This window comes from Megascapheus bottae, chromosome 19 (assembly GCF_031878675.1).
Source record: "Megascapheus bottae isolate mThoBot1 chromosome 19, mThoBot2.hap1, whole genome shotgun sequence".
Lineage (NCBI taxonomy): Eukaryota > Metazoa > Chordata > Mammalia > Rodentia > Geomyidae > Megascapheus > Megascapheus bottae.
The window spans coordinates 46,549,162-47,125,877 of record NC_143527.1 but is presented as its reverse complement, the minus strand read 5'-3'; the positions used below and the strand labels follow the sequence as shown (position 1 = coordinate 47,125,877).

Genomic DNA, 576,716 nt, shown 5'->3' with positions numbered 1-576,716 from the left:
GTCCATGAGACTCTTGTCTCCAATTAACCACCAGAAAACCATAAGTGGAGCTGTAGCTCAGATGGTAGGGGGAAATCTTGATCTGAACAGCTCAGGGCCAGCACCCAAGCCCAACCAAAAAAAAAAAAAAAAAGACAACAACAACAAAAAGTTTAAGCAGAGAAACAACAGTGAAACAAAGCTATAGGATGATATGAAATATATACACGGGAGTTGAGTAGAAAACAGAGGGAAACAGAGGGAGAGACAGACAGGATGTGCTACATATATATATATTGTCAGTTGTGGTGCTTGAACTCTGGGCCCGGACGTTGTCCTTGTCCCTGACTGAGCTCTTCAGCTCAAAGCTACCACCCTACCCCTTGAGCCACAGCACCACTTCCAGTTTTCTGGTGGTTAATTGGAGATAAGAGTCATGCTTGTAATCCTAGCTACTCAGAAGGCTGGGTTCTGAGGATCATGGTTCAAAGCCAGCCTGGGCACTATAGTCCGTGAGACTCTTATCACGTGTGCCTGGCAAGCATAATATATTCTTGAAGACACAATGACTGAGAAGTTCTTAAATTCATGAGAGTCAGCAGACTACTGGTTCAAGAAGCTCCAGGAACCCAAAGTTGGTTAATCAAAAGGAAAGATAACCAGCTATATCTCAATTAGGCTGTTGTCTTGGAAGACAACAAAAACATAAGGAAATTTATATGCGACTACCCTCTCATCAAAATTAACCAAGCTTAAAGGAAATGCATAAAGATATTTAAGGTGTTGTTGGAAACATTGATCAACCCCAAATTCTACTTTTAGTGAAAATATCTTATAGAAATAAAGGCAAGATTTTTAAAACTGTAGACAAAAGCAGAAGGAATTTACTGACAAAAACATTGGAGACAATTCTTTCAGAAAAAGCAGGATTACACAAGATAGAATTCAGATGTGGATGAAGAAAACTTGCATGGGTAGTTAATTGTCTTTAAAAGACAATTGAGTACCTAAACCCAAATACTGAAGTCTATTATGATGCTCATAAGCAGAAATAAAGGCAGGCAGCCATGGCTCATGCTTGAAATCCCAGCTGCACAGAAGGTTGAAATCCGAGGATCATGGTTGAAGCCAGCCCAGGCAAGAAAGTCTATAAGACTCTTATTGCCATTTAATTACAAAAAAGCAAAAGTAGAAGTGTGGCTCAAGTGGTAGAGCACTAGTCTTGATAAAAGAAGATAAGGGACACATAGGCCAGAACTCAAGCCCCAGTTTTGGTACACGTACACATGCATGCATATGCATGCACACACACGTAAAAATAAAATTAATGAAAATTAATTATTAATTAATTCGCATGATAGGTTAAATGTAATATATCTACACATAAATATAAGGCACACACTCACGAATATTTGCTTTAACAGAAGACTTAAATAAGGTTGAGAATCTTAAAATGTAATGCCCCAAATATCTAGGATACAACTGAAAATCACTCATCTTGACATGAACCCAGAAAATATCAAAGAAAGGAAGAAAATTAACAGATGCCAACACTAATAGAATGCAGATGTTGAAATTATACAACATGAAGTTGTCAGAAGCCATCATGAAGACAGAACTGAAATAAATAGAATTTCTAAGGATGAGTTTAGTTTATTAAGGAAATGGAGAGGGCAGAATAAAGAAGCAGTGAACATAAAGATGGAACAATACAAATTGCCCAGTTCTAACAATAGAGACAAATCTTCTGCATTGAAAAAGCAAAATGAACGAAAGGAGCCTTGGAGATTTGTGGTACTATAACAAAAGACCCAATACTTGTGTTGAGAGGCACAGAAGGAGAAAAAAAAGAAACAGAGATGAGAGGGTATTCAAGCAAGTAATGATTAAAAATTCTGCAAATCTGGCAAAAGATACAATTTATAGCTTCAAACAGCTGAATAAACACAACACAATAAAATCCTAAAGAAATTGATGCCAAGACACAGAACATTTCAACTTGTGGAAGCCAAACACACACACACACACACACACACACACACACACACACACACACACACACACATTTTGAAAGCCATATGAGAGAGATCATACTTTACCTGTAAAAGAGACATACTTGGAATAACACACATTTATCCCCAGAAACCAAGGACACAAGAGGCCATTGCTCCAATATTCTTTAAGGGCTAAAAAGCGAAGAAGTCAACTCCAACTCCTTTGGCCTACAAAAATAAGCCTCCAGGAAGGAAGGGGAAATTTATACATTCTCAGATGAAGGAAACGAACAGAATGTGTACTAAAAGAATACCTAATTGAAGTTCTTGAAATTGAAAGGAAATCAGAAAATAATGCTTTAGGCTGTTCTTGGGAACATTAAGAAAGATGAAAGAACATGGACAATTATATAAATAAACTTTCTTCTCTCTTGAGTTTTCTAAATTATTTTGGCTTAGAACCATAAGTTTTTGATGTACTCTCAATGCATATAGAAAACATTGTTATGCCAATCCTATAATAAATTAGAGAGGATAAAAGAACTTAACAGGATATTCTGCCTTTGAACTTCACTCAGATTGGTAAAATGTCAACAGTGATAAACTGCTAAGTTATGTTTTACACCCAAGATTCAGAGAAACTACCAAATATCTATCTAAAGAGGTATGCTAAAAGAAAATGCTCTAGACAAATCAAAATAAAATTCAAAACTGTCCAAATACACTATAGGTATACAAAAAAAGAAAATAATAAAAGAAACAAAATAGGAACAAGCCAAAATAAAAATAAAATGGCAGACTTATTTATATACCACTAAATAACTAACTTCTTTTTTTTTTCTAGAAAGTACTATAAGAGATGCTGAAGAATCTGAGAAACTAAGGATCAAATGGAATAAGAGTTACTAAAATTTAAATTTTAAATACTTTGCATGCACCTAATTTTTCAGGTGAAGTTATATGTAAGTGTCTGACTTAGATTTTTAAAGATCAGATAATTTGGGCCCGGAAGTGTGGTCTTGCGGTAGACTGCCTAACTAGCCTGCATGAATCCCTGGGTTTGATTCCTCAGTACCACATACACAGAAAAAGTCAGAAGTGGTGCTATGGCTCAAGTGGTAGAATGCCAGCCTTGAGAAAGCTCAAGGACTGTGCCAGGCCCTGAGTTCAAGGCTGGAGACTGACAAAAAAAATTCCAGTAGCTCATGCCTGTCTTTCTAGCTACTCAGGAGCTAAGATCTGAGGGCTGTGTTTCAAAGTCATCCCAGGGGCCCAAGCTTATGAGACTAAAAAGAAATCTTCAAGGGTTAAGGCACATCTTCGCTTTGACAAATGTCAATGTATCAACAAATAGTGTTTCAGCTTTAGTGGCTCTCAAATACATTCAAACGCTACTAAATAGTAACCTCTAAAAGTGGTGGCTCACATCTATAATCCTAGCTACTCAAGAGGCTGAGATCTGAGGATTATGGTTTGAAGTTAGTCTGGGCAAGAAAATCCATGAGACTCTAATCTCCAATTAACCACCAAAAATCTGGAACTAGAGTTGTGGCTTGGTTAGTAGAGAGAACACTATACGCTTGAGCAAAAAAGCTTAGCGACAATACCCAAGCTCTGAGGTCAAGCCCCAAGACCATCACAACAACATAATGAAATAACAAAATAGTGACCTCTAATTCTCCAACTAGAACTAAGTAGAGTCTATACCTACTGAGTACTGTTAGAAGTAAAAAATAATATTTAAAGGCTATACCCTCAAGGCAGAGTACATGCCAGCTATGCTATTTATACAACATTCAACTCTGTCTAAATGAAGTGTCATGTTACTTATTTACTGATTGTCCAATAAACAACTTATTGACTATATTTGAAAAGAGTTCTTTTATAGAAAAGAGTTCTATATAGTCAATGGATTCTAAACTTTCTAAAGTGCCAATATATGTTAGCAAAAAAGAACTCTTTTCAAATATAATAAAATAGGTAGAGAAATAGGATAGGAAATATATATCATATAAATATATATATATATGCCATGAAAGGGAAGGAAACAGAACTTCTTATAAATTAGCTATAGTAAGTGTCTGAGGAAAGAAAACTACCACATGTGTAAACAACACTGTATTAAGGGTCAATCTAGGGAGAAGACAAAACAATCCTAAAGGTTTATACACCAAGGAACAGAGCTTCAAAACATATGACTCAAAAAAACTGATAGAGGAAAGGAGAAATGAGCAAATCGACCATTATAGTTGGAGGCTTCACCACTTCTATCTCAATAATTCTTAGAACTAGAGAGATAATTAGAATGTACAACAGCTCAGTAATATTATAAACAAAAAGATCTCATCAATATAACACATTGCACTCAGTACAATAGAATATATATCCTTTGCAAATGTTCACCAAACATTTTCCAACATAGACCATATCCTGGACCATAAAAGAAAATTCAAGAAGCATTAAAGAAATGAAGTCGTACAGTGTTTGTTCTGCGACTCTGATACTCAAATTAAGAATCAGTAACAAAAAAAAACTGACAGAAACGTCTTCAGAACATTTAGAAATTAAACAATATGCTTCTAATTAAACCATGAGTTTGAAGACTAAGTTGCAAGAGGAAATATTTTAACAGTGCATTGATCTGAAGGAAAATGAAAATACAATATACCAGAATCTGTGAGGACACAGCTGAATCTATGCCAAGAGAAACTTATAGCACTAAGACTGTTTACATTAGAAAAAATGTTTTATCCATTTAGTTCTTAGGAGATCTTCCAAAAATGAGTATCAGGTAATATGTGTATTCATTTCTCATTATTCCATGCCCTACACATGTTAGAGGTAGTACAATATCAAAGGATTCAACAATTTCTGTTTGAATTTAGGATTTTTTTATATCTCTTAAGGCTGACTGTAGCTGAATAAACCACAAGTTGGTTTGATCATAAGCAATAAAGGTAGCAGACTGAATATGATTTAATTTCTATTTGGTGATTCATTGAAACATTTAGTAAGTATCATACCTGCTCTGCATCATTCCAGTGAAAAGAATAACAAAAAAGTTCAGGAGCTTATTCATTAGAGTAACAGAATAAGCACACATCAAGAGGGAAGTATCTTTATAATATCTTTATCTTCTATCGGAAAGAATCAGTGTTTCAAGGCTATTCCTGGTCTCACAGTTCAGAGATTCATGACAGGATATTCATTTTTACTTCTCATCTAAATTAGAAAGGAAAATAAGGATGGAAGAAAGGAAGGAAGGAAGGAAAATAGTCTTGTTTAAAAATGATGGTTACATTAACTTCTTAGTCCAGATAAAAGGGTAATTACATTTTATGCTTGTGCTTATTGTTCAATTGGTTCAGAACTCTGGATTTACCCAATCTGTTATTTTCAAGAAGGCTATCTGAAACAAAGAAGTCTCTCAATAAATGGCAGTTCTCATTACTATTATGTTACCTTATTATTAAAGATAATTAGAGGAAGGAGAGATTATTAAAGATAGCTAGAGGAAGGGGCTCAAGTGGTAGAGCGCTCACCTTGAGCAAAGAAGCTCAGGGACAGCACTTAGGTCTTGAATTCAAGCCCCAGGATGGACACACACACACACACACACACACACACACACACACACGCACACACACACACACACAGAGACAAACCACTAACCAAAACCAAAACCAAAAACAACCCACTAGAATGTGGAATAAACTAGCCAAGTGGCAAGGCCAACTAGATAAGGAAAATGAAATCTGACAGGAGAAGCTTTTTCAGGATAACACACGGGTTCAGGTCTCGTGATTACAAAAAAAAAAAAAAGTTTGTAAGGAAATGGAAAGATTTGGAAAAAATCATATTAAATGAAGTAAGCCAGACCCAAAGAGACATAGGCTCAATGGTTTGCCTCATTTGTAATAATTAGTACACATCTAAGACTCTCCTAGCAGAGGATTACAATAGCGTAAAACATAGATACATTTTCACATTGGGTGGGGGATGTTGTTTCTTGATTTGACATTTTTCTTGAGTTTCTTGTTCTGCCCATTTGAAAATGGGAGCAAGATTAATACTAAACACAATTATAGTTTTTCAGATATAACCAACCTAGACCTCTGTAGCTGGCAGACACTAGATGTTCACAAGTTTTGATTGGTGTTATCACTCTTTCTTTTTGTGCAGTTACCGACCAGTCCAATACATCCACTGATAAGCGATTTATACCCAAAACAATAAGCCTCTCAATCCAATCTCTATTGTCTTTAAGTCCCTCTGAGCCTAGAGAATAAATACCTAGATATATACCCAAAACAATAAGCCTCTCAATCCAATCTCTATTGTCTTTAAGTCCCTCTGAGCCTAGAGAATAAATACCTAGATATACAGTATTGCTCAACAGCCATCAAGTGTAGATCCATGCAGTATAAGGGTTGAAAGACGAACTGAGGTCCAGAGATAGAAAAATAGAATGAGAGAGGTCAGGGGAGGTACAAGAGGATTAACGTAGGAGTGTAAGAATATTGTAGTAATGAAGAAAAGGTATAGTGTAAGGATAACTGACCTAAGTTGGTAAGTAGGTAGCGTATTTGAGTACAAAGTTTGGAAAGTATTAGAATAAAACTTATGTGTTGCTGCACGACTAGCTCTTAGCCCAACCAGTGGCCTCACAGTGGACCATGGGATGGATCTGCGAGCTTCCGTCTGAGCGCGGTTGGCGGATGTTTTCCTGTGCTGCTTCCAGGGGCGGCCCCAAGCCAAGGGTCTGGGGATCGAGAGTTTCAGGGGCTCTCAGCAGGACCAGCAGGAGACCCCTCTGTTCCCAGGGGCGGGGCCCAGCTGGGGACGTGGGCTCCAAGGGCGGAGCCGCGCCTTTTTGGTTCTCAGAAGGGGAGCTTGGCTGCTGGTCGGCCCTTCAGATCCCTGCTGTGTTTCCACTGCTTTGTCAGAGTCTGTGACTGTGGGGGGGCCCTCGGTGGTGTCTTGCTCAGGATTCCCAGCTGGAGGATGCCCCGCTCAATAATTGAGGGGGGGCAGATGCTGGCTCCTATTTACCCGCACCCCCTACCCACTGTTGTAAGGCAGGGTCCCAAAGCCCTCCACTCTCCAGATCCAGTGGCCTGGGTGAGGAGCCTGGTGGGCGGTTGGGAGCTGGGACAGCTCCGCCTCCCCTGGTGCAGTGCTGAGTCTTAGGGTCCGCCCGCTTGTCAGTCTCCAGTCAGAGGGCTGGGTGTTGAGCTCCTTGGGCGGGTGGGAATTGGGACAGCCCCGCCTCCCTTGGTGGGGTGCTGGGTCTTAGGTAGCCCTCCTGTCAATCTCCAGTCAATGGCCTGAGGGAGGGGGCTGTTGAGGGAAGGGACAGGATTCTAAATTCCTTGCCCCCCTGCTCCCGCCAGTCTTTCTCGGGCGGGGTGGAGGGGTCTGAGTTAAGTTCTATTGCTTGGCACCTGCTCTGCTTTCCCAATGTGTTTGGGGACGCGCTGTATTACTCACGACAATCTTGCCAAGGGCTATCTACAAATTCAACGCAATACCCATCAATATCCCAATGTCATTCTTTAAAGAAATAGAAGAGGCAATTCAAAATTTCATATGGAAAAATAAAAGACCCCGTATAGCAAAAACACTTCTTAGCAGAAAGAACAGCGCTGGAGGAATTTCAATTCCAAACTTTAGACTCTATTACAGAGCTATAATTCTCAAAACAGATTGGTACTGGCACAAGAACAGGCCTGAAGACCAGTGGAATAGAACTGAGGACCCAGATACTAAACCACAGACCTATGGCCACCTAATCTTTGACAAGGGAGCAAAAAAAAAAATAGAATGGAAGAAAGACAGCTTCTTCAACAAGTTGTGCTGGCAGAACTGGTTAAGCACCTGCAGAAAACTAAAGTTGGATCCTTCTTTGTCACATTGCACTAGAATTAACTCCAAATGGATCAAAGACCTGGAGGTAAAAGCTGACACACTGAAAACTTTACAGGAAGGAATAGGAGATACACTAGGCCTTCTTGGCACAGGTCGAAACTTTCTTAATAAGGACCAAGAATCACAACAAATCAGAGAAAGGCTGGATAAGTGGGACTGCATTAAACTGCGGAGCTTTTGTATGGCAAAGGACATAGCTAATAAATTAATTAGGAATCCTACAGAGTGGGAGAAGATCTTCACCAACCATACAACAGACAAAGGCCTCATATCTAAAATATATCAACAGCTCAAAAAATTGAATCACTCCAAAAGTAATCTCCAAAGTAACAACCATCCCATTAAAAAATGGGCCAAAGACTTAAAAAGAGTCTTCTCTGAAGAAGAAACAAAAATGGCCTATAGACACATGAAGAAATGCTCAACATCTCTGGTCATAAAAGAAATGCAAATCAAAACAACTCTTAAGATTCCACCTCACTCCAGTTAGAATGGCCAGGATCAGGAAAACTAATAACAACAGATGCTGGAGCAGATGTGGCCAGGAGGGATCACTACCACACTGTTGGTGGAAGTGCAGTGGAAAGCAGTGTGGCAGTGCCTCAAAAGGCTAAACATAGAGCTCCCCTATGACCCAGCAATTCCACTACTTGGCATTTACCCAACCATCCAGAAACAAGGACATACTAAATCCACTAGCACAACAATGTTCATTGCAGCACTATTCACCATAGCAAAGATATGGAACCAACCTAGATGTCCCTCAGTTGATGAGTGGATCAACAAGTTGTGGTATTTGTACACAATGGAATTCTATGCTGCTGTCAGAAAGAATGACATCGACCCATTTGTTAGGAAATGGAAAGACTTAGAAAAAATCATATTAAGTGAAGTAAGCCAGACTCAAAGGAACTTAGGCTCAATGGTTTCCCTCATTCGTCATAATCAGTAGAAACCTTGGGCTCTACTAACAGAGATCTGCAATAGAGCAAAATCTTGATACATAAGGCCATATAGTATGAAGCTAATTGAAAGGACCTCCAGGATATTGAAACAAAAGCCATATAACGAATGATTGTTGTCCTTAATGTACTATGTTGTCTCTCATCTCCTTTGCTGTCCCTTGGTTATCTCATATTGGTATAGTATCTCACTTTGTTATCTGATATATTGAATTTATTTGTATTTGGTTATTTGAAATTTGATAGGGAAGGGGGGAAAACCAAGACGGGTGGGAGGGTGTGTGCGGGGGGAGGGAAACGGGTACCAAGACATGTGAAAGGGTATCAATGTACGTGAATTAATGCACCTTCTATCTGGCAAATATCATGTAACCCTTTTACTAATTACAATAAAAAAACATAGATACATAATGTCATATAGGATGAGACTAAATGAAAGGATCTCTAGGATATGGAAACAAGAGCTTTATCTTGTGTGATTGTTGTTCTTAATGTACTATGTTATTTCTCTTCTTTTTTTTGTCCTTTGGTTAATCTCATATTGTTACCATATCTGACTTTGTTACCTGTAGTTTGTATATATGTTTATTTGAAATAGGAAATAAAAGGGGGAAACAAGATGATTAGGAGGGGGTAGGGGAGGGAAATGGGGACAAAAATATGAGAAGGGGTATCATGTATGAGAAGTAATGCATCTACTACCTGACGAATGTAACTGTATCCCCTCTATACAGTACCCCGACAATAAAAATAAAATGTTCCTAGTATTGTTGCTTCAAGAATGAAATAAAAACAAGCATAAAATGTACTTTTATAAATTGAGTGCTTTATACATATGCAATGCATAAAAGTTAAGAAGGTTTTTTTGTTAAAGATGATTGGGAAGGGGTTGGGGAGGGAAATAGAGAAAGGGGGTATCAATGTATGAGAAATAATGTACCTTCTATCTGGTGAATGTAAGTGTAACCCCCTATATATTACAATAAAAAAACCAGAAGGTTTCATGTTAGTCAGCTTTTCTTCACTGTGATAAAACCCTTAAGAATCTAAAAAGAGGAAAGATTTATTTTGGCTTATAGTTGCAGAGTTTCAATCCAGGACCAGTTCAGCCTATTGCTTTGGGGACTGAGGAGAAGAGATTAAATATAATGGTAAGAGCACATGATGAAACAAAGTTGCTCATGTCATAATACCAGGAAACCAGAGAGGGAGAGAAAGAGGAGAGGGATTAAAATCTATGCAATTACACTGTAGAGTCAGGGTTCCTGCGTGGTTCAGATTCTTGTGTCTACATAACACACCGTAGTAACAGTGGTATGCCGCCTACAAAAGGCTCTTGCTGGCATGAAGCCTTCGGAGACTCCAAGATTTCTCTGGCCTCTGAAAACACAATACTGTCAATGGTCTGTAGGGTTTGTGAAGGTTAAGTGGGGTCTTCTATATTCTAGACATTAATCCGTGTGTATGGTCCTTTGACTATGACTAGTTTTACCCAGCAACTGAGGAAACAGTAGATGATCTACTGATAATAGACCTGTCTGCACTTTACTTTTCATCCACCGGCTTGAGATGATGGCCCTGAATTAAAATACAAGGCCTACAAAGACTGGCATTTGTTTGGCTAGTACAAAATACCTAAAATTAATGAGGACTGATTTTTTTCATATCATTGTTTGAAATCAGTCATTGGATTAGCCACTGAATTTCTGTTTCTAAGAAAATGCAGGTGGGAAACCATATGTAAATGAGAGCTCACTGAACGCTGCTTCTTGTATTCCACGCCAACTTTTCCTGGTTGAGTGGCTTTTTAGAATCATATTAAAGCCTATTCATTATTTTAATATTGAAGGCCAACTTCTCACAGACTCGTCTTCCCAGGGTGTCCTCACCACTGGCTGGGAAAGCCAGGAGGATGGGAAGCTCTGAGAATCGCCTCCAATTGACCTAACGTGTTTGGCAAGGCATGAGAGGGAGCCATCTGTCTTTTCAGGAGAGAGAAAGTCATAAAGAATGTTTAATGTTTGGTGGACAAGGCCTGAATGTAGAAGTCACTAGCTACACACACACACACACACGCACACATGCACACACATACATATACACACATACACACACATGCACACACATACACACACATTCACACATACACACAAGTCCACATACATGAGATGTTCAGATGTTTATAGAATACTCTCATGGTCATGTCATTGCTCACGTATTTTTTTCTTGTAATTGGCTAAATAAAATCAATTTCCATGAGTCTAGACTCTTAGTAAATGAGTATACTTGAGTGTCACAAAGCTGGAATTATATGATATGGTATGACTTCAATGTTATGTGATATTGTATGACGTGATTAAGTGAAGTTTATGAGGTATTTTCACATGTATTTTCTTTGAAAGAGGTAGCAGTGCACTATGCTATTATGGGCATAGAGAATGTCTTTCCTACTACTCACTGTACTTTGATCACCTTGAACTCAGTGTCCAGGCCAGGAGCGTGGTTTAGTGATAGAGTGCTTGCCTAGCATGCATGAAGCCCTGGGTTCGATTCCTCAGTATCACATACACAGAGAAAGTTGGAAGTGGTTCTGTGGCTCAAGTGCTAGAGTGATAGCCTTAAGAAAGCTCAAGGACAGTGTCCAGGCCCTGAGTTCAAGTCTCAGGACTGGCCAAAAACAAAAAGAAACTCAATGTCTTTGTTGGCTCAAGCTACTCAGCTGTGAGGAAATGCATTGCATGAAACAATTTCAAGAAATTGCCGATTCAATTGACAATGCATATTTAGGTTTGAAATGCTTGAAAAGATACTTAGTCCTAGGTGATACACATTGAATATCTATTAAAAATGGTAAATATTGATGAAACTGGGATTTTTATCTATTTCAAATAAGAATGTATCAGAAATGAAAAGCTTGAGAGTAGAAGCCTAATTTTCCCAGATGTTACATCAACCTGACTTTTCTCTCTTCCCCCTTCATTTTCCTACTAATGGATAATGAATGAGTTCTGAGAAGTAGATGGTAGGCTCAGCTTCTCTTCACCCTCACTGGCCAATTCCGGATAGGGACTGACAGCAATGGTTTTCCCTGAAATCTCCATGCAGAGAGACCAGCCAGACAGCAGAGCTGAGATAGGGACCACGACCTCGGACCGCAGCTATACTCAAGAGGACAACCCAAACATCACCCAGTAAGTACTAAGCATTGCGCACTACTCTCTATGACTCTCTGAAGCTGTGTGGTTTTCAGTGACCAACTTTTAGTGTAAAACCTGTAAGTAGGAATTTATACAGTATGAGAAGAGCACACAGAATGCATGCCATCTCTTCCAGAAAAAATGTCAAATTGGGTATTGTTTTTTATATTTTTATTGCATATATAAAGATAGATAGAGAAAGCAGGCAGACAGACAGACAGATATAGATATTTCTATTGAAAATGTATACTGGTGGCTCTTACCTATAGCTGTTCAAAGCCGGCTTAGGGAAGAATGTCCATGAACCTCTTAACTCCAGAAAAAAAAAAGCCAGAAGTGGATATGTCATTGAAATGGTAGAACAGTGGCCTGGCCAAAAAACAAACAAACAAATAAACAAAACCAAGTAACCGGGCTGGGAGTTTGGTCTAGAAGTAGAGTTCTAGCCTAGCATGCACAAAGCCCTTGGTTCAGTTTCTTGGAACCACATACACAGAAAAAGCTGGAAGTGGTGCTATGTCCTCAAGTCATAGAGCTTTAGCCTTAAGAAAGCCCAAGGACCCTGCTCAGGCCCTGAGTTTAAGCCCCAGGTCTGGCAAAAAAAAGTCAAGAAAGTACATGGAAGGTCTTGAGTTCAAACTGCATTATCAGTGTACACACACACACACACACACACACACACACACACACACACACAAATTCCACTGAAGTACAATTTCTAGGTTAGCAAATTGACCAAAAAAAAAGGGGGGTTGAACAAAACAATGCTCAGGCTGCAGAGAAAAAGTACTTTCTTGTGGGGCTGGGAGTTTGGCCTAGTGGTAGAGAGCTTGCCTAGCATGCATGAAGACCTGGGTTCGACTCCTCAGTACCACATATAGAGAAAAGACAGAACTGGTTCTGTGGCTCAAGTAGTAGAGCACTAACCTTGAGGAAAGTCCAAGGATAGTGCTCAGGCCCTGAGGTCAGTTCCCAGGACTGGCAAAAAAAAAGGGTATTTTCTTGTAAAATTAGCAGCTTGTAAATATGGGATAGCTATCTGCAAGTACCTAGCAAGACATAGATAAATCTGTTCTTTGACAGAGAAATTCCACTTCCAGGAACACATTTTACACACTCGTGTATCAGTACAAATGGAAAATATTACACATGCAGTTATTTACTACTTCATTATAACAGCAAGAGAATAACTGATTGCAATATTCATCAATGGGGCTTTGCTTAAAGATGACTGCTGGAAGATCAAGGCTGTGTGAGGCATTCGATGGCATCATGTGTAGAGATGTATAGAGAAGGGATGTACAGAGAAGTACCAAGGAATCAGTGATTATTGGTATCTGTAATCATCTCCTGATTTTGTGGCAGGAACTAAGCAGAGGATAATGTGCCAGGAAAATTTTGATGACAGATACGTTTTTTTTTTACACTTTCTGGCTTGTAAATTTTGCTAAAGTGTTACCAAATCAAAATTTTTCAGATATAAAAATGGATTTGGGGAGGCTGGGAGTTTGGCCTAGTGGTTAAAGTGCTTGCCTAGCATGCATGAAGACCCTGGTTCGATTCCTCAGTTACCACATACATAGAAAAAAGCCGGAAATGGTGCTGAGGCTCAAGTGGTAGAGCTCTAACCTTGAGAAAGTCCAAGGACAGTGCTCAGGCCCTGAGCTCAAGCCCAGGACTGGCAAAAAAAAAAAAGAGGAAAATAAATAAATAAATAAATAAATAAATAAATAAAAATAAAAATGGATTTGGCATTTCTTAGACTAACTCCAAACATTGCCAAATAGTTGCTTGAGGAACTGAACTTGTATTCAGCTCACTGGAAAAAGCTATCCCGACGGATTATCAGCATCCACACCAGTGAGGGCCAAAGTAGGAGGGGAGAGGAAAGGAGGAAAGGGAAAGTTGGCATTAGGAGGAGTAGTGAAAGGAATGGAAGGGAGAAGATTGGAGTGGAGACAGGGAAGAAGGGAAGTAGGGAGGAAAAGAGGGGAAAAAGAAGTCCTGAAAGTGGAGGGAGAAGTCGAGAAAGAGGAGACGCAGAGTTTTGCCTTTACAGTAGATTGAGTGAACTCTTAAGACATTAGATAAATTTATTGCCTTTTGGTGTTTGGGGGTTGAATAAAAGGTGCCTGTTGGTTGGGATGGTGATATTGCTTCATTATGGACTTGGATGATTTGAGAAGGAAATGCTCATCCATCCATTTGCCTCATGATTATCGTAACAATGACCTAGAACGGAAACACGACACTGGTTTCAGTTTCTTCTAGAACTGCAGGGAGATTTTGTTAGTCTTGGAAGACACTTGTATTGTCTATTAGCTAGTTGGGTTTTTATTTCTTTCTGTGACAATGTGGTCAGCCTTTTGATCTATTCCTTCTTCCAAGATGCCATGGATTTTTTAGTCTGCCTGGGTGTGAGTCTGGTAGACCGGGTATAACAATATCAACAATGTGCCACCTCTCTGCCATCCTGTCCTACACAGCATCAGTATAGCTGCAGTTAGGTACCCATGGAGCACTGCTTGCTGCTATCTATCTTGTGTTTGTGTGTGTGTATTGCTTTGTTCGGCAGGTGCTTTACCATTTGAGCTACTCCCTCTTTACTTTTCTTTCAGGTAAGTTCTCATGCTTTGGCTTGGCTAACTTTCTATTGGAATCTTCCTACTCTACCTCCAGAGTAGCTTGGATTAGGTGCATATACAACCACGGCCATCTTCCCTATCTCTCTTTATCTTGGTCTTGGATCCCTTAAGGTGGGACCACCAGAGTGACTGGCAGTTCTTTCTGACTTACTGCTACTATTTCTCAAACACAAGTCGTGGCATGTCAAAGGTCAGCTAGGCACATAGGAAAGTGTATTCTGGGTGGGTCATTAAAAGACACCAAAATGAAAGCATGTTAGTATAGGGCATTGTGAATGCCTTCCTGGAATATCATTGGTGTGATCTGACCCCATCCTGTCATACAACACATCCACCTATCCACTAAAGAGTAGTGAAAGCATTTCAACAACAGCCAACAAGGTCCTCAGCAAGAATTTCCATGGGCCATGTGCTGAGAGATCTCACCCATAATCCCAGATACTCAGAAAGCTGAGAGCTGAGGACTGTGATTCAAGGGAGAAAACTACAAAAGTCTCTTACCTCCAATTAACCAGCAAAAGGCCTGAAGTGAAGCTATGGCTCAGTGATAGAGTTCTATCCTTCCGTGGAAAAAGCCAAGCAAGAGAACATGACTTTGTGTTCAAACCCCAGTACTGGCACCAAAAGAAGGAAGAGGAAGAAGAGATTGAATCTCTTACCTCAAATCCTTGGGACCAGAAATGGTTGGAGTTTGGAATGTTTGCATATACATAATGAGAAGGGAGCCAAGCATGAAATTCATTTAGGTCTCAGGGGCACTTTATACATGGAGTCAGAATCTAATGTTAAGCATTATTTTGGGGGTGTGTTATGCTTTGAAAATGAAATGTTGCCCATGGGCTCACCTATGAAATTTTTACTGCTCAGTTATTGGAGCTACTTCAGTAGGTGGTACAAACTTTAGGAGGTGGACCTATCTGGAGAAAATCAAGTTACATTAGTCAAATCCTTTGCCCCTTGCTTCCTGTTTGCCATTTAGTAAATGGCTTCCTCAACCACAATCTCAGCCACTGTGACATTCTGCCCAGGTCCACTGGTCCAAACAACTGTCCAGTGAACTCTGAAACCAGGGTCCCAAGCACAATTTCCTTTATTAAATTACTTGTCAGGAATTTTATTTTTTGGTCGATCACAGGGCTTGAACTCTGGGCCTGGGTGTTGACCCTGAGCTCTTCAGCTCAAGGCTGGTGCTCTACCCCTTGAGCCACAGCATAACTTTCATTTTCTGGTGGTTAATTGGAGATAAGAATCTCAGGGACGTTTGTGCTTGGGCTGGCTTTGAACTATGATCCTCAGATCTCAGCCTCCTGAAGAGCCAGGATGACAGGCTTGAGTCACCAGTGCCTGACAAGGGTGTTGAATTTTCTCCTGCTGTCTATGTCAGGGCTCAAAGGATTTTGGAGTTTTTCAAGTTTTTGGATTTGTAGATTAGAGATGCTATCTGTGAATCCCTCTGTGTGTATATACTATAATTATTTTGCCTTGTATTTTGTAAACAGGTGAATAATCCCTCTAAAACTAAATCCAATGATATTATTCTCAATGTTTATCCAAAATACCACAAGTATAAAAGCAAAGGGACCTTTACTTTTAAATAGAGCTAATTGCAGCTGTATTTACAATAATCCTAACAGTGATGAATAGATAAAAATGTGATTCCTATCTATACATAAATACGGTATATATATGTATGTGTGTATGTGTGTTTTGCATGGGTGTGTTTGTGTGTGTGTATAATGGAATTTTACTCATGTATAAAAGATGAATGTCATTTGCAGAGAAATGGATGGACTCCCAGAAAGAATCAGATTGAGTGAATTAAGTCAAGCTGGCTCTGATAGCTAAAGATCTCATGTTTTCTCTCATATGTGGAAGTCAGATCTAAAATACAAACATATAAAAAACAATACACATGACCATGTTTATGATCTAACTAACTCAAATGTGGTATATGCAGTCCTGGGTTTCCATACTGTAAGCCCTTTGAACAACTTACAGACAGTTTAACGAAATGAATATATAGGGAATATTTTGCTTGGGAGAGGTGAGAGGAATGGATGAATGGATCTAGAGAGAGTGAATGAATGAAGTCGTAATTTTCAATGTACACACATGAAAATGGAACTGGGAAACTTCAGGAAAGCAGTGGGGATGGGATATATGGGAAGAAGAGAAGGAGGGAATCAGGAACATTGATCAAGATTTCTCGGACACATAAAGGAATATGTTAAATTGAAGCCCCTCTGTAGAACTACTCGAAGATAAATGAAACCTTTTTGTTCAATTACTTGAAGATCATTGTTTAAAGCATCCAGAAAATACAAACTCTAAAAAGTTACAGCATTGCTCTGACAACATTTTGAAGATGATGCAGCTCTGTTTCAATATTTATTGAAAGATTAAAGTGTTCATTCTTTTTGTAATCAAACATGACAACTAAATTCTTACTGGTTATAAATGACTTTGACCTCATTTCTCCCCTCCTTATTCCAATAAACTGTTACCGAAAAAATGTAATAAAATAAACAAAATTACATTGATTCCACCCAGATTCTTCCAAAGAATCAAAAGGCCTTGAATCAAATGGCGGGCCCATGTGGCTTCCTTCTTGCCTCAAACTTCTTTGCCTCCCACTAGAGCCTTGAACATGACTACTGGGGCAGCTTCTCACACATTCTAAGTTTAGTTTCACCCTTACAAGAGTCGGAGGAAATCTCTTTAGGGAAGCTGGATAGGCTACCAAAATGTCAGGACTTAACAGTGGCATTTCCATTCAAATCTGATCACCATAAAAAGAACAAAAGAAAATCCTCTCCCTCTGCCACACCCTCCCACGGTGATGTCCCTGGATCATGGTTATGATTTTCAGATTAGAAGGTCCTGTAGCTTTTGTGTCCAACTCTATAATCCTTTGCCACACAGGCCATTGTCGCACTCAAACTCACCATAAATACAGAATAAGCTTCTTAATTTCCGAAGCCTGAAAAACTCCCTGGCAACGGGGCCACTTCGCATTTGGGCAGGGGATTTGCAAGGCCTGTCCTCGCGCCCACCCCAGGCACACACACACACACACACACACACACATACACTCACAAAACCTTCTTTAATTTATTTATTTTTCTCACAGCTTACAGGGCTGAGAAAGTGCAGCAAAACACGTGCACAGGAGCCAACTTGAGAACAGTATGAGTCACTTCTTGGAGATAAGCAAATGACCAGGGTTTTGCTATGCTGGGACTCTGAGGAGTTAACAAGCCTTACTCAGTTCAAGAGTCTCTTGAAAAGCTCCAAAGCCTGGACCTCAGGGAGAGAATATAACAGAAACACCTTAGACAATCGAATCGAATCGAATCCCTTATCATCCAAAGTTCATTGCTTTCCACCATGTCGTTTAGTAAGCTCTTTTAAGAATTGTTATCATATTCATGTCTGTATTTTTATTTTTAATTGTATTTTCTGCTTTGCCAGTCCTAGGCTTGAACTGAGGGCCGTGGCATTGTCCTTGGGCTTTCTCAAGGCTAGCACTCTACCACCTGAGCCACACCACTTCTGGCTTTTTCTGTGTATGTTAGACCAAGGAATTGAATCCAGGGCTTTGTGCAAGCGAGGCAAGCATTCTACTGCTAGACCACACTCTAGCCCATTGTATTTTTATTTATAATTTTGTTAAAACATTGAAATTTTTTGTCAGTCCTGGGGCTTGAACTCAGGGCCTGAGCACTGTCCCTAGTCTAGTGCTCTACCACTTGAGCCTCAGCATTACTTCTGGCTTTTTTCTATGTATGTGGTACTGAGGAATCAAACCCGGGTCTTTGTGCATGTTAGACAAGCACTCTACCACTAGGCCAAACTCCCGGCCCAAAACTATGAAATTTTTATTAGCACATAAAAGTTATACATGCTAGTGGACACTATGCAATATATGCAGTGCATACTATTTAAATCAGGGTAAGCATGTTATTTCTCCAAATATTTGTCGTGTGTGTGTGTGTGTGTGTGTGTGTGTGTGTGTGTGTGTGTGCCAATACTGGAGCTTGATCTCAGAGTCTTGTGATTTTTTTTCTTCAAGACTGACACTCTACCATTTGAGCTACAGTTCCTATTCCAGATTATTTTTGGTTAGAGATCAAAGTTTCTAGGATTTGTCTGCCTGCACTGGCTTCAGATTTCCATCCTCAGATCTCAGTGTTCTGAGTAACTAGGATTACATTTGCTATTTCTTCCCAGTAAAATTTTCCAAAATTCCTTTAGCTGTTTGAAATGTACAGTAATAATACTGTATCTCCAACTATGCAACAGCTTATCACTCCCATCTAACAGACTTCCTCAGCACCCACAGCTCCCTGACATCATAGTGGCCACCCACTCTACTCTCCTATTCTCCCTGGCCTCTGGTAACTGCTATTCTCTCTGCTCTCACTTCTATGAGATCAATTCCTTTTAAATTCTGCGTGTAGCTGAGATCATACAGTCTTTTCCTTTCTGTGTCTGATATATTCCACTTGACATAATATTCTCCAGTTCCACCCATGTTACCAATGACAGGATTTCATTTTTTTCCTAGTGGAATAGTATTTCATGGTCCACAGGTATCACATTTTCTTTGTCAACCCATCATCAGATAGTTGGTTCCAGTTGTTTCCATCTCTTGGCTGAAATAAACAAGAAAAATGAACACATTGACATATAATATTTCCTTTGGATATTTACCTACGAGTGGAATTATGAGGGTCATGCAGTGGTTCTGTTTTTAGTTTTTTTGAGATAACCCCATCGTGTTTGTCACAATGTCCATGCCTTTAAAGCAGCTTCAGAGTGAAAGTTCTAAATTCAAACATGCCAAGGTTGAATTATCCCAACCTCTGAAGGTGATGAGCAGATATATACATACAGATCAGGAATCCAGCCATATTTTCCTTCCACCAGTCTAAATATAAAGATATCAGTCAAAATAAAACTAGATGGGAGGCCAGTTCTAATGAACAGTGACAGTAGTTGGTGGCAATTTATTATATGTAATAAATTACATACCTTATAAATTAATAATGGTAAATAATGAAATACACATCAAGTACATAATTTGTATATCATAATACATATAAACAACATGTATTGCAATACACATATTAGTTAATATGATTAATATGCATTGTAATGAATAATAATATATATAGCTATTCAAAATATTCATAGTAACCTAAAATTAAGTGAGGAAAGGGGGAAACTTAGGAGGGGTGGGTGAGAAGAATATTGAAAGTTGTGACATTGATCAAGACGCATTGCATTTCTAAACTGCTTTGGTGAATGGCAACTTCTTTGTACAACTACTTCAAACAATAAAAATATTTAAAAAATAATAATGATAAAATATTTTTATGAAGAGAAATGGTCCTATTTGAGGATCTAGAAAACGCTCAATAGTGTGATTTGATAATTATGCATTTAATATACGTATTGGAATATAATACCATATTTCATAACTAACTATGGATACTATGTCAATGAAAAATTTTAAATAAATTAAAATTAAAAAATAAATCTCTATCCTTCTTGCTCTATGCCTTTGTGCTAAGTGCCAAGAATGACAAGTACAGACTGCTTGTCAGGAGACTGATTCCACACAGCCTCTCCTCTGCTCTATTCCCTTGAAGTCAGGGCCACCCCAGAGGCTGCTACTAAGAGGATTAAGTAACCAGTGATGAGAGACACTGAGGCAAAGGAATGGGAGCTACAGGGAGGAAATTAGCTGCTTGATTGTGCACTATGAAGAATGCAAGTCTCCCTTCCTTCCATTATCTCTCCTTCCTCCAAGTCGTAGAGTAAGAAAATGAAGGGGCTGAGTTTTAATTCCAGTTGACAGTCTCCCAAATCCCTTTTCACTCCCAAATGAAGTCCTATTAAAAAAACAATCAAAGTAGCTCAGAATTCCAAGTCACCCTAAAATAGAATGTTACTTGTAAGTCTACCATCACTTAGTTTATGACTGTATTTAAAATTTGAAATGAACTTAAACTTCGTATTGTAAAATTAAAGGGAGACAAATGAAGATTGTTAGACCACAGATTTGTAGTCACACAGATTTGTGTGTGTGTGTGTTTGTGTGTGCGTGTGTGTGTGTGTGTGTGTGTGTGTGTGTGTGTGTGGTGTATATGCCCATACTGAAACTTCAACTGGGGTCCTCAAACTCTCTCTTAGCTTTTTCACTCAAGGCTGGTGTTCTACTATTTGAGCCACACCTCCACTTATGGCTTTTTGCTAATAAATTGGAGATAAGAGTCTCAGAGACTTTTCTGCCTGGGCTTGGCTTGGAATTGAATTCCTCTGAATAGCTAGGATCACGTGAAGTCATGAGCCGCCAGCACCTGGCCTTGTAGTATTGCTTTTACTGAGGAAAAAAACTCCACATCTGTGCTTGAAGTTCACAAACATTCTTGATCACTCACTTCAACTTAGTTTCATTTGACATGAGAGCCAAGATTCCTGCCCTTGCCCCAGGCTTAATGGGATTTCAGCATTGTGCTTCCAACAGCTGCCCCACATCTGGAGCTCATGAAACTACTCCATCCTTGAGGTGGTGGGTTCATTATATCCTTCAAATTCACAATGGTGAAGAATGTTGGAAATGAGAATGAAGAAGGTTGGTCCAGGAGTTTGGCCTAGTGGTAGAGTGCTTTCCTAGCATGCACGAAGACCAAGGTTCAATTCCTCGGTACCACATACATAGAAAAAAGCCTGAAGTGGTGCTGAGGCTCAAGTGGCAGAGCCTTGAGAAAGCCCAAGGACAGTGCTGAGGCTCTGAGCTCAAACCCAGGACTGGCAAAAAAAAAAAAAAATGAAGAAGGTAGAGCTTCAAATGAAGGTAACATATTCTCCATGATTGGGGCAAGGAGTCAAGTTCTGCATCACTGAGCACACCTTTAAATCTCATGATTTCTGTGATACTTTTTAAATCAGTGGAAGCTAGGAAATTTGTTTCCATACTTTATAAGAAAGTAAGCCAAGATCTCTGTTATGTATACTCTCAATTTTGTTCAGAAACCTTCTGTCAGTCGCAGACAAATTTTTGGAATAGTCTTATCTCTAAAGGTGCCATTTAAATAACAAGAACAGGTTATGTGAGGATGGGACCGTGACAGAATTTAGATTTGAAATGTCTCCCAAAGGCCCATATGTTAGAGGCCTGGTCCCCAGTCGGTCATGTGGTGTACGTGCTGTTTTGTGGTGATGAAGCCTTCAAAGGCGAGACCTAACTGAAAGAAGTTAGGTTACTTGAAGACCTATCCATGAAAGAGCTTTGGAGACCCTGTTGCTGTTTATTAATTTTTTCCCCTCTGTGTTTCCTAGCTTCCATGAAGTGAACGGGCCTCTGCCTTCACATGTTACCATGAAGTACTACTGTGCTCCCAGAGCCCAGAGCAATGGGCTCAGGTGACCACAGTCTGAAATCTCTGAAGCCATGAGCCAAAATAAACTTTGTCTCTTTTTAATTGGATTACCTCAGGAGTTTTGTCACTGTGATGGAGCCACCCTAGCACAAGTGGTTCTTAGGGGAATATCTTTCCCATGAACCCTTCTCGTGCCACCTTACCACTTAATGCATTTGATCTAAGGGCTAAGACCTCATTATCAAGAGAGAAGGCCTGCCCTCAGGTCAGTCTACCAACCCAGACAGAAATGAACCTTGGGTTGCTTGTGTGGAATCGAATGAGTCCTTAGAAATTTGACCATACAATTTGGAGTCCTGGAAGAATTAACTCTCTTTCCACACTACCACCCTGCCACTGCTACCCACCAGTTACATACAAGTATGTGTACACACACACACACACACACACACACTCATCACTTGTGGGCATAGGGTGGGAAGCTGGGTGCACCCACACATTCTCCTCTTCAGCTAGAGATGGAGGGAATGAGAGAGAGACAGAGAGACAGAAAGCACGCTTTGTTTTCAGTAGCCCTTTCTTCCCCAGCCATCTCCCAGCACCTGGGTAAATTCCTATCACAGCAAGAGTGACACCCATAATCCCAAGAAGAAGCCAGCAGGCTCTGGCTCCACAGAAACCCTGGCCCATCCTAGGTGTGTTATTCTCTGCAGCAGGGAACTTCCTCCTTATTTTCTGTCTTGAAATGTTTGGAAATACTCAGGCTTGAAGCCTGGGACCCATTGTTTACAAAGTCAAGTTTAAAACTAGGAGGGAAGGCAATCTCTTAAGTTCTGGAACTTTTTCTTTTCAGGAGCTGGCCTGCAGCTTTGCCTTTCCTGCTTGCTGACCTGGAGGTGGCACATAATACTCGTCAAAAGCTCACAGGACACATCATTCCCCATGGTAGCCTTGTCATCTTTCATTGCAACCTGCTTGCTTATCATCTAGCAATGAAAATTCCCAAGTGTGACACAGAATAGTATGGTTTGTCAGAAGATGGTGTATGTTTCACTGTGCACATTAATGTATGTTGATGTATTCCATGATACTATTCAAACACTGAACTAAAGAAATTAATTGGGAAAGTAAAACTGACACTCGCTAAAAGTACATACTAACAAAGAAATGTAAGCTTGTCTAGTCTAAGGAATCATAAACTCACCTGAAAATAAAAAGGATCAAAACAATCAACACCAGGTGGCTCAATGGTAGAGCATGTGTTTGGCATGCTTGAGGCCCTGAACTCAATCCCCAAAGCCACCTAAACCTAATCAAATCCAATATCATAGGACTGGTAACACACCATTCAATTTTGTGTGACAAGGTAAATTGACTCAAGTTAAGTGTAAGCTCGCTGTTCTGAATTAGACTTTAGTGTTCTAAATAGCCTCCCACAGAAATAGGCTTCCAAAAAAAGTTATCAGGGTTTTGCAAAGATAGGGAAGGTTTAAATCAACCTAAATACCATTCCAACTATTTGCCCAACAGTTATGTGTTAGCTTCTAAGGAATTGGAAAAACAAAGATCCAACTAAAAGTATTTGGAATGCACAGAAGAAAGAATGAACCGAAGCAGGGAGATATCTATTTGCAAAAAGAGTTGTTCCCAACATCCCTTGAGGCACTTGGAAATAATACCAAAATTCCAAGCACCAGAAGGAGAATCAAGGTAAATTCAGATGGCACATGCCTGGACACATTTGGCTTGGAATTTGGTTCCATTGGTGTGCCATATGAATGTGAATGAGTGACCTACCTTGTTTGTTCCTCATTTTTTTCTCATCTGTGTGTGTGTGTGTGTGTGTGTGTGTGCCAATACTAAGGCTTGAACTAAGGGTCAAGGCAACTTTCCCTTAGCTTTTTTGCTCAAGGCTGGCACTGTGCCACCTGAGCCATAGTTCCTAGGTTTCAGTGGTTAATTGGGGGAGAAGAGTCTCACCAAATTTCTTAGCCAGTTGGTTTCAAACTCAGCTCTCCGCCTCCTGACTAGCTAGAATAACAGACATCAGCCATCTGCATCCAGTCTAGTTTTCTAATCTGAAATACAGGAAGAAAATTACGTGGTTTGTTGATTTGTAATAGTTAAATAAGTTAACATACCTGTGAAGTCGCTAAGAAATGTCTGAGCTTGAATGATGTACTAATGACAAATATTTTCATGTTAAACAGACAATATGAATATTTAGGACTGGACTTTTACTGGTTATCCCTTGGTTGAGGTGGCTTGTGGGACATATTCCTTGGGAGACAATTAATAGAGGGATTGTTTGTTGACCTACACAGAAGAAGATGCCGAAATTAACAGAGGAGACCATGGAGAGAAGAGAAGAAAAGCTGATGGAAAATGTCAGCATAGAAGGCTAGAAGTATGGTATCAGGATTCCCACAGGGCAGTAGGGATCCAGCTGGGGCAGTGGCCTACCTAAGGTAAGCCTGTTCTCTGTTGTCATGTGTGAGCATTTTGGGGGTAGTGTTGAGTGAAGCCCATGGCTGGATAGACGAGTCTAGGATTACAGGAGGGCTTAACACTAACGACAATCAATAATAGGAAAGCCAGGCCACAATGGCACTTAGCATCGTGGCAGGGGATACCTACTACTAGAGGGTCTAGTTGGAAGATCAGTCCATGCTGCACACTGCATGCAGGAGCTCATCCACCAGGCAGCCAGAGGTGTACTCAGTGGGTAAGTGGAAGAGTACAATGGTTCCTGTTGAGCTGAGGCTGCAGGGTTACAGAGGCCCATGCTTAGCAGGGCAGCACACAGCAGGTTATCTGTGTGTCTCAGCAGTGACTGGCTCTGTAAGACTCTGCTGGGGTGCTCAGGGACAACAGGACAGCTTCAATTGTTGGGCTAAAATTACTATAGACTTACAGTACTGAAAACGATCAAACTTTGTAGACTTACCAATGCACAAGGCTTGCGATACCTAAAGCCCATATATTAGTTATATTGGTGACTCGAAACTGAATGTCATTGATGTTCCTATTTATTGCCCAGTCAAAGAGACATCAGAGCTATAAAGGTACAGGAAGATTATGACTATTAAGAAGTACTTCTTAACAATAACCCAATTAATAAATGGACTGGAGATTTAAATAGAGACTTCTCCAATGAACCACTAAGAATGGCCAATAGACACATGAAGAAATGCTCAATATCTCTAGCCATAGAAGAAAATGCACATCAAAATAGCCCAGGCAGAAAAGTTCAGAACACTCTTATCTCCAGTTACCACAAAAAGCCAGAAGTGGAGTTGTGCCTCAGGTGGTACAGTGCCAGCCTTGAGAGAAAAAGCTAGGGGACAGCCCCCTGGTCCTGAGTTCAAGACACACACACACACACACACACACACACACACACACACACACACGTAGATCTTGTACTTGATTCCAAATTTTATGCTCCAGAATTTTGTGTGTTTTTTCTTTTTGTGGGCCATGGGGCTTGAACTCCGTCTGGGTGCTATCCCTGAGCTCTTCAGCTCAAGGCTACCACCCTACCCTTGAGCTAAGCCCCACTTCCCGGTTTCTAGAGCTTAATTTGGAGGTAAGAGTCTCAGGTCCTTTTGTACTCAGGCTGGCTTTGAACCCTGATCCTCAGATCTCAGCCTCCTGAGTAGCTAGGATTACAGGTGTGAGCCACCACACCCGGCTTAGAATTTGTGCTTTTTAGGCAGAGTGATGGATTATAATAAGATATAGAACAGCTATGCACTGAAGAACATGAATTAGAGAAATAGAAATAATGAATTGTATCTAGCATGTAAAATAAGTAGATTGCCATCAATAAATAAAGAAATGAAACAATTGATGAAAATAGAGGTCAGTGGTTATTTGTTCTATAGTTCCTGTTAAAATTTATATACATCCTGGGGGGGGTAGTTGAGGCGAGGGGTATAGACAAATGAAGAGAGGATGGAGTAGCGAGTGCAAGTCATAATATTCAATGCATATCCAATGAAACTAGGGAAATTATGGGGAGGGGTTGGGCTGAGAAGGATTGGGGAGAATGATAAAAGTGACATCAGTCAAGATGCATTATACTTATAAACTGATTTGTTGAATGGCAACTCCTTTGTACAAGTATTTAAAACTAAAATAATGATAATGATAATAATAATGATAATAATAATAGAATCTTTGCTAAACCCAGAATTCCAAATATGACTAAACACAGAAAAAATATTATATACATCCATCTTAAAAGTGTGTATAGAACTTATATTTTACATACATGTGTTTAAAATGGTTCTACTCTTTCACATTGGCCGCCCTGGTTTTCTTATTTCCTTTGCTTTTACTTCTCATGGTCCATAGAAATATAAGTAAGAACTGCTGTGCTATTACAGGTAAAGTCCCTCTGTTGCTCGGGAGCACACACCCAAAATTGCTGTACAGCCATGCAGGTAAATTTTCTTTTCCAGACAGAAAATAGTAAAGTGTGAGAACTGTGACTCATAGATACACACACACACACACACACACACACACACACACACACACACACACACACGAAACAGACACACAATTACTCTTGAGAGAACTAAAGGTCTTACCTTCGAAGTCTTACCAGCTAGACACCTATGTGCTCCTTCACCTAACCTGGGATCCACACTCATTGAAAGTATAGGACTTATCTTTTGTTTCAGGGCATTGGAGACAAGAAGCTCCACTCTCTTGGCCAACATGAAATCTCCAAGCTCTTTGAAAAATGTTTCCTCTGACCTTAAGGGATCGAGAAAGAAAACAGAAGATATTAACCATCTTACATAATCTAAACATCTAGGGATATGATTCTCAATCTCTTCTCTTCCATGATCATGACTTTCCCTAAACTTTCACATTGTAGAGCTCACACCCAGGCCAGGGCTGCACAGGGCCCCAACCTGACAGCATTGCCTCCTGTTCTTCTCTCCCTCTTAACCACATAATGAGAATACAAGGATGGGCAGGTCGGATGGCATGCTGATTCTGTTTTCCAAGTAAATAACTTACAAATGTTGGTGGAATCAAGCTTTGGGAATAAATGGATCTAAGGTCAGTCCTAGCTTCCTGTTTTCTAGCTGTTTGCACTGGGCATATAATTCAGTATTTTCACATTTTCATTTCTCCCACAAGAAATTAGAGAGGAACTCATTGGATCATTAAGAATATTAAATACAGATGGATAGTGAATTTGATGTATCAACTTGCTTGGGCTAAAGGATGCCTAGATAAGTGATTAAGCATTATGTCTGGATGTGTGTGCAAGATGTCCTGAGTAAAGCAGATGTGTTGATGCACTGTGGGTGGGCATCATCCAATCCCTTGAGGACCTGGATAAGAAAAATGTACAGAGATTTGAATCAATGTTACTTAACTGCTTGAGCTGAGAGATTGGTCTTGTCCTTCCTCTACTTTCTTTGTCCTTGGACAGTCAGCCTAGAACCATTGGCATTCCACTTCTCAGACTCTGTGTGTGTGTGTGTGTGTGTGTGTGTGTGTGTGTGTGTGTGTGTGTGTGTGTGCTGGGCTTGAGTATTCAAGGCTAGGACACAGCCCCTTAGCTTTTTCTGTCATGCTTCTGCCACTTGAACCACAGCTCCACTTCTGGCTTTTTAGTAGTTAGTTGGAGATAAGACTGTCTCCTGTGCTGACCTGGACTTCAAGCCATGATCCTCAGATCTCAGGCTCCTGAGTAGGATTTCAGGGTGAGCTACTGGAACCCAGCCATTTCTCAGAACTTTGAGCTTCATTATTAGTTCTTCTAGATGTCACCATATGGATAGAAAGTTATGGGACATTTTAGACTCCAAACTCATAATAGTTACTTTATAATAAATTTCTGTTTGCACGTGGGCATTGTTTTTCTGAAGATTCCTGATAAAATCAAAGACACATGCGCGCACAACGCACGCACACATGTGCACAGACACACACACATGCACACACGCACACACACAATGTTTCACGGGGCCTGGAGAACAGTAAGCACGTAATAAATACAAGCAAGCACTATTGGGCATTGTAGATACGGTACTATTGGGTTACCTGCTACTCTAAGGGGCACAATGGAACAGAAATGGAAAGTTTCTGTTCACTCTCATCCTGGAGTCATTCATCTTTACAGATGTCCCATGAATAACCAAGAATTGTGCAGACTCTGAGATATGAAGGAACGTGGAGGTCACAGGTAACCCCAAAACAGAGAACAGGAACCTCTCATTCGTTTGTTCTGGTTCTCTGTGGGTTACCAAAACTTCTATTAAATGAAATCTGTAACTGGCAGTAACTGGCAAAGATTGAGAAGAGCCAGGATGACTGCTTTAATCTGTGCACAATAGACAGGCATCCCTAGGCAATGAGCCTCTCCCCTCACTTATAACCACCAAGCACTAAATCTCAGCCTGGGCCAGGCTTGATGGGTTAGCCAGTAGAGCATTCCTGGCAGGCTGCCCTCTCTCATTGCCTCTGTTTTCAATGGCCTGAAAGGCCTATGCTCAGAGGATTAACCAAGCTAGCCCTCACGTAGGGCTGGCCAGAGGGGCTTTGGAGTGTCAAGATAATATATTACAGTGTCTCATCTCAGCTGGTTCTGCATTGCCATCATGCCTAAAGTGAGTATGTTAGACTTTTCTCCACTGTAAGACAACTTGAAGTGACAAAGGTTCATTTTAGGCTCAGAACTTCCAAGATTTTAGTCCCTAATCACTCCCAGGTTCCAGCCAATGGGACGTGTGGCATACCCAGGGGGTTGAACACTTGGTGAGCCTTCTGAGTAAACCAGATTATCCATTCTAGTGTGGGTATGCATCATCTGATCTTTTAAGGGCCTTAAGATATGTGTAGAGGTGGGCTTTGCTTGACATTTATGCATTGTTCAGTCCAATTAAAGTGACGGGTGAGATTGACGCTCACAATTGGTTTATTTGTGGTACACTGTAGTAATGTGGCTAGTGGAACTACTAACCCAAGGGAAAGCAGATATGAGCATCACAATGAACGGGCTTTCCATTGGCACACTTATTCCTCATATCTTAGGAAGTAGACATGGTCGCTGTACACACACACACACACACACACACACACACACGAAAAGGAGACGTGGTGAGTGTGTGTGTGTGTGTGAGAGAGAGAGAACCAGGGCTTGAACTCAGGGACTGCACCACTTTCCATGGCTTTTTTGGCTCAAGACTAGTGCTGTACTACAGCCCTTGAGCTACAGCTCCACATCTAGCGGTTGAAGATAAAGAGTCTCAGACACTTTCTTGCCCTGGCTGGCTTTGAATTGTGATTCTCAGATTACAAGTGTGAATTGCTGGTGCCCGCTTTTAAAAACATTATTATTTTTACTAGTACTGAAGCTTGAACTCAGGTCCTGGGAGCTGTCCTTTAGCTTTTTCCACTTAGGGCTGGAACTCTATCACTTGAGCCACACCCCTGTTTGGGGATCTTTGCGGGTTAATTAGACATAAGAGTCTCATGGACTTTTCTGCCCAGATTGGCTTCAAACTATAATCCTCAGATCTCAGCCTCCTGAGTGGCTACAATTCCAGGCATAGGCAGCTAGTACCTGGTTTCTTTTCCTTCTCTTATTCTGCTTATCACTGCATAGTGTATAGTTTATTTAGCTGTTTATTCTTTTTTTCTCTATGAGAATGCGAACTTCAGGAACATTCCTGGACCCCTTGTATGCTTGAGTCAAATCGGTGAAATTGTAGATCAAGTACCTATTTTATAAATAAGAAAGCTCAGATAACTGTTTCACTTACTGGAGGTCACTGACTAACTTCCAGTCTGCATTTTGCACATAGACATTCTAACCTGAACCCCATTTCTTTACTGTGCTAGCCATCAAAAAAGACTTCATTTATGTGGAAGTACCTCTTATATTTCCCTTGGTCATCCCAGATACTTCATGAGATGAATCTTATTCTTCACCAGCCTTCCTCATTTGCAGGGAGTTATTGTTTCCTCTCAAACCAGCCAAATGCTTCTATAAAACATCTTCTTCACCTCTCCTCTAACCACCTTTGAATCTTGCAAATGCATGCAGCCAATCTCATCTTCCAGGTGCACCAAGGCAGGATAAGAGCATGCTACACAGCTGGTTTACTCGGGTGTGCTCATGTGATTCTTCTCACCAACCCCACTCCATTCTTATTCCAGCAATGGGCCAGCCCAGCTCTCTTCCATCCAGTCTTGCCAATTGCACCTAGTGGAGCCAAAGTCTCAAGCTGTGTACACATGTCTTTCACAAAGGCAGCAATACATGGGCAGAGAGTAGAAATGCCACTGGCAGCCTGGCAAACCCATCTGTGAGGAAGAAAGCCAAACCAACCTCCTCCATCCCCTGTGCAGGCTGGAATCAAGACCCAGCAGGCCTGTACCAATCATTCAGCCCCTCCATGTACAGACTGGTGATAACACATTCCTCACATAATTTTCCGTCACTGTGCCTGCCAGACATTATAGCTGTGTGGGAAGGGTATCCATGCCTAATGATCTTGGCTAAATCCAGTATCTGACATACTGAATATGCCCTTGGGCTTATATCAAAGGTGGCAGTTGAAATGGAGTAAACAAAGAAAATGGAAAATAGCTCCATCAAGTCCCAGCACCACAGAACCTGCATTATGTTCACCATTGTAATTCCAATCTATCAGAAGGCTGAGCTATTTTTCCTTAGCTTTTTTTTAAAATCAACATAATTAGTACTCCATATTATTAATGGTACAGAATAATGGGTGTCTCTGTGACATTTCCATAGATATGTTGCTCTACTCTGCTCTCCTTACTAACCTTTTCCCTTGCACCTTTTTCCTGGCCCCCTCTCCTTTTGCTACACTCTTCTATTTTCATGTCCATGTTGTTAAGTTTCCACATAAGAGGAAACATGCCTGTGTCTGGCTTATTTTACCGAACATAACAATCTCCAGTTCATCCACGTTCCTACAAATGACATGATTTCATTCTCTTTTATGGCTGATACTCTGTTGTATTTGTATATCATATTTTTATTGTCTATTTGTCTGTTGACAGGCACCTAGGCTGATTCCACCTCTTAGCTAATGTGAATAGGGCTATCATTTAGATGGGTATACAAGTATCTGTTTCTATGCTGATTTCATTTCCTTTGAGTATATACTAAGGAGTGTTATGACATGGTAATCTAGAAGTTGTAATTTCAGTTTTAGAAGACCCTCTTTATACTATTTCCCCAATGGCTCTAATTTACATTCCCACCAACAGAGTATAAAGTTTCGTTTTCTTCACATCCTTTCTCAGCATTTGGTTGGGGTTTTTAGAGCATTTTATTATTTTTTAATGCTGGTACTAAGATTTAATTCAGTGCCTGGATACTGTTACTTAGCTTATTTGTTCAGTGCTGGCATTTTACCACTTGAACCACAGCCCCACTTCTAGCATTTTAGCACTCAATTGAAAATAAGAGTCTCATGAATCTTCCTGCCCACACTGGCTTTGAAACTCAATTCTTAGATAGCAGACCCCTTAGCACGTAGGGTCGCAGTTGTACACTGACATCTGACAATATTTTTTTGTTTTGGTTTGATGGAAATGTTTTGTGAGATGGATTCTTTATGTAGTTTTTATTTTAAAAATAATTATTGACTATATGTTTTTCTTCTTTGGAGAAGTATTTTAGCCAGAGATCTTTAACTCATTTACTGATTGAATTATTTTTTCTGTTGTCTCAGGATGGCATTACTAGCTTTCCTGATGGCCTGGTCCCCTTTAAAATCTGCAAAGCTTGAAAGGGCAAACCTGCCTGTGTGCAACTCCTGCAGTACACTGTGCTTCTGATCTCTAATCACCACCACTCTGGAGAGAGTATCATCTATATGTTCAAAGTGCTCTAAATCCCTCACTAAACCAAGAATGCCTGAGTCCTTCAGTCAGGCACCAACAGCAACTCTAGTCACAACAAGCATAGGCCATGAATTCAAGGCCCGAATTTGCCTTTTGGTTTTACCATTGAGCCTTGCTTCCTTTTATAGATGGCTTGTTAGATGTACCTTCAGTAAGCTCCTTTCCTTAGAAATCTTTATCTGGAAATTTCCAGGTCAGTCTGCATGTCATCATGTCCCATGGAATGGTGACCTGGAACACATTAAAATATCTATTTTTTTTTCAAATAAAGGAAGCAGGTACTTTGAAATTAACAGTATTCAGAAACCTCTTGGACACAATAATATTTTAAATTTTGGTCTTGGGAATCAGCTGCAAAAAGTTTGCCAACAAGCTGGGTGCCAGTGGCATTCTCATAGAGAAAAAAGAATAAACAGCTAAATAAACTACACAGTATGCAGTGATAAGCAGAATGACAATAAGAGAAAGAAAAGGAACCAGGTACTAATGGATTATGCCTGGAATCGTAGCTACTCAGGAGGCTGAGATCTGAGGATTATAGTTTGAAGCCAATCTGGGCAGAAAAGTCCATGTCTAATTAACCAGCAAAGAGCCTCAAGTAGGGGGGTGGCTCAAGTGGTAGAATGCCATCCTTGAGTGGAAAAAAACTAAAGAACAGCTCCCAGGCCCAGAGTTCAAGCTCCAGTACTGGTACAAATAATCTTTTTTTTTTTTAAATCCAGGCACCAGGGATTCACACTTGTAATTCTAGTTTCTCAAGAGGCTAAGATCTGGGGATCATTGTTCACAGCCAGCCCGAGCACAAAAGTTCATGAGACTATTATCGCCAAGTAACTGGCAGAAAACTGGAAGTGGTGCTGTGGCTCAAATGATAGAGCACTATCCTTGAGCTGAAGAGCTCAGGGACAGCACCCAGGCCCAGAGTTCAAGCCCCAGGACTGACAAAAAAAAAAGCTTGCCAACAACAGTTTTACTAGCCAACAAGTCACTATGTATAGATAAGCCACTGCTGTAAGTTTTCTGTGGGCCTCTAAGTGGCTGCAACACACTTGTACCTGTCTAGAATATCTCCAGTTAATGAAAATTGTACGGATCATGTTGTCTACATTTTCCAAATGTCAGCAGCTTTCAGGGAAACAGCACAATCTTGCTCCATGAAATATTCTACCGAATTTTCTCTTCTGCCCGAGACACTGACCTACCTCAATAAACTGATTTCACAATCCACTGAAGATTTATGACCTGCATTTTAAAAGCACTACTGCTAACTCTACTCTTTTCCTTGCAAAGATGGATGCTAAGTTCCCAGCAGGTAACACAGGCCATGTGACTCAAGGCTTCAGCTCTCCAGCTAGATAACAAATCTCCGATGACCTGGAAGTACAATCTTGTCTCTTGCAGATGCTGGAACTCAGGGAAATAGTGCTTCTCAATTGCAGTTCACCGACAGCAGATGTGCTGACACAGCACATCTGATGTCCTTCCTCAATAATGTGATCTGGCTACGTGCTAACTGAAGGTCACCAAGAGGGAGGGACACTCCTACAAAGCAGCCTCTCAGCAGACAGTGTGTGTAAGCCACTATGCCCCAGATGTGAAATTATATTGCCAAATGATGTGGTTCCTCATGTTTTTCTTACAGCAGTAACATGTGTTATTGTTTGACCGGTTAAGAGTCTTATAGAGAGAGCAAAAACATGGTATAAGAAAATAAGCCCCAAACTGAAGTCCAAAATCAAACTTATATGGCTAGGAATACACTAGAATTGATATTCTCAGTTTTTAGTACAATGCCTACAGCGGAGAATCAAAACACTCCCAACAGAAAAGTGAGCCCTCACTTTTCTAAATCCTAAAGCAACTAGTGGAATGAATTTGATCCTCAGTGGTCAGCTCACCTGACTCATTCAGAGGTGACTTTATGCCTTTATCCTTGGCTATTGTGCTTCCACGGGGCCCCAGAAAAGTAACCAAGACATTCGTTGCCCGTGATTGTAAAACAGCTTGTGACAGACACAGTGAGCAAGGATTGATTCCTGGCATTTCAACCATAAGCAATGTCACTGTCTAATCTTTCCTCCTACACAGCAAGAGCCTGGAGCACTGCACCTGAACAAGGCTGTGTGCCCAGACTGGATGGCACAGTTTAGGAAGGACTGGTCTCTTGAACTATGATGCTTAGAGACAAACAAAAGAAACCCAAATCAAAAGCTCCTCTCCTCAATAAGATGTAGAACTGGGCGAAGCTACATAGGACCCAGGAGAATCCAGCTAAAAGAATGGCTAGTGCTCCGCAAGCCACATAAATATAAGCCAGGCAAAAGTCCCTTAAAGGGGCCTTTGAAATGGGATGGGATGGAATGGGATTAAAAAAAAAAGATGAGACCAGACTGAGCAGAATGGGAGAGGATAGAGTAAGAATTGCTCTTGGAAAAATCCATCTCAGCTAGGTGCCTCTATGAGTCCTGGGTTATGTTCTCAAATGTGTCACTGTGGCCTCTGGTTAAGGAAATGGAACTTTTGTCCATATACAGGTTAGAAATTTGTTTAGTATACAGGTCCATGGAAGAATGGGTTTCAATACTATGGCCCTAAGAAGTGACTCAAATCTACCTATCACAACCACACCACACAGCCCCACATTTCAAGGGCTTTGTGCTAGATCACTTCTTGTTTTTCAAAGGGTTTAGAAAATGTACTTCGCCCATCCCTGCCCAACTCTGCCTCAACCCCTATCTCAGCACTGTGTCCCTGGGTTCCAGAGCTGTTCTTATGCTCTCCGCTGATCAAAGTGCATGCCTCTTTAGTCTAACTCCCTTTTCTATAATCATAGGAAGGACAGATTTCATTGCAATCACACACCTTTCCTATCTTTTCTTACCCCAATGCAAGCTAGCATTGGGTTATTTTTCCAGTTCTCTTCTCATAGAGTTATGGAACAACAGAAATTTAAGTTGAGAGAAAGTATTTTCTGCATCAATAACCTGTAAGGTTCTGAACCCTACTTTAGTGCTCTCCAATGAGCAACAGAAGCCCTACATAACTTTGAAAGCAAAGAATTTTTCATACAAAAAATACAAAGATCTGGGTGTGGTGGCTCACACCTGTAATCCTAGCTACTGAGAAGGCTGAGATCTGAGGATCACGGTTCAAAGCCAGCCCAGTCACTAATATCTGTAAGACTCTTATCTCCAATTAACCACGAGAAATCTGGAAGTGGTGCTGGGGCTCAAGGGGTAGAGAGGTAGCCTTAAGCTGAAGAGCTTGGGGATAGTGGCCAGGCCCAGAGTTCAAGTCCCACGACTGAGCAAAAAAATAAAAGTACAAAGAAACTCTGAAATAAACATATGACACAAATTCACTTTAAGAAAATAATGGCATTCTGGGAAAAACATAATGCAAGTAGGGAAGAGATAAAGGAAGTTGGGTAAAGGAATATGAGGTCCAGTAACAAGACCTTGAGTGTCCTAGAGCACCTCTGATGACAAAGCTAGTTAAATGGAAAGCTGGAGAAGAGTCAGCTCCAGACCCCTACCTCCCCCGCCCCACCCGGCTCACGGGCCTCTCTGGGATTTGTAGACCCCTTTCTGCAATGGTAGTAGTTAAGTTCGTGTGTCAGCCTGGTGAGACCCCACCAGGATTGCCAGATGAAACATTATTTCTGAGGGTGTTTCCAAATGAGATTAGCATTTGAAATAAATTTCTACCCCCACCTGAATAGAACAAACGGCAAGAATCCATTCCTCTTTTCTCCTTGCCTTACTCCTTGAGCTGGGACCTCTCTTCGCATCTGTTCCAGGTCATATACTAAGGTTTACCCCCTTAGCCTCCCTGGTTCTCTGTCTCTAGGATGAACCGAATAACACTTCAGTTGGGGGGCCTGCTCTGACTCTGTGACAGCAGAAAGCAGCTCAACCTCAGAGACGTACTGATCTCTGGAGAATCAGATCTGTACAGCCGCTTATGACGGAAAGTTTCTTTTCCATTTAATTTAAGGAACTTCAACAAACAGAGAGGCCGCATAGTTCAAAGCTGAGAATTAGGAACTGTAGGGGGCAGAAAAAAGTAAAAATTCCTTTCCTTACACAGTTTCCAATGGATCAGAGAAAATACTTTTGCAATTATCAAACTATAATCTAAAGCCAGGAGCCAGTGCCTGTAATCTTGTAATCTGGAGGCCAAGCTCTGAGGATCATAGTTCAAAGCCAGCCCAGGCAGGAAAGCTTGTGAGAGTGTTATCTCCAATTAGACTTCGTGAGAGTCTTTAATCTCCAAAAGGCTGGCGGTGGATCTATATCCCATGTGGCACAGCATCCTCCTTGAGTGGAAAAGAATAAAAGCCTGAGTTCAATACCAGCATAAGATAAAATAAGAGATGAATTATAAAATGAAGTAAAATATAAAACTGTATCACTAGAAATGAAAGTATATTAAGGTAGGCAAAGTGTTATAGCACTGGTAGAGGAGGCAATATTTGATCAGGGATTTCAAAGTGAATAGGATTTCCCTTATCTAAAAAGGGTTAGTAGAGCAGGCCAAGAGAATTGCTGATGCACCTTGGGCAAGCTTGCTGGACTCAGGGAAGTGAGATGCTATCCCAGTTCCCTATTCATTCTCTAATCATCCCAGGTTCTCTGCTGACACTGGGGATTAGTGCAGGAACCTACAGATCCAATCTGTGGGTACTCTGGCTGTTTATAGAAAGCAACATAGTGTTTGCATAGATTCAGCACACATTCCCCTGAATACTCTGAATCGCCCTTAAATGACTTCGAAGACCATATAAATGCTGTATATATAGTTGTTAAGAAACCAAGTTTTCTCAGGCCCCAAGTCCAGGAAGCTCAAATTAGGTGTGACCCCTCATCCCCATATGGCAGATAAAAGAGACAAGATGCACTACTGTCTTCCCATGAACAGCAGCACATCTCCAGCTGTCTTTAGAGATACAGGCAATGGCTTCTGGTTAAATAGGGAGAATTGGGGGCATGGGTTGAGAAGGACATTCATAATAAGCTAGTGTCCCAGTTGACCACTAGCTTACCCTTTGTCTTTGGAGGAGCTGCAGAGGAATTGTTATTAAGTTATTCTTGTAACAGAACAGAAATAAGAGGGGCTCCTGAATTTTCAGCTGTCTGTATTGAGATAGTGATAAGAAGACATGGATTGTTTGAAGGCCAGTTTGCCTTTCACACAGGATAGTTATTGTGAATCTGATCTTTCTTCGTGATTGAAAAGTGACTGCAGCAGAGAAGGCAGCTCAGATCAAAGGGCACAGATTTAAAGGTAGGCAATTTTTAGTTAATTCACAGGACCCAGAAAAGGCATCTTTAAAAAATTGTCTTTAAAATTGTGGTTAAAGTGCTTGCCTAGCATGCATGAGGACCCGGGTTCGATTCCTTGGTACCACATACATAGAAAAAAGCCGGAAGTGGTGCTGAGGCTCAAGTGGTAGAGCTCTAGCCTTGAGAAAGTCCAAGGACAGTGCTCAGGCCCTGAGCTCAAGCCCAGGACTGGCAAAAAAAAAAATTATCTTTTAAGTAACTGTACAAAGGAGTTGCCATTCATCAAAGCAGTTTATGAAAACAGTGTCACCCTGTTTATAGCCCCCCAATCTACCTCTTCCTTTATTTATCTTAATTTTGTTATGTATTGAACTTTTTGCCATGTAATTAAGTAGTTTATGTGTACAATGCATCTTGATCTGTGTTATTACTTCCACATCTTCACCCCTCTTTAATTTATCCTTCCCTTATATTTTTCAATTCTGTGATCTGTACAACGTATTCTTATCTGCATTTTTCCCTATTTCCCCTTCATTCTTCTGTCTCTCTCCCTTTGGCCCAAGCTCCCCTCTTGCAAGGCCCCATTTCCTGATACTTACTGTGCTGGGCTTTGACTTAAGTCTTTTTAAAGAATTTTGCACTGTCCGTAGAGTTAATTCATTTGTAAGGCCTTGTTTACCAGCCAGTGTGTTTACCTGTAGATTCATAGGCACATTCTAGCTATCACAAATGTAGTGAAGGATCTTATAAATGTTATTTTTCGTGGCTGTATTGTTTAGGGTATAATATCAACAATTGGTCCGCATGTATTCAGTCAAGAGGATGTTTGTCCTCCAAATAGTTTCAGTTGGGGCTGCATGGATCTTAAGGTATATAATCTATAGAAAGGAACTGATAGATTTGGAGGACTGAGATGTTTATTCATTATTGTTATTATAATCTTGATAGCAGATCTCAATCTATTTGATATCTGTTGCTCCCATAACAAATTGCCATGCACTTCATGACTGAAAACAGCACCAATTCATTATTTTGTAGTTCTAGAAGTCAGACAAGATGTCAAGACAGACTTCAAATCTATCATTCAGTGTCCTTTTCCAGCTTTGATAGGCTTCTGCATTCCTTGCTTATGCTTCCTTAGTCATCTGCCATTACCTGAAATACCTTCACTTCTGCTGTCGCATGTCTTCCAGGCATGACTTCCATCTCTCTCAATCATTTCAAAGGCCTTTGAGATGACATCAGGTCACCTAAAACCCCAGGATTGTTGGAGACTTCAAGTTCGTCGCATCCTCACTGGCTTGTATGATATGGACAGGGCCACCCCTAGGGACTTCACCCTCCGAGGTGAGGGAGGTGTGCAGCCAGAAACAAGGCAATGTCAGAGCTCTCAAGAATTATGTTCCCCTGCAGGGCAATAACCAATGTGATTAGCCTCCCTGTGGTCAGAGAGGCATTACCTAACGTCTAGTTGCTCCTTAATATTTTTCAGTGCAATTTTATAACATTATGGGGGTTGGATCTCAGGCTCATGCAGTGTTTATGCCGTGATTGTCTTAAGAATATGAAAACCACCGATTCACGACCTCCAATCTCATAGGTAGACCATCTGGTGTCACAACACTCTGCTATGCCTGGGAGAGCTGAAGAAGTGGAACTCGCAACTACCCTGAGCTATGCCTTCACTTCCAACTTTTTCTGATTAACTTGCTGCCTGCACTGGCTTCATACCTTGATCCTCAGATCTCAGCTTCCTGATTAGTTAGGATATAGGCATGAGCATTAACTAGACCTCCACCAAGATCCTTGATTTGTTGTCTAATAATAGGATTCAGATATTTCTGACCTGGCATTCTTGTTTTTATTGTAATGTATAGAGGAGTTACAGTTATATTCGCCAGAGAGTAGGTGCACTACGTCTTACACATTGATATACCCTTCTTATGTTTTTGTCCCCATTTCACTCCCCCACCCCCTCACAATCATCTTGTTTCCCCCTTCCCTTTCCTATTTCAAATAAACAAATAAGTGAACACTCAATATGCCAGGTAACAAAGTCAGATACTGTAACAATATGAGATTCACCAAAGGGCAACAAAGAGAAGAGAAATAACATAGTACATTAAGAACAACAATCACACAAGATAAAGCTCTTGTTTCCATATCCTAGAGTTCCTTTCATTTAGTCTCATCGTATATGACCTTATGTACCTAGGTTTTGTGCTATTGTAATCCTCTGCTAGGAGAGTCCTAATTATTACAAATGAGGGAAACCATTGAGCCTATGCTCCTTTGGGTCTGGCTCCAAGTCTTTCCATTTCCTTATAAATGGGTGATGTCATTCTTTCTGACAGCAGCATAAAATTCCATTGTGTATAAATACCACATCTTGCTGATCCACTCATCAACTGAGGGGCATCTTGGTTGGCTCCATATCTTTGCTATGGTAAATAGTGCTGCAATGAACATCATTGTGCTAGTGGGTTTAGTATATCCTTGTTTCTGGACATTTGGGTAAATGTAACCTGGTATTCTTTACCTCTTGGCAGCCTGATATTGAGATGACTTGGGTCACGAGAGCAATGTCACATGCTGATTTCATCAGTTGACCCATAGTTCCTGAAACTCACCAAAGTAGATGACCACATCTACTCTGAGTTCCAGAAAAGTTGTGAGAAACTCGAGTTAAATGTTTTGGACCCAGAAGAACTTAAATCAGAAAGCGCTGAGAGAAGTAGAGGCCGTTCTGCTTGAAGTTTGAAGGTCTTGTACAACAGTTCAACCATGGCATTCTGCTGCCACTGGATTGTTCCCAGAACTACAGACATCAAGGAAAACACCATCTTTACACCCAGGATACAATCTTTGGCCATTGAAATTGCTCGAAATAGGGAAGGCTATAACACAGAGGTTTACAATGTTCAGCACAAAGGAGATAAGGAATCTGGTAGGGAAGAGAAAGAGAACAAAGCTGACAGTGGAGTAAAAATTGAGAATGGAGCTACTGATAATGAAGGAAAAAAGAGAAAACGGACACGAGGAGGGGCGGGGGGAAGCCCATAAAAGAAATCGGTGAAATTGGTACATGGAAAGCAGCATTCCAGAGCATATAAATCAGCTTATTAGTGGCATCTCTTTGTTTCTTGTTTCTTGTTTCTCACTGCTGATTAAATAAAGAATTTTATGATTTTTTTATAACATGGAATATGAAAACCAACAGTGCAGGTGTAAGAAAATATTTTCTGTCAAATTGGTTGCCCTCTCTGGGTCAGTGTTAATAAGAATTGTTTTCTCAAGTTCCTGCTTTGGCCAGGCAGCGACTCTGGTGATGATTGTATTTCATCCTATTCCTGTTACATTTCAATTAAAACATCCTGTTACAAGTTCATTGAATTTAAGTTACATCCTGTTCCTGTTCATCAAGCCATATCCTGTTAAAAAGAATTTTTTCCTCTCTTCAAACTAGCCAATCCGGCAAGATCATACACCTAAGCTCTGAGCAGTCAAAACAGGGGGGTGGTACTGTGTTAGGGATAAAACCTGGGCAGACTTCCTGCCCAGCAAGCTTGCAAGCTTGGCTTCTTGTCAGTAGCACATTCTTCTGCAGAAGTAGACTTTGCCTTGCTGAGTTCCTTTCTAATTGACATCCTTATTGCTAAAGGGCACCCCAAATATTGAGACATTTCCAACGCAGGTGACTATTTCTAGATCATCCAGGGAGAAGAGAATTCACTATTTAGTTGTGTTCACCTGGCTATTAAGTTCAGCCTAACATCCCTCAACAGCAGCAGCAGTAGCACCATCTAGCAGTTAAATAAGTCTCCACACACCAGCATCCTATTATTTTGATTCACTTTCTTCATGGCCTTGGAAACAAATCTTAAAAACAAATGAGCTAGATGCTGAACCAGCATTTGTTCCATGTTATTTTTTTTGCTCCCTTATCGAAGATTAGGTAGCCAGAGATCTGTGGGTTGATTTCTGGGTCTTCAGTTCTATTCTATTGGTTCTCAGGCCTATTCTTGTGCCAGTACCAAGTTGTTTTGATTACTGTAGCTCTGTAATAGAGTTTGAAGTTTGACATTGATATGCCTCCAGCACTGTTCTTTCTGCTGAAAATTGTTTTTGCTATTAGGGGTCTTTCATTATTCCATATGAATTTTTGGATTGCTTCATCTATTTCATAAAGAATGACACTGGGATATTGATGGGTATGCCGGTGAATTTGTAGATAGCCCTTGGCAGGATTGCCATTTTCACAGTGTTATTCTTCCAATCCAGGAGAATGGGAGGTTTATCCATTTCCTTAGTTCTGCTTTGATTTCCTTTTTCAGGTTTTCAAAGTTTTCATCATAAAGGTCCTTTACATCATTAGTTAATTCCTAAGTATTTGAGTTTCTTTGAGGCTATTTCAAAAGGAGTTGCTTTCCTGATTTCAGCCTCACTCTCCTCAGCCACTTTTACAAATGGTGCCAGCAGAATTGGTTAAGCACCTATAGAAAACTAAAGCTGGATCCTTCTATGTCACCCTGCACCAGAATGAATTTCAAATGGATCAAAGACCTTGAGGTAAAAGCAGACACCCTCAAAACTTTATAGGAAGGAACCAGAGATATACTAGAACTCACTGCTATCTCTATTTTTGCTCTATTGAAATGGAGTCTCACAAACTTTTTAGCCCTGTTGCTCAGAAACCACACTCTTCTCCCACTCAGACACTCAAGTAGCTAGCAGTGCAGGTGTGAGCCCCTAGTATCCAGCCCTACATGTGTTATTTTGAATATTCTCAAAAGCAAGACATGATAAAGAGATTACCCAAATCAGTGAAATAAAAGCATTGAAATATTTTTTACATCTAGAAAGAGATGAATATGTAGGACCTTTTTAGAGAGACTTGGTTTAGAAGCTTTGTTTTAAGTAAAAGTAAAGTTCCCAGCCTGGAGACACACAGAGTGACCCAATGGGGTGAGAGTTTAGAAGGATGCATACTGTAGCTTCTCTTTGATCTCCATGGGATAGCCACTCTGCAGTAGATTAGGAACCACAGACATAGTCACAGAGGCCAGGAAAGACACGCTGTGAATAGGAAATCCATGAATGAGCACATATGTTCAAAACTCATAAATGTTCCAGAGAAGACAGTGTGGTTTCTAAACGCACACATTTCATTTGTAAGCAAGCTGACTGATTCGTTTCAGTGTGTGTTGTTGGAAGGATATATCTTGGCAGATTTTCCAAATTCAGCAATCCTCAATGCTGCTGTTTTGATTTCTTCCTTCCTTAGTTTTGACCTCTATCAGAACTCTTGACACCAAGGCTAGGAGATGATCCAACAAACTGTGATGTTCGACTCAGGCACTTACCCACACCATTGCATCTGTAATTTTTCTGATCTTTTATTTTGGAATTTGGGCTGAAAAAGATGACTGAAGGCAAAGTACTTTTTATAAGCAGAGTTCACACCAAGTGCCAACTTAAAATGCCTCAATAGTTCTTCTGTTGAAAAGCTGCCATTTATGAATACAGATGGTGATAAATCTCATGGTCAGAGCTATGACCACCTGCAGCTGGCTTGCATCTCTAATGATCTTGACTCCTCCTTGGCACAAACTCTGGGACTCTTAGCTCCTCCAAACTAAAAGACTGAGTATTTTCCATTGGATTGGATTTTCCATTGGATTTCCCAAATTAGGAAAACAGTAGGAGGGACAATTGCATTTGCTAAATTAGGTACCAGTGACAGAAGGACAGTTACCAGACACTGGCCAGTCCCAGCCCTTACACTCATCACCAGATCCTGTGCTTTAAGGTCAGATCCCCACTGCATGAGGGCCCTAGAAGAATCATTTGGAGACATTGTTCTGAGTATTTCCATTCACTGGGACTAGAGAGTGAGCGGGGATGTGCTTACACAGCTTCATAATGTGAATGAAACTTTGGACAACTTTGTCTTTCTGTAGTGGAGAGATATATGAACAACTACTACTGCACAACAACCTGGGTACATTTAGAAGAGTAGATGTAGGTAGATGGGAAGAAGCCCAGGATTCAGCTCTCTTTAGCAGGAATGACACAGGTGCCCTTATCCTTCCAACATAGGCTTCTCCAGCTACAAACCTGTTGGGACACAGGTTGTCAGATCTCCCTGGCACTGTCATCTTAATAAGTTTTTTATCAGTTAGGTGGCAGAGGCTTTCTCTTAGCTAGTATGTAAATCTGCAACCACAAAAATCAGAAAATGAAAAGGAAGGGAGGCAGGGAGGGAAGGGAGCAGAATTATAACAAACTACATAGGAAAAAGCCATAAATGAAAGAAGTTTGAGTTATGAAAAAAAAGAAGCTCCCCATGGACTTTACAACATTTTGAAAACATATACTAATGAAAGATTATAATGTAACTGATAACTAACCAAGAAAAATATAAAACAATACAGACTTCAGCAACACAGAAGAAACAATCATTAAATCTATCACATTCCAAGGTATGCTGGTATAGTGTTGAATTTGTGAATCCCAATCCATGCCTGGAGAAGACTAGAACTGCAAGCATAAATAATGCACACATGAAAGGCTTGTGACTTCAGCTTGCTTTTGCAATCCTAAGAGCCATCACTGATGATGAAAAAGATGGTACGTGGTCATCTATGATCTAGACCATGAAACCATGTGTGGCAGCTATCAGATGGCTTGCTATATAAAAAGACGCTACCTCAATTATTAAAAGGTGGCACTTCTGGGCAGTACAAATAATACTGTGTCCTTCCGCTAGTCTGCCATATGCCCTTACTATTTTGGCTGAGAGGAAGCTGAAGTTCAGCTTCCAGAATGCATTTTTACAGATACCTGTGTAGGGCACGGCTTATGCAGCTGGACTTGCCTTGGACAGAGCCATTTTGCAAGTGTGTAGCCCCAGTATCTCCTCCTGGGCTCAGATCCATTGGGTGATAAACAATTGTACTGCTGCCTAGAATTTTTGGCCCACAGAACCTTAGTTCACTTGAGAAGGCAAAACTCTTTCTCCTTCTTGGATATGAACGTACATAAGTACATGGCACTTTTTAAAATAAATATAGAGATAAAGTCATTTAAACTTATGAGAATAATTATCTGTGCCAAATTTCTATTTATAACTAGAACAATAAAATTTGTGGATTAAAATTAAACTCCTAAAACTAGATTTTTAAGATTTGCATGTTTAATCAGTAAAATATTCACTTGAAGCCAAATAACCCATAAATAATCTTTTCAGCACATAAAATCACTGATCCAACCCTTAAAAAAAAGAAATCCATAAAACCATAGGCAAAATAAGATTTGGAAAACCAAAAACACAATGAAGTGAATTTCAGAGCTCAGGAACTAAGTGGAGCATGGAAATATAGCATTACAGAAGTAATATGTAGATTAGAAACACCAAGAAAGAAAATAGGGTTAGAAATCAATTGCTAACATAGAAGCCTAGCCTAAACAAGGTATGGTGGTACATATCTATAATTCTAGCCCTTCAAAGTCTAAGGCAGGAGGTTTTCGAGTTTAAGGGCAGCCTGGGATACATATCAACAAAATAAAGAAAAGCAACAGCAATAACAAAAGCATGACTTAAACTAATTAGGGAAAATATACAGAAAAAAAATATATATATATATTGCCAGTCCTGAGCTTGAGCTCAGGGCCTGAGCACTGTCCTTGGACTTTCTCAAGGCTAGAGCTCTACCACTTGAGCCTCAGCACCGCTTCCAGCTTTTTTCCATGTATGTGGTGCCAAGGAATTGAACCCCGGTCTTCGTGCATGCTAGGCAAGCACTCTACCACTAGGCCAAACTCACGGCCCAAAAATAAATATTTTATAGCAGAGACATAGAAGAGTGTCCTTACGATAACTGGTATTAACAAATGAAAATCTAAAAGTGGCCTGGGTGTATTGGTTTATGTCTGTAATCTGAGAAATTTGGGTGGCAGAAATTGAGAGGCTTGATGTTCAAGTCTAGTCATAGCAAGCATAGCCCTTTCCCTTTTACCAGAAGCTAGGCATGGTAGCATACCTGTGATCCTAGCTACATCAGAAGCTGTTGAAAATAAAAGAAATCAAAGCTCAAGGCTAGCCCTAGACGAACAAAATTCAATACAAAAACAAGACCCTATCGAGAAAAACATAAAGCTAAAAAAGGGGCTAGGAATGTGGTTCAAGTGGTAGAGCACCTGCTTAGTAAATGCAAGGCTTTCAGTCCCACTGAAAAGAAAAAGAATGCCTCAAAATATTCCAAGATATACTAGGAAAAAAATCCTTAAACACAGGAAGAGAGGAGCTTTCATGCCAAAATAGAGGCATACATAAGTGATGAAAATTGAGATGTATCTTGGTTGTTATTAACCTTCAAAAAAGAGACATAAATAAATTCTTCAGTCACCTACACAGAGAAGTTCCTGGAGTCTGGTTGGCCCAGGCCTCAGACTTGTCCACAACAATATTCATAGCCAAAACCCAGTGGACTGATGTATGAGAGAAAGGAAACATGGTCCAAGAATATTACACCCAAGCAAACAAAGAGCAATAGGTCAAAGCCCCAAATTTGAAAGAATTGAAGAAATACAGAATTTACATATCTTTGTACGTATAGGTGAAATCAAAGGAGTCAAGGGTTAGAGAAAGAAACTGAGGACTGATATTCTTTGCCAAAAGAGTCTAAGGGAAAAAGATCCAGGATTCTGACATGCAGCCAAATGTTCTTTTCAAGTATTTAAGAAGAAAAGCTGGCCAACTAAGTGATAAATCAAAATAAACAAAAAATACAATAGTCGTAGTAAAAGAACTATCAGTGAGGAAAAACTCAATTCCAATAGAATTCAGGTGGGAAAATGCAGTCATAATGCTCAATGTACATATGAAAAAATGAAACTGTGGGGCCCTGTGTGAAAGGAAACTGTAAGAGATGGGAATGGAGGAATGGGATAAATGGAGATAGAAGGATGGAAGAAGTGACTTTGACTGAGACACACTGTATACCCTTCTGTACAACCATTCAGAGACATTTTAAAAAATAGTACACCCAAGGCCACTGTCTGGTTACAAAAATCAAATATAAATGTCATAAACTCAGTGAAAAAAAAATACTAACCAAAGAGGGGAAGTCAAGGTAAGTAAAATTACACAACTATCCCATCTTCCCCCCAACAGAAATAAATCTGTCCTGTTTAAAATAGAAAAGTACAGCTGGGCACTGGTGGCTCGCATCTGTAATCCTAGCTATTCAGAAGGCTGAGATATGAACATCAAAGTTCCAAGCTAGTCCAAGCAGAAAAGTTTGTGAGATTCCTATCTCCATATTAACCAGAAAAAAAATTCAGGAATGGAGCTGTGGCTCGAGTGGTAGAGTGCTTAGTTTAATGAAAACTACAAGATCGAACAAGAGGCCCTGAACTGAAGCTCAGTGTTAATCAATCAATCAATCAATCAATGGAAAAAATAGAAGTACTTTGAAACTTCTAATAATCTCGACATGTACTGTTTTCTCCCTCTTTTCCTCTGTATTTTTCTGCATCAGCTGAAATTTTATAACCATTGTGTCTCATTTTTGCCAGTAGGAGAACTATATACACTTATCACCAGTTGGAAAAAGACAGGTCAACCTCCTTTCAGTGATCAATTCTGGTCCTATCATGGTGAATTCACGTATCAGGTCATCTTCCATCCTGATGATGGCTACAGGAAGAAGACAGGTGTGAATTGGAATCCTGAGCCCAGCCAGGGAATATAATGATAGGATAGCACAGCACTGACCCCTGGAACACAATGAAGGATAGAAGGAAACACAGATGATGATAAAAAGCCATATAAAGCTGAGTGTCCATGCCTGTAATACTATCTACTCAATAAGTTAAAATCTACAGATCAAAGTTCAAAGCCAGACCAAGCAGAAAAATCTATAAGACTCTCATCTCCCATCAACAAACAAAAAGACAGTTTGACTCAAATGGTAAAATGAAGGGAGAGCACAAGGAGCAGTAAGAGATGAGAGAGAGGCAGGTGGAAGAGGAGGAGGAGGAGGAAGGAGGGAAGGAAGATAGGAAGGAATAGAAGGAGGAAGAGGAAGAAGAGGAGGAGGGGGGGAGGAGGAGGAGGCAGCTATGTGAATCAGGCAATGCCAAACCAGAGACTCCAGTAACAGAACACAGCACCGATCATCAGTTCAAATAGCAAATGGGACAGATATGCTTGAAGAGTGAATTTAATTTTTTTTCCTTTAGAAGCCGAGTGCCCGTGGCTCACACCTGTAATCCTAGTTATTCAGGAGGTTGAGATCTGAGGATCACGGTTCAAAGCCAGCCCAGGCAGGAAAATCTGTGAGACTTTCATCTCCCATTTAACAACCAGAAAGCCAGATGTGGCGCTGTGGCTCAAGTGGTAGAGCGGTAGCCCTTAATTCAAGAGCTCAGAGACAGTGGCCAGGCCCAGAGTTCAAGCCCCACGACCAGCAAAAAAAAAAAAAAAAAAAAAAAAAAAAAAATTCTTTGGTCAAGAGGATCTTGCTGGACTCTTCCACAAAGAGTCCTTGGACTTCTGGCTTGACATGTTAATCTTGGCAACTGAGCATTACAGAGGAAAGTCTCAAATAGTCGGCACAATATGGGATGGATTGTGAAGGTGTCTGAACAACATCCTGAGAGCACGGGAAAGGCAAGGAGTAGATTTGAAAGGCATGCTCAGAGCTCAGAGAGGGTGTGGATGAGCCAAGGTCACACAGGCACACTTACCAGAATCCAACTGTTCTTGTCCCAACTGAAACTGTAAGACACGTCTCCCGAATAAGCCAAGGCAAAAATGTCTGAGAGTCGGAATCAAAGGTGTGTTCAGAGAGCCAGTGTCTGGTCTGCTTTGATCAGGCGGAGGGGCAGTATCTGGCAAGCTGCTCTGCAAACATCTGTTTTGAAGACCCTCATTTGTTTCTTAATTCTAAATTGATTACCTCTTGCCACAGGCAAAAAGCCTGTAGGCCCCTGTTTGCACAACAGTCACATAGAAATTGCACTAAGCTAACATTAAGCCAGCTGACTCATGCTAAAACTGGGATTTATTTCCAATGAGTGATGACACTGTAGAAGAAGGGGTTCTCCAGACAGCCTGGAAACACCCCCTTGTGTCAACAGGATTCGAAAAGGTTGTGTTTGGCAGCACCCTTCCCAAGGGGGCTAGAAGGGAAAGGGATTAAATCTGAGCAATAGGAGTTCATTTAAAAAACCAATGTGAGTCACTGTAGTGTACGCCCAAAGAAAGAGCCAAGAACACATACTGCTTCATGATGGGGAAACTTGGGACAAAAACCAGAAAGGACAGGCATGGGAAGGTGGACTAGGGTAGAAAGCCACAGATGGAATGTAAAAAAAAGAGTGTTCTTCTGCAGAGAGGACATCACTTCTCTTAAGGGAAGCTGATGACTACAGAGATATTCTGAACACCAAGCAGCTCATGGTAATCATTATTAAAAAGGAAAAAAGAAAAGAAAAGAAAAAACAAAAACAAAAACACTGGACAATCATAGCATTTCTTGTTTCCACAGTGCCTTGGGTTCTTGAGCAAATGTTTTCTTCTTCCCAGAATGCCCTGGGTGCCTGTTCCACCAATGGACAGAGCCAGGACAAGTGCATGGGCAAACCATCAACCAAGCAACCCAGTGCCCACGATGCGAGATAGGGAGGAGTCTCCTAGTACAACTGGCCTCCAACAGGGCTCCGTTGGGTTGCTCTTTGAACCCCTTCTCTCCAGAGTCTCAACATGTTCCTTTCAAAGAAACTTGTTCTGTCTGCATTAGGGGAAAAGATGTGCACTGGATAAATGCTGTGCTATGCAGAACAATACTAGAAGTGAGTGAAAGAGCCAAGTGGTATGGTGGCTGTGTGTGCTGGCAGCAGGGATGTGTAGTCAGCCACTTCACTCAGGGCCTTGGCCAGTTCCCACCCTCACGGTCTCATTTTTCACACCTGTTGAAAAGGTGCACAATTGGTTAGAGTACTACTCCTGAGAGCAGAAAGGGCTCCTAGCTAGGCAATCAGAGCAAAGGCCCCTCCTGGGAAGATTTCACATCCCTCACCATCGCCTTGAGCAGTCCTATAAGCAAGTCTCTACACAAGTCCCTAAGCATGGCCCTGAATGGTAGCTCCTGGGCTTCATATCATAGCCCCTGAAAGACTTGCCCATGAACAATGGACTGATTGCGTGTGCTCTGTGATGGGCACGCAGTTAAGAGAGGCTAAGGGGCACGCGGGGAGCTCGTGTAGGCTGTGTGGAGTCTCTGATTGGATCTGGAAACTGATATGTCCCACACCAAGGGCTGGCCAATGATCTTGAGACTCACTCATGTAGCGCTCTCTTAGGGCTCACTTTCTTGATCGCTGCACATTGCACCCTAGGCTCAGCCCTTCTTTGACAACCATCCTGTCTGGTGCATTTTCTAATTATCCTTTTACTTAATAAATCTTTGCTGACTTACTTCTTTTTTTGTGGGGGTGGGAGGGGGTCAGTCATGGGGCTTGAACTCTAGGCCCAACTCTAGGTTGGGCCTGGGCACTGTTTCTGAGCTCTTCAGCTCAAGGCTAGTGCTCTACCACCTCGAGCCACAGCGCCACTTTTTGGTTTTTGGTGGTTAATTGGAGATAAGAGTCTCATTGCCTTTCCTGCCCCAGCTGACTTTGAACCGTGATCCTCAGATCTCAGTCTTCTGAGTAGCTAGAAATACAGGCAAAAGCCACTGGCGCCCAACTTGCCAATTTACTTCGTTTTGTGTCTGTGGACTCATTCTTCAAGACTGTAGATTCAAAGGACCTACTCCAGATGTTGGAAGTTTTCAGTATCAGACCATGAGTCTTGGAATCACATCCATGACATTTGTCTTTCAGCATCAATGCCTCTTTTTCTCCTCGTCCCCAGTGGCTTCCTGTCTCCCCACAGTTTCCTTCGAAACGCCCTTCTTTGTTAATCAATCATTCTGAGAATTTTTCAAGGCAATTTTCCTGAAGCATAAACTTTTATGACTCTTCCTTTGTGGCTTCCATGGCTCCCTAGTTAGAGCTAAGCCATGGACTTAGCCCAAGGATAATCAGAAAGGGAATTTTGCCTACCTGTCTGGATCCATCCTCTTGCCACTCTCAGAAGACTAAATGGGACAATTTGCTCAGGGAGAGCCTGGTTTTTGATCCTCAATCTTCTCAGTTGCAGCAAAGCTGAATGAGAGAGTACCCTTTCTGAGCTCTTTTCTGAGAGCTACTCAGAGCTCCCTAGAGACCCTTATGTGTTCCCACTGGTGTTCAGAGTGACCAGAATGGCCCATCTTACATTTTTTTTCCTCCTAAAAACATCAGTCAAGTACATTTTCCTCCCTGATGGTGGTTCCCTTGAGAACTTTCTAGAAAAGCACGAGCCTAACCCTGTTTGATCATTGTCCTTCTGCTGCAATTATATTGCTGAGGTCTCTATCTCTATGATCTGACTACAAGGCCTTTGAAGGCAGCATTGCCACTTTCTGTTGCTTCCTGGGTAATATTAATCTATGTTTATGGGTCCCTGGCAGTTTTATTAGCTCTTTTATTAAAAGAACAGACTTATTAAGTTATATTTAGTTTCCTAAGTCCAACCATGTTGAGGGGGTACATGGGTAATCCTAGGAGAAAGAATGTCAGAAGAAGAAAAGAAGCAGGTGCTGAGAAGAGTCATCAAAGCCTCTCGATGGATGATTTTGCCCTAATTCTCATTCAAAGCCACATATCTTGGCAGCTTTCATTTTGCACTGGGAAGATAGCATGATAACATCTTCTACTGTGCTAAGAATGGTTCAACTTTTCAAACTAGCTTACTCCATGAACTCTAAATCTGGACACTGAATGTCCAGTCATTAAATAAGAGAAAAAAGACTAACAAAAAAGAAAAAAGCTCTGAGGGATTCAAATTCACTTCTGAACATGTAATGGTCTCTAAGTATGCACAGTCTTTGTTCTGGGAAGAACCCCTACTTTTGGTCTCAATTAAAAACACCGACACATGTCTGCTATTAATAATGACAGCAATTTACTTCTGTTGAAATTGAAAGCCCTCGATTCACTTTAGAAAAAAAACCAAATGCATTTCACATGGTTTACAGACATGTTTCAAAGCTTTCTTCTTTTTTGTATTTTTTCTTTTTTTTAAAAATAGACTTCATCTTCAAAGCTTTGGTTTGCCATTTGTTGTCTGAAGATATGGATCTAAATGCACACACATATGTATAGACACATGTGTGTGTATTTACATGGATAGTCTATATGTTTTGCTCAAACAAATAGTTCTACATTCTGAGGAAACTTGTTTATATAAATATAATTTAATCAGTTTCCCCCCAGCATTTTTACTTAACATTTTAAAAGTCAATGAACTAATGCAGAAAAAAAAATATATTTGCAATGAAGAAACATTTTCAGCAAACCACATGTGACATTTCAGATGTATGTTTTATATGGTATTGTCTTAAAAGAGCATACAATTGGGGAGATTTTTTTTAAAGGAAATCATCAGGAGAGAACCTAAAACGACTAATTAACATTCATCAAATACACAAGCAAAAGAAATGTGATGTTAACCACATCAAATGTTCAGCTTTTAATAGACCAGTTCCATGCAGTGAACATTTAAACAACAGATTGTGTGACTGGAAAGGAAGATTCCTTCCCCCAAGCAGGAGCAGGAGATTGGGAGGAGCTGGAAGGGACCAGAAAAGATGGCTGGAAGCAATTAAGTGCAGAGCTGCCTACAATTCAATAGAAAGCAAGTCCCATGCGTGGGCCATGAAGTTTTTAAAGAACTCAGAAAACCGAGAGTCAAAACTAAGTAAACAGTTGTTACCGAAAAAAGATAGAAAATGTATTTAAAAATCAATCTGAAAGTAATTAGTAACGAAATGAGGGCTATTGTTTCAGTTGGACCACCTTCATGGATCATGTTTGTTGAAATTGATTAATTTGTTCATTGTTTTGGAGCAGGCACACACGAACCAGGTTGCTAGTGACCGTCTAGTCAATTCTGAAAATATTCAGTACTTGTGGTGGATTGATTGCTTATTTACTATATCAAGGGATTGGATATTTTAGTTATTGTTTTGTATCCATTGCCAATTCTGACTAGATTGGTTCTCATCCTCAGACTCAGTGTGAGCAAATGTTTAAATGGAGACAAGTCTCAGCAGATCTGCACTTCACATAGGTGCAAGACAAGTCAGTCACACATGGCTTGGATCTTCAGTATATCTGAAAAAAAAATTCCTTAAAAAAATGGTTCGGTCCCTAGCATTAAGGAAGAAAATGAAGTGGTTTTCCCACTCCCAGGTAGCGCAAAGGCCAGCTGTCTCAGCACTAGCAAATCAGGCTAGGGGGCTATCTCCCCCTACCATAGGACACTATCAGAATCTGTCCTGGGCATCTGGTTCATCCATTGTCTCTCACTTTAGCCCTGTCAGTTCTCACCAAAGTGGTGCCACATAATTGAGCGTCTCTGTCATGTGTGTTGGGGTTAGGCCAGAGCATCATGGCACTGGGACAATAGAAAATCAGTTGGTTCAGATTCAAGTTCAGTTGGTGCAGATTCAAGCCTCTCCGTGCACTGGGGCTTTTGAACAGATGGTTTGCTTTAGTTTTACAAAGGCATGTAGTCTAATCTAGTGACACCATCTATTCTTTATACATAAAAGGAGTTGGTTGGTTCAGGATTCTATGGCTTTAATATTTTCCTTCTTTGCATGAATGTTCATGCTAAGATGCTCAAGGAAGATTGTGAACCATCTGGCAGTCTTAACTTTGGCCAGTCCTACTTTGTTTTTCTCTACTCTGTTTTTATTACCATGCATATTTCATAAGTGTATGAAGTAGGCAACACACATATACACACACATTTGATTTTCCAGCAGCTGCCCGAATTTGACTTCATTTGAGTAATAAGATACAATGCCCGGGAGTTTGGCCTAGTGGTAGAGTGCTTGCCTAGCATTCATGAAGAGCCGGGTTCGATTCCTTGGTACCACATACATAGAAAAAAGCTGGAAGTGGTGCTGAGGCTCAAGTGGTAGAGCCTTGAGAAAGTCCAAGGACAGGGCTCAGGCCCTGAGCTAAAAGCTCAGGACTGGCAAAAAAAAAAAGATACAATGCCATTTAATAATATTATTCAGTACGTGTAAATTCAGCCAAATTTTAGTTATTGTGTATATTTTTATGAATTGTGGGTTAAACAGTATCTCAAATGCAAATGGAGTAAAGCCTTCTTGCTCTGTAACCAACTTCTCCACTTGAAACAAAATTGACCTAACGGATTGAAGATGCTACATCTTCATATTTCTAGACAGAGTTGTTCTAGTTTAAAAGTAAATAAAAAAGAATGTTCAAATACAGATAGCAAACCTCTCAGTAGGATTTTAAACAAACCCTTTTTTTGCATTTCCTATCTCTTGACTCATGAGGTAACTTACTTCAGTCCAGGGAAGTATTTTAAGGTGTTTTTTATAAGTTGGTCTATCGTTTTGATTCTATTTGTTTTCATTTCAAAAGGATATTAGATCCAAATGGAATGATGCAAAGTAGAAATATTGTTCCATAATCTAGTAAGAAAACAGCTCTGCTTTCATCTGCAAGACTGACAAACCTTTTTCTGTACTTGAAGAAGCCATTGCAATCTGTCCATTAGTCTGTCTGGATGTCTGCATACTTACAAAAAGCAGCACTGGTAATTTTTACAATGAGCTATAATAAAGCTTGTGAGAGTTGACCTTTGTGAGACCCAAGTCACAAAGGTAAAGGTAGAAATAGATGCCTTTAAAAAAAAAGAAAGAAAAAAAAAGATGTCTAAACTTTATCTTAAGTAATACTACAACGCCAGAGTTGTTTGCTTGGGTTTGGGGCCAGGCATATCTTCTCCCTCCCTGCAAATACCACTATTACTTTTGAGATCTTTAACTAGCTTGAGACTTATCTGGAGCCTACAAAGTTCATTATGCCTTCAAATGCTACTGCTAGGCACCTTATAAGTGTTTAGTGGTCTTGCAGACATGGAAGACCATAAATACTGTTCAGTGGTGGGTGCCCATCAGTGATTACCTCACTGTTCTTCAGAGACTTAGAAGACAGGTCTATTGCCAGTAGGGAACAAAGACAAGGAGTCTCAGGTATTCAGCCTGGTGATGTTGAAGAAATCACAAGGGAATGAAAGAGAAGGAACATGATACCTTAACTGAGCACTGTATAAAATTAAAAGTAGATATAGCTGGGCACTGGTGGCTCACATCTGTAATCCTAGCTACTCAGGAGGCTAAGATCTGAGGATTCTGGTTTGATACCAGTCCAGGTAGGAGAGATTAGCCTCCAAAAGTTCAGAAATGGAGCTGTGGCTCAAGTGGTAAAGGGATAACCTTTGAGCAGAAAAGCTCAGGGACAGAGCCTGAGGCCCTGAGTTCAAGCCCCAGGACTGGCACACATACACTAAAAAAAGTAGATCGAAGTTGTTATTATTGTAGGTGAATTTTTCCTCATAAATACCTTATAGAGTTATTGTCTCAAAAATAGTGAAGGGGATAGTGAGGAGAAAGACCTACAGATGAAAATGAAACAACACTGAAATATACCTACATATTTAGTAGTGATTATCTGCAGGTCAGGCTTCTCTTTCTCCTTGCTCGTACTTGGGAGAGGAAAGAGTTTTTCAACATGATAGAATGTTCCAATCATTGAGATATGGGATCTGTATTACACAAGGTGAAAAACAACAAAACTAGATAACATTTACAAGTTAGAACACAGTCAAAAGACAACCACTCAGTGTTATTACCAAACTCTCCTCCCCAGGCTAAAAATGATAAGTAAAAGGATCAAAGTTTTAATGCATAGGAAAGAAAAATCTAGCTTCCCCTTAGCTCAAAATAAACACAGGAAAGACAAGTCTCCACTATTCCCTCCCCCTTACACCCAAACAGGAGGAGATAGCCCTGAAATACAGAGTCTCACTAGAACAAGTCTTAGTAGGGGTAAAATGCCATAGGGCACTGGAGTTACTCCAGATGGCACCACGTTCCAAACATCCTGCATTCCCATTTTGGCAATTCTATATCCTTATTCAGGGATTGATCTACCAATTCAACAGAAAAACTTAGGTGTCAACAGTTCATGCCTGTAATCGTAACTATTGAGGAGACTGAGATGTGAGAATCCTGATTTCAAGTCAATCCAGGCTGAAAAGTCCTTGAGACTCTTATTGCCACTTAACCACCAAAAAGCAGGAGATGCTTTTGAGCCTAAAAGTTCAGGTACAGTGCTAAAGCCCTTAATTCAATCCCCAGTGCCAGCACAAAAGAGGTAAGTGGAGAACTTAGATTAGATCTAACCCTTTAGGATTCAGGGTTTCCTTTTTTTTTTTTTTTGACACAGGCAAGTTTATGAAATCAACTCTCACTTTGTTTATAATATGTTTTGGAAGGACAAAGAAAGGAACTTGGAAGAGATGACTTTTGGGGGGGGGTGTCATGGGGCTTGAACTCTGGCCTGGGCACTGTCCTTGAGCTCTTTAGCTCAAAGCTACCTCCCTGCCCTTGAGCCACAGCCCCACTTCCCATTTCCTAGTGATTAATTGGAGATAAGAGTCTCTCAGCTTTGTAGGCTTTGTATTGCCCAGGCTGGCTTTGAACCATGATCCTCAGATCTCAGTTTCTTGAGTAGCTAGGATTATAGGCATGAGCCACCTCGCCTGGCTAGAGATGACTTTTGAACATGAGAAAGTGGAACCCAACCCAGGGACAGGACCAGAGAGGAATAGACAGGAAAAATTTCCCTTGGAGAACTCATCATCAAATCTCGATGCTCCTCTGCATTTACCTTATGAAGGTAAGGGTGTATGCACAGACTATGTCTTCACCATAGGGTATGCTAAGTGTGTGCTGAATGCATGAATGAAATACTTAATGCATATGTGAAGGGCTATCATTTCCAAGAAATGGTCTTAATTGGGGGCCCCAACTATGCATTGAGCCTTCAAAGGAGGAAATCTGAGTTCCCATAAGTGTTTAACATTTTACCATGATGCAACCTCTGTAGGGGCCAAGCAATATGCCAAGTGTTTCATCTTATCCAGTTCCGTAACACACCATTAATCTTTGATGACCACTGAGCTACCAGATGGTGGGTGGAAAGTTAGAAAGTTTAACTTAACCTGACAGACCCCAACGTCTTCATTCCTATCACAGGCAAAGCTGTCTCCCCTGTTGTTAAAAAGTGACAGTATTCTGTCACATGTGTCATTATGATTCTTTCTACTCTTTCCTCATTTGTTTTGTGCTGGTACTGAGGCTTGAACTCTGGGTCTCATACTTTTATTTAGCTTTTATGTTCAAAGCAGACACTCGACCACTTGTACCACATTTCCCCTTCCAGCTTTTTGATGGTTAATTTGAGATAAAAGCCTCCTGGACTTTTCTGACTTGCCTGACTTCTGTGAGTCTCAGATCTCAGCTTGCATAAGTTCAATATCTAGGATTTTAGGCATGAGCCACCAGCGTCTGGCTCTTTCTATTTTTATCATATATGTTTAAAATTAGGTTGTAGAGGCCGGGAGTTTGGCCTAGTGGTAGAGTGCTTGCCTAGCATGCACCAAGACCTGGGCTCGATTCCTTGGTACCACATACATAGAAAAAAGCTGGAAGTGGTGCTGTAGCGTAAGTGGTAGAGCACTAGCTTTGAGAAAAGTCCAAGGACAGTGCTCAGGCCCTGAGTTCAAGCCCCACAACTGGCAAAAAAAAACCCCACAAACTAAGTTGTAGATTTGACTTAATAGATTTTCATGGGAAATTCTAGAAAATCAATGGCATTTAAATAAGGAGTGTATCTGCTCAGAGAGATTCACATACACATTTGATTGGACTTGCCATTAAAGAGAACATACATTTCAAAAAGCATGCAAATGAAAGAGTAAGTCTTGAGTCTTGATACATGTTTGTTGGACAAAGCAAAAGATTTGAAACGTATTCCTTTCTTTGCTGTTTGCTTCTCTGTGTGCAACAGCTTTATTCTTTCCCATATTCTTTTTTTATCCTTAGATTGTTTGTGTTCTTTGGCTGTTTGGAGAGAGCTAATATTTGTTTTCAAGTTGTTTTGCTCCAATATGACTTTAATTATTGCTTGGACAGAATTAGCAAGCCACAGATTTGTTTAATTTTGAGTTTTTTTCTTTTTTCTTCTTCCTTTTTCATGTAGTATTCAGGCTCGAACTCAGGGCTTCATATTCTCACTCAGCTCACTGAGCTCTACCTCTTGAACTATCTGTGACAACATCACTTAATGCCTGAGAAAAAGACTTTAACATTATTGGACTGCACAAATATACACTACATATTTGCTGTAATAACTACTCCTGTCTAGACAGTACTTTAAGGTCCTTCCATTCCAGCCCTATCTCAGGTCTCAGACCTGCACAAATGTAGGGGTTGCATGACCAGGTCTGACAGAGTGGCAGTTGAGAGTGTAGGAAGGAAGCTGAACAGTTTTCTATGCAAAGTTTTCTACAGGTAATGAGGCCACGATTTTAAAATCTGAACTGCTTAATTCATTTCAATATTCTGGGCCTGTCCTCTTCAAATAACAAGCACTGGTCTAGAGCATGAGGTCTGCCTATTACCGTGGCTTCAGTGGAAACGGTAATATGCACCACTGTAAAATTCTATGTGAGCAAGAAATAGCCAGGTCCATAAAGAATGAACAACAGCTGCCTGTCTGCCCAGCCATCCTCTCAGTCCCTCATCTTTATATTCTTGCAGGGAGGGAGTATTTTCTTATCATCCTTAGTACATCAGCTGTTCACTGGCAAGGAGCATTTCTCTGCACCTTGTTCTGCATCCATATATTGGAAGGAGGGTGGGGAGAATGTGTGGGAAGGCAACATTTCACATCGCTACGGGGTCATCTCTCCCCTACCACATCTGGCTCGACTGCAATCTGCATAGATTATTCTGAGCCACTCTCTCAATGTCTATTCATCATGGAAGTAAATGCCTTCTTATCCATGGAAAGACACAAAGGAAATGAACAAAAGTAGGAGTGCCAAAGATACTTTTGAATTACTACATTGTCTAAAAATTACACAGTGATGCCAGGCACTGGTGGCTCATTCTTGTAATCTCAGTAGACTTGAGATTTGACAACTATGGTTCAAAACCAGTCCCGGGCAAAAATGTTCACAAGACTTGTCTCCAATAAGCTAGCAAAAAGCTGGAAGTGAAGGTGTGGCTCAACTGGTAGAATATCAAGAGTTTGTGGTGAAGTAGGAAATACTTGGATACCAGGATGGGGAACCCAACACACCTCCAGAAGCCAAAAACAGATGCAATAAAAGAGAGAGTCAATGATTAATAATACAACTATCCTAAGGGCTGGGAATGTGGCCTAGGGATAAAGTGCTTGCCTAGCATGCATGAAGCCCTGGGTTCGATTCCTCAGTACCACTTACACAGACAAAGCCAGAAATGGCTCACTATCCTTGAGAAAGCTTAAGGACATTACCCAGACCCTGACTTCAAGCCGCAGGACTGGCAAAAGAAAAGAAGAATGGAAGGAAGGATGGTAGGAAAGGAGGAAGGAAGGAAGGAAGGAAGGAAGGAAGGAAGGAAGGAAGGAAGGAAGGAAGGAAGGACAAGGGGAGGGGAGGGGAAGGAAAGGGAAGGGAAGGGAAGGGAAGGGAAGGGAAGGGAAGGGAAGGGAAGAGAAGGGAAGGGAAGGGAAGGGAAGGGAAGGGAAGAGAAGAGAAGAGAAGAGAAGAGAAGAGAAGAGAAGAGAAGAGAAGAGAAGAGAAGAGAAGAGAAAAGAGAAGAGAACATAAAAATAAAGAAAAAGAATACCACTATCCCAGTGTTTGTGGGAGCCATGAAAGCCCAGTTCCAAAACCTCTTCATGGATGCTAGACTTTTAGCTGCTCAAATCCTCATATAAAAGAGCTTGTCCTCCAAAATGACATAGTATTTGCATATAATCTAAGCGCATCCCCCCTGTAAACTTAAAGTCATCCCTAGATAGCTTATAATAGATAGCTTTAAGCAACTAATGCCATCCAAATGGTGTGTAAATAGTGGTTATATGATCACATAATGAATAAGGGCAAGAAAAACAGTCTGCACATGTTCGATTCAGATGCAAATTTTTCCTAAATATTTTCACTTGGTAGCTGGGTGTCTTAGGATGCAGAACCGAGGGACAAAAAGTCAGCCACGTGTATTTAAGAGGATAACAAGAAAATAATTAGTTCAACAGACTGATCATACTTCACTGATTTCCAAGCTTTTAGTCATAATGATAGTTACAAAGTAGAAGTGGAGGATGCTCTGATATTATATGAAGAGACCTAGAGTAAAGCCCAGCTCTAGCGGTGTGACATGGAAAAATCCAATTTCAAAGGGATTTCCTTCTTATTTCTTTTCTTTGTTGATACACCAAGTTCTTTGTCAGCCATCACCAGTGGATGCCACATACTGGAGCTGACAAATACTACTGTGGCAGTTCTCGCATCTGCTTCTACTGGCTGTTATGGAGTTGCCCAATGCTCCTTAGATTACGAGAAGAAAGAGTTGAAAGACCCTTTGCTAGGGCACTGGGACATATGAAACACTATTTTCAGGGAAGCCTGTGCCTCAGGACAGCCATCTCACTATTGGGGTACTCTGTCTTCCAGCTCTGTGACCGTTCCTATAGAAGCAAAGTCCACTAATCAGCCCACAGCAGCTCCTTGTATTAGAGTCCTCCTTTCCTAAACATGCCATCTCCGCGGCTTGATCTGGATGAGCCTGCCATCTGCATTGTATCTTATTCAGGAATCTCCAATTCATTCAGCTGTGTTTGTTGCTTACCTTGCTGTTTATTTTCTGATACTATTCATTAGCATCTGGCAGCTTTTTATTCCACTCTGTGTATCCATGGCAATTAAACATCTGGTTTTATCTCACCCTTTGAGAATCTGTGAGTGATTACTAATTCAGGCACCAGCTAGAGCCTGTTAAAGAATTAGGGACAACTTGTGAGAAAATAAATTATGTAAGCATATAAGGGTTGCCTAGGTTTAGAGAGTTCATTTATTTTCAATTTTACCAGTCTAAAATACTAGGGCCTTTTCAGAGTTAGATCTGTTTGCAGAAGCTTCTGCTCTGGTTCTCTGAGTAAGGACAGAAGGAAGTCAACATCATCTGTAGAGAAAATAAAACAGATTTTAGTTCAGGATCTGCTGTGAATTCACAGAATAAAGTCTTTTCCTCAGTGCCCTTGAGGCAAACTTGACCACTCTGAACTTCAAGGGTTTTTTTTTGTTTTGTTTTGTTTTTTAGTTTTCTTGGTTTTTGGTTGTTCTTTTTTTTTTTTTTTCCTACTTCAAACATTCTTGCTGTCCTCTGGACTTCGCAAAATTGCCTGAAGATGAAGCAGACTGGAAGTCAATTCTTGTGTGTGTGCTAGTACTGGGGCTTGATCTCAGTACCTGGGGGTACTTTCTCTCTCTCGCTCTCTCTCTCTCTCGCTCTCTCTCGCTCTCATTTTGGGGCTTGAATTCAGTGCCTGAGTTGCTGCCCCTGAGCTCTTTTGCTCAAGGCTAACATCTACCACTTGAACCAAGCTCCACTTCTGGCTCTTCTGGTAGTTTATTGGAGATAAGAGTCCCACAGACTTTCCTGCCCGGGCTGGCTTCCCACCACAATCCTCAGCTCTCAGCCTCCTGAGTACCAAGGATTATATACACATAATCCTCTGATTCCTGGCAGTCTCTTAGCTTTCAAGACCAATGATGCCATGAGCCACAGTTCCATTTCCAGCCTTTTGGTAGTCAATTGGAAATCTAAAAATCTCACAGAGTTTCCTACATGGGTAAACTTTGAAGCTTGATCCTCAGATCTCAGTCTCCTGAATAGTCAGAATTACAGGTGTGAGCCACCAAGGTTGGGATTCTGGAGGTCTTTAGGGAATTATGAAGTATTTCACAGTATGGAAATGCAATAATCACTATGGACTGACTCTGAGTCTGTGATTATCTTTACTTAAGAGACCTATGCTTCAGAGAGATGAAATGTGAATAGATATGAATGTTTCTACATGGTTGCCCTCTCTCCATATGCACAGCTATGAGCACAGTGACACAAACACATCCTGGAACCCTCAGGCTGAAATGCTTGCTCAGAGACAGGGCAAGGGACAAGCTTGTCACTATTTGGCCCATCTGCCTGTTTCACAGATTACAATAATTTGTCCCCCAAGGTATTTGTATTTGACATATGAAACCATGACCTTTAGCAGCATCAACCCTCCAGAGACTACTGCATAAAATGATCAAATGTCTCAAACAGGTAAATGGGGCTGGGAATTTGGCCTAGTGGTAGAGTGCTTGACCAGTAAGCACAAAGCCCTGGGTTCAATCCCTCAGTATCACATACACAGAAAATGCTGGAAATGGTGCTGTGGCTCAAGTGGTAGAGTGCTAGTTTTGGGAAATCTCAGGGACTGTGCTTGGGCCCAAAGTTCAAGTCCCAGGAATTGCGGGGAAAAAAAACCACAAAAACAAAATAACTAAACATTTTCCTTCTTTCCTTCTTTCCTTCCCTCCTTCCTTCCTTCCTTCCTTAATTCCTCCCTCTCTCCCTCCCTTACTTTCTTCCTTCCTTTTTTTATGATACAAAGTTAGAACTAAAAGTAGTTATGTTCACTGTGAGTCAGAAAACTTCATGGTTTCTTTTACCCCAGTGAGGATGTGACTTTAGGCTAAACCACTCCATTTTTTTGGCTTGCTTCCCAGCTGCAAAGAAAGACTAGTAAGAGCTGAATTATCAGAGCCAAAGATAAATGGTATTTCAGAGACAAAACTGAATGCATAATGAGACAGGAGATTTTGAGATTATTTGATGAGGCTCTAGAAAGGCATCTCATTAGGGTCTTGGCCCTGCAATTCAGATCAGAGTCTTTTGTTTAGCTTTGAATCTGATCTTTGGAAGCTGGTCAAAATGATGGAAATCTGTTAACATCTTCGCAGGAAGCTCTGATGTAAGATGCAATCAATGATGGTGTTAACACATAGGAAATTAATCTGGCTGATTAATAGGTCATGAGTAAGTAATCTCATTACATTTATTCAAAAAAATCGAATTCACCATTCAGATAACATGTAAACGCTCTAAAATTTATCTCCAAATAAATCTTTCCTGATGTGTTTTATTTGTTGAAATTGTGTAATTGCACATGGCAAGGGCATGTTATTTTAATTGTGTATAAAAGCAATCATCTTCAAATTGTTAAATACGAATCAGATTGATAATTGATACAAATATGAAGAAAATGAATTACATAGCTTACCTAGAAGTGGTATTATATCCTTTTCAAACCAAGCATATATTGATAAAAATTCAAGTAATACCAAATAAACTAATAAACATTAAGATATCTTGTAACTATAATTCATAGTGAATTATCTAATACACTACTATCCACGATGCCCATGATAACAAATAAAATAATGTTCAAGAACTATACAACCCAAACAACGGCAAAAACAACATTGAATGTGACATTCCAATGGGGTAGTGAGACTGTAGGTTGTTAAGCCAGATGGTCACATGAAGAAAAGAATATTACATTTCATAGTATTGAGACAGTCAATGAATGAAAGAAAGGAAGCTCGGCCGAGAGTTTGGCCTAGTGGTAGAGTGCTTGCCTAGCATGCCCAAAGACCCAGGTTCAATTCCTCGGTCCTACATACATAGAAAAAAGCCAGAAGTGGTGCTGAGGCTCAAGTGGTAGAGCTCTAGCCTTGAGAAAGTCCAAGGACAGTGCTCAGGCCCTGAGCTCAAGCTTAGGACTAGCAAAAAAAAAAAAATGATGGTACAAATGCTGGATCCATGATTAGCTATAGTTGTACAAACCTGTTACATATCCATCTTGCATAGCTTTCCTCAGCTTTTAGCTGCTTCGACAGCCTTTTTATATGGGTCCTTGCTGCCCTTCCTCCATTAGATTGCAGATACTATGGGTATATTCTGCATCTGTTTCGGATTCTTTTCATATAAACGTCTTTTCATACCCACACTGCCAAAAAGAGCACATTTTCGCACCCTGGGTGGCAGTTTTGCCACTGTAAAGCTCATTCTTGTCAGTGAGTTAGTATTTAAGGGTCCACTTATACAGTGCTTAACTTTTTACAGGCATCTGATAAAGAAGGGGTAACTGGTACCCAATTAGGGTATGTGACTTGTCTAAGGTCACACAGCTAAGAGGTTTGTGACCTATCTGCTTAGCGTTTGTGAGGTACGGACTCTCTGATATCAGGCATGTTTTATTTTATTAGTTGCAGAGCTAGGACTCAAATTCAGTGCTCTTTGCATGCAAGGCAGAGCAAAGCACTAGCCCCCAGCCTGTTCCACGATTGTCCTGCTTCTTAACTCCCTTTGCCAGGCTCACGATAAATGCCAGTATTTTTGTTCCTTTTGTCTTTGTGTGATGCGGTGGCTTAGGGTGGTACTGACCTCAGTAAGCCTTTTGTTAATGGTCTGATCTTATCTTGCCCATTAAGGAAGAACTTGAGCAGGTGCTGTGTGCAGACACACAAACATAATGTTCAGGTTTTTTTTTTCCTGCCCTCAAACAGTCAAAGACTCTAGTTGAGTAGATCAAGTTGTTTGATAGGATATCCACTCTACAAAAGATTAAAACTATAGGAATTACAAGAAGATATGGGCAAAGCCATCACTGAAGTATGGTATTGTGTCCTGAACTGGTTAATCAACCAGTGTTTGGATCTTCTTATAAAACCCTCAAATAAACTCATGGTGGGGCCATAGCTCTCTGTGAGCCAATCCTCCATATCTTGCCAACACACCTGGAGTGAATCAGTGAAAGAAGGAACAGATGAAGAAATGAATGGAAGCTCTAGACTGAGTGCCAGGAATCTAAGATACAATGTGACATTTATCTTTTTGAGCTCTAAATTCGTGCTGTTCAAATGTACATCTGAAGCACGTTTTCTTTTCAAAACAGCACTTGTTCTAGTTGGTGTATTTTCACGATATAACTCGTGAGTGTTTTTCTTTCTAAGGATTACACTGGATAATTATGTTACCAAATTAACACTAAGTCATAGGCTTGGCACTGAGGTGTAGTTTGCTTTGAGAAAAGTTTCTCTCTAGTCACATCTCCCAGCCTCTAAATACACTGAGTTATTTCAATCATACTCATTATTAAATACATTTCATTACTCTGACCCTTCTTTAAAATACCATCTTCTTTACAAATGGAAACTTCTAGAATCTCTGGAATGTCAAATGGTCAGCATGATGACATAATTTCATGAGGGCTTAGTTAAAAGTCCAAAATGTGGTTCTAAGAAACCTTGGTCTTTGTGCCTAAAAAAAAAAAACAAACAGTAAAATAGAATTCCTTAGTACTCCCCAAATTGTGAAATCTTCCTTCAAAAATCCAGCCAGGCAGACTGCTCCAGTTCTGTGGCCCCACTGCACACCCAAAGACATTTGCTCAAAGTCAAAAGGCATAAAGGACTGTTTCTCAAAGAGCACAGCAGGAGCAGTGTAGAGATATCCATGGGAAAAGATTGCTTGATAAGCATTATGGTGACTGTACAAATCCTAGCAGCTTCAAATATATTTCATGATTTTATTTATTTTTGCCAGTCCTGAGGCTTAAACTCAAGGCCTGGGCACTGTCCTTAAACTTCTTTTTTTGCCCAAGGCTAGCACTCTACCACTTGAGCCACAGTACCATTTCTGGCTTTTTCTGGTTCTGTTGTACTGAGGAATCGAACCCAGGGCTTCAAGCATGCTAGGCAAGCCCTCTACTACTAAGCCATATTCCCAGCCCTTGATTTGTTTTTATGTAAATAGAATATGGATTCTTGGGATTTTCTCTTCAGGGCTACCAGTGGTGAGCTCTGATTTTTCTAACACTCTTACTGATGCTGAAATGAGGGAACTCTGACAGAACTAAGAGAACCCTGTGTTTAGCTACCCCTGTCAAGGACTCTCCCTTCATGACCAGAACCTAAATACCCTCCTCCCGCCTCTTGACCCTGTCCCAGGCATCCAGGTGTAGAACTGGATTTAACAGTTTCTCAACAGAGCTTTTCCCAGTTCTGTTCATCTCAGCATAGATTCACACATAATCCCTATTGCACAAAGTTTGACTGTATTTTTTCATTACTCTTTTCCACAAGTGGATACTAGAAGAGCAAAAGTAAGAAAGGAAGGTAGTAGCTTGTACACAGTCTTGTGAGTGTGATCCTAGCTGTCCTGGAAGATGAGGCTCCCAGATCACTTGAAGCCAGAAGTTCTTGTTTTGTGCCAGGACTGTGGTTTGAACTCAGGACCTGGACATTGATTCTTTGCTTTTTTTTGCTCAAGGCTGGTGCTCTGCCACTTGAGCCACAGCTCCACTTCCAGCATTTTGCTGGGTTAATTAGAAATGAGTCTTCTGGACTTTCCTTCCCAGGCAGGCTAACCTCAAACCTCAATCCTTAGATCTCGTCCTCCTTAGTAGCTAAGAATTATAGGAATGAACCACTGGTGCCAGCTCAAACTGTCTTTAAGGTAATTTAAGATAAATAAATAAATAAATGAGTCAGTAAATAAAAGCGGCATAGAAAACAAGCCCTATTTATAAGGACACATATAGAAATCTAGACCTTCTCAACATGCAGTACAAGAGGACAACCCTGGCACTAGTTATATTGAAGTTCCAACCTCTAAATCTATGATTGTGCATGGTGAAAAAAAAAAACTGGCAAAACATATCTCAAACTGTTGACATCATTTTGACTATGTGTGTACCACAGAAGGATAACTAGTTAGAAAAACAACAACAACAACAACAAAAAGGCAAACAACTCAACTGTCAAAATGACACGAAATTACAGCTGCCCTCTTGCTTTTATTCTTTTTCATTTAATAAAAATCAAATCAGCTAAGTCAAGAGGCTGAGATCTGAAAATTGTGGTCCAAAGTCAGCCTCTGCAGGAAAGTGCACAAGAATCCTATGTCCACTCAACTACAAAAAGAAGCCTCAAATGGAGCTGTGGCTCAAGGGGTAGAATGCTAGCCTTGGGCAAAAGGAGCTCAGGGACAGCACCCAGGCACAGAGTTCAAGCTAAGCCTAGAGCTCCCCTTTCCCCCTTCCAAAAAAAAAAATAAAATAAAAAGAAGAAAATCAGATCATTATTGAGCTAAATATACCACCTCAGTATTCTGAACATGAGGAATGACCTTGACATTTAAAAATGACTACCAACAAAATTGCTTATATAAAAACACCACCCTCAAGAGCTTCTTACATTCTTTCTTTAAAAAAAAAATCTCCCATAGACTAAGAGATATCAAAAGATTAAAAGACTTTGGAAAAACTAAACATAAGCTTTCTATGTCCTTGGTGACACCACTAATGTTTTGCTAGAACGGCCAGGTGAACTGTTTACTTCATTTCCAAGCACCCATTGATGGGGAAAAAAATCAAGTTCTTGGTTTAAAATAAAAACTTGCTGGGTGCCAGTGGCTCACATCTATCATTCTAGTTACTTGGGCTGCGACCTGAGGATAACAGTTCAAAGCCAGCCCAGGGATGAAAACTAAATAAATAAAAAGCCCAAAGTGGAAGTATGAATCAAGTGACTCAAGTGATAAGAGTGCCTGTCTTGAGGGAAAAAGCCAAGGCCCTGAGTCCTGAGTTCAAGCTCCAGTACAGGCACAAATATGACTGACTGACTGGCTGAATGAATGAAAGAGTGAGTGAAATGAAAGCTTAATATCCCATTGTGGCACATTCAGACCCCACAGAACACTGTGTGCTACCCATCCCTGGCAATCAGGATGAGCAATGATGAGAACAAAGTCAGGCTGAGAAACCTGAATGGAGTAACACTGACCCCAATGCAGCTCATTTCCCAATTATCTTTTGTCCACAGCGGCTCTTTCAAGTCTTGCAAATAATGGCACAGTTAAGTCCCACAGCATGCTTGTACACTACACAGCTGGTATGTGTTATGCTCCTCATATTAATGATGTTTCGAAAGATAATAATACTGGTGACAAAAAACAAAAACACATCAAATAGCAACAGCAACGGCACACCAAAACACTCATGCTTTCTCAAGAAAGAAAAAAAAAAGATTGCAAAGGCAGAAAAATGCATTCTTGTCTGGCTTACTGATGCTAAGACCCAACTAGTTTTGAAAGTTTAATGCCTAAGGAGTTGAATTATTGCATTCTTCAAAGGGACAGAAACTCCCCTTTAAAGTTAGGCATTCATTTAAAGTGTCTTATTTAGGGAAAAAAACCTGAGTTGATCAAGAAAGGCTCTCACTTGCACCTGATCCAGTATCTTCCTGTCATCCACTAGATGAGACCTGACTGTGGCTTTAGGAGACTAGGAAAACACCAGGGAGAAGTAACACTCAGGCAAGAAGTTTGGGAGGGGAGAGACCTCTCTCTCAGGTAAATCTGAGAGCCCGGAAGAAGAGGAAACTGTTCCTAACTGAAGCCTGAAAGGCTAAATGAAAATTGAACAGACCACAGACCACAAATAAAATCAGTGAGCTTGTGGTTGGGTACTGGATTTGTGCTGCAAGAGAGGAGGACTTGGAGACGTGGCCTGGGGAGTCTCTGAGAGTTCTCCAGCGTACCGAGAGCGTCTTGGCCTTCTGGAGAGGAAGGGAATGCCTTAGCTTTCACAGGTGCGGGCTCGGGACAAGGCCGGGCTCGGGACAAGGCACGGGGCTGCTCAGTACCAGGGGCCCTGGCAGGGAACAGTAGTCAAGGCACATATCACACCAGTGACTGAACCCTCCATGGAGGACGCATCGTCTCCCTTGGAGAAATTTCCAGCACTCATTCCACCCCCATCCCACCCCAAACTAGCAAGACCCTGTAGGAGGGAACAGGGTCCAGAGCTGTCTGGGGGTAAAGGTGGGGGCTTGGGGGGGGTGAAGAGGACATTATCTCTCCTACCCGGAGGGGTGCCCAGGTAAAACTCTTCAGCCGGGGTGGTGTGAAAGGGGGACGCCTCGGGGAGGAGGGAGAAAGGTGTGCAGAGCCTGAGGGGCTCCGGGGCTCGGGAAGGGGGAGAAGGGAGGCGGGGAAAGAAGGTGGGAGCGCCGAGGGATGGGGGCGGGGGGGGCAGCCCGGACCACGGGTGGAGAGGGGGTGGGGGAGCGGGGCGCAGGGGCGTGGCCCTCCCCGTGCCCCTCCCCGGCCCTCCAGCCCCTCCTCCGAGCCCCGGCCGCGCCGCCCGCCCGCCCGCGGCGCTCTGCAAATATGAAGAGGAGCTGCGGCCGCGGCGACGGCGGCCACTCCAGCCGGGAGCTGCGCGCGCGGCGGCCGGGGCGGGACGCGGGGAGGCCGGGCACGGGGAGACCCGGACGCCGACCGAGTCCGATCGCGCCGCACCCGCCGGGCATGGGACGCCCCGCCGCCGCCTGAGGCCCGGCCTGGCCGGCGCCCACCGCGGGGCAGCGGCCGAGGAGAGCCCCGGCGCTGCCCGCCCGCCCGGTCGGCCCGCGCGGAGGTGGAGGCGGAGGGCGCGGCGGGGCTCGGCGGGGACCGGCTCGGACGGCGGCGGGCGGAGGCCCCCAGGCGCCCCGGAGATGTCCCGCGCGCGCCGCCTCCTGCTCGGGTACCTGCTCCCGGCCCTCCTGCTGCACGGTGAGTAGCCGCGGGCCCCGGAGCCCCGGGCACGTCCCGGTCCCGTCCCGCTCCCCGTCTGCGTCCCCGGTCCGGTCCCCGTCCGCGTCCTGGTCCCCGTCCCCATCCCCGTCCCCGCCCCCGCCCGAGCGCACTTTCTGGCCGGGTGGGAACGTCCCTCGCCGGAGGCTTGTCCGGGCATCGCCGGCGCCGCGAGCTCTTTCTCGGGTCCGGGCGGAGCCGCGCCGGCGCTCGGTGTCCCCGGGGCCGTCCGCGGACCTCGGGTCGCCCGCGGGAGCAGGGCTGGCGTGCGCTCCGCAGGGCGGCGGCTCTCCACGGGGGGCCAAGGATTAGCCCTGAAATCCGGGGTCCCGGGGCCCCGGAGCCACGCTCCTGGGCCCCCGGGCTGAGCGGGGATTCTTACTCTTCCCGTACCTCGTGGGCTGTGTTTCCTCAGAGTTCTACAAGACCCTAACACACAGCTCCACACACAGAAGGAGCCCAGAAGGGCCCCTGGCAGTCGGTCAGCCTCGCCTCGAATGGACTGGGCATGTTTTATGGCAGGTGTGTGTGTGTGGTGTGTATGTATGTGTATGGATATGCATGTGTGTATGTATGTCTATGGATATATGTGTATGTGTGTATATATATATGTGTGTGTGTGTGTGTGTGTGTGTGTGTGTGTGTGTGTGTGTGTGTGTGTGTACTGGAGCTTAGAATGGGGGCTTGGCTCTCACTTGGCTTCTTCAATCAAGGCTGGCTTTCTACCACTTGAACCACATCTCCACCTCCAGCTTTTTACTGGTTAATTTGAGATAAGAGCCTCAGAGGGTTTCCTCCTCTGGCTGGCTTTGAACTGCACCCAGTACAGGTGGGCACAGATCCTTCTGATCCAGGCAACAAGACATGGCATTGTTCTTGTTCAGATATCCTGGCATTTCAGCAGTGCCTTGGGGGTTTTCTTCCTTGACACTCACCACAGCCCCCCCTCAAAGGTCCAAGCTTGCTGTGGGCCCTCCCTTCATATGAGCACTGGAGCAAGGAAGGAAAATGAGCCTCTAGACCCCTGAGAGGATCAAGGGTCGAGCAGAGAGGTAAAGCAGCAGGCTGCTTCTCTGCGGTTTTCTTTGTAGTTCTGCCCAGGATGGGTGTCTGGTGGAGTTCTGCAGGCCTTGCAGATGAGCTAACGTGCCTGGTTGGGCTAGATCTGCCGGTGATTGCCAAGGTGTACTCAGAGCCCCAGCGATCCCAGCACTTTTAAAAGTTGGGATAGAATGCTTACAGTACCAGAGCAAAAGAGAGAAGGTATAATTATAGGGTTGGACTTCTAGACCCATCTGCTTAGAATTACAGAGCAGTTTTAATCTTTGGCTGAAACATGAAACAAATCAGAGCCAATGAGCAGATCAAACAGCAGCTGCCACACACACAAAAAGAAAGAAAGGGGGTGAAACAGGCCAAATTGCTCCCCTTTAAAAAAAAAAAGAGGATGGTTAAATCTGGAGAAAAAGATAGTACCCAAAAAAAGTACATCAAATAACTTTCACATTAAAAGTAATTCTTTTTCTTCCCATAAAACCATTGCCTGTTGAACTGCAAATACCAAACTCAGAGATGCAACCTGAGCAGTTTCTCTCTCTTGGCTTATAATGATAGGCCCAACCAGGATAGTAATAACTAGCAGACGTCAAGAGCCCATTTGTATCCAAGTATATCGTTTGGTCAGTCATTGCCCGCATGGCTCCCAGCTTTGAGCGTGAAGTCTCCATGTAAATGGTTACTCCATAGGGCTGGGGAAAGTTTCCCCAGTGGTGCTTGGAGGGACTGTCTGAGCTGTGAATGGATGGGGTAGCAAAGAGTCAGACAACGGGCCCATGTGTATATACAGGGAATTTCAGATTAGAAAGGGAATTTGCAAAGCTTAATTGGATGACATGGGTTCACTTCATAAAGTAGCACTTTAAGTTAAATTTGGTGTAGCAAAATTATTCAAATGAAAGTTGCTCCTAGACCTACTTCGATCCAGCAGCAATTTATGGGGTTTGGTGCATGAAATAAACAGAGGAGATAGTACAACTGTTAATTCTGAGGATCCAAGAGAAGGATGGTGCTAATTAGGTAGGATAATGGAAAGCACCAGAAAAGAACTGGATATTCTTTCCTGATCCTGGATTTGTACTTGAAGTAGTTTTAACAGAAAGCAGGTGTAAATCAACCTAACCCGGGGAGGGTTTGGTGATCAGATCTTTCTGCAATACGATTTTCAGGCATTGGAACATTCTGCTTCTATAGATGGAGTTTGCTCGATTATTTCAATGGAAGTTGTAAGTCTGAAGAAATTATATGAAATGTTGTAATTTGGCCTAATGTTTTCCTGATAAGTCAAAGTGTTAATCATATTATTCCATATATTTGTTTATAGTAGTCACTTTGTAAACAAAAAAATATACTTGTGATCAACTTTAATAAATTTAGTTTCAGATATCACTTACAGACTGTTGCAGAGACAAATCAGGTTAGTAAGATTAAAAATTATATTAAAATTATATGATTATCCTCGGTGATTATTGCAAATCATCTGTAAATCATATTGGTGAGTCAACTAGACTCTGGCAAGACTTGAGCCTGTTATTTATTTTGCGCTTTTTTAAATAACTGTAAATGTAGTACAAAACCCAAGTTCAAAAAGTGATGGCATAAAAGTCCACATGTTGCTTCCTTCCCCTTCAGATTCTGAAAACAATTGCATTTCTTAATCCAAAGAAAACCCATTGAGTGTCATGAAGGTATGCAGCTGGAAAATATCCATTATCACTGTTTTCTTTGCCTAGATGAAAAGCCACAAACGTTCAGATGTCAAATTCTCAAAATCATTCAGCTCCAGAAACACAGATTAGCAGGAGGCAGCCAGAGAAAGTGGTGTGTTAAAGTACCACAAAGGGCAAATTCTCTTCACTAATGGAAACATTTGATTTTCAGTTGGGAGATGGCCTTTTCTCTGACTCTGTTTACTTTTATACAACTCATTTACTTTTCTGAGGGGTGAAGACTTTTTCAGCCCTTCTCTTTTATTTAAGCTTATGCTATTTAAAACCTCCAAACCATTTAAAAATCACCAGTGAGGCCGGGAGTTTGGCCTAGTGGTTGAGTGCTTGCCTAGCATGCACGAAGACCCGGGTTCGATTCCTCGGTACCACATGCATAGAAAAAAGCCACAAGTGGTGCTGAGGCTCAAGTGGTAGAGCTCTAGCCTTGAGAAAGTCCAAGGACAGTGCTCAGGCCTCAGGCCCTGAGCTCCAGCCCAGGACTGGCAAAAAAAAAAAAAAAAAAAAAAGCTGAAAAATCACCAGTGAGTGTTTAACTGATCATATGCAATGAATGGTTAAATGAGACAGAGTAGAAATTTTTGAAACACCAGTTTGCTGAAGGTCATTTTTAGATAATCTAAGACAATCCTGTCTTTACTGTACCTTTTCCCTTCATGTCACAAAAGAAAATGAAATCTTGAAAAAAAGCATGACTTATTTGTACACAAAGGCCTTTGACAGATATTAACTGTTCCCTTGTTAAGTGAATTAACTTGCTGTGCGCATGTGGCTGAGTTCTGATAGCCATGTACATTGTTTTACCCTCCCCATAAGAAAATTGCTAAATATAAGTGGGTGATATAACTATGTAGTTAAATATTATTTAGAGACAGGTGAGAAACAGGTGACAATCAAAAGGAAGCACCAACCATTGAAGACTAGGAATAGAAAAGGACAGGCTGGTGATTGTCTAAGCAGGCTCAAGACTTAACAGGTAATATCTCTAGCACACTCTGTCCCTGGAGTTGAGGGGAACACAGAGAAAACTTCAGGAAGAAACCAGTTGTTACCAGCTAGAATGTCACTGAAGTGTGTGAAGGTCACGTGCAGACAGGTGTCTACCTGGTTCCCATCAATTGCAGAATTAATTATTTGGAAAGAGAAGTGATAGGTGCACAGATTAGAGAAAAGATACAAGTGCCACCCTGGAATTATTAGGTAGATTCTGTCCTGTAGGGCTTCTCCTTTGATTCATTCAGTGAGTTTACCCAGGAGGGTCTGGCACATGTCACATGCCAAGTTGCATTTCCTTCAGAAAAGCTTTCCCTCTTTTCTGAAGATTCCTAAAGCGCAGCTAGTAGTATGAAAAAAAAAATGAGATTGAAAAATCCCAAGCTAAGAGAATGGTCCACTGTGGTCTGTTCTCTTCTAGGAATCTCTTACTCTCTCTTTCCCTCCCCAACTCTCTTTCTTTCTCTCTTTCTCTCTATCACACACTTAAACCCCACCACAGGTACTATATAGACAAACCTGGACTGCCAGCACCACACACAAACATACCTACATATAGTACACATAGATGCAAATGCACAACATACAACATACTTAATGCCACATACATATAGCGGATACACTTATCACACAAAGCACATATTCTATGCAAACTATACACATACCTACCACACTCAACCATATAATGCATATAACACACACAGCCACAATACCATGAACACCACATAACCCAAATGCACAAACATACACGCACACCTACCTGCAAAGACACAACGTGCACATTGCCATCTTTTTTTTTTTTTTTTTTTTTGTCAGTCCTGGGCTTGAGCTCAGGGCCTGAGCACTGTCCTTGGACTTTCTCAAAGCTAGAGCTCTACCACTTGAGCCTCAGCACCACTTCCAGCTTTTTTCTATGTATGTGGTACCGAGGAATCAAACCCGGGTCTTCATGCACATTAGGCAAGCACTTTAACCACTAGGCCAAACTCCCGGCCCCCACATTGCCATCTTGCACTCAGCCCCACCTGAGGACCTTGGTACTGGAAGATGACAAAGAATGGGCTTAAATTACTAAACAAGTTATTCAGTTACTAAAGGCAAGAGTTTGGAATTGTGACTCAATTACTTCTCTTAAAAGGAAGATGTTTTTAGAGTGAAGGTTTAGAGATGGTAAAAGCAGCTCTCTTCATGTTTATCACAAATCAAAAACTGGAAGTTACAAGAGCTTGCACACACAAGGACCTGAGTGGTGGTCAGATCTAGTTCTGTCGATGGGACCTGTGAGCCTCTGGCTCTGAAAGCTACCCTGAAGTTCACTCTCCAGCATCCACTTCAAAGCAGGTGTTTACATGATGAATGCTTACTTAATTGGGTAGGGCAGTTTTACAGCTAAGTAATTACCTTCATTTAGTCTAGTCAGTCACTTTTTACATATGAAACTAGTTCTAACTTGAAAATGCTCTTCTGACTCTACTTGTCAGTGTACCTGGTGCCTTATGAAGTAGGGAAACCTGCAGAATAAATGCAGAAACATTTAAAACTCAACCCGGAGACAACCATTATGAATGTTTTGAAATGATAATCATTTAACTTAAAAAAAATAAGGCGTGTTTAAATGTTAGAGTTCATCTGTAGAGAACAAAATTGAGTTAAACTGCATGGGTGTTTGAATATTGTTTCCTTTCCAGGGAATTTTGCATTGTACCATGGTTAAAATGGTTTAGAATTTCTGATTTCCATTCGGTCTAGGCAGGCAGGTGAAAATACCCTACCCCCTTCCTTGTTTCTACCTCTCTTCCCCCTTCCTTGAGCCACATGCACAACTCCCTACGGGAACCTCTCATGCATGTCCTAGTGTTTGAATGTGTTATATACTCTACCTAGACCCCTTCTATTTATTCTCCAAAGCCTATGTGCCCAGCATACCCCAGTGAAAGGTTCAGATCCTGCCTTTTATAAGCTTATGTGGGGACTGATTTATCCTTCAGTTGAGTCTCCTTAGGAGCATGGTATTTGTAGTTGTTATGTCTAAAATGGCACCAGGAGTTCGGAGTCTTGCTGATGATGTGAATGAGGGATTAGGGTTTATATATGGTTTATATATGCTGAGTGGTACTGTGAATACAAAGCTCTCAGGGTTGACCAGAAGTCTATGACTGTTCTCTTTGGAGGACGTGGCTACTCCATGAGAAGGGATTTTGGGGATATAAACACATAGCTGTTCACCTTGACTTCCTGAAACTGATGTTATATCACATGACCTATTAGTTCCTAACACTGAATCCAGGTACCTTTCACATGAAGGTCTATGGGGGTCTCAGTTGTCATTGGCCTGCAGACAGGCAGAAGGGGTGGTGATATTGCCTTTCCCTGTAGGAATCTGGACACAGACGCTCTGCTTTCCCCACCTATGTGTGTATTGGTATGTTTGGTTTCTTGAGTTTACTGGCTGATACACTGCTTTTCAAAACAAGTAAGAAAATGATTAAGTCTGTTTGTTTAATTTTTCTCCATAATTCATTTATAAGTCACACTCTCAACCCTGAAGAGAAAAATCAGTGTGGGATTAAAACAGGTATTGTTATAGAAGCAAGGAAGTATTAATCTGCTGTTAGTGAGGCAGTTCTGTGCTTTTTTTTTTCTCACACATCACTTGGTGACTCAGGAAAGAGGATACCTGTGAAGTGTTCACATTGTATTTATGTTTTCTTACTGAGACCCAGGTAGAACAAATAGAAGCCACCCAAAACAAGAGGAATTGCCAAATTATCTGGAATAAAGAAATGTCAAAGTCCTCTGAGGCTCTCTGAATAATTCATGAGCATCTCTGTTTTCAAGGCATTGTGTCATCTAAGTACAATTATTTTTGTCCCTGGTAATGAAGTACTAATATATCTTAATAGATGAAGTGGTAGTGATATTACATGCCTGTAATCCAGCATTTGGGAGGATAAAGCAAGAGGATTGCCAGTTCAAAGCTGTCTGAGATACATAGACAGAACCAGTCTCAAAACAAAACCAAAATACATCTTAATGATTATTGAAGTCTTGAATTCAATAAAGTTCCGTAGCTGGCAGATCTTGTTTCAAAGCCAAGCAGCCTAGCTCTAGGGCTTTGTCACATCCCATACTCTCCTGAAGAAACATCTGCAGGAGACAAAGGAGTTTGCAAATCAACTTTTAGAGCAGAGCTTAGCCATTTCTGAAATGTTGGCATCTTTATTGAATGATGAGGTCCTATTTCAGGTAGAATCTTCAGTCCTTAATTCCAGTACCTTTAATCCAAAACTATGTTTTAACTAGCCACAGATCCATCAGACAGCAGGCTTCAGTTAGGACTATGCTGTCATCAAGGTAATTACAGCTATTGGAGACAGATTGGAAAGCACTCTTCCCACTTTCTACATTGTCCCTGAGCTCTTCAGCTCAAGGCTAGCACTCTACCACTGTGAGCCACAGCACCACTTCCAGTTTTCTGACAGTTAATTGGAGATAAAAGTCTCACGGTCTTTACTACCCTGGCTGGCTTTGAACCCTGATCCTCAGATCTCAGCCTCCTCGGAAGCTAGGATTACAGGCATGAGCCACCAGTGCCTGGACTTTCTCTTATTTTCTACCTGGTTCAGTGCACACCTGGACAACTGAAGAGGCAGCATCCTTGCTACATGGAGTTACTGGTGAAAATGCATATATTTTGCAAATAGCTGGTTGTGAAAGAGAGAGAGAGAGAAATGACCTTGTAGAACATGTTTGCTTCTTCCTCCTCATTGAGGCCAGTCCAGGGGGAGTGCAGGGATGCGGGTGGAACCCCTGCAGCATCCCTTTGTGCACATCTGAAATCAAAGTCCCCAGTTAATCAGGGTGACCAAAAACGATGACATCACTAGACAGTGTTCTCGTTTTCCCTCTGTCCCTTCTTTCATGTCAGGCCAAAATCAGTGTAGTAGGGTAAACTAAGGTGGTAGGGAGGTTGCCTTTAATTTTAGTGCAGCACTGTTATTTAATGGCAAAACAGCATCTGCAGTAGCTTTGCCTGTTGCATTTAGATGTGCTAACAGAAAACTTGGGAGTTCATACTAGAAGACATCTGTTTCCTCACTGCCAGGTCTTTCTACTAAAAAATTAGTTTAATCCTCTGAATGGTTCGGTCATGTGATGGCAAACGTTTTACAGATATCTGATATTATTGATTTGCAAGTCTAAGTCTATGCTGGTAGATTTTTATCATGTTGTTGTAACTCAGTATTATGCATCTTATTTATTTGTATATATCTGCATGCCTATAATTAGAGATTGAACTCAGGGCTTCATGTTCTTGCTTAGTTATTTTACTGAAGGCTGGTACTCTGTCATTTGATTTATTTTGCATTTTTCATTGTATTTTCATACATTGGTGTAACTAGCAGCTATTTTGTTAATGTAGTGCCAAACACATGGTAGGTCCATGTTGGAGACCCACCCACTTGTTAATTACTTCATGTGTGAGTCTCTAAGGAGGCATTGGGCTTTCAGGTAATAAATCCATTTTGTATCTCTTGCTTCATTCTAAACATCGGGCTACTGGTAATTTTGTAAAATAAATTTAGGCCAACTTTAACTACTTGTACTGAAGATAAATCTGGTCCTCAAATTGCGTTATCCCTAGGAAACAATCATAGATAATCCTTTTATAACTGTCCCCCTCTCTTTTTAATAATCCTGGGGCTTCAACTTGGGGCTTGGGTATGGTCCTTTAGCTTTTTAGCTCAAGGCTAGTGCTTTACTATTTGAGGTGCAGCCCCACTTCTGGCTTTTTGCTGCTTAGTTGGTGATAAGTCTCCTGGACTTGCTTGCTTGGGCTGGCTTTGAACCTCAATCCTCAGATCTCAGCGTCTTGCATAGCTAGGATTACAGACATGAACCATTGGTACCCAGTTTAATTATTCTTGATTTAAAACCTGTTAGATGTTTAGTTTGTCCCTGATTTTGTTAGGAGAGTAGCTGGCCTTGGAAGATAGCTGCATGCAAAGATCAAAACATTTCCCTACAGGAAAGGCTAGGTACTTTCTAAAGAAAAGAGGTTCATTTAGCTTCATTTGGGAGGCTGATAGCTCAAGCATCATTGTGCTGGCTCCTGTGAAGATCTCCTTGGCTTTCTGGTCACCTGATGATTAACAGTAGCAGGGCAGGCGCTTGGGTGGGAGACAGGAAGCCAAAGAGGCTTGAGAGTGGCCAGGCTTATTTGCTCATTAGGAAAACTCACTAGGGGTCCTAGAAGAACTGGTTTGGTCTCTTCCAATGGCAATGCTCCCTGGCCTACACACCACCTAGAGCCCCACTACTTAGCATTAGCAGTCTGCAGGTCAGGTCTCCAATTTGAACCCTGGGGGACCAGCCACTTGTAAAGCATAACAAGGGCATCATTTGGAGGCTGTGACAGCTGTGTGATGTGGTATGAGCCCCTGGGAGCAGAGCCAGGAGCAAATCCCAGTGCAGAGTTGCAGAGCTGTTCCTCTGACCTGTTTTCTTCTAGCTCTACCCCAAGCTACTCTTTCACCAAGGCTAGTCTCCTAGCTCTGTCCCTGTGTGCGGCCAGTCTTTCTGAACAGTCCTTTCTCCATTTGATCTCTTCATTAGTGACTCTAGAACTTGTTCACCTCTTTCTCCTGGCTTGCACTGCCCAGGTGCTTGTGAAGTTGTACAACTAAAACACAGACATGTGTCTGAGCTCTGCTGTGCTGGAACCAGTCATGTGACTTCTTGATCTCTGTGGACCTTTTTGTCTTACCTGGAAAGCAAGCTCCAAGGACTTGACTGGAGGTGATATAGGAGTCCTGGGAGGGCAAGCACAAGCTCCCATGGCAGAGGACTTGAGTCTCTTGACCTGCAAGGGCTCACACTTACTCTGCAGAGGCTGTTGTCTACTGGACTCAAGCCTGCATTCAGCTAACACTGCCTTTGTTTGTTTGTTTGTTTGTTTGTTTGTTTTTAGGGCTGGGAGAAGGCTCTGCCCTTCTTCATCCAGACAGCAGGTCCCATCCTCGCTCCCTAGAGAAAAGTGCCTGGAGGGCTTTCAAAGAATCCCAGTGCCACCACATGCTCAAGCATCTTCACAATGGCGCAAGGATCACTGTGCAGATGCCACCAACGATCGAGGGCCACTGGGTCTCCACGGGGTAAGAGCTTGGTGGGCTGGGGTAAGGTCAGGGAGGAACTACACCACACATATCTGCTCATTTAAAATGTACTATCTTTAAGTGGTTGTACAAATGAGTTACCGTACTACATCAGTTTATAATAGCAATACATCTTGATTGATGTCCACCCTTTTATCATTCTCCCTCAGCCCTGCCCCAACCCTTTCTCTCCCCTCAATTTTCTTAGCTCCAGAGGATATGCATTGAATATGATGATCGTGTTGGCCCCTTCCCTTTCTCTCTTCTTTCCTCTCTCTCCCACTCCCCTTCACCTCTCCTGCACCTTGCAAGGGCTGGTTTTCTGGTATTCATTTTGTTGGACGGTGTATAAGTTTTTCTGAGGAATTATACTGTTAGAATTCTCCACTACAGATACCATACTCCAGGTAATAGATACCTATCTATGCACTTGCACACAACTCCATCTTTACTTGTACATTTATGAATTAGCTTTAGCTCAAGATCAATCCATTTCTTTGCATCCATGTCTTCATCCTCATGGGTAAGTAAAGTTCCAGTGTGTGGATATATTCCAGTCTCTTGATCCATTCCTCTATCGTGAAACATCTGAGCTGTTTCCATTCCTTGGTGATGGTGAATAGTGCAGAGAAGCTCCTTCCTGTGGGTTCTTGCACATAGATCTGTCAAGCTAGGATGAGTTAGGTGGTGTCTGTATTTTAAGGAAGAGCCAGAGTTTCTGGATAGTTAAGAAAACAGAGCTAAGTACTGTCGAAATTGCTTGGCAAAGCAGAGATTATGTTGTCCTGCTGTTAACCTCCCCCCCTGACTGAACTCCACGGGACCACTTGTGCATAAAGAGAAACCATTAGCAAGTAAAATTAAGCGTCTGTGTTTCACCACTTCTGCAACATGCCTGGAAAGCTTCTGATGCACTAAATAATCTAGCCATATTCTGGTAACTTAATATAGGGCTACAGGACTCTTAATAGTAAGTTAAAAGCTGCCTCAACTAGTCAGGGCATAGTTCTTGGATTCTTTTCCATGCTCTGAAGCTGAGATTTATCCCAATTTGAGCTCGGGCTTATCTTCCATTAAAGCTTTTAAAAATAGCCTACAGGCAGATCTGTGAGTTTTCTTTCTACCCATTAAATAGTTGAGCATGAACTGGACTGACTCTGGGATCTGATCACTTCTCTCAGTACTCCATCTCTAGGATATCCCTGGGGAGAGATCTAGTGCCTCTGGATACAAGTAAAAAGAAACCTTACAAAATGATGAAGACTTAGAATGAAGTCTCTTCAAAATAACTGCCTAATAAACGATTTCCATAAAATTATTAATGGGAACTCAAAACTTTAGATGATCACAGGAGTGCCAACTGTGCCAGACGTGACTGTGCATTTTGAGTATTGAGCAGATCCCTGTCTTGGGGATTTGACAGTTAAGCACAGACACAAATGCTGTGATGGATAGAGGGCTGGCAGGTATGACAGGACAATGCTAGGATCACAGCAGGGCCCAGAAAGTCTAGCACAGACCATGCTGGATTTGAGGAAAGAACCTTCTGGCTAGAAAAACCCTGTGGAGTGAAGCACAGCCAGGCCAGACTGGAGACCCACTGGCTCCAGTCCTGCCTGCTGGGGTAGAGCTGGGGAAAGCAACGCCAGAGAAGTCTGTGGTTGTGAAGGCACTGTATAGACCAGACCATCTTCCCTCCTTCCCCTCTTTCTTTTGTGTTGGGGGGGAAAGGGGTGGTGATGGTATTCTCTTGTTCTTGTTGTTGAAACAGCTCCTTGCTGTTGATCAAGTTTGCTTGACCTAGCCTGGAACTCCTGGACTCAAGTGATCCTCATGCCTTTGTCTCAGAGTAGCTGGGACTATAGGAGTGTACCACTATACCTATCGATATATACTATATCGATCTTCTTGTGTAAGAGAACTGGGATGTTATTGCAGCATGTTTGGCCCCGGCCATGCTTTGAGCAGAATTCAGCTTTACTAAAAGATGCTTTGGCTACTGTAGCAAATGGATGGGTGATATGGGTGGGGGTGGCTAAGGAGATGGTTACACACTTCCCACTAGAGATGGCAGAGACTTGGATGAGGAGATTGATGGGTGATGGAGTGAGGACTGGACCTGAGGCACAGTGGGTGCAGGAAGCAGAATACATAGGCTGTGGTTACTGAGATAAAAAATTCAGCCAGGTGCTGGTGGCTCACACTTTGTAGTTTAGCTAGCTGTTCTGGAGGCTGAGATCTGAAGATTATCGTTTAAGTCAAGCCCGAGATAAAGTCTTGAGACTCTTATCTCCACTTAAGCACCAACCTCCCTCCCCCCCCCAAAAAAAACCTGAAGTGGAGATGTGACTCAAGAGGTAGCGTGCTAGTCTTGAAGCAAAAAAAAAAAGGCTCAGGTGACAGTGTCCAGGCACTGAGTTTAAACCCCAGGACCAGTACCAAAAAAAGAAGGTGGTGTGGGCAAGAACCCTTCTTATATATACCTCCATTTTTGTCAGGCCCTGCTCACACATCTCCTCTTCCTTGGAGGAGAAACTAAGGTGTCTTCTTATACCTTTGGCTCCAATGGGTCAATGCTCAAAACACTGCTGTCTGTTTTTGCATTCATAAGAGGTTTTTTGACACCAATTGACAAAGCTAAAGTTACATGGCAAAAGATACCTACCTTACCTGTTATCTCTCACCTATCTTCTACCTAAAAAGTTTATAATGCAACTTTCAGAGGTCCTTCCCTTGGGAATCCAGCCCAGGTTCTTGGAGCCATATGTCAACCCAGCCCAAAGTCTATGGTTAGCAGCTGCAGTAGAAAACTAACACTGGTGAATTGAGCTTTGAGTCACAATCAAGCGAACCAGAGGCCAACAAGTTTAGTAGACAAAGTCTTTGGCCAGTGATGAACAGGGTGCTTCCTGGCCATGGTACAGGCTCTGCTGTGTGTGTGTAATATCTAGGACAGTGGTAAGAACGTTCTGGAATCACCAAGCCCTTGTGCTCTGTAAACCCAGGTGAAACATTTTTTGGCTTAGGATGCTAGCATTGTATCAAATGCTACCGTGAAGGGTATTTCCTCCCTGTCAACCCCACACAAGCCAGAGGAGCCTTTCTTCTGTTGCTAATGTTAGACTTGCTTCTTTTCATTGTCTGTTTTGTTCTGCTAGAGGGAAAATTAATTTTGCATGGATGAGAGGATGCATTTCCACTTGCATGTGTGACTGCAATTCCAACTTCACTCCTGCCTGCTTTACACCAGAGCATAAGAGAAAGTGTTCACAGAGTCAGCTGTTTGGGGTCTTTCAGAAGGAAATTTCCAGAACTATACTATACTCTCCTAGACAGAAGTGGTGCTGTGGCTCAAAAGGGTAAAGCACTAGCCATTAGCAAAAGAGTTCAGGGACAGAGCCAGAACTTGGGTTCAAGCTCCAGGACTGGCAAAAAAAAAAGAAGAAGGAGGAGAAGAAGAGGAGGAAGAGGAAGAAGAAGAAGACGAAGAAGACGGACAGACATTTCTTTGTTTTAGGCCTACTCACCTTTTCTATTCTACAGCAAATGAGCATCTGTCTTCTGGTGTAGACTAATCTGGAGCAGTCATTGGACTCATGGTCCAGGTACATGGAGGATATGGCCTGATCTTGTGCCTGAGTTCTCCTACCCATGGATGATTATCACACATAGAAACTAGGTGACCAGGGGGGCAGAGTGAACTGGTAATAGAGTGGTGTCTGCTTATAGCAAACATGTTTTAAATGATCACTGTAATGTCTTGCCACAGCCATGGGTCTTGTCCACGTGAGCTCACAGAGATCTTCTCCTTTTCCCCAGCTGCGAGGTGAGATCAGGGCCAGAGTTCATCACCAGATCTTACAGATTCTACCACAATAACACCTTCAAGGCTTACCAGTTTTACTACGGCAGCAACCGTTGCACCAATCCTACCTATACACTCATGATCCGAGGCAAGATTCGGCTTCGCCAGGCCTCCTGGATCATCCGTGGGGGTACGGAGGCCGACTACCAGCTGCATGGTGTCCAGATCATCTGCCACACGGAGACAGTGGCTGAGCAGCTCGGCCGCCTGGTGAACCGTACCTGCCCAGGCTTTCTGGACTCAGGCAGCCCTTGGCTACAGGATGTGCCCTATGATCTATGGCGCGAAGAAAATGGTCATGAGTGTACCAGGGCCGTGAACTTTGCCATGCACGAGCTGCAGCTCATCCGGGTGGAGAAGCAGTACCCCCACCACGGCCTGGACCACCTCGTAGAGGAGCTTTTCCTTGGTGACATCCACACAGATGCCACCCAGAGGATGTTCTACCGACCGTCGAGTTATCAGCCACCCCTACAGAATGCCAAGGTACCTGGCTCCATATCGTCCATACACAAGGGAAATGGTTGGCTCTGATAAGGGTAGGTCTGGAGCTCCCAAGAGACCTGACAGAGGGAGGCTCTTGAGTAATATAGACAAAATAAGGCTGCAGGAGGTGGGAGATGTGGAAGGCCCATGGCTGCCTGCCTCTTGCTTTTTGTGATCCAGGGCTTCCTTTTCCTGAATTTGGGCATGGTATAGATGAGGATCCTAGAAAACATCTACAGCTCCAACGTCCTAGAGGCATCCTCTGTAGCCCAGAGGAAGGAAGGGTAGCTGTATTACAGTCATATGTGAAGAAGACACCAGAAAACAGCACTGCCCCATGGAGAAGATGGAGGGGGCAGAGGGGAGGCATCAGTGACTGTGAGATCTGCCTGTTGCATAGGGCCTTAAAGTTTGCAGTTTTCACCTGGTTACTGCTTTCAGTCTGCACAGCAACCTCTTGAGGGGAAATGTCCTTACAATACTCTCTGGCAGAGGCAGCCAAGGTCCCAGGGGTTACTCATTCTTGAGCACACAGTTTGTGAGTGCCAGTGCCAGAATTTGAACCTGGCTCTCTTTCCACCAGACCCAAATTCCTTCCATTTTACTAAGCAACATGTGAAAGTCACTGTGATCAGAAGGGAGGACCAAAGAGCAGAGGAAGCAATTAAAACTTACAATGTTTTTCTCCTTGAGTGATGCTCTAGTAATTACAGTTAGAATTTGTAAGACATTTCCTTCCTACAAGCCCAGAATCATATCAGTAATGTAACTCGATCGGTTCCACTGTAGAAGCTTGGATTCTCGGGCCAGAACTCTGCCTGGGTCAGGCCACTTTTCCTGGAGTGATCCCAGGACACATGAAGTCGCCTTGAGTGGAACAGTCCCTAGAACAGTGGCTCTCTAATTACAGAGCCCTATTCGACTTATTTGGGTTATTCATTTTGAAAATCTATTTTTTTTTCCCTTAGCGGTGTTTCGAGCTCACTCAGAATTAGTCAAGATATCACGGAGAACTTCCTCTACCATAGACTGCTCACTGTTGTCTTTTTTTAAAATCTCTGTTATTGTGAGCTCAAGGGATGAAAGTAGCCTTTATTCGAAATCAGCAGACACAGTCCACTTGGCAGAGCCTATGTCCTCTGCTTGCATGTTGCCTTGTGCCGGACCAGAGCCCTCAAATCCCAGGGCTTCCTGCTGTGGTCCAATTCTTCCCTGTGAGTTTCAAAGCTACCTAAGAGGCAAAGATGAGTTAGAGTAGATAAGGGGGGAGAAAGATCTCTGTAGTCCCAGCTATGTTTGTGTGTGTGTGTGTGTGTGTGTGTGTGTGTGTGTGTGTGTGTGTGTGCCGGCGCGCGCGCATGCGCGTGCGCGCTGGAACTTGAGTTTGAACTCAAGGCCTTGTGTTTCACTTGCCTTTTTTACTCAAGGCTGAAGCTCTATCGTGTGAACCCCACCACCACTTCAAGTCTTTTTGAAGATTCCTTGGAAATAAGAGTCTCGAATATTTTTCTGTCCTGGCTGGCTTGGAATCCGGATCCTCAGATCTCAGCTTACTTAGTAGCTAGGATTACAGGCGTGAGCCACTAGTCATTGTTTTGTTGTGGGTAGAGGAGGATTCCCAGAGCTCAGCCCTTTCAGCAAATGCATCTCTAACAGATATCAAGAGATGAGAATGCACTCACTAGGTCAACCCTGGCTGAGGTATGATTCTTGTCCAGGCTTTCATGGAAGACAGATAAGGACCTCGGGCTTCCAACTTCATTCAGAGACCCAGCCAGTTGGTAGAGTTGTCCAGAGCTGGTGCTGAGACACAGAGCAGTATGTGTGTCACCTCTCTTGGAACATGGCTGGAGGCAGCCATGGCAGAGAAGGGGATTTTCTTACCTCCATTTGGCACTCTTACAGCCACAGATCTTCTGGGATGGGTTGTGAAGTAACTCCACTTGAGCCAAGAACACAGCTCCACCTATCTTGCTCACAGCCCTATCTTGCTCAAGCAGAGTCTTCATCTCCTCTTTCTCCACCCAGCCCAAGTCTGGGAAGCAAGAGGCTGGGGTCTGAATGAGGAGGCTGGCTGCATCTGCCATGGGCTGACCTTGGGCTGCTGTTTATATTTTCACCTTTGCTCAAGGTAGGTTTCCTCACCAGGCTAGCACACACCCACATTGGCTCTTTGATCGCCTAAACACTGAGAACTGAAAAAAAGGGAGGTTAAGCTTTTTTTGTCTTTTGTTCAGTGCCAGTACTGGGGCTCAAACTCATCGTCTGCATTCTATGTCCCTTAGCTTTAATATTGAAGGCTAATGCTCCATCACTTGAGCTTCATTTGGCTTTTTGGTAGTTGATCAGAGGTAAGAGTGTTGTGAACTATTTTGCCTTGGCTAGCTTCGAACCACTATCTGCAGATCTCAGCCTCTTGGGGAACCACTGGTGCCTAGCCAGCTTTCTTTCCATATCCCTATCTCTTTACCCTCAATTGGTGCTGTCTCTCCAGTAGCACCCAGAGCTCATAGGTCGCATGACCCTCCCCACCTTCCAGCTCCATGTTTCTCCCCCTTTACTCCCCTGTGCAGTCTGGAGGACCTTCTCTGCAGTCACCCATGACCCGGAATCACTAGTGTCCCTGTGGAATACATGTGTGGCCCCTGGAAGGACTTGTCTTCAAAGTGAGGGTTTTTTTACCATAGGCATAGGGAATTAAAGAGGGCAACGGTGCCCAGGCCCTGAGTTCAAGCCCCAGTACTGGCACAAAAATCAATCAATAAGAAAGAAATAGACTCCTAATCCCCAGTCTGATTCCCAGATTCCAGAAATATGAAGGGTAGAAAGAACTTCGATATTATCCAGGACCTACTAAGTAAAAGGAAAGGTACTGAGAAAAGTACCCAAACAGGAAGACACAGAGTATCATGACTCTTCTGTTTGTATAAAGCCAAACCATAAAAGAAGAGGCAGAGTACAAGAGATCTGGCCATGGCCTCTGACCATGAGACTGTGTGCTGCCAATCAGGTACCTTTGCTTTTTGTACCTTCTGCAATGTATGCCACAAACTTATATTACCTAATCACCCTGGCAATGCAAAATTTAAATTACTGAAAGACCCATTCTCTCCCAAGACTCCGAGGAATGCCAAGGCCTAGTAAAGTTGGAAGGAGAGCTCAGGCTTCCAGAGACTAGCCAGCCAGGTCAGGCACTCTGGGACGACTGTGGAGGCCCAGCTGGGATGACTCGGGACAGTGCAAGGCTGTGTGCCTCCTGAAACGGAAAAGGCATATTCTTTCCTTGTCCTTCCTCTTGTACCTCTTGGCCCGCTGAGTCCTCAGGAAGTTTTTAGATCCTTCCCCAGGACAGCTGTGTTTCAGACAGGCTCTGGACCTGGTAAAGCCCAGTGGCCTGTGCCCATGGGATGTCCAGAAACAGGTTGTCTGGGCTGCCTATGGCTGCCCTGTCTAGAACAGGAAACAGAGAGAGAAAGGGGGGGGAGGAGAATGTGTGTGTGTGTGTGTGTGTGTGTGTGTGTGTGTGTGTGTGTGTGTGTTTGTGTGTGTCTTCAAAGAGCCACAGTCCTGTGCAGCAGGGGCTGGAAGCTCCCTTCTTTGAACTCTTCGCCTCTCCTAATTGCTGGTCCATGGAGACCTGGCTGAAAATTAGTTTAAATGCTAAATTGAGTTTGAAACCACGAGTCTCAGCCCCTGTGGAAACAGGACACCATGTAAAAATAGAAACTTCAAGTCAACTTGTTTTTCTAGGCTTTATGCAGTTTTGCTGTGAGGTTCAGAGTCCTTTGGCAAATATATGATGTTTGCAGAGATTCAGGTGTGTGGGGATTATTTCAGGAGGAAACTGGCTCCTCTTCATTAACAAAAAATCAAGGCAACCTGAAATAATTGTGAAAGAAGATGCTTTTCTTAAATAGAGTTTAACACGAGGGCAGCCATCATCCTCGGCCTGGATTCTTCAGAACCAGGCAGTTAAGATTGTGTAGCCAAGTTCATGCTTATGGTGATAGAATCAAATGGTTATTAAAAAGCAAATGGTTGCCAGGAGCATTAGAAACACCCAAGCCTCAGGATCAGACTTGTAAGCAAATGGAATTGGTCTCTCTCCAAAATCCTGAACTGATTTAACCACATGGTTATAAATCAAAAGGGTTGTCTGAAAACAAGACAGCTTTCCCCAAGCTGTGTCTCTTAAATATTCTGTCCCAGCAAACTAGCTGTGGTAGAGCTGCCTTCAGGAAGGAGGAAACCATAAGGATTTTAGGGGACTTGTGACCTATAGGAAAAGAAGAAAAGTCTGGAGCTCTGTGTGCTCCTAAGTTTTAAGCTCCAGGGTAGGAACCAACACACCAGTCAGACAGAAATGTTAGACATGTCTGTCCCTCTGGGTCCATTGAGCATTGGTTGCAAGACACGTATGAATGCCAAAATTCCTTACATAAAATAGTGCATCACTGGTATAGAGCCTCTGAACATCTCCCAGCATGCTTTAAATCATGTCTAGAAGACATATAATATCTAAGACAACTTAAGTATAATGTTAAACAGATAGGAAATATTAATCAAGACATTTGTATGTATTCAGTATGGATGCAGCTTGGTTTTGCTCAATATTTTTTTTTTGCCAGTCCTGGAGCTTGAACTCAGGGCCTGAGCATTGTCCTTGGGCTTTCATCAAGGCTGGAGCTCTACCACATGAGCCATAGCACTACTTCCGGCTTTTTTTATGTATGTGTTACAGAAGAATCAAACACAGGGCTTCGGGCATGCTAGGCAAGCACTCTACTACTAGGCCAAACTCCCAGGATCTCTCCATATATTTTTTTAAATCCATTATAGTTGGTTGAAACCTCAGGTGCAAAACCTAAAAGATACAAAGGGCTGATTCTAGGTGAAAAGTATTGTTGAACTATGGGACTTCTGCTCCTGGTGATGTTAGAGGATTTCAGATCAGATGGCTGTCAGAATGGGCTTTTCAAGCCAGGGACTGGACCGGCTCTGGAGCTGAGTAAGTTAGGTCTCCCTAAATGGGATGGGAGCCATCCCATTTAGGGAGCCATCTCTTGGGTGGGGCAGGCCTGGAGTGGGGAAGGAGCCACATACTCTCTGGTATCTTCTGTCAGTGTGAGGAAAAGACTCGGGGCTATAGGGGTGATAGGAGATGAAGAGAATGGTGAAGGCCAGAGGTACAATAAGTTATGCCTGCCAATAGTGTTACCAGTGACTTAACACTGGTAATACTGTCTAACAGGAGGCTGAAATCTGAGGATCGAGAGGCAAAACCCGCCCAGGGAAAGGAAGTCCAGGAGACTCTTAACTCCAGTTAACCAGCAGGAGCTGTGGCTCAAGTGCAGAGTTCTAAGCCTTAAGCAACAAAAGCTAAGAGATAGTGCCCAAGCACTAAATTCAAACCCTATTACTGGTGCAAGGAAAGAAAGAAAGGTGGGGGAGAGGGAGAGGAAGGGGGGGGGAAGACATGGATGCTGCTTTTGTGGCCATCTTGTTTGGGCAGAGCTTGCTGTTCTACAGGCTGCTGCCCTCCAGCCATATTATGGACCCAGAATATTTTATTCTTTGACTCCTCCAGAGTATTTTGGCAGATGGACAGGCACTTGGGGTTGCTTTATTTCAGGAGTTTGTAGATCAGGAAAGATTTGTTGTCAGGAACAATGCAAGCAGTAAACATTTCACCCTTAAAAGGCAAAAACTCTGAGAGGCCTGGATGAAAACCCAGCAAGCAGGAAGTCAGCCGTTTGAAAAGCATGTCTTATATCTTTACTGCTCAAATGTTAGACAAACAGTATAGAGAGAGAGAGGAGTGGTTCAAGCCAGGGGTTTTTTTTTTTGTTTTGTTTTGTTTTGTTTTTTGGAATTCACAGCAGACTTAATTATTTTGAAAAAATCATCAGATTCAATTACTTAAGTGAATTAAAATGCCTAGGAGTCTATGAAACAAGCAAGTAAAAATAAATACAAGTTTTCCTCTCAAAGCCATGTCTTCTAAAGCAACAGCTCCTCTTTTGAAGTTCAGAAAATTGAAAATTAAAAAACAGCTCCTACTGGGACTACCTCACAAATGAGACTATACATAATTGTGCATGTGTGTACAGAGATCTTCATGGAATTACTGTTTCCTAAAACAAGAAAGACCTTTGTAGCAAGTACTCTTGGCTTACACCTGCAATCCTAGCTACTCAGAAGGCTGAGATTTGAGGATCTTGATTCTGAGCCAGCCCAGGCAGAAAAGTCTATGAGAATCACATTTCCAATTAAGCAGTTGAAAGTACAGATGTCGCTTAAGGGGTAAAGCACCAGCCTTGAGTGAAAAAGCCAAGGAGAGCACAAGCCCCTGAGTTCAACCCCCCTCCCCACCTTCCCACCCCAGAACAGGAAAGAAAGAGAGAAGCAGGGAGGGAGGGAGGGAGGGAGGCAAAGAAAAATGAGAAAGAAAGGTGAGATGGGAAGAAAGGGAAGGCAAATAAAAGAAAAAGGAAGGGGGCCGGGAGTTTGGCCTAGTGGTAGAGTGCTTGCCTAGCATGCACGAAGACCCGGGTTCGATTCCTTGGTACCACATGCATAGAAAAAAGCCGGAAGTGGTGCTGAGGCTCAAGTGTAGAGCTCTAGCCTTGAGAAAGTCTAAGGACAGTGCTCAGACCCTGAGCTTAGGTCCAGGACTGGCAAAAAAAAAAAAAAGGAAGGAAGGAACTTTGTGAAGCTTATCTCTTCGATACAAAGTTCTTAGAAAATTCACTTCCAGAGGTTTCTTCCTCCTGAACTCTGAGGTATAGAGTATCCAGTTGTTCCCCCCTTTTCCTGTTCAGTAGCAGCTACAAACCGAGTGTCTTAGGTTGCTTTCTGTTGCTGTCAAAAAATACTAGAGTCAGAGTAATTTGTAAGCTGAGATTTAGTTGGCTCATGGTCCTGGAGGCTGCTAGGAAATTCAGGAGCATAGCACTGGCATCTAGGGAGAGTCTTCTTGCTGTATCATAATTTGGAGAAAGTCACATGGTGAAACAGGTCAAGTTTGCTAGCTCCCGACTCTTCCTCCTCTTAGGAAACCACTGCCTTGATGAACTTGTCCAATTCTAATTACCTCCCGGAGTTCCACCCTGAATAGCGTTTAACATTAATGTGGGGAACACATTCAAACCCTGTGTCAGAAATCATCCGTCCCTTCATAGTGCAAGAGGTGGGTGTGCACCGTCCCCGTGGCCCTCGACTTCCTGTTCCTTACCTCATGTGTGTCCCCCTGCTTGGAGACCCGGCTCACAGGGCCTGTAGACTACCTTGGCCACCCTGCGTAAGGGAGCAGAGCAGGACTGCAAGTGTCGCAAGCAGCTTTGGACAGCAGTTCTGGAGGTTGAAAGACTGAAGAGAAAGGTGACTTAAGAGAAAGGGTAGAGTCTGGTGAGGATCCCCTTTACAATGTAGATGGCTCCTTTCTCATTCTGTCCTCCATGGGGGGAAAAAAAAAAGGGGGGGGGAAACTTGGAAACCTCTTTTCTAAGGGTGTTGATCCTATTAATGTGGCTCTACTCCGTGATCCAGTTACTTCAAAATCCCCCCTCCAATGACTCTCACATGGTGGGTCATAATCACAAAACAGGAATTTTGACAGGATATAATCGCTCAGTCCAATCCAGCAGGGTAGGCAGTCAACAGTGTGAACCACAGTTCCAGGGACCATCTGTGTAGCCTCTCTGCCCGGATAATCATTTTTTCCCCAGGCCGTAGTATCCTAGAATCTCAGATCTACAAAGCAACCCAAAGGGGCCTTTTCTTTGGGGCCGTCCTTGCTTTTCTGGATGAACACCAGCTGCTCTATTTATTAGCCTGTTGAATTACTCAGGATACCTTTCTACTGTCAATCTGCCCATCAGAAACCTCATTACAACCAGTAGGCATGCAGTCCCCTGCTGGAAAGTGTGGGAAACATGAAAGGACTGCATTGACCTTGGCCTCAAAAAAAATGTACAATGTAGTACCCAAAAAGGGCTCGCTCAAGAGTGTCCCCAGCAGCACTTGCCCCCGAAAAGTTGCAGTTAATTGTAAGCAATATTTTGGACATGGGTTTATCCCATAAAATACAACCCTAGGAAAGGAAATTTCCATTGTCTGTTTTCCATTTTTTCTTTTCCTGGAACAAAACTTCTTAAGCTCAAGAAATTGAAGCCTTAATATTTGGTCCAGACTGCTTCTCTAGTTGTCTTTCAAGTAACTTCTTCCATTTGGGAAGGTGATGGAAACAAGAGGACACTCTACAGATGTTGTTGGAAATACATATTGGCAGGAAATGGGAGAGAGCTAGAAGACTCTCATTAGTCACCAGCCCAAGAAGACTTTTTTCCAGGAGCTGGAGTCCTTGACAAGGGGACATCTGTTCTTCTTAGGACTCCAGTCTTAGAATTGTCTAGGGCTAGGAGGTTGCACTCAGTAAGTCCCAAGACCAAGTTAGAAGCCTGAGTCCACTTTGGCATTGCAGAGTCATCTGAACCAAGTTATTGTTTCTCTGTTGTGAGTGTCTTGGATGCCTGGCCTAGAAACCATTCCTGTGATCTCTTCACAGTAGATATGCTAGACACTCTCAGAGCCCGATGTCATCTATAGGCTGAAGCTCTTGAACCTAGGAACCCATAGGCTGAAGAGGCATGCTCGCCACTTTCTACGCACTCAGAAAGTGTGCATTTCATTTTTTAAAACAGACTTCATCTTGTCAGAGATTGCTAGGGATTTTTTTCTTTTTTTATTGTAATTAATAAAAGGGTTACATGATATTTGCCATATAGAAGGTGCATTAATTCACATACATTGATACCCTTTCACATGTCTTGGTTGCTAGGGATTTTTTTCTTCCTAACTCTGCCTCTCTGCTTTTTTTGTGGTTTGGGGATTGAACCCAGGACTTCCTACATGTAAGATAAAACACTTCTGCCACTACTTACCATTAATTAAGGCTGTTTCCAGTGCATGTGAACAGCAACAAGGGAGCATATTCTGCTTCCTCTGCGCTAGCGTTCAGATCTTAGGTGTACAACAACTTTGAAAAGCCCTCGCTAAGTTTCAGGGAAATCGAATGGAATAGAAACTAAATTGGTGAGTTAGTGAGTCTAGAACATGATGCTTCTCCAAGGAGAAAACCCACAAAAAGCTAATTTCATGAAGAGGCAATATTTTACAGTGCAGACCATTATCCATAAGCATGGATGATAAGAAAGCCACTTTTCAAGCCGTCTAGCAATACAAGGTGAAGGCATTATTTCCTACTTCCTGAAATGATGCCTATAGTTCTCTTGAATTTTTATATGAATCACAGATAGATAGTAACCAAGGGTTTCAATTTATTTACAGCCAGGGATAGAGCTGGAGTTTCTTTTTGTTGATATTGTCCACAGAGAGGAAGAATGTGTATCATAGTTTATCTCCTAGCAATAGTTACAGAGTTGTTTCAAGTAACCAAGTAACTAATCAACTCAGAAGCCAAAAATAAAGACAACAATAAAAGAAAAAAAACAGATAGGCAATGAAAATTAGTTAAAATGGACAAAGGGCTTGAATAGATATTTCTGTAAGAATGAAGTATGAATGGCCAGAAAGCATGCGAAAATAACCACAGTAGGATACCATAGGCAAACTTAGTAGGTACCCATTAGGATAGCTATTGCCCATAAACATGAAGGTGGGAAAATGGACCCTTCTGTGTTGGAGGTAGAAATGTGAAAAGGTGCAACCATGGCAGAAAACAGTGTGGTAGTTTCTGAAATTAAAGCTATGAGTTGTCATGTGATCCAGCTATTCTGCTTCTGGGTTAATACACCAAAACTATGAAAGCAGAAATACAACCAGATATTCGGGAACCATGACAACATTATTCACAGCCTTCAGAATGGGAACAGCCCAAGTGTCTATCAACTGATTAAGTGGAAACAGCAAAAATAAATAAACAGTAGAATATGACTCAGCCTTAAAAAGGAAAGAAATGGAGCCAGGCACTGGTGACTCATCCATACCTGTAATGCGAATCGCTTGGGAGGGTGAGACTGGGAGGACTGTAGTTCAAGGCCAGCTGATCAGTAAAATCACATTTTTTTTTCTCATCCTGGTCACAGCAGTATATTCCTGTCATTTCAAGCTACATGGGGGCGGGCAATTGAGATTGGGGGATTGAGTTTCCAAGCCAGAAGGAAGGAAGGAAGGATCCTTGAGACTTTGTCTCCATGGAGGGAAGCAGAATGAGGTGGCACATGCATGTGACCCAGCAATGAGGGAAAGCCTAGAGGAGGCAAGTCATAGAATGCAGACACAGGTCCAAGCAAGATGTGAGACCCTATTTTAAGAATAACCAATGAAAACAAGGCTAGAGGTGTGGGTAAGTACTGCCATGCCAGCCTAGCCAGAACAGGCATTGAGTTCAAACTTCTGTTCTGTGAGATAGTGAGAGAGAGACAGAGACAGAGAGACAGAGAGAAGGGAAGGAAGAGAGGAAGGGAGGGAGAGAGAGAGGGAGGAAGGGAAGGAGGGAAGCCAGGTGCTGGTGGTGAATCACGATTTAAAGCCAGCCTGGGCAGGAAAATTTATGAGACTTTCTTTTTTCCAATTAACTACCCCAAAATCTGGAAGTGGAGCTGTGGTTCAAGTGGTAGAGTTCTAGTCGTGAGCAAAAGAGTACAGGGACAGTACTGAGGCCCTGAATTCAAACCCAGAACCAGTACAAAAAAAAAAAAGAAGAAAGAATAAAGGGGAGAGAGACAGAGAGAAACTCTCCATTCTACTGGTATCTCGCCACTCTAATCCTAGCTGCTTGGAAGGCTGAAGGCTAAAGTGAGGAGGATTTCATTTTGACGCCAGCCCAAGCATAAGTCGAGAACTGTTCTCAGCTAGAAGCTGAATTGGTAAAGAGTGCCTGTCAACCTAGCCATGTGGAAGGCTGAACTCAATAGAATCCCTTCTCTCTCATCTAAACAGCTTTAGCTTTTCCTCCATCAGTACTGCTATTTGAAAAAACAAAACAAACAGCCAAAACTTTTTTCAGGGGTTGAGATTTTCCTAGAAGGGCCAGGAGTGAAGTAGTCCAAACTCCCAGGTTCCAGGTGGCAAGCCAAGTGTGGGGAATGGTGCTTGTTTGGTGGGTGGAGTAAACAGTGGGGCAAGGCCTCAGTGGGCCCGGTGGGTATCACACAGCCTTGTCACAGGAACTCCAGCAGGAAGCCAGCAGCTCTGTGGGGTTACCTTCGCTCATCTTCGTGGCTCCCCTTGTTCCAGAATGTGGCTGGCCTACTTGCAGGTGATGTAAAGTATGGCACTGGCTGGGGCTCAGCTCTACATAGTCTCCTCTCAACCCAGCTTTATCCCTTCCTGTGACAGACATCGCACTTACGGCTGATGCCAGGCCTGATGTGTTCTAGAGTTGAACATGTTAATGACGCCATGTTAACTTACTATGTGGAGGGGGAAAAACCTAGAACTTTTTCTCATAGTAGCTTTTTGAGGAAACTTGGATAGTTCTTGAACGTGGGCTGCTTCCTTTGAACTCAGATTGTGTGTTATTCACTATAACATACATTTGAAAGATGGTGGTTGGCAAGAGACAGATCTTGTCTGTCTCTGGTCTTGATACAGAATGGACTGACTGAGCAGGAGCCAGCTTAATCGTTCTCTCTTATAACATGTGTGCAAGTGGCTGGCTATACTGGTTTTCCATTGTTAAATGAGGAAGTCAAAACAGAAATGAATCACTTTCCTAAGGTCACCAGCTGTGTGTGAGGCGATGAGACTGGCTTAGCTAAGACTCTCAGGACCTGGCTAGAATCATCTTTCTGTGCTGGTATTTATCTGAGCCTTGATGCTCTGCATACGTGTGATCTGGTCGTGGTGGTGTGTGTGGGGGGGGGGGGTGCACACTCTCGTGAATGTTCTAGCACTGGTGCTTTTCCTCAGGGTCTGGGGCACTATCTCTTAACTTCTTCACCCAAGACTTGTGTGCTTTACCACTTAAGCCACAACTCCACTTAGAGCTTTTTGAGAGGTTAATTATAGAGAAGAGTCCCAGGGGCTTTCCTGCCCAGGCTGACTTTGAACCTCAGTCCTCAGAGCTCACCATCCTCAGCAGCTAGGATTACAGTCATAAGCCACTGGCGCCTGGCTTGTACATGTGTCCTGTTTTGTTAGGCAGGTCTGGACCGTGAAGCAGACACTTGGGTGTGTTCACAGCATGTCACTCTTCTCTCACTGCTCCAGAGCTGGCTTGTAATTGCTCTGAAGCTTCTCATTGCTTGTAAGGTCTCTTAAGTGTGTTTGTTTCTTCGCTTCAGAATCACAACCATGCCTGCATAGCCTGTCGGATCATCTACCGCTCTGATGAACACCACCCTCCCATCCTGCCCCCAAAGGCCGACTTGACCATTGGCCTGCACGGGGAGTGGGTGAGTCAGCGTTGTGAGGTGCGCCCTGAAGTCCTCTTCCTCACCCGCCACTTCATTTTCCACGACAACAACAACACCTGGGAAGGCCACTACTACCACTACTCAGATCCTGTGTGCAAGCACCCCACCTTCACCATCTACGCCCGGGGCCGCTACAGTCACGGCATGCTATCCTCCAGGGTCATGGGTGGCACAGAGTTCGTGTTCAAAGGTAGGTCCGCTGCCTCCTGTCCCCACAGAGGGCTCAGGAGCTGGTCTTACATGTTACGTTGAGGCAGAGCATGAGGAAAAGGTCGTGTGTTTGCTGGCCACACCTGCAACATAAACCTGCCCCTTGCTATCTACAGGGAATTAGTTACAGTACCCATTAGGATATCAGGCCCCAAGTTCTCCAAGTCCCTTCTATAAAAAAGCATAGTGAAGCAAGGTACTGGTGGCTCATGCCTTTAATACTAGCAGTGGCTCACACCTGTAATCCTGGCTACTCAGGAGGCTGAGGCCTGAGGATTGAGGTTCAAAGCCAGCCTGGGCACTGAAGAACGTGAGACTCTTATCTCCAATTAATCACTAGAAAATGGGCAGTGGGGCTATGGCTCCAGGGGTAGGGGGTAGCCTTGAGCTGAAGAGCTCAGGGACAGTATCCAGGCCCAGAGTTCAAGTCCTATGACCCACAAAAAAATTTACACGTACACGCGCATATACACACACACACACGCACACACACACACACAAATGTAGTGATTGCATTACTACACTTAGATAACACATTATTCCTTTTATTTTTATTTTTTATTTTTGCTCATCCTGGACTTGAATTCAGGGCCTGAATGCTGTCCCTGAGCCTCTTTGTGCTCAAGGGAAACACTCTACCACTTGAGCCACAGCACCACTTCTGGCTTTTCTGAGTCATTTATTGGTGATAAGAGTCTCATGGGGATTTTTCTGCCTAGGCTGGCTTGGAACCTCAGTCCTCAAATCTCAGCCTCCTGAGTAGCTAGGATTATAGGTGTGAACCAGTGGCATCTGGCTAGCACATAATTTCCAGATCACCATTAATCCCTGAAACACCTAACGCAATGCCAGTGCTCCATCGATGCTTGACACACTGCATTGTTAAAAATGACAAGATGAATGTTCAAAGCTCGACACTGGTGGCTCATACCTGTAATCCCAGCTACTCAGCATTGTGGTTTAAAGGGCTCCCAGGCAGGAATGTTTGTGAGACTGATCTCCAATTAGCCACACACCCAAGAAGCCAGAAGTAGACTTGAGCCACATCTCATCTTCCAGCATTTTGCTGGTTAACTGGATGAATGTGTCTGTAGTACGCCTGGGGACTGTGGGCTGACTGTATTTGGCATAAGTGCCATTTCCCTGGGGACGTGGGACTCCCTGGCCTCGACAGTCAGTGTATGTGACTCTGTGGTCAGCAGTACAGAGAGGTAATGGCACTGTTTTCTGGAAAAAACACCTTGTAGAGGTTGACGATCCCCAGCTCTGACTGGATGAGTCACAGAAATCTCTGTCTCCCACAGTGAACCACATGAAAGTTACCCCAATGGACACAGCCACTGCCTCGCTCCTCAATGTCTTCAATGGCAACGAATGTGGGGCCGAGGGCTCCTGGCAGGTGGGCATCCAGCAAGATGTGACGCACACCAATGGCTGCGTGGCCCTGGGCATCAAGCTACCTCACACAGAATATGAGATCTTCAAAATGGAGCAGGATACCCGGGGCCGCTACCTGCTGTTCAATGGCCAGAGGCCCAGCGATGGCTCCAGCCCTGACAGGCCGGAGAAGAGGGCCACGTCCTACCAGATGCCTTTGGTCCAGTGTGCCTCAGCCTCAACCAGGGCCGAGGACTTGTCAGAAGACAGTCGAGACCGGGCACTGGGGAGGAGACCCCAGGCCCTGCTGCCTGCTGTTCTGTTAAGTCTTTTGACTCTACTACATCGGCACATCCTCAGATAGAAGAGTTTTAGAAGAATTCCTTACCATTTACAGATTTTTTTTTTTTAACAAGAAAGATGTTGATTCTTTTGATGCACTTGAATGCCTGAGAACTGTCATCCCCCTTCCCCCTCCAGCCTTCCTCCTGACCAGCCTGTTTGAAGTTTTCTTCTTTGAACTCTGTCCAGCTGATTCCTGGCCTGAGCAACTTCCTGGCACTTTAAACCTGCAGCGTTTAGGGCGAGTGTGTTTGGTAGAGGCAGCTGGGGGTGGGGGTGAGAGCTAGGTCCTTCCGTTTTTGTTTTTTTGCCCTTCTAATGATTATTGTATTTTGGAGTTGAGCTTAGAAGAAGACTATGACAAGCTACATTTTTTTTCCCTGCCATTTTACTATGGTTACATCCTATCTCCTTTGAAACAATTTTACACTCCACTTTTTCTATGCTAGAACCTAATGCAGAATTATTTTGGGACAGTAATCAAAACACCTTGTCTTAAGATTGAGGAGTCAAGAGTCAGTAGCTCGGACTTACACTCCTAGCTACTAAGGAGGCTGAGGAGCAAAGTTCAAAGCCAACCCTGGGCAGGAAAGTCTGTGAGACTTTTTTCTTCCATTAGCCAGCAAAAAGCTAGAAGTTGAAAACTGGCTCAAGTGCTAGTCATGAGTAGAATGGCTAAGAGATAATGCCCAGAATTTAATCTCCAGTACTGAACAGTGTATGTGTGTATGCACACACAAAGATTCCGGTATAGATATGTACATAGGATACAAGGTTTAGCAAAGCCACCCTACAGTCTCTGCCAAAATGAGGAGAGAAATTGAAACTTTCAGAAATGTGTGGGAATGTATGGTGATTAAAGTTTAGAAGTAATTTAAACTGTTCTTATTTCACTACTTTTGTTTTGCTAAGAGGCACATTTTCTGTGCTGGTGGTTACATAATACAGCTTCTGTATTAGCTCTCACCAGGCATCGGAGAAAATAAAGCGAGGTGGCTAGGTGCTGGTGATTCAGGCTGACATCTGAGGATCGTGGTTTAAAGATAGCCTGGGCACAAAAGTTCGTGAGACTCATAGCTACACTGAACCAGGAAAAAGCCAGACATGGAGCTGTGGCTCAAGTGGTAGAGCAGTCAACAGCATTAAGTGAAAAAGCTGAGGGTTAGAGCCCAAGCCCTAAGAGATCAAGCTCCAGTACAAACAAAGTTACAACTGAAAAAAGCATCCTGATTCCTGTCAGTCAGGAACAGGTTCCTCTGGGCAGCAGCTGAGTTGGAAGCCACCTGACTGATAGAGACAATGCACATAAATCATAGCTTCCTCCCTGCGGAGCACTGGGTCCTGGCACATACTGTGTGGTTAGGGGCAGGCAGAGCGAATGAGTACAGCATCCCTGCCAGCTTGAAAGATGATTCTGTTCCAGTGTGGTCCTGAAGGAGCTGTTCCTGGAGGATGGAGCGGGAATCCTCTACTAGTTTACACCTTCGGGTACAACAGGGGCTTTGAGTAGGTCTTCTTACTGAGCAAGCCAGCTTGACTTGGTTTCCTTTGTGGCCATGTTTTCAAAACCATCTTACTCAGCTTCTTTTACAGAGTCATCGGACAGGTGAAGGGTTTCTGGTTGCATACTCTTAATTCCTTTTTATTATTTCAAGTAGCGCTGTGTGGTCTCCCCATCAAGTGTTATTATTACTCACAGAGACCAATGCTGGCAAGAGTGACTAACCAGACACCTAGCTGCAACCCAGGCAGACATGGAGATCGTGATCCAGAACAGTCACCCTCACATTTAAGAATTCTCATGTCAGCTGGGTATAGTAGTACATGCTGCCTCTAATCCCAGCACACCAGAGAGGCTGAGATAGGTAGATCACAAGTTCAAGGCCAACTTGGGCTACTGGAGGGGAAAAAAAAAAGATGAATTTTATGAAGTACAGAGACATCCAGTGTATTATTAAGTTATAATGATAACATGGAATAGGAAAGTGCTTTATTTTTAGATTATATTTAAAATCATGGTGCATACTTAAAGGGGTTTATTCCAAATGGAAATGCTAACTTAATGTCAGCCAAGTTTAATAAACAAGTCAAAAATTATCCCATAGAGTATGTGAATGTATTATTATCTGTGAACTTACTGTCATTTTCTTTTTAGAGGGTAGACAATACCAGAGTTCTACTTGCTAGGCAAATGCTCCACCACTTAAGCTGTTCTCTTAACCTTCATTTTTTGCTTTTAATTATTTTTCAAACAGTCGTATGCAGTTTTCCAAGACCAGCTTCTGATTTAATCCTCCTTACCCCCCTATGTAGTTTGGATTATAGGCATGCATCATCCCTCATAGCTCATGTTAAAGATGAGGTCTACCTAATGTTTTTGCCTGAGCTGGTGTGGAATCACATTTCTCCTGTCTCTGCCTCTGAAATTGTTGGGATTACAGACAAGAGCTACCAGGTGTGGCCCTTTGACATTTATCTTTAAAGTGAAGAATTAGTCACTGCTAAAACATGCCTCAGCTTACATAGTCTGCCAGTTCACACCACTCACCTAGAATCAGGTATCTCTTTAAAAAGTATGGCATAGCCAGGAGCCGGTGGTTGAAGCCTGTAATCCTAGCTACCCAAGAGGCTGAGATCTGAGGATTGTGGTTTGAAACCAGTCTGGAAAGGAAAGTCCATGAAGCTCCTATCTCTAATTAACCTGCAAAAAAGTGAAAGTGGAGCTGTGGCTCACGTGGTAGAGTACTAGCCTTAAGCAAAAAAACAAAACAAACCTGAAGGACAGCCCAGGTCCTGAGGTCAAGCCCCAGGGCCAGCACACATACACACACAAAGCATATCATACATATTAATCTGTACACAGTATTACATGAAATGCATGTGATGGCGTCACATCTGGTGTAACATAAATCATTACTGAGGTAGATCAATTAATATATTTGTAAATTGTTGCCAGACATAAGTGTATGTGTCACCATGTGCATAATCATAATCTTGTCTGGGTTGTGTCATGTCCACATTAACAGACGTCTCTAAAGGCATACTCGCTCATGTTCCAGTGCTCTCCATGCTGTAATTTCCCATCACCCTTGAAAAAGCAGCAGTTCAGCTCTAGGTTATTCAGAATTGAGAGTCACAAATGTTAATTCAAATCTAAGATGTCTTCTGATCCTAGAGCATTCTATAACAAACTTCAAATACTCCATAATAGACCCTCATGTACTGGTGAGTCTGCCCCTGTGTGAGTAGAGGTATTGTGCTTATTAATACTAGATGTGGAGAAAATCTGGTATCCCAGAGTAGTCTCTTTGCTTCTGGGTGATTTTGTCAGCCTGAACCGTGGTCCTGTAGCAGCCCACTGTGGAAACCCAGCATGAAGGGCCCCTTCTGGAGAAGCTGGCAGACCTGGATGTACCAAATAAGGCCTCCCACATTTACAGGAGCAACTTGGTCATGAGACTTGTGGTTTCCAGGTGAAGAAAAGCTTCCATGCTCATCATAGGCATTCTGTACTCTTAACAGTGCCTTACCTCTACAGTGAAAATGAAGTTCTGTGCCTGGCAGTACATAGGAATATCATACAGCATTTCATGTTAAAATGGTGCCCATCTGCGCCAGTAGGCCCCATGCTTGTAATCCTATCTACTCAGGAAGCTGAGACTTGAAAGATCCTAGTTCAAAGTCAGCCTGGAAAGAAAAGTTGAAGATAGTCCACATTTCCAATTAAACCAGGAAAAGCCAGGCTAGAGGTGTGAGGTTTGAACCTCAAGCCTTAGTGCTTGCAAAACTAAAATAAAATGAGGACTGTAGGGAAAGAGAGAGGGTGGGAAGGCTGGAATAAAAGGAAAGAAGTCCACAGCACAACTAATAAGATATGACAGGATGTTATTCCTGATGGCAAATGCATACAATTCTAGGGTGGAGTTAACTGGGTCCTCTCGGGTTCAGAGACTTCTCCTAGCCCACATAGGTGTTCCCAGGCTTCCTGGGATATGTGGGCTCTCGTGACTCCAGACAGCTCTCATAAGGATGGGCCAGAATAAAGAACAAATAAAAATCTCTAGGATCCATGTTCTCCCTAAAGCAGTAGATACGTGAGAAAATCCACAAGTCCCTTTCCTCACCTGTCCTCAAAATGAAGCCAGTCCTTTAAAGCCTGATGGTGATCCATGGGTGATCCTGGCTTGCAAGACCATTGCTAATTCTGAAATCGGACCCCTCCTGCCTAGCAATCCCACCTCCTGCAGTTTCATGTACCAGGAGAAAGTGTCTGGAAAGAAAAGTAAGGAAGCTATGGTCTCCAACATCTCCATCAGCGGAGATGGGAGTAACTGAGACATGATGCTTACTCCAATCTCACCTAGTCAAGGAGACCTGACAGAACTAGTATAGATGTGAGCCTTCTCCAAAGTATGGCCCCAGACACAGGCAGCCCAAAAGGCAGTACATTTGTAAGCCTTTACTCCAAATAACCGGAGAAAAACTGGAAGTGAAGCTGTGGCTCAAGTGGCAGACCACCAACCTTGAGTGAAAAAGTTAAAAGAAAGCACGCCCAGGCCCTGAATTCAAGCCCCAGGATCAGATACACACACACACACACACACACACACACACACACACACACACACACACACGCAAAATAAAAGTAGAAAAGAGAATGAATGTAAACCCCAATGTTGGATAATATACAGAAATGATCCAAAAATTGATTGAAGACCTCAATATAAGACTAACATGCCCCCTCGGCGGAAAGAAAGATAGAATAATGGATTACTGAATAGTCTGCAAATGCTTCTATCTATAAGGAATTAATATCTAATTTGTACAAGGAATTCTTACAAGGCAAGATCAAAAATCCTCAGGGTGCTGGAGTCTTTTGCCTGTCATCCTAGCCACTCAGGAGGCTCAGTTCTAAACATCCCAGTTTGAAGTCAGCCAGGACAGACAAACATGGGAGACACTTCTCTGTAATTAATCAGTAAAAAGCTAGAATTAGAGGTTTGGTCGAGCCTTGAATGGAAAAATTAAGCAACAGTGCAAGGCTGTGAGTTTAAACTCCTGTACTGGAAGAGAGAAAACACAGAGAAAGAAAAAGAAAGACAGAGCACAAACAAATCAAATAACTATTTTTAAAAACTGGACAATGGACTTAAAGTAGCCATTTCTTTCCTCTCTCCTTTACAGCTTATATTGCTTCCCCATTACAGCTTATATTGCTTCTTATTTGGCTTTATTAAGGAAACCACTTAGTGATATCATAGATGGATTTCATAAAAATGGACATTTCGACTTCATGAAAGACTTGGTCAAAGATGCAAAATCACCCTGACTTCTAATATGCATCATTCCAGCGGCCATAAAAACAAATTTCCTGGTAAGATCATGTATTCTCTACTGAGCCTTGAATGAGTTCCAGAACACCACAGTATTCAGAGCTAATTCTAGCTAACCTCTGAATTTCCTTATTAGCTTGAAACTAAATGGCAGGAAACACCCAGAGGCACTGGTAACCTTTCCGAATCTTGTGCCAATTTAAAAGGGGGGAGACAGTACTGTGCAGCTAGTTTTTAATACTTAGAAAAATTCCATTGAAATGAGAGATAACCAACTTGAAAGGCAAGTCCTTCTTTGCATCAATAAATAAAACATCAAAGTCATTTTTGAGCCAAAGATTCAAGGAAGTCATGTGTGGTTTTTAGCATAATAAAACTGAATATGAATTCAAATGATCAGCCTGGCTTAAAAAGCAAAGCACCAGGAAACTATTTCTGAAGGCTGATTCTCCCAGGGAGCCATGAGGACACTCAAATCATGTACAAGACACACATTTGCACTTGAGGTTTGCTTCTGATCACTTTTCCAGACCAGAAAGAGCTGATAGGACAACTTTTCAGTTTCAATTCACTTGAGAAACACCAGGATAATCAAGGAAATGCTAATGAGAAAAACAATTAATTAGGAACCAGATGGGAAGCTTAGAAGCCCACACAATAAGAAAAGAATTAAGAGAGAAGTGTGGTTGTGGCTTAAGTGGTGGAATGCCAGCTTTAAGCAAAAAAAAAAAAAAGCTAAAGAACAGTGCCCACAAAACCGAGTTCGAGCCCCAGTATTGGCTCAAAATTAAATAGACGAAGACATCTCTGATGTCTAGCTGCTCTTTGCATGGCAGAAGCACAGCTCTTACCCTGTAGTTCTGGTCTCTTTGACAAGGTCATCAGAATCGAGTCTCCTTCCTGAGCCTTCCACAGAGCTCAGGCTGTGGGTATCTCTGCATGTTTGGCTTTCCTGGGCAACGTGTGGAAAGAGTACAGATTTTGTAACACAAACCTATGGGGATTCCTGCTCATCCACTGCCCCTTTGACCTCCCTGCACCCTTACACCTATACTGGCCCCTTCCTGGATGAAGGGGCTCTCCTATTCCCTGATGAAAAGTCTGGCATCATCCAGAGAATTGAGCAGCTGGCTCCTCAGTGTGCAGACTCCAGCCAGGAGTGCTGCAGCACACAGGCCATTTATTCAAGATGCTCAGGTTTAGGTTCTTGGCAGGCCTGTGAATCACAGCCTATACTGACCTAAGCTCTTCAAAGGAGACCTCCCATATGCCTAAGATAGCAGGAGAGGTGAGACTTGTCTCTTGGATATACATATCTGCTGCTGTCAGCTGAGTTGCAAAACCTCTCCTAATACATTGTTTTCCTACCTACATTTACCAATGCTTGCTGCTCATTTAGTGGTAGCCATAGGATTTTTTTTTTTTTTGTCGGCTGTGGGACTTGAACTCTGAGCTTGGATGCTGTTGCTGAGCTCTTCAGCTCAAGGCTACCTCCCTACCCCTTGAGCAACAGTGCCACTTCTGGTTTTCTGGTGATTAATTGGAGATAAGAGTCTTATGGACTGGGGATGTGGGGGGGGGGAGGGAAATGGGTACCAAGACATGTGAAAGGGTATCAATGTACGTGAATTAATGCACCTTCTATCTGGCAAACATCATGTAACCCTTTTACTAATTACAATTAAAAAAAAGTAAAAAAAAAAAAAAAGTAAAAAAAAAAGAGTCTTATGGACTTTTTAGTGCCGCGGCTGGCTTTGAACCACGATCCTCAGATCTCAGCCTCCTGAGTAGCTAGGATTACAGGCCTGAGCCACTGCGCCCAGCTCCATACAATTATTTTTAAGTTGACTTGGGAACTAAAGGAAAAAAGAGAAAATTGATAAAGTATTGGTTAAAGTTTGTACTTTTAAATATAATTTTAACAACTATGAAACTTAAACTGAATCTTTTGGAAAGAATGTACAAAAGGGTCTTCAACGCTGAGTGTGGTGTTATGTACCTGTAAGGCCAGCAATTTAGAAGGCAGAGATGGGAGGCTTACAGGTTTGAGGCCAACTAGGGTAACGTAAATAAAGAGCCTATCGGAAAAACAAATAAAGGCCAAATGACTGGGGGTGTGACTCATGTGACAGAGCACTTTTAAAAGCCCAATACTCTGAATTCTATCCCCATCCCCAAAAGAAAATAAAAGTAAAAATAAAAATAAGCACCCTTGTTTGCAGTCCTAGATGCCTGATAATCTGCATTCTGCTGGGGCGACCTATATCTACATGTATCATTTGCACAAAATCATGTATTTTAGGGCTGGAAGTGTGGCCTAGCAGTAGAGTGCTTGCCTAGCATGCACGAAGCCCTGGGTTTAATTCCTTGGTACCACATACACAGAAAAAGCTGGAAGTAGTGCTGTGGCTCCAGTGGTAGAGTGCTAGCCTTGAGAAAGCCCAAGGACAGTGTGTAGGCCCTAAGTTCAAGCTTCAGGACTGGCAAAAAAATCATAATTTTAGATTTGTACTTAGAATGATATTTTCTACGTTTGTCTATGTTGCAAAAATGTCGAGATTTTTTTTTGCTTCTTGTGATAGCTGTGCAATCTAACAGCTAGCCACGTTTTGTTTACAAACATCAATTGATCAGCATCTATATAGTTCTTTTCTTTTGGCAACTGCAAATCCCACTCTTGCTACCTATGAATATTTATATCCAAGGTTTTGTTTTTTGATCGGTTGTGGGACTTGAACTCGGGGCCTGGGCTGTGTCTCTGAGCTATTTTGCTCAAGGCTAGCTATTCAAGTACTTTGAGCCACAGAGCCACTTCCAGTTTTCTGGGGATAAGAGTCTCACTGATCTTCCTTTCTTGGCTGGCTTCAAACCAGGATCCTCAGATCTCAGCCTCCTGAGTAGCTAGGATTACAAGTGTGTGCCTGGCTTACATTCAAGTTTTTGTTTGAATATTTGTTTTCAGTTCCTGTGAGAACAGAGTTGGGATCATAGGGTAGGAGCAAGGGTTATGATTGAGAAACTGAGGGTTGGTCGTGAGCGCTTGCTGCATTCTCACCAATACTTGTTATCATCTGCTCTTGTGTGACAACTTTCTAACAAGTGCAATCATAACACTAAGTGGTCTTTATTTTTATTTCAGAATGACTAGCAAGACTGAGCAGTTTTTCCTTATTGGCATATCTGTGTATATCTTCTTTAGGGAGCTATCCAAATCTTCTGCCATCTCAATTTTGCTGTTGTTGTACTTTTGCCAGTCCTGGGGTTTGAAAGGGCTTGGACACTTCCTTGAACACATTTTGCTCAAGGCTAGTGCTCTGCCACTTGAGCCACAGCGCCACTTCTGGCATTTTCCATGTATGTGGTATCGAGGAATCAAACCCATGATTCATGAATGCTAGGCGAGCACTCTACCACTAGGCTACGCTCCCAGGTCCTCAATTTTGATGTTTTAAAAATCCTGTTTTTCTTTTTTTTTAGGATCTTTTTTATTGTAATTAATAAAAGGGTTACATGATATTTGCCAGATAGAAGGTGCATTAACTCACATACATTGATACCCTTTCACATGTCTTGGTACCCATTACCCTCTCCCCCACCCCCCACCAGTCTTGGTTTTCCCCCCTTCCCTATCAAATTTCAAATAACCAAATACAAATAAATTCAATATATCAGATAACAAAGTGAGATACTGTAACAATATGAGATACCCTCATATATTGTTTTTTAAATATTTTTATTGTAATTAATAAAAGGGTTACATAATATTTGCCAGATAGAAGGTGCATTAATTCACATACATTGATACCCTTTCACATGTCTTGGTCCCATTACCCTCCCCCTACCCTCCCTATCAAATTTCAAATAACCAAATACAAATAAATTCAATATATCAGATAACAAAGTAAGATACTGTAACAATATGAGATACCCAAGGTACAGCAAAGGAGATGAGAGATAACATAGTACATTAAGGACAACAATCATTTGTTATATGGCTTTTGTTTCAATATCCTGGAGGTCCTTTCAATTAGCTTTATACTATATGGCCTTATGTATCAAGATTTTGCTCTATTGCAAATCTCTGCTAGTAAAGCCCAAGGTTTCTACTGATTATGACGAATGAGGGAAACCATTGAGCCTAAGTTCCCTTGAGTCTGGCTTACTTCACTTAATATGATTTTTTCTAAGTCTTTCCATTTCCTAACAAATGGGGCGATGTCATTCTTTCTGACAGCAGCATAGAATTCCATTGTGTACAAATACCACAACTTGTTGATCCACTCATCAACTGAGGGACATCTAGGTTGGTTCCATATCTTTGCTATGGTGAATAGTGCTGCAATGAACATTGTTGTGCTAGTGGATTTAGTATGCCCTTGTTTCTGGATGGTTGGGTAAATGCCAAGTAGTGGAATTGCTGGATCATAGGGGAGTTCTATGTTTAGTCTTTGAGGCACTGCCATACTGCTTTCCATAGTGGTTGAATGAGTTTGCACTCCCACCAACAGTGTAGTAGTGATCCCTCCTGGCCACATCCCCTCCAGCATCTGTTGTTATTCGTTTTCCTGATCCTGGCCATTCTAACTGGAGTGAGGTGTAAAAATCCTATTTTTCTTATTCCTTTGTGGCCTTTGTTTCTTCATGATTGCTTCTCTTACTTTTATCCTTTCTAGTGAATAACTTTAATTTCTTTTTTTGAATAATAAGTATCCCTTTATTTGTTGACTGCCATTACAAAATCCGATTTCATTAGCAACAAAAGTGTTTTTCTTAATGTCAGAGGCTATAACTTTAATTGCTTCCATATCTCCCCAACCCCCAATTTATTGTTTTTACTATTTTGTTAATATTCTCAGTGATTACTGTGAGATTTAAAGTTTAAAATGAAATTCCATCTAGTTTGAATTAATATCAGCCCAGCCTTCTAAAGTATATAATACTTTATTTCTGTATCACTCTACCTGTTTCTACCTTTATGTTGTGAAAATTGTACTTTTTAGCTGGGCACTGGTGGCTCACACCAGTAATCCTAGCTACTCATGAGGCTGAGATCTTAGGATCTGGTTTGAAGGAAGTCTAGACAGGAAAGTCCATGAGACTCTTTATCTACATTAACCACCTGAAAACCAGAAGTGGCTCAAAGTGTTAGAATACTAGCCTTGAACAGAAAAGCTCATAGACAGCGCCCAGGCACTAAGTTCAGATGGATTCCTTTAGTTTTTTTCTATCTCTAATACATCATATAACTCCCAGTGACTGGTATTCTTTTACTTTACCCTGAAAGAGAGGTGTTAGTCTTTCTTATACTGGAACATTGCTTGTAGTAACATTTTTGTAGTGCCATGCAAGATCCTATTTAGAATTTTTAATTGATAGGTTTTTTTTTTTCTTCCCTGTTTCAGCCTTTGAAACAAGTGGCTCAACAGCTTTTGGTCCTTCTATGAGAGATTCTAATGAGAGATAGGCTGACAATCTTGTTAGGTTTCCTTGTTGGGTTCCCTCTGCTGCTGTCACTGGCTTTAAACAGTTTGATTATGTCTTAGTGAGGATCTCTAAGTTATTCTACAAAGAGATTATTGAGCTTTTGGAATATGTGCATTTGTGTTATTTTATATTCGACAAGTTGCCGTGTGTGTGTGTGTGTGTGTGTGTGTGTGCGCGCACGCGCGTGCGTGCGTGCGTGTTGTTACTAAGGCTTGAATTCAGCATCATGCTCTCACCTGAATTTTTTTTTATTGTAATTAGTAAAAGGGTTACATGATATTTGCCAGATAGAACGTGCATTAATTCACATACATTGATACCCTTTCACATGTCTTGGTACCCATTTCCCTCCCTCCCCCACACCCCTCACCCGTCTTGGTTTTCCCCCCTTCCCTATCAAATTTCAAATATCCAAATACAAATAAATTCAATATATCAGATAACAAAGTGAGATACTATACCAATATGAGATAACCAAGGGACAGCAAAGGAGATGAGAGTTTTTGCTCTTTTTTGGGGGGGGCGGCTTTTCTACCCAAGCTGACTTTGAATCACAATCCTTTCTTGAACAGCTAGGATTATAGATATGAACCACTGGTACTCAGTTATTTTGAGAAATTTTAATGATTATTTCTAAAAATATTCCTCATGCCCTTTCTCTCCTTACTCAAAACAGAGTGCCCATTGACTATCTCTGAGTTCCTTGTAGCTCTTAGGTTTCTATTTATTTTTATATACTCTTTCTTTCTGCTTACTGGGATGGATAATTTTTCAAATTTATTACTCTTTTCTTTTGACTCCTCAGTTCTGGTGCTGAGGTAATCTAAAAATGTTTCCATTTTACACATAGTATTCTTCAGCTTTAGAGTTTTTAAATTTGGTTCTTTGTAGACTTCTAATTCTTTACAAAGGGTCACCATTTGGTGAGATATCACATGTCCAGCTTCTTTTTTTTTTTGACCATTATTTCCTTTAGTCCTTTGAGTATACTTTGGACACTTGATTTGAAGACTAGCTAGTAAGTTTGAGATATGGCTTTCCTTGTAGACCTTTTCCTCTCTTATAAATGGACCCTCATCTCTTTTTATTTGGATGTCTTATACGTTTTTTTTTTTGTTTGTTTGTTTTGTTTTTTTTTTTTTTGCCAGTCTTGGGCTTGAGCTCAGGGGCTGAGCACTGTCCTTGGGTTTTCTCAAGGCTAGAGCTCTACCACTTGAGCCTCAGCACCACTTCCGGCTTTTTTCTATGTATGTGGTACCGAGGAATCGAACCCGGGTCTTCATGCATGCTAGGCAATCACTTTAACCACTAGGCCAAACTCCCGGCCATGTCTTAAACGTTTTTAAAAGCAGATATTCTGAATATTATAGTAAGTTTTAAGTTGTAAGTTTTTCATTAGAATCCAGAGATCTAAACGCATTACCTATAAAGCAGACTTTTTCTGGTATAACCATTGTCTTCATGAGGTTGATAATTTTGAAATTCCCTGTTGTACTATTTTTGGTTACATGATGCTTTGACTTAAACTTGTCTGTTTTGTACTTACTTAAGAGCACAAATTGTACTGATCCCAGAAAAGATTTCTGATGGAGAATTTATCCTGGGCTGAGAGCCAAGGCCTCCTAATTTTCAATGTCTTCCTTACATGCTTTTATGATGCACAGTGAAGTAGAGTCTGTTCTCTCTACTTTTGAAAACCATTGATGGCCTCAAAAATAAAATCTGTTCATTCATTGACATTTTAGCCTTCTTTGCTGCTAGTAAATTTTAGGATCCTTTTCTTTAAAGTATTGTTTAAAAGCCTATCAATCCTAGAGATTGCTACTATTTTATTATGTTTCATCTCTCACAGAAGACCCAAGAGGAACTATTTGGAAAGGGACATTTACTCTTTGCAATTATCAGGTTATTTGGGATGACCTGTGATTCCACAACCTAGCTCTACAACTTTCAGTCTTGACATCTGATTACCAGGTCTGTGGCAAAATAAAAGTAACTTTTGCCATGAAGTTCTCTTTAACAAAACAAGTACCAGAATAGTTAGTTGGCCTGTTCTGCTCTGATCTGTGGGGTCACTGTGTCTTTAGTCATGACAATTACATGGATTTGCCATGATCGCTCTACTTAGGTCTTAGTCTAAGACTGTGGCACATGGTAGATGACATGACTTCAGCTAATTATGCTAACATTCAAATAGCTATTTTGATAGTAGATAGGACCAATGTTAAGTAAACTGATCTGTGAAGTATTTTTATTCTCTTTTGGGGCAGGAGAATAGAAGGTACTGGGGCTAGAACTCAGGGTCACATGCTCTCCCTTAGGTTTTGTTTTTTGCTCATTTGTTTTCTTCACTAAGCACCTGACTAAATCTTCTGTTCTGTTGCAATGGATTTTCTGCTCTTAGGTGGTAGCCAGGCTCCAGTAGCTTATGCCTGTAATTCCTAGCTACTCAGGAGGCCAAAATATGAGGATCGCAGTTCGAATTTCAAGAGACTCTTACCTTCAATTAGCCAGGACAAAAAAACAGAAGTGGCGGGATGGTAGAGAACCAGCCTTGAGTGAAAAAAGCCAAAGGAGAGTAAAGCCCTGAGTTCAAACCCCCTTGGTACCCCATCCCCATTCCCTTCCCCAAAATAGAAGATTTCACACTCATTGTTAGTACTGATAGAGGTGTCCAGTGTCAGCTTGCACACTTCCAAGGACATTGCTCAACTCCCCAGGGCATAATGTTCCTTTAGGGAACACTTGTAATTCTTAAGAAACACTTTCTCATCTTGGGCTGAAATCAGTCTGTTTGCACCCATGGCTGTAGTTCTGTCAGGGTTAGTTAGCCTCTTCTTTCACTTGGTAAGTTTCCATAGAACTCTTCTTCCTACTTCTGCTCTTGTGAAAGTTAAGCCCTTCAGCATTCCTTTACACTTTCCAAACACCACTTGGATGCTAGTGCTTCCAGTCCCTGCTTCATTCTTGCTCTTTGGTCAAGTGCCAGTTTGACAAGTGAACATACTGAATAAAAATATGAAATAAAATATCATAGATATTATTTCATGGACCGATGAGAATTATAGTAATACTACTGCTTTCCTGCTGTAGTTTGGTTGTTAAGTATACACTAAAGACCCACTGGTGAAGTTTGGGTCAGCAGAGGGAAGCTTGTGGGAAGTGGTAGAGCCTGAAGGGGAGGGGGGAGGGGCAGCCACTCCTCTTCCCCTCCCTCTTTCATTGCAGCTTTGAGAGGAACCATTGTCTTCTGCCCTGCAATCCTGTCATGATGTGTCACTATAGACTATAAACAGAGGATAGGAACCTCTAACACCTTTAGCCAAAATACACCTTTCCTCTCTCTAAGTTGAGTATTTTAGATATCATTCATGATGACAGAGTCTCCTGGATCAATTCTAGTAAAAATAAAGAAGTTATAGAATGCTTTTTTTTTTTGCCAGTCCTGGGACTTGAACTCAGGACCTGAGTGCTATCCTTGGACTTTCTCAAGGCTAGCGCTCTAACACTTGAGCCATAGCACCACTTCCAGCTCTTTCTATGTATGTGGTACAAAAGGGTCGAACCCTGGTCTTCGTGCATGCTAGGCAAGCACTCTACCACTAGGCCAAACTCCTGGCCCTAAAATGTTATTTTTTTAAAATGCTTGTACTGGAGTTTGAACTCAGGGCCTTATGTTCTTGCTTAGCTGTTTTGCTCAAGTCTCCTGCTCTACCACTTGAGCCACAGCTCCATTTTTGTTAATTAATTGCTGATAAAGACTTTCCTTCCCAAGCTGGCTTCAAATTTTGATCCTCAGATTCCAGCCTCCTGAATAGCCAGGATTGCATGCCTGAGCCACCACTGCTCAGCTACTTGTCGGTTTTTTGTTCTGTTTTCCTTCTTGTTTGCTTGCCTGTCTGTCCATTTTGTTGTTGTTGTTGTTATTGTTTGGGTTTGTTTTTGTTATTTGTTATTGATAGTTGGGTTCAGAGCTTCACACTTGCTAGGCACGTGCTTTTCCACTTGAACAATACCCCCATTCTTTTTGGCTTTAGAATATTTTTAGATAAAGCCTCGCTAATTTTACAGAATTACCTCAGATTATGATCATCCCATCTCTACCTCCTGAATAAGGACTGAAAACGTACAGCACCATATACAGCTCGTTGGCTGAAATAGGGTCTCTACTTTTTTTCCCAAATGGCTTGGAGCTTTCATCCTCTCCGGTGGCTGGAATTAGAGATATGTCATTACATCAAGCCCTAATAAGTTGTAGCTCAATAAATAGGATATATATTCACTTTTAGAATCCTTAAAGATTTAGAAGCTAATATCGTCTCTTTTATGCTACATGATAGAGAAATGCACAGATACACTAAAAAAATTTCATATCAGAATTTGAGAAGATTCAGTTAGGAATGTGGCTCAGTGGTGGAGTACTTGCTTAGCAGGTACAAGATCTAGGGCTCTATTGCCAACATCAAAGAAAGAAAGAGGAAAAAAAAGAATCTGGGAAGATTCAAAGCTTTTTGTAGAGAAATAATCCATGTGACTAGTTGTGTCTGCCTCTTGAAGCTGTTCAAAGGTAATATCCGTTTTACTTTCCCATCATCTGGTGGCCAATGGGATGTTTTATATGCAATCCACAAAACAACAGACATTAAGGGAGGCATCAGTGTTCAAGCCTGTAATCCCACTTACTCAGGAGGCTGAGATCTGAGGATTAAGGTTCCAAACCAGCCCCAGCAAGAGAGCTCATAAGACTCTTATCTCCAATTAATCACCAAAAAGACAACAGTGGAGCTGTGGCTCAAGTGGTAAGAGTAACAGCACTGAGAAAAAAAAAAATGCTAAGGCCCTGAGTTCAAGCCCGAGTACTGTAATGCACACACAAGAATAACATGCATGTGCTTGTTAAAGTATTTTATATTTTATATTTGACAAAATCACTGCTTATCAAAGTTCACAGGGGATGCTTACTTGCAGTGGAAAAATTAGTCGCATCTGTGGGGCCTGTCAGGGCTTGTCAAGCATATTGTTGAAGTCATGACCATTGTGGTTTTTATTTTCCTGAAGATTAAAGAGTTCTGAGCTCAGGGGAAGAAAACTGGGGAACACCCCACAATCTAACAGCAAAAAAAACCCCAAAACTGGGGGTTGGGGATTCATATTTGCTTATCTTGGTGCTTTGTTGTTTCTGCTTTTGACCGGTGGTCTATATTTGTGGCTTTGATCTTATTGCCTTCCTTTACACAAAGTGGTTAAATCATTTTGAGGTCTTTAATTTGCAATCCACTTTTCTTTATTTGCTTATTTTATCCCCCAAATTAATTTGCTTATTTTTATTCAGAAATGATTCAAGGCAGCTTACGGAAATACCTACAACTCAACACCACCAAATGGAATATAAAAATAGCTAAGTACATCTGGACAGCCAGAATGCCAGGCCATGAAAATAAGAACAATCCAGATGTGGCCTTGGTGTGCTCAAAATGCTTTGACAAACACTGAACCCTAGTAAGAGGGAGTCTTGCTTGATGCCAGTCTCACTGGATACTAAAGTGGTAACATGTCTTAAAATTTCATGTGACTTCAACAAATTAATTGCTCAGGAAAAAAAAAATGGATAAATGTTTTTGACAACAGAGAGATTCCTCCTTTGGGGAACTTATTCAATGAAGAAGAGCCTATACACAGCTTCATGTGGTCTATTCCTTTCTAGCCAGGAAACAGAGCTAGATAGGTTTGTAGGCAGACCTAAAGGACCGGCTTCCCCGGACCTAACTAAGATTGGAGGCTTTTCAGTCTCATTTGTCACCCAGCCCTCACCTGAAAGCAGTCTTCTATCGTCCAGGCACTCTTACTGTCGGTAGTAGCATTTATGTTGAATTGTTATATCCAATACCAGAACCTGGTCCTTCCCAGGACTTTCTGTATTAAAAATTTGACTTTCATCCTTCAGTTAAATCTAATTAGGAAAATCAACTGAAGCAACTTCCCATTGAAGTGAGACATTATTATGTGCTAATGAAAGGCAGACAGACGGGGCAATTCTCCCTGGTTTATGCAACTCATAAACGCACGGCCTCCTTCTCATCAAAGGGTCCTGATTATCTGTCTCCTGAGCTTTCACATGATCATGATCTCTAAGCATGCTGTTATTAGGTGTCAACAAATGCCCAAAGGACACTGTCTGCCTGCAGATAGCATGCCGGACTATACATTAGATGCAATGGCGTTTGCAAAAGCTTTCCAAGTTTAAAACTAAGTCCCTCTCCCTCTGTGTAATAATATTGTGTATTGTGGAAAGGTTCCTGCTTTCTAAAACCTATGTTCTTAGCTGGGCCATGGTAAGGAGGTGTGGGGGAACAATGGAGGCCATGTGACCAGACCTCCCTGGAATTAAACTGCCTTACCATCTTCCACCTCATGCTAGATCTCTCACAAGATGGTTGAGTGTGTATAAATGTTTTTTTGGGGGGGATCTCTCTGCCTAACCAGCTGACCCTTGACCAATGACAGTGGAACACAGTAGAGTCCCCCATAATGGGGGGGCGGGGAACATTAGCACAGCACAGTGGCACAGTACTGGGACTAAGAAGGACAGAAATCTTTACTTTCCCAGTCCCAGATTGTTCCCTGTACACCCAAGGGAATGCAAGCTGTGCAGGAAATAGTGGGATCTCCCGTGAGAGTGCACCCCTCCATCCCCAAAGCTGTCATGAAGCTTGAACTCTGGGCCTGGGCGCTGTCCCTGAGCTCTTCAGCTCAAGGCTAGTGTTCTACCACTTGAGCCACTTCTGGCTTCCTGGTGGTTAACTGGAGATAAGAGTCTCAAAGGCTTTCATGCCCAGGCTGGCTTTGAATTGTGATCCTCAGAATTTAGCCTCCTCTGTAGTGAGGATTACAGGCGTGAACCATCAGCAACCAGCTTCTTCGCCCTCTCTTTAGTTCACTCTTCTCATGATAGGGTGGGATGGACCTGCATTAAGTCCTCCATTCCAATGAACTTCTCTGGGAAATAAATCCCTGTTGTCCCCCAAAGGCGTGTGTGTGTGTGTGTGTGTGTATGTGTGTGTGTGTGTGGTCTGAGTGTTGGTATGGGGTTATGTGTTTGTGTATAATGAGTGCAATCTGAGTGTGTGTGTGTGTGTGTGTGTGTGTGTGTGTGTGTGTGGTCTGAGTGTTGGTATGGGGTTATTTGTCTGTGTACAATGAGTGCAATCTGAGTGTCTGTGTGTGTGGTCTGAGTGTTGGTATGGGGTTATATGTTTGTGTATAATGAGTGCAATCTGAGTGTGTGTGTGTGTGTGTGTGTGTGTGTGTGTGTGGTCTGAGTGTTGGTATGGGGTTATATGTTTGTGTATAATGAGTGCAATCTGAGTGTGTGTGTGTGTGCGTGTGTGTGTGTGTGTGTGTGTGTGGTCTGAGTGTTGGTATGGGGTTATTTGTCTGTGTACAATGAGTGCAATCTCAGAGCAGACTGATGTCTACATGTATTCTTACATGTGTGCATATCAGTGTGGCGTGTATATGTCAGATTGAAGTGTGAAGGGATGTTCCTGTGGCCAAGGAAGAGAATCCTTCTCTGCTGGGCCACTGGCCACTGGCCACTGCCCACTGAGGAGGGACACCAGCAGCTCATAGAGGCTGTGGAAAGCTTTCCCTTACACCATGATGGATCTGAACCAGCACGAGGAGAGCCTGGTCTCATCACCAGCAACCACACAGCATCCAGAGAATCCCCTTCCCTTCCCATCCTCCTCGCATCCCCTCCTCTTCCCTTTTTTTCCCCTCCTTTCCCCTCCCTTCGCCTCCCTTCTCCTCTCCTCCCTTCCTTTTACTTTCTCTTCCCTTCAAAAAGTAATGAACTTCTCTGAACGTAGGAGTCTACTCAAAACAGACATTTTAGATTGTGTACTGATTCTCTCCCCTTTTCCATTCCCTTCTTCCTCAGTTCATCTCCTGATAATCACCCCCTCCACACATCATCAAAATTTAAAAATGGATCATTTGGAAAAGCAGCCTACAAATGGGCAAAATAGGTTCTAGAAGGACTGTCTGGATGAATACTTCTTCCCTCTTCCTCACATACTGCCAGCACTCCATCTTTCCTGCCAACTTGCCAGTACTGGGGCTGCACATGTAATGGGATGCAGGGAGCTGGGTGTCCCAGGAGAGAAGATCAGGCTTAGGTATCACAAAGTTGCAGCCTAAGCCCCGGCCACAGCCGTGCTCTGGCCCAGCTGTGTAGGCTTTGGGTGGATCATAGTCTTCATGATTTTCAGTCCTTCAGTCGAAGATCAGCAGAAGAGTCTTCCATTAGACTCATCTCTCTCCAGGTTTGCCTGATCTGTCTTCTGCTCATCACTCCTTGTGGCCCCCTCTCTGGCCTTCTGTGAGTCTTTCTCATTCACAACACTTTTTCGTTGTTAAAAAAATTCACAAGGAGTAATGTACCCATTGCCTGACAAATGTAACTGTAACCCCTCTACACATCACCCCGGCAATAAAATACAATTACAACAGACACACACACACACACACACACACACACACACACACACACACACACACGGGAAGGGAGGAAGTCTGACTTCTCCACACGCTGATGTGCTTGTGAGATCCAGGCTCTTGTATACAAGATGCTCTGGGCTAAATATGCTCTGGATGAAAACACTGCTCCAGCATCTGGTTCCTACCAACCTCAAAGCCCAACATCACCGAAAGCTGCTCTGGACAGAACTCCAAGAGTTACAGAATTTGACAAAATGTGACTAGAGAATAAACAGATGTCATCAGAGCTTTGGTTTAAAATAAAAACCAAAACATAAGAGAAGTTTAGCTTTAGAAACAATCTTGTAACTCAACTCAAAATTAGACAATTGTATTATTCTGTGTAAGACATAGAATAGAATTTTCTAATTTTCCCCATATGAATATTACATTAATTCACAATCTAAGACTATTGTTAAAAGCAAAGCTAATTGCAAATTTTCTTCAGTGGAAAAATGAAACCAATTCTTATGTAAGAATCAGAACCAGGCCAAGAGCTGGTATCTCACACCTGTAATCCTAGCTACGCAGGAAGCTGAAATCTGAGGATTGTGTTTCAAAACCAGACCAGGCCTTAAAGACCCCATGATTTTTCTCTCCAACTAATTAGCAAAAAGCTGGACATGGAGCTGTGGCTCAAGTAGCAGTGCCCACTTAGCTTGCAAAGTTAAGGGACAGAGCCCTGGCCCCAAGTTCAAACCCCAGTATTGGCATGCATGCACACATGTGTATGTGCACACACACACACAGAGTTAGCAATGGAATCTGTTTACTGAGAAGGCAGACAAAAAGAATCTCACTTGGGAAAATTATTGATAGTTTTCGCAGCAAGACAAACATCTGCTCAGTCAGTGGCAAAAAAGCCAAAGTAGCCCTGCTCCTGTAACTATTACAGAGCAAACAGGCCACAGAGCCCTGCACACTGGCTGGACCACACTTAGAACTGATCTCTGGGAGCCAAGAGTGCCAACTTGCTATGGAGAGAAGAGACTGCAGCCAACGAAGGGGCTTCTACCCAAAGCCCTTGCTCCTTTGACACAGAAGACCTTAAAGTGGCTACACTCTGCTATTTTCAATTATATCTGATGCTCCCTGGAGATCCTCGGGCCACACAGTCTTTCTCAGGTCAGGGATAACTTGAGCGATCGGGACAAGACTCCAGGCACCTGGTGGGATATTTCTGGGGTACACACGAGTCTTGACTGGATGACTCTCCCTCCCTTCAGTTCACTTTTTGGTACTAATCCTGGGACTTGAACCCAGTGCTTGGAAACTGTGCCAAGTTCTTTTGCTCAAAGCTATGATTCTACCAGTTGAGCCATAGTTCCACTTGTGGCCTTTTCATGGTTAATTCCTGGGCTGGCTTGAAACAGCAATCCTCAGATCTCAGCCTCCTGAGTAGCGAGGGTTATAGGCATGTGTCACCAGTACCTGGCATTATGTGCATTTGTGTCAGTCTTCTCCTTTCTCAAATATTACAAAGGACCAGTAGGGATTCTGGAAGAGTTTTGAAGGTCTTCAAAACTCAGAAACAACAATGAAAAAATAGAGGATCTTAAGCAAAGAACCTCTTGTCCTCCTGCCTGGCCCCAGGGTTATCACCTTGACTTCAGCCCATTCCCCAGCACCACCTGCAACAGCCGGGGTACAGCATGCAGGTTCTCTGCCTCCCTCTTCTTTCAGTGGGAACAACCAAAACAAGGGGGAGGTGACTTCTTAGGGACAGTTGTGCTACAAAAAGATGATGGATCAGCAAGAAGCCAGAGAGACAGGAGGTAGAACATAAAAGTTCTTCAGAACAAGTTGTTCTGCTGGGAACTGATAGCTCACACCTGTAATTCTAGCTACACAGGAGGCTGAAAACTGAAGGATTACAATTTGAAGCCAGCTGGGGCAGAAAAGTCCATGAGACTCCAATAAAAGCCAAGCATGGCTTGAGTGGTGGGAGAGCATCAACTGTAAGCAAGCATGGGATCCTGAGTTCAAGTCCTAGTACTGGCAGGAAAAAAGAAAAAGACAAAAGGAAGGAAAGGAGGAAGGGAAGGAGGAAGGGAAGATTGGAAGAAGGAAGGGAGGGACAGAGGAATGAAAGAAGGGAGGGAAGGAGAAAGAAAAAAAGAAAGGAAAGAAAGGAAAGAAAGAAAGGAGAATGTTTAGCAACCAGGTCAGGAAACAGAAGATTCCAGTGGCACAGGGCTAAGCAGACACCTGCAAAGGAGCGAGTAAACAATCTACACATGATCCTGGAGTTTGACCTAGTGGTAGAGTGCTTGCCTAGCATGCATGAAACCCTGGGCTCAAGTCCTCAGTACCACATACACACACAAAACCAGAAGTGGTGCTATGGCTCGAGTGGTAGAGCTCTAGCCTTGAGAAAGCCCAAAGACAGTGCTCAGGCCGAGTTCAAGCCCCAGAACTGGCCAAAAATAAAAATAAAAAACAAAAGAATCTACACATGCTGTTCTTGGAATTCTGAATTGCCATTTCATGCTGCTAAGATGATTTTATTGCCTAATACTAACCAAATGCCTCACAGGTCCACAAGATAAGGTGGCTTGAGAACCAGGAGTCCTTGCGAGTGCTTCATCTGTCTGGTGAGCACTCTGTTCCAGGCAGCCTGAACCAACAGCTGCGTCTACAAATCCCTTAGGCTGCTGTGCCTGCTTCAGCCCAAGTTGTCTTTAGGCAGTCAGGGAGATTGAGGAGAGAACACAAAGAAAAGGCCGGAAGGGCAGGGGTGGGGGGGCTCTGCTTGTTCCCGCTGCCATGGCTCAAGAATGCTGGGATGGCACATGTCCCCAGGCTGTGCCAGCATGAGAGGACTTAGCATTTCTCCTGTACCTGACTTTCCAGGGCTGGGAAGGATTTGCAGTCCTGAAGCCTGTGGATTCCCACGCAGGTCAGCTGCAAGGGATTTTAGTGTCCTCTAAGAGCAGCCAAAATACTCTCAGCCCACATTGATACTAAGGTATCTTAAGGGCAAATAAAGAAAACCACAGCAATGGTGATGACCCGCTTCTATGTGCTGGATAGTGGGGCCTGCAAAACATTGTTTGCAAAACTGGTGATACAAGACAGGCACTCCTCGTGCTTACCAGTTGTTTAACAAACATCTCTCTCTTTCTCTCGCTAAAGACTCCTTCATGGTTAGGTTTCTTTCCATCATGGCGGCCTCAAGGAATTGAGATGGTGAAGGTTGTAAGAGTGAAGGGAAGTGAAGACTCCCTGGGCCCCAAAGCTAGACCAGGAGAACAGCCCAGCCGACATGGCCCATGGGGGGACAGAGACTCTCCACGCAGGTTCATGGAGAGTGAACACAGGTTCTAGTGGGAAGGTGTGTCAAAGGAGAGCTGAAGGGGAAGCTAACTTCCCATCACTCACAAAATCTGAGTTCCTAAGAGGTCTTAAGCTGATATGAAGGAAGGCTTAGTTTTGCCCATGGTTTTGGTGGTTTGTCTCATCAACAATGGCGCCTGGTGCTTTAGTGAGTCAGAACATTGTGCTGTGAGTACATGGGAGGGAGTTTGTCACTAAATGGTGGCCAGGAAATGAACAAAAAGAAACCAAGGAGTGGCCTGGGTCTAAATATCCCCTATAGACCACACCTCCAATGACCTAACTTCCTTCCACTAAGGCCCTCCTTCTAATAGCACCGAATACTTCCCAATAGCACCAAGCTGGGGGCCAAAGCTTTTAAGGCATGAATCTTTTGGGGGACATTTATGATCTAAACTATGACAACTACCCTCTCCACCCACTTATATTACACTGTATTATTAGTAGACCCGTTTTACTAAAAAAAAAAAAAAAGAATGAAAGAAAGAAAGAAAAAAGACCAAGTATTGGTGACTCATGTTTGTAATCCTAGTAAATCAGGAGGATGAAATCTGAGGATTTCAGTGGTTCAAAGCCAACCTGATCAGGGAAGTCTGTGAGATTCTTATCTCTAATTAGTCATAACAACAACAACAAAAGCCAGGAGTGGATCTGGGGCTCAAGATCAAGTCTCAGAATGAGCACAGAAAGAGAGGAGAGAGAAGGAGAGGGGGGATGGAGAGAAGGAAGGAAGAAGGGAGGGAGGGCAGGAAGGAAGGAAGGAAGGAGGGAAGGAAGGAAGGAAGGAAGGAAGGAAGGAAGGAAGGAAGGAAGGAAGGAAGGAAGGGTAAGGGAGTAAGAGAAAGGGAGAAGGAGCGGGAGGAAATAAGGAGGAAGGGAGGGAAAGAGGGGGAAAGGAAGGGAGGGAAGGAGGGTGAGATGAGAAGAAAGGAAGAAGAAACTGGAAATACTGAACATAATGAGAAAAGCTTTAAAAGGGCAGAAGTCACCAGGCACCAATGGCTCATGCCTGTAATCCTCAGAAGGTTGAGATCCAAGGTTCGTGGTTCAAATCCAGCTTGGGCACTAAAGTCCATGCCACTCCTATCTCCAATTAACCAGCCAGAAAACCAGAAGTGGTGCTGTGGGTCAAGTGGTAGAGTGCCAGCCTTGAGTTGAAGAGCTCAGGGATAGCACTGAGGCTGAGTTCAAGACCCCTGAGTGACCATAAAAAGAAGCAGAAGTAGGAAGATCTCAGCCCAAAGTTAGCATGGTACCCAATGTGGAAAACAAACTGAACACAAAAGAGCTAAGAGTATGGTTCATGTGGTAATGCATGTGCTTAACAACTGAGAGGCCCTGGGTTCAATTTCCAGCACTGCAAGAAATACAAAAAGAAATAAACGCCCAAAGAAGCAAAATGTCCTTGTAAGAAATACAAGTGAGTGCTCAGAGTGAGACTCACTCAAGTACTGTCTTTCCAATATTTCCCTGCTCTGCTCTCTCAAAATGCAGACATTTGGCATATAGATATCACTTAGAACAAGGCCAAGCAAAGTATTTGTTACTGTCTTCCTGTAATTTATATCCTTAACTGAAGATCCCTAGTTCAGTCAATGGACAATTGTAGAAACTGACAGTTTCTCTTTGGTTTGAAAGACTGTTGGCAGGGAGGCCAGGGAAGGCCAGAGGGAATACAAGTAATAAAGTCACGAATCCAAATGCAAAATACGTGGCTCAGAGTAAGGTTCTTTCCCAGAGGACAGAAATATATTTACATTATGAAATAAGCTGGAACCCAATGGGAACCCTTGTTATTATTAGATTTCCTCTGGAGAAGGATTTATAAATGAAAACACAACTTGCTATTTTAGTATTTTGTTTTTCAGGGAAGAAAAAAAAAACCCTTTGCAAAAACAAATGTGAAAGGAAAAACGGATCCATTTCAATCAATTGTTTATTTTCTTATTTGTCAGGCTAAAACTGTCTTCTTTCATCTCTGATATTTTTGGGGACCTGGAGACAAGAGGGCTTTTAGGTTTGTTTTTCCTTTCCTTTTCTCTCTCTCTTTTTTTTCCTTCCTCCAAATCTGAATGGTTTCCCCTTTCCTTTATGGGTAATGCTAAATCATTGCCTAGAACTGCAATGCGGGGCCCACTATGACTGTGGGCTTAGAGCGCCACCCAGCATTCACATAGGAAAAGACAGGAGAGAGCGGTAAAGCTTCGTTTGTGAATGCCTGCCATCTGTGGCCTTCTGTGGCTGTCTTTGGCCATCTGTGGACACCTGTGCCCATCTCTGGCCTTACTAAATCACAGTGATGACTTTCTTTCTATAAAGCCACCCACACACAGCTCCAGCTTCTGCTTTTCTTTTGAAGGAAGCATTTTTATCTCTTCAGGCACCCAGGACCTTGAAGAAAAGGACTCTGATGTTGTTTTTGCAGCCCTGATATATATATACATATGTGTGTGTGTGTGTGTGTGTGTGTGTGTGTGTGTGTGTGTGTGTATTTGCCAGTTTTCGGACTTGAACTCAGGGCCTGGGCACTGTCCTTGGGCTTTCTCAAGGCTAGAGCTCTACCACATTTTCTATGTATGTGGTACCATGGTACCGAGGAATCAAACCCGAGTCTTTGCGCATGCTAGGCAAGCACTCTACCACTAGGCCAAACTCCTGGTCCAGCCCTGTTACATTTTGATGGCCTTGAAAACTTCATGCCTGGGTAAATTTTCTATTATTTGATAGATTATGAGTGTTCTTTAAGCTTCTTACTTAACATTAATTTAATTTGAATTTAACCATGGGAGGAAAGTTGTAAGAGATTGATTCCAAGATATTTTTTTTTGCCAGTCCTGGGGCTTGAACTCAGGGCCTGAGCACTGTCCTTGGACTTTCTCAAGGCTAGAGCTCTACCGCTTGAGCCTCAGCACCACTTCCGGCTTTTTTTTTCTATGCATGTGGTACCTAGGAATCGAACCCGGGTCTTGGTGCATGCTAGGCAAGCACTGTACCACTAGGCTAAAGTCCCGGCCCCTTCAAGAGATTTTAAAACAAGTTCAAGCTCTGCATTTTTTAGGTAGGAAATGCATGTTCCCTGCAATACGCCTCCTGGGAAGGCCCAGGTACTTGCTGCGGGTTTCAAGAGCTAGCTTAGGTTCTCCCTCCCTCCAGATCTTTAATAAGAAGGCTGGTAAGGAAGCTGCTGTTTCCCTCATGTGCTGTCAATCTCCTCAGTGCCTGCGCCATGTCTGTCAAAGCAAGAGTTCTGTCCAACGTTCAGCGTATACTGTCAGCCTGAAAATCCTTTCTGAGCAAGAGTGGAAACTCCACCCATGCCACGTAAGGAGTCTTGCTGTGGTAGGCACAAAATGATACCCTGTACATAAGAGCTGCTTCGCACACGTCTTATGGAGAACATGAAAACTCCAGATAGACCCAGTTCATAGCTACTTATTTCCAACAATGTCAAAGGGTGCAATATTTGAGGAATTTATATGTGTGTGTGTGTGTGTGTGTGTGTGTGTGTGTGTGTGTGTACTGAGACTTGAACTCAGGACGCAAGCACTGTCCCTTAGCTTTTTCTCTCAAGGCTGACTCTCTACCATTTGAACTATACCTCCACTTCTGGCATTGTTTTGGTGGTTACATGAAGGTAAGCCCCACAGACTTCCCTGCCTGGGCTAGCTTTCAACCTCAAGCCCCAGATCTCAGCCTCCTGAGTAGCTGGAGCTACCAACATGAGCCACCCAGCCCCAGATAATTTGGAAGATGGTCCCTCTGAAATGTTTTTAATGAAGTTAGGCATAAGTAACAGTTTGCTACTTAAATTCGGAAGAATTTGCATTTGCAGAAATGTAATCACATAAATAGTTTATTTGAAAAAAGCTGAAGAATTACCAGTAGGTGGAAGTCCTCTAACAGACATGTTTATGGGATGCATTTCTGCAAAGCAGACATATATGGGGGAAAACCAGATTATCTACACATAGTCTACTAAAAATGTCAGGATCGGTGAACTGAACCAAACCAGGAAACTAGATTTCTCCACTATTCAAAGATATTTAGCAAAGTAAGTTCAGCTGGGTGCTGGTAGCACACGTCTGTAATCCTAGCTACTCATGAGGCTGAGATCTGAGGACTGCTGTTCAAAGCCAACCCAGGCACGACAGTCCATGTCACTCTTATTTCCAGTTAACCACCAGAAAACTGAAGTGGTGCTGTGGCTCAAGTGGTAGAGCACTAATCTTGAGCTGAAGAGATTAGGGACAGCACCTAGGCCCAGAGTTTGACCTTCATGACCGACAATATAAATATGTGAAATTATAAACATATATTATAAATTATTATATATGTATAATTATATATAACATATATTATATATTACGAATATATATTTATATATATAGTCATCAAAACCTAATTGGGTTCCTAAGGTAGATGTGGAACAGATCTATGTGATTAAACACTTTCAATAGTTTTTAGCTTTACTGTGCAAAGGCATAGATGCTTAGCTTTGTGAACAAACTAGGGAAAGAAAGCACTTGAGAGTAGACGGTACAGCTGTGAAAATGAAATATTGCCATTAGCTTAATGACTCAGTCATTCTAAGCTGTCAGCATTGCTAGGTATTTAGAGCCTGGAGAGGTCAAGATATGTGCAAGTGGTGCCACCGTGTGTTTACTTGGGAGAACTGCAAGATGGCTCCCATAGAGAGCAGAGGAAAGTGGTTTTAGCTAAGAGGGTGGAGTTTCTGAGTAACTCCTCTTGGGGGTTTGACTAGTGTGCCTGGGCTTCCCAGGTATGGGAAGACATATGCCTGTCATCTGATCCTCTTTGCTTTTCCCTGTTTAACCGTGATATGGTGAGTGGCCACTATCTAAATCGTTAGGAGCCAGGATGCCATAGATTTCTGATTCTGCCTTCTCTGAGGAAGTAGCCCAGAGTACACTGCCTTGTACACATTTATGTTGACTTTAGTTCCTGATGGTTCTATTTGTGGTTGCTTGACCTCTTGACTTGGAGAAGGACATCGTGGTGCAGAAGGGTGTGTGGAGAAGGGGACTGTTCTCTTCGACAGGAGGAAGAAAGCAAGCAAGGCACACCCCAATGGTGTATTTCCTCCCCAAGGCCTTGACTTCTAGCTTCCAGACCTCCCCAAAGCGCGCCATCTGCTGGGGCTAAGCATTCAACACATGAGCCTGCGGGAGGCATTTCAGTATATCAATGTCAAGATAGTGGTGTATTTAAATGGGGGTGGGGAATAGATAGAATAATATTGCCAAGGCACTAGCAACTCAGCAAGCTTGAATAATTCGTGAGCTCTTAGGTTCTTCCATTTAAGATGTGTGGGTCAGAATGAGAAAGAAAGAGATTATTAGTGTCCCCAGAATCTGCTAAAATGAGTCTTCCTGTAACGCCTTGGGTGTCCACTCAACCAATGAAAAGTCAGGGCGGGACATGCATGAGCTATCAAAAAAAAAAAAAAAATCGGCCAAGGCCTTGTGGTAGAGTGCTTGCCTAGCATGCACGAAGACCTGGGTTTGATTTCTTGGTACTGCATACATAGAAAAAGCCAGAAGTGGTGCTGTGACTCTAGTCTTGAGAAAGCCCAAGGACAGTGCCCAGACCCTGAGTTCAAGCCCCAGGATTGACCAAGGGAGGAGAATTATACTATAAAATCTGCCCTCTGAGAGGACTCCACTGAGCTAATCTCTGGGCTCTTCTCTTGGAACTTTCTTTCATAGCTTTCCTTTCATTTTCAAATCAACGTATTCGGTTGAATGTAAACAGGTCCGTTTTTCAAGTAAACATACTGTTTACTTGAATGACCGAGGCTTTTTTATCTCTCTGACCATTCTGCTGAGGAAGGTGGGCCCAACATTTTGCTTAGTGACAGAGACAAAGGCCAGAGGAAGGGAAGTAGGCTGTACACACAAGGAACCTGGAGACTCAAGTGCAAAGCCCTGAGAGAGAGAGGCATGCCATGGCTAGCCCTGTTGGCTAGCAAGCTCCACCTCCAGTCTCATTTACCCACTGAGGTGGAGCCCATTAGTCCTATGGAAATAAGCTTGACACTTGGAGATGCATGCTTTTATTGATACAGGATATGGTAAGTTTTTAAGGGAGGAAAGGATTGGCCAGAGGCATCTCCTTTGGGCCAGTGAGGGCTGGTAGTGGTGCAAAAAAAGATTAAGATTAAGCCCAGGGGCCCCATGGGTTGAAGACACAAAGATACATCACAATTTTTCTGAGTCCGCAGTGCTTGGACAAACTGCATAGCTCCATGGACCACCATAGGTCCCACTTTCCATTTGTGCTGACGTTTCTTTGCTCAATTCCTACATTAGGCTTGCTGTAGGAAGAGAAGAAGGGAAGTGTGGGCATTTGCACGACTCATCTCTTGTCCATTCTGCCTCCTCTTGATCCTCTACTACCAGTACAAGTTAGCATGCACCCAGCTTCACTTTCTGGTTAAAGGGCTTGGGGGACACAACATGCTCATGGGACATGAGGCTGGCTCTCCTGTTGTCTTTTTTCTTTTTCTTTTTTAAATTGATGCTGAAATAAATATTACGGTAGATATTGTAGACAGGCCCTGGTAGATCACAATTCAAAGAGGGCTCAGCAGTCAAGTCCAAGGCGCAGAGTGTGTGTGCATGTGTGTTCAGCAGGAAATAACTCAGGTATGAATGGGTGAGTGGGGGGGAAGCGAAATGGGCGAGCAAACACTGTTCTAGAGATAGTACTGAAAGCTTCAAATGTATTAAAGAGTTGAGACCACTCTTCATGATGAAAATGAGTGATTTCATGGGCCCTAGCTGTCTCCAATGGTTTTCCAGGGCCTAAAAGTTCTTGACACACTGTAGGTGCTTGCTAAGTATGTGTCAAGAGCAAGAATAAGGATGGGAACGAAGAGATTGCACACCACACCGCCCCCCTCTCCCCCAAACCCACACAAGCCTGCCCTAGAAACCCAGGCTCGGGCCCAGCCTGCGCCTGCGCGGCGTCTTCCAGGGCCCTTCCGGCGGGCTTCGCGGCGGGAGGTTTGAGCTGGTCGGCTCGCCGTAGACGCGTTCCCGGCGTTCTCCGCGGGGTTCCCACGCCGACGCGGCGGCCGAGCGCTTCCCGGGATCCCGAATTCGCCGTCTTTGCCCCGCGCGTCCCGGGCGGCGCTGGCCATGGCGGCTCAGAAGATCAACGAGGGGCTGGAGCACGTAGCCAAAGCGGAGAAGTAGTGAGTGGGAGCGGCCGCGGGGACGCGGCGGGGGGGCGGGCGGCGCCGCTTCGGGGCTCCAGGGGTCCCGCAGCGCGCGGCGGCGCGGGCCTGGCCGGGGGTGCGAGTCTGGGGTGCGGGCCTGGCCTGGGTGCCGGTTTGGGATGCGGGCCTGGCTTGGGGTGCGGGCCTGGGCGTGGGGTGCGGGCCCGGGTCTGGGATGCGGGTCTGGGCCTGGGGTGCGGGTCCGGGGTGCGGGCCTGGCCTGAGGTGCGGGTTTGGGATGCGGGCCTGGGCCTGGGGTGCGGGCTTGGCTTGGGGTGCGGGCCCGGGTCTGAGGTGCGGGTTTGGGATGCGGGCCTGGGCCTGGGGTGCGGGCTTGGCTTGGGGTGCGGGCCAGGTCGCGACCCGGGTTCGCCGCCGCCGCAGCGGGTCTCCTCCTGGGTGTCCAGGGCCCGAGGCTTCGCGGAACAGCCGGCGCCTTCCGGCGTCCGCCCGAGGCCGCCCCACCTCCCCGCGGTCGGGGTGGCTGCCGGGTGCCCTTCCGCCCCTCGGGCCGACTGGATGAACCTGGGTCAGGCCCTGGCGATACCGAGCCACCCTCCCTGGTCCTTCCCCGCCTTCGCCTGCCTGCCAGGTCACCCCCCAGACCCCCCTCGCACCTGCCGGAGGAATCGAGCCGACGCAGGGAGAAGAGTTAACACCCCCCCCGGAAATTTAGGGCGGTTTCTAAGGTGCATGCAACGTAAAGGATTTTAGTTTGTTGAGTAATGAAATTGTTAGCAAGTATAAAATAAATAGCCTGCACATCTGATTCTCGCTACAGTGCGTATGTGTTAATTCTGTCACACTCCTAAGTGAGAAAATGTTACTAAGAAGCTTGATTGTCTGGACAGTCTGGCACCTGTCGCACAATGAAGGGTGTACTTCTGAGGCGCTTAGGGAAATGCCCATTTTCCAGTCAAGTTGCTCCCCGATTCATGTGAAATTTAAGATGCTGTACAGCAATTTCTATGGGCACCAAAGGTTTTTGTAGGGTGGTGCTCTTTGCTTGCTCATGCCTACTTCTCTACTTCTTGAGCCAACCTTCAGTCTGTCATTTCGTTGGTTAATTGGAGGAGGAGTCTCGTGGACTTTTCCTGTCCCAGCTGGCTTTGAACTATTACCTGCTAATTTCAGCCTCTTGAGTAGCTATTACTGGGCGAGAGCTCTTGGTGCCCAGCACATCAAAGCCTGACAGCCACTGAATTCGTTTGAACTGTGATTCTGAAAATATTTTGAAATAAGGGCATGACATATTGCAAACAGGGCAAATATAGACTGAACACTGAACCCCCTCCCCCCATCCTGCCTGTGCTATTGATGCGCCGTGGTCTGGTGGCTCCTTTGCTTCTCTGCTCCCCACCGTAGCCTCTCTGCAGCTGGGGATGCTGCTTCCGGGTTCTGGGGCCTGAGTGTACCTTCCAGTTTGTCAAACCCTGGATCATTGTGCCCAGCCCCTAACATTGATGGTTCCATAGGCCTGGGGTGGGGTCAGCAATTTACAGTTTTTAAAGTTTCCAGGAAATAATGATGCGGCTTTTCTGGGAACCATGAATTGAGAATGTCTACTCTGGATGTTAGAGACATTTCAAAAGGGGAAAAATCATGCCTGACAGTGAGACAGAAAGAAATGGGGTTGTGTTTATTCAGAAGGAATGTAGATAGAGGAAGGCAAAGTGGGGATTTGTACATGATAGCTTTTCTTTTTCTTAAAAAAAAAAGTCTTAATGACCTATATTGTCATTATAAACAGGGTTCTAACTTTAAAAAAGTGAAGTTGAAATGTGCTTCCTTGCATTCTAGCTTGAAGACTGGTTTTTTGAAGTGGAAGCCAGACTATGACAGTGCTGCTTCTGAATACGGAAAAGCAGGTATTTGTGGCTGAAGTGCTACTGCTGAATGTACCTCAAAATAATCTTGTAACTGTCTCAGAGCATATCTCAATGCTGCCTGTAGGATTGTAATAGTTGTTTTTAAAGCAGAACAACTGCACAGATTCTTGCATTTTCATCCCTATCTTTTCAGATATGTTGACTAAGCCAGAGATCCTGTCTCTTTTTTACACACTTTACCCATTCTTTTTTTCTTTTTTTGGTTGGTCATGGGACTTGACCTCTGGGCCTGGGTGTTGTCCCTGAGCTCTTCAGCTCGAGGCTACCTCCCTACCCCTTGATCCACAGTGCCACTTCTTGTTTTCAGTGGTTAATTGGATATAAGAGTTTCTCGGACTTTGTGCCAAGGCTGGCTTTGAACCGAGATCTTCAGATCTCACCCTCCTGAGTAGCTAGGATTATAGATGTGAGCCACCAGTGCCCAGAGAGATCCTGTCTTCTGTCTGGTAGGGTAGCTGCAGAATTTTTCATTGTTAACATGCTTCGTTTTGTTCTATAGTACTGTGTCCCAAGTCCTGCTATATTTTTCTTCCATACTTACTATGGAATGGAATGAGTTTAAGGGGGTGTTTGTTGTTGTGTCTTTTGTTTTGCTTTTTTTCCCGCTTTATGGTAAGCAGATCTATAAATTTTAATTTGGCTTACAATGGTTTTATATGAGCTTACGTTTGAGATACTCTGCTAAATGTTCATGAAGTATAAAGCTGCACTGTATTTAAATCATGTCTGTGTATACATAAGATAGTGAAGGATTTGAAGTACACAACAGAAAGGGAGTTTATTAAAAACTCAGCATTTTCATTTTGGAAAGATATGGTAGCTACCAGCAGGCAGATTTGTTAACATTTGGGGTGTGAACCTAGTACAATTTTAAGTCGATCAAGAACATGTTCAGCTGTCTCAGTGATGGTCTTGACTAAGTTTGTAAACTTAACATAGTGATCATCTTGGGCAGGTACTTTCAGGCAAACTTTAGTTTATCCTCAAAGAAAAGAGAAATCAGGGACATTAAAACTAACAGGCCACTAAGACCATTCCTTTTTGTGTTGTTCTGATGAGAGCCCCTTTAAAACAGCTGACAATATTTTAGCTCTTTGAGCAGTACAGATAACAGTGTATCAAGATGCCAAAAGGAAATTGTATCATAAAACTAGGGTATTTCCACGTTGAGAGTTTGAGTAGGGTGCTGTTTGATTGCTTGCCTAGCATGCACGAAGACCCGGGTTCTATTCCTCAGTACCACATACATAGAAAAAGCTGAAAGTGGTGCTGTGTCTCAACTGTATAAGGAAGGCACTGTGTTCATGGTTAAATGTGAGTCCTGGGAACTGAGGAGCTGCCGTCTGACATAGAGAATCTCTCCTTGAGGAGTATCTGCGAGTGTTGCTGTGAGCAGGATTCTTGCATTGCAGTGCAAGCAGCACTGATATGTTGCCACAAGTGAAAAATATTTTTAAATCTTTAGAAAATACTTCTTTTAAAGTATTGATTTGTGAGGATATTTCTCCTAAAGAGAAGAAAGTTGATAGTTTTAGGAAATGTCCTATTTGAAATTAGTATACTTTGTAATAGTTTATATAATATGCAGGTTTTGGGGGGGCAGTCTTGGGCTTGAGTTAAGGGCATGAGCACTGTCCTTGGACTTTCTCAAGGCTAGAGCTCTACCACTCGAGCCTCAGAACCATTTCTGGCTTTTTTCTATGTATGTTGTACCAAGGAATTGAACCTGGGTCTTCGTGCATGCTAGGCAAGCACTCTACCACTAGGCCAAACTCCCGGCCCTGGATATGCAGATTTTGATGACTCACTTCAAGATTTTTTTAATGATGGAAATAGAAAATCTATTTTTTTCTATTTCAGCTGTTGCTTTTAAAAATGCCAAACAATTTGAGCAAGCAAAAGATGCCTGTCTGCGTGAAGCTGTTGCCCATGAAAACAACAAAGCGTATCTTTTTCACTCTTTGAAAAGGAATTAAACAATTAGATGATTTTAACAAACTTTTTCTTATTTAACTCCATTTGAAATAAAATGATTTAAATTAGAAAATGATTAGAAAAATTGTTGATTTTTAAACTGAGGGAACATTTATAGTGTGCTTATAGAGCTGCATTTGAGAGTTTATTTTTGATTTGCTGAAGAGGAAGGAGGGCTATCTTTATAGACACGTGCTGAAGAGGAAAGTGAGACACAGGTATTGAAAATGTATAAATTGAAATTTTTTTTACAGTATAGTCTTTCTGAAATATTGGAAATAAGAATTATAAGTGTTTTAAAACAATGGATGTTTCTGAGGTATTTTAAAATATAACTGATACATTTTAGGCAGAATCTTCAGATTAACTGTAGGATCATAGGACTAACTAAAGGTTTACGCAGTGTTTTGTGAGATGAGCAATGATGAGAGCCATCAGCAGAAGCAGTAATTTATTCTGTACTGGTCTGTAGGATTCATCTTTTGAAACTGACAACTAGTGACTTAGGTAACTGTCTTGTGAAAGTAGATCTCTAAAAACCTACTGGTTTCCTCTTTTTCCTTAATTTTGACATCATTACCTCCATTCAGTCTTTTTCATGCTGCCAAGTAAGTATTATTGTCCATGTCTTTGTGTATTTTCAGCTTTTTTTAAACTGTTGATAAATTTTTCCCATATGTTTGCAAGTAATGAATTGCTATATATTTAAATAAAATAATTACTGTCATTTGTTTTAGTTTTCAGCTGAATTTTAAAAATTAAGTAATACCATAGGATATTGAAATTAAATTCAGCATAATATTTCAGGACTGTTTTGTTCATTAGTCTATGAAACACATGGTTGAGTTAGATCCCTCTTTTCCTGTTCTTATCGTTAACTAGGGCATGTGAAAGTTGCTTGTGTGGAGAGTATTTAAGAAGTTAGGCTTAGGTTTGTTAGATTAGGCTTAGGCCTGTCATTTAACCTTCTGAACATTCATTTTGCATTTGCAAAATAAAATCTCTTCAACTCAAATGTTTGGTGTTTCTGAGGTATGATTTCCCCTTAAAAATAAGAATCACTCAAAGCCATGTGGTGACAGAAGCCTAAAGTGTCATGTTGTGCCCAAGCCAGCATACACTGCAGTCACTTTCCTCACTGGCAGGGCCTGCTCCAGGCAATGTCTCCTCCCCACATTTCTTGAAGATCTCATCAGGGAAATTATATTCTCTTTGCAGGGCTTATGAGCAAGCTGGCATGATGTTGAAGGTTAGTAAAATCTTTCAAAACTAAGTAAAATGAATGAATTAACAAGGTGTTAAAGTAGAATTTATGTTGAGATGGAAAAGTTTCCTTGCTGTGTAAAGCAGTAGATGGTAAATTAAGATTTACTGTCCAGGGTAACACCAGAGTTTACAGTTTGTGTATTTAAAGGAAGGAAGTATACCTGTTAAGTGAAATGTGAGAGAAAATGTATTGGATGGACCTTTGAAAACAGGGTTTAAAGCTTTGTAATACAATAGATGTTAACTATGAAGAAAAAAAAAGCTATATAGGAGGTTTCCCTATTTGAGACTTTAAGGACTTGTTAATGTAGTAAAAATTGACAAAAAATGTTTAGAATTATTCATGGGTTTTAAACGATGGATGTTAATTCCTAATGTGCATTTTTTTTCTGTTTAAATAAATATCACCCACAGGCTTTAGTTGCTGTTTCATTGCCTGATTGTTTTCAAATAACTACTTTAACCATCATTGTGCCACAGCTTTTAAAAACACATTATGAAAAAAAATGCACATTAGGAATTAACATCCATCTTATGGTAGATAGTGCATAGTACTGTGTGTTTCTTAAGCATGTCCAATGGCAGTAAAATAAAATATTTTCCTTTTCTTTTTTTATGTTTTCTACCTTTATGTACAGTTAAAGGTTTATTTAAGACTTTTAGAATATAATACTTTTTTTCAGTGAATGGATGCTTCTGGTAGAATACTTAAAAATCTGGAAAGAGCCAGGAATGTTAGTAATGTAGGTAACAAGTTTAAATATTTTCTTAGGCTTTGATACAAATTTTGACTGCAAATCTGGCATAAAGAAATAGAGGGATGGGGCCGGGAGTTTGGCCTAGTGGTTAAAGTATTTGCCTAGCATGCATGAAGACCCGGGTTCGATTCCTCGGTACCACATACATAGAAAAAAGCCGGAAGTGGTGCTGAGGCTCAAGTGGTAGAGCTCTAGCCTTGAGAAAGTCCAAGGACAGTGCTCAGGCCCTGAGCTCAAGCCCAGGACTGGCAAAAAAAAAAAAAAAGAAATAGAGGGATTTAGAAGTAGTGCTGTGGCTCAAGTGGTAGAGGGCTAGCTTTTGAGCTGAAGAGCTCAGGGACAGTGCCCAGGTCCAGAGTTCAAGCCCAATGACCAACCAAAAAAAAAAAAAAAGAAAGAAAGAAAAAGAAAAGAAATAGAGTGATTACAAATATACTTATTGAAAAATGTCTAGATTTTTGTTTTTTGTGGGGTTTTTTTTTATTTGTTTTGTTTTTTTTTGCCAGTCCTGGGCCTTGAACTCAGGGCCTGAGCACTGTCATTGGGCTTTTTCAAGACTAGAGCTCTGCCACTGGAGCCACAGCACCACTTCCAGCTTTTTCTATGTATGTGGTACCAAAGAATCGAGCCAAGGGCTTCATGTATGCTAGGCAAGCACTCTTACCACTAAGCCATACTCACAGCCCTGTCTAGATGTGCTTTTTTTTTTCCTGTATATTTTTTAAAATTGTAATTAATAGAGGGGTTACATTATATTCGCCACATAGAAGGTGCATTACATCACACACATTGATGCCCCTTTTCATGTTTTTGTCCCCATTTTCCTCTCCCCATTTCCTCCCCTCATCTTGTTTTCCCCGCTTCCCTTTCCTATTTCAAATAAACAAACGTATATACATTATACCATATTACAATGTAAGATACAGTAACAATATGAGAATAGCCAAGGGACAACAAAAGAGATGAGAAATAACATAGTACATTTAGAAGTACAATCACATTATTATACAGCTCTTGTTTCCATATTGTGGAGGTCCTTTCATTTAGCCTCATCCCGTATGGACTTACGTATCTAGGTTTTGAGCTATTACTCTGCTAGGAGAGTCCAAAGTTTGTACTAAATATTACAAATGAGGGAAACAATTGAGCTTATGTTCCTTAGGGTCTGGCTTACTTCACTTAATATGATTTTTTTTCCAAGTCTTTCCATTTCCTTACAAATGGGGCAATGTTCTTTCTGATGGCAGCATAGAATTCCATTGTGTATAAATACTGCATCTTGTTGATCTACTCAACTGAAGGGCACCTGGGTTGGTTCCATATCTTTGCTATGGTAAGTAGTGCTGCAGTGAACATCGTTGTGCTAGTGGATTTAGTATGTCCTTGTTTCTGGACAAGTAGGTAAATGCCAAGTAGTGGAATTGCTGGGTCGTAGGGGAGTTCTATGTTTAGTCTTTTGAGGCACTGCCACACTGCTTTCCATAGTGGTTGAACGAGTTTGCATTCCCACCAACAGTGTAGTAGTGATCCCTCCTGGCCACATCCCCTCCAGCATCTGTTGTTATTAGATTTCTTGATCCTGGCCATTCTAACTAGAGTGAGGTGGAATCTTAGAGTTGTTTTGATTTGCATTTCTTTTATGGCCAGAGATGTCAAGCATTTCTTCATGTGTCTGTAAGCCATTCTTATTTCTTTTTCAGAGAAGTCTCTCTTTAAGTCTTAGGCCCATCTTTTAATGGGATGGTTGTTTCTTTGAAGATTAGTTTTGGAGTGATTCAGTTTTTTCAGCTGTTGATATATTTTAGCTATGAGGCCTTTGTTGTATGGTTAGTGAAGATCTCCCTCTTTGTGGACATAGCTTGCTGGCTATGTCCTTTGCCATCTAGAAGCTCTTCAGTTTAATGTAGTCCCATTTGTCCAAATTGAATTTGTTGTTTCTGGGTCTTAAGACATTTTCGGCCTATACCAAGGAGACCTTCTCCTGTTCCTTCTTGTAAAGTTTTCAGTGTATGTGCTTTTACCTCGAGGTCTTTGATCCATTTGGAGTGAATCCTGGTGCGGGGTGACATAGAAAGATCCAGCTTTAGTTTTGTGCAGGTGCTTAACCTGTTCTGCCAGCACACTGTCTAAATGTTTTTAATAGAGAAATATGTAAATGAGAGTGCTTCCAAGTGATAAATTGTTCTCTGCCACTGAAATATACCTTCTCCAGAGAACATGCAGATGAATTGGTGGCTGATGCAACACCCAACAGCAGTCCCTTAGAAACTACAGTTCTGTGTTAGTTAAGAGGCCAGGATTGTGTTCTGATCTCCTTCTGTTTCCCCTGAGAAGCTGGAAGCTCTCAAATGCAGCTTATCCATAACAGCTGTGCCTAAGAGTTGAGTCTACCTTAGAAGTTATTATTAAGCATCATTTTTTTTTCTTGTCGGTCATGTGGCTTGGACTCTGGGCCTGCGTGCTGTCCCTGAGCTCTTCAGCTCAAGGCTACTGTCCTACTCCTGAAGCCACAGCACCACTTCTGGTTTTCTAGTGGTTAATTGGCATAAGAGTCTCAGGTTCTTTTGTGTCCGGGCTGACTTTGAACCGGGATCCTCAGATCTCAGCTTCCTGAGTAGTTAGGATTATAGGCGTGAGCCACTGCATCTGGATAGTCATCATTTCTTTTGCTCAAATATCTTTAGGGTTGATAAAGGGTGGTACCATGGGGGAAAACTTAATGGATGGAAAACAGATGAAAGAAATCGCTTTCTGGCATGTTTATTAGGTAGTTATACCTATAGTTATAGCGGGGTTGCATTAGGAGTCTGAGCTCCAGGGGCCATAGTTAATTCTGTGAGCTCTAATTTTCAGTATCTGGTTGTATAAACCTCATTTATCCTCTAGCAGGCTTAGAGAATAGCCCTTTCAAGATGAGGGCCAGGGAGAGTTTTTCAAAGCTGCTTCCAGTTTCATCATTTTGTGACTGTTGTAGTTTTATTTACTGTTTGCTCCACAGGAGTAATTAGATGCCAGACACACAAGTCCTGAGAAGAGTGGAGTAACTAGGCAGCCTGTTGCTTTATATGAAGAGGGATCTGTCTGTTATGTGGCTGGACCTCTGCCATTAACAGGTGTTCTGGACAGCACCGATTGCATATGCTTAGTAGGTTTTCTGTGTCTAGTGTTATTTTTTTTCTCTAAATTTAGAAGTAGGATAGGTGAATTATAGGAAGAATTAGGCTTTTAAGCAAAAATTGCCTTTAGGACCAAAGTAGGTGGCATAGATTTTGTCAGGTTGGCCTCCCCTGTTTTTCAAATATCCCTCAACATATACTACTAATCCAAGTACTTGGAATCTTTCATTGAATTTGTGTCTATAGCAAAAGAAGTTTATCTTTGTTTTTCACACTGAGATTTAAGGATATCTCAGTCTTAATAAATTATAGCAACTTTATTTCAAATAAGATCTTTCAATCTGTCTCATTGTCTATCTCCATAGCCAGCTAATCAAAAAAATGGTTATGTTTTTGGGTTGATAAAAATGAGACTGGTAGTTTGGTAGAGGTAATCTGATCTATAGTCAACTTAGGTACTCGGTGGGCAGATTTGAAAATAGCCTGTGAAATATTAGTGCTGGACTTACTACAAGATATAGCTTATCAGCCTTAGATAACTACTGTAAACTTTCATATAGTTAACTTTTAACTGACTTCTTTCTTCAATTCTTTTATTGTGTTTAAACTTTTGCTTTAGGACTGTTAGGACCACAAGATCCTACGACTTACAGAGAAATGGTAAAGGGTAGAATTGGTTCTGTTGCTGGTAGTCAACTTGGAGGAGGGCATCACTGAAACAAGTGAGACAGTGAGGCAGTGAGAGCATGGTGGACAGTGGAAGAAATGTAGCCAGTCACGACCTGGTTCACCTTTGCACCAGGAACACTTCCTTCTCTCTGAGCTCATTATGCCAGGAACTTGTACCATGTATTTAGGTGGTGTTGAGGTTTGAACTCAGGACCTTGTGCTTGCTAGGTCGATGATCCCAACACTTGAGCCATGCCTCCAGCTCTGGAAAAGCCTAACTTTTACATAGACTGGCCTGGACCCTGAGAAACTTATTATCTATCTTCCTAGTTGAAAACAGACACACGCCAATGTACCCAGCGACTGGTTGAGATGGGGTGTCATGCACATTTTGTCCTATCTGGCCATGAAATATCTTCCCAGTCTGCCTTCCAAGTAGCTAGAATTACAAACATGGTCCACTAGCATCCATCCAGCTGCTTGTATTTTGTTTTGTTTTCAAAAAAAGTCCAAAGACTTTTTTACTGCTGTTGCATATGTGATCTTAAAAATACAATGTGCTTCAAGAAAAATATCTTGAATTTGTTTTTTTTTTTTTTTTTTTTTTTTTTTTTTTTGTGGTCACGGGGCTTGAACTCTAGGCCTGGCGCTGTCTCTGAGCTCTTCAGCTCAAGGCTACTGCCCTACCCCTTGAGCTACACCTCACTTCCGATTTCCTAGTGGTTAGTTGGAGATAAGAGTCTCATGGACTTTGGTGCCTGGGCTGGCTTCGAATCTTGATCCTCAGATCTCAGCCTCCTTAATAGCTACGATTACAAGTGTGAGCCACTGTGCCCAGCATAGATACAGTTTTTAGGCTACAGGTTTGGATCTTTGGTAGAACTTGTGTAGAACAGAGTGTTTATGTTTAAGAATTGTAAACATTTGGGCTGGGAGTTTGGCCTAGTGGTAGCGTGCTTGCCTAGCATGCACAAAGACCCTGGTTTGATTCCTCAGTTACCACATACATAAAAAAAAGCCGGAAATGGTGCTGAGGCTCAAGTGGTAGAGCTCTAGCCTTGAGAAAGTCCAAGGACAGTGCTCAGGCCCTGAGCTCAAGCCCAGGACTGGCAAAAAAAAAAAAAAAAAAAGTTGTGAACATTTACAGGGACTGGGAGTTTGGCCTAATGGTAGAGTGCTTGCCTAGGCAAGCATGCATGTAGACCTGAGTTCGATTCCCTGGCACCACATACATAGAAAAAGCTACAGCTGTGCTGTAGCTCAAGCGATAGATCTCTGGCCTTGAGGAAGCCCAAGGACAGTGCTCAGGCCCTGAGTTCAAGCCCCAGGATTGGCAAGAAAAAAAATGTAAACACTTAGAAAACAGCAAGAAGCAAGTTATTTAATTTCTCTTGTATAGTTTCATTGAAAGTTTGTGCAGTAACCATTAGCTAGGTATAGATATAAGTTATGTTTCTGATTGGCTACGTGAAGCTTCAGTTGGTACATAACTGTGTAAAAGCATTCCATTTTAAATACATTTGTTGTATAATGTTTCATGTCATTTACTCAGGAGTAGGGGTAGAATAACTGAATTTCTCATCATTAACTCATGCCTTCTTAAATGAGTACATTTTCTGCCCCATGTATGTTTTGCCTAAAGGAGATGCAAAAACTTCCGGAGGCTGTTCAGCTGATTGAGAAAGCCAGCATGATGTACCTGGAGAATGGCACCCCCGATACAGCGGCCATGGCCTTGGAGCGAGCTGGAAAGTAAGTGCCGGCACCTGCTTATTGTTAGAAGCATTGGTTCTGTGAAGGAGTCATCTGATTTTGTTTTTATAAAGTCCTCTGCAGAACAAGTTTTTATATTTCTCATATAAGTTAAATTCTCTCATCTAATTCAGACTTATAGAAAATGTCGATCCAGAAAAGGCTGTACAATTGTATCAACAGACAGCTAATGTCTTTGAAGTAAGTTTGAACTTTTTTCTTCACTTAAAATGTTAAGATTAATAGGTAAACAAAACTGCAGTGGCTGGTTTTTTTTTTTTTAACACTACTGGGATTTGGGATTTGAACTCAGGATTTAATGCTTGCTAAGCAGGATCTCTTACCACCAAGCCACACCACCAGCCCTGTTTTTGCTGGTTGCTTTTGACATAGGGTCTTACTCCCTTCCCAGACCTATTCCTGTGCCTTGTCTGTCTTTGGTAGGCTTTCCATGATAGCTAGGATAACTGGTGTATCACTGTGTCCAACTCACTGTTGAAGAGTCTTTCAAACTTTTTCTCCATTTGTGATTTCCTATTCTTAGCCTCCCAAGTAGTTACAATTCTAGGTATGAGCCAGTAGTACCTGGCCAGTGGCTGCTTTCAAGTCTCTTCTCCGTTAAAGATTAAGTAGTAAATAGATTAGCAATTTTGGCACCTCACAGTCACTTCTATTTTTTGTTTATAAAATTATTACCGGAAAAGCCAGAAGTGGTGCTATGGCTTAAGTGGTAGAGCTCTAGCCTTGAGTAAGCTCAAGGATAGTGCTCAGGCCCTGAGTTCCAGTTCTAGGACCGGCATGTATAAATAAATAAATAAATAAATAAATAAATAAATAAATAAATAAATAAATAAAATTATTACTGAGAGGTAAGGTTTCCAGATTAATGCAGCCACCAATTCCTTCTTGATTCCTTCAGAATGAGGAACGCCTCAGGCAGGCAGTTGAGCTGCTGGGCAAAGCCTCAAGACTACTTGTACGTGGACGTAGGTATGTACTTTCAAACTGTATGTATGTCTCATTTTGTATTTGTGTGTGTATGCACATGTGTGCATGTCTGTGCACATGTAACAATATTGGAGCTTGAATTCAAGGCCCTCAGTGCTGTCCTGAGCTTTTTTGTTTTAGGCTGGTGCTCTACCTGTTGAGCAACATTTCCACATTCAGCTTTTTTGGTGGCTAAGTCTCACAGACTTTCCTACCTAGGCTGACTTTGAACCACAGTCCTCATATCACAGCCTCCTCAGTAGCTAGGATTACAGGTACGAGCCATTGACACCTGGCTGCTATAATTAAAGTCTACATTTTTGGACTGGTAAGTACTTTTAGGCATAGCTCGTTTATCTTTTAATATAAGCCATAGGTATATAAGGATGCCCTGTAAAAAAAATTGACCTCCAAAGAGAAGACATATTGAATTAAATATTAAAAGATGCATTGTTTTTCTACTGTGTGATACCAGAATATATCATGCATGTCACTTTTTTTTGAGCGGGGGTAGGTTTTGAGGCTTGAACTCAGGTTCTGAGCATTGTCCCTGAACTTTTTTGCCTAAGGCCAGGGCTCTACCACTCTCGCCACAGTACCGCTTCTGGTTTTCTGGTGGTTGATTAGAGACGAGTCTCATGGAGTCTCATGGACTTTCCTGCATGGGCTGACTTCGAACAGTGATTCTCAGATTTCAGCCTCCTGAGTAGCTAGGATTACAAGCATGAATGAGCCACTGGTGCCCATCAGCATCTCATTTTTATTGGCTAAGTGTGACTCAGCAGTGTCAAAGAGAACAGTTTTGTTGATCCGTTATTTGGTTAGCTCTTTTGTTGTTGTTGTGCTGATCTTGTGGTTTGAACTCAGGGCCTGGGTGCTGTCCCTGACATTTTTGCTCAAAGCTAGTGCTCTACCACATGAACCATAGCTCCACCTCGAGCATTTTATCTCCAGTTAGACTCTCATGGACTTTCCTGCTTAGGCTAGCTTCAAACAGCAATCTTCAGATCTCAGCTTCCTATGTGCTAAGATTACAGGCATGAGCCACTGACACCCAGCTGTTATTTGGGTAGTTTATATTTTTCTCTTGAAGAAATATATACTGGGAGAACTGGGAGGACTGTCAGATAGCCTAAGTATTCATTAAAATTAATAATTTGATAGTACATTTAGAGATAGAAAAATGAACAATGTCTATTACTAGGTAGATATAATCATATAGTAATGTCATTTTTAGCCAGATCCTGGTATCTCATGCCTGTAATCCTAGCTACTCGAGAGGCTAAGATCTGGGAATTATGGTTCTAATCCAGACTCTTCAGTTAGCCACTCAAAAATTGGAAATAGAGCTGTGGGTCAAAGTGGTAAAGCATTAGCCTTAAGCAGAAGAGCTCAGGGACAGTGTCCAGGCCCTGAGTTCAAGCCACAGAAAAGAAAGAAATATCATTTTTATGCTAAGAAAATAGGTAACTTATGTTTGAGAGTGTACCTTTATAGGCAAAGGTATCATGGAGGGAAGTGCACAAGTTTTGGGGATTGTCCCTGAGCTGTTTTACTCACTGGCTAGCATGGTATCATCACTTGTACACACTTCTACTTCTGTCTTTATGGTGGTTAATTGGAGATAAGAGTTCTAAGGACTACAGGCATCAGCCACTGTTACTCAAAATTAGAATGGTATAATCTAAAACATATGGGCACAAAATACTTGAAATGGGATCCATGATAATTTCATGTTTATAATAAAATTGTATGGATATATGTCAAGTCCCCATGCATTAGTTTTAAAACAACAAGAAAATTAGCTCCTAAAAGAGCCTACTAGTTACCTCCCGGATTTTTTTTTTTTTTTTTTTAATGTATGTGATACCTAGGAATGGAACCCTGGTCTTCGTGCATGCTATGCAAGCACACTACTAGGCCACACTCCCGGCGCTCTTTCAGATTTCTGAACAGCCAGGACCATGCATGTTGGCTTACACACTATGATCCTAGACACTCTGGAGGCAGATAGGAGGATCAAAGATCAAGACTAGCCCAAGAAAATGTTAGCAAGACCCCATCTCAGCAAAAACAACAAAAACCGGTGTGGTAGTCTCAAGTACAGGTAGGAGAATCTTGGTTCAAGGAGAACCCTAGATAGAAACACAGGACACTACCTGAAAAATGGCTAAAACAAAATGGACTAGAGGCTATGGCTCAAGTAGTGAGCACAAGCCTCTAAATTTAAAGCCTTCCTCCTAAACACCCCCCCACCCCCCAAAAAAGTGCAACCCAAAACAAAAGAGGCCTGGACTCTGAGTAGCTCAATCATCAAGCTGAAAGTACGGAATGGGCTTCAGTCTCTCCTGAGGCTTGGATCTTCTTCCAAGCTCACTCGCTGCCTGCAGAAATCCCCCTTCAGCTCTGAGTCAGGCATCCATGTTTCATGCTGCCTGTCAGCCAGGGTAGGTTCCTGTGGATTCTGACTTCCTGATGGGTCAGGCATTTGGCGTACTTTCCACCTGATGAGGTCAGGCCCTGCTGACAACCTCTGTGACTAAAGCGGTGTTAACCTCATGAGTCTAGGAGTGTGGGACCTATGTATAAGATCTCCCTAGATCTTATAAGGGACAGGATCTGGAGGACTGTCTTGGAATATCTCATCAACTTGATCAAATTCGCATTTTTTTGAATCAGAATGCATATTTCTATTTTAGGAGGTACTGAGTTAGCAGGGCACAGGTCACAGAAGTTTAGTTTTATTCACATGTGACAGTGTGTATGTGTGTGTGTGTGTATATATATATATGTATATATGTGTATATATATATACACACACACGTATGTGGTCTTTTTTAATTTTTTCATTAAAGAATTTATTAACAATGATTTTTACATCATATTTCAAAGGATGTGTTAGACAAGTATTTAAGAAGGGAATTTCTATATACAATCACTGGCACTTAGGTTTTAGAACATAATTAACATTAGGCTGAGGGTTTGTATGTCATAGATACATATTAATCTATGTAATAAAACATGTCTATGGAGTCATAAATTTTTACGTCTATGTAGTTGTGTTTATATTTCTAATACCATGTTGTATGTGGCCTTTTACAAAGTTAGCATGCAGAACAATGTAGCACATCATGCAGCAATCCCTCACCCCTCCATAGTCAGCATCTGTGAAGTAGCATCCTTACATAGTTGTCCCTCACCATATTGTGGTCCATTTGTTGCTACTTCCCAGGTTTTCACCTATCATGGGGGTCTCTGGAGCAAAACTTCCACAATAGGTGAGGGATCACTATTCACAAATTTTTAAAAAGATACATTGAAGCCTATAGTGAGTGAACCTTGGTATAAGGAGGGACACTGTTACTTTGTTTATACTTTTTTTTTTGTTTTTTTGGTTGGTTGAGGGGCTTGAACTCTGGGCCTGAGTGCTGTCCCCATGCTCTTCAGCTCAAGGCTACCACTCTACCACTTTGAGCCACAGCACCACTTCTGGTGGTTAATTTTAGATAAGAGCCTCACGGACTTCTATGTCCAGGCTGGCTTTGAACTGTGATTGTCAGATCTCAGCTTCCTGAGTAGCTAAGATTACCTGAGCCACCCCGTGCCCCACATAACATTGCTATGCTTTTGTGTTGGGTCACCCCCTTCTCTTCCCTCACTGTGTTGACAAAGCAGCTTCCCGTTCTATTTGACTGTTAGGTTGGGTGACCAACCAAGGCCAACCCCCTGGTAGTTGCTCCCATACCACAGAATATTAAGGGGTGAGGTGAGCAAAGTAGATCAAAGCTGCAAAACTCATCCAATCATGAATTAGGCACTAGGTAAGTAGTTTGGAATTTGGGATATTAATAAAAAGTTGGGGGGGTGCAGGAGTGAGGTTCCAATTAAGGTCTGATGAAATTGGGGCTGGGGAGGAAGAAAAGAGTGTGGGTTTGGAAGGTTCAGGAGAAATGACCATCCCTTTGCTTTCTCTTTCTCTAATCTACCATCAAGTGGAGACTGCAAGTGGATAGAAGTGATGAGAGTTGAAGATCAAGGACTTGGGGGTGGGCTGGTTTGGTTAACAGGGACAGCCCTGGGGCCTGGAAAGGCAGCGACATTGTAGAAGGGGAGAGTGCCTTTTGCGTAACTGAAAGCTCTTTCCGTTGGAAGGGAAAAAGTCTGAGTGGTGAAAGGGAGGATAGTTTCTGGTGTATTTCACTGCGTGGTTTATTGAATTTGTTAGAAACTCCTTCCTTGTTAATCCTTGCCAAACTTATCATTTGCACCAATGCTTTAATTCCTTTGCCTCTTATGGTGTCAGTTTGAAGCCTGAAGGGGAGATGGGCTTCTTTTAGTGGGGGGGAAGGGGGTCAAGAGACTTCAACTCCCTGAGCTCAAGGTTAGTGATCTACCACTTTGAGCTACAGCTCTTCTGGTTCTCTGGTGGTTAATGGGAGATTAGTCTCACAGACTTTCCTGTTTAGGCTGGCTTTGAACTACAGTCCTCAGATCTCAGCCTCCTGAGTAGCTAGGATTACAGGCATGAGCCTGGCAGGATTGACATTTAGGAGACAGTCCAGCAAGCCAGATGAGCAGAGTGGATGGGGACATGGTTGGGGGTAGTTAGGGACAGTACCTCCCTGAAGCCGCCTTTGTTTCTCCAGAGCCTGTGACATGCACTGTGAGGATGACAGACGCACAAAGAGATCACTGCCTGCCTTGTCTTACAGTTCTTGGTTTGGTTTTGGTTTTAGATTTGATGAAGCTGCTGTCTCCATTCAGAAGGAAAAGAATATTTATAAAGAAATTGAAAATTACCCAACTTGTTACAAGGTATTTGTTGAAAATGCCAGATTTTTAGCTTTACATTAGGTAACTCTTGATGTTAAACAAATAATTCAGCAATACTGTGGATATTTGCATGTTTCTATGAAATAGCACTTTATTGGCTTCAACTTTTGATGGTGATAGAGAAAGCTGTTAGAGCTTGTCTCCTCTGGATTAGAACTAAAACTAGAAAAGAGAAAGTAGCTATCTGTAACTCCTAAGAAGCAAAGGCAAATAAAATGTGGAGGGGATTAAGCAGATGAAGTGAGTTTCTCACTTCCTCTTGCAGCATTGCCCTAAGAGAATTCACTTGCTAGGCAGCAGAGGCCAAAGCAATAAAAAGCAAACGAAATCCGGGATTTCATCATTGATATAACCAAGTGAGGGGGCCAAGTTGTTTTCTTCCTTCAGCTTTGCTGCAAGGTCAAGCTACAACTGTCATGGTGCCTCAGGCCTATTAAACATTAGAGGATCCCCTTTTCTCTGGCCAGAGGAACTGGAAAGCGGAGCCATCAGAGCAAGGGGAAAGTCCCAGGAAGGAGAAAATAGGAAGGATGTATGTGGTCCACCACAGATTTTGGCTATGTGGGGGGGGGGGAAGACCCATAGGAGTCTGCAGTGTTGAGAGAAGAAATAAGGGAAATGAAGCATAAACCACTGAGTCTGTTTTTTGTTTGTTTTTGTCATGGGGCTTGACTCTGGGCCTGGGTGCTGTCCCTGAGCTCTTCAGCTCAAGATTTAGTACCTGGCTAAACCACTTGAGTCTTATACCACATTACTGAAATGACTGACTGGCTGTCAAGAATCATCTGATATTCTGAGAATTACAGCCAAGTCACCACATCATAATATCCAGAGACATCTGGGACACAGTGCAGTAACTCAGCACCTAAACCCAAAAGTGGCAACTGACCCTTAATGATCCAAGTGTTAGAATTATCAATTCAAGGTAGAAGGCTCAGTGCAGCTGTTTTAACTGCTCTGGGGTAAACAAATGAAAAAGTCCCATTTGGTTTTTTAATAGAAAAAAATTATTTTTATAGAAACTATAAAAATGACATAAGTGGGAGCCAGGCCCAGTGGTTCACATCTGTAATCCTAGCTACTCAGGAGGCTGAGATCTGAGGATAGAGGTTCAACGCCAGCCTGGGCACTAAAGGACCGGAGACTCTTATCTCCATTTAGTCTCCAGAAAATGGGAAGTGGTGTTGCACAAGGGTAGGATGGGTGGTAGTCTTGAGCTGAAGAGCTCAAGGACAATGCCCAGGCCCAGGGGTAGGTTGGTAGCCTTGAGCTGAAGAGTTTAGGGACAGCGCCCTGGCCAAGCTCAAGCCCCGTGACCCACCAAAAAAAAAAAAAATGACTTAAGTGGGAATTTTAAGACTAAATATAGTATGTGAAAGAAATTACTAGATGGGAAAATTTATAATGGTATGATTTTATGATGGGGATAACAAAAGACAGTAAACTGAAGATAGAACAGTTAAGAAAACAGAAATGAAGATTTAGCTGGGCCTTGATGGTTTACGTCGTAATCCTTTCTACTTAGGAGGCTGAGATCTGAGGATCTCAGTTCAAAGCCAGCCCAGGCTAAAAATGTTGAGACTCTTATCTCCAGTTAACCATCAGAAAAGCCAGAAATGAAGCTGTAGTTCGAGTGGTAGAGCATTAGTCTTGAGCAAAAAAGCTCAGGGTCAGTGCACAGGCCCTGAGTTCAAGCCCCAGGACCAGCACCAAAAAAACTTTAATACTTTTAGATTCAAAAATTTTCAGAAAATAGACAAAGAGAAGAGACAGCTCATCACCAGCACAGGTTTCTTCAAGAGGAGCCCGTGGAGGGAAGCCTCCAGCCAGAGCTGGAGTCCAGTGCCACTTATAGGCTGGGTTGTCTGTGCTAGTGGACTCATGGGAAGTGCTAGTCTGGTTTGCTTCCACAACAGTGTTGTCAGAAAAACAGCTTGTGCTGAGACAGATAACATGCCCACATGCTGGCTAAAGGGAGAAGGTAAGGTAGGGCACAGGTTGTTGATGGAGGCACAGGTTTTGTTTCTTAAGGACACCGGGGACCTAACAGCTTCCTGGGCTGGGCATGATGATACATACCTGTCCTCATAGAGGTAGAGGCAGGAGACCTGCTAGAGACCTGGTCTCAAAAAAAGAATCATTTTATGAGGAATTGCTTTGCTAATAAAATTTGTCAGTTATTTTCTTGATCTCAATATTTTTGATATTGTTGACTTACAAGTATTGTAAGTGTTGATGTTACCTAAAGTTTTCATTTATACATTCTCCTAGTATTTTTTTTAAGAATCCCTAAGTAGGGGCCGGGAGTTTGGCCTAGTGGTAGAGTGCTTGCCTAGCATGCACGAAGACCTAGGTTCGATTCCTCGGCACCACATAGGAAAAAAAAAAAGCCAGAAGTGGTGCTGAAGCTCAAGTGGTAGAGCTCTAGCCTTGAGAAAATCCAAGGACAGTGCTTAGGCCCTGAGCTCAAACCCAGGACTGGCAAAGAAAAAAAGAATCCCCAAGTATAGTCCTCTTGATTCTCCTTTTCAAGATTAAGCATATAGTTTTGAAAGAAATTCTCATTAAAATGTTTAGGGATTGTATTCTGGGGATTTGTCAAAGTGTGGTCCCTGGGATGGTTTGGGAGTGGTAGAGTAACAGGTTTGCCTAAGCCTGCTCCTGAATTGGGCATTATCCCACCCAAATGTAGTTGATGTGTCACATTAGCATTTGAGAGGCATTGCTTGTATCCTGTAGAAGTTACCTCGGAAATTGCAGATCTTTCATAATACAAGTCAGTATTCTGAAAGTTACATTTCACTGTTTTAAAGGCTGACAGGAAGTTGGCTTTATGAAACCAAAGTAAATTTGGATTCCAATCTCCGTTTGTTTTAGAAAACAATTGCTCAAGTCTTAGTTCATCTACACAGAAATGACTATGTGGCTGCAGAAAGGTGTGTCAGAGAGAGCTACAGGTAAGGCCCTGACATGGAGGTCCAGATTGCACTGGGGCATTTGTTGAAATGACTACTTAGACAAATGTTTCTGGCGCAGAAACTATTTTATAAATCTCTAGGGCAGGTGGTCCTCGGCTGCCATTGTGAGATGGATAGCTGGTAGGGGGAGGGGCATGGTTTATACACTGCATGGTTTGCACAGTGGCCTCTGTCCACTGCCTGCTGGTGGTCCTTCCACCCAGTAACAGTTGAATCTCTATTGCTTTGTCCCCTCTGCTGGTGTTAGAGAAGCGATCCTTTAAGGGCAGGTCAAGAGGGGTTGTGTTTTCCTGTAGCATCCCGGGCTTCAATGGAAGTGAAGACTGCACTGCACTGGAACAGCTCCTGGAAGGATATGATCAGCAAGACCAAGATCAAGTGTCAGACGTCTGCAACTCGCCCCTCTTCAAATACATGGACAATGACGTGAGTGGAACATTTTGGCTAGCTGCCTGCTTGAAGGGAAGAGGTGAATTTCTTCCCCCCTGAGGGAGGTTTTCTGCCTCTAATCTTTTTCTCAAGCTGCTTCATAAAGGGACCCACCAACTCCATTTGGATGATTTGAATGGCAACCATGGTTATCAACATTTACTTACTATTTAGCTGTGTTTGACCATATGTATATTTTTAAACAATTAAGCTCCATTTCCCAACTTTCCCCTTCCCTGTTGTCCTCTGTATATTTTTTGGCCAGTTGTGTTGAGGGCCCCTGTCTGGAAGGGACCAACACCTGAGGCAGCTTGCTGTGTAATGCAAGTAACTCACTTGTCAAAGTTCCAGCAGCCTGCAGAGCACCACCTACAGGAGGGAGGGAGCCTGGCTCTGCAGTGTTCTTTCCCACTTTCCTCTTTCAGTACATGAGATTGTTTTAACTTGAGACTGCTGTTGCAGTATCAGATCAGTGTATGGCATTCAACTTTCTTACAATAACATAGGCAGAGAGACTAGTCTCCTTTTTACCTTTCTTTGTCTCTCTGTTGTGTGATCTAGAGAAATCAGTCTTAGTTTTGTTTTTGAGACAGGTATCTCAGTGTAGCCTCCACCTCCCAAATGCTGTGATATCACTCTCAGCCTTGTGTGCTTTTGTAAATTTTTATATATTTTAAAGGCCTGCCATTAGCTTACATTTTCACTCAACAGTACTTTATTTCATAGATACTAAAGTATTAACTCAGCATACTCACAGTGCCTCAAGTTCCCAAGTAGGCCACGATTGGATATTCCCACAGCTTGTATCTGTCATATCAAGGCCATGAGACTGTTGGCCCTTGGCACATTCCTGAGCTTGTTTTTCTTGTCACTGGTGGCACTGGTGCACATGAGGTCAGAGGCTAAGGCACTGTCTTATGTTAACTGTTGCGTGAACGTCATGTGACAAGAATGTGTTTTGTCATTGACAGTATGCTAAGCTGGGCTTGAGCTTAGTGGTTCCAGGAGGGGGAATCAAAAAGAAATCGCCAGCCACACCCCAGGCCAAACCGGATGGTGTCACCAGTGCAACTGTTGAAGAGGAGGAAGATGAATATTCTGGAGGACTGTGCTAGTACTTTGCTTGCCCAAGAGAAGGGAGAAATCCTGACATACCATTTTCATGGACATGGGACTTATGTTTGGTTATCTGCTTCAATGAGGATGTGATGTTGGTAAAGACTGATCATTTTTAGTTGTTTTTCCTAATCAGCCATTGTACCAGTGCCTAGGAAGCATTTTTTTTCCCTTTCCATTGTAAGAGCAAGAATTAGCCAAAAATTTATTCATTTTCATATAGTTGTTTTTAAACTCACAGGCCTAATCCCACACAATATTCCAAACATAAAGGACAATTGGGCATAGATTAATCCTTTCTTTTTGGTTTTTGTCATTAATTTTTAGACAGCTTTCTTTGCATTTTTAACAGTGCTGCTAAAATGACATTTCATTGTTAAAAATAATTATGATTTTAAAAAGTTGTTTTGAAAAGGGAATGTATTCAGATTTACTTAAATGACTAAATCTTTCCAGTGACAAGATTGAAATAGTAGCTGTTCTAAACTTCTCCTTATATAGCCCAATGAAACATGCATTTAGGCAAAATTTTGAAGGTAGCATTTAAAAATGATTCTTCAAAGTCTTCAGTCCTCTCTGAAGCATGGGTTCTCTCATCTTTTTTTTTTTTTTTTTTTTTTGCCAGTCCTGGGCTTGAGCTCAGGGCCTGAGCACTGTCCTTGGACTTTCTCAAGGCTAGAGCTCTACCAGTTGAGCCTCAGCACCACTTCTGGCTTTTTTCTATGTATGTGGTATTGAGGAATTGAACCCAGGTCTTCGTGCATGCTAGGCAAGCACTCTACCACCAGGCCAAACTCCCAGCCAGGTTCTCTCATCTTAAATATGTATAGTAAGTGTCTCCAACCTTCTCAGAGTAGTGGCATCGATGGTCAGACCTTTTATATTTATTCTAAGAAAACGATATTCTCATTAACTGAGTACATACATATTTTCCCCTCCACTGTAAATTTCTGATTCATTTAAAGTTGCAACTAGACCAACTATAATGTAACATGAGAAATACTGTCTTCTGCCAATAAATGGGCTGTGAAAGCATTACTGTTGAAAGACACGTATTTAAAACACTGGGTTGCCGGTGTTTTTATACATCATTGTTATTTCCTCCCAGTTTAGTTGGATGCATTCCTTTCTCCTTGTCTTGCTTAGGTCCATTTCAGGAAGAGTCTGGAAGCAGGCAGGCCAAGCCAGCCAGCCTGCTCTCCTGTCATACTCATTCTGCCCAGTCATCTTACTGGAATGGGCTATGCTTAGTTTTGCTAAATTTCTGAAAACACTAAAAATAGCTTCATAGCAGCTCTGTGGGAGGAGCTTACAGGGAAAAGTCTCCTCTGCCAGGTGTGCTTGAATGTGTTACTGTTATTGGTGATTTATTGAGGGTCTAATAAAAAATATAAACAAGTTTTGTGTTTTTCCACAGGTTTCTTGTATAATGTGTAAGTAGCCAGCACATTTTCATTGTCTACTCTGATATTATAAACAATCTGAACAAAGCTGTATTTAGGCATTTTAATTGAAAAAGAAATTAATGTGTCAGAAATCTCATCAGCCACACCCTTCTGTTATCTCATGTTAATGCTCATCTGCATTAATTAGTCATCTGTTGAAGCAGATTTGGTAGTACTCAAAGATACTTTCAAGTGGTAGTTTATTGACCATGGTATTCTTTGCAGCCTTGGGAATCTTTCATTTTCCTCTTCTTACTTACTAGAAAGGTAAAGAAAACGTGATACAGTGCATCTTCAGACAGTACAGGTTCTGTTTAATAAAACAAGATAACGGGCTTTAGAAAACTGCAAGCCCCACCAGCTACAAACCTCCTCCCCCCTCCCCCCTTTCAGAATGAATGTACCTGACTTGAGAGTAGAGTTTCTATGTCACTTATGCTGTGTGGTTTCTAGTAAAGACTATTTTTCATTTGCACATCTTTCATCCTGAGCCTGGTCAGAAATGCAAAACTGAAGTGTTTACAATAAGAAAAACATTGTTTCCAGAACTGCTCAAGCCCTCATGTACCAAAGTACTCAACTGCATGAACGTGCTCAGAGTCTAGTATTCAGTGAGTGATCTGGTATATAGCAAATGAAGTCAGCCTACAAAATACATTTTAATATATTTATTTATACGTACGCAGAGTGTGGAATTTGCGTATGAAACCTTTGCTTTATTTTTCCAGCTTTTTAATGAGTAGAATATTAAATGTGTTATGAAAATGCAAATGGTCGCTTCTGTGGAATACAATTACAAAAATAAACCTGAAACTATATAAATATGATCATTCTTTTTCATTAGTTTTGCTTGTTCATTCACTCAATTCTATTACTTGTATGCAATGTTTTTTCCTATGTCATATTATTAAGATGATAAAATGTATCTCTAAAACCAGAAAGTATTACTATCATTACTGAATCTGACCTACTTCATTCATCTGAAATACCACTTGTGTGACTATCCTGGGTAAGTGATAAAGGAGACAAATGAGCCATCTTGTGTCAGAATTCAGAGCTGAGTGGGCTCTAATGAACGGCACGCTGGATGATTCCACACGTTCTCAGCGAGTGCGCTTGGCCTCCTCCCTGGTCCTTGTGTTCTGTCTGAACAGAAAGTCCCCCTGTTCTGTGCATCCAACACAGGCCACCTGAGAGCTCTATTCACACAGGACGAGGAGCACTGTGGGTATCAGTGGTGGTGAACAGGAACCCACGTGGGCCTCATGGCACCAGTCAGCTGCCAGTCCCACAAGTGACACCTGACACACTTATTTACCCAATAGCAGACCTGTGGTCCCTTGTGGGCTCAGAAGGAGGAGAACCAGCAGCGTAAGGACTGGGATGCATGTATGTCTTGAAGCATTTGTGGCCAGTCAGTGTTTTGGGTTAACTTCCTAGCACTGGTGGGTTATTGGTTATGGTTTTCCCCAGTATCAGATGATTAAATCAGAGAAGTTTGTTTTCTCTGATATCTACAGGGAGATAGCTATTGCTTTCCCTGGCTTCTTGTTTTTCTGTTGTATATATATTTAAAATGGAAAAGGCCACTAGGCCAATTGGACTTGAAGCTTTCTGTTTCTTCTCTTTTTTTTTTTTTTTTTTTGGCCAGTCCTGGGGCTTGAACTTAGGGCCTAGGCACTGTCTTTGGACTTTCTCAAGGCTTAGCGCTTTACTAATTGAGCCACACCACTCTTGGCTTATTCTGTGTATGTGGTACTGAGGAATCAAACCAGGGTTTTGTGCATGGTAGGCAAGCACTTCTACTAGGCCACGCTTCTGGCTCTTTCCATTCAATTCTTAAGTAGGAATTTGAATAGCTGGTGAGAACAAGATGTGGGGCAGACTTGGTTTTCTTGTTTAGATGTTCTTGATTTTCATCCTGAGATCACTGAGGCTCAAGTAATTCCTGCACTGATACCAGAGCACAGAAAGGTGAGAAGCAGTGACACTATGACTACCTTTTTCTTAGATCCTGTCAAATTTAAACATTTTATCTCCTAATTTAAGGCCTAGTGTTTGCAAGTTGAACTCTTCTACAATTGCCTTTTAAATGGCACTGTTCTGGCTTAGGGTTTACCTAAGAGGGTTTACCCTCTTTTGTACAGCATGAGATTTAGCCCCGTGGTGGCCCGGGGAAGGATGTTGCAGAAGGATAGGATGCAACCAAGAGTTAAACTATGCCACTAACATGCGACAGTGCTCCCAAGAGTTAGCACGCAATTTGCATATTACCAAAAGTTTTTTACTTTTGGCTGAGTGCCAGTGGCTAGTGCTTGGAATCTTAAGCTATTCAGGAGGCTGAAATCTGAGTTCAAAGCCAGCCTAGGCAGAACGTCTGTGAGACACCTATCTAATTAGCCACGAGAAAACCAGAAGTGAGGCTGTGGCTCGAAGTGGTAGAGCACTAATCTTGAACAAAGAAACTAAAAGAAAATGTATGTGGCGGCTTCATGGAGTTTTGACAAACTGTTGAGAGTCTGTGTGTTTTAGACTGAAGTGCAAGTCACTTCATGGAAGACCTCATTGTCTTCAGCAGTAGCTGGTGGCGGAGGACTGGCTGTTAGGAGCTTTCAGGTCTCCCTGCCCAGCCTGCAGGTGGACAGTACCTGTCAGGGGCTGCAGCCCTTGTGCCTACATCCGTCCCTGCTCTGTATTCTTGTCTGGCTTCTCCAAAGCTCTGCTCCCACCAGAGCAGACTGTCTGACTACCTGAGGTCAGAGTTTCTGAGCCAGCCTGGTGGTGGGTTGGCAGCCTAGCTGGAAACTGACTTTTCAGTGCATTGTCGTCTCCCCAAGTCTTGCTTAAAAACTGTCCCCACCCTCTAGGCTACAGATCCTAATAGACTTTGTGTGTGTGTGTGTGTGTGTGTGTGTGTGTGTGTGTGTGTGTGTGTGTGTGTGTGTGTGTGTGTGTGTGTGTGTGTGTGTGTGGTGTGTGTGTGTTAGTATCAGCACCTGGATGCTACTGCTAAGATTTTTTGCTTAAAGTTTGTGCTCTGCCACTTTAGCCATACTTCTACTTTGGGCTTTTGGATGGTTAATTGGAGAGATTTAAAAAAAGAAGTCTCAAGGGCTTTCTTACCCTGGCTGGATTTGAACTACAACCCTCAGGACTCTTGGTCTTTAGAAGCTAGGATATCAGGCAAGAGAGTCCAGTGCCTGGCTCTTTAGTAGGCTACCAACTCACACTGTGGGAGCCATTTAGGGCGTCCATACCTTAGGAATGTGGAATTTACTCCCGACTATCCAGACTCAGCCACTGGAAGGAAGGAACTTCAGCTTACCCTAGGGTATTGTGAGCAAGCAACGGATACAGTTGTAGGGAGTCCCAGTTTTCCAGTCCTCTCATGGGTAACAAGCCTCAGGCCTAAGCATGATTCTCTGCAGAGTGTATGCCAAACACCTTGAGTCAGAGGACCACTTCTTGCATCCAGATTCCTGTCCACCTGAAACTCTCAAAGACCTTAAGTGGAATTTGGTTTGGGGCAGTACTGATTTGAACGAAGGGCCTCAAGCTTGCTAAGCACTTAAGCCATACTAGTCCCACTCAGCAAAATTCTTGATTACTTTTAGTAATCAAGATCCTCAGGCTGGGATGTGATTTGGTTGTGATTGCATACATTTGGCAGAAAAGATTTAAAGCGAGATTAGGCAGGGGGGTTGGTGGTTCACATCCATCAAACCTAACTGCTCTGGAGGCTGAGATCTGATGATCTCTGTGAAGCCACCGTGGACAAACAAATCCATGAGACTTATCTCTCCAATTAAGCAGCAAAAAGCAGGAAGTGAACACATGGTTTGAATCAAGTTCAAGTGGTAGAACTTGGGTGCATGAAAGAAAGTTGCTTTTACTCTTTGGTTAAGCTACAGTGGTGCTCGGAGCCAGTGACTCACACCTAAAATCGTAGCTACTCAGGGGGCTGAGATTTGAAGATCATGGCCAGGTAGGTATGAGACTCTCAAAATCTCCAATTAAGCACCAAAAAAGGCCAGAAATGGAGGAGTCCTGGCTCAAGTGGCAGAGTACTAGCCTTGAGCAAAAAAGCTAAGGGACTGCCTCAAGACCCTGAGTTCAAGCTCCAGCACTGGCACAAATAACAACAAGCAACAACAACAAAAAGCCTGCACTGGTGGCTGTCACCTATAACTCTAGCTATACAAGAGGTTGAGATCTGAGGATCAAGGCTAGCAGTCTGCCTTGACAAAGTCCAAGAGATACTTTTCTGTAACCTGCAAAAGCTGGAAACGGAGATACAGCTTGAGTGGTAGAACACTAGCATTTAGGGAAATAAACCAGGCCAGGAATGTGAGACCCTGTGTTTAAGCCTTAGTATTGTTTAAAAACTACAGTAAAACACATTTTAAGCTCTTTTTATTGGAATGTGGGCTCCACAATTGAAGACCAGTGACTCTGCAGCCTGCATGGTTTGCACTGAAAGCCCTGGACTTACAGTAACCATGTTCCTGATATCCACTGCAGCCACACTGTAGCGGCCCATCCAGCAGGTCACTTGTAGAGTCCCCTTTCTCGAAGATTCCTTTCTTCCGAATTGAGCAAATGTGTCTTTTTATAATGTGGCTTATGTTTAAACCTGCTGCTAATAGTTCTTTTTCCTTGGTTTTAGCAAATTTGAAGAGGAATTTGATCGAATACCAATTAGGAATGCTTTGCAGATGTCACTGGGGCAGAACTATATTCTCCCAGAAGCATGGAGGTATGGATTTCAAAATTCAGGGCAACTAACAGTCTAAGCGAACTCACTGAATATTGTTTTGGTAAGTGAATTCCCAATACTTAGGTAATTTCATAAGTTAAGTTCCTTTTGCATTTTCTTCAATAGTTTCCTGAGTTTCAAAATTATTTGCCTTTCTTATACCCTCAGCTGCCCCCTTCCCCGTAAACACTCCTTTCCAAGTTTGTATCCTGGTTTATGCGCTCATCTACAGGGGAAAGCACACCACAAAGCACAAATGCTAGATAGTGATGTCTGAAAGGAATCCAGAAGGAACCCAGCATACGTTCATTAATCTCACTCATCGTGTGGCAGATTCGACTTCAGTTTTTGCAAACCATCATGACCCTTACTCTTTTTGCTTTCTTTTTTGTTGGTGGTGGGGTTTGAACTCAGGGCCTTGGCACACTTTAAGCCACAGTGCCACTTCTACTTTTCTGGTGGTGAACTGCAGATGGGAGTCACACAGACTTTCCTGCCTAGGCTGGTTTCAAACTACAATCCTCAGACCATGATTACAAGCATAAGTCACTGGTGTCTGGCACCCATTCTCTGAAGTCCATCCGTCAGATTCCTATTTCCACAAACTTCTTAAGCTAAAATGCAGTCTCTATTGCCTTCTTCTTTTCCCTCCTTTCCCCTCCCCCTTCCCTCTCCTCCTCCTCCTCCTTTTCCCCCTCCTCCTCTTCTTCCTCTTCCTCCTACCACCTTCTCCTCCCCTTCCTCCTCCCCCTCCTTTTTTTTTGATCTGCCTGGGCTTAGGTGTTATCCTTGAACTTTTTGCTCCAGGCTAGTGATCTTCTACTTGAGCCAAAGCTCCACTTCCAGATAATGACCTTCTGGAATTTTCTACCCAGGCTGGCTTAGAACCATGGTCCTAGCATTTCAGCCTCTTGAGAAGCTAGGGTTTGGGGTGGGAGCTACTGGTGCCCAACTCCCTCTCTCCCTCCCTCCCTCCCTCCCTCCCTCCCTTCCTTTTTTCTTTTTCCTTTTTCTCTCCCCCCCCCCCCCACTTCCAATCCCTTTGGCTTGAACTCAGGGCCTGGTCAAGATGCCTTTTCTCTCTCAAAGACGGCACTCTACCACGTGAGCCACACCGCTGCTTCTGGCTCTTCCTGACTATTGTAGATCAGCATCTCATAGACTTTCTTGCTCATGCTGGCTTCAAAGCTTGGTTCACTCAGATTTCAGCCTCGGAGTAGCTAGAATTACAGGTGTGAGCCATCAGCAGCCAGCACTAGTTCAGTTCCTGAAACTGGGAACTGTCCGATTCTCATCCTGTGTCTGCGCAGCTTGGCCTGGAATAGCCCTGCACCTGTGGCCTGCACTCTGTGGAAAACTTGACATGGCCCCTTGCCCTGCTCTTCATCATGCTTGACTCAGTGACAGTGTTGACATCCTGGGACACCAGTGTGAAGAAGCATCTTATCTGCAGGAGAAGTCCTCAGGGCCCCATAGAAACAGAGGCTCAGCCTCCTGCTTCCCCTCAATGCCTGTTTGATTATGATTAATGTAGAGATCACTGACAATTCAGTCCGGTGAATCATGTAGCTATATCAGCATTGAGTCACTATTCTTATTTCTGGCTATGAGCACTTCATTAAATCAGGTATATTTTAAACTTCAAGGAAATTATACATTAGTCATTCAAGGCCAAGTTGAAGTCCAGTGTTCCTCAGGTTTGTTTGAAAATTGCAAACAGCTGAGTTTAAATAAAAGTTGATGCATAATGCTTATGGGGTCAACTCTTCACTGTTTCTCCTCCTCCTCCTCTTCCTTCTCCTTCTTCTTGCCAGTCCTGGGGCTTGAACTCAGGGCCTGAACACGGTCTTTGGGCTTTCTCAAAGATACAACTTACCGCTTGAGCCACAGCAACACTTCTGGCTTTTTCTGGGTATGTGGCACCAAGGAATCGAACCCAGGTCTTCACGTATGCTAGGCAAGCATTCTACCACTAGACTAAACTCCCAGCTTACTCTTTATTCTTAGGAAATGGCACATGTTTGCACAGGTGAAGTGTTCTATGACATGGTGGGAAGTAGAGCAAAAATCAGCTTACTGAGTCATTGAGACACAGAGCTTTAGGCCACTGGCAAGCTGTGGGGTACTTTTGAATTCAATCTACTAGCATGCACGAGTGTCCCAGGGTGGTAGAGGACCTATGGCGACATTTAACTTCCTCAGATCATGTGCCAGTACTGGGGCTTGAACTCAGAACCCCACATTCTCACTTGGCTTTTTTGCTCAGAGGTGGTGTGGTACCACATGAGCCACACTTCCACTTTCAGGTTTTTGCTAGTTAATTGGAGATGAGAGTCTCATGGACTTTTATACCCAAGCTCACATTGAATTGTGATCACCCCTCTGATCCGGAGTAGCTAGGATTACAGCATTGCCACCAATATCCAGCCAAGAGTTAGACTCCAATGCAGGCACAGGAAAGAGGCTTGGCCATAAAAGGATCATTTCTGTGATAAGCTAAATGAAAGAATGGGGTATATATGTAATTCATTTCTGTTGTATGACTATGTTAAAATTAAAATCAGTGTAATTATTGTTGCTGGCCATTAGATATACTGTTTTTCCTTCCTTCCTTCTTCCTTTCTTCCTTTCTTTTTCTTTTCTTTTTTAATGCCTGCCTTGAGGCTTGAATTCAAGAATTCCTTTTTTCTTGGCTAGTGTTCTACCACTTGAGCCATAGCTCAAGATGGGTTTCTCGGACTTCTCTGCCCTGGGTGGCTTTGCATTGTGATTCTCAGATCTCAGTCTCCTGAGTAACTAACATTACAGCAGGAGCCACAGTGTCCAGGTCAGGCCCTGGTTTCTGACGCGTAGGGCACATTTGACTAAATGATGGTGTCTCAGGCTCCCTAAGATGCTGTCTTGCGATGTTCTCTTACCTCTTTCACAGACAGGTCTGACAGCACGCACATAGCAGAAAAGAGGAGCTAGAGACAGAGGGGCCGAGGCAGAGTGCACATTGCAGGTCTTCCTGGAAGGGGAGCCACTGTGGATAAGAGCATGAGGGCCTATTTGGCACAGAGGAGGCATATCCTATCAGAGCCACATGTGAAACACAGGGAGAGTGAGGGAAGCTGGTAGGCTTCTAGAACACTCTCCAGCCTGGACTGACTTTCCTCGGAAGGCAGCAGGGTGGGAGAGGCCATCCTGGGAAGCCCTGGACAGATGGTAGGGGCTCTAGTGGTCAGCCAGCTTCCTTGCTCGATCTTAAGGCTTCTCTCAGGAGCTCATCTCCTGGAACAGAGGCGAATCCTGCCACGTCCCCCCAGAAAACATGTTTTCTTTTGGAATAGAGTCCTAGAAGTGTACTAATTATTACCAATGAAGGAAACCACGGAGCCTGTGTTCCTTTGGGTCTGGTTTACTTCACTTAATTCCCTCACTTTTCTCACTTTGTAGGTAACATATTGGATTTTTTTGCCACTTAACAACGTGGTTTATGACTCCAATGCATGTTGATCTGTGTTATCTCTTCAACATCTTCACCCTGCCTTCCACCAGCCCTTCCCTTCTTTTTCTAGGTTCCGCAGCACCTGTCTTCGATTCACTTCTGTTCATTCTGCCCCTCTCCGCTTGCCCCCACCCCCTTACAAGAACCCATTTCCTACTCTGTTGGGAGCCAGAGTGGAATCAAACTGTACCTTGACTTGCATCAGACGATGGCTTTATTGTCTTATTGTTTTCTGGCCCTATTCTATGTAAATGACCTGAGATTTACCATATGAATGTAACACCTGGAGGTTCCCTGGGTCTGGAGGAGGGAAGAAGTGGGAGTGAAAAATAAACGCGGCAGTCTTTACCTGGACTGCGGACATCCCGGACCCGGTGTGTCTGTCTCTCTTCTATTTCTTCCTAGTCCTTGCCCCCGATTTCAGGAACCCCAATCTGCGAACCCTGGTTTGCTGCCGGTTGGCCCCGGCACAAGTCCTCATTTAGGCTTTGGCTTTCTTTAGTCTTTCTAAAGAATTATACCATTCACATTCTTCATAGATTTGATTATACCTCAGTTAATGAATTTTTAACCACTTGGATGCCACCCCGTATTCTTACTTCTAGATTTACAGGCACATTCTGTTTTTCACTAATAAGGGAAACCATGAGACATGGGTTTCTCTGCATCTGACTTACTTTCCTTAACATAGTCCTCTTCAAGTCTTTTCATTCCCTTCTAAATGGGTGTATGTCATTCTGATGGATTAGGAGAATTCCATTGTGGGTATGTATACTGTATTTTCTTGATCTATTCTTCCACGGAGGGACATCTGGGCTCATTCCATATCTTGGCTATGGTAAATGATGCTGTAATAAACATGGTTGTGGTTGTGGCTGTAGTATATCCTTGGTTGTGCTCTATTGCATAAAAGCCCAGGCATGAAATCGAGTAATTTTTTTTAAAGAAGAATTTAGCTGGGCGCGGTGGCTCACACCTGTAATCCTAGTTACTCAGGAGGCTGAGATCTGAGTTCAAAGCCAGGCTGGCCACTAAAGACCTTGAGACTTTTATCTCCAATTAACCACTAGAAAACTGGAAGTGGGGCTGTGGCTCTGGAGGTAGGGAGGTAGCCTTGACCTGAAGAGCTCAGGGACAACACCCAGGCTGAGAGTTCAAGCCCCAGGACCGACAAAAAAATCAATTGGTTCAAATCACATTGTCAGGGCCACTTCTCTGTACCCATTCCAGACCTACAGTAGATAGATACTGAGAAGAGACTATTGGATGGGTGAATGTGATTCTTAGCATGCAGAAGGAAGCATGAGATGTGTCGGAATCATACATGCATATGCACACACACACCCTCACAAGATATACCCTTGCACTCTGTGTGCAAACATTCGGTTTTGTTGACCTGTTATGGCTTTCCTTGCCTTACGTATCTCATTATGTGGTAATGGCAACAGCTGGGGCCATTGCTTAGGCTCTGCCTGCCTCTACTTCTCAAGACTAACACTATACAATGTGCATTCTCAGTAAAGAGTAGTCGGCATCCCTGATCTTGCCAGGAAATCCTGGCAGGGTCCTCAAGCTTTTTTTTTTTTTTTCAGAATGTAGATTTATGACAAGATGATTGGGAGAGGATGGGAGGAGGGAAATAGGGACAAAAACATTAAAAGGAGTATCAGTGTGTGAGAAGTAATGCACCTGATGAATGTAACTGTAACCCCTCTACACATTACCCTGACAATAAAATAAAATAAAAAATGTAGATTTTTTTGAAGAATCTGGGTTATAGGGTCGGAATTTTTGGAGCCACTAGATGGTGCTGCAGAGCAAATGGCCCGAAGTCAAGGCACCAACATCAGTTGGTCCAGATAACACACACAAATGTTCCCCAAACACAGGCAGATGTATTGGCCAGGAGAAAGCTATTATCCCTTCTGGAAAAGCATAGATTTGAGAACACAATGTCCCTTGACCCCTCTGCCCCACGATCTAACCTCTTAGGTCATATGAGGGCAATGCCAGCACAAGTATGGCTTTGTGTGGTCAAGCATGCTGTACTGAGGATCATGACCCACCACAGACCCAACCACAACTTAGTCTTTTCAATTCTTGTTTTTCAAACTTTTTTTTTTGGCCAGTCATGGGCTTGAACTCAGGGCCTGAGCACTGTCCTTGGGCTTTTCTCAGGGCTAGAGCTCTACCACTTGAGCCACAACATCACTTCCTGCTTTTCTAATAGGCGGTACCGAGGAATCGAACCTGGGTCTTCGTGCAGACTAGGCAAGCACTCTACCACTAGGCCAAACTCCCTGCCTGTTTTTCAACCTTTTTAGACTGCAACATCTCCAACGGTAAGTTCGACTATTATTCTGGTGACATGCTCTGTAAGCAAACAAAACCCCCAAAAGTTGTAATAAAAGAAACAAGCTGATAATGCTTATATCTATTGATAAATATGTATATAAATATGTGTATGTACATAAATGTATATAATGTATATTTTCTGGAGTAACACAACACACACAAGTGTGTAGACAAGAAGATAGTTACTACCCATCCTTAACGTTTTTTTTTTTTTTCCCCAGTCCTGGGGCTTGAACTAAGGCCTCAGTGCTGTCTCTGAGCTTTCTTTTTTGCGCAAGGCTGGCACTCTATCAGTTGTGCCACAGCTTCACTTCTAGCTTTTTGGTGGTTAATTGGAGATAAGAGTCTTCACAGACTTTCTTGTCTGGGCAGTCCTCAGATCTCAGCCTGCTTACCAGTGAAGATTACAGCTGTGAGCCGCTGGAGCCCGACTCTCTTATGTACCAGCTGCCCTGACCTCAAATCCTCATTCAGTCTTGGCACACAAGTGCCAGGAAAAGGCAGCCACCGTGTACAAGCTACCACAGGCTGTCTTCCCAGGCCATCGTGCCTCAAGTATCTTGCTCCTGGCTATTCTTTCTGGATAAAACCCTGAGGTCTAGAAAAGCCATTTTCACAACTGGGAGAGAACAAGGAAGGGGGTCACACTGTCCAAAAGGAAACATACTCTTTATCTGACTTGTGTAACCGTAACCCTGCTGTATACCACCTTTATCACAACAAATAAAAAGCTTGAAAAGAGGCCGGGAGTTTGGCCTAGTGGTTAAAGTGCTTGCCTAGCATGCATGAAGACCCAGGTTCGATTCCTCAGTACCACATACACAGAAAAAAGCCAGAAGCGGTACTGTGGTTCAAGTGGTAGAGTTCTAGCCTTGAGAAAGCCCAAGGACAGTGCTCAAGGCCCAGGACTGGCAAAAAAGAAGTGTCAAATTATGTAAGCTTCAGGCTATATGTTAAGTTTCATTTTCTGTCTTCTGCGGATTAGATGAATTCTATTTATCTTTTTTCTAGTTGTGACTGTTTCTTCTATCATTTCCATTAAGTAAATTAATCTTTGTTTTTTTTTAAATTTTAGGCATAACACATTTTGACTTCCAGTATTATCACTTGCATTTCTTTTGTATTTTTCTTCTGAGATTTTCCTACCCAAATGATGGGATTTACTAAAAACTATTCACTGAACAGAACAGTCATCATAAGTACTTTGAAATCCTTGTCAGATAATTTTAATATTTGGGTCATTTAGGGTTGCCTTCTTTGTACTTTTCTCTTATAACTATGTTACTTTCTAATTTAAGTGTGTGCCTTGATGATCAGATTCAGCTACATTCCTCCAAGGAGTGTGATGTGGCTTTTATAAAAGGTGATTTGATTGGCCTCAAGCTTCAAACTCTGTCTATCTCCTAGGCAATATTTACAATCTCTGTCTAATGCTTGTTTTGAACTGGGTCGCTTGCAGCTTGTTGCACTGGTGTTTAGGTCAGAGAGACCAGACACACGGACCAGGTATATAGTGTTTATATACCAACCTGCGATAGATCCTTTTTCCTTCTCTCCTGTGATCCTTTCCTGACTAGTAAATCTGAGGCTTTTCCTCTTTTTTTTTTTGTTTTAGGCTGGAAGGACAGTGATTCTCCCCCCACCACCACTGAGTTTTATCTGTTTGGCACAGCCTTGAACTCAGGCTCAACATTAGAATGAGAACTCAAAGATTGCCTTTCTATTCCTCTATGTTTCAACCCTTGTCCAGATTTTGGACTAATTTTATTTCCTTGTTTCTGGCTTTGGCGTGTTTCTATTTTTCTTTTTCATTCTTTCCTTTTCTTCCTCTGCACTAAAAGAGCTCTCTTGATGAGGAAGAAACTATCAAGACACAATAGCTCTTACAGATTTGTGCCTGGCCTTGTCTCTTCTGGATTTTTACCTGAGTCCTAGGAAAGGATGAAGTGAAGCAAACCAACAAACGGCAGAAACCAAGCTCTGTTCTATGGCTGTTTCTGTTGCCAATGGGTTGAAAAGCACCTTTTCCGTGGTTCCTGTGTGACAGGGTTGAGCCAAGAGCCAGGAGCTGGTGCAACAAGGAATCCAAGAATAATACTGTTATTTTGATGCCTCTTAGACATCTTTTGGGGAGCCAAAGGAAAGCATAAAGGTCCTATTCAAAGGATACCAGGACAAGATTGTGTGCTAGGACAAGGAGTTCTAGCTGGGAGAATGAGAAGAAAGACCATTGGTTTTTAGGCTGAGACTAGAGAAATTAAAATTCCAGGTTAGGATTATGAGCAATGTCTCCATTCAGCATGTGCAAAATAAGGAATTTGTTGTTGTTTTTGTTTTTTGGGTTATGGGGCTTTAACTTGGCCTGGGTGTGGTCCCTGAGCTCTTCAGCTCAAGGCTACCACCCTACCCTAGAGCCAAGCCCCACTTCCCTTCCCATTTTTAGAGGTTAATTGGAGATAAGAGTCTCAGGTCCTTTTGTGCCTGGGCTGGCTTTGAACCTTGATCCTCAGATCTCAGCCTCCTGAGTAGCTAGGATTACAGGCGTGAGCCACCACACCCAGCTTAAATATATTCTTTTTATTCCCCCAATCTAGACATGCTCTGCACTGTAGTGAGTGATAATTTTTTAAAGCAGTGTTAAGAAATGCCTAGAAGTAGAGCTTCTCAGAAGGTAAATGGAGGGGGGTGAAGGGGTTGGAGGTTCAGAACCCAGCCCAGGCAAAAGTTAGACCCTACTGTCTCAGAACCAAGCTGGGCAGAAAGCTCATGGTGTAACCCCAGCTGCAGGAGGGTTACAACAGCCGTCAACCAGAGCAAAAGCATGAGACCCTGTCTGAAAGACAAACTCAAAGCAAAAGGAACTCAGGACATGGCTCCAGTGATAAGAATGCATGTCTCAAAAGCACAAGGCTTCGAGTTCAATCCCTAGTAGCATCTATGAATATATAGTTAACTAAATATTAGCCTAGTTCCTTCCAAAAGCGGCCACATTGGCGCATGGCTCATGTGAATCTCTGGGGTGTGGGAACGCCTGACGCCTGGAAGTGGGGGGATGAGGGAAGATGCTCACAGCAGAATGGACATCTATTTCTTGATGGGTGGAGAGCAATTATGAAGCAACCAGGACATCCTTCCCTTTGGTGTGTGAGTGTATCCTGTACTGTCTCAGAGCATCACTTTGTCCAGGAAGCTGGCATGTACACATGCACAGAGATCAAGTTGTGTTGAAGTGGATACCCACGGGGAGTATTTGAGGAACACACTTGAAAAATGAAAGAGAATAGCTTAGCCCAGAAGAGAAAGGCTCAGCTCTGTGTGAGCTTCGCTTAGGCCAGGGAAGCACGGGGCTGGCCTACTGGGCTCCGGTGACTTTCAGAGACTCTATGCATGGTGCTTAGATAGAAATGAGGAGTGGCTGACAAGGGTCAGCCAGAAGAGCAGAGGCAGTGACTCCTCTGTGAGGCTCACGTGAGCCCTGGACAGGCTGGGAAGTTTAGAATCTGAAGGAAACCCTCTCTCTGCACATTGTTCTCCCCTCAGGCAAGCCTCAGTTCTTCTAGAGTCTTTCTGCTGCTCCAAAGAGGCCTCTGCATGTCAACTCCTAGCTTCCCATATGCAAAGTCAGGGTTCAGTTCCAAGTACCATGGAACATCACAGGCTCATGGCACGTTTGGTCTGTAGCCCAGCCAAGCGCACCTCTCACTAAAACCATCGCAGGACTGACGGCTGCGTCTGTGCTTCTGATGGCTCTTGGTGCTCCTCCACCCTCATTCCTGTGCTCCAGCCTCAGCAGTATTGCCCTGGCAAACATGGTGCCTAGAGAAGCACCGGAGGCAGGCAAGCCTGATCCCTATACCCCAACGCCAGGGCTAGAGGACCCAGAATATAGCCAGGTAGTAGATTGGGGAGGAACTGACATCAGTTACTTTGAAAATACAAGAAGCCCACCTGGTGAGTGCAGGTTCTGAGTTCAAATCTCAGTACCATTAACCCCATCTTCCAAAAAACTTATACAATTCTAGAAGCAGCATTGGAAGGTACATGCTTGTGATTCCAGCCTTGGGGAGGCAAAGGCAGGAGGAGCGTGAGTTGAAGTCAAGCCTGGGCTGCATCGTGAGAGCCTGTCTCAGAACAGGATCTAGAAGATATGGAAACCTGCTTAATGGGAAGTACAGGAAAGACCAAGGGAAGCTTCTCCTCTGTCATTGCTATGAGGAGGAAATCCAGACATGGAACCTGGAAATTTTCTATTAGGCTCCCATAGGCTTTTCCTACTCATGTCTTGACATCCTGTCCCATTCCCATGCAGGAATCTGGCCCACAGAAAATTGCTTCATCTCATGGTCCAGGCCTTTTAGTGTGTGTGTGTGTGTGTGTGTGTGTGTGTGTGTGTGTGTGTGTGTGTGTGTGTGTGTGTGTGTCCTGGGGCTTAAACTCAGAGCTGCACACTCTTATTTGGCTTTTTCCCTCCTAGCTGGCACTCCACCACTTAAGACACACCTCCAAGCTCTCTGAAAAGACTATTTCAGGCACTTAAGAGTCATGACCTTATTTTTGATATATGTTCTCAGGAAAAGCCAGTTGACTTCTGCAAACAAAATATGGCCAACATTTTTATAGAACTTGGCTCTTAGAATTTAGGCCTTTATTTCTAAAAGAAGCATCTACAACTGTAATTGCATTCCATGTCCTGCCTTAGTCATCTCTTGCAATCTTGAACATGTTTTCAATTATGTTCAGTACTAATTAAATCCTGATTTATTTTTACTATTTCCTCTAAGCCCATTATTTATTTGGAAGGGTTTACAATGGGTGTCACTCACTCCATTCCTATGGGGAAATCAGGTTTGGCCCAGAGGTCACTTGCTTCGTTTATCTCCCAGGCACTTCTGTAGCTGACTCCATTGTCTACCTCTCAATGTTTTATGATTCTCATGCATCTGTCTTCTACATGTGGTAGCCATGTCCTGGAGATAACCCATGCCTCAGAGCAATGTCAAAGCAATGTGCTTCCTTTCTGACAATTGCCTACATTTACACATCCATTCTAGCAAAGCACAGAAGGTTAATCGTTTCAAAGTCTTGTCTGGAAGGATGCAGCAGGAGGTGAGTGATTTTTGTATGAGGTGGGAGAGACTCGGGGTTCCTGAATCTTTTTCAAGTGAGTGACTTACTGACCTCACTGGAGACTGCCTTAGAACCACTGCCTTTGCTCCATTCTCATCACTGATGAGCGAGGCCAACCACACTCCGCCAATGGTTGGCTAATTGGCTCTGAGCTAAGAGATTTCTCTTTAACAGCCATCCGATTTAAGTGGTTACAGACATTCTTTGCTTTTCCTCCATAAATTCAATGTAATTTTCCCATCAGGGTTTTGGCAATTAGGAAGAGAATCAAGGGAAATGAACAGGTGTCATGTATGTCTAGAACTTCAGTTAGTATCTTTTGGATCTCGTATGGAAGAAGGGTAAGATGGCTTCCAGTAGGTAAGGGGAGCCAGGGCTGTATGTAGTCTTGGATGATCTATATGTACTGGGATGCTCTACGGTAGTGCCTGAGTCTTAGGAGCCTGGAAATGAAATGTCATGGGAAGCAGACATGAGCTGGCTACAGATGGCCTAACCTATCCGTGCCTTGATGGCTATGTTGGTGGAGTCTGGGAGGTTGCCGGACCATACTGGACAGGCTGGATTGAGGACCCTCACTACAGAGCCATGTAGAAGTGTGGGGAGCACTGAGAGTAATGGCTTACTGGAGGAAGTAACTTTAGTTCTGGCTTTGTCTGGGCTGTGGGCAAAACACTGGAACTCTTTATGTCTCCAGTTGCTTATGCTTAATGGCTATCGTGGTAAGAGCTAATACTGTTGAGTATTCTTTGTAGGATTCAATCCCTTTACCTCTTCTTCCTTCCAAGAAAATCTCAAATCTGAAATGTCCCAAATACTCCTTCAGCATCACAAAGCTGGGAGAAAACTCCACCCCTGACCTCCTGACAAAACAAAATGCAGGGGCCTCACATGGTTTGCTCGGTGTCCATCGGATTAAAAAAAAAGAAGAAAAACAAAAATAATCCTTCCTGCCCTCTCAGTTGTTTTATGCACGATATTATTGAAAATTTTGTAGAGAAGTGCCACCAGATGGCTCAAATGGAACATACAAAACATAAACGAGGTTTCATTGATCATTAGGTATAGTCCACAATATGAAAGGTATCAAATGCAAAATCCTTTGTTCCCAAGCATGCTAGGTAAGGGATGCAGAATCAAATCTGCAGTCACTGCTGTGGCAGCCACAGTCCAGGCACCCCCTTCTGAAGCCCCTCCCACATGATCTCGACCTCTTTATCCCTGGCCCTCACCCTGTCCCCCCCACCCCGCCCCCAACCCTTGGTCTAAATCTCCTCACCTCTATTCTAAATCCTCTCACCTTTCTGCTCCCATAGACAGGACTGAAGGTTTCTAAGAAGTCAATCTTCACATGCTTACTCTCCTGGGCCTTGTCCTGCTGGCTGTTCAGGCTGTGACTTATAGGGACATGCCTCATCAGGCTCCTGTGGATAGGGACTGGACAATGGGTCTGTTGTTGCTGGACCTGAGTACCTCCAGCTGTCTTCAGGACAGTGGGAGGATGGACCCTAGATCTGAAGTTACTACCACCAGCCCAAGGTCCGTTGTAGCTGCTCCTCCCTCTTCCCCTAGCCCCACCATCTTCACTGGCTTGGGTTCTGCCCAAGGTCATTCCCTAACATCCTCTTCTGCAGGGATTCTTCATTTCCAAGTCCTACTTCAGTAAGAGGGCTTCTAGCCCAAGAGATGCCCTTGAATTCCTGGAATGTAGATTCATGCGGATCATATACTGTAAGAACACACAAGCACACATTGCAGGCCGTGATGATTGTCAGGAAATCAGAATGTCATCCAAGAGTTCTGCTAAGTGATTTGATTTGATTGTTGCTATGATTGAAGGAGGGTGGAGGCACGCTGGCTTTCAAAGCATGAGAACCCATATTTGGTAATTAATTCTCTAGAAGTCACTGAACATCATTTGGGCTCTGCTGTTAAAGTTTCAAATCACTATGTTTCTTCTTTGGAAACTACTTTGTTAGCAGCTAATCCTTGTCCTTATGATTTAGAGTACCCATATTAAAAAAAAAAACCCAAAGGGCCGGGAGTTTGGCCTAGTGGTTAAAGTGCTTGCCTAGCATGCATGAAGACCCGGGTTCGATTCCTCGGTACCACATATATAGAAAAAAGCCAGAAGTGGTGCTGAGGCTCAAGTGGTAGAGCTCTAGCCTTGAGAAAGTCCAAGGACAGTGCTCAGGCCCTGAGCTCAAGCCCAGGACTGGCAAAAAAAAAAAAATAAATAAAAAATAAAAAAAACCCCAAAAACCAAAACCCTAAAAAGCCAATAAGCAGTGGGATGTGTGTGGGTGTGTTACTAGGGCTTAAACTCAGAGCTTGGGTACTGTTTCCTGACTTTTCTGCTCAAGTGGCTCTACCACTTGAGCTACAGCTTCCCTTCTGGCTTCTTGGTGATTACCTGGTGATAAGAACCTCCTGGACTCTTCAGCCTAGGTTGGCTTTAAACTGTGATTTCCAAGCAAAGGTATCAATGTTTGTGAAGTAATGCACCTTCTATCTGGTGAATATCATGTAATCCTTCTACTAATTACAATAAAATGTATGGAAAAAAATAAACAGTGATTTCCAGATGTCAGTTTCCTGAGTAGCTAGGATTATAAGCAGGAACCACTGGTGCCTGGTAAGTGTGTGTGTGTGTGTGTGTGTGTGTGTGTGTGTATTTTTAATTTTCTCTTAATTTTTATTTTTTAGTCTATTTGCTGCATTGAAAACACATTTTATATTTTGTATAGACAGAATAAAAAGTACTCTGCGAATGACTGCAAGATGTGCTTTATTTTAAGTCAGCCCTGAACCCAAAGTACACAGGATTGATTTTTTTTTTTACTTATTCTAGCCCATTCAATGGTTTCCAGAATGTGTTATTTTTAATATGGAATGAAAACTACATCTCAATCATCGATTTCTCATGCTACATTGCTATTTCATGAAGAGGTTTGTATTACCAATGATAATAATTTAAGAAAAGGCCAGTTTTTATTCTCCCAAGCTCAATATACATATTTCTTTCATAATTATGAACTTAAAAAACCCGTCTCAAATGTAAAAATGTGAATTAGAATATGTAAACTCTTCAATATGCCTGTAAAACAGGGAGGAAAATGTCATCGATTGGAAAAAACCATTGCCTTAAACCATGGAAATGGGGAAAAGCGCATTGGGTGGGGCAGGGCGGAAAAGCCAGGTGATGAGTTCCACAGCTGTTCCACAGCTGGCAGAGCCCAGTGAGGGGCCCCCAGAGGAAAGGTGCTTCTTGCACCTGGGGCTGGCCCTTCCTACTGCCCTGTGCTGGGCAGAGCTAGACCATCTTGGCAGAGGTTACACCCAAACCTCCACAGAGCATGAGTCCACTTTGCTGATTTGTTGGTTGTTTTCCTGAGAAGTCACTGGTGTTTCATGGAAAGATTTCATGTCAGTCTTCAATTAAGATAAGGCAGTAAGAGTATCACTAATGTTATCTTTTTGCTTAGAATGAGGCTTTGTCTTGCCCGAGGCATCTTCCTGGATCACTGGCTCTCTGCTCTTTTCTCTAGAGCTGCAGAGAGCGTTTCTGCCTTCTATTGCTGTGGCATGATTGGAGTGTGTTAAGAGCCCATTGGGTCTCTGTAAAACAGCTTTTCCAGTGCCGCTAAGAATTGTCTGTGGCATACAATCACATCTCCAGAAGAGGTGCAAACCCCAAAGGGTTCCTTTTTCCTTCTTTCATCTCTGTGGCTTCTCTAAGGGAAACAAAAAAAAATCCCTGCGTCAATCTGGCACACGGTCCAACAGAATGCAAGACACTGATTTCAGAAATGTAAGCAAGTAGCCCTGATTTCAGAGAAATGGAAGTGTATATAATTTCAACAGTGTCTTCATATGCCAAGGTAGCTTTTGTTCTAAAAGGAGCCCAGTAGCTCCTTTGGGCTACCTGTCAGAAGAGAAAACCATTCCCACTGAACTAGAAATACTTTAGCTCTTAGGAGAATATTGTGCTTTTGTAAAAAAAAAAAAAAAAAAAAAGAAGGAGGAGGAGGAAAAGGAGGAGGAGGAGGAAGAGAAGAGGAAGAGGAAGGGGAGAGGGAGGAGGAGGAGGAAGAGGAAGAAGAAGGAAAAAAAACCCCAAATTTAAACTTGATTTTGCCGTCTGGGTCCTAAGATATCAGTTTGTTTTCTCTCTGGTCCACTTGATCATGGTCTCTGGTGAACGGTACAGGAATATTAACTTGGCATAGAGATCCTCTTCCAGCTCTAATTCCCCTGTCTCTCGGACTAAAAAAATATCTGTGCACAACTTTAAAATTCTGTCCACATTTGGAAGCTCTTCAAACATGATAGAGTGAGAAATGCCACTGAAGAATTCACGGACAAATTTTCCGATCACAAGGACAACTGAAGCATATAATCCCATGATCCTGAAAGAGACAGTAAGAAGAAACTGTGTCTAGCAATTAACTATGTTAGCCATACATACATACATACATACATACATATGTATATAAATATACACACAAAACCATATATATACATATATATATATATATATATATATATATATATTGCCAGTCTTGGGGTTTGAACTCAGGGCCTGAGCACTGTCCTTAGGCTTTCTCAAGGCTAGAGCTCTGTGACTTGAATCACAACACCACTTCTCACTTTTTCTGTGTATGTGGTACCAAGGAATCGAACCCGGGGCTTTGTGCATGCTAGGCCATGCTCCTGGCCCAGCCATCTATATTTGATGGAACATAATACATGGGGTAAAACAACACCTTTTTTCCCCTCTTTTCTCTTTTTTTTTTTTTTTTTTTTGGTATTACTGGGGAACTGAACTCAGTGCCTTACGCTTGGTTGGTTTGCTTGCTGAGATGATACTCTGCTAATCCTCTAACCCAATGTTTTTTGTGGGGGTTGGAAGGGCAGTCTTGGGGCTTGTACTCAGGGCCTGAGCACTGTTCTTGGCTTTCTCAAGGTTAGAGCTCTGTCACTTCAGCCACAGCACTGCTTCTGGAGTTTTTCTATGTATGTGGTACCATGTAATCGAACCCAGATCTTTGTGCATGCTAGGCAAGTACTCTACCACTAGGCCACATTCCTGGTCCCTCTAACCCAACTTTTTGCTGGCTATTTTGGAGACAGAATCGGATGAACTTTTTTTGTCCAGCCTGGCCTCAAACCTGATTCTCTGGATCTCAGTGTCAGTACAGCTGGGATTATAGTAAACATAACCCTTGGTATCTGACTCTTCATTTTTTAGAATAAGGTCCAGGTGGACAATTATACATTTTGAATACTTGTATCTTGCATCTGGTTAGCTGTGATGCTTCAAGTCTGGAGATCAGGAGTTTCACAGTTCCAGGCCAGCCAGGACAAAATGTTTTAATAAAGATACTGAAATAAATAACTATACTGGATCTGGTGGCTTATCTCTGTGATTCCAGCACTAAGAGGAAGGAGGACTACAGTGTGAGCCTGGTCCTGGCCACAATATTGTATCCATCTAATCTGAGAATGCTAAGGAGAGAGGAGGCTGGTTATTCTCAACTTTATATAATGCATAACTGCTAATGATCAGTGGGTCCTTACCCATAGCCAGCCAGGAAACCCAGGCTGGGAGGACTGACTTTGTCATTGAAAACCACCAGCTCCAAGGCCTGTGAATTCTGTTCGTATATCCTGTTTCCGGTGAGGTTGAGAACCCACCATTCACTGTTAGACTTGCTCATATGGTCTCTGGACAAAATGATGGTGATGTTCATGAAATTGTTTTCTGGAAGGAGAGAAGAGAGATTCAAGGCAGCATGAGGGTTTTAGGACTGGGTTTGTGCTAGCAGTTCCCAGATGGCCAAACCTGGTCACCACCTTACCGAAAACCATCCTGGGGTGAAGACTCGTGTGTGTTGACTGCCTGGGCACCTGGGTGAGTTCTCCTGAGTGATACTCACTAGATGCTAGGTTGAAAATGAAGTAGATTATTTGTAGGAGAGATCAGGAGGGGAAAAACTGGGAGAAAGCCAGAAATGTACTCATTATTTGCCTTATGTAACTGTAACTCCTCTGTCCAAAACCAATAAAATAAAGATGGATGGCCTGAGGCTCTGCCAAGTTCTGAAATCCAGATTGTGCATCAGTGATTGCTTGATAGGGGGAGTATAAAGCAAATGCCAATGGGCAGAAAAGGATGTGGCAGACCATCTTGGAATTATATCTCACCAGGCTGGTGCAGCCCTAGCCCACAGCAACAGTAAACATGTGCTCAGATCATCATGGTGCCCAGTTGTGAACCTCAGAAGAGTAGAAACTACTCTACACTGAGAGGCTAGATGGCAGGAATCTAGGGCAGTGCTTGGCAGGAAATGTCTTCTGGAGTACAAAAAGAAGACTCATTGTGAACACTCAGCAACAGTAGTGATGTTGCTTCTGAGGAAGGCCTGAGGAATTACAACCTCCTCCCGGCCAGAGGCCAAGATGGCTCCAGGTCTGGTTCTGGTTGTCTCACATAGTGATGACCTCGACTTGAGGTGCCACTTGGCTTCCTCATGTGGACCCTAGTGCTACCCACCCATTTGGTTCAATACAACTTGTGAGGATACTACTGGAAGGCAGAGATGCCAGTGTGGAGGAGGAGAGGGGATGGGAAGGAAGGAGAACTCAGATTCCCTCTGGCTGAAGGCGAAACGGGATGGGAGTGGGCACAGGAGAGGCTGAGTTTGGAAAGCAGAGAGCACACCTTTTCTTGAACCAGAAGGGCACGAGGAAGGAGTTTATGAGAGAAGACATGTTCTAAGAGAGACACGAAGCTTCAGCATCCTCTCCTGATGGGTTCCTACAGTGACAGGAAAGAGCTTGAAGACAGAATCATTTTGACACTAGCTTGTGGAAGGATCGGAGTGTCTCCTGAGAAGTGATTGTTTGTTGAAGCATTTGTACTCTCACAGTAAACATTACTAGGACTATTTCTGATCAAAATTTCCCAGTATACTTTGTAACCTTGCAAGGCATGTCCATATCCTGCAGAGAAGATGAGAAGGGCCTTATGCCCATCCACCATCCTCTCCTCCCTCACTCTTACCACATTTGACTAAGATTCTAACAGCTTATAGCATTTCTGCTGTTTCAGCTAGCCATGAATGGCACAGAGGCTGGTTGGTTTCCAGTCCTTGGCATGGTGCCTGGTGCAGAATCACTCATTCATGTTGATGAATGAATGAACTCATGCTGGATACCTGCATTCTACTCTACCTTGATGGATGGATCGTGTGTGTGTGTGTGTGTGTGTGTGTGTGTGTGTGTGTGTGTTTGTTTGTACCGGTGCTGAGGCTTGAACTTAGGGCCTCATACTCTTACTTGGGCTGGCATTATATCATATGAGCCACACCTTTATTTCTAGTTTTGGGGTTGCTGATTGGAGATAAGAGTCTCATGCGCTTCTCTGCCTAGGAGAACTTTAAACAGTGATTTTCAGATCTCAGTCTTCTGAGTAGCTAGGATTACAAGTGTGAGCCACCAGCACCCAGGGGAGCCACGAAGTTCTATAGAAGTAAATCACAGTTATGTATCCATGCAGTGGCTGTATATATCGTTAGGTACACATTATGCAATTTTGTCATTCTGCAAACACTGCAGAGTGTATTTACACAAATCTACATGGTGCGACTTGTTTTGCTCACACATCTGGACTAGGTGACACCTCCTGTCACACGTATGTGTCACATGAATGTGGTCTGTGGTCGACCAGAATGCCACATGAAACATGATTGTCATCTAAATGTATTGGTTTCAGATCATCACTATTACACTGGAATGATCCAGTCACTAAATCATGACTATTGATACTTCTTAACCATTAGGGCCAATCAAGTATATATCTTGCTGTCCTTTTATTGTTCTGAGTGGGAGAGACTGTTGTACCTAAAGGAAATGTGACATGATTTGTGTGATAACAAACAAATAAAATCAGCACTGCAAGTGGTTATGTATGATCTAAGTCAGTCAGGTATTGTATAATCAGTGAGGAAAAGAAAATGAAAAATACATCTCCTGAGGGTCAGCGAGCCCTGTAGCTGGAGAAAGCAGACAGAACGTTGCATGGTTTTTGTCACACACAGAAAGATCACTGGAAATAGCTTGAGAAAGGCTCAATGCACAGATTACTGGAATTGTTCTGGAATAACTTCTCATTCTTACCAGATAAAAGTTGCTTGATTGGTTTTGAGTTAGAATCACTGGGTGCTTTCACATAATATGGGTAGATCCTTTCTATTGTCCTGTAATTTAAAAGAAGGTGGGATTTAGTGTTAATTGTTCTAATTAATTTGTGCTACCCCTAGGGCTTGAACTCAGTTCCTGGGTACTGTTTATTAGCTTATTTTTGTAAGCCTGGTGCTCTACCATTTGAGCCATAGCTCTACTTCCAACTTTTTGGTATTATTTGGAGATAAGATGCTCACAGGCTTTCCTGTGATTTTTTCAGAACTCAGAGTCCTGAATAGCTAGGACTACTGGCATGAGCCTCCAGCACTTGCTAAGTATTCATGCTTTATATCTTTTAGTGACCTAGAAAACTGGTGTTTCCAAGAAGGAAGGACATCGTGTTACCATGTGAGAATTTTTACCAGCTGTGTCTGTTTCATAAAGTCATATCACAAGGAAAAGAAACTTACACTGGTGTGTTTGAACTTTGAGTGTCATTCCCAGCAATCATTTTAGCTATGTTCTCTCTTGTAATATCTTGAAGAGAGAAAGAGAGCTTATCTGTTGCTATTTCAGCCTTTGCACCCAGACTCATATTTCTGTGAAGAAAAAAAAGGCTCAATGTCAGTGATTATTCCAAAGATTTACAAACTCACTCAAGTTACAATTTTAGTATTTTAAGTCTTCTTACACATTTTTTACCCCAATCTTTTCTGTTCACCTCCTTTCTATATCTAGTTCTTTTAATAAACCCACAAAAACTACCAGATGGTCAAGGCAGAGGAGGAAAAGGCTGCTTCCCTAAAAAGAAACAAGTTTGTTTCATGAACACCAATTTTAGAGACTTTTTTTTTTTGCTTGAACTCATTACTAGGACACTGTCCTTTAGCTTGTACTCAAGTCTGGTGCTTTGCCAGTTGAACTATGCCCCCATGTCTGGCTTTTTGGTGGTTAGTTGGAGGTAAGAGTCTCACAGACCTTACTGCCTGGCTTGGCTCAGCCTCTCGAATAGCTAAGAATTACCAGTGCCCAGCTCAAAGACATTCTCATGTTAACCATATTGGCCTTTATAAGAACTAACAGAAGCCATATTTAAACAATTTTAGTTTAATTTTTTTGTATTAGGTTTTAGTAGTAACTCTTCAATGAAAATGTCTAGAAGTTAATTTGTTGGCAACTGTTAGGGAAATTTGAGTGAAAAATGCAGGACACTTAGGACAAAACAATAAAAATTAAAGTTGGCATTTTGAAATAGGTCTGAACAGGTCTCTTCTAAATCAGTTCTTTCCTATAGCCTGTGGTTTCATAGAAGATTCCACAAGGCTTTCTTTTGTCCCTGTCATGGTTCTTAATTTTAATCAAGAAGTTGATATTATAACCCCAAATGAGCCAAGACTTTCTGGAGTCTTGATCTCAGGACTATACGACAGGGACTAAGATAATCAACTAGGACATATGGAGAGCCCAAAGATGCATCATAAAGACACCAGTGCAGTGTCTGGAAGCCAGAACTTTTAGTAAGATACTCTGTCTACACAAGCAATGACAACCAAGCGCCTGTATATGCTTGCCACTCATTCCAGTTGGCCTGAAGAAGGAATTTCAATTCATTTTCCACTTCCAGGATGGCCAACATGTCTTTACATCAAGATATATCAAGGTTGGAGAAAAGTATGGCTAACACTTAACCAGAGTTTGAGCCTTCAATTTTATTTTTCCTCCTCCTTCTCCTTTCTTCCCTCACTCCTCTCTGTTTCTGTCTCTCTGTGTCTGTGTCTCTGTCTCTGGCTGTGTCTGTGTCTGTGTCTGTGTCTCTGTCTCTGTCTCTCTCTCTGTCTCTCTCATTCTGATGTGGTGGTATTGATGGTTGAATTTAGGGCCTGTACTAGCTAGGCAAGTACTCTACCACTTGAACATGCCTCTGTCCTTTTAGTCTATTTGAGATAGAATCTCAAGCTAACCATGCCTTGAACTGTGAGTCTCATACCTCTGACACCTGGGTAGTTGGGACCAAAGGCATGCAACCACTTTTCCTGACTTATTTTCAAGACAGAATCAAATGCTAACTTTCACCTTAAACTAAGACCTTCCTGTGTCTGCATCCTGCCAAGAATACAATTTCTTTGTTACCATGACTTCAACCTTTTTTTAGAAATCTCAATAACTTACATGAACTTTCTTTCATTTTATAAACCATCATCCTGTTTCTTGTCTCTCTACTTTCTTTTATTCAAAACAAGGTTCATTGCCTAAATAAATAAATAAAGCCTAAGAATTTCTTAGTTTGGTCATTGGTTCCTGGACAAGTCATTTAATAAACAAAAACGTTAGCTTTAGAATAAAAGCAAAGTCCCCCAGTGTAACAATAGAGCAAGCTCTACGTCAATCTAATATTTCTGTCTTTCTACCTCCCACCCGAGCCTAGATGGGGCTGGGGAATGATGCACGGAAATGCAGTAACTACCTCTGAATACTCCATGAAACAACAACAGAGAAGCTACTATTGGGGTCCATGAGCTCTTGTATCATTTTCTGCTTACTGGGAGGGCTGATGGTCCACAAAGAATTGGAGTTTCCTTCCAATTCTGCTACCGTTATGTCTTCTTTTTCATAGTTCTCCAGAAATTGCATAGCGCCCTGTATGTGCACAAATGCACATGCATAAATTAATTAGAAACATAATGCTTATAAAGAAAACAATTACTCCTCCCTTTGACAGCACAGAGATTTCTTGGTAGGAAAGGATTATTTATGATACACAGATGCTATGTCCCATTTTGCTCTCAGGGATGGCAGCTGTCAATCAGCTGGCCGAACCCCAGTGATGTACCCCCACAGAAATGTTCCAGTTAAGCAATAATGGATATCCAGATAGGGTTTTTTTTTTATTACTGTCATTGTGTCTCTTCTCTTCTTAGACAGAAATTTATGAAGTCAGAGATAATTTTCAAGATTTTCACCTAGAACATCTTGGCTGTCTTTTACTAGTTCCAAAATTCGTTTTGATAGGGTGTAGTATGATGATGGTAATTTTATATAATTTAACTGGAGATAAGAATTTGTCTACCCTGGCTGCCTCAGAGTAGCTAGGATTGCAGACATGAGCCACCAATGCCCGGGCCTAAACATGACTTTACAGAACTCATTTTCATGATGCCAGTGACTCACTCCTGTAATCCTAGCACTCTGCCACTTAAGCCACAGCACCACTTCTGCCTTTTTCTGTGTATGTGGTACCAAGGAATCCAACCCAGGGCTTCATGCATGGTAGGCAAGCACTCTACCACTAGGTCACACTTTCAGTCCTTTCTCATTTTTTTTTTTAAATTGATGTTTTAGCCTGGGTAGCTGTCATAGGCTTTGTGATGATGATGATTTCTTTTTTTTTTTTTTTTTTTGCCAGTCCTGTGGCTTGAGCCCAGGGCCTGAGCATTGTCCTTGGGCTTTCTCAAGGCTAGCACTCTACCACTTGAGCCACAGCACCACTTGTGGCTTTTTCTATATATGTGGGGTCTTCGAGCATGCTAGGCAAGCACTCTTACCACTAGGCCAAACTCCCAGCCCCTGATGATTTCTTTTTATTCTGGTCCTGGGCGTGCTACTGGGTGTTGTAGTACCCAGGCTAGCACTCTATCACTTGAGCCATAGCTCCACTTCTGTCTTTTTTTGGTGGTTAGCCAGAGATTAGAGCCTCTCAGACAACTGGACGTGGTGGCACATGCCTGTAATCCTAGCTACTCAGGAGGCTGAGATCTGAGGATTGTGGTTGAAAGCTATGCCAGGCACTAAAGTCCATGAGACTCTTATCTCCAATTAACCACCGGAAACCTGGAAGTGGCTTGTGGCTCAAGGGGTAGGGAAGTAGGCTTGAGCTGAAGAGCTGAGGGACAGTGCCCAGGCTCTCAGTTCAAGCCCCGCAAAGAAAAAAAAAAAGAGTGTCACAGGCTTTCCTGCCTGTGAGCTGGTTTTGAACCACAATTCTCAAATTTTAGCCTTTTGAATAGCTATGATTATAAGTGTGAACATCCCAGCGCCTGGTTCAACCTTTTACAAAAGAAGTTGACTAGAAAGTCTTCATGAGTATGTAAATAGAGCAAAGAATGGAAGCTCTTTCTCCCCCCATGTCCAGGGAAGAGGACCAGTGATAAACGAATAGAATGCTCATGATCTCACCCATCCACCAACCCTCAAACCCAACTATCTCTGTTGTTAAGCAAATAACAGACATGTGCTTTCTCCTAATTTGAATTATTTTCTAAGGATAGATTCTCAGCATAATAGACATGCCAAAGAGCCATATCTACTGTAGCTTAAAAGTTAAAAAAAAGGCTCAAAAGCTATTGAACTCACATTAAACTATTGTTAATTTAAATTATGTTTATTACCATTTATGCCTGATAACAAGCCATGGCAAAGTATTAAGCAATTTAAAGTCCTGGGCTCACGTAAAGCAAGGTCTTCTCAGAGATCTACTGCAAGTATTTACTTACGGTGTCCTTAGAGAAAGCTCTTATGAATTTATTAAACTTTTGCTGGTCCATCACTTTCAATTGGCTTTGCTGAGCACTCATTGTGAAAATAGGCTGGAAAACAAAGGCACACAGGCTGTAAGCATTGCTGACACTTCTCTGTCCCCTATGTTAGAAGAAATACATTTGCACAGTACAACCATCCAGCATCCTGAGGTAGCTGGCCTCAGAGATCATTCTCTGTGTCTTTCTCTTGGTGGTCTGGGGTTTAACCTGGGGCCACTTGAAGGATACTCCCCAGCTTTGTTTGCTCTAGGTGATGTTTTTGATAGGGTTTTGCATTTTTGCCCAGGAATGGCCTCAGACCAGGATCCTCCTTTCCTATGCCTCTTGCCTAGCTAGGATTACAAACACCTGCCACCACACTCATCTTATTTATTGAGATGGGGGATCTTGCTAACTTCCCAGACTGGCGTCAAACCACTCTGTGGGGGGGGGGTGGGAAGGAGAGGGAGAAAGAGGGGAGACAGAGAGAAAGAGGAGGGAGGGGTGAGAGAGAAAGAATATATTGGTCGAAGGGTATGGACAAGGTTCCTTAGCTTTTTTGCTTGAGGCTGTTACGTGACCACTTGAGCTACAGCTCCACTTCTAGCTTTTTAGTGGTTAATTGGAGATAGTTTCATAATCTGTCAATTCCTGCCCACACTGGCTTCCAACTATGATCTTCAGAGCTCAGCCTCTTCAGTTGCTAAGTTGTGAGCCACGGTACCTAGCTCAAGTCACTCTCTTCTACCTACTGAATATTTGGAATTAAAAATCAGAGCCATCTTGCAAGGGCCAGGTATAATGTTTATGCAGCGATTGTTTGTGTGTTCAAACCAGATGGCTGGTGGTACTAGGGTTCAAATCCAAGGCCTTATGCATGCGAGGCAATGAACTGATTTTTTTTTTCTCCATCTCTTGCATGAACTTCACACAGTGTTGGCTAAATAGTCAATACCAGGACAGGATATTGGAACTGCCAGCCATCGCTAACTATTCTTGAAGGTGTTGCTGAGAGAATGCAGCCTTAAGAAAGGCTCTGGAAGGTAGGTTAGACCTAGGTTACCTGATATCCTCCCAGGGTGATGGTAACCGAGACATCCAGAGGCTGGTTAATAACTCCAGCGACAGATTTAATCAAGGACATGAAGAGCAGCGGGAACCAGACAATGCAGATGAGCAGGACAATGATCATACCGCCCATGCCATATTTTACCACTTTCTTCTTCTTCTGGCCCCGTGGCTGAGGGTATCTCTGCAAGAGAAGGATTCCAAGAGGCCTGGGCACACATGCTGGGAGAGGTGCAGTGAGAGTTCACAGGACTGATTCTTTTCTACTTACACTGACATGGGGATGGCAACCTTGTCCCAACCTTAGAGCAAAGTTGAGAAGTGGAGTGACGCTGTGTCAAGCTTACAACATGTCCTCTGGTCCACAGAGTGCTGCCAAAGAATCCTGAAGGGGGGCTCACACCTGTAATCTTAGCCACTCAGGAGTCTCAGAGCTGAGGGTCATGGGTAGAAGCCAGCCTGGGCAGAAAAGTCCATGAGACACTTGTCTCTGTTTAACTGTCACAAAAGCCAGAAGTGGAGCATGACTCGAGGTAGAGTGCTAGCTTTGAGCAGAAAAAAATCTCAAGCACAGTGCTGAGGCCCTGAGTTCAAGCCCCAGGACTGGCAAAAAGAAAAAAAAAAGTATCCTGAAAAGTTGTGTGTTTTGTTTGTGAGTGTGGGTCACACATCCTGCAGACTAAATTGAATGTTTTTAAGGCATTATGTATGGAAAAGAAATTTTAAATTCCTGAATACTTAAAACCAGCGTCTTGAAGTCAGCCTTCCCTGCATAGAGGATAGAAAGACTTTTAAATGGCATTCCTGAAGCTGGTGCTAGAGGCTCTGCTTAGAATCCTCACTTCTCAGGAGGCTCAGATCTGCGGATCACGATTTGAAGCCATCCAGGGCAGAAAAGTTCCTGATACTCTTATCTCTAATTAACCAGCAAATAAAACCAACCAAACAAACAAAAAGCAAAACTAGGGCAGGGAGTTTGGCCTAGTGGTAGAGTGCTTACCTAGCATGCACAAAGACCTGGGTTCGATTCCTCGGTACCATATACATAGAAAAAAACCAGAAGTGATGCAGTGGCTCAATTTGGAGAGCTCTAGCCTTGAGAAAGTCCAACAACAGTGCTCAGGCCCTGAGCTCAAGTCCAGGACTGGCAAACCCCCCAGCCCCAAAACCAAAAAACTAGACTGGAGGTGTGGCTCAAGAAGTACAGTGCTACCCATGAGGGGAAATGTTGAACAAGGGCCTCCAGCTCTCAATTCAAACTCCAATACCTACACATACACAAAAATTGAATTCCTGATGTATGAGGGCCTGGGTTCCCCTGGGTAAGAGTGGAGAAGCGAGAGGAGTGCAGGAGTGTGACGGGCAGGAGGAGGAGTCTGCACGCTGCACCCATAAGGCAGGAGGTCATTCCACTGGATTTAAAGCAGGCAGTAAGATTCCACTAAGTGCTGTGGGCAGTGAGAGGGGAAGCTCTGCTCCTTAGGAGCAAAAGTGCTCCAGATCCACCCCTGCATTCCTGTGGAAAACTTTCTCCTTTGTTCTCTCCGAGTCCCTCCACCTCCAGTACCCGGACTGAACTTGTGCTTGCTAGACACATATTCTGTCCCTTAAGCCACATCCACACACTACTTTTTTTTTTTTTTTTGCCAGTCCTGGGGCTTGAACTTAGGGTCTGAGCACTGTTCTTGAACACTTTTTGCTCAAGGCTAGCGCTCTTCCACGTGAGCCACAGCACCACTTCTGTCCTTTTCTGTGTATGTAGTATCGAGGAATTGTTAAGGGGAGCAGGGAGTGTTAAGGGAAGCAGGGACTGGTGCCACCCAGAATGCCTAAGAGTTCCCCGCCCCATTGTGGAAGGTCGACAATGGTATAGCCCAGCCACCTTGACCTCCCCAACCCCCCATGAGGAGGGCTATCTGGTACAGCCCAGCCACCTTTGCCCTTCTACGGAGGGGCAACCTTGACCTTCCCCCCCCCCCATGAGAAGGGATATCAGCTTGGGTGGGGGTGGGCCTGCTTTGTGTGGAGACCTTTCCAATTTGCGTGCCAGCTCCAACTAAGGTGATAGGTAAATGCAAACACTGGGCTGTAACCCTATTGGCTACCTGCGTGTGGCTGGAGCTGGCTATGGTCCCTCTGTGTATGTAACTATCCCATTGGCCACCTGTGTGGCCAGGTTCCACCGCATGGGTTTTGCCCTTAAAAACCCTGCGTGAGAGCCGCTCAGGGTCACAGTGTCAGCTCCCGAGTCTGCACTGTGTCCCTGGCTGGTCAGTTCACCATCTATTTCTCCAATAAATTCACCTTTTTATATGAGACTGTCTCTGTGTGGTGGACTCTGGTGGGACGTGGAATCCCCACCTGGAGGGATGTGGAATCCCCTCCTCTTGACCCCATAACAGAATCAAACCCAGGGCTTTGTGCATGCTAGACAAGCACACTACTACTAGGCTATGCTCCTGGTCCCCGGATACCTTTTGTTTTTAGTTTTGGTTTTTGTTTTCTTAATTAACTTTATCTGGGCTGGCCGGACACCAAGATCCTCCAACCTCTTCCTCTTTAGTAGTTGAGATTACAGATGCACACAAATTCTAATATTCTAATTTAGAGCTTCACAAATAAAACTAGAGTTCAGTATTTTAATATTGAATTAATTGATAAATTAATTAGTTGATTAATATCTATCAAATATGGTGTGTGAGTTTGTGTGTGTGTGTGTGTATACACAAATGAGCTGATTTGATTTTCCACTATTCAGTCAATGAAGCAAGTTGAGGGCACTCCTGTCAGTACACCATAATAACACTGCATTGTGAAGGAATCTGTGAGATCAAGAAAAATGTGTCTCTCTTGCCCTTCCTTCCTTTCTTTCTTTTCTTTCTTCATTCTTTTCTCCCCTTTCTACCTCCCTCCCCCTCCCTTCCTTCCTCTCTTTCTCTCTCCCTGTCTCATTTTCTTCCTTTTTCTCTGTCTCACTTTCTCTCTCTCTCTCTGTCTTTCTGTCTTTGCCTCTCTCTCTCTCTTTCTGTCTCTCTCTCTTTCTCTCTGATGGTACTGGGACTGGAACTTGTTCCAGCATTCTGCTACTTGATTTAAGCCCCCAGCAAAGCAGATGTGTCTTATCTCTGTCATGGACAGCTGTGGTCTGTTCTGCTAAAGTGGGCCCTAGTCCTCAGCTATCTCAATAGCCGCTGGAGCTAGCTCTTGTTCCTCCCTGCTGTGCTCCCTGGGTGGTTCAGGATGAACTCTGGATCTATCTCCAGGCAGGTGGCCACTTTTCTAAGGGATTGCCATTTTCTTCTCTGAACTACTCAGTCATCCCTTTCCTAGGCACTTAGCTCTTTACTACAGGCCAGTGGGGAAACTCAGTTCAGCAGCCCTGCTCTGTTACATTTCCCACCAGCTTCCTGGAGCGCTCTGGGAAGCAGCTGTAAGGAAATCATTGTGGAATCTGCCCAGGAATAAGTGGCCTGCATGAGTGGGCGTGTGCCTTTCTGGAAATTGTTCTTGTTCATCAACTGTATTATACTGTGTTTGTAGGAAATCAACCTATCAAATATACTGAGTGGAACAGCTCACACCTGTAATCTTAGCCACTCGAAGAATATTGTGATTGAAGCCAACACAGGCAAAAACTTTGCATGCTTGCATGCCCCTGTTGTAAGGACCCGACCGAAAAATAGCAAAGGCACAAGAGGATTGGAGTGTGGTTCAAGTAGTAAACACCTGCCTAGCAAACTCAGGCCCCTGAGTCAAAGCACCAGTACACAAAATACAAAAAGGAACACCTGAGTGGGAATTTGTGTCATTAGAGACTTTTTGTCTTGTCATTATTCCCCGAACAATACGGTCAGCCCTGTATTTGCTTAGCATTTGCATTCTTAGGCTTTATGAGTAATCTAGGGATGACAGATTATCCTTGGTATATACACAAACACTACAACATTATTCTATGTAAGAAACTTAGGCATCTGGCAGACCTGAAAGAAGAAAAAGTCTCCCATGGATTCCCAATGAACATGACCATTGAAAGAGAAACCAGTTTTTGAACTAAGCGTTGTTAGCGGAGATACACAACTGATCATTTATCTGTGGAAAAAATGACTTCCAGGGCTGAAGTTCTGTTTGAATCTGGAATGCCCCTTGGTGGTCTGTGTGCTCAATTCTTCCTGCTCCTGGAAGGGGCTGGGTCTTAGGGGGAAGACCTTGGTGGAGGACTGTGGGATTTTGATGTTTTTCTCTTTCTGCTTCCCAGTCACCATGTGCTGAACACAGAACTCTGCTACATGGCTCCTGCCTTGGCGAACTGTGCTGCCCAGTGCCCAAAGTAATAAGAACAAGTGGTCAAGATAGCAAGTCACAAATCTTTCCTCTCTTTAAGCTGATATATCACAGGTGCTTTGTTATGGTGTGAGTGATCTAACACTTGAGAGTGAGCCGAGTGCTGCCATGATATCTATCTGTGTGGCTGGTACATATCTTAGCAACCTACCCTTGAAGCAGCCAATTTAGTAACAGAGTGACTTTAATTGCCATCTTCTTTTCTTTTTATGGACCTTTTGATTACTCGTCTTAATTCTCTTTTCTGTTTAGCTTGTTGATTATCTCACAAATTAATTCTAGTTTGCATTCTTTCCATTATTTCAAGTTGCTGAAAACATCTATTCTCTTTAGAATAAAAATAATTTTTTTTCTCATATGTAATGATTTCTACCCTCAGTGCCTCTTTGGTATGGTGGCTCTTCGCTTCTGTGTTCTGGTTTACACACAGTTTGTCTGTGCTGCCTTGATCTCTAAGCTGACAGTATTGAGGGGGGTAACGAAGGCTTTACAAGGCATTTTGACTTTGTGAATGGATTGATGTCTGTTGGGAAAACAGGCTTGCTATCATAGGAGGTTAATTTCTTTCTTCTTCAACATAAGCCCGGCAGTTTCCCTGATTTTCTGTCATGCATGGATCAGTGGGAATTCATTAGTAGAAGCCAGAACTGGGAACCCAAACAAACTTCCTTTCTTTATAAATCACCCAATCTCAGGGTTTCTGTTAGAGCAGCAACAACAAAAATGAACCAAGTTGAGTACAATGGATCACTCTTTATCATTCTAGCAACTTGGGGACTGCAGTTCTGGCTATCCCAGGTATAAAGTGAAACTCTGTCAAAAAAAAAAAAAAAAAACCACATCAACATAAAGAGGCTGCTAAGGCATATGGCTTAAGTGGTAGAGCAAGTACTCAGCAAGAAAGAAGCCTTGAGTTCAAATCCCAGTGCTTTCAACCTCCACCCCCCAAAACGTAGATCAAGGCATCCTGTTATTATGTCAGTTCCTTTGCTCCCTTAACGTAAGACCATGCCAAGACAATTTCGAGCACCTGCATTAGTGCTATCTCTTTTGCTCTACTAGCCTCATAAACAGAGAGGCTGCAGCATGATGGGCCTATGTCTGGAATGTGAAAAAAGCACCAGAAACTCAAAGTACACAAGAGAATTTATGTAGATCGGGGGAGATATTTCCAAAGAATAATGTTTTTTGCTTGCCAATACTGGGACTTGAACTCAAGACCTTGCGTGATGATCCCTTAGCTTTTTTTTTTTGGTGGGTCATAGGGCTTGAACTTGGCCTGGGTGCTCATGTCCCTGAGCTCTTCAGCTCAAGGCTACCAATCTACCCTGAGCTAAGCCCCACTTCCCATTTTCTAGAGGTTAACTGGAGATAAGAGTCTCATATCCTCCTGTGCCTGGGCTGGCTTTTAATCTTGATCCTCAGATCTCAGCCTCCTGAGCAGCTAGGATTACAGGCCTGGGTCACCACACCTGGCCCTTAACTTTTTCACTAAAGTGAGCCACAGCTCCACTTTTGGCTTTCTTTTCTGTTGATTGTAGTTTATTGGAGATTAAGAATCTCACAGTCTTTCCTACTCAGGCTGGCTTAGAACTAGGATTACAGGTGTGATTCTGGGTATTTTTATTGCTATTACACAAGAGGTTCTTATTTTATATGCTAACTAAACTTTTGAAAAATCCAACAAATCTCATCTGTATTTGAATATTTAACACAGTGGAATAAAGAAATACTTACACTTGAATTTCTTTTGTATAAAGAGGTTCATTCCCTAGCTGTCCTGAAAGAAGGTGAACATGAGCTCCGGCCATCTTCCACACTCCATAGCCTCTGCCCCAGACAGCACTGTGACAATAACTTTAGTATACTGCACCCAGAGGCAGAAAATATTTGAATGCTATTGCTGACACGGGCAAAAGTAAGATCAAAACCTCCAACTCCAGTGAGTTGCAAATCAATGCACAATTATTTATAGGCCATGACCATTTTTGCCTCTGCCTGCATTCATTTGGCCATAAAACTCCCACCAGCTATATGATCCTTGTAAGCAATCTGCTTTACAAGTGAAACAAATGAGAAGGAGGCACTTTTATGGGCTTCTTACCTTTTCTGATTCCCGCCAGCACTTCAGGATGAAAATGTGGGCATAGATGTCCTCCACACAAATCCAGCTGGAGAGGCTCAAGGTCGTATCTGTCCATACCCAATCCATCACTGCCCTCAGCTCAGTCAGGAATGGAACTAGGCGGAACCTGCCAGAAACCACCTCTGGTCAGAGAAGTCTTTGTGTGGTGGCCCCATTATCTACCTCACCTCAAGAATGCATGCACTTCCTTTGTTTAAACCTAACGGCTGAAGACAAACTCTCAAGGTGACTCTCCCAGGAAAATCAAACTTGCATTATGAGCTCAATATGTACATTAGTATTTTTCATTCTTATCATCTTCTCTGGTAATTATATAATCAATTACTATTTCTATTTGTGTGCATGCATGCATGCATGCAGGTGTGTGTGTGTGCGCGCGCGCGCGTGAGTGCCTGTGTGTATGTCCCCATACTGATGCTTGAACTCTGGGCTTTATGCATTCACTTGTTTTTTTTTCAAGCAAGGTGGCTACTTGCCATGGCTCTACTTTTGGCTTTTTGATGGTTAACTGGAAATAAGAGTCTCATGGATTTTCTGCGCAGGCTAGAATCAAACCATGATCTCCAGCTTTCAGTTTCTTGAGTAGCTAGGTGTGATCCCCAGCATCTGGCTGGGTTCCATTTTTAATGACATAAGTTTCATTCACATTTATTTGTTTATGATTATCTGTTGGCCACAGGGTTACTGAACTATGTGTTACTTCCTGATGGATGTAGTAGTAAAGACAATACATCTGGTAAGAGAAGATGAGGGCAAAAGGGAAATGTCAGGGGTGAATCCCTGCACCCTGCTCAGGTGGCTTTTGGTGGGATAAAAATCCCTCTTCAAATTCCCAAAGTGTTTTTAATGGTCTAGTCTATGCGCTCAGTTTATTAATATTTTAGGATCACACAGCCATTATTATTATTATTATTGTTGTTGTTGTTGTTGTTGTTCCTGGAGCGTGATCTGCGTGCTGTCCCTGAGCTATTTTTGCTCAAGACTAATGCTCTGCCACTTGAGTCCACAGCTCCACTTCCAGCATGTATTTATTTATTTATTTGTTTGTTTATTTACTTTGGTAGTTAATTGGCTTGAAGTCTCAAGAACTTCTGTGTCCAGGCTGGTTTGGAACTGTGATCCTCTTATTTCAGTCTCCTGATTAGACAGGATTACAGGCATGAACCAGTGCCTGCCCATAACCCCATTTTCACCCCCAAGTATTTTCACAGTAATTAAGTAGGATACTGAAATAGAAAATCATATCATGTAGTTGATTCTAGAATAGCTTTCTTGGCAGGTGAGGGGCAATTACACTCAAAAGGCATTTCATGACTGCCATTTCTGCAGTTGCCTTCTTCCTTTCTATACAGAAAACAGCTGTCAGCCTACACTCCACCAGTGATAGTGACACACAGCTTCCTCACCCTTGAAACAAGAAGAGGTTGACATAATTGTAGCTCTTGGTGAGAAAGTTTCCCAGCACTCGTGTCGGGTACCCACAGCGGATTTGATAGGCTGACAGCCCGAAGTAAACACACTTCACAAAGTACCAAAGCTGGGCAACTAGGTTCTGGCTGAATTTCCTAAAATGTAAAAATATACAAAGTCATGAGAATATTTTGCTGCTGCAAAGAGATACAAGTTGCAATTTAAAATCAACAAATCTCATTTTTTGCCACTTAAAGCAATTCTAAGGAATTCTTCATACACAGCAGAGTGTGCCGAAGATAAAAGATGGGGCAAGAGAATCGAATAATGGAGCTTCCAATGTGCAGTTAGTTTCAAAAGCCATGATTACAGTCAATTGCTATTCAGTGCATCTATTAATAACTTATAAAAACGCAAGTGATGTAACTACTTTAGTCTAGATTAAAAGCAGTCATGATTGGCAGTTATATATGGGGGCTATCGTTCCATCTTTGCAAGGAGCAGAGGTAGGATAATTTTTTTTTACAGTCCTGGGACTTGAACTCAGGGCCTAGGCACTGTTCTTGAGCTTTCTCAAGGTTAGGGCTCTACCACTTGAGCCACAGCACCACTTTCTGCTTTTTCTATGGATGTGATACAGAGAAATAGAACCCAGGGCTTTGTGCATACTGGGCAAGTACTCTACCACTAGGACCCAGGATAATCTTGATCCAGGCTAGTCCTGGGCAAAAATGTGAGCGCTTATCTGAAACATAACTAATAAATAAATAAAGGGAGTGTGGATTTGCACTCAGTTTAGAAGAGATCCCAAACGTTTGCGTCTCATTTCCTTCTGTCTCTGCTCATAAAGATCTCACCTCTCAGTCACACTAGGTAAGATGAAGAACATCCAGAAGTGGATTCCAAACACAAGGATGACCTGGAAAATGACCTTGCCTAGCACAGTCTTCCTGAGGTAGAGTGCTCGGTCCACCACCATGGTTCCAAACTGAATGAGCACCATTACCAGAAATGGCCCAGGGACCTGGTCTTCCGACAGTGAAGAGGTAATGTCCGCAGCCGCCGAATGTTTCTGGGAAGAGACATGAGGTTTAGGCCTGAGTGGTACTGCCCAGTAAATGATGGGCATTCAGAGGCCTTTGCTCAAACTTACCCCAAAGGCCCAAAAGCCAAAGACAATGATGATGAAATCTACAGTGTCAGCCAAGAACATTAGCACATACACGTCAGTCACAGCGCTGTAGTCTGGGTGAATGAGGTCATAGAAGAACTGTCTGATGGGTACATAAATTTGCAGAGTCCTGCAAGTCAGAAAATAACACATACTTGCTTCAGAAGGAGGAGGAGGATGAGGAGAGAATAATTAGCCCCTATGATCAATAGATCATTCTGTTCTCAGTCTCAGGATAATCTTTCTGGAGACAGATCCTTATGGGAGGACAGATAGGATTTTTTTTTTTTGCCAAGACAGGTATGATCTCTGAAGATGATACTGTGCATCTCTTCCCTTGCTTGCGGCACAAAAGAGGATTCTGAGCCTTGGAAAGTGGGTTGGGAGTACATCTCACCTCTGGTTGTAAAAAATCAGTAAAGCCACTTCCCCAGCTCTGTGACTAACTTTTGGTATACTCACTTCTTTATTGTAAATGCCTTTGCTTTGATTAAATGCTCTTGAAGTTTTTCCATGTAAAGCTCCCTTTTGCTTTTTTGTTTAATGCTCAAAACACTGCTTCCTTTCTGGCTGCTATTCCGGGTGCTTGTACTGCCTAAAAGCAACAAAGAATGGAGAGAAATCACAAGATGCTGGGTGAGGGGTGAGTCAGACCTGTCACTCAAAGTATCGGGGCAGCCCGTGGAGCCCACATGCTTAATGGTGGAGGACACTTGGGCAGATGGCTTCATGAACTAGTGTCTAGTAGGCTGTCTTCTCAACTCTGCGTCACTGAACAACATCTTTGGGGTTTAGCTCTGAAATCACTGCTCAAGGATTTTCTAGGGACACACTGGAAGAACAGCCTTGATTGTGCTCAACAGTCCTGGTAGAACCCATGGCCCATCCCTGTTTTCATGCCTCGACTTCACTAAGGGTAAAATGACAAAAATGAGGTCTGCCAGTGTCTGTCTGCCTCAGAAGCAGGTTCTGAGGACGAACATCCCCAGGCATTTGGCAATTTCCAAATAAATACTAGTTTCCACAAATATGAAGGCCTAGTTACTCAGTTACTCTAAGAGTAGCAACTGTAGGACAAATCTACTTTCTCTTTCTTTTTTCTTTTTCATCGGTCATGGGGCTTGAACTCTGGGCCTAGGCATTGTTCCTGAGCTCTTCAGCTCAAGGCTAGGGCTCTACCACTTGAGCCAAAGCACCACTTCCAGTTTTCGGTTTGATCAGATCTCAGCTTCCTGAGTAGTTAGGATTACAGGCGTGAGCCCAGAACAAATCTACTTTCTGATCACACTGGCTGTTTAGCAAGTAGTAAGTCATTTAGGAATTAACTAGGTAGTTTTGTGAAAAGCCCCCACTGGCTAAATTAAAATCCACTTTTCAAAGGACTTAGTTCTCTGAATACCATTCCAGCAGAATATTTACGCATCCTGAACAAATCATATGTTTGACATTTTCTCGCTAGCAATGTTCTGAAGTTGTCAGACCTGCAAGGAGTCAGATATTTAGAGCAAAGAAGCCATACCAGCAGAGGCAAGACTTAGACTTGCATTACAATATCCATCTCTTGATAGCACCTAATTAGTAATGTCACTTCCTATGACCCACAGGTTCTAGCAAGATGAGCTCAGCCTGGATGCCATGTGACAGATACCTCTTTTGGACCTATTTGAAGAGAAGCTGGATCCTGGGGAGATCTGGGTGTTGCTGCTGGAACGTTTTCTGCGGAAGGCTGTAGGCTGCTCTGGGAATGTCACGTGTACAGACTCCACGGACGCTGCGAGGTTGATGGACTTGAGTGAATCTGAAGAGTCTCTTCTGCCATGTCTGAGAGAGAGCTCATCATCCGATTCCTCCTTGTCTGTGCCACTATCAACAATGTCATCTTCATCCCACAGGCCATGACACTGAGGAGACAGAAAGTGACAAGGGAAGTGACCATTTCCAGTGGGGGAGCTGGCATTCTGTCATACAGTATTAAACCCAGTGAACCAAGGGAGAGAAGTGTACAGAAGCTGGACAATGGTCCCAGGAAAAGAGAGAGGGCTGGCAGCAAGCAGTCTGATGGATTGATAGAGAAGATCAAGAAAGCTCTGGCAGCTGGAATAAAGATGAAATAATTGCTTGGACAAAAGCGCTTTCCGGAACACGTCTTTGTGTTCAAAGCTAGCATTGGGAGTGTTGTAATGAGGTAGCCCTGAGAATTCCCCTGTACTCCAAATCCACCAGCACCCCTGTTTCCCATAGTGGTCCTATCCCTCCTACAGCCTCACAGTGAGAAGTGACCGCTGGCTCACATCAGGGAGATTCAGGAACAAAGCAAATATTCTCAAATATGAGGCAAATATCCTACTCAAATATGATGCCTTCTGCAAGAGCCTGGTGTTTACTTAATGGAAATGGAATGAGGAGCTGATGAAGAGAGGAAAAATGGCAGAACAAGAGGCTAAGAGCCTGGGGATCTCCCTGGAGCCAAAGGCTGCCTGCATGAAGCTATAGCATGTAGGACAGCCTTGCCCTGTGCATGAAGTACTCCAATGGGGTTGTCCTCTGACTGGGAGATCTGTCAGGCTTGGTCCTTCTTATGACTTATATTTAAGAGGCCAAGTGGTTGGAGATCAAGTCAGAAAATGATCAGTTCACCAAAAGACAATGTGTGTGTGTGTGTGTGTGTGTGTGTGTGTGTGTGTGTGTAAACTCCAAGCCTGTGCCCAAAAGGATCCTAGGAACTGATACACTAGTTGATAAAATACATTTAAAACACTTTATCAAAAGCTAACTTTCAAGTAACAGGAGGACATGAGTACAGAAAAATGCTATGGGATAATTTAAATTTCATTAACATGGAATGGCACAATAAAGCTTTGTTTATGACAGTGTGTGAGAAGAAAGATCCCACACCACTCCTTAGCTCTGCCCTGCCGGGGGTCTTTCTGGAGTCACATGGTGAAGAGCACCCTCTACAGCAAATTGGCTGTACCAGCTGTGGTCTTTAGCCACCATGGATGGATTCACAAGAGAACCCCTATGGAAGCAGTAACACTAGGAGTAGGCACGCGGTGTAATGGGGATGAGAGGCCTTGTGATCCATTTCTGAGTGTTTCCTGAGTTTCTAGCTGAAGCAAGGTGGAGTTGGGTGTGTCAGCTAAGATCTCAGTACTTAGGAAGCTTCCACAAATGTGGAGTAATTATGATCAACCCAGGGTTGAAATACAGATCAACACCAGTTTCCCTTATGAACTATTTAGAGAAATGGGCACTACATAGATATAACTGTCATTTAAGGAGCAGATGAGCAGAGGCTACCCATGGACCCTTTAACCCCATCCTAAATCCCATTGTTCAAGCTTTCCAGGGAACCAGCACAAGGGCTGGGGCGTCACCATGAGCTGATGAACCATTAGCAACCAGTACCTTCAAGATGGAGCGATGAAAGAACAGGGCCAGGAGCTGAATGAGGTCGTAAAGCACGTAGCCCTCCTTCTTTTCCACTCCGATGATGTTTGGGGGATGGTAAGGTTTATCCTTGTACAACTCCACATTCTTATTCCAGGGGAAGAATCCAAATTGGAAGAAATACTTGACTACAATTGCCACCTACATATGGATGACAGAAATTCAAAGGAAATTCTTTAGGAATAGGTATGTAGGAGAAGCATGGACACAGAACTAGAGGAAAATATGCATTTCAGCATTTTGATGGGGGGGATACCTACAATTATGTGAAATACCAGTATCACTAGACCTCATAACAAAAGCAGAGTCTCATGGTCACAGGTGTCATAAGTTGTAGACACAGGGAGACCATCATGTACTGTGTGTTGCTGTTTAGGCAAATGTCATCTCATATTGAGGAAGTAGCTTTCATACTGATTTCCTTAAGTCTGACAGTTCTTATGGTTTTTTTTTTTTTTGGCATGTGGTTCATATTCTAATGTCAACTTGGTTTCCATGTATGTCACCTTTCATGTGACAGAAGGTAGGTAGCTCAACTCCACCAAGAACATTTCTAGTTTTGAGATGAATGCTGCATAAGCAGTTCTTATCTTCCTTTTCATGCTATGGGTACCGCCCTTACTCATCCTTAGGTGAGGAAGGGGGTCTGAAAAAAATCCCTCACAGAAAGAGGGGTAAGAAAACAGAGAGGTTTCCATCACTTATGATGGATTCATCACATCCCAAGAGATATAACAATGGGAATGTTCAAACAATGGCTATTTTTGGTAAGGCTGGATTAATATTTCAATGAGAATAATAGCTATGTCTTTGTCTTTATGACCTTTATTTTCTTTACAGGAAGAAGATACATATTTCCAATGCTTTAAAACAGTACTTGTGAGATGATTCTCTTTATATCTTGTTCTAATTGCCTGTTGAATGACTTATAAGCCTATGGAATCTCTAGGCTCGAACTGGATGTCTAAGTCCTGTACATTAAGACGCACGTGCAGTGCTGTTGACAGTATCCTTAGGTGCCTGGATGGAAACTCAGCCTTTTTCACAGACCTACCCATACTACTCATCACAGGAGCCTGGCACGAGGCTGCAAGGATTCCCTTGGGCTTTTTGGGACTTTACAATCATCTCTGGATTTCAAAGGACAGGCTAGAAAAACAGGTTGCTCTAGCCAGATAAGTACTCTCTAATGAGTACTTATCTGTGTCCTTTCTGTCATTTGGATTTTTGTATGCTTATTTGATTTTCTGTTGGGATGTATGGAAAATATGTATGTTGTACTAAAGTATCTTCAAAATGATTTTTTGTGCTGTTTTGGGGCTTGAACTCAGGGCCTAGTGCTCTTGGTTAGTTCTCTTGCCCAAGGCATTCTACAACTTGAGCTACATTTCCACTTCAGGCACTTTTTACTGGCTCACTGGAGATACAAGTCAGATTTATCTGCCCAGGCTGGCTTTGAATCTCCATCCTCAGATCTCAGACTCTTCGGGTGGATGGGATTATAAGAATGAACATGAGCCCAATTTTCAAAGTATGTTCTCTCTCTCCCTCTCTCTCTCTCTCTCTCTCTCTCTCTCTCTCTCTCTCTCTCTCTCTCTCTCTCTCTCTCTCTCTCTCTCTCTCTCTCTCTCTTTTTGATGTCAGTCCTGGGGCCTGGGCATTGTTCATGAGCTTTTTGTGCTCTACCACTTTGAGCCACAGCTCCACTTACAGTTAGTTTGAGACAGGTTATCTCACAAGCTTTCCAGCCTTGGCTGGCTTTGAACCACAGTTCTCAGATCTCAACGGCCTGAGTTGCTAAGATTACAATCATGAGGCATCAATACCCAGTTCTCAAAGTATATTCTTGTCTTTTGTTATTGCAGTGTCTAATTGTTGAGTATTTGCTTGTGCCAGCACTCTGCCTTCGTTTACAAAAGACAGCTACTATCTCAGTGATTACTACTGTGCCGGTCACAACCAGGTATCAATACGTCCCACCATTCCACAACTGAGACATTCCAAGTCAATTATTTGATCTCACTCAAGCTTTCTCCTTGAAACAAAACAGCACTATCATTCACCACATGCTACGGGAACTATGAGGAGGTATATAAATATCAGCACTAGGTAACTGCTGGTGAAAACGACATGAGTCAAAGAAGGCTGTGTGGGTGACGGGCCTACCTCGGTGTAGACAATAGCCATCATCCAGAACCTCCGGCTGGGTCTGGGGACAGACAGCATGGCCCAGAGGAAGATGAGAATGGGTAGCAGGAGAGTGATCACGGAGGCAGACACCATGTGGTTGAGGATGATCACAAAGTAGCACACCATTTCCGAGCGGGCCACCAGAGTATTGTACATGGCATAGAACAGCAGCAAGAAGCGGGGCTGGCCCACGTAGAATTTCTCTGATTCCTCCAGCTCATCATCATGGAACATCCTGTTACAGTGAACACCATCAGACTTTTGTCTCTGACTGTATTTCATTTAGCATGACCCTTCTTGTTGCATTCCCCCCGCCCCAGTCTTTGCCCTGACTTCCTAGTTCCCACTAAATTTTTTTTTTTAGTCAATTTTATCCAGTTTGAGAATCCCTTGTTGAAATGCTTGGGACTGGAAAGTGTTCCAGATTTCAGATCTTTTTTTTTTCCCTTCTTCAAAATTTAAGAGATTTGAGTTTCATAATGAAACATTTTGGGTTGGAAACTCAAATCTAAACATCAAGTTTATGTATCCTAATTATTGTATTCGAATAGCCAGGAGGCAGTTTCAAAATTATTTTACCAAATTTTGTGCATGAAAAAAGTTTCATGGGATGAGTTGATCTACTTCGTATGCTTGGCATTTAAAGTATTTTGGATTTAAGATGTCCCGATTAGGATGTCTAGATCTCTTTGTGTGCTGATACTCAGGTTTGAACTCAAGACCTCCCATTCTCCCTTGGCTTTTTCACTGAAACTTGGTGGCTACCTCTTGAGCCAAACCTCTAGGCCAGCTTTTGGCTGGTAAACTGGAAATAAGAGTCTCATGGACTTTTCTGCCTGGACAGGCTTTCAAACACAATCCTCATATCTTAATCTCCTGATGGGATTAGAAGCAAGAACCACAAGAGTCCTCTCTAGACTTTTTTAGAGAGAAGCACAGCTTCAAGGCCGTGACTCAATGACTCGTGACTGTGACTCAGTCATGTAGGTACTAAAGAATAAGAAGTCCTAGAGTTGCTAGTGAGCTCTTGATGTCTGGGGCTGAGCTGGGCCATTCATGAGGTCAGAAGATACGTGTTTGTGTAAAGAGCTGGGCTTGCTGCCTGGTCTTACTTGTTGAGCAGTAGCTCGCTGGCTGTCAGCTCATGAGTGAGGGGTGGTAAGATGCTGGACTCTAGCTTGTCTGTGCGGCTGTCATCAGGGCTAACCACCATGTGGTTCTTGGCTCCAGAGTCGTCCTGTGAGGCAAAGGACAGGTGCTCAAAACTGACAGCCTTGCTGTAAGAGGGAGGGGCCTCCACATCCCCATCGTCTGTGGAGAACTGGGGCAACTCTTCATCAGGAGTGAGGCCAACCTCCTTTGCCTCGGCATCAAACTCCACCACCACCACCTCCTCCTCCTCTTCCTCCTCCTCTTCCTCTTCCTCCTGTTCCTCCTCCTCTGCCTCTTCTTCCACCTCTTCCTCCTCTTCCTCTTCCTCCTCTTCTTCCTGCTTCTCCTCCTCAGCTTCTCTGAGCTCAGGCTCTAAGCCCATGGCTTCCTCCTCCGCCTCCTCCACCTCCACTTCCTCGATGGTTTCCGTGGTCCCCTGGCGTGAGTATAGCATGGTGCACTGCGTAGGTTCACTGTTAGGAGAGAGGATGGGCACAGAGCACTCATCTTAGCGTGCATACTCCCCACGACTAGCCTGAACTCTCAAGACACGCCTCAGAACTCCCAAGAGAAAACATCAAGCAAGAGAGGAAAAGAAATACCCCATTTTCAAAAATGCATTCCAGCTGCTTTGTTCCATCAGACTAATTCCTGGTCTGCAGAAACCGCACACACAGCAGTCTTTCTGATATAGAAGTGGACAGTGAGCACGCACCCCGTTCAAAACCGAAGCAAGTCACATTTCTCTCAAGATGCAAATTTCATCTATGTACAGAGGCTTATCTCTCTCTCTCTATATATATATATATATTTTTCAAACAAAGTTCACAGCCATGAGCTTTGGGGTTTATTTCTAAATCATCATCATCTAGTCAGCATAGCCTACCCATCAGCAGATGTCTCTGAAGAAGAGAGGAGTGGAGATGCAAAGAACAAGCCATGCTAGTGCCACACATTTTTTTTTTTGCCAGTCCTGGGCTTGAGCTCAGGGCCTGAGCACTGTCCGTGGACTATCTCAAGGCTAGAGCTCTACCACTTGAGCCTCAGCACCACTTCCGGCTTTTTTCTATGTATGTGGTACCGAGGAATCGAACCCGGGTCTTCATGCATGCTAGGCAAGCACTTTAACCACTAGGCCAAACTCCCGGCCCCACATTTTTTTTTAAATTAAGATATGTTCTACTCTCAGTCCTACGTAAAGGACCCACTCAGATCGACTGGGATGAGAGGAGTGATCGCCAGCTGAGCTGACCCAGTGATTACTGACCAACAGCTCCCATGATTAGATTCCTACCATCGCGATAGCTTGCAGTCATTTTTCTGGAAATCTTTACCTTTTCAGTATGGCTTCTCTCTCATGGCCCGCTATACTCTGGGATGTTGTCCTTTCTCTTCCAGGCTCCTAAAGGCATCTGTGTACTATTACTTATTGGTCTCTCTTTCAGAATTTCTCTACACGCTGTGGCCATGGTATACTTTCCCCTGTCTCCTCCTTTTCCTTTCCACCCTTTTTGTCCAGCTTTCCCTATCTGCATGCAGGAAAGGTTGGAACAGAAAACAGAGAAGCCATGCGAGGCCATTCCTGACATGCCTATGTTGCTGTGTCCTTTGGTTGGAGGTGGAGGAAGCCTGAGGACTTCTCCCCACCTCCGAAGAGGACAGGATTATTTGGAGCCTGGTGGAGGGTGTATATAATTTGTTAGATCCTGAAGCATGCACTAGTGTCTACATGAAATACATGAGCAAGTAGGCCCTAGAAACATGGAGATCTTCAAATGTACAGATAAAATCTATTTTTATTGGTATGTAGTCATGCCAATGAGTATGAATGAGCAGGGAAGAGCCCACATGGCATCTTGTGACAGAAGAACCAGGTCGAACCCTTAAACTTGCTCAGAGCTTTGGTCTTAAGAATGCACATCATGTAGACAGCTCTGGGAATGCAAGGCCTAATAAGAGATTCACTAGATACCTACCTCCTCTAAATATAGCTCTCTAACAAGCAGAGACATTGTCTTACTGCCCCATGGATTTTCAGATTATAGGAGCAACCCTACCCAAGTTCTGACTTCCTAATGTTTGGGAGTCAAGGTAAGCAGAGTTCCTAAGGTTGGGGGGGTATCACATGAGAGCCTGAAGGCTAAGGGCTCCTTCAGAAGTCAGCAAGCTCCAACCAAACCCCCAGCCTACATCCTGCAGCATGCAGTGTTGTAGTGATCCCCACAGCTGCCAGAAATCAAAGTAAGCATCATCAAATTTGCCACCATGAGCTATCAGAGTTACATTTCTTTTAGACTGGGTTATTTTCATGTCAGGATAAGCACAATCTAGCTGGTATCCTTAAACACACTAATATATATATATATATATATATATATATAAAACACATATATTATCTATCTATCTGTCTATCTATCTATACACGTGTGTGTGTGTGTGTGTGTGTGTGTGTGTGTGTGTGTGTGTGTGTCCTGAAGTTTGAATTCCGGACCTGGGCACTGTCTCTGAGCATTTTTTTTTTAAACCAGGGCTAGAGCTCTACCACTTGAGCTAGAGTTCCACTTCTGGCTCCTTTGGTAGTTAATTGGAGATGAGTCTCACAATCTTTCCTGCTTGGGTGGGTTTTGATCCTCAGATCTCAGCCTCCTGAGAAGCTAGGATTACAGGCTGAACCATTGTCACCTACCCATAAAACATTTTTTTTAAATGTCTTGGCTTTGTTTACAGATAATTCATTTCTAAGTAGTTACCTTTGCAGGGGACAGGATTCACTAAAAACATAAGCTATTATATGTGGATGAACATTAAATGATGAAGTTCATCATAAACTGTTAAAAATGAGAGGGGTGGGCTAAAAAAACCAGCAACGTGGTTGGGATGATTTTGATGAAAGTATCTTACATGCATGTTATAAATATCACAACGAAGCCTCTTTGTACAATTGATTCATATTAATAAATATTTACAAAGTCTTCATTGCAAACAAAACAAGTGGCAGCCTACAATGGACATACATTTGAAATAATATTCTCTTAAAAAGGCAGTGGTAAAAACATTCTGGCTCTTTTTTGTGTGTAGTGTGTGGTGCTGGAGTTTGATCTTGGGGCTTCTAGTTGATGGGCAGTCATCCAGCCTTGTTAAGCCATGTCCTCAGGCTTTTTGTTTCAGTTTTCTGGATAGGCCTCAAGGCGTGCTCAGGCTGCCCTGGACCACATCTTCCTGTCTGCACATCCCATCTAGCTAGGATGACAGGCACATACCACCAAGGCCCAGTTTAATGGTTGAGATGGAGGCTCGCTCATGACCTTTTTAGCTAGGGTTGGCCTCCGATTGTGAACCATCTCATCTTTGCCTCTTGGGTTAGTTGGGATTATAGGTGTGACTTATTTGCCTGGGTATGACTTTTAGGTTTGCTACACACATAAGACATTGGCAGATTTATTCAGAATCAACTAAAAATGGCTATGCACGACAGCTTTTCAGGGTGTGTTCTTTTGTATAGTATGTCTCCTTGGGTTGAATCCTAAGAAAAAGTTTCTATAATTCCTGAGGTTTCGCCATATGAAGGCTGCCAATAGAACCTGTAAATCAAGTATAGGTAGCATGCTTACACATGAGTATTTACAGTCAGAATTTTAAAGAATGCCCTGATAGACAAAACTGAAGTGGGGTTAGTGTCATGGAACAGGATCCTGGGGGACAGTTAGCCTCAGAAGGGGCTACAGTTCTGTTTTTGTTAGTCGTGCACATGCTTCCAAGGCAAGCTAAGAAAGAAACTCAACATACATGATAAAACTTATCTCTGCAGAGACATCAAGGGGGAAGGGAACCAGATTTCAGAACAAAGCATGCACGAACGAGTTAAGCACCTTGATGCTAAACTGCCACTGTCAGCTGAAGAGGAAGACAAGTCCATGCTGAGCATTTTACGGAGGTTAGGCCGAGCACGCTCGCTTGTTTTAGGAACGGGGTCTTGTCCATCTAAGTCATCAAGGGTAGACTGCCTTGAGAACAGCATGGTGGCTTCGGTGTAGCAGCTAGCATCGCAAACAGTTATAGAAACACAGAGTTAAAAGACCACTGGTCCATCAGCTCACATATAATCAACCAACCTATACACTGCCAAGCAAATAACGCACAACACAATCAACACCACCACCAAACCTGACCACGCAGCCGCGAGGACCTGTTTAGCAGGCTAACAAAATAGAAGAAGGCTGGAATTTAAAAAAAAAATACATTGGTGATGATAAATTTTCAAATGACACTTTCTGGGTGGGCCAGGGAAACAGAATAATTATGTTTCAGTCATTCTCTCAAAAGGTAGGTTTTCTATCATTATAAGATTGCAATGGAGTTGTTCTTTTGTTTTTGACCAAAAAAAATGAGATTTCTCTGGAAAGCGTAACACTAAGTTCACCGAGAACATTTATCAACCCAATTGCATAAACAAGAAAATTAATTTTGCATATAATTTGAACAATGAATTTCACTTTTCTTTTGAAAAAATTCACCAGAATGCTCTGGAATAATGCCACAAAACTGACTTTTTTCACCGTTTTCTGAATGATATTTGGTTAAGCCAAACAATGTACACAGAAAAGATACTGGTTTGATATATATCAAGATATCAACCAATATAAAAAGTCAGAGTACTAAAAGAAAATAATAAAGGAATTCTAGCAAAGCCAGGTTAGTGACAGGTCACTGACCTGTCCCAGGAATGAAAGATCCGAGCCAGCTTCCACTGGAAGAATCTCTCCTGGGGAAGACACTGTTATTTTCTAGCATTATAACTTCACGGAGACCTTAGCATTGACCAATTTCTGCTGGAAAATTTGGAGTTCTAAAGTATAAATTGAAAATGAGGCTCAGTCAGCACAAAAACTCACCTAGCTCCCAACAAAATGGACTTCTTGTATCTCCTCTTTTGTGAGTTTAAAATCAAAATACATTACAGACCAGACCAATTTTTAATGGTTACAGTTTCCTACCATATTTGTTGACTTACTACTTTATAATTTGGGAGATATTTTGACAGTGTTTAATTCAAAGCAACCAATAATTTCCAATATCTCCAAACTCACAAGTTCTCTCTCTCTCTCTCTCTCTCTCTCTCTCTCTCTCTCTCTCTCTCTCTCTCTCTCTCTCTCTCTCTCTCTCTCATGCTGTACTGAGGCTTGAACTCAGGACTTGTTGCCTCTTAGCTTTTTACTCAAAGCTGGTGATGTACCATATGAATTATAGCCTCATTTCTGGCTTTTTCATAGTTAATTGGAGATAAGAGCCTCATAAACTTTCTGCCAGGGTTGTCTTTGAATCATGATCATCATATCTCAATCTCCTGAAAGGCTTGGATTACAGGCTTGAGCTACCAGTGTGTGGCTAACTCACAGGTTTTGATCATGAGTATAGTACCTAATTAAAAATCAATCTCATGACTTTATTTTTACCAGTTTACCCCTTTTTTTTCCTCCTCACTTTTGATGTGTATTCAGTTAATCTCCTTAGACAAGGTATAAATTTTAGAGTTAAGAACCACTAGTATACGAATCATGCAGGTTTTCTTTGTGAACTATTTCAGTTTTCTTTGTTCTCTCTCTGTATATATGCATATCAAACTATTTGTTCAAGCAAGTCCAGGTAGGGTTTTCAGAAAGCTAAAGAAATCCTTATTTTTTTTTACAAAAATATTGCACAATTTCACAATGATATGTGTCTTGCCTCTTTAACAAGGGGTTAATGCTACCATTACCATCAATGTACTAACTCATGAAAAAAAACTATTCCATTAATTTTCCTTTTCACTTAGATATCTTAGGGACAAAAACAATCCCTTTATTATAAAACAAGACAAAAATGTTAAAAACAGACATTTAAGAAAACATTATAAATCACATTAGAGACAACATACTTTCTTGAAGGAAAGATAACAATGGAATAACATAGTATGCATATATAGAATGAGATCCTTCATTGTGTAGAAGGAAATAATTTGAACTGAATATGATTTTATTTTTGCATAAATAAGGCAGAGCTACCCGAACCTTTTAAATTTGGCACCTGAAAAGCTATTGTTTGGGTTAGATTCTGTCTACCCTAGACATACACAGAAAAGCCTTGCTCAAAAACTGACGGCAGGGCCGGGAGTTTGGCCTAGTGGTTAAAGTGCTTGCCTAGCATGCATGAAGACCCGGGTTCGATTCCTTGGTACCACATACATAGAAAAAAGCCAGAAGTGGTGCTGAGGCTCAAGTGGTAGAGCTCTAGTCTTGAGAAAGTCCAAGGACAGTGCTCAGGCCCTGAGCTCAAGCCCAGGACTGGCCAAAAAAAAAAAAAAAAGAATGTCTTTGGGCCGGGAGTTTGGCCTAGTGGTAGAGTGCTTGCCTAGCATGCACGAAGACCTGGGTTCGATTCCTTGGTGCCACATACATAGAAAAAAAGCCAGAAATGGTGCTGAGGCTCAAGTGGAAGAGCTCTAACCTTGAGAAAATCCAAGGACAGTGCTTAGGCCCTGAGCTCAAGCCCACGACTGGCAAAAAAAAAAACAAAACAAAACAAAAAACAAAAAGACTGAGGGCAGTACGCATTTTTAAATATGAAGCAAATGGATGGATGGGGTGAGTAAATGGACATGAGATTAGACAGACAGATGGAGGGATGGACTGGTAAATGAGTAAAAGATGGGTGGGTAGATGGATGAGTGGGTAGGTGATGGAACATTTCTCAGAAGATGTGTGCCTTTATTTATGAGAGGTTTTTGTTTATAAACAGGCTCTAAAGTGGATGAATATGGACCTTGTAGTTAGTACTCAACACAATCAGAATGTTCATTGCTCTACCATCCTGAACACTATACCTGTGCGTGTATGTGTGTTCACCTGCTCATGTTCACTCTGATTGTTGTTCTGTTCTGACTACAATGCTAGGGTCCAATCCCAGGGCCTCATACATACTTAGCATGCAAGAGCTACATCCTTAGCACTGATTGCTTGGTGAGATAAAATGGAATATATGAGAGCTTAGACAGAATGTGAGTTAAATGAATCTTAAGTTTTGGCATTAAAGGAGAGAACAGAGATTTCATTGAAGTACATTGATTTATAGATATAGAGACATGTTACTAAAAAATAAATTTAAGAAGACTGCTGGGCCTCCAGGAATGGAAACAAGAGGTTTTTCCCTTGTTGTTCCTTTTTTTTTTTTTTTTTTTGGCAGTCCTGGGCTTGAGCTCTGGGCCTGAGCACTGTCCTTGGACAATGCTAGAGCTCTACCACTTGAGCTTCAGCACCACTTTCAGTTTTTTTTTCCTATGTATGTGGTACCAAGGACTCGAACCCAGGTCTTCGTGCATGCTAGGCAAGCACTACACCAGGGGCTAAATTCTCAGCCTTTTGCTTTCTTTTACTTGTCTTGTTTGTTTGTTTGTTTCTCTGTCTCTGGGAGGGTAAGCGGGGCCGGGGTGGGGGGCACAGAAATAGACGGACAAAGGTGAACAAATAAAGCAATGATACTCACTAGACATTATGTTGAAAATGAACTAGACAACTTGTGGATGGGGGACAGGAGGGAAAAACTAGGAGAGGGAGCGAGAGAGAGTGAGGGAAAGAGTGACATTGTCCAAACAGAAATGTACTCATTTGTGTATGGTGTATTCATGTGTATATCTTCTGGAGGATGAGGGGGTAGAGAACTCAAAGGAAAAGGGGGGAAAGTGCAGCAGTGGAGTTCGCTGGATGCTGATGAAGGTGAACTATACAATTTGTGGGTAGAGATAGGAAGAAGGGACTGGGAGAGAGCAAGGTGAAAGAAGACTCCGCACAAAGGAAATGTACTCATTACTTGACTCATATAACTGCCATCTCTTTGTACATCACATTTATAATAACAATAAAGAGTAACTTTTTTTTCCAGACCTGGATCTTGAAGTCAGGGCCTGGGCACTGTCCCTAGGCTTCTTTTGTTCAAGGTTAGGACTCTACTAGTTGAGCCACAGCACCACTTCTGGCTTTTTCTGTTTATGTGGTACTGAGGACTCAAATTCAAGACTTAATGGCCTGCTAGGCAAGCATTCTACCACTAGGCCACATTTCCAACCTAAAGTAAAAAATTTAAAAAGTCATAGAGTGCTACCCTTGAGCAAAAGAATTCAGGGACAGTGTCCAAGCACTGAGTTCAAGCCCCATATCCTACCCTCCCAAAAGATACTTGTTACCTGACTTATGTAACTGTAACCCCACTGAATATCATCTTTATAATAACAATAAAGAATACAAATTGGAATATATACTATTTTAAAACTTGAGTTTGGGCATGTAGCCCAGACAAAAATGTGTACATGTAACAGCAACAGATATATCTATAACAATTATCTTTCCATGCTAAAAAATATAAATCTGTTTGCATCCATAGATAATTGTGGAGTAGAAAAAATAACAGGCTGAATCAGAGAAGCTAAAATATTGCAATTGACTAATAGTTAAAAAACAAGTCCTTTAGGGTAAAAGGAACAATTATTTTTAAACCATTTCTCCCAGACATTTTGATTTTGATTTCCAGTTTCTATTTGGGGTTTTGGTTTTGACTGAATGGTCTCAATCCCCCTTGCCCCATTTCATCTGGAAATGGAGAAATGTCACCCTAGCCTTTAGCATCTTCCTTAGCCCTGAGATATAACTCGTGATGACAGTTCCAGTCTGCACTTTCTCATCTCAGCACGTACTAGAGGAGACAATGGAAGTGTCTCAGATTTTCCCAGGCTCACATCATGTATCTAGTGGGTTAGTCCCTTATCTATTTGTGTTTGGCTAGAATTGAGCCCAGGAACTGGCCTAGAATAGGTCAAAATTTATGAAAACAAAAGTAAATATACAGATATCCTCAGGGATAACATTCTGAGCTAGCAGAAGACTACGACGTGCAATTGTTTCAGTCAGCTAATCATCCTAGGTCATACCCATTTTTCCTTCAAAGGCATTGCTCTGTAACTGCTCAGTAACTCCCTCTTATCTTTGAAATATCTGGCTAGAGAAGCACATAGCATCTGGTAAGATGCTAAGGCACAGCATGAGTGCTGCAGCAGAGCCTGCCTCTATCAGCATGGAGGTCAGTGCCTAGGTCTGCTGCAAAGTCCAGAGAAAATAGAAACAAGCTAACAGAACGAAAGCTTTTTTGGAACCATTGTCAGCAGAAACATTTAAGGAAAGCAGTAGAAGGCAGAAAGGAGCAGGGTAGATTCTTGATGAAGCAAATGTTTTGGAGGTCTGACCCAAGAGTAATTTAGAGGTTGGGAAGGGGCTACTGTGCTTTACTTCAAGCTTGGAAATCTCACCACTGAGCCTGTGAATTGTACTCAACATCACCGCCTGCTTTTCATTACAGGGTCTAGGGAACGAGGTTCTTTCAACACTGCAGTGTGGGAATACATCACCTGTAGGGCCAGGGGCACGAGGCACCTTTTTGGCTTTCATTTTTCACTCATCCTCATCTCAGGTGTGATGCCACTGACTGCATTTACCTGGGGCCAAGAAAACCCACATTTTGGGAAGTGCAGTACCTGGAGATACTGTCATGGGAATCTAAGCTATCCATTCTGCGGGCTGCCTGCGCCTCCGAGGTGGCTCCCGGGTGCTCGTCAATGGTGTCCAGTCCTGACTCTCTGGAGAGGTTCATGATGTGGTTCTGGTAGTACATGTGGATGCTTTCCCGGGTTGGCACATTGCCCTGTGGAGAAAGGGGGGTGTCACCATCATTTTTGGGGACCACTCTATACCAGATCAGCAATGCTCAGTACTTACACATAGCTGGCCTAAATACACCCTGTTAGGGAAGATGAGCATTAATGCCACTCAGTATCACTAGATAATTCTAAAGAGGAAGCCTTTGGTACATGGGTGATGATGTCTCGGTCATAGTGGCTTTTCCAGAAACAGGCTACTATTTCTGAATAGAATTTATAAGCTGTTCATGACTATGGTATACTTTATTGTTGCTATACTCATCTGAATTTTTCCAAAGATTAATTGAAGTTCTTTATAGGCTACAGCAAAGTCTATATATCTGTGAACTCTGAGAAGGGGAGAAGGGAGAATGAATAATCTATGTGTAGAAGGTGCTCATGACCTGTAGGCAAGTTTTGTAGCTCATTATGTCTATACAACTATTCCAAAACCAAGAAGAAAGGAGTTGAAATGTTTGGCAACAAGCTCAAATAATCATGGCCACAGTATTACCTTCTTAATCTCTCTGGTCAGCATACACCTCTCAATCCTCAGCACAGTTGATATGTCAATGTGCTCCCTTGAAATGGAGTTAAGCCAGGTGGTGAAACTATCCACAGTTGCCAGGAACAGGACCCAGGTGAACTTCAGAATATTAAATATCCTCTTGATGATGTTATCTAGGAGAAACACAGTACCACAAGTGATTTTGGTGTCATGCAGGGCTGTACATTATTTTTTTTCCAGTCTTGGGACTTGATCTCAGGATCTGGGCACTGTCCTTGGGCTTTCTCAAGGCTAGCACTCTACCATTTGAGTCACAGCATCACTTCTGGCTTTTTCTGTGCATGTACTAAGGAATTGAACCCAGGGCTTTGTGCATGCTAGGTAAGCACTCTACCACTAGGCCACATCCCAGGCCATCCTCCTTTTTTCATGAAGAGTTCATTACATGGATAAAAGGCTATGTATATATAGGTATATACATATATATATATATATTATAGGGTTGCTGTTGTTGTTGAATGCTCTAGCTTCACCCGAGTTGGGCTCGCCACAAAATTCTGCACCTGGGATTGATTTCTCCCACCAATCAAAGCTTTGGGAGTCCTGCTACAGGTGGGTTTTCATCCTATTCTGTGGCTGTGACTGGGGAATAAGGAGCTGTCACATGGTTGCACTGTTCAGAGTACAAACATATTCCCCAAGTATTGACGAAGCAAATAAGCCACCCCCAGCATGCTAAGAAATTTATATATGAGCTCTTGACTTCTGAGGAAAGTCTGAGATGTTTCCACAGCTATAGGGACCTTATTCTTTCAAGTATTAATTTTTTAAGAAGGAAGGAAATCTTGTCACTTACAACCACATGGATGAACATGAAGGACCTTAAATGAAATAAGTTGAATGCTGATAAATAAATGCTGAATGATCTCATTCACATATGGAACCTAAGCTAGTCAAGCTCACGGGGTAGAATTGAATCCTGGGAAAGGCGGAAATGGGAAAGGAATCAAGTAGCTCAAAGAGTACACACCTGTACTTACACAGATTGGCCGTGTGGTACATATGCATCCGTAATTAGTAATAAAAAAAAGTGCTGCAAAGTTACTAATGAGTAGACTGTATGTGCTCACACGAAAAGTTAACTCAAGCTGTGCACAGTGGCTCACGCCTGTAATCCTAGCCACTCAGGAGGCTGAGATCAGAGGATGGTAGTTCAAAGCTGGCCCTGAGCACTAAAGTCCCTGAGACTCTTATCTCCAATTAACCACTAGAAAATTGGAAGTGGGGCTGTGTCTCCAGGGTAGGGCGATAGCCTTGAGCTGAAGAGCTCAGGGACAGCGCCCAGGCCCAGAGTACAAGCCTCATGACTGACAAATGAAAAAAAAAGTTGAGTCTGGGGTGATGGTTAGAGTTACTTGTTGGACTGTAGCAATCACTTCAGTATACATAGGGTATGGAAATAGTATGTCGCATGCTTTAAATATGGAATCAAAATGAGGGAGGGTCTTCCAGGAGCTGCATTTTAGGAAGCTGGAAGAGAGCTTCCTTTGTTAGGCAAAGAAGGGAAATGAGGTCCTAGCAGATGCCACAGAAGAACAATTCTGAGGAAGAAGCCAAGAATGCTTAAATTTCTCTCCCCACCCCTGCTGCCTTAAAAAGACCTTGGCCAATGCAAGTGGTGACAACCCAAGTGTAGTTGGGCCTACAGATGCTTCACGTAGACACAAAAGGGAATGTAAATTAGGGTTAAATTCACCAGTTTGCTTTAGCAGCTTCTTAAGTTTTGAGAACTTAGATTTTTCTACTATGTATAATTACTTCTTTCAAGTGGTATTTGTTATTGGCCATAAAACATTTGATCACTTTATTCCCTTTTTCATCACTTGTTCAACAATAATTTACAGTGTGTACTACAAGACAAATGTCCCCATTTTACCAGAAGTAGCAAAAATAAACACAATGATGACATTACAGTTTTGCTTTGCTAGAGGTGATGTTAAAGCAGACTCAAGAGCTGAGGTAGCAACAAGAATTAGAAATGGGAAGGAGAGGACTTTAAAAAAAATTAACTGGGGCCTGGAGTTTGGCCTAGTGGTAGAGTGCTTGCCCAGCATGCATAAATACCCACGTTCAATTCCTTAGTACCACATACATAGGGAAAAAAAAAGCTGGAAGTGGTGCTGAGGCTCAAGTGATAGTGCTCTAGCTTTGAGAAAGTCCAAGGACAGTGTTCAGGCCCTGAGCTCAAGACCAGGACTGGCAATAAAAAAAAATAACTTTTGAGTCCCAGAGCAGCAGAGGTAGTGATGAAGAACTCAGATTCTGGATTCAAACTGCTAGAATACAAACCTCAGCTGCAAACTGCTAGAATACAAACCTCAGCTGCATTTTCCTGTGCTGTGTAGTGATTCAAGTGGTAGAGCACATGCTGCCAAGTGATTAGCCCCAAGTTCAAATCCCAGTAAAACCACAAAAAGAAAGCACGTTTCTTTATGTCTCAGTTCCTTCTTCATTAAATGTGGGTAAGAGTTTTTGTTGTTGTTGTTGTTTTATTTAGTTTTTTCAGTTGTGGGACTTGAACTCTGGGCCTGGGTGCATCCCTGAGCTCTTCGGTTCAAGGTTAGCACTCTATACTATGAGCCACAATGCCACTTCAAGTTTTCTGGTGGTTAATTGGAGATAAGAGTCTCATAGACTTTTGTTCCCAGGCTCACTTTGAACTGTGATTCTCAGGTCTCAGCCTCCTGAGTAGCTAGGATTACCAGCATGAGTCATTGATACCCGGTCAATTTTAAAGGAGTTAAACAAGTTACTATGGCAATAGAACTTGGAAAAGTGCCTGTCAAAGAAGATTGCAATTTGAAATGCTGGAAAAAGTTGTATAAAGCTTTATGTCAATAATATGATGCCTAGCTCTGCAAACATGCACATTCAATTATGTGGTAATGCAGCCTGGGAGTAATGGAAGTAAGGATGCCTGAATTAGAAAATGGAGGCTTTGGAAGCTTAGTATTTGCCTGAGGAGTAGGAGACAATCTTGGGACAATCCTGTCTGTTAAGTACTGTGTGCAGTCGTTTTGAAGCTCAAGATGGAGAGATTTACATGTTTTCTGCCCTACTCAGCATATTCATTCATAGATTTTTTTTTGTTTTCTGTGTGTGTGTGTGTGTGTGTGTGTGTGTGTGTGTGTGTGTGTGTGTGTGTGTGTTTGGTCAATTGTGGAACTTGACCTCTGAGCCCTGGGTGCTATCCCTGAGTTCTTCAGCTCAAGGCTAGTGCTCTACCACTTGAGCCACAGCACCACTTTTGGATTTTTCTGTGTATGTGGTACCAAGGAATTGAACCCAGGGCTTCATGCATGCTAGGCAAACATTCTACCCATAGGCCACACTCCCAGCCCAGATTTTGTTTTTGCGTTTATTCTTTCCATCCTGCATGGAGAAACCATCCTCCCTGGCAGAGAACTACCAGAGTGGTGTTGTGACTGCACCAAAGCTGAGCACAACAGGCTTCTACCCATCTCTATTTCTTAGGATCCGGAGCAAGTCACTCTTACGAGGTTTTGGTTCTTCTCTCAAAAGGAATGGGTTGCTCTGAAGCTTCTGGAGCATTTAGATTCTCCCTAGTCCTATTCATCAGACATTCACTTTCTTCTTTCTGCATTTACTCTATCATTTATAGTATATGTTAGCTAGAAGAGAGAATAGTGAATGCTACCAACATAAAGAAATGATTAATTTGTCAGGTTATAGATGTGTTAATTACTCTGATATCGTCATCACACTTTTATAAATATGCATCTAAATATCACACTGTGCCACATAAATAGATATGGTTATTGTGATCAATGAGAAAAGCAAACTTAAAAAGATTATGCAAAGAAAAGGAAACAGAAAAGTTAATAGCCAGTGTGTGTGTGTGTGTGTGTGTGTGTGTGTGTGTGTGTGTGTGTGTGTGTCTTAATTCTACTGCTTTCTGTGAGGCATAGCACTTGTTTCTGAAACGCCTTTTATAAGTACTTACAGGAAAAGTTTTATAAACAGACAGCATTTTTACTCAGTGGTGCAGAGGTCAGCTCTGCTCTCAGAATCACTGCTCAGTCTTAAGAGAGATGAGTTGCTGGAGCTCGCTGATTATTTTGCTTCAGTCCAGAAACTCGGGGATTTACTCTAGGTAGGGCAGCCTTCCATTCTCTGCCATCTGGCCAAGAATCAGCTTCAAATTTCTTTATCTTTGCCTTTACTTTCTTACCTGGTCCATCAGATTTCTTCTTGACTGGTTCATCTTCACGATCTTCCCATTCCACTGGGCCTGTCAAGTGAGTTCAACAAAGATGAAATCGCTATGATATACAAACACTTAGCCTAATTTTGATTATGTTCTAAAAAACTATGTGCCAGTGATTGTTTATAGAGATTCCCTTCTTGAACACTTGTTTGTTAAACATGCCATTTGAAATATGATGTAAAAATCAATGTTAATAAATTCTTTAATAAAGAAGATGAAATTGATTCCTTTTACACCAGTACAATGCTGCTAGTACTGTTATTGTTAATCTTGGTAAGCTTCTCTACCCCTCTCTGCCATTTTTAATATTTTTCTCTGAGTACTTCTCTCCTCTGATCATCACCTTGAGATTTCAGGAAGGACACCATCAATTCGTAAACATCTTGGGACAATAACAGAAGTTGTCCCTCAGACAACTGAAGCCTTCTTATTGTGACCAGACACTACCCAACATCCTGGGAAACAAACCAACCATTAACCTGAGCACACCTTTGGCCAGGATCATTTAATCACATGCCTGGCCCCATCTTCCCTAACATGCATACAAATACCCCAGGGGCAGTTTCAGTGTCACTTGGCTTCCTTAGCCTTCCTTTTTCTTTTTCTTTTCTTTTTTTTTTGCCAGTCCTGGGCTTGAGCTCAGGAACTGAGCACTGTCCTTGGACTTTCTCAAGGCTAGAGCTCTACCACTTGAGCCTCAGCACCACTTCCGGCTTTTTTCTATGTATGTGGTACAGAGGAATCGAACCCGGGTCTTTGTGCATGCTAGGCAAGCACTCTACCACTAGGCCAAACTCCCCACCCCAACCTTCTTTTTCTGTAAACCATCAAACTCCTCTCTGTAATCCGAGTGTAGAGACAGGAATAGATGGCCCAGTCCACTTTGACTGGAAATTCTGAACTGGGGCTTTTCGCCCAAAACTCCATTTTCAAACATTTTTAAAAAGCAGTGATGTCTTTGGAATACAGAGGTACAGGAAATGCATTTTTCTTGACCTAACACATGTAGGGATATACGTAGACTTCCCATGTTTGAGAACGTGCTCTGTTAGAAGTGTGTGTTCTTAACTTTTGCTATACTTTTAACACACATGCATGCACATACATGAACATGTATGTGCGCTACATACACACATACACACAAAACAAAGGATATCTACTATCACTCGTTCAGTGTGGATAAAAAATCTAGACATAATCTTTTTGTTCACATAAAAAAGATTGTCTAGATACAATCTTTTTGAAATAATGGAAACAATTATGCATGTATATATTATGGAGCCTTTTGAACTATTAAAATGACATAGTTTCACAGTCAGAACATTGTTTTGATGTATTGTTCATGAAAATTCAGTAATTTGTGCAGTATCAACTCATTTTCGAAAAACTAATAAAGAAAGTATATGCATGTGGGGAAGTGAGGATTTGTGGGCATAGAGGCCGGGCCCCAAGGCATGGGTTGGGGCGGATTGTGCCCTGCTTTATTACCACTTGTGTACTACTTTCAAGTGTGCATCAACTTTATCTTTTCAAACAAATAAAGTACCTTAAAATGAATGCTGCCAGATGATATCAGGGAGAAGAAAGGTTAAAAGAAAGAAGGGTTTGGGGTTAAAGAATTTTTTACTTTTCACCTTTTCTCTTTCACTACTTTTTAATTGCATAAGGAATGAATGATCACACTCCCTCTGTAAAGCATAAAGCTAGAGGAGATGAGGCTAAGGCTCCCTCACTCACAAGGGTTATGTTATCCATAAAACAAGTGCAGAATTCTTTGTGATATTTCTCTTGCATTTAGACACTGTTTTCTGCACCTATGAAAGTGCAAAGTATGGTCTGTGGTTTTTTTGTTTGTTTGTTTGTTTCATGAATCATTGCATTAGGTAAATGCCATTTCCAGAGTGATATTTTTCACTTAAAAATATGTCAAGAAACTACTGAACAGTGTTCTGTAATTCATTGGTAACACAATATACACATTTTTCTTCCTTCTAGAGACACATGAAGAACATTTCCAAATTGCTGTTTTTAACAAATAATATTTGATAGATATGATTTTTCCCAATGGATATTCTTAAATATATGATTCACAGATACAAATTTTGCTGAAGTCAAGGCACACATCTGAGAATGGGACTGATTCATTCTCCATAATGTTCACTTGGTTCTTCCATATAAAACTCCTTCCTAACACTTCTCCACGTGTGAGCATATATCACCAACTCCTGAACCGTGACACATGAAATGCTCAGGCTCTTGCAAATCCAGTAGGTAAGCCACAATGTTCAAAACAACATAAACAACACTGAAAATCACTACGTGACGTTTCGTTTGTTTCTTGTATTACTATTGAAGCTGATCACCTTTGTAACACCTTTGTTTACAGGTCTGTGAATTATTTTGTATGTATTCCTTTACTGGGTTAATAAAATCAACATCTGTTGATTGTAGGCATTCTTAACATATCCTGAAGACTAATCTTTTTGGTCAGATAGCTTTTTATTTTTTTTTAAGCCCTGGGCTTAAGCTCAGGGCCTGAGCACTGTCCTTGGATTTTTTTAAGACTAGAGCTCTACCACTTGAGCCTCAGCACCACTTCTGGCTTTTTTTCTATGTATGTGGTACCGAGGAATTGAACCTGGGTCTTCGTGCATGCTAGGCAAGCACTCTACCACTAGGCCAAACTCCTGGCCCTGGTCAGATAGCTTTTAATGGCTATTAAAAGCCTTTTATTTCATCTTAAAGCAAATGTATTTTTTTTTGCCAGTCCTGGGCTTGAGCTCAGGGCTTGAGCACTGTCCTTGGACTTTCTCAAGGCTAGAACTCTACCACTTGAGCCTCAGCACCACTTCCGGCTTTTTCTATGTATGTGGTACCAAGCAATCGAACCCGGGTCTTCATGCATGCTAGGCAAGCACTTTAACCACTAGGCCAAACTCCCGGCCCCAGCAAATGTATTTTTATTTCTAACATTCAGAGTGTCTGAACCAAGCCAGATATGAGATGTTAGTATTCTTAGAGAGGAACACTTATTTTAAGGCTCTGCTTTTACTGAGTCCCGTCTTGGGAGGCTATGGCAGCTCAAGTGCGCATGTGTATATGTGTATATGCACACATACACAGACACAGAAACACATATGCTGATACGGGACTTACTCAGAACCTGGGTGCTATCGTCTAGATTTTTCAACTCAAGGCTGGTGCTCTGCCACTTGAGCCACACCTTCTGGATTTTTGATAGTTAAGTGGAGATGATTTTTGTTAGTGAGTTCCATGGACTTTTTTTTTCTCATGGACTTTTCTGTCCTATTGGTTTCAAACCAAGATCCTCAGATCTCAGCTGAGTAGCTAGGATTATAGGCAAGTAGTACCTGTTTACTTGCCATTTTGGATGGAACTGACTACGTTTTGTCTTTTTCGTTGACTATTCACAAAAAAGCACTCCTTAACTTAATCATCAGGCATTGTCTTGTATCTCTTTTTGATAATTTAATGTCATCTAAATCTTAAGTTTATCTTTCTAGTTTCTTCAGGTTAATTTTGATCTTTTCTCCCCATTGTATTGTTTTTCATTTTGTTGTTTTTGTTTTGGCTTGAACTCAGGACCTGGGTAGTCCCTGAGCTTTTTTGTTCAAAGCTAGAGACACAGGTCTATTTCTCTCTCTCTCTCCCTCCCTCTCTCTCCCTCCCTCCCTCCCCCCCCCCCCCCGTCTGTCTCTGTGTATCTATGTGTGTTTAATTCAAAGCCTGCTTAGGCTGGCTTTGAGGCAAGATTCTTAGATTCTTAGATCTCAGCTCCTGAGTAGTAAGGATTTCACAAATTAATGGTCAGCTATGAGAAATTAAGGACAATAAAGCTCTCTGTCCATCCCCTATAGAGCTCAAAGAACAGGCCATGAGACTCTTCTTTGTGTGCTTTCCCTCTCCCTGAGGCCACAGGAATGGACATACTAGTTGTAAACGATGCCCTGTTCAGCACTCACCCTCCCCAGATCCTTTAAGCCTCCGCTTTAGTTCTTCTCTTTCAGACTTCTTTTTCTCTTTCCGCCTCTGCCGCAGTGCTGTTTTAGGATCTGTGATCCAGGCTTGATAAACAAACTGAGAGAAGAAATTTCAATTATGTTCTGACCTTCTACTAATCTGAAATGAAAGAAGACCTACACCATACTTCCTAGCTTTAAGAAATACTACTTTTTCTCCCAGTATAAACTAAACATCCCTCTCCCACCTGTATATGTTGAGCTGATCGTGGCTGTTATGTTATTATTTTTTTAATCATGAGATATATATGAAAACAGATACCACGGGAATGTATTTTGTTTGGTGTCACAAATGATCCTGACATAAACTTTTAGTATATACAAACCGTCAGGTCTCCCAGATACCTTGCCACTTATTTTGCTCAATTATGGATATTCTCTTTGCACTACACAACATGAAATAAACAGAATGTCTCACTCAGCTTATTAGTTTTTCCATTCAAAAACCAACATCTTCTTTACTTTGAGAATAAAGGTTTTCACATTCGATACTCTCCTTGGTGAGTAATAGCTATTACCAGCAAGTTGAAAATGAGTTTTGTGGATTGATTAGTCTCTTGGGAGGAGAAATATTGTGGCATTGCCATTAGTTAGTTATTCCAGGACAGTACGGAAAGAAAACTGTGGTGCTTGGGTTGCAATCAAGAGCAGAAGACAGTTGCATCAATATCTCAGGACAAGTAGTCAGGAAAGAGGGTGCTCTGTACAGCCCACCCACCAAGGCATGCAGAAGAAACAAAAGAAAACAGGACACACAAACAAGCCAAGCACGCATGCAGCATGCATTTCAAACACTTGGGTCTCAGGGAAGCTGGCTTTTCCATTATAATGATGAGATTGAAGAAATATTCTCAGGTTCTTATGACTTAGACACTATCATTTTGCCCTATGCTAGTAACATGGTCGAAACCTTTGAAAAACACAGGAAAGCCAACAACTGGCATTGTGATATCAGTAGAAGACAGACTGAACTTTTTCCATAGACAGAAGTGAAGAGGTCATAAGGGAATTAGAAATTTCTCACTAGTAGAAATCTAAATTGTATGGGAAGGCTACTCAAATTACCCAAATAGTATTTCTGGATAATCAAGCCAGGAAGCAAACAATTATTCTACTTCATGTGAAAAATGTATGGAAATGAGAAGATAAACTGTAATGTGAAGGAATGTAGAAAGGAAGTTATGGCAGAAGTTTACTGAACATGTTAGTTGGGAATTCTATCAAGGATATCTCTCAGGTTTAAGACTTAAAACGCAAACTTGTTTCAGCCCAGTAACAGTTGTGTTGAAAGGATGCGAATGATTATACATAAAACATTTGCAGGCTTTACTTATCTCTTTAGAAGCGTATATTTCTAGGAGATAGATAGGAAAATAAGTTTTTTTTTTTTTTATCCAGAGCAGTTTCAGAACGAAGTAACTTTGGTTAAACTGAAAACTCATTTCTGTTACATTATTGACTAACTCTTTAGATCATTATTACAACTCTTATTTTTAGAAATAAAAACTGAAAAAGTTTGTTTCTACATGTAATTTAAAAAATTGTTGTAAAGGGATGAGCAGAGGGTTTACAGTTACGTAAGTCGGGTAATGAGTACATTTCTTTTTGAACGGTTGCTTCCCCTCCCTCATTTTCTCCCAGTTTTTCCCTCTTTCCCCTTCCCCTACAAATTGTAGATTTCATTTCCAACATAGTTTCTAGTGTCACTGCTGAATTAGTTCACTTTTTTGTACTACCAGGTTTGTAGTTCCCCTTTACCTCCTCAAGAATTGAAACAAGAGTTTTTTTTATTATTCTATTTGGGAAGTTTATTGTTATTTTCTGTTGTTTCCCCTTTTGTCACTGTTTTACTTTCTGGACCCTTTGTCTTGTATGTAAGTTCATCAGCAGATAATTTTCCTAAATGTTTTTTTTTAATAAAACAGCCTGGCTATCAAAAAATTGCAGGCTTAAGAACATCTGGTGATATTTCCTTTAAACCAAGGCCATTGTAATGTTTTCAAATCCTCGAAATAGAAAACAAGAACGTAATTAGGATTTGTGAACACATTAGACACACAAGTTGGAGGAAATCTTTTGCTCTGAAGAAAAAGCCAGCAAGTGTGAGGGAGAGGGGAATTCCAGGGAGGATGGTTTAAGGATAGAGTTACAGGGAAAGTCTGGTTAACATCTTGACATTTGATTTCTGAGGGCCTGAAACCTTCCGATATGGTCTCCCTGAGGTGAATATTTAGATTTAGAGAATGCAGAAGACGTGATCTAGAGGGAGCAGTTAATACCTTATTTCTAGGAAACCTTTCTTCAGGTTAGCAATTTGAAAAGCAACTATGTTACAGTTCCAGGAGCTTTTGAAGGTTAGGTTTTGCTGTTGTCTGACTATTTTCAAAGACTGATAAACAGAGGCAGGGAAGGGTTCCAATCTTTAGTTGAGTGACATTTACTGAACTTCCTAATTATTACCTGGCAACTCTAGGTCTTACCCAACCTGACAAGTTCATCTGGAGAGCTAGGGTGGGGATGAAGGACATCAAGAGGTTTTACGGGGAGTCAGATGGTGCCAGGGGGAGCCAGGTTCTCACAACACTACCTGGGAGCTTCAAGATTCATGAATATGTGAAAGCAACTACTACGTGTGCCCTTGATTTCAGTTTAATTTTTTGCCAGTCCTGGGGCATGAACTCAGGGCCTAGGCACTGTCCTAGAGCATTCTCAAGGTAAGCACTCTACCACTTGAACCACAGGACCACTTCCAACCTTTTCTGTGTTATAGTTTCAAGGAATCAAACCCATGCTAGGCTAGCACTCTACTGCTAGGTCACACTCTTGGCTCTAATTTAAATTATTTTTTGGTGGGTCATAGGGCTTGAACTCGGCCTGGGCACTGCCCCTGAGCTCTTCAGCTCAAGGCTACCACCCTACACTTGAGCCTGCCCCACTTGGAGGTTAATTGGAGATGAGTCTCAGGTCCTTTTGTGCCCAGGCTGGATTTGAACCTTGATCCTCAGATCTCAGCCTCCTGAGTAGCTAAGATTACAGACATGAGGCACAGTGTCTGGCTTCTAGTTTAAATTTTTATCCTAAATGATTTCATCTTAAATCTTATCCATTTTCTTGGGGGGGAAGTATTCATTTTCACTGAAAAATGAAGCAAAAATACATTTATTCTTTAAAACTTTAGTCTTTACATTTATTCTTTAAAACTTTAGTCTTTACAGAAATTGGTGATATTTCCTAGTTTGTCTTTTAATACAAATGTGATCAGCACCTTCTTTATCAAAATCATCATTCTTTAGATGATTGTCTTAGTACTAAGAAAGGGGATAGTTATGTGGAATCTTCTCATTTTAAACTGTGGCTTAGAGAATCCTAGAAGTGGTTTCAGGAGGGAAAAGGAGGCCCACAGGAACCAAAGCAATGACTTTCCAATTGTGGCCCATCTCTGGGGTTTAAATCTGGAAGGGCTGGATGTGGCTACTCCTGAATCAGATCAGCCATTTCAAGATGCGAGGTGCACTGGTCTGTGTCTCTCATCCCTTGCTTAACATGTAGGAGCATAAAGATTAAAAGTTTTTAGAAGAAACTCTTTTGGAGTTTTCAGAGGATAAGTATCTGATAAAATTAGAAGCAGAGTTATATGTGTTATTTTTTTATTTTCAATAATTAAGTGACTATAGTTCAGGAAGCTGAATAACTTCTATTGTGCATCAATCAGATGAATCAACAGTTTTTTTTAACACTTTATTCCAAGGTGCATGAATATTAGGGCTATTGAGACTGTTCCTAGCTGAGCAATCTACAGTCAAGAAATACTGAACTCAAGACCTGGACAGTCAGTGCCAATTAGGGAAGATGGAGAGCAATCAGAAGCCAGGAAGGAGTTGGAACCAAAGGAGTCTTTTATTAGGTTACTCATGTTTTTTTTTTACCAGCTTTCTGAGAAAAATTATTATGTTTTACTTATCAGAATTGATGCATGCAATCAGAGGTGACCCTTTAAAAATGAGTTGTAACTTACGCGAAACTATGAGAAGAGAAAGTAGATTTGGATCTGCATTTTTTCTTTCTATTTTTTCAGTAGTCTTTGAGGTCCAATAAGAAATCTGGCTTCTATGAAGTCTTTTTGGAAAGCTTTCCTAATATTTCACAATCTTAGAATTCCTTCACTGCATGATCTATAGAACAGAGAAAATGCAGATCCCGGGATGTTTTTCTAAAGTTCTACAGAGCAGAGAATTACACACTACATGTCAGTAAAATAAGAAATACCTTTGCAGCTCTGATTAAATATTGAAGAATAGTTTTGGGAAGTTTTATGACAGACTTTGGCAAGGCTAAAATGGCTGAGGCAAACTTCCCAATAGCTCTCTACAAAGAAGGACAAAGCAAGAGTAATTAGTAGAAAACAAAACCCCAAACACTAACAATTTAATATATGCTGTCTTATGAGTTTGTCTCTAATAATTAAGAGCGATGATATCCAAATGTGCCAGCCCTAGAAACTAGAATAAAATGTGTTCCACTTGTCAATTAGGAATAAGAAATGAAGTCAGTCATGGTATGTGATCCATACAGAATGAAGATGATCCAGATTCTTTTCTTTGCTGTTTGCTGAGAAGCGCTTACAACAAAACTCAATACAAGAAAAATAAACATGTTGGGTCAGTAGTATTTGGCAGGGCAGCTGCATACATGCACACAAACATGAAACATACACCAAGAAACACACAGGGAAGAGTAGAGCGAGGGAGGCGGTGTCGGGTCAAGGAGTTTCCAGGAAGCATCTAGTTCTCCATCGTCGTGGGGAAGGCATATGAGTGCAAGCTGTCTATTTACAAAGGCCCGGCCAGCAAGCTGATATTGATTTTAACCACCCCGTGGCTTGGTGAATTGGATCCTAGGTGTCCCGTACTCTTAAGAAATGGGAACGAACTGTTCTGGTGCGTGGCCCACTGGAAAGAGAAATATATCACAAGTTTTCATCTCCCACGTGATCTCTGTTGAGGAGCCTGGTCTTCAGTAAGCAAGGACTAAGGGCTCCGTAACTGTTTAGCTGATCAACAGGAGCTGAGTTCTGCTGCAAAGCTCAGAAGTGCATTGAAATATTGCCTCAATAGTCTCAAATCTTCAGCACTATAAGTGAAACTGAATTTCATAATCAGCTCCTTCCCATATTGAATTGGGAAGTCCATTCAAGGAATCAAAAGCAAGGCCAAGGATATCTCTTCACCTACTCTTGCAACAACAACAAAATAAAGGGCACCTGGGGAACATCTTTTACTGTGTAGGAACATGTTTTGATGACAGGGAATGAAGACTTGCCTGAACACTTGCAAATGCTGCAGTTTAATTAGAAATCAACAATCTCAGATGCCAATCTGCATCATCCGAGAGGCGGGACTTGTACATACATCAGATGTAACCATTAAAGGAGTTCCAGCTATCCAAGGTCATCACTTCCCCGACCCCACCATTACCTGGAACGCTGACTTCCTTGGAGGCTCCTCATCTTCCTTCTTTAATTCTTCCTCTTCTTCTTCTTCACTATCCGTCTCAAACAAATAATAATCTCCACTCCTGACCACTATGTGAAACAAAATATTTACTTATTTCTTGGAAGGGACAGGAGACAATGGGGGCTTATTAATGAAATGCCCCTTCAAGATGTGCAAATGGTCACCAAAAACAAAACAAGGACCACAGTAAGAGACATTAGATGGGAGGAAGGTACAGGAGATGACAAGAGCCTGTCCAGGTTAGGGCCGCCTGGTATGGATCTGACTGAGTACATAGAGTATGTGGCTTTGTTTGGGCCAAATAAGAAGAATGGAATTATCCACTCTGGGTTTTTTTCCCCCCTTGGTTGGAAATTTTACCTGGCTGAATCTACTCAACTGAGCAACAACCAGTTTTGTTACCGAGATGGGAAACTAATTGATAGTGATTATTTCATAATTCCACGATTTGGATCATTTAGACCAGGCCAGAGTGAATGGAAGACCAGACGTCTGTTATAGGTAAGCCAACTGGGTTGACTCAGGACCCAGATCAGTGCCACCAACCTTCTACTTCACTTTACACTTTGTAGACTTGGCTTCTCCACATCACATGTAAGACAACATATATGACAAGACGCTTGAAAGAGTTAAAACAACAACAACATCAATGACAACAACACCACCACGAGGAGAAAATGACTAGGTAACATTTAAAATGAAAATGGAAACAATGACAACAACAGAAATACTACTACCACTGTGTCAGCTGCTCTACCTATAGCTAGGGGACCAACAGGGATGGCAGAAATGGTCCACAGAGAATTAGCTCTGTCAGGATCCTGGTCAACAAGCCATACCCTGGAGCCTAAGGGAATTCAAGAAAGAATTCTACTGACCGTAAGCTTTAAAGCACAGTGTGCACTGTCTCTGCCTAGCCTCATGCTTTCCCTACAAGAAAATGGTGCCTGTGTCGAGTTGGGAGCAGAGAGAGTGGGGATTGTCCAGAGATTTAAAGATTCAAAAACCCCAATCACAATCAGTTTGCTAGGGATTATGTTTACTAGAGAAAGGATTCCCAGTATATACATTTCTTATGCTACAAGAACTGTACGACCACTACAGGAAAACATTCATATTTTCAAATCATATTTGGGTTTCCAAGGCTGAGGCATCCATCTTTTAGGTGAGAGAATGTGATAGTTGAAGTTATTTTTTGGCCTTACATCTCATAAGGTAATGGAAAACCTTGGCTTGTTTAAAATTAGTTGCTTGGCTGTCACTACACATGGTCAAAAGTCCAATGATTTTGCCCATGATTTCAGATGACTCAGAAGCCTCCATTTCATGAAGATACAGAGTGAATGAATTGGGCCTTATATCCTTGAACAGAAACACTGTAATTTGTTATTGTGATTCTGAAGAACAAACCAGGCCCAGAGTACTGGGTCCAGGCCTGAGGAAATAAATGCAATATAACATAAGGTAAGAATAAGCAAGAACAAATCAAAGTTGTAGCATTACATTTGACATAGAAGAAGACCATGAAAGTAATGCCTTCATGTAAGCCAAGAGACTCACAGGAGAGTGACGTGGACTACTGTCACATGGTCATTCAGGAGAAACACAGATTATCATAGGATGGAACATTTTACCCTCATTATAGACATCGAAATCAATCCATAGCTAAATGTATTCAATCATACCTTCTTCTGTAGCCTTTATGCATATCCATGAGCTCAAGTGATTTTCACCTCAAGCACTGGCTTTTACCATTAAAAATATAAACAATTTGTCATACAACCAAGTGCTATTAGCACACTAAGACAAAAAGGAAATGTTCTTTTAAAGGTCTCATGATTTTTATAAAATCTCATTACAACAAAGCTTAAAAATAAAGAGAATGCTTTCTCATGTCACATCTGCTGGTAGTAAATGGAAAGCTCCTCCAGGTTTGTTAGTTCATATGGAGGGCCAGCTGCTCACCCAGGCACACACACACACACACATACACACACACACACACGTGTATTGCATGGATGCAAATATCATCACTGACTCCTTTAGTGGGACATTAATTTTTAAATCTCACCACTTGCATCCTGAGAAACTTTGCCCTTTATTTCACATGATTAACGATAAAACAAGGCTTGTCATTAATTTAAGTAGTACAGAATTGATATGGGTATGGAAGGTATCATTGAATAGCAATAATGCAATCCCATGTGTGTACAAAGGTATGGAACTAGAGGCTTAGGTACCTGCAAACCATGCTAAAATCTTCACTACTGACCATGGCAACATGGTAACACCACTGACAGACTTATATTAATATTGCAACCATAATAGTCCGTAGTTTGAAAGCCCAACCCTGCCATTCAACAGATCAGAATAAGGGCTTTAAAAAAATTCTTCCAGATGTAAAGGTGAGTTCTGGAATCCATTAAAGACTATAAAAAGTAGAATACGTTTTTCTTTCTTGTGTTCTTCTCAAGCTTGTAAAAGAAAATGTAGTTTGCAGAGAAAATTTAACAGCACAGCTCAGAATGATTCCAAACCATGAATTACACACATTTCTGCATTATTGCACCATCAAGTACTGTAACAAAGCACATTTAGTTTTAATACCAGTCTTCATGAATTTGATATAATGAGGGTGAAATGAGTCATAAAATCTAACATTAATAACCTTCACAGGAAATTCTTTAAACTATTATCAACTTGTAAGGTGATTACCAAAGACCATATCCAATTTCTTTGAAAATACAATGTTTAGATGCAAAAAGGAAGGACAACCAAAGTGATTTACCTCAGCTGAAAAGACAAAGCGTTCAATAGGACATGGTTTTGAAATGGATAGGTCTCACTAACTAGCAGAGGTATTTTAAAAACAGAAAAGTAAGCACAGTTTACTTGTGACTTGACAGGAACAGGCAGTTCTCTCAGTCTGTTACCATAATGGTAGCTGACTATTGTGCCAATAAACAGTAAATGGAAAAATTACACTTGTTTTCAACTTGTTAGTCTTTTGACCTGGGCAGAAAATTAAATAAAACTCTTTAGAACTCACTTTTCATCATAATGTTAAAATTCAATATTGAGGATTAAATTTTATTCTATCTAGATATACTAAGCCATATTTCAAATATTTTTTTCATTATCCTACTTGCTGATTGTGGAAAATGACTACTGGGAGAAGAGAGGTCCAAACCAGATCTAGGTGATACCAAAATTAGGTAAGGGAAAGATTAGCACTGATTTGATTTTCTACTAATAGGGTCTTTCCCACCGCTGCATGAGGTCATGCGCTTTGGTGACATTCCTTGTCTGATGAGACTAGCTAGCCACAATTACAGAGATGTGGCATATGATAAAAAAAAGACTGAAGACATGGCAAATAATTTTTAAAATAATGATTATTCAATATTCTAATATAGTTAAGGAGGGTTTACATTAATTTGGGTCATTCCATTACAAAGCCCTGGCCAACAGTGCCGATTTCTATGCTAAGCAGAACGAATATACCCAGTGAACTCTGTAGTTCATAGTTCATTTTTACAATCAGAAAGGAAATTCACTATATTCTATGTGGCTATCTGGTTATGATTTTCTGTTTTTTGTTGTGAATTGATCAATTCTGAGTGGCAGGTGGTTGTGAGGCTGTGCCACATGCTGGCTGTGTGGTGCAGTTTTATAGCCATTTTGAGACTGGACAGGAGGTGAAGTGAGAAGGTAAATGCTTTCATTGCGAGTCATCCCTCAACTCTATACTTAGTATACTGCCAAAACATAGAATACCAATAAAAATATAAGCTTTTGGAATGAGGGAACAGAAGACTCATGACATCTATATCCAGTTTTTTTTTTTACTGGATTTCTAATCTCAGAATTTAATAAAGGCTTTTAATACATGAGAATTTTTACTTAAAATTCTTAATTTTTATTGTAATGTATAGAGGGGTTATAGTTATATTCACCTGATAGTAGGTGCATTACTTCTCATGCATTGATACCCCTTCTCATGTTTTTGTCCCCATATGTCTAGTTTCTTAAAGAAAGGGTTACAGACTCTTTGAATGTAGTGATAAGTTTTCAATCAGTACTAGCGGAGCACAAACTCATTGTGATGATGATTGTGTGTGTGTGTGTGTGTGTGTGTGTGTGTGTGCGCGCGCGTGCGCGCGCGTGTGCTCTGGTCTTGGAACTTGAGCCCAGGGCCTGGATACTGTCCATAAGCTTCTATTGCTCAATGTTAGCATTTGATTACTTGAGCGAGAGCTCTACTTCCAGATTTTTTTTGTGGAGGAAGTTTATTGGAGCTAAGAATCTCATGGACGTTCCTGCCCAGGCTGGCTTTGAACCATGATCCTCAGATTTCAGCCTTCTGACTTGCTAGGATTACAGGCATGGGTAAGTGGCACTTGGCTGCAAACTCATTCTTAGTTATTAAACAGATACCAGAAGAACTCTGGACCTCCAAATTAGAGAGAATTATAATCATTTCTTTGCTTTCCGAGCCTATAAATTGCACTCAAGAGTCTGTAAGCCTAAATGTTGAGCTTTCTTCAGCCAACTGTATTAGGTGGTTATTATTTTCTTATCTATTCGTATATTATCTCTAGAAGAATAGATCTATAGAGCCTATAGACCCATCGATGCTGCAATTTTCCTACACTCTTAATTCCCTGTCAAGTCACAAGGGTTAAACCATGCATAGGACACACAGGTCATGGGGAGAGCCTGAATTCTGGTCAAGGATATAAGGGTAGAGTCAGTGAGATTGGAAGAGTATTGAGAAACCTACTGGAAGCATGGTCAACCCAAGGCCGCCACCACTGCTTTTTTTTGCCCTTGGCTTTCTGTTTGTCTGCTTCTCCTAAAATAAAATATGTCCAAACATTAATTCTTATAAAGTGAGCAAACAAAATTTGAAACCACGTTTTAATAACTCAATTGTCAAATCTAGGTCAGTTGCGAAAGTACATCAGAGGTCAGGAAAAGAACTATATATACTAAGGCTGAAAAGTGTATGTGTATTTTCACAAATTATTTTACTGGCAAATGGTTCAGTAAAATAATTTATTAAAATGCATACATTGTAATGGCCAGAAAGTTCATGGTGATTATTTTAAGGCATGGTTGAAACAAGGTGATGAACAGATGCTATATATTGGAAATATATCATGCATTATTGTTTGATTCCCTTCAAACAGATAAACATGCAAGTTTTGATAAGATTAAAAAACTCATAAATCTTAAAGCTTGAGCTGAATAGACTAAATATCTAATTAGATGTAATAGATTATATTGCTATAAATATATACTTCATGACAGCTCTCACTGGAACAGGTAATAATTGATACTTTAGTTATCAATACTCAGGTGCCACATAGAATATGCATGCATATTTAATTTACATAAAATTTATAGAAACCAATGGCAGCCTAGCTGGAATAGCTCCCCTCAATAAACACATTTCGCAAAACCATGCCAACTTCTTTAGCAGCATGTCTCTTATAAGATAAAGCTAAGGCTACTTGTAATATTATTCATTCATGACAGAGAAATGAAACAAATAGAAAGACCCCATCCACAGTGGGAAAGTAAAACTTGCAAAGATAAAAATAAAATACATTGGTAAAATTGGCAAAAAGAAAAGTGCCTCAATATCATGCTTCTTGACCACATCAAGGTAATTGAACAGGAAGAAAATATCTCCACGTACTTTCATCATCTTCTTCAGAGAGTTTTTGGATGTCCTGGCCTTCCCCTGACTCCTGGGTTAAGCTCAGCATCCTCTCCTTACCCTTTTTGTACTTCTGTTGCCTGGCCTTGATGCGATCCATTCTATAAAATAAAGCGAAATTAGTAGTGCTGGGAACACATGCAGGTATTTTAGGGCCAATGGACATAAATAAATAAAATCACAAACAATGTAGTCAACTTCAAGAATTGTGATGAGATTCATTATTAATAAGCAATGTGTGTTGTGTGTAATGCATATAACCATATATTGTATATTATATAATATATAGTATACAATAGATACTATATACTGTATAGTATTATATAATATATATTACATATTAACTACCTACATATTACACATATATAATACATAGTATATACATTATATATATTACATGTAATTCATGTGGCTACTTCATGCTTCACAGATGCTAGACTCAGGATGACCCATAAAGGTTAAGGTTTAGCATAGAATTTTTTTGGCCAGTCCTGGGGTCTGAACTCAGGGCCTGAGCACTATTCTTGAGCTTTCTCAAGGCTAGTGCTGTGCCGCTTGAGCAGCAGCACTACTTCTAGCTTTTTCTGTGTATGTGGTACTGAGGAAGGGAACCCTGGGCTTCATGTAAGCATTCTACCACTAGGCCACGCTCCTGGCCTGGCCTGTGTATTCACCCTTTGTATCACAGCCAGTGTGAACATACCATATCAGGAAGGACAAGTTATTTATTTCTCAAGTTTTGAATTTTTAAACAAGTGGAAAAATTCATCAGGATGCATTACTTCTATTATGAGAAGTGAGAAACACCATCTAAATGTGGGTTGAAATTTGTTATAACAACTGTTGCACCATAATGCATTCGCATTATTTTTTGGCGCATTACTTGCACCTTTGTGAAAAGAATCATGCTATGGAATGATTTAATTTATACAAGGATATATCTTTGGTTATGAGAAGGAAAGCGAGATATGAGTTCAGCATGATATGGAGCTATTCTTGTAAACTAAAAGAACATTCCTGCTGAGCTGATTATTGAGCACTTCCATTTCCTTGGCCATCCACTTCTGTAGCCACCAACTTTCAGACCTGCCCCCAAACAAATAAGTGGTACCACTCTTTAGAAGTTCCATTCATTATTGAAAATTTTATCCGGAGAACATTCTTTTCAACAGAATTCTTGACTCTCCTGAAAGGGTCAGACTATCTATCCTTTGAGCTGTCCAGAAGGGTACAGTGGGAAGAGTGTTTGCATCAAATTCAGGGAAAGATGAGTCTCACTTCCAGAAACTTCTCTAGTTAGCATGGACTCTTAAATGGGCCAATATCAGGTTGCCCATTGGTTATGATTTCAACAGATGCTTCCAAAGCTGACCCCACTTCACTTTCTCAATTCACAGCTGCAATGAACACTGCAGTGCTTGGCACTGGGGAAGACCCTGATTCATTCATTAGCTAGTTAATCTTTTTTTTGTTTTTAATTCAGAAAAGTAGAACTATGAGACCTAATTTATGAGACTTTAAATGGCCTGTTCAGGGATCTTAAGTTAAACAACTGTAACAGGTCTTTTTCAAGGTGTTCGCTTTTCCATCTTGGAGTGAGCCATATTTCTGTTCCTTTACAGCCTAGCAGGTATCAGTGATTTTCTCTGACAGAGGAGTGAGTATATGGAACATTGACACAAGTAGATTTTTCATGGATTTGAAAAACCTGAGACTCAGCTGATAGTTGCACATAATGGAAAAGTGAAGAATGAGAGAGAATCAAGACGTCCTTACTGTCTCTTCAGCTGATCCATAGACTTTTTCTCTTCCTCAATTCTTGCTTTCACAGCTTTCACGATTGTGGCCTGAAAGAGTTCAGCCCCTCTATAAAGGGAGACAGAAGACAAAACGAGTTAGTATTCCTGCCTTTTCTATTTTACTCTGAAAATGATCACTTATGGGTTAGAAGGCCTGGCTTCCCATTGTTGTTGGCTGACTGAAGTTTCCTGGCTGGAGGTTACCAACCCCCTTCTAGAAGCCTTTTCCTGGTAGATAAACAAGAAAATGTTCCTGGGAGCAAGTGAGCTGCTCACTAGTCTGGGAGATCAGTGAAGAGAAAATAGTATTTTCCAAAGAGCAGTCAGTCTCTTTGAAGGCATGCCAGAAACCATGCCTAAGCATTATACACTTGACCTTGTAAGAGTGGTACCACAAGTAGGATTGCTGGGTCAGATGATTGTTCTATTTTGAGCTTTTTGAGGAACCTCCATACTGTTCTCCATAAAGCTGACATTAATTTACATTCCCACCAACTGTACATAAGGATCCACTTCTCACTCTATCCTTATCACTATATATAACATATATATATATAATTATTTTTTTTAATCTCTAAACTAGTGCTAATTTTTTTGTAGCGATTCCATGGTTTTTATGATTCTTCTTGTAAACTTAATTTTATTGTCAGGGTGATGTACAAAGGGGTTACAGTTACATACGTAAGTTAGTGAGTACACTTCTTCTCAAACACTATTTTTTCTCTTATGCTTTGCTCCCATTTTCCCTCCCCAACAATAAAATTATTCACAATATATACTTTTACATAAAGTAGATTATATATAAATTAATTTGAATTATATATATGTTTATATTGTGGTGTCCATTCTAATGAGGTAAAGTGAAATAACTCTGGTTTGATTTGCATTTTGTTGATTATCAGTGATGGTTAGTATTTCTTTATATACTTGTTGGATAACGTTTTTCCTTTCCTTTCCTCCCTCCCTCCCTCCCTCCCTCCTTCTTTTTCTATTCCTCCCTTGCCTCTTTTCTCTCTCCCTTGCTCCCTCCCTTTCCTTTCTCCTTCCCTCCCACCTGCCCTCTCTACTTTTCTCCCTTCCAAACTAAGGTTTTGTGCATGTACTCTAAGTTACACCACAGCCACCATTTGTATATTTTCATTTGAGAAATTCCTGTTACTGCTGGAGGCCAGCATGGACTGCTTCCCGTGAGGAATGTGTATATAGGGACTCAATTATACTTATGTACCACTTACACATGTCCTAAGTTTTGATAAAGTGTCACATTGTACTACCATGTCTATCTGAGATCCCCAAAGTCTTATTTGTAACTTTTTTTTGCCCTGATTTTCCTAGAAGAAGTTTCTTAATTTCCCGTGGGCTTTCCCAACAAGTTAAAACATAAAAATATAGGGAAGCATTCCTTTTTGTATGTTTCCTAAGAAAATCAACCATGGAATCCCATCGTGCCCGACCAACCTGGAGGCCAGGATCTGAGAGGCTTTGATGTCTGCTACAACGTGCAGGAAATAGTAGCTCATGAAGACTCGCCTCTGCAGCAGAAGGAAGGCAAAGCAGATGCTGTCCCAGATAATCCCCGCCTCTCCACTGGGCAACTTGCAGGACGAGTCCTCGTTAGCTGTGGGAGTGCAGCAGGGGCAATACAGAAATTAACTCCACTCCCACTACTACTGTGGAAATCTGTGCTTTCCACAGTCCTACGAGTCACACAGGCACAAGAGCAGCACTCTGCTATCTGGTCTCCCCACAAGCATTTGAGCTCCAATGTCCACATGGACTCACAAGGTGACCCCATCGTGAGCTCTTGACCCTGAGGCACAAGGAAGCCCCCGGAACATTTCTTTCTTCAGGAATCTCCAAAAAGGTTCATGGAAAAATAATGTCCTAATGATAGAGGAAATGCACTGACACAAAAGACAATATCTATTCTAGGACAGAGTTCTCTACCCAACCTGACACTGAGTACAGGATGGGGTGATTGAAGGAGGGATGGCAGGTAGCACATTTTGTCAGGTGGATGGCTTGTGTGCAGTCTGATTCAGCCTGACTGGACACCATTGTTCAGAAGAACGTCATGTTGGCATGCACATGAGCATCTGCACACCACAAGAGACCATGTGTGATGTATCCTGGGTGTTCGGTGCAAGAAGCAGATGGCAGAAAGAAGTCAATTCCAGGAACCTCTGGGGGTCCTTCCAATGATTTTTCTAAATATGAAGAAGCTCCCTGAGATTCAACAGGAAAGAAGGCCTGGAAGTCTGACTTACTTTGAGGGCCCAAGATATTTCTCGATTTTTACCTCTACATCTCTTTCATCTATATTTGTATGTATGTATGCATGTATATATGTATGAATGTATGCATATATGTATGTATGTGCTATGTACTTACCATCTACCTGTTCTTGAGTCATGAGTCACATCTCCAGCCCATTTGTTTGTTTTTGAGATTAAGTTCTTGCTCACTTCCAATTCTCCATTCCCCTGTCTCTGCCTCTTAAGTAGCTGGGATTTGTAGGCATTTTCCACCATGTCTGTTTTCAAAGTTCTAACTGGAACAACTGTAATTTTGGATAGACATCTGGAATGCTTACTAACCACATCTCAGAAAGCATATGGAGTTACTACTGCATTGCATCCAATCCCCAAATCCTTTGGGGCTTTGGGAGTTTCTAGAAAATGGTCCAGGGACTCTGGGAATGGGGGCTCCTCATACTATGAACAGTCTGTACACAATGCATTGCAGTTCTATAGCTTTTATTTAGGGAGAAATTGAGCTCCGATTTCACATCTTTAATGAATGTACTTAGGCCCTGTTTTTAAAATGAGAACATCTCTGCCTCGCATACTTACGCATTTTATAGCCTTTGACTGTACAGGCCAGGCTAAAGGCTTGGATCAACCAGCAACAATTTTGTACCAGTGTCCCAATGTATCCACATGCTCCTATCTGAAAAACAAATGGGGAGGTCAATTCTCCATCACGGGATCCAAAAAGAAAGTTTGGTTTCTTCTGACCCCAGCATGTGCAGGAATTGACAAAGACCCAGTGACAATGATTACAGAGGGCTGTCCATACCTAAAGTAAAAGTCCAGTTACCATGGAGGCTTACTTTAGCTGCTCAGAGAGCAATGTAAATTCTAGAAATTATACCTAATGAATGAAAGGAAGGTGTCCAATGTGATGCCTCTGCAAAAACACTTCTTTTCAAGGAAGAAATTCTCAGCTATTTTGGAAGAAACAAACTCTGAGAATGGATACTCATTGAAATCTAGGACTCTGATTTTGGTACACTTCCTTTCTCACAGGTCTAACAATTAAATCTATGCTGTCCCTCAAGGAGAGCATTCCAGACCTAAGCTGCAGGGTGGAGTTGAAGGAAGGAATGGTAAGCAGGGCTTGGCTTTTGTACCTGTTGGCTGTTTCTGGGATTCAACCAACCTTGGCTAGCAAATATGTGAAAAATCACTGATGGCTCCTTATTGAATCTGCGAAGGTTTCTGTTTGTCATTATTCCTTAAATAATGTAGACAAACAACTACTTGCATATCATTCATGGGTGTCCAAGAAGGACATGGGTGTCTAGTCTTCAGGGGAGACCAAGGAAGTCTTTTGGGGCTTATTTGGCTAATTCTATGGATAAAGGAATCTTTTATTGTTATTACTGTTGCTGATGATGACTAGTAAATATCTGTTTTAAAAATGAATGTATCAAGACAGTTATGTTAAGTTCCCTGGGAGGTGAATTTTAAATAAGCATTAACTACTGCTGGCCAACACATACAGGTGATGATGATTCACTGTGTGTATTGCTGGGTCTAAGGATTAGACCTTGCTCCTAAAGCAGAGGCTATTTAGCCAGGAATCCCAGACATATTCGTGTGCTACCAAGCTTTTGTTCCTTGTAAGTATCAACTTAAAAGATGGGTTCCAGCCAGGAGCAGGTGGCTCATATCTGTAATGCTAGCTCATCAGGAGGCAGAGATCTGATGATGGCCATTCAAAGCCAGAGTAGTCAGAACGGTCTGTGAGACATTTATCTCCAACTGATTTTGCCCTCAATTGATTTGTTTGGCCTTATAGTGGATATCTTTGCTTGATTTGAGTGTTCACTGGTTTTTGACTGACTTTGATGGTGTTCACATCTGATTTGTTTTCTACTTTGTTATGCACCTGTGTAGGTTTTGGCCATGGAAACCATGTATTAGTTCAACACAGTTAGGCAGGGCTTTGAGATTGGAGAGCCTGTAGTATCCACTAGTGCTACAATACAAACTCCAAAGTTGGGCTTTTACGTGGGGGGCTTCTGTGTTCTCAGGACTGGATCCATCATACAACAAGGTAAGATCTAGGCTAACTTTTATATTTGTTTTGTTCTTAAAATGTGGCAATCGTTCTCACAGATGATTTTATTGCCATAATTTTGTTTTTGCCAGTCCTGGGGCTTGAACTCAGGAGCACTGTCCTTGGGCTTTCTCAAGGCTAAAACTCTACCACTTGAGCCACTTCTGACTTTTTCTATGTATGTACAACTGAGGAATCGAACCCTGGTCTTTGTGCATGCTAGGTAAGCACTCTACAACTAGGCCGAATTCCCAACCTCTATTGTCATAATTTTAAAACAGGTATATCTTCCTCTTTAGAAAGTTGGTTCCTTAAGGGTTACAAACTGAGTCCTATTTATCTCTAGCTCTTCACTCAGCAGAGAAGACTATGACAATGGACAGATGAACAAATAGGTGGATGGATGGGTTAGCTTAAACCCCTCATCACGAGCTTGGCTCCAGCGTGGAATGGCTTGTTTTCCTGTCTATACCTTCTTTTTCAATTCTCAATACTTTCCAACTATAAATTAATGTGAATGGGGTAAAGTGCTGACCTGCCCAAAGCCACCTCTACCATCAACTAGACAATTCATCTTTCAACAGACGCGAGGCAAAATAAATTATTCAAGTATTTATGACTGCATATGCTTGGCCCTCCTAGACCTCTAAACACAAAGCTATACATTATATATCATCTCCCAACTCAAGTCTGCAATAGCTTTTTGCAATTGAATGGTGGATGATCTCATCCCTAAATCCCTAAGTGGGAAAGAAGCAGTGGATCATTACATCATTGCTTTTCTAACTCAGTACCAGTTCCAGCTGTAAGAACCAGGCACAGAGTTGGGAAGCAGCTGAAGCAGCATGACCTCCCTCTGCCTGAGCCATGCTAGAATCAGGATATGAAGGCATAAGAGGACGGAGCTACGAATACACTTGCCATTGATAGATGGCTTGACTTGGCATGTTTTTTCTTAGGTTTTGCTACTCTTCCATGAGACTGTAGGAACTGACAGTGACTTTAACTTTGTATCTAGGGTTCTGGATAAGAATATTCTGGGTAAATATTTCAAGGAAAACTAGTTTTTGTACTAGAAGGAGACTTTGTCAAAAGAAAAGAAATTAAGGCCCAGATTTAGCAAACTGGCTAGCTTTAATATCTCTTTGGTCCCACATGATAATGTCAAGAATGATTAGATGTACCAGGTATCCAGAACAAAGAGGAATGTTAACTCTTCTGTCTTATTTTCATGTATAAGTACCACTGAGTACTTATACTTACACCACTGAGTACTCTGTGTGTGTTTGTACATTTGCATCCAATTTGTTTATGTTGCCTTCTCCTTTGCTCTGCTTCCTTAATAAACTTTCTTGGTCTCTGCTTCAATGTGTCCAGAAATTCTCCTCAGTGACAACACCACAAGTCTGATACCCAGGTTGGAGACTTTGTCCTCTGGGGATCTCTTTGGTCCAACATAATGCTATTGATGAGCTCATGAAAGGTTCTTAACCAAATATTTGCAGCGCCAAATAACTGAAGGGGTGCCCTTGGGGTCTAGAGATCAGTGCAATAGAATGATCACTACTATAGAATTACAACTGGGCACTGTAATTTATTTGTCATGGTAAAGAAAGGACACAGGTATTCACTGGCAGAGCAAACAAGATGTCTCTACTCATCTGGATGTCTCTGCTTAGAAGCCATCACAATGTTGAATTCTCTCTAATGTCTACCACACCCAGATATGTAAGATATTTTCTTTTGCCAGTCTTGGGACTTGAACTCAGGGCCTGAGCACTGTCCTTGAGTTTTCTCAAGGCTAGTGCTCTACAACTTGAGCCACAGCACCACTTCTGGTTTTTCCTGTGTATGTGGTACAGAGGAATTGAACCTAGGGTTTTGTTTATGCTAGGCAAGCACACCACTACTAAGCTACTCACCTGGCCCCATATAAGGTTTGTGGGGTTGGGTTTTTTTTTTGTCAGTTCTGGGGCCTGAACACTGTTTCTGAGCTTGCTCAAGGATAATATTCTACCACTGGAGCCACACCACCACTTTTGACTTTTTCTTTTTATGTGGTGCTAAGGAATCGAACCCAGGGCTTTATGCATGCTAGACAAGCACTCTACCACGGACACACTCCCAGCCCCTCTTCATCATTCCCTACCCCACATAACAGTCTATAAAACTGTGCTCAGTTTATTACACATTCCTATGACTCTTTATAGAAGAGCATTTTATTTTCAAATACTATGTTACTTTGCGAGGATTCTGTAAGTCTGATTCAGGTTATTAGAGTCACTTCATAACCATGCAGTGAGTGATGACAAATTGTTCCTCAAGAAGGATAGGATTAATTAGTGAAATACATTTTAGAATTCATTCCTTTGAACACAGATCCCTTTGAAGTATGGCCTTCAAGGAGTGAAAATGAGTAGAAAGAATTTGGCCTAATCTGGTTCAATAAAAAAAGGAGTGAACCATCATTTGGATCCTAAATTTTCAGCAGGCTTTTAACAAGGTCATGTGAGAGGCACGAGGATTGTTTACTCTTACATGGAAACCACAAGTGTGTTATATAGGAGAGGGTTCCACTTACTGACAGGATATTTTTCATTGTAATCACAAACACGTTGTATGCAATCAGCCAGTCCCAGTAACGCAGGATGCTCTTGATGGGTTTCAGGAGCAGATCTCCTCCAAAGAGCAGGAAATAGAAACAGGCCACCAAGTAGCCCATGCAAAAGATGCTGATCCTAGTTGTTCCCGTAATGAAGATGATGGTGAGGACGAACCAGAAGAGGTAGCTAAAGATGATCACTTTGGACATGTCCAAGTAAGATCTGGCGGGGGGGGGGGGAAACAACCTCCAAACAGTCAAAAGACAACAACATAACAAGCAAGAAGCAAGGTCAAGAATGCCACTGTATGAAGGGGGGAAATTCATCCTTGATATTGGAATAGTTGAGAAACCATACTATGATCCCTGCATCCATCTTTCCTTTCCCACTGGCCTGGTGTACAGGAAACCCTGGCATAAGTAGTAATATACAAACACGAATTGGGGAAACCCTGTGTGAATGAATGCTTATCATTTTCTTTTAGTCAAATTTCTCGCAAATAGCTTCTTTTTAAGTAGTGTTCCAGAGAGGTCTGAAGCAGAGGAGCCATCTGTATGCAATGCTCATGCCTGGGTGACTTGAGGAGACGAAGCCATTGTTACCTGCAGTGAATAAAATCTGGCACGGGGTTGTGTTGGCTGAATGAAGCTGCATCTAGGTTCATGCAAATTTCCACATTGTCCCCAGCCATGATTCGCACTGCAGCCTTATTTTCATCCTCAAAAATCTGCCGTTGCAAGGAGGCACACAGGAGCAGCATGAAGTCATCTGGCAAGACAAAGGGAGGTGACTACCATATCACCTCCTGTTCTGGGGTCCAGTGTCACAAGCAGCATGAACTAGCCACCAACACCTGTGGGAAAGTGCATCCCCAAAGTTCATACCCTAGGCTTTCAGGGTCTAGTAAAAGTCATTACTTGCCAGTGTGCCAGAGGAAAGATAGAACACACAGGCTGGGCCTCCCCAAGAGAAAGCCTGGGATTTGTTTGCACATTGCTTTATACCAGTGTGAGGTGTTCACTACTAGGCTTCTAGTTGTAGAGAATTTTTCCTGAGACAGTGTGGATTTGCATTAATTTCCCATTAGGATTTTCTTTCTTTCTTTCTTTTTTTGGTACTGAGGCTCAACTTGGAGCCAAGGTCTTTTCGTTTGGGTTTGTTTAGTCAACACTGGTACTCTACCACCTTAGCCATACCTCCACTACTAGCTTTTTGCTGGTTAATGGGAGATAAGAGTCTCACAGACTTTTCTGCCTCGGCTGACTTTGAACTGAAGCTCTTATATCTCAGCCTCTTGAATGGCTAGGATTAGAAATATTAGCTATGCATGCCAGGATTCTTACTAGTTTTGAGAAAGCTACTGGAGCACTTTTCTTCCTCATATTCTTTTTTTCTTTTCCCAGTCCTGGGACTTGAACTCAGGCCTGGATACTGTTTCTGAACTTTTTTGCTCAATGCTAGCACTTTACCACTTGAGCCATTCTACACTTCTGGGTTTTACTGGGTATATGATACTGAGGAATTGAACCCAGGCCTTCATGCATGCTAGGCAAGTGCCACATTCCCAGCCTGGACCTTCCCCATATTCTTTCTTATCTTTTACATGTGATAGAAGTGACGTTCCTGTGCCATTCCCTGTGCATTAGTACCCACATGATATTCCTTGAGCTTAGACACACTAAAGGTGGCAGAGAAAAAGACAGGAAGAGACCCCAAGACCAGGTCACCACAGCCAAGTCATAGGTTGCTTTGTTGGTCCTAAAATCTTGAAATATTTAGGACAATCAAGCATTCTGTATTGTCTGACACTCCGTACTCTGTTGTGTGTGTGTTTGGGGGAAGGGAAAGAAACTGCTCCAGTTCTTTATTGACTGGCTTCTTTCAAAGGCTTTGGCCTGTTCATTCCAGCCTGAAAGCCTCTTTCTTGCCACTACAGCCTTGTTTTTCATTTTGGCCTGCCTGACAGTGGCATCTTGAAACCTGATCACAGCTCAATCTGAGAGGCCTCCCTCTCTACTACCTTCAAAAAGATGGGTTATGCAGATACCTGTGACTAAGGAGGGAACATATTGGAAAGGGAGTTATACAAGTGAATGTGGGACTTCAACGTTGATTTATTAATATTTGCAAATGTAATAGGGCAAGTAGGAACCATTAATGACTTGCAATATTAATGAATAAAACAACCCTTTACATGATTGTGAAGTTCAGGGAAAGAAGCAAAAGCACTAATGCCTACCATGGGAAGAATAATGAGCCAATGTAAACCCGAGTATGAATGTCATGAACCCTGTGGTGGAAACACTTACAGACCAGAAACACAGGGTTGGGTCGCACAATGAAATCAGGGAAGTACAGCCATTTGATAATGTTGTCGTTGAAGTTGGCACCCTTGAATCGCCATGGATAATCTGTTGGGGGGAGGGCCGAGATAAACAGCAAACATCAATTCTCCAGTGGCCATTGATAATGACTTTTGCTAAAAGCCGGGGGACGGGGCTCACCTCGGCAGGGGGCAGGTGGGATGCCAATGCAGATGAAGTACTGGAAGGTGATGATACAGGCCAGGAAGCAGCAGTACTTGGGCCAGACCTCAGCGATGGCTTTTCTTCTGCGTCGATACAAGACGGCAATCAGCCAGCAGGCATGAATCATGGCATAGAAATCCATTCGCTGACCGATTACGTTCACTGACATTAGGAAACAGGTCTGTGTAAGGGTGATAAGATGCAAGAGAGATCGGCTTTACAGGGAAGGGGTTGTGGGCCAGTGCACCTGCTGGGGTAGAGACCTACAGTGCTCAGGCTGTCTCTACTGAGTGGGAAGATAGACTATGCCATTGTCACAATAACCACCTCATACTAAAGAGATAGCCTTACCACAACCATGTCAGGTTATAGCATTCATTGTTTGAACTTGCATAAAAATAGTGTAAAAAACAAAAGGTCAGTATTATAATTTTGAAGGTGCAGATACTGGGGGATGAAATACAGGGTGTCCGGTCACACTCTTGGTTAGATTTGAGCTCAAGGCTGGTGGTCCACAACTTGGGATACACCTCCTCTTCTGACTTTTGGTGATTAATTGGAGATAAGAATCTCAGGAACTTTCCTACCTGGGCTGGTTTTGAACTGCAATCCTCAGATCTCAGCCTCCTGAGTAGCTAGGTTTACAGGAATGAGCCACCAGTACCCAGCAATTAAAATTTTATTCCTTATATGGAACTGTTATGATAACTGGTCTCCATATAGTTGGATGGTTCTAGAGAGGCCTCTGTTGCAGTTGGAGAAATGGCTTTTGAGTGTGGAAAATTCCCAGCCACGCTAACCAGTAGTAGTAGCAACAGCAGCAGCAGCAACAGCAGCAGCATCTGTATATCCCAAGAGGATCAAACTTCCTGGCTAAAGATAGATAGTGAGGCTCTGGTGACCAGCTAGCCAAAGATGCTACTTGACTTTTCATGGAAAATAGAAATAAATCACCTTGGTATGAAAACTTACCTCCAGGCCAAATTTGTAGAAGAAGTAGTTTATGAAGTATTTGGCACAATTGATAAGCCCATCATCTAGGTGAAGTCTTGTAATGTCATGAAAGATAGTTTTAGACACAGGGGCTGTGAGCTTGTTCCGACCTCGATAGTACTCTTGATGGCGGTAGATGGTGACTTCAAAGGCCAGAATAGCTAACATCAGAAGATTATTCTACAAATCATAAGAAGGAAAACAAAAACAGGGTAGACCAAATGCTTTACAATTCATTAGTTTTAAGCAATCCCCACCACTGTACTTAATTCTGGATATCTAAAGGGACATTTTTATAATATCCTACTAGTAATTCATGGTAGGATTGAATGGAAGACTGATTCTCCCTGTCTTATTTGTTGTGGAGTCATCTCCATTGAGGACTCAGGCTGGGTGCCCCAGGAACAGGAGGTAAAATCTCTGTACATCACACTGGTCACTCCTATTTACTTGCTAAGTACACTCCATATGCTAAGGAAGCAGAGTGCCTGCCTATTGGAACAAGGCAGTCTGACCTTATAGGAAGTGTAAGTGCAATGATAGCAGGGAGATATCCTGGGATTACACTATGCTGGAGAAGTGGGGTGCCAGCTAGAGGGAATGCTTTAATATCACTGAAATCTGACCCCAGAAAGAATGCTCATGAGGGTAAGATTGTAGTTCTTATAATGATAATGATGGAAATAATTAACATGCAGGAAAATAGCTGACAGATATTAGTATAATTGCTATTTTCAAATATTAATGTATTTTATCCTTCTAAGAGCGACTTTTAACACTATCTACCATGTAAGGAAAAACTGGAAATTGCACAGCATGTGCAAACCAGAAGTGGTGCTGTGACTCAAGTGGTAGAGCACTAGCCTGAGAAATCTCAAGGACAGTGCTCAGGCCCTGATAGAAAAAGCTAAACAAAAGCATCCTTACCCTGAGTTCAGTACTGGCAAAAATCACACACACACACACACACACACCCCTAACTGCCAAGTATATGGTTTTATTTTATATGAATGGCTAGTATAATATGACCATGACTGCTTAAATTATCTGTCAAAGTAAAATGTGAAAAATTATGTTCTTCTGTTTGTACTATGTTTCTATAAGTATTTGTCATCAAAGTTTTTTCAGAGATATGTATTTTATTGTTTCTAGCTATAATATATACCCTTTAAAAATATAGAGACAATTTAAAAATTTCTTGCAATGGAATGCTAGTTTCTTGTAAACTATAGGATTTCCTTTTCAGACAATTTTTCTTCTTTGTTTCTGGCCAAGTTAACATTATGCTTAAAATATGCTTTTTTAAAGCTTTGCAATTTATTTTGGATATATTTTAGTTCTGATGTTTCCATCAACCTTGCTCTTTATATTGTGAGCTCCTTAACATATTTTATCTAACCAACATGAGACTGCTTGGACAACTTCCCTTCAGCATATAAGATGAGTACTGATTTTAATATCCACTTGTTTGCAGCCAAGGTGACTCTCAAAACCATGGAAGAAGATGCAGTGATGACCACACAGGACACTGAGACTGTCCTGGGAGAGGACTGCAAATTGTAACTGTGCAGTTATAGGCTAGGCACAGGAGACGCATTACCCTCAGGTAGACGAGCAAAGGAGAAGACTTCCGCAGGCCAACCCATTCTGTTGGGTCCACAGGAGCACTGTAGAGCAGAGATTTGTTTAGATCTTGAAGGGGGATATTGGTTTGATTTTCATTTGGCTAAAAAGGAGAGAGAAGGTAGAGTCAGTTTGCCTAGTGGACATGGGCAGGCTTTTCTCCCTCAGCTCTGGGCATGGTAGATTTGGGAGCTCATTTCAAGGGGGATCTAAACTCCAAAGTAGATGCAGGTCCAGGCTAACAGAGCCAGACTGTACAGCTTTGCCTACAATCTAGGCTGCATGTGCTGAATGGGGAGTGGTGGGGGTAGACTCTAAGTATCTGCCTTGCTTCCCTAACGGACATTCAGGGAGGTCTCCCATCCTCAAAGCTCACCAAGGAGCAGTTGACAGAAAAGTTCTCAGGTTTAATGGTTTGTAGCTGGTACAACATTTTGCAGATGATGATCACACACGTCCACACAGTGCAGACACTTGAGGCCACACGGCGCAGCTTGGCATATGGCAGAGCAAAAGCCCAAGATATCAAAAATACATAGTTGAACAGAGACACCTGGAAACATAAAATCAGAAATGGGGACAAAAAGATATGATATGAAATAACATCAAAGGCAAGACAACTTGACTTCTCCAGTTGAACGTGTTGCTTGTGTTCTTGGCATGCACAGGGACATGAGGGAATGAGTGAATTATGGTCTGGAGGATACTACATTTTATATGGAAGACAGATAAGACATAGGATAATTTAATAGCTATAAAACAACAGCAATAGCTAGGTCACAGATGCATGTGAATTTCTGTGAGAGCATTTACAAGGGATCGTTGGTCTGATGAGTGGGTTCACAAAGAGCAGAACCAGGTGAATGGGGTGAGTACTGAATGTGAGAGGTGGGTAGTAAATTCCAGTCAACTATGCAGAAGCAAAGGCAAGAAAGTATGGAAACATATGGTGAGAAAAGATGACTACAGACCACGGGGAATTAAGAGTTGGAAGTATAAAATGCCACAAGAGACTGGGCATTAGGATTATAGGCTCATACCTATAATTTTAGCTGCTCAGGAGGCTGAGGTCTGAGGATCATGGGCAGGAAAGTCTGTGAGACTTTTATCTCCAATTAACCACCAAAAAGGTAGAAGTGGAGCTGTGGTTCAAGTGGTAAAGCAGCAGCTTTGAAGCAAGAAAAGCTAAGGAGCAGTGCCTAGGCCTTAAGTTCAAGACTCAGAACTGGCACATAAAAGAACAGAAAAAAAATGAACTGAAGTAAAATAAAATAAAATGCCACAATGAGGGAAGATAGAGACATAGTCAGAAGTCAAATTTCAACGTATCTTGTGTGAGCCACGCAATGGCACATGAACTCATTTTGCTGTAAACAGAGAGGCTTAAAGGACCTGTTGACAAAGAGTTTGAAAGTAAGGTATGATCTCTAGCTTCCTTAGATAAATGTGATGGAAAAATAGAGGATGTGATATTGGTCAGACTTGAGGTCAGAGACCAGTTACCCTGAGATTTGCAGGGGCTAAGGATATGAGTCACAGTTGGAAGGAAGCATTAAGGCAGTTGCACTGGACTTAAATGGAACATGAGATGAGATGGACTTAAGTGGAACATGAGCTGGATTTGTCTCTGAATCACTTGATGGAAGCAGGTTGGAGGCTTGGAGGGAAAGGTGTAAGACATTACCTCAGGTTTCTTCATGGCAAACTGAATCGATGCTAGAATCATTGCTAAGATAGAAAACACTGAGGGGGTGGGGCACAGGATTTAGGAAGGAGAACAATAAAGTCAACTCAAATATATTGGCTTTTAGCTGCAAATGAGGTTATGTATCAAGGAGATATTCCCCCATGTCTAATGACTTTCCATTAATAGTACAGAAGCACCTCTGTTGTATTCAGTCATGGAATATGTTGAATATTCTTAAAATAATGCCTTAGGAGCTGGTTCCTGTGATCCTAACTATTCAAGAGGCTGAGATCTGAGGACTGTGGTTTAAAGTCAGCCTGAACAGGACAATCTGTGAGTCTCTTATCTCCAATGAACCACCAAAAGGCTGGAAATAGAGTTGTGGCTCAAGTAGTAGAACATTAGTCTTGAGTGCAGAAGCTAAAGGACAGTGCCTACCAAGAGTCCAAGTTCTAGTACTGGCACAGAAAAAAATGCCCTAGAAACATTTAATGCTACAAGAACAAAATAACAGTGTGAATTTACTATAAAGTCAAACATGTATCAAGTCCAGAGCTCTATGGGCTATACGAGGGAAGGGTAAAAGAGTAGGCTTGGCTGGGAGCATGGTCTAGTGGTAGAGTACTTGCCTAGCATGCACAAAGCCTGGGCTCAATTCCTCGGTACCACATACACAGAAAAAGGCAGAAGTGGTGCTGCAACTCTAGTAGCTCAAGGATAGTGCCTAGGCCCCGAATTCAAGCCTCAGGACTGGCACACACACAAAAAAGACATTAGACCTAAATTGAGACCGGAAGTGTAAGCACAAGATAGATGGGGAGAAGACAAGGCAGGTCCAAGGCCTTATAGTTAAGAGAGAACATACGAGGGACACATCACTGATAGGTAAATGGTGTGTGTGCTGGAAAGGCAGTGTTAGTGTTTGTGTGTGGGGAACTGTGTGTGTGTATGTGTGTGTGTGTGTGTGTGTTGGGACTTTGGATTGAACTCAGGGCCTGGATACTTGAACACTGTCCCTTAGCTTTTTCACTCAAGGCTGCCACTGTGCCTCTTTTATCTTTTGGTGATTTATTGAAGACTCTTATGAACTTTCCTCTTTGGCTGGGTTTTGAACATTGATCCTCAAATCTCAGCTTCCTTGAGTACCTAGGATTATAAACCTGATGCCTGGCTCCAGAGGACTTGAAAACCCACTCATGCCCTTGCGTTTATGAATAATAAGGGGCCAGAGCATGGCCTACTGGTAGAGTGCTTGCCTAGCATGCACAAAGCCCTAGATTCCATTCCTCTGTACCACATGCACAAAAAAAATAGCCAGAAATGGTGCTGTGGCTCAAGTTGTGGCTCAATATTAGCCTTGAGAAAGCATAAGGACAGTGCCACCTAGGCCCTGAATTGAAGCCCCAGTATTAGAAAAAAAATCTAAAAAGAAAGAATAATAAGGTTAAATGAAGTGTTTCACACCATGCATTTGTGAGCACTGGAGGGAAAGAGAGAGGGAGGGAGAGGAAGAAGGAGGAAGGAGTGGTAGAGGGAGGGACATGACAGGGAGAGAGGTAGAGGTAGGGGGAACTCTGTGGTGATGTTATAAGTAAGAGACTGTCACAATCCCATTTACTCTCTGGGAAGATTGGTTGACTAATGCAAAACATGTTGGATAAAAAAAAAGATAATGACGGACGTGGCTTGAGCTTCTTTAACAACTGATTGGAGGAACACAAGAAGTGAGATCAAGTGCAGTTGTCACATAGGTACAGGCCTGAGCCACCAGTAGCCAATTTAGTTAAACTTTTTAAGGACTGTAGATAGCGATTACCTGGCTTAGTTGCTAGCAGATAGTTTGAATTGTGAGCAACTCAAAAATAAAATTAAAATAAAATATGCAAACATTATACAAAAACCACTTGTTAAAATAGGGACTCAATAAAACCTCAGTTCAGAGAAAGTTAATTTTCCATAGCAAAAGTGAAACAATTGCTGACAGAATGGTAATTTTTCTTTACGGACAAGAAAACAGAGGCTTTATACAAATGAATCAGATACTTAGTGGCTTGTCTCAAAGAAGAAAAGAAAATCCAATAGTAAAAAACAGCTGAGCACTAGAAAGACATTATTCACTTTCAGAACTTGAGTTTACTCCTTGGTAACATAAACTGGAATTTTATTGTTCATCATAAAGACACCTTGTAGAGATAGATTCTCACATGTAGTGCAGAAAAACAGACTATTCCACGAGATTCACCATGACTAGATGAAAATAAGAAAGTAGGGCATCACGACCAAGCCATTTAGGATCTAAGCCACCCGATTTTCTCTCCAGTCTTTCTGTCTTCTGAGTTCCTTGTGTCTTCTGAATGTCAAAGGACATGCACCTAGCTGTGATGTTCTAATACAATAGGCACGGAATGAAAAGCACCAAGGAGAGATGGAGAAGGAAACAGATGGATGGGCCATTGTGATTGATTCTATTCTGTCTGATAATACAACAAACTTTCACTTGCCTCTTTCACAGTAACCCAGATAATGTAGGAGGAGACGATTTTGATGATGTGCAACTCCAAGATCCACCACATGAACACCTGCAGCTTGTGAAAATACTCCAGGAATTTTAAGAAGAGCACAGTGAGGCGATCAATCACCAGGTGCCATTTGTTTCTTAGATCTGCAAGACAGTAAGGTCACCCAAGAGCATGAGGACTGTCTGTATTATTCATTAATGCATGTCTTATAACTTTCAAAGAGGCTGCAAAATAGTTGTAGTGGTGAGATTCAAGAGAATCTGCAGAGATGAGGATCTGAAAGCCCCAAGGCATTCTGATCACATGGACATCGTAAACTGAGATCAGAGACAATGTCACTGTAACCACACTTCCGCAATACTGATGTAAAGAAGCATTTGGAGGAAATAATGATTCCCTAGTTCCCTGGGAATTCTAAGTATCCCAAGCTCTCTGTCAATGCCATGTTTCTTGTTAAAATGATGGTGTCAGAAGTCACGAGCTAAAGCTCTCCTTCTTCTCTGAGAGGACATACCTGTCTGTAATCTTCAAGAAGTGGGTGCAGCCTGCGCACCCCTTTTCCAAATGAAAAAATGACTGGATGGCCCAGTCCACAGATTCAGGAAATGTGATCAAATGCAGAGTCTAACCATTTTTGTTTTCATTTTATCATGACAGTTTATTCTTTCCACCTTGGGGTAGACACACAGGATATGCTTCTCTCTAGAACTGTGCTGGCTTACTCTGACTGAAAGCTGCAACAGGTTTAGTTTGGCCTGTCGTATCCACATCATGGATTATTCCATTATGTTTGTAGACAGAAGTTCACACTCTCTACCTGGCACCATAAGTAAATTTAACATTATTGTACATAGTTCTGAATATTTAGTAAGGTTGCAGTTGTGAAAAATGCTTATTTATAACATGACACAGAAACCGGTCAATGGAAAGTTCTGGGTACATGATTGGGTGGTGTACATAGTTATTACATGTGATGATGTGTGAATGTAAACGTGCCACTAGTAAAGTTCAACCTCCCTGAAGTCAACAGAGGAAGATCTGAGTCTGAATCCCTCACACTGGGGTGCAGGTGGTGTTCAGCTATGTGGGGATGTCTCTGGTCCTTTCCTGCCTTCTGAGATGAACGGGAGCAGTGACTAGGTTTGCTGGAGAAACTTGTCTCTGAGAGGAATCTTCCTCCTTATGCGCTTTGTAATTTCTATTTTTATACAGAAGAAAAGACCATTAAAAACAAGGGCAGCAGGCTGGGTACCGGTGCTCACATGAAAGCTGAAACCAGAGGATTATGGTTCAAAGACAACTCAGGCAGAAAAAGTCCATGAGACTCTTATCTCCTATGAACCACCAAAAGCCAGAAGTGGAGCTTTGGCTCAAGGGGTAGAGTGCTAGCCTTGAGTTAAAAAAGCTCAGGGTTGGGCTGGGAGTTGGGCCTAGTGGTAAGAGTTCTTGCCTAGCATACACGAAGACCCGAGTTCAATTCCTGGGTACCACATACATAGAAAAAGCCAGAAGTGGTGCTGAGGCTCAAGTGGTAGAGCTCTGGCCTTAAGAAAGCTCAAGGACAGTATTCAGGCCCTAAACTCAAGCCCCAGGGCTGGCACCAAAACAAATAAGCTCAGGGTCAGTAACCAGACCCTGATTTTAAGCCCCAGGGTCAGCACAAAACAAAAAGCAAAGGTGCTACCTCAGTGTTCTGCCTCTGAGATGGCATTTTGCTTCCTCTTATATGCCCTGGATACTGTGGCACAGATGAGCTGGCTCTGTCCTTTGCATACTCTGTCAGGGAACATTTCCTGATTACTAAGGCCATTTGATCCCCATCGTATCCTGTTAAAATATTTTTATTTTAAGTCTACAAATAAAGGGGAAGAAACCCCTTGACATCAGAGTAGGCAGAGAAAATGCCTAGGTAACATCTTTAGGAGCTGCCTTAAAATGATCAGTGGTGGGACTGATTGCACATTTTCTTCATTCTTAGTTTCTCTATCCCAGGAAAATCCTTGACAGACTTCCTCAAGAAAATGTATAAAGCTGAGACCGGCACCTGCACAGGGGCTGCTGTATCCTCTATAGGGGATGGTGACATATGTCCTTCTGGTCCCTTGTGGTCTCCAAACCAAAGCCCTGCCTGCTGGTCTGGATTTAGTAACAGCCATTTCCTCTTTTCTCAGTCAGATTAGAAGGAAATAATTGGAACAGTTGAACCAAGAATATTATAGCAATCAAATCCAACCAAATATATATCTGCCAAAATCCAGGAAAACTCCTGCTTTTATTTCTCCAACTCACATACAGATCCTATGGAGCAGGTCAATGATTCAATCAGTCAGAACAAATGCTAGGAGCGAGATAGTTACCTGATGTTTCTTCCTCCTCTTCTGACTCCTCTTCGTCATCCTCTGATGCCTCACTGTCTTTCTCAAGCTCACCCTTCTTGGCCTTTTCAGAGTATCCCTCTAGTTTCTCCTCCCCGGGCTCCACCAGCTTTGGTATCACAGGTTTTTCCAGGCTAGAGGTGAGGTTTAGCATGGCCAGATCTGGGAGGCTTCCTTCAGGATGGGCCAATCTGTTTGGCAGAGAACAACAGAGTCAGAAGAAGAGGACCATGAGAGAGAAGAGCAAGGGGCAAGTCAAAGGAGGATAAATGAAACGAGAATCAGTACACGTACAAAGACCTTGCAAGGTGGGGTGTTAGCATCTTGCCATGTTTGGTTGGTTTGTTTTAAGTTCTTTTGAAAAACAAACTCTCAAGTCAAGGTTTTAGTAACTTTTCATATTCAAGTTCCAGTGACTAATCAGGAATGAGAGCTATTGACACCTAAACTTGACATTTCCCCCCCCCAGAGGAGGCAATGGTCAGAGTTTAGGATGTAGAAGCATGAAATGGCACATGTAGAGCAAGCATTTCATGACTTCACGGGGGGACTTACTCATTTTGGTGGATTGGTAATTTTTTCTTGATGCTGCTCAAAGTAATTGAAATAGAGAGGGAAAAAAAGGAGATGAGAACAGAAGAATTATAAGGAGAGTCAGAGATCATACATCATGCGACACATCACCCACTATTGCATTCCTGTATGCCTCTTGCAGGAACGGCCTAATGCCAAGTGCATGGCGGGATGGCATGAGTAGCGAGCTTTGGCTAGGACCCTAGGCTCAGCGACAGATCTGAGTGGATAGACTGCGGGTTTGTAAGGAGGAGAACACAGAGACTCCTGTGCCTTTTAGGAACACAACCAACCATCTTGTAAAAAGCAGGAAGGTTTCCTTTTTCAAATTCTTTAACAATGTGTGTTCTCAATCAACCTTGGCAGTAGCGAACCCCATGCTACCAGCTTCAAATATCAGTGCAACAGAAGCAAAATGCTCTCAGGAGTTGGGATGGATCGGCACCAAATCATGCCTGAGGGTCACTGATGGCAGCTATGCTGGTGGCAGCAGTGGCAGAAATGGGGAAGGAACCTTAGCCTCAGTAAGAAGGAAGTTCTCACTGAGTGCAGACAGCCACTCTGACCCTACAGTATCTCTCATAAGGTAAATGACAAGTACAATTCTTCTCTTCCATGTTGGTGTGTGTGTGTGTGTGTGTGTGTGTGTGTGTGTGTGTGTGTGTGTGTGTGTGTACTGATCCTGAGGGCTTGGGTGCTGCCTCTGAGATTATTTTTGCTCAAGGATGGTACTCTACCACTTGAGCCATAGCTCCACTTCTGGCTTTTTTTTGGTGCTTCACTGAGGATAAGAGTCATATGAAAGTTCCTGCCCTGTGTGGCTTTGAACCCTGATCCTCAGATCTCAGCTTCCTAAGTAGGTAGGATTCTAGGCATGAGCCACCGGAGCCTAGCCTAGTTCTTTTTGAAACCTGTGTCATTAGGCTGCTTTTTCTATGTCCCAAATGCAACTGGATGTGGCCACAGCCATCTATCTCTTCACTTCAAGCAGTGTTAGATTGTACTGTGTGAGAAGACACTGTCCGTCATTAGAACCAAGATTTTATGACCACCTCAGACTGCATTTTAAAGTCTGTATCATACAGACAGGAACACAACATGTTAATAATCACTATTATTTATGGAACAAAAAAACCATTAGCCACAAAAGGCTGCTTATGGTTCAGGATTTACCTGAACCATAGAGCAAAATGTCCCCATACTGCTGAGCGTTGGGCAGAGAGGTCAGTCATTAAATGGAGGAACCAAAGGAAGACCTGGAACAAGCCCTTCGGAAGATCTGCAATTCTTTCTAGAAACTTGTAATCCCCTATGAGACAGGTGGGGCTGAAGATGGAAGAGTTCTGAAATTTCACCACTCATGCTGCTCACTGTACTCTGACACAATCCTTATAAGGAAATGGGCCAGGCAACACCTAGGATGCTTTGGAAAAAGCGATTGAACCTTGAAAATTGTAACAGGTGGCAGAGAAAAAGGGGAAAATGTATATGGGACTGTTACATTCTAGCATAGGAGTTTGCTGGCTATCTGAGAACTTTGGTGAGTGGTATTTTGTACGGGATATTCATAGAATTGATGTGTCTGAAACATGTAGACATGAAAAAGTTTTAAATACATGATTGAATAATAATGCTTTTAAAATAATCAGTGTGAGTTTTTCTTAATATCTGTTGGTCTATCTATCTATCTATCTATCTATCTCTATCTTACCATACTTTTATGAAGGAAATAAAAAAAGAATGTTGAAAGTACGAGGTTTTGGAGTTAGAAAGGCAGACTGAAGGCTGGGTGTCAATGGCTCACAATTATAATCTTAGCTACTCATAAAACAGATCTGAGGACCACAGTTCAAATCCAGAATATCCCATGAGGCTAGTATCTCTGATTAATTAGCAAAAAGCCAGAAGGAGTACTGTGACTCAAGTGGTAGACTGTGACTCAAGTGGTAGACACCGGCCTTGAATGAAAAAGCTAAGCGAGAACATGAAGCTCTAAGTCCAAGCTCCAGTACTGGAACAACAGCAAAAACAAGTTGAAGCCCAATGAGATCATTTCCTACTGTGTGAAATGGCCAACTATTTAACATGCCTTGTAAGTCTCTGTTTGCTGGTCTGTAAAAGCTGGAATGGCTGTGCCTACTTCATGTGATATATAGAAAACAAAGAAACTTCTGTAAGTATGTAGTGACATTAAACCATCTTTGAGATTTTCTTATACTGAGTTTTAATAACCCTCTAATATAAGGCAGAATTAGAAATAATGTTCTTACAAGGGACCACTCAACAATGGACATGAGAGAAGATGCTAAACGGTATAATTCGCTCCTCAGCCCATTCTTTGGCAGTTTGTGTACTTAAAAGAAACCTTCAGAACACATTCTGATGCTTCTTCCTGGGAATGTTGGAGACAACAGTCTTATTGTTTATTCACACTGTTGGGTATGGCTTCTGAAAACTCTATATACTGGGAGGCAGACTTCCTTCATTATAGATGTGTCATGCGCATCCACAGAGGGTGAACAGGTTCTAGTCTGCTACACAGATCAGCTGACACAGAAAACTATGAACTCAGCCTTTCTTCCCCTTAGTAAATAATCATAAAAAATCTTGACATTTTTCTCCCTCAAAATCAATGTTAAAAGCACATTCTGGTGAATGAATACATCCTCAAAATGTCAGGCTAAGGAACTGAGAATGCTATTTTTTGGGGGGGGCAGTTCTGGGGCTTGAACTCAGGGCCTGTGCACTGTCCTTGGGCTTTCTCAAGGCTAGTGCTTTACCACTGGAGCCACAGCACCACTTCTGGCTTTTTCTGTGAAATACTTACAATTCTTCACTGATCATTTTGTGTTACTTATTTATAATTCAGAGGAAAGTTTTTTTGTTGTAGGACTCCAGATAGACACATGGATGGGCCCACTGTAGTCTGGGAGAATCTCCTTTCTTCCCTCATATGAAATGATTCCACCTGCCTGTCTCTGTGAGGAATTCACAGTCTTCTCTTTACATTTACTTCATGTTTACAGATACTTTTGTGGCCTTGCCTTTATATTGGTTTAGGCTCTAAGCTCTTACTGCGTGTTTCATAGGTAAACTGTTTCTCCTTTCCAATTCTAAGAGATGTTATCTATCTGTTCATTTATTCCTCCACTCTCCCCTTCATGCCCTCAATCTATGCATCTCTCCCTTTGTACCCACATCATTTTATTTTCAGTATGTGTTGTGGGCATTCTCTCCTTGAAGAAGGAATTCTAGTCTAGCTTTAGCCAGTTCCTTGGCCAAGACGGTGCTGATTTTGGTACTCACTGTGATCCACTGAGTGTCAAGTTTGACATTCTACGCTCTGGGGACACAATCTTCTTTGAAACAGAAGAAACAAATTTTACTTTCGAATGATGACTCAATTTTGAAAAGCCATCTGTTAAGCTACTTTCTGTATGAAAATGTTGTCATTATAAAACTCCTTAGTTTATATTCTATTCTGTATGTGTGTGTGTGTGTGTGTGTGCATGCATACGTGTGTGTGCATGCATGCACACACATGCTGGGTCTTGAACTCAGGGCTTGGACACTGTCCCTGAGCTTTCTTGCTTGAGTCTGGCATTCTACTCTTTGAGACACAAGTGTACATCTGGCTTTTTTTTTGGCCAGTCCTGGGCTTGAGCTCAGGGCCTGAGCACTGTCCTTGGACTTTCTCAAGGCTAGAGCTCTACCACTTAAGCCTCAGCACCACTTCCGGCTTTTTTTTTGTATGTATGTGGTACCGAGGAATCGAACCCAGGTCTTTGTGCATGCTAGGCAAGCACTTTAACCACTAGGCCAAACTCCCGGCCCCCACATCTGGCTTTTTTTTTTTGCTGGTTTGTTGGAGATAAGAGTCTCATAAACTTTTCTGCCCAGGCTGGATTTGAACTGAGATCCTCAGATCTCAGACTCCTGAGTAGCTCGGATCAAAGGCATGAGGCATTAGTGTTTGGCTTTTATTCATTTCAAATTATTTGAAATCGGAATATATGAAATGTAAATTGTATTCACTCTTTTCATTAGACAAATTTGTAGTTTATGGTATCAATTAACAGTTAAAGTGAAATATCTTCCATTATTTTAGTGTATGACCTCAGTAATATTTAAAGTAGAATATTTGTAAGGTTTAGGATAATTGATTTTCTAGAATCTATAATTAATTTTAGGGGATTGTATTCACACAGAATCAACTGATTTGTGAATTTAATATTGTTTCTTACATGCGAATGGTAGTGATTCCTTCACAAATACCTACTACGCAAGACTGTACGGATTAGGTTTTGCTTCTGAAAGCTAAAATATTCTAATTCACACTGATTATTATATTAAGTAAGTTTGATTTCCTGCACCTTTCACATTATTAGGGCTTTATCAAGATGGCTCACAGTTCTCAACATGCTCTATTACTCTACATCTTGTAAAATATTGTCTAAGTATTAATCCACCAGTATGCTGAATTGTAGGTCGAATTCTTCTTTTAATTTGTAAATTACCCTTCTAAAGATATTTTTTTCTCCTCATAAAACAACAGTAACAAAGTAACTTGTGAGTGTATGCACACTTCATAAGGAGACACCTCTCATTTTAAGGTTCTTGTAGGTCCTACTCAAATTTGGACATACTATACACATCACATTTAAGAAGAATACATTGTGAAAAGAGGGACCCTTGGTTTGTTTGATGTGTCCTCAGCGGCATCGTCTCTGACATCTTTTATATTAAACTTTCCTCTATAAAGGAGAAATTGAATTGAGAAGATCATGGTAAAGTCTGAGTATTCCAAGATTTTAACTATTTTGGTTGATGTTGATACTTGATGGCAGCCATGTCTTAACTGAGTAAAACTAAATGTTAAGAGGCACAGAGAAAGAGAGGGTCATTCCTTTGGCTTGGAGAGGTAGGGTTTATGGAGATGCTCAAGATTTCTGACTGGTGTCTCTTACATCTTATTTCTCTACTTAGCAGCTAAAAGCCACAGGCAGAATTTTCTCTCTGATGCCGTCCAGAACTCTGGGCCCTGACAGACCCCAGGGCCAGGCAAGTTTCATTCTATTTTCCCCTACACCTTCTCCAGGACTGCATCCATTCATTCATTTTGCCTCCTTGGGTTTGCCAGACCTAGTTATCTGCATTAGGATTTTTCTCGAAGAGAAACTTTTGTTGTTTTGGTGCCAGTACTGGGGCTTGATCTCAGAGCCTCTTACTCTTGCTTGGCTTTTTCACTTAAGGCTGACTAGAAGGTCTACTATTTGAACCACAGCTCCACTTACCCTAAGAAAAACATGAATTCAATAGAAAACCAAAACCTGGTTTGTTACTCAAGTTTATTGTAAAATGTATATTTCTCTTAACTAAAAACTAACTTTACTACTGATATGGAATTTTTGAGAGTGAAAAATTTCATTGACATGCTTAATGGAGTAAGAATAGGATTGGGAGTTTAACCTAGTGATAGAGTGCTTGCCTAGCATGCATAAAGACCTGGGTTTGATTCCTTGGTACCTCATACATAGAAAAGCCAAAAGTGGTGCTGTGGCTCAAGTGGTAGAGTACTAGCTTCGGAGAAAGCCCTAGGACAGTGCTCAGGCTCTGAGTTTAAGCCCCAGGAATGGCAAAAATATAGTTTGAGGATACAGAACCTTAAAGATCTTTGCTCAGTTCTTGTGGGACATTTTGTGGGCACCTTGCACTTACAAAGCTCACTTTTGTAATGGGTGAATACTCAGTGCGGGTTTTCTCTCTCCAAGTCATTGGTCCTCATCTGAAAGGAGGACCTCATTCCAGTGCTGCAGACTTATGATGAAAACTACTGGCTAGGAAATATCCTTCTTGCCAAGCACCACTGGCTCATGCCTATAATCCTAGTTATTCAGGAGGCTGAGATCTGAGAATCACAATTCAAAGCCAGCCTGGGCACAAAAATCCATGAGACTCTTCAATTAACTACCAGAAAACAATAAGTGGTGCTGTAGTTCAAGTGGTAGAGCACTAGCCTTGAGCTGAAGACCTCAGGGACAGTGCCCAGGCCCAGAGTTCAAGCCCCAGAACAGACAAAAAAAAATCTTTCTTCAAATCTGTGTTGATCTTGCAACTAGAGATACAGTTGAAATTTTGATGTCTGTCAACCACACATTGCTGTGAATATCAATCAAGAAGTAAGGCTGGGAGAGAGTGACTTGTGAATACCTTAGATCATTCAGGCCTGAGGAGCTTATGCAAGCGAGATAAGCCAAGCAGGTGATGGAGGTCTGAAAGGCAGAGTGTCAGGACAGCCCCAGTGACAAAGTGCCATAGGAATTCAGATGAAGGGCAGGTGACTTTTAGCAAGATGTTGGCATTTATGAGAGCCTGTGTGTGTGTGTGTGTGTGTGTGTGTGTGTGTGTGTGTGTGTGTGTCGGAGGTGGTTCTTGAGCTGAGCTCTTCAGTAAATATGTTCAAGAAAGAGACGGACTCTCAGGTAAGCCTTGAACGGATTCTACCACAAGATAATAAAGTCAATGGGATGTTAAGTTAGGGCTGAGAGTAACTGCTGAGCACCAGCTGAAGACCCTCAGCAACCTCCACAACCACCTGGCAGTGCCTTTTGGCGTAGCACCCAAATAGCTTGGTTTGCAGAATACCTCCACAAGCATACCTGGAAGCCACTGTTCACTATCTGGTGGCATTTTTTTTTAATTTATAAAGCAGGAAAGAGTTTGAACATACCAAGAGACATTTTCAAGCAAGAGAGAAAACATCAAAGTACCCACCTATTTATTATTAGATACACACGGCCATTGACTTTGGCATGGCTGCGAGGTGAGACAAAAGCACAAGAAGGCAATGGGAGATGGGAGGGAGAGAGAAGAAGACAGTTAGACAGAGACAGTGATGTAGGCCATATTTTAGGCTTCCTATCACCAGATGTGTCGTCATCTACACAGGGTGTGCAGCCTGGAAAGAGTGTAGGCAACAAGAATCTACAGAAACAGGAAATCAGACACATGCAGGAAACATGCTTAGTAATAATGTGGCCCCCTTTTCCCTTCTCTTTTACCTCCCAAATATTTTCATTGCCCTACTATTCCTAGTTTTTTATTATTATTTAATAATCTTTTTGTGTCTGTTGTGGGGCTTGAACTCTGGGCTTGGACACTATCCCTGAGCTCCAGCTCAAGGCTGGTGCTCTACTACTTGAGTCATACTGTCACTTCCAGGTTTTGTTTTGTTTCTGTGATGGTTAGTTGGAGAGAAGAGTCTCATGGACTTTTGTGCTGGGACTGGCTTTGAGCTGCAGTCCTCAGATCTCAGCCTCCTGAGTAGCTAGGATTATAGGCGTGAGCCACAGGCAGCCAACTTATCCTTTAGTAGTTATAGAGAAAAGTTCCAATGTAACATGCCAATTTGTGAGTACAAACTGCCTGTTGATCAATATCATCCCTTTGGTCATCTTCCCCACCACTCCCAACCCCACATAGCCTCAGTTTACCTAGTTTCATGGCAACTCATGTGCATTAAACATTATCCTAGCATTCGCCCACCCTTCTCTCCATTGTCTTTCCCTCTCCCCTTGACCTTACCCAGTTCATTACATTTGTTCCAGTTTTTTTTTTATACTTTTGGGTAAACTACAAGTTAATAGTTCAAAGGAGTTACACCAAAGGCCTCTCCCCACATACACCATATTGTAGTTAATGTGTTGGTATAAATATGACCTTTTATATGCTTACATATATATTTATAATATAGATCTAACTTCTATACATGAGAGAAAATGTGTCCTATTCTTATACCTTCCAGTTCACACAATGCATCTAAACGCTAGCAATGTTTAAATATTTTAATGTAATCTTTTTTTTTGTGGGTCATGGGGCTTGAACTCGGCCTGGACACTGTCTCTGAGTCTTCAGCTCAAGGCTACCGTGTTACCCTTGAGCCAAGCCCCACTTCCCGTTTTCTAGAGGTTAATTGGAGATAAGAGCCTCAGGTCCTTTTGTACCCAGGCTGGCTTTGAACCTTGAACCTCAGATCTCAGCCTCCTGAATAGTTAGGATTACAGGCATGAGCCACCGTGCCTGGCTTTAATGCAATCTTATGAAAAATAACTATTGGCTCCTTTACAAGAATTACAAAGAAGTCTACAAAGTAATTATAGTGGACACATTTTCCTTCAGATCTTCAAAAGCTGAAGTTGGAGAAAGAAGTTGTTTTGTTTCTGTATGTGTAACGATATTTTCTGACATGAACAACTGATAAAGAATTCTTAGTAAATTATTATTAAATAATGACAAATTTGTTATAATGAACATATTATTTTATATAATATACTATTATCAATATAGAAGTGAGATTAATTTGGATTACAATAGTTCCATCTTATGTATATCATAGAACATTTTCATAATACTAACTTTACACACAGAAGTGGCATCTGTCTGTACTACATGTATGAACACATAAACAATAAACACACAGGAGAAACAATAGTGACAGAAACAATAGTGTGACAGTTTAATAACTACAATTAGTCCTAATTCCAGATTTGTGGCATTTGTTTTTGGTAAATCATCCGAAAGGAGATAAGTACAGGAAAAGCAAAACCAGGCAGCCAGTCCCAACTTGGAAAATGTCTTTTTCTTTATTATTAATTCAATCACTGATTAAGAGTTCAATTAAAATATACTGTGATATAAAGCATTATTAGCTAGAAAAACACAATAAGAAAGAGTTTCTAAAAGGTAGGATATAAATTTTATGTGTAAAGTTAACTTTCGAGGACTTTGACATTGAAATTTTGCAGGAAATTTCAAAGGACAAAACATATCCTATGTGAGTTTTAAAATTTTCTCCCAGGTTCAAGGGAAGTGTTTTTCTACTGCTTTGAAAGAGGAAGCACATGTGCTTCAATTTTTTTTCAGGTAACTGGGTTTATATACCACCATCTCTTCTTTACAATTTCTTGTAAATTTCACTGTTAGGGAGTGATCTTGGAGTAATCACAGAGAGCAAAGGAGATAACAATCTGAAATTGCCCCCAGGTTCTTCAGGTCTGTTCTTTTTCTTGTCTGTGAGAGGGTAAGTGCCACAAAGTGAACAGACAACATTAATGTGGGACAATTCTCCTTACCCAGAATCTGCATAATTGGGAAAGGCAGTGCAGAACAGACTCAAAGGCAATTCTGGAACACGTTCAGCTCTTATATGTAAACGACGTCCAAAACCTGTGATATGTTTAGGCTGATCCTAAAATAGGTAGACTTTTCTGAATAAATTGTGGCCTATAGCTCTATTTTATCCTTGGGCTTTCTCAAGGTTCTACCACTTGAGCCACAGAACCACTTATGTATGTGGTATTGAGGAATTGAACCTGGGTCTTCATGCATGCTAGGCAAGCACTACCACTAGGCCAAACTCCCAGCTATAGCTCTATTTTATTAATGAAGGCAATGAAAGCCCCCGAATACTGGAAAGAACTTTGAAAGACAAGAAAATTCATGTGGAAGAGAAAGAAAGGATTTAGGAAAAAAAGTATTTTCAAAAGTCTTATTAGTAATGATCAATAATTACATTTCTTTCACAAATATAAATATGTTCTGCTAATCAGAAATATTGCTGGGTGATGCTAAGGTCTGAACACAGGGCACTGAACTTTCAAGGTAGGCAACACTTGAGCCCCTAAAATATTTTTATTCATTATTGAATATGATGTCTGAGAAATGCTGACAGTTAGAGTTAACTAGAGCGCATACATGGTTGATACCCACAGGTATCAAGATAATATTAAAAGTGATCAAATAATAATTTTTCTAATGGACAACTCACTTTTTCTAGGTAGCCACAGTCTTTATAAACTCAAACTTAAGGTGATTTCCATTATCAGCAAGCACAGGTTTCTAAAACACTTAAGATTTCCCAATGCCTGGTTATAGTTACAGAGATCGGAGTAAATGTATGGAAGCCTGATCATTTAGCCCCATCCGCACACAGGCAAGATGGCTAAGAACCACACTGACTGGCATCTCACCATGCTATTGGCTGGTAGTCACTTGGAGAGTCTACTCAGAATGAAAACTAAGTATGACATTAAACCAAACCAATACAGAAAGCAAATCTACAGTATCACAAAGTATATTTCATTATCAAATAGCAGTATTTCAGAGTTACCTGTAATTTCAGTTCTTCCTGGAACAGAAAACTGAGAATGAGAGATTTAGTCTACTTCATGATGTAATCGTGTGATCAATTATTTCCTTAGAAATTAAAGAATTAAATTTCCAATCATTTGTGCTTTTATACTAGTGTCAGTTTTTCTTTTTTTTGCTCTATTAGTTTCATGTAGCAAGTATTTTTCTAAGAACTCAATCATAGACTAAGTATGGGACAGAACAAAATTGCTCAGCATTAAAATCAAGAGAATGATTATAATTTTCCCATGATAGCAAAGGAGGATTTGTGATAACCCATTATAGTTTCAGTAAACATAGAGAAGCCATATCCTGTCTATTACTTCTAAATAATTTATATTTATTGACGAAGAGAAAGCCACAGTAAACAGTTAAAAGAAGACATTGTCTTTATTTCCTCTTCTTAGATACTTTCTTGATTGCTAGCAGACTGCAGTTTCTCTGCTTTTGGCTAAGGTTCACCCTTTCTAGAATTTAAAAATCATATTCTTGTGGTGTTTTTTTATATGTAGTTAGCAAAATGCAAAACTCACTCCTGAATTATGCTATGAATGTCCTAAAAACATATAACCAGTGTACACACAAAATACCCACCACCAGACTGGGTGCTGCTGGTGGTTCATGACCTAAGGATCATGGTTCCAAACCAGCACAGGAAGAAAAGTCCATGACATTCCTAACTCTAATTAACCAACAAAGAACTGAAAATAGAGGTAAATAGAGGTGTGGCTCAAGTGGTAGTAACAGCCTTGAGCAAAAAAAGTTGAGAATTCAAGGCCCTAAGTTCAAGTTCAAGCTGCAGTACCAGCATGCATGCATGTGTGCATTTGCAAACACACACACACACACACACACACTGAATCGGCAATGATTTTTTTTTTGCTAGTCCTGGGGCTTGAACTTAGGGTCTGGGTGCTGTCCTTGGACACTTTTTGCTCAAGGCTAGCACTATTCTGGCTCTTTCTGTATATGTGGTACAAAGGAATCGAACTCAGGGCTTCATACATGCTAGGTGAGCACTCTACCTTCTGGCCCCATCAATGGATTTTAGAATTATGATCAAAGCTCTTGTGAATCTACTTATGGGATTAGAGAACACTCTACATGAATCAGTTGTAATTCATTCCAAACTATTTCAGAAAGTGTTATCAAATAGTCTGTATTCTTTCTGTGTTACTTTCTCTGTCTCTCTGTCTCTCTCTGTCTCTGTCTCTGTCTCTCTCTCCTTCTCCCCGTCCCTCCCTCCCTCTCTGCATGAAATAGAACACTAGATTCACAAAAACTTGTTAACAGAGCTTAACTTCCTGATAACAAGAGTTAAGTACTTCACTGGCTCACCTGTAGATGGTGTTGTCTTCCTTGCTGGGGATGGCCTTGAGGTCTGTGAGTTCAAGGAAGCGGTCATGGAAATAGTGAAGGTGTAAAATGCACACCAGCAGAAAGGAGGTGGGGATGAATATGCGAGTGAATAATTCAGCCACAGTAAACTGCTTTAAGCCAAGATCCTCAAGCCTGTTGAAAACAAGACAAAAAGCAAGATGCTTTCTTGGACAATGCAGGCACTGTCAGGTGCTCTCTCATCACCCTCATTCTTGGTATCCTTCTTGAACACCACCCTGAGTTAGTTTTTATTTTCACTAATCCAAGCCACTTGCTTTTACCATGGACATAAACAACCTTGACACTGCCAAGTTCAATGGCTATCTATCTTCCTCTTGTCCCTGAAATAATCCTTGTCAAGATATTACTACACATTCCTGGCTTTCTTTTCCATTACCATATTCTCCTTTCCTTCTCTCTTTACCTCCCTTCCTCCTTCCCCCCACCCTGCCCCGTCTCTCTGTACCTCTAGACACTGAAATATCCCCAGGACTCACTTTGGGATCACTTCTCCACTTGTCTTTTTCTCCTGGTGCTCTCACTATGTCCCAGGGATTAATCCACCATCCTAATACCAAAGACATAAATGCCTTTTCCTGTGAGCTCTCATCCCCACATTGCTAATGAAAACTAGCTGTTCCAAGGTAACTTCATACTTAGTGTTCTGAAAACTGTTCATGCTCTCCCTCTTTTCCTTAGAGAAGTTTCTCTTTATGTTCCTATTTCTATGCTGGTTTTCTCTGCATCAGTAAACAATATACCCATCTGCCCTGCACGAAGTTCAGAACTCAGGAAACCATGATTCCTTCCCTTCTTAACACATTCCTCTGCATTTGCTTTAACATTCTCTAACCAGCCAGTGTTGCAATCTATCTGTCTTTGCCCTGATCTGCTCAGAGAGAATTCCCCTTGTTTCTCATAGCTGTTATATAAGATGTAGTCGCATTTTTATTTACTACACCTCAAGTTTTCTCGATTAGTCAGCGATCTTTAAGTCCTTGGAAATGTCCAAATGAAATTTCCCCACTGTCCCTTTCCTTTCCTCTCAACAGGCAAAACTTCTGTGAGTTCCTCACATGTATCAGGCCACATTCAGTCTTGTCACAGAACATTTGAATCTGGTACTGGTTCCTTCAGGAGTTCTCTTCTGTACCTGAAACCCACCCCGACTTTTCCCAATACAAGTTGTTTCTTAACCTTCAAGGAGAGTTAAAAGGACACCTGCTTAGAAGACAATTGAAACCACAATTTATAGTTTCCCCTACCATTCCATCAGCCTGCACTTTTCCTGCACAGACTCACCACAATTTGAAATAAACTTGGAGAGAGTAAGTGGTTGGTAGACCTCATAAGACTTAGATTTTCTTGTTTCCTATTGTATCCCCAGGATGAGTATTCAATAAAATTTGTAAATAAACATGGCAGATGTGTTTATTTAGCTACATGACATTTTTTTTTTGTTCTTGTTGCCAGTGTGTACCAGTTCTGGGGCTTGAACTCAGGTGCTGCATCTTAGTTCTTTTGCTCAAAGCCAGTGCTCTACCACTTGGTCAACGTTCTACCTCTGTTTTTTTTTTTTAAAATTGGTTTATGGGAGATAAGAATTTCATAGACTTGCCAGGCCCGGTGGCTCACACCTGGAATCCTAACCATTCAGGAGGCCGAGATCTGAGAATCAAGGTTCAAAGTCAGCCCAGGCACAAAAGGACCTGACTCTTATCTCCAGTTAACCTCTAGAAAAAGGGAAGTGGGGCTTGGCGAGCTCAGGAATACTATCCAGGCCCAGGAGTAGGGTGGTGGATTTGACCTGAAGAGCTCAGGAATAACATCCAGGCCCAGGGGTAGGGTGGTAACCTTGAGCTGTAGAGCTCAGGGACAACACCCAGCCGAGTTCAAGTCCCATGACCCACAAAAAATGAAACAAAAACAAAAACCTTACAGACTTTCTTGCCCAGGCTAGTTTGGAACTATGATCCTCAGATAGCTGCCTTATGAAAAGCATGGATTATAGACAGAATACCCCACTGCTTGACTCCTTTTTATTCCTTTTCTTCTTAATACTTTATCATCCAACTCTCAGTGCTGGCCAGGCTTCCAAACTAATTCCAGATGTTTAGAGAAGCAAATTAGAAAAGGAGAAAGCACCATCCATTAATCATACAGGCCATGATATCTCTACATCGTTGGGCCCTCAGTACCTGAGCAAATGGCTTCTGTATGGCTCTAAGTTCACTTTCAGTCTAAGCCCAGAAACATGGAAAAGAAAAGGCTTTGCTTGATGTAGAGCACATGAATTACATAAGTCTTTGAGCTAAAGGACAAAGCTGCATACAGAAGGCAGAAGTTGGATGTAGTACTGTACAGATGCATTTCCCATAAACCAACAACAGAAAGAAACACTTTCTTGAAATAGGGCTGAAAAACATTAATTTGTCAGCCAATATTTGTGGAATAGCTACTACATTTTAAGCTTTAAAAGAAGAAAAACAAAGAAAAAAGAGTTCATATCCCAGTATGTATAAGCTCCCCAAATCATCCTGTTTTATTAGAATCCATTAGGTGCTGTAAGCAACATATTCTCAGACTATTCAACTGGCTTAGCTGCTTCTCATTCCATCCTGCACCAAAATCACGTACTTTTCTTTTTTCAATCCGGTCATATTTTGCCACAGGCCCGGGAAGTTTTCAAATTGATATGTATATATAAAGATAAGCACCAACATAGTATAGATCACCACTGACATCCAAAAATATTTCAGGATTTTTCTCCACCATTCATAGTGCACCTGAGAATCACAAAAGACAAAGAAGACAAACATGCTATTGGAAAACTCACCACATTTTTACATCATTTAACTAAAACAAGTGATCCTATAGAAAAATGTTGGAAAATAGTCCGATTTTTAAAATTCTTTAAGGCGTTCATCTTTAAGTGGGTGGATCTTCGTTAGACTTGGGGTTATACTAGCTATTGTGAACAGTTGCTAAGCAACGTCAGTGTTCTCCTTGGTAAGTAGATACTTTGCAGAGCTGTTATGCAGACACTAAAGCAGGGTACAGGTGGCTCATACCTATAATCCTACTCAGGAGGATGAAATTTGAGGCTCAAACTTCAAAGCCAACTTCAGGCAGGAACATCTTATGAGACCCTAGGACTTTTATCTCCAAGTATCTGTATCTATCTACATCTATCAAAAAGCCAGAAGTGGAGCTTTTGCTCAAGTGGTCTAGTGCCAAACTCGCATGGGTAATGAAGTTAAGAGACGTTGCCCAGGACCTGAGTTCAAGCCCCAGGATGAGCACAAATATAAAATGAGAACAGTAAGATGATACTTAGAAGGTTTCTAGCACATTATCTCATCTTTTGATGGCACTCAGCTAATACTATGTTATGGTGGTTGTTACTGGTCAAGGAAACTGCATCAGTTCTGAAATCCAATATGGGGTTTTAGTAATAACAATATAAAATAATCATACAGGAATCTTTATCATAAGCTATGGCTAGTCATTAGAGATTGTTTAGCATATACTTTTTATTTTATTTTTATTGTAATTAATAGAAGGGTTACATTACCTTCACCAGATAGAAGGTACATTGCTTTACAAACATTGATACCCCTTCTCATGTTTTTGTCCCCATTTCCCTCCCTCCACCCTTCCCCTCATCTTGTTTTCCCCTTCCTTATCCTATTTCAAATAAATAAACATATATACAATATACCAGATAACAAGATAAGACACTGTAACAATATGAGATAACCAAGGGACAACAAAAGAGATGAGAAATGACATAGTACATTAAGAACAACAATCACATTATACAGCTCTTGTTTCCATATCCTGGAGGTCCTTTCATTTAGCCTCATCCTATATGGCCTTATGTATCTAGGGTTTGGCCTCCTGTAGACCTCTGCTAGGAGTGTCCAAGGACATACTAAATCCACTAGCACAACGATGTTCACTGTAGCACTATTTACCACAGCAAAGATATGGAACCAACCTAGATGCCCCTCAATTGATAAGTGGATCAACAAGATGTGGTATTTATACACAATGGAATTCTATGCTGCCATCAGAAAAAATGACATCACCCCATTTGTAAGCATATACTTTTAAAAAAGTGTCCAAAATCTGGGTGCCAAAGGCTCACATCTGTAATCCTACTCAAGAGACTGGCCACTAAGGGTCACAGCTCAAAGCCAGCCCAGGCAGGAAAGCCCATGAGACTCCTCTCTAATTACCCACCAAAAAGCTGGAAGAATTGACTAGAATCCATATAGGTGTTGTAACTGGTATATATTCAAACCATTCAACTAGGGTGGCTGTGGCTGTGGCTCAAGTGACAGGGCATCCGTTTTAAGCCAAAAGACTGAAGGACAGAGCCTAGGCCCTGAGTTCAAACCCTGGTACTTGCGCATACACACACACACACACACACACACACACACACACACACACACTAAAACAGTGTTAAAGATTATTATTGATTTTTGAGAGCTTTTATATCTCTATCCTATATACTCTGGTTTATTTTTATGGCTTTATTTGGTTTGTTGGTTCCTGCAAGAATATTTTACTGTTACTATTTTATTTATAATATTTTATTATTACTATCATTGGATTTCTTCTAGATCAGTTAAAACTGTGTGTACAAACACAAAATCATTTTAATATTATCTTTTTACAAATTGTAGTTAAGGAAAAACTTACACACTTAATGTACACATGCATGCAAATGTGTACATACACATACACACATGTATTAGTAGTTTTCTTGACATCAAGCTTTGAAATAATAGCTAACCAGGGAATCCTCTATTGTTTAAGATGATCTTAACATTGCTTTTAATGTATTATATATTCAAAAATATAATCTAGCTATACAAATTTCTTTCTTTCTTTTCTTTCTTTCTTTCTTTTTTGTCTCTTTCTTTCATTTTTTGCCAGTCCTATGTTTGAGCTCAGGGCCTGTGCACTGTCCTTGGACTTTCTCAAGGCTAGAGCTCTACCACTTGAGCCTCAGCACCACTTCTGGCTTTTTCTTATGTATGTGGTACTGAGGAATCGAACCTGGGGCTTTGTGCATGCTAGGCAAGCACTCAGACACTAGGCCAAAGTCCCGGCTCAGATTTCTTCTTTAAATTAAGACTTTATGATAAATTAATGAACTTTTTCTGATCTTCTAAGTATCTAAAAGTTTATAGTTGAGAATGAATTGACAGTAGTCACCTCCCATTTTAGGATTTTGAAGACAATGCTTGAATTTTTTTTTAAAATTGTGATTAATAGGGTTACAGTTACATTTGCCAGATAGAGTGTGTGTTACTTCACACACATTGATACCCCTTTTAATGTTTTTTGTTTTTGTCGATTATGGGGCTTGAACTTTGGGCCTGGGTGTTGTCCCTGAGCTCTTCAGCTCAAGGCTACCGGCCCATAGCACTACTCCCAGTTTTCTAGAGTCTCATGGTCTTTAGTGCCCAGGCTGGCTTTGATCTGTGATACTAAGATCTCAGCCTCCTGAGTAGCTAGAATTACAGGCATGTGCCACCACACCTGGATAATTCTTGAATTTTATTAATCATTCTCTACGATATGTTCATAGAATTATAAACCCTTAAAAATATTGGAAAATGGCTGAGATTGTGGCTTAGTGGTAGCATGCCCAAGCCCTGTCATGGATTCTTCAGTATTGCATAAATAGAAAAAGCCAGAACTGGAGCTGTGGCTCAAGTGGTGGAATGCTAGCCTGGAGCAAAAACAGCTCAGGGACAGTGTCCAGGTCCTGAATTTAAGCCCCAGGACTGGCAATACAAACACACACACACACACACACACACACACACACACACACACACACACGCACACAGATGAACATGCATGCACACACATGCATATATATTTGTGCATATGTATATATATATATCGGCAAAGAAAGTTCATAGATAAAAACCATTGAAAACTGGAGAGCAATCTTTACCTACCTGGTACAAGGCCACACAGAACAGGAAGAGCACCATGTAGATGATTTTGTACATTACTATTTTCCCCTCGAAGCTGACGAAGAAGAACATGCCCCCGCAGACATAGATCCAATACTTGATGAACATGGCTATCACCAGATTGCCTAGCACCTTCATGATGTCCTGGTCATCCTCCTCCTCTTCCTCTTCCTCCTCCCTCATTTTCTCTTGCTTCTCTTCCTTTATTTCCTCATCTTCCTCCTTCTCCCTGGGTTCTCCTTCCACTTGTATATCTTGAAGTTCTTCATCTTCAAAATAGAAAACAGTGCCATTACCACTCTGATTTGTCTGACAGATACTGCATTTTGGCTCTATAATGTACATGGGACGCAAATGCATGTATTTTTTTTAGTTTAAAAATGAGATTTATTGAGAAAATAGTTCCATGGTATGCAAATGTGATACTTATGTCATCAAACACCACAAAATGCATGTATTTTATGAGTTAGTATATAACTTGGGTGATTTTAGACTAGTCTAAGACACAAAGCAAGATTGACACTGAATTCATAGCCTTCCTGAAATGTAGTTAAAAGAAAATAACTTTGGTAATATTTTATACTAATCTCTTTCTAGAATTTTTCTTCAATTTGTTATTTCATAATTTAGAATCTACAAAATAAATATATAATGATAATGTAAGTGAAAATAACTATCAGTTTTAAATTCTCATTCTTTCATGGCTCTATACAATCTAAGCAGTACTTGACTGTAATTAATCCTAACAACCTTAATCTTAATGTATGCCTGTAAGTATCTAAAACTACAAATAAAGCTATCATTTAGCTTAAATCATGTATGAGGAATTATCACAAATTAATTTTATGCATTGGAATTAAGATGCTTCATCTTGTTTTGAAATATGTTAATACTCAGGACTTAATCCCTGGGTCACCAAATCTATCTAATTTAAATAATCCATTCAAGAAACTCAGTAGATTCTCAGAGTAAGATGTGTGAAAATGAAGGATTAGATTATTTATCTTACATGAACCATTCTTTACCAAAATTAATTGGCTAACTGATCTGCTGAGTAGATATTCAATCCTATGAAGGCAAGATTTGACTCTCCACGATATATTTTGTTACTGTGTGATTTAATATACAGCTATATGCTCAGAGATAATCTCATTAAGGTTACTAGCCAGGTTTTTGAGAGTAACCTGTCCAAAACTGAATGCTTCTTTTTTAATTTTATTGTTGGGATAATGTATAGAAGGGTTACAGTTACATTCATCAGGTAGTAGGCGCATTATTTCTGTCACATTGGTACCCCTTCTCATGTTTTTGACCCCATTTCCCTCCCCCTAATCATTGCATTTTCTCCCTGCCCTTCCCTATTTCAAATCCCTTCCCTATTTCAAATAAACATATATACAATATACCCAGTAACAAAGTCATATACAGTTACAACACAGAATGCCTCTTGACCTCATAATGTTTCCAGTCCTCTAAATATCAATATTATCACTAATGATAAGTCCACAGAGTTGGGGAGCAAACTGTTCCCTTTTACCTATTTATCATTAAAAGCATAGAGATGCTGATCAGCTAACTTACTTCTCCTTTCCCGTCCTCCTTTCCTCCCTTTCTTTAGTGATATTTTGTTTTTAGAAAAGAAGAGGATTTTAATTAAGCATATTTAAGTCAGTTCTTGGGTTCCATTTCTCACTGAAATTATGCCATGAGACTATCACATTAAACAAAGTAAACCACATTCAAAAAATAAAAATGACGTTAGTTTTTCATATGCCCTTGAAGAAATCATTACATTTTTCTGCCTCTCAGTTGCTTCTTCTTTTGGCCATGTCTTTTGTGAACATACAATGGGGAATTGTAAAATTGCCCTGTGGAGTCTTACAGTGTTAAAATCATGGGTTCTATCCTAACATCAAATTTTATAAAACTTTAAAGAACTAAGATTAAAGGCTACAGTCTCTACTACTGTTATTTGTGGCTTCAAGTTCACAATCAACTTTAACTCCATCTAAAGTCCAGGGTGTTTTTTGTTTGTTTGTTTGGTTTTGTTTTTGCCAGTCCTGGGGCTTGAGCTCAGGACCTCAGCACTGTCCTTGGACTTCCTTAATTCTAGTGCTCTACCACTTGAGCCTCAGCACTACTTTTGGCTTTTCTGTGTTTATGGTACCGAAGAATTGAACGTGGGTCTTTGTGCATGCTAGGCAAGCACTCTACCACTAGGCCAAAATCCCAGCCCCTCAGAGTGTATTTTTTTTTCAGGTGTATTTGGAGCTCTTTGTAATTCTGCTCAGCATAGAAATTTGTACTCCAATACTCCCCAGAGGGCTTACCTTTCTCTTCAAGCTCCTCACTTCCAATCTTGACTTCAGACAAAAGAGCTTCCTTTTCCTGAAGGGCCTTTTGCTCTGTGAGGTGCTGTCTCAGAAGCAGCCAAAAGGTAATAGTGAAAAGAATCTGAAATCAGAGTGAGAAAAATAACTCAGTACCATCTGCAGTACAAACACATCCTCTATAGGGTAATGGAAGCACCATATATTATTAGCCTTTTAATTTAAAATCAAATCACTGCCTCCACTAGGTTTCCAACACAAAGGAATTGATTTTTCCACCTTTGATGTGCGTATGTGTGTGGGGGGGGTTGCAGGATAGAAGCACATGGGCACTGCATATTGTTCCAGGAAGATGAATATATCAATATCAGTAACCACGTTCCTCCATGATCCCTGTCCTTGATTTTCTCCTCAGTGGGATGTCACTATGATTAGGAAAGGAGGATGTGTTGAGGATGTGTTTCATGTGTAACACTCCTCTAATTCTGAGGAGTTCTAGAGATATCAAAACATTTTCATTCTAGAAAATAGAACCCCAGATTGTTTCCCTTCAATCTTCCTGCACAGAAAGAAGAGTCTTAAGTGTCTAACCATTTTTTTTTGCCAGCCCTTGTGCTTGAACTCAGGGACTAGGCACTGTTCTTGAGCTTTCTCAAGGCTAGCATTCTATCACTTGTGCCACAGCACCATTTCTAGCTTTTATTGATATATGTGTACTAAAGAATCAAACCCAGGGCTTCATGCATGGTAGGCAAGCACTCAACTACTAGGCTACATTCCAAGCTCTAGTGTCTAAACTTTTGATTAACATTTCTCTAAGGGCTAGGGGAAAAGGTTACATTTTTAGAGAATGTAATATCTGATATCTAATAGCATTTTCTGTTGATAACGGCATTACAATGCAATTCATACATCACATGGTTTGTTCATTTAAAAACACTCACGAGCTGAATACAAAGAGGAAAAAATGCAAAGGCTGCAAAATGTATCTTAGAGTGCTTAGAAAACTGGATATCCACATGCATATTCCTCATCTTGTACTAATTTTAACCAAATGGATCAAGGACCTTAATGTACATCTGAAACTGTGAAGCAGAATTAATGGGGAAAGCACTGGAGCATTTAGGCAGGAGCAGTAACTTCCTGATTATAACTCTAAATAGCTCAACAAATAAGAGCAAGGCTTGACATATGAGATTGCACCACATTAAAAAGCTTTAGTACAGCAAAGGAAATAGGTACCATGGTAACTCAGCTATACACCTGAAAAAGAATTAATAACCAGAATTTACAAGGAATTCAAAAATATCTCAAAGAATCAACAGTACAATTAAAGGCAAATGATTTGAACAAACACTTCCCAAAAGGTGTACAACTGGTCCATAAATACATGAAGATATGCTTATTATCCTTAGCAGTCAAAATGACACTGAGCTTTCCTTACTTCATTCAGAATGGCCATTCTAAAGATCACAAGTAGCAACAAGTATTTGTGAGGTTGCAGGGAGAAAGGAAATCTTATAAGCTGTAAGCTATGGTCACATACACTAACATGGAAATCAAAAGGAGGTTCCTCAAAAAGAAAAGTAACAATAGAATGTCCTTATGATCCAGTGACAGCACTCTTGGACATTTATCTGTAGGAATGTAAATGAAGAAATAAAGGCGCCTGCACAGGCATGTGCACTGCAGAATTATTCACAATAGCCAAGCTTTGGAAACAGCCCAGATGCTTTTAAGACTGATTCATCAACCTAGAAAATTCTCTTATTCTCTCTCTCTCTCTCTCTCTCTCTCTCTCTCTCTCTCTCTCTCTCTCTTCATCCTATCTATGAGTATTATATACGATGATATATGATGTGTACATATATAATGAGTATATAATGGATATATAATAGAGTATTCTTTATAATGTAATATATATGTAATATGCATATGAATGTACTATTATTTAGCCATAAAGAACAATGGAATTATGTCATTTGCAGGAAAATGAATGTGTATGGAGACCATATTAAATGAATTAAGCAAAGTCCAGAAGGGCACACAGAGCACACATGCTTTCTTTTATATGAGAACTATATATAAAATGTAAACATAGCTGTAAATACATACAGGAAGGTACGTGATCAATATGTTTAAAGTACTGTTTCTGTATGTGTGAAAACACATGGTGAAATCTCTTTGAATAACTGTAATAAAACTGATTATTAGAAAGGTGAAACATGTCCTGTTTGGAGTATGGATCCTAATGGAAAGGGGAGGAGAAAAATGACTCAGATCCTTAAGGTACATGTTTGAAAATGAAAAAAATGAAGATTTCTGAGACTGGGAAGTGGGAGTGGGGAGAAGGGAGAGTGGCAAAAGAGTGGTTAACTCTGAATCAAGGTACATTGTATGCATATATAGAGGGAACTCCCCCTTGTACAAACAAAGCTATAAACAAGTCCTGCTATAAATATTTATCATGCTATAAATAAGGGCTTCTCGATTCATGTCCAGGATCTCATGAAGTGAAGATCTAGAATGCTTGCACTTCTGAAACTTCGGCACTAAATTCTGAAAGTCAGCATGAATTGACTAAAGCTGGGACAAATGCAGAAAGCTTAGCAGAAGGCAGCAGCAGATCTCGATTTTCTCTGGGGAAGATGAGTATAATCCAGACATATAGAATCAAGAGTTCTTATTAGCATCTATTAGTTGTATGATGAATGATTCATGGTGATATCTAAACACATGCACACAAAGTACTCTGTTCAAATTCCCTCCTTCCACCGCCTTCTTGCATCCCCTCGGCCTTTCCTAAAACAACTTTAACAGGTTTCATTGTTCTAGTTGCATTTTGTATATACAGTAATTGACCCTATGCACCCCCTTTTACTCTCTCCATTGTCCCACTCATACTAGTACCAGACCACCTCCAACATGGTATCTTTTACTTTCCTGTCATTCAGTTTTTTAATTTAGTGTATAAATCATTGTGCAGAGGGTTTCACTGTAGAATGTGATGTAAGCATTTATAATAATTGAATCATACTAACTTGCATTATTCTTTTCCTAGCCTCCCTCCCCTCCTATTTTACAACAATTTGCAGTGAGATTGTATTGTCTACATACATAGACAACATTATTTGTCCTCTATCATTCTTTCCCCTTCCTCTTTTCTTCATCCTCATAAATAGTCCCACAGTAATATTTGTACATATTATACTTGATATATTTATATGTATACACATACACAATACACATGTAATTATACACATGATTATATGATATGTAATGCATAATAATATATATACACACATATGCCTGTTAGATCTAGATTCCACAGAAAAATGGAAACATGAAATATTTGTGCTTGAACCAAACATGGTAATCTCTAATTCCATCTATTTTCCTGAAAATGTCTTGTGATTAGGATTTGCTGCTTACTTCAGACTTTTGAAAAAATTAGTTCTAGGTTGAAATCAAATTTATTATAAAATACAGAACCTTAGTTTTGAGTTGGCACCCATTTCTTTTTGCCAGTCCTGGGGCTTGAACTCAGGGTCTGGGCACTGACCTTGAGCTTTCTCCTGGTTAGCACTCTACCATTTGAGCCACAGAAACATTTCTGACTTATTTTTGTGAGTGTGGTACCAAGGAATCAAACCCAGGACCTCTTGCATAGTAGGCAAATACTCTACCACTAGGCCACATTCCTGGGCCTGGCACCCATTAAAAAAATTATTGTCAGGGTAATGTCAGGGTTACAGTTACATTTGCCAGGTAGTAGGTGCATTACTTCTCACACATTGATACCCCTTCTCATGTTTTTGTCCCCATTTCCCTCCCCCACCCCTTCCAAATCATCTTGTTTTCCCCCTTCTCTTTCCAACTTCAAATAAATAAATAAACATATATACAATATACGAGGTACATATCTAAAATATATCAACAACTCAAAAAATTGAATCACTCCAAAACTAATCTCCAAAGTAACAACCATCCCATTAAAAAATGGGCCAAAGACTTAAAGAGAGTCTTCTCTGAAGAAGAAACAAAAATGGCCTATAGACAGATGAAGAAATGCTCAACATCTCTGGTCATAAAAGAAATGTAAATCAAAACAACTCTAAGATTCCACCTCACTCCAGTTAGAATGGCCAGGATCAGGAAAACGAATAATAACAGATGCTGGAGGGGATGTGGCCAGGAGGGATCACTACTACACTGTTGGTGGGAGTGCAAACTCGTTCAACCACTATGGAAAGCAGTGTGGCAGTTCCTCAAAAGACTAAACATAGAATTCCCCTATGACCCAGCAATTCCACTACTTGGCATTTACCCAACCATCCAGAAAAAAGGGCATACTAAATCCACTAGCACAACAATGTTCATTGCAGCACTATTCACCATAGCAAAGATATGGAACCAACCTAGATGTCCCTCAGTTGATGAGTGGATCAACAAGTTGTGGTATTTGTACACAATGGAATTCTATGCTGCTGTCAGAAAGAATGACATTGCCCCATTTGTTAGGAAATGGAAAGACTTAGAAAAAATCCTATTAAGTGAAGTAAGCCAGACTCAAAGGAACTTAGGCTCAATGGTTTCCCTCATTCGTCATAATCAGTAGAAACCTTGGGCTCTACTAGCAGAGATCTGCAATAGAGCAAAATCTTGATACATAAGGCCATATAGTATGAAGCTAATTGAAAGGACCTTCAGGATATTGAAACAAAAGCCATATAACGAATGATTGTTGTCCTTAATGTACTATGTTATCTCTCATCTCCTTCGCTGTCTCTTGGGTATCTCATATTGTTACAGTATCTCACTTTGTTATCTGATATATTGAATTTATTTGTATTTGGTTATTTGAAATTTGATAGGGAAGGGGGGAAAACCAAGACGGGTGGGGAGGGTGGGGGAAGGATAATGGGACCAAGACATGTGAAAGGGTATCAATGTATGTGAATGAATGCACCTTCTATCTGGCAAATATCATGTAACCCTTTTATTAATTACAATAAAAATATTAAAAAAAACAATATATGAGGTAGCAAAGTCAGATACAGTAACAATATGAGATTAACCAAAGGGCAACAAAAGAGAAGAGAAATAGCATATTACATTGAGAACAACAATCACACGAGATAAAGCTCTTGTTTCCATATCCTAGAGTTCCTTTCACTTAGTCTCATCCTATATGACCTTATGTACCTAGGTTTTGAGCTATTGTAATCCTCTGCTAGGAGAGTCTTAGATGTGTACTAATTATTAAAAATGAGGGAAACCATTGAACCTGTGTTCCTTTGGGTCTGGCTTACTTTGCTTAATATGATTTTTTCCCAAGTCTTTCCATTTCCTTACAAGTGGGGCAATGTCATTTTTTTCTGATGGCTGCATAGAATTCCATTGTGTATAAGTACCACATCTTGTTGATCCAATCATCTACTGAGGGGCATCTGGGTTGGTTCCATTATCTTTGCTGTGGTAAACAGTGCTGCAGTGAACATCGTTGTGTTAGTGGCTTTAATATGTCCTTGTTTCTGGGCTTTTGGGTAAATGCCAAGGTGTGGGATTGCTGGGTCATAGGAGAGCTCTATGTTTAGTCTTCTGAGGAATCGCCATACTGCTTTCCATAGTGGTTGAACCAGTTTACACCCCCACCAACAGTGTAGTAGGGATACCTTCTGCTGGCACCCATTTGTTAACATGTGATACTCTGGATCATATTAAAGTTCACACAACCAAGGAAGACAAAATTTGAATTTCTTTAAGTTTTTTCCTTATGGAAAAAGATATACTAGTTGAATATGAGTGGGAGCTTGTTCCCACTGCATTTAAGGGAAAGAGAGGGAGAGTGAAAGAAAAGACCTTGATAGGCACTTGTGAGCAATAGTGTTATGAGGGAGTTTTGGCATGGAGCTTAGCTCAGAAAGAAAGTGGGGTTTATGATGAATGAATGATAGCATTTTCACAGTCCACAAAAACAGCACAGAGAGCCACCTGCTAGGATTTTTTTCTCAATAGCCCTCCTTTATATAACCTATGGTGTAGTACTAAGTATCCCACCATATAGGATGGAATTGTTGCTCCCAGAAAAAATTAATTTCAGTGATGTTAATGAGTGTCTCTATTTTTCTCACTAAATTTCTTCTCTATCACTGGTGGGGAGAATGTTTGAAGCTTTTTCCTTTTGCATATTAGATTGCTTTGATTGTCTTAAAGAAAAGTCATGTACAAAAATCAAATATGCATTTAAAATATATCACTTTGCTAACTAAACAGGCAGTAAGTTAGGACACAATCTTCTCAAATAAAAATTTTAAAATATCTTAATAAAATGAACGAGCAATGGAATGATTATGATTTTGTCAGCACAAAAATAAAGCTATCATAATTTCTCTGATATTTTTTAGCATATACTTAGGGGCAATGCTGATATTTCATATCCATTTCAAAATATCCATAATAAAAATTTACTAATAAACAAACTTATAATCAAATTCATAAATAAATTGACAATCAACCAATAATCCCTTGGTATATTTTACATCGTATTTTAAAAAATTCTGTTTTGGAGCTGGACGTGGTGGCTCATGCCTGTAATCCTAGCTACTCAGGAGGCTGAGATCTGAGGATCACAATTCAAAGCCAGCCTGGGCACAAAAGGACCCGAGACTCTTATCTCCAATTAACCTCTAGAAAATGAGAAGTGGGGCTCAAGGTCAGGGTGGTAGCCTTGAGCTGAAGAGCTCAGGGACAAAGCCCAGGCCCAGGGGTAGGGTGGTAACCTTGAGCTGAAGAGCTCAAGGACAGCACTCCGGACAAGTTCAAGCCCCACTACCCACAAAAAAAAAAAAGAATTCTATTTTGGGCTGAGACTTTGGACTAATTGTAGAGTTCTTGCCTAGCATGCACAAAGCCCTGAGTTTGATTCCTTGGTACCACATACATAGAAAAAGGCAGGAAGTGGAGTTGTGGCTTGAGTGGCAGAGCTCTAGCCTTGTGAAAGCCCAAGGACAGTGCTCAGGCCCTGAGTTCAAGCTCCAGGACTGGCAAAATAAAATTTCTATTTCTATTCATTTTTCTACATTTGTTGACATTGCAATTTACACATCTAATTGCTACTAAACTATTTTGAACTATACCATTGTACACTAGTATAAAAATAATTCATGCTATAATTCTTTGAGAGTAAAGAATTACCATTTTTAGTAAAAGTCAAAAGCATGGTATAATACACATCCATGCTTAGATGAAAGAGACATTTGAGCAATATGAATTATTCCTCACAGCCTCACATCTGTTCATTTGTGAAAATCAATATGTATTTAGAACCTAGTCTTTCAAAGTTTCCCTGGATAAGATTATGATGATGATTACTTTTTTTTGGTTATTGTTACGGTTTTTCTGTTTGTCTCTAGGTTTCTTGTTTTCCTAACAACATACCTTTGAGGCAAGTTCTCCTGGTTCTTTCTTTTCTAGAAATCCAGGTACCTTTTTAATTTCAGGAAGTTCAAAACTCCATATATACTGTAACACCAACAGCAGATTTCCATAAACAACCATAAATGGGGAGCTGATCATGGCATATTTTCTTCTGTTTCGAATCATCCAAAGAGTACATGACCAAATCAACAGCACGAAAGTCAGCCAGCTGTGGTAGGTGATGCTCCAAGCCTCCAGGGAGAAATATCAAGGAAAACACCGTCACAGACTAGTTGATGTACTTCCCACTTATATTATGTTCAGTTATCTAATAGACAAACCTTGAATAACAAGTTAACTAGGGAAAGGACAGAGTTCTAAAGGAAATGGAGAGAGACCCCAGACTGTGGAACAGGGAACGGAAAAGAGATGAGGTTTGTTGAGGAGGACACCGGCTTTTTGCTTCCTGTAGCTAGTGGAGTTTAAGGCCCTCTCACCTCAAGTCTCTTTGTCTCCACCCCACTTTGAAATATTAAAACAACTGCAGAGCCTGCTAACTCATACCCATAATCCTAGCTACTCAAGAGACTGAGATCGGAGGATCACTGAAGGGAGCCTAGACAGGGAAGTCTGTGAGGTTCTTATCTCCAATTAACCACCAAAAATCCAGAAGTGAAGCTATGGCTCAAGTGGTAGAGTGCCAGCATTGATAGATAAAGCTAAGTGACAATGTCAAGGCCCCGAGTTAAAGTCCCACAGCCAGCACAAAACAAAGCAAACAATAACAAAGAACAAACATAGAAAAATGCAAGTGACTTTTCCCCAAACAGTTTGGATCCAGCAATTATTTATAAATAGTGAATGTGAGCTATTTCTGGGCTAAGAAACAGAAGCTTTGAGAATCACAAGGTTATGTGGGTAAACAGGATGGACAGATAAATGGGGCAGAAATGAATCAATTAATAGATGGACATAAATTCAACATTTAGCTTGCACACATGCAAACATACATACACAGGCCAAGTTAATAAAGGTGATTAGGGCCAGGAGTTTGGCCTAGTGGTAGAGTGCTTGCTTAACATGTACAAAGACCCAGGTTAAATTTCTTAGTACTACATACATAGAAAAAAGCCGGAAGTGATGCTGAAGCTCAAGTGGTAGAGCTCTAGCCTTGAGAAAGTCCAAGGACAGTGTTCAGGCCCTGAGCTCAAGCCCAGGACTGGCAAAAAAAAAAAGGTGATTGCCAGTGGTTCACACCAGTAATCTTAACTACCTACCCAGTGGGCTGAGATCTGAGGATTAAGATTTGAAGCTAGCCCAAGCAGGAAAGCCCTGGAGCCACTTATCTCCAAGTAACCAGCAAAATGCTTAAAGTGGAGATGTGGCTCAGGTCACAGCAGCCTTGAGTGGAAAAAGCTAAGTGACAGTACCCATGCCCCAAGTTCAAGTCCCAGGACTCACATACACACACACACTCACACATACACACACACACACACACACACACACACACACATACACACATATATACAAATTAAAACCTGCTGCATGAATCCTGTGAACTAGGAAATCTGTTATCTATTACTGTAGTTTTGACTACCATATTATTTTAGGAAAAGGCCTTTAAAACATTTTGCAGCTATGCTGAAGGCTTAATGAGATGAGACACAATTTTGAATATTATATCAAGAAACAGTTATAAATTCCAGAACATTTTAATAGTCTGCTTTATGTAGTGGGCAGAAATGAGGTAAATGAACCCAGCATGGCACTACGAATATTTTTTTTCAGCAAATTGCAAATTTTCCCTAAAGCAGAACTAGCTTTTAAAGCAATAAGTTATTTAAAATTATTGGATAAATTACATGGTAATTATCCTGGAAATTAAACTGCTTATATTGTTAAAAAGTGATAACCATAAAGGTCCAAACTATTTCCCTCAAAGTATTATATTTTATAAACAATATATATCAAAATTTAGGATATACTTAGAGTATTTACATAAAAAGAACACACTGAGTGGATTTATCTTCATTAATATATATTAATATATTAAAATTATTATATTAATAAATATATTAATATATTCAATGAACTTATCCCATTAGGAAAGGAAAGATACATTTGTCACTTTCTTTGTATCATTCAGGAAAAAAGAATCTTCAAAAAGCTGTGATTGCAGCAGATATTTTCCTCCCTCACATTGTTCTTTTTGGCAGGGTGAGGGTAGCAACAGAACAATGAATAATGAGGATTTTCAGGGAAATTTAATGCAATCTACCTTTGGGTTGTGGTAGTTAAGAAGTTGAGTGTGAGCTGTGGTTTCCCACCTTTGATTTCAGAGCTGTCAGATAAGTTGGCACACTTATACCATGAATTTTTGAAGAAATATAAAATCATTGTAAGGCTTGGGTTCCTAAGCTTTCATAAAATGCCTGTTGCAGTATGGACAGCCTTTCCGAGGACAGGCTCCTCCACCAGCCAGGATTATGTCCTTTGTTGGGTGGGGCTGCAACTGGGACTTCTCCACACCTGACACTTTTGGTCACTGGCTAGCACTCTACCAACTGAGCCACACCTCAAACATCATGGCTTGGTCACTTGTGGCCACCTTTTTTTCTTTTTCTTTGCTTCCTTTCTTTTTTTTGGGGGGGGGGGGTTATTGGGACTGGAGATATGACACCTGGACTTTAACTCAGTACCTGATGCTTTTACTCACTGGCTAATGCTCTACTAACTGAGCCAAACACAACAGATCATGTCTTTCTTTTTTCTTCTTCTTTTTTTTTCTTTTGCCTGTCCTGGGGCTTGAACTCAGGGCCTAAGCATTGTCCTTGGACTTTCTCAAGGCTAGAGCTCTACCACTTGAGCCACAGTACCACTTCTGGCTTTTTTCTGTGTATGTGGTACTGAATCGAACCTCTACATGCATGCTATGCAAGCACTGTATCACTAGGCCACACTCCCAACCCCAAAGTTCATGTCTTGAATGAAAAATCATGCTGGTTTTAGTACAGATTTTCTTTTCTATTACGTAAAAAAGATATTGTATTCAATCTATTTTTTCAAACTCTAAAGAGAAAAATAAGTGTATGGTGCTAAATAAGAATTATAAATTAAATTCATACTACCTACATAGAACAATTCTTATTTTGAACTCAAACCACCATATACTTATTTCTGTAAGTAATCAGAGTGCAGACTTAATTCTATTTAACTAACAGAGTTGGAGCTGGGGGCTGGTGGCTCATGCTACAGATGAGGCTAAGATCTGTGCTTTGCAGTTTAAAGCTAGTCCAGGCTTACCTCAAATTAACCACCAAAAAGCTGAAAGTAGAGATGTGGCTAAAGTGGTTAAGTGCTAGCTTTGACTCCAAAAGCTCAGGGACAGTGCACAGGCCCTGAGTTCAAGACCCAATACTGGCACACAAACACACACACACACACACACACACACACACACCAAATAGAGTTGGGGATCATGAGGTGAGCTCTTTTTATTTCAGGAACTTTTTCCCAGCTCCTTTCCCAGATGATAGTGTCTTTTCTAGAATCTGTAGCCAAGTCATACATAGCTTCATTTCAGAAATTGTCGGGACTGACTGCCTGGCTAAGTTATATCTACATTTTTTCCCCTGAGTTAAAGTATTTTCATTTTGTATCACCAAGCTGTCCCTGGAATCTCATCATTGGCAACAGAATTTAGAAGAGCTATGCTATAAATAAAAGTATTATGTTTTTCAAAAATAAATCAGATCTCCCAAGAATTTGTATTTAGGAAAGGGAAACATTAGAACTTTCTTTATCTTCTAAGAGTCAAAGAACTATCATCAGAGCTGTAATTTGGAAACAGAAGTAAGCAGAAACAGTAGAAATAGAGAGCTCACAGTTGGATCCATGATAGTTTGACGCTTGTCTTGGTATCTTTGGAAGTAATACAAGAAGCTTATGTCAAATGTGAACATCATTCATACCTTCTATACCCCAATATGTGCTCTTGGCCTTAAGTTGGCAAACTAGAAGACAATGTGACTTGATAAGCTAATTGGAGAAAAAATATATTAATATTTAAAAAGAAAATGAGTTGAAGAGCACATTACTTTGTAGTCCGTAGCACAAAAATCCCATGAAAAATAAAAATAGCCCACCATTGTCTGCCAAGCCATGGACAAGAGTGAGTTCCTTATGCTGGTTGTTAGATGCCAGTAGGTTCTGCAGCCACGGGGGCCTGTGCACCATTTTTCCGTGCTGTGTTGGGTGATGCTCATATCTACCGGGTAATGGGGGCAGATATACCTACCATCATAGCGATGAGGGCACAAATATAACTTTGTTTCATGATAAATTGGAACACAGAGACCATGGCATGAACTTTGACACTTCTTTTTTCCTCCTGGCTCCTTTCTTCTTCAAATTCTTCTTTGTCTTCTTCTTCTTCTTCTTTCTTTTCTAGACAGACAAATACCTTATATAACTATTCATGCAAATGTGTGATATCTGTACAAATGGCCCAGGCAATGTAGAATGGTCTGGTTGGGGCACAGCCTGAAAATACAGATTTTAGGAGGAAGTGGCAATGAATCATGGCCCCAGAAGTCAAATAGAAGCACCCACTTCTGCTTGATGAGGGTCACAGTATACAGCACCCTGAAATTTCCATTTGAGAGAGTGTGACGGCATCCTCTAACATGATCTTCAAAGCTCCACCTGCTGGGATTCATATTTTCAGAGCAGCCTTCTATGAGTGTGATGGAGCTTCTAAAGTAAAACCCAATATGTAGGAGGACAAGAGAAAGCCAGTTAGCCTTGACAGAGAAAAGGGATGAGTGTTGACCATAGTATATTCTTCAAGGGTTCCAGAATTCCAATTTCTATATCACATGACAAGTTTTCTCCTATTTGGACTTAAAAAAAAAACAAATGACAATAACAAGTGGACTCACCACTCTTCCCCAAACTACAAAAATAGTCCAGTGGTAAGCTATTTGCTATTTGCTTTGCTGTGCCAAAGGAAAGGAGAGGGTGTGTGAGAGACATCCCTTCTGGATCTTTGATGTCTCCTACCTAGAATGCTACCTATTGAGGGAAAAGTGCAAGTTCGTTCTCTCTCTCTTCTCTCTCTCTCTCTCTCTCTCTCTCTCTCTCTCTCTCTCTCTCTCTCTCTCTCTCTCTCTCTCTCTCTCTCTCTCTCTCTCTCTCTCTCTCTCTGTGTGCGTGCTAGTACTGAAGCTAGAGCTGAGTAGAACTGAGGGCCTTTTTTTTTTTTTTTTACCATCGGAGCCATGCCCAAATTTCTGGTTTTGCTGGTTAAATAGAAAGAAAAGTCTCCTGGAGATTTCTGCCCAGGCTGGCTTCCAACACTCAGATCTCAGTCTAGCTAGAATTATAGGCATGAGCTACCAGAAATCCCTCCCCCTCTTTTTTTTTTGTTGTTTTTTTATGGTCAAAAATGACTGTCTTAAAATGTTTTTATACATTGTCAAGAAATTACTGATATAGGGCCGGGAGTTTGGCCTAGTGGTTAAAGTGCTTGCCTAGCATGCACGAAGACCCGGGTTCGATTCCTCGGTACCACATATATAGAAAAAAGCCAGAAGTGGTGCTGAGGCTCAAGTGGTAGAGCTCTAGCCTTGAGAAAGTCCAAGGACAGTGCTCAGGCCCTGAGCTCAAGCCCAGGACTGGCAAAAAAAAAAGAAATTACTGATATCATTGAAACAGCAACAAATAGAAATATTAGTATACAACTAGCTAACTAGGTGAATCTGCATACATTCATGTAGGTTTCATGTTGTTAAAAAGTTAACTTGTTGGGGCCAGGAGTTTGGCCTAATGGTAGAGTGCTTGCCTAGCATGTACAAAGAGCCAGGTTTGATTCCTTGCTGCCACATACACAGAAAAAAGCCGGAAGTGGTGCTGTGGCTCAAGTGATAGAGCTCTAGCCTTGAGGAAGTCCAGGGTCAATGCTCAGGCTCTGAGCTCAGGCCCAGGATTGGCAAAAAATGTTAACATGTCACCTGTAATCCTAGCTACTCAGGAGGGTAAGATTTGAGGACAAAGGGTTGAAGCCAGATCAGGCAGATAAATTCAAGAGACTCTTATTTCAAATTAACCATCACAGAAGCTAGATGTGGAGGTATATGTAGCTCTGATAGAGAATTGGCTTTGAGTAGAAAAGAAAAAGGACAGCACACAGGTCTTGAGTTCAAGTCCCAGTACCAACACCAAACAAACAAATATAAATAAATGAATAAATAAAAGCAGTGTAGGTATTAAATATAGGCACAAATTAAGGAAATGAGCTTAGCTTTACTGGCCTGAGACCTAAAGAACATTTGCATACCTGTACTCCTAAAGAATCACATAAGCAACAAACAGGAAAGATGCAGTGTGTCTTGAATGAGAGGGAAATGGAGCCCTGGGTAAGTTCTCCTCCTCCGCAGGTACTTTACCTGAGGACTCTGATGTCTCCCACCGGTACTGGGGGGTGGAGTATAGGTCGGTCTTGGCAGGGCCATTCTCTATGGGTAGACTGGGATGGATGGTATGATAGTCCACAGGATTGCCATTCACTGTCACCAGCAGGCCCTAGAAAGGAAGCCAGCAAACAGGACACCTGAGCCAAGAGCTGTGGGCTGCCTGCATGTCATAAACCCCGCCCCATGCTCACAAATATTCCAGTGATGAAGAAGTAAATAGAAGCTGAACAATTTAGGCAATTATCCAAATATTCTAATAGTGACTCTGATAATTCTCCCTAAAATTATGAGGGTTATTATTATTATTATTATTATTATTATTTACCAATACCAGGTTTGAACTAAGGACATAGAGCTTGCATTTCTGGTGCTCTACCACTTGAGCCATGCCTCAAGCCTAGATTTTTGTGCTGGATGTTTTGGAAATGGAGTCTCATGAATTTTTCTGCACAGGCTGGCTTCAAACTTTGGTCTTCTAGATCTCAGCCTCCCAAGTAACCAGAAGAAAAGGTATGTGCACCAGGCCTGTCCCTTTAATTCTGATCTCTCCTGAATGACAGTAATAAGATGCAGGCCTGGCCTTGCAGCACCTCTATTATGCATTGCACACTCTGCCTCACTGTGGTGTGATCTTGGGGAAAGGACCATAGTGATGTTTATACTTTCTTTAGCCTTAGCTTTCTGCACTCCTACTTATCTCTGTGCCCTTGAGGTCCACCAGACCATCCTGGCCCTCCATCCCAACTCCCATCCCCAATACTGGGGCTTGAACTCAGGGCTTGGACACTGTTCCTCTTTCGTTCAAGGCTAGTACTCTACCACTTGAGCTATAGCTCCACTTGTGGCTTTCTGATGGTTACTTGGAGACAGAAGTCTCATGGATGTTCCTGTTCTGTTTGGCTTTGACCTTGGATCCCTAGATCTCAGCCTCCTAAATAGCCAGGATTATAGACATGCAAATATTCCTTAGGTCTCAGGCTAGACTCTGTCTGGGATTTCTGCCTAACTGCAAGGTCTGGTCTACTGACTGCAGATACTTGGGATTTTCCCTAGTTTCTCTGGCATTATGTATTTTGATTTTAACATATACATAAGTAAATGCGCATGCAAGACTTTCTTTTTAAATTTTGTACTTATTAGTAGAGTCAGTACAAAATACATAAAACAGCCATATGTATTCTGTATGTTATACTCAGTGATAAATGAGGTATCACTTCTGCAAATAAAGTAATGGAAAAGCTTTGGAAATCTAGATTGTTAAATCAGACTCATAGGTGTTCCTTTTGTTTGTCATTTTCAAGTCACTTACATAAGCATAAATGTTAAGTCTAAGAATATACTAACATCAGATGGTTTGTAGTCATCTTGAGTCATGGATAAAAGCTGCAAAAAGCAATGCAAAACAGTATGTTATTAGGTAAGCAAAGAGCATTTTGAAGGTTTCTATACATCTATAAACTACTATCCATGCACCCACGCCAGCTGACTCCATGGTACGGTTCATTCTGCCATGCAAATGCAAAGGGTTCAATAACACCAGTTACATTTCACTGAAATCACTTCCCAGCATCTGAAGTTACCCTCAGTTATCACAGCAAATAAGCACCATAAGCCATATAGTTATCATGCTGCTGCACTGTCCAAGAATTTAATTCTATAGGATAAGCATTTTGCTTTTATGTTCCCAGATATCTATCAGATAGGAGAAAGATTCCTAAGGCACTCACTTTTCAAGGTATAAAGGTTTCTTACTAGGATGAATGATTTATACTGAAGTCTGGGATATATTGGTGTGTGTGTGTGTGTGTGTGTGTGTGTGTGTGTGTGTGTGTGCGCGCGCGCCAGTCCTAGGGCTTGACCTCAAGGTCTCATGCTTGCAGTTGGCCTTTTCACTCAGAGCTGGCACTCTACCATTTGTGCAACTCTTCTATTCCTAGCTTTCTTGCCAGTTAATTGGAGATAAGAGTCTCTTGGAATTGTCTGCCTGGGCTAGCTTCAAACTACAATCCTCAGATCTCAACCTCCTGAGTAGCTAACAATATAGAAATGAACCAGCATCACTTGACTTGAGATTGTTTTATAATTTACATATTGTTCACCACAAAAAAATTCTTATATGACTGTGCTTCTTTTAAACTCTTTTAATAACAGGTGGTTTGGGATTCCCTAAAGTCACAATCAACACAGAAGGTATTTCTGCACCATTTTGCAGACAAGACTCATTTGCATTCTTAAAAATCACTCAGGGTCCTAAAGAGTCTTTTGTTAGGAGATGACCTACCACACCAGAAAACTAAAAGAGAGCATTTAAAAATAAGTTAGTAATTCACTAAAAATAATCCTATTGTCATGTATTGATGATTTATGCCTGTAATCCTAGCTTCTCAGAAGGTTAAGATGTGAGGAATATGGTTGGAAGTCAGTTGGAGCAGAAGAGTTTATGAGACTCTCATCTGCAATTAATCGCTGAAAAGCTGCAAGTGATGCTGTGGCCAAGTGGTAGAGCAACAGCTTTGAGTGCAAACACTAAGAGACAGAATCCAGACCCTAAGTTCAAGCCTCAGTGTCGGTGCACATCCACATGCAAACATGCATGCTCGCATACGCGCGCGCGCGCGCACACACACACACACACACACACACAAATAAAATCCTATTATATGTTATAAAAAATTAATCCCACGTATATTCTTTAAAAAAACCCAACTACTGGCATTGCTTTATGCTTTTACATATTTTCTTAGGGTTAGGCTTACACAAGGCAAACAATCTGTGCTATGATCTGCTACAACACACCATTTTGATAATAAATGTGAAGCATGAGTGGTTTCTAAGAGAATGCAGTTAGAGATGGGAGGATATGTTAATCTTCTATCCAGACCATTTTGCTACGTCAAGAAACTCTGCTAATGGTAGCGTTGTGAAGGGGAGATGCAGGTAGAATTGGAGATTCTACTGGAGCAGTTCCCATGATCCGTTAGAGTAAAATCTCCTGATCTCTTTTGTACCTTGAATGAATCTTTTACCTGTACCTTGTGCTCTCAGGTTTCCAGGTTGTTGGTTGGCTGAGCTACACAGACACCAGTGTTGACTGACACTTTTCATTACATAATATTTATTTTCATTTATTCATTCATTTAGTTTGAGGGCATTGGGGTTTGAACTTAGGGCCTTGGACTTGCGAGGCAGGTGCTCTACCCTCTACGCCATGCTTCTAGCCCTTTTTTGCTACTGTTTCTGAGCAGTTTCACATTTATTGCAGGCTGACCTGCTTGGTGATCACTTGTTTCGCATTTCCCATATAACTGTGGTAAGAGGGGCAGGCCACCTTGCCCAGCTTTAACAATATTTTTTGTCAGTCCTGGGGCTTGAACTCAGGGCCTGAGCACTGCCCTTGTGTTTTCTCAAGGCTAGTGCTCTACCACTTGAGCCATAGCACTATTTCTGGCTTTTTCTACGTATGTGCTACTGAGCAATTGAACCTGAGTCTTTGTGCATGCTAGGCAAGCACTCTATCAGTAGGCCAAACTCCTGGCCCATGCCCAGCTTTTATCGTTTAAGAGAGAGTCTCTTAAAGTTCTGCCTAACCTAGTCTTAAATCATAATCCTGACCTCAGGCTCTCGGGTGGTTAGGATTGCAGGCATAAGCCACCTTGCCTAATAACCCTATTATGTAATACTCTAACGACACATTAATATTTAGATATCATACAACATTAAACATGTACATTTGTTTACCAAACCATCATAAAAAGAGTTCATCAGAAGTTTTTAAATGTTAGGAAGTTTCCAGAGTCTCAATGATTTCTAAAATTCTGAGTAGACTCAAATGTTTAAACTTTATAATTTCATTAAGTACTAATCATCACTTTCCTTAAATTAATGGACTTGTTTCTTTTATTTTCAAATAATGATTGCTAAATAACCAGGCTGGAAGAACTACATTTCTATCAACTGATCCTATAAGAAAAGTAGCTCTAGGCCTCAGTCTGACATCAGTATGCTGTGTGGACATCTTTTGGTCACATCGAATATTCAAGGCATATCCTGTCCTTCCAACCTGACGTGGAAGAAAAGCTGACAGTCATTAGCCACTACACGGATTGTGAGAAGTTCATTGCTTGACAATTTTCATTTTGTGGCAAGGCCTGCTACACTGCTAAGTTCCATGGCCTGCATGATTCTCTGGGGCTACAAGCTTGCACTGTACCTGCTGTCCTGAAGGAGCTAGCAGAGGTTACACAATGTGTCTGTGTATCAGCCACAGAAAACATACAATAACAATGTGCTAGAAAGAATGGGGTCCACTTCTAAAGGACACATTACACAGGTACCATGGTACCATGGCTGAGGCAGGAAGTGAGTTATGTGTCTGTAATGGTAGAGGAGGACATGACTGACCCACCTTAGATTTGTCTGTTTGTCTGTCTGTCTATATGTCATCTATCTATTGTACTGATAACAAGGGCTTGAACTCTGGGGCCTTGCACTCTCAGTCGGCTTTTTCACTCAAGGCTAGTACTCTACTTCTGGCTTTTTGGTGGTTAGAGATAAGTTTCAAAAGGTTCCTGCCTGGGCTAGCTTTGACTCACAATTCTCAGATCTCTGCAGTAGCTAGAATTACAGGCATAAGCCACCAGGTTCCTCTATTTTAAAAGTACACGTATGGACCTGAGTATTGCCACAGCCATGTGAGTCACATGCTCTGATGCCATTGTGGATTTTCTGGGGCAGGGGGTTTTTCAGGTCTTTATGATGTATGGACTCACTAACTGCATGGACAGGACAGAAACAGTTATGTGGGCCTGAGCGGTTCAGCAAGATTGTTCTTATGAGGAAGCAGGTTTTCTCTTGCTTTCTGTGCATTCTTGGCAGTGAAGAGTTCCACTTATGACCACTACTTTGTGGTTAGAGTTGGTTAGCCCAACTGTGATTTATGATGCTCAGGCATCCCAGTTTTACTCACTATGGTCTTTGAATCCTCAGGCAAAGATTTCATCCCTTCCCCTTCCCCTTCCCCTTCTCCTTCCCTTTCCCCTTTCCCTTTCCCTTCCCTTCCCTTCCCCTCCCCTCCTTTCCCCTCCCCTCCCCTTCCCTCCTTTCCCCTCCCCTCCCCTCCTTTCCCCTCCCCTCTTCTCTGTAGTGGGTTTTGCACTCAAAGCCTTGCACTTGTTAGCTTGATGCTTGACCACCTGAGCCATGCTTAAAGCCCTTTGGCTTTAGTTAATTTTTGAGAAGATCTTAATTTAAAAAATTAATACACAGAGGGATTACAATTACAAGAGTCAGGTAATGAGTACATTTCCTTTCATACAGCATCTTCGGTTCCCTCAGTCTCCCCTCGTCCCTCCTTCCCATCTCCACTCATGAACTGTCTAGTTCACTTATATCAGTGTCTAGTGAGCGCCACTGCTGCATTTTTCACCCCTTTGTCCCCTTGAGTTCTCTACCCTTTTCCTACCCACCTGATGATATACACATGAATATACCTTCCATAAAGAAAAGAAGACAAACCCATCAAAAATAGAAATAGAGAGAGAGAGAGAGAGAGAGAGAGAGAGAGAGAGAGAGAGAGAGAGAGAGAGAGAGAGAGATATGGAGGGAGGGAGGGAGGGAGCGCTATGTGTATCTAGAACCCTGCATAATTTGTCATATCCCAGTGTATTTTAGACATAACTTGAACTTATCAGAGAGAACATGTGCGGTTGTGGTTTCTTCTTCTTTTATTGTTTTTGCATTTTGGGGGGCATCAACTCATCTATTCTAGGGCATCAGGTGCCTTTCCATATCTTGGCTATTGTGAATAGTGTGGTAAGGAACATGGCTGTGCAGTGTCCTTGTCAGATCCTGACTCTTGCTGCTCGGCTTAGATGTCCAGAGGTGGTTTGGCTGGGTCATAGGGAAGATTTATGTCTAGTTTTTTAATTAAAGAATTTATTAACATTTATTTTTATATCATATTTCAAATGATGTGTTTAACAAACAAGCATTCAAGAAGGGAATCTCTATATATAATCACTGGCACGTAGATTTTAGAACATAATTAAAATTAAGCTGAGGGTTTGTATGTCATAGATACATATTAACCTATGTAATAAAACATTACATCTGGCCTGGAGGTTAGCCTAGTGGTAGAGTGCTTGCCTAGCATGCACGAGGACCCGGGTTCAATTCCTTGGTACCACATACATAGAAAAAAGCCAGAAGTGGTGCTGAGGCTCAAGTGGTAGAGCTCTAGCCTTGAGAAAGTCCAAGGACAGTGCTCAGGCCCTGAGTTCATGGCCCAGGACTGACAAAAAAACCCATTATGTCTATAGAGTCATAAGTTTTTATATCTATGTAGTTGTGTTTATATTTCCAGTACCATGTCTATAGCATTGGGTATGCAAATATTGAGTCATCATTCTTGTACTGTTTGGATCTAATAGCCACATATTAAGGATACCATGCGCCTTTTGTTCCTTTGGTCTTGACTTATCTTATTCAACATGATTCTATGTCTAGTTTTTTGGAGGAACCTCCAGACTGCTTTCCAGAGTGGTTGGACTAGCTTACATTCTCACCAACGGTGCAATAGGTTCCCTTTTCCACATCCATATCCTTGCCAACATTTGTTGTTTGAATTCACATTGGCCAATCTGAGGTGAGATGGAGCCTCAGAGTTGTTTTTATTTGTAATTCCTATACAGTCAGGGATGATTAGCATTTCTTCATGTGTTTCTTTGCCATTCTTACCTCTTCTGAAAAGTCTCTCCTTAGTTCCCTTGCCCATTTAGTGATTGGTTTATTAGGTCTGGGAGGAGTTATTTTCTTGAGCTTTGGCATATATTGGATATTAGACTGACATATTACTGGTGAAGATCTTCTCTCACTCTGTTGACTGTCTTTCTAGTTTAATAACTAGTCTTTAACCATGCAGAAAATATTTATATTGGCAACTCTATCCTCTATCTGTTGTGCCCTGGGACTCTTTTCAAGAAGTTCTAATGTTTCTCTTTTTCTCTCTTGTTAGTGATTTTAAAGTTTTGGGTCTGACATCGAGTGTTTTTTTTGGGGGGGTTGGTCATGGGGCTTGAACTCTGGGCCTGGGCATTGCCCCTGAGCTCTTCAGTTCAAGGTTACTGCCCTACCCCTTGAGGCACAGTGCTACCTCTTGTTTTCTGATGGGAAAATGGAGATAAGAGTCTCCTGGACTTTCATGCCTGGGTTGGCTTTGAACTGTGATTCAGCAATCTCAGCCTCCTGAGCAGCTAGGATTACAGGCATGAACCACCAGTGCCCGTCCCGATGTGGAGTCTTTGCTCCACTTTAAATTGATATTGGTGCATGGTGACAAGCAAGGATCCATTTTTAGTTTTCTGCATACAGATGCCTACTTTTCCCCACACTAATTGTTGAGGAGGCTATTATTTTTCTACTGTATGTCTTTGGCTCCCTTATCAAATATCAGATAACTATAAGTGTATGGTTTTATTTTCCGATTTTTCACCCAGGGCAGGCATTTTCCTACCCCAGTCTTCCTACCTATGCATTCAGTAGGATTACAGGCTTACATACCAGACCCAGCTAGATTTTAAGTATAGTTGTAGCCTTGAGAACATTATTCACCTCAGAGCTCTATAGGCCTCACTGGACAGGTTGGGCTACCCTTGGTTCTATCTATTATTTAATGGACTAAATGTGACAGCCTGAAACGTGGGGTGATGTAATCAAAGGGATTCCATAAACTGTCAAGTGTCACATCCCTCTCAATGTAGGACAGCCATGCTGGTGCCAGGGCTGAGTATCTTAGAAAAACTCACCAATTACCATGTGAATCTTTGAATGGACTCCTGTGTTCTCTATGCCGGGAGCCCCTTGCTGATACCAGTAAGAATGCTAAGAGGACTTGTCCTCACAGCACTGCACGAGGCCATGTGAACACACAGGCTGGCCAGTGAATGATCAAGAAGGTAGAAAACACTGTTGTTACAGATGGTGCAGACCTTGCAGGCCTTCAGGACAATCCCAGTGTGAGGCCTTCACGCAGTGATGGGTCCAGGTTCTGTTCAGCAAGACCTTGGTTCTCCCCTAAGTGGTTGTTGATTACGATGGAAGGGGCTCAACAGAGCAAACTCACTTGCTGAATGTATTTCAACTCTGATTTTCTTCTGGTGTCCACAGATTCCTTCCTTATTTGTTAATTTATGTTGGTGCTGAGATTTGAGCTTACTTGGCTTGCTTCCTCAGGCTGGTGCTCTATCATTTTAGCAATGCCTCCAACTTGGCTTTTTGCTGCTTAATTGGACATAAGGGACTCAGAGATTTTTCTGCCTGAGATGCCTTCAAGAAGAAATCCTCTGGATCTCGGCCTGCTAAGTAACTAGGATTAGAAGTGTGACTCATCCACTCTTGTTTTGCTTGTTTAAGTATGGTTTACTTCAAATATGAGATGTAGATATATTAAGAAGATTCATTTAAGGACTAAGAGGCTTCAGTAGAAGCAAGACCATACAGAATCACATTTATCCAGGATTTCATTGGACAAGTCATTCCTATATTGTGACACCTAGCTGTCTAAATCAAACTGCGCCCTCATGTTAACAGCAGGGACACCTCAGCAGCTTGACAAAGCGCATACTCAACAGTAAAATATCAACATAGCAGCAGAAACTATTGATGGAGTACGTGGCTCCTGGGCTTACTTTTCTCTCATCAGTTGGATAATGGGCTGCATACCACAGGCTCCGCCTCCTTTCTGCTGTATTCTGATTAGAGCTGCAAGCCAGGGCTTGGTCCTCTTCCTTTGTCTTGTCAACCTGTACCTGAAACACAGAACCATAAGAACAGCTCTGCCTCCCAAAGCTCATCTGTGAGCAGGCAGCAGGGGATACCACAAGTGTGGTTTTTTTTTTTATTACATATTGTCCAGTACTTGAGACAGACCCATATATGATAGCATATGACTTATGTTAAATATTTGTAGTGTCTCTCAGTACATTCTAAACAGAACTAGAAAATAATTACACAAATCATTTAGTTTAAAAACATTTTATGTGGTGTGTGTGTGTGTGTGTGTGTGTGTCTGTCTGTCTGTCTGTCTGTCTGTCTTGCTACTGAGGCTTGACCTCAAGTCCTTGGCTGGTTGAGCACTAGTGCATGAGCACTACTTCCACTTCCAGCTTTTTGCCAGTTAATTGGAAATAAGAGCCGCTCTAATCTTTCTTCTTGGATTGGCAGAAAAATCAGATCCTTTGACCAGAACCTCTTAAGTAGCTAGGACACAGGAGTGAGACATCAGTGCCTAGCAGTGTTCCCTAGACTTTCACCTGAACCACTCACATTCGGTGACCTGTATTTTTTTCATTGAATGTTCTAAGGTATCTGGGATCAGGATGTAATCAGCCTCTTCTATTTTCACATTAACTTAGCAAAAAAGTCCTACTTCCAGTCTACTTAGAATACAGATGAACTGAAATACTGATGCTGATGTGATGTCTGTGTTTCATGGACAGCTGGAGGTCTCTGCTTGTAACAAAGCTGTGGCCAGTGTGACTGCAGCCCAGATTGCTTTCCTGGTTCTCTCTGCTTGCCCTTGTTTCCTGGAAACCCCAGGTCTGAGATATCAGGCTATCACACAGACCTGGAGGGAGCAAAAGGATCTCACCAAACTACTGCTTTATCTGATGTCCAGAAAGACCCAAAGACTCCGAGAACTATTTCTCACTTCCTTGGTTTCTGCCATGTATAAAACATTATTTAGAAGTGATTCAATCGTGTGTGTCAATTCTGTGTACATATTAGTCTATAGATACACATCAGTATCTAAGTTCGTTGGTATGTTTGTGGAAGAAGCAAACATAATGAAAATGTTAAAAAGATTTTTTTTTTACCAAGAATAGGAAATTTTATGAGAATTCGAGCACATGGCAATGCAAGGTGACCTTGCTGCTATTAAATGCTCTCTATGGTGGCCTCAAGGGAGATGACCCATCATCAAGGATGTAATCTATCCTTGCTAGTCGCCTTTGCCCTGCATGCCTGTTCATGCACTGGGGAGAAATAACACAGAGAGGGAAGGCACATCCCTGCTTCTAGTGGCACACTGCCAAGCCTGGGTTGGGACATGCTTTTCTCTTGTAGGATGTGCCAATTTAACAACTGCAGGCCTTGTCTGTTGAGGTCATGCTATTTTAACACCTATATTATCATGAGACACAGCAAGGCACCTGACTGAAGACTGGACTTGTGGATCTGGTACAGCATATGGTGTGAAGCCAAGTAAAAGTAGGAAATGAATCCAGGCTGGAAATGATACCCAAGGAGAGATTGGATTCAGCCAAGTACTGATGTGAGTAGCACCCTGGCAGTTGATGGGGGAAAAGCACAGTCCTCTCTGTAGTATCAACTTTCTCCCTTTACATGCCATTGATGCACCTCTGAGCTCCTCACAGTCATTTAGGAGAAGGAATAGAAGACTGAGCTGTTTACTACCGAAAGAGGAGAAGTTTCCCCTCAAAAACCCCAAGTCCTTGTTGCCAATACTGTAGGCAGGGAGCTTCCTTACCCCTCTGCCTCACAGCTAGGCAAGGCCCAAAGCTGGCCTTGCACTACAGGGTCCTCGGGGGATGAGAGCTCTGGACAAGATTTGGAAACTCCAGTCATTGTAGTAATAAAGGTTGCACGGTCTCTCAAGACTAAGTTTTGCTGTCAAATTAGGCTATAAGCTGGTTTGTATCATTTAGTGTGAGATTTTAGAAAATACCTGTTACACCTTTCTTTTCTTGTCTGTAAAACAAATATAATACTTACATTTCAGAGGAATTTAGCATACTGAGATAATGTATATAAACAACATGACACTTGGAGCTTACCAAGGGCTCAGTCCAAATAAACATACTCTCCTGCTCACCATCCACCACTCATAGTGTACACAGGGGTGAAAGAAATCTGGTCTTTCACACTCAGTCCTCTTTGTAACTTTGTGTATTGATTGCTGTGTGTGTGTGTGTGTGTGTGTGTGTGTGTGTGTGTGTGTGTGTGTGTGTGAACTCAGGGCCTGGGCTCCGTCCTTTAGCTTTTTTTTTTCTTTTTGGTTCAAGACTGGCACTCTGCCACTTGAGCCACAGTTTGACTTCTGGCTTTTTGTAGCTTAATGGGAGACAAGAATCTCACATGTTCTTTCTGCCCAGGGTGAATTCGAACCATGATCCTCATATCTCAGTCTCCTGAGTTGCTAGGATTAGAATTAGAAGCATGAGGGCCAGGAGTTTGGCCTAGTGGTAGAGTGCTTGCCTAGCATGCACGAAGACCCGGGTTCGATTCCTCGGTGCCACATACATAGAAAAAAGCCAGAAGTGGTGCTATGGCTCAAGTGGGAGCTCTAGCCTTGAGAAAACACAAGGACAGTGATCAGGCCCTGAGTTCAAGGCCCAGGATTGGCAAAACAAAAAAGAATTAGAAGCATGAGCTACCAGAGTGTAGCTTTCCTTGGCAGAATTATGATACCACCACCAGAACGTGAGCATCAGGAGGGACTAGAGTATTGACTAGTCAGTGGGCTAGAGGGATGCAACTCTTTACCCAGAGATTTAAGGTTACTTTGCAGACAAGATCACAGAGAGTGTTTGGGCCTTACAAGGGGTTCCTGTAGCCAGATGCGGATCAGCGTGGCCAGCGTGTAGTACATCACCAGCAGCAGGATGGGGTTGGCATGGTGATACCAGGACAGGTCAGGGTTCACTATGATCTTCCACGTGCTGGAGCAGTCTGTTTGGATCACTGACTTGATACCAAACAACCTGTGAGCAAATAAAGAGAAGGCCTGAAAGCTGCTACAAACTCTATGATTCATGATAGCCCCAATCTATAACTATATACAGATATTTGCAATATGTATATAATATATACATCCTTGTCACATGTAAACATAAATCCAACATTAACATCCACACTAATCAAATGAGCTCTATAGTGATTCAGAAATTCAGCACCGGAGGCTCATACCTATAATCCTAGCTACTCAGCAGGCTGAGATTGGACAATCACAATTCAATGTAAGCCTGAGCAGGAAAGCCGGTGAAACTCTCCAATTAACTAATGGTCAAAGAGCAGGAAGTGGCTCAAGTGAGAGTTCCTGCCTTGAGAAGAAAAGCCAAGGGACAGCACTCAGGCCCTGAGTTCAAGGCTCAGTACTAGCATAAAAACTTCACAAAATTAGCTTCTACTAGTTTTTTTTTAAATAAAGAAATTTATATTTTGGTCACCACCAGCTCCATTATGAAAGTGCCAAGTATGTGGTAACATGTTACCAAGTCCAACTAAATGAACAAATATTTTGTTTCTGGCTGGACTTAGCATTAGCTGTTCAGCTAGTGTTGATATTATGGGGCAAATATTGAAGTTGGACATAGTTCTACAAATGAGCCACAAAAGGCAAATATTATATGGTAAAATTTCTATGATATATTGCTGTTAAATTTTATTTATGGGAAAATTGATTTTTTCCCCAAAGCTTTGTCCCTCATCATTTTGAAAGATGAGTTTATGAGATTTGTTAAACTTTGAAAGGATTTCTTTTTAATGCTAGTAGACTATTTCTAATTACATAGTAGAGAACTGTATAAAATATGATTGGTGTATAAAATGTGTAAATTTGTAAAATGTGATGAATTTAGAAATTTATTTGCTTATATTCCTGCCTACTTTGGAGGCAGAGAGCTGAGGATCAAGGTTTAAAGCCAGTCTGGGCAGAAAAGTCTGTGAGACTTTTTTTTTTTTCATCTCCAATTAACCACCAAAAAGTTGAAAGTGGTGCTGTGGCTCAAGTGGTAGACTGCCAGTTTAAGCAATAAAAGTTAAGGAGAAGGAGGAGCCCTGAGTTTAAACTTTATAACAAGTATATATACATAGAAACACACACACACACACACACACACACACACACACACACACACACACATGCTAAATAAACACATTTCACAGAGATTTTTCATAGTTGCTTGTAAATTGAACTCTGTACCTTCTGAACTGGTTTTAACATTTCTATACAAACATTGAAGAACCTACATTTTGTACTACAAGATGTGGACCTAAGAAACATGTCAAGAAGCTGTAGAATTGTCCTCTACAAAGATTACTCTCTCTGTGTTTCTCTTTGTATCTCTGTTTCTGCATCTTTGCTTCTGTCTCTCTCTGTCTCTCTCTCTCAAGAGACTATATACTGTAGAAAGAATCTGTATTTAAGCAGAGGAATTTATACTTGGACTCTCATATTGTTTGTGTTGTTACAATTCGAGGTCCCTTCAGTATATAACTGTTAGGTTTACTTTGTTATTTACTTTCTAGGGTGTGTTGCATTTAGAAAGAACAGTGATTCTCATGTCAACCCTTACAAACTCCCTCCCACGGCCTGTTGACCACATGATGTGATGGCTAGCCTGAGGGGAGAAGGAGAGCCAGGAGGTATTTTCCCAGTGAATGTGGAAGGGGGGGCACAGGAACATGTTGTCAGGAAGAAAGTGTGATCTGGGGCAGTTAGTAGATGAGTAGATGAGAGGGGAGAAATGAGAAATGTTGAGGGATTGGTGTTTTTTTTTTTTCATCCCATGAGCCTGAGCAGGGGAAAAGACTCAAAGGCTGGAGATAGATGGAAAATGGTTTTCACTGTGTATTAACAAACCTTATTCTATGTTGACAATATCCACATGATTGCTAAAATGTTTACAGTGGTACAAGTCTGGCATTCAAACTGTTTTAATAAAAATGGAGTCAGCCTTCTTATTTATGAATCCACACTCATGGATCCAACCAATATAAAATTTTCAGACAAAAACTGTGTCTCTACTGAACACGTACAAACTTGTATTCTATAATAAATACCTACATAAGACAGGCTAACATTTATCTATGAACCATCTATCTCCTATTAGTTATAAAAAATAATCTAGGGATGATTTCAAGTGAGACATTACATGCAAACATCAGGTCATTTTTATAACAGGAACTTGAGTATCCATATATTCATATTCACACTGCCTCCTGGAACTATCCTTCTGCGCCTCCAGAGGGACAACTGTACCTGTAATTTTTTTAAATTTATTTTTTATTGTTATTATAAAGATGATATACAGAGGCGTTAAAGTTACATAAGTCAGGTAGTGAGTACATTTCTTATATCTGTAATGAAAACCCTTCTCCAATCACCAAAGTCTTTGAATAACTATCTGAATCTCTTTATAAAAATGTCTCTTGGAAGCTAGGCAATGGTGACCCATGCTTGTAATCCTAGCTAGTCAGGTGGCTGAACTCTGAGGATTAAGGTTCAAACGCAGCCTTGGCAGGAAAGTGTGTGAGACTCTTACCTGCAATTAACCAGAAAAAATCTGGAAGTGGAGCTGTGGCTCAAGTGGTAGAGTGCTGGCTTTAAGCAAAAAACAAAACTCAGGGAGCATGCCCAAGCCCTGAGTTCAATCTCTAGGACCAGCACAAATTTAAGAAAAAAAGGGAGGGGGCTCTTTTTGCCTCAGGAGTGTATAATGACAAAACTGAAAATAATTTGTATGTTGCTTATTTGGAAACAAAAAATACATCTTTGTTTCTGCTTTTGTAATATTCCTTTCATCTGTTTGATCTGAGGTCCAGGTTTTTTTTGGGGGGGGGAAGGGGTGTTTTTACCAGCCCTGGAGCTTGAACTCAGGGTCTGATCACTGTCCTTGGGCTTTCTCAAGGCTAGAGCTGTACCAGTTGAGCCACAGCACCACTTCTGACTTTTCTATGTATGTGGTACTGAGGAATGGAACCTGGGTCTTTGTGCATGCTAGCCAAGCACTCTACCACTAGGCCAAACTCCTGGTCCCCTGGGGTCCAGTTTTAAAATGGATAGTTTATGTGAGAATATTTGATAATTGGCTTCCTATCTCTGATTATCCTCCTCCTAGGACAGATGCTCACAAGCTCAATTTCTGAGCTTTGGGAACTTGTGGACCTCTAAAGACACCTCCACTCCACTGCGCTCTTCCTTTGCCATTTCCCTCCTCTGAAACAGTCATGATGGTTGACAGCAGAAGCAATGATGAAATGGCAAGACATTTGTTTCTACTTATATGCGTTGGCAGATTTACACTGCCTCTCCCTGTTTCTAGCTTTGGCCCAGACTACGTTTGCCTGGCCTCTCCACAGGATCCCAGGCCATTTATAAGACATGTGTAATACTGAAATCAACCCACACTTACAGGTAATTTTAACTGTAGTAAAATATGTGTAATATTGAAATGGACCACTTTAATCATTTTAACTGTGTAGTTCAGTGGTATGTTCAGTATTCCAATATCCAGAACTTTTTCAGTTTTGCAACACTGAAACTGCAACCTCTTGCTTAAACATTCCCCACCCAATCTCCCCATCCCTGTAAACCATCCTTGTACTAATGGGTCTCTATGAACTCAGCTGGGTATCTTACCAACCATACCTTACATAAGTGGGATCTTACAGTATTGGTGTCTTGGTAGCTAGCTGAGGTCATAGTTCATCTATGTCACAGCAAGTATCAGAATTTCCCTTTGTTTAAGGCTGAATAATATTCAGTTGCATGCATATGCCATGTACTGGTATCTGTTAAATCATTGTTATGATATCATTGATATAAATTTTTTAATACAGGGTCTCACCATGTTGCTTCAGCCAGCCTTGGGCATGTGATCCTCCTATTTTGGCCCACAAATAGCAAAACTACAGATGTGCAATGCAATGCTCAACATAGCACTTCTACTTTTACTCAGGAATAATGGTCCTGTGAATACACATGTACAAATATCTCCCCAATATTTTGCTTTCAATTCTTTTAACCAGGATTTTCTGACTTATACTGTGATTATAATTTTACTTTTTGAGGAACCACGATACTATTTTCCATAGTGGCTCTACCAGTTTACGTCCTATCAGAAAAACTAGTTTCCAATATCTGCACACCCTTGCAAACCCTGCCAACGTTTGTAACTTTATTTTTTTTTTAAGGGTAACTATCCTCAAGAGTGCAAAATGAGACACCTTTTCTCCTTGAGTGCTCAGAGCCCTTTTCACCCTGGCCCTCTGAAGTGAGCATTGGCTATCTAAAAGCATTACGTTGATTAAAGTCTAAGGTAAATGCTTAATCTTATCCTGCCACCAGGAAATAGGCTCCTTCCTGTTATTATAAAGTACTATATAAAGATAACATCTTTTACGTTTTTTAGTTTTCCAGTCCTGGGGCTTGGAGGGACTTGGTGATATCCTGGAGATCTTTTTGCTCAAGGCTAGTATTCTACCACAACTCCACTTTCAGCTTTTTTGGTGGTATACTGGAGATAAAAATTTCATGGATTTTCCCACCAGAGCTGGTTTTAAATCTTGATCCCTAGATCTCAGCCTTCCCAGTAAGTAGGATTATCAGGATGACCCATAGGCGAGTTCTGGGTAACCAGAAGAAGAAAGAAATGGAAGGGCAGTGCGGGAGAGGTGGATGTGTCTTAGGAAATCTGAGTGCTGGGATATAGGCAGTAAGGAAAAGCAGACTTGGAAGACACACAAGAGACTTGTTGCTTGATGCTCAGCTTTGCAAAGTCGGGGAAAAGTTCTGGTGTTGTCATACTTCTAGTGCACACACTCAAGTTTACTTTGTTTTTCCTTTGGTCAGTTACTGTGTTTGGAACTCTGGACCCACCAGCTCTTACTCAGCTTGCTTATTCAGCTGTGCTCTGCTATTTAAGTCGAGCCTCCATCCTTGCTTTTTAGTGGTTCTTTTGGAGACAGAGAATCATTTTTTCTGCTTGAGCTGGCTTTGAACCATGGTACTCCAGGTTTTAGCCTCCAAAGTAAAATGGAAACATGTATTCCATTTTAAAAGTTAAAAAAATGAGGAGGATTCAGGTGGCATATAGTCTCTATTTAATAGTTTGATTTATAAACAAGTATCTTCCATTGATTTACTTTAGGATGGTTCTCCCAATAAACTTGAAAATATCCGAGGCTCAAGTGTAGTGGGAAGAATGGGAGTGGGAAGAATGGTTTCCATGTGACCTTGAATTAGACACTCCACTATTTTATACTTCAAATTTCTCATTTGGAAAACAAGTAAAATGCAACTTTTGTTTTTCCAGTTTGTTTCAAACTCACTATGTTGCTGAGGCTGGCCTTGAACTTGAGATTTGTGAGTCTGTGGCTCCCATGTGCTGGGATTATAGGTATAGGGCACCACAGTTGGCCATACATAACAAATGGTGAGGGTTAGGTATATGATATGACTAAAGCTTTAGAAAGGCTCATGACACTTCAAACTAGAATTTTTTTTTTCCCCAGTGTTGGGGATTGAACTCAGGGCCTGGGCACTGTCCTTGAGTTTTCTCAAGGCTAGTACTGTACCACTTGAGCTACAGCACTATTTCCAGCTTTTTCTGTGAGGAATTGGACCCAGGGCTTTGTACATGCAAGCACTCTACCACAAGGCCAAACTCCCGGTCTTCAAACTAGAATTCTGAGAAGTGATTTGGAAATGTCTTATGTAAAATTATTTTAGACTGCAAGCAAGTTTCTTAGTAGTATTTATTAACTTTTGTGTCTCTTTGTGTAGTTTTCTTTGCATAATTAAAAAATTATCTTTACTTGTACAAAGAGATTTCAAGCCAGCATGTCAACTTGTGAGCACAACGCATTTCGATCTATATCACTCCATCTATCATTCTCCCCATCTCTCCCCAACCCCACCCATCCCCTCAATTTTTTCTAGTTCATTTTTACATATATACACTGAATATTATGACTGCATTCTCCCACCCTTCCTCTTTTCATCTGCCTACTCCGTAATCCTCACAAGCACATCGGTGACAACTATATTAGTACATAATAGTTACAAACCTAATCATAATGTATGTGTTTTAAGCGCATATAAATATAGTTGTATGTAAATGATGACATTTGTGCATATTTTATGCACTTTTGTAATATACTCATTTGAACTTATGAGCATTTCATTGCACTAAAAAAGACCCCACAGACTCAGAGTGAGTGAGAATGTTAAAAGAGATGACATCGATCAAGAAGCTGTATTCATAAACTGCTCTGTTGAATGGAAACTCCTTTATATAGCAACATAAAGATAGTAAAAATTGATTAACATTAACCCCCGCAGACTAAGAATCTAGAACCAGGGGGAATTTACAAGAGGAGAAAGATATATTTCTCATTAACTTGAATGACTTCTGAAAAGAAAAATAAATATTGTAGATAGTACTAAGATCTACAAGATCTTAATATTTTCAAAATTGTGGATTCCCAACTCCAATTTTCTCTACCAGAGCTTTGCAAGCCTTAGATTTTATGCACAATTTTGATATATATTTTTGCCTGTGTGCACACATGTGAATTTAGGCCTTTTCTGGACATGTGCAGTAGTTGCACAAAGATGATAATTTTAAATGAACATCATGGCAGAATGTTTGAATCAGATTTGATATAGTTGTGTACATTATGGAATATTGTGCACCTGTTAAAAATAACAGACCATCTATATATCTATATCTAGAAAACATCAGGATGTGTTTTAACTATTTAGACATTAAAAATAATTCTAGAGTTGTAAGAAGTTGAAAATATAGTAAGAATATGGGATTCCCTATACCCACTCTCTCCTGTTGCATTACCACAGCAGATTTGTCACAACCAACAAGCCAGTAGTGATGAGTCACTTTTAATTACAGTCCACACTGCATTTGGGTTTCTACTTAAGCCCTTTATTTATCTCTCTTAGAATCCATCTGGGGTACTGAATTACAATAAACCAACAGGGAACATTTATTCATCTAGTTGCTTACTTTTGTCATTATGGATGTAGTACAAATTGATATAGCTTTATTTTGTTGCTTAACTCGTTCCAGCTAGAAACATTAAAACATCTTTCAGTTTGTGCTTATGTTCCTTTGCTAAGCCCATAGTTTCCTTCCTTTTTCTTCCCCTCCCCTCCTCTCCCCTTCCTTCCCCTCCCCTCCCTTCCCTTCCCCTCCCCTCCTCTCTGCTCTCCTCCCCTCCCCTCCCCTCCCTTGCCCACTCCTCCCTTCCCCTCCCCTCCCCTTGCCTCTCTTCTCCTCTCCTTTTCTCTTCTCTTCCCTTCTCTTCTTTTCCCTTCCCTACCTGCTTTCCTCCCCTCTTTTATTAAAGTTGGGCTCAGGGCCTCTCAAGTTCTCTAATGCTTGAACTCTGGCCCAATTTCATACTTTCCTACTTTCTAGCACTACAAGCTGCTTCAGCTCTGTCCACATATTCCCTGACCCCACCTTAGGCAGTCATGCTTTAGTGAAGAGTGGTTTTGAGTTGTGAGTGGAAAAGTTGTCTGTGTACAGCCCTCCCCTCCCCTGCCCTTCTCCCTGGCCTGCCTCTCTGCTTGTGCCTTTCCTTGCAAGGCAAGCCATTCAGGCTTCTCTCTACAGGTCCTGGAGATTCACACCACAGAAGAGACAAAGGAAAGGTTTTCTGTTCCTATTATCACAGCATATTTAGGCATGGGGATTCTTTTAAATTCTGCTTGTTGACTAAATCTTATTTTGTATAAAATTGGGTTTAACAGGCACCATTTTGGCAATGTGGGAAATTAAAAACAAAACAAAACAAAACAAAAACTCTTGGAGTGGGAGACCTATCTCCCAGGTGTGCCTGAATTCCAAGAGGCGGGGCAGGGATGTAGATAATAGGTTAGTGAACCTTTCTAGACCTATACCATGAACTCAGGAGACTCTTTGCCTCCTGACCAAGGCCCTGTTTAGGCTCCAAGTAGCTCAGCTGCCATTTTGCACTATGCCTTTCCTTAGTTTACCATGGTGTCCCATTCAGGTCTCCAGTAGAGTTGATCTGGTTTGTTGATATTATGTTTCTGCTCTTTCTTTACTAGCTTCATGGCTTAGTTTCCTAACAGTATTAAGTATATTTGGAAAAAAACGTATTCAAGTATTCAAAGCTCACAAAGATGTCTACACATATTCTGTTTTAAGCTTTGTAGGTCTTGGTAACCTGAAAAATTTTGTTTGTTGCCCAAAGTGTTTGTTTTTTAAGTTTTTCATTTTCTAATTGACCACGTGGTTCCATCATGTTGAGGTTTAAAGTGATGTCATTTTTGCTGCTGAAATTCCAGAGAACTCAAATGACTGATTTTCTTTTTTTACAAAACTCTAAGCACCTCTTAAAACTTGTGCATAAGTGTGTGTGTGTATGTGTGTGTGTGTGTGTGTGTGTGTGTGTGTGTGTGTGTGTGAACATATTCAGAATATGTAACTGTCACCATGGTACAAAATTATTTGCTTTATGACTACAAGCTAATGTATACCCTGTGTTAAAGGAGTCGATTATCAAATGCGCTGCTTGTTAAATGGGAAATTGTTATCAATAAAAGCTGTAATGTGAGCCACAGTCTGACAAACTACTCTGCCTCTACAGCCTAACTGTGGTTGGAGTCACAGTTAATTGCCTTGGCGCAGGTCAAAGGGAAAAAAAGAGGAAAGTTTTAAATATAAACCAAAAAGAATCTCATCAGATTTGGGTGCAAGCAAATGTGTCTAAGAGTTAATTTAAAACACAAATTATGGAAAAAACCAATAAGTAAATGTAAAAAATGAGGAAAAGGGCCTTGGGAAAGGAAGTGAGAAGACAAAAATGTTTTCCTTTGGATAAAAAATGATTTGGAAAGTAAAAAATTGTCTTACAAATCTCAAAAGGTTCAAATATACTATTGAGTTTGTCAAGTTTTAATGTGTGTTTTCCGAGTGTGTATGCCATTGGTTTATTTCAAGTTTTTATTTTAAAGTGCTATATTCAGCTAAACAGATTTAAAATTCTCATTATATCCAATGAGTTTTACCCTCTGCAGTATTTAGCCAGACCCACAAGAAAAATAATAAACCTTATTCGTCAAGTCTAAAGTTATAGAAAAGCTCAACTTCTTATTTTAGTCTCCTTGTTGTAGCTTTTATTGAAAGTATATATATTTTTTGTAGCAGACTCCTTTGATCTGAGGACTGCTAGAAGCCTGGTTCTTATCTCTAATTAACCAGCTAAATACTGGAAATGATGCTGTTGCTCAAAAGTAGCAGAGTGCTAGCCTGGATCAGAAGTGCTCAGGGACAGCAACCAGTCCTTGTGTTCAAATCTGGTGAAAGTAAGGCCAGCTGAGACGCACGATAGCAATGAGCACCTGAATTCCCAGGACAAAGCCAGTCTTGAAAACAAGGAACCCTGAAGAGGAGTATGAGGAGATGGTGTCACATTCTAAATGGAGTCACTCCATTCTCATCCTTTGAAAATTAATCAGAGCAGTAGCTCAAGAGAAATAGTTAATAAGATTGCCCATCTAAGGTCCATGACTGGATAGCAACTTACATTCTTGCCATTTTTACCTGCTATTTGTATTTATAGTAAGTCTTAGACTGAGTACAGTTAGCCTTGGTGGCTTTCTGGGTCTCTATACATAGTCTATAATCCAGACATCTACAATCTGAACGTCTACCAAGGCTTCCTGTTGGACCCTTCACCACACCAATCCAACTCTAGTCTCAGACTGGTTATTCTCAACCAGTCCACTATGTTCGCCTTTACCTAAATGCCAAAAACCCCAGACATTCTCTTCCTGCCCCCAGTCCAGTAATATGGAAATTCCTCCTTCACTATAATGAGCGACAACTGGGTCCATGCTAACTTTTCTGTCTTGTGGCCAGGCTATGTTCTCTAGTATCATTGATGTTAACTGGTCCTGCCACCCCGTCAGCCTTTTGCCTGATCTCACCTTTACAAAAGTTTCTTTTGACAGGATAACAACCATTACTCAGGATACCACCTGGGAACAAGTCAAGGCCACCCTATTACTAAAGGCAAATAGGGGCTTCACTTGCACTGCCCTGCCCTGCCCAGTGCAGACCTAGACTCTAAAGACCCCAGCCCCATTGACTCCTTGATGCCCCCACATTAGCAGAAAGTGCCCCCGAAAAGTCCATGATGCCATTGCCTCTGATATCTTTAAATATTTCTGCTACCTCCTACTCAGGCTCCTGTGATCATAAGATAAAGTATCCCTATAGAATAGGGGGGAGTCAGGTACCATGCTACGATCAAGAAGGCAATCTCAGGTCTTCGATAGCCTCTTTAGAGTATGAATCATACCCTTGCTTATGTATTCCTTGGGTCCACTAACAGCAAGTTTTTGCCTTCTAGTAAAATATTGTCATGGAAAAGATGAAGACTTTTACCAACCTGTCAATTTTCTTGGACGGTACTCAATTGAACAACAAATCAGGGTCCCTTGAATACTGCGCCCATTGACAGTAGGAAGTAGCCTCAGAAGAAATGACCTCTGCCCATACTCCTTGACCTGTATCCTTACTTATTAAACAACAAAGGGGGGAGTGTTAGCATGTTCTCTACCTCAGATCCTCTGCACCTCCCACTTCCCTTCCTGGGGCAGCTATGTCTCTTACCCCCAGCTGCCTCAGCAGAATACCTTCCACACAGACCAGAACTCCACCCTGCCTAGAACTCTCCCGGGATAGGTCCCCACACTCTCTGCATAACTGTGCACACAGAGCACCTCCTACCTTTGGCCTCTATGTTGTATGGGTGCCCCCAAATAGGGAGAGGCACCATTTCTCCCTTTCCCGTTGTAGAGGTGGCCTTGTCAACCAATGCTGGCAATAAGCTACTTTTCCTGGTTAAAAAATTCACTACCCAAGGTAAAGTTAGCACTGAATAACCCTAGACAAATTCTAAACAGTATGATGGCATTTAATAACCATAAAACTAGTAATAGCTATCATTGGGCTTCAACTTTAATCATCTGAGGCTGGATATTGAAATATTATTTGATATAAACTTGTTCCCATCTTAAAGTATTTGTAATAGTGGAAAAAAGTCCCTAGTTTTTACATTTAATGTTGATTGTCTGTACAACCCACAAATGAAACTGGATATTAGACAATGAAATTTTTCCAAAAAAGAACCTGAACCCCCTGCAGGGTTTTCTATTTTAACAAAATGGGTGGAAAGTTTGAGGTATTCTACTTGCCTGCTTAAGAAGTTCACCTTTTCCTTCCACTGATTCCTAAATGATGCTGGAGATACTTGGAGTAGAAGACAATAATTACCACAGGGAAAATGAGTTCTGTGTGGATGGTGGAATTATTGTAGGGTTTAGGGGACCTGTAAGTCCAACAGGCCTCTTTTTTACATAGCTTATGCTCGTTTCCCAGCATCTGACAGGTACCTTTCCCAGAGAGGTCATCATTAGGCCTACTTGGTACAGGCAGTAAGAGTAGCAAGACCATTTGGTGCTGGCAGTAAATAATCTACCTCCCCCCACCCAACTTTACCTTGAAATGGCACTCCATTGGGGCAGTTAGAAACCATATAAGGTAACAGGATCCCTTAAATTGACCTTCAGGCGAATCTCCCAGTGAGAGTCCTAACTGAGGGCTTTAACCAAACTAACAGTAGTCAAGAAGCTTTCCACAACTTCCCTGGCACCTTAATTCTCATTTCTGAATAAATTTTGCTTCTGCTCCAACTTTCCCTCTCTCATAATTCTTTATTTGGCAAAATCAAAAGGAACCCAATACAATACCACCACCAAAGACTGTCCCTACAGAGCCTCTGCTCTCTTGCTCCTCACTTTCCAGAGTGGAGGTCTGGCCCTCACATTCCTGGGGATGTTCATGTTTTTGCCACCCTGTTCCTGTTGAGTTGAGCTGAACACACCCATGTGTAGCTAAGAGTTACCAGCATTCTCTAACATCTAAGATCAGAGTTTATATTATAGTTTCTATCTCTTCACTTCACAAAGAGCATGTGACTCAGCCTTTCCAAAGTGGAATTTTCAGATTTCCTGCAGAAGCCTAGAAATGCCAGTTCTAGGTCCCTATACCAGAATGTCTATGGCCTGAACCTGGGTGGAGGGCAGGGAAAAGCAATTTTCAAACTTTCCCTCTGGGCCCCACCCACTGATTGAAAAGAACAGATAGTCTTAATGCTAGATGCCAAACTGTGCTGGACAAATACAATATAAACAGAGGTGGAAGCATCTTTGTTCCCTCCAGATTATTTCTTTCACATGGAGAATTAAAGGAAGGAAGAGTTCCTAGAAGGGCAAACAGATGACTGAAGAAGCAACGAGGGTCATTGTTCTTAATTTTTATTGTTTTGTGTAGTTGTTATATAGAACTGTTACAGTTATACAGATCTACAGTTACCTAAGTCAGTACAATCTTTTTAAACTATTTTCCCCTTCCATTGCTCTCTCCCATTCTTCCCCTCCCATTCTCACTCAGGATATATCCAGTTTAATTTTTGCATAGTGTCTGGTGAGTATCACTGTTGTATTTGTTCATCCTTCTTCTACAATTCATGTACTCTCTCTTACCCTCCCAAATACAAAGAAAGTAACAAACAATACAAAAGAAAAAAAAAGCAAAAATGGCAGCAATGGCATCTAAAGAGTATCTCTTGTTTCCTTCTTTGGAGTTCATTTCATAGAATATTGTTTAATATATTATCTGTCCATAGCTATTAAGCCTTGTCTCACTACTCCTATGCATGGCTTCCTATGGCTAATGACAGGGTCCAATATAATTTATCATATTGTGTTTTTATTTGTTTGTTTTGGTCATTCAATGTGTTTACCTGTAGTAAAGGCACATTCTAGTTACAACAAATGAGGGAAATCAAGAAGCCTATGTTTTTTTGGTTCTGGCTTACTTTGCTTAATGTAATATTTTTCAAGTCCTTCCATTTCCTTACAAGTGGTCCACTATCATTCTTTCTAATGGGTGAGTAGAATTCCATTATATATATGCATATATATATGTGTGTGTATATATGTATATATATCACATTTTCTTGATCTATTCATTCACTGAGGGACATTTAAGTTGATTTTGTATCTAGGCTATGATAAACGGTGCTACAATAAACATAGTTGTGCTGGTGGTTTTAGTTTGGCCTCATTTGTGTTCCACTGGATAAATGCCCAGGAGTGGGATTGCTGGATCACAGTCTTTTGGGAACCTCCATGCTATTTTCCAGAGTGGCTCCACAAAGTTACATTCCCACCAACAGTGTAAAATGGTTCCTTTTTGGCCACATCCCCACCAGCATTTGTTATTGTTAGTTTTCCTGATAATGGCCATTCTAACTGGAGTGAGGGAGAATCTCACTGTTGTTTTGATTTCCATTTTTTATGGCCAGTGAAGTCTTCATGTGTCTATTAGTCATTCTTTTTTAATTCCTCTGAGAAGTCTCTCTTTAGGTCTTTAGCCCATTTATTTGTTGGATTGTTGTGCTTTTCAGGGCTTACTTTTGGGGTGGGGGTTAATTTTTTTAAGCTCTAAGTGAATTTTGGATATGAGTCCCTTGTCTGATGTACAGCTAGTGAAGATTTCTCCCATTCTGTGTGGGTTATAAAATCAACCCACAAATATTAGTGGTCTTTCTGTAGGCCACCAATGAGAAGAGTGATACTGAAATCAGGAAACTCCATTTCTAGTAAATAACCTCAAAAAATAAAATACTTAGAAATTAACTTAACCAAACGTAGAAAGGACCACTACTGTGAAAACTAAAACGTGTAGAAAACTGAAGTTATATGTCACCCTGCACCCGAAGCAATTCCAGATGGATCAAAGACCTTGAGTTAAAGCAGATATACCCTGAAAACTTTACAAGAAGGAATAGGAGATACACTAGGTCTGCTTGGCACAGGTAAATGTGGGGGGAGGACATGGAGGAATGACTGAGGGACAATGTAGAAGGATGCCTGAGGGAAGATATGGACGATGGCTGAGTGAGAACATGGAGGGATGACTAATGCAGAATGGAAAGAAATGGCTGAGCGACCATGTGGAAAGATGACTGGGAGAAGACATGGCGTCTGGCTGTGGGAGGGTGTGGAGGGATCTATAAGGAAGGAAGAGAAAGAATGGCTGAGTGAGGAGTAGAGGACTCTAGGATGAAGTAGAGGCGTGGCCATGGAGGAGCTGAAGGATGCCAAAGGATGGCTGCTTTCCCTTCACAAGCGAACTGTCACCAGCCATTGTTAGAGGCTTGTCTCCCCAAAGCCTAAAGGAAGCATCAGAGTTCTGTGAGAGTATTTAGAGGTCTGCCTTTGAAGGATGACTGACTCATGAGGGGAAAAAGTCCTCCTGGTAATGACCAGTATCTCCTGAAGTGTCCCTTTCCCTTCTCTACTGTATGTGGACACAACAGAGAGATAGTCTTATGGAAAGCCAGATGTGAAATCCCACCATACCCTGCAAACACTGCTGCAAACACTGCTTGGACAAGTCGGCCTCAGGAGCAGGGAGAAGCAGCTGTTTGCTCTAGTGAGCACCTCACAGTGCTGTTCCCAGCTGGGCTCAGCAGCTTTCTCAGACTGGAGGCCACAAGAATGACCTCTGCCTCTTAGGTAAGGAGGAAGAAGACAAGCAGAAAAGAAACAGACACTCTAGATTTAGAATATTGAGCAAGAAGCCACTCAAGCGTACTTGTTGTTCAGGACAAAATAAATCTTCCTCTGAAGACAGTGACACCTTCCAGATACCTGCTCTTTATCTTTCTCGTAGTTTTTTTTGTGTTTTCATTTCATCAAAATACGCACATAATGTGGTGCTGGCAATTGCCCATGGTTAAACTTAGCTACATAATTAAACTTCTCACCCACTTCCCACATTGATCATTTTTATTCCTGGGAATTCTCACTAAAATGAAATCTGACTTAACAGGATCTCAGCAAACGCTCCACTGCTGCTAGGTGCTGGCAACTAATACCTGTAATCCTACTACTCAGGAGGCTGAGATCTAAGGATCACAAATCAAAGCTAGCCTAGCTAGGAAAGTCCATGAGGCTGTCATGTCTAATTAACCACTGAAAAAGCCATAAATGGAGGTGTAGCTCAACTGGTAGAATGCTACCCTTGAGTGAAAAAGCTAAGGGACAACATCCAGATCCCAAGTTCAAGTCCCAGTACTGAAACAAACTAAAATGCTCCATTACTAAGAAGTTTAAAACATTCTCTTGTTTTGTAGTGTAACTAATGTAAGAAAGTGACATAAACGACTGCAAATAAACCATTGTCATTTATGCTCCATTTATCCTATTGGAATTTATAAGGCAACTTTTACTTTTGTAATTAGTTTGTGATGGTTCTCCCCATCACTGGATTGCACTAATCAACATCACAAAAGTAAGTAAAAAATCCTCTGCAAGACGTCATTTCTCTCTGGACACACTTTTCCCTTTTCCACATTTTAGATTCATGGCAGGTAATAACTTTTTCTTTGCATTGGTTATTGCTGAAGTTTTTTTTTACACTAAATCTTAGTAAAGAGTAGTAACAAAAGCAAACAATCCCATTATTCCAAGCTTTCTGGTGACTTGTTTTAAGGCTTGCAGATCTATATGAAATCATACATGGTTTTGAGCCGAAAAGAATCTTAGCTATCACTGGCCTCTTCTGCCTGGTTTTCACATCTGCTTGAAGCCCTCTGCTATTTTTGTTTAGACAAACCATGGCCTGTTCAAGGACACCAATTATATTGAACAAAAAAGCTAGAACTATAAATTAGACTGCTTGAAAACTATTTCCTGCTGTCCCATTGCTAATTCATTACTCTGTTGTTAATTACTAGATTGTGATGGGATGTATCATTGTAAGATACTTTGCTGTGTCCTGTGAGTTAACTAAAAGTCCCTCAACTTTGTATTTGTGTCCCTTGATCTGAGCTATACTTTACTGCAGTCAACTGTGCAATCTCCATGGGTCCAGGAAAGCCCCAAAACAATTTGGTGTAAGAAGCAAAGTACCTCACAAACAAGTAATGCTTTTTTATTATTATCTTAAAGCAAACACCCCCAAATTCAGGAGACTATTTTATTCCTGTTCTGTTCTGGCAATAAAGTGTCAATAATTTTTCAGAACTCCTCCAATGGTCAGGACTGAGCTAATAGGCAACAAAGCCGTTCCTTCAATTTGCCACTCTGTTAACTCTGCTTATTTCTCATCTCTTGCATCCTTATTTAATTTAAAGCCAATATCTATACCTCTGAAGTCAGCTAAAGATGTACTGAAGTGTTGTCTTCCCACGAGTGCAGATAATCTCCCATCTCAGTCCTTTGTCTCTTTATTTGGCACATAGGGACAAACCTAACTTGGAACTTCTGGATTTGGAGATTGGGGTTTAAAAACTGGGTCTCTGCTTCATGCATATAAAGTAATATCTCATAATCTGGCACAAAATAGTTGTTCTAGATTTTCTGTTTATTATCATTGTGATTGTTACAGATGATTCATGCATGAACTTGGCTTATGACAGGGATGAAACTTACTGGAGGTACCTTTGTCTCTCTGAGACTAACTTACTTTACTTAGCATAATTTTTTTTCTTGGTCCATCTCTTCATCTATAAATGACATAATATTATTGCTGTTGCAATTTTCCAAGACTAGCACATAGAGAGACTTTGGGTTCAGCAATCTTTGATGAGAGAAGAGAATTTCCCTCTGGGTGAAGCAGAATGTCTTGAGGATCTTTTTGATAATTCAGATCTGTTTGCTTCAGGGAGCACCATCACCCTTCAAAAGCTGGAGTGATTGCTAAGGGAATAGACAGTGAGTAGGACAGACCATCGTCACTGCCTGGCACAAGGCTTTGCCTCTACAGTCCTGGGGCCATCAGGGCTATTGAAAAAAAGAGTCAAAATCTCTTCCCAATTCCAAAGTTTTATAGTGCAACCCAAAGGGTCTAGATTCCAATGGCTGGGCAGTGGGGTGAGGGGAAGAGAGCCCAGTAGGATTAATGTGCACACAAGAGGAATACGTGCAGACTATCAGTTATCTACAGAAAGCAATTTCTGTATTTCCAACTACTGTACAATTTCTCCTCCATGTTAGAAGTATTTCTCTGTGGGAACAAGACTTAATTCTAAGAACTCTTTCCAGCAAGATCACTCTAGTTCTCATGGCATCCCACCAATCTCAGTGTAACACAGCCTCTTATACATTAGTTTTTTTCTTTTTTTTCAATTTTGGCTTCTAAGTCCTCCCTTCCCCATCTCCTTGCATGGATTATGTCATAGGGAAAACAGCCAATGTTTAACTATGCTTTTCATTACTTTCTTACTCTGGCTTTAAACATGTTTCCATGCCAAAAACTATGGATACTTATTTTTTTTCTCTGTGTGAGAAACTGTAATCTGTCAAATTTTACACTATGCTGTTTTTTCAGACTTGGGAAAACTTTGCATTGAGTCTCCTGGGCTCTGCATCATGCCTTTGAAGTTTCTAGGGGCATATGTATGTCTCAGGGATTTGCCAATTGGCAGTTATTGTGTTTTATGCTAGATTTGCAGAATACTGCTTTATACAGCATCCAGTCCAAAGGATAACTTTGTACCTAGTACAGGAGGTATTGTATGCACTACTGTGATTTCAGTGGACAAGTTAGACCATTTAGTAATGTCTTCTGCTACAGTCACTCTTTTGTTGTTGTCTGATCTTTCATTTATTTTTCAAATTTTGTGTTCATTATTATTAAGTAGCTGTACACGAGGGTTATAATTCAACATGTCACTTTAGAAGCACAATGTATTTTGATCAGTGCCACTCCTTTCATTATGCTCCTCTATCCTTCCCAAACCCACTCTCAGTTTTCCTAGTTTCATGGGATCCAGATTGATTATTATGACTGAATTCTACCCCTTCATTCTTTTCATTCATTACCATCTCCCTTTACCTCTCCACACATATGTTCAGTATCAGATTCCTGGTATTTGATTTCGTTACACTGAGAGTTAGTTATTTAAGGCGTTACATCATTTGAATTCTCCAATACAAATACCATAACTCAGTTAATACAGTAGTATGCATGTGCCTACGACCTTGTATCTGTTTAATTATATATTTATAAACTGGGAATAGATGGTAATTTTTTATCAACCTACTAAACACATTTTAAGAAGTTCACAGCAAGTGTGAAAAGACAAGAAAAAGAAGGCATCCAAATGGAAACCAATGAAGGTAAACAGTATTTGTGGGTAACATACTTTCTTTAGAAAACAATGTGGAACCTACAAAACAAGAAAGACCCCCTACCAACCTTCTAGAGTGAAAATTCTGGAGGACAGTGGTGAGGAGGTTCCTGATTCTAATGGCCTTTTGAGCTGTATGGACTCCAGAAGATGTAAGCTTAAGAAACAAAATGAGAATGCAGGGGCCAAATATTATACCACAAGTATTACACCAGATAGGGGTCCCAGAAAAGGTAGCTGTCAATACAACCAGGACTGGTACCTTCCTATGAAAGTTATCCTTGTTGGGCGGGGGCCTCCCTCCAGCTTTGTGGATTAATTTGTGGATCTTAATTTGGACTTGTTCTGATCTGTTAACCCAAAACAACAGTCTTCCTTTAGTAACACACACACACACACACACACACAGACACACACACACACACACACACACACATACACATAACCATGAGCTATGTAAAATTATTGACTCCCTTCTATTTTGTAGCACTACTATTTGTCCCTAGTACATAAAAATATGCTTGTTGTTTATATTTTTATCTTCTAACCTTCCATAACTGTATAACCTAATAAATCTAGGGTGAAACATAAACTAGGAATCTAAATGTCTTGACATACTTAAAGAACTGCATTTTATTTAAACATATCCCCATTAAAAATTACAGTTATAGGGCTGGGAGTGTGGCCTAACAGTAGAGTGCTTGCCTAACATGCACGAAGCCCAGGGTTGATTCCTTGGTATCACATACACAGAAAAAACTGGAAGTGGTGCTGTGGCTCAAGTGGTAGAGCATTAACCCTTATAAAGTGAGAAAGCTCAAGGATAGTGCCCAAGCCCTGAGTTTAAGACTCAGGACTGGCAAAAAGAAAAAAGAAATATATAAGGTAATACTCTGATAAACAGTCAATTTTGAAGGAATATTCTGAAATGACATCACAAGCAAAATACTCTATACAATTTCTAGAAAAAATCAAATTTGTGAATTAGAGTTTGGAAATGATTTCTTAAATGCCACATTGAAAGAATGATTGATAAAATAACAATTTGGCCATGTAGCCATTATCAAAATGAGAGTATTGCTCTAGCACAGCCACCAGTATGTGAAACACTTCCCAGACTGGGGAGATCATAGCAAAATAATGACTTGGCAAATAACAGGAATCCCAGTTGTTTCCTCCAAACTCAATACCAAGAAAACAAACAGATCTAACTTTTGTAGTGGCAAATATTTTGTTAGGCTTCATCTAAAGAAATACGATTATGAAATCAGCTCCTGGATTCTCAGCCTTTTGCATCATTAGGGAAAAGCAAATGAAACCCAGTACACACTTGTTAAAATGCCTAGAATTCACTTTACCACAAGTGAATGAGAATGCAAGGGAGATGGAACTCTTGGTTAACCACAGGTGAGTGTCAGTCACTAGACCAGGCTCAGTGAAGTACCTCATGCCTCCATGTTTGGCATTCTGCATGCTTCTGTTTCTAAGAGATCCTAAAAATCTCAAGTCATCTAGTTACAGAAAGCAGACCAGTGGTTACTGGTTTATAGAGGGAGGCAAGATGCGCAATGGAGAAATCCCATAAAGCCACAAGGAAATCTTTAGATCAGATGGGTAAGTGTGCGTTATGTGTGCCTCATTGACTGGGGCAACGGTGTTGCCAGTGTGTTTCTGTCAAAATTTAGGAAAATGTACCCTTCAGTTGTATCCAGTTGATTTCCTATCAACTATATCTCATGAAAGCTTTTAAGAAAACACCAAGCTAATGTGATCAATAATGAATAACTAGCAAGTTTATGGAAACATTTGCCAAAAGTCTCTTAGCAGAAAGTTTCTTCAGAGGAGAGAAATGAAAACATCTTAGGCTTAATGCTCAAAGAAAATCTCTTATTACTGAGTCATGGTTACTTGGAACTAACAAGCAGAAGTTACTGCACAAATGACATTCACAATTTCAACAATCCCAGCAGTCATCAGACAATATGTCTCTGTATATTTATCCTTAAAATATCTTAGGAAGCAGCCCAATTGGCTTATCTACAATCAAACTGAAAAATTAATGAGGTGTTGCTGCAATCAATTAAACTCCAGAACTCAGATGAAGGAAGATCTTAACTTTCACAAACAAGATGATCCCACATTCTGTTAAAGTCTGATAGTTAAATAATTGTTTGGTTCTAAAATACTCTTTCTCAAACAATCTCTTTAGAGTTAATTTTTCATATACTGGCCTGGATCCTGAAATTGTTCATCTGGAGAAATCAGCCAACTCCATACCCAATAGGTCTGGCTTGCTAGGCTGCCTGCTAATGTATTTCAAAATGGATGTAAATGACTGAGTGCCTAGGCCTTCCTGTGGCAATATGCAAAGGCTGGGTGGCTTCTAAGGTGTCAGTAACCTGGTAAAGGGATTGTCATAAATATTCAAGGAAGATAGTAGAAACATTATAAATTGGGTCTTTTGTTTCATGGAGAGTATAGTTATTAAATGAACCCACTTAGGATGCATTTTATAACTTTTGTAAGTCTGAGAGTTTCCTCACACAAAAAATGGGTTTAAAAATTAATATGTGGGTGCAGGTGGCCAACTTGTGCAATGCAGCTACTCAGGAGACTGAGATTGGAGGATCATGGCTAAAGCCAGCCTGGCATGAAAGTCCATAAGACTCTTATTAACTACCAAAAAGCTGGACATAAAGCTTTGGCTGAAGTGGAAGAGGGCTGCCTAGAGTAAAATTGCTCACGGACAGGACAGTGAGTTCAAGCCTCAGTACTAGCACCAAAAAAAAGCAAAGTTAACCTGGTTCTAGACACTGGTGGCTTGTGTCTGTAATCTTAGCTACTCAGGAGTCTGAGATCTGAGGATCATGGTTCAAAACTTGTGTAAGTATGGGCCGGGAGTTTGACCTACTAATAGAGTGCTTGCCTAGCATGCATGAAGACCCGGGTTTGATTCCTCGGTACCACATACATAGAAAAAGTGCTGGAAGTGGTGCTGTGGCTTAAGTGGTAGAGCTCCAGCCTTGAGAAAAGTTCAAGGACAGTGCTCACGCCCTGAGTTCAAGTCCCACGACTGGCAAAAAAAAAACAACTAGCCTAGGTAGGAATAATTTATGAGATTCTTTTCTCCAATTAAACATCAAAAAGAAAAAGCCTTAAGTGGACCCGTGATTCAAGTTTTAGAGGACCATCCTTTAGCACAAAAACTCTGGGAACATGCCCAGGCCCTGAGTTCAAGCCCCAGGAGACACACACATACACACGTGGGTATTATTGGAGAGAATTAAAACATATGTCACCAACAAAAGCCTCATACAAAATAACTGACACAAAAGTGATAGCAATTTCTAAGTTAGATAATTGCACTCAAACTTAAATTGCCTGAAGCCCAAATAGGTGATATATTCTTTTACATATTATGATTAAATTTCTAGTCAAATGCCAAACACTTTGCACTCAGGATAACTTGTTTAACAAACTTAAAGCTCCAAATACCTTTTTAAAGTTTTTACTGTCTATAGGCACTATTTCATAAACATTAAATCACTTAATATGGCAATTCATAGAAAAGCTACTCTTACATTTAATCCATTTATGTATGGACATACATACATACTTATAACTTCAACTTAATGTTGGTAAACGACTGAATTGTGTTTTCTAGAAATAATACTAAGAAAAACATTAAAAATAATCAAACTAAATCTAGAATTAAAAACTAAGAATAATAGAATTAAGTTTTCCCAGATACAGGACTAAGAGAGATTAATTTTGGATCGGTGATAAAAAGATAATAGTAAACGCTAAGAAAAGGTACAAAATAAAAGAGGTTTGCTTTGTTGTGTTTGCGTTGGGTTTTCTGAAGCCATGAATGCTATGTAAGTTGGAACTCCATCAGAATTGAAGAACATATTATATATTAACCTTCAAAGAGGGAAATTTAATAAAAAAAATCACACCATGAAGAGTTTATATACACACTCCAGTGGCAGAAGGAAAATGAACTCAACATTTTTCGGTTATATCCTACAAGTAGGCACTGAGAAACCTGTGCTATTTATCCCATCTACTGCCCAGCACAGCACATCACTCTGCAACCCCGTGGCTTCCCATGCCAGCCATGCAGGCCCCAGATTAGAAAAGACCTCCGGGTGTCCCAAGAAGAATATACTGATTATGATCTCAAATCTATTTTGTCAAATATCAAACCTATTTATTCTTTAACTATACTGACTGTAGCCAACAGTGCTAGCTTTGAGCAAAAGAAGCTCAGGGACAGTGCTTAGGTCCTCTGTTCAAGCCCCAGGACTGGCAATAATAATAATAATAATATTTTTTTTTCTTTTGTGGAGACAAGGTCTGGCCAAACTAACCTCAAATTCATGATCCCACTGCATCTACTCTCCAGTGCTGGGATTACAGACATAGCTATAATGCTTGGTTTAAACCATTACTAACTTCTCTGTCCTTGGACTTTCTCAAGGCTAGAGCTCTACCACTTGAGCCACAGCACCACTTCCGGCTTTTTCTATGTATATGGTACCAAGGAATTGAACCCAGGGCTTCATGAATGGTAGGCAAGCACTCTACCACTAGGCCAAACTCCTATCCCCTAATTTCTTTTTTTTAAGCTAAAACAAAATATTAGCTAGCCCCACCCCTAAGGAATCACACTCCTTCTCCATGCACCTTGTTTAGTTTCTTAACTGAACTTGATGGTGAGTAACCAGGGGCTGGGACACAGAGCACGGGAGTGGGATCCAGTGAGTATGGACACATCAGATCCTTTGGAACACTGACATCTCACATTCTGTTGATGTCCACATAGCTAAAATACTAGAAAATGTGGTGAGAAAACAAGGTTGATCCAAGAGTTCCCCAGTGTCCAATGTGGGGTCATCCTGTTAAATCCTGGGTGTTCAGAAGCCCGTAAGGACCACTGGTAGAATTCAGGCCTAGCTAGGTGGCCATACACCAAAAACATTCTCTGGACACCGTTCAGCAAGTGATAGGTGTTTGCTGAGAAGGGATTGCCTCTACCAGGAGGACTTTTGTTCTGCACAGCAGAAGGGGAAAGTTCCAGAAAGAAGGGCCCAGGCAATATTTTGAGGAAAGAAAACAGTGAGATGAGTAAGCAAGCAGGAAAGGACCATTCTAGTGAAGGGAGGGGTGCTGGGCTGGGGTCTTCATTGTGCATGCAGGGCCCTGACAGTGTAATGGAGATAAGGCTAGGATTATTTGAGGAGACATGTGTGTGAATCCTGAAAATGTCTGATGCCTTCAATAGTCTGTGATTTTCATCAGCACGCACATACAAATGCATCCCTATGCCAGGCAGGCATGGTAATCAGGGTAATAATCTTGCCCACTTCCTAACTCCTTGATTTCCTGCTGGACTCACTATACTGTGATCTTCCTCATGTCTCAGACATAGCAAGTGATTGCCACCTGCCAGTCACTATCACCTCTTTCTCCATAGCCTAGTCTCTTTGCCACCAACCATCACGCTGTGCTCAGTGTGAAGTCACTCCATACCAAGCCAGCAGAATGAGGCCAGAGTATTTAAGCAGGATTTTGATATGTACAATGCTTAGGAATTAAGATTCAAGATTCCTGAGCTAGAGTATTTATTACTATTAATACAGTGGGGACCATTTGACCCTTGATCACAGGGTTAAGAAGAACTTGCAGGACAAAACAGGACTATTCTAGGGTACTCAAACATCCATGCAAACACCCTGTGGCTTGGTAAAAAGCAGCAGTTGTTGCCTGCCCAAGGTAAGGTGTCATGGCTGGGTAGGATTTTGGTACCACACCATATATGTGGTTATGCATTTAGGGGTGACTGATCACAAGATGTGGTACATGTTCAAATGGACTCAGAGTCCAAGTACTGAAGTTGGAGAGATACCCTACACCAAGACCTTTATTTCTTCTCACCCAGAAATGACTATTATCACACAGATCACATAAATATATGAATGACATTGAACTTTAACATTCTTTGGTTCATTCTCGATCATAAAACTCGCTGTCACATAATGAGAAATGCCATTTGGGTTACTCCTTCAAGCCAGGATTTTGCTGGGTTAGTGGAGATGAAGTCTCAATGCCTTTTCTGCCTGGCTTGGCTTTGAACCAAAATCCTCTGATGTTCCAAGCTTTGCTGTTTCTCTTGCTTACATCATTTTAATTCTGAAATAAACATAAACTTTTCCTTCATTACACAGGATGTATTTTCTAATCATTGTGATTCATGGAAATAGCAAATAAAAAAGGGTAACAGGACAGCTATTGTATATTTACTTAATATGAGTGCTATTTTCACGAGAACAGTCTGAGAATCTTTCCCAGCACTTCCCACTTCTTCATTCTCCACTTTCAAAATTTAAGGTGAACAAAGCCACAGAATAACAAATGGAAAGTAAATAAACAAGTTCAGCCTTGGAGTGACGTTCCTTAAAATTTGGGGGTCAGAATAAAAGCTAGCCACTGAGTAAGAGAGACAATCTAAAGTTACCTCTGCCTTCCAGCATTTATTATATGCAAAGTGTTCATCAGTAGGTCAGAGAAATAAATACATGGGTTTAGAGTATCTATCTATCTATCTATCTATCTATCTATCTATCTATCTATCTATCTTCCTACCTAGCATCCATTTTCGATCTACACTCTATCTCTATCCATCCATTGATTTCTATGGATCTATCATCTATGCAGCCAATACTGTTATTTGAATTCAGAGTTACATGCCTGCTTAGCTTGCTCGGCTGGTGCTCTGCTATTTGAGCCAGGCCTCCAGCCCAACTTTTTGCTGGTCATATGTAGATGGAGTCTCAAGGATTTTTCTGCAGAGGATGGCTTCAAACAAAGATCCTCAGGATCCCATCCTCCTGTGTGAGTATTTGGCACCAGCTCTTCCACAGTAACTACGTTATGATGAAGAAAACGACGATCATTTATTTCTGCCTCCTGCCCTGCCCAGCACACTTACCTGCTTTGGATACGAAAAAGCAAATACAAGCTCACTGTATGCCAACACTGCTTTTAGAAGAATACACTTCAGAATTACTTTAGGTATCATCTTTACAGGGAAACCAGTAAAAGGTATGCTGCCAAGCTATTAGAATTGGCTCTTAGTAGAGTCACCAGAGAATACAGAAGAGGGATCACTGCAGATAGGTGTGTTCCCTCCATGGGAACTACACACTCATGACAGCACAGTACACACTGGCTTCTTCACTTTACCTCCTGTCCCTTACCCAGCATACCGTCTTTGCAAGGACTCCATAGGACAGAAGTGGTTCAGTATTCCTAGATTACATAGCTGGACAGATAGTCTTGCAGGCAGGAACAGGTAAGGATCTATACCCAAATAAATGGACAAATCTGGACATTTAACTAGTTCTATTGCATAAACACAATGTGGCATGATTACTCAGCTTGTTTGCTTGGCTGGCACCATACCATTTGAGCCATGATCTAGCACAGATTTTGCTGGTGAAATCATTCTTCCTTCATCTTTCCAAACAGAATATGTTTGTACTGCCTGCAGAAATTCTCCATGAAAATACATTAGCTAAGGCAAAATTTTAGTTTGCCATGTTTCTTAACAAAACTTGCCAGAATGACATTTTTTTAATATGACCTCCTTCTATTAGGTTATTTCCACTGGTATACATGCTCATTTTTTTTCTATTAAGTAGATTCATTTTGAAGTTTTATTTTTCTGGATCTACTCCAAAAACTGTGAGCACTAATTTTTTTGTGGTTGTAATAAACTGAATTGTCTCAAATTTTGCAAGAATAATTTAACACTGGATAAGTGTCTTAATGTTCCCATAAGTACACTTGTCATAATAATGAAATTTGTTTTAGAAAGTGCATTCTTATCACTCCTATGTACAAAAATGGAAGAAGTTCACATACTTTCTTTCTTCTTTTTTTTGGTGGGCTATGGGGCTTGAACTCAGCCTGGGCACAGCCCCTGAGCTCTTCAGCTCAAGGCTACCATCATGTCCCTGGGCCTGGACGTTGTCTCTGAGCTCTTCAGCTCAAAGCTACTGCTCTATCCTTGAGCCAATCCCCCCACTTCCAGTTTTCTAGGGGTTAATTGAAAATAAGAGTCTCAGGTTCTTTTGTGTCGGGGCTGGCTTTGAACCTTGATCCTCAGATCTCAGACTCATGAGAAGCTAGGATTACAAGTGCCGGCACACATACTTTCTTTCTTGATCCAACATCACGTCAAAGTTCTATGTCAACTTTGTTCTCTTCAACATGGTCTTAGCATCTTTTCTATATCTTCTTCTGAATAAAAGATGTGACAGAAAAAACTTCACCATGGTCTGGGTAAATGTGAAAGGAAACATGTAATATTTTGGGATCACTGGGCTAAAGAAAAAGTCACCCTAGAAAGAAAGGAAATGTCAGATCTGTGTGACAAACTGGCCTGAGATTGCCACACATAGCACCCACATGGTTGAAGCCATCCAAAGTCACCAAATGAACGCCAACCTTGGGAACCTCGAGTTCCTCCAGCAGAGTCAAGCACCACCCAGCCCCAGAGAGCCTCTTCACACTAAGAGAGCAAAGGGTCAAGCAAAGGGTGCTTGCTCATCCTGAGTTTTATTTCATCTAGCTGGTCAAACCCCAGGGATGACTGCAGGGTAATGTGGCCACACAATACAACACATTGCAGCCTACCAGAAACATATTCTAGAAGAACAGTTCATGGCAGAGGAAAATAAATTCAGTACCACATTACAAAACATGGTGTACAGTAGAATTCAAACTCTGCTTTGGAAAATGTCCATATGTGCATAGGAAGAATAGAGATATTAAAATCAACAGTGTTTAGGTCTGGGAGGTGGAGTTACATCTTTTAAACAGTATTTTTCCTCCTCTTTCTTTCTTTCCCCTTCCTTCCCTCCCCTCCCTCTCTCCCTTCTTTCCTTCTTCCTTTCCTGTTGATGTCCATAAACAGTTTCATTGAAACACATCTCTAATTATTCTTCAAATCTTGTCTTCACTGTTCTTGCACTTTGAAACACCTGTGACGGACTTATAGCCTTCGAAGTCTGAATCACTGGACTGAGAAAGTTTGCTTGATCTGCTTTAGGATGATTATAGTTGTTGTATTTCCCATTAGCTGCCCCTAGATGGCAGAAAAGATCCTAAGCTACACACACACACACACACACACACACACACACACACACACACACACACACACACACACACACACACACACACACACACACACACACACACACACACACACACACACACACACACACACACACACACCCTATTGCCCAAAAGAGAACTTGCAAATTTCCAATTAAGCTATCCTATAATAGTTGGTTCTTTCAATAGTACAAAACATATTTTCTATGTGTTTCACAAAACCACAAATAAAAAACTGCACTAAAATTTAGATCTATTCCTTCCTAAATATAATAAATATGATGCAATTTGTACTATTAAAGAAAGTCCTTACTTTAAATGTATTTATATATGCATTTATTCCTTCCTGCCTAATAAATATTATACAATATGCACCATTAAAGAGCCTCTCCACTTTTGCTGTATATATATAATGTGCTATTCTCATTACACTAAATATGACTTTTTGAGTTTTCAAGTCACCATTTATTTTAACTGAACTTAAATAGTATTAGAATTTGTTTGACTATCATTTGCCAGCATTATATGGACATAACCACAAATTAGAATTTTTTTACAGTCAAATCTGACATAAAGCATGCATACAAACTATATTGGGACCAGCTAAAAGAAGGATGTAAACTTGTATAGCTGAAAATGAACAATTCTGCTCTTTTCAAATATGGTCTCCTCATTTCTGAATAGGAAGACAAGATACACTGAACCGTTCAGTGATGGAGACCAGGAGTCTGGAACAATGTTTATTTCCACAGCCTTTCCTGACATTTTGATTCCTTTTCTGCAACTTTAAATTATGAACTTTTTGATAGACAGAAAAGGACAAATAGGACAATAGAAAACCCTCTACTGATGACCTAATGTAAATAATTTTGTGGTTTTTATCTTTCTTTCATGATCTGTCATAATTGTTGTTAAATCATTTAAATGTTGCAGACATCCCGAGGCTTCGTGAATAAGTGCCTAAGTAGTTTCTAGAGCATCAACATTTGCCTGTCCTGCCACTAAGTCACTTGAGAAACTTGCATACTACTTCCTAAACTCCACTGAACACTGAAAACTCCTCTAACTTCCTAACATCTTTTAATGATATAATATACTGGCATACTGTACATGTGTGTTGGTGTTGAATGTTGATATTGATTTCTCCTTTAAATTAGTGTAGTTCTTAGCACATTTTGTCTATAAATCTTTTTTTTTGCCAGTTCTGGGGCTTGAACTCAGAGCCTGGGCACTGTCCTTGGACATTCTGCTCAAGGTTAATGCTCAACCATTTGAGTCACTGCACCTCTTGTGGCTTTTTCTCTGTATGTGGTACTGAGGAATCAAACCCTTGTATTTGTGCGTGCTGGGCAAGCACTCTACCACTAGGCCACACTCCCTGCCACACTTTTGTTTTCTATATGTTCTATATATATGTACCATAAATCCACATTCCCATGGAGCCATTTTAGCTACGTCTATCCTTTGCATGCCCAATATAGTACAGGTTGAACCAAAAGGCTTGCTGCAAGGCTCAGAAAATCTGAAATATCAGGCCATCTCATTTTGGATAATGTTATTTATTTATTTATTCATTTATCTATTCAAAGCTGGACCTAAGGCTTGAACTCAGGGCCTGGGTGCTATCCCTAGGCATTATCTCTTAGCTTTTTTGCTCAAAGCTATTGTCCTATTACTTGAGTCATAACAACATGTTCAGCTTTTTGGTGATTAATTGGATTTAAAAGTTTCACAGGTTTTCCTTCCTGGCTTGGCATCAAACCATGATTCTCAAGTCTCAGTCTCTTGAGTAGCTCGGAAAACAGGCATGAGCCACAGGCATCTAGCTAGGAATGTTAATGTTGATCAACTGAGTATGTTGTTGAACTATCTTTGTAACTTATGATACTTTTCTTTAGTAAATAATCAATGTGGTTACACTCTGATATCAGGAATCAGCTTTCGACCCACTTGAAGTAAGAATCTCAGACTGTAGTCAGAATCATTAAAGATGAACAGATAGCAATTTTTTGTTTCTACTTTTCCTTTCTGGATATTTCCTTGTCAAATTCTTCCCTTTCTAATGGAGAAAGGCCCTAGAATTGTTTCAGAAACTGAAAGTTCTGGGTTCTTTATCTCTAATTCCCATGTCCATGGTAAGAAGTTGATATAATACTTACTTGCCTTTCTACTGAGGAAAATTAGATTTGCCCTGCCCCCACATTAGGCCAAATGCTTGGATTCTAATGCATTTTTTCGGGGGGGGGGTCAGTTTGAGGCTTGAACTCTGGGCCTGGGTATTATACCTGAACTCTTCAAGGCTAGTGCTCTACCACTTTAGACACAGTGCCATTTCTGGTTTCCTAGTGGTTAATTCGAGAGAAGAATCTCATGGGCTGGCTTTGAACTACAATCCTCAGATCTCAGTCTCCTGAGTAGCTAGGATTACAGGCATGAGCCCCCAGTGCCTAGCTTGTTTTTAAATTCTTATAATCAGTTCTTTATTATTTTGAATGCTTAATTCATGATGATCTTTTTGGCCTGTGAAAGCTTTCTGTGAAAGCTGAATACTTAAAACATGCCCTGATTATTCTTCATATAAGGATTTCTTCTAGGAAATCCTTTGACAGCTAAGACCCTAGGTCTTAGGTATCCCAGGAAATTCTTTGGCTTCTACCCTGTGTCACCCAGAATCAACAAAAATAAAATGCTAGATTGCTTCCCTACCCCACCAAATCTTGGTTTAATCCAACAATTGGCATTCAGAATCATCCTGAAATTTCACAGGGCCTAACCAAGACCATAAAAGCCATGGTGAGGAAACTCCCTCAACTTATAATGCCTGAGCAATTTCTCTTACCTTGCGTAGTAGTCATTGGGAGGAACTGCTTCTTGAAAGAATTGGAACTGATATAAATAAAGCCCAATCAGATGCCCAGCAGTGAAAATTGCCAGCAGAACGCAGAGACAGCTGAACAGCAAAGGGTCAAAAGTCCGGCACCAGGACCACCAGGTACACAAGCCCAGGAATACAAAGAAGTAGACAGCTGATGTCAAAGATGGTAACATCATGCCTAAGGAGAAAGAAACACAGTCAGGTAACAGAGAACAGTCATAGAACTTCATCTTTCACTCAGCAGATGTACAGATGGAAGTGATGTCATTTTCCTTTCTACATATGAAAATAATCACTCCAGTTTTCAAGATATTCACCACAATCTATCGATGTAAACAGAATATTGCTATATGTATTGCAAAAAAGTCACACATGAAATAGTAATTTGACAAGTACTCTAAAAAAGCACTTGAATCAGGCCGGGAGTTTGGCCTGGTGGTAGAGTGTTTGCCTAGCATGCACGAAGACCCAGGTTCGATTCCTCGGTACCACATACATAGAAAAAGGCTGGAAGTGGCGCTATGGCTCAAGAGGCAGAGTGCTAGCCTTGAGAAAAGCCCAAGAACAGTGCTCAGGCCCTGAGCTCAAGCCCAGGACTGGCAAAAAATAAAAAAAATAAAAAAAGCACTTGAAGAAATTATCCCAATGGTAGTTGAGCTGAAAAGATCAATTTTTCACATCTGTAGAATTTACATTTATATTCAAATGTTTCCCTCTTTCTTCTGGAGTCTTTCAGAAGCATATGTAGATCCATTTCATTGTTTTCTTTAGAATCCCTTATATTTTTCTGTTGACTAAGACTTATAATAATATGCATGATGGCAGCTTAAGTCTCATGAAAACTTTGTCCTACCTGGTAAGGTCTCCAGAAGAGGACATGTAAGATCAGGCAACTCTTTATACATATTTTAAAATATTCTTGACCATTTAGAAAGATTACCTCATTGAAATATTGGGTTATTCCTTGAGGAATTTCCTATTTCCTTGCCCTGCCCCATGAAGAAGCAGCTATTTTAATTTAATTTAATTTAATTTTATGTGGCCTGGGTATGTGATAGTATATGGCTTTAACTCAGGACCTGAGCACTGTCTCTTAGCTTTTTCACTCAGATTCTATCACTGGATCCACAGCTTCCCTTTTGGGAGCTGATGGGAGAGAAGATATTATGGATATTTTTCCTGGGGCTAGCTTAGATCTGGGATCCTCAGATCTCAGCCTCCTCAGTAGCTAGGATTCTAGGTGTGAGCCACTGGCACCTGGCCAATTGACTTATTTTTGTCTTTGTAATGGAAACAGTTGGAGTGCTAGTGGGCAGCAGGATGGAAGGAGGGCAAAGAATGAGACAATATTATTATGGAATAAGTAAATGGTGGCCAAAATTGAAAGGAAGTAAGTGTCTGAGGTGGAAGACTGCTATCTAACTTGAGAAGAAAAAGAAATTTACCCTGGAGAACTCAATTAAGATTTCAAATGACTGCATGTATACAGACATGCCTCTGCAATATACTAGTCAGGGGTACATTCACATCACTAATTGAAACAGATCACCATTCAAAGGTTTAGAGGATGAAGAAGAGCTGTTATTCTGCTCTAAACACAGAAAATGAAGTGACTTAGATACGGAAAAAAAGATTATTTGATAGAGAAAACATCCCCAAACACCAAAACTACAAATGAATAGGAAAGGAACTCTCTATGGGTGGTTTGTATATGTGAGTGGCTTTAAAAAGCTTCAGTGTTATTCCAGTGTCCTGGAATAGAATTGTTTCCTGCTTTTCTTTGCGTTAACCATGCTTTTTATTATTCCTTTACAGACCAACCTGTTTTCTCAGTAGATTCTTAGTAAAGATCATACTCACCTGAGGAGCCCAGTAAGATGGTCACCACAACTTTGCCTGCTGTGGTTATCATGTTGCCAATAAATTCCTTAAGCTTGGAAGCAACTGAGGCCAGCCTGCGGAACATTTTTAACTTTGCGCTTTCTTCCATCTCTCCTTCCATCCCATCTCCTTCATCTAAATCCTCCTCATAGATTAGTGCTTCTTCTGAGTCCATTTTTTCTCCTCCACCCTAAATAGAAAACAAACAAAATATCTTCCAGTGTACATCTTTGATGACTCAACATGGTAGGTGATACAGGTCCCAATTTCTGAATTAACCATACAGGTCAATTTCACCAATCAGGAAGCATTCAGATCACCAGTTTATCCCTAGGTTTCTGATAGCCCTGTACTGAAGTTCAAACATTTGGATCCATCCTGAAGAAGCCATTTCCTAGGAAAGGCCTCTAGTCATAGAATCCTGGGTAGTAACCTACACGGGCTTGTTTTTGATAGGCAGAAGAAACTGAGACACATCTATTAACAATATCAATGTGGGGATGTCTGGGTTTGAGTCTTCAAATTTAGTTTTCCCTCGAGGTTCTGGTGGTTTAAACAGCAGCACCTAGCTGTCAACAGGTCATCTCTTAGTTCACCACCTGCAGTGTTTTCTGCCCAGAAGATGAGCAGTCTCCAATTGCTTGGCTACTTATGGCAGTGTTTCTTAACCCTTACATTTCCAGAGATGCCACCCTGGCTGGCTCCTGGTGAGCACAGTGTAACTGCCATGTAGGGGAAACTCAAGGACCACATCTACACACATCTCCCTGTGCTACTTCCCACTGGGAATGCAATGCGGTGGGCATCTTGCTACTTTGTTGAAGTCTTGGTCGGGATTTTTATTTTTGCTCATTAGGAGGGTAAGGAATTTTAACAAATCTCCCATATAAGCAGTAACTCTAAGACAAAAGATTCTGCCTGACTTGTGAAGCTGTTTGCATTTGTCCCTAGGCCAATAGCCTGCACATCTGAGGCAGCACAGGGCAGCTGGCCACAGAGCCACAGCACTTAGGCCCTGTCAGACATCTTCAAAGATGAAAGAGAGAAGCCTGGCCCTCCAGGTTTCCATGTCACAAGTTCTTTCTGGAGATGTTCAGCTTAGACATTTGCACACTGATGGTGTCTGGTCCTCAGCATGTTTCATTCCCTGGCTGGGAGGGAAAAACCCAGGAAGGATAATACCATGGTTAAGGACATCCTGAGTAGCCCTGAGGATTCTGAGAACTTCTGTTGATCAGGGAAGGTACAAACCACAGGAAATGTGAGGAATTCAGGTTATAAATACACCTCCACCCTTCCCCCTCCAAATGCACATGCACACATGTATGCACATACACTCACACCCTCATAGACAACATGTACACACCCATGCCATACACACACAAATCCCACACACAACATACCCATAGAGACATATGTATACACATGTATACATACCTATGTCCACATACATGCTTTCAGAAATACACCCCAACAACACATGCATATACACAAACAATCCCTACATACCTATACATACAAATACACACATATACAGATGCACCTCACATACTTACACAGATTTTCCCAACATGCATGTACACACCGTTGCACATTATCACCAAATGCACACACCTTTTGGACATGTGCATATGTGCATAGACATGTACACATACACCCCAACAGGACCTCATCTTGGGCTGACTCCTGTTCACACGGGTAAACTGGATTCCACTCTGTTCTATTCCAAGTATTTGGAACTGTGTACTTGTGTTTCATTCACATCCATGGATTTAGCTTAGCACAGTAGAGATAAACTTGAAGAGAACCATGTCTATCCTGAATACACAAAACATTTTCCCTCTAAACAATATAATGTAATAACCATTTTTATGGTATTTGCATTGTACTTGAACTTAGAAGCCAACTAGGGGTGTTTAAAGAGCATGTGGGGAGATGCACATTTCTATGCACTTTAGGTAAGAGACTTGAGAATCCACCTACTTTGCTATCCACAAGGGATCTTGGAACTAGTAACTGTGAACATTAAGAGATCACTGCTTTTATATTTTTCCCCTGAAGCAGAAAAAATATCTCATGCTATTTTTTACAACAATGCTTGTATACATATAAGGCCAGTCCCCCGTCCCCCCCTTTATGTGTGTGTGTGTGTGTGTGTGTGTGTGTGTGTGTGTGTGTGTGTGTGTGTGTGTGTATGAAGAGATACAGCAACAAAAATGTAAACAACTAAAAGATAAGCCAACAAGTTAAGCATCTCAGGAATAAATGCTACTCAAAAAAGTCACATAGCATGACATGACTATGACTTAGGTTTCTAACCCAGGGAGGGCCTTCCCAAGGAGGTGAAATTTAAGCAAAGACCTGAGTGTCACAAAGTCACCAGCCATATGGAGGTCCCAGGAGACAGCATTCCTGGTAGATGAGGAAGATGGCCAAAGGCTCTATGGAGTGCCCCGAGGGAAGGGAATGTGTCCCATGCCATAACCTCTCCCACTCCCTCAGAGTACGACTCCTACATTTTCATTCCTCTAATTCTCAGTGGCTGGCCATGCTTTATATTTCACAGAGGGAAGATGAGAAAGCCGTGTCTAGTCCATCAGATTACCTCTCCTCTGGCTGCCTATAACCCATACCCTCAGCCTTCCTCTTGGAGTTAGGCAAGCTGTACATGCCTCAGACAGTAGGTGGAAGTACAGCCTAGTCATTCACACTTCAGTCCTGTCTTAGTTGGTCTCCATTTCTCTCAGATCGCTCCATTTAAGAAACAATATTCCCTGATTTCTGGCCTTAGCCATACACCCCTCTCTCACAAGTATTCTAAATCCCGAATGAAATTCTCCAAAAATTTTGGGTAGATATTTATTCCATGTGTCCATGCATAATTCCTCTTGAACCTGCTCTGATTGGACTTTGGGCTCTAATAAAGGATATGGTAGGCTTCATTTTACAAAGTACTTCTGTTCTCTAGTGGTTGCCTGGAATGAACATGAGTGGGAAGGAGCAATCAGAAGTGGAGCAGATGATGCTTGGGGGTGTGGGGGGGAGTTGAGTTGAAGCTGAGAATCTACAGAGTATGGCTTGGCAGTCAAGCTGCCAAACCTGAGGTGGGAATGGCAGGTAGAGAGCCCAAGTCATTCCTGTCTTTATATCTTTTGTTGAGATAGAGCATCTAGAAGACTGTTTCGAAGTTCTGTCTGGAACTACCAAGCCAGCAGCTAGCACAGTGGGTTGGACAGAAATGGTCCATCTAGGATTCCCTGGCACACTGGTAGATTTTACATGAGGGCTCTGCGGGGTTCCCTTAGAGAGAATTTAGAGGTGGCTCACCTGTATGCTGCCCACCCGAGACCACCTGACCTTCCTAGAAGCCTAGAAGCAGATCATGCAGGGAAAGATATAGGGAACCAGAACCTACAAACTCTGCCTCTGGAACTGGAGAACTCTTTGCCTTCCCTGCTAGAGGCCCCCTTTCCTCACACTTAAGGCAGAATCACTATCAGAATCCAGTCTGTATAGCATCACTTTCCTGGTGCCTAGAGGAGTGACACAGGGAAGGTCTCTCTCCTGGTAGGAAGTTTGTTTCAGCTCTTTCCTCACTTCCTTCGAAGAGGAAGGAAAAAAAGAACACATCCAGGGCCTCCTGGGTTAAGTTAACACACTGCAAAGTTTCCTATCAAATGACTTATGATTCAATTACAGAATGGCTACGGATGTAGATGAAATCAAATAGAAGTCTGGTCCAGGAGCCTTAGTGAGGTCACACATATGCATCGGGCTGACCTCTCCTGGGTATTTCTCCCTGTGATTTCTATCAACAGACCACACTGTACTTGAGACATTTGTTAGTTTTATACCACATTCCTGGGGTCCCCTTTTAGAAATGCTTTTGAAACCCTAAGCTGGGAGAGAGAACAGAGTGAGATGGGCTCTGAAACTCCCTACTGTCCCAGATGGTGGGAGGCAAAACTATCATTCGTCACCTCCATTGGCCTCTATGCCCACAGGATTTCCCTCTCAGTGATTCATCTGCTGATATGTAAACAGGAGCCCTCCAAGTGCAGAGATTCACCCCGTCGTATTTACTAACAGAAATCTTGCTTGCTGGAGTCTCCATCTGTCCCTGCTGAAAATTACAACTTGGTCTTTAAGCCAACAAGACGTAGCTGGATACAAAGATTTAATTCCCTTGGTTCTATGAGCTATGTACAACGAAGTGAACCCTACACAGTTTAAAGAGTCAAATGAAAAAGCTTGGAGACTTATTAGCCTTGTCAAAATCTGAAGCGCACAGAAAGACATTTTTAAAGTCCTTCGTTTCATCGCTTTTAAAAAGCTGCTGCTCTCCACAGGAAATCCTGTCGTTTGTGACACAGGATGAGCCCAGAGGATTTATACTAAGAGACATAAGCCAAGCTTGAAAAGACTAACATTGTATGATCTCACACAGCATAGGGGAATCTAATGTCAACCGCCTAAGTTGATTCCACAGAGTGGAATCGTGTTTGTCAGCTGCGAGGGTAGGGAGGTGTGCAGAGAAAGAAGAGAGACTGGCCAAAGGGTATAATGTAACACTTGAGTAGGAGAAAGTTTTCTAGTTACAGATGGTACACTGTGGTGGGCCACTGTATTTACTAATGTATTGTGTATTTCAAAATAGCTAAAAGAGATTATTTTAAATATACTCAATACAAAGAAATAAGCATTTCAGCTAATAGCTGTGCTAAAAATGCAAGACTTGATGAGATTATACCATGACTTAATCAAGAATATAGCAAATTGAATGCTATAAATATTATAAATGCTCTTAGCAACTACAAATAAATTTTAAAAAACACCATGAATACTGCAAAACATCCTTGATTCCAAGCTTTGATCCCCTGCTTTAGGAGATCTCAGCCTCCTGAGTAGCTGAGATTGCAGGCATGAGCCATGTATGCCCAGCAGGGTAGAACTCTCATTTTATATAGTGCTGTGGAATTAGCTTCATACAAAGCTTCTTTTTCTCTGTATCCAGATAAGAGCCTAACTACAAATCAGCTTTCACATCTCACCCTAATTACTACAAGCTGTCCTTTCTAATCTTTTGACACAGAGGACATAATTATTTTTGGTAGGACCCAAGCATTCATGTTTCCATATGCCTAATAATCCCTATATAATCCCATCTTGGGAGGAACAAATACTAAAATAAGAAGGGCCATTTGGGGATGGTCAGAAGCAAGGTTCACCCAGCTCAATCAGACCTCCTAGAGCATTATGGGATTGGGTTCTCGGAGCATGTGATGAAAAAGCCCCTTGGTGGCCATGCTGGACCCTATACCCGAGCTGTTGTTGGTGAATCTTACAATGGAGTGGAATTCACAACAAGCACGAAAGGAATACAACTTGTTTGAGCAAAAGCTCAGCAGACTCCCTTCCTGAGAAAATATTCTGAAGAAGTCTCTGTAACCTTCTTTAGGCTTCAGTGATGCTTCTGACTCCAGAGGAAAGCTTTATGTTTGATGGAAATCTGTTTCTTTTTCCCTATGGTGAAAACTAAACTTTAAAACATTTCTTTAGAAGTTTATCATATTCACATATAATGAGCCAAAAGGACTGGGAGATATAAGGAGCATTTTTCTCAAGTGTCACCATTGTTTATGCATTGTTTGTTATTAAAAGTTAACAATTTATCTTAGCAGAATGGGCTCATCTCAACAGATGAGCCAAAGAAAGGGAGGCAACGGTGTTGAGACATACAGCAGGCAACAAATGGCCTTTCCAGTATTCTCTGAGAAGGCAAGAAGTAGGAGAGAGGAAGGCAGAGTTATTTGTGAGTGATCACGTGTGTTATGCAAGCCTAACGTGACAGCATTTCACAGATGAAGCAAATATTATGTTCTTTGGCTAGACTTGCTTTGGGGAAGATTATTTTTCCATACTTATAAAGGCAGTTTTATTACTTGCCTATTCCACCTGGAAAAGTGAATATGTAGGTTTCTCTTTCAAACTCCATATAGAGAGCAATGAGAGTTTAATAAAAGACAGGCACAGACTAAGATGACATGGACCAACTAGATTGTTAGCCGTAAGTCCTGACAGTCCTGTTTCTAGCACACACCCTTTAAACCTGAAAGTTCATAGCTGTAGGACCTATTTTGGCCCCAGAGTAACACTTCTTGCTTTAAATCTATTTTCTCTTATAGGAAGTATCTAAGTTTGGCCCTTTTACATGACACATCCCACATCCTGGTGCTTTTCTGGAAATTAAAAAAAAAAAGTGAAGACAAAAGCAGTCTTCTGACAATAGACAAGTCTTTCCGGTCTCAAAAGTTTCCTGAAAGACACATAACACATAACTCATATAATCATTTGTAATAAATTAAGAAACATTTAAAAATATCTTTACACATGCGTTATAAAGGTATAAAGGTTGAGTGTAGCTAAAGCTGTTTGTCCAACAGTCTTCCCTTCTTCCCCATCCATATCCATCCATCCACCTACCTATCTACCTACAAATTCATCTATCCTCTGTCCATCCTTTTGTTTGTCTTTCCATTCATCTACCCATCTATCCATCCATTTGTATACCCATTCATACATGCGGCCAGCTAGCCAGCCATCCACTCACCCATCCATTAATATACTTACCCACCCACCAATCCACCTGTTTACCGGTCCATTTATCCACCCATCTGTCCATCCATCCTCTCACTCCTCCAATACTTATCCTCCTATCATCACCTTATTATCAAGCACAACCTCTACTTCAAGCCAAATCTTGAGTTCAGGATGCAGTAGAAAAGAGAGCCTGGAGGGCATCCTTAGGAGAGGACCACGAAAGCTCAGTAGCTATGTGTATATAATCATATAAAATAAAGCTTATGAAATTGAAAACAAAAGAATTTTTATTTTACTTTTTGTGTTGTTTTCTTCTTTTTCTTTTATTTTTTCTTTTTAAATTTATTTTAATGTCAGGGTAATGTACAGAGGGGTTACAGCCATTCATCAGGTAGTAGGTACATTACTTCTCACATATTAACACCCCTTCTCATGTTTTTTCCCATGTTTCCATCACCCCTCCCCCTCCCAATCATCTTGTTTTCCCCTTTCCCTTCTCTATTTCAATAAACAAATAAATGCATATATAATATACCAGGTGTTTTTTTCTTTTTTATTCTATTTTTTCTCTTTTGTTGCTGTTTATGATTTATGTACCTTTTGTCTTTTTTAAAATTTTATTTTACTGTCAGGGTGATGTATAGAGGGGTTACAGTTATATTTGTAAGGAAATGAATATATTACTTCTTGAATATTGTTACCCCCTCCCATGTTTTCACCCATTTCCCTCCTCCCCACCCCCTGAGGGAAAAAAGTCAGGCGAAAATGAGGAAAGAGTGGAGAAGTGACACTGTCACTAGCCTTATATAATTACAACCCCACTAGATATCACCTCTGCAATAAGGATATATATATATATATATACAGAGAGAGAGAGAGAGAAAGAGAGAGAGAGAGAGAGAGAGAGAGAGAGAGAGAGAGAGAGAGAGAGAGAGAGAGAGAGGAGAGAGAGGAGAGAGGAGAGAGGAGAGAAGCGAGGCAGAGGCAGAGGGAAAGAGAAAGAGAGAGACAGAGAACCTTCACAGAATATCTAGTACTCAGGGGAAATAAGCCAAGTATATATAACTCAATAAAGTTGAAATGTAAGATCCTAAGGACATTGTGAGTGGAAAGGATTGGACCTGTCTGCAGGGATTTGGAAAGCTCTACTTGACTTATTCCCAAAGTTGATGTGATTTTAATGAGGAAAAAATTCTTGGCAAGCAAATAAAAAAGAATAAAGATAATCCTTGTTAGATATCAGTTGCAGATCGCCTGACACATAGTGGGAACCATACAGAAGAAGTGTCCAGTAAGTGAACTCCTCTTTGGATGAATAACATGTTCTTAGCTTCTAGGGGAATGGCTGATCAAAACAACATTGAGATTCAATCTCACCACAGGTGATAAGGTTTTCTTGATAATGGCCACCATCAAGAAAGACAATAACAACAGATGCTAACAGGGATGTGGCCAAAGGGAACTATTACATTGTTGGTGGGAGTGAAAACTGGTTCAATCATTCTGGAAAGCAGTATGGAGGTTCCTCAAAAGACTAAACAGGGACCAGGAGTTTGGCCTAGTGGTAGAGTTTGATTCCTCGGTACTGGAAATGGTGCTGTGGTTCAAGTGGTAGAGCTCTAGCCTTGAGAAAAGTCCAAGGACAGTGCTCAGGTCCTGGGTTCAGGCCCCACGACTAGGAAAAAAGACTAAACAAAGAGCTCCCCTATAACCTGGCAACCCTACTCCTGGGCATTTACCTAAATGATCACAAACCAGGCCATACTAAAGCTACCAGCACAATCATGTTCATTGCAGCATTGTTTACCATAGCTAAGATATAGAATCAAGCTGGATGATGTTTCTCAGTAAATGAATGGATCAAAAAATATATATGCACAAGGGAATTCTATGTTTCACTAAGAAAGAATGGCATTGCCCCATTCATAAGAAAATAGAAAGACTTAGAAAAAATCATATTAGGTCTAGTAAGCCAGACCCGAAGAAACATAGGCTCCATGGTTTCCCTCATTTGTAATAGTGTATGCCTAGAATAGTCCTAACAGAGGTTCAGAATATTTCAAAAACTATGTACTTATGACCACATAAATGATACTAATCAAAATGATTTCTTTGATATGGAAAGAACAGTTTTCGTGGTTATTCTCTCCCTCTCCCTCTCCCTCCCTCTCTCTCTCTCTCTTGCAGTTATTTCATTTTTTTTCTCCTCTGGTTTATTTCTCGTGGTTACAGTTTCTGATTTTGATACCCTTTTGTCTTGTGTATAAGTTTATCTGATTTGGGAAAGAGAAGGGTAATCACAGACAAGGGGTAAACCAATTCAACAGTGATACTGACACCATGTTGGAAATGAACTTTAAAACTTGGGGGGAGGGGAGTCTTAGGGAGAGGGTAAGGGAGAATACGAGGGATGAGTAATACTATTTAAAAAGAAATGTACTCATTACCTTAATATGTAACTGTAACCCCTCTTTACATTGCCTTTGCAACCAAAAAACAAGCAAAAATAGGCCTGCCAACATATAGCTGCACCCCATATTTCTGGAGATAAAAACTTTTGAGCCACACTTGACCTAAGTCATATTCTTGTTCTTTGATTCCTTCAGTTTATATTTGGATTGCTTTGAACAAGCTTCTGTGTGAATCAGTTAGTGTTTCGTCAATGAACTTGGTAAGCATATGAGCACTATGAAGTGTGCAGTTTTCATTGATTTTGTCATGTTCCAGTCTACAACAGAGAATAAGATAGTAAGGATCCTCATCCTCATAGACTTAGTGTGAGAGAGGTGCTAATTACCAATGCAGAGCAGTATGGAGAATAACGACAGGTTATGATCTTAATAAAGCAGGTACAGCAATAGCTGGTATTCTGGGAAGCTCATGTGGGAGATCAGAATCTGCCATGAAGGGACCCAGAACTCTGTAACTTCTCTAATTTTCCATGCAGATACTTTGTTTTTGTACATTGCTGAATAAAATCACCTATCATTTATTCCAAGAACAGAAGAAAATACTCTTAAGAATTTGTAAAAATATTGTTTTAGAAATCTCCTTACGGACTAAAAAATCCTTTGACATTTTGATTCCTTGATAAAGGCAGAGAACAGGTACTGTTATACATGGCCAATAAATCGATAAAATAAGACAAAAATATTTTGTAATTGTCCTCCCTCCCTCCCTCCCTCCCTCCCTCCCTCCCTCCCTTTCTCTTCCTTCCTTCCTTCCTTCCTTCCTTCCTTCCTTCCTTCCTTCCTCCCTTCCTTCCTATCTTCCTTCCTTTATTTCTTCTTTCCTGGAAATAACATCCTCCCTAGAACAATCACAGGACAGGTTTTCATTCGGCACAAGTCATAAAATGCAAGGTTTGCAAGACACCTGGGCAGCTATCCAGTTCTTCACTGCCCTGAATGGTTCCATGTTGCAAATAATTGCTTTGTCTACTTGAAAAGCAGGTCTAGGAAATTTAAAGCCAATGGCTTCAGAGGAAATCTCAGGTTGGAATGGAGAAAATGTATAATGCCTAATTAGAAGGCATCAATAAAGACTGATTTCTCCCTTTCTTGCTCATTTTTTCTCTGTAAAGAAACATTAACTAAAGTCTGAAAGCTGAAGTAGAAAGCACAGCATGGTTGGTCATTTATCTCAGATGTCACCACAGCCCAAGAGGTGTGGTAGATAAGAGAGCAGAGGGCAAAACCTGAGATTCAGAAGGAGTTTGCCAAGAATATTAGCAGGGTCTAAATTCTGCACCCCCCAAATGTTGGCAATTATTGGTATCAAGGCCTTCTGCTTGCTCTCCTACTTGAGCCATACCTCCATCACTGCTTTTTGTTGTTTATTTTGAAGATAAAGTATCATAGATATTTCTGCCTGGGCTGGCTTTTGGAGATGAAATCGAACACACTTTTCTGCCTAGGATGGCTGCCAAGTGAACTAAGGACACCTGGAAGAGTATATGCTTTATACTTCATGTTTCTATTTGTTTGATTTGTCTGGCTATTAAAAAGATATATTTCGATGACTTGAAGGGTTAGGCGGGGTTGGACTAGATGGAAAAAAGAAGGAGGGAAGAGGAGACACTGATTATTACACAATATACACATAAATTAACATCATGAATTGGAATCCTCTTGAATAACTATTTAAAGATACAAAGTTAATTGAATTTAAAGACACTTTGTAAAGATACATCTAAGTAAGCAAGATATGACTGTAATTGCTACTGGATAAAAAACTGAATCTGTCAGAAACGTGGTTTCAAAACACATGAAATTTTATTTGCTTAAAAACATCAGGCTTCAAAACTATGGTTGCAAATAAAGCAACATACACATGACATCAGTCTAGTATTGTTTCATTGCGAGATAACCCTTTCTACCTAATTTTGCTTTCACAATATAAAGTTTTATAAGCAAAATATTGGAGGATAACCTATTTTTTTGGCTCTGACTGGTGGATCTGTTTCTGAATGAAAACACACAAAGGAAATGAATCATGTCTATCCAGACAGAACTTCTTTGAGGTGAGAGATGGGGTACTTTGCTTAGGTCTGTCTTCTGTGCAATTTCAGAGCAAGCCAAAGGCAACTGAGATGGCTTTGTGGCTTCCACTTTTCCCAGGTACTTTCCATAGAAGCCTGGGATTGGTGAACACTTCTCAAAGCTTCCTTATCACATCAACCAAGACCCAAAGACAGCAATCCTGTCCTGATGTTAGCTGCTACTTTAAAACAGTGCTACAGCTGGAAAAGAATTCTGTTGGGCTCCAGAGGATTAATCTTGCCATTTCTCCACTGAGATAAATGAAAGAAGAAACAATGCCAGCAAACACTATTCTTCCAGCATCCTCAAAAACCAAACATTCTGGAGTGTAAAAGCCAAGAGTTATAAGCAAGAGGAAGTATGTTGGGCCCTTGAAAAATAAAATAAATTCTTCTGCTTATTTTGGCTGTGTATTCCCATTCCTTTCAGACTCAAGTCCAGATTGTCACAAGCAGGAATTATTTCCCTGTAGATTAATTGGGAAGAATTCACCTAGCACCCTGTTTCTCTTAAGTTATCTAGTGGACTGGAATGGCCAAGAAAATGGAAAATTAGTATCTATAATTTAGTTGAGGAGGAAAATAGCCCCCCCTATTTGCCACAGTAGTTTCAAAGCTGGAAATGAAAGATATCTAGAATATTTTGTTATCTTTAGGTAATGTAATTAATAATACATAAGTCTTAAGCCTAAACATAAAAATGGGGTATGGTACAGGAGGAAACATGATTTGAGAATTAACACATGCTCTCCAGAAAGAATTAATATGTTCTCTAGAGGTAAAACCCTCACTCAGAACTTAACTGCCTTTCTGGGGGTCAGCAAATATTTCCCTAGCCTTGGCAAGCCAAACAGAGTCTATGATTAACTATGAATGTTGTCTTTATAAGAAGTCTTGTAGTTCACTGGTCTGTTATGATTGGCACAGATCACTTGTTTCACCTCAAAAACACTGTCCAAATTAAGCTTCTAAGCTTCTGTAAGTCTTAAAGGAGCCCAACTTTGAAATTGTCCCACTACCTCTCAAATCAAAGAACGGCATAAAGAAACAGCAACTTTTAAGCTACTAAAATGAGCAAGCACTGTGGGGGTGGGTGTTTAGAAGGGTATGAAGGGGTAGTGGCTTTGTTTGACAGTTTCTTTGGTATTGGTGACAACTATGTGCTAAGTGATTAATGCCTTTGTTTTTTTCTGGTGCGGAGATGGATCATTCCACTGTGTAGCAAAGAAGAGAATCAACAGTTGTCTGAAATATGACCCAACCATCATTGCTAGATAACCCAATCAACATGAATATTTTTCAACTCCAACTGTGATAGGAAAATAACTGACAAATTATCATCTCTTAATAATACAATGTCCTAAGTTTGCAAAACCTGAGTTATGAGTTAGATTGCTCACACATGTTACCTTAGCTACTTAGGAGGCTAATATCTGAAGATCTGCTTAGGCAGACAAATCTGAGAGACTCATATCTCCAATTAGCTAGCATAAAGCTGGAAGTTGAGGTGTGGTTCAAGTGGTAGAATGGCAGCCTTAAATAGGAAAGCCAAGTAAGAACATGAGACCCTGGGTTCCAGCCCTGATACGGGCACAAAACCAAACCAAACCTGAGTTAATGGATTTATTTCCACCAAACTAGGGACAATTAGTAATGATTAAAAAGAATCTTAACACTGTACATAGTGTAAAATCCAAATGTAAAACCAGATATTCAACATTTTAGTTCCCTGTCTTAAAATTGTAAAGTTAAAAGCAAATCACTTTTATAGCTTTCTCTGGTTTTAGGAGTTGTAAACTTGAGGGAAAAAAATCTCCTCAGAAGCTGCTTTGCTTTAATTGTCTTTTACACTTTGCAGCTTTTTGCCCTAAAAACAGCAGAATATCGACACATAATATGATTCCATATCTTCAACTCATAAAGTTTATGGCAATAGTTTCTAGTTTCAATAGGATGAGATGGAATTATATCTTTACTAGTTACTTTCCTTTAAAGCATATGAGGCAATTTTCTGCCTTTTTATGAAGGACAAATCATTTAATATAATTGAAACCCTTCTTCCTTTAGCTCTTTCTTAGCGGTTTACATTATTAAAGCAAACAATGTCAATTAATTTTAGTTTTACATGTTTAATTTCTCCCCACAACCTGTGACTAAAAACATCTGGGAGTTGTATCTTGTGTCAAATATCTAGTCTAAGTATTTTTAAATAACTTTTTCCTTTGTCAATTTAAGCTCTGTGTTAAAAAGCTCAATGGCTTTGTAGAAATGAGGGATACCTCAGATTTTGTGACATAGTAAGTTATTATTATCATGTAACAGTATTCCAGAGCAAGCCCCAGGACATTGTGACAGGTGTCTGACCTGTTCCCACACACCATGACAGAAACAAGAACACATTTCTGATCCAACAGCTGTGTCTGAAACCTTTCCACAAGCTAACAAACACACAGTTCACTCATTATTTCTGCCACTCTTTAAGTTCTCATACCTTTAAAAGTATAGGATTATATTTAATTATTAGTCATCTTCAAAATCACTTAACCAAGGCAATTAAACTTGGAGGGACAAGATACAGGGGAAAACTTCAAGGGAAAACTAATATTTTCTTTCACTAAAACCCACTAGATGCGACTTCTTTGCTGAATATTTTGCAATAACTAAGGTTTCCAGACCAAGTGGGTCAGAATTCTGTGCATGACTTTTCGGTGTTGGGCACTTGAACTAATACAATGCAATTGCTTGGGTGTGATGAAGAACCATGGGGCGAATGCTGGCTCCTAGCTGCTGAGGGCCTCGTGAAGGGCTGAGGTCAAGTCTCCTGTATCTGTCTCCTCATCTCGGAGGTCTGGGAGAGGACATGTGTCTGGGGCGATGCCTTTGGCAGGGCCATTCATGCCAGTGCATAGTTGGCCATCCTCTGCTCTGCCCCTTTAGCTCTTACTGTCCTGTTCTATGTATCTATCATTCAAGGAAGGATGAATCACAGCCCTATCATTCAAAGAAGAAAGACACATGGAGTCAGACTTACCAATTCTTCCTCTTCACACTCTGAATTATACTGTGCTGCTTCTTCTGTCTCTGGCTTCTGAACAATGTTTCTGCACACAAGCCAGATGGTCAGACTTGCAATGAACATTCCAATATCAGGCACAAACACCCTGATGCCATTGCCAGCATCAGCTCCTTTTAAGCTATGAAGGGAAAAAAATGAGAAGAGGACATTTAGTAAGTTCTTCTAGTTGTATTATTCTATTCAGTTTTAATGATTTCAAGTCAAAGGTGCTCAATTTCTACCCAGTAAGTCTCAGAAAGCTTTGCACTGACTTTGGCATCTTATGAAATCGATTGTTCAGGAAGATCCCAGCATTTCACGGTAGTTGAAGAACTACAAAGAACTCTAAGTCAATGGTTACTCCTAATGAATGCTAGCCAATTATATTGCTGTTAAATAAGGCACATGATCAGTAAGAATACTACTGCTTGTGATGTAGGTGAAGCAATTAACAACAAAACAGATGCTAACAGCTAGAAAATACCTTATCCTAAATGTAAATCAAAGCCAACAGGTAAAATGGAGAAGACATGAAATCCATCCTCTAATCTGGGATCATATGATTATTTTGTGTCTAAGTTGCTATTATTTCTCATATTATTCAAAGACAGGTAGACCTCGATTAATTCTTCCAATCTCAGGGAAGAATATTCAATTTAGGATAAGAAGAGTCCTCATATCTAAATATACCTACAGCTAAAAATATTAAATCTCAAAAATAAATCCCCAAAGAAAGGTAGGTTAAAGAGAAACTTCTCTGAAGAGGAAATAAGAATGGCCTATAGACACATGAAGAAATGCTCTTGACATCTCTGGCCATAAAAGAAATGCAAATCAAAACAAGTTTGAGATTCAAGCCCCAAGACTGTCAAAAAAAGAATAGAACATCAAAGAAGGAAATGTTCATCAGAGATAAAACTTGATCAGGGACATGAATCAAAAGTCAGGGGCAAATAGTATATATATATATTCGTGAATGACTGTCATACATATCCTTTTGTTTAACTCTTCTCTAAATGACTTGGAACAATGCAAATACTGTTGAATGCAACTGTATTGCTTAGAGAAGTGAAAAAAGTCTGTGTATGTTCAACACAGATGTAATTTTTTTCCCTGAGTATTTTCAGTCTGTGGTGGTTGAGTCACAAATATGGGACTTGTAGGTACAGAGGGCTGACTAAATATGTATTTATATCCACTTTGTGTGATTGCATTTTATACTCATTGACATTATCTGTATTTAAAAGAATAATAAATAACATGACCTTCATCAGTTGGAGATGACCACTATTAACATTTACACAATAAAAATATCTGAGTAAGATCTCTACTTCCTGAGTACTTTGTTTAGGCTAAATAAGAGATATTTAATCTAATTAATCCTGAATAGAGTTAGGTATCTTTACCTGTCATTCACATATGGAAAAGAAAACCCTGCCAGATTCTGATAGCTCACTCCTGTAATCCTAGTTACTCAGAAGGCTTCAATCTGAGAATCCTGGTTCTAAGCTAGCCTGAGCACAAAAGTTGTAGAGACTCTTATCTGCAGTTTAACTTGGAAAAAATGCCCAATGAGTATATGTGAGTGTACATGTATTTATATGTGTGTATGTATGTATATGCACGCACTAATAATGGGGATTGAACTCAGGGCCTGGGCATTCCCCCTTAGTTTTTTTTTTCCTGCCCAAGACTAGTGCTTTTTCACCTGAGCCACACCTCCACTTCTGGCTTTTTACTAGTTCATTGGAAATAGAACCTCAGACTTTCCTACCTGGATTTGGGTTCCAAATCTCAATCCTCAGATCTTAGCCTCTCAAGTAGCTAGGATTATAGGTGTGAGTCATCAGCACCCAGCAACATTATATCATTAAAGCATCTTTGTGCAAAATAATTGAGGCACTTCATGAAATTCACAAAGAAAGTGAAGTTGTGGGGAAAAGTTCTTTTTTTAAATTGCTGGGGTGATGTACAGAGAGGTTATAGTTATATTCATCAGGTAATGGGTACATTACTTCTTGAACATGTTTTTTTTTTTTTTTTTTTTTTTTACCAATTCCCTTCCCCTACCCCCTCCCGCTCATCTTGTTTCTCTCTTCCTTTCCCTTTTTCAAATAAACAAATAAAAACATACATAATATATCAGGTACCATATTCAGATATAGTAACAACATGAGATAAACCATAAGGGGAAAAGAATAAAAAATAAATAGCTTCACATAGTACATTAAGAACAACAATCACAAATATAAATCTCTTGTTTCCATATCCTGGAGTTCATTCATATTAAGTGACGTAAGCATGACCCAAAGAAACACAGGCTCCATGTTTTTCCTCATTTATAACTATTAGTATATGTCCAGAATTCTCCCAGCATAGGGTCATAGTAGCTCAAAAGCTATGTATACACGGTCATATAGGATGAGGCTAAGTAAAAAGTTATCAAAGAAAAAAAAAAGAAAAAAGTTATTATAGAAAGGTAATATGCTCCGATGTGAGCTCAGTTTCTTGCACACAATACAGAGGAGAAAAGCCAGAACTTGGCTTTTCCCACCTGTGGATTTCATTAAGTGTCCAATTTGCTGTTGCTTTGAGTCAACAGCCTAAGCTTTGTGCTTTGTGGTCCCCAAAGAGACATTTTATGGCATACACGTACTGAAGAATGAAATGAACATAGCTTGCAAAAGCAATCATACCACCTGCTGTGGTAAAACCCAGCTACAGGCTCCAGGGCTGGGCTCTGATTTTCATTTGAAATAGAGTCAGGCACTGAGGTACTAAGCTATAAACTTGCCTTGTAGATTTAATGTTCATATACTGTCATCACAGAAACAATGAGACTTTTGAAGAGCATAATAAAGTGTATATAAAATGAACAGGTAGGTCATAGAGTAATTGATACATCATTCAGAGGCCATCTTTTCAATAAAACTTTCTTTTTTGTTTTGATCATTGTTTTATAAAGAATATTCATTTCAACTGAAATCTTCAGAACGCTGTGCAGTAAAAGTAAGACAAGGAAAATAGTCTGGTGAAAAAAAAGTGTTAGAAAGTCTGGTACAAGTAGCTTATGCCTTAATCCTAGCTACACAGGAGGCTGAGATCTTAGTATCAAGTTCAAAAAAAGCAGCCCAGGGAGAAAAGTCCATGAGACATTTATCTTGAATTAACCACCTAGAAGCCAGAGTAGATCTGTGACTCAAGTGGTAAACTGCCAGACTTGAGTTTGAAAAAGCTAAGCATTAGTATTCAGGCCTTGAGTTAAATCTCCAGTATAATCACATGGCACAAAAAGGTGTTAGAAACTCCTAATTCATATTATTATCCTAAAAGACTTGAGAAGATCTGAAGTAGAACAAATGATTTGAATGTATTGAGCTGTGTTTCTCAAATTTATTTGACCACAAAATAACATCTGGCATCTATGACATTCTATGGATTTTGAGAGACACTAGCTGAGACCATGCTCATCGGTCTAGAATTTTTTTAAACAAAATTAGATGGCTAAATTAGAAACTATACTAAGGTACACAAAGACAGGCCCAGTCTGGCCTGTACAGCCTGTAACAGTATCCTGATAATTGTCTCAGGATGCCCCTCTGCCAGTCAAGCTTCCACATTGCTCCCAGAGTTTAATTTCTAGAAGCATCGAGCTGATGATGCCCAGTCTTGTAGCCTCAGAAAACACCCATTTTGCCTAGGCAGGGAACTAAGTTCTTGTTTCCCCAGGACTTGATTGCCTAATATCTCACTATGATTTCCTTCTATCCTCAATTTGTTTCTCCTCCCAACTAGCATGCAGATAAGAATGCGTTTTCAATTCTCTTCTGAGCTGGGCAGGGTGGTTCATGTTATTAATCTGAGCATTTAGGAGGCTGAGTCAGAAGGACTGTAAATCTGAGGCCAGCAGACGTTACGAAGAAAACAAATCCAACAAACAAATGTTCTTGCAAGTCTCATTCATAGCATCCCCATTGTAGAGTCCTTTCAAACTTGTTATTCAGCTACATGGTCCACAAATAACTGACTTCTTGCTATAGAAACCTGTGCTCTGCACACACTGGGGTTGAAAATGACTAATGCTTGGGTCAATCCCTTGTTTACCAGTGTACCCAGTACCAGGCTTCCTTCTAGTTTATCACTGGGTCCTGGGGACTTTCAGTGTGTGGAACAGTATGCATGACTCAGAGGACGGCTCAATGCATGTCAGCCCAAGACACTGTGGCCCTTCAAATATTCACTGTGCTTCCTAGAAATGAAGATTGCACAAACATGACTGATGAATTAGATAAGATAGGACCACAAGACCCCTCGTCATATAGTTTGTGGAAAATAAAGCACTAACATTTGTGAGGAAAAGGTTATTATTGCCCAGAAATGGCATGAAGATCACAGGATCCATGAATAAAACCCCAGTTGTATTTACAGAAAGATTTAATTGTCAAAATTGGACATTTTAAAGTATTAATGAAAATATTTTATGCATCTAGATGCACATTTGCCTGAGATCCTAGCCACACAGAAAGCATGGGTAAGACTCACAGTCCAGGCAAAAAAAAAAAACATGTGAGATGCTATCTAAAAAAAGTAACGAAAGCATAAAAAGGCTGGGTAACAATCTAGTGACAGATCCCCCCTCCCACCCTTACCTACACACACACACACACACACATACACACATACTCATCACACATACTTATATATATATACTTCATTTTAGTATATATGTAAGAGAAACATTTAAAAATAATTGCTGTTGTGTTATCTATGAATATTAAATGGATCAATCTGGTAGAAATCTTCATCATTACTTTAAAAATATTAAGTTTTTACTCATCACCATATACTAAAGAATTGAGTATGGGCCATAATGGTTTATCAAAGAAATGGAAAGATAAGGCAAGGTCAGATTGCACTAAGCTTAGAGATTTTTTTTTGAAAGAGTTCACATAACCAGACTTTAAAGATATAGAGCAAAGGAAGAAAGACCCTGATTATGAAGGCCACTGAGCCACAGGAGAGATAGTCATGGGTTCTGAAACTAAAGATGTGCATGAGGGATGCCAAGAGTCTGGAGTGCAAAGCTGCAGTTCGAAATGAAAGTCATATGGGCTTTGTACATGCAAGAAAGGAAGTCCTGGTTACAGGGGATGAGTCAAGAATTATCCTTTCATATGTGTTCACCAAAGTCAGTAGGGTAACTGCATCCTAGGCAATGAATAGTATAAAGAAAATATACGTTCAAGGCTCTCTTAACTAGTCTATGTATTGTAGGACATTTAACAACATACTACATTTCCTTTCAAGTAATCCTAAGACAACAGTTTGCCAGACAGAGGCAGGTTCCCTGATTGCCAGAATAACAAGACCAGGGCATTGGCCAACCCAATGAACAGTCACAAGACCTAGCACATTTCTCCATATCCTAAGATTCTGAAAATTTTCCTTAAGTTTGACTGACTAGTGCCATGTCCTAATAATGAAGGAGTGTGTCAATGTATTGATAGAAATAAAATCCTCCAGTTACAGTAGGACAGGACTGGGGTAAGGCTCAGACAGAGCATTTGCAGAGTATGTGCAAGGGTCTGGCTTCTACACCCAGCCCTACAAAAACCCAAAAACAAACATAAAAATTTCACAAAGAATAATTACACTTAGGCAGCTCTTTAGAAGAGTGAATCCTTTGGTACAGAGGAGTTGGTAGAAAGGTCAACTTCAAATAAATGGCAATAACATGATTAAAATATCAAATGAGCACAGTTTAAGCAAATAACAGCTATTAAAATGCTTGCACATGATTTTCTGATGGCTTCTGAAGTTCACACACCAAGACATGCATCCATTGTTTTTTTCCTTTATCTTAACTACAGTTCTGTTTAGTTCAGGCATCTTCACTGGGTTGAGCTGTAATAGCATGGCAGGGACTGTGTATTTAATAATAACATACTAAAAGAGAGAAGACCCCAGAATCCAACTGCTTCACTCACCAAAAATTCTAAAGGTTACCTGGGTTGTGGCTGTACCTCATTTAACTTACACACTCCAAACCACTATTTTGACTAGGAGTTACCGGAGGACATGACTGTGTGTACATGTAGTCAACTCAGAGTAAATAAAAACTAACAACAGAAGCTTTCATTTTGAGTCTTTAATTCCTCCATTTCCAGTTCCTTGCTGGTTAGTTGGCTATAAAAACTTCAGGGAATTGAAGCCTGGGCTGGCTTCAAACCATGATCCTCAAAGCTCAGCCTCCCAAGTAGCTGGGATTGCAATGGTGGGCCACCAGTGTCTAACTTTAATTCTTTAATCCACCCAGGCCAGGAAACCATGGCCCAAAGATCAAAGATAATTTGTAGATCTCCTCCAGCCCTGGGATATGGACCGTGCCTTGAACTACTCTTAACAGAAGAGAAAACGGCACCATAACATTCTCAAGCACAGGGATGCATCCTCGGGGGCTGGCCTTCCAGATGAAAGACAACCTCAGTCACACAGACCAACTGAGGCTCCTTAGAGTGCACTTCCTGGGAAATTTACAACACGTCTCCATCATTCCACCACACTGACACAAATGCAATGCTAGCTCAGGCCTTCTCATCTGCTTAAATTGGTTCCTGGAATAGCTTGAGAAAATGAGCCAAATTCATTCTGCTAGAAGGAAAATGGGATGAGAGTGGCACATATATCCTCCTGATAAACATTCTAAAAATTCTCCTCAGGAAAGAGTAGGAATATTTGTATGTCAATAAATACATGTGTGTCTACTGTATCATATACATTTAACAGGCATTGTCCAAAGGGATGAGGAAAACAATGAGCTTTTTTAGGACAGGAGAGATCGATATAAGGTCAAACAAGTCTCCAAATGACATATAAAGTCTTCTGGTCATGTGTGTGAGCATGTATACATGTGCAAGAAGCTATGGTATGTGTATGGAAGGCACCATAGCATCCATGTGTGGAAAGCACCATAACGTGTGTGTACCAGATGTCATGATATATTAGCAAGATATCATGCTCAATGTGTTTACCAAGAAATTGCATATGTGCATGGCACTATGACAGCATATGTGTGAGCACCATAATGTCTGTGCAACTATTCACAATAGCCAATAATGTCTGTGCAACTATTCACAATAGCCAATCGATGGAAACAACCCAGATGCCCTACTGCAGATGAATGGATACAATACACACACACACACACACACACACACACACACACACACACACACACACACACAATGGAATTCTACATAGCCAACAAACAAGATAAAATAATGGCATCTGCAGGGAAGTGGATGAAACTAGAGCGAATCATGTTGAGTGAGAGAAATCAAGACCAAAGAAACAAAAGGCGCAAGGTATTCTTAAATATGTGGATATTAGATCCAAACAGTACAAAAGCAATGACCCAATACTTGGGTCCCCAAGGTTATGGACGTGGTCTTGGAGATACAAACATAACTACATAGACATAATGATGGGCTATATACTCTATAGACATAATGTTTTATTACATAGATTAATATATATCTATGACATACAAACCCTCAGCTTTTTTTTAATTATGTTTTAAAATCTATGTGCCAGTGATTGCATATAGAGATTCCTTTTCTGAATGCTTGTTTGGTAAACATGACATTTGCATTAGGATGTAAAAATCAATGTTAATAAAAATCTTTAAAAATAAATTAAGATAAATGTTTATTAAGTATAAATAAAACATGTTCATATTTTGTAAAAAAAATGTGTGTAAGGCACTTTGCTATGTGGGTAAGGCACTATGATTCATGTGCATTGGGTTTCATAAGGTCTTCATGTATAATGAACCATGACAATGAACTATGGTCAATAGAGCATGTGAAGTGTGTGTGTGTGTGTGTGTGTGTGTGTGTGTGTGTGTGTGTGTGCACATGAGAGGCTCAGCCAAAAACAGGAACTGGGACTGGGGTTGTAGCTCAGGGATTAGCACATTATCAGCACGTATGAAGTACTAACTTCCATTTACAGTACCCCAAAGGAGAAAAGGACAGTTCCTTCAGTTGGTCAAGTCTGAGATGGGTTTTGAAGGATATCAGGAAGAATATGATACATCCAGTGAATTAAAAGCCATGTGGTTATGTTGTAATATAAAATATAAGAATGAATGGGGGCCGGGAGTTTGGCCTAGTGGTAGAGTGCTTGCCTACTATGCACAAAGACCCAGGTTCGATTCCTCGGTACCATATACATAGAAAAAAGCCAAAAATTGTGCTCAGGCTCAAGTGGTAGAGCGCTAGCCTTGAGAAAGTCCAAAGACAGTCCTCAGGCCCTGAGCTCAAGCCTAGGACTGGCAAAAAAAAAAGAATGAATGGTAGATATACTTTAGAAGGTTATTTGGTTTCAGGTCTGTGAGAATCTTTGACATTTGGAGAGGTATTGGCAAAGCAATGTTAAGCTACTTTCTTGTTGGTCAAACACAGAACAAGTTATTTAACTTATTACCTAAATATTGCATTATCTATTTATTGTTAATATTATATATAACAATATATATTTATTGGTATATATTGCTATATAATATATTAATACAATATGTTTATATATTAATATATAATATGCCATATATTATATAATATATAACATATAAACATGTTATATATTAGTATATTAATTCTTATAAAATTAATATACATATGAATGCATAATATATGTAATATGTTGTTATACTTTTATAACAATGAATAGATACTGTAATATTTAGGTAATATACATAACATATATAACACATATAATAAAAATCACCATTTTTCTGACTGCAGTTGATTTAAAATTTGGAGGGACACACTCCCAAATTATATCAGTGTTCTATCCCTTATTTGAACCTACAGATAAAGAATATTCTTTTCTGTATTAACCACCATATATATGTACATATATATATTCTATATTAACCATGTAGCAATGAACTATGCCTATCTTTATTACTTAGTTTTCTGCTGACTGTAAACATTTCCTTTTCTCTCCACTTATTTTCCTAACCACAGTGTTGATCCTTGAATTGTTTTTTATTAGATGGCCTGAGATGATTGTTATTCGTATGATGCTCAAATTGCTTTTGACTTGTGGGAGCCCCTCCAAGCTGGCGTCTGTGACTTCTTCCCACAATTAATGGGGTTTTGGCTTGTTCTCTATTGCAACAAGATTTTCAGGCCCATCTTTTACTTCTCCACCTTTCTTGTTTGTGGGCTTGAAGTGTGCAGGCATAGATTCAGAGCTGGCCTACATATTCGGGCTTTCTAAGTGAGCTGTGCTCCTGGGATCCTGGTTCTGGGCTCTTTCACTTGACCAATAGGAAATATATCTCTATGTATTTGCATATACTCGAATGTGCATATTATGACTATTTCCATGACTCTCTGTGTTTGTTTTTTTAAATCTATGCATTCATTCTGATCACTTCAACTTAAAATTACCACCTCAGGCTTCCTTCTTGCCTTTTCTTTCTATGTTTATAATCTTCACTTTACTGGTGAGAAAGCTGGTTCCCTTGATTTCTAATATATTTAATTATATACCAAATCACTTAGTTGTTTAATATAAGTAATTTGCAAACCACCACAGCTGCTTTAGCTCCTGCACTTTTGCCACCCATGCTATAAACCACCCCTACATGGAGTCCACTTCTAACACGCCCCCATTTGATACCTGCCCCCAAATCCTGGCTTCTGCCAGGACTAACGAGCTTCAGGTAACCATTCCAGGTGCCATGTGATCCCTTTACTAGGTGCATGTTGCAGAAACCAATCCCTAAATGCTTGATGGGAAAGGAAAGAAATCAGGGCAAGGTGTGCAGAACCGGACAGGTTCTGCACATGAGATCTAGCCAACATGGAGCCAGGTGACTTGAGAAGATGAGTGGTGTTAGGTGAGATGAGGGGAAATGATGGGTGAGGTGACCCTGATCAAGATTCATTGTACTCATAAACTGATATGATGAAAGGAAATCCTTTTGGGCAACTACTTGAAGATAACAAAAAATTAAATATTAGATTTTTTAAAAGGCTAAAGAAAAAGCTAAAAACCACAGGTGGAGAGAGATATGCAACCACATGCAGGTCAGCCCTGAAATACACAGAATCTGCTATCCACCATGTTGTTGACTCCAAATCCAGCTTTCCAGCCCTTCCCAGGACTTTGAGTTTCCCCCATTCTCTGAGTTACCAAGTGAAAAGAGTCCCAAAGTGCTTAAAGAGAAGGAAAAAGACAGCATAAGAGTTTTTACCAATGTGTGTTAAATAGAACTCAGAATACTTCTGAGAAATCTTTTGCTTTTGAAGCCCTTAGGCTTTGAACCACAATGCCAATCACTGTATTCTACATAATATGACTGTTATGTCTTTTGAGCCTTCAAGAAATTCATCCTTCATGTTTTCAGAAGATGATGTAGGGAATGAATGTATAAAACAGTAATTTGCACTTTAGAGTCGCATCCTAAGTGCTGGGCTGTGGCTGTCCCAAATCCATCAAGCTTGGGACTCCTCCTAACCCTCTATGGTTCTGAATTAGACACAGATGGACACACAATCTGAATTGCTGCTTCTGAAGGTCTTTGTGCAGTAAAAGCTAACATTGAGGCACAGGCAGATTGCATCTCCCTTATGTTCCTCCACTAGGGATACAGTGCTTCTTGGTGAGACAGCCCAGAGTGACAGCAGGTCCATTTCTGGACGCTTCACTGACACTTCTTCAATATGGCAGCCATATCCAGGAACGAGTTCCAGAATGTCACCCATCTAGACACTTCTGTTCTCAGATGGACTGGTCTTCTTCCCTTTCAGACTTCACTTCCCCAACCTTGCCACACTTTATAGGGCCCGAATCCTAGGATGAATTCTTCTACCCACAGTGCACTGACTCTTCTACATACTCCCACCCACCCAGACTGCTTCCAGACAATTCCTGTCATAAATATTTCATTGGCTTGCAAAACTTTGATGAATCCTTGTCAAAGAGAAGCCAGTGTAAACCTGCTCTGCTTGAACCGAAGGCCTCACTGCAGAGATTGGGATTCAGTCCCTCCTGCCTCCCCACCCCCTCTGCCCCTGCTCAAACCAGAACATCTCCAAAGAAAAAGGAGGACTCCATTTGTTGCTTGGAAGGGTAAGGATTGTGATTTGAATACAGAATGCACATTGCTGAGAAAGAGCAGCTCTCATTTCTCCAGGTGGGGAAGTTTGCAAATGTCATGAAATATCAGCCTGTGCTGCCTTTGCAGGGAGTCAGCATAAAATAGCCACAACTAAACTAACAGGTATGTCATTATAGTGTGCTATCTAGCTTGCAGTTCCCTTACTGGGCATTACTTTTCAATAGTTAAGAAAACATTATAGCCATGATTAAGGATTTTTTAATAATACAAATTAAGGGCATATCAACCAATATTTTATGTTTTCAGAAATGTAGTAGAATGCAAGAAATTAAACCCTCCCCCATCTGCAACCACCTGGTGAGTTCAGGCTAGGTCAGGCTTAGTCATTAAGATTAAAAACTTTTCAATGCATTTGAACTGTAAGGCTGCAGATAAGGTATTTCAAATTTGTAATTATCTATTCTAACAAAGGTCTAAGCTGTAAAAACAGATCAAAATTGTTACAGAAATAAAATATTCAATCAATGAGAGAGAAACTGAGTTGTAAACTGTCACAAGGTTAAGAAAAGGGAACCTTTACAAACCAAGTAGATATTAGTTTAGTTACTACTAAGTTGTGGAAAGCAGCATGGACTTTTTAAAAAAAAATCACAACTGGAATGACCATGTGATCTGGATATATAGCCAGAGAATGAAATGCTGTTGCTTAGAACCACATAGATGAACCAGTAGGACACTATGTTAAATGAGGAAGCCAGGAATAGAAAGTCTGATACCACACAATCTTCCTATTTTGTGGAATAAAAATAGTTGACCTCTCAGAAGGCTGAGATCTGAGGATGATGGTTCAAAGCCAGCCTGGGCAGGAAAGTCTATGAGACTTATCTCCCACTATGGGCCAAAAAAGCCAAAAAATGGAGCCATTGCACAAGTAGTAGAGTACCAACTCTGAGCAAAAGAACTAAAAAGATAGTACCCAAGTTCTGAATCCAAGCCCAAGTGCTGGCATATACAACACACACACACACACACACACACACACACACACACACACACACGCAAGCACACATGCACGCACACACGCACAGTAGTTGATTTCACAGAGTGGAAAGGCAGCTACTATGACGTGATTTATGAATGGCTATTAAGTCATGATTAGATAGGAGCAACAGTAGTGGTGTTCTGCTGACAGGAGGGTGTAGAGATGACAGCAATGTATATTTTAGAGCAGCTATAGGAAGGATTGTTAATATTTCACCCTAAAGTAAAGATAAATGTTTAAGGAGCGAAACCAACTGATTTAATTATCACATAGTATCTAAAGTTTATCACAGCCCATCGCAAGACTCAAATCCGTGAAGTTATTATGTATCAATTAAAAATAAGAAGGAAATTAAATAAACCCAAATAGTGAATGTATATGTTTATAAAATAAATTCTAACATGGATATAGTTACATATTATAACAGGGATATATTACAGGATATAGTTGCTAAAATTAGATTATACTTCCTTGGGCAATTCAATTGTGATGGTATTCAAAGGCACATTCAAGTCAGGTGCTAGTGTTTACACTTGTAATCCTAGGTAATCAGGAAGTTGAGAGCCAGAGGTTTGCAGTTCAAAGCCAGTCCTGACAGAAAAGTTCATGAGCTACCTGGCCCCACAGGAAGAGTAATCTTCATAAAGTGTACCTGGCCATAGAGGAGGCAGATTCCTCTGCTATCGATGGGGAATCAGTGATGGACCCTCAGTGACCACATTAACTTATGGTTTTGACACTCCAAAAGAGAGATATCAGAAGCTTAAAAGGCATTCCATGGACTTTTTGCCGTTTCAGTTTGGCCTTTGCACTTTTAAGTACACAGACCACACAGATTCAAAATATATAACAAAGTCATTGAACTTCTATGTTTTTCCCAAACCCTTCAGTAGATCCTCACCAGATGTCAAATTCATTTGTCAGAGCTCCAGCACTGATTTCCTAGCAAGCCAAGGATTTGATTTTAATAAAGTTTTTCTCAATGGAATACCATATTTAAATCAGGAAGAATGATAGCTGAGAGAGCAATATGATGAAAAACGTTCTCAGGCTAATGGCGAGGGGGCACTGGCCTACATGTGTCCCGACACTTCACAGTGTCCTGTGATGATTCCTGAAGATCAGAAGAAGCTTATTGAGCAAGTTGTAATGAAAATAGAAGACTTACTACAAAGCGAAGAGAACAAGAATTTGGATTTAGAGCCATGGAGTGGGTTCCAAAGAAAGCTAATTAATCAAACTTTGAGCTGGAAGTATCCCCAAAGCATTCATGTTGAGACTTGAGAAACAGAAAAGAAGGAGCGATACATAGTTGTCTGCAAAGTAATGAGGGCGAACGCAAGAGAAGGGAGCAGCAGAAACATGCTAAAGAACAGGAGGAACTTAATGACGCTGTGGGATTCTCAAGAGTCATTCATGCCATCACTCATTCTGGGACACAATATGCTCCTGAACATCATGCACTCAGTCCACCAGTTCTACTGCCCTCTGCCTCCGCATTTGAATGGCTTTAAGGAGATGATGATGTGTGTCTTTTCCAGGCTCTGGGATACTAAATTGATGGCCAGCACACAGCCTTTTAAGGAAATCATTAACAACACATCCCTTGCAGAATTGGAAAAGTGGTTAAAAGAGACACTTTTCAACCTTCCTAAAGTTGAAAGTGCGGAAGGTTTTCCAGGCTTGCGAGCAGCTCTGTGATGTTTCTATCACCTGACTGCGCTTCAGCCCCACATGAACATCCGGGTTCTTTTCTTGGTCCACCAAAAATTCATGTGTCTGCCAAATCAAAACTCACCGAGCTTTTTTTAAACAAGCTATCTCTCATGGGGATCCTAGACCCCCTGATCTAAACCTGGAAGGGCCAGACTTGCAGTCTAAATGTGACCATGACTCTATGTGACATTTCCTAAGGTGTGGAAAACCAGTGACCTTTACCAGCTTTTCAGTGCCTTTGGTAACATTCACAAATCCTGGATTGATGGCACATCGGCCTTCGCATCTCTCAGCCAGCCTGACTTAGTTAAGATTGATATGAATACCAGCAAATATGCAGAAAGCTATGGATCCAAAACTATGCTGAGTATGTTGGGAAGAAACGGGAAGACAAGTAGACCAAGAGAAAATGGAAAGAAGACAGTTGGCAAGAAGTGGAGCAGAAGAAGCTGGACACGAAAACCTCGTCTCATAAGTGACAGAACCATGACTTCTGCACCAACAGCTTCTTGGCTACCAGCACAGTGGGAGAGAAGATTACACTGCAGAAGAAGCCGGCTTGGGAGATGGAGCAAGAAGGAGGGATGCAAGAAGGCCAAGAAATTGAAAAGGATGAAGGAAGAGCTTCTTTTGTTAGGGAGCCGTATGGTCAGCCTGGCCAAGCTCTTCGAAGTTCCTGACACCCGGTAACCAAGACCTGAGGAGCATGCTGGGAAACCACACTGCATTGCGTTACAAAAGCATGGTGTGGGAGGGGCAAAACCATGAGGGTTTCCAGTTTTTACTTTGGTGGCTGCTGCTTTTTTTTTTCCTTTCTTTCTTTTTCCTTTTTAATCTAAACTAACTATGGACACACATCACAGCTGTGGGCCGTTGTGAGCATCGGCGTTACTATACTAACCTGTTAATTATTTTCTGCACCTGGAAAGCTTTCCTGCTGGTCTGTATGAAAACAGAGCCCACTTCTGGTGTCTTGGCCTCAGGTTCAGGCTTGAGCTCGCTACTGCCTGTCCCAGTCTGTGGGGCAGTCAGAGGTCAAGAGCATGGCTCCTGGAGACCACAGCTTCCCACCACAGCTGCTTGAAAACATCAGTCAGGCTTGTTTCCTGTGGGAATGATGCAGGGTGGATCCCTGGGGGAGCCAGCGTGGGCCATTACACTCTCCTGCCATGCCAGCTTTTGTGAAGTGGCCCAGAGAAAAATCTAATGCTGTTATAAGTGGGTGCTGGGCTCGCTCTGCAGAGTTTCTTCATTGCTCATCCTTGCTTGATGTTTCTGTGTGCATGTGTGTACGCAACGTGTGTGTGTGTGTGTGTGTGTGTGTGTGTGTGTGTGTGTGAGAGAGAGAGAGAGAGAGAGAGAGAGAGAGAGAGAGAGAGAGAGAGAGAGAGAGAGAGAGTGAGTGGAGGGGGTGGGGAGAGGCAGATCATGGTGAACCCTGACTTGGATTTGAGTACCACAGTGACAACTGCATGCTCTGAACCTTCTCCCTATCATCTGCTTCCAATAGATCATTAGTAGACATTGAACATTTTTGTATTGTGAAAATAAAAATGAGAAAGTGTATTTCCAAAAGGATCAAATTAAAGAAATTTTCATAGAAAAAAAAGAAAAGTTCAGGAGATCAGTCCCCAAAACAGCACAAAGCTGTCACTCAAAGGAGTGACTCTAGCAAGAGAGACCATTTAAATAAACAGGCTAAGCAGGGGCAAGGTTCTGAGGTCAAGTCCCAGTACCAGGGGCTATTCAACAAACATTTATGGGGGACACAGAGTTGAGGCAGATAGACTAAAAGTGGAAAGTGGGGATCCCCTGAAGGAAGGGGAACCAAGGTGCTCCAGCCACACAAAGGCCTGCACGTAATGTTACTAGTAGCTGTATTCATAGTCATGTAAATTGAGTATCATTACTCCACCCAGTGACCCAGTCTATGCTAACAACCCACCCAGTAGAAGTGGAGGCTGATGGATCGTTGAGAATCCACAGATAGAGAAATCTAAAGTTGTTGCTGTGCGGAAGGAGGAAGACAAAGGCATAGACTGCAGGATTCTAGCACACGACTAGCCAAAGCTATGAGTCATTGTAACACATCTGCTTAGTCATTGCTGAGGGAAGACTTTGGGGGTGAAAATACTATGCATTTTTATTGTGGTGGGGTCCCATGACTGGAAGTAGGTAGTTGGCATAGTGAATGTAGATAACACCTCACTGGCAGAGAGGGAGGGAAGGTGGGAGGGAGAGAGGGAGAGAGAGAGGGAGGGGGGATGGGAAAATAACAAGCTACAAGAGGGAAAAGAAAAGGTATGAGAGAAAGAAGAGGGAGAACGAGAAATCAAGGTAGGAATGTTGAGAGGAAGGGGATGGGAAGAGAGAGACAGGAGAGAAAAGGATCCAGAAATAAGAAAAGAGTAGAGGTTGAAGCTTGTTTTCCTTACCATGAGCGCTCATGAGCCAGTAGCTCATGCCTGTAATCCTCGCTATGCAGGAGGAGATCTGAGGACCTTGGTTTGAAGGCAAACCAAGTAGAAAAGTTCTTAAGACTCTTATTTCCAATTAACCAGCAAAAAAAAAACTGGAAGTGGAGCTGTAGCATAAGTGGTAGACTGATAACCTTAAATGGAAAAGCTAAGGGGCAACATCCAGCCCTGGAGTTTAAGCACTAGTATTGACACAAAATAAAATAACGCTAAGGAGGAACAGAGAGGAAAGGCACGTGTAATACAGAAACATAGAAAAAAGACAATGTAAAAATTTAAATGAATAAGTGAAGAAGCAATGGCAACCAAAATCCAAAACAGACACTTGATATAAAGGAGCATTCTAAATAAGCCATATCTGGTAGTGTGTAAGTGTTGAAAGTAACAAAAATTGTACTAATTTCTAGTGAGAATTCTTTATGACATCTCAGCATGAAAAAGCAATACAGTCCAGAGGTCCATGAGCCTAAAGCATGGTATTATTTTAACAGAAGCTACTCCTGGCTCTTCTCCCCAGGGAGTTCCCTGCTACAATAATTTATGGCAAGGGTAAGATGAACAATTCTGGATGCAGTGGAAATTGTTTCTTTGGTGAATCATTTTGCTTGAAATGTTGGGAAATGATGTCTTAATAAGTTCAAGACCTATTAAAAATCACTGATTTATGTGATTAGGTTATTGAGAGATTTTTCTCCTGCAGAAAGATTTGTTATTTTCATAAATAAGAACATCACGGATCTATCTATCGTTCTATCTATCTACCTATTTATCTCTATCTATCTCTACCGGTACTATATATATATATATGTATATGTATATATACATGTATACTTTCACATCTGTACAGAATCTATCTATCTATCTATCCATTGATCCTACTGGCCAGATCCAAGCTTTCTAGTCTAATGGGAACCATATCCCACTGGCCTTCACCCAGGTCACATACTACTGAGCCTGTCTTGAATGCTGTCATTGCCCTTTTCTTTCCTAGGGCAAATACTAAACCTCTGACTCACCTCCATACATCCAGCTTCCCAAGTCAGATGCATTTCCTCTCCTGTTCCACCATGATTCCCTCCTTGGGGATTCCTGATCCTTCATACAAGCTTTGTCTGGACGTGGACATCACAGTGTCCTGTGTCCATTCTGAGAACAGTGAACAACACAGAGGGGGGCTTCTGCTGCTTCTCTTCTGTCTCCACATTGAGCTTAAGGCTGGCATGTGGTCCTTATTTACTAAATATCTCTTAATTGAATTGAACAAGAAATCATCATTTATTATGGCCCATCAATTTGGCAAGGCTAAAAGTTCCGTAATGGCCTGTTGGTGCTGTAATGAATTTTTCCTTTTAGCACGCCATTTAACAAGCACTTCCACTCAATGTCCTCTGGGTGCCTACAAAGGCCGAGAGCCCCTGGTGGGGCTCCCTATCAGCTTTCTCCTCCTAAGGTTCTCAGACTAGATGTCTTCAGATTATGACATCTCTCTTTTTTTTTTTTTTGCCAGTCGTGGGCTTGAGCTCAGGGCCTGAGCACTGTCCTTGGACTTTCTCAAAGTTAGAGCTCTACACTTGAGCCTCAGCACCATTTCTGGCTTTTTTCTATGTATGTGGTACCGTGGAATTGAACCCGGGTCTTCGTGCATACTAGGCAAGCACTCTACCACTAGGCCAAACTCCCAGCCCCTGACATCTCTCTTCTTATTGGGAAGCCACTAACACTTAAAGCCAAGATTTGGGCCATGTTTCTGGGTACTGAAAGCCCCCTGGATGGTTCAACCAGCTGTCATCAGCCTAGAGAGCTCGTAGGTCACTGCAGTGCTTGTGGGCTGAGGGCGTTGGGCTCCCCCTGACTTGGAGGACAGAGAGTCAGTGACTTGTGAGGCTGAACACAGTGCTGGTTGGGGACTGTGGCTGCTTGTTTGCACCCTTTACTGAGCACAGCAGCAGACCTCAGTGCCTGTCATTTCCACCTTAGGCTGAAGCACTTATCTATTCCTCTCATTTCTCTTAGTAGGAAGTGGCACTGGGCTTGTTGTTTTCCTTGATCATAACTTTCTTCTTTCTTTTCCCTAAACTAAGGAATCCATGACCGTGAAAACACAGTAACTCTCCTAGGGTATGGGAACTAAACCAAAGCCACCCAGGAAAATGTGTCCTAGTGACAAAGAAAGATTCCAACAGAGCTAATATTATTCACTATGATTTTTTTTTCTTGAACAAGTCAAGCACCTGTTTTTTGCATACATCTGATGACCACTCAGTAACTCCAGGGCCAAGCTGATCTTTTGGTTTCAGATTTCTCAGGAGAAAGATTTCCTTGTCCTCCCTACTCCTGCCCTGTGATCTATATCCATTAGTGTTCTAATGCAAAAAGAAGAGGAAGAAGATGAAAATCACTGGCAAATTCACTAAAATGACATCCAGTCCTATAAGAAATTTGATTATATATGGGGATGACTAAATAAATATGGTTAGCTGGTCAGAGGAGAGTGCAGAGAAGTTTTCAAACCCAAACATTTCTCATGATGGCCGAGTGAAAACAGTGTTCTTTCTGTTTACAGCAAGCAAGTCAATACATGGCTTCTGGTGCAAGCCATTTGAAGCTCTGTCTGAGCCTCTCTGGTCTCTAATCTGATATTTATTCTTTCCTGTGCTATTACCTTGGCCATTGATCAGGGTTTTCCATTTGCTCTTGGAATGACATCCTCTCAGACTGTTTATTGCTCACAGTTACAAGGCCAAGCAAACTGAGGTGGGTAGATCTGGCCTGGGTCACCTCTTGGCTCTGTCCACTGATGGAGTTTGGTCTGGTACCACATACTGTGGCCAGGAGAGGTGCAATATTCACAGTTATTTGTCTCTCTAACAGGGCCTTCCACACAATCCATAAAAAAAAAATTCTTCTGAACCTCTCAGAATAAAGAGCGTCACTTAGAACTCACCTTAGTAGATGGATGCAAAGGCAGGGTGAATACCTTGTGTCTGAAAATCTCAAATCTGGGAACATTGATAGCTTATCAATAATCAAGATGACGACAGGAGAGGAAATTTCCAAATCCTGAAGGTTGGCTTCATATAGAGAATTGTTTAACAAATATCATCAATCAAGATGTATTGTATTCATAAACTGATCCATGGAATGGTAATTCCATAACTATTAATGATAATACAAATATAATTTAAAAATACCATGTAAATGACTCCAGGCTATGTGAATTTGGATCATAAATAATTTTTTTCATGTTAAGTCTATCCAAAAAATAGCTCATTATGTATAAGGAAATATTCTTAAAATTGAAAAATTGATTACAGGCATGAGTCACCCATGCCCAGATGATTTCTAAATCCTACAATTCCTGAAAGAAAAAAATAAAGATACTAAATATCACTAAGTCCTCCTCTGGCCATGCCTGTTAATAGCCTATTGCTTTTTTTTGCCAGTCCTGGGCTTGAGCTCAGGGCCTGGGCACTGTCCTTGGACTTTCTCAGGGCTAGAGCTCTACCAGTTGAGCCTCAGCACCATTTACGGCTTTTTTTTTCTATGTATGTGGTACTGAGGAATTGAACCTCACCAAACTCATGGCCCGAGCCTATTGCTTTCTAATAACTTTAAACACTTTTTTTCTTTTGGCAGTATTAAGTTTTGAACTCCGGGCCTCATACTTGCTAGGCTGGTGCTCTATCATTTGACCCAAGCCTCCACCCTTGCTCTTTGCTGGTTATTTTGGAAATGGGGCATAGCAAACTTTTCTGCCTTCGCTAGTCTCAAACTGAGATCTTCCAACTTTCTACCTCTTGAGTGGCTAGGATTACAGGTGTGGCCATGAGAGTTTTCTTCACCATAAGCATATTTAGAATGCACATGGATAGCTTCACATATATGCAGAATAAACGGAAAATGTAATCTGTTGACAATGAAGCGTAACTCTTTCATATGACCCATCAGCAATAAGAACGACTTTTATGCAAAAAACAAATTTACTATTCTTTCCTCTTCCATAGGAAGTGATTGTTCAGCCTTAACGAAGGCAGCTTTCTCTGCTAGAAATGATGGTCTAGCTTTAACAGAGCTCTGCAAGTCCTTTTTTTTTACACATATTTTTTAATAATTTTTTATTGTAATTAATAAAAGGGTTCCATGATATTTGAAAGATAGAGGGTGCATTAATTCACATACATTGATATCCTTTCACATGTCTTGTTCCCCATTACCCTCCCCCCCACCTACCCCCCACCCGAATCTTGGTTTTCCCCCCTTCCCTATCCAATTTCAAATAACCAAATACAAATATATCCGATATATCAGGTAACAAAGTGAGATACTGTAACAATATGAGATAACCAAGGAACAGCAAAAGAGATGAGAGATAACATAGCACCTTAAGAACAACAATCATTCATTATGTGGTTTATGTTTCTATATCCTAGAGATCCTTTCATTTAGCATCCTACCATATGGCCTTTTGTATCAAGGTTTTGCTCTATTACAAATCTCTGCTAGGAGAGCCCAAGGTTTCTACTGATTATGACAAATGAGGGAAACCATTGAGCCTCAGTTCCTTTGAGTCTGGCTTACATCACTTAATATGATCTTTTCTAAGTCTTTCCATTTCCTAACAAATGGGGCAATGTCATTCTTTCTGACAGCAGCATAGAATTCCATTGTGTACAAATACCACATCTTGTTGATCCACTCATCTACTGAGGGACATCTAAGTTGGTTCCATATCTTTGCTATGGTAAATAGTGCTGCAATGAACATTGTTGTGCTGGTGGATTTAGTATGTCTTTGTTTCTGGATGATTGGGTAAATGCCAAGTAGTGGAATTGCTGGGTCATAGGGGAGCTCTATGTTTAGTCTTGTGAGGAACTGCCATACTGCTTTCCATAGTGGTTGAACGAGTTTGAACTCCCATCAACAGTGTAGCAGTGATCCCTCCTGGCCATATCCACTCCAGCATCTGTTGTTATCAGTTTTCTTGATCCTGGCCATTCTGACTGGAGTGAGGTGGAATCTTAGAGTTGTTTTGATTTGCATTTCTTTTATGACCAGAGATGTTGAGCATTTCTTCATCAAAGAAAGAGAACTACAGACCTATTTCTTTGATGAACATCAATGCAAAACTTCTCAACAAAATACTGGCCAACCGTCTACAACAACTCATCAAAAAATTATACACTATGATCAAATAGGTTTCATCACAGGGAGGCAAAGCTGGTTCAACATACGCAAATCAATTAATATAATTCAGCACATCAACAGGAGCAGGGACAAAAATCACATGATTGCCTCAATAGATGCAGAAAAGGCATTTGACAAGATCCAACACCCCTCTATGTTAAAAGCTCTGGAGAAACTAGAAATCCATGGAGCATTCCTCAATATAATAAAGGCTGTGTATGACAAACCCACAGCTAGTATTATACTTAACGGCGAAAAGCTAAAGCCATTCCCTCTAAAATCAGGAACAAGACAAGGATGCCTATTCTTTCCACTCCTCTTTAACATAGTACTAGAATTCCTAGCCAGTGCAATAAGGCAAGAAGGAAGCATAAAGGAGATCCAAATAGGGAAAGAGGAAGTAAAACTTTCCCTCTTTGCAGATGACATGATCCTGTATTTAAAGAATCCTATAGACTCTATTCCAAGCTCCTTAAGCTGATTCAAAACTTTCAAAGAGTAGCAGGGTATAAAATTAACCCTCAACAATCAACTGCCTTCCTCTATGCCAACAGTGAGAGGAATGAGGCAACAATCAGTAAAGCAACTCCTTTCGCAATAGCCTCAAAGAAAATAAAGTACCTAGGAATTACTTTAACTAAGAATGTAAAGGACCTTTTTGATGAAAACTTTAAAACCCTGAAAAAGGAAATTTAAGCAGAACTGAGAAAATGGACAAACCTCCCTTCCTCCTGGATTGGAAGAATCAATATCGTGAAAATGACAATCTTGCCAAGGGCAATCTATAAATTCAACGTAATACCAATCAATATCCCAATGTCATTCTTTAAAGAAACAGTAGAGGCAATCCAAAATTTCATATGGAATAATAAAAGACCCCGTATAGCAAAAACACTTCTTAGCAGAAAGAACAGCGCAGGAGGAATTTCAATTCCAAACTTTAGACTTTATTACAGAGCTATAATTATCAAAACAGCTTGGTACTGTCACAAGAACAGGCCTGAAGACCAATGGAATAGAACTGAAGACCCAGATATTAAACCATAGACCTATGGCCACCTAATCTTTGACAAGGGAGCCAAAAAAATAGAATGGAAGAAAGATAGCCTCTTCAACAAGTGGTGCTGGCAGAACTAGTTAAAACATGCAGAAAGCTAAAGTTGGATCCTTCTTTGTCACCCTGTACTAGAATTAACTCCAAATGGATCAAAGACCTGGAGGTAAAAGCCGACACCCTGAACACTTTACAAGAAGGAATAGAAGATACACTAGACCTCCTTGGCACAGGTGGAAACTTTCTTAATAAGGACCAAGAATCACAATAAATCAGAGAAAGGCTGGATAAGTGGGACTGCATTAAACTGCAGAGCTTTTGTATGGCAAAGGACATAGCTAGTAAACTAATTAGGAAGCCTACAGAGTGGGAGAAGATCTTCACCAACCATACAACAGACAAAGGCCTCATATCTAAAATATATCAACAGCTCAAAAAATTGAATCAATCTAAAACTGATCTCCAAAGTAACAACCATCCCATTAAAAGATGGGCCAAAGACTTAGAGTCTTCTCTGAAGAAGAAACAAAAATGGCCTATAGACACATGAAGAAATGCTCAACATCTCTGGTCATAAAAGAAATGCAAATCAAAACAACTCTTAAGATTCCACCTCACTCCAGTCAGAATGGCCAGGATCAAGAAAACTGATAACAACAGATGCTAGAGGGGATGTGGCTAGGAGGGATCACTACTACACTGTTGGTGGGAGTTCAAACTCGTTCAACCACTATGGAAAGCAGTATGGCAGTTCCTCACAAGACTAAACATAGAGCTCCCCTATGACCCAGCAATTCCACTACTTGGCATTTACCCAACCATCCAGAAACAAAGACATACTAAATCCACCAGCACAACAATGTTCATTGCAGCACTATTTACCATAGCAAAGATATGGAACCAACCTAGATGTCCCTCAGTAGATGAGTGGATCAACAAGATGTGGTATTTGTACACAATGGAATTCTATGCTGCTGTCAGAAAGAATGACATTGCCCCATTTGTTAGGAAATGGAAAGACTTAGAAAAGATCATATTAAGTGATGTAAGCCAGACTCAAAGGAACTTAGGCTCAATGGTTTCCCTCATTTGTCATAATCAGTAGAAACCTTGGGCTCTCCTAGCAGAGATTTGTAATAGAGCAAAACCTTGATACAAAAGGCCATATAGTAGGATGTTAAATGAAAGGATCTCTAGGATATAGAAACATAAGCCATATAATGAATGACTGTTGTTCTTAAGGTGCTATGTTATCTCTCATCTCTTTTGCTGTTCCTTGGTTATCTCATATTGTTACAGTATCTCACTTTGTTACCTGATATATCGGATATATTTGTATTTGGTTATTTGAAATTGCATAGGGAAGAGGGGAAAACAAGATGAGGGGTGGGGATGGGGGGGAGGGAAATGAGGACCAAGACATGTGAAGGGGTATCAATGTATGGGAATTAATGCACCATCTCTCTGGCAAATATCATGTAACCCTTCTATTAATTACAATAAAAATATATGAAAAAATAAATGCTAGACATATAGAGAGAAATAAATCAGAAAAATAAATAAAAGAGCCATTAAGAGCTGTTCATCTAGGATGATGTACTTCCCAGGATTCTGATGGGAAACCCAGTTCCCATGAAATCTCCTAAATTGAAGCTGTTACTTCAGGTTAACAATAATATCTTTGCCATTAAGTAAGGTATGCTACTGGCTGAGATAAGACAGGGGTGCAAACCTATAACAAAGCTAATTTCAGACTTCTAAATAGGAATCAGATCAAGTAAGAAATATAAACCTTTGGCTTCTGGATAATCGGTAATTAACACCATGCCCCCAAACACTGCAATTCAACCTCCGCTACTAACACCCTGAGATCCTGCCTCTAATTCATCATGCTGTCCACACCTGACCTGAATTCTTCATGGAATTTGCTGTACAGCTCAACTGTACAAGCCATTAATGAAGCCTAAGACACTATGCTGATCCATTCTGTGCCTATCAAGGTGCCAACAAAGCCCCTGGGGACTCCAGCTGTTACATTCCAGGCCACAGTGTTCTCTATAGCTCAGATCAACTCACAGACTATATTAGTTATAATGACCTTATTTAACAAAGACAGAGTTCATAAGACTGTAGATACTTTCTTTCAGCCATGTTTTCAAATAGATTTTGTCACCAAGTATACATTATCTAGTGTTACTGTTTGAAAAATGAAGAATACATGAAAGAAGGGAACAGGGGACAAATAACAGCTTGCATAGTCAATATATGTCTGTGATCAAGAAAGTTGAAAATGTGAAATGGGTCTGAGGGGAGGGAACAGATCAGATAGTGGGGAATGATGGGAAAGGTAACTCTGAACAGGAGTCACTAGACAGACAGACACATTAGAAATTAGAACTCCCCTGGCCATACAACCTTTTGAAATCTGGAAAAAAAATAAAGTTCAGATTAAACCTTATAAAAGACTTGCTGATTATTTTTCTAGTTGGAAGCAAACAATTTAGGAAGACAAAGCTTTCTATAGCCTGAAAGAATGTAAATCATGTATTTTTTGTTATCTCCTCACAGATACACAAATATAACTAAATAGAAGACTATTATTTTTCAATAGGTGGGAGTAAGATCTCCCAGAAAATAAAGCTTTCACCTCTGCTGGTAGGCTGCTATGCTCAAATCTTATTATTCGATGCAAAAGAGCAAACATTGGGGCCGGGAGTTTGGCCTAGTGGTAAAGTGCTTGCCTAGCATGCACAAAGACCCAGGTTCAATTCTTCCAAACCACATACATAAAAAAAGCCAGAATGGCTCAAGTGGTAGAGTGTTAGTCTTGAGAAAACCCAAGGACAGTGCTCAGGCCCTCAGCCCAAGCCCAGGACTGGCAAAAAAAAAAAAAGAGCAAACATATTCAGACCTTGTTCAGACCTGACTGTTGCATCTACTGCTAGAACTTTGTAGTTTTTTTGCTTTTAGTCTCTTTGGAAAACATTACAGAGTCACCTGTGAACCACGAGCAACAATGACAAATGTCATTTTCAGATGGGAGCACTTAAGACACAGTGTGTGATTTTCCAATTTGTTTATCCCACGATATGATGTTTATCCCATGATATGATGGCAGAAAGACAGCCTCTTCAACAATGGTGCTCGCAGAATTGGTTAAACATGAGGAGCTGGGAGTTTGTCCTAGTGGTAGAGTGCTTGCCTACCATGCTCAAAGACCCAGACTTGATTCCTCGGTACTACATACATAGTAAAAGGCAGAAGTGGTGGCTCAAGAGGTAGATTGCTAGTTTTGAGAAAGACAGTGCTGAAGACCTGAGTTCAAGCCCTAGGAGTGGCAAACAACAACAACAACAATAAAAGAATTGGTTAAACTCATGTAGAAAACTTAACTTGGATCCTTATTTGTCACTCTGCACCTGAATTAATTCCAAATGGACTAAAGATCTTGAGATAAAGGCCAACACCCTGAAACTTTACAGGAAAGAATAGGAACGTCTTGGCACAAGTCAAAACTTTCTTAACAAAGGCCCAGAAATACAACAAATTAAAGAAAGTTTGGACCAATGGGACTGCATTAAATTGCAGAGCTTCTGTATGACAAAGGACATAGCTAGCAAGTTATACAGAAAGTCCACAGAGTGGGAGAAAATCTTCACTAGCTATATAACAGACAAAGGTCTCATATCTAAAATGTAAAATCCTTTTAAGTAAGTGCTGCAGGTGGCTTCTTGTTAGGTGGGTGTTTACAGAAAACAATATTAGCACTTAGTAAAATACTTAGCTATTTCACAATAGTATTTTTAAACACATTCAAAAGTTATCTTGAAATACTTGTACAACAGAGTTTCAACTCAACATGAAAAAGTGTCAGCTCAGGACTGCTCCTGAAAATCTTCAGGGTCTGTGTCTTATAGGAGTGGCTGAGTGCCCTCAAGCAGGGGCTTTATTTATTTATTTTTTAATAAAAGAATGAGTTTGGCCACTTTTCCTATTTTGTCTTACGGCCAATCTCTGTCTGCCTACCTGTCCCCCCCATCTCTCCCTCTCCCTCTCCTTCTTCCTCTCTTTCTCTCTCACACACTAAACGCCCACTTCTTAAAGTTCTCAGTTATTTCTTCTCTCTATTTTTCCCCTTATGGTTAATTTCATGTGGTTACTGTAGCTGACTTTGTTACCTAGTTTATTATATATATATATATATTTATTTGTTTATTTGAAATAGGAAACAGAAGGGGTAAAACAAAATGATTGGGAGGGAGTGTGGGGAGGGAAAAGGAGACCAAAACATGAGAAAGGACATCCATGTTTGAGAAGTAATGCATCTACTATCTGACAAATATAACTGTAACCCCTCTATACATTACCCCAACAATAAAAAAGAAAAGTTCTCAGTATTGATGTTCTGGGGAACAAAGCTCCAACAAATGGCAACACGGGAACCTACCCAAATATAGTACAGGGTGAAAAGCTGGGTATTTCATAGTCCTGGCAGCATGGTACAGACACAAATAAGTTTTCATTCCTGTCCTTGAGGACTAAGGATTTAACTTGATTTACAGCAGCTCCACCAACAAAGCAGGCATGATTCCTGCCCTGGAGATGTTACAACAGGGTCATTTCACTGGGAGTGACTAGTGCTAGGCTCAGTTTATTAACCCAGAAGCTTGAGAAGGGAGAGTTGGAAATGGTGTCAGTGACAGACATGTCAGCAACATAAGATAATGCCATGCACATACTAAAGTCACATTTTCCTTCCATTCTTCTCAGAAGCAAGCCTGCTCTATCAGTAGGTAGTGTGACTGTCTACCAGATTACTACAAGGTAGTTGGGAAAAGGTGGGATCCTTTCCCAGTTTGCTCTTTGCAGAGTCTACTCTTCTGTTAGCACGCTCCAACCAAATGCCCACGAGTTTCGCTATGGAATTTACTCCACAGCTCTGGGCTTAGCCTGCATGCATGGTGGGCTCCTTAGCTGTTCAGGGACTTCTGTGTGGGGAGTACATACAGGAAAATCATGTCCACACAATACATCTAACGTGATGATGGAAGGATGTAAAAAGTATCATGAGAGGTCTGTGGACCTAAGCCCTCAGGAAAGATCTTGCCCAGTGGTAATGCCTAAGCCCTGAGTTGTGAGTCACAGCAGACCTGGACGAGACAGCACTGCAGAAAGCTGGAGTCCCCTCTAAAGACCATGCAGGGCCTTCTGAGTTACGTCTACATTGGACAGGGTCCTGGGAGCATATGTGTTTCATTGCGCTGCTCTATTTTTAGGGTGGCTTATATTCTAATATGTTCTTAGGAAGATTAAGATATTTCATTCCACAATCCACTCCATACATCAAATAAAATCACACACAGTAATGTTATTACTAATGTAAGCTGAATCACTGTACTGATTATGTGCCATTATTGACAATAATGTCTTTTCTTTTTAAGTGAAAATGGCAAGTGATCAATAAAAGACTATTATTTTTCAATAGGTAGGAGTAAGATCTCCCAGAAAGCAGAGCCTTTGCCTCTCCTGGCAAGTTGCTATGCTCAAATCTTTTTACTCCATGCAATAGAGCAAACATGTCCAGACCTTGCTCAGACGTGACTGTTGCAGCCATTAGTAGAACTTCATAGCCTTTTCACCTAGGAACCACGAATCACGAAGACAAATGCCATTTGTAGATGGGAGCCCTTACGACATGGTATGCGATTCTCCAAGTTTGTTTCTCCCATGAGACCATAGTGCCACAGGCTGAAGCAAAGGTGGATTTGGAGGTGGGATGTATGTAGGTTTGCAGGTTGCAAATATGATCTGAGATTACTGATTCCATCACACAAACTGTGACAATGTGTATAATGCATATAACAAATTGTATCTGAATATTCATATATATGCACACCACACACACACACACACAGGGTTTCCAAAATGGAAATGGCTGGATGCTGCTGTCTTGGACTTCTCTGTCTCTCTATCTCTGTCACTGTCTCTGTGTGTATGTCTGCCTCTTCCTATTTCTGCTGGCACCAGGGCTTGAACTCAGGGCCTCGTTCTCTTACTTAGCTTATTGCTCATGGTTGGTATTCTACCACCCCTCAATACATTTCTCCAGTCCGGCTGTTGGCTGGTTAACTGAAGATGAAGTCTCAGAAACTGCCTGTACCCATGCTGGTTTCCAACTCTCATCCTTCAGGTCTTGAGTAAGGATTACAAGTGTGAGTCTATTCTAATTACAAACTTTGAAAAGCTTCACAGAACCACCAGCTCTCTGATGGAAGCTCTAATATGTTAAGTACAGGGTCTTGTTGTTATTGTTTTTTGTTTCTTTTTAGAACAAAATATTAAATTAACTTTGAGTAAACCTTTTGGACATGAAGAGACAATTTAAGTATCAAGAAGCTGAAATGAGATTGTGAAGGGGGATGGGAATAGGAAGTAGACAAAGGTGTAAAGGAAGAGTGGACAAACAGCCAGGATCTTCAATATGTACATATGAAAAGGATGTAAACAATGTGAAAAGTGGGGCCAGGAGCATAGCCTGGTGGTAGAGTGCTCACTTAGCATGTATGAAGCTCTGGGTTCGATTCCTTGGTACCCCATGCACAGAAAAAGCAAAATGTTGCACTGTGCCTCAAGTGGTAGAGCACTAGCCTTGAGCAAAAAGTGTCCAAGGACAGTGCCCAAGCCCTGAGTTCAAGCCTCAGGATTACAAAAAAAAAAATATGAAATGTGTGTGGGAGAAGGGAACCAACAAGATAGATAAGAATGATGGAAGGGATGACTTTGATCCAGAAGCAGTGAACACTGAGGTGGATGTACTAAATTGTAATCCACCTGGACAAGCTTTTGTAGTTCAGGAAATAAAAAAAATAGAAAACAATCGAGAATATTTTGTTGTGTTGACAGCAACATCGTAATATTGTGTTGGAGGTGACACACAAGATAGGGTACTTCCTTTTCAGGATTCAAAATATCTCTCTATATAGGGAGTCCTAAAATAAAATAAGAATGGAGATTCAATTGTTTGCAAGGCAAACGTGCTCTGAGATCACACAAACTGTGACAATATGTACAATTGTGCCTGATGTATATTGCCTCTGAATATATGTGTACATACATGTATATGTGTATATGTACATACACGTGTACACATAATATGTGTATATATATGTATATACACATGCATTTATATATATTTATGTGTATGTGTGTACATACATATATGTATACATGTATATGTGTGTGTATCTACATATCCACAGGGACAGCCGATCACATCCCAGCAAACATCATCCAAGTAGGGTCAAGTAGGTTGCCCCTCCCCCCAGTAAGCAAACATTTCCCAAGGAGGGCTTAAGGGGTGGCCCCCTCAATTCTTCCTTTAGGTTATCCTATATACACATACACACACATACACACACACACACATATAGTTTGAGACATCTGTGCTTTCTTATTCTAGGAGAAAGCTTCGAAGCTTCGGCTGACAATATCACTTCCTTCCCTTCTAATGTGATCACTTTAACATGATGTAGTGGATGAAAGAGGACGCAGCATTGACAGGATCAGTATCTCTTAGAATTGCTCTAAACTCTCACAGATGGAACTCAGGGCCTAGGGCTTGTTAAGTAGATGCTGTACCACTTGACTCTGCCTCCAGCCCCTTTCATCTTATTTTCAAGGTAGGATCTTTATGCCTGGGTTGGCTTTGGCTGTAAGCCTATTACTTGTGAGTTCGCTTGATGGTGGGGATGTCAGGGGTTTGTGCTGGTGCCCAGCCACTGGGTGAAATAGAGTCTCGTGTACTATAATGCTCTGGCAGGCCTTGAACTGTGATCCCGCATCCTCATCTCCCAAACAACAAGGATTATAGACTACTTGTGGAGCTCTCTGGCCCACAAAGAAAAACTGAGAAGTATCAGCAGCACTGTATGCCCTCCCCCTGCCAAATCTAAAAAGGCCAGTAATGGTGCCAAGAAGATTGAAAGTGAGCACAGAGAAACAAGAGGCTTTGAATCCATCAACAGATGGCTTTTCAAGAGAGGAGCTGCAGATGGGTATTCTCTGTGGCTACTGGAGAAAGGCTGCATTTTAAACATTTTATTCTTTTTTAAGTCTTGATTTTTTTTCTATTACTCATTCTGAGTCATGAATTCAAGGCCTGGGAGCCATGCTTGAGCTTTTTTTGCTCAAGTGAGGTGCTTTACCATTTGAGACACACCTCCTCTTTTGGCTTTCCACAGGTTAATTAGAAATAAGAATTTCAACAACTTTTCTGCCTGGGCTAGTTTCAAACCACAATCCACAAATCTCAGCCTCCTGAATAGCTAGGATTATACAGGAGCCAAGCAGTACAAAGCATTAGTCTGAGCACCAGAAAAAAACTAAAAAGAACTAGTAAAATATACTTTTAGACCAAAAGAAAGTGAAAAATACTTTTGTCTGTTAGTGACTACACTTACACTGACAGTTGCACAAACGGTGTAAAGGTCCTGGGACATAGCCCTCTGCTTTGCTCTCACTTTCTTAGCCAGTGGTTCTAGGATGCTGAGCAGGCCCCATACCCGAATGCTGATAATGAATCCATCTTCTTTTCTTGGAGAAAATGCTGATAAAGAGGTGCTGGCAGCTAATAGTGATAGGGTCCCAATTTTTCCTACTCTTGATTTTAATAATTAAGGTACATGTCACTATCTGTACAAATTTCTCCAGAGAAAAATCACACCCTGGGCAGGTCATATAGGACACTGACAGTTGAGGAGATTTAGCTCCATTTCTAGAGGTTCTTTAGTTAGCCAACTTACCTTCATACGGCTCCATATCACCAGGATCCCAGTGCCAGGACTTTGCACACACACTGCTTCAATTCACTATTTTCCTTGTGAGTCCAGCCCAGGTTTTCACAAAGACCCTGAGACTCAGGAAGAGGTGACTCACCCAAGGCCACAGAGTTGAAGCAATGGTGCAAGACTGACCCCTTAAAGCAAAAATTCCCTGGACACTGGCCTAACAACTGAGGGACAACTCAGTGCCATTTTAAGTTTTCTTCTCTTAATAGTCTTCCCAAGTCACCTTGGGGTAACAAGATTAATGGGTAACAATTTTGTGATAATAGCAGAAAATAGTCTTCTCAACTGTGACCATCACCAACACACACACACACACCTAAAATTTATGCAAATACTCTGAAGACAACCCCAGGGTCCATGAGCCTCCCTGTCTTTCCAACATGGCTACATCCCACTAAATCTCCTTTCTCTGATCTCTGATGTTTATCAGTCTCTTTCATTGGTGTGTCAGAACAGGGATGGGAAGCCCAGCCTTGTCTGATTGAAATCCTCAGAATCGGGGTTTTTCACCCCTTAGGATTTCATATTGATCTAGCATGGGCAAACCACCTAGAATAAAATGGGACTTGTTGACTCCAGCTTACCTTTCGAAGCCAATCTGCCGAAAAGCCTTCTCCCATGTGGAGCCTGTAAGGGAAGAAGAAGTGGTCAGTGCACTTCCGGTCTCAGACAAGCCTGTTCTATTGTTACTCAGACTTGCCGGGGCATGGTATTCCATTCCAATGAAATGTTCTGGTTTTTCCCTCCCAGGCGTGGCTCTCCTCTCCAGTCTACATGTAGTCCTTGTGTTTCAGTCACTTGATTTGATTTGATTTTTCATTGGCAGTCTATGTCTGTGAATGGTGAGATGAGGAGAAGGAGAATATGTGGCACCTGAAATATAGATCTTTTCTTTGTGAGGACATTCAAACCCCTCATTTCCTGTTATTTGGGGATATATAAATTATTAATAATCCTTCTCCTACGGTGCAAATCAGCAGCAGAGTATTTCTTATCGAACTTGGTACCTGGTAGCCACTTTTTTTTGCCACGCCACCTTTCTCCTTCTCTAGCTTCTGAAGATTATGGTGAGGCAAAGGGTGAACAATTGAGTATATTGGAGAGACCTTGATCAAGTAGAGGTAACACCTCTTCTTCCCAAAGACAAGGCCTGTGCTGACCTTAGAACAGATCTGTGCAGGGGACAGGTGCCTTTCCCTTTGGGATGAGGAGAATGATCTAAACAGATGCTAGACAGCTCAGTTACCCCAAAGGGCGACAAAAGAGGCACTCCATGAAGCTGGTCTAGTGATAGAGTGCTTGCCTAGCATGAATGAAGAACTGGCTTTGATTCCTCAGTACCACATACATACAAAAAGCCAGAAGTGGTGCAGTAGCTCAAGAGGTAGGGCTCTAGCCTTGAGAAAGCCCAAGGACAATGTTCAGGCCCTGAGTTCAGGCCCCAGAATTGGCAAAAATAAAAATAAAAAAGAGAAACTCCATTAGCCTCCATCGGGCTACTAATTTTTGGTCTTCCTCTCTCTTTTTCAGTGAGAAGTCTGTACTCTTCTCCTCCATCTAGTTAAGAGTACTGGTTGGGGGCTTATAATAATCCAACTATCATAAATAAAAGGCTCTCTGCACTTCTCTGGCTTCTTACTTTCAAATAAATGTTACCTCTACTCCCACTTTTTCTACTTCATAATTCTTTATTTGGTGGAGGAAAGGACCCAAGACCCTTAGACTGATCAACAATTTTGCTCTCCAGTTCCAGGAAATGAACCTTTCTGATTCTGCATAAGGACAAAGCAAAAATGTACAAATGGGAATTCATCAAATTTGATGAAATCAAATTTCCAGACAACCACCCTTCTGAACTTCTAAATATGTCTACTTCAGAAGAATATGAATGAAACTCTTGCTAGGGACAAAAATAAAACATGGCTGGGCGTTGGTGGGTCACACCTACGCTCCCAGCTTAAACATATACGTGAAACCCAATCTCAACCCATCACTAGCTTCAGTAGCATGGACATGTTTTTTCAACTACAACAGAAGCACAAATTAGGTAGATTGCAGCTCAAACACCAGGTCAAGAAGTGAAACTCTTATCTCAAAAATAACTAGTCTGAAACATGTGCTAGGGGCATGTCTCAAGTGATAAAGCACCTGCCTGGCAATTTGTGACACTCACTTCACAAATTAGGAAAAAAAAGAGGAGGGAAGTAGAGGGGAGGGAAGGGTGAAAGGAAAAGAGAGAAGGGAAGAAGAGAGTGAGATTTGCACTACTGCATTCAGGTCTTATCTCAGGAAGCTGGCTGATATCCAATTGACACTGCTAATCTCCATCCTTATGCATCACATCTTCCTATTACTAAGGTTCAATCATGAGTTTAATATTTCATTTTTTAAAGGACTTGGAAGGCCAGGCACCAGTGGCTCATGCCTGTAGTCCTAGGTACTCAGGAGGCTGAGATCTAAGGATCATAGCTCAAGGCCAGCCTAGGCAGTAAAGTCTGTGGGATTCTTATCTCTACTAAACTACCAAAAAAGGTGAAATGGGGCTGGCTGTAGCTCAACTGGTAGAGTGCTGGCCTTGAGCAAAAGAAGCTCAGGGATAGCACTTAGGCTCTGAGTTCAAGCCCAAAACAAGCCCTCAAAACAACAAAAAAGCTTTATGCTAACAATTTTAGTCAGGAGAATGCAAAACTGGGATTTGAAGTCTACAAATTTCCATGTAATAACTGTTCCTCACTTGCTAGGCATATAATAATGATGCCAAAATGTGTTCATTTATGTAAAATAGCATTTAAAAATTATTGTGAAGGTGATGTACAGAGGAATTATAATTACATAAGTCAGGTATGAAGTATATTTCTTTTTGAAAACTGTTACCCCGTCCCTCCAATATCATTTTAATAAAAATAATTCGACATGTGTCATATGTGGGAAACATGGATTCTTTTTAGATTTTGAGACTAAACCAGTGGCAAAAGTTCTTTGATTTTAATAACTACTGTGATTCATATTGCCCTGAATTCCTAGCATGCGATGTGCTGGTTGATAGCCACAGTAGAGTACTAAGCCAGTGGCCACCCATACTGCTTTTCTGAGAAAGTATACAGCAGGACTTCATTCACTTTAGGCTAATAACATCTTCTGATGCCCATTCTATAGTCAACGTTAATGGGAATGGTGTTTAAGTTTCTTACAAACTCTGCCTCCAATGGTATATCTTTATGTGTCCACAAAGGACATTAGCCAGACTTTGAGGAAAGCCAGGCACTCACTAGAAGGAGTAGCCCCAGGAAGTCTGAGCTAGCTCCATGATAGACAGAACTAGTCCTCAAGGAGTCAGACTTAGTCCCTGGGGGGACAGAAATAGTCCCCAGGGAGTCAGGGGTAGTCCCCAGGGAAACAGAGCTACTTCTCAGGGATACAGAAACTAGGTCAAAGATAGTATGGAAGGATCAGTTCATTATAAAGTTGGGTCTCTATTAATTGGACATAGTAATGTACAGAGGGCTTACAGTTACATAAGTAAGATAATGAGTATATTCCTTTTCAAAGTGTTACCACCTCTATTGTATTCTCTCACTTTCCCTCCTCCCCCCTTCCCCCAAGTGGTAAAGTTCATTTCCAACAGAGTGTGTCTAGTGACACTTAGTTGTTGCAATGTTTGACCCTTTGTCTCACCCTTTCTGTGCTTCCCCTCCCCTTCCCCAAATCAGATCAACTTATACACAAGACAAAAGGGTACCAAAATCAGAAACAGTGACCTCAGGGAATAAACCAGAGGAGAAAATAAATGAAACAAAGACATCATTTTATGTGGTCATATGTACATAGCTATTGGGCTGTTGTGAATCTCTGCATATATTAATTATTAAAATGAGGGAAACTAGGTAGCCTATGTTTCTTTGGATCTGGCTTACTTCAGTTAATATAATTTTTTCTAAGTCTCCATTTCCTTACAAATGGGCCAATATCATTCCTTCTGATGGAAGCATAGAACTCCGTTGTGTATATATACCACATCTTCTTGATCCATTCATCTACTGAGGGGTATCTGGGTTGGTTCCATATCTTAGCTATGGTAAGTAATGCTGCAGTGAACATTGTTGTGCTAGTAGGAAGTATGCCCTTGTTTCTGGACATTTTGGTAAATGCCAAATAGTGGGATTGCTGGACCATAGGAGAGCTCTATGTTTAGTCTTTGAGGAACTGCCATACTGCTTTCCAGAGTGGTTGAATCAGTTTACATTCCTATCAACTGTGTAGTAGCATTCCCTTTTGGCCACATCCCCACCAGCATCTGTTATTATTGGCTTTGTTTTTATTTGCATTTCTTTTATGGCCAGAGATGTTGAACTTTTCCTCATGTGTATATTGGTTATTCTTATTTTCTCCAAGGCAAGGGACAAATGTAAAGGGGATTCAAATAGGGAAAGAAGAAGTAAAACTCTCTCTCTTTGTAGATGACATGATTCTATATTTAAACAACTCCACAGACTTCTCTACCAAGTTGCTTGAGCTGATTTGAAACTTTGTCAAAGTAGCAGAGTATAACTTAACCAACAAAAATCAATAGCTTTTCTGTATGCCAACCAATAATGAGTGAGGCTGAAACCTGAAAAGCAACTCCTTTCGTAATAGCCTCAAAAAAAAAAGCCATAGGCATTAACTTAATCATAATCGCTGAAGGAATGCCATGCTGAAAACTTCACAATCCTGAAAAAGAAAATTAAAGCAGAACTAAAGAAGCTCCCATGCTCCTGGATTGGGAGAATCAACATCATGAAAATGGCAATACTGCCAAAAGCTATCTACAAATTCAATGCAATATCCATCAATATGCCAACAACATTCTTTAATGAAATAGAAGAAATCCAAAAATTCATATGGAGTAACAGAATATCCTGAACAGCAAAAACAATCCTTAGCTGGAAGAACAGTGCAGGAAGAATATGAATACTAAACTCCAAGCTATATTATAAACACATAGTTTTAAAAGCAGCTTGGTATGTCACATGAACAGACCTGAGGGCCAATGGAATAGAATTGAAAATCCAGAAATGACTCCATAGACCTATGGGCACCTAATCTTTGACAAGGGAGCCAAAATCATCACATGGAAGAAAGACAGACTCTTCAACCAATGGTGTTGGCAGAATCGACTATACACATGTAGAAAACTGAAGTTAAATACTTAAATATCACCCTGCACCATAATCAACTCCAAATCAATCAAAGACCTAGAGATAAGAGTAGATATCCTGAAGATATTACCAGAAGGGACAAGGCCTACATTAGGGTTCCTTGGCACAGGTTGAAACTTCCTAAATAAAGACCAGAAACACAACAAATCAAAGAAAGGCTGGATACATGAGATTGCATTAAACTGAAGAGCTTCTGCATGACAAAGGACATAGCTAGCAAGACAAATAGGAAACCCACCGATTTGGAGAAGAGTTTCACTAGGCATAAACAGATAAGGGGTTCATATCAAAAATAAACTTAGGGCTCAAAAAATTAAGCCTCCCTCCAAATTCCCAAAGAAACAACCACTCCAGTAATGGGTGGACTAAGGAATTAAAAAGAGACTTCTCTGTTACTCTACTATTTGAGCCACATCTCCAATTCTGGCTTTTTGGTGGCTAACTGGATAAAAAGTCTCACTGACCTTTCTGCCTGGGCTGGCTTTGAACTGGGCTCCACAGATCTCAGCCTTCTGAGTAGTTAGAATTACAAATGTGAGCCAGTAGCACTTGCCTGAAACTCTCTTCTTCTTCTTTTTCCTCCTCCACTGTGATGCTGATGCTGATGCTGATGTAGTTGCAGAAAGGGGTTACAATTCCCTAAGTCAGGTTGTAAGTACAAATGCTCCTTGGTCAATGTCACCCTTCTCTTTATTCTCCCTCATCTTCCCTTTCCTATCTCTACCCTCAAATTACTTGTTTCTTTCTCTCTCTCTCTCTCTTTTTTTTGTGGTCATAGAGCTTGAATTCAGCCTGGGTACTGACCCTGAGCTCTTCAGCTCAAGGCCACTGCCCTGCCCTTGAGCCAAGCTCCACTTCCCGTTTTCTAGAGCTTCATTGGAGACAAAAGTCTTGGGTCCTTTTGTGCCCCAGCTAGCTTTGAACCTTGATCCTCAGATCTCAGCCTCCTGAGTAGCCAGGATTACAGGCATGAGCCACCACGCCTGGCTACATGTTTCATATTTTGAAGCCTTCTTTCATCATTGATTATTGTAACTGTAAAATAAGTTCATTATTTTATTATACTGTACTAATAAACTTTGAATATGGAGTTTTGATTAAGAAATAGATCCCTCTTCATTTTAACAAGAAATGTGAATTTATCTGGTGAGGAGAAGTTAATAGTTTGGGGGCATGTATCCCATGACTATTTAGAAAGAACATTATTCAGCCACTCAGCTAAGTGCACTGGAGATGAGAATATGGTTTCTGGTCACTAGAACTAAATCTCATTTGTGACTTGAGTGTCTCTTATTCTCCAGGCTCACCAAGCTTAGCAGTCATCTTGATCTGCTCAGAATGGGACTGGATCTATTGAAGTATGGTTTCTGCCCTTAACTTTCAAATACACATGAGAGGATTATGTGTGTTGTGAGTTCTTGGTGCCAATGAAATAAGAGGCACACCATAAATGGAACAGACATATCCAGATCCTTTGGCACTGAAACTATTTTTGGCAGCTCATTATTCAGTTACTGGGGAATTCTTTTAAAGCCATTAACCCCCACTCCCTTTACGTGGTAAGGGGATACTAGTCTCCATTGCCAAAGAAGTCCAAAGCCCAGGAAACAAAAGCGCCTGGCAGACTTTCTTAAATCTCATTTTTAAATGAGATTTACAGAGCCCTCAACTACATTGCTTTGTGAAGTATTTTGGGATCCAAAATATTAAATGGATAGCTTTTAGAAAGAAGTGGGTTCTATGTTTTAAATATCTTTTAGTAAAGGAAATTGCTGTAATTGTTTCAGTTTGTTACTATTTTTTTAATTCTACTGTTCCTAATGGATTCTATATCATAGATATGCATATGGAAAAGCAAACAGCATGTGCAGGCCTCAGTTTCAGACATCATGGGAGGGTCTTGGAATGTGTCCCCATGGGCAAGAGGCACTATTGCAGCACACAGAGCCCTAGAATATACTACACTTTTAAGGAAAAAGCAGGCAGCAGCAACATTGAACCTATGGAAGGCATAGCAGTCGTGAGAGGGATTTTTTTTTTCCTTTCCAACGCTAAGTTCATTAGGAACAATGAACTATGATGCTTCACTTTGACACACCAGCAATAGAATGGGAATCTAGAGCAAAGTCAAGAGACCATTATGAGTAAACCAGTCCTGGCTCCTTATTCCCTGCACAGTGAGTCTGTTCCTGTGCACATCCTGGTGACCAAACACCCTGAATGTGTCAGCATGGACAGGAAAACAGCTTCCAGGGGACATGACATCTGTCTGAAGGTGAAAATGTACCAGTAATTGATCTTTCACTACCTGGCCATCCTCAACCCTGACTCTGTTGACTTAGCAGATAGATATTATTGATATGTTAACATGGATAACATTGGGTCTTGACTTAAGATATGGGTAAAAATAGCTTGTAATTATCAAAAATGCTTTTCTTATCACCTATCACCATGTATAGATAAATAGATAATAAGACACTGTGTATATATGATATGTATGTGTGTATGTAATATAGATGATATATGTATGTATTATGTATACACACACTAGATATATAAATTTGTGTGTATATATATATATAATTTATATCTTTCCCTTTCCTCTGCTAAGATTTGTATATGTATCCCAGAATTCATGCATTGGTAGATTAACTATCATGTTCATATGCTGATGATATTTCATGATAGGGTCAGGAAGTTACTAGGATTAAAGATTAAGTAAGGTAATTAAAGCAGGATCCTCTTTATGATTATTAATGATTCATAAAGAGAGAAAGAGAGAGAGACAGGAGGAGAGGGGGAAAGACTCTCTTGCTGTATCTCATTATGTGGTGTTCTCAGCAAGGCTATGAGATCTAGCAAGGACTCTGATTTTGTTTGTTTGTTTTGTTTTTTGCGAGTCTTAGGCTTGGGCTCAGGGCTTGAATACTGTTCTTGGGTTTTCTCAAGGCTAGAGCTCTACCACTTGAGCCTCAGCACCACTTCTGGCTTTTTTTCTATGTATGTGGTACTGAGGAATAGAATCTGGATCTTTGTGTATGCTTGGCAAGCACTCTACCACTAGGCCAAACTCCTAGCCCTGCCCAGATTTTGATGCTACACTGTTGGGCTTTCCACTGTATAGAACCTAAATAAACTTCTACCCAGCCTCAATATGCAAGTATAGTAATAGAAAATGGACCAATGATTTTCTTTGTTTAGTCTCTATAACTTGTTTGTTACTCTATCTGAATATAATATATAATGCAAAATATTTTTCTCCCCTAAATGTCCTGTGTCTGAATATCACTTTTAAGATTGTACTTGATTGAGATTTCTGTTACCACATCTTTTTCTATACCATCTTTCTTTAAGAACCTGTAGATTACATTGTTGACTTTATTTTATTCATTTTTTATTCTGTTGGAGTAATACTTTGCAAAAAGTGTGGGGTATTCCTATTAAAAATAATAGTATTTCCATATACCAGAGGGCTGCCAACCAGCCAAACTCACCACTAGGCTTAGAAATGGATAAAGATACACTCAAATGTCAGGGAATATCACAATGCTAGTGCTTTCATTTACATCCTCTTAACTCTTTTTTTTTTACTGGATTTTTTTAATTGTAATTAGTAAAAGGGTTACATGATATTTGCCAGATAGAAGGTGCATTAATTCACATACATTGATACCCTTTCACATGTCTTGGTACCTGTTTCCCTCCCCCCCCCACACCCCACACCCGTCTTGGTTTTCCCCCCTTCCCTATCAAATTTCAAATATCCAAATACAAATAAATTCAGTATATCAGATAACAAAGTGAGATAGTATACCAATATGAGATAACCAAGGGACAGCAAAGGAGATGAGAGACAACATAGTACATTAAGGACAACAATCATTCATTATATGGCTTTTGTTTCAGTATCCTGGAAGTATCCTCTTAACTCTTGAAAGAAAAAGTTTTTCATATGTTATGAACAAACCCAAGGCTTAACTATATATCCAACACAGAATGTGATGTGAACCTATAAGGGAAAACAGAGGACTTTTTCTCAGTTGACCAATAGTGACATTTTCTAACTATTGAGATTTGCATTGAATTTGAGTTGAAATCTAATAAACCATGGAAATGACAGCTCTTAATTCATGACATGTACCCAAGCAATGCAATAGCAGCATTTAGGGTTAAATGAAGAGATCTTCTAACTTCTACTTCCCAGATGATATTTTTCCTTAAATGGATTAAAAATGATACAGTTAGATATGGCGCACACATGTGTAATCCTGTCACTCAGGCAGGAATTACAGGAATTACAGGGGAGGAGGAGGAGGAGGCAACAGCACACACATTTCTACAGCAAAACACCACCTTTCAGATAGGATATCACAAGGACTTTGAAACAAGTATTCCTATTTCCCTATAACTGAGGAGGAGGGCAGGGGTACTGTCTGGTATCAGATAATTTCCCACTGGGCTTGTAAGCACAGCATAACTGAAACCAAGGCACAGAGTTTCCATACAGAAGGGTGCCAGGAGCTACCTGCACTGCCTTTCCAGCTCAGGATAGGGGATGTGGAGTCCCAAGGACACATGCCTGATCTGTTACCCAGTAATTGTGTTCTTCCACTCAGGTCTGCACTAATTTCCCTTCAGAGAGGAGGAGGAATTCTTGTTCACGCATTTTGTACCCAATTCTCATAAGCCATATGTTACATAAATGAAAAGGGGCTGCTGTAAATGAGCAAGTGTCATAAATACAGAACAAATGGTAGAGTCATGTCCCAGGATTTAATGCTGTCATATTCTGTGTCACAAGTGCATATGAAACGCAGGTTTCTGGATCCAACAAAGAAAAGGCCAAAGTCACCTTTATTTATTAGTGACCTGCGGAGATTTGTGACAACCTTCCTTGAAGTATTCATTTCTCCCACACTTTACTGGCCAGCGTGTGTCTTCCCAAACTGTAATTCAGAGCACAGAGACATTTTGATGGGAGCACATAGGGCCTGGGATGAACGGTCACATGTCCCTCTCTATTATTTGCGCAAAACTTAACAGCACTTCTTCACCTAACAGTTTAATTTGGATGCATTAGCGGGAAGAAAGGAAGAGAGTTCTCAGTTTGTCTCTACTGATTTCAAAAGATTTACAGTCTTCTGCTAAGGTTTTGGCTGACTGGAGTCTCCCAGCTGCTACTGCAAAGGTGTCCATGCATGTCTTGATGTAAACACAAACCATATTCCCTATGGCCACAATCAAAATTAGAGCATCTGAGAATATTCTTATTTATGTGATCAGCTAAAGCTTCAAAGCCCACTATCCTCCTGCAGAGAATTAGACAAAAGAAACTACTGGGAAAGCAAAGAAGGAGAAAACCGAGAAAATGCCTGGGCTGGATGAATGGTACGCCACACATGGTATAGATAATGCTGTAGTACCTCAGAATAGTGCAGATTTCAGACTGGTGTGGAAAATTCTGAATTACTAGCTGGGTACTGATGGCTATTGCCTATAATCCTATCTATTCCAGAGACTGGTTTGAGGATCACAGTTTGAAGCCAGCCCAGGCAGAAAAGTCTGTGAGAGTTTTATTTCCAATTAACTAGCAAAAAGCCAGAAGTGGAGCTATGGCTCAAGTGGTAGAGTTAAGGAATAATGCCCAGGCTCTAAGTTCAAGACCAAGTCGAGTATGTGCACGAATGCATGCACACATGCAGACACACACACACATGCAGACACACACACACACACTATAAATTACTATAAGCTTCTATCATCAAGTGACACTGGAATGTGTTGACGAAAAAAGAAGAAAAAAACAATTCTGGCCAAGCTCAGTTGTTCACATCAGCTAACAAGAGGCAGAAATTGGCAAGATCATAATTTGAGATCAGTACAAGCTAACGGCAAATGGCATAGGGAAGATGCTGGTCCATGCAGGCCTGAGGAGAACATGCAAGACCCCATCCCCCCAAATAAAATATAGACAAAGAGAACAAAAAAGAGGGTTGGAAGAGTGTTCCCTTAGGAATGCCAGGTTCTGAGTTCAACCCCCAATACTGCTCCCTCCCCCCAAAAGGGGGGGGGGATGAAAAAACTGCACATGATGGCTTACTACAATCATTTTACATTTCAGAAGTTGCATTTTGATGCCATTGCAAATCAAACCCACAGTCTGAGGGGGCTGTTATCACAACTGAGGGATCAGCTGACTCTTGCCATCCTCTGGGGTACAACTGCTGCCGGCGCTCAGACCAGATGTCCCTGATCTCACCACTGTGTGTCCGAGGGGAGTTGACACAAGAAGACAGGAGATGGATGGTGGGTGCTTGACGAGAGAGACACCTTGCATTTACAAAAGTAAAAGTAGTTTCTTGGCTGGCAGGGGAAGGGGAAGCATTATTTCTTAGAGATTCTTCTGTAAGTCATCACGGATATAACAACTATCTAATTACAGTTGCTTCAAGAGATTCTCTCTGTATTTCTTTTAGGAGAAAGTGAAAGGCCTAAAATATTTTGCCAAAACTAAATACAGAAGGCTCCACTTCTACGGAGGTGAACTCCTTAGTGGAATCCTGAAACCATGGAAACACTATACATACTGCGTTTCTTTCCGTGTGCATGTCTACAATGAAGCTTAATGTGTAAGTTATACTGTAAGAGATTCATAACAGCTGCTAGTGAAATAGAGCAATTAAAATACAGTGTGATAAAGTGTCTTCAATACTTTTTCAGGGGTGGGGAGTCATGGGGATTAAACTCGGCCTGGGCACTGTCCCTGAACTCTTCAGCTAAAGGCAACTGCCCTACCATTGAACCAAGCCCCACTTCCCATTTTCTAGTGGTTAATTGGAGATAAGTCTCAGATCCTTTCGTGCTCGGGCTGGCTTTGAACCTTCATCCTCAGATCTCAGCCTCCTGAGTACTAGGATTATAGGCTTGACCCACTGCCCCTGGATTTCACTGCTTTTGTGCACTGGCAACTATTAAGTAAAATATTAAGGGTAACTCTAATATGTGCACATGATATCAAGAGAGTTGCTATAACGACATGAGAGTCTAAGAGTGAGTAAGGAGAGGGGAGCACTTACAATGTGGACCTGCTGGGGAGGGAGCGACAGTCCTCAGGGGAGAAGATGCAGCTGGTGGGATGATGTTTCACTACGTCACTCACAAAGTTGCACACAACTTAACACTTACAAAGTATTTATTTTGGCCAGATGCAGGCAGCTAAGGTCTGTAATCCCAGCTAATCAGGAGGCTGAGATTTATTGCAGTTCAAAGCCAGCCCAGGCGTGAAAGTCCGAGAAATTCTTTTCTCCCATTAACCACCAGAAAACTAGAAGTGGCACTATGGCTCAAGTAGTAGAGTAGTAGCCTTGAGCTGAAGTGTTCAGGGACAGTGCCCAGGCTCAGAGTTCAAGCTCCACGACATACAAAAAAAAGAAAAAGAAAAAGAAATATTTATTTTGGAAAATTCTCATTTAATATTTTTGGACCATGGTTGGATTCAGGCAGCTGAAAAGATGGAAAGGAAAAGTGAATAAGTGTGTGTGTGGGACCATTCTTATGCCAGAAATCAGAAATAAAGGATGTGGATATTGTCAATTGTGCATATGTTGTGTGCATGTGTGTGTGTGTGTGTGTGTGTGTGTGTGTGTGTGTCCTACTGCACAGAGCAAGTATCACTAACTCCTAGACACCCAGAATCAATAGCTTCATAAATTATGCCTGACCTTGAACTCCCCTTAGACCTTAATCTCACAGGACATCTTTGCTTCCTGTTGAGATGGGCCTACTCTCAAAGAAGTTGGAAATCCATCCTACATCAGTGAGAGAGCATTAACCTAGCATGTGATAGGCTCTGGTTTCAATTCTCCTGTCACACACACACACACACACACACACACACACACACACACACACACACAAACACACACATACACAAGTTATATAGCACTTTGCATGTGGTACATGGTCATTTAAATCTTTATAAATACTTCATTTTACTTACATCTTCATGTCTACTCTTTTGTTTCTCTCCCTGCTAGTACTGGGGCTTGAACTCAGAGCTTGTGCATACTCCCTTTGTTTTTTTTCACTCAGGGCTGGAACTTGAGCCACAGACCTATTTCCAGCTTTTTGCTGGTTAATTGGAGGTAAGATTCTCACAGACTTTTTTGCCCCTTCCTTGCTTTGAACCTTGATTTTCAGACCTTAGCCTACTGAGTAGCCAGCAGCACAGGTGTGAGGCATTAGTGTCTGTCCATGTCTACTCCTTAAGATAAGGACTATTATTTTTTTCTGCCATACACATGTGGCAATTGAAGTCACAGAGAACTTAAGTGCCCTGACTGAGGTCACACAGTGTTATGCAGAAGAGCCAGGATTCTAAGGTGAGATTCTGGGCTATCTGCTAGTTATACATGCTTCCATTACAAAATGCCATTGTTTTTATCTTTACCTATTCCCAATAACCTATGCAGACCTTAGTCATTGTTTTGTATCTTAGTAGTTTTCCTGGGTTTCTTTTTGGGTACTCTGTCTTTTGGCTCCCAGAAAATGATCCCTGCTGTGCCACACTTGGTTGTGAATATAAAATAAAAACAAACTTTGGTTGCCTAGACAAGTTGTAGCTTGCTTCTCTTATAGAAGAAGATGGTGGAAAGAAAGCCGGAGGTTTGCTGTCTGTCTCTTATGCTGTTGGGTGGTGATCGGAGGCAGTACTTAAAAGTCCTGGGTGAACATGGCTATACAGATAGACCATCCTCCTTTACAAAAGTGCTACATAACAAACAACTGGATGATGATTCTTGATATAGTTGAGGAAAATCTGCATTACTGACAGTATAAGTCAGGATAGAGGTGAACAGGTAGTAGACACATTTTTGTTTTTGTTTTTGCCTTTCTGGGGCTTGAAGTCAGGGCCTGAGCACTGTCCTTGAGCTTTCTCAAGGATCTACTACTTGAGCCACAGCATCACATCCAGACTTTTCTGTGTATGTGAGGAATCAACTCAGGTCTTTGTTCATGATAGGTAAATACTCTACCTCTAGGTAACACTTCTAGCCCAGACTCCACTCTTTTTTTTTCTTTTTTTTAATTTTTTTAATTAATTTTTTTATTGTAATTAGTAAAAGGGTTACATGATATTTGCCAGATAGAAGGTGCATTAATTCACATACATTGGTGCCCTTTCACATGTCTTGGTACCCATTTCCCTCCCCCCCCCACACCCCCCACCCGTCTTGGTTTGCCCCCCTTCCCTATCAAATTTCAAATATCCAAATACAAATAAATTCAATATATCAGATAACAAAGTGAGATACTATACCAATATGGGATAACCAAGGGACAGCAAAGGAGATGAGAGACAACATAGTACATTAAGGACAACAATCATTCATTATATGGCTTTTGTTTCAATATCCTGGAGGTCATTTCAATTAGCTTCACATTATATGGCCTTATATATGGCCTTTTGCTCTATTGCAAATCTCTGCTAGTAGAGCTCAAGGTTTCTACTGATTATGATGAATGAGGGAAACCATTGAGCCTAAGTTCCTTTGAGCCAGACTCCACTCTTAGCAGCCTTAAGAACCTTGGGTTTTATGGGATAATGCACATGCAAGAATCTACCTGATGGCAGAATGGTAACCAATCCTGGCTTCAAGCAGAACAAGCAGAACTACTAGGCTAGATGAAACATCTCATCATGGTAACCGTTGGGCTCACCTTCAGTGCTTAGTGCCTCACTGGTGGAGAGGAGCAGCAGCCTGGCCCTGTTCAGATTTCCATCCATGGTCTTGGCTGAGGTGACTGCTCTCAGGACTCTCCTTCTTCCTGTGATTTGTGAGGAATGGTTTGGCAGAGCGCCATACTGGGAAGTAATTCATTGAAAATGGTGCTCTTATAACTGCCTCTTCTACATACCATCATCTGTGGATGACTTTGGAGACATCTTTGTATGGAGATTACAATTTCACTGTTTTTCAGAGCAGCTGAAGCAGTGTTCCATTATGGAACTTCAGTGCTCAATGCCTACATCTGCTCCCAATAGCTTTCTAGAATCCAGTGGGGCTTCTTTTTCCAAGCAGGAGACCCTCTCCTCAGTGCTTTTCCTTCATTTCTATCCAAATAGTTACAGAATCATAGTTCTGAAATTACTGTCTTGGTTCTTTTTAAAAATGCAATGTAAACTTTATAGTTCATAAATTCACTGGATTCTATAAAATAAAGGTGAAGTTGGCATAGAAATGTCTCCTGGAATCCAGATGCATTAATACTGCTCAATGAATCAAGATTCATTAAGGCATAGTCCTTAGGACGTTCTGTTTTTAAGAAAGAAAAAAAGAGTTCTTGGAAAACCATGTTGGAGGCATGGAGATGATTCATAAAGAAGCAGATGGCAGCAAGCCCTTAATATAACACCACTGATAAAGAAAATCTGGTCCACCACAGATCCTAAATTTCTTCATTTTAGCCAATTCTCCTGGTGGGGAAAGTTATAGGTCTGGAGCTAAGTTGTACAGGTTTTGCCAAGTCTGCAAAGCTGGAGGTTGGAATTCTTACATCTGAATGTAGGAAGGAAACCCTAAGTGTCATTGCTGCAGGGCAGGGGACCAAGAACTCAGCTCACTCAACTGAATATGTTTTTGCTAGAGATAAGAAAAACAAACTCAGGGAAGCTATGTTGGACTGGGTTCTGCTGTGACAAATTGTGAGACTGAAGACAAGTCCACAGTTGCTCTCACCAGTAAGTAGCTGCTCTGGCAGGAAGTCTGCAATGAAACCAGTCTTCTGAATGTTGAACAACAACCAGCTAACAGCTTCCTCCCTGTGAATTTCCCCTCCCCTCCCTTCTCTTCCTTTTCTTTTTCTCTTCCCTTTCCCCTTCCTTTTCCTTCTCTCTCATCTCACTGTCCTTTTTCCCTTCTTTCATTTTCTCCCTTTCTATTCTATTGAGACAGTGCCTTTCTTAGGCTGCAGCTCCAGAACACTTTATCCTCCTGTTAAGCCTCCCTAGTGCTGGAATTACACTACTCAGTACCGCTTCTTGCTCTCTTGCCTTCTGTCTCCATAGCTTTGGATAGCTGTGTTGTTTATAGACTTGCATGGGTTTTCCCCCATCTAATCTACTTTGGTGTGTCCACAGAGGCAATGGCTGCAAGCAAACAATGCAACTTACTGTCACCAAGAGAGATGAATATTTAGTTTGTGAGGTTGAACTATTTATTAAAAATGACATGCAGTGGCATAGAATTAAACACAGCTGCTTGAAGTGCCCCAGTGGAGCCAGGGGTGGAAGGAGAATGAATGAAAAATCACCTCCCATTTGTTTTGTACTTCACTGATTATGTCGTGGATGCAGACATGCATCTTAAGACTTGATCGGTTTTTTTTTCCAAGTTTAAATTTCAGCCTTTGGGGCTGGAGCTCTATGCTGGAGCTTATGTGCAGGACAATATCTTCACTATTCCTGAACCTTCACTGTCTGTGTGTTTCACATAGGAAGGATGTAGCCAGAGATTCCCCACGTGGGGCTGAAACTTGGCAAATGAGCCGGTGGCTTGTACATTAATTCCTCTATGCACAGCACTGCTTCATTAGAGTAGTGTCTGTGTGTTCCAAGGAACAGGCAAAGCAATCTCATGATTGTCCTGAGAGAAATTATAGAGCCAAACTACATTTCTATAAAATTTGATTTTTTTAACCTTCTATTTCTCACATTTCACCAGTGTTCACTCTGAAATTTTGGGACCTCTCATCCAAACAGATAATCCTACAGCCACTTCACGTCTTTCCTACACAACTTATCTATTCCAGACATCCTTCTTTTCTCTGAAGTCAGTTCTGTCAACTGTTCTTGGAAAGATCCACTCTAATTCAATTGGCAACGACACAATGGCTCTCAGACAGCAGAGGCATGACTCTTCTAGGTAATTTTGCTGCTAATAATCCAAATAATGGATCATCTGAAATTACATGTTAAAAATCTCATTTAACAATCCTAACTAACCAAAAGAAGAAGTAAAGCACCTTTGGAATAACACAAAGAGCATCAAACTTAGGATCAGAAGCCATAGATTAATCCATAATTCAAAGATTATCCGTGGCCTGGCCCCTCCATCTTTGCAATGGCAGAGTAATGACCAGTAGCTTTTAAAAAGCTAAGTGCTTCAGAATACAAAACACGAGAAAAGTTAACACATTAGGCCTCTAATGGGTATTAATAGAAGCAAAGTCTGACCATAAGCAAACACCTATTTTAAGCACTGACTTCTGCCAAAAGACTAGGCCAGACAGAGGAAGGAAGCTCTATAAATCAATCTCCTTAAGAAGCTTTCTGAGGAAGTCAGCAGCAAAGGTTGAATATTTTTAACTTTTAGTTTTAATTAGCTTTGAAAAACATCAGAAAAACTGTAAAAAATATTCACTTGAGATAGATCTTGTTTTAATAGAAGACCATGAACGTGTGGATCCTTCATGACCAAATAACCAGAACATTCAGTGAATTTACAGTGTAATCTATTTTGGTCAATGGAGATCATTTTCCACAAAACAATTTTCTTAAACATGAAAAAGACAACTAGATAATGGGTATTCACTCTTTAAAGGTGAATTCAAATCCTTCACACCCTTCTCTCTTTAGGTAGAGGAGACTGGTTAAAGAAGTTGAGAGCCTTGACAGACTTCATTGGAAGTCATACCCATTGTAATTTTGAGCCATACCTGTCGGTGCTGCGAGGCAAAGGATGGAAGGGACCGGACAATGGGAAGTCCCACAAAAATGAGATATGTTATAAAACTCACCCCCCACAAGACTGTAGTTTCCTTTAAAAATACCTAGGCAAGCCAGGGACTAGTCCCTGTTCAAGTTGCAGAACACACACACACACACACACACACACACACAGATGTAAGGGTGAAGGAAGCATGAGATGTACATGTAAGTTGATTTTCTTTAAGGACTATCATATATATGTGTTAGGTCTGCCCAGGAAGACAAGTCTCTTACTCCTCCTCCCCTTCATGAAAAACAGAGGGAGCCTCACCAGAAATCACCCCAAACCAGAAATCATCTAGAATTGTTAATCACTTGTCAATTTCTTGACTGTGAGTCAGCCAAAGGACCCCAGGTTCTGAGGTCACTTCTGCATCCATTGAGGCCACACCTCCTCACCTCTCCCTATATCATCTCTCCCCCATCAGGCTGCTGGGAGCTACTTGCTCCACACTGCACGCGACACGCTGTAGTTTGCACACCTACATGTGGTACAGATCAGAGATTTGGTTCTCCTAATACTCTCTATTCTGTCTAAACTGGTAGTGGTCTTTTTTTTTTTTTTTTTTTTTTGGCCAGTCCTGGGCTTGAGCTCAGGGCCTGAGCACTGTCCTTGGACTTTATTTTTTTTTATTGTAATTAGTAAAAGGGTTACATGATATTTGCCAGATAGAAGGTGCATTAATTCACATACATTGATACCCTTTCACATGTCTTGGTACCCGTTTCCCTCCCCCCCCACACCCCCCACCCGTCTTGGTTTTCCCCCCTTCCCTATCAAATTTCAAATATCCAAATACAAATAAATTCAATATATCAGATAACAAAGTGAGATACTATACCAATATGAGATAACCAAGGGACAGCAAAGGAGATGAGAGACAACATAGTACATTAATGTCCTTGGACTTTCTCAAGGCTAGAGCTCTATCACTTGAGCCACAGCACCACTCCCAGCTTTTTTCTATGTACGTGGTACCAAGGAATCGAACCCGGGTCTTTGTGTATGCTAGGCAAGCACTCTACCACTAGGCCAAACTCCCGACCCGGTAGTGGTCTTCTTAATCAATCCTTATAATATTCTCACCAGAAAGTAAAGGAGAGAGCTGAGCAGCACTTTCTGGAAACTGCCGCATTCCCAAAGGCACTGCTGTTGTTCTGGCCATCATTATCTCTGACAAACACAGGAAACTGTTCATTAAAATAATGTTTAAAGCTGGGCCCAGTGGCTCATGCCTGTAATCCTAGCTACTCAGGAGGCTGAGATCTGAGGATGGTGGTTCAAAGTGAGCCTGAGCACTCAAGTCTATGAGACTGTTATCTCCAATTAACCACTAGAAAACTGGAAGTGGCATTGTGGCTCAAGGGGTAGGGCAGGCCCTAACATTTAAGTGAATGTTTACTAGTAACATTGGTGGCACTCAAGACATGTGGGTTAGTGAGCCACAGAACAAAGTTCTGGCATGAATAGTTAATAATCTGGCGAGCTTTGTCTCCATTGGACAGGCCCATTACAGAGAGGCAAAGCACCTTTGCAGTGATGCTGGGTCTAGCATGAGGCTGTACCAGTACTCACACAAATACAATTGGATTTTCCCTAGAGACTGGACTGCTCTCTTCCAGTGATCATTTCATACAAGGCCTACATGAATAACATTAGGATCTGGGACATAATAAAGATCATGTGTAGGGCTCATTTCCACCTGTGTCTGCTGGTAACATTTTCCAGACTAAAAGACTCAGACTGGATCTGTGTTTTCATTTCTATGTAGGAGCAAGGATTTGGAAAGAATGCAAATGGATTGATTTTTTTTCTGAAAGTCAAGGACTATTGGTATTTACTAAAGATAACTTACTAGTGGTATATGATCAACTTTATCTGAAGCCATTCACAATGTTGCAAAATTGATTTTAGAGTATCAGTCATCGGGATGAATACACTCACATGTGTATTCCCAGCTACTTTGGAAGCAGAAATAGGAGGATCACAGTTAGAAGTTAACCCAAGCAAAGTTAAGTTTGTAAAACTCTATCTCCAAGAACAAGTTGGTAGTGGTGGTGAAAAGCTACAATCCTAGTGACATAGGAGGCACAGCTAGGAGGACTGAGATCCAAGGCTAGGCAGGCTAAAAATGAGACCCTTTCAGAAGACTGATAGGCTGGTGTGGCCAGGGTAAGGGATATTTTGTTCCTTGATTTGTATCTTCCAAAACAGTTGGGACTGACAAGGAAACTTCCAGAAGCCACAGGAGGCTCCCTCAACACCAAAGTGCTTCCCAAATCAGCCTTGAGAGAGAACCATGCACTCACAAAAGTTTCACAGAATATGCGTTAGATGAATGAGTATGAGTCATATGGCAGCATGGCTTTTTAAAAAAATTGTCATATATATTTTTATTGTAATTAATAGAAGGGTTACATTATATTCACCCAATAGAAGGTACATTTTCTTAACAATCATTGCTACCCCTTCTCATGTTTTTGTCTCCATTTCCCTCCCCAATCCCCTCATTTTGTTTGGGAAAAATCTGCTTTTAAAAATTTACTAACCCCTTGATTAAACCTGATTTATATTGTTAAGACTTTCTTTTTCTTCTTTTTAAAGCATTGACTTTACACCATATGGTTTGGTGAGGGTTAATATTGAAAATAAATGAAATATTGAAATTAGACTTTGCCTCCAGTCAGAATGTGAGCAAGGTAAATCTACTTTTTGACAATTGTCAATGAATCATACGACAGTTATGCTGGCACTTGCAAATTCTGCATGTCTATTATGTGCTCAAGCATCATGCTTGGTGTTAAAAGCAGGTGAGGACCACAGAGGAGCCACAGGAACACATAAGAGCCAAGGTTAAAGGAGACATGAGGAAATAAAGGTTAAGAAAGAATAGACACTGGGGAAGTAATCTTAGAATCATTTATAGTTCTAGCTATTATTTTTTCCAACTCGGGAGCATTTAGCATAAATGTGGCTCTATCTAGTTCATTTCAGCACAATTCATAATAGCCAAAATATAGAAGCACTCTAAATGTGAATGAAGGGGGGGACAAGATAAAGAACATTGTGGAAATACTATTGAGTCTTAAAAGAAAGTAGCCATCTACTGATACAATATGAATGGGTTTGAAGTGCATTGTGCTTCATAAAATAAACCAGAAAGATAAAATTAGATAATCTCACCTATATGTGGGACATAAAAAGGTGACATCATAGAAATAAGAATGGAGATAGGGTGGAAAGGAATACAGAAAGATGAGACACTGACCAGAGGATGTAAATTTTCAGTTATATCAGAGAGCAAATTATATATATATATATATATATATATAGTAATGCATGGCGATTAAGGTAATAATGGACTATATGTCTCACACTTGCTAAAGAATAAAATTTAACATTTTTCACTGCAATACATAGGTTAGTGAAGAGCCAGATATGTTCACTGTTTTGAGCAAGTCTTTTTGCAATACATCCATAGTTTAAAACATCACATCATACCTAATAAACATTAGCGAGACATGCTGACTCAAGCCAGTAATGCTAGAACTGGGAATTAGGAGGCAGGGATTGCAATTTGAAATCACCCCAGGCAATTATTAGTTCATGAAACTTCACTCAAGCAATGGCTGAGTATCATGGCATCCACCATTATTCCCAATGACGTGAGGAAGCAGATAGAGGTGAATTACAATTTAAGTTACCCCAAGCACAAATTGAGACATCCTTCAAAAATAATCAACCCTAAAGGATGGTTGGAGGCATGGCTCAATTGGTAGAGTGCCTACATAGCAAATTCTGGGCCTGGAATTCAATCCTCAGCACCATGAATAGAAACAAATCGTTGGATGTATTTAAGACAGTCTATGATATAAAATGTGCTAAGACCATAAAGCCAAACTATCAGCTTTGTGGGAATTCTATTACTGGGTAGAAGAAAAGAAAATTATAACTGTACTATAAAGAGTATTTATTTGCTATACTTTTAATAAGGGATGTCAATGGCTTGGACCTGTACTCAGATTTACTAAGAAGGCTGAGATCTAAGGATTAAAGTTCTAAGACAGACCAGGTAGAAAAGTCCATGAGACTTATCTCTGATTGACTAACAAAAAGTTAGAAGTGGAGGTGTAGTCCAAGTGGTAGAGTATCAGTCTTGAGTGGAAAAGTCAAATGAGAATGTGTTCTGAATTCAAACAACACAAAAGAAAACAGCATATAAATGGTAAAGGCTTTCATCTCATCACAAAGTATTTTATAGAAGTAAATGTTTATTTCACTCCAAATAATTAAATATAATAATTAAAAATAGAGATGTTTTTATGTCATGCATGCTGTTTCCTGAATAACTTAAAAATGCCATGTTTTCAGTTTCAGAGAATCTTCAGTTTAATGTATATCATAAATATTTACACATACAAAAATTAATGTCTCTATTTTTAGAGCCCAGAAAATGGATTCATATTACTTGTACATATGTATGGAGAAAAGTACAATAATGAGGTACATTCACATAATGTATGATGACCAAACATGAAAGCATATAGCTTTCTATAAACTAAACTCATGTCTGAAAATATCCCAAAGTTGCCAAACAGAGAGTATGTACTTTCAACATTATTATTGGTTTTGTTGCAGCAACTGCTCAAAAACTCATTAAGGATGTATGTTATACAGACAGAAAGACAGATAGATGGCTATACATATTCATTCATTTGATGATAGTGGAGTTTGAACTTAGACCTCCCACTTGCAAGGCAGTTACATGGGCCACATCTCCATCTTAGCTTCTTGTTGGGTAATTTGGGGATTGGACCTTAGTTCTCCCAGAGCTGTATACCTTAGCCACAATCTATGTGCGTGAGCTGCCATGTGTACTTTCCTGTCCTTGACGATTGCAGAGCACTTTGTCTACCTTCTCTATAGCCCTCTTGCAGAATTTTCTGCCCAGGCAGGCTGGCCTGGAACCACTGTTCTTCCAATCTCCGCTTCCCACAGAGCTAGGATTACAGACTGATGCCACTTTTTCTCCTCTCCCTATTACTGAGGAGCAGTCCTGTGAACTTGCTTGCCTGGCTAGCTTCAAACTTAGACCCTCTGGTTCCTAACTCTCAAGTAGCTAGGACTACAGTTGTGAGCCACCTGCACCCAGCTAAAATAATTTAAATGGATTCATTTTATGAATGCTAGCAGAACTTTTCAAGAAACACTCTCAGATAACTCTAAGTCCTAATTGGTATCTTGCGCTTTGATATATGCCTTTAACAAAGCTAGGATTACAGGTGTGTACCACCATACCCAGCCCCTAAAATATATTCTTAATACTTAAAATCAAGAGGATTTGCTCAAATTCCAAATTCTCTTGGGGGGGAAAATGGTTTTAATTTGTGAAATAACCGAAGCTATGTAAGTCCTAAAATATGAGTTTTTATATGAAAGTCTAATAAAACAAATCAGTTTGGGCTATCCAGTAAATATTTTCTGGGCTATCACAATAATACTCAGCTTAATTCTGCTGCTTCCATTACACCCTTGAAATATCCTTCATTTTACAGTAAATTGGGAACATATGGTGAGATCTTTATGTCTATAATTTTGAGGTTTAGTTTACTCCCATACCACATAGACTTGGGTTAGTGCTTTTATTGTAAATAATTTACACAAGAATTGCTGCATCATGAAACTGAGGTTAGGAAGATTGTTATTTAAGCAAACAAAATCAATCCCAAATCATTTTAGACTTTGAGCCCTGCAATTTATCTTCCAGCAAGGACTGGTTGGCAGGATGGAGGGGGTAGGCGAGTTGGCCTTTGGTGGTGGGATTATGACTCCTTGAAAGGCTCCTTCTAATATAATGAAACCTATGGCTCTTTTATCTTTCCTTCCTTTTTCACTTCTAACCTCAGTTTTGCTTTAATATTTTACACCTTTAATTTCTACCAAATCCAAGGAGCAATTCACATTACAAAGAGAATAAATGCTATGTAACTTTATTTGACAAGTGATATTTATTTATTTATTTATTGTTTGCTAGTACAAGACATTGAGCTCAGTGAGCTCAGGACCTTATGTTTTTGCTTGGCTTGTTCACTCAAGGCTGGCATTCTGTCACTTGAGCCATAGTTCCCCTTCTGCTTAATTGGAGATAAGAGTCTCAGACTTTTCTGCCTTCAAACATTGGTCTTCAGTTCTCAGTCTCCTGAGTGTTGGGATTGTAAGTATGAGCCACCAGCACCCAGCTTTGATAAGTGATACTTTTAACTATAATTTTATAGTTATTATTAACATGTTGCACAGAGGGGTTACCATTTCACAATTCAGGTAATGCAGACATGTTCATTTTTGATAAGCAATTTCTAATGAAAAATAAAACACGTGCTCCTAATTTCCTCATGAACTGAAAAGAGAAGTGAGAACAAGAGAAAAGGAAAGATTCTCTGTGACCCATCCTTTGAGGGCAGAAAGGAGGGTGGAGGATAGGACAGGGACTGTCATCCTGCGGCTGAGTTCACACACAGCTCAGACTGAAGCTTGGGTGAAGAGGCCACCTGGGACTTCCCATATAACAGAGCAGAGGCACCATTAGATTTTATCTTTTCACACTTCCTTTTCCATTTTGGTTGCTCTTCATTCACTTATTCACCCTTCCAACAATTACTGAGCTTGATATGATATATCATCCATTCTGGCAGGTGATCATATTACCAAAGCAAATAAAATGTTAAGAGTCCCAGCCCTTAATTCCTTTGCAAAGGAAACAAAGGGCCAGCAGAGCCTTCCATATAAACCAGGTGGGACACTAGAGATGCAAATCCCAAGTCCAAGATGGCACCCATTTCTCTCTCTGACTCTCTCTCTCTCTCCAAGATGGCACCCATTTCTCTCTCTGTCTCTGTCTCTGTCTCTCTGTCTCTGTCTCTCTCTCTCTCTCTCTCTCTCTCTCTCTCTCTCTCTCTCTCTCTCTCTCTCCTTTCAAAGAAATATAAATAGAATTGCACAAGAAATAGATTTGGTGTTTGGGTAAGAAAAGCTCTACATGAATCAAGAACTTCAGCTAAGCGGGGGAGGGGGAAGGATGTCTGGTAGTCAGACTTTCTGTCCCCATGACACTTGAAATATACAAAGAGAAAAATATATCTCAGCTAACAGGTTCAGTCCATACTTGTGGACCACGGTGAGGAAGAAGAGGAAAAAAAAGGCTGGTGAAGCAAAGCTGCTCACTACTCATTGCAGCCAGGAGCAGAAAGAAGAGAAAGAAGCAAGGGGACAAAATGCCTATTCCAGAGTACACCCTGAGTAATGACATCTTCAACTAGGCCCACCTTCTACTTCACTACCTCCCAATAACACCATCCCATTATGAATTCCTGAGGATCGCCCTTGATTGCATCCCAGCCCCCAGAAGCCAGTCACTTCTCAAAAGCCATAGCTGACAATGAAGTTTCTGATACATGATCCTATGGGAAACACTTCTTATTCATGCCATGACATTTATCAGAACAAGGAAACTACAGCACTGCTCTTTTGGCATTTATCAGGGTCTAACTAGCTCACTGGTTGAAATATTCCACTGGGTAAGAGAGGGCAAAGGTCAGGCAGAACCAAAAACAGAAGATGAAGGACTTGAGAAGTACCTGAAAAGGTACAACTTTCCCCAATATTTAAACAACTATTGTACAGAGAAAACACTAGACTTGGTATATTTTAAAGCAGCCTCAGGATAAAAAAAAAAACCTGTGGCATTCATCTACACAGAGATAGATTTCTATACACCAAAAGGTAGCATATCTAACTATTCTTGATGACTGACTGACTTATACAATCAAGAAAAATTAGTCTGTAAATTTTCAGGCTTTAAATATACAGATCCAAGACAGCCATTGACCAAAAGATCACAATTTTAGGAATGTTGACAGAGGGCTGTGGCTGAACACACTTGAAGAAAGGTGGCAGGAATGGTGGGATCAAGTACAGTAATTACAGTTAATGAACCAGGTAATGATTTTAATTCTTTTTGAACCATGTCTCTCCACTGTGACTAACTCTTAAGGACAAAGGTTTTGTTAATACCAGTACCATCTTCCAAACAAAGCAACTATTAACAGTTTAATTAGAGTTAGTATATCATACTAACTATCTTCTTACTGAGCACAAACTGCAAACTTTGTGCATCTTAATCTTATTATTCATCAAAATCTAAGCAGCCAAAGCCTAACTTCTCCATAAAAAGTTCCTTAGAAGCTCACCAGACTTCAGGGCATATTTGGAAAAAGTCTGGACTACGGAGTACAAGAGACTTGATTTGACTCCTGGATTTGTTGCTAACTAATCCAGAGAACTAATATGAGACATTTTCTGCCTCTGGCCTCACTTTTTCCACCAATATTATTATAGCAAAAGCCACTTTTAAAAGACTAGAGTTATAGAGTATTAAGGCATACCTAATCTAATGTACTAGGAAGTGTTAGTTACAAAAATACTATCTCTAGCTATATAACAGATGAGAGCCCATACCAAAAACATACTTAGACCTCAAAAAATTAACCCCCCAATAAAAAACCCTCAAAGAAGCAGCCACCCCATTAGTAAGAGCGCTAACGATTTGACAAGAGACTTCTCTGGAGAGGAAAAAAGAATAGCCAGTAGACACATGAAGAAATGCTCAATGTCTCTGCCCATAAAAGAAATGCAAATCAAAACCACATTGAGATTCCGTCTCACTCCAGTGAGAATGTCCATGATCAAGAAAACAACTAATAGTAGATGCTGATGGGAATGTGGCCAAAAGGGAATGCTACTGTACTGATGATTGGAATGTGAACTTGTTCAACCACCCTGCAAAGCAGTATGGAGGTTTCCCAAAAGACTAAACATAGAGCTCCCCTCTGACCCACAAATCCCACCCCTGGGCATTTATCCAAATGATTACAAACAACTGCACACTAAAGCTACCATCACAACTGTGTTCATCCCAGCATTATTTACCATAGGCTAGATAAGGAAACAACCCAAATGCCCCTCAGTAAAATGAATGGATCACGAAATTGTGGTATATAGACACAATGGGCGTTTATGTTTCTATCAGGAAGAACGACATCACCCATTGTAAGGAAATGGAAGGACCTAGAAAAATCATATTAAGTGAAGTAAGCCAGACACAAAGAAACACAGACTCCATAGTTTCCCTCTTTTGTAACAATTAGTTTGTGTTTAAGACAATGCTAGCATAGGATCACAATAGCTCAAAAGCTATACACATGACCATATAAAATGATGCTAATCAAAATGAACTATAAGATATGGAAACATATCTTGTTGTTGTCATTGTTGTTAATGTACTGTGTGAAGCTGTTTATTTTTTCTTTCATTTTTTTTCCTTTTGGTTTATGTCGTGTTGTCACTGTTTCTAATTTTGGTACCCTGTGTCTTGTATATATGTTTGTCTGACCTGGGGAAGGACAAAGGACAATGGTGAGCCAATGCAACCATGATGTTGGAAATAAATTCTAGAACTTGGAGAGAGGGAATGGGGGTAGGGGAGAGAGGGAAAGTGGAAGAAAAATGAGGGAGTGGGTAACAATGGTCACCAAGAAATGTACTCATTGTCTTATTTATGTAACCTTAACCCCTCTGTACAACATCTTCACAATGAAATTAAATTAAAAAACAACAAAAGGGTTTAGCCTAGTGATATTGCTTGCCTAGAATGCACGAAGACTCAGGTTTCATTTCTTGGCACCACATACCTAGAAAATAAGCCAGAAGTAGTGCAGGAGCTCAAGTGGTAGAGCTGAGCCTTGAGAAAGTCCAAGGACAGTGCTCAGGCCCTGAATTCAAGCTCCAAAACTGGCACACAAAAAACTTGGGCCAGGAGCATAACCTAGTGGTAGGTTTCTCACCTAGCATACACAAAGCCCTATGTTTGATTCCCTTTACCAAATACACAGAAAAAGCTGGAAGTGGCACAGTGGCTCAAGTGGCAGAGCAGTAGCCTTGAGCAAAAAGTGTCAAAGGACAGTGCCCAGGCCCTGAGTTCAAGCCCCAGGACTGGCAAAAAAAAAAAAAAGCTAGCTTCTTGATCTCCCAAAATACTTAGAATTCTTCATGATAGAAATTATAGGAACAGTAATATACTCCTTATTCCTCTGGGTTGACAAATTTTCAAGTCCAATGAGAGAATAAAATGGAGACCAGGAAGGATTTAAAAAGCCATGAGAGCCATTAAGCTGGACATTTTTTTCACTGAATCAAAGCCACAGCCTCAGGGCATGTATAGTGAGAGATCTCAGATGGATTTCAAGTTCTTTGTTTGAGGTGTGTGACTCTGAAAAAGAACTTCACCTTCTGTAACTTCTGTAATAGTAGTAGTAGCAGCAGCAGCAGTTTACAGCTATTGAGGGCTCATGAACCAGAAATAGTTCGAGGGGCCTGGAGTGAATTAGCTGAAGGGTTACAACAACCTTTGTGATGATTGTTATTTTTACTTTATATTTGAATGGTGGAAATAGGGTGTGAGAGAGATAAGTGTCTAGTTCAGAGTCACCTACATTACATAGTTTCAGACAGGCTAAGTGGCTCTACTGAACATCGGTATGAGCACTCCTCCAATGGGTCATCTTAAGGGCTGCTTCCCTTCCCTTCATGTGATGCAGAGCCTTAGCTTGCTCTCTTGGCTATGTATGTGTTAGGCTCTGGGTTCTATCCTCAGTATCACACACACACACACACACACACACACACACACACACACACACACACACACACACACACACAGAGATTGAGAGTGCTTAGGCCAAGCACAGTGTTCATTCCTCCAATCCTAAACTATTCAGGTGATGAAAATTTGAGAGGACTGTGTTTCCAGGTCAACTAGAGCAAAAAGATAGAATGACTTTTAGAATAAGTAAGAGTTAAAAAGATTTATTGTTATTTTTTTGTTTTGTTTTGTTTTTGTTTTGTTTTTTTATTGTAATTAGTAAAAGGGTTACATGATATTTGCCAGATAGAAGGTGTATTAATTCACATACATTGATACCCTTTCACATGTCTTGGTACCCATTACCCTCCCCCCCACACCCCCTACCCGTCTTGGTTTTCCCCCCTTCCCTATCAAATTTCAAATAACCAAATACAAATAAATTCAATATATCAGATAACAAAGTGAGATACTGTAACAATATGAGATAACCAAGGGACAGCAAAGGGGATGAGAGACAACATAGTACATTAAGGACAATAATCATTCATTATATGGCTTAGTAGAAACCTTGGGCACTACTAGCAGAGATTTGCAATAGAGCAAAACCTTGATACATAAGGCCATTTAGTATGAAGCTAATTGAAAGATTTATTGTTATTAAAAGTAAGACCTCTGAAGAGTAGTTAGACTTTTTGACAAATGAAATCCACCTTAGCAAATATGTCAGGTGTGTAGTAATGTTTATAATTCTAAATAGACAGGAGCCATAGGTAGAAGGATTCAACGCTGAAACCAGTCTTGGTCAGAAAGCAAGATACTATCTGAAAAATAATACCAAGCCAGTACAGACAAAAGCAAAAAGAGTGGGAAATGCATCTCTGGTGGCAAAGCCACTTGTCTAACAAGCACAATACCTTGACATCAAAACCTAGTTAACTGCAGAAGAAAAGGAAAAAAGGAGAGAAAGAGAAAAATGGCTATCTCAGATGCTTGATGAAATCTCATGAGGCTACTCTGTCTTTTTAAACTTGTTTCTTCCTCATTGTAGACTCTCTCTCAATGCTCAGTGTGCACGTGTCCAATTGAAGGATACCCTGATAAGAAGGAAAACAACAGAGGAACAAGGCCCCACTAGGACTCACAGATGGCCTCTTTGTGAATGAATGATTAGGCTCGCTCCAGCTGGGTGGGGCCTACATCTAAACTCCACTACTTCTTCCCTGGCCTCTGACTCCCTTAAGAGCACAGCTGTCTATCCAGAACCCCACCCACTAAGGGCAGGTAAGCAAATGAGATGGGCCTGCATAGAAGCCCTTCTTCCAGCCATCATAAGGAGCCACTGGAATATCTTGGCTTCCAAAGATCACAAAGATCACTGGTCTTGTGATCTGTTACTAGATACCCTACCAACAGCTACTCTAAGTAGATATCACCACCAGAAACTTCTCTTCCAATTTTTTGAATCCAATAGTTTACTAAAGAACTTTGATACCATGCAGAATCTAGACTGGTAGCTGGTTAAGGTGGCTCAAGCTTGTAATCGTAGCTACTCAGGAGGCTGAGATCAGAGGATAGCAGTTCAAAGCCAGCCTGGGCAGGAAAGTCCATGAGATTCTTACCTTCAATAAAAATACTCAGAAAAAGTTGGAAGTGGTGCTGTGGCTTAAGTACCAGAATGCTAACCTTGAGCATAAAGAGGCTCAGGGACAGTGCATAGGCCCCAGTTCAAGCCCTGGGACACACACACACACACACACACACACACACACACACACACACACACAGCACACAAAGAATTTAGACTAGCCTTGAAATGCTGCTCACAAGGCTACACATCTACCAAGAGGCAGACAGAGTACTTCTGTGTAATTTGTAATGACATAATTGAAACCAGGTTCATGTTTATTTAAGTAGCATAGTTTTGATGGAATGAAAATATTTTGGTTAGCGGCAACACACATTTGAGCAAAATTTACAGAGGTCTCCCTTGCTCTGTAGACCCCTGACTTACTATATGAACACCGATTTAGAAATAAAGCACAGGAGGAGGGAGAGGGAGTGTTAAGTTTCAGTCTTACACAATGGCACCTTTAACAAACCTACTAGCCAGTCAAAAACTAAACAGGGTGGCTTGAAAAAAAAAAAAAAAACTTCACTACTGACAGTTAATAGTCACAAGACTCCGGGGGAACAGAAGCTTTCGATGGCTCAATATTGAAAATGCTATTCCAAAACATGGGGTTTAGATTCCCAAGATGTTGGGAACTTTGGCTATCATGGTAGTAAGCATACAAGTTTTGAATTGGGAAAGAAGTCATTAGGAAAACAAAATGTGACACACATAAATATATAAATGAGCACTTGGTGGTCCTGAATCTGAAGCTACTTGTTTTGGTTATTTCCTTTCATTCCTATTACAAAAAATCTTGAACATAGAGGAAACCATTAAAATTAAAAAGTGTATTGTGCTAGTGCTGGGGTTGTACCCTAATTTGGCTCGTTTGCTCAAGGTTGGTACTTGAGCTTTTTTATTTTGTTTTTGCTTTGTTTGATCATAGCCATTTTTAATTTTATTTTTTGCAAGTTTATTATAGATAAGAATCACATAGACTTTTCTGCTCTGACTGCCTTCAAACCATGATCCTCAAATCTCAGCCTCCTGAGTAGTTAGGATTATACGAATGGGATGCTAGTAACCAGTTTATACCTCCTAGATGCCATACAAGGATGAACTGTGAAACAGGGGCCAATGAAATAACTGAATCTGTGCTTACAATTCTGATGGTAAAAATCTTAACTCTACCTGTAGAGAAACAATCCCAGCAGTAAACTGAAGTCAACTCTAAATGAAAAGCAGGTGATTGCATAACCCACCCTCCCAGGACTTACACTAGTTTATAGAATTTGATCATTAAACAAGTGCTGTAGGCTGAAAACCTAGTCCGTGTCAATCCAGGACATGAACGATTTTGCCAAGCTCTGAAGTTTGTTTATCCTTCTCTTTGATCCTTTTCAAGAATGCATTAATATTAATGCTACACATGAAACAGAGGTAAATGGCATTGGTAACACCTGGCGAAGGGCCTTCCTCTGGCAACTGTTTTTTTTCTTTCAGAAGAAATTTATGATGTCTATAAACTCACCTTCAAGGTACTTAGGGTTGAAAATAAAGAACTCTTTAAAAAAAAACTCAGACTTTAACCTAACCCTTGGGTATTCGTTACTTCATCAAAAATATTGCATCTTCAAAGTGGAACCTTAACTGTTAGCAATAAGCTTCACATCGGAATTTAACTTTGTAAAAATAAAATTTATGATGGTTGACTTCCATTCAGTTGGCACTCATTTGTGCAAAGGAGTTCTTTCATAAGGAAACATGGGATGAGGGGAGGAAAGAGGGAAGGGAAGCCATTGTTCAAGTTACAGTGCAGTAAGGACTAACATAGAGGACACTTGTGCACCAGAACCCAGTCCCTGTCAGACACTTGGGGATGGCATTTCGGAAATTATGTCTGGAGAGGCAGTTCCTACCCCACAAGACTGGGAGGGAAGAGCAGACAGGAAGAGGGAGGTGAACAGGTCAGCCCTGATTGGCCAGCTTCCTCCTTCTACTCTTGGGAAACACAGATACTTTCAGGATGTGAACACCTCTCCCACCTGAGCTGCTGGATATTTTGAATCCTTGTTCCCAGATGAGGAGGCAAGGCTCCTCAGATGTGTGTGTGTGTGTGTGTGTGTGTATGTGTGTGTGTGTGTGTGTGTGCCCCTGTGTTACATAGCTATATTTGCTCTATCTACATCTTATTAAAACACTTACAAGCAGTTGATTCATTTATCAATTAGAGAATGGAATGCTTTTTGAATCTTTTATATTGTATTTGGGGGAAATCTTCTTGTATATAAAGTAGGAATGCCTGGCCATGCTGAGTGAGAAGCGACCATGAAATTTCCTTTCCTAAGCCGGACATTGCCATTTTTCTCCCTGATATCCTTCAGCACTGAAACTATTTGAAACAAGGGGCAAGATCTGTATTTATAAATTCAGATTTCAAACATATGGTAAGGTGTAATATATCCTATAGAATACTAATTCTACTGATGGGGAATTTGTGTCTGAAAGGGCCTTCTAAAAATTGGGATAAAATTTGTGGTTCTGCAGTCAGTTGCTATGGTCTTAGTTGCCTTAGTGAGATTTTGGTCAAGAAGTGCTATGAAGTATTATTGTTAACATTGTAAGCTACATATGAACTTGGCCAAACACAATAATTGTTCTTTATCACTGTACTGACATCAAAATGACCTTATCAATATCATGGTTTTAGTTTGTTTTGTTTTGGTTCCAGAACTGGGGCTTAAACTCAGGGCCCCATGCTGAGTGAGACTCAACTCTTCTGTTCAATGGTGCTGGCTCTACCACTTGAGCTACCAACCCACTTTTAACTTTTTGCTAGTTAACTGGCAATAAGATTCTCCTGCACTTACTTTCCTGTCTAGGATGGCTTCAAACTGTGATCCTCTCATCCTCTTGAATAGTTTAGGATTACTGGAATAGGCCACCAGCACTGGCATAAATACCATGTTTTCTCAGAATTGTAGCAGCAGAGTGATGTTAGATGGTTACCAAACATTAAATCCACATGTTAACAATTAAATATTATTTAGTGATACAGAGGAATGCAGTTGGTATACATCCATCATGAATGCTAAAAAAATTATGTGAAGTGAGACATAAATAGTTACAGACTACATCGATATAGACAAAATGGCCACAATAGCAAAATGTAACAGAGTTGGAAAGTGTAATAGTAGCTGTTAGGCCTGGCGAGTAGTAACTAAGTATTCATAATGTGGACTTCCTTTAGGTGTACACTGGGTTTGAAATTCATGTTCTGGCTGACTGCACAGGCTGTCTAACACCTAACTGTAAACTTTAAATGGGACCCTTTTATGGTATGTGAATTATATATCAATTTAAAGAACAACAGTCACACTGTAAATTATGAATCTTTAATAAAATATGCCTTACCAGGCAGTTACCTAAGGAATTATGAACTCAATAAAATGACCAAAACAAATATTAACTTCAGCTCTGTATATGTCTGAAAGTTAGCTGTGAGGAATGAGGCACAATATGTAATTTATGAGCATGAAATTCATATTCCACTAAAGAATTCCTCACTTTATTTCAGCAAGTCTCTGGTCCTCGAGGAATTTGATCGTTTCATTTTATAGGAAAGGGTATGATTACTTCTTATGGCTTGTACTTGTGCTTATGAAAGTTCAGGAAACTTTCAGCCCACAAATAGGTTCCTCAAAGAAAAACTGACAAGTTAAAACTGTTAGCACAAGTCTATTTCAAACACCCCAGGGCTTCTCTAGTTTTAACTGAAAACATATGGATTATATTTGGTCTACTTGCAATGCTTCTGTTTTGTCAAGTAACAATCAGACAGCCTACAAAAATGGGCCATGATTTATTTTGGAAAGGCAATATCCAGACAAAACATAAATATACTGAAATTTTCAGATCATTAATCCAAAATAAAATGGATATGTTATTCACTTCCCCCTGAATACCAAAGAGGAATTCTCCACTTCAAAAAGAACTTCTATATACCCTTCTTTTTGCATAAAGACACAGGAAATGCAGTTGGTGCCAGAAGCTTTCTTCATAGTACTAGTTACTCAAAAGGCTGAGAACTGAGAATCAGGATTCATAGCCATCCTGGGAAGGTAAACACAGCTAAGCAGTAAAAAGCCAGAAGTGGAGATGTGGCTCAAGTGGTAAAAGACAACCTTGAGCAGAAATGCTGACTAAAAGTACGAGGCCTAGAGTTTTGGCCCCACAACCAGCACACGCACACACACACACACACACACACACACACACACACACACCACAGACTACATAAGGATACATTATGCTTTATACTAGGGTTGATGTCACAGTCGTATATTTTTGAGATACTTAATATAGCACTACTGTACTTTTGTTTTTTTTTTAATTGTAGACTTTCCTTAACATAAGTTCCAAGGACTGTTTGTTAACCTTGACCTTGTTAGCCAGATCTTAGGTCTGAGAATGTTTTCCTAACATTTAGGAATGTGATATCCAACGCATGTTGGAGATTCATTCCTTAAGCTGCTTTCATGCCCCAATTTTCTATTGCAAAGTTTCTTGATACATAGTTATGTTGTGCTGAATTGCCACATCAGCAGATTTTTGCCATGTGTTTTATGTGTATGTTACATATATGTTTTATATGTATACGTTTTATGTGTGTCACAGATTCCTGTGAGTGAGGTGGCCGAGAGCTTTACCAGTCACCTGCAGAGAAAGATGGGCAGAGGTTGTGATACTCACAGTTGTAGGTGGGTGGGAGGCGGTGCTGGGCTTCAAGGCTGGCCAGTGTGATGTGGAAAATGATGTGCAGCAGCAGGAAGGAGAGGCTGGAAAAGCACAGAGACTTCAGCAACCGTCCCGTGTGTCCTGAGAAAGAAGCACAGAGAGAATGAAGGAGGTGCTGGCCATAACCACTCACACTTCCTCCTCTTCAGCTCCCACGTGCTTCTCTGTCTCCTAGAGTATGGACCCTCTCACAGACAGGCGGTGTTATTTATACCTTAGCTATTACTCCATCCCTGTAAGCTTTACACTTATTAAAAAACCCACTGTAATATTACATGTAACACATCATTACTATTATTACATGGCATGTTAATGTAGGACCACAGAAAGAACCCAATCCAGAAAATTTTACAAGGAAATGCTACCAATTTTGAAGGAACAGATACCCCTCAAACTAAAAAAGTAATTCTAGATTATAGAAGAAGGAAAGTGGCCTGAAACATTTTATGAAGCCAGGATAGCTTTAATTACAAAATTAAATGAACCTAGAAGAGAAAACTATAGGAAAATCTTACTCATGGACATAGACCAAAATTTAAAAAGTAACTACTAGCCAACTGAAATGACATAGTAAAGTTAAAACATAATTACAATAAAGTTTATTACAGAAAATAAGCATTGTTTGACAATAATAAATCTCTAAGTGCCATTCATGCATGAATGGATACAAAAGCAACATTGCATAAAGTTACAAATATTTGTAAGCTTGATTCAGTGGCTCATATCTATATAGACATCCATGAAGCTGAGATCAGAGGATCTCTGCTTCAGGCCAACCTATGCCAAAAAAAAGAAGGTCAGAGATCCATCTTAATTGAAGAATTCCTCTAAGATCAGGTGTAAGACTATTGCCATTCTATTCAACATGGTACTGAAAACCTTAGCAAGAGAAATGAGGCACTGAAAAAAGATCCAAGATCCAAAGAAGTTAAAACTGTCCATGATGTTCAGATGACATGATGTCATATAGCAGAATCCTTATGATTCCAGTTAAAAAAGAAAGCAAAAGAAAAGAAAAAATCTTACAACTAAGGAAATCAATGAAGGTGCAAGATACAAAACATGAGCGCATTAAAATTAGAACACTGAAAAAGCAGGGAGAAGAAAGACTAAAGAGGAAAAATAAAAGCATCCGTCTTATTTCTATACATTTACTGGACTAATTATTTTTATTGTTGTTGTGTCATAGCAAGAAAGGCATGACAAAACAGAGCAACTCAAATTAAGGAAGCCAGGAAGCAGAGAAAAGATAAGAATACAGAAGAGACTAGGGGAAAACACAGGCCCTAAGAATATGCCATCTCATTAAATGACCACCATCATATTAAGACTATCCATTCATGATGTCAAAACCTTCAGGACCCTTTAATCTCTGGAGACACCATCACAGCATACCCTGGTCACAGAGGTAGGCTTTACCAATCTTCTGGGAATCTCTCAATCTGATTGCATTGATAATTTAGGTAACTTATCACCTAGATGGTCAAATATGGTCCTTCTGTCGTCTATGATTGCGTGGTTATATGAGAAAGCTAAGCATTCAGGTTTTCCTCTGGTAGAGTTTCCACAAAGATTTCATTATGCTCTGGATGTGGAGAGAACATAGAGGAGGAGGGGGAACACGGATGTTCATGACTGCCTTTCTTGCTCTTGCTAGATAACATGCAGGTGAATATTTCCTTACATCCCATCCTGGAAATTATAGTATACTTTTAAAGTTTCCCACACAAGGGCACTCTGAGTGCAACAATTTCCCAGAAATTCTCTTCTTAGCTGTCCTCCTAAAATTTTGGGACCCTGTTGTTTCACTCAATTTTGATCTTTTGCTCAAGACAGCTATAAAATTCCATGCGTTTTTCAATGCTTCCAAGAAATGCCTAGCCCTTTCCTTGCAAAGTGAGCTCTGAGCTAAACGTAACAAGGTCAAATGCATTGCTTCATGTCTTTCAAGAAGCCCCAACCTTGACAACACACACCATTCTGCTCTGCACTCCTTGGAACTAGGAGCAAACACCAGAAACTGGGCAGTAGGGGCTGCTGTCTTTAAAACCTCTGACAGTGGGACTGTTGGCACCAAGCAAAAACCAATAGGAACACCCACTCTACTGCCATCTCCAGAGTGCCTGCTTCCTGCCTCATTTTTCCCTTGATCTCTGCAAATATGTGACTGACTGTAATAGTTCTACAAAACTTGAATGTTTCTCTTGTTATTGACTTTTGGATGTTTCTGTTAAGAAAGAGACAGCCCTTGGAGCTGTGCATTGGGCCATCTTCACTAGCATAAAATTGGCTTTCACGGCTGGGAGATTGGCCTAGTGGTAGAGTGCTTGCTTAGCATGTATGAAGACTGGTTTCAATTCCTCGGGACCACATACACAGAAAAAGCCAAAAATGGTGTTGTGGTTCAAATTGGGAGAGCTCTAGCCTTGAGAAAGCCCAAGGACAGTTCTCAACTCCTGAGTTCAAACTGCAATACTGGCAATTTTTAAAAAAAAATTGGCTTTCAATAAGATTTTCAATTTCCATACGTCTTCCAGTTATTATACATGTACACATATAGTGTCTGTATATAAATATATATATCATCAAAGCCACTGAATGGAAAATAATTTTCACTTGAGTAAATAAAACAGCACAATCACAGAGATTGCTAACTCTAGCCTGAGCAGTAACACTAAAGGCCATTAGAAGTGAATCCATGATCCATTCCCCCATCTTCCCATTTACTTGTAAGACTAGGCATAATTAATTCAAGTAAAAACCATCAATTATATACCCTTCCATACATTTCTTTCTCTCTTTCTTTCTTGTCTGACATCTGCCCCCAGAGACAGTCCCAGTTGCCAGGCTGTACTGTGGTGCTCCCTTGAGGGCAACAAATTACCTCCCCGGCCTTTCACATGCAATCTTGCCTGACAAAATGGGAAACAAATCCAAAGAATTGGGGAATAAACAAGATTGATAACTGTGTTATCAACCTGGACACATCTTGGTATAGCCCTTAAAGTTATATATTAGTGGAACTATGTGTTCTTAAAGCCCTTAAAAGAAAATTAAACACTGAACTATGATATCAAAAAACAAGTTTAGAATATGCCTGAGAGGTCATAAGTGGGGTACACATAAACACTATAGGAAGATTTGGAACCAGGACCCAGAGAGAACGATCAAACCAAATTCCACCATTTTAAGTAGAGTGGTCACCTGCTAAATATTGGTGGTAAAAAATTCACCCCAATAATAAATATTAAAAATTAAAATTTTTTTCAGAGGATTTTCATATGACACAGTGTCTATGATGAAATATTTCAAGTTTCCACAATATAGTCCCAATTTGTTCAAAACACAAGAACCACTTTTCAAGAGAAGAGTTAATCAGCAGGTGTCAATTCTGAGGTTCTCCAAATGGAATTATAAGCAAGTGATTCTAAACCATCCATTGTAATGGTGTCCCAAGATGTGAAAGATAAATGTTTAAAATACAACACAATCACAAATGTCAGCAGAAAAACTAAAATACCCAAATAACTTTAAGACAGAAAGAAAATGTAATAGCTGAAAGTAACAGTATATCTGATGGCTCATTAGGATACTGGAGTTACAAAGAAATGCCACTGAACAGAAAATGATAATAACTGTTATCAACCTGAGGAACTGAGGGGAAAGCACTGGGAAAAAGTTAATAGAACCTTAAACATCTGCCAGAAAAAAATATAAAAATCTGTCACTTGTGTCAGAGTTATGGAAAGAGACTGGTATGAAAAAAAATTAGGGAAGAGGAAGGAAAATCCAAGATAAAAAACCTTGAAGGCCATAGATGATAGATATATTTCATATAAGAGAATGATTTCAAACCTTACATTTGAAAAAAAATCACAAACCATGAAGACAAGAATACAGTGGAGCAATATAATAAAGTTATGAAAGTACAGAACACGTGTTACTTTATAACCAGTCTGAGATCTCCTGACACTGTAATTCTAGTTCTCAAAACCTTTTTGGTAGAAAGGAGTGGATCCCAGAGAAAAAAGCAAATTGAAGAAAGAGTGACATTTCCCCCAGTCTTCTTCCCATCTTCACACTAGGACTGAAAATCCCCACTATGTACCGGCAAGAAGGGTAGACAGTCCTCATCTGTGTCTGTCTCAATTATTTCTTTGCAAAATCCCAGTGTTCTTTCCCCCACTGGTGTAATTATTGGAGATACTATCATTACCCTGGTCTCATGTATTATTATTTAAGAACTTTTGAGATGTTGGAAACTTTGCCAATTATCCACACAATGAAATGGATATAATCAGAGAAAAGCAACACTTTCAGAGAATTGGGAGACAAGGGACCGGAAAATAAAAGTGCCAGCAACAGGGGCTTCCACATGTTTTCCTCTTCCACACTGACTATAATCAGTCATGTAGCATTCTCTTTCGCTTAGACCCAAAAGGACCCTTGGGTCTTCTCCTCTGAGATGACCCTGGAATGTTCCTTTAATGTTAAGACACAATGGGTAAATGGGGGATGGAATTCCAAGAGCAGGAAGCATTGGGAAGGGCTCAGAACTGACATCTAGGTGGAGGAAAGGCACATGGCTTCTAAGCAATAAACCACAAAAAGGTCATGAGTGGATATTTCCCCAGAAATGGCACTGTGGCTCAATTAATAGAGAGCTAGCCTTGAGCAAAGAAGCTCAGGGATAGTGCCCAGACCCTGACTTTAAGCCCTAGGATTGGCAAAAAAATATCTGATGAACTTCCTTCTGTTCATTTGTCTGGTAACTGATATATACCATAAAGCATGTTTAACAAACACCAAGTGTTAGATATCTTATGCCAGAGACTCTTATATCATCTAGTAAGAACATATAGCCTGTGCACAGCAGATCATATGTGTGAGGAGAAAAATGACTAGAGGAACCATAAAGGTAACAGAAATAAAAAAAATCAATAAGAAATAGCACTGTTTTTTCAATCAACTGGAAATAGAGCTTGCAAAGTCCTGTATGCAAGGGGAAGGAGCCAAAGGTTCAGTAGAGCTGGGAATTCTTGGTTCCTACCTCTGAGGACCAGGAAGAAAATATTTTAAGCATTGTAAAGTTGTTTACATCTTCCCTGGTAACACAAAACCTAGTTACACACAACATATGGACAAATCACTTGTAGCTGTTCAGATAGTTGGAACTTGAACACATCCCAAAGGCTCACTGTTAAAGACTTGGTCCTCAGAGTAGAGATATTGGGAGGTTGTTGTTGAGGTTTTAGAAGGTTAAATCTAGTGGGAGGTCTTTAGGTCATTGGAGGCATTCCCTTGGAGACAGCAGTGAGACTCTGGGATGGCCTTTCTTTGTTAGTCATGGGGCTTGAACTCAGGGCCTGAGTTCTGTCCCTAAACTTTTTCACTCAAAGCTAGTACTCTACCACTTAGAGACACAGTGCCACTGCTCTGGGTCTGTGTCTTCTTTTCCTCCCTCTCTGGCTTGTGATCAGGTCAGTGGTTGTACCCTAGGCCATGCTTCCACCACAGTGTATTACCTCACCACAGGCCCTATGCAACTTATGCACTCAATCATGGACTGGAACCTCTAAAACTGGGCCAATGTAAACCTTTTCTCTTACAAGTTAATTATGTCAGGTACTCTTTTAGGAGTCATAAAATGAGTACTGCTGTGGTACTATAAAATTCAGTTATAGATACTGAATTTTAAATTTCAAGTTATTGTGATATGTTATATGGTCATGTTTTCTCTTGCTTTTTTTTCCAACCAAACATCTGTGGACAAAAGCAGACTTCAGGTGGTGGTTATCATTTGATGACTACTGCTCTTGATGAACAAAGCATATTTGAAAGCAAAAGATAAATAAGCAGAATATAAAATAAGTAAATAAATAAAAAAGAAAAGGCCAGCTACAGATTATAAATAAACTCACTAAATTTTGGTACAACATAAAACAAACACCCCTAGGACTGGGAGTTTTGCCTAGTGGTTAGAGTGCTTGCCTAGCATGCAAGAAGACCCAGATTTGATTCCTCAGTACCATATACATAGAAAAAGCTAGAAGTGGTGTTGTGACTCAAGTGGTAGAGCTCTAGCTTTGGAAAAATCCCAAGAATAATGCTCAGTCCCTGAGTTCAAGATCCAGGACTGGCAAAGAAAGAAGAAAGTAAGCAAGCAAGCTACATTTTGATAATCAAGACATTTCCTTGTACCTCATGAATTCCACAGTATCTGAAGGGTCCTTTCCCACTTACAAGGTACAAAAAAAAAAGTGTGGACTCAATTGCAGTAGTTGGAAAACACCAGATTCAGTATTTGTGATCGTAACACTGAATACCCTGGAGAAGTCTCTGCACACTGTTACATTTCTGGATGAAAATCAACTAAAAATAATCCAAAATTTACGATGATAAGCTTGATTACTAAATTAGGAGGCTGTTGCTTGTGGCAATGTGTATTGCAGGTTTATTTTGCATATGCATATGTCAGGTCTTTTCAGTGTACGTGTATACATTGAACCTAATGTAAACACACTTAATATTTCCACTAATTATGAATGGCTGAAATACAAAATACAGGCCAAATTGGATACTCCAGTTTTAAGTACACCGACACACTCTCATGTGGGTTGGTAAAGAACAGGCTAATGCAAACAACCAGCTGTGAGCATGAAGCATTTTCTTTGGTCAGTCGCTGATGACCCAGTTCCACTCAGGAAGTAAGGGACAGCTTTAGCAAATGCTCAGACAAGGGAGTTACCCAGTACTGTGTCTTTGTCTGATCCCCTAGGTCTTCTTGTGACAGGCAGGATGGTATCAGTAGCACAGTAATTCAATGAAATTCAAGGACATGTATGAGATGAACTAGAGTCCTGAGAAAAGCTTCCATAGCATTGTGGAGCTTGGAATTTGGGCTTTGTGTCAATCCAGTAAACAAATTGCAAGACTGAAGAAAGATGGTTGCACTCTTCTTTTATTGTTCTTTAATTTTAAACACTATGTTACAACTTTTCTATGTTTTCAGAAAAGGCCAGGGAAGTTAGGGAAGAATATGGGTCTCTTTATAGAAAATTCTTTTTTTTTCCTGGTGATGGGACTTGAACTCAGAACCTGGACACTATCCCTGAACCTCTTTGTGATCAAGGCTAGCACACTACCACTTGAGCCACAGAGCCACTTCTGGATTTTCCTGAGTAATTTATTGGAGATAAAAGTCTTACGAACATTTTTGTCCAGACTGACTTTGAACTATGATCCTCAGATCTCAGTCTCTTGCACAGCTAGAATTATAGGCACAAGCCACTGGCACACAGTTCTTTTTTTAAGATTAAGTTCAATTAAATTGTGGTTATTCATCTATCTCAGGGAGGAGTCACTTGGGAGTACACTTCTGGGAGTACATTTCTATGATGACTGAAAATATGAGAAGTGTGGCTTAATGTTCATACGCTTTTTCAGCCTCATTGCCTTAGGGAATTGGATTAGAAGAATAAGGAAGGGAGAAGACACAGAATAAATCAAGCCAAGCAAAGTCTACTGTTTTGCAGAACTAACAGAGTCAGAAGGAAGAACTCTGTGTGTGTGTGTGTGTGTGTGTGTGTGTGTGTGTGTGTGTGTACACATGTGAGCTTGAATTCTCATTCAGCTTTCTTTCTCATGGCTATCATTCTACCACTTGAACCACACTTCAGTCTCGCATTGTGCTGGTTAATTAGAAAAGAAATCTCACACAGAGATATTTTTTCTCTCCAGCATGGCTTCAAACCTTGAGCTAGGATTACAAGTGTAAGACACTATTTCCAGTAGGAAGAAGATTTTAAGAAAAAAACTAGAAGCAAATGGGGCTCGTTTTTTGATAGATTCAGTTATCTTAATAAGTAACACCCTTTTGAAATGTGTTTCCTAAAACCAAAGTCTGAAATCTCATTGCTGGCATCATGATGCTGTGTTGTACAAGCAATTCCAGAGAAGTTAGCTGCACATTTCCTAAACTGATCATTCTGTGAGCTTCTCGATGGAAGGAACGCAAGATGTGACTCTCCAAACATTTCTAACACCGTAATTTACATTTAGGACATCCCATTAAATGTCCACTAAAAAGACACAATAAGCAATGAAAATCACACAAAATGACTTCCATATACATTGGCAAGAATTCACATCAAGCACAACAAGATGATTTCAAACTATTTGTTTAATGAAGCCCATTTGCCAAACTTGGCACCAGGGGACTGACAAAGAGTAATGCAAGGGGAGAAAAACCTTTTGACTAGTGCATCTGCTTCTCTTCAGGGGCAGGCCTATTCCCTGTAGAGACACCTTCCCAGCAGTTAACTTGAGATATCTCTTACACAGGGTTAGCCAGAAGTCCCTTTAGGAAAACCCTCCCATGGATGCTGGAAGAAATTTCTATTCTGCTACACTTCATTCTCACAGGCTCACTAGCCTTTGTCTTTTTTTCATTCCCTTTGATTTATTCTTTCTGAGTCTCCAGTTCTACGTTACCTAAGTGTCAGACATGAACAAATATGAAGAGGGCCTAAAGCCTTCCACTTCCTGTGGGTCAGGTTGAAAGACTCAATCAACGGTCACACCAAGTATTGTTGAGGGTGTCACAATCTGGCTGCTCATCAAAGGCAGGGTCACATTGCTGATGGCCAGTGCAGTGGGGGTCATTTACTGTCTTCACCAAGTTTTTTCACCCGTATCATGAGGTGATAACTATCATGACGTGACCACCAAGTTGGCGACAGAAAGCTGTGCTATATACCAGGTTACAATGACTAAACCCCCGTCACTGTGTTTATTCTTCCCACCCCTGGGCTTTCCTCTCCTGCCTTAGAGGCCACGCCAGGCAGCTGTTGTCCAGTGGTGCTTTCTGTTTGTTGTTTAAATGAATGGTGACTCATCTGTGAAAGAAATCTCCATCATGAGCACAATCCTCTTCAACTCCTTTTCACCACATTATAGGAAATGAATCTTTTCAATTAATTTGTCTCTATTTCCAGTGATTTTTTTAAAAAAAGAATCTATGAAAGTGGCAAGAAGAACTCCTTACAATTAAATTTCTCCTTTTAGACTTCACAGGCTTCTTTTCTTGTGCACAACTCTGGGATCTAAAATCCTCCTCTCAGAAACATAAAAGTCCATCCCTAGCCACTCAAGCTGAAATGGATCACGCTATGCTTGGGCTCCTGTTTTGCTACCTCACTGTTCATCATGATATTTTCATTGTTTTATTTGTTCTTCTCTCTTTTAAATGATAGCTTCATGACTTCTGGATTCTCTTTTTTATACATGGAATAACAATAGAGCATTCCCAACATTAAGGAAACGTATTCAGCAGAAAGCATATGACCACTATTGGTTGAATGGGATTTAGCAGGAGAACCTTATGAGACATGTATTAATTAGGACAGCCATTGGATTATATTCTGTTTCTTTTTTCTTTTTCTTAGCTAGTCCTGGGGACTGAAGTCAGGGCCTGGGCACTGTCCTTGAGCTTTCTCAAGGCTGGTGCTATATCTCTTGATCCACAGCACTATTTCTGGCTTTTTCTTTGTATGTGGTAATGAGGAATCAACCCAGGACTTCATAAATGCTAGGCAAGCACTCTACCACTAGCCTATGGTAGGGGATACTGTGAAATCTTTTACTTCCCTCAAGACAAAATGCAGAAAGAAACAGGATCTTATAATACCAAGCAAGAAAAGGAACAGGCAGTACTTAGATCCTCAAAGTTGAATATCATGGGGCTTGAGATTTTATCTAGAATTGGCTGTATTTGTTATAAACTAGATTATTTCATCCCCTGATCTTCCAGCCCATTCCTTACTTCACATATGTTAATATGTACCCCTGTCAGACTGACTTATTATTTGAAGACCTTTCTTAACCTAAAAACCTACTGCAAAGCACCATCCTTTTCACGTTACTTGTGGCTTTTAAAATAGAGCCCTTCAATATTTAGAAAATAAAATTTATACGTGCAGAGACTAAATAAAGTGAAATGCATAGGCCTTTAGCACACACTTCAGGGAATTTTAGCTAGTATGAGCACCTGAGAACCATGAGTTAAGCACACCACCACTTCCCCAGTCACCTCTCACCCCTGCAGAGAACTGGGAATCTCAGGTTACCTGCCACACTCAGCACAAATAACAACCATTCTAGATACAGCCCTGCTAAATCTAAAGTAAAGACAGCGCTGTTAAAGGTACCAAAAGAGTGAACTTTAAGTAGAAGAGAAAAATGGCAAGATCTATAATAGGCATTAAGAGCTATGAAAGCCAGAAGACAAAAGAACTGCATTTCCATGTGCAGGAGGAAAATATTGCAACCAAAAATGTTCTTCTATTACTAGTAAAACATTCCATTAAAAATGAATAGTATCACAAACAGAAACTGAGCACAACTATAACCCACAAAGCTAAACTATAAGGAATACTAACAGGTCTTATGGAGGGAAAAATCACACCAAAGGGCAACTCTGGTCTACAGAGAGAAATAAAGAATATTCACATATAAAAATATGAATGAGGCAGTGGCTCATACCTATAATCTTATCAATTCACAATCTGAAGATTATGGTTCAAAGCCAGCCCCAGGCAGGTAAATTCATAAGACTCTTTAATTAATCACCAAAAAGCAAAGTAGAGCTGTGGTTCAAGTGGTAGAACACCAGCTTTATGTCAATAAACTAAGGGACAGAGTCCAGGCCTGAGTTCAACCTCAGAACTGGCTCTCATAAATAAAATGTGAATGAATATGAAACATTCCCCATATCTGCTTAAGTCAACTAAAGTCTTCCTCACCATAAGATAATCTGTGTATTAGAGCAAAAAGCAATGGAGGTGAGTATCCATTATTTAAACTGCCCAAGATCAGAGTGTTTCGGAGATTTATGCATTTGGGGAATATTTTCATGAACTTTACCAGCTGAATATCCCTAATCTGAAAATTGAAACTGAAGTATATCAAATTCTAAGGCTTTTTAAACACCTTTCAGAATAAGGATTCTCAACCTGTCTATGTACGTATCCAAGCATAATGATCCTGGTACTCATTCTACCAAGTGTTTCCAGCAGTCATCTGGTACTTAAAAGGAATAATCTTGCTAAGTCAGCTACACAGTGATCAATCTCCTTTGTCCTTGAAATTTGTCTTCTGGTCCTATCAGGACATTTGTTTCTGCACTAAAAACAAAGAACTACCAACTGTGCTTCTAATCCATCAAGACATAGAAAAACAAATACGAAATACATGTTCTTGTCTTACCCAGTTCATAATCAGCTACTACTTAGCTACATGATGGCCACCAGGGTATTTCATGACTCAAGGACAGATTTCTCAATTCCTGAATTCTAGGCTTATAATGGGCCTGTCTCTAACTACCCAGAGGCCCCCATCTTTAATTTGCTCACTGATTTCCAAAGCATATTTTGGCTTTGACCCTTGCTAACAGATACCTGTGTACATCTAGTCCTGATTGTCTAGATTCCAAATTGGTCCTGTATCCTTCACCTCTCATGGTCATTTCCCGTGTATTCTCATTCTTGCTGACTGCATAATATGCCAGAGGTCTGCTGGACTCTTGTGACAAAGGTGAAAAACATCACCCCTCAGAGAGTATCACATGTCAAGTCAGGTCAGGTAGGTATTCTCAAGCATCAGTGCTCCAAGCAATTAAAGATTATAAATAGTTTGCAGTTCCCTAGGTATCAATGATAAACTTCTAGCTGATTAATTTAATAGGAAAATGGGCAAATACAGCTTTTCATACACCTTGTTTTGCTAATTTCTTGTTCTATCCCTTGAAAAGTAGTAAAGTTTGATTTTTTTTCTAAATTCTTCAGAATCTCTTAACTCTCTCACTTCAAATACCCAAGGAATGTGATTATTCTCTAACATCAGTTACGTATGTAGGTATGTATGTATGTATGTATGTATGTATGTATGTATCTATCTATCTATCTATCTATCTATCTATCTGTCTGTCTATCTATCTGTCTATCTATTTATCTATCTATCTACAGTCTAACAGAGGGCTGCTCTTATGATTTTTTAAAAACTGATTTCTGAGTGTCTGAAGACTGTGGAACTTTTAGCATTCTTGTGCCTTAAAGTTCTTGTTGGGAAACTTAAAAAAAAGAAAAAGATTCTCAGACTCCAGACCCAGAAGTCGTACTTCACTGTTGTGAGCCAATCAGATCAAGGGATTTGTAAAACCTAGGTAAATCCATGGTCAGGCAGAGCCATGGTGCTTACAGGTTGGTAAATGGAAGGCTGGCCTAGCTCTTATCTATAGTTGAGAAGTGTAGTAGTAGAACTGGCACAGAGGCTTCGATTTTTAAGCTCCTCAGATTACTTTACTGTTTGTACAGAGTATAGTTTTATCTGGAGTTTATATTTGGAGGTATTAGAACTCCTCCAAAATTCATATGTTGAAATCCTAATGCTCAGGATAACTGTATTTGTAGACAAAGCTTTTAACGAGGTAATAAGGTAACATGAGGTACATTCGATGGGTCATAATCCAGGATCACTGGCATCCTTCTAAGAAGAGAGAAAAGACACAGACATGCCCAGGGAAATACCATAAAAAGATCCAGGGAAACGGTAAACCAAACCATAACCCTAAATGAAAACACACCCTAAGCTGAACCCAAACCTGAACCATAACCTGATTTCTAAACTTAACCCTAACCATAACTCTAACCCAAACCTCAACACGAGCACAAAACCTAAGCTTAACCCTACCTCTAACCCTAATCCCAATCCTTAACCTAATGGGAACTCTAACCCTAACCCTAACAAGAACCCTATCCCGAATCCAAAACCTAACCCTAGCCCAAACACTCACCCTAAACCAACCACTAACCCTAACCAGAACCCTAACACTACCCGGAACCCTAACACTAACCCTAACCCAAAACCTTAACCAAACCTGAACCCGAACCCAAATACTAACCCGAAACCTAACCTTAACCTGGACCTGAACCCTAAACCTAACCAAAACCCAAACCCTAACCCTAACTCTAGCCTGAACTCTAACCCTAACATTAAATGGAACCCTAACCCTATCCCTAATCCTAATGCCAACCCAAACACTAACTCTAACCTTAATCCTAAATCTATCCCAAACACTAGCCCTAAACCTAACCCTAACAGAACCGTAAACCTAGACTGAATCCAGAAAAAAAAAGAAAAATCCAGGGAGAGATCAGCACTCTCCTAGCAAAGGATTACAATAGCTCTAAAGCTAGGTATATAAGGTCATATAGGATTAAACCAAATGCAAGGAAGTCTAGGATATGAAAACAAGAGCACAAGAGCTTTATCTTGTGTGATTGTTGTTCTTAATGTACTAAGTTATTTCTTTTCGCTTTTTCCTCTTATGGTTAATCTCATGTGGTTACTGTATCTGATTTTGTTACCTGGTATATTGTATATACGTTTATTTGTTTATTTGATATAGGGAAGGGAAGGGGAGAAATGAAATGATTGGGAGAGGGTGGAGGAGGGAAACAAAAATATGAGGAGTATCAATGTGTGAGAAGTGATGCACCCATTACCTGACGAATGTAACTGTAATACCTCTATACATTACCCTGACAATAAAAAAAAGATCCAGGAAGAGATAGCCATCACAAGGCAATGAGAGAGGCCTTAGGAGGAAGCAGTTTTCATGCATGCACCTTGATCTCACAGGTCTAGCTCTAGAGCCATAGGGAAATAAATATCTATTGTTTAAATCCTTAGTTTGGGGGCATTTTGTTTCAGCAGCTTAAGCAAACTCTGCGTGTGTGTGTGTGTGTGTGTGTGTGTGTGTGTGTGTGTGTGTGTGTACATAACATATCCTCTATATGAGAAGAAAGTAAGGATGATAAAGGTCTTGACTGCTCAATTCGTGGGATTTCTTTTTTTTCATATATTTTTATTGTAATTAATAGAAGGGTTACATAATATTTGCCAGATAGATGGTGCATTAATTCCCTACATTGATACCCTTTCACATATCTTGGTCCCCATTTCCCTCCCCCTACCCCCACCCCTGATCTTGTTTTCCCCCCTTCCCTATCAAATTTCAAATAACCAAATACAAATATATCCGATATATCAGGTAACAAAGTGAGATACTGTAACAATATGAGATAAACAAGGGACAGCAAAAGAGATGAGAGATAACATAGTACCTTAAGAACAACAATCATTCATTATATGGCTTATGTTTCTATATCCTAGAGATCCTTTCATTTAGCATCCTACTATATGGCCTTTTGTATCAAGGTTTTGCTCTATTGCAAATCTCTGCTAGTAGAGCCCAAGGTTTCTACTGATTATGACAAATGAGGGAAACCATTGAGCCTAAGTTCCTTTGAGCCTGGCTTACTTCACTTAATATGATTTTTTCTGAGTCTTTCCATTTCCTAACAAATAGGGCAATGTCATTCTTTCTGACAGCAGCATAGAATTCCATTGTGTACAAATACCACATCTTGTTGATCCACTCATCAACTGAGGGACATCTAGGTTGGTTCCATATCTTTGCTATGGTAAATAATGCTGCAATGAACATTGATGTGCTAGTGGATTTAGTATGCCCTAGTTTCTGGATGGTTGGGTAAATGCCAAGTAGTGGAATTGCTGGGTCATAGGGAAGTTCTATGTTTAGTCTTGTGAGGAACTGCCATACTGCTTTCCATAGTGGTGAACGAGTTTGCACTCCCACCAACAGTGTAGTAGTGATCCCTCCTGGCCACATCCCCTCCAGCATCTGTTGTTATTCGTTTTCCTGATCCTGGCCAATCTAACTGGAGTGAGGTGGAATCTTAGAGTTGTTTTGATTTGCATTTCTTTTATGACCAGAGATGTTGAGTATTTCTTCATGTGTCTATAGGCCATTTTTGTTTCTTCTTCAGAGAAGACTCTCTTTAATAAAGTCTTTGGCCCATCTTTTAATGGGATGGTTGTTAGTATGGAGATTACTTTTGGATTGATTCAATCTTTTGAGCTGTTGATATATTTTAGATATGAGGCCTTTGTCTGTTGTATGGTTGGTGAAGATCTTCTCCCAATCTGTAGGCTTCCTAATTAGTTTACTAGCTATGTCCTTTGCCATACAAAAGCTCTGCAGTTTAATGCAGTCCCATTTATCCAGCCTTTGTCTGATTTGTTGTGAATCCTGGTCCTTATTAAGAAAGTTTCCACCTGTGCCAAAGAGGTCTAGTGTATCTCCTATTCCTTCTTGTAACGTTTTCAGAGTGTCAGCTTTTACTTCCAGGTCTTTGATCCATTTGGAGTTAATTCTAGTACAGGGTGACAAAGAAGGATCCAACTTTAGTTTTCTGCATGTGCTTAACCAGTTCTGCCAGCACCACTTGTTGAAGAGGCTATCTTTCTTCCATTCTATTTTTTTGGCTCCCTTGTCAAAGATTAGGTGGCCATAGGTCTGTGGTTTAACATCTGGATCTTCAGTTCTATTTCATTGGTCCTCAGGGCTGTTCTTGTGCCAGTACTAAGCTGTTTTGATAATTATAGCTCTGTAATAGAGTCTAAAGTTTGATTGTCTCAATAGATGCAGAAAAGGCATTTGACAAGATCCAACACCCCTTTATGTTAAAAGCTCTGGAGAAACTAGGAATCCATGGAACATTCCTCAATATAATAAAGGCTGCATATGACAAACCCACCGCTAGTATTATACTTAACGGCGAAAAGCTAATGCCATTCCCTCTAAAATCAGAACGAGACAAGGATGCCCACTCTCTCCACTCCTCTTTAACATAGTATTAGAATTCCTGCCAGTGCAATAAGGCAAGAAGCAAGCATAAAGGGGATCCAAATAGGGAAAGAGGAAGTAAAAGTTTCCCTCTTTGCAGAGGACATGATCCTGTATTTAAAGAATCCTATAGACTCTACTCCCAATCTCCTTGAGCTGATTCAAAACTTTCGAAGGGTAGCAGGGTATAAAATTAACCCTCAACAATCAACTGCCTTCTTCTACGCCAACAGTGAGAGGAATGAGGCAACAATCAGGAAAGCAATTCCTTTCGCAATAGCCTCAAAGAAAATAAAGTACCTAGGAATTATAAAGGACCTTTTTGATGAAAACTTTAAAACCTTGAAAAAGGAAATTAAAGCAGAACTGAGGAAATGGAAAAACCTCCCATGGTCCTGGATTGGAAGAATCAATATCGTGAAAATGACAATCTTGCCAAGGGCTATCTACAAATTCAGCGCAATACCCATCAATATCCCAATGTCATTCTTTAAAGAATTCTTGGGATTTTTTTAATCCCACTCAGAGAATAGAAGTGCTGATGTAGATTTTGTTGAATAAACATGAATTGAAAACCAAATCCTCCACAAACAGAAATAACTAGCATCTGCAATGGTTATTCATTTACCTTTTTTAATCCTACTGAGTTCCTGAAGGCCAGAAGGAAATCAAAGATAAGAAAGCCTAGCCAGTCTCTGCTAGGATTCCAATCATATAAAATAGAGCCATACAAGACATGGTCTTTCTGTTCTATAGGATCCTTGAGGGAACATAATGATTCAGTGCTCTGCAAAATGAAATGCACTATACAAGTTCTAGATTGACAGACTTAACCACACAGTTCTCCAAATGCATATAGATCCCTGAGCTCTGGGAATAAAAACTTTGCAGTGTAACACACCCAGCTGGAAGTGGACATGAATTTTGTCATTCATTCAAAAGAGTAATTTTGCTTAAGATCCACAATTAATCTACTATCCTGTTTTCTCCAAAAAAGTCACCAACCTGATGAACAAAACTACCATGGACTTTTAGATGACCTCCAGTAACACATGAATTGTGTTCTGCCCTTCAAAGCCTCTGTCATGAGGATGGAACCCATCTCTATTTTGTACATATTTACACAGTTTGTTCAAAGAAGTGTTTGGTCCAAAGAGGAAGGCTAATCAGTATTTGTTGAAAGAGTAATCACATAGCACATAAACATTTTCCTGGTGAGTCAACACTCAGCCAAAATGTCACATCTGTTCCTTCAACACCTATTCACTCTAAAGCCATACAAGGCACTATGCTATGTAGTCTAAAATCATATAGAAAGCCTAGATCTTGACTAATTTCATTGCTACCATCCATCTCCATCCTCAGTCATATAGATGAAGAACTTCCAGCGAACTATATTGGCACAAGATTGATCCATGTTTCTCTTGGAATACAAATGCAAGCTAATCCTCTTCTCCTTGTAGCAAATTTAATTCTTTTTAGAGAGAGAGGGTTAATACTGTATATTCCAGACTGGCCCCGAACTCACTAGGTAGCCTAGGCTAGCCTCCAACATGCAATCTTCCTGCTCAGCCTTCCAAGTATTGGGGCAAAAGATATATGTGCCAACTCACACATTTAAATTCATATGACTACTTCCTTGCTGTAGCCAAAACCTCCCAAAAACAAAACAAAAAAATCCCTCTCTTCTTACTACATACACATGGGCAATGTTTATATATAAACTATGCTAGATCATACGATGTTAAAATTCTTTTGGGTGTACTGATTTTTGAACTCAGGGCCTGATGCTTGGTAGTCTAGAACAATACTGACGAATCATACCTCCAACCCTAATATTCCTGTATATGAAAGGATACAAATTCTATTTAAAATAAAAAATAATACTTTACAATGGTTATTCATATATCTGTGCCTATTTTACTGAGTTTCTGCTTCCTACCTTCAAGCACTATAACTACCTAAGGACTTCTGGCCTTAGAAAACCTGCTCCATTGCCTTAGGGTGAAAAGCCACTAGAAATGCCATGAACTGCCCGTGGACAGGCAGTTACCAAGGAACATGAATGTCTGGACATAAAAAGAATCTGTTTCCAATTCTTGGAGTTCATTTTGATATGCTTCATTATAGATGGGCCTATGCACTTAGCACTTAGTGACTGGTCTATTTTTATGTTCTGTATGAAGTTATTTCCATTTGTTTTCTTTTTGTTTTAGTTTCTAGTACCATTCGTCTTGCATGTAAGCTTATCTGATCTGTAGGAGGGAAAAGGAATCACAGAAACAGCAGGACAAAAGATGAACTAATGTAACAACCATACTCACTTGACACTCTGCTGCTAATGACCAATACAACTTGGGAAGGTAAGGAGAGGTAAGCAGGAGAAAATGAGAGATGGGGTAACAGTGTTTAAAAAGAAATTACTAGGGTCTGGGAGTTTGGCCTAGTGGTAGAATGCTTGCCTAGCATGCACGAAGACCCAGGTTCGATTCCTTGGTACCACATACATAGCAAAAAGCTGGAAGTGGTGCTGAGGCTCAAGTGGTAGAGTGCTACCCTTGAGAAAGTCCAAGGACAGTGGTCAAGCCCTGAGCCCAAGCCCAGGACTGGCAAAAAAAAAAAAGAAATTACTAGCATTCTTTTGTAACTATAATGCCCCATCACCTTTACAATTAAAAAAAATTTAAAGAGAGAATGTTTATCACAATCCTTGATGTAGGTAGGTCCTACCAAAGCATGCAAATAGCTTTATTATTGAACACATGTGCATCAACAGTGGTAGCAATCTTTATTCATTTATTTTTTTTGCGCACCAGTCATCTTTTATTCAACATGGAGATAATTAATTAAAATCAATTGTACAACGTGAGGGTTTTCATCGTGGTACTTCTATACAGATATAGTTTGGTCACATTCACCCCCTCTATTAATCTTTTTATCCCTCTTCCCCTCTCCTTTTCTTAGTCTCTTGTACATTTTTGCATGCAATGTCCTATACTATTTTTTTTCAAAAGGGAAAGAAGGGGTAATAATGGAGAGTTCTACAAGCCAATCGCAATCCTAGAAGGTACTTTCAAACTCAAACTCATAATTCTTCGACCTCAGTCTCCCAAGTGGTAGGAATGCCGGCATGAGCCCATCCAGCTCCAAGGCATTCTTTTTTTTTTGTTTTTTGAAATGCAACAACAAGGGTTTATTGTGGGATACAAGCCAGGCAGGGAACTCTTCTGCAGGCACTTGGGCGGAGTTGATAGTCAGGTTTTACACAGCCTATTTAAAGGCAAAAATCACAAACAGTTTAGGCAAGGTGGGGGCCATTCTAGAATTGCGAAAACCACAAACAAACCTTGAGCTATACATATATCCTAAAAATGTCCAGGTTAGATCATTTACTTAATTTATGCAATTCCCAGAAGCTGTGGATACTTTTCTCTAGAGGGCAGAAAGTACTGTGAGGGATTTTGAAGGTGATACATTGGACAATTGAGCCTACATCATGCAGGTAGCCCAGTAAAGTTTTAGGGTTCATGGCCCATAAAAGAGAGAGCCAAGCCAAGTACCTGTAGCTCACGCCTGTAATCCTAGTTACTCAGGAGACTGAGATCTGAGAATAGTGCTTCAAAGCCAGGCTGGGCAGGAAAATCTGTGAGACTCTCATCTCCACTAAACTACAAAAACAGCTAGAAGTGGAGCTGTGGCTCAAGTGGTAGAGTGCTAGCCTTGAGCTGGCTTGAAAGTCAGAGAGGTAGGAGACATGATTTATGTATATATTTATTTATTTATCTATTGATGGATCTATTATTTAGCTGGACAGCCTGAGAGCTTTCCCTGAGTTTTTTTTGCTCAAGGATACTGCTCTTGCATTTGGGCCACCCATGTACTTCCAGGTTTTTTTGTTTTGTTTTGTTTTGGTATTCAATGGGAAATAAGACTCTCTCAGACTTTCCTGCCTCATCTGGCTGTGAACAACAATCCTCAGGTCTCAGCCTCCTGGGAGGCTAGGATTACAGGCTTGTGCCACCGATGCCAGCTGTAATGGCTTTTTTTTTTGCCAGTCCTGGGCTTGAGCTCAAGGCCTGAGCACTATCCTTGGACTTTCTCAAGGCTAGAGCTCTACCACTTGAGCCTCAGCACCACTTCTGGCATTTTCTATGTATGTGGTACCAGGGAATCGAACCCGTGTCTTTGTGCAAGCACTCTACCCCTAGGCCAAAATCCCGGCCCCTGTAATGACTTTTTGACAGGACCTTCACCAAAGCAGCCAATGAGTACTACAGCTCAGATGGCTGAGCACTGAGATGGAAGACATAGTTCTACAGAGCCTCAACTGCTGAGTTTGTGGCAATGTGTCACAGCAGAAAGAGGGAAAAAATTGATCTTCAATTTATTGTTCAATTTAATTAAGCCACCCATTCAGGACCATTCACATTCCAGAAAAACTCATCATTTCAACAATTTGGGAGGTGGGGATGGAGCCGATGTCCCCTCTGCTGCTCCTACCTATCAGGTTTCCATGGCTAACCTACTCTTATGGGGAGAGTCGAAGTTCTAACTTAGTAGCAATAATCCCAGTACATGTGGGGGGGCTGGTGTGAGACCTAACCAGAACCTCAGTGGTGGTGAAGGAAACTCAGCCTTCTGGAGATACAAGTCAGAAAGGCTTTTAAGTAGCTATAGTAGTGCTAGAGGTAGTCAAAATTCTCAAAGGTGCTATTCCTCCTCAAAACAGAGGTCACTCAAAAGCAGTCTCAGAAGACACTTAGCCTATGTTTTAGAGAATTGGCACAAGACAGTAAATACCACTTGAGGGATTCTGTGAGGAGGCTTCAGAAAGCAAAAGGAGCTAAGAGGTAAAAAGAGACTATTAGATCATAAAGTCTATGTCCCCACTTCCTTCTGTAACCTGCAGCTATCACCTGGGACAGATGCTACAGAATCTCCATCACCAGACCTGACAGATAAATGGAGAAATTAAAAAAAAATGTTCTCTGGGAATAACATGAGAAGTTCCATTCATTAATATACTCACATCTCAAAGTCCTTTTGGCATTAAAAGGTAACATCTCCAAACAGTCTACAGATTTGACAATCAAAGAATAAAAACTTTAAACCTGAAAATTTTAGAACATATGAAACACTTAATATTTTGAAAGTCTGTATTGATATTGGATGCTGAGATAAAGCCAAGTCCAAAAGGACATGGACCCTTTCACGATAATGTTCTCTTGCTTCCTTCTTCAGAAATGGAAAACACACAAGTCTATATACCCTCAACTACAGAACAGGAGATGCTGCTACAGTCCTGGGGTTTATATTTCAGTTCTGTTTATTTGTGTGATCTCCTATGGCAGATTCAAATTTCTTGAGGAAAATAATAAAGTCTGTGTCTCTCAAGCCTTTGTGGCTGTTTAAATCAGAATTGATCATATATACACAGGTATTCAATTTCATATTTTAAGTATTAATTCACAAATGGAATCATTCCAATTGTGTGTGTAATGCTTGTTTCAATTATAATTTCAGTAACAGAAAGTAAAGTGCTCATTAATAAGAAGTAACTTGGAACAGTTCTGGTGACCTCTTCCTCTCCCCTTTTTCTTGCACTTCCTTTCTATCCCTTATCTCCTCCAGCTAGTTTATTCTCTTCCTTATCATTCTTGTAGACTTAAACCAGCAAGAACATTTTTAGGAACCACTGTTTACTCCACACTTTGACAAATGTAATCAGTTCCAGGGTGGAGGGAGAGGAAATGAGTCCTTGAGTGATCTTGGAAAGAACAGCAGTAGAAAGCCACAGAAACTCAGTGACAGCATACTAGTGAGGATTCATATACTCAATGAAAGAGACAGAATGTGAAGATCCAGTACTAACAGTCAAAAGGGAGGTGCAGGAAGAATAAGGGAAGCAATGAGGACACAGGAAGAGGTCTGGATGCAAACAGTAAACCGGAGGCCACAGAAGAGACAAGAAGCAATTAAAACCCACTTAATTCAGGGAACCCTGAGAGAAGAGAAGACAAAGTGTGATTAGACTTCAGCAAAGTTTGGGGTCAGGAGTGAGGAGTGGGGTTTGGCGTGTAGGGAGCTAAAAATAACAATAACCAGTTATTTATTGAAATAAGTGATTACTCAAGGACATGAGAAAAAGCATCAAAAGTTTTCACTAAGGTCAAACTCTGGAGAAGGAAAAACCAAACACATGTAAGGAAGGATACACAGGTCTGAGAAAATGACAACTTACTTATTTAGTTGGTATTGGGAATTGAACTCATGCTCTCCCTTAGCTATTTTGCTTAAGGCTGGTTCTTAAATCATGCCTCTACTTCTAGCTTCTAGTGGTTATGTTAATAGAAGTAGTCTTTTAGGCTTTTCTGTCAAGGCTGGCTTCGAGTCTTGACCTCAGATCTCAGTCTCCTGAGCAGCCAGGAGTGCAGGCATGAACCACTGTTGTCCAGCAAGAAGTGATTTTCAATGCTGTCAGTTGCAACAAAAGATATGATAGATTTTTGTCAAAGGTGCATTCCTTTCTAGTGTGTGTCCAAATTATACAGATTTGACTTATTTCTTCAGCTCTGCCTTAATGTGACCATTGGAAGAGTTCACTTTTCATTCTAAACATGAGAAGTTGTTGCCTTCTCTTCATATGGCTTTTGAAAATCGATTTGTTTTCCTGTTGATATGTAAGTACGACGTGTGGAGAGACAGGGGGCTATCCTGAGAATGAATGACCTTCCAAAGTCTACGTGTTGAAAGCCTGGTCCTAAGCTGTGCTACTTGGACATGGCTCTAGAAGTAGAGCCAAGAAGAATGTCTTCAATCACTGAAGACATGTTCTCATCGGTCACAGTGGGAAACTACAGTGGAAATCCCACTACTGCTTCTGGCCATGAGCTGAAGAGTTGCATTCCACGTGTGCTCCTGCCACAAGGTACAGTCTCACAATAGGCCACAAGCAAAAGGAACCATTTCATGGAACCTCTAAAACTGCATCAAAATGAACCTTTTCTCTTTTTAGGATGATTATCTGTTATTTTGTTACAGGAACACCATTCTAACAGACCCCGACCAGCTGAAGGAGAGCTCACAGTTCAAAATGATCTCAGGTGAAGGAACCAGGCACAGAGACAGAGTCCTTATAGGAATGGCTTGCAACACTCAAACATTAGAAAGGCTTTCCAGGTGATGGGGGAGGAGACATGGACAGTTACTAAATCACTAAAAGATGTATTTTATCCCCATAAAGTAGAAAATGCTAGACATCAATTAGATATCAGATGCTTTTAGAAACATTCTTCCCCAAGTCTTTCTTTTCATTGTCCATTTGAGACCTCTTTCTATAGCTCAAACCATTTTGTCTCAGTCTAGCCACTGAGGCCCTGAGTGGGTTGCTGGTGGCTGTGAAAAGGCTATGCTATGAATGACGTGTATTAAAACAGGAGAAATTTATTGTCTCCCTGTTCTGACAGTGAGACTTTTACAGTTTAGGCTTCAGCAGGGCCATGCTCCCACAGAAGGCTGATGGCTGTTTCCAGCCTCTTTCAGCTTCTGGGAGTGCTGGGAACTTCTGGTGTGCCTTGGATTCACAGTTACAGCTCTCCAAACTCTGTTCCAGTTATTCCGTGTGTGTGTGTGTGTGTGTGTGTGTGTGTGTGTGTGTGTGTGTGTGTCCTTCTGAAGATGCCAGGCATATTGGACAAAGACCCATCCAGCAGCCAAAATCCTATTTCCAAATAAGGTCATATTCTATAGAACTTGGACTTAGATCTCCAATATAGGATTTGGGGGAACACAGTTCAAACTCTAACAGATATCTTACATGCAGCATGTCTAAAATAAATCTCTTAATTCTATCCCAAACACTTCCTCATTCCTTTTCAGTACACATCATCACAACCCATCCCCAAATTCAGGAAGGATCCTTGATCTTTATGTGTGTCCTTTACAGCCACATCTAGTCTATCAGCAAATCCTACTGGTTAGACTACAGTCCACCCTTCTTCACTCGTCTCTTGGAAAATCTCCTCTGATAGCAGAGCCCAGTAGGTCCTAGTGAATCTCAGCCTCCATCAGGACAGGGACCAAAAAAGACCACAACTATCCAATACCAGTTTTCCTTTCTTATCAAACACTTTCCTTACAGGAGCCAAAGAGACATTTTAAAAACAGAGGTCTTAACATAAGACCTTTGAGACCATTTGGGGCTTTGGATAACACTGAAATGAAATTAAAATTGTCTACCAGTTTCTAACTTGATCTTAGCTCCTTCTTCAGTTTCCAACTGGATCTCAGTCCTTTCTCTCCATTGCTCTTCTAGCTAACACCCTATCCCATCACTGGGGCAGGTAAACTTTTTCTACTATTTCCTGTGTAGTCAATTCACATGGCGATTATCAACATGATTGGCTCGTTTCTCCTTTGTGTTTCAGCTTAATTATTCCCTCTTCAGAAAGGCCTTTGGTCATTTCTCTATAGAAAACATACTTGTAGTTTCTCTCATGACCTACTGAATAGTTCCATCTTAGGCTCCCTTGTCAGTTCTGTGTGGGTAATCTTGCTATGCCTTCTGTGGAAAGAGATGCTGACTGGAGCTCCAGACACCATGCTGAGCCTGGGATTCAGACAGCACTGGAACAGTACTGGCACAGTAAGTACTTGTACAAATGCACAAGTACCCCTCAGGCCTGATTTTATCTACTCTTTGATCCCATAAACAGTCACTTCTTAAATGATGCTTTTTGTAGTGAGGGTACTAGTGGCTCAAGCCTGTAATCTCAGCTAGTACAGGAGGTAGAAGCCTGAGAATTGTGATTGAAAGCCAACCCTGGAAGAAAATTCTAAGAGACCCTTCTCTCTAAAGATCACCAAAAGGGTGAAAGTAGAACTCTGATTCATGAGGTACAGCCCTAGCCTTGAGCTTGGAAATGAACTTTACAACTTGTTGGGGGAGGAGAGTCCAGGGAGGAGAAAGAAAATGAAGGAGAGGATAACATTGTTCAACAAGAAATATACTCAGTACCTTGCTTACATAACTGTAACCCCTGTGTACATAAAATTTTTATAATAAAATTAAATTTTAAAAAGTCTATAGCACAGCATGGCAACATTTTTTAAAAAAAAGATTAAACAAGACTTTTTCCTCTTAGTAAGAAAAACCATCACCAAAGAGATCATTTAAAAATGCTGCGATTCAATTTTTTGAGCTGTTGATATATTTTAGATATGAGGCCTTTGTCCATTGTATGGTTAGTGAAGATCTTCTCCCACTCTGTAGGCTTTCTAGTTAATTGGCTAGTTATAATCCTTTGCCATACAGAAGCTCTGAAGTTTAATGCAGTCCCACTTATGCAGGCTTTTTCTGATTTGTTGTGTTTCTTTGTCCTTATTAAGGAAGTTATGACCTGTGCCAAGGAGACCTAGTGTATCTCCTATTGTTTCTTGTAAACTTTTCAGTGTATCTGCTTTTACCTCAAGGTCTTTGATCTATTTGGAGTTAATCCTGGTGCAGGGTGACAAAGAAGGATCCAACTTTAGTTTTATGCAGGTGCTTAACCAGTTCTGCCAGCACTACTTGTTGAAGAGGCTGTCTTTCTTCCATTCTATTTTTTTTTGATTCCCTTATCAAAGATCAGGTGGCCACAGGTCTGTGGGTTAATATTTGTGTCCTCATTTCTATTCCATTGGTCTTCAGGCCTGTTCTTGTGCCAGTACCAAGCTGTTTTGGTCACTATAGCTTTGAAATAGAGTCTGAAGTTTGGTATTGAAATTCCTCCCGCGCTATTCTTTCTCCTAAGAATTGTTTCAGCTATCTGGGGTCTTTTACTATTCTATATGAAATTTTGGATTGCCTCTTCTATTTCTTTAAAGAATGACATTGGGATATTGATGGGTATTGCGTTGAATTTGTAGATAGCCCTTGGCAAGATTACCATTTTCACGATGTTAATTCTTCCAATCCAGGAGCATGGGAGGTTTTTCTATTTCTGCAGTTATGCTTTAATTTTCTTTTTCAGAGTTTTAAAGTTTTCATCAAAAAGGTCCTTAACATTCTTATTTAAATTAATTCCTAGGTATTTTTTTGAGACTAATGCAAAAGGAGTTGCTTTCTTGATTGTTTCTTTGTTCCTCTCATTGTTGGCATATAGGAAGGCGGTTAATTTTTCAGGGTTACTTTTATACCCTCTACCTTGCCAAAGTTTTGAATATGCTCAAGGAGCTTGGGAGTGGAGTCTTTAGGGTTCTTTAAATACAGAATCATGTCATCTGCAAAGAGGAAAAGTTTCACTTCCTCTTTCCCTATCTAAAATAAATCAGCAGCTCCAAAAATGGAATCACTCCAAAACTAATCTTCAAAGAAACAACCATCCCATTAAAAGATGGGCCAAAGACTTAAAGAGAGTCTTCTCTGAAGAAGAAATAGAATGACCTATAGACACATGAAGAAATGCTCAACATCTCTGGTCATAAGAGAAATGCAAATCAAAGCAACTTTAAGATTCCACCTCACTCCAGTTAGAATGGCCAGGATCAAGAAATCTAATAACAACAGATGCTGGAGGGGATGTGGCCAGGAGGGATCACTACTACACTGTTGGTGGGAGTGCAAACTCGTCCAACCATTATGGAAAGAAGTATGGCAGTTCCTCAAAAGACTAAACATAGAGCTCTCCTATGACCCAGCAATTCCACTACTTGGTATTTACCCAATTGCCCAGAAATAAGGACATACTAAAGTCACTAGCACAACAATGTTCATTGCAGCACTATTTATCATAGCAAAGATATGGAACCAACCCAGATGTCCCTCAGTTGAATGGATCAACAAGATGTGGTATTTATACACAATGGAATTCTATGCTGCTGTCAGAAAGAATGACATCGCCCCATTTGTAAGAAAATGGAAAGACTTAGAAAAAGTCATATTAAGTGAAGTAAGCCAGACTCAAAGGAACATAGGCTCAATGGTTTCCTTCATTTGTCATAATTACTAGAAATCTTGGGCTCTCCTAGCAGAGATTTACAATAGGACAAAAACATATTGTTACTGTATTTCACCTTAGTATCTGATATAATGTATATACGTGTATTTGGTTATTTGAAATAGGATAGGGAAGGGGGTAAACAGGATGAGGGTTGCGGGTGGGGGGAGGGAAAAGACATGAGAAAGGGTATCAATGTATGTGAAGTAATGTACCCTCTTATCTGGTGAATGTACTGTAACCGTTCTATTAATTCCAATTAAAAATATATGGAAAAAATAAAAATAAAAAATGCTGCAAACTTTTAATTAGGTCTAATGCTGTTGCATATCCTTCCTCTGTCTGATGGGCTCCATTAATACCCAGGGTCTTCCACACAGTTCCAAAGTCTCATGTTTTACTGGCTCTACAGTCTTCAGCCAATGACTTTTCTGTTAAGATGGTGCCACTTGGTTTAAAAAGAATTGGCACATTTCCTTCTGATCAGTAATTCCTGTCAAAATTAGATATTTCTAGTTTGTACATATGCAGACTAGTCATTTTCCTGCTTATACCCTGTAACTGGTGAATGATTGTATTTTTATGGCAAAATAAATGCTTACTACTCTTGACATTGTGGATAAGCTCATGACATACCACTGTGATCCAAAGGTATCCAGTAATTACAGAGAAGAGTTCTAAAGACAACCAAATTACATGGCTTTAGCAGTCAGCTAACCACTTACTAGAAGTTAGCTTTGGACAAACTGAGACTTCATGCTTCTCAAAATAAAGTCTTTTCTTAAAAAATGAACTGCTCTCACTCATGAAGTTCTTTATTCAAACTGGAAGCCTCCCTAGAAGGTTTCAGAACACTAAAGTTACTGCATACTGTTTCATTTTGCACTATGCCTCAAGTTGATTTAGTGGTTTGTCCAAGCGAGAACCCTCAATGTGCAATCATAACCGTGAAACTAAGTCAAGGAAAGGCTGGAGGTGAAAAAATATTACCCTACATTGACAAGTCCCATTTACAATGGGATATGCCGCAAACAAGTAGGAAAGGAAAGCTTAAAGAAAGCCATAAAGAAAAAGTCAACACAACCAGCTCCTCACATTCTTACTCTTATGTGGAGTCTCCAGAAGCTGACCTCATGGATAGCATAGGCTTGGTAGTTGTATAAAGGTGAGCTAGTTTGGTGTCTCCTGATGCTCAGGCAGGTAGAAGTATGGACCCCAGTGAAGTGAACCCTTCTGGGAGGTCTTTAGGTCATTGTGAACTCTATAAGGAAATGATAGGCTATTGTGTTCTTTCCTCTTCTTCTTTAATCCCTACTTCATAAGGCGAGTAGCTAGTTTTGCCACATATTCCCATCCCTTACTATCTGCCTGGCACACTAACCTAAAACAATGGTTCTATAAGCCAAACAACCCCTGTTCTCTTAATAATTTTCACCTGCACTTTGTGGTAGTGACATAAAGCTAGTAGAGGAAATGTCAATGTCTGTAATGTTACAGTTACACAGAAAATCAGAGGCTCTGGTGTTCTATATCAGTATTGTACTGAATGTTTCAAAACAATCAAAAGAGAGATTCTGAATCACCTTACTACAGAGAAATGAAAAATGTATGAGGCTAAGTACTCTGAATTAATCATTACATGAATTATATAGAATGAACATCAAAGTGTTACAGAAATGTCTCATAAAACCATGCAGGTTTTTTAGCAATTTTTTGATGGTGACAGAGCTTGAAGGACTTTAAAAGACAGGCTATGCATCAATTAACTTGATGCATATTACTACCTATTACTACCATGTCAGAATGCTGTGACGAATGTCACAGAGTAGGGCTGGGTAAGCTACATGGGACAGATGGCCACAGAGGTGTAGAATATAGTACCCTTATCTAGAAAGGGAAAAGTATTCCTCACTCTTTGGGACTGCTCTCTGCAGAAACTGCAACAGCTGTAACCTTGGTGTGAGCATGGACCATCTACTTTCTGTTTGAGGAGAAAAAGTAACCTCGTGGAAAAAATTTCAATGTGGGGTGTAATCAAGGCATGTTCCTAGTGTATTCATTTTTCTAGGACAACCACAATAAATACCACAACCCCAATACCATCATCAACAATACTTCCTTTATAGCACCAAGGCTAGAAGTCCAAGAAGGAGGCGCTTCTCCTAAGAACTCAGTCCTCAGTACGCAGGTGATACCTTCTTCCCTGCATCCTCCTGTGACCTTTCATGTATGCCTGCATCCTATGTCTCTTCTCCAGAGGACATGCATTCTGTTGGATTAGGGCCTATTCCTTTTGGCCTCATGCATTCTCAGGACCTCTTCAAAGACACCCACCTTTAAAGTTACATTAGGGGCCAGAGTGTCAACATGTGTATTTTAAGGGGACATATTTAATACCTCCTTTCAAGTGAATAGAACTTGGGCCTTTACAGAGCAAAGTACTGTTTAATCACATAAACACAAACATCTGAACTCAGCTATGAAAGAAACAAGATAAAGGAAAGGTCTAATGTGTAATGTGCTAGCTACATGTTGGGCAGCAGGTTATTTGGAATATGAATCAGCTTGCAGTTGGCTTTGTAATAAAGACTCCAAATTTGACCTCTCAAAATGTGGCTTCTCTGTACTCTGATGATGAAATTCCCAGGTAACATAGTCTAGGACATGCTATGTAAGCATGAGGACAAACTCCAATGTCCTTGAACAGAAGAGAGTGATTTGGACTAACAAAATAGGAGTTGATTCGCAGAGACAAGAGATGGGCTTGGAAAGACCTCCATGTGTAGGGAAGTAACAGTGGGCAGATATGAGAACAAGCAAACCATGAACTGTCAGTTCTGAGCTCTGGGTATCAGTTCAGATAAGATTGGGTCCTGCAAACCGACTTGATTAAAAGGGGCATTCATCAGCCAATCAGTACAGAAAACAATGCAACTGCCTGCTCAGAGCAACATTACTGCCGGAGCTCAGGAAATAAAGTACAAGGAGTTAAAGGAACCACTTTCACAAGGAAATAGGAAAAATAATTAAAATTGAATTTTTGAGATAATACAGCCTTTGCATCATAGTTAGACCCGATAGACATCTGGCATCATCTTTAAATTCGCAGTTCATTTGAACAGTTTTCTTTCCCTTTTTTTAAAGTGGAGAAAATTGAATTTCAATATCAGTCTTAGTTAATGGGATGATGGAGAACAGGTTGATGGATAACCACGAGGTTTAAGTTCCATTTGGGGTCTTCTTTCACAATTAGCCTGTACAAATAAATGCAAAAATCATTAACCTTAACTGAAAATAGCCATCCATTGTAACTCCAGGACTCACTGGGTGATCATGCTAGATCATTTAATGGTTTAGTTCAATGCTGAAATTTCAGTTTATGGCTTGGTAAGTGGTTTTTCTGTTCGAGAATTTTTGTGTCCTTTACAAAAAAAGATTTAAATGGCGGAGTAGACTTAAAGATAATCATTAAATATACTAAAACATTTTATGAGTCTTTTCAAAAATAAATTCTTCAAAACCAGTAATCTGAGAATCAGCCTATGAAGCAAGAAAACTTGCTGGTCACAATTAGCACACATGGCACTAGTTAGTGCTCTCATGGGACAGCTGTCTGTACAGATGTGACAGATACAGAATTTGTCCCAAATGTCACAGTGTTTGACCACAAGTGTTTCAGCCTCTGCAATACCTGCATATATTGAGATGCTTTGGGATCTAAGATAAGCCCAAGAAAACACAAAATTCAGTCCTGTTATATCCAAACCTTCCTACATAATCTGAAGGTAATTGAATATAATCTTCCTAATAATTTGGGGCAAGACACAAGGGCCCATGGTGTGGAATTTTCCACTTATGGCAACATGTTTTGGTGCTTGGATGCTTGGATCATTTTAAACTTTCGATTTTCAAGTTTGGGAGCTCACAATGTGTATCAGATATGCAAGGCCATGGCTCTGGTATCTAAGCTAAACGAGGTCATTTCACTTTCTTTGTGTGTATGTGTGTATTGTGTGTGCGTGTTCGTGAGTTTACATGTGCACATATGCCTTTGCACATTCATATGAACATTGGTACTGGAGCTGGAATTCAGGGTCAGGGCACTCATAGCTTTCTCATTCAAATCTAGTGTTTACTTCATGAGTCACAGTTCCACTTGGAGCTTTTTGTTTCCTAATTAGAGATAAAAGAACTGGCTTTGAACAATGATCTCAGCCTTCTTAGTAGATGAGATTCCAGGATTAGCCACTGGAGCCCAGCTCACTTGGTCATTTCTTGTGAACATGTGTGACTGAGACATGGGAGACTCTGAAACCTTACAGTTTGGGGGCATGTATTGTATGAATCCTCACATATTTTGAGGGAAAAGGTCCTGATGATACCTGTTAATCATTTCTGGGTAACATATGAACCCTAGAGTGGGCCTCAAATCTGAGAATTCCCTTACCTTAGGCTCTTCTTGGCTCAGTACTCTATCAGAATAATAACTATTGGTTGTAAAACACCTCTTAGCCCAGAAAATGGCATTTGACTACCGTTCTAAGGTGCCACCAATTTCAAGCTGGAGAATCAGTTACTTAAATAAATAAGAATGAAGGAAACATCATGTTAGCTGTGAAATTTTTTTGTTCACTTGTAACAGCCTCAAATTATCTGGAAATCATATTAATTTTTCACAGTCACAGTTAAAGTTTGGTAGGCCTTCTTCATACATACTTTGAGACTGCATCTGAACTTGGCTTACATGAAAGCCCCACTGGGAAGATTTCCTGCCAAGTCAAACACATTATATCCAACAGGGAGCTCTGGCTTTTCCTTTATCAATCCAGTTCCAGCCCAGGTCCACATTCTAGTCAAGGCACACCATCCTTCTGCCAGCTGTTGAACAACATAACCAAGGTTTTCTCGTGTCTCCTCCCAACCCTTCCCACCACAAACCATATCTGATCCATCTATGAATCTTGCTAATTTTTTTCCAAAATAGACTTTTTCCATCTCTTCACACACCCAGATCATCAAGCCTCCTGTCATTGGCCTCTTACAGATACCATGAATTACCTAATATGGCATTTAGAATAAAGATTCACACCAATTTTTAAAAAAAGAACGTGGAGAGGTGGCCGGGAGTTGGCCTAGTGGTAGAGTGCACGAAGACCCAGGTTCAATTCCTTGGTACCACATAGGAAAAAAGCCATAAATGGTGCTGTGGCTCAAATAATAAGTCCAAGGACAGTGCTCAGGCCCTTAGCCCAAGCCCAGGAATGGCAGAGGGCCAGAGGATGAGGTTTGCAATTCTGTCCTGGGCTGAAATATGAGTAGGACTGGAGGAGTAATATTAAGTGAAAGGAGCCAGGTTCTGAGTCAAGCTGGGGAAAGTTACTTCTTAGAAGAGATGGAATGATGGCCAGTAAAGGTAGAAGAGCAAGGGGAAGGGACTATACAGAGAAAAGAGAGGAGAAATAAACCCCAGTGCTCTGCAACAAGGTCCAAGCAGCTAGAACTGCAGAAGTGTGTTATGTGTTACTGAAAACTAGAACAGAGGAGTTTGAAATTTCCCAATACACACAAAAAATAATCAACATTTAAGGAGATGGAAATGTATTTGATCATTTATTTGATTATTGTATTGTACTGCATTTTATTTGATAATTAGCTGGTCTCATTATTATACATTGTATATATGTATATCAACTTATCACATTGTACCCAGCAGATATGTACCAATTAAAATTTTACAAGATAAGCCGGGCATGGTGGCTCACTCCTATAATCCTAGATACTCAGGAGGCTGAGATCTGAGGATCATGGTTCAAAGCCTGCCCAGGCACTAAAGACTGTGAGACTCTTAACTCCAATTAATCACTAGAAAACCAGAAGTGGCACTGTGGCTCAAGGGGTAGGATGGTAGCCTTGAGATGAAGAGCTCAGGGACAGCACCCAGGTCCAGAATTCAAGCCCCATAACCGACAAAAAACGAAAAGTTTACAAGAAGATAAAAATTAAAGGCTCATGCCTATAATCCTAGCTATTAGGACAGTGGAGGAGGCTGAGATGTTCAAGACCAATCAGGACAAAAAGGTTAGCAAGTCCCTATCTTAGTAAGGAAAAAGCTGAGTGCAGTGATGCACATCTGCCATCTGACCTGGGTGGGAAGCAAATGTAGGAGAATCATGCTCCAGGATGGCCCATAGCAAAAAACATGGTGGGTGTGTCTCAAGTGGTTCAGGTCCTGCATAGCCAGCGTAAGAACCTAAGTGAAAATCCTTGTACCATAGATAGATGGATGACAGACAGACAGACAGACAGACAGACAGATGATAGACAGAGAGATAGATAGACAGAGAGACAGATAGATAGGTAGGTTTTTGCTTACTCTCTACAAGATGCTGCCTCTTTCTCAGACTTCACACTTGGCCTCCGTCACACTTTCTGTTCAGGAGACTCTCTGCCTCATCTCTGTTCCTCCTTCTCTCTTCCCTTTTCCTACCCCAGAGTCTTTGTACCAACTGTTCTCTGTATTTAAGACCTCAGTCCAGCTTCACTCCATGAGGTTTGTCCCTTCTTCGGGGAAGCCTCAGCATACCCTTGGAGTGGTAATTGTGAGGATTTTGTATGAGTCAGGAAGCTGAAGCATTGACTTGTCTGTTGTCTTTCTCCTGTTTTACTTCAGTTCTGGTGTTGGAAAGCCTGATATAATGTCAGCTTAGATGGTGCTCCAAGGAAGAGCTAGGAGCCCTGGTTTCCTGGACAGACCATGAGAAATTCCCAACTCTCTGAGCTACAACAGCACTGCAGGTAAGTCACATTCCACTAAGTGAAAGGGTAAAAATCTGTCTTCAAAATAATCCCTTAGAAAAGAGTGTTCTATTGACTCATCACATTTTTATGCTGGTACTGGAGCTTAAACTCAAGGCCTGGGCACTGTCCCTTAGTTTTCTAGCTCAAGAATGGAACTTTACTACTTGAACCACAGCTCCAATTCCAGCTTGTTGCTGCTTAATTGATGACAAAGGGGCCCAGTTTTCTTTCTGGGCCAGATTCTAACTGCTATTTTCAGATCTCAGCCTGTCTCAGTACAAGAATAGACCACTAACACCTGCCACACTTTTTTTAAAAGTTAAATCGAACTTAGCACTAGTCACTCAGAAAAATACACTCACACTTAGATTGAAGAGCAATCTTATGTAGACCATGTAGAAGCAATGAGACCTCCCATCTCTGTTTCTTTCACAGGCTAGCAGCATCTTCTGTATGTTCACATTCTTATTTCCAAGAAAATAAATTTCCTATATTGTAATTTTTTAAGTTAGACTCAACGCTTAATTCTAACATTTAACATTAGTAAAAATAATCAATTGGTGACTATTACACAAATGTTCTTTTTGGATTAGCAATTTATTTAAAATAACTGAATTATACCTTGTTCTGATATTATACTATTTTGATACTTTCATATCAAAGAGATAGGATTTTCACTGAACCATTTTTTTTTTGCCAGTCCCAGGCTTGAGCTCAGGGCCTGGACTTTCTCAAGGCTAGAGCTCTACCACTTGAGCCACATCACCCCTTCTGGCTTTTTTCTATGTATGTGGTACCAAGGAATTGATCCTGGGTCTTCATGCATGCTAGACAAGCACTCTACCACTAGGCCAAACTCCTGGCCCCAACTGAACCATTTTTACTTTTTAGAAAACTTACCCGGAAGTACCAGTCAAGTTACATGACCACCAAATTACTAAAGGCACCAACATATCACACACAGGCTTCTGGATATTTCTAAAGAAGTGAAATAGAACCCTCTGGTTGCTGTGTGTAAACTGGATCTATGGTCCTGGGGAAAAGATTAAGAACTGGAACATTAGAGGCTAGGACTGTGATTTAAGTGGTAAACTTTATGTCTAGTGAGTACAAGTTCCTGAGTTCATTTTCCTGTACTGTCAAAATCAACCAAACAAACAAACAAAACAAAAAGGCAGAAACAAATGAAAAGTCTGGAATGTTAGTGTCTGATATGTAGACTGCAGTATTGGTCATACACTATGGCTGTTTTTGTGTTTGAATTTTTTATAACTCATTTGAGTGTACAGGTAAATACCAGCTGAATGTCAGGCCAAGCCTATTAAATTCTGTGTCTGTGTCTGTGTCTGTGTCTGTCTGTCTGTCTGTCTGTCTGTCTGTCTCTCTCTCTCTCTCTCTCTCTCTCTCTCTCTCTCTCTCTCTCTCTCTCTCTCTCTCTCTCTCTCTCCTTCCACACAGATTTGAAATGAGGGTGTTATGCTTGATAGGTAAATAGGCAGGTATTCTACCACTTAAGCCATGTCCTCAGCCCTTATGTTTTTAGTTATTTTTTTAATGTCAATTCTTGAATTTTGGTCTGGACTAGACTCCTCCTCCCTACAATCTTCCAAGTAGCTGGGATGTCTCAGGCTGAGCAATGGAAGGGGCAGAGCACCATTCTGGGCTAGAAAAGTCCCCCAGTCTAGAAACGAGAGCATCAGGATTTGAGCTGAGATTTGGGCCCAATGGGAAGTATTCTGCTGCCCAGCACACTCACTGCAAGGTGGGTGCAATGGACCCGTGTATTTTTCTATGTATCTTGTATTTCCATTCTGTATGACTACCATCACTGTTAGAATCATGTTGATTTGGAGGAAGTGAATATTGGGCATGATTTTTGACATGAGACACACCACAGGACCATATTCCATGGCAAATTTTTGACTCCTAGAAGCAGTCTCTGACATCTAATGGCAAATAATGGAATTGTGTTGGCTGCTACTGGTTCACATTGGTAATCCTAGCTACTCAGAAAGCTGAAATCTGATCATTACAATACAAATTCAGCCCAGGAAAGAAAATCCAGGGCACTTTCATCTCCAATTAACCAGCCAAAAGCAAGAAATGAAGTAGTGGCCCAAGAAGTAGAACACCAGCCTTGAGGAAGAAAGCTAAAGAAAGGACAGTACCCAGTTCTTGTAGCCAAGCCCCAGTAACAGCACAAATTGTACTGCACTGAAAAAAAAAAGTGAGCCTTCATGTACAAACCATTTAATAAGAGTCAGGCATGTAGACCACGTGGTTGATATGAAGCCTTTCTGTCCTATGAAGCAGTCATACCGACGGCAAAAACATTGTTCTCCATGCTCTCCTGGAGGAAGCTGGAATTTGATTTAAAATTGGCATAGATCCTGACAGGCTTAGGATGCTCAACATAATTATGTACACGGTCACTGAATGGTGTCGTGGTTACAGAGCAGACTTCTGGGTGGGATTATAACTCAATGCTTGAAAAAAAATCAAACAAGGCACCACTGTGCGAAAGTGAAACAGAAGGGAGGAAAATGCTCTTAGGTTTTTGTTTGGACGCTTTTTAAAAACCACATAGTTCTTGCTGGGTGCAATGCGTTGGTGTCTTGTTTCATCCAGGGCTGTGTGGGCCAACTTCCCTTTACCTTCCCTGGTCACTCACATCTCCATCCCGCTCACAGTATCTCCCAAAAGACAGAGTCAAAAGTTTCACTTTCCTACATTCAAACTTGAAAAGAAGCAACATTACTTTCTATAGTTTAAAAATGGGATAGATAGGAGGAGCTGGGCCCCAGTGGCTCACATGTATAATCCTAGCTACTCAAGAGGCTGAGATCTCAAGACTGACATTCAAAGTCAGTTTGAACAGGAAAGTCCATGGGACTCTTAACTCCAAGAAACCAGCAAAAGGCAGGAAGCACAACTGTGGCCCAATTAGTAAAGTGCCAACTTTGGCAAAAAAAAAAGAAGTCCAAGGAAGAGCACAATATCCAAAATTCAATACCCAGTAGTTGGACTGAACAGAGAGACAGACAGACAGACAGACAGACAGACAGACAGACAGACAGACAGACAGAATGGGCAAAAAGGAGTGAAGTCTCTTGGCAAAAAATAAAGGTATCCTTTCTAGGAGTTTTCACTTAGTATTACTCATCCTCCTACCACTCTACACTAGCAAAATGAAAATAAATACAGATGTTATTGTGAACTTCAAGAAAGAACCCCTGTGTCAAATATCAGGCACCCTGAGTCACTTGTTAAATCATGAGTTACATGTTCACTTAACTGTAACTTCCTAATTGTGGGCTGTTTCCTTTTTCATGAGTAAAATAAATGAACCTAGAGGTAATTCAAGACCCCTTCACCCTAGAGAACAGAGTAGTCACCCCATTCTCAGCTGCACAGAAAACTAATTCATGCTAGAAATTAGAATTTCTCATGTAGTGAACAGATGGATCTCATGCTGAGGGCTGCTTAGGCCTCTTGTTAAGTGAACACTTATGCGAGCTGGGTGCCAGTGGCTCATGCCTGCAATCCTAGCTACTCAGGGCCCTAAGATCTGAGGACTGTGACTCGAAGCTAGCCCAAGTAGGAGTTTTCTGTGAGACTCTTATCTTCAATTAACACCAAAATGTGAGAAGTACAACTGTGACTCAAATACTAGCCTTGAACAAAAAAGCAAAGACGCAAAGCCTAGGCCCTGGGTTCAAGCCCTAGGACCAGCACAAAAGAAAGTGAGAGAGGAGAGAGAAAGACGAGAGATAGGAGTGGAAGAGAAAGAAAGAAAAGAGAGAGAAATGAAGGAAGGAAAGAAGGAAGGAAGGGAGAGAGGGAAAGGAAGGAAAGAGGAAGGGAGGGAGGGAGGGAAGGAGGGAGGGAAAGAAAGAAGAAAGGAAGGGGAAGGGAAAGGAAGGAACTTCATAACTTCCAGGTGCTTGGCAGTTACCTCAGAGAGTAGAGTCGCAGCTCATTATTAGGAAACAGACAACTGCACCCAAGTCCTCTAGAATGAATAAAAATTGAGTCTTGCTCCTGAGAAACAAATGCCTCCATGGATGGAGAAGTAATATTTACAATGGTGAAGCCAACGTTCTACAAGATGTGTGTTTTGTAACTACACCAAGTTCTGAAAGGATATGGTAGTCTGACTACTATATCCCATGGAATTTTTCCCTTCATAAGAAGCAAAAGACTTATTTGTCAGAGTCATGGTTGTATATCCTAGCTACCAGAATACCAAAGGTTGGACAAGTTTTAAGGAAGCAGATGGATTTGGGTTCATGGTTCTCATACAAAGTTGAGAGGCTGCATTTACTGATGGCCTTTGAAGTAGCAGAGTCCTGAGATGTGTGGAAAGTTCATAGCATGATGAAAGATTGGGGCAGTGTGTGTATGGGGGGCAATGGCTTTCGTGTGTGTGTGTGTGTGTGTGTGTGTGTGTGTGTGTGTGTGTGTGTGTGTGTTGGGACTGAGGCTTGAATTTAGCTTTGCATCCTTGCTTTACTTTTCCACTCAAGGCTAGCACTCTATCACTTGATCAACAGCTGTACTTCCAGCTTTTTACTAGTTATAGATAAAAAAGTTGGGCTAGTTCCAAATCCTTAAAACTCAGCCTGCCAAGTAGCTGGGATTACAGGCGTGAGCCACTAGCACCTAGCTCAACTATCTTTCATACTACTATGAAAGATATACTCACTCCCTACACAATCATCCACTAATCCACTGGACTGGGAACAGGCTAATCGACTCATTAGGGTGAGCCTTAATGACATCTACAGGCCATTCCGTCTCACCGCCATTAGTTATGTTCAGGGACTGCATTTAATGTGAGTTTCAGAAGGAACATCCTAGGTGACAGGGCAGAACATAAACTCTAAATCTCTGCCATTTGCATTTACATTTTTTTTAGCAAGAAGTCAATAGTGAGAGAAGGCTTCAAGCAGGGCATTCACACTACTGCACACTGCAGTTACCCAGAGCCTGTTGGAACAAGCAGGGACTCAGCCTCTCATCAGGAAGTTTGACTTCGCCATAGGTCCAGGTCAAAGTTCACAGGTGATTCCCACAGGCCACCAGCATGGAGAACCTATGGAGGTCCTGAATTTTATGCTTGAGGTAAACACAAAGCAGTATCTTTCATGATTCTATTTACTCTAGAAGGGCAAGAATGTGGCTTCAAATTGCCTTCCCTGTTATCATCTTCGGATAAATAAGCAGAACTGAATCCTAGTAATACATCAAAAATTGTCATTTCTAAGTATTGAAGGCTAGCCTTCTCTTTCTAGCAACTTTGGATTTTCTTCATCTTTCAATTGCTGCTGAAGATGTTGGAGTTTTCTGGGATTCTACTTGATAGAATAGGGAGCTATAGGGATTTACTACTCATTTTATGTAGCTTTAATTTTTGACTATGCTGGAGTTGGAACTCAGAGCCTTGAACCATTCTTCCATCTCCTTGTATTTTTCCATACTACGGTATGTTACATACTTTTTAAGCCCTTTTCCTTCCTGTTTGAATTAAATATATGAATAAGAATCTTTTTAAAAATTTTATTGCTAGGGTAATGTATAGAGGGGTTACAGTTATGTTTATCAGGTAGTAGGTGCATTACTTCTCATACATTGATACCCCTTCTCATGTTTTTGTCCCTGTTTCCCTCCCCCCCCATCATCTTTTTGACATAAAATCCATAAGTGTTTATATACAATTCTTAACACTGACATCACTGAATTACTGAAGATTGGTTTCAGCAGTATACTGATATGGAGCTATTAAGTTTGGCTTATGGAATAAATTAGAAGAGTATCATTAAAATATCAACAGAACTGAATTACTTTGAAAGCTTCTTGATGCTGCATCATTCTAACAGTGGGTAGGTATCTGTATATCAACTCAGGCCACTCAGTGAAATGATCTGCTTTGGCTTGTCACTGAGAATCAACAATGAATCAAGATTCTATAATCTTGTTATCATAGACATTAGGGCTGCCCAAGACCAGAGACAGAACTATATAAAAGCATCCTTGGACTGTAGCTTATAAAATAAAAACATTGTATTATGGGTTTCATTTTGTATCTCTTGTCATGGAGAAGTTACACATTCACTACAATTCATTATGCCAATTTAAAGAATGTATCCTAGGAAACATGTCATAAATGAAGGAGAACCAGGAGCAGAATACAAATTTTATTGGTGATTTATCAGTTTTCAAATAAGCTAAACTAAAAGGCAATTACTGACCTTCCACCTATGTTATGTGAATGCTTGGGATAAAAAGAAAAAGCAACCTAACCAGATGCAAATCATGCTTCTAGTCCTTTTTCACTCTGGTCATTTTTTGCCATTCCTGGGGCTTGAACTCAAGGCATGGGCACTATCTGGACACTTTTTGCTCAAGGCTAGTGCTCTGCCACTTGAGCCACAGAGCCACTTCCAGTTTTTTCTGTGTATGTGGTACTGAGAAATCAAACTCAGGGTTTCAGGCATGCTAGGTGAGCGCTCAAAAAAATAAAAATAAAATCAAGTGCCAGGTAATGTGAGACATGGCTTTCACAGATTTCCTCTAAAACCAATCAGCTTTGGAGAAAGTTTTATATTCTTTTTTTTTTAAGTGCTGTCTCCTGGCTTTTGGCTATCGAACACTGCTGCTCTCCTTTCTAACATTTAAGCAAATGTCTGGAAGTCTCAAACTTTCACAACCTCTGAACCTACCTAATCTCACTTCTTAAAGTGGATCTATTTTAAGTACCCACACACACAAACACAAGTTCTTCTTTCCATCCACAACCTCAGGACTGAAAAACCAATGAAAATAAGCAATAGTGCTGGCTTAGATACAGATAAATCTTGGATTCCAGATATATCTTCATGAAAAATTATTACAAAGAAGAACTCTAATCCTCACTTCCCTCCTATAGACACATAAATGGATTCTACACTCCCTCTGTGTGTGTATGAGTGAGTGAGTGTGTGTGTGTGTGTGTGTGTGTGTGTGTGTGTGTGTGTGTGTGTGTGTATGCTAGTATTGGCTTGAAATAAGGACCTCGGTGCTGTCTCTTAGCTTTTTGCTGGCCACTTTACCATTTGAAGCACAGCACTTCTTCTAGCTTTTTGGTGGTTAATGGAAGATAAAAAGGACTTTCAAACCATAATCCTCATATCTCAATTTCATGATTAGCTAGGATTATAGGTATGAGCCACTACGAGTCCAGTGGCTCTGCTTTTTAATCGAGAGAGCAGAACAGATCAACTGTAGTTGTGACAATCTAAGATGCCTCTTTCTCTCCATAGCACTGTGGAGCTGCTTTTCCTTCTCAGAAGTTGCATCGTGAAGTTGTTGATTATAAGCTACTCAAAATAAGAGGCTTAAGGTGAATTAAGTCAAACTAAAGTCAGACTTCTCACAAACATGTGTTTGTGTGCATGGATACTTAAAATAGATCCATTTTAAGAAGTGGGATTAAGTAGATTCAGAGGATGAGAAAGTTTGGAGACTTCCAAACACTTGCTTAAAAATGTTGGAAAGGAGGAAAACATTGCTCTATAACCAAAGGCATCCTCCACAATAATAAAAATTCAGCTGTTGATGCTATTATTGTTATTAAAACAATATTTTCAAGCAGAATCTACAAATTAGGTTGCAAGCTCTGAGTGTTTAGAATCATTGGCTCATTCATGTTCCCTTCTATTCTGTTAGCTCAGCCTGTAAATACCATAACAGAATACCAAAGAAAAATCAACTTATAAGGAGGAAATGATCATTTTGGCTTATAGTTTCAGAGTTTTCAGTCACAGTGGTTTGGTGTTGCTTTGGGATCTCTAGTGTGCAGGCAGGAGAAAAGGTACTCAGCAAGAAGTACAAAGAAAGACAGGTTGAGTCCTAGTATGAATTGCATGGGAACTCCACCCCTCTAATGACCTATCTTCCTTGCAATAGACTCTGTCTGCCACCCATGCAACCCAATCTTTGGAGAACATTCCAGATGCAATCTATAGCACAAACTTAGCCCTGACTTTGAAAATCTCTAGTACAGATTAATGACAAGGTGAGTATTCCAACCGGGCCTTGTGTCCTTTTTCACTATTACTCAGTGATGAAACCATATGATGAAATCTATGATGAAAAGCACGCTTAATAGTGTCCTTTTCAAAGTGTCCTTTTCACTATAAAGCATTTATAGGGTATAATAAAATTAGGTACATAAGCAGGAAATAACCATCACTGTTTCCTGCTACTTAAAGGATAGCATAACAATTTGCTTGGATGCTATGCAATTTTAAGATCATTATCATTAGTACGCAAAACATATGATGAACACTATCTGTGTGCTTACTTACTAGGGTAACTTGCTTAATACTCTATTTAGAACTAATCGCTCTAGCCACCTTTGCTGGAAAGTGGGGTAGAAGTGGGGTGATAGAGTGCCAAGTGCCAAGTGATAGAGTGCCAACCTTGGGCAAAAAAAGCCAAGTGGTGGCATGAGGCCCTGAGGTCAAGCTTTGTTCTGGCACCAAAAACAAGTGCATCATGGTTTCATCATTAAGTGAGTTTTGGCAGTAAAATCATGTTTCTTTCTAATATATCTGATTTTCATGAACTTGGATTACATTAGGCATTTTTATTTTTAAAAATCTAGAAATTATGTAATTGTAGCCCAAAATAATACTCATAAGGATCATTTAAAATGATTGTACTTTTCTGGAAACTTTTTGAGGAAGAACAAAGTGAGATTGGGGTTAGAGGAAATGCCATGATCAGGCAATTTTGGACAAAACAGCTCCCTCTGCTGGAAACAGGAGCCTTTGTCTGGGTGAGACCCCACACAAGCCAGAAACCTAAGAAGTATTCTGCAAAAGAAGGATCCCAGGCAATGGGAAAATTGAAAAGCAAGCAAAAGGGAAGGAGGAAGGGAGGAAGGAAGGAAGGGAGGGAGGAATGGAGGGAAGGAGGGACGTGGTGGGGGGGGGGAAGAAGATCCAGAGAGGTGGGAGACAGGGAGGGAAAAGAAATCTCACCCTACTAAATGTAAACTTGAACTACCAGACAGTTTATCACTTTTTTACTAACTATCCATTGCATTGTAGAATCACCCACAAAGAGCCTCCAAATTGGTGTACATCGAAACATGAAAGACACTGAGGTCAGATTTGACTTCAGACTGGTAAGTGGATGATAGCTTGTGGCTCCTTAGTTCCCTAGATCTAGCCACCAGGCACTCAGGATGAAGAGACAACACTTCAACATCAAGGCTAGGCATTGTGAAAGTCATTCAGGCTGGGGGAGGGAAGACCCTGGCAGCCTGGCTCCTGTTCATGAATAGACAAAGTCATGATTTCAAAGCCAAACAGCCCTATGGAATCCATCCTGGGCTCCAGACAGCCGCTTCCATTGTTTGCAAAGGTCAATGGGTCTTAAACTAAATAGTTGGAACTGGAGGAAATCGTGATGTTAGTCATTGTTTATTTTACCATATTATCTCAGCACATCTGTGGTCTTTGGTGTTTAGACTAAATCTGTTCCTCATTTTTCCACTGTTTCAATGGTATTGGACTTCTTAATGTGAGAAAACATTACATACAAGTGTTGCTTTATAACTCCTCACAACAAAAAGGAAGTCTAATAGAGCTGTGGAAAACAGTTAAAAAGTTATTAGGAGCTAATCTACTGGTTATGTCTTCTCCTAGTCTTCCAACATCCATTCACTTTGTATCTATACTGATGTAATACCAGTTACATTAAAAAATGACAGCTAGGGGGCTGGGAATTTGGCATAGTGGTAGAATGCTTGCCTTGCATGCACAAAGACCTGAGTTCGATTCATCGGTACCACATACATAGAAAAAAGGCTGGAAATGGTGCTGTGACTCAAGTGTTAGAGCTCTAGCCTTGAGAAGCGCACGGACAGTGCTAAGGCCCTGAGGTCAAGCCCCTGGCCTGGCCAAAAAATTTTAATAAAATGACAGCTAGAAGCTGGGTACTGGTGATTCATGCCTATAATCCTAGCTACTCAGGGCACTGAGCTCTGAGGATCAGGGATGAAAGCCAATCCAGGAAGGCAAATCCATGAGACCCTTATTTTCAATTAACTAGGAAAAGCAAAGCCAGAAGTGGAGCTGTGGCTTAAGTGATTGATTTCTAACCTTTGAGCAAAAAAGCCAAATTATTTCAAAGCCTGATTTCAAGCACCAGTGCAAGCATGCTACCCTTTCTTCCCCCCCACACAAAGATAGCAGGACCTTTGCTGGAAGTGTCAGTGACCCCTTACCCCATCCGCCTTCAGCATTCTCTCTGAACTCCTGGTGGAGTCAGCTCAGCCCTCCAGCAAGGATACCAGCACTCCACAGTATTTGAGACAGTGGTGATACAGATCACCCTTTAGCTGTCTACCTTTAGAATTAGAAAATGGTATTTTCAAGTCATCTGTCTCGGGGCCTTCCTGTAATCCCAGCAATGCAGGAGGTAGAGTCATGTAAGCTGTGGTTCCAGCCAAGTGTGGGTGAAACTTAGAGAAACCCTATATCAAAAACAAACTAAAAACAAAAGGACTAGGACTAGCAAGTGCAAGTCCCTATATTTAATCCATAATACTGCAAGTAAAGAAAAGAAAGTTTAACAAGAGGAATACTAGGAGCTAAAACATGTCCAAAGGGGCAGGGATTAAAGTGACAAGAAAATAGAGGAAGGTGGACAAATAGTCATAATACTCAATGTGCATACATAAAAATGGAACAGGTGACTTGAAGGGATGAGATTGGGAGAGATTTGGGGAAAGAATGATGGGAGGGTACCATAGATCAACATACACTGTACTCATAAATTGACCGTTTGAATGGAAAAATCCTTTGTACACCTATTTAAGGATAAAAAAAATAATTTTTGTGCTGGTTCTGGGGGTTGAACTCAGGGCCTGTGTGCTGTCCTTAGTTTTTTCACTACTCCTTGAACACAGCTCCACTGCCAGCTTTTTGCTGACTCATTGGAAATAAAAAGTCCCATGAATTTTCCTTCCTATGTTGGCTTCTGACTGTGACCCTCAGATCATGAAGCTGCCTGGGGCAGATCTGCTGGAGGTGGAGACAGAGAAGGTTGGGGTTAATTGAAGGCAGGAGGATCTGTAGCCACAGCTGCTGTCTCCTCCCACAGTGGTCCCACTGAAAATGAATGCCTGATAGGAAGCTGTGTAGGAGAAGGGTTTTGCTGTGTCAAGGTGTGCTGTTTGGGTGCTGCATTCTGGATGGAGACAGGAAAGGAATTCCACAAAGAAAACCCACCACACCACAAGTCCACTACAACTTGTAAGCAGGACCTCAAGCTGATGACTAAAGGAGACACAGATAATATTTCTTCAAAGAAGAATTACTGATTATGTTTCCTTTCTACTTACTCTGTAAACTAGTGCAGACTCTCCACAGGTTTTCTTGGTTTGGCGTAAAAGAGGAGAAGATTCAAATGAACATTTAATGAGCTGAGCGCCTCTTCAGTAGTCTGATCATCATGGCAGAATGTGTTATTGCTGACATGCAATGTCTCTGGAAACTAACAGCTGAGAGAGGACAATGCTTTGCATTGCATTGAAGAGCACACTTTACAAAAGCTTAACTTCTGCAACATAGGCAGAGACAGTTAATATTGATTACACCAAGGAAAGAATTTTCCTTCCCATAAACAATATACAGAAACACACTGAAAAAAATACAAGAATGCCATTCAGTTTGAACTTCAAATCAAATGATTTTATGTTTTAATATAAATATGGCCCAAGTACCTTGGAACATCATCCCACTAAAATTTACTTGTTTATTTGAAATTCAAATGTAACTATCCATTCTGTATTTCATCTTTATAATTATGTAGATGATAGATAAATAGCATGGGCAATGTAGAATTGACATGCTGTTTTCATAGATCATTTTTAAACTCTGTAGGTTGGAAAGAGAAAATGAGAGAGAACAAATGCATAGGGTAAACAAGAATTGAGATGAGAAAAAGTTATGAACTCCACTGGAGAACAGTACTGTGTACCCTGTGTGCTCATGCATGTGCACTTGTAGGGTGATGGCACGCAAGTATGTTTACACTTCCTGAAATAGAAGCCTTACGGACTAAAAGAGTAAACACAAGGTGAGAATGATCTCTTCAACATGTTAACAATAATATTCTCCAAGATTCCTATGAACAGTCTGTCATGTCTTTCCACACTCCAGAATTCAAAATTCAAAGGAGAAGTCACGACTATGCAAGCTTGTCCACTTTCCAGCTGGACCACGGCTGAGAAATTCATCACATCCACTTCTTCACTCACAAGGTGGGAATACAGAATGTCTAGGATTTGGGGATACTCTTGTGCAAAGTATAAGAAATAATGAAGGCCTGGACATTGATGGCTCACACTTATAATCCTAGCTACTTAGGAAGCTGGGATCTAAAGGTTGAGGTTCAAAGCTATCCCAGGCAGGCAAATCTGAGATATGCTTAACTCCAGTTAACCATCAAAAAGGTAGAGAAGGTAGAGATGTAGCTCAAAGGTACACTTCCTGCCTTGAGCAAAATCAATAAGGGACAGTGCCTAGGCCTGAGTTGAAGCCCTAGGTCCTACATGAAAGAAAGAAAGAGACAAAGAGAGAAAGAAAGGGGGGAGGGAGGGAGAGAGGGAGAGAGAGAGGCAGGAAGGGAGGGAAGGAAGGTGGGAGTCTTTGAAATGTAAATGAAAATCATGAAGAATAATTTAAGCTGCAACAATAAAAGAATAATTCTTTCAATTCCCTTCTTTTTTTTTTTCCAGTCCTGGGCTTGAGCTCAGGGCTTGAGCACTGTCCTTGGACTTTCTCAAGGCTAGCACTCTACCACTTGAGCCTCAGCACCACTTCCAGCTTTTTGCCATGTATGTGGGGTACCGAGGCATCAAACCTGGGTCTTTGTGCATGCTAGGCAAGCACTCTACCACTAGGCTAAACTTCCGGCCCTCAATTCCCTTCTTAAGATGCTTGTACATGCATCACTGCATGTTTAACACTATTGTACTACCAGATGTAAACCTGACTTGTAAATTTAAATAACAGACTTTCCAACAAAGAATCTCAGGAAGACATTGCTGATGACAAATGAAATATGTATCACTAAAAAGAAAGTGGTACCAGTAGCTTACATCAGTAATTCCAGCTATTAAGGAATCTGAGATCTGAGGGCTGAGGTTCAGAGACAGTGCAGTTAGAAAAGTGTTAGAGACTCCATTTCCAATTAACCATCAAAATGGTGGGCTAGAGACATGGACTAAGTGGCAGAGTACCAAAGACTCAAAGAAGCTGAGCAAGTATGAAGCCCTGAGTTGAAAGTGTGTAACATGTATGAAAATAGAATTAGAAAAGTTGAAGGGATGGTGGGGTTGGGATAGGTGGAGGAGAATGACAGAGGGCTGACATTGTTCAAGATGTATTTCACTCATAAACTGACATGTTGAAATGAAACTCTTTGTACAACTACTTAAAATAATAATAGTAATAAATACATAAAAGTATATTGAAACAGAAAAAGTCAATAAAGGAATAAATATGGCATCCCCCCAAATGGAAATGGCAAGTTTTTGATAAAAGTTCTAGGTTGTACCATTGTCTAAGTTGCTACAACATAGCCCACCTTCAGAAATATTCCAATTATCATCTTAAAAAATCTGACAATGTGACCATTCCATATTCTCAATCCTTTCTGTCACTCTAAACCAACTCATGTGAAATGTGCCCCTGATCTTGTTTGGGGGGCTTACTCCACAATTGCCCTGAGGAGAATGCAGCATGAGGGTTCTGGGAGCCTCTACATGCAGAATGTTCAACATGCTGTCAATGCTGAAGAGCGGGTTTTGTGTGTCCTTGCTTAAAGACCTAATTTCATGCACATCACTGATTTACACTATGCTCAGTCAACAGTGCTGATGCTCAGTCCTTGACACAAGGGCCAGACATAGTCTTCCTCCAGTTAGGAACAATTGACACCTTCCAGAATTTCATGAGGCCACTTTAAACCGTGAAATCACCAGAAGATTTTCAAAAGAAAAAAATGGTGAGAGCCCAAGGTTTCTACTGATTATGACAAATGAGGGAAACCATTGAACCTATGTTCCTTTGAGTCTGGCTTACTTCACTTAATATGATTTTTCTAAGTCTTTCCATTTCCTAACAAATGGGGCGATGTCATTCTTTCCGACAGCAGCATAGAATTCCACTGTGTATAAATACCACATCTTGTTGATCCACTCATCATCTGAGGGGCATCTGGGTTGGTTCCTTATCTTTGCTATGGTAAATAGTGCTGCAATGAACATCATTGTGCTAGTGGATTTAGTATGTCCTTGTTTCTGGACAATTGGGTAAATGCCTAGTAGTGGAATTTCTGGGTCATAAGGGAGCTCTATGTTTGGTCTTGTGATCAACTGCCATACTGCTTTCCATAGTGGTTGAATGAATTTGTACTCCCACCAACATTGTAGTAGTGATCCCTCCTGGCTACATCCCCTCCAGCATCTGTTGTTATTAGATTTCTTGATCCTGGCCATTCTAATTGGAGTGAGGTGGAATCTTAGAGTTGTTTTGATTCATATTTCTTTTATGGCCAGAGATGTTGAGCATTTCTTCATGTGCCAATAGGCCATTCTTATTTCTTCTTCAGTGAAGACTCTCTTTAAGTCTTTGGCCCATCTTTTAATGGGATGGTTGTTTCTTTGGAGGCTAGTTTTGTAGTGATTCAATTTTTGACCTGTTGATATATTTTAGATATGAGGCCTTTGTCCGTTGTATGGTTAGTGAAGATCTTCTCCCACTCTGTAGGCTTTCTAGTTAAGTTGCAAGCTATGTCCTTTGCTATACAGAAGGTTTGCAGTCTAATGCAGTCCCACTTATCCAGACTTTCTCTGATTTGTTGTGTTTCTGGGTCCTTATTAAGAGATTTACAATAGAACAAAATGTAGATACATAAGGCCATATAGTGTGAAGCTAAATGAAATTACCTCCAGGATATAGAAACAAAAGCCATATAATGAGTGATTGTTGTCCTTAATGTACTATGTTATCTCTCATCTCTTTTGCTGTCCCTTGGTTATCTCATATTGTTACAGTATTTCACCTTGTTATCTGATATATTGTATATATGCTTATTTGGTTATTTGAAATTGGATAGGGAAGAGGGCAAAACAAGATGAGGGGCAGGGATGGGGGGAGGGAAATGGGGACCAAAATATGAGAAAGGGTATCAATGTTTGTGAAGTAATGTACCTTCTATCTGGTGAATATAATGTAACCCTTGTATTAATTACAATAAAAATATATGAAAAAAACAAATGGTGAATGACATAGAACCCTCCAGTGGGGAGTGTTACCCAGGGTCACCTGAGCTTGGAATAGGAGCTTTAGGTATGTCTGCTGGTGTGGTTCTGTGCATGTCCACCAGTGACCTTGAGAACAGTTTCAGGGTTGAATCCAGAGTCAAGAAATCATTGCAGCACAGAGGTTGTGATTTCAGAATGTAGATACTGAAATGCCATCTGTAGATGTAAACCAACACTCCAGGATTTATCAGCTAGACATTGAATTTATAGATTGTGAAAACCAGATGCTTTGTCACTGTAATACCTAACCAGTTCCTGGTATTTGGAAAAAATAAATGTCTTAAAATTTTAGGTTATCTGGGTGCTGATCTGTAATCCTGGCTTCATGAGTTGGAATTTGAGGATTATAGTTATAAGCCAGCCCATGCAAAGAATTCTGTAAGACTTATCTACAATGAACCAGCAAAAAGCCAGAAGTGGAAGTGTGACTCGAGTAGTAGAGAACCAGGCTTGAACGAAAAACCCAAGTGAGAGTGAGAAGCCCTTAGTTCTAGCCTCAGTACTACTCTCACAAAAATAAAATTTCATGAGATGAACCAATCACTCGATACTCTATCCAGCCCCATAATGTAATGCTTTTCTAAGAACCTTTCTGTAACAAATTACCCTGTGAATAAACATACAGAACTTATGTAATCAATTTCTATCAGGGTGTTATATACAAATTAATTTTAAAAATGCTTTAATTTCCAAGATAACCACTCCCTAATATCCTTCTTCCTTCCAATTAGCTAGTCTCCATTCCCAAGCCCAACCCAGCCTAGAATCATTCCCCTTATCCCCTGCTATTATGTATGCAGCCTATAAAAAGTCTTGGTAAACATTTAGGCTGTTGAATATTTCATGAGCAACAGATGCTTCAATGATGGAATTGGTTCCTGCTATTCAAAGTACCAGCAAGGTGTCCACTCACTTGGAAAAGGAGGCAAGTGTGGGCTAAACCTCATCTTTATGGAAAAGCAGACAGCACAGCTGTCAGCCTTGACTCCACCTTTCTAGTTCCCTGGCTGTCACATGGGTCTGGTGCTAAGGAAGAAACTCATTTACCATCTGGAGCATCAGCAGCTAACTAGTGATTGCAGAGAGGAGGAGAGCAGAGTGCAAGGGGTACCTGTGGGGAGGCCCCTGCTCCAGCTCTGATCGGTGCCCTCTGAAACTTCACTGTCTTTTGATCTCACACCTCCTTCTACTATCCATTTTCCAGGAAGGTAACTGTACATCACTTAATCATTTATTCTGCATGGAAAGGTCTCTCCTAGATTGGAGAAGCAGCCAGAAGTCATCAGTCAGAGGAGAGCAATGATTTCCTTCTTGCTGTGGTTTGGATGTGAAGCGTATGCACAAAGGCTCCTGTGTGGAAGGCTTGGTCCCCAGGCAGATGACAGGTGATTGAATCATGACAGTGTTAACTTCACCAGTGTGCTACTGGGAGGCAAGGACTGGTGGGAGGAAGTAAGTTACTGTGGCTATGCCTTCGAAGGGTTTATTATCTCTGTCCGTCTGTCTGTCTGTCTGTCTGTCTGTTCTCTCTCTCTCTCTCTCTCTCTCTCTCTCTCTCTCTCTCTCTCTCTCTCTCTCTCTCTCTCTCTCTCTCTCTCTCCCTCTCTCTTTGCTTTCTGGCTGCAATGAGGTGAGCAGCCTCTGCCACACTCCCCCTGCCATGATGCTGCTCCTCACCTCAGGATCATGGCAATGGAATCAGCCAGCCATAAACTAAAGCCTCTGAAACCTCTAAGCCTCATTAAATCCTTCATTTTTATTTCTCAGAGCAATAAAAATGAACAAATATACCCTTTCATATTTCCTTCAATACTGACTGAATCCACATCCAAAGCCTGACTAGTTACATATGGATGCCCAATTGTTCAGTTTTCTGTCCTGGAAAGATACCAAGCATTTAACATGAAATGAGGACAAGAAGCTGAGTAGTTTAGAGGTAGTAGAGCTATATTCAGATCCTGAGGACACAGAACCTGTCCTGTTTACTTTTACACATCCAATGACCTACAGAGAAGATACCAGGAAATGTCTGTCAGGTGAAAAGCATCATTGTTTGAAGAGCTGATAAACACATTGATTATCAATATATGTAATCTGGTCTATGGTATTAACAGGGATACCTTTAAATAAAAGTGGAAGCATTCACGTAGTTTATCATAGTCAAATATGACAAAGTTGGAGACTTCTGAAATCTTTTTCTTTCTCTTTTGTATTTGCCGTAGTGGTATTAGGGCTTGAATTTGTGGCCTGCATGCTTGCTTGGCTTTTTCAGTGAGAACAGTCAAAATCATTTCTTTAGTTATAAATAATAACATGATCTAAGGTTTCCTGAGCTGAAAATCATAGAGCAGAAACTCTATTTTGCAAATTTTAAGCTAAAATGGATATTATATCTATGCTACAATAAAAAGGCACAAAAACCTAGAGGTCTCATCACTGATCTTATTAAAACTTTCAAGAAACATTTAATTCTTTTCTTACTATCCATCTGATAGTGGGCTGATATGATTGATAATAAAACACCTAATAATTTTCTCAATTAAATATTTTCTTGCCTTTTGCTTTATTATGACATAGTAAAAACACAGTAATAAGCCAAATGGCCTAAGGACTATTTGTAACAAAAACCAGATGCATGTAGTTCTAAATATCTGCTACTATTTCCTTTCTTATGTCTAAACACAGCTTTACAAGTTACAGACCTCTTTGCCTCTTTAAGTAGGCAAATTGAAAGTCATTTTTCTTTCTTCAAGGTGCCCTTAGATACTCTGATTACAAGTATCCTGGGTCAGAACCTTGGGATGTGGGTCCTTTTTGTGTTTATTTTAGAGGCACACATGTGCACAGGGGGAGGGGGCAGATTGTTATAAGGTTAGTATGACTTCCTCATTAGGAATGACTCCTGTTCAGACCTGCGTGTAATAAGCACACTTTTCTTTTCTAGCACTAGGACAGCTCTGACAACTGTTTACAAAATTGAGCTTCGCCTGCTAAACATTTCACCTAGTCATGGTTCCCACCACAGTGCATGGAGGCTTTTCTTTTCCTGCTCTAATTCTATCTCCCAAATACTGGAAAAGATCCCAAGAAACAGAAAAGACACACAATTAGTAATAATGCTACAGTGTAAATGCAAGCAAATGCACCATAGGAGATAACATTTGCTCCAAGTAGTAAAGCACAAATTATGGGTGGCAGGGGTGGGGGGTGGGGGTGGGGGTGGAGCCCCAGAGAGGAAGGACATTTCAGAGATCTAATCCTTGCAAAACAAGGAGGTAAAAGATCTGCACGTCTCCACCAGGTGACATTTTGAAACGTTGTTGAGGGTGGAGCCTGCAGAGCCTGGCAGTGTGTGGTTATGCTGTTTTTTTACTGCTTTGCCATCTTTCTGGCTTCAGCAAAGAACATGTTCCCTCTCCAAGTCCCACCATGGTGCTGAGAGCTAAACTAACATCACAACTGAGAAGAGATGACAAGAAAAACACACAGAAGCTAAGCACAGATGGTGGCTCACACCTGTCATCCTGGCCACTCAGGAGGCTGAGATGTGAGGATCATGGTTTGAAGCCAGCCCAAATAAGAAAAAGACCATGAGACTTTATCTTCAATTAACTATTAAAAAAAAAGCCAATGTGGAGCTGTGGCTCAAGATGACCAACAGCGTTGAGTAAAAAAAGCTCAGGGACAGTGCCAGGTCCTGAGTTCAAGTCCACATATGACATGCGCACGTGAGCGTACACACACACACACACACACACACACACACACACACACACACACAGATTCATGGAGGCACCAGAAGTCCAGGCCTGTCATTTACCCCTGTGAATGTCATTCTTCATGCTAATGACCTTTCAGAACAAAGGTTTACAACATTACTATGCTCCTTGACTAAAAGGTCAACTTAACTTTTAGAAATAATTACATACCTGTTATACAGATTATATGATAATTACACAGACCTTTGCTGTGTCTCTTTGAAGTTTATGTCTGACATGAATGTTTCCTATATGAGTGAATCCGATGATAATGCTTCTGAGATATTCTTGCCATAGGATTGTGAGTAATGCTACCTAGAAGTAGAGTCATCTTGTAATTTGGAGAATATTTTTTCAACTAGATGCCAATAAGAAAATGAACCCCACTAAAGACTAAGACCTGCTCATCCACTTCAGCCTGCAAGAGCACACATTAACCATGATGGCTGCTTAAACCAAGTAAAAGTGAGTCAAGACTGTGAACAGCTACTGAAGCAAAAACTAAAAATTAAGACCCAATGCTTCAGTGCAGGAACAAGGAAGTGTCTATTAAGTCTTATGGAAGGGTTCAGCATGGACCATGAAAATAATTCCTGATTCATAGCACAGCAGTAAGGCAGGAATCCACACTGGCCAAATGGAACTGGTCATACACACCAGTACTGGCATTGAACTCATTGTCCCTCAGCTTTTCCATTGAAGACTAGTGCTTTTATTTACTTACTTATTTCGCTGCCTGTACGGCTTGAACTCAGGCCCTAAGTGCTGTTTCTCAGCTTTTCGCAGAAGTACAGCACTCTATCACTTTAGTCACAGTTTGATTTCTGACTTTTTGTTGGTTAACTGGAGATCAGAGCCTATCATACTTTCCTACATGGGCTGGCTTCAAACTTCAACTTTGGATCTTCGCCTCCTTAATAGCTTGGATTACTGACGTGGGCCATCAGCTTTCACTTTCTTAACAGGTGTAAAGAGACCCAGCCATGTTAAGGAGTGTTCTTACAGCTAAGTCCATAATGTTTTTCTATCCCAGGAGGGCAGTTCTTTCATTTTTCTATCCTTAGTAGAAGACAATGTTACGGAGAATGGAGTCAGTATAGACAGTTACACATAGTCAATGGGCATTAATTACCCACTATCACTAACAACCTCAGAGAAAGCCTTGTTCCCATGGACACCAGAAGCTGTGTTGGTCATTTTGGAACCATTTGACTTTTATAATCAATAAATCAAGCAACTCAGTACTCCCTCAGGATGCTACATGCTTACCTAGGTATCCCACTTTGCTTCAATATGTGAGATCTTATGTATTCACCCATGCACCTATGTCTCTTATGAAAGTTTACAATTTTTGTTTGACATACATTTGCTGCATGTATCAGAAACAGTATTCTCATTCAGCCCACTCTCAAACCTGCCTGATTCATGATGAGGAGTGACCTTTGGACATTTGGCTTTCTACTAGGTATTCTAATGTTTGTTTCCTTAGAAAAGGGACAGGACTAATTTAATCATCTCTTTCCCCCCAACTTGACTCCAGATGCTTAAAGTCAGTTCTTCATACAAGGATCACAGTTATTAACATGCAGTACATTCCTGATGAACTCTGAAAACAAGTGCTAAGGATTACATTTATCAAAGAGACTGAAGTAAGGGAAAGACTAGGTCTAAGTGAGTCACCTCATTTTCACAGCCATCTTGTTGCCTAACCTGGTGATGAGGGCTGTCCACCCAAGCTTCCAAGGTCTATGGTAAGCCAAGCTACCCTTTGAATTGCAGATAAACCCTATGATTTAAACCTAGGGGGGATCCTCCTCCTGCTACCTCTCTCTTGGTGCCTTTGTTTATATCGGGGCTTTGTTACCACCTAAGCATGTCGATTTTGATTTTAAAAGTTTGGTGTAAGTTCTGGGCTGCTGGTCTTTGACACAGGAGTCCACCTTGAAGTAGCTGGCCTTTTTTCATTTTTATTTTTTATCAGTCATGGGACTTGAACCCTGGGTCTAGGCACTGTCCCTGAGCTCTTCAGCTCAAAGCTACTGCTCTACCCCTTGATTCACTGGTTTTCTGGTGTTAACTAGGGATGAGTCTCATTTTCTTTAGTGCCCAGGCTGGCTTTGGACCATGATCCTCAGATCCCAGCTTCCTGAGTAGCTAGGATTACAGGCATGAGCCACTGATACTCGGTTTGTGGCTGGCCTTCTAATAGACTTCCAATATGACCTTTCAAAATGTGGCTTCTCTACTTTCTTGTGACTAGATTTGTGTCTGATTTACCTTACCAAAAAATACCAATATCATTTGGATAAGTTGGTAGTTTCCAAAGATAGTGACACAAACAAAGCCAGCACTCATGAAGACAAGACAAAGCCAGCACATGTGACAGGCCTCTCTAGACAAAGCCCCCCTTTCCTCACTTCTCTATCTGCTTCAGTATCAACAGAGGTTTTGTGAAAGCAAGTTTTTCAATGAGTAACTATTGAAATGAATAACCACACTTAATATGATGTGTGGTTGCCATACATGAATACCTCTTTATCTGCATCAGTTCCCTTGCAAACATGCACATCCTCTCTCAGACCCAGGTGCTGGAGCCTGGTAATTAAATACTCAACCACCATGTATTCATTAGCCTACAAATCCACACAGGATTTGGCTTGGTCAAGAGTCAGTATGGCTCAGTGAGCACCTGTATGTCCTGGGGTTTGATTCTAATCCACCTGAAACCACTTGAATTGGGTCTCTCCATCCCCTCCTCTCAAGAAGCTGCTAATGCACCCACTGCAATCCTATCCACACCTGCCCTAAGTGTTCCCGAAGGCCTAGCCTCCAAATATTGGTTCATCTATAATATGGGGATTTTTGATGGTCATTTTTGAATAATGTAGGAGCTACCTCAGAGGATGGCCTTGAGAATTAAAGTAATAAACATGTGGGAATAATTGTACGTGCTTAGTGGATCCTACCTTGGGACCTCCATATGTGGATCAATTAACCTAAATGTTATTTAACATCTAGAAGCAGACACACCTTGGAAAGCACGTAATTCATTACTAATTTAGAAAACATCAGCACAATCCTGCTGTGAACACCAACTACACTTATGTAACTGAGAAAGTAATCTAAAAGTCTAGCACAAAAAACGTCTAGCACATACTCCAGCAGCAATAAGGTTATGCTGCAAATAAATGAATAAAATTTAATAAAATAAAATATAAATACATATTTACTGGCACTTACTATGGCTTCTTCTAGATCATTTTTAAATATTTACATGCCAACCAAACTAAATGTCAACTGATGTAGTCAGAGTGTCATAAAAGTATAAGGACCTGGCCACATATCTGGATAAAGGACTCTGTACCTCCTTTATTTGCAACACTTGAGCTACTTGTAGTTGATTTTATACTAATTAAAATTTGTTGTTCTTAATCCCGATGAATAGCACATTGCTTAAAACTAGCAAGAAGATATTAATTTTCTCTCCTACAGTATTATATGCTGAAATAAAATGCCCATTGCCTTAAATGAAAACAAAAGACATTTTAGCTACCTTAATGTCTTCAATTGTTCATAATCCTTATCTTTACTAAATTTAACATAGTAGAGTCCCAGAACCTGTTAGATCCTCAGCTCAATCTCCAGATGATTGCTGTATGTAATAAACTATGTTTCTGTTACCAAGCTTAAGTAGTTGAGCACTCAACTAAAGCTATGTTCACAAGTGCTTCTAGAACACTAGGTTCTGGAGACAAGATTCATTCATTCTATACATCTTTATTGTTCACTATACCCCAGACACTGTTTTGGGTTTCTGACATACAAGAGTAAAATCAAAGCAGCCTAATTTGCTAATCCAGACTTTACACACTAGGGGGGAAATACACACTAAATAAATGTAGGTGAAACTTTAAGTGGCCAAGAGATCAAGCCTTTGTGTCAGAGTCATTCTCTAGTGCATATAAAGGGTAATTATTTTCTTTCATTAACTCTCCCACTTTGGTGGTACTGTGCTTGAATTCCAGGCTTTGAACTTGCTAGGCTTGCCTGTTTGAATGGCACATTATTATCCTTTGTGTGGCACCTTTAGTTCTGCTTTGTGCTGTTTATTTTGGAGAGAAGAGTCTAGGAACTTTTCTGTCTAGGCTGGTCTCAAATTAAGACCCTCAAGAACTCAGACTCCTGAGTAGCTAGGATTCCAGTTGTGAGACATGAGTGCCCAGTAAGAGTATTTACTTTCAACCTGCATCTCTCACCTTATGGGTGGTATGAAATAAGGATTAGCAATGGAGAATCTTGAAACTGGATATGGTAGAGAGAATCTGAAGCCTATTAACAGAATTTTCAGTGAGATAGCTTATACCATGAGCGCCATGCTCGATGGATACAGGACTCTTGCCTGAAGAGTTCAAGGGTGAGGACATCCAAAGCAAGGATGGGCTAATGTGGCTATGGCCACAGAGGTGAGGGGCAGGAGGAGGGAAGTAACTATGTGTGTGTGGTGTGACCACAAGTGTGACCATTTTGTGTCACCAAGACCAGATAATTTACAAAGCATAGAAGTTTATTGGACTTATGGTACTAGAAGCTGGAAAGTGCAGAGCAGGGCCCCAGTAGCCGCTCTGCACCAGTGAGGGTCTTTCTGCTGCATTATACCTGGTGAAGGACATGGGATAGACAGACAGACCAGTTGTGCCGGCTCTGGACCCTCTTCTTCCTAAGATGCCACTGCTACACCAGGACGGCCCCATCCACATGGCCTCACTGAACTCTAATTACCTCAGAAAGGTTCCATCTCCAAATACCACTAACTTATGAGCATGGCAGATTAATGGTGCCAGCTCTATATGCTGTGTGTGTTATGAGCCAAAGACCCCGAAAAACATGGATCAAGACAGAGATGGGAGAGGCTGCAGACCCAACCTCCTGAGGCTGTCTCTGAGTCATTTTACTGAGAGGAACAATGGAAAGGCATCCATTTAATTTGTTCCAATGCATTGGATCAAAGATAGCAAAGGAAGAGATCCATACTCCCATTGAATCCTTTTGCACATCCAGTGAGACTCTACCCAGCCAGGAGAGGCACAGAGGCTCTAGGATCTGTGTAGCCAGGCTGCCATGGGAGGTTGCATATGGAAAGAAGCTTTAGTTTAAATAACATGCTAGAGCCTTAATTTTGACACTGAGTGGGGCTACGGTGGACTGCTGAGAATAGTGCTCAGGTGACTGGAGAGGACCAGCTCCAGGAGGTAGGTCTAAGATAGTCACAGGAGGGACAGAGCTGCTAGTGGCTGGACCTCAGGTCCAGGTACTATGGAATGGGAGCACCAGCAATTTCAGCTAGAAATAAATCTTGAAAAAAAGAAACTCGGTTCATAGCATGGAAAACAGAAGTACAAACAGAGCCTGGTGGTGTTAGCAGAAATGGAAAGAAGGATGCTTCTAAGATGGCAAGATTTGCCATAAATTTGAATTAGTACAAGAGGTCACCCACTCAAAATCTAGGGTGACACATTCTAGCCAGAGGGAACTACACAGTATAGATTCTTGATCTAGTGGTAATCCTATAATAGAACCTCTGAGACAGGATGGTTTATAAAGCAGAGGAGCAGATTCCTTACCATTCTGAAGGCTGGGAAAGTTAAGAGCATGACATTAACCTTCAACCAGGGCCTTACTCCTGCTTAGTGTGACATAGGCTGTGAATGAGACGAACTCATGTTTTTACAGGAAGTCCAGACCCTCACCACTGGCCTTAATTATTCATGAGAAGGTTGTCCTCACGTCTCCCCATCTCCCCTTAAAAGCCCACCTCTTAGTGCTGTTTCCATGACCACGAAATTTCATCATGAGTCTGGAAAAGTCATTCAAACCATGGCACGCAGACCATGGCACCAGTTCAAAACTATGTGAATTCTACAATTAACGACTGTTTGTGCAATAATTTTATATTTTGTTTAACATTATATCTGTTCATGTGATCTCAACAAAGCCTAGTAATCCTGAAGAATGTGAGCCTCCCATTGCAAAAGGGGAAAACTTAGCAGAGGGAACTGGCATCCAGTCAAATGTACTGTAGGCTGCAGCTGGGAATCCAGTGGAGCCTCAGCTACTGGACCCACACTGAATGTACTTGGAAACAGGTACAGAGGCTGATTTCCTTCTAGGCCTAGGCTCTTGTGTGGACTCCTATCTCCAGGGTTCCCAGTGCTCTGATGGCTGGATATCTGTAACAATAGTTCCTGCTTCAAAATGCTGGTGAGTCTGGGTCCCCAGAAACATAGCATAGCAGGGTTTTATTTGGCTTACAGCAATCTACCACTGAGTAAGAAAGAAGAACCCCCAGATGCGTGCATGGAAAAGAGGTGGTTTGCACTGGGCATCACCTTATGGCATGCTCTGGATCTACAATGGTCTTCCACATGTTTCCCAGTCTTACTGCCATGACAGCACACATTGTGGTCACTGGGCATGGCTGTTGCAGCAGAGACAGGAGAAGCTATGTAAACTGCCTCCTCAGCTTTTGTCTTCAGCCAATTCTGTGGATTTGGGGGAGGGAGAATATTGAGGCTTGAACTCAATGCCTCACATTCTCACTTAATTTTTCTGCTCCACTGCCAGCTTTTTGTTAGTCCATTGGGGATAATCTCACAAACTTTCCTGTCCCAATTGGGTTCAAACTGTAATTCTGAGATCTCAGCCACCTCAGTAATTGAAATTATATGCAGGTTAGGACTGCGGGCCCTCGTCTCTTTTATTCCTCTTTTTTGCATTTCTCAGCCATAACCTGAAGAGTTTTTGCCTAATTCTTACACTCCTTGACTTGATGTACAGGCCATAAGAAGGGAGTCCAGTTGTCTGCTGACCAAAACCTCTGAAAATATAAGCTAAAGTAAACCTTTCCTCTATATAAACTGACCTTCTCAGACATTTTGTTATAGTTGGATAACTAATATAGCCATCAATTCCCAGAGAAGGATTTTGCTGTAAGTTGTCCCCCAAACACCTCAAGGCAGCTAGGAAATGAAGCTCTCACCTGTGATGAGAATTCACATTTACATCGAAAGCATCCACTGTGCACCACCTCTCAGAAGAGATTTTGACAAAGTAAACCAGTCTGCACGGAAGAATCACGAACTCCCATTCTTGAACAACCAGGAATAATATTGTAACCAGTGAAAACAAGAGTGGAGAGAAGCAGAATCTCTAGCAACATCTACTACCAGACACTGAGAAAGTAATGGATCATTTCCTGATGGCCTGTCACCTCCACGTGATATGGTCCACAGTGAAGAGGGCAGTTAAGGCTGTGTGCACATAGACCCATTTCCCTCTATGGCTCTAGCAGCACTCTGCTATTACTGGGTCACTTGGTTCCCCAGTCTGCCTGCCTGGCTGATGTCTTCCTGAAATCAACATTCCCTTTGGCTTCATGGTTCTTTCATCACTTTTAATAACAAATTCTCTGCATTAATTTCTCCATTTTTAAAAGTCTAGAGTGATTCCTGATTTCTGATGAACTCCATGTACAATTGTTCTGATATAATTGATGTAAGTGAGGTAATTCTGTATTTGATGATCTTTGTCATTTAGGTGAAGTATTTATTCTTTGGTGAGCCCTTGGGAGTTTACATGGTGATTTTCCAGCACTGGTTAACTCTCCATCACTCTAGGTTGGAAATATGCCCAGGAGACAGGTTTCTTCCTAGCTTCACCAGTATGTAATGGGCCATGTGGCCAGCAAAGATAGACAGATGCCACCATTACTTAATTGAATATGCCAGGTCATTCTTCAAATACTTTATAATTACCTGGCAGCCTAAGTTTCAGCACTCTTCATTAAATAATACACATGTATTAGGCATATTGAATCTGAAAGCAATTTTATCACCCTAATTTGTGTATGCACATGTAACAAAGGATGAAACTCAAGGCCTCACATGTACCAGAAAGTTCTTTACCACTGAGTTACATCCGAAACCTACTGTAATATTTTAAAACATTAAAAAATATTTTAGCATATAACTTCACCTCACCCTCTATCCTCTCCAACACAGTAGTCTGAGGCCTCACAGTATACCCATTCAACCTCAGGCACAGTGATAACATGTCTGCTCTTCAGGTCTTCCTCATCCTGCTAGTCCTAAGAGATCAAAAGAAGTGGACATTTCTGGCCTACAAAACCGGAATTTTTCATTTGGAGTTAACTTAATGACTACTCATAGTAACTCAAGGACTAACTAAAACAAATACCATCTAAGTTTTAGCCCAAACAGTTCCCATGTCTTATGGCTACACTGAGAAAGTTTAGTCACACAACCAAAAGAGGGAAGTATCTGGTAACATGGACATGTGTGTCTCCCCTTTCCAGTTCAGGGGATCTGTGTCAATTTTTACCAAGTCCCAGAAAGGCAAGATCTGAGACCATGCCTATATGGTTTCCTGAGACAGATTCAAATTTACTCTGTGAATTTAGGCCCAAACCAAAGGAACCAGAATTCAGGGCTTCTGATAGACGGCAAGCTTGCCTGTCTGAGAAATTTGCATGAGAGGAAACTGATCAGTCCAAGAACTTGAGGACTGGAGTCCCCTGAAAATCACAAACCTCACTCACCGTATTTTGTCTATCAATGTCTGTCGTCTGATAGAATCTTTCAAACACAGCTCCTATAAATGAACAGGTCATACACCTTATGTGTTTGGGGAAAAAATGTGTGATATCCTTCCTGGATGACTCCAGGAAGGGATGGTTGCTATTACATCAATAAGCAAATAAACAAAGTTATACGGATTATGTATCAGTCATAATTTTTGGCACTGAAATGTAGGAAGAGAAAAGGAAACCACTGAAATGCTGTTCCCAGTTTTTCACTGAAACCCCACATGTGTGCTTCCCTCTTGAATCTGTTCTTATTGATGAGACCCAGGACACCACACATGCCTTAAGCTTTGCTTACACTTTAAGCATTTGTGAGTGATGTGGTAACATCTTTCCTCAGTTCGGATCTGCATCCACATATGGACTATCTGGGCTTGGTTTTTCACTTTAGGTTTTCCAGAGAGGGTTAGTCCCAGTGTTTCTAGACTTAATCTAGTGGGCACTTCTAAAAACGGTCACACATTCACATTCAGTGATGTCAACTTTGGGATAAAGGAAAACTCAGGGGCTTCCACATCAATACGAATAGGAAAACCCAGTTGGATGATCGTCAGAGAAAACAGTGGCAGTCCATTCTCATACATAAGCAATAGGTAGTTCCGTTGTATATACGGAGGTACTCATTTTTTTAAAGCATTGTATTCTCAAAGTTCCAGCCCTGAATAGGAGTTGCTTGTAGCTTATAATCTTGTTTCTGAGGCCAGAAATTATTCTAGTTATGTTGAATTTTAGGAATGAGTCTATGGTGGTTTGATAAAAATTTGCATAAACTCCCATTTCTCCAGCCTTTCTTAATGTGTATTAAACATTTAAATAACTTAGAAGAGCCATTATAGGTTCTTCTTGAGACAGGAAAATCAACATGGCATCTGGAGTCATAACTACCAGCGTGAATGATCATAAGATGCTTTTTAAATTCAATAATAAATGAGAAGAGTGGAAACAGAAGGAGTCATTATTTTCTGTTCTGTGTACACCATGGTCTTTGATTATTCCCCCAAAGCATCCGTGAGTAACAAGGAAATCACCATGTGTGACCTTTCCCATGACTCCTTGCAGGTTGGGTCAAGCCCATTTCCCTTTCCCTTCATGGAAACACATAACTGTTTTACTTACCTATGGACTTGGTCCAGGTCCTTACTTCTTATCATGGCACTATGTTAGCTATACTGCATATTGACTTAACTTGGGAAGATTGTTTCTATAATTGTACAAGGACTTCAAATTTTAAAATCAGATAATGCTTCCTACTGAAGTATGAGCTTCAGAAAATAAAGTTATGCTTTTTTTAGGGCCTTGAAGTTCTTGTTAGGCACCTGAGAAAAATTTTAAACTTTATAGAAACATACTTTAAGAACTACATATACAATGCAACCTCTCTCTTACATTGAGTAGTCATAATTAAGAAATCTCAGCTGCCATATGAAGGGGGTATGACAGGAGCCAGGTTTCCTATCCCCTTCTCCTACTGAATAGCTTAGAAATTCAAGCACTGCTCTGCTTTTTTTTTTAATTACTATATTCTTTCCTGAAACCCAATATGTAAATGCATATACCAATATTGCCATGCCATCTGCCTTTGACTTAGTCTTAACTAGCCAAAATATTCCAGATGTACTGCCAGGACTACTAATAAAGATCTAATGGGAACTTACAAAGGCAAAATAGCTGTATAAGTGACACAGACATGACCCGCTCCCTCCTAGACCACCCCTGCTGTACTTTGTTTCACTGAATACAGCAAAACCCAACATCTTGGATAAGGGCAAGAGCTTATTATCCTAGTACTGGGGAAGCCAAGAGAGCAGGATCAAGAGTTCCAGGCCAATCTGGGATTCACAGCAAGATCATGTGTCAAAAAGGAAGGAGGGAAGAAGGGATGGAAGGAAGAAGAAAGGAAGTAAAGAAGTAGGGTAATAAAAGGCATGATTCTAAATAGGAAGCACTGAACACTGAGACACATTAAACTATAATACCCTTGTACAATCTTTGGAAGTTCAGAGAAAATAAATTAAAAATTAAATGTAAATTTATATCCAAGGATTCCCACAAAATACATTCCAGCTTCACAAACTGTATTATGGAATAGTAAAGTATCTTACCTTGCATTGTTGCTTTCGTTGGTTCTGAGAAGAGAGGAATGAGCAAGAGGTAGATAAGGTAGACAAAGGACAGTCCATTGTATCGGAATGCACATGCTGTGATTAGGAAGAAAAGATAGGGAATATATCATTAATAATGACAGGATAACAGAATCTAGGGTGTATATAATTGCTGCAATGGTATCAGATATTACTGGATTAAATAGTATCACTTCCTATATACATATGTCAATCCCAAAGTAATTTCCTATTGATTTCATGTTCATTACTTTGAGAACAATGTGAAACAGGAAATTAAACACCTGGTTCCCTATCATTAAACCTCAGTAGGAAGTATGGCAATTAAGTTAGAGGAGCAACTAAAATCATAGCAGTGACAATATTTTTTTTTGCAAATCCTGAGGCTTGAACTCAAGGCCTGAGCACTGTCCTTGAGTTTTCTCAAGGCTAAAGCTCTACCACTTGAGCCTGGCTTTTCTTCATATATTTTTTATTGTAATAATAGAAGGGTTATATTATATTTGCCAGATAGAAGGTGCATTAATTCACATACATTGATACCCTTTCTCATCTCTTGGTCCCCATTTCCCTTCCCCCCCTCAGCTTGTTTCCCCCCCTTCCCTATCCAATTTCAAATAACCAAATACAACAAAAGCCATATAATGAGTGATTGTTGTCCTTAATGTACTATGTTATCTCTCATCTCTTTTGCTGAGCCTGGCTTTTATCTATGGCTATGGTACCCAAGTCTTCATGAATGCTAGGCAAGCACTCTACCACTAGGCCAAACTCCCAGCCCCACAATAATTTTAATATAGACAACACAATTATGTAAGTTATGACATAAACCTAAAATTCTGAAAGAAGTATGAGTGAAAAGTATAGATATTTAAAGTGCATTGCCATCAGACTGAGATGATCGCAATCGAGCTTTCAGACGCTTTCAGTAAGTTTTACTGTAACCATAAGGCAAAAGCCAGCAGTAGATTTACCAAAGTTCAGAGTAGGATATATCAAAGCATACCACTCGAGAAAAGTCCTCAAAACAAAAGAGAGACGAAAAGAAGGTAAAGAATTAAGGCTACGAACAACATGACAACAGTGAGCATTCCTCACCACGGGTGTGAATGTGTTAAATGCTACAACCAAAAAGTATAGCTAAACAGGCACTGTACTGCTTACAGGAGGCTCATTCCACTTTTAAGGACAGACACAGACAAAAGGTGAAGAGATAGAGAAAGATATCCATGCAAAGGGCAATGTGAAAAAAAAAAACAGAGGTAGTTATACTTACATAAAATACAACTTTATATTTAAAATACAAATATAAAATGAGTTGAGAAAGATCATGATATAAGAGCACTTAGAATGTAAAGTAATTGAGGACAGGTGTAAAACAAAAGAGGGCCTGCAATATAGTAATAGCTTTCAGCAATGGACAGATCATAGGGGCAGAAAATCAATGATTAATGTCAGACTGAAACTCAGTCAGTGTTAGACTCTATGAATCTATCAGATAGAGACAGCAGCAAAATCACATTCCTCTCTGGTACCCATGAGATTTTCCTAGACAGAATGTATGTCACAATCACAGGCTCATGCCTGTAATTCTAGCTACTCTGAAGGCTGAGATCTGAGGATCATGTTTCCAGCCAGGAAAATCCATGAGATTTTTATTTTTGATTAGCTGACAGAAAACCAGAAGTGGCACTGTGGCTGAAACTGGTAGAGCTTCTAGCCTTGAACATAAAGAGCTCAGAGACAGTACCCAAGCCCTGAATTCAGGCCCCATAACCAACAACAATAATGAAAAAGAATACATGCCCTGCCACAAAACAAGTTCTCAAACATTTAAATAGAGTGAAATCTATCAGGTACCTTTACTAGCCACAATGAAAGGAAACTGGAAATCAGTATTGGGAGGAAAAGTTTTTAACTTATAAATACATGGAGAATAAACACCAAGTTCCTCAACTACCAAAGAACCAAAGGAGAAATCTATAAGGAAAATTCTAAAATATAGTGAGAAAGTTGAAACACAAGCAGATCCAAATTTATTGGTTACAGCAAAAGTAATTCTAGTAGAAAAGTTAACTAAATTCACAGAGATAGAGATAGAGATAGAGATAGAGAGAGAGATAGAGAGAGAGAGAGAGAGAGAGAGAGAGAGAGAGAGAGAAGGAGAGGGAGAGGGAGAGAGAGAGAGAGAACTAATTATGTAATATTATACCTCAAGGAACAATAAAAAAGTCAAAGTAAGCCCAAAGATAGAAGGAGGAAATGATAAAAATCAGAACAGAAACAAATGAAATTATAAAAATTAGACTATAAAATGATTAAAAAGTGAATGAATCTAATAGTTGTTTGTTTTGAAAAGATAACCTTTGTTGAAGGAAAACACAGAGAAGACTCAAAAAGAAAAGAAAGAGACATATCACACAAATAGAAAAATTATGAGATGAAAACCCATCACCCCTTCCCCCCATGGGCAGTCTGGAGGAAATGGAAAATTCCCAGATAAAGGCTACTAAAGAAATAGAAAATATAAACACACCAAACATAAGTAAAGCAACTGAGAATGTAATTAAAGTGGCTTGTCAAAGAAAAGTATAGGTCCTTAAGCCTTCCCTGCTTGTTCTACCTAACACCCACAGAGAAACAATGGCCATCTTTCTCAAGTTCTAAAACTTTAAAGAAGTAATTCTCCTGAAAGACTGAAGATATGTAAATATATTACTAATGTTCATAGACACACTTTGTATCCACAAATATACCAACAAATTGAATTTAATGGCACTTTCAAAGTTTCATTCAACAAGATCAAGTGGGCTTTTCCAAGACAGCAAGGATAGTTGAACACTTACAAATCCATAAATGTGTAAATAACATGAAGGATAAACCTACCTGACCATCTCAAGGATGCAGAAGAATTTTAACAAATTCCAACTTCCTTTCATGGTCAAAACTCTGAGTAAATTAACTGTGGAAGGAATGATCCTCAATATAATAAAACTCACATAAAATCCCACAGCTAACAGAATACTAGACAGTGAGAAGGTAAAATCTTCCCTGAAAGAGAGCATATACAAATATATGAAACATGTGTGTGTCTGAATCCCTAAACTTGTCACTAAAATTTGTTAGAATTTTTGAAAATCAGTTAGGTTAAATAATGCAATCCCACTTCTTAGCTAATATTGAAGTTTCTTCTACTAGAATGCAAAGACTAACTCATTCCATCAACAATGCTATGTGCTGGCTTAGGATATAACACACAGAAAATGGCGAGGTCAGAGGCCCTACTGCCTTCATGGGTGGGACAAAGAAGAATAGGCAATATATTAAAATCTATGATATGCTCGAAGTATGTCAGTAAAAAGAAGAAAAGGAGAGAGGACAAGAACAGATGATGGGAAGGTAGGCTATAGCATTCATTAGAAGTAAAAAAGTAAAGGAGTTTCAAGATAATATGATAGCTCATTCCAGAGTAGAGAAGGGGCAGAAGTAAGCAAGTAATCCTGTTGATCTTGTAAGGGACATGCCAGGTGGTTTAGCCTTTGCATCACAAGTCCCCAAAGGATGCAAGTCTGACCATTCTGGAGTGCCAGACACAGCCCTGAAGAAAGCATAGGTGTGAGCAGAAACCTCCCAAGAACCAGATCTCACAGGTCCTTGCAAAGTGTCCAAATCCTACACTGTTTACTTTGAATGGTGCATAAAGAGATTCTCCCCATTCTTGGTTTGAGGCTCCAGCTCCACTTCCTACCAGGACCCACCCTGTGCTGCTGTCCACCTGAGTTATCTGCCCTCTCTGTGCAACTGCTCACTGACCCTGCCTCAGACACTATCCCCTGCAACCAGACCGTGTCAAGCCCCCTCTCCATCCCACAGACTGTCATGAGCACACCCTACTGCAAAGGAGTGCCTCTTCCTTTGAGGGTCCTCCAGCACATGTCCTACTTGTCACCAAAATCATTTATTCATCTTGGCATCTACCCAGTTTCCAAGACTGTCTGATCCATCCAAAGTAGATGAGTAAATAAGAGTGTAATCAAAAACACTCATGAGTATCTATGTCCGTTGGCCTCCTATCACTCTAACTTGAGATAATCAACTTAAAAGCAGGAAAATGTTTGCCTTGTCTAAAAATAGCAGAGGTATAACTCTGGGAGTATGACTGATGGCATAATATAGTGTTGAATGAGCCCATGCAGAGGTGGTCAGGAAGCAAGGGGAAAGACAGGAAAAACGAGGGTCCCAACATCCTCAACAAAAGCAACACTCCAATGACTTAATTTCCTTCCATAGGCCTCACCTCCTAAGAGTTCCACCTCTCCCCAGCAGGGCCAGGGAGTGGAGACCAAACCTTTTAACACATAGGACTTTGGGAAATATTCAAGACCCAAATTATAGCGGTATCTAAAAGAAATTGTGGAAAATCAAGGTTTGCAGCATTTCTGGTGACATAAACACACCCCAGTTTGGCATGGCATACAATAAAAAGTCAATAACAGTAAGTTTTCTTTGCCTTTGTATTGAATAGATTCATTGTCAATGTTAATATGAATAGTGTTGCCAAATCGCATAATTCTGTGAACTTCTGGGTCAAGAGCAAAATGGAAGTTTCTGCGTGTGTGTCATTTGAAAGAGAATCCATGGTGCACGTACATATCTTTACTTGTGGTGCCTTACAACCAAATGCTCAATGTCAAGCCCAGAACATGCACTTCATGTATGTTACTTCATGTAGTCATGGCACTTTATTTTATACGTGGAATGCTCTCTCTTTTCACATATGAAGAAGTGGCCAATTGTATGTACATGTGTGTGGGCAGCATCAGTACTGAGGCTTGAACTCGGGGCCTCTAACTCTCAGTTGGCTTTCATGCTCAAGGCTGGCACTGTACCACCTGAGGAATACCTCCGCTTTCAGCTTCTTTGCTAGTTAATTATAGGTATGAGTCTCACAGACATTTCTGCTCAGACTTGTTTTGAACCATGATTCTCACATCTCAGCATCCTAGTAGCTAGGATTAAAAGCATGAGCCATGGGCTTCCAGCTTAGAAGCCTGGTTCTTCTTTTTTAACCAGAAAATGCAGAATATTTTATTGATTTTGAATAATAGTACTATTTAGATTATTTCAAAATGTATCTCTTTGGAGCTGGAAGTTTGGCCTAGTGGTAGAGTGCTTGCCTAGCATGCGTGAAGACTCGGGTTCAATTCCTCCATACCACATACATAGAAAAGCTGGAAGTGGTGCTGCAGCTCAAGTGGTAGAGCACTAGCCTTAAGGAAAGCCCAAGGACAGTGCTCAGGCCCTGAGTTTAGGCCCCAGGACTGGCAAAAAAAAAAGTGTATCTAAGGGGTACAGCAGCAGCCTGGAGCTGAAATGCTCAGAGACAGTACCCAGGCACCCAGGCTGAGTAGGCCAGTTCAAGCCCTACAAAAAAAATGTATCTATTCCCCATACATATTTTTCCTGATTTTCAATATATGTGTATATATAAGTATATTGATTCATATATATAAACATATATATATATGTGGCTCTTGTGTGAGCAACATTAAGTCAAAGCAGAATTAATCTATATCAACAAAGTTTATTATAAAATGAACTAAATTTAGAATGTTTAAAGGATGGATTTGAGAAAATTGCGATATTAACTAAATTGTTAGACTAATGTCAAAATAAATTGCTTCTGAATTAAGTCTTGAATTGTGCACGTGTGTGTGTGTGTGTGTGTGTGTGTGTGTGTATTTACTAATATTGGGTTTTGAACTCAAGGATAGAAGTTTGGTTCTTGAGTGATCCCAAAATGCATGACCCCAACACCATAACATATATATATATATATATATATATATATATATATATATAGTGCACATCTTTTTCTCCCCTTAAATGTCAAAGTCCTGGGGAGGCCAGGACCAGAAACTGTCATACATCCTCAGGGCTTAGCACCAAGTCTTCCTTGTACATAACAGCAAGGATTCTGTGTTGTTTTCTTTTTCAATGTTTCATAACCATATCCAGTTACAGCTTCATAACTATAATTGTAGAGATAGGAGAATGTCTATTTGTGTGTTTTTCCATATCACACCTTTTAGCTATCATTGATTTTGTAGGCTGGGTCTCATAAATTGCTTCTAATTACTACAATACAATAAAAAATACTAGGATGCAAAATAGAGGTGCAAAAGTACTGTAGTGCCGGGGCCTACTGGCAGCAAATTGGGGTTCCTGAAATAGGGGGCAGGGACTGGAAAAAATAGAAGAGAGACAAACACATCGGGTCCAGGAGGTCTGCAGCCCAGGCAAAAACTGCCACGCCCGTTTATTCTCAACTCAAAGCTTATATCCCTTCCGGAGACCAGGGCACTCCCAGGTGTTACATCCAGATGGTTAATCAGGGAACTGTTGGGGGTTACATTCATATGGTAAATCTCAGATCAATAGAACAGGAGAAGGCCAAAAAACAATAAGACAATCAAGCAATTATCTGATGCAAATCAAAGTACAGTTTGATTCCACTCTTGCTCCCAACACTGTAGCTCTGTTTTGGGCATCCCTCTTCTTTCCTGCTCACACTGAAGAAAGCTCACCACTATATGATGAGTTATCTTGCAGAGTGTCCAGGGTGATGAAGAACAGAAATCCCCAGTCAATAAACAGCCAATAATCTCATGTATAACTTGTAAGAAGTCCTTGCATGGCTATCTGCTGTCCTGGGTGTTCTTCAGCTGCCAGTCCATGAGGGAAACTGAGGCAAAAGACTCAGCTCTCAGGACTATGGAGACTGTGCCTGTTTGATAGGTCACTGCTTGGCTAATTATATGTAATAACAGGTAAATAATATCCAATCTTTAAAAAAATGGAATTCATTTATTTTTTTGAGTAAAGGAATCCCATTCACCTAATGACAGGGGAAAAATTACTGGATTTTTTTTTGTATGAAGCTGCTGCCTTGGAGATATCTAGGCCACTGAGGGCATTATGTTGTATCTAAGTTAAGTTACCCCCATCTAGGACAAAATATGCCTTTGAACATGGCAAGGCAGCATCTTCACGCTAGAAAAGCCTTAGAAGGCAAACCTTTCTTCTTCATCAAGAATGATGTGCCTTTGTCCAGGACCTGGAGACTAAGTCCATCCATCACTCTTCATAATGAGCCATCCTACTCCAAAGCACAGTGTTCTCTAAGCCCCACACTCTCCAGGGCCTCTCAAGCCAGCTGCATCTCTGTTCACTGTCTGCAGGATGTTGCTGTTGGCAGAGCATTACGAATGTTCGAAAGGAACAGATGATTCGCTTAAGCAAAGATGCCCTATGTCTCCCCACTTGCAAGTGGGTTTTGCCATTCAGAAGTGTAAGGAAAATGCTTCAGAAGGAAGACAACTTGGTAGTTTCTTTAAGTAAAGACCGTGGTCAAGCCTAGAGGTGCACAATTAAAATCCAAGATGAACTCATCAAATGTTCATGCTTGTAATCTTAGCTAGACAGAAGGCTAAGCTCTGAAGATTTTGAGCATTTATTCACCCTAAACAGAAAACTCTGTAAGATGCTGACTTCTTATTAACCAGAAAAAAAGTTAGACTAGAGCCTTGACTCTTGACTCAAATGGAAGAAGACCAACCTCAAGTGAAAAAGCCAAGTGAAAGCTCAAGGCCCTAAGTTAAAGCCCTAGTAGCAGCATAGAACATACACACACACACACACACACACACACACACACACACACACACGCACGCACGCACGCACACACACACACACGTGGGTACAAACAAGATAATGGTGCTTTATAATGTCACTGCTTGAGCTATTAGCATTTCCATTTGCCTTTAATTACTTACATTTTCTAAAAATAAAAGTTGGCATGCAATTTTGAAAAGAAAACCTCTGCAAGTAGGAAAAATGATAGCCTTCACGTGGACAACTTATAATTTCTTAATAGATGAACGGGAAAACCCCTTGCAAATATGAAATGGTGATGACCACATAACATTTATATAAAAGTACATGTCCTTCATATATAATGATTTCCCTATTAGCATAATATGATCCCAAAGAAATCTATAGTACTTCAAGATAGTAATTGTATTGTTAAAGGTAAATGTGCTCAGCTCAGAGATGAATTTCTAGCATGATCAAACACCATCTCACTATTAATGGCAGGCAAACAAGCCCTTCTGTGTTTAGAACTCCCTTTCCACTAAGGACATTTTAAATGCTCTTTCTCACTCCAAAGAGTTTGTTTATTTTAACAGTTGCCAGCGGAGTAGATAAGCTGATACACATTACTCTGAATAAGCAGCCCCCATACCAAGTGACAAAATAGTTGTCAATTCAGCTATTCTCAAAATTCCTGTTTAGTTTTTTTTGTAATATTTTTCTTTCTGTGCTCTCAAGCAGTCAATATCTCTTCTTTAAATGGTGTCTTCTCAAGATTATGATGATTTCACTAACTTTTAAAAAAGAGAAAGAGAAACAGCTGCAAAGTATTTACAATGAGACAGGAAACAAATTAAACAATCATAGATTCTCCTCAGGGAAGTGAAAACTGTCAAAGAAACTGAAGACAGGAAGAAGGTGTTGTGTCACCTGATTCATTCTCTATGTGCATAGAATTATGTCCCCATTGTGTGTTGCTGTGCTTTACATCCTGCTAATACTGCTTCTCAAAAAGTGACACTCAGGGGATTATGGACAGTTGAGACAGAAGCGGACTTTACCAATATAAAAATTAGCATTTATTTCAAAAGAGATGATCGCAGACTTTCCCACTATCCTTTACAAAGGCCAAGATAGAGACTTGCATGTCTTCTTCCACCATGGAGTTCCTATCTGGCATTCTTCATGCACACAAAAGAACACTCAAATATTTGTGACCTAAAAGATTAATAGAAAAAGAGAAAATATGCCCTCACACTTGGAAAACAGCATCCTTGTGCTTGAACTTTAAAACTTTATCCAGAGATAGATGAAAGCTGAAATTATTGCAACAAGTGTGTCAGTCCAACATTGAGTCACTCATTTATTATATATATATATATACTTGTAAAAACAGAAATATTATACTGCACATTAATTTTGTAAAATTTGCTAATGCAAGGTATGGGGTTAATTAATTGAATAAGTGAGATCAGGAGGGTCGAACTTCAACATATTAAAAATCAAGTTCACAAAGCCTTTCTCAATAGCTGGGTGAAATGATGCACACGTCTTCCTAGCTATTTTATGCCCAGGCCATCCCAGGCTTAAAAATTTGCAAGATTCCATCTCAACAGAAAGAATCTGGGCCTGGTGACATGAACTTCTCATCAGCATTATAGTTGAGGAAAAAAGGGGAAAAAAAAGAAAAACTGGAGGTTCAACATAGGAAGTAAGAGCCTACCTGGAAAGTAACCAGTGGAGAAAGGGGCTGGCATGGCTCAGCAGGACAGAGCAAACCTAGCAAGTACAAGGTCATAAGTCCAAACCCCAGTACTAGGAAAGAAAGACAGATTTTTAAAAAATTGTTATGTTAAAGATTAAATCTAGGAGGGTTGTGGGCATGCTTCACTGCAATTTTAAAAAGTTTTAAAAAGGTAGGATTGTGTTCTATTCTGTTTTCTACAGCAGTAGATAACAGTTAAACATTAACAACATTATTTAAATCCCTAAACTCATCTTGATAAATTGAACAGTTTGCATGAACTTAAAAAAATAAGCATTTTTCTCTGTTAAAAATATCATTTGATGTTATGGACCATTTTGTAAGCCTATTCAAAGAAGTTATTGTATTTAAAGCTTAAATCCTTCTGCTCAAGTTCAACCTTGAACATGCTACATAACTCTGATATAGGAGAAAAGCAGCACAGTTTGCACCTCATGATAATAAATGAGGAAATATAGCTCATATATAATTTAAGCTATGTGTACATTAAATTTGAATTTACAAAAATGGAGGTATAGCTTGGTGGTACAATGCATGTTTAGCATGTGCAAGGCTCTAAGTTCAATTTCTAGGAACAAAAAAAATAATAAGGAAGGAAAGGAGAGAGAGGGGAAGACAGAGAGGGGGAGGGAGAAAGAAGGGAGGGAGGGAAAAAGGGAAGGAGATAAGTGCAGAAATGTTCATTGGACTCCATTGCCAAAAAAAACAATAAAATCCAGGTGCTAATGGCTCATGTCTGTACTTCTTATTACTCAGAAAGCTGAGATTTGAGGATCATGGTTTGAAGCTAGCCTATAGCTAGCCTATAGAAAAGTCCCAGAGACTCTTAACTCTAACCAGCAAAAAGCTGAAGTGGAGGTATAGCTCAAGTGGAAGAGCACTAACCTTGAGCTAAAAGACAAGAGCACAAGGCCCTGAATAAATACTTGTTTAAATCATAAAAGTAAAATTTCCTGGTGGGATGCTTGTAGTATTTTTGGCTCAGTCCTTGGTGTTACTATCAACTGTGCACTTGAGTAAACTTGAATATCAGATAAAAAATCTGATATTTCCTAAATTTCCAGAACTAAATGTTGTATTTTTCCTGGTTTATGGGTGCACTGGATTTGGTAACTGGTGCTTAATGGTTGAGAATTGTTTTTTTCCAGTCTTGGGGCTTGAACTCAAGGCCTGGGCACTATCCTTGGGCTTTCTCAACGTTAGTGTTCTACTGGAGGCACAGCACCACTTCCAGCTTTTTCTACATATGTAGTACCAAGGAATCAAACCCAGGGCTTCATGCAAGCTAGGCAATCACTCTACCATCAGGCTACACTTTCGGTCCCAGTTTCAGGACTTTCATAGTGTAGTTACTTTGGTATCAGAACCTACCTCCAAGAAGTCAGTAGAAGTCATAAGCCACTATAAGACCTCCAAGATATTGAAACAAAAGCCATACAATGAATGATTGTTGTCCTTAATGTACTATGTTATCTCTCATCTCTTTTGCTGTCCCTTGGTTATCTCATATTGTTATAGTATCTCACTTTGTTATCTGATATATTGGATTTATTTGTATTTGGTTATTTGAAATTGGACAGGGAAGGGGGGGAAACCAAGACGGGGGGGGGGGCGTGGAGGGGAGGGTAATGGGGACCAAGACATGTGAAAGGGTATCAATATAAGTGAACTAATGCACCTTCTATCTGGCAAATACCATGTAACCCTTTTATTAATTACAATAAAAAAAAGACCCAGCTAGACAATTTCATGGGCTTATTTTTTTTGTGCACAAGCATCTTTGCTACACTTAGCAAAGGGACAGGGATCAGGGGGCCTCAAATAGTGGAATACCAACTGTGATCAGGAAAGCTAAGCAAATATGAAGCCCTGAGTTCAAACTGTGGCAAAATAAAAAAGTGCAACCAATTACTGCTTTACCCATTACATGTCTGCTTCTGGGAAGCAAGAGCAAAGAATTTTTATGAGTGAGGCTTAGGCATCCCTCTTGCGGGAATGGAAATAGATTTCTCCGTGCTAGGGAGAAAAAGAAGCACTTCCTGTTGTCTTGTTGGCTGTGTGAGTGCAAAAGGACCATGTTCCCCCTCCTGGCCCTCCAGGTTTATCTTTCTTCTTTTCCTCCTTTAATTAAAAGTGGGGAAGAATCTTTCAAAATTAAAAGGATTCAAGCAAATGGCATCTAGCCACATTGTCCACAGAATTAATATAGTAAATCTAATTATAATTATATATAAGCAATTTTTAATGCCAAGAGTTTGGCCTACTGGAGTTGGCCTGGCATGCACAAATACCTGGGTTCAATTCCTCGGTACCACATTCATAGAAGAAAGCCAGAGGTGGTGATGTGGCTCAAGTGGTAGAGCGCTAGCCTTGAGAAAGCCCAACGAAAGTGCTCAGGCCTTGAGTTCAAGACCCAGGACTGGCAAAAATAAATAAATAAATAAATAAACAAACAAACATTTTTTTACAGTGTCTGGGAAGGGAAGGATATTTTTCTTTCTCTCCTAAAAATAAATTTTTCACCACTATCCTGGGGAATACGTTTATTCTGTCCAGATTGCAACCTGGAAACTAACAGAAATCCAAACGTCCTCTTCCTAGTTTTCCTGAGGGCCCTGAATACCTCACTTCAAGGCCTCCCAGATTGTAGTAACAGGAGCATGTCAATGAACAGTATAACGTGCGTAGGACATGGGAATGCTGAACCTACTTGACTGGGGCTCTCTGCAGTACCATGTGAGGCAGATGTGACTGCCTTTTCTAGAAACCACCTTGGTGGGCATGCCTTCCCCTGTTCTACTGAGCTCTCAGGATTAGACCAGACATTACTCCCAACAAAACAAGCCTCCAGGTTCCCTCCTTCTTATCCTGCCTCTTTACGCCTAACCAGTAGCTGCTATAAGGACCCCATTGGATTCTGGACCAGGCAAATGTGAAATGTGTTGGTTTTCCAGGTGAAGCCTACATGGGAAAAATGACTTCCACTTTGTTTCAAAGCTGCTTGGCTGATACAAGAGGGACCAACACTACTTCATCTTACAGCTAGGATAACAATTGGTTAGAAAAACAATTGTATTTGATTGGACATTTTCCTAACGAGGTTCTTGATACAATGACAGATCCCAGGAAAGCTCAAGGAGACAATGTGGTTTGCGGCTTCTGAAATGGAGATAAAATAGAAGAGAAGCCTGAGCTTAAGTCAAAGCCACTGGCCAGAACAAGGTCTTCAGGACAAGCTCTGCAGGCATGGAGCCTTGCTTTCTATTGGAGGTAGGACAGAATCAAGCCCCCCAGTAGGAATCTTTTGGAATCCACAGACATAACCCCAGAACTCTGGGTTGTTACAGGCTGTGTAGCTGGGACTCACTTGACAAGAGAACTTCTTAAGAAAGCTGGGTATACAGGAGTTTTATTCTAAAACCACCAGTCCATTTAGCCCATTTTAATTCTAAAGCTAATTAATTCAAGTGAGAGGAGAGAAAGGTGGAAAGGGACACTAGTTATTAGATATCTGGTAGAATTAAATTTACTTTGTAATCCATTGCTGAACAAATAAAATTTCACCTAGAGTATGTGCCAAATGCTAAGGAAATCGAACTGCTGGCACTTCTCCCATGACTAAGGGCCTTATCTCGCTGGATTCACACTAAAGGCCTGTCACCATTCTATCAGAGAAAGAAGAAACAAAAGATAAGAGAGGCTAACTAATCATAGCACCAGTATGATTTCCAGTTCTCAAACATCAGGTTCCTCTTTTTTAAAAAACTGCATTAATAATTTATGTTAATTGGATTTGTCACAATGCATTTTTTCTTTCTTTCCTAGGTTGCTTTTTTTTTTTGACAGTACTGCAGTTTGAATTCAAGGTCTCACACTTACTAGGCTAGTGCTATATTGCTGAATTATATTTTCTGCTCTTGTTTGCACTGGTTTGTTTATTTATTTGTTTGTTTGTTTGTCAGAGATAGGAACTCACTTCCAGGCATTCATTTAGACCAAGATCCTCCTGTTTTAGGCTTTTCACATAGTTGGGATAGCAGGCAAATATTATCTTGCCCAGCTTCTTCCATTGAGATAGGAGAAGTATACTTTTCTGTCTGGGCTGGCCTGAAACTGAGGTTCTCCTGATCTTAGTCTGCCATGTAGGAAGACTGAGAGAAAGAAGTACCAGCACTCAGGTTTGTTGTGATATTTCTTTCTTTCTTTCTTTCTTTTTCTTTTCTTTCTGAGTGATTCCTGAGGTTGAATTCTTGCTCTATATGCAAATGGCTGGTGCTGTACCACTTGAGTCAAGTCTCCAGTCAAGCATTTTGCTGGTTGATTGGAGATGGAGCCTTATAGACATTTCTGTCTGAGCTGGATTTGAGATCCTGTAAGTCTCAGCTTACTGAGTAGCTAGGATTACAAGCATGCACCATTAGTGCTAGGTTTCTTGTAACATTTTAACACATGTGTACAACACACACTGATCAAAGAAGTAATTATCATCTGCACCTCCTTATCATTCTTTGAATTTGAAGCCCTAGAGCTCCACTCATCTGGACCTTGAGAAAATACACAACTGGACTTCATTATCCTACTAAGTTCTTCTTCCTTCTAACTCTGTTGCCTAATTTCCTTCTATTTTCCCTCATAACCCACTGGGTTTTGAACTCATGTCAGGGTCTTATGCTTTCCCAGGATGATATGATACTGCTGACATACTTCCAGCACTGTTTTTCACTGATTATTTTTATGATACACTCTCATTTCTCCCCAGGTCAAGTGACTGAGCATGGTTCACCTACTTTTAGTTTTATCACCACCGAGATCATAGGCATGCATCCCTGAACCCAGATTCCTCTTCATGAAGATGAGATCTCGAGGATTTTACTACCCAGGCTAGTTTGGAACTGTGATCTTTCCAATCTCAGCCTTTCATGTACCTTGGGATCCATATAAAATTGTGCCTAGGTAGGGGATGAGACCAAAAGGGGTCTCAATAACTTTTCTGCCCAGGCTGGCCTCTAACTCCCTTTCTCAACCTCAGAGGTAGCTAAGTTTACAGGAATGAGTCACTACTACCCTTCTTGATGACATCAGCCATGATACCCAGCCACACTGAGTCCCCAGGACTTCTTCCTCCTCCCTAATTCCTTCTACATCCAGTGTACTTCTTTATCCCTAATTCTCTCTCCTCCCATTCTTCCTTCTCCCTCACTCCTCCTGTTCACGTGCTCTGAGTTAGTTTCATTTTGATTACCAGTGATTTAATTGCATTAATGTTTGATAACTTTGATTCTACTTTTTTCTTTTTTAATTGCATATTATTGTGGGGGTGATGTATAGAGGGTTTACAGTTACATTTGTCAAGTAGTGGGTACTTTTTTGTGGGTCATGGGGTTTGAGCTCGGCCTGGGTGCTGTCCCTGAACTCTTCAGTTCAAGGCTACAATTCTACCCTTAAGCCAGGCCCCATTTTCTAGAGGTTAATTGGAGATAAGAGTCTCAGGTCCTTTTGTGCCCGGGCTGGCTTTGAAGTTTGATCCTCAGATCTCAGCTTCCTAAGTATTTAGGATTATAGATGTGAGCCACTGCACCTGGCTTACATTACTTCTTGAACACTGATACACCTTCTCATGTTTTTTTTCCCCATTTTCCTTCCCCCTTCCCCTCAATTCTACTTCTGTTGGCCATTTTTCTCTAATAAGAATTCCATTTTAACAATTCGAGGTGCTAGGTACTCTGACCTCTCCATTTTCAAGAGATCTGGCTGCAGATGAAACAGGACAGAATATTGCTCACAGAAGCTCCTTTCTAAAGTAGAAACCTAGAAAGGAGTGTCAGGCCTTCCTCTGCCTCAACTAGTTGTGAGAGAATAATGGTAATGACAATGAATAGCAGCAAGCCTACTGCATCATCATGAGTGGTTTCTATGTCACAGGCCTTTTACACCACTCAGCTTTTTGGTTTGTCCATTTCACTGGACAAACTGGAGAAATGAAAAAAAAAATCCAATGAGAGAATGAGCATACTGTTTTATCGTCACAAAATCATAAGCTGTTGTGATGAATGTAACAAGATTGCCTAAGAATAAATGGCTTCCCCAGAATCATGTTTGTACCTGTCCAAGAATCAAAACTAGATCAAGGTGACTCTTTGCTCCTTGACATCCAGGACAACACTGTATACTCTAAAATTAGAAATACTCTGCAGGCTCTGATGCCTATCTTTCTAGCTACATGGGGCTGACATTGAGATCTGAGAATTATAGTTAGAAAACAGCTCAGGCAGAAAAAATCCAAAAGTGGAAGAATGATTTAAGCGAATGAGGCATAGTATTAAGCAATAAAGCCAAGACAAAGCACCCTGACCCAGTATCAGCTCCCTTTCCCCAAACACACACACACACACACATTAGGATGATCATGAATCTCATTGGCCTCATGCTTAATCACACCTTTGGGACTTACTACCCCAACATGCTCCAAAACTTTAATTCTTGTTCCCTTTTGACAAGTTGTCCAATTTCTTCTAGTCCCTTCAAATGTGTCAAATGAAATCTAACTCCAAATCAGCTGCAGACTCCAGCCCTCCCACATACTCCTTCTACTTTGAAGGCATTCATTGTACACAAAGACTTCTATTGCTGTTTATTTTTAAAATATCTGTTTAGAACAAACCAGAAGCCAGTCCTCCAGTTTGACAAATGATGAATGGATCTTGTTACCTGCTTTTTTCCTGGGTTCACCTCCTGCTTCTCTATTAAAGAAATTTTCCTAAACATTAAACTTCTTGTTAGCACATAAACACACTACTTTGGGAGGGAAGCAAGAAAGGAAATATAGACAGAAGAGGTGTTTACCATAGTAAAAAACAAAAACAAAAAAGCTATAATGGCACATGTCTAAACTCTGTGTTCTCTGCAGGATAAACAACCAATTCCTAGCATCAAGTAATATAGAGGAGTCTGTACTTATCATGTTATCTAAGCCTGTGTCACAAAGCTGGAGGGGATCTATGAGTGTGAGTAACAGATAGCCCTTAAAAGCTCTCAGAGTTCCAATGGCTTGACTTTGTCTTTGAAGTTAGGATGTTTGAGCAGAATACATTGGGAAGCTACCAAGTAAGGCTTACAACTTGTTGTTAAGACTTAAAACTGAGAATCTCATAATTAAGCATAATAATTCCAAGAACATAATAATAAGAACAAAAAATTTTAATGTCAACTATATAATTGAGTTCAAGAAGGCATCAACCCTTTCACCAAGAGGTAAGAATCCGTGTTAAGAGGCTGAGAGTCTGAACTAAATGAGCTCCAGAACCTCTCCAGATGCCTTCTGTCCAATCCCAGGACTCTGGGTAAGTGAGAGACAGATGCCCTTGTCATCTGTCCCTCAAACTCTTGAAATTGTGTTTCTAAGAGGCAAACCTGCAACTTAGCTGCAGGATAAGAGAGGTAAGGTAAGGCTCCCAGGAGAGGAACACAAAGGCTCAATGCCTACATGCATCTATCCTATAAAATCATATCCATCAGAATGGAAATGGAAACAAGTGGTTTTTGTTTGTTTGCTTGTTTCTGTTGTTTCTTTTTTTTTTTGTCTCATTGGTTCATTGATCTGTCTTTGGGAAGGTAAGGGGGCACAAAAATGGAGGGACGAGGTATAAACAAATGCAGCAGTAGTACTCACTAGACACTATGCTGAGAATGAACTGTTCAACTTGTGGGAGGAACAGGAGGGAAAAACTATGAGAGAGAGAGTGTGTGTGACAGTAAGAGAAAGAGAGAGGGAGGGAGGGAAAGAGGGAGAGAAGTAGAGAAGTAGAGAGAGAGAGATAGAGAAAGAGAGAGAGAAAAAGAGAGAGAACAAGAAAGGGAGAGAGAGAGAGAGAACAAGAAAGGGTGACATTGTCCAAAAAGAAATGTATTCTTTACCAGACTATGTAACTGTAACCTCTCTGTATATGACCTTTATAATAATATTTTTTTTAAAAAAGAGAGTCAAGATAGGGAATCAATCATCAGGCAAAGATAAAGCAAATTTCTGTACACTCCCAGCATGGGTGATGGCAAATTCCCACCAACTCCACCCTGAAGCACACTAGCACACACTCAGGAATGAGGAGTGCCCTCTCAGTACAGAGAAGCAAAGTTCACAAGAATTTCCTTAGAAATTCTGAAAGAGGCCTCAAGTTATTGACTGATCAGGACATCCTCTTGTGAGAGAAGACAGGAAGGAACCTTCAGAGGTCCCACCATCCTGACGCTGTGACAACCGGTGTGGGCTACCCTGAGTTCCCACTCCTACGGCTCTTGCTTGGTATTGATTAATCCTGCACCTGAACATCTGAAGTACTACCTTTTCCTAGAACTAACTGTGGTAGCCCCTTCTGATCTTCCTAGGCTGCTTCCAAAGCTGGTCTTATCAGATTAAATACCAAGGAAGATGGAAGGCTAAAATGAAATGAGGGAGGAAGGAAGAGAAGGGAGCAGAATGGAGGCAGGACAAAAGAAAAGGAGAAGCCAGGCACAGTGGCTCAAGCCTGTAATCCTAACTACTCAGGGGGCTGAGATCAGAGGATCAAGGTTCAAAGCCAGCCCAGTCACAAAGGGACCTGAGACTCTTATCTCCAATTAACCTCTAGAAAATAGGAAGTGGGGCTTGGCTCAAGGGTAGGGTTGTAGCCTTGAGCTCAGTGACAGCGCCCAGGCCTAAAGTTCAAGCCTCATGACCCACAAAAAAAAAAGAAAGAAAGAAAGAAAGAGAAGGAGAAAAGAAGAAAGATACAAATTGTTTAAAAAAAAACAACAAAAGAAAGAGAAGGACCTTAATGAAGGTGTACAAAAGTGCTTAGTGTTCAATTTAACAGCACTGAAAGCAAAGAAAAGGGAGGAAAAAGAATTGGGGGTGGGGAGAGGAGGAAAGGAAAGAGATTGGGAGTAAGAAGAAGAGGGAGAAAAAGAGGATAAAGAGAGAGAGAGAAAGAGAGAGATGAGGGGCTATGTAGTTGGCTTTAGGCTTACAAGTAGAAATGAGTGAGCAACCACTCAATGCAGGAGGCACCAAGCTTGACAGTCTAATGGCTTTCCAGCATCCACTGGCCAGACTGAGCAAATGCCACAGAAACCTACTTCCGTCCTGAAGGGAAGGGGGAGGCTAAGGGGAGCAAGAGGGCAAGGGAAGTCATTATTGCTGGGCAAACTGCCCAATAAGCATAAAGTATAAATACAAGGCAAGAAATAGAAGCACAACCAGTTTATCTTTCCAATCAAAGTTTCACAAGCACACCCCTCACTTCCTTCAGGAGTAGGTACAGAGCACAGAGCTCTTTCAAAAAAACTGAGGGGAGGAAGAAAGAGGGAGCAGTGTGTATTTGCAAAGAAGATAAAATACAGGTACAAGAAAGAAAAACTACAAGACTAATAGGATTTAAGTGCAGGCATCAATGAAGAATTTTTAGATGGAAACATTATTCCAACATAGAAATTATTTAACACACAAGATATCTGGCAACTATTCATCTGGTATGAGTCTTTCTGATTCTGCCATCTTGTCTACAAAATAGGGCTGGCTCATGCCTGTATCTTGGCTACTCAAGAGGCTGAGATCAGAGAATCCTGCTTTGAAAGCAGCCTAGGCCAGAAAATCTGAACAACTTATCTCCAATTAATCAGGAAAAAGTCAGAAGTGAAGGAGTGGCTTAACTCAGCAGAGAAACAACCTTAAGCAAAAAAGCTGTGAGAACACAGGCTCAGGGTTCAAGCCTCAGTATCAGCAACAATAAGAATAACAATGATGATGATGATGATGATGATGATGATGATGATGATGATGATAGTGGTAGAGCTATATTTCATGTGTGACAAGACTCAGTTAAATAAGTTAGGCAATACCTGCTTAAACAATGGTCTGGCCAGCTAGGAGCACTACAGAAGAGCTCACTGCTGTTCATAAGGATGCTGTTGGTATTAGAAACCCTATCTTTGGACTAAAGACTTGGATAGGTATGAGTTTGTGATTCAGAAGCCAGAGTTGGTCATGGCACCCCAGTCTTCCATGACAGAAACCCAAACTCAAGGCCATGTCACTCACCATGGAGACACCACACGAGCAAAACACTTCTTGACTTCTGAAAAAAAGCACTTCAAAAGCACAGTCTTTCAGGTCACCTGCGGGGCCCTGTGCTACTTCTGCAACACATTCAGAACCCCAATAAAGGGCTTTCTGGTGATCATGGAGACAATGCTCACTTTCATTCAGAGAAGTACTATGAAGGCATCCTCAAAAGGTTGCCAGAGCCAGGTGCTGGTGGCTCACACTTGTAATCTTTGCTACTTGGAAGGCTGAGATCTGAGGATTGTGGTTCAATGCCAGCCCACACAAAGCCTTCCTGGGCAGAAAAAGTCCACATGAGAATTGTTTCTCCAATTAGCCACCCCAAAACCGGAAATGGCACTGTAGCTCAAGTGGTAGAACACTAGTCTAGGGCACAAAAAAAAGTTCAAGGATGGAATCCAGGCCCTCAGGTCAAATCCCACAATTGACCAAAAAAAAAAAAAAAGAAAAGAAAGAGATTGCCAGGTACTGTGAGGACAGAGATGCGAGGATGGAGATTCACAGAGCTCCGAGATCAAGGGCACATCACAAGCACTAGTTTGTTTGTTTGTTTTTCTTTTTAAACCAATAATTGCGTGAACACAGAAAATACAAATAAAGAATCTTCATCCACTGAGATTCTCCTAGTTGATATTGACTATTTATACCTACAGAACATCAACTATATATAGCAAGTTACAAAACTTAGAGCATATGATTCAATCTCAAAATACTTATTCACTTGACAAGATACAGTAAGAAAGCATAAAAATACTTGTAAGAAAAAAATTCCTTTATATTGTGTGTCTATGAATTTACTCTTACATTCTCTACCATTACTTTGTAACCAGAAAGAGAAGTAATAAATTTAATTTAAATAAATTCCATGAAAAAAATCTAGGTACCTTTACCCAAGCAAAAATAAACCTTACTAAGAGAAATCCAAACTTAACGTAGAAGAAATTTGAACAAGGAGAGTTTTGTAAAACTGGGATAGAGGTTCATAAATGGGATTCAGTCTTTGCCTTTCAATACATCTACACCATTAGAGCTGGTGTTGAGAAAATTATGGAGACTAGAACTTCTCAATATCTTTTCCCCTCACAGTGTCCTTTAAGCAACTAGCAAAAAGAAAGCTCTAGAGAAAAGGTTGAAATCTTCTCTAACATTTCATTCACTCATTCATTTTTTTTGTTTCTACAGTTTGCTTAATTACTAGTGATGGACTGAAATAGGGATATGGAATCAGTTGTTGGGTAACCTAACAGCAGTAGCATCTATTTTCACTCCTTATAATGGAGTAGGCTGCCATTTCCAAAAGTACCATGCCTCCCAGGTAAGACTAGGAAGCTGGTTTGGAGGGTGACACAGTAGGAAACCCTGTTTAATCTTACATGAATATCTTGGAGCAGTACTAAAAATCACTTCCTACTCCAGGCCTAGTGATTTGCACCTCTGGTCCAGATAGTCAGGATACCAGGGCAGAAGCATCGCTTGAAACTGAACTAGACAATGATGCAAAACTCATGCCTACTCACTCTCTAATGGAAAGACTGATGTTTTAAGAAAGAAAAAGAAATAAAATCACTTCATGGTAATGCTCACAATTTAATGAGCAAACACTGACTGAAAAGGATTTCATCAATTTTCCATTTTTTTCCATGCTGCATATAAATCTAGCAATAAAAAATCTGATGATATCGTCAGATAATTACCATCAACTGGTTTGGAATTCTTCACAGTCTTCTAGAAAATTTTTTCAATGATTTTGAAGAGACACTCTTCTTTGGGGGGAAGGGAGAATCCATTCACTCAGTATCTTTAAGTATGTCAAAGATTTAATGCCAGTGTGTTAAATCCACACCTTCTCTCCAGGAGAGAAGGAGAGAAGTAATATAGATATTCTGTTTACCTCAGGATTTCAGCACCTGCACCCACAGCTGGGTGTCTTGCATATACTCAGATTGAAGATCTTAAGTGATTAAAATAATTTAAATTTTCAGTTGAGGTGATCTGATTAGTTCAGTAAGACCATGATTCACACACATATGATAGTTCATCCTCCAAAATATTAGGGGTGGCCATTTTTTTTCATTGAAGAAGCTGAGACTAAGAGACAAAGTTCCCAGTGTCACACAGACAGACTTGGAAGGTAGGACTTAAACTCAAGGATTTCTGCCCTTATTAATGATCTTTGCATTATTTTATAGCCATTTTAGTTGGCAAAGAAAATTAGTTCTCAGAATGCTATAGTGGTAAACTGCAGGAGATGCAGTTACGGGTGCTGTAGTGACTGTGTGAAGTAATCCTTTAAGAGTATTCTCAAGTCACTCCTATCTGCATTCAGAAACACCTCTGCACCCTAGCCCTGCCCAGCTACCTTCATATGTCCTTTATTTACGTTCATAAAGGGAACACATTCTTTCTGAATTATTTTGATATCGATTCTAAACCAGACAGTAAAGTAGGAGCTGGATGAAGAGTTGACTGTTCCATCTGAATTTTCAAATATCCTTAAATGTTGCCAAAATTATTTTCCAGCCCTCATAAAAATGTCACTTCTTTGTAAACATTAATTGGCCAATTTAGAAGCATTGAATAAGACTTCCAGGGAGTTGCCACAGGGATATCCAGATGGAAGGCCCATCAACGAATTCTGCATCCCTTCCCATAGTCTAAAAATCACCCAGTGGAACATGAGTGTGTTCACTGTGCCACTGAAGCTCAGGAATGGACAGAAACCTACTCAATACCATTTGCTGCCAAGGCTCAATCCATGACCCAGGGAATCCTTGTGCATCATACTAAGAGAACTTGTGCAAGTTTCTTTGAAGGATAGAGGCCCTAAAGTTTGCCTTGTGCAGTAAGATGAAATGGCCATTAACCACTGAGAGTCATGGCAGGTGAAGCCATTTCTCTTCCACTCATGGATCACAAATGAAATTATAAACTTAGTGCTAGGCACTAAGATAACAACCTCACAGACTTTTCTGACTGGGATAGCTTCAAATCACAACCCTCCTATTTCAGCCTTCTAAGTAGGAAGAATTATAAATGTGAGACACCAGCTCTCAGTTTTACATTGTTTTTCACATTAATTCAGTGTGTGATTGAAGGCATTTCTGAACAACACATGAACTATAACTAACTCATAGAACACTAACGAGATTAATTTATTCATACCAAGCAAGAAATAGTAGGAGAAGGCATAATCTGTCCTGTGGTTTAGAAAACAAACGACCTCAGCTTGAATGCCTTTTGTGGATTCGTAGAACCTAGATCAGGAAGGCAAGCAGGGTAGACAAATTGGCCTCAAAAGCCCTGAAGCCTGCTGCAGATGAGGGGGAGATGAATAAAAATGATCAGAATCTGCTCACCTCTAGGGTCTCTCTCCTTTCCAAACACCTTCCTTGTCCCAGATGCTCAGTGAAGCCTTTCATTTATCTTAGTCAAAGAAGAAGACTATAAATTAAATTCTAATGTCATGAGGACATGCAAAATGTCACTTCTTCCAACTTCAACAATGAACACAACATCTTGTGTTTGTGCTGAATGACAGACAACGGGAGTGACCTGGCTTTGACTTGGTCCTCTGTAGCCTGGACTAAGTCAGTAAACAAACTATTTGCCAGCCAAACAGATCACTTTGCCTGAGTTATCAAGGTGGCTGAGGCACTGCCAGCTCACAGTCCTTGCTTTGGTGTTTAGCAAACCATAGAATCTTTGTGTGAAGAGGCCCGACTGGGCCAGTGTCAAACAAATGTCTACCAAGGGACCCTGCGGTCTCCAGGCCCTAGGAGGGTCCCTGCTACCAAAATCTCTTTTTTGGCCTGTGTGTTATTTGCTTAGTTTGAAGTCTGATCTTGCCCAATGTCAACATGAAAAACACAGAATCCTCAGGACCCCATGGGTTCTGCCACCTCAGATCTAACTTCCTTCAATGATAAAAGGTACACAAGAAGATTCAGCATACAATCTGTGGCCACTCTGCTTCTGCTCTGGGCAGATTACTAAGAAAACAGAAAACCTTTCAATTTCTCAGATTTGTCCCTTATTTCCTGTCATTTATCCTTGTTCTCTAAATCACACATTCCTTGAATGACTTCTGTCACTCAGATGAGACATGTTGGAAAACTTGGGGAAGAGGAAGGCATGACAACAGAAGAAGGATCAATGAGTCATCTTAAAAGCTCAGGAAGACTAAAATGACACAGGATGCATCAGTATTCTTCTCGAATGCTTCCGGCTGTCCAGTGTATGTGAAGCTGGGGAAGCCTGGACTTCAGGATGATGGTCCCAAGGCTTTCTATTTCTACTCTCAGGAACAGAACCTGGAGACAGGTAGTTTGACCATCTAAAGCCAATAGAAAGCTTTTTTGGGTTTCTTTTTGCTTTTCTTTATTAAGAGCACTGTTGAATAAGAACAGCTAAAAAGATAAGTGTGGCTCATCAGTGCTTTTGTACTAGGCCATGTAATGCTCTACTTGGAAAACTTTCCCACTCCATTTTCTGCAAGCAAGGGTCAGCAAGCGACCTTCATCGAATTCTGCCACTTGAGCTAAGGGTGATGAGTATACTTTTCAGGATACATAGTCCTAAGAAGATTGTCCCAAAAATTAAACATATGACAATGAAATTGCAGTGTCCATCATGAAAGTTTGCGTGGAAGCACAGCCATGTTAAGCTTCAGATAACACGGTGTATTCTGATCCAGATCAAAATGTTACAATACAGAAAACCCAGGATGCTGTGCAAAAGCTGGTGCTCTCCCTGTTCAGGAAAGGTTTTGTGTGAGTCTCCAATGGAGAGGGACCAGAATTCAATGCAGAGCAGGGGCTGCACTGGGAAAGCCATCAACAAGCCACAGAGCAGGCCCACTATTGGGACACAGTTTGAAGAGGGAAAAGGCCACCCGGCCACCTGAATAAACCAGTGCTACATTTCAAGCAAGTGCAACGTAACTGTGTTTCTTCTGTACAAACCTGTTTTCCCAGCAGGGCTGGATAACTACTGTGTAATCAAGTACAGGGAAACCCCAGTTTAGGATAGGTACATATTCCTAATCAGAACCAAGCCCCTTGGCTGTTTTCTGAAGCCTTCCAATAACTTCCTTGTTTCATCCTTATTCACGTATATAAATAACTACATGTTGTCAACAAAGGGACCATATAAGATTCTTCTCTGCCAGAATTCTAGCAATATAATACACTAATTATATTACATAAATGAATTAAAAATAAAACCCTTATGATAGGTATTGGGTGCTAGTGGCCCATTTTTTTCCCAATTGTTTCCTGACAGGCAAGGTGCCCAAACTTGACATCATTTTAATTTGCATTTAATATTAGTAACAATGTAATATTGTCACTTAACAATTTGTGTTCCTTCATTTGCAAGATGTTGATAAATGTCATTTTCCAATTTTCTTGTATCATATTTACCTTGGATTCCAACTGAATTATGTGGTTATATATTCTTTGCTTTCATAGTATGTGAAGTGCTTCACATAAAACGGTTTTCTTTTTGTGGGGTCAGTCATGGAACTTGAGCTCTGGGCCTGGGTGCTGTCCCTGAGCTCTTCAGCTCAAGGCTATCACTCTACACCTTGAGCTACAGAGCCACTTCCAGTTTTCTGTTGGCTAATTGGAGATAAGAGTCTCAGGTCCTTTTGTGCCAGAGCTGGCTTTGAACCATGATCCTCAGATCTCAGCCTCCTGAGTACCTACGATTACAGGTATGAGCCACCAGTGCCTGGCTCACATAAAAAGTTCTAATTGTGCTGTGTGTGTGTGTGTGTGTGTGTGTGTGTGTGTGTGTCTGTGTGTGTATTTATATTTTAAGTGAGAATAGTGTAAAATGAAACTATCCATGACTGTGAGTAACTAAAACACATGCATCACTACAATATTCACTCCTTTTCCTCAACAAATGCACATTAAGCTGTACAGCACTGCAAGACAGTTTAGAAATCTAGATTCGAAAGAGGTTTTCCATAATTATTCAGAGGATGAGGTTTTTAATTGAATACATCCATTTGCTCTGAATCCACAAACATTTGATTCTTTTACTAAAATAACTGGTCTCAACAAATTGCTCCATTTGATTCTTCCTTCCACTTGAATGCTTTTTAAACAATGGAATTAATTATCACAAAATTGTTCATGGAACACAGTCAAAAGTCATTGAAAACAAAGCAGTGAGAGGTGATCAAACAGGGCTAAGACCTCAGCCAGGTCCAGAGTGAAGTCAATGACCAGGACATTTTGAAGATCCAGTTCTGTCCACCTGTTCAAATGGCCACATTCTCCTGGGTGGACACAAAGGGTCTATTCACAATGGCTGTTTCCATTCTGTCCAGTCAAACTCACTACAATTTCACTTTCATGATGCTTCAGCCAGTTCTTTGGGAATGGTGGGGTAACCAACGAAGGCTTTCTCTTTCCTTTCCCTCCGGAAGAGTGGTCCCCATGGGAGGTGTGATTCAGAAGGGTACTTGCTGAATATGATACCTCAGGGTTTGCAAGAGCCAGGGCCAGAGTGGGATTCAGACTCTTAAAAGGCCTTTCCAAGAGCCAGTCAGGTTTTTGTTCAATTTTGGTTAAAAATATAAACTGGAAACTTCACATAAACAGATCCCACCTGGCAGTCCTCCTGCCCCCAAAGGATAGCAGAGCTGCCCCAAGGCACAAACACCCCTGGCAAGCAGGTCGACAGGGTCCACGGCTGTCATAGGCACTTGAAAAACCTGCCCATACAACCATCCCTCCCTAAGGACCGTCCTAAGACACCTCCCAACTTCCTCCCCCCTGGTGTTCATCAAAAAGTATTGATAAATAGCCTGCATGCCCACAAATGAGTAGACATCATGAGGACAAGGACACTTGCTCAACTAAATAAAATTCTCCTTATGACACATGCGTAGTACTGCACTTGGCTGTCCTTACGTAAACTTCCAGGAGAAAACCTTTAGGGCCTCTTGTTTATGCACTGCATGTCAATAATATCAAACAGAATACATGTGGAAAATAGGAATGTGTGATTGAAAAACTGTTAAGAGTACTACAACTCACTGCTTAAAACCACCTCGCCTCAGTACAAATTGCCTTAAATTGTTCCACACACCCATCTTGGAGCTCTCTCTGGCTCACTCCTATGCTGTGGAAGTGTATTCCCAATTCATTGTTTCTTTACCCAAACTTCAACAAAACTATGCTTCTCTCCCAATATGTGTGCTCATTTGCTCAATTCTTTGTTTGAAATGCCAGGAACCTGGAACCACACCTAACTGAGACCACCTCTAGATAACACTATGGAGTATCCAAATTCATCACATGCTAACTAGTGTGTAATATGAGTGTGCAAGCACTTCCAGATACTTTGGGGTTTAATATCTCCAATGCATTGTGGTGGAGCAAGACATGTGAAAAGGTCATATTCCTTGACACGATGAGATATAATTTGGAATTAATAGGCATGAGCAGTCTGAGTTATGTCCTATTATTGATGGTTTTTCTTTCTTCACCATCAAAACATTGAAGTGATCACACATTGAAAGATCTTCTTTCAAACTAAGGTTAACTAAGTTACCAGCTCACAGTTGAGCAAACACACATTCTGGAGTGTAATCAAATACAAGTAGGAGCCAGGCACGAGTGTTTGTTTGCCTTTGTCATGGGATTAAAACTTAGGCAACTTGGGTAACTTTCCTTGCATCAAAATAAGCTATATATATAGTTCCAATTTAGATATCAGAAAGACCATCTCCTGACCACCATCAAAACACTGACCTTCATGTCTCAAGCAGACTAAGCCTCTGCTCCCATGAGGGCAGCGCAGCATGGCAGGCGCTCTTTGGTTCATTTCCCTTTCCCTTTCCCTTCCAGGCTGACTACCAGCTTCAGGATTTGGAAGACACAGAACAAGGAGCAAAAAGTAGGCAAGGTAATCAGCAAACACCCTGGTGTGGTCTCTGAAACTAGTAATGTTGCAAAGTAATGTTGTCGGAGTCCTTGCAGCACTGCCCCATCCCATCCACTGACCCCACTCCAGGGACAAAACACTTCACACTGCTGGCTGACTCCTCATGGCCCACAGTTTCCTCTCCCACAATCCACATCTACAGCCTCTATGCTGGACTCTGTACCAGGGCCTCCCACATAGCTGGGATTACAGGAGTGTTTTGTTAGTGTTGTTGTTTAGATGGAGGGGGCTCCATAACTTTGCTTTACCTAAACTGGTTTCAAATCTTGATTATCTTAATCTCTGACTCCTGAATAGCCAGGATTATAGGTTTGAGCTACTGTGTCCTGTTCAGTTGGAGAAAATACATTTAGTCCCTCTCAAGCAGCAAGACAGTGGAATACCATGCTACAGGATTGGAAAGAAGTTGCTCTGCTCTGAGGTAGAGTTGTCTCAGAGAGACAAGGGGAGTTAAAAAAAAAGTATGGCACTGGAATTCTTCGCTTCTGGTATTTACTAGATTCCTGATTTTCTTAGATTCAGACAAATATTCTGGAAGTTTCTTCTCTTTGTCTAAACTAGTCTTTGTTAGAAAGTTGTGCCTTAGCACCAAGAGTTAACACTTATAAGATTAAGGTAACACCTATAAGAAGTTGCTTGCCAGCAACAGTCAAAAACTCACATATCACTCAGGAAAAAAAGACTCTAAGTCCCCAAGTCATTGATATGTTAAGATTTCCTTTCTAAATAAAATTTCATTCTAAATAAAATCATTTAAAATGAAAAAAAAAAAGAAGTTGCTTGCCAGATACGGGAGTTGTTTGAAGTAATAGAATAGGAGTCAGTCTGTTCAGGTCTCAGTTTGACTCCAGAGCCAAGCAGTTACATTGGTCTGTACCTCACTCTCTGACAGGTATGCTTCAGTGGTTAATCACTAATTTGCTTCCACAATATCTATCTAAAAGATTCTCATATTTCCAAAAATCCATTTGCTTATTATTGTTATTATTATTTTATTATCTTTAAGTACTTGAACACAGCAGTTGCAATTCAGTGTACCAATTTGTGAGTACAAGGCCTCTTGATCAATGTCACCTTTTTATTTATCATTGTCCCTATCACTCTCAATTCCACCTAAATGGCATTTTCTTCTGAGAGCAGCAAATGACAATATTTTTGCACAGTGAAAGTTGATTGAGCTGGATCCTGACTACCCAGCACATGGAACAGGCACCTCCTTTCTCTCTGTTTTGCCTTAGTGGGAGAACTGAGAACACACCTCAGAACAACTCCAGGCTTGACACACCGACAGAATCACTCTAGGAATGGAAGCCTCAAATAAGAGTATACCAACTTATTGAGAAGTTGCCAAAATCACAGCTTCATAGAAGCTGGCATACATTATAAAAATCCCTTTTGTAGCCTTTCAAAGATTAGGACAAGGACTGGTGAAGCTGAATAATTAATATGTAGCCATAAATCCAAGTAGAGATTCTCAGAATGGAAGAGTCCCTAGGCATCCAGCCTAGTCAACCTCCCAGCCTGTCTCTAAGTATCCCCACCTTGTATGGAGCCCATATATCTTTGTCCTCTTCCAGTTATCTGCCTTCATCCTGTCTCCAAGCATCAGAAGACCTATTTTCTCTCTCAGTCCCTTGGTTCTGGCTGCTCTGGAACATCCAGAGGCCACAGCCATGATCTTCTCTAGTGGGCCATTCACCTGGCCACAACTGAGACTCCAGGTATCTTCACTTCCATAGTGCACTGCAACACTATTTACCATAGTGAAGATATGGAACCAACCCAGATGGCCCCTCAGTAGATGATTGGATCAAGATGTGGAACTTATATAAAATGGAATTCTATGTTGCCATCAAAAAGAATGGCATTGTCCCATTATAAATAAATGAAAATACTTGGAAAAAAACATATTAAGTAAAGTAAGTCAGATACAAAAGAACATAGGCTCAATAGTTTCCCTCATTTTTAATAATTAGTCTACATCTAGGACTCTCCTAGCAGAGGATTACAATAGCTCAAAACCTAGGTACATAATGTCATATAGGATGACACTAAATGAAAAGAACTCTAGGATATGAAAACAAGAGCTTTATCTTATGTGATTGTTCTTAATGTACTATGTTATTTCTCTTCTCTTTTGTTGCCCTTTGGTTAATCTCATACTGTTACTGTATCTGACTTTGTTACCTGGCATATTTTGTATATATATTTATTTGTTTATTTAATATAGGAAAGGGAAGGGGGAAAGCAAGATGATTGGGAGGATTGGGGGGGAAGAAATGGGGACAAAACCATGAGAAGGGGTATCAATATGTGAGAAGTAATGCACATACTATCTGGTGAATGTAACTGTAACCCCTCTATACATTATCCTGACAACTAAAAAAAAAACAATAAAAAAAATAATATGAGCAAAAGGAGGCATGACTCAAGTGGTAGCATGCTTGCCTGGCAAGATTGAGGCTCTGAGTTCAAACCATAGTACTGAAAAAAAAATCTTCATCATCCTAACACTTTGGTGAGTATCTAACACCTACTACTTCATAAGTATGTCTAGCACTGTTTATTTCATTCTCCTCTACTTGCTATAAAATCTGAAAATGTTATGTGTCTGTTGTTGTTGTTTTCTGGTTTTTGTTTTTCTTTCTTTTTTGGGGGTCATGGGGCTTGAACTCAGCCCCAGTTGTTCCTGAGCTCTTCAGCTCAAGGCTACCATGCTACCCTAGAGCCAAGCTCCACTTCCCCTTTTCTAGAGGTTAACTGGAGATAACAGTCTCAGGTCCTTTTGTGCCTGGGCTGGTTTTGAACCTGGATTCTCTGATCTCAGCCTCCTGAGTAACCAGGATTACAGGCATGCCCTCTGGTTTTTGTATTTCTTGCTGGAAGTATGAGAGTTGAACTCAGGACCTCCACACTTGCCAGACAGGCACTCTACCCTATGTTTTCATGTTGGTTATTTTCAAGAAAGGATCTCATTTTCTGCCCAGGGTTTCCCACACTGCAGTTTCTCTATTTGAGTTTGTCTGCATAGCTAGGATGACAAGAGTCTGCCATGTTGCTCAGAACTTCTTGAGAAAGAGTCGTGTGAACACATCAACCGGACTAAAACTGAAATCCTCCTCACCTCTACCTCCTAAGTAGCAAGCACAGCAGGCCTGCACAACCATGCCAGATTGGTTGGTTTGCTTAAGGCCAGTATGGGTGCTTAAACTTAAGGCTTAATGCATCTCATGGCTTAGTCACTCAAGTCTGTTGCTCTATTACTTGAACCGTAGCTCTACTCTGGTGTTTTGCTGGTTAATTAGAGATAAGGGTTCCTTAGATTTGTCTGCCAGATCTGTCTTAAAGCTGGGATCCTCAGACCTTAGCCTCCTGAGTATCTAGGATTGTAGGCATGAAACACCAGTGCTCAGACATGCCCAGTTTAGACAAGAGGGTTTGACAAAACGGACAGCACCATCCATTATGAAAACAACATGGCATCCACACAGTGCTTGAGTCAGATCCCTCTGATCCATAGGAGATTAGAAACAGTTACAAAACAGTTTAGTGTCTTAACACTAAACAACCAGGTCTACAGGAATTGGGGGTATTTCATTCAATGCAGTGCTTCTGGAAATGTGAATATAATGCTCCAACTGTAAAAAATGAAATGCTGATAAAAACATAAGCAAAAAATACATTGGGTAACAACCAGCAATATACTTAATCTTCTCTCCTCCAAAGCTTCAGCAGGAACCAACAGTGGCCTAAGTAACCACATTTATCCCCAATCTAGTCTCTTTTCTGTGCAATGGCTGATGTGTTATACCAAAGGCTTATGAACATGAACACAAACACATGAACACACACACACACATACACACACAAACACACACACACACACACACACACACACACACACACACAGAGGCTTTTATTTACTTCAGATATTCACATTTCATTTTTTGACACATGGGAGGAAAGTATATTCCTAAATGGACACATGCACACACATGTGCTGGGTGACATAGGAATTTCAACTCTTGGGCAGTTTTTCTTTTTTTTGGCAGTCCTCGGGCTTGAATTCAGGGTTTGGGCACTGTCCTTGAGCTTTCTCAAGGCTAGTGCTCTACCATATGAGCCACAACACCACTTATGCCTTTTGCTGTGTATGTGAAAGAGAGGACTCAAATCCAGGGCTTCGCGCATGCTGGGCATGCACTCTACCGCTGGGCCACACTCCTAGCCCTCTTGGTCCTCATTTTTTCACTCTTACCACTTGAGCTACACTTCCACTTCCACTTCCAACTTTTTTCTTGTTAAGTGGGATAAAAGTTTCATTGTCTTTTCTGTCCAGGCTGACTTCTGACTGTGAGCCTCAGATCCCAACTTCTTGAATAGCTATGACTTGCAGGTGTAAGCTGTTGGTACCCACCAATTGAACACATTTTTAAATCCTCTTTCGCTCCTTGTGTCTAACATATGAGAAAATACAACTTTGGCCTAAAATGTAGATGGCAGACATTTTTTACATCAGGTCAGTGGCCCCCTCTCTGTACTGGAACAAGGTAAAAGGGATAGAAGATTGAATTACTTTACAGGTAAGAAACACTTCCAAGACACACAAGTTCCTGCATCTTGCCCTGGGATATACTTGAGAAGAAATGGCTTAAAAATGTTTTGATGAGATTTACTTATTATTTATTTAGGCAGGAGTGGGATTTGAATTCAGTGGCTTGAACTTGCTAGGCAAGATCTATACCTTTTGATGCTTAGCTATACCCTTTTGCCTTATTTTTCAGATAAGTTCTCTCATTTTTCCTTGCTTTTCTCTCATTTTCATGTACCTGAAATTACAAACACATGTCACTACAACTTGTTTGTTGGGAGGGGTTTTAATTAATTCTCTCTTTTTTTTGCCCTCTTTGGCCTGGTTCTGAAATTTTTCCTATCTCTGCCTTCTGCATAGCTAGGATTGTAGGTATGAGACCCATATCTATAATATAATAAAACACACCTGGCCAGTGAGCAGCTCTGAAATGTTTGCACTAGTGTTCTAGGCACCCCCTGTAGCCCCATAAGGATAAGAATGAATTGGTAAGATAAGAATGAGTTTGAATGAGGAAGAAGTTTGTGTCACATACAAAGACATCTCAGGGAATAATCGAAAGCCTGAGAAGATGGGCCATTATGCTGAGCATCTCACTGGTAATTAGGTAGGCTTTCAGTTCAATAATCAAAAAAAAAAACATAAAAGGAAGAAAGGGTTGATATTATGATGTGCTTTGTCCTCTGCCCTCAATTATGGCAAGTTTTTATCCTTTTGATGTGAATTAAAAAGCTATCTGAAGTTTTTAGGAAGAACAAGTATATTGGAATTGCTAAAAATTTGTGCTTTGTAGGGTTGATGTGAGAATCAATACAGTGGGAGGCTTAAAATCTTCTAAAAGCAATAAAAATTGTTCTTATTATCTTATTTTAAAATATTACAATGAGCTTTCTTCTATATTCCAAATGTGCCAGGATATATTATTTGATTATTGATAATGGGGGAAAGAATAATAAAAAAATATTTAAGGAAGTGGCGCTGTAGCTCAAGGAGCAGAGTGCTAGACTTAAGCTGAATAGCTCAGGGATAGCACATGGGCCCAGTGTTCAAGCCCCACAACCAACAACAACAACAAAATATTTAAATAAAATAATAATCTGGTACCTAAGAGAAATCACTCCTGATTATCTCCAAGGTAAAGCATTCATTCATTTGCATCTAGTTTGACAAAAGAAGTCTTGGAAATTTCATGGCTGTGCCCTGTGGCAACAGGTGATAGTTTTTTTTTTTCACAGCTCTTCTGGTGGCATCTTGGAACATGGTCACAACTAGTTAGTGACAGAATTCAGGCAAGCACTCTTTCCCTCTCTACAACTACCACATCATCTCTCCAAACATCACTGAGAATAACTGAATGCCACTAAAGCAAGTGTGAATTGTGTGGACTTTTACCTGTATAAGGATGAAGAGGACCTCAGCAAAGTGAAATCTCCCTTCTGTGGACAACACTTTCCCCCTCATCAACACTTTCTCCCCTGGCCCCCAAGAGTGAGTCTCCCAGCCCTAGTACATCTAAGGTAGCACTGCCTTTGTAACCTGGAGAAAGATGAGATCAAGGGAAGGAAACAGCACATACTTCTCCTAATAACATCATGTCTTCTATTGTCTGTGCAGCAGATTCTGCATTGTTTATAAACCACAACTTAACCAAGTTCACAGTTCCATCTCCCTCCCTGAAGAACACCTAATGATTTCTTACTTCTGTGTGGTGAATGTGATCATAAAAAGCTTCTGTGGACAAACATGTTGCTGGGTTAAACTGTGAGAGAAAAGCAGAAGCATGTTTTGTTGTAGGATATCAAGGGGAGGAGCAGATAAATGGAGAAAAGAAGGTTGTTATATGCAGTATATATACATGAAAATGGAATTAGGTAATGAGGGGATGAGGAGGGCTGAGAGATATAAGGAAAATGATGGAAAAGGTGGTACTGGTCAAGATGGTCAAGATGTATTATACCTATAAACTGATTTGTTGAATTGAAACTGCTTTGCACAACTACTTAAAAGTAATAATAACCAAGACGGGGGGTGGAGGGGAGGGTAATGGGTACCAAGACATGTGAAAGGGTATCAATGTATGTGAATTAGTGCACCTTCTATCTGGCAAATATTATGTAACCCTTTTACTAATTACAATAAAAAAGTAATAATAATGAATTTCTTTTTACAAAAAGAAAGTCACTCTCACATGGTCTGTATTTTAAAGGATCTGCCTGCCCCTTTGGCCATATTGGTATATTAAGAGGCAGATGGTCTCATTTTCCATGCATCTAGAAAGAATAAATTTAAGATGGGAAAACAGGTGAATGTAGCACTGCATATGAGCAGCAAGAAGTATAATGTCAACATTCACTATATAAGATGCTGATATTTTGTTTGTTTGCCAGTCCTGGGCTTGGACTCAGGGCCTGAGCACTGTCCTTGGACTTTCTCAAGGCCAGAGCTCTACCACTTGAGCCTCAGCATCACTTCTGGCTTTTTTCTATACCGAGGAATTGAACCTGGGTCTTCGTACATGCCAGGCAAGCATTCTACCACTAGGCCAAACTCCCGGCCCAAGATGCTGATATTTTGATGTATAGATCTTATCTTACTGGTATTGCCTTGCCTAACATTTCTAGTAAGACTTGATTTATAGGCATATGATGTGAAAGAAAGGTGATCATTAGTCATGATGAAAGGTAGAGGGTAAAGACAGGGTTAGCACAACCTGTGTATGGAAGCAATGCCATCCTCTCCAGCTGCATGGGAAAGCTCAGTGACAAGTTTCCAGGACAGCTGGGAAATATCAGTCTTCATTCCCAGTTTCCTGATAAATATACAGGTAACCAGCCTTCAAATCACAATTCCATTTGCGTGTGTGTGTGTGTCTGTGTGTGTGTCTGTGTCTGTGTCTGTGTGTGTGTGCATGCATATGCGCGCGCCAGTACTAAAACTTGAATAAGGGTCTTGTGCTCTTGTTTGGATTTGTTTTTTTCCTTAAAGTTGATTAACTGGAGATAAGAGTCTCCTAGATTTACCTGTCCAAGCTTTCTCTGTGATCTCAGCCACTGAGTAGTTATGATTCTAAGTGTGAGCCACAGGTGCCTGGATCCATTCCTTCTCATTGAAAATAAATCCTTAAGCCAGCCCCATCCACACTGAAGAGAATGGGGGATTTGTCATGCATGCTGAGGCCGTGGGCCTTTGCCACTCCAGTGTTTTCCAATGGCGTTAATGCTACCAAGACCCTGGCACTTCCCCTCAAATAAGCAGGAATCCCACTAGTGGGGAAAACCTGTAACAACACCAGAGGAGCTGGGAGCTGAGTAAGGAGCATGTGCCTTCTATCAGCTCTTTTCCATTCCAGTGCCTCTAGTGTGACCTGGTACCTTCCTCCCACTGTACCAGCCCTGCCTGCTGAGCCCAGGCCTGGTTTCCTGCAGCTGTATGTCCTAGACCACACACATGAAGCTGTGTCTAATCTCATATGTGCTTTCTTTGACCAGAACAGGTGTAGGAAATCTGAACCTGTCATCAAAACTCAGGACATCTGAAGTGGGCTGTTTATCTGTGGCCCTTTGGTGTCACTGCTATCTACTTCCAAAGCTTTCTCTACACCACGAAGCAAGGCTCAGATTCCTCCCATGGACTCTCCTCCACACATTCTGTCAGCTTGAACCCTGAAGCACAGCACAAGTGCAGAAGGAGAGTAGGTGATATGCTTCTGGGAAACAGACATGCTTGTTGACCAGATAGAAGACAAATAGGAAGACAGACAAACAGACAGACAGACAGACAGGCAGGCAGGCAGCAGGCAGAGAGTTTCTCATACCACTTGGGATTTGCTTACTTTAGCATTGGAGGCAGCAAAGTGAACAAAACAGCCAGCCAGGCAGGGCAGGCTTGTAACCATCAGGATTCAGAAATCCCACATGCACAATCATGTTGAGTCATTCCAGCCACGGTATAGAAATAGCCCAGATGCCATTAAATGGACGAATAGATCAAGAAAATGTGACGCGCACATGAGCATGCACACACACACACACACACACACACACACACACACACACACACGCACCAGGGAATTTTACTCATCCATTAGGAAGAATAATACTGCATCATTTGCAAAGCAATGGATGGACATGGAAAAAAATCATCTTAAGTAAGTCAGACATGGGAGACAAAGGATCAATGTTATGTCTCCCATATGGAAGTTAGAGGTAATGTATAAACATACAAGCAAACACATACGAGTTATATGCAACTGAACAGAAATGCAGTGACTGAAGTATGCTACTTTCAAGGGAGAATTCAAATGGTGTAACTACTTAAAAAACAAACGTAGTCCAACGAAATGTATAGCATGACACTGGTGCTTGAAAGGTATGAGGAGATAGCAAGAAGAGAGGGTAGATGAATGGAAAGAGGAAAGCGGAGGAGAATGCATTCATAATATTCAATACATATCCTAGGAAATTAAGCAAACTAAGGTGAGGAGCTGGTCTAGGAGGGATGAGGAGGAACTGATTCATGCATTGAATCAGTTTGCACTCCGTTGCACAACTACTTAAATGAAAATGTAGTTAAGAATTGGCTGATGCTTTTAGAGGATCAGGAATCCCCGCCAATTTGTCACTCTCTCTGCCCCCAGACCACTGTCTTGACCATCTTTCAGCTTAGTTCTCTGGAACTCTTTGCACACTTGATGATGCCATTCCTGCTCTTTACAGACTAAGCATGAAGTCTACTAGGGTTCTAGAACTGACAGCTACCCATCCTCAAGGGTCCACAGCAGGCATCATGTGTCACCACAGCCACAGTAGCAAGTGGCAGACAGCCCTGAGACTGCTGGCTCATTTGCTACATCATTCTGGATGAGACATGCCACTTCTAAGGATTTGTTATTTTGTATCAAAGCAAGTAGAACAGATTGTAAAAGAGATTTAAAAATGTATTCCTGCTGATAAAATACAAGATCTCAGTGAAATCTGTAGCTCTGACTTGTAACATCATGAATGATTCTGTGTCCTCATTCTGGCTGAAGGATGAAAATTCTTGAGAATCCCCAGATGAAGGCTTTACAAATCTGGTATATTTGTATTGACAAAGAACTCTGAAACTGAAAGGGTACTTTGTTTTGGGGTGTGTGTGTGTGTGTGTGTGTGTGTGTGTGTGTGTGTGTGTGTGATATCTGCTATGTATGGGGTTTGGGTGTGTAGTATGTATATGGCATGTAGATATGTGTGGTACTAGTTGTATATGTGCATTATGTGTGTGGGGGGGTGGTTGAATAATCAAACCCATGGCTTGGCACATGCTGTTCCAGCTTTGAGAAGAAATGCACGCCAATGAAAAGATTTTAAAATTATACAATGATTCAAATTGAAAGATAGGATTTGGGGGTTTGTTCACAGTTATGTATATATTTGTGCATTTCAAACTTAGTCTTCTAGACAGTAAGCGAAAAAAACCAATGAGAGGCATTTTCTGAGAGGCTCTGTGACCAGTATTTTTAAGTTCTTTGTCAGTAATGCACAAAGCAGAAGGTGAAATGCATGGTTAAGTGACTTGTAAAAATCAGAAATAACTTTTGTCTAGAAATTTTCCATAACCCAAGCATACGTCTGTTATGGCTCAGTCTACAAAACATGAATCTGATGCATTCAGGACAAAAGATTAGTAAGCCCTGGTCAGGGAGCTTTAGAAAGAGTGATATAACACACACACATCTATTAATTGTTTTAGTGCAAACAATGTGAAGTACAGGATATCTGAGGAAAGAGTACATCAAGTGTGGAATCGAAGAAAATGTGTGCAGAAACGTCTTCAAGAATCCATCACTAACTGGCTATCACAAAGCTGGACTAGAAAATTGACTCAAGTTGTAAAGCACCAACTATGAGCAAGAAAACTGAGCAAATGCAATACTCTGTGGTTAAGTTCCAGTGTGAGCACAAGAAGAAAAGAGAAGAGCACTCTGGAGGCAGAGATAGGAGGATATTGGGATTCAAGTAAGCATGAGCAGGAAAAATATTACTAAAGCCACATCTTAACCAATAAACAAGGTACAGTGGCACATGTCTGTGATCCCAGCTACATGAGAGGCACGGATGGTATTCTGAGATCAACTGCAGACAAAAATGCAAGACCCTCCCTGAAAGGTATCTAGAAAAAAGGAGTAGGGATGGTATACTACTTATCTAGCAAGACTGAGGCTCTGAACTCAAACCTCAATATTTAAAAGGAAAATTCAAACTGGTGTACAAACATCTGTAGCTGGAACAGAGATTTTTTTTGCCAGTCCTGGGCTTGAGCTCAGGGCCTGAGCACTGTCCTTGGACTTTCTCAAGGCTAGAGCTCTACCACTTGAGCCTCAGCACCACTGCCAGTTTTTTTCTATGTATGTGGTACCGAGGAATCGAACCCGGGTCTTCATGCATGCTAGGCAAGCACTCTACCACTAGGCCAAATTCCCAGCCCTGGAACAGAGATTTTTTTAAATAAAATTTTAGTGTTATTGATATTATAAATGTGATATATAGAGAGGTTACAGTTACATAAATCAGATAATGACCATGTCATCCCTTCTCTCGTTAGAATACAGAGAGATATTGTTAAGTATTTGCAGGCGTAGAGGATAAGTTTAATCCAAGTTTTACATGCTCTGATTAGTTTGTGTGTAATTTTATAAAAACTTGATTAAAAGTTTGAAGAAAATGCACATATTCTGGTAAACCAAGTTACACAGTTGCAACAAAGAACAATGCATCTAATAATTTAAAGAGTGTTCAGAATTTCTTAAAACTTAACCAAATGTAAACCAGAGACTTTGAGTGATTGTGATGTCAACCTGGGTTGAACAGTGTTAATGGATGTATTATGCGGTTAGAGGTGAGCAGTGGCCTTGGGTGAGGACAGGACATGAGAACTCTCTATTCTAGCCCTAATTTGCTATGAATCTGAAACATTTAAAACAAAATGTACCATGGGGCCTCAATGACTCACACCTAGACTTCTAGCTAACCCGAGTAGAAAAGTCTATGAGACTATTTCCCATTAACCAATAAAAAACCAGAAGTAGAGATGTGGTTTAAGTGGTAGAGTATCAGCCTTGAGCAAAAAAATTGAGTGGGAATGTGAGGGCTAGAGTTCAAGCCATAGTCCAGTGTCAAAAAAACAAGCATTTAAGAGGAAAATTAAATATGATGTACTATTAAACAGATATTCTTCCTTATTATTCCATACCCATGACGACATAGTTCAAGACTCTTGTTTTGTTTGTTTGCCTTTGTTTTCTGTTTTGTTTCCTCTGCTGCTCCCAGGATCTGAACTAAAAGGCTTAGGTGTTTCCTCTTGACCTTTTAACTCAAGGCCGGTGCTCTACCATTGGAGCCACAGAGCTCTATTTCTGGCTTCTTGGTGATTAATTGAAAATCAGATCTGACAGAATTTTCTTTTCCAGCTGACTTTAAACTGCAGTGTTCATGATCTTAGCCTCCTGAGTAGCTAGATTACAGGTGTGAGCAAGTGCTGGCAAGTCCAATTTATGAGAGAGAAAGAGGGAGAGAGAGAGAGACAGAGACAGAGACAGAGACAGACAGAGACACAGAGAAAGACAGAGACAGACAGAGACAGACAGACAGAGACAGAGAGGCACTCCCTAAGATTACTGCACCATAGCTATGTGATTTCCTTTTACCAACCACACCCCAGTTAGACTTGACCTTTTGAATGCCCTTATATTGATCTTCAGTGTGGTTGTGGTTCTCAATGCTACTATGTCACAATGACTCCAATAATGTATTCCTCCAAAGCTTCCAACCAAGATGAAGAAAACTTGGCCACTGTGATCTTAGTTCTGATTCTCAACTCACCTAGCTTTCTTGGCAAAGCACACATGCCTGAGAATCTACATTTATAACAAATCTGAATGCCAATGCTGCAGGTTCAGTATTGACAACAACTCCCTCCTCAGAAGCCTCCAAGATATGTGCAGTGTGTTTTTGTTTGTTTGCTTAAATATGAGGCAGCAAAACTGTTGGGGACAATGGGTCTGATGTCAATAGTAGGGTGTCTTATTTTTTTTTTCTCCCAAGTATTTGGAAAAGATAGTTGGTGACCACAGCTAAGCTGTACTCACCAGGACGGAACACTTGAAAGCTTCCCATAAGAAAATTAAATATCACCAAAAGTTATATAAGGCCGGAGAACTTCAAAGAAAACGTACCCTGGTCATTTCTGTATCTGTCACCACTCTCTTAGAATCTTATCATCTAAACAGTGGAGTGACTACATGGATTTGAACCTCAGTGGTCAGGAATACTGGTATCCAGTAAATGTGGCTAGAAGTAAGGGCGAACATAAAACTACTATGTCTTTCATTCTTATGATTCTTCCTGACAGCAATGTGTGCAGATTAATCAGTTGCTTGTGTCTGACATAAGTAAGAGACTTAACTCTTGGGGCCACCAAGACCTGACTACTTAGGGTGAACAGTTAGGATACAAACAGCTAAATGTAATAATCAAAACATAGACTGAACAAATACATATTCATATTTTAAGTGCTTAAAGAGCTCTCTAATATAATGTAGGCGAGAACTCACATTTACACATAATCTTTAAGAAGAGATTGAAGAACAGAAAAAAATCAAAGAAAATATCTTAGTCCAGGTGCTAGTGGCTCCCCTGTAATCCTAGTTATACAAGGTACCTAGATTTGAGGATCACGGTTTGAAGCCAACCAATGAAGACACATCTGCAGGACTCTTTTCTCCAGTTAGTAAGCCAAAACTCAGAAGTGGAGCTGTGGCTTTCACCACCAGTCTTGTGTGAAAAAGCCCAGTGAAAATGCAAGGAAGGCTCTGAGTGCAGTTCAAAAATGATTAAAAGAAAACATCTTAGTAGTTACATGTTTTTATGTTTTCCTTTATAACTAGATGAAAATCATATTAACACTCTGAACCATTTTAGTTCGATGTTATATTAATTTTAATCTATGAAGTGTTTGAGATTTTAAAAAACTAAATATGCAAGTATACTATGTACTGCTGATTGCAAACTTAAGTTTTAGAAATTTTTATTACACTAACAAAATATCTACTAGGAAATTAAAATAAGTAACATTACAAAAAGTCTGTGTTTAACCCTAGAGACTCCACTCCAAGGCTGCTTGAGATGATTCAAAACTTTGGTAAGGTAGCAGGGTATAAAATTAACCCTCAAAAATCAACTGCCTTCCTCTATGCCAACAGTGAGAGGAACGAGGCAACAACCAGGAAAGCAACTCCTTTTGCAACAGCCTCAAAGAAAATAAAGTATGTAGGAATTAACTTAACTAAGAATGTAAAGGAACTTTTTGATGAAAACTTTAAAATCCTGAAAAAAGGAAATTAAGGCAGAACTAGGGAAATGGAAAAACCTTCCATGCTCCTGGATTGGAAGAATCAACATCATGAAAATGGCAATCTTGCCAAGGGCTATCTACAAATTCAATGCAATACCCATCAATATCCCAATGTAATTCTTTAAAGAAATAGAAGAGGAAATCCAAAATTTCATATGGAATAATAAAAGACGCCATATAGAAGAAACACTTCTTAGCAGAAAGAACAGCGGAGGAGGAATTTCAATACCAAACTTTAGACTCTGTTACAGAGCTATAGTGACCAAAACAGTTTGGTACTGGCACAAGAACAGGCCTGAAGACCAATGGAATAGAACTGAGGACCCAGATATTAACCCACGGATCTATGGCCACCTAACCTTGATAAGGGAGCCAAAAAACTAGAATGGAAGAAAGATAGCCTCTTCAACAAGTGGTGCTGGCAGAACTGGGTAAGCACCTGCAGAAAACTAAACGGATCCTTCTTTGTCACCCTGCACCAGGATTAACTCCAAAAAGATCAAAGACCTCATGGTAAAAGCAGATCCACTAAAAGAGAGTCTTCTCTGAAGAAGAAATAAGAATGGCCTATAGACACATGAAGAAATGCTCAACATCTCTGGCCATAAAAGAAATATGAATCAAAACAACTCTAAGATTCCACCTCACTTTAGTTAGAATGGCCAGGATCAAGAAATCTAATAACAACAGATGCTGGCCAGGAGGGATCACTACTACACTGTTGGTGGGAGTGCAAACTCGTTCAACCACTATGGAAAGCAGTATGGCAGTCCCTCAAAAGACTAAACATATAGCTCCCCTAGGACCCAGCAATTCCACTACTTGGCATTTACCCAATCATCCAGAAACAAGGACATACTAAATCCACTAGCAGCACTATTTACCATAGCAAAGATAAGGAACCAACACAGATGTCCCTCAGTTGATGAATGGATCAACAAGATGTGGTATTTATTACAATGGAATTCTATGCTGCTGTCAGAAAGAACAACATCACCCCATTTGTTAGGAAATGGAAAGACTTAGAAAAAATCATATTAAATAGTAAAGTAAGCCAGACTCAAAGGAACATAGGCTCAATGGCTTCCCTCATTTGTCATAGTCAGTAGAAACCTTGGGCTATCCTAGCAGAGACTTACAATAGAACAAAACCTAGATACATAAGGCCATATAGTATGACACTAAATGAAAGGACCTCCAGGATATAGAAACAAAAGCCATATAATGAGTGATTGTTGTCTTTAGTGTACTATGTTATCTCTCATCTCTTTTGCTGTTCCTTGGTTATCTCCTATTGTTACAGTATTTTATCTTATTATCTGATATATTGTACATATGCTTATTTGGTTATTAGAAATGGGATTGGGAAGGGGGAAAACAAGATGAGGGTTGCGGGTGGGGGGAGGGAAATGGGGACCAAGACATGAAAAAGGGAATCAATGTTTGTAAAGTAATGCACCTTCTATCTCGTGAATATAATGTAACCTTCTATTAATTATAATAAAAATATACGGAAAAATCTATGTTTATATTTTCCTCTATCCCTGCTATGAATTATTTTGCAGTCCAGCAAAAAAGAAGTATTAAGTCAATGCTTTAAGAGAAAAATATTTGAGATTTCCCTAATACTCAGAAAAAATGATGTTGGTGTAGGACGTTGCATGAAAGGATCTCTAGGATATAGAAACATAAGCCATATAATGAATGATTGTTGTTCTTAAGGTACTATGTTATCTCTCATCTCTTTTGCTGTCCCTTGGTTATCTCATATTGTTACAGTATCTCACTTTGTTACCTGATATATCGGATATATTTGTATTTGGTTATTTGAAATTGGATAGGGAACCAGGGAAAACAAGATGAGGGGTAGGGGTGGGGGGGAGGGAAATGGGGTCCAAGACATGTGAAAGGGTATCAATGTATGTGAATTAATGCACCATCTATCTGGAAAATATCATGTAACTCTTCTATTAATTACAATAAAAATATATGGAAAAAAAAGAATTGAACTTAAGTCATAACAACAGTGCATGACCATGAAAATATTCCTCATATAGATCATTTACCAAGAGAGAAATATTATTATGGTATAATATTAACAAAAGAATAATTCAAATTTTTACAAAGTCAGGAAGTCACAGTTATGCTGCTGAATACATGGAATTCTAAGCACCTAAAATACTACAATGACAATATTATACTAAAAGAAAAATATGCAATGTTTATCTGAAATCAAATTTAACTGAGAATTTTGTGTCTTGTCTAAGTACCAAAGCAGTTGATAAAATGTTTGTGCTAAAACACAATGACATTTTCAGCACTACATTGATTAAACAATTTTGTGTTCCAGCAGAAAAGAAGAGTGGAATGATGAATATAATTGTTGATTTGTTTCTTAGCCCTTTGCCTAAGACTATCTAAGTCTATATAGTCACTAGTTGGATGGCTGAAAGCCCTTGTCAGTGCACATATAACAACTTTACTATTTTCTTCAGTCCTTGTACAGCTGCTCTCCACATTCCTCAGAGCTGACATTTGGTTTCACCTAGGTTCATTTGATCATTATACTCTATGCATGACTCTTGAGAGGAGCTTATCATTCTAGAGAGACAGACATACCAGAAACACAGCCCATTCAAAGATGACAGCCAGTGTGTCACTCCACAGTGTTTGACCCTCACAAAGACACAGTCTGCCTCTCCAGCCCTGGGTCCAGGAAGACCCCTGAGAGTGCAGGTGTTACCCCATCCTGCTCCTTCTTGTATATTTTCTTCCTTTTCCGCCACTGACAAATTGAGATCCCTGAGTGAGAAATTTCATGTTAGCACAGTTCCTTTCTGATTGGTGTAAAATGAGAACAAACAGCTCCAAGCATCATCAGATCATCATAATTAATCAGATCGATTGCACCTAACTTTTGAATCTCATTGAAATCCCAACGGTGCTGGAACATTTCAGAACTAAAATAATTTCAAAAGAAAAAAATAATTACCTCTAAGAAATGCACCGTGAAGCAGTGTGAGAAGCTTCCCCCATCTTGATTTTATTATGAAGAAATTTCCCAAGGATGAATCACCAATACAAGTGCTGATCTGGTACACTTATTTGTGGTGATTTTTAATTTAACAAGTAGATTAGTTGAAGAAAAATCACCTGCCTATCATATTAGGCTAATTGTGACTTAGACATTGATTCTCTAGGAATAACTTGTAGGAAACACCTTAGATGTTAGGTAGAGAGAGTTGAATCAAGGGCAAGAAATACAGATACCAATTTGCAGAATTTTTAATTCTCTAGCTTTAAAAATCACTAGAACACAGAAAGCCCATATTTTGTCTTGGCAAAAATTCAAGACATATTTTGTCTTAAATCTACATACTTCTCATTTGCCTATGCAGCCCCTGAAAAGAGATGAATGGAAATGTGAAAATGGAATTCCAAAAATGTTGGATTGGAATGATGGGAGAAAATCATGAAAGGAGTGACATGTTGAAATGAAATCCCTTTGTACAACTACTTCAAGATACTAGAAGAGAATTAAAAAAAGAATTGGTTGGAAGGAGGAGCCTCAGCAGAGTCCAATCTAATATTTCACTGATTTGTAATAATATCACAAAGTGAAAAGAATGGTTTTTTGAGTATAGGAGGCCAGAGGAGAGAGAAAGCAATAGAACAAGCATTTGAATCTGATTGTAAATAAAAGCAGACTATTATGGCTCAACCATAACTATCATTCCTAACCCAGCTTTAAATGTGCTACATTAAGGACTTTCTTAGCTAGGACCCTAATTTGGCCTCAGTGGATTGCATTAGCACAATGAAGTGTTCTGACGGAAGTAGGGTAATAGAGAGTGGGGAAAGTAACAAACTTGGTTCTTGAGTATAAATAGAACCATTTGAATCCCAGACAGGGAGCTGATCCAGGCCGTCTGCTGCAAATACATCTGAACACTGCTTCTTGTCATAGCCAGCAGCAGTGGACAGATGTGAGAGATGACTGAAGAGCTTGCTTTGTGTAGCTGCAAAATCCGCTAAACCATTAGTCTCAGAGTTTCTTCCAGTAAGTAAACATTGTAGAAATATGAAAGCAATGAAAAAATTAACCACAACCTGGAATTACTCACTGGTCGATACTTCATAGAATTACAGTGGTTTCTGTACCCAAATATAAGATTTCGAGGTCAGTTTACCTCCACATCATCCTTTAGAATGGCCACACTGGGGAGAATCACACAGCAGCCAACAGAGCCATCAGGACTGCAGTGAGAACTGGGTCCCCCAGAAGTGTGGTCTTGTAATCATGTTGCTGGTCAGCATTCCAAACCTATCTGTCGTTAAACCAGCCGCAGCTATTACCAACCCAAAGGTAAACTAACCACAGTTCAACCAGCTCAGATTTGGCTAACAAACCACCAGATGTCTTTTCATCTTCACATCTGTTATAAAGCATTAGTGAGCTTTTATCACTATGAGCCAAAGAGAAGTTCAATTAACATTTTTTTCTTTTTTGGTAGTATTTAGTACTAAACTCAGGGCATTGTGCTTGCTAGACAGGTGTTCTACCAGGTGAACCATACCTGCGGCCCTTCTTTGCGCTGGTTATTTGGAAGGCAGAAAATAAAGCAAGGCAGCTTATGCCTAACCAACCTGGACAACAATCCTCCTATTATGTTCCTACACAGCTGAGTTAACAGATATGTGCTACCACACTCAGCTTTTTCTAGAGAATAGTTGCTCATGCGCTCCAATCTCTATCTCATTAGGAGCTAAACGTATAGTCCAGCACACCCAGTCTTGTTGGCATCTTTCTAATGAAAAGAATTTCCCACAAAGTAAATTCTTCTCAAAGAGACATGTTTTTGTTGGTTTATGTTGATGGCTCATTGGGTTTCCATGCATTTCTCAAACTTGAAGGAAATAAGATTCTGTACTTCTACATTTCAACAGGTAAGTGCCTGTCTACTACTGGTTTCATTCAGAAGACTGGCAGAGAGAAAACAACATACCTACTATGCACAAAGCAGCTTGACAGGCATGATAGCAATGTGGATAGACCAGAAGAACTGCAAAATGTAAAAACAAACAACTGATTGCACACAATTTAAAGCCACCGGAAAGAATGACATTGCCCCATTCCTAAGGAAATGGAAAGACTTGGAAAAAATCATATTAAGTGAAGTAACCAGAACCAAAGGAACACAGGCTCAATGATTTCCCTCATTTGTAATGATTAGTATACATTTCGGACTCTGCTAGCAGAGGATCACAATAGCTCAAAACCTAGGTCATATAGGATGAGACTAAATGAAAGGAACTCTAGGATATGGAAACAAGAGCTTTATCTTGTGTGATTATTGTTCTTAATGTATTATTTTTTCAATCTTTTTCCCCTTATGGTTAATCTCATATGGTAACTGCATCTGGCTTTGTTATCTGGTATATTGTATATACATTTATTTGAAATAGGGAAAGAAAGGGAAAAAACAAGATGATTGGGAGGGGGTGGGGAGTGGACATGGGGACAAAAACATAGGAAGGGGAATCAAGATTTGAGAAATAATGCACCTACTACCTGACAAATATAACTATAACCCCTCTATACATTACCCCAACAATAAGATAAAAAATAAAAAACAAACTAAAATAATAATAAGCAGCCTCAGTTCTAAAGACTCAAAAATAAAGAAAATATGAGATTCATGGAAATTTTAGTTATCAAAATAGAATCTAAATCTAATGATGTATCTTCATAATCTTTTTTAGCATCAACTATTTGTACAAGGAAGTTTCTTTTCAACATGCCCATTAATGGATACAGTGCATCTCAATTAGAGTCACCTCCTCTATCATCCTCCCTCCACTTCTCCTCCTTCCCAAACTAGCTCATTGTGACTCTCTGTTCCATTTTCACATACATAAATAGAGTATTCCTCCTTCTCACTAGTACATGTATATATAACACAAAGGATTATTTCTATATGGAAATAAGGTCAGATCTAAAATATACATATGTCAAAGTATCCACATCTCCAAACAATTAACATGCACCTTAGCAAACAAGAATATAGGACCTAGAAATATATAATTACATAATCTCCGGGACTAAACATATGCCTTTGTGGCATAGCTAACTAGGCAGGGTGATATTAGTATTTATATTGTATCTATAGCTTTGGGACTGCAGTAGCTGTGTATTTGAAAATAATCACAATATCCAAATTAAATCATATTTGAATTTTAGCAAATCATGGCTCTGAGAAATAAAAAGTTCTGCAAAGCATATACTGACTATTTCTTCCATTGATCAATAAAGTTGATGGAGTATTATTTCATTTTCACATATCTTAAAAATTCAGTTCACTTAATAACTGCTTGAATGCATCCAACACTCTCTTTTGGAAAGCTTTCATCTAAATTCCAAAATAGTTTACAATTAACGTCTTCCTTGATAGAAAATGTGAATGAGTGAAAAAACTGGTCTGTTGAATATAGCAATGAGAAGACATAACTGTACATATTGTCTTGATCAAAAAACACATGCAGGCTCACACCTGTAATCCTAGCTACTCAGGAGGATGAGATCTGAGGATCATGGTTCAAAGACAGCCCAGGCACTAAAGATCCTGAGACCCTTATCTCCAATTAACCACCAGAAAACTGGAAGTGGTGCTGTGGCTCCAGAGGTAGGGTAGTAGACTTGAGCTGAAGAGCTCAGGGACAGCACCCAGGCCAGAGTTCAAGCTCCATGACCGACAAAAACAACAACAACAAAAACCACACACACCTCAAATGAGTCTCTCTTCGACTGTAGGTCTCCTTGTTCTCTTCCATTACAGTTCCATTGGTGTAAACTGAATGTAAGAACACCACCCTAACAAGCACATATTAAAGGAGACTTCCTTCCTCTTACTTGGAACCACTGATGTTCATCAAGATTAACCTTATAAATTCTAAGGGGGAGGGCGGGAGCATGGCCTAGTGATAGAGTGCTTGCCTAGCATGCGCAAAGCCCTCGGTTCAATTCTTTAGTACTACATACATAGAAAAGAGCCAAAAGTGATGCTGTGGCTCAAGTGGTAGAGCTCTATCCTTGAGAAAGCCCAAGGACAGTGGTTGGGGCCTGAGTTTAAGCCCCAGAACTGGTCAAAAAAAACAAGACCCCCAAAAAAGTCTCAGAGCCTGGGTGCTATCCCTTAGCTTTTCTCACTCAAGATTAGTACCCTACCACTTAAATCACAGTTCCTCTTGAGGCTTTCTTTGGTGGAGGTTAATTGTAAATGAGAGTCTCTAGGACTTTCCTAACCAAGCTGGCGTCGAACCTTGATCCTCAAGTCTTACCCTTTTGGGTAGCTAGGATTGAAGGTATGAATCAACAGCACCCAGCTAAAAATGTCTTACACAAGTAGCCAGACCGTTGGTTTTAGCCCTTTCAGCACATGTGAAGGTCGAGATATGCTTACCATTGCCAAAAGTTGCTTCACAAATATACCTGAATTTCCTTCTTCTAAATTCCTGCTCTAAGATATCCATTTACACACAATTTCCATCCAGCATTGACAGGTCTCTTTTTAATATCTATTGTGGGAATAAGGAACAGTACTGCACAGGAAGAAACCAAAGTTCTGAGAAATTTAAAATTACTCCCAGGAAGGACAGGCAAACACAGCCATAATATCCAATGTACATGGGTAAAAACTGAACCAGATAAGTAGATGGAGGGGGTTAATGGAGTTGGGAGTGACACAGATCAAAATACATTGTACTTAAGCCTGGCGCTGATGGCACACATGCCTGTAACCCTAGCTACTCAAGAAGCTGAGATCTGAGGATCTCTGCTCAAAATCAGCACAGGTAGAAAAGTCGGTGAGACTACTTTTTCTTTTCTTTTTTTTTTTTTTTTTTTGTGGGTCATGAGGCTTGAACTCTGGGCCTGGGCGCTGTCCCTGAGCTCTTCAGCTCAAGTCTACTACCCTATTTCTTTAGCAACAGCACCACTTCCCATTTTCTAGTTGTTAATTGGAGCTAAGAGTCTCATGTTCTTTAGTGCCTGGCCTGGCTCTGAATCACAATCCTCAGATCTCAGCCTCCTAAGTAGCTAGGATTATAGGTGTGAGCCACCGGCTCCATGAGACTCTTATTTCCAATTAACTAACTAAAAGCTAAAAGTGGAAATGTAGCCTAAGTAGTAAGAGTACCAGCCTTGAGTGAAAAGGCCAGGCAAGAACATGAAGCCCTGAGTCCTAAACTAGTATTAGCACAGATACATACACACACACACACACACACACACACACACACACACACACATATAAAGATAGATGTACACACTAAAAGATGGATTGCACTTATAAACTGACACACTGAATGGAAACCGTTTTGTATTATTACTTAAGGATAATTTTTAAATGTCAATAATGAAAAGGCAGGGCTCAGAAAGTTTGTCTTTCAACATAGCAAGATTTATCTACAAATCTTTGAAAACTTTCCTCATCCAGAAACAACCAGAAAGATCAAGCTCAAAAGCTGAGAGCTCAACTTTACGAAATCCTTAGATAGGAGTTCCAAAACAAACACAAATCTAAATCAGTTTTATTTAATTATCTGAGAATTAAAGTCAATCTGTGTGTGGTATGTGTTTCTGTGCTCACATACATATACAAGCATTCACACATTTGTGCACATATGCTGGCTGGGGCTGGGGCTGAGGCTTTAACTCAGGGTCTGGATTCTGTCCTTAAGCTTTATTGCTCAAGGCTAGCACTTTATCACTTGAGCCAAAGCTCCACTTCCAGCTTTGTTTTTTTTTGCCAGTCCTGGGCTTGAGCTCAGGGCCTGAGCACTGTCCTTGGACTTTCTCAAGGCTAGAGCTCTACCACTTGAGCCTCAGCACCACTTCTGGATTTTTTTTTTCTATGTATGTGGTACTGAGGAATCGAACCCGGGTCTTCATGCATGCTAGACAAAGCACTCTACCACTAGGCCAAACTCCCGGCCACTTCTAGCTTTTAATTGGAGATAAAATTCTCCCAAACATTTCTGCCTGGGCTACCTTTTTAAATGTGATCCTCAGATCTCAGTCTCCTGATTACAGGCATGAGCCTTCAATGCCCTGCCTAAAGTCAAAGTGCTTTTGAGGGAACACTGCACTTCAATTGAAATAAACGTATTTATGTAACTGAACCAAAGGATTCTAAGTTGATTGCTTACCATAATATCTTTAAGTAATTCTCCCTTCTAAGAAACTCAGGATCATAGGAAACCATGTCCAACAAGTACCTGAATCTTTCTGTAGGTTTGTGCATAGGGCTTCATATGAATTTGGATCACAGAGCGTAGTTTTCTTGCTAGACACACATAAACATAGTTTGTCTTTATATCCAACCAAGAGCTATCTTCAAATATAACAAGCAAAGTAGTCACTTCCATTATTAATCCTTTCCAATGAAACAAAAACTTACTAGCTCCATTAGGGAGACATCTGCTATAAGCTTTTTCATTCCTACAATTAAGGTAATTAGTATATCCCAGTAGGCATTAATATAAATATGACTACAGAAAAATTGGGAGATAATTGTTCCATTTTCAAGAATATCAAGAGATTTGGGTTTGGGGGTTTGGGGGTTTGGGGTTTTTTTTTTGTTTTGAATTTATTTAATTTTTTGCCAGTACTGAAATTCAGATTCTAGACTTTGATCATGGTTGATGCTCTACCACTTGAGCCATACCTCTAGTTTGGATATTTTACTGGTTATTTGGAGATAAGAGTCTCTCCAATTTGTCCATTCAATTGGCTCAAAACCTCATATATCAGCTTCCTGAGTAACTAGGATTATAAGTATGATCAGTGCCCAGCTTACACCAAAAGAATTCAATTAATCTTGCCATGTTATACATCACAACTATACATAAATTTTGCTTGTCAAATAAAACACAGATAAAGATAAGCTTAGCAGAACATAGGTAAGTACATGTACCACCACTAGGCTCACAGAACAGCTATCCAGTACACATTTACTGAATAAATATGTAAGTGGCTCTCTAACAAAGAATATCCCAAGATTAACTGTAGTTTAAAAAGTGAGGAAGCCAGGCGCTGGTAGCTCATGCCCGTAATACTTCCTAGCTACTCAGGAAGCTGAGATCTGAGGATAACATTTTGAAGCTAGCTCAGGCAGAAAAGTCTGTGAGACTCCAATAAACTACTTAGAAAAAGCAGGAAGTAGCGCTGTGGCTGAATAAGTATAGTGCTATACTTGAACCCAAAGACTCTCAGTGATAATACTGTTGGTTGGACTGCAAACTCCTTTAACCACTATGGAAAGCAGTATGGCAGTTCCTCAAAAGACTAAACATAGAGCTCCCCTGGGACCCAGCAATTCCACTACTTGGCATTTACCCAATCATCCAGAAACAAGGACATACTAAATCCACTAGCACAATGATGTTCATTGCAGCACTATTTACCATAGCAAAGATAAGGAACCAATACAGATGTCCCTCAGTTGATGAGTGGATCAACAAGATGTGGTATTTATACACAATGGAATTCTATGCTGCTGTCAGAAAGAATGACATCACCCCATTTGTAAGGAAATGGAAAGACTGAAAAAAATCACATTAAATAGTAAAGTAAGCCAGACTCAAAGGAACATAGGCTCAATGGCTTCCCTCATTTGTCATAATCAGCAGAAACCTTGAGCTCTCCTAGCAGAGATTTACAATAGACCAAAACCTAGATACATAAGGCCATATAGTATGACATTAAATGAAAGGACCTCCAGGATATAGAAACAAAAGCCATATATTGAGTGATTGTTGTCTTTAATGTACTATGTTATCTCTCATCTCTTTTGCTGTTCCTTGGTTATCTCCTATTGTTACAGTATTTTATCTTATTATCTGATATATTGTACATATGCTTATTTGGTTATTTGAAATGGGATAGGGAAGGGGGAAAACAAGATGAGGGTTGCGGGTGGGGGGAGGGAAATGGGGACCAAGAAAAGGGAATCAATGTTTGTGAAGTAATGCACCTTCTATCTGGTGAATATAATGTAACCCTTCTATTAATTACAATAAAAAGTATATGAAAAAAAGAAAAATACTTTCCATGTTATATGAGAAACCTGAAGAACCAATATGTGGATTCTGTTTCCAATTACCATAAAAAGCAAAATAAATAAAAATAAATGCCAAAAAATGTTTGTGAGACTCCAATAAACTACTTAGAAAAAGCTGGAAGTGGCATTGTGGCTGAAGAAGTATAGTGTTATACTTGAACCCAAAGAGTCTCAGTGATAGTACCCGGGCCCTGATTTCAAGTGCCAGGACTGGAAAAAAAAAAAGCGAGTTATGCCAGGATCCAGGGGATCATACCTGTAATCCTAGCTATTTAGGAGGTTAAGATCTGAGAATCAAGGTTTGAAGCCAGCCTGAGAAGGAAAAACAAATTTTTAACTCCAATTAAGTAGCAAAAAGCCAGAAGTGGGTCTGTGGCTCAAATGGTACATATAGCATTAGCATTGCACAAAGCTAAATGACAGCTCCCAGGCCCTGGGTTCAAGCCCCAATACTAACATACACACACACACACACACACACACACACACACACACACAGTAAGCTACTCACATATCATCACGAGAGCACCTCGTCATCAATTCATTTCACTATTTTCTACTCCTCTACAGTCTCACGGCTACTTTATAAAGCCCTAAAGAAATGACTATGATGAATTAAGGAAATATTTCCAAGCCTCTGTCTCCTAGCACTGGTGATATTAAATGAACATTTATTGTGTTAGGCATAGAAATATAATAGCACTATGCAATAGAAAAAATTCCCCAACTGTAATCTGCAAATACCTACACAGAGTAAACATTCTCAAGGGAAATGTGCAGATGCTCCATATCTTAACCTGGGTCCTTAGCACAGAAGGCCCTCAAAAGTTCCAAAGGAGAACGAACCTCTGACTCAACACCTCCTGCTCGCCTATGCCAGTCAGGGATGCTGTAGCACAGCCCACAGAAGCCCAGCTCTGCTCTGGGATGCAGCTCAAGGAGAAATCCTTTTGAGATGTGGAAATTGTCAGGAAAATCCCCATTACTACCCCCTCTGAATAAGCAAATGATCCACTTAACTCAAACACTCATGGCTCCATGTCAAAAACTGCACTGTATACTGTGACTGAATGAAACAGTCAGATTTTTCTACTTGAAAAAAAGTACACTATATTAACAATGTAAAAAGTGTGTCTGAAATCCAGGCCTTGATTGACCATCTTCCTGAGAGTTGACAATAAAAGAACAAAAAGAAGCTACATGGCAGCAGATGTGGGGTGGCAGGGCTAACATGCAAAAAGAAACTAGAAAGCCTGCATTTCGACCTATTTCTGGGTTCAGTGATATATGTCTGTCATCCCCAGAAATGGATGAAGGCACAAATAGAAGGATTTTGGCCTAGGAAGTCAGGCATATATGACAGCATACTTTGAAAATAACCCACACAGAAAAGGGCTCAAGCCAGGTTCTGGTGGTCTTGGCCTGTAATTCTAGCTACTCAGGAAGCTGAGATCTGAAGACTGAGGTTCAAAGCCAGCCCGGGCAGGAAAGTGAAACCCTTATCTCCAATTAACCACCAGAAAACCGAAAGTGGTACTGAACCTCAAGTGGTAGAAAACTAGCCTTGAGCTGAAGAGCTCAGGGACAGTGCCCAGGCCCACAGTTCAAGCCCCACAACCGACAGAAATATAAAAAGGTCTCAAGAAGTACAAGTCAAGTGATAGAATGCATGTGGGAGGTTCTAAATTCACTCCCCAGTGTCACCAAAAGAAGGAGGAGGAGACAAAGAGGGGGAGAAGGAGAAAGAAGAGGAGAAGGAGGAGGAGAAGGAAGAGGAAGAGGAAGAGGAGGAGGAGGAGGAAGAGGAGGAGAAGCAGGAGGAAGAGAAGGACGAGAAGGAGGAGGAGGAGGAGGAGGAGGAAGAGGAGGAGGAGGAATGAGGGAGAAAACAGAAAAAAAACCAGAGCATTTGCAACATTAAATAAAAAATAACAAATAGTTCCACACACATACACACATGCATAATTACACATACCCTCTCTCTGAAAGGCATCCAAACAGGGTTTTAGGAGGCCATGCCAAACAAGAACACTCAACCTCAGCCCTTCCTGAACCTATAATAATGAAATGCATGCGTAACTTTTGTAAACTGCAATGTGTCTGACAAACAAGCGTGTTTACCAAGCCACCAGCATAGCTTCCACATCCTAGTACTGAATGTGGAATTTCAGCGATGTCGAACCATGCTGGAGGAAGGAACTTAGTCATTCCCACCGCATCCACAGCTGAAGGACTCAGTTCACTATCACAATGCCTGTGTGGTGTTAACACACCAGCACTTCATCAAATCCTTGAATTGTTTCCTCAATATATCTGAGGAATCCCAGACACACTCCATTCTAAAAAAAAAAAAAACAAAGGCTTAACCTTCAGGGAAGATTTTGTGAAGTCCTTTTGGAATCATAAAGAAAGAGAGAAAGAAACTTCAAAGTCAGGATGAAGGCGCTCTATGCCAAATAAACCAGCCCAAGACAAGACAATGTTCTAACCCAGGCTGACAGTAACTTGGGATTCTCTCTTTAAGCTCTGCCAATTTTCCCTCAAGTGTTTGGAGGTCCCTGCCAGAATTGGCTTTTGTCAGCTTGATTGTATGAAGTGGCCAGGCCTGTCCAATCTAAGACAGCCAAGAGCAACATAGGAAAGCCTGGTCATATCGTTCACTCACAGGCCTATCATGCAATATCAGGGCACGCCACTGAGGACCAACCAAGCCAACTGAAAGATGAGCAGATAAGAACTGCTGGGCTGGGTTGATGTCACTCTGTGCAATAGCTCTGCTTATCTTCCCAAATTGACTTTTGGTTTGAATTTATTCCTGACCCCAAATTTCTTCATTATTTTATTATTTATTGTTTAAGGGTGGGGAAGACTTGGAATGGAACTTAGGACCATGGGTATTTGGAGCTTTTGCTCTACCAGGATCAAGCCACATTTCAGACCTACTTTATTCTTAGCAGCCAACTGCTTAGGCCAGTGAGGACTGCTGGGAGATGAGGCGCTCTTTCTTTCTATGCCTGTCCACTGAAGAGCCTCAGCCCAGGAAACTGATGCCAACCCACAACACACAAAGCCTGGCTGCTTGGTATATTCATGCTGGAAGGGTGGGTAAATAGAGTCATAATATTCAATGCACACATGTAAAAACAGAACCAGATAACTTGAGAGGATGAAGGAGATGAGAGAGATGGATGAGAATGATTGAAGGGGTGACACTGACCAAGATGCACTGTACTCATAAATTGATAGGTTGAATTGAACAACTTTTGTACAACTACTTAAGGATATGTGTGTGTGTGTGTGTGTACATACACATACATATATATGTATAAAATATTTACATATATAGAACCTGGAGGAGGAAGATATTATATATACTGTGTATGTATATGTGTATAAGTTAAGATTTGAACTCAGAGGTTACTAGGATTAGTTACTCAGAACTGGTGTTCTACCAATTGAGCCATACTTCTAGCCCAGCTTTTTGCTGGCTAATTGGTTAATTGGAGATGAAGTCTCAATGACATCTTCAGGAGGCCCCAGCCTCCTGCACTGCTGGGATTCCAGATGTGAGTGCAAGGAAAATAAGTTAGGGTTCTGTGGTCACAAATATGTGGAGAACAGTGCAGGTCACAATTTCAGTAGAAAGGTCTAAACATTCTTGGCATACAGAATATTTATTTATCTAGCATGCCTTAAAAGGAATAATGAAACTCCTAAGTCTCTCACTGTCATAAAAATGCTAGATAAAAGGCCAGGCATTGGTGGCTCACATCTATAATCCTAGCTACTTAGGTGGCTGAGATATGAGGGTCACGGTTTGAAGACAGCCGGGAAAGGAAAAGTCTATTAGACTTTTATATCCAATTAACCACAAAAAGCTACAGGTGAACCTGTGACTCAAGCGGTAGAGCACTTTCCTTCAGCAAAAAGTGCTCAGGGATGGTGTCCAAGGCCCTAAAGCTCAAGCCTCAGTATCTCTCTCTCTCTCTCTCTCTCTCTCTCTCTCTCTCTCTCTCTCTCTCTCTCTCTCTCTCTCTCTCTGTCTCTCTCTCTCTCTCTCTCTCTCTCTCTCACACACACACACACACACACACACACACATAGAGCTAGATAAATAGATAAAGATATTGAAAGTCTATGTAAAGCTGGGGGCAGTGGATAATTCCTATATTCCTAGCTACTTGGGAAGGTGAGATTGAAAGGATTGTGACCATCTATGCCAATGCTTAGGCCTGTTCCTACTATACCAGGAGTGGAGAGGGAAAGTTCATGAGATTCCATCTCAACTGAAATTGCTTGGTGGAGTTGAGCTCACTTGTTATCCAAATTACAATGGGTAGTCTAAAATAGAAGGCCCACAGTCCATAGTAGTCCAGGCTAAAAGGGAGACCCTATGTCAAAAATAAGACAAAAGGCTGAAGGCAGAGCTAGTGGTAGAAAACCTGCCTAGCAAGCATAACACCCTGTGGTCAAAAACCCCACAGCAGGTGTACACACACACACACACACACACACACACACACACACACACACACTTCTGAATAGAAATGTCATCATAAAATTCCAATAGTGGGATAGAGGATTGGCTCAAATGATAGGGTGCCTGCCTGGTAATTGTGAGACTACTATTAAAAATAATAACAACAACCGAGTGGTTCACAGTCAATTAGCTAGCTGCTTGCCAGTGGCTCATGCCTTTAATCCTAGCTATGCAAGAGGCAGAGACCTTGAGGACTGAGGTTCAAAAACAGCCAGGGCAAAAAAGTCTTCAAGACTCCATCTGCAATTAACCCACACAAAACAGAGCTGAAGGCATGGTTCAAGTGGAAGAGCACCAATTCTGAACAAGAAAGCCATGCCAGAGGTCAAGTTCAAACCCCTATATTAGTGTTTGTGTGTGCATGCCTGTGCGTATGCATGTGCCACACACACACACACACACACACACACACACACGCACACACTAGTCCCCAGCAAGAGATAATTTGGTAAGGAACAGAAACCAGAAAACCATTGTCCTTCCCCTTGCCCCCACAAGAAAACAAACTTGAAGTTACAAACTCCATATGCAACCTTCAACTTGGATCTTTTCAGTTGAGCTCCTTCATTTAGTTTTTGAGGAGGAAGGAAGAAAAAGAAAAACATAGCCAAACAAAAGAAAAAGAAGGAGGAGGAGGAGGAGAAGGAGGAGGAGGAGGAGGAGGAGAATGAGGAGGAGGAAGAATTTTCTCATCTGTTTCTGTTAAGAAAGCAGTTGGAGGTAAAGCACTGACAAATGAACCAGGAAAACACAGTTGAAAAACAGTATTCCAAAACCTTCACCATATGATTTGTTAATTATCAAACTCCCTTTGCACAACAGCCACAAGAGAAACACAGAAAGCAATCATTTCAAAACCTGTAAAAAGACAAGTGTCAACAATAAAAAGCCAGGCAAGTGTTTTCTCTGATAATGTGCAGTAAAGACAGACCAGTGCTAGTTTAAGGTAGGAAAGCCAGGCCCTTGGGCATCTTCTATTAGGATTCTCGTGGATTCTGGGAAATGTATATAGAAGGATACTGAAAAAAAAACTGATAAAAAAAACCAGAGGGAGAAACAAAAAACTTGATTGAAAGATACAAAAACACTAGATGACAATTAAAACTACACCTCAAATATGTTCTTGTCTCCTACATTTTCATCAACATCATAAATTATACAAGGGAAATGCATTCACAGTAATATTCATCCTATGCATATTCAAATATATGAAACATTGTAATGTTGGTCTTGCCAACATCCTTCCTCATTTGAAGACTCATAGTGTAGTTACAACACATTCCAAGCCTAGGTCTACCATAAAAATCTGACTAGAACTGTACCTAGTTAGTACCATAAGGTTCAGACAATAGCTGAGATTTATTCCTTTCCCTTCTATGGAATAAACTTGAAAAGACCTCCTATCTTTGTTTGCAAAGCATAATCAAAATATTTTATACCCAATCAGAATGAGTGTATGTACGTATGTGCTGGTACTGGACTTGAACTCAGTGCCTGGGCATGATCCCTTAGCTTTATCAAGTAAGATTGGGAATGTTTTATCACTTGAGCCACACCTCTACTCTCAACTTTTTGGTGGTTAATTGGAGAACAGAGCCTTATTTTCCTTCATGAGCTGGCTTCAAACTGATTCTCAGATTTTAGCCTCCTTAAATAACTATGATTATAGGCAGTATTACAGGTGTGAGTCAAATTGTGTCTCATCCATTACACTGGTGCATCAAGAGGGTATTTTCTGAACACTTTTGTTTTGTGTGTTTGTTGTGATTGGGTTCAAACCTATGGCAAGCATTTTCCAACTGACCAAGAATCCCAGCCCTTAACTTCTGAGATAGTGTCTTGCTATGTAGGGGCCAAGGCTGGCCTTGAACTTGGAATCTTTTGGCTCAGCCTCCAAAGTTCTAAAATTGCAGACGTGTACTACTGTACCCAACTGAGAGTATTTTAGTGTGTGACAATGATTAGGGCTATTTCTGAACAGAATCCATGGAGAAGCTTAATTAAGAGGCATGTAGGTAGGCAGTGCTACCATGGGTGAAAAATACCATGTGTCCCACGTAACAGCAAAGTTGATGATGCTTTGAAAATAATTAGTAGGGAGATTTGTAGTTGCTCCTAACAATTTCTAAGAACCTAGGATTTCTGGAAAATACTAGCACACAAGAAATATAATGCAGAGGCTGGGAGTTTGGCTTAGTGGTAGAGTGCTTGCCTAGCATGCATGAAGACCTGGCTTTGATTCCTTGGTACCAAACTATAAAGAAAAATGGCAGAAGTGGCGCTATGGCTCAAGTGGTAGAGCTGTAGCCTTGAGAAAGCCAAGAACAGTGCTCCAGGCCCTGAGTTCAAGCCCCAGGACTCGCAAAACAAAAAAGAAGAAAAATAAATATACTACATTTTATGCCTACCTCACCCTATCTTTTCATAGGCTTGCAAAGGGATCTTGTCTCTCCTCATTCTAGGCGTGGAGAGGGGCAGGGGCAGAGTCTAGAATCCACAGGAGGCTCTCGCACCGGTGGGAAAGAGCCAGCAAACTGATGTTGGATAAGAATTTCACATTTACCAGCTAGACTTTGAGCTCCAAGGCCAACATTAGTCAGCACAAGCCTGGTATGCACAGGCTCTCATATGTATTTTGGAAAAGAAGAAAGGGGAAAAGGAAGGTGGGACCTTTGAGGTACAAGAAGTTGTACCTCCACAGCATTAACTAGAGCTAGAAGAGCATTTGGGATGCACTTCCCAACACACGTGAAGGGTCTATAATAGAATTCTGGAGCTAAGCTCTTCTTCATTCTGTAATGGCATTGATCAGGCTCAGTATTTATTCTAAGTCTCTTGGACTTAAGCATTTCTAAGGAAAATAGAGTAATCTTATTTGAAAAGGAAAGAAAGCCACAGAAGAAAGTGGCAAGATTCTTCATCTGGAGAGGGGCAGGTGGAGTCCTCTTGAGGGTCCATTTTGTCTTGTTTTGTTTTAGGCCAGTCTTGGGCTTGAACTCAGGGCTTGGATGCTGCCCCTGAACTTTATTTTTCATTTTTTTCTCAAGATTAGCACTCTACCACTTGAGCCACAGCTCAATTCCCTTCCTCGCTTCCTTCCTTCCTTCCTTCCTTCCTTCCTTCCTTCCTTCCTTCCTTCCTTCTTTCTTTCTTTCTTTGTATCGTGGTTGACTAGAAATAAGAGTCTCACAGATTTTCCTGCCAAGACTGACTTGGAACCACAATATTCAGCTGTCAGCCTCCCAAGTATCTATGACTAAAGGCATGAGCCACTGGCACCTGGCCCTGGAGAACAGTTTCTACAGTATAGGGCTCTTCCAATATCTCCTCCCCTAGGCTTTGCCCCAATTGCTTGATGGCTTGTGGGTGTGCCACCCTTGCTCTTTCCATTGGTCAAGCCAGCACCCAGGGCATTATTTGGAAGAAGCATTTGAGTAGGAGCCTGAGGCATCCTGATTCAATTGTATTTGAATAAGTCTATGCTCTCCTACAAGATCATTCAGTTAATGCTATAATATACTTTGGATTTCTATGCTCATAAACTATGGGTTGCAAAAACTCTTAATTTCTACAAAGATAAGCTCCAATAAAACAAAGCCAAATGTGACCATATATTTTGTTCTTCTTGTACTCATCAATGGTAAGCCACACTCTGGTAACTCCGTGCTAGGAGACCATACAGGAGAGTTTCCAAAATATCCAAACTGCAAAACCTAAACTAGAATGGCTCTCCTTTGTAACCAGTTGCTCTGGAAAAGCTTTACTCAATTAGCTGTATGAGGAGATAATCACTTTCCTTAGTAGTCTTTAACCCTTCTTCAAGGATGATGTAAGTCAGATGGTTAAGAGAATAGAACAATTCAAATGTAAATTTTCTGGTGTTTTGGTTATACACTTTCACATGAAAAAAGAAGGGGATGGGTAGAAAAAATTCAGAAGAAAAAATGAAAATGTTCCTTAATGTTTCAACACATGCATTGTATAGATGATATATTTAAGGAAAGAAGAGTTTCTGTTACTTGACCAAGTCACAGAGCGCATTATGAACAGGAATCACATTTGCTGTTAGACCTTCAGATCTGGCTCTTCAGAACTATTCCCAGTCAGTGCCATGTTCCAGTGGCAATGCTGAAACCAGATGCACTCAGCAGGAAGGTGGGCCTGGGGAAACCAGGAGGGAAGGAGCATGACAGCCAAATTGGGCACATCTGCATAGTTCATTGTGTTTTGGGTTCAAAGTGGCTAAGGTGTTAAGGCTCTGCATCCTTTCCTCTCTGTACTTGTGGTCCAAACTGCTGACCTAGAGGATCTGACCACAGGAGAAAACAGATCGATGGCTGTGGTTCCAGGGAGCTGAAAACATTTTTCTTAAAACCATATGCACATCCAGGATGCTTCTTCAGTCTGACTTTACAGCATCAAAGGGCTTTTCCTTCTTTACTTACTCAAGCAAATAAGAAGTATTCGTGGCAATACTGAGAAAATGATCATTTATGGAAGATACTGAGAGTATAAATTAGGTCACAGCAAATTGTACCAATAGTTAGGAGAAGGAAGATCTTCACTCTGCACTGAGATCTTCCAGAGAAAAACATTGAGTCTTAGTGCTTCAGTCAACTTGGAAACACTACCTTATAGCTTTTGGTGCATAGCTGAGCCATAATAATCACACACAATATTTCCTTTTTTAAAAAAAGCCCTACAATGCATGGAACTGGAAGCATAATTCAACTGGTAGAGTATCAGCCTCAAGTGAAAAAAGTCTACAAGAGTGTGAGGCTGTGCCCAAACCCCTGTATGACAAAACAAAAGCCTACAAGACAAAATCATATTTTATATGCTTACTATACGTTAGGAAGTTAATTCTAGGATCCATAATACTGAACACTGAACTTACAGGTCCATAGGCGTGAGAAGAATCCTATTATCAAGCACAGAACAGGGGCAAATATGAGCAAGGTGTCAGGTGGACACAAAGGGGACATTTCATATTGCCTAGGGAGGAGAATCTGAGGAGAAAATATGTTTCAGTTAATATGTTTCAATTTTCACATCATCTCAAAAATAACAGTCAACAATAACACAGAGACTTCCCAGTGTATCTAATTGTGGGGGGAAGCCAGATCAGGCTGTCCTCTGAAGAGTCTTAAGAATGGAATATCTGGGCCGGGAGTTTGGCCTAGTGGTAGAGTGCTTGCCTAGCATGCACGAAGACCTGGGTTCGACTCCTCGGTACCACATACATAGAAAAAGCTGGAAATGGTGCTGTTGGCTCAAGTGGTAGAGCTCTAGCCTTGAGAAAGTCCAAGGACAGTGCTCAGGCCCTGAGCTCAAGGTCAGGACTGGCAAAAAAAAATATTCAAAATCATTAAAAAGTGTTTTAAAAAAAAAGAATGGAATATCTGCCCATGCAAACATTGTCACTCTACATGAACAGGTCTTCAAACTACACACACATCATATTCAACAAATAACCATGTCTAACCTCTGAGTCTGGAGAAATAAAAGCTATTAGGGATCAAGTATTTATCATATGTTAGGTACAGCTCAAAGCCCTTGACATATTCTGCTATCTAAGCTCTGTAACACTGCTGAATGATGGTTAAGCATCAACTCTACACAGACGAAGTATGTCAAAAACAGTGAGCTTAAACCATATGGTCAAGGCCCACACAACTGCAGCACAGAGCCAAGATCTACAACCAAATAATTTAGCTTTACTTTATGAGGTAATACATTTTTCCCCTGGATTGTTACAGATGTTATGCAATCATGAGGAAGAAATAATATTTTGTGTTTGATTTCCTGCATATAGAGATGGCCCTAGAAAAGGTATTCACCTTTTTCTACTGAAGCTTATCTTGATGAGCTCTGGTTTTATTAATGGTAATCAGAGTTCTCCAATAAGATCTCTGGGCATCAAGATCATACATGTATCCATCATTTAAAAGGCTTCCCTTCAATTCACTTAAACACCTATCCTGTCCCAGCTAGCTAATAGAAAATAATATTAGTATATGTTTCTCAAGGAATGGAATGAGAAAAATAAAATAAATGCAAATGTGATTGACGATATAGTATATTCCTTCCCTCTGTCAAAGGGTTCCAGGTATAATGTTTGCTCAAATCTGTTCAGTGCTTTGGAGTTCTTTGATTCTGTTTTGGTGATTCAAGCTAGCCTTCTGCTTAATAGAGATCAAGTCAGAATTTAGTAGGTATCTATGCAATTTCATTTCTAGAAGGACCACAACTAATAAGCGAACAGCACAAATCTCTGTGAGTTGAGTTTAGAGTATTCTGATTAATTGCTTCGACTCCCAGTCAAGTTGGTGACCATGTCTACCTCACCTTTAGCAGCTTAATGCTGGCTCCCTGCTTTTTCTGTCTCCTGGGATTCAACTACTCCCCCGACTTCAGTTGGTGGCAACAGATCCTCATCTAACTTCTAACTATTTTACCGCCTTTGGTAGATTCTGACGCTCTCACAAATGTGCTTTCCATCACAGGTAAGATTCATATCCTTCTCAAGGAAGAAAACGGATCTAATATGATAAAGCCATTCCAGTCTCCCTGGACTTCTTCATACCTTCCTGCACTAGGTATCAGAGCTAAGCTTCGCACTGCAAAGTCATTTAATGTAGATCATCTTTTGGTCCATAGTTCAATCAGGTGAACAACCAACTGTTAAAATTCCTAGTAATCCCTAGCTGCAAATAGGACCTGGAAGCTCTACATCTGGCTCCACATTAATACAGTTAGCCTAGCCCTTCCATGATTGTCCCCCAACCTGAGTTCCTGTTCCCATACACAGTCTTCAAATTCGTGTCTGTATAAATTGGGAAAATGACATAGTCCTTTTGAAGTAAAGCATACCTCTTTATGGGTACAATTTTTACTTCCCCTTTATGGTCTACAAGGACGTAGGTCTGACTCTGAGTCTAGAAGCAGAGATGCGTGGCACAGTAAGTTCTGAGCAAGAAAAAACAGCAGTTTGTGAGGCTGAGTTGCCTTCATCTGTAGGTGGCAGAGACTGTCACTTGTATTCGATCATCTATTCTTGACAGGCAAATGCCACAGATGTAGCTGACTAAACATAGTATATACTCTTTATATGTGAGTATAATATATACCAGAATAAAGATCAGCTCACATCTGTAATTATAGCCACTCATGAGGCTGAGATATGAGGATCACCATTCAAAGGCAGACCAGGAGGGAAGTGCATGAGACTCTTATTTCCAACCAACTAGCCAAAAGCCAGAAGTGTAGTGCTGACTCAAGTAGTAAAGTGCCAGCCTTGAGTGAAAACTCTAGCCCTAGTACCTAGCCCTGAGTTCAAGCCCCAGTACTGGCACAGATATAAAAAAGGTATGTGGCAGATTCTTCTTCAACTAGGCAGATGGATAAAATTGGTTAGTTCAGTCTAAGGAGATACAGAGAGAAGTACTACAGGCAACTTGAAGGCTGTAACCTTGGAGTGAGGAAGAGGTAGTCCTGCTGCCTTTGCTTCCTCCATCCTTCAGCTTGAGGTGGACTTGACAAGAGCAGGTTTTGAACCACAGGGATTAGCCCTAACCCTGTAGAATAGCAGAGAAAGGACAGATCCATGAGACCCTCAGTGATGATAGCAGACCCACTGAAATTCACCTATCTCTCCACCTGTCAGGTGAGAGAATAAAGCTGATTTGGTGTGACCAAGTACCCTGAGAAACTTATACTGATAAGACTCAGAAAGAATAAAGTCATTGTTCCTTAGCACCAGCCGAAAGGGCAATCCACCAACTACAGGTAGCCTACTGGCTACAAGACAAAAACACAAGTTTGCATTGGTTTAAGTCAAAACATTGTATTTATGGTGGAAGAGACAGAAACGAACGGCCTGTTCTGACTGATAATCAGGCTGAGATGTGCTTGACCTCTGAGGAAAACCCTGGGACTCTTCCAATGAAGAATCACATCTGAAGGGCATTGAGCGGTGTGTAACATATCTGATGCACATGTGACAAAGATAATAAGAGGCTAAGAGGACAAAGAAGAGGCTCTAGGTCCCCCTTGCTGCAGTATGTATTACACATGGGGCCCATGCACTGCTGTGACTAAAGATAAGTTGGTGATGCCACACCCATAGTAGCAGCACTGGCCAGGACACAGGCCAGTCCCCCCTGGGGGACAGCAATGGCCACAAGACATATATGCAAGCTCAGGAGTAGAGGATGAGCTTTTTCCCTTGACCTAGAGCTTCTTTGAGTACATGAGAAAAGGCTATGGAGGAAGATCAGATGCTTGGCATTGTCCAAGTCAGATCTAAAGCAGGCTTCAGGATTGGAAGGGGAAAAAATAGAGGGGATAATTACCTTAGTTTGAGTCCCAGAAATCAATAACTTTCTAAGAAAGCAGTTAAAGTCTTAGCAAAACCTTCAGCCTCCAGATACTAACAATTTATACATAAGAGCCATGTTAAAAGGAAATGAATGTTGATTTAACCATGCTAGAGTGTATCTATTGAATACTACAACATATTATAGAAAGTTATTCCCTTTTCATATACTATGCACTTAAAATATCAGATTGGCTACCAAATAGTCATAGATAATTTTGGAGATGTTTAAGATTTCCACTGGTGATGCATATATGCTTGTCTGTTCATTGTAGATGGTCAATTAACATATTCCATTATAGTTTGTTTTTCAGCAATTAGGAGTCATGGAATGCCTGCATAGAAGAGGCCTGGTAATATTTAATATTGTTTCTTTAATTTCCTTCCCACCGAAAGGGGAGGGTGACAAAACTTTGGCACCAAATTAAGCACAGAAACAATTAATTTTAAACACCAATCATTGGGTGAAAAGACTAGAGCTTCTCTTCAGGACAATGTCAATATTGCTGTTAGAGCAATGGGTTTAAAGGAAATATATAGAAGCTTCTGTAAAGGCTTGGCTTTGAAGGCCGCCTTGCCCAGATACAAAAATAGATGGCTAAAATGCAAAATCGATTCTAATGGCAAGCAGATCACTGCACTCTTCGTGCCCAGGACATAAGGGAAACCTGAATATTTGATTTAGTAGCACCTTGGGAGTAGCCAGACCTGAACACCCTCCAGTAACCTTGAAAATCTCCACATCCTCTAGAGGAGAGTTAAGTGCTCAATGAGGCACCATCTCCCCACTCCTTTTTAAGCATGGTGATTAGAAGGCAGTACAAATCTTACAACTTGGCCATGCCCATGCCTCTGGTGTAACACTAGATGGAATCCATCTCCCCAGCAACTCTCCTCCTCCCACAGGGGCTCCAGCTCCTTTCTTTCCCCTAGCTGAAGCAACAGGTTCTGGGTTGAACTGGGGACACTTCTATCCTATAGTTCTACATACATACTCACACACTCACAATGTCTCATGCTCTCAAATACAAATGTACAGTCACATACACAAAACACACATGTAACACATTCTCCCACACCAAAGTCAGCGTTCTGGACCCATGAGATATGGGCTACAAAGGAAAGACTGGGACAGGTATGTGATCCAAAAACATTTTCCTGAAGCAGGCTGGGAGGGCTTTAACTATTCTGGCACCCCTGAGAGCTCAGCCACACCCAAGAAACTCTGGTTACACAGCTGGCTTTGCTCAGCATCCTCAGACCTTAGCCTGTCTATGGGCCACGCCTGCAGGCAGTGGGCACTGTGTGGGAACATGCCTCCACAGAAGAGGCTTGGGCAGACACGTGATGGAGCTGGGATCCACGACTTAGGGAAATGGCCCCTGCTCTGCCTAGTGCCCCATTCTGGAGCCAAGCTGCCATCCCATGCCAGATGCCCTCTTGTTTTATGGAGAGCAAAATCCCAGCAGTCTGAGGCTTTTGTATGTAGCAGCAAAGGCTCATCCAAGTATCTCAGCTGGGTCCCCTTGGCTGCAAAAACACTTATTCAAGGTGAGGCCAGCAGCAATCCCTGGGAGGATCCCTGAGAGGATTAAGATGGTGTGGTGACAACATGCCTCACTGGTCTAACAGTCACAGCCAGCCCCATAGAGAGGAAGAAGAGGAGGACAGGGGCATTGAAGGGAATGTGGGGAGGGGTGGCTAGAAAGGCCTTGATGGAGGAGGAGTTTAGCTTAGACCCTGCAGGCCACTCCCACAGGCCTCTCTACCACTGATGACCACAAATCAGCTTTCACACTAAAAGCCCTTTGTTAACAAATGCACTAGCCCTTTCCAATCAGTAAATGGAAAAGCCAAGTGCTGGCACGCGGTGATTGCTGAACAGTGACCCCACCTATGTATAACACACCTAAAAGCTCTTTTCAAAACCCATTTCCCAAGCAACAGGAAGAGAAAGGTCCACCTTGGCTTCTGGAAGCTGGCTTCTGAGGTACATATGAGCTAAAAATCCCTCGGGAAAAAAAAAAAGGTCCTGCCTAAAATCTCAAAATGCATTCTGCATTTGGAGGCTAGAAAGTGTGTGCCAGAAACTTCTCTCATCTATACATGGGGCCAGAAACTTCTCTCATCTATACATGACTATGAAACCATATCGGTAATTAGCATAGATCACTGAACACAGTACAACATGCTTCCATGCTAGAGCTCCAAGTTGCTTCCTCTAAGAAAACATGTACCACAGGTGTGAGGTTGAGCCATCCACTCTGACACATTAAATCTGGCCTTCAGTGAGAAGGTCATGTTCTCTTTATAAACCCAATTAATGTCAACTCATAGTGTTCTATTTTCAAGCTCTGGTAAGGAAAGAGGGAAAGCAAGGCTGTGTGGATATGTCTCATGTGGATCTGTCTTAAACTTAGGAGTGGGATTCAATGTAACCTGCACCAAGAAGAGATCCAGAAACTCCCATTCTCCTGCAATGTTGCCCAGGTCTTTATATTCCACTCCCACCACCTTCCCTTTTCAAAGCCTTGCCAGGCATGTAGAAACTGTGACATGCATTAGTGAACCAGTCTGAGGTCCTCTCTAGATTCTGGTTGGGCCCTTCTCGATTTTACCAATGTCTGACCAGAAGAGTGAGGATGGGTGACAAGAACTTGGTCAGTGCTATCTAGTTTCAGCCACCAGTTGTGTGGAGGTAAAGCAAAAGTCAGAAATTCAAGGCAGTTTTCTGACAATTTCCATTTCTGTTAGCCGGTCCCTCTTCATTATTATTATGATTATTATTACAATTATTGGCATTGTCCACTTCTTCTGACACTATTGCTGGACACAGGCTGCAGGAGGTGCCCTCTGGACCCGCTGGGGACACAAGGAAGGGACAGGGGCTCCAGGAAGATCCTAGAGTCCACAGGAACCGGGTGTCTATAACTGGTGTTCTTTATAGAACACTAAGGAAACTGCACGTGTGACAAAGTCCAACACAACAGTCTCCAATGTACGCCAGCCAGGTCTGACCAGTTGAGACCCTGATCCTGTGGCCCAGAGTGGGAAGTTGGGGATCCCAGCAGGGACGTGGGGGGATTGCACGCTTCTGAGGGCCCCAGCAATGGACCACACCTTGGGCCTCAGGAGGCAAATCTCTGAAGACAAAAGCCCTTAACTTTACTGTGAAGCCACCCCCCACCCCGCCCTGGCGCCCACCTCCCCTCCCCTGTCAGCCTCAGTGAGTTGGTCCCACTCACCTACTGCCAGGCAAATGGGCAGCAGCAGCCTGAAGACGAGCCCGCACACCACTTCCGAGGCCATGGCGTTGGTCCCAGGAGTGTAAGCAGAGGGGCGAGGCTCAAAGGTCCCTAGGGCCGGGGCTCCGGGCCCATGCCCACCTAGGGCCTCCTGCCGCTGGCGGCTGGCTGCCGCCGGGGCATCGCCTGGGCGGGCGCCGCGCCGTCCGCTCCGAGGGTGCGCTCGCTGGGCTCCGGGCTCACGAGGCTCCGGCCAGCCACCTCGCCAGGCGCCCAGCGCCCCGCGGCCGTCCCATCCAGGGTCCACCCAGCAGTCTGGCGGCGCTGGCCTCTTCAGGGCGTCCCGGGCGGAGGTGTGGCGGGGGTCCCCCGGGGGCGTCCCGGGCAGCGGCGCGAGGAAAGGGGGGTGCTCTCCTTTGGGTCCAGCTCTCGGGACGTCGTTCAGCGGCGGCGAGAATTGTCTAGACAGACCCCATCCGAAGCCGACGTGTGGAGGCTGCCCGGCCCCCGGCCGGGCCCCTCTGCCCGCGCGCCCTGGCGCTCGCTCTGCGGACCCTGGCTCCGGAGCCGCGCTGGTAACGGATCCCGGAGAGGAGGCGCAGCTCAGCCTCTGCGCCCCCCAGCTTCGGGCCGGAGAGAGAGCAGGACGGGAGCTGCCTGGGGCGCACCACCACCCCGGCAGCGCTGGGGCTCGCGCTCGCGGTCTGCGGGGGGCGCTGCGCGTCCGGTCCTCACCGTGAGGAACCGTGCGACCGAGGGCGGGAATGGACACGAAGGCGCATCCCGAGTGGGGCAGACGCCACCCCCCCCACACACACCCCGCCTGGACTTGATAAAGAAAACACACACGCGCACACACACACGCACACGCACGCCTTCCGGATGCCCAGCGCCAGCCGCGCGCCCCGCGCCGCCTCACAGCCCAGCCTGGGCGGCGCAGCCGGGGTTCCCCGCGGGCGCACACTTCTCCACCTTCAATGAAACTTAGGAAGCCCTCACAGGGAGACGGGCGTGTCCCCGGGCCAATGGGAGGGCGGCTTCGGGGCTGGTGCCGCTGAGCCCGCCCCCGTGCGCTGCGCCACGCCCACCCGCGCGGCCCGGCCAGCCTCTCCCGCCAGCCCGGCGGACGCGCTCCCGGGGCGCTGCGGGCTGGGCTTCCCGCGTCTCCTCTGTCCGTCCTGGCACCCTCGCCAGGCAGGCGGCGGCCGTGAACTCTCTCAAATGCAGGGAGTGGCTTCAGGCCCGAAGGATTAAAAGACACCAGCCAGACGTCAGTGTACTTAGCTAAGGGCTGAAACTACTTCATGGGTTGTCACTGCTGCTGCGAGGTCCGCAGATGACTACCTACTGGCTTGGAGGAAGAAAACTTGGAGTCGGATTTTATCAGGGACCTTTATCTCTACCTCGCCGGAGAAGTCTTCAACTCTGAACTAGGCTTGGGGTAACCTGGGGTCTTCCAGAATGAGCACAGATGGTTCCCCCGGGTGCCCCCTTGGCTCCTGGAGGAACGCTTGCGTTCTTGGAAAGAGAAAAACAAAACGGTATGATGGCATTGATCACAGTTTGCTTGTATTCTAGACAAGATCTAGAGAAATCGGGTTCTAGTTGGGAGACTCCAGTGTGCCAAGAGTGGAAGCCGTGGTGGAACTGACTCATGAACTCTTAGACCAAGAGAAATATGTATGACCTCGGGGTCTGTAGAGAGGACCGCTCCCACTCCATTTCCAGAGATGAGTGATGGAAAGCCTGCTCCATTGCGTGAGCACCCGCAGGCCGGGTTTAGATGGTTGAAAACCACGGAAGAAACTGTCAACGAAAGGAGAAAAACCTTAGTTCACTGGGTTAGCCCAACCACTTTAGCCATATGAAATTCTATTAGGGACTTGCTTTAAAAATATATATATATATATATATATATATATATATATATATATATAGTAAGCATCTAGCTTGAGCTCTGTTGCCTTTACAATTTCACTGCAAAACACAAAGAAATTTGAAAAGGTGACACATTACTTTTTAAAAAAAATATGAAGACTCAAAAAATTTGAAATCTTGTGAAGACTCACTGAAACTTAAGGTGGTATGGTATGACCCCAGCTCAAGACGTTTTGATAGCATGTGAATAAGCAAACACAATCAAGAACTCAAAAGGAGAGCCAGAACAGAGCAGAAAGGATAGGGCTTAAATCTGTGATTTTTGTGTTTCCTAGTGTAACTCAGCTTGGAGTCCCAACTAAGAGGAAAAGATGTGCTCTTCAATTATAACTAACACTGTGTCATTACAGAAATCTTGTTTTCTCTAAATATTTCCTAACAGATGGATAGTTTTCCTCATACTAACATCTGTCTAGACTTCTTCAAAATTACTGCCTTACATGCCAAGTAAAAAAGAGATGCATCCTAACAGACAGAAAGTCTTACTAAATGTATTTCCAGCTTTTTCTGACATTCTGGGTACCATTTGGCTATTCACGTTTCAGAGATTTTTAAAGCTAGATTTTAGTTTTGAGACTTCCAACGGGCAGATTTCAAGGAAAGTTTTCTGGACAGTGTCTAATCCAAGGTGTTCAATTCCTCCTCTATGTTGCAGTTACCTTGGGAGCTTTATAAAACTCCACATGCCCAGTCTCTGCCCTACTAGAAATCTTAATTTAATTGGTCTGGTACAGGTTCCTCAAACCTATAATATTTTTAAAGCTCTCAGGTGATTCTCAAGTATGTAGTCAGAATAGAAGATCTCTCACTGCTCTCATTCACATGTTACAACTCAGAAAACATTTCATTGGTATGATGGAACCTTATCTACCTTTCTCAAACGGACTTCCCATACCAGACTGCATGAAACCTTCTTATCATCAGCCAGTAGCCTTGTTTTGCAATGCTGTTTACCCACAATCCCCCAGACCCTGAGGGATCATGCCTAAGGTCTAGACAGCACTGTTTGCCAAGACTCACCAATCCACCAGCTTTTGAATGGCAGTGCCTAGTAACCTTTATCCACAAACTGAGTATCTCATACATGGATTCTGAAAGAACAAAGGAATTTAAAAACTCTTTGGGGTAACATAACCCCTGTACAATGTTCATATGCATATTATTTCTCTATCTGATACGTGATTATAGCAAATGACTACAAGTTTAGCACAAGGAATAAGTTAAACACCTCTGAATTTGCACTGAAAAAATATTGTATTTTATTTTTTATCTTTAAGTAGTTTAACAAAGAACTTGCCATTCAAAAATGAAGCTTGACCAATTTTACTTCTTTGATCATTACTGACAACTCCAGTGTCTCAGTTTCTTCATCTGAAAATATTATAAAGTGATCATATATGCCTAATGTGGAACACTACACATATAGAGATGATTTTCATAGTGCTTAGAAAGTCAGAGCAGATCACGTATTCATGGAATATTTATTTCTAAAATTATCATTATCATTACTGCATTAACATTGGAAAACAGGGACTATTCCTACGTTTATACACTTGTGAAGTACAGTAGCCTAATCTGCTACTCAAAAAAAAAGATACTTTGTTCCTAAGATGAACTTAAAATCTTAGCCCATTTGGGGTGATAGGCATAAAAATGTATATGGATTTCCTCTCACTCTTCAGCTTTATCTTTTCTAAACTCGGATTAGTGCAGCACTGATTGACAAAATCATTCAGAAAAGCTACCTTTAGGTTTCACAGATCACTAAGTCAGCAGGCTCTCCAGTCAATACTGGTTCCCTCCAGCACCAGGAAGAAGGTGATTCAGAATCTGGGGCTGGAGACAGCTCAATTATTTCAGCTTCAGATTTGAAAGAATTCTGTCTGTAGAATGCCTTCATGGCCCACTGCTGACTGAAGTGTCCTCAAGTTCAAATCCCTTCAGAACCCAGTAAGTATCCTCCTCTTTGTAGTCAAAGGGTATTTTAGAGGTTTCCCAACTGCTTCCTAAGAACCAGCAAAGAGATATTTATCAAGATGTAGTATACTCATAAATTGACATGTTAAACTGAAACCCTTTATAGAACTACTTGAAGACAGTAAAAATAAATACAAATGAAACCTGAACTAAAGCTCTCTTCCAACACATGTGCTCCAGTATATAATGTCCATTTCTGTCATCCCTTAACATTCACCCCTCTGGAGTTTTCATCAATTTATATCAAAACAAAAGTAATCCTTTCTTTATTCTGTGTACGTGGTACCGAGGAATAGAACCCGGGTTTTTCTGATTCCCTACAATCTTAGGCCATATGTCAATTATCCTCTCTAGCACAGCCCTAGTTTCTTTCAAAAGATCTGGGGGATAGAGATTGTCCCAAATGGTAACTTTACAAAAGAATGTCCCTTCCCTGGAATGGAAAGGTTTTCAAGCTGGCATTTTCTTCCTCCAGTGCTAGCTGCCAAAATCCATTGGCGCCATCCAGCCTGTGGACATGTAGCCAACTAGAAGAAAACATCTTTCAGCATCTGTGATGTGTGTTTTACTTACTAATAGAAAATTTAATATACATATTTCTATGTTTTTATTTTTAATTATTGTTGAATCATGATTCACAGTATTAAGTTGCAAATCCATTTTGTTAGGGGACCACACAATTTTGACTATTATATTTAAGAAAATGTAGAAGGCGAGTGGAAGCTTTCTTTTCATTAAGTTAATACTACTTATCTGTGGGTATTGTACCTACAGATTCGATCAGCCTTCAGTGTAAAATATTTTTAAAAACTAGCTTTGTGGGCCGGGAGTTTGGCCTAGTGGTTAAAGGGCTTGCCTAGCATGCATGAAGACCCAGGTTTGATTCCTCGGTACCACATACAAAAAAAAAAAGCCGGAAGTGGTGCTGAGGCTCAAGTGGTAGAGCTCTAGCCTTGAGAAAGTCCAAGGACAGTGCTCAGGCCCTGAGCTCAAGCCCAGGACTGGCAAAAAAAAAAAACAACTAGCTTTGTCTTGATACAAAAGGCCATATAGTAGGACACTAAATGAAAGGATCTCTAGGATATAGAAACATAAGCCATATAATGAATGATTATTGTTCTTAAGGTACTATCTCTCATCTCTTTTGCTGTCCCTTGGTTATCTCATATTGTTACAGTATCATACTTTGTTATTTGATGTATTGGATATATTTGTATTTGGTTATTTGAAATTGGATAGGGAAGGGGGGAAAAAAGATGAGGTGTGGGGGTGGGAGGAGGGTAATGGAGACCAAGACATGTGAAAGGGTATCAATGTATGGGAATTAATGCACCATCTATCTGGCAAATATCATGCAACCCTTCTATTAATTACAATAAAAAATAAATGAAAAAAACTAGCTTTGTCTGTAATGAACACATACTGATATTTTGTATGTCGTTATTCTGTAAGAAATGAAGTATGATAACTCCATAGAATTTGCATGATATTAGGTATTATTTATACTTTACAGATGCTTAGTTTATCTGTAAATACAGTACCTTTGCATAGGATTTACAACACCTGAGAATCTCAAAACCCATGGACTGCTTCTGTTGGTTGGTTGGTTGGTTGGTTTTTATAATTCCACTTCTGGGGCTTGAGCTCATGGCCTGAAAGCTGTCCCTGAGCTTCTTTTTTGCTCAAGGCTAGGACTTTACTGCTTAACTGTAGCTCCATCTTTGATTAATTGCAGGTAAGAGTCTCATAGACTTTCTGCCTGGACTGGCTTCCAACTGTGCTCCTCAGATTTCAGCCTCCTGAGTCACTAGGCTTATAGACATGAGCCACTGCTGACCAGCCTCTGATTACTTGTTAACACTACCAATATAAGATCCAGTATTTTCAAGATCCTGACATTTTAAGGATCTATACAATTTCTAATAATTTGTAGAAGATATAATCTCATTAGAATTCTGCTTTTACAAAACTATGAAATCTTTCCTGGAGAATCAACAATGACATTCTTTGTCACTGACACCTGGCTTTTACATGTAATCTTCCTGCTGGGCACATTAAATTTACACTATATCCTTAACCTCAATTTGGGAGTTATAACACAGATCCTGACGCTAGGCAGACTGCTGATTCTGCTGATTCTGTGACTGCTCTTCAAGAACAATGACAAATAATCTTTCCAATTAGATGGCAGACTTTGAGGACATAGGTGAAATTTCATTTAGAAAGTGTACTTCAAGGCAAAGTATTATTTGTAAGTGAATTTTATTCTGCTTGTATGTTTCCATCACACACACACACACACACACACACACACACACACACACACACACTCCCGCCAGTAGCTACATATGAAAAAAAATGAAAGTGTAGATTTGTATTTATTTTTCCCAAGCTCAAACCACAGGAGAAGAGGTGATGAGCTTGTGATGAGGAGGAGGCTCTGTGGAAGTTAATGACTTGCCTTGGGCACCATAGGTACCCAGGTGGCCAATACTAAAACATAGAAAATTTCATTCATTATTTACTGTCAACCTCATATGCAGATTTTTGTCTTGGGGATTGGCTAGCTACACTCTATTTATTTGCTCCTACAGCATTTAAAGAAGCTGCTGATTTTAACATCCCATTGTCTGGAAGTGTTTATTGAACTCCGAGAAAAGTTTCACAGAAGGATACTGAAATCACGGACTATGCAATGTACTCATTCTAAGAAAGTTACTCCAGGGCCAGCAGTTTGGCCTAGTGGTAGAGTGTTTGCCTAGCGTGCGCAGAGTCAGGTTCAATTCCTCAGTACCACATACACAGAAAAGGCTGGAAGTGGTGCTGTGGCTCATGTGGTAGAGCTCTAGTCTTGAGGAAAGCCCAAGGACAATGCTCAAGCCCTGAGTTCAAACTCTAGGACTAGCAAAAAAAAGTTACTCAAACAAAACAGATTACATTTCTTTCTTTTCTTATTTACAACCTCTGAAACCAGAAAGTTGACTTATGATGTCCTATCAGATACTTAATAGTTAATGCATATATGTTTTAGAATAATTAGGATTCCCATTGTTTTTTTTTCCTAAAATCATCTGGATCTCTTCAACAGATGTTACTATTCTCTGTAAACTTTGGTGATTTTCATTCATTGCTTTTCTTGCGAGATTTCAGATGCATGTAAGCATGTGATTGTGGAGACTGGGAACTATTTCTAATTATTCAATAGGCTGACATTAGCCTACAATTAGGACAACTGGATCTGAGTCAGTGACCAGAGTCAGCAGGAGTGAAGCTTATTTCACTTATTCTCCTGCAGTGCCACCTTTTGGCTAAAAGTATCTAAAAAATACAAGTAAGGTTCAGAAAGCCTGCAATTAGGCATCATCAGCAAACATCAACAGCAGGCAGGACTGACACAGGTAGCTTCGGTAAAATGGGGTTGATTAAGGACAAACAGGCACTCATTCAATATGTACAAATAATACTAAATAACACATGCGCTCAAAGAACTACAAAGCTGAAACCAGTGGGCTATGTCTATAATTCTAGTTGCTACTCAAGAGGTTAAGATCTAAGGATGATAGTTCAAAGGCACACCAAGCAGGAAAGTCAATTAGACTCTTACATCCAATGAACCACCAGAAAAATCAAAGCAAGAATTGGGGGTGTGGATAATATGGTAGAATGTAAGCCTTGAGCAAAAAGTCAAGGGACAGAACCTAGGACCTGAGTTCAAGCTCCAGTATCAACACACACACACACACACACACACACACACACACACACACACACACACACGAGAGAGAGAGAGAGAGAGAGAGAGAGAGAGAGAGAGAGAGAGAGAGAGAGAGAGAGAGAGAGAGAGAGAGGGAGGGAGAGAGAGAGACAGACAGACAGACAGACAGACAGACAGACAGACAGACAGACAGAGACAGAGACAGGCATAGAGCAGTAGGTGACATTATGGGATATACCATAAACGATTAGCATACAATTAGCCTAAGTTCCTCTGGAAGAGCCAAAGGAAAACAGAGTCCTTGAGAAAACTGTGATTCTTAAGTCTCCTAAGGTTAAAAGAGATTCATTAGAACATTAGCTCCACAAAGGCATGGCTGTGTTCTGTGTTATATTCCTAGGGCCAAGAACAGGTCGAAGTCTACAATAGGCACATTAAAATATTTGTTAAATAAATAAAAGAGGCAAGGAAAGAAGGGAAAGCAGGTCACATATGTCCTGATTTGCGCAAAGACATGGCATGTTGAAAGAATTCTATTTCCCACCTGGAGGTTCAATACAGCTTAATGTGTTTGATCATGGAGTTTCCACTTTGTAGCCTAGTATCTTTTATATTAGGTTGGAATGATAATAAGCTCTTACTAGGCATATGCAGAATAGTCAATACAGGCAGGCATGCTCAAAGAATAGAGTCTCAACTGGAATCCTTTACAGTGCTGCTGTCTACAGTAGACATGTGAGTTAGTCATGTTCATTTAAAGGAGCTCATGGGACACTGTAATCCACTGTGAAGCTATGTGTGTTTGTTTTGTTTTGTTTTGTTTTTGCCTGTCCTGGGGCTTGGGCTCAGGGCCTAAGCACTGTCCTTGGGCTTTTCCTCAAGGCTGAAGTTTTACCACTGGAGCTACAGAACCACTTCTGGCTTTCTTTTTCTATAAACGTGGTTGGTACCAAGGGATCGAACCTGGGTCTTGATGCATGTTAGGCAAGCACTCTACCACTAGGCTAAACTCCCAGACCTAATTGTTTTTTAATTATCTTTAAGTAGCCGAAAAAGGGGTGTTAATTCAACATGTCAGTTTATTCATCTTGATCAATGCCACCCCTTCCCATCCGCTCAAGTTATCAGATTCCATGTGCCTTTTGTTAAACTGTTAGTTGTTCAAAGGCATTACACCAAAAGCATCCTCCATATTTTAGTTAGGATGTGTGTGGATAAATACAACTGATCTTCTATGTTCATAATTTAAGGCTAATATCCACAAATGAGATAAAACATGTACCCGTTGTCTCTCTGAGCCTTCACTTAACAGAACTTTTTCCAGGTTCATCCATTTCCATGTAAATTATATAATATCATCCTTCCTGATGGATGAGTATATATATATATATACACATATATACATATACATATATGCATATACATATACATGTAACATTCTTGATCCATTGATACATTATAGGGCAGCTGAGTTATTTCCATAACTTGGATATGATATAACTGAGTTTCTTTCCATCTCTTTACTGGGAGATTTTTCCTATTTGTTCTCTGGCCTGTGAGGGTACAAAGAAAATATTCCAATTCTCATTCCCATAGGCTGAAACCGCATCATACTGCTCACATATGCTCCTAGTTTGAAGGATCTGCTGATCATGAATAAACATCTAGCCATGCTCACCAAATCAACAAAGAAGTTATCAATGGACTTGGTAACGGAAAATTCCTACTCTTTCTCTCCACACATTAGTGTGAAATTGGCTTGGCTGTTCAATGACATAACATGGAATCGTTTCCAAAATTCTTGTAGGTCCTTCAAACAAGTGTTTTGCTTGTTTGTCTTGGGATATGAGCAAATGGCCTCTTACTGAAATAAACATGAGACACTAGTGTGTCAGAATCAGTGGTAAGGAGAGTTCCTGAGCCTTCCTTATTGTGTTAGGTCCTTCCATTTTTAACGTGGTTTATTCTGCTACCACAGCTGAGGAAACTAGACATTCATAAAATACTGTTTCACAGGTAATTTTTTCCTTTTAATCAATACAATTGGTGTTAATGATCTTTAAACATACAGCAGTGAACTTGACTAGTACAGCTCCATGAGCTCTATTATCAGTTATTTTTACTCATTTTGGGATAGCATATGAGCGGTATTGTGCCATGCTTCATGGCCATTACTTTACTCCAACTCATTCACTCCAATTCATCCATGTTGCTATGAATTTGTACCAGGTCAACAGATGTGTGGTATAATTGCATCTGTGAAAATACAAAAGGTATTTTTCTTCTGTTGATGGATCTTTAAATTGCTTCCATGTTGAGGCTTTTATGAATATTGGTATAAACTTTAAAAAAATTGAATCCCTAAGAAGTCACTCCAGTAGCTAATTCAGACGGAAACATGGACAACCACTTGCAGATTATGGAATCATCATGTACTCTGTGTTTCTGTAAGGAGTATAAGCTCTACTTTTCTACCTTTTCCTGTTCCTGTCCCAGTTTCCAAAGGGGGGGGAAGAAAAGAGTGTAGGAAGCTGTCATATTTCTGGTTGGATCTAACCATTGAAATAAAACCTACAAACATATGTAAAAGTCAACATTGACATAGAAACAATCAATCAGAATTGAGAACACTTATATCCCTCATTTGCAACACTGGAACTTGGATGAGAATTTCCTCAATATTCCTATTTCCTTCATTTATTCCTTTTTTAGAGCATGCTTTCATTTTGTATGTGAAGTTTTCTTCTGCAGATTTATATTGCTTAATGAAATAAACCTCCTTTATGCCCTAAAATCTTAGCTAGTGAATTTTTGCTAATACAGCAAATCCAAATATTCCATTTTTTATTGTTGTTGTTGTTGTTGTTTGTCTTATATTGACCAGTATTTTTTTTTCTTAGTCCTGGTGCTTGAACTCAGGGCCCAGACACTGACTCTGAGCCTCTTTGTGCTCAAGGCTAGCACTCTATCACTTGAGCAAAAAGCTACTTCTGGTATTTTCTGAGTAGTTTATTGGATAAGAGTCACAGATTTTTCTGCCCCAGCTGACTTCGAACCAGGATCCTCAAGATTTCAGTCTCCTGAATTTGTAGGATGTCAGACATGAGCTACCAGTGCCCAGCTGAGTACTGGGGTTAGGACTCTGAGTCTTGAGGTTACTTGTCTTGATTGTTCAGCTGGCACTTTACCACTTGAGCCATACCTTTAGTTAGATTTTTCCTGGTAATTTTGGAGATGGAGTCTCATGAACATTTCTGTCTAGGTTGGCTTTGAACCACAGTTCCTTAGATCTCAGGATTACAGGCATAAGCATGAGCCACAAGAGCCCAGTTTAATCTAAATATTCTTGTAGAGCTCTCTTGCAGGACTTCTAAATATATTTCTTCAATGAAAAAAATGACCGCGTTTATCCATCCTTTAACAACACGGATTTACTTGAAAGGTTTACTCCTGATAACGGTTCCAAAAACAGTTCAAGAGGATTCTAGCTCCCTACAATTAGACCAACACTTGACATTTTCAGCCCTTTTGAAACCAAAGATAAATTCTAACAATTTGGAGACACGAAGAGCAGTGATTTCAGCAAGTCATGGGCTGCTCAGATAAAGCCAGCATGAGTGATGGAAGGTCTCATTGTTTCATTCAGGCTCTTCCATACCACCTTTGAACAAGGAAGACATTGGCACACATTTTCAATTGTTACAAATAGAATCCACAACCACCACACCACTATGCTACAACAACTGCAACATAACACAGTGTTAACCCAACTCTTGCTTTCTCCGCACAAAATTAGAGATGTTGTACATACGATTTCTTTTTTAATTGTTTAAATTGTTATAAAGGTGATGTATTGCGAGGTTACAGTTACATAAGTGAGTCCATATATTTTGGGAAAATGTCACCTGTCTTACTTTCTCTCAATTTTCCCCTCCTCTTCCCACCCACTAACTATAGTTCATTTTTAATATAGCATTTAGTAACAACCACTGCTGCATTTATTCAACCTTTGTCCCTCTATTTCAGTGTCCCCACGTGCCCTTCCAAAGACAGATAATTGAGCAAACAAGACAAAAAGCCAAGAGAACAAAAACAGCACGGAAGAAAAACCCTCTTGTTGCAAGTATTATTTTCCTGCTACAATGGGATGATTGTGGAAGTGGGGGAGGGAAGACGTCTAAAGATCAATGTTCAAATCCCATGGGAGGCCTAAATTAATTTTGAAGTTTGATGAACTTCAGTAAAAAGTTATTTCTAAGCAGTCTCTATTTTGTAAAGTTATGAGAAATCTCCTAACTGCCTCTTCTCAGGAGAACTGTAAGATGCTCCATCAGTTATTTACTCAGACAGCTAGCAAGGACATTCAAAGGGAATCTCTAGGACTACAGCTGTGTCCCACAGCTGGCAAGACCATCCTGATCTAAACTTCTATGGGAAACCCTAACATAAAAAATTGTGAAATGTCTCTATGTAAAAGTTAACTAAAACATGAGGCTGTGAGAATGAAAACTAAAACTTGTTTATTCTGTACTATAGAAGTTGTGCTAATTCTGTACTCAGGGCCTCCAAGCGTCACTGGTTTCTAAGGCGCAGAGGACCAAGCTTGAGCTTGCTAATAAATGGCTCTTTGTTGCTTGCATGGGTCGTGGACTTTGGTGGTCTTTCGGGGGGGATTGGGAACTTTGGGTACAACATTTGGTGTACTGGCCAGGAATCCCCTTGCAAGCCCACTCAGACGCCTGATCAGAGAGCCTGATGGGAATGGCTGGTAAGCTGGGACAACTGTCATTAATTCTGGTTTGGCGCCTCTGGTTTTGTGTTCTGTATCTGCCTGCAGGGTCTGGGTTGGTTGGCAAGAAGTCCTGGCAGATGTGCTATTGAACAGGCAACGGGGCCAGTGGTAGATGTCCCCTACGCCCTTCTGGGGGGGTATCCTTAGGACGAACGCCCTGCGACCGTCTCCTTGTCTGATAGCCCCATCCAGGCTGTATTGGGGACTATCCTTAGGACAGATGCATTGCTGCGACCATCTCGTTCTCTGATAATTCCTGTCTTAGTGGGACATGGAGTCCGCACTTTGGAGGGACGCCAAATCCCTTGGGTTTACAGCCTGGACGTGCATGCGATTTGTCTGTTTAAGTGTTTTGTCTTGTTGAGTAATTGTCTTGTGTTACGTTAACTGTTTTTAATTGAAGAGAAAAATTAACAGCTAAAATCCTGGAGGCTGTAGGTTTACAACTGGCTGGTGCTCTCCTGAGTGACCTGGGAGAGCAGCGAAGGGAAGGACACATAACTTGAGTGTGAAAGTTTAAAAAAGTTAATTAGCTTGCACTTTGCAGTGAGAAATGGCCCTCCTTTAAAGATGGATGGCCAGCTGAGGGAACTTTTGATTTCCCCCTTGGTTAAAACACTTTTTTGCACCTCCCTGCCCCGATTTTTGTCTTGACCATCCGCACTGCGCAGCGTTTCTTTGTTCTTTCAGTGTTTATTGTGTGCCTAATTGACTTTGTTTCAGCAGCCCTGGCATTCGTTTGCTTTGTTCTGTCTTGCATATAAATCTTTACAGGATAAACTTGTTACTTTTTGCTCTGTAAAATGACTCACATTTGGGGTTGGATGGCCTTGGCCGGCCAGCTGCCAGAGAATGGAGGTGCCCCCTGAGAGTTTTCAGAACCCTGGGGTCTCTTCCTCACTCTGACTTCTGCCGGGCATGCCATCAAAATTTGGGGGTACTTAAAGGTCTCTGCTTTTCTGTCTTGTTTTGTTAGATTTTTTTTTCTTGTCTGGTACCAGTCCTAAATATGGATTCTTGTTTTTTGTGTGTTTGTCACTAAGCATTTGAAAAAGCTTCAGCCCCCCTAGGGTAGGTCTCAAGCCTGGTATGGCTTCTCCCACTCAGCTACAATTGTGGTCGGCAAGGCAGCTGCAAGCTTAGTCTAGTGACCTTTTTCCTAACAACCTGGCTGAAGTGACAATCTGGAGACAATTGGTAGCAGGACACAGGCATCAGTCTTGGTCCCCCCAGGTTTAAATTTGGTCTGGTAAACTGGTATGTGAGATGGCCTAGTCAAAATTGAGAAAATGACTAGAGTTATGCTCTAGGTAGGTTGAATTTGGCACTGGAAGACTCCCCACCAATTAATAATTTCAACTATAGCAGTTTCCAGCTGGCCCATGGAAAAGGACAACAGATCCTTATTCAGATGTAATCTTGTCCCTTTCCAAGTTTCAGGTAAGATCATGCTTAGAGACTATTTCTGTGTTGACCACCTTGTTGCTTTAATTGGAGTACCGTGGCCTTTTGTAGGACTCATTGATCTGAAAGGTGCAGTTCTGAGCCAGCCCAGGCAAAACAAAGTCCCTGTGAAACTGTGGTGCCTAATCTAGCATCAGAGTTCTAGTGAAGCAGAGTTGCTTTGGAGCTCAAAGTGGCAGAGTGCTAGCCTTGAGCTGGAGAGCTGAAGGACAGTGCCCAGGCCCTGAGCTCAAGTCCAGCAACCAACCAAGGGAAATGTCAAGCCCTGTGCGAAGAGACACTCCTGGGACAAAAGCAATGAAGCATCCAGATGCAGTAAGCCACTGCTTGGCTGGCAGAAATGGTGTCAGATCCTAGAGTCACTTGTGCTGGGCCATTCAAAATTAATCAGAGCTGGGAGGTCATAGAATAGTTTTTAAGCATGCCTTACTTCTGTCCATGTCCATTTACTCCATAACTGGGCAGGAATTGGTCAGTCATCTGTAATAGTAGGTAGTTTAAAATCCTGAACCCCGTGTTTGCTCAAAGCACAAATGGAGCAAATTCTGAGTTAACACTAGCTACAAATTCTGGGAAAAAGTTTGTGGACCTGAGGCTGTGTCCCTATTGATCTGTATATAGGCTAATATAGGTAACTTAGACATTGTTAGGGTCACAGAAACTAAGTTCCCCAGACAATCAGGAAAATGCCTTTGCAAATAGGTGCTAAGTAAGCTACACTGTTATAGCCAAAAAAAAAAAAAAGGTTTGTGCAGTTGTTAAATGTTGTATTGTTCCTGATATCTAATCCTGGAACCTCCTTGGTAAAATAGGCTAAGCTTTTAGGGTCCCTAGAGACAATGTCCCTGAGTTAGCTTGAAGAAGTTACAGAACATGGATCTTTGCCCATCAACTACCCTCCCTTTTTAAGATAAAGGGACGAGTCATTTTTGAAAAAAAGAGGATAAATCAGAGTCATGGGAAACAGTAGTAATAGATGTGTAAGAGTGAAAACTGCACTTGTGAGAAATGTTTACAGGTTCAAGTCTTCTATATCAGTGGAGAGAATCCTAGCCTCATTTTTTTTGGAAGCTTTTTTTTATTGTAATTAGTAAAAGGGTTACATGATATTTGCCAGATAGAAGGTGCATTAATTCACATACATTGATAATCCTAGCCTCATTTAAAGGAAATCTGGTTACTAAAAATTGTCACCCTGGTATTACTTTAAAATCTCAGCCCTATACTGTCTTGAAAACCAATAGGGTGCCAGCATGCAATAACAAGTATGCTCAGGTAAAACAACCAGGAAATCATTGAGAAATTTCACCAAAGTCAGGCCTTAGGTTAAGCCTCTCTGTGCAGGAATTTACAAAGGCTGCTGCTACACATCCTGTCCTGCCTGATTCCACCACCCTGCAGCTGGTGCTGATTCCTGAAAAAACTGAAAACCCTTGATGGTGGGGCTAACGAAGTCATAGGAGAAAGAAGTTCAGGCAGAAAAATCTTAAAAATCAATAGTATGATTTCAGATGAGTTCATATGAGTAAAAGTAAAATAAGAAGACTGCACCTAAGTAACTTTTTGCAGCCATCATGGTGACTCTGGCTGGGTGAAGGGAATTTTCCATCCAGTGCTAGAGACTAGAGGTGCGAGGTGCTAAATGTAAATGAGGGCTATAGTCAAGTAAAAAGTAGAGAAAAAGATTAGTAAAGGTTTTGGGAGAGGAGTTAAAAAATGGTTTATTTTAGATAAAAAAGGATCTGAAAGAAATTGAAATGTTTGCTCAAAGGGCGAAATTATGGAATGTTCATGCAAGTCGTAGAAGGTTTGAGTATGTAGCCAATGGTATGAGTATGTCTTGAGTAAAGCTGGTATGCAGTTAAATTGCAGTAATGTAAATAGAGTCAGAATTGATACACTGATGTGAGGGGTTGCTATGCTTGGATGTATATTTCCTAATTGTGAGGGTTTTCATGGGTGCAGGACTGGGAGGGCACACTGTGTGCTCCTCCAAGCCAAAGAATGCTGTCTGCCCAGCAATCTGCCCAGGTCTGATAGCAATTGTTAATCCCCTCCCCCCCAGGCCATCCAGAGGCAGCCCCAGAAGGAATACTTGGAAGCTAAATTAGCTGACAGTGTTAACCATGATTCAATCCAGTCCTTACAGGCCTTACAGGTTAATCTGGGGACATATTCATCATCTGGTTTCTAACATCCTGGCACTCAAGTGAACCTGCACTGTGTTACCCAGCACTCCAACCACTGTAAAGGCAGCAGGAAAGAGCTATTGGACTCATCACTCCTAGGTGGGGACAGCATGTGAGGACTTTGGACTTTCAGATTCTCAGAGAAATGGACTTTGACATTATTGAGTCCCAAAAAAGGAGGTTTGTGTGTCGCCCTAGAAGAATGTCGCTTTTGGGCAGACCACGCTAAAGTAATAAAAGATAGCCTGGCAGCTATAACAAGGAGACAAGTAAAAGAGAGTGACATTGCTCATTCTGTTTGTGTGGGCCATTGCCATTTTTCATGGGAGCGGTCCCAACTCTGGGCTGAAATTGTGTCTGCAACATCTCCGCCTGCTCTTCCCTGGCCCCCATTTACAGCAGGAGTTACCTCATTTTCTGGACTGTATCCAAACTCATGGCCTTCTTCTTCATGGTGGGAGTATACCTGCAGGTCTCTTAGCTGCCAGAGGGCGCCTATAAAACAATGAAGACTCTGATGACTGTCTTAGGGTGTTGAGCTCTTCTCCACAATAAATGAATGTCACTATGATAAACACATGGACTTTTTCTATAATAGGAGCAACATTGACATTGCGGATGAGTGGACAGGAACAAAGCTTGTGATAGTTTTGTGTGTTGGGATCTTTTTTTGCCTGTTTATTTTTCCAATTCTCAGGTCATCACAGCCGTGATCATAAACAGAAAATTTCACTTCCCCTTCTACTACCTGTTGGCTAACTTAGCCGCTGCCAATTTCTTGGCTGGAATTGCCTATGTCTTCCTGATGTTTAACACAGGTCCAGTTTCAAAAACTTTGACTGTCAACTGCTGGTTTCTCCACCAGGGGCTTCTGGACACAAGCATGACTGCCTCCCTGACCAATTTGCTGGTTATTGCTGTGGAGAGACACATGTCAATCATGAGGATGTGGGTCCACAGCAACCTGACCAAAAAGAGAGTAACAGGGGTGCCAAGGATGGTTTAAATCTTGGTTTAATGCCTCCACATGGCTGACAACATTAATTTCAACTCTACTGGGACCTCTAATTGCCTTACTAATCAAGGTGACCACTAGGCCTTGTGTATGTTAAACAGATTGGTGACTTTTGTAAAGGAGAGGATCAATACAGTCCAGGTAATGGTTCTTAAATCACAATACCAACCAGTTAAAGTGGCAATTGGTAATGAGTCATGATTGACTCATTTTTGTACCAGTGAGAGGGAGGAATATGAGGCCTAAATTAATTTTGAAGTTTGATGAACTTCAGTAAAAAGTTATTTCTAAGCAGTCTCTATTTTGTAAAGTTATGAGAAATCTCCTAACTGCCTCTTCTTAGGAGAACTGTAAGATGCTCCATCAGTTATTTACTCAGACAGCTAGCAAGGACATTCAAAGGGAATCTCTAGGACTACAGCTGTGTCCCACAGCTGGCAAGGCCATCCTGATCTAAACTTCTGTGGGAAACCCTAACATAAAAAATTGTGAAATGTCTCTATGTAAAAGTTAACTAAAACATGAGGCTGTGAGAATGAAAACTAAAACTTGTTTATTCTGTACTATAGAAGCTGTGCTAATTCTGTACTCAGGGCCTCCAAGCGTCACTGGTTTCTAAGGCGCACAGAACCAAGCTCGAGCTTGCTAATAAATGGCTCTTTGTTGCTTGCATGGGTCGTGGACTCTGGTGGTCTTTCGGGGGGATTGGGAGCTTTGGGTACAACACCCTGAGGAACAGAACACCAAAATGCAGCTTACTTACAATTCCATATTTTTGCTTTCCTTAAAGAAAGTCAGATACCAGTGACTCACCCATGTAATCCTAGCTACTTAAGAGGCTGAAGATCTAAGGATCAAGGTTCAAAGCCAGATTGGGGTGGGGTGGGGGAGTCTGTGAGATTCCATCTCCAAGGAAACCATCAAAACTCCATGTTGCAAACACGTCTCTATTGATAAAACACCAAGTAAGAGGGCTCTAGGCCCTGCATTCAAACCTTGGCACTGACATAAAAAAAAATAAAGGAGGGACGGAAGAGAGAAGAGGGAAGGAAGGAAGGAAGGAAGGAAGAAAGGAAGGAAGGAAGGAAGGGGGAGGGAAGGAAGGAGGAAGGAAGGAAGGAAGTGGGAGGGAGGGAAGGAAGGAGGAAGGAAGGAAGGAAGTGGGAGGGAAGGAAGGAAGGAAGGAAGGAAGGAAGGAAGGAAGGAAGGAAGGAAGGGAGGGAGGGAGGGAGGGAGGGAGGGAGGGAGGAAGGAAAGAAAGGTGAGATGTGTGAGAGAGAACAGTACACTCCAAATCTTTATAGCCAGCAAAGATCTATGAGGGGAAGGGGCTTGGGACAGAAAAATCATCCTCCTTGTTTTCCCAGAAGAGTGGAAGTTAAGTAGCACATAGAGACATACTGATGATACCTTGCACTTATCTGGTTCCTTTCTCTTAAGAGCTCAGAGTGCTCCTCAGACATTATCTCATTAATTTGCAAATCATTCCTGAGAGTTAGGTAGGAATGAAGCCAGACAAACGTTTCTAGCTCACCATTCCACTAAAAGCCAAAGATGGATATATTCTCTCCAAGCACATCCTCACGTCTTCTCCACAAACACATACCATTGCCCAAGCAATGAAGATCTGCTTTCCAAAGTCTCCCTTATCTTTGAAATAACACATGTCTTTTAGAAGGTAAAATTATTGCAACAAAGTCTCCTCATTGATTTTATTTTTGGGGGGGGGTTGGAAGGAAGGAAGGTTTTCATGGAGTTTTGGTCCCAAAAATGAAAAAGGAAACCAGTGTAATTCAGAAATACTCAGGAATTAATTAATTAACTAATTAATTAATTGTCGGTCCTAGGGCTTGAATTCAGGGCCTGGGAACTGTCCTTGAGATTTCTCAAGCCTAGCACTCTACCACACTCTACCACTGTGGCTGTATATAGACTAGGGAGGGAAAAAGTGGCCAGAAGTTAGAGAAATTGGTCACAGCATCACTTCCAGCTTTTTGGTGTGTATGTGGTAGCAAGGAATCAAACCCAGAGCTCTATGCATGCTATGTAAGCAGTCTAATGCTAGGCTACCCTCCCAGCCCACTCCTGAATTTAACCCAGTGTCCTCTTGGTTCTGTTACAAGGACTGGAGGGCAGTTGTACATTGCAAGCTCAGCTATAGAAATAGGCCGGGAGTTTGGCCTAGTGGTAGAGTGCTTGCCTGACATGCACGAAGACCTGGGTTCAATTCTTCAGTACCACATACATAGAAAAAAAGCCAGAAATGGTGCTGAGGCTCAAGTGGTAGAGCTCTAGCCTTGAGAAAGTCCAAGGACAGTGCTCAGGCCCTGAGCTCAAGCCAGGACTGGCAAAAAAAATAGCACAATCCCAACAAGGTCCGAGACACACATCATCATAAACACGAAAAATTAGACTCATGCAACACAGTCCTCCACCCTAACCACCAGACATGAGTGGATCTTGGGAAAGAACAAGCCAATTAAAAAGAAGAACATGGATTGAAGGAAGTAGTATTTGCCATGGCCAAACACTGCACAGTTTCAGAGGAGTTAGGATTTGTAGACTGCCTATATCTGGTGTCATTAAGAAGTAGTTCTTAAATAAAATGCTTCCCTTGGCAATTGTCCCTAGCCCCAAGATGAAGTGGCAAACTTGTGTTCCCCAGATACATAATCTGATAAACGTCACCAACTGGACAGGTTAGCAGGCAGAATGACAAGTTATATGGAAGAGGAAGAGGAGGAGGATGAAGATGGGTAAGAGGATTTTTGAACAAGGGAATTCCTTGATAGTGTTCAGAAGGAGAAGGATAGAGGAAGCCAAAGGGCATCATGAAAAGGTTAAGGGCACATGGGGACTGGCAGTGACCAACCTTAGCATGGCTACAAGGAACACAGCGAGGTGCAGAATCATCACACAGGGTTTGTCCACTTTAAGAGAGGGGCAGGTCTCTGTGCTAGCTTACTGTGGATCCAGTTGTCCTTGGAGCTTTCCAATGCTTTGTTGTGTGGTCTGCCTTTTCATTATTCATTAGCATGCTGGAGAGAACTGAGAACTCTGTCACCTGCATTTTCAGTGTCCCTTGTGGGCCACACAGGAGAGGGCTGACAGACCCTGCTGAAGACTTACCAGTGCATTGCACAGAGTTCATTCCTCAGGCCCACCAAAGCCGTTGTCTGCAAAGGGCTGCTCACATTGAGCATCTATTCTATCATCATGACCTTTTATGCAAGAACACAAAGGAATAATTGCAGATGGCAAAGGCAAGGATCAAAGAAATGCATTTAATCTTCCCTTCACAAAGCAGACTCACACAAAAAAATCCTGTCCATACAAATTTGTCATCTTAGGAAAAATCACACCAAGCACAAATAAAATGGATGTCAGTCAAAGAAGACAGAAAATTGGAGAAAATTTGCCTTATTCTACAATTGTGGAAGACATTTACTTAAATAGACCATTTTGTCTGCATAAAAGATTTTCTCATACTTTGGCATAGACAGAGCTTAGATTCTTCACTTGGGGGAAAGTATCTGCACATTTTAAACTACTGGTGGGATTACAAAATAAGCTCCTCAGATGAGGGCTCTCATAAACTTATATTGTCTGGACACCCTATAGTAACAAGTAAACCTGCTTATGCTGCTTTACACACACACACACCCCAGCTGAGTCATCACCATTCACAGTGAGGAACTTTTAGGTCAGAGATACCTTGCACATACTACTAGGAAAAGGAATAAGTAGACATGGCCTTTCATTTTTGCTTCTTCTATTTTACAAGTCCTTTTTTTGTGAATCTTGCCGAGGGTAGGCAGGACCCTGAGGGTTGGAGCACCTGAACAGGCCAAGGGACCAAGTGATCTAGATGAGCATGGGTGGTATGGACAGAATGTGTCACTGCATAGAGATCAGTAAAAGAACCTTGGGACAATACTTCCAAGGTTGATCTTGTTTCAGACCAGTATTTCCAACTTCTGGACTCCTTTTCCTTCAAAGCCTTCTCTCCATTCCTTCCCTACTCCATATACTTACCTGTTATACAGTGTTGGGGACCGACTGTGGGGTCAATGACCTTGGACCTGACCTTGGACCTACACAACTGTATACACAAGGAAGTAACTCTTATCATGATGACTTTAAGCAATGTCAATCAGTTCTTATCATGATGACTTTAACCTATGTCAATCAGTTCTTATCATGATGACTTTAAGCAATGTTAATCCTTTCTCAATTATCCTATATGTGATTTGTTTACTATTTTGTATGAATGTAGCCTCTGGCAGTTCCCTAGTTTTAAGAAGAGTATTTAAGGTCGGAACTTAAAATAAACGAGACAGTCTTAGGCAGCAGTCTGGAGCTCACAGACTTCTTGGACCGCTGACTTGGGCTGTAGTCCTCCCGAACTCCATCTGTTTGTCTCTCTTCTATTTTTTCCTAGTCCTTGCCCCTATTTCAGGAATCCCAATCCGCGAACCCTGGTTTGCTGCTGGCTGGCCCCGGCAACTGGCGCCCGAACAGGGACCTGAAAATCTGGGACGAAGGCGAAGGACCCCCCCTGTGGAAGAAAATGATGCCCGTTGGCTGCCCGAACGCTATGTTCCGATTGTGGAGAGTGACAGTGGTCATCCAAGCAGCGACTCACTGGACCTTCACCCCCAACCCTCCAGTAATGCATCCAGTAATGCGGAAAAGACCTGAATTCATGTTTTTGTGTTAAGTGTAAAAGTATCTGTTTCTTTGTCTTGTTCATGTTACATATTTTTTCTTGTCCAGTTTTGTCTTTGAAATTGGTACCAGTTTTAAATATGGATCCTTATGGTTTTTTTTTCTAAAGTTTTGTTTTGAACCTGGTTCTCACCTGCAAGAGTAAAATTGGCAAAGCTCTCTTGACACAAACTTCCGGAAAATGAATGGCCAATATTAATTTTGTGCACTTTAAAATCTTTGAGTATGAATGTGTGTGAATGAGTGAGTGAACATATTCAAGGTTTAATCAAGAAAATCATTTAGGTTTGAATTATTGCATTGTTTTAAAGAGGGGGGAGAATGGAATGTTAGATCAGCAAAAAAAAAAAAAAAAAAAAAGAAAATGAACTTGATGTGAACTTGATGCTCGTATGACAGCTCTTAAGTCCCATTTAGAAGGTCGAATCAGTAGATTGGAGAGAGAACTCCGAGAGCATCAAGGGAGGCACTTAGAGCGGAGAAAAGAGCCTCAAGAACCTACTAGTAAGGTCGCAGAACAGCAGAGACAGATCACGTTGAAAACTACTGCAGCTTCTGAAGAATGAGGAATTGCCAGCACTTCAGATCCACCAACAGCCAATATCAAGCCAACTGCTGTTGTTTCTACTCCAAGTAAAGTGACAACTGAAGCTATGGTTGGGAACAAATCAACACCTATGGCCAGTACCCGTCCAATGGTCACATCTGCAACAGTCACCAATCGAACAACTCCGCAGATCTAAGCCCCAGATGGATGAATCCCCCCCCCCCCCGAGAGGAATCGCAGTCAAGGATGGGATAAGAGGGGACGCTCTCTGACCAACCTAAGACAGGGCCTTCAGCTTGATCTGAAGAAGTTCCCCATGACGGGTAAGGCAGAGTCAGCGATCCACCCAACCTAAGACAAGCAAGTCGCATCTTTTAAAAGAAAGACGGGGGAGATGTTGGGGACCGACTGTGGGGTCAATGACCTTGGACCTGACCTTGGACCTACACAACTGTATACACAAGGAAGTAACTCTTATCATGATGACTTTAAGCAATGTCAATCAGTTCTTATCATGATGACTTTAACCTATGTCAATCAGTTCTTATCATGATGACTTTAAGCAATGTTAATCCTTTCTCAATTATCCTATATGTGATTTGTTTACTATTTTGTATGAATGTAGCCTCTGGCAGTTCCCTAGTTTTAAGAAGAGTATTTAAGGTCGGAACTTAAAATAAACGAGACAGTCTTAGGCAGCAGTCTGGAGCTCACAGACTTCTTGGACCGCTGACTTGGGCTGTAGTCCTCCCGAACTCCATCTGTTTGTCTCTCTTCTATTTTTTCCTAGTCCTTGCCCCTATTTCAGGAATCCCAATCCGCGAACCCTGGTTTGCTGCTGGCTGGCCCTGGCAATACAGAATTCTCCACGCCATATTCTTTTATATGGTTTCTCTGAAACTTGTTTCCTTTATTGAAGAAAGAAGCAATAGTAAAGCCACTAGGTTAGAAATAATTTCTCTGGCCAGAAGCCTGAGAAATGGGTCAGAGACAAATTCTACCCAGGGTTTCTTATGTTCTGTGTACCAAGCATTGTTACAAAGCTTTCAAAAGCCAATTAGTAGATTATCAGGGTCTATCATAAATAAATGTAAAGATTAAGAAATGGCTTAGACTGACTCCTTGGAGAAAAAGGAGGGCTGGCCAGATCACAGCAATGGTGTAGGCAGGAAGGTTGGGAGAGGCAACTGGAGAGATAAAAAGCCATGGGCTTCTCTGCAAAAGCAAGGATATTGTGAACAGTACTATTTAGAACTTATCTGTAATCCTTTCCCTCTTAGCTAAGGACACAGGAACTGAACTGTTATTTGGTGAGATAGGAAAAAGGAGAAAAGAAGAGCCTGGTGCTGGTGGCTAATGCCTGTCATTCTAGCCACCTAGGAGGCTAAGAACTGAAGATTGAGGTTTGAAGCCAGCCTGAACAAAAAAGTGTGTTAAGACTTACTTTCTAAGATTTGGAAAAAATCATGGTAAGTGAAGTAAGCCAGACCCAAAGGAACATAGGCTCCATGGTTTCCCTCATTTGTAATAATTAGTACACATCTAGGACTCTCCTAGCAGAGGAGAGGTACAGAAGGTCATCTAGGATGAGATGAAAGGATCTCTAGGATATGGAAACAAGAGCTTTATCTTGTATGATTGTTGTTCTTTCTCTTCTCCTTTGTTGCCCTTTGATTAATCTCATATTGTTACTGCACCTGACTTTGTTACCTGGTATATTGTATATATATTTATTTGCTTATTTGAAATAGGAAAGGAAGGGGGAAATCAAGATGATTCGGAGGGCATGGGAGGAGGAAAAGGGGAACAAAAACATGACAGGGAATGTGACGAGAAGTAATGCATCTCTACCTGACGGATATAACTGTAAACCCTTCTATACATTATCCCAACAATAAAAAAGGACCAGAATAAAATAAAGCCAGAACTGGAGTTGTGGCTCAAGTGGTTGAGTCCAAGATTTCAGCAAAAAAAGCCAAGTGAGAGCATGAGGGCCTTTAGTGTAAGCCCCAGTTCTAGCACAACAAAAAAGGAGAAGGGGAAGGAGGAGGAGGAATACGAGGAGGAGGAAGAGCAGGAGGAGGAGGAGTACGAGGAGGAGGAAGAGCAAGAGGAGGAGTACGAGGAGGAGGAAGAACAGGAGGAGGAGGGGGAGTATGAGGAGGAGGAATATGAGGAGGAGGGGGAGGAGAAGGAGGAGGAGGAGGAGGAAGAAGAAGAAGAAGAAGAAGAAGAAGAAGAAGAAGAAGAAGAAGAAGAAGAAGAAGGGGAAGAAGAAGAGGAAGAAAAGAAAATTAAGCGAAGAAATTCTCAAAGTATTTCAGCCCCTCTTACACCAGACCCAGAGGAATGGGAACTGGTTCACATTTTCCAGATTAATATGAAAAAATATGGGACTGTATGTTGCAGATGTCAAGTTTTGTGTGAGAGCCAGGCATCCTAGGAGCTGTGCCTACACCGTAAGTGTGGACAAGTGACTCTCATTCCATTGATGATCAGAGTGATGATGAGAAAAACAGCTACTATTTGTTTCACATTGTGTGCCAACTCGGCTGAGTGCTTGCCATGATTTTAACTCACTTAATCATTATAAACACTCTGGCACAAGCACTAGGATCCTTACTGTGTAGACAATGAGAAACAAAGGAGGGTAAAGAATGTCTTTGAGCCACTCAAATATTATGGAAGCTGGCATGAGGGCTGAGATTTCTGCTTTCTTCACAGTAAGACTTAAACTCTACTAAGCCTAGACAGTTATTAACCATATTCTGTTTTTTATAATCAACCTGAGGCCATATATCAAGTGGTTCACATGACTTTTCTAGCCTGGGGTAGGAGTGAGCTTTCTTGGAGTTGTAGGAGATTTTGCAACTTGTTCTGGCCAGTGGACTGTGACTAAAAGTTTCGCTGTCATCTCGACAGGGCATCTGATAGCTAGTTGGAGTACATAAAATTCAGTACACATCCTATGAAACTAACAGAGAGACTGAGGAGAATGATGAAAAGGGGTGACATTAAGGTAAATTGGACTTATGAACAGACTTATTGAATGGTAACATCTTGTACAACTGCTTAAAAATAAGGTAAAAATTTAAAGTCAATAGGACTAAGAAAATTGAGAGGAGGGAATGGGTTGACACAGATGGATGAGCATGATGAAATTATCCATTCCCCCCCCCCGAAACTCTGAACCCCCGTTAACCAGCAAAAAGCTGGAGGAGAAGCTGTAGCTTAAAAGGTCTAGTGCTAGCTTGAGTGAAAATACTAGGAGACATCGTGCAGACCCTGAGTTCAAGTGTCAGTACTGGCTAGAACAACAAAAAAATGCCAAATGAAGACTTCCAGTGAATGCACATAAGCCTTCTGGGAAGCTGCCTTCAGCTCTGCTGCAGCTCGCTTGCTTCTGTTCAGCGTGACCTGAAAAGTGCTCACTGGGAGAAGGCCTAGATCATGCTACTTTCAGAATGAGCTGTTGTATATTGGTCTGCATAAGTGATTTTCTTTTCTTTATTTCTTCCACAATTTCAATTCTATTTTTGTTTTGAAAACAAAAGGATACTAGGATACACAGGAAATGTCACTGTCGATCATGGCTTGTGAACATAGGGGGAACCACTTAGAGTTAGACAAAACCACAGCACTGTGCACAACTTCAACCTCTCCCATCTCTGGGTTTTTTTTTTGTCATTATTGATAATCTTTTTTTGTTTCTGAATGTTATACCTACTGTTGAAAGTGAGTTATTGAAGGCACCTACTACTATAGTATCTGAACTTACCTGTCCATTTGTGTCTAGGGGTGGTGTGTGTGTGTGTGTGTGTGTGTGTGTGTGTGTGTGTGTGTGTGTGTGTATGTGCATGTGCCAGTCCGGGGGCTTGAGCTTAGGGCATGAACACTTTCCTTGGACTTTCTCAGGGCTAGAGCTCTACCACTAGAACCATAGCACCATTTCTGGCTTTTTTCTATCTATGTGGCACTGAGGAATCGAACCCGGGTCTTCGTGCATGCTAGGCAAGCACTCTACCATTAGGCCAAACTCCCAGTCCTACGGGTGTTTGTTTTATGTTGTACCAAAATTTAGTGAGTGTATTTGTAATCTATAGCTTATTAATTAATTGTTCCCTTTACTAGTATGTGGTGATCATTATAGCTTCTGATTAATTTTGAAGTGTACTATGTCAGATATGATTATCTCTACCTCTGCTTGCATCCAAATGTTGTTTGCTTGATATTTTTTTCAACCTTGAAATAACTTGGACTTCTCTCTTGTAATTTTTGGAGTTACTTTTCATTCTGTACTCTTGGCTTTTAAACTATAATATGACATGCAGAGATGCTTTTCAGACTAGCTTATTTGGGATTCCAAATGTCTCACATACTTGGATGTCCACTTTGTTCCTTAGACTTGGGAAATTTTCTGCTATACTTTGATTTAACAAATAACTTTATTGAAGAAGTTTTATGCATATTGTTTGTATCTTGGTCTCTGAGTCTATATAACAGATTCATACAATTGCTCTAGTAATTGTGTCACAGAAGTCTTGAGTGTTGTGTTATTTATCTGAATATATTGATTTCTTTGCTTTCATTCCAGACCGGAATATTAATTTTTTTCTATATGGTCTATACAAGTGGTTATGCATTTTACTAGGTTTTAAATTTCTGATCTATTAGCTGTGCGCTGGTGGTTCATGTGTGTAATCCAAGCTACTCAGGGATCTGAGGCTTTAAGTTTGCATTTAACCCTGGAAAGAATATTTGTGAGACTCTAATTAAACACCAAAGGACAGAAATGGAGCTGTAGTTCAAGTGGTAGAATTAGCCTTGAGCGTAAAAGCTCAGAGACAGCACTCAGGTCCTGAGTTCAAGCACCAGGACTGGCACATACAAATTGTTTTACTAATTTTTTTATTTCCAAGATTTCTGGGATGCTTTTGTTTTAGTTTTGCTTTTGTTTCTGTGGTTTATTGTCAGAATTTTCATTCATGCTGTTGATTTTCTTTTTTATTATTTTTTATTGTAATTAATAAAAGGGTTACATGATACTTGCCATATAGAAGGTGCATTAATTCACATACATTGATACCCTTTCACATGTCTTGGTACCCTTTACCCGCGCTGTTGATTTTCTTGTCCACTTCTTTACTTCATTCGTCTATTTGAGTACATGTTCTAAACTAGATTTTTGAATTTTTTGTCTGTCTTTTTGAGTAGTTTTGGATTTTGTTATTAAAGAGGAACTTTTTTATGGTACTAAAGTTTTAGATCAATTATGATAGTTTCTACATATGAAAGTCAGCTTTCCATTGCCATGACAAAGTACCTGAGAGAAACCAGCTTCAAAAGGAAAAATTTATTTTGGCACATGAATTTATAGTTTTCAGGTTATGGTTGATGGGCTCCGTTATTTCTGGGCCTGTATTGAGACCAAATATCGTGGTAGGGAGTGCAGGATGGGGCAAAACTGCTCATTTCTTGGCTTCCAAGAAACACACAGACAAGGAGAAGGGGTAAATCAAGGGAGACGGAGAAATAAGAGAAGGGAGAGAAAGACCAGAGGGTTGAGCAAAATAGACCTTTCAAAGACATCCTAGGTGATCTAATTCTTCCAACAGACTTTATCCCCCAGTTTCCAGCACCTCCCAGTAGCTCTATCCGCTGGGGCTCAAGTTCCAACACAATAGGATGAATGAATACTGGATCATGAATGAGTATTGCCATGAACCACATCATAGGGTATTTGTCCTTTTGTGTCTCAAATATTTCACCCAACAAAATGTCTTCTGGTATAATCCATGTTGCTACAAATGACGGGATTTCATTATTTCCTTTTTCACTGCTGCATGGCATTCTATTGTATGTGGATATCCCATCCTCTTTCTTTATTCGTCCTCTTGGTGGATTCTTTGTCAACTCACTTTATTACACACTACAATAAACATGGGAGTACCGTTGTCTCATCAACCTACTAGCTTCATTTTCTTCCGATAAGTAACCAGTAGTGAAATGTATAGGTTATATGGTAGGTTCATTTATTTTGTGACCACGGCAGCCTCTCACAGTCATTTCCAGCTAAACACATATATCACTGTGCTCAGCAATAGCCATGGATGGGAAACCAACCAGCTATTTGTTTCCCTTGACTCCCTCAGGATGGACTCAGAAATTACATAGCATGATTTGTGTCAGGGAGTCAGGCACAAGAAAGACATTTTTCAAATTGATGTTATGTATTGAGAGGGTTAAAATAATGTGCAAAGCAAAGGAACCTATAGCATCATCTCTCTTATTATTGTTAAACAAAGCCAAAGTTGTTCTATAGTCACATTGGCAGTACAGGAAAGGCACAAGGCTCCAAGACAATGCATTTCTGCTATGCAACCCTTGGAAATCTTTAAGTGAAACTTTTTAGAGTACAGACCCTTTTCATAATGTCTTACACCTGTAATAGCAAGTTTGTGATTTATAACTTGGCTTCCAGACATTTCTTGGCCAGCGTCTCTTCATCCAGAATAGTTATTATTAAGTGTCTCCTGGAATGTTTGTGTTTCTCAAGCTATGCCACTTGGTAAATTCCATGATGATTTGGCAAAACCTATTCCCTCTCCCCCTCCCTCCACTGTCCAGATTACTGTCTGAAACATTTCCCTATGACTCAGACCATCCCTCACCCAGCAGCTTCTGCAAAACACATCACAAGTGCAAAGTTGAAGAAAGCTCAGGAGAACCATCAGGTGGGAAGGCCATTTTCCTTGGAACACCAGTCCTGAAATAACCTCTTCAGTGTTCAGGTCAGGCAAATCCCCTTGGAAGCATCCCACGAGCACTGCAAAATAGAAGAGCTGGATTTCCCCCAAGAAGAAACTGAAAAAGGCACAATGTTAGCAAGACCACAAAACCCCAAACAAGCTGCCTCCCTCCGTCTGTCCTGCCCTTTTAATTAAATCACCAGTAATGGGAACAGTGTTCACATCACCTTTCTTCTTCCTTTCCCCAACTTAATAATCAGTAAGCAATGCCTCCTCTATGAGCTTCACTGTGGTACTTACTTCATGGCAAGTGCTTCTTCCCCTGCCTGTTCTTACCGTCTGTTTCTATGCTCCTTGGTGGAAAAGTGTTGTTTCCCAGGCATCACCATTTGGCCCACCACATAGGAAAGAGGGTGCTTAGCACATAGTAGGCACTTATATGGAGTGGAGGAGTGAACTGGAAAACTCATCAGATTACTCTGCTGGAATGCTGATATTGTTCACCACTTTGAAGCAGCTGCCATAGGAAAGCCCTTGTTTGTTTACCCCTAACACTCCTTTTTTTTCTTTCTCTCTGTCATGGGACTTGCTCTCTGGGCCTGGGCTCTGTCCCTGAGCTCTTCAACTCAAGGCTACTGCCCTGCCTCTTGAGCCACAGCACTACTTTCTGTTTTCAGGTGGTTAGACTTTAGTGCCCGGGCTGGCTTTGAACTTCGATCCTCAGATCTCAACTTCCTGAGTAGCTAGGATTACAGGGTACCCCGCTTAACACTCACTCTTTAAGGCAAGTATCCTTGGGACTAAATGGCAAAGGCATGACAAACGCCTTAGTAACTGTGCTCTGAATCCTGCCAAACTGTGAAAACCTAGATGTTAGTAATTATCTGGGTGGCTGAGGTCATGGCTAAAGCTCTAGCTACTCAGGAGACTGTGATCTGAAGATTACATATGAGGCCAGCCTAGCCAGGAAAGTCCAGGTAGACCTTGTGTCCCATTATACAGCAAAAATCTGCCACATGTGGAGGTTTGGCTCAAGTGGTAGAGTGTGATTCTGAAGCAAAAGAGCTAAGAGACAGCACCCAGGCCCTGAGTTCAGGAGGTAAGGGAAAGAAGAACAAGACAGATTTCATCTGAGCTATGAAGAATGAAGAGCCTGAGGACCACAGCTAAACGTCATGCCCACAAAAAAAAAAAACAAAGCTCTTGTGGGTGACAAAAGGACTTCTCGCCTAGAGGTAGATAAGTATGAGGACCAGAGCAGGCCAGCTGATGTCAGGAGCTGAGATTACCAAGGGGCTCATGGTGAGGACAGAACTGATATGATTTGGGATTCAGAATTATTTTTCCAGTGATGATATGGAGTGGATGGGTCTGGAGAAAGAACATAGAAAAGGTAAAATTGGTAAGAAAGAGGAATGGCTCCAGAGAAAAGTGTTTGAAAGGATGAGAGGAAACATTCCCAGGGATAAGTGGAGAGTGACACAGACTCAAAAAACTAGTTGAGTAACTGATGTACCTTTCAGGACAATGTTTGGAGAAACTAACTTACTGATGCTATTTCATTCTGTGTCTTCTCATAGAGGAGGTCATAAATGTGCCAGGGCCAAAGGAAATTGTTCCAGACTGTTTCATTCATTCACCAGAAAGTCCCTGGTGACATGGGGACACAGGAGTTTGTATTTTGGAGCCTCACTGGTATCCAGTGCAGAGCAAGGGCCCTGGGTCAGCGCTGCCTTCTGGGATCAGTAGGAAGGAACCCCAGGGAGGCTCCATCTAGAGTAATGAATGTGGGTTTAGAGTGTGTGTGTGGTGGAGAATGGTCATTTCCTCAATGGGGGTATGCGTCAGAGATAGGATTAGAGTCCCACTACACCTGAGACCCAGAATTGACACCAGATGGAAGACTGCACCTGTCTCACTTCATTTCTTGGCGGAAGCCTGATAAATAACAAAAAGCCTCATTCATAAATGAGAAGTAAATGTATTTTCCATAACTGCATTAATTAGTTACCTACCTGTACTTATTTATCCAGCCTTTTGTTACTCTTAGAACTTTCATTTTTTTAAGATGTCAAGAACTTTCTCTGCCTGATTTTCTGCTGGTCATTAGCACAGACCCTTGCCTGTACTGTATGTTTTGATCAATAAAATGTATGGAAAAATAAACTTCTCAAGGGCTATGATTGACAACAGTGATGCTCTGAAACAATCTGGTAGTCATCATTTGGTTTCAGGAAAAGCATCTTAGAGCCTATCATTATTTTATGTATGAAGAATAACGAAGATGGAATGGGTCATACATAGATTCATGTGTTTCAGGAACCATGAAAAACAGCCCCTTGCATGACAGCTGGAGGATGGATTATTCAACAGATATAAGATCCCACATATCCAGGTGCCTTTTCATTGCAGGAATATCAACTTCATATTACAGTGCATTGACTTCAGGGCCTCCTTCACTCCACCCAGCTTCCAGAGCAGATCCCTGGAAAGCAACGATGCCAGGAAATTTGGACCAATTCTCAGAAGTCCCAATCAGTCCTGGATTAAGACCTGGAATTGCTCATTTACCAAATCTCAAATTTGTATTTTTGCAGCTCATCAATTGTTAGGAAAAGATGAGTTTTTGTACAACCTGCAGTACTAATCATATGAAGGCTTCCAGATTACTTGGAAACATAGAGCATACACTTTTTGAGGTGGCATCAACTACTTGTACACTGGCATAGAGACACCATGGTTGAGAGGCTCATTAAGCCATAAAACTAAGAACAGAATGCGCATTTGAAAAATCATCAGATGGGGCATTGATGGCATATGCTTGTAATACTAGTTATTTAGGAGGTTGAGATCTGGAGGATCAAGGTTGAAAGTCAGCCCAGACATGAGACTGCATATTCCAAATAAGCAGCAAAAAGCGTGGCTCAAATGGTAGAGTACCGGCTGAGAAAGCGAGCCAAGCAAGCTCGGAGGATCTGAGTTCAAACTCTGACACCAGAAAAAAAAAACAAAAATGAAAGAAATTGCTGATGTCTGAAGGCCTCACCCCAATGATTTTGCTTTTAAAAATGATCACAAAAGGGCCGGGAGTTTGGCCTAGTGGTAGAGTGCTTGCCTAGCATGCATGAAGACCCAGGTTCGAGTCCTCGGTACCACATACATAGAAAAAAAGCTGGAAGTGGTGCTGAGGCTCAAGTGGTAGAGTGCTAAGCCTTGAGAAAGTCCAAGGACAGTACTCAGGCCCTGAACCCAAGCTCAGGACTGGCAAAAAAAATGATCACAAAAAATACAGATTTAAGCAAGAGGAGATATTGATAATATGGTTTGTTTTACTAAAATTAGCAAAAGCTAAAACATTTCCTGATGTCCAATCATGATGCTAAAACTTACACAAAATGTTTGGAACGGGAAATAGTAGAAAGAACATGCTTCTATATTGAACTTATCGTGTATTGCACATGCAATACATGGCAATTTCTGAGATGGAAGAGTGCCATGTATAAGATATAAGAGCTGCCTGCTGCAGTCTCAAATTCACTATAATAGTTCCATCAAAAGCCCAAACTAGCTGTTCGATGATACATACCCTCACACTAGGGAGCTGAGGTAGGAAGGCAGGAAGTTCAAGTCCAGCATGAACCTTCATAGTAGGTTCCTGGAAAATCTTGGCTGAGACTGTGTGTGTGTGTGTGTGTGTGTGTGTGTGTGTGTGTGTGTAAATATACATATAAAATAAGATCACTGTTTACATAAGGAAATACCTTTAGAAGAATTACATGATCAAGAAGTTAGTCAATGAATTACAAAAAAGCAGACTCTAATAAATTTAATTAGTTGTTGGTCAAAGTGGCTATTATATAAAAATGCCAAGCTTCATTAGCTGCAAGACTACTAAAATTAATTGAGCATAGGTGGTTTATATATGTAATCCCAGCTACTTAGAAAGCTGAGATCTGAGGATCTTATGCCTGCAATTCTTGCTATTCAGGAGACTGAGATTTGCAGATCACAGTTTGAAGCCATTTTAGGCAGGGAAGCCTGTGAGACTCCAATTAGCAATCACAAAGGTGGAACTGAAGCTGTGGCTGAAATAGAACAGTTATAGTCTTGAGTGAAATAGCTTAGAGACAATGCTCAGGCTCTGAGTTCAAGCTTAATAATCTGTTCTGCATAAAAATTGTACCCATTGCTAAAATGTATTAAGTAAAATAAGCTATCAACATGTTTTGAATGACCAATACACCTATATATTTTGGAAATCATCAATCTAAGACTTTACTTAAAATGACAGAATTAATTAAGCTAATTAACATATCCACCATCTACTATGTTTATCATATATAAAACTACCACAGTATAGTCTATAAATGTATACACAGAATTTGTCAGCCTAAAATATTTGAAAATAAGCAGAACATTCATTACCTTCCCTTGCAAACAATTACAGTATCTTTTCATCTAACCATAAATTCATAGACTCAGCATTCCCAAAAGTCTCTGTCTAACTTCTAGATAATAATTCTAAGCGTTTGGGAAACCACTCATTTTCATTTACTCAGCTAAAAGGTTTCGAAAAAGATGGGTCATCATTTTGGAACTCACACTGTAAAAGAAAAGTTAACCACACAGTGCAAACTTGCTTTTAAGCTCACAAGGCAGTTTACAAGGGTTACTCTTATGCTTACTGAAAATTGAATCACACAGAAGTCAATACATAAAAAATATATTGTCTTTGTTCAATAAAGATTTCTCCACCCATGCCAAGTTTTACCACACACCTCTGCGAAGTCAGCAAATCAACACAGAGTTCAGATCTGTGGAGCCTTTAATTCACTTCTGGGAGAAGGCGCAAACAGAATTAGGACAAATGATATGACAGACTAAATGTTCAGTAACCTAAAAAAGTTCTCATTTATTTACCAGAATGCATAGAGGTGTGAGTCTGAAGAAATGCTTTTAGTTGGTACTTTTTTGTTGGCTTGTTTTCTTTCTCAATGAAAATGATCTTATTTGTTCATTATCGTGAAAAATAATATTAAAATATGTAATCACACTTTGTGGACTCCTAACATATGCTCATATGCAAACCAATGCAGTTCCATGATTGGCACTAAGAGACCTTTAAGAACTGCCGAGTGCTCATTGTGCACTGGATTTATGTAATATTCTTCCCATGTGTTTTATCAGGTCTCATAGTAACTTAATGAACACTTAACATCTGTTCATAATCATTTGCCCCAGGTCAGAAACCTGCTAAGTGGCTAAGCCTCAATTTGAACCCTGACATTTGTATGTTGAGCTACACTGCCAGTCATATCAAGATTCTACTTGGTCTGTAGTTCTTGGATCTTCAGAATGCTTCCTAGGCCAACATATGTGCACTGGACACACACTGTGTTAGTTGCTATTTCAGGGACCTAGGATATAGCCCTAATCAAAATAAGATAATGTCTACACTCTCAAAAATCTACACCCAATAGCAGCAATTGATGCATTCAATGTATTTATCAAGTGCTTATGATAAGCCAAGCATTGGCTAGAGAGTTTACTGCCTAGGGGAGTCTACAAAATCAGCACCCCAAATCTAGGGGCCTCTCATCTCATGTATTTGTCTGCTGATCGAAGTATTTCCATGTGGGCAGTGAGTCATTCATGGCTCCTGTGTGGAGAGGCTGTTTCCATAAATCAATATCTGAAACTGGAAACTGGTGTCTCATGCCTGAAATCCTAGCTTCTCAAAAGGTTGAGTTGTGAGGATCATGTTTAAAAGCCAGCCTGGGCAGAAAAGTCCAGGAAACTCTAATCTCCAATTAATCAGCAACAAGCTGAAAGTGAAGGTGTGGTTCAAGTGGTATGGTATCAGTGTTTTCACATTTTTTAAATTGTATTTTATTGTCGGGTTAATGTATAGAGGGGTTACAGTTACATTCACCAGGTAGTGGGTGCACTACTTCTCACACATTGATACCCCTTCTCATGTTTTTGTCCCCATTTCCCTTCCTCACCCCCTCCCAATCATCTTGTTTTTCCCCTTTCCCTTCCCTATTTCAAATAAACAAATAAACATATATACAATATGCTAGGTAACAAAGTCAGATACAGTAACAATGTGAGATGAGCCATAAGGGGAAAAAAAAGAAATAACTTCACATAGTATATTAAGAACAATAATCACAAAGATAAACATCTTGTTTCCATACCCTGGAGTTCATTTTGTTTAGACTCATCCTATATGGCCATAGCTATTGAGCTATTGTGATCCTCTGCTAAGAGAATCCTAGTTGTATACCAATTATTACAAATAAGGGATACCATGGAGTCTATGTTTGTTTGGCTCTGGCTTACTTCACTTAATATGATTTTTGTTCAAGTCTTTCCATTTCCTTACAAATGGACCGATGTTATTCTGATGGCAGCATAGAATTCTGTTGTGTATAAGTACCACATCTTCTTGATCCATTCATCTACTGAGTGGCATCTGGGTTGGTTCCATATCTAAGCTCTGGTAAATAAAGCTGCAATGAATACACATTGTTGTGCTTGCAGCTTCAGTATGCCCTTGTTTCATTTTGGGTAAATATCAAGGACAGCACTTCTTTCTTGGCTTGATTCTTTTTTTTAATTGAGGTACTATATAGAGGGGTTACAGTCACATTCGTCAGATAGTAGGTGCATTACTTCTCACACATTGATATCCCTTCTTATGTTTTTGTCCCCATTTCCCTTCCCACAGCCCTTTCCTATTTCAAATAAACAAATAAATGTATATACAATATACCATGTAGTATCAGTTTTGAACAAAGCAAGTCAACTGAGAGCCAAGGAGGCCCGTGTTGAATGATAGCTCCTCTGTACAACTACTTACAGATAATAAAATGTAAGCTTTAAATATTACTTTTAATAGCTAGAAATGTATCCCATAGTACTATGGAGTAGTTGTGATTACATTAAAAATAATTTTAAAAAGACAAAAGTGAGAATCTCTGAGGTTAAGCCCCAGTACCAGCACACACACACACATACACACACACACCCCATTACTACCACCACCACTACCACCACCAACAACAACCACAACCACAAAAATCTGACAACTGCTGAATTTCATCTAAACCTGAAATAAGACTTTTTGGCTCCTTTGGAATGAAAAAAATAAGAGCAATAGAAATTTTTATGTACATTAGCTAGATTGGGTTTATTTAGTACTTTAATTTCAAAGTGTAGTAGAAATATTTCAGGGAGTGTACATATCAGTTTTGAACCAGTAAAGACCTTGTTTATTGAATGCCAAGCCACATGCATCCCAGCAGATGTTCAACTGGCAACATCATTATCATCACACTCACATAGCCTTATCCAGGATGGCTGTCTAGTTTCTGCCTTTCATTAGAGTTCACATATAAAGAATGGTTTTTAAAGCTTCAACTATAATACTGTATAGTAATATAATAATATAATAGAGTAATAGCATAATAGAGTAATATTACTTCTGCCAAGTTTTATTGCAAAATAATTTGTGGTAACTAAATGTCATGACTTGAAGGCCTTAGTAAGTAAATTCACCAAACAGTTTCAGGAGGCTCTTTGAGAGGGCTTAATCTTTTATTCCCCCTTAAAGCACCACAAATTTTCATGAGTATCTTTCTCAAGAATGCATTTAGAATTCTTTCTCATTCCACATACCCATGAATCACATCGACAGATACAGCTGAACACTGCCTTTATTTTTCATACAAACATTTTGAAAAATTAATGGGATTTGTGAAGCTGGACTATGACAAGGTCATTGCAGAGCTGGTGAACCCAGTGCTTCCCAGAGGGGCTGGTGGAAGAAAAGGATTGATTTCATACTCAGTGTCAGTTGTACATATTGCTCCATTTGGATTGCTCTATTTGTTTGGAAACTTTTTATTTTTTAATAGCCAGCTTGAACTCAGGCCCTTGGCACTGTCCCTTGGCTTCTTTTGCTCAAGGCTAGTGCTCTCCCATTTGAGCCACAGCACAAGTTCCAGCCTTTTCTATGTATGTGGTACTGAGGAATCCAACTGAGGGCTTTGTGCATGCTACACAAGTATTCTACCACGAGGTCACATTCCCAGTCCATATTTATTTGGAGTAAACTTGCTCAGATGGGAGATTTTTCTCTCTGAATATCTTGATTCTGATGACCTGAGCTGAAGATTTGAAAAGACCCACAGATTTTTTTTTTTGTCAGTCAGGGGGCTTGGACTCTGGGCCTGGGCACTAGGCACTAGGCACTGTCCCTGAGCTCTTTAGCTCAAGGCTACCACCTTACCACTTGAACCATAGTGTCATTTCCTGTTTTCTAGTGGTTAATTGGAGATAAGAGTCTCATGGTCTTTAGTGCCAGGGCTGGCTTTGAACCCCAATCCTCAGATCTCAGCCTCCGGAGTGGCTGGGATTACAGGCATGAGCCACCACACCCATCTCATATTCTCTTTAAATTTTCAAGTTTAGCTTTATATTTAGGCCCAAATGATTTTTTTAGCTTAGATTTCTTGAGGTAGGAGTTTGGGATTACCTTTCTTAACCTACAAATATTCAACTTTAATATACTATTTATTGAATTAGCTATTGTTTTTCTACCAAACATACACATTTTTATTTAAAAAATCAAACACTGGGGCCGGAAGTTTGGTCTAGTGGTAGAGTGCTTGGCTAGCATGCACAAAGACCTGGGTTTGATTCTCTGGTACCACATACATAGACAAAATCAGAAGTGGTCCTGAGGCTCAAGTGGTAGAGCTCTAGCCTTGAGAAAGTCCAAGGACAGTGCTCAGGCCATGGTCTGGCAAAAAAAAAAATCAAATACCCATACATATGCCTAATTTCAAAACATCAATTTTAGTATTTGAAATGCTTTCTAATTTCAATAGAATACTTAGATTACTATTTCACATACTGAATTGATTATTGTGGCTTTACCATAAGATTTTAAGATGGGTAATGTAAGTTCTTAGCTCTGTACTTTCACAAAACTGTCTATTCTAGGTCTCTTGTCTTGCCATATAAATGTTAAAATAGACTTATGTTGTATTATGGGATTCTGCCTATGTTTGTATTGCCTTCTTACATTAATCTGGCAAAAATTAATAGCCATTTTAAGACAGGTACATCTTTCCATATAGTTTTAGATTTTCTCAATATTTCTAGTTTCTAGCCAATATTTTCAGATAAATGCCCATTGTATCTTTTTTTTTTTTTTGCGAGTCCTGGGCTTGAGCTTAGGGCCTGAGCACTGTCCTTGGACTTTCTCAAGGCTAGAGCTCTACCACTTGAGCCTCAGCACCACTTCCAGCTTTTTTCTATGTATGTGGTACCGAGGAATCGAAATTGGGTCTTCATGCATGCTAGGCAAGCACTTTAACCACTAGGCCAAACTCCCGGCCCCCATTGTATCATTTTTATGCTATAAATTTTATATACCTTTGAATTCTATTCAGTAAGATTTGCTAGCTTTCTTCTTGCCTTTGTGTTGATGAGTGATGTTTACCTGTAGCTTTTATTGGTTTCAGTACCTTTCACTGGTTTAGGAATCAGAGCAATGGTGATCTCTCACTTTCATATTTTTTTTTAAAGAATTTGTTGTCCGGCAAGGTGGTGTACACCTGTAATCCTAGCTACTCAGGAGTCTGAGATCTGAGGATCTTGGTTCAGTGATAATGCCAGCCTGGGCACTACAAAGCCTGTGAGAGTCTCCTCTCCAATTAATCGTCAGAAAACTGGAAGTGCGCTGTGGCTCAAGGAGTAGGAAGGTAGCCTTGAGCTGAAGAGCTCAGGGACTGCGCCAAGGCCGAGTTCAAGCCCCATGGCCAACAAAAAAAATATAATAATTTGTTGTTACTTCTGGTATTTCTT

At 41.0% G+C, this 576,716-nt stretch overlaps 3 protein-coding genes, 1 long non-coding RNA gene and 1 pseudogene across 5 annotated transcripts; 3 read left to right on the top strand and 2 right to left on the bottom strand.

Moving 5' to 3' along the window:
* Positions 1–60,383: 60,383 nt before the first annotated feature.
* On the bottom strand, positions 60,384–69,054 carry LOC150049981 (uncharacterized). The gene is made up of 3 exons (XR_016538851.1): positions 68,969–69,054; positions 67,220–67,375; positions 60,384–60,506 (listed from the first exon to the last, which is right to left on the bottom strand). It is a non-coding gene; the product is annotated as an uncharacterized LOC150049981 (long non-coding RNA).
* On the top strand, positions 68,859–99,769 carry Apcdd1 (APC down-regulated 1). The gene is made up of 5 exons (XM_090353513.1): positions 68,859–68,993; positions 78,762–78,945; positions 82,765–83,296; positions 95,605–95,926; positions 97,251–99,769. The coding sequence occupies exons 1-5, from the start codon at positions 68,936–68,938 to the stop codon at positions 97,685–97,687; spliced, it is 1,533 nt and encodes a 510-aa protein (XP_090209639.1). The 5' UTR covers positions 68,859–68,935; the 3' UTR covers positions 97,688–99,769.
* Positions 99,770–127,427: 27,658 nt separating this feature from the next.
* Napg (NSF attachment protein gamma) lies at positions 127,428–151,630 on the top strand. 2 transcript variants are annotated; one of them, XM_090353511.1, is made up of 12 exons: positions 127,428–127,572; positions 129,397–129,464; positions 131,346–131,430; positions 132,050–132,067; positions 132,678–132,708; positions 138,911–139,020; positions 139,155–139,221; positions 139,940–140,010; positions 144,744–144,822; positions 147,718–147,797; positions 148,115–148,244; positions 149,219–151,630. In XM_090353511.1, the coding sequence occupies exons 1-12, from the start codon at positions 127,517–127,519 to the stop codon at positions 149,360–149,362; spliced, it is 939 nt and encodes a 312-aa protein (XP_090209637.1). In that variant the 5' UTR covers positions 127,428–127,516; the 3' UTR covers positions 149,363–151,630. The 2 variants fall into 2 exon arrangements, with proteins under 2 accessions (XP_090209637.1, XP_090209638.1); XM_090353512.1 differs by having other exon boundaries at positions 148,115–148,287; positions 149,219–149,304.
* Positions 151,631–170,535: 18,905 nt separating this feature from the next.
* Positions 170,536–537,805, bottom strand: Piezo2 (piezo type mechanosensitive ion channel component 2). The gene is made up of 53 exons (XM_090353510.1): positions 537,724–537,805; positions 468,970–469,065; positions 405,478–405,603; positions 371,031–371,073; positions 338,970–339,132; positions 324,778–324,988; positions 322,882–323,095; positions 292,414–292,576; positions 289,481–289,600; positions 282,141–282,179; positions 280,770–280,905; positions 278,621–278,769; positions 274,342–274,572; positions 266,902–267,025; positions 264,554–264,840; positions 261,207–261,355; positions 258,528–258,701; positions 246,411–246,619; positions 244,036–244,196; positions 240,224–240,400; positions 239,825–239,950; positions 238,204–238,404; positions 237,208–237,412; positions 237,013–237,114; positions 235,306–235,471; positions 234,682–234,925; positions 230,609–230,705; positions 229,215–229,374; positions 227,734–227,823; positions 225,937–226,058; positions 225,016–225,087; positions 220,194–220,300; positions 214,663–214,777; positions 210,644–210,703; positions 206,398–206,564; positions 205,722–205,888; positions 196,470–196,638; positions 196,126–196,370; positions 194,990–195,248; positions 192,782–192,964; positions 191,022–191,274; positions 189,836–189,968; positions 189,356–189,503; positions 189,060–189,274; positions 188,199–188,357; positions 186,751–186,898; positions 180,301–180,489; positions 179,214–179,306; positions 177,188–177,360; positions 175,194–175,322; positions 174,718–174,797; positions 172,117–172,300; positions 170,536–170,945 (listed from the first exon to the last, which is right to left on the bottom strand). The coding sequence occupies exons 1-53, from the start codon at positions 537,785–537,787 to the stop codon at positions 170,693–170,695; spliced, it is 8,250 nt and encodes a 2,749-aa protein (XP_090209636.1). The 5' UTR covers positions 537,788–537,805; the 3' UTR covers positions 170,536–170,692.
* LOC150049978 (poly(A)-specific ribonuclease PARN pseudogene) lies at positions 348,649–353,575 on the top strand (annotated as a pseudogene).
* Positions 537,806–576,716: the final 38,911 nt, after the last annotated feature.

What these genes read in the sequence shown, in the direction of transcription:
- Apcdd1 (XM_090353513.1), top strand. Translation starts at nt 68,936, where the DNA reads ATGTCCCGCGCGCGCCGCCTCCTGCTCGGGTACCTGCTCCCGGCCCTC. An exon ending in GGCCACTGGGTCTCCACGGG is followed by an intron (nt 78,946 to 82,764) that starts GTAAGAGCTTGG and finishes CCTTTTCCCCAG; the next exon opens with CTGCGAGGTGAGATCAGGGC. An exon ending in CACCCCTACAGAATGCCAAG is followed by an intron (nt 83,297 to 95,604) that starts GTACCTGGCTCC and finishes TCTTCGCTTCAG; the next exon opens with AATCACAACCATGCCTGCAT.
- Napg (XM_090353511.1), top strand. Translation starts at nt 127,517, where the DNA reads ATGGCGGCTCAGAAGATCAACGAGGGGCTGGAGCACGTAGCCAAAGCG. An exon ending in GTAGCCAAAGCGGAGAAGTA is followed by an intron (nt 127,573 to 129,396) that starts GTGAGTGGGAGC and finishes CTTGCATTCTAG; the next exon opens with CTTGAAGACTGGTTTTTTGA. An exon ending in CTACTTGTACGTGGACGTAG is followed by an intron (nt 140,011 to 144,743) that starts GTATGTACTTTC and finishes TTTTGGTTTTAG; the next exon opens with ATTTGATGAAGCTGCTGTCT.
- Piezo2 (XM_090353510.1), bottom strand. Translation starts at nt 537,787, where the DNA reads ATGGCCTCGGAAGTGGTGTGCGGGCTCGTCTTCAGGCTGCTGCTGCCC. An exon ending in GAAGACAACACCATCTACAG is followed by an intron (nt 246,620 to 258,527) that starts GTGAGCCAGTGA and finishes TCTGCCAAACAG; the next exon opens with ATTGGCCCATCCTGAAGGAA. An exon ending in TCTGGGTTACTGTGAAAGAG is followed by an intron (nt 240,401 to 244,035) that starts GCAAGTGAAAGT and finishes TTATGTTTCCAG; the next exon opens with GTGTCTCTGTTCAACTATGT.